Source organism: Notamacropus eugenii, chromosome 4, assembly GCF_028372415.1.
Source record: "Notamacropus eugenii isolate mMacEug1 chromosome 4, mMacEug1.pri_v2, whole genome shotgun sequence".
NCBI classification, from domain to species: Eukaryota; Metazoa; Chordata; class Mammalia; order Diprotodontia; family Macropodidae; genus Notamacropus; species Notamacropus eugenii.
The window spans coordinates 302,795,426-303,372,141 of record NC_092875.1 but is presented as its reverse complement, the minus strand read 5'-3'; the positions used below and the strand labels follow the sequence as shown (position 1 = coordinate 303,372,141).

Below are 576,716 nucleotides of genomic sequence, written 5' to 3'. Positions count from 1 at the left end.
GGCAGGATAAGGTACCAGACACTGAAGTCCTTCCTTGAGCTGAACTGCCAAGTATTCAAACTGTGCTTCAGAGAGGGCAACTCCAATGGGCTGGACACATTGTTGGAATGCAAAATGCATGCTTGTCCAAAAGACTACTTTATGGAGAACTCGCATGGGGCAGGTGATCACATGATGGTCAGGAGAAGCGATACAAGGAGACTCTCAAGGTCTCCCTCAGGAACTTTGGATTTGACTGTGCAACATGGGAAACACTGGCACAGGACCTCTCAGCATGGCATGCCCACATCAGAAGGGGAGCTCCATGAACAAAGCAGAATTGAGACAGCACAAAGTAAATTCAGGATGTGCAAATTTGGGATATCCACCCCAAATATTGATGAGCTCATATTGGTCTGATCAGCCACAGTCGGACACACTGAAATTTTGCTTTATCATGGTGATGCCATTTTGGTGCTCTTTGAAGACAAAGGACAACAACCAACCAAATGATATTGACTCAAAGACCTTGATCATGCTAGTTTCTCTCTTCTGGATGCTCTCTAATTTACTAATGACCTTCTTCATCTAGGGTGCCCAGAACTGAACATAATACTTCTCCCCTATTTTCTCCTTGCCCAATGAAAATGACATTTATTCCTATTTTTTGCTTTATTTTTTGTTCATAATTCTTGATTTAATTAGTATTTGCAGATTTAATTTAGATGTAAGATATAAGCCTCAATTTGTTCTAAATAAGGAGAAGAAATGGAAACTGGCTAAGTGACTGGAGACTGGGATACTGAAATGGTCTATCTTAGACTGAAGCTTGTGCTTCTTTCACTCTGGGAAATCTGAGAAAGATGCCAACGAACTTTAACTGCCATCCCCTCCCCTCCTTTTTTTCTTTCTTCATCCTATTCAGGAGAAAATATATTTATCCAAAGTTCTCCTTTCTTTAAGTTTATTTGTGATTCTTGGTTTAATAGGTACTTTAGAGAATACTTTAAATATAAAATTATTATTGGCCATAACTACTCTTTATGTGACAACTAGATAAGACAGTAGATACAGTGCTGGGCTTAGTGTCTGGAAGACCTGAGTTCAAATGTGGCCTCAGACACTTACTAACTGTATGACCTGGCAAGTCACTTAACCTGTGTTTGCCTCAGTTTCCTCCATTTATAAAATGGGGATAATAATAGCACCTACTTCCAAAGATTATTGTGATTATCAAATAACATAATAATTGTAAAGTTCTTAGCACAGTGCATGCCACATAGTAAAAGATACATAAATGTCAGCTGTTATTATTCCACAGCACAAAAAAGGATAAGAACCACTGCCTTAGGCAAAAAAAAAGGGGATCCTTTGTTACCATTGTCTAGTGAGAAAGGGTAGGCACTGTTGAGTCATACTGGCCTCTCTTTTTTCTCTGCAGGGTTTGTTCAGAAAACACCCCTCCTCAGGGGATGGATAGGCATGGTAACTAGTTCAGCCCGATGGGAGGGGAGTGGAAGAGGCTGGGTCAGGATGGTAATGCCCACATTCCAAGGATAGATTCCAGCCAACAGGGTTTAGAAAGATTTCCTTTCTTTTCACCTTATATAGCCAACCCTGCTAGACAGCACAACTGGTTATACTAATATTAATCTTAGTTTACATTCCCAGAGGCCATACAGACAAATAGGAAGAAGGGGAACGTCATGGTGGGATTAAAATTTTGTTTACTTAATGCAAACGTATATACAGACATACCTCAGAGATACTGTGGGTTGACTTCCAGACCACCACAATAAAGTGAATATCACAATGAAAGGAGTCACACAAATTTTTGTTTCCTAGTGCATATAAAAGTTACGTTTCCATTATACTGTAGTCTATTAAGTGTGCAATATTATATTTTTAAATGTACATACCTTAATTTAAAATACTTTATTGTTTTAAAAAATGCTAACCATATCTGAGCCTTCAGTGAGTCATAATCTCTTTGTGGATGGAGGGTTTTGCATTGATGTGGATAGCTGTTGGCTGATCAGGGTGGTGGCTGCTGAAGATTGGGGTAGTTGTGGCAATTTCTTAAAATAAGACAACAATGAAGTTTGCCACATCCATTGACTCTTCCTTTTAAAAAGTTCTCTGTGGCATCTGATAGAATTTTACCCACAGTAGAACTTCCTTCAAAACTGTGCATCTCACATCCAAAATGTCTCCTAGTGTTTAGAACACAAATTCTTACCTTGGGGTTCAAGGATTTGGTGTCGTTAATATCTTGACAACTATTTTAATGCAATTGGTTTCCTTTACAATCATATGTGATGCACAGGATGAGAGAAATCTCCAGAAATAAATAAGTCTGGAATTCTTCTTCTGAGCCATATGTTACAAATGGGCCCAGTTTAGAGATGGAGCTGGTCCCCTGGGAATAATTGTGAGTGCTATCTACCGAAAAGTAAGGAGAAATGCCAAGAACTCAGATTGTAGACCCAATAGAGTGAGACTAAGACTAGTGGCATGGTCACGAATAGCAGACCATGTGAGATGCAGCAGAAGTAATTATAACAATAATAGATAATATTCATATAGGGCTCATTATGGTCCAGACTATGTGCTAAGCATTTAACAAATATCATCTTATTTGATCCTCACACCAACCCTAGAAAGTAAGTGCTATTATTTTCCCCATTTTTACAGATGAGGAAACTGAGGCAAACAGAGGTTAAGTGACTTGTCTAGGGTCACACAACTAATAAGAGTCTGAGGCTGGATTTGAACTCCAGCCTTCCTGACTATAAGCCCCAAGGAGCCTTGGAAGGGAATTCTGACATGTGGAAGTCTAGTACAAGTCTCAGGTTTACTTTGGCAAAACCAAGGCAGTATCAGACTCTAGGGGAGACTGTTAACTGGTAGGTGCCATTCTTCATCATGGGCTTTAACGTGAGTCTAATTTTTTTCCTGTAGCTTCTAAATACATATACTCATGTTTTGTGCCTAATGAACCCATGTGCTTGCAAGAGATTATGGCTGCTATACTCCAGTGCTAGGGGTGGAAGGACAGATTGGATAGAAGTTCCATAATAATTTGGGTTAAGAAACCAGGCCAGAGAAGTAAGAACTCACCCAAAGTATACCTGGATCTATTTTGTCAGGCAGGAGACTGACATAAGAGTTACATACAGATAGATGATTGAGAGTTGACTTAAACTCTAATTAAAAGAAAAAAAGAACATGCCATTCAGAAATGCAAAACATGATGCGAGACTTAAGAATGATAAATTATTTCAGTATAATAAATGGAAGTATCTTACTATGCCAGTTTAAATGAAATAAAGTAGTTAAAATATATCCCTGGGGTGAATGGTAGGATGTCATTAAAATACTATTGATTCACTGGACCAATATATTTTCACAGGCTTGACAGGGGAAAACAGGCAGAGAGATAGATCATTAGTATCAGGTAAGACAGATCTTGTAAAGGATTGCATTTAAAAAGAACAAAAAACTCCCTGATTCCAAACCACCAATAAAGATTCATCTGAGTCAATCTGCAAAAAAAAAAAAAAGGAAAAACTTATAGCTCATACCAGCATTCAGAGATAAGATCTCAGCTTTATCCTTGTCTTAACATGAGAAAATTTTGACACATCCAACACACTGTGCCAAACATTTCATAATGCAGAGAGAAATGCGCAGGTAGTATAAATTGTATGTGAATTACAAGACTCAGGATGGTTTCATTAATCAAGAAAGCAGGATAGTGTGGTAGAAAGAAAACTGGACTTGGAAACAGAAGATAATAGGTGAGTGTCTTAGCTCCCCCTCTCCCTTGGACAAGGCACTTCACGCCCCCAGCCTCAATTTCCACATCTATGAAAAGGAAATGATAGTACTAGTACTGTCCCATCTCACAGGGTGGTTTTTAGGATCAAATAAGATGTGAAAAACTGTGTAACTGTGAAGTGCTATATAAATGTAGGATAATTTTATTCTTTTCACATCAAGAGGAATGAATTTAATTCAATCTGCACAGTGTATCAGGTCACTATACTGGGTTATAAAGATAGCATAGTCCTTGCCTCAAAGAGCCCCTCTAAAAGCTAATAGTATATTGGGATTTGATATTTATACAGTTAAATATAATCCAAAGAGCTTAAGGGTTTGTGGATAGAGTGAGCCAGCCTTAGAGCCTGGATGCCATGAGTTCAGAAGCGACCTCTGACACATCCTGGCTGTGTTAACACTGAGCAACTCACTTAACGCCTCTGTGTTCGGTTCTAAGACTGTTCAGTCACAGAGAATTTGCCAATCTTCCTTAGTAGAGGAACCAGGAATTTCCTTACCCAAGTCTTTATCACTCTGACTGTATAATATAAGGTAGATACGGGAGGGGGGAGGCGGTGGGACAGCGGGTGGGGATTTAAGAGAGGAAAGAATTCTTTCTGCTGGAGAGAGCAGAGATGGATTCTTGGAGGAGAAGGAGCTTGAGCTGAATCTTGAATAGAAAGAAAGCCTTCTAACTGCTGTAGGTGAGGAGAAAATGCCTTCCAGGAATGGGAGGTGGCCTAAATTCTTCAAGGTTTTCACTTAATGACTCTTTAATTCAGGTGTAACAGCAATTAGAAAAAGTTAATGCTATCTCAGGTTGCATTTAATAATTGAAAATAATAATGGCTAACATTTATATCGTGCTTACTATATGTCAGGCAACCATGCCTAAGCACTTTGTCATTATTATCTCATTTGATCCTTACAACAACCCTGGGAGGTAGAGGCTGTTATTATTCCCATTTTACAGATGAGGAAACAGAGGCAAACAGAGATCAAGTGACTTGACCAGGGTTATCCAGTGAGTTAGGTGTCTGAGACTGGATTTGAACTCAGGTCTTCCTAATTTCAATCTGGTGCTTTATCCACTGTGCCACTAGCTGCCTTATATGTCATTTATAGTATAACACCCAGAAAAGAGCAGTGTTAATCATGCTTAACTATGCTGTGATCAAACATCTCGATGATCAGTCTTCAGTTCTGACCATTTCTTTCTAGGGCATTGGCAAATGGCAACATGCCTACACCAGGATGGTAAGGGAACTGACGGGAGACAGAGCTATATGAGGATTATCTTTGAAGAAACTGAAGTTATTTATCCTGGATCAGATTGGTCAGGATGGCTGGGGAATTAGCTGATAACTGTCTGAGTATTTATGAGACAATTGTGTCTGTGGAAGGACTATTTTACTTAGGTAGAGTTAGGTAAAAGTTGCTTGGGAACATATTTGGTTTGTTACAGGATGAAAAAAAATTCCTCTAATAATCAATTGCCCCAAATTGGAAGGGATTACAAAGAGAGGAAGTAAGTTCTCCATCACTAGAGATATTCATGCAGAAAGTGGATGACCACTTGTCAGCTCTATGGTCGAAGGAATTCTTGGCTCACATATTGGTTGAATTTGAAGACCTCTGAGGTACATTCCAATTTCTAGATTCATGATTGTAATTCAAAGTATTCAAGTTACTTTATAAACAGGAGTCCTCATAAGAATATTGGACACTATGTAAGAAGTGGAGAGTCCTTATGGTAAGATAGAAAACCAGACACTAAAAGGGGGTCTGGTATGAGCAGGTTCAAATATAGACGTGCTTTCTTTAATTGATACATTAAATAAAGGACAAAATGAAGGTAATTAATAGGGTAATTTGTTGTACTACAAAAGGATCCTTTATTTTGCAAAGGGATTTGCTACAAGATTTCTTTAAATTGTGTGTTTGCATTATGAAAAAACAAACCCAAAATAATACAAAAGAATTTCAGTTCACAGTGCTCAGAGTTTGAGGGGAGAAATCAAACAGAAAGCATTTGTTTATTAGGTCTTATTATGTGCCAAAAACAAGTGTTAAGCTATGGGGAGACAACACAACCCAAAACAGTCCTTGTCCCCAAGGAGCTCATGTAAGAGACTCTTCTCTTGTACCCTCATTCCATTTTTGTCACTAGCTAACTCATTTAATCAGGGACAGCTAGATAGTGCAGCCAACAGAGAGCCAGGCCTGGAGTCAGGAAGACCTGAGCTTAGATCTGACCTCAGACACATACCAGCTGTATGACCTTGGGCAAGTCACTTAACCCTGTTTGTCTCAGTTTCCTCATTTATAAAAGGAGCTGGAGAAGAAAGGAACAAACCACTCCAGAATCTTTGCAAAGAAAACTCCAAATGGGGTTGTGAAGAGTCAGACATGACTGAAATGACTGGCCAACACCAGCTAGCTTAATCTCCCCATACCTCAGTTAACTCATCTATAAAATGAAGGTTTTAGAACAGATGACTTCTGATTTAATCCATTGTCTCTAACTAAGGTAGAAAAGTCTTGCAAAGAAGTAGAAAGAAAATGATGCCCAGATAGAAAGATTAAAGGAAGGATTAAATGGGAAAGTCCCCATTTATGGACCTTGGTTTAGGACCAATCAGTGATGAACCTAGAGATCATACCTTGTAACTGAAGGAAAAAGAGAGACAAAAACACAGAGACAATGAGATAGAGACAGAAAGAGACAAAGAGAGACAGAGAGAGATCTAGAAGCGGGGAAGGACTAGCCATAAGAAATGTTGCACACTCTGAGGTCATGTTCTTTCTTGCCTTATAGTCATCTGGATATGTTTTGAACATACAGTTCAATTCAATGAACATTGAAGGGCCTAACTGGAATCTTCTCTACTAGACAGTGCTAGCGGGCTTGGCTTCATTGTTTTTCTTTGGTCCAAGGGAGGGTACCATGGATGACTGGGGGAGGGAGTCACTAGATCAGGAAAAGGCAACAATGTAACTTTTAAAATAAAATTAAGGTTAAAGAAAGTGAAGGTGTTTTCCACAAGCAAGCTTCAGGACCCCTACCAGAGAGGGGTTTCTATATGAGTAAGGGTGGATTTCTATGTAACCTGGGTCTTTCCAGGACAATGACAAAAAGTGATTAAATCAAGGCCTATGAATAGTTTTGAATTTCCAGGTTGTGGGAAAGTAGCTGCTAGTACATTCTAGATCCTAAACTGATGACAATGGCAAAACAATGGTGTGACTGTAAATTAATGAAACCAAGGTTCATAGTGTCTCCTTCATATTCCCAAAAAATTTTTAAGAGGTAACTATATCCTGGCAGTAAAATTAGTTTATTTCCTGTTACTTTTTATTCTCCATGTAATGTTCAGAGTTCTAACTCCATTTGTTGAATGGATGCCAGATCCATACACACACACACACACACACACACACACACACACACACGACTCAGGCAGAAATCTAAACTTTGGCTTTATCTTTCCACAGCTGGTTGAGATCTCAGGGAGTGCTATAAATACCCATGGAAAATACAATCTTGCTTTTAAAATGCAAATTGTGAAATTCTCACCCCAAAGTTATAATGAACTTGATAATATAATTTTTTTATAACCAGATTGGGAGATAGAATTAACACCACATAGGTTAACCTACTTATATTAGCTTTTTCTGATATCTAGGACATATTTTGAACCATAGCTTATCCAAATCTGTGCTCCTATTGGAAGGGTAGGTTTGGGGGTCTATTAAGTCAGTCAATTAATCACCATATTTGCTTAGCATTGACACCTTTTTCAGATGAGAAAAAGTCTGGGGTGAATCAATCAATCAATTAGAGATTTAAACTAGGTGTGAACAATGTTTGATGTCTGTGATTGAGCCAATCAAAAGCATTTCAGCTAGAAGTTCATTCAAATTGAAGGCCTTGGTCACACTTCACGGGCTTGTATAAAACCATCAAGCTAGTTGGAATTTGGGGTTCCACTATCTGGCATTCATGAGGAAGGAGTGGGTAGCTTAAAAGCTGAACTAGAAAAAAAATTCTAGGGGCAAAAGGAGAAAGAAAAAACAGGTTTCAGCTAATCCGAGAAGAGAGAGATCAAGGTGGGCCATCAGCCCTAGAGGCATCTTGTAGAAGATGGGCAAACAGCCAGGGGGACCTACCTCTTCAAATACTGGGGAAAGCTTCAAAAAAAAAAAAAAGGCCTGCATTTCCCCAACTTCTCCTCTCAGTATCTGATTACAGACACTGTAATATTCCTAGTTCTTTATTCAAATGTTTCTGGTAGCCTGAATTTTGCCTCGACATAAAGAGTCTAGAAGTTATAGATAAATATCAGGTTAAAGTGGGCAGCTAAGTGGTACAGTAGCCTACAGTCAGGAAGACCTTAGTTCAAATCTGGCCTCAGACACTTAACTAGCTGTGTGACCCTGGGCAAGTCACTTGATCCTGTTTGCCTCAGTGTCCTCATTTATAAAATGAGCTGAAAAAGGAAATGGCAAAGCACTCCGGTATCTTTGTCAAGAAAACCCCAAATGGGGTCATGGAGAATTGAACTGACAACAATAATAAATAAATTAAAAGTAAGGCAGAGAGCTAAACTCTGCCTAAATGTAATGTTTAGGAATATTTCTAACTGGGAGTTCTGAACAATTGTGTTTTTACTCTAACTTTATGTATAAACTCCATAAATAAGTAGAAAAGAGAACTAGTTGGACCAGAGGAGCTGTCATATTGCCTCTGAGCTGAAAATGAACAAATTATTATAAAAAAAAGTGTAGCTAATTACACCTGCAGAGACAAGGGGGGAAAGAAAGAAAAGGCAGCGGCAATTCATCATCTTTCCCTGGGTCCCTTCACCCTTCACAGCGACACCCACGTCAACAGATCTTACACTAGATTGCTAGTTCTCCCTCCATTATGGGACTGCAAGCTCCTGAGAGACGTGAATCATTATAAACATATGCTGAATTTGTCAGGCAAAACAACAGTACATTCAGGCTCTAAGCAGCCGATGGTGCTTGGCCTAGAATCAGGAAAACCTGAGTTCAAAACTAGCCTCAGGCAGCAGCTGTGTAAACTGCATCAGTTTTTTTAACTGTAAAATGGGGATTAAAAACCCCTCCCTTTCAGGATTATTTTGAGGATTAAATGAGATATATTTGTAAAAGTGTTTAGCTGAGTGCCTTGCAAATAGTAGATGCTATACAGATGCTTTTTGCCTTCTGTTCTGCTCTAAACATGACTTTCCAGTCCTTTGAAGTAATGGTCTCCAAGCAGACCTTCTACTCATAACCTCAGTGGATTCCAAGGGGTTAAAAAGTGAGAGAGTAGAATGTGGGTCACTTCCTGACTTCAGACAGTCAACTGTGGAATTTTTTTCCAACAGAACTCTATATTGCCCCCTTCCCCCATTATTGCCAAATCGTCTCCCACACCCTCTACTAGCATCCAGATGTTCAAGCTTTTAACCTCTCTGTGACATCATCCCTTCATCATTATAAACTAATCTTAACTTGAGCACCCACATGAGTAGCTTCAAAAGCAAAATCTGACTTTCCCCACTCATGGATTCTCTCCCTCTCCCACTCTCCTTTCACCTTTTGGCCACATCTGGCATCTCAGGAATATATGCCTTTGGATAGGGAGTGGTAAGAATCCTACTCCACTCTTTGTTTTCAGTAGGATTGAGTGAGTGGCTCAGAATGAGTACATATGGATGGGTTGGTAGGGAAGAGTTGCAATCTGTATTACAAGCAACTTTAAATTACTTTCAAACAACTTTAAACAAGTTTTTTTTTAAACAACTTTTGCCCCAAACCAACCCCTGCCCAGAAGTCGCTATTTCTGTTGAGGATACTACCATCCCTCCAGTCACTCCAGTCTGAAACCTCATTGTCATCCTTGTTCATTCAGGTCTTCATCACTTATTTCTTAGACTACAGAAATAGCCCTTTAATTGATATTCTTTCCCCTTTCCAATCTATCCCACTCAGCTGCCAAATCGATATTCCTAAAGCGTAGGTCTGACCATGTACCTCTTCTGTTCAATAAATTCCAGTGTTTCCCTATTGACCCTAGAATCCCTGAACTCTCTTCAAGTTTCCTGTCATTTCTACCCCAACAAGAGTTCAAGTAACCCGCTCCTACAGTGTGTGATAGAAAAGGTAAGGAAAAACGGGTATAGTCAGATATGCACCCTAGATTTTGAGGAAACAGATTTCACTGGATTCAGAAGAAAGATAGATAGATATGATCCCATGGACTGAAATTCTATTGAGAAACTCAGCCCAAGGTGGATGAGAAACTCTCAAAAGCTGAATTTTTTAAATCACAAAGGGAAAGAATTCCAATGAGGAGGAAAAAATAGGAGTTACCTGAACAGACCTATGTGGATGCCCAGGGAATTCACCAACCAACTTAGATTTTTAAAAGATTATATGCAGAAAATGACAGGTAGCTAAGGGCAAGTAACAGAAGACGAATATAAAAGCATGACATGTTCCTATAAAAATGCACCAGGAATCCTAAAGTTCAGAGTAAGCTGATGTTGGCAAAGACAACTGAAGACAATTAAAGGGTGGATTTTTTCAGCAACCTTTAAGCAGGACTACTGCTTAAAAATGGAATTGATACATAAGATCATTACTTAAAAGTGGAAGGAAATAGAGAGATTGATGGCCAATACAGAGGTCATCTAGTCCAACGGTTCTCTAAATATGATCCAGGGACGTGTGTGTGTGTGTGTGTGTGTGTGTGTGTGTTGGGGGGGGGGGGGTGTACCCAAGACCCTTTCATGGAGGTCCACAAGTTGAAAATTATTTTTACAATACAATAATAGTAAGGTAATTTAATTTCTAATGTAGTAAATATTAAGGGATATCACCCATATAAACAAAAGCTCTTTTGAAGCCTCAATAACTTTTAATAGCATAAAGGGGTCCTGAGGCCAAACAACTGGAGAGCTGCTGATATAGTCCAATCTCTGAATTTTACAGATGAGGAAACTGAGGCCAAAGAGGTATAGTGACTCACCTAAGGTTATATAGATACCAGATAACAAAACCAGAATTGGACTCCTGCTATCCTAATTCTAAACCCAGTGTTATTTCTCTTTACTCAAGCAGAGATTTGAAACAAATCTATGTGGAGATAATAATTGAAGCAATTAGAGTAGATAAGATCACCAAGAGAGAGGAAAAGAGGGTCCAAAGACTGAACTTTACTGGAAATCCAACTTGGGGTTCTCAAAATGGTTGATGATCCAACAAAGAAGATGACTGAGGTGTTCACAGGCAGGAAAAGAAACAATACAACAGAGTATTTTTACTGTATTCCTTTAAGGAATTTTCTGAGACTGTACGGATTTCAAGAATTTTGTCCTCCTTTCCCCACAAATCATCAAAATGATCTAGGAATTCCAATATTTTGTCAAATTGTCATTTGTCTTTCATTTTCAGAGGACCAGTGCCATCAGAGGATGATCATCTTGACATGGATTGAAGTGAGACGGAGTTGCAGTCATCAACTTTATACTCTTGTCCTGATTCATCAAAGCCTAGGCAAGACAAAAGACAAGATGACTGAGGATGGTGATGCAATGGATGACCTTAGCTTCTTCGATGTCTGACAAAACTCTAAGCACTAAGCACTCTACGGTGCTTGCTTTAGCTACCTTCATGGTTGTTGGAACAAACTGTTCTCACCCACCCATTCTGCAGGGGGCAGTCTTCACATGCTTGGGGTAGACATCCCCCTAACTCACTGACAGGTTTGAGAGGTCTGTAAGTTACCTTCGACCTGGTTTAGCCTGTCTGTAGAGATGGTTTTACTGGGATGTGGCTTTTGCTCATACTATAGTGTCTTGGAGCTACAGGGGAGAATTGGGTGAAACTGATTTTTGCCAAATACTAACTGGGTGAGTCAAGCCATCATATATTCCAGCAAAAATAGAATACTCCAATTATAATCACCTAAAGAAGAGATAAGAAAAGACACTTCACTACCTTCTCTGCAGATGTAGGGAGGAAGGGATTTGGAGCAGTATATATCCTTGTCAAACTCATTTGATCTTTTGGTTACCTTTGCTAACTGTCTTTACAATCTTCTTACTTCTTGCACCCCTCCATCCCCATCCCAACTCCCACCATCATGTTCTCTGCAATCCAGCGACACTGACCTTCTTACTGTTCCTCTAAAAATCACTCTATCTCTTAACTCTGGAACTGCTCAGATTGTACAAATCTAAGCTGAATGCGAAATATCTGCTCAGCAGTTCTATTATGCTCCAGAGAAAGTATAATAAGTATAATGGGCTATATTTGTTTGTGCTTCTTGTATTTAATTATGCACTCTTTCAAATCCTTACCACTTTACACATATTCTGTGGTGTGAATTTAAAGGCTGGTCAATATCTGATATCCACCAAACACTTTTTTTTAGAGTGCACCCTGTTACTCATTGTCAAATATATACCTTGCTCTCCAAATATAACTATGGTTCAGTTTGTGTGCGGCAAGATCCAGGAGCTGATTCTTTTCACTCCAAGGAAAAATACAATTTCTACATTTTGGGGTGGGGGTGAGAGGAGGGGCCTATGGCTGCCTCCCCATAAGTATGCAGCTCTGATGGCTCTCAGCAGCTAAAAGTTACTTATCTCAAATGACTGACTCACTTGAAGTTTACCAGCCATCCCCAAAGAAGAAAGCCTTTCTCCCTCACAAAGGTGCTCCAAGTTTCAGCTCAGGATTCTCTAACTAATCATTAGGCTACTTTACTCTCCTGCTTTTATTGATACATAGGATACAATATAAACTCTTTTCTTGACATTTAATATACTTTCTTATCTCTACAAAGAATCTCAGCATTTGAGAGTTTGAAGAGACTTCAGAGCCCATCTTACCCAACCCATACATGAAAGGAATCCTTATTACGAAATGCCTGAGGTGCGTTTTCTCATCCTTTCTGTGGGATCAAGCTTGATCTTTGTAATTATACAGTATTCAGTGTCCTATTTTTTTGTATTTTATTTCCACTTAGCTTGTTGTAACCACTGTGGATATTGTTTTCCTGGTTCTGCCTACTTCCCTCCAGTACAATTCACATAATCTTCTCGTGTTTCTCTGTGTTCTTTTTATTCATCATGTCGTATGGCAAAATGATATTCTTTTATATTCATTTAATAAATTTAGGTAGCCTTTGTCCAATTGATAGGCATCTATTTGGTTATAGTTCTTTGCCACCACAAAAAAAAAAGTACTACCATAAATAGTTTTTGCATTTACAGGACTTTTCTTCCCATCTTTGATCTTCTAGGGCTATGTGCCTAGCAGTGGGATCCTTATAGTTCTTACAATTAATTAAATATGATAGTAGAAAGAGTGCAGGGCTTGACTGAGATCAGAAGATCTGAATCTGAGTCCTCTCTCTCCCTCTTGCCAGTTCAACCTTAAACTGAGGTAATAACCTCAATTTAATCTATTAAATGATAAAGTTAGATTAGATGATCTCTAAAGTCTTTCCCAACTCATTGTACATGAGCTCCTTGAGGTCGGAGACTCTGTTTTTTTCTTTTTTTGTATCCCTTGCACTTAACCTTTTTTTCTTAATAGGGGCAGCTAGATGGTGCACTGAATACAGCACCAGTGCAGGAGTCAGGAGGACCTGAGTTCAAATCTCACCTCAGACACTTGACTGACACTCACTAGCTGTGTGACCTTGGGCAAGTCACTTAACCCCAACTGCCTCATCCTGGGTCATCTCCAGTCATCCTGAGGAATATCTGGTCACTGGATTCAGACGGCTCTGGAGGAGAAGTGAGGCTGGTGACCTGCACAGCCCTCCCTCACTCAAAACAAAGTCAAATGCAAGTCATGTCATGATTTCTCTGATAGCATGGTCTTCTTTGGCAATGAAGGATGAACACATGGCACTTAACACAGTGACCAGCACATGGTTAGTGCTTAATAAATGTTTTTTGTCTGATTGGTTTTATTTATGGTAAGAAGGTCATTACAATCTTTATGCCTTAAAAGTTTGTTTTTAATTTGAAAGTTCAGTATCCTATGAATGGTTGAATTTAGAGATACTGTAACTGTCCTATATCTATTCTACATCAGCCAGAGGAAAAAGTCCTTACCAGCTTGATGTATACTCTTTAATTATCATGTAACATAATGCACACACACACACACACACACACACACACACACACACACACACACACCCCATATGTTCCTATTATAGAGTCTTATCAGTAATTTTTTTCCCAGTGGAAAAAATGCTGGGCATGGGATTTTCCCAATAGCACCCCAGCAGTTGCTATTATATGCACCAGTTATAACTGGTAAGGGTTAGATTATACCTGCTCTGAGACACTGCCTCCAAACTCCGAAATGGGGAGTTTGGGAACTTGAACAATCAGCAATATTGGGTGGAGTGAGGCAGTGTCGGGTTGTCCTGAATGAAATGTGGGTGTGACCGTGTTAGTAACAAACCCCATGACTGACTCTGGGGAGGATAAGATATAATCTATTACACACCCTTTGGGGTCAAACCATGGCCTCTTCCTTAGAGACTAATGCCCTACTGGACTGTAAGCTCTCATAGGGCAGGAAAAGCATTATATAAATTTTGTAACTCCCCTGGGGCCTTAGCACAGTGCTCTGTACGCAAACAGAGCTGCAGTGTTGGTTGATCCAATGGAACAGGACTGAATGGAATTCTTCGAATTCTGCTGCACTTCTTACCAAGGTTAGGAGGATACTTCTCCACTGGAGTGAAGGCCTACATACACTCCTAAACTGCTACTCACTCTTTATAGCATAACCTACATTGGCTTAAGCCCTCTAAAAACTGTTTCTGTTCAAAGTGACATATTGAAAAGCCTAGACAGCAACAGCTTTTTAGTCCTTTATCTTACCTTGTCCAGGGATGTTGAAACGGCTTAACCTGTCAGCTCCTGCTAATGGCCCAGTTTATCTGCTTTTATTGCACTGTTTTACTGCATGCCCCTATATAATCTTGGCTAGAACTTCCTCTGCTCAGGGGCATGGCAAAAGGAATCATGTTTAAGGAAAGCCCCACCCAGGGGAGAGTCAGCGCCCTCTGGTGCTGGCAGCATGCCAGGCTAATCGGGAGAGACTCCTGCTGAGGTAATGGCACAGTCTCTAACAGCGAAACCTAGGTGAGGCTGAGCAAACGATCTAGAGGAGAAAGGCAATGAAATATACAGGCTCAGTTGCCTGTTTTCATCTTTGCAAAAGAGGAAATAGCAAGGGATGGTGCAAATCTGCTGTCCTATTTTGGGGACAAGAATGACCTCTCATGGTCAAATATCCATTGAACTCTGTCAAAAGGGAATAGAGTATGAAAAAATAGCACTTGAAAAGAGAGAAGGTGACCCACACAGTAGTAATACAAGGGGTGGATGAGAGTCACCCTTCTTTCCTCTCTTTGGCCTGTGTTGCTTTTTTTTTTCCTCATTGGGGATGTGGGAATATCTCTCCTATGTCTGTTGCTCTATTTCCTATCACATGGGTCTTTAGGATCATAAGATCAAAGCTTTAACATTAGAATTAATATTAATTAATATTAGAAAAGAATTCAGTGATCATCTAAACTGACATCCTCATTTTACATTTGAGGAAGCTGAAGCCCAGAGATGTTAAGCTACTTGACGCAAGTGTGGAAGAGATGTGACACCTAAGACTGCTGATTCTAGAGCAGGCACTCTATCCATTGAACTACACTGCCTCCATTGTTGTCCTACAGATTCAAAGGACTTCATAGTATATGCTAATGATATATAGGTCATAGAATTTAGAGACAAAAGGGACCTTAGAGATCACTCCTTCATTTTTCCAGATGAGGAAAGTGAGACCAAATGATGACAAGTGACTTGGTCAAGGGCAGATGGATGGCACAGTGGATAGAGCACCAGGTCTAGAGTAAGGAAGACCTGAGTTCAAATATGTCCTCAGATTCTTACCACCTATGTGACCTTGGATAAGTTACTTAACCCTGTTTGCCTTTCCTCAATTGTCAAATGAGCTAGAGAAGGAAATGGCAAACTGCTACAGTACCTTTGCCAAGAAAGCCCCAAACAGGATCATGAATAGTCAGACATGACTGAAAAGTAAGGTCACACAGTGAGTAAGTGACAAAGCCAGGGTATGAACCCAGATCCTATAACTTTAAGTGCTCTGTTCACTCTAATATTAGAATCTTTCTGTTGCCACTAAAGTCTCAAAGGCCTTTTACAGACTATCCATACATAAAGATTCTTTTTGAATTTTCATTTATGGCAAAATTTGGTGCAGTTTGCCCCTCTGGCCTTTAGATTCCTTCATGCATTCTCTCCTGGATGCCATTCATTTCAAATAAAATTTGGCCAAAAGCTTTTGTTTATAGCACCTTCTTTTATTTCGATTTTCCTATTTCCCAACCACCTGCACAAACTGACTCCAAATTCTGGCTTGAGGCTCTGGAGATAAAACAGTAAAAAGTTTCTTTCTGTTCTATCAGCAGCAGCAACAACACCAATAATTATTATATATAATTATATATCATATACAGTAAGATGTGATATATAATGAGATGCAAATATAATTATGCATATGCAATATATGTTATACATATTATAGATAATATATAAATATAACATATAATATAATTATAATAATGTCATAATAAAGGCAATGATCTTTAATATGTGGTGTGATAAAGAGCAACTTTAAGTTCTCCAAAATATAATACTTATAATACTAATAATAGCTAACATTTTTCTAAATGCCTTCACTTTTGCAAAGCACTTTATACGGGTTATCTCATTTGATCTCCACAACAACCTTGTGAGGTAGGTGTTATCATTCTTCTCATTTTACAAATGAGGACACTGAGGCAGATAGCAGTTAAGTGGCTTGCCTAGCTAAGAAATATCAGAAGCAGGATTTGGTCTTGGGTGTTCCTAAATCTGAGTCTAGCCATCCCAACCCCTAGGGGCCAACTTCACTTGCACTGTGCCTACTTAAGGAGGAATTATGTATGAGGAAGCATTTTACAGACCTTAAAGTACCATGTTATGTTATTCAACTTGTTGAACTGAAAACATTAAAAAAAAAAAAAAAGCCTGAGAGGCCTGGCTAAGCACCAGGAATCAGGTAAAGTGAATTTAAGACTACAGTACAGAAGGATACAGTCTTACCAGGCAGGTTGCACAACACCTAAATCTGGCATTGATCCTAACTCCTTTTCTCCTTCTCTCCTTTCATCAGTTCTTTCCCTTCATTCACTCCACCTTCCCCTACATCTCAGTTGTGATATAAACCAGTGGTTCTCAAGCGTTTCTGTCTCAGAACACTTTTATAGTCTTAAAAATTATTGAGGAACCCTCTAAAAGCTTTTGTTTATGTATGTTCTATCAATATTAAAAATGTATTAGAAATGAAAGTGTCTTAATATTATTATAAAAATGGTTTTGACCTCAAGGACCCTCTTGAAAGGGTTCACATATTGAGAACCTACATAAAGTATCCTCTTTGCTGGAGTTCCCATTCATTCCTCTTCAAGTGACCTTCTCCCCATTGCTTTGCTAGAATAATCTCTGATCTAGTCACATAAAGAACTTTCACTAACAGTCCCTATTGCTCCATTTCCCACTAGTCAGTCAGTCAGTCAACGTTTATTAAGTGCCTACAATGAGCTAAGCAGTGAGGTTGCAAAAAATAAAAAAGGCAAGAGAAAGTGCCTGTCCTCAAGGACCTCACAATTTAATGGGGAAACAAGAAGCAGTAGCAGCACCACCATCCAATACTTAGTATTTGGCCTGTACTATTCAAACAACTTCCTTCAGGTCCATCCGGTCTTCTAGCAACCATGGTCAGGGCTTTGAGTTCCGGCTCAAAGTTCCTACCACCCCAACCAGTGGTCATCCTCTCTCATGCAGAAACTTCCTTTGTAGCTAGTTGGTACCAATGGTGGGACCCAGGAGGTCCAAACTTTAGAATTTACAATGCTGCCTCAAAGATTGGTTGCATCCATCTTGTTATGACTCCTAAATCCACTACGCTCAAGGAAGAAAAAGTGAAAGAGGACTCTAGGTGTCTGAGATCCAATCTTAAGTTTGCCTAAACCAATTCACGTGATTTAGAGATTTTGCTTCTTGGAGTTCAACTCCCATTACACTAATAGATCATAAAAATAATAGGGAGGTCAGTAAGGGAAGAGGGAAGAAAATAATAAATATAACTTTTTAACTAATCTTACATCAACAGACTTATTTGTGAGATTACATACTGATGGGGGAGAGAGGACTCCATACTATGGGAGACATATCCTTCCTTTCCACAGCTATCTCTTCTCTGCAAATATAGCAAACACAATTTATCATTTTAATTTTGGACCATATTTTCTTAAATAAAGAATTCTAGAGATCCAAAAATGCAACACTATTCAACTTCTTTAGTAAAATTCCAGTAGTTCTTTGAAAGCAGGAGGCGTTTTTCATTTTATCATAGCCCAATGCTGCGAACATAGTAGGCACAGTACAGAGAGTGTGCCGTGTTTGCCTTCGAATGCAATGCCCAGCATCTGATACAGTTCCTGGTATAGGAAGGAAAGCAAATGCTTGTTGAATGATGAACTCCACCTCTGGTGCTCAGTACCCTCAAAGAAGGAATTACCTGATCTCTAAGACCCCTTCTAACTCAAACTGACATTTTGCTTTCTTACTACTTTTCCTACTATATTCTTTGGTCTCTTTTTATTTCATCATCACTAACTTATTGGGGTCTACTTTATTTTCCCCTTGCTTCTCTCTGTCTCTCTCTCTCTGTCTCTCTCTCTCCCCCTTTCTCTCTCCTCTTCTCTCATTTGTCTCCCTCTCCTCCTTGTCTCCCCCTCCCCCTCTTTCTCTTTCTCCCTCTTCCCCTTTCTTTCTCTCTCTCTCTCTCCCTCTCTGTTCCCTCTGTCTCTTCTCTCCCTTCTCTGTTTTTTCCTTTCTCTCTTCTTTTTTCTTCTTTTCCTTCTTTCTTCTCCTTTTCTGTTCTCCTCCTCTCTCAGTCTCACACATACACACTCACTCTCTCTCTTTCCTTTATCCTTCCTTTCCAGACCTCCCTCTTTTGTGCTCCTCCACAGCTGTTTTCCTATGTCTCCCAGCTCCACTTTTACGTCTTTATGCTGCCTCTTCTTTTCTTAGCACCGCCCCCCTTCCCCACCTACTCCCAACTCCACTGAAACAATAAGCAGAGATAAAGATTCTAATAAATTTCCCTCCGTGGGCCTTGGCTTACTAACCAAATGGAGTAGGAATGTGACTCCAGCACATTCCAGCTCCATTTAAATACTGTTAGTGAAGAATGAGCTCTTGCACAATTGGGGGGAGTGTTTTACGGCCTGTTATTGTTGCTCTTACACATTCAGATTTTCATAGAAACAAAAGATTAATTATTTACAAAGCTGGGCTGAAACTTTCACTGAAATAGTTTCACACCTCGGAGAGAAGAAGGGGGAGGTCTCTGGATGCATTTCCAGGAATTTAAAAAAAAAAATAGAACTCCCTTGGCCATTTAAATTCTGTTTTCTCTTAAACTCCGAGAAGGCTTGTTTAGTGTAACCTTAGAGAGAGCTTTTAATTCATTTTTAATTCTTCTAGCAAGGAAAGATATAAATAATGAATTGACAAATGTTTTGTTTTGTTTTCTTTTTTTAAATCGGGAGCTAATTTTGTCTCAACCCCCAGAATACTCTCCTAGTGCACCTGATATAAATACCTTCAGTCCTCCCAGGGACACATCAGTCCTCCAGGGCCACATCAGTCCTCCCAGGGACACATTAGTCCTCCCAGGGCCACATCAGTCCTCCAGGGCCACATCAGTCCTTGCAGGGCCACGCCAGTCCTCCCAGGGCCACGTCAGTCCTCCAGGGCCACATCAGTCCTCCAGGGCCACATCAGTCCTCCCAGGACCACATCAGCCCTCCCAGGGCCACGTCAATCCTCCTCAGTGTGAAAGGCAGGGAGGATTATCATGTAATGCAAGGATACTTGGTGGGTTGCTGTCAGAAATTGGCTTGGGAGCATGGCTCTTCTGCTTGCTTCCCTGTGAGCCCTTAGAAAGTCTCTTCAGCTCTCTTTCCCCCTAATTCTCACCTGAAAAATTAGAGAAATAAAGTAGATGACCTCTACGGGCTTATGTAGTTCTGAATCTATGTTCCTGCAAAAGGAAGTCCGATAATAAATAATCTGGAAAGAAACCTAATTTCACTTGTTTCAGTCATGTCCGATTCTTTGTGATCCCATTTAGAATTTTCTTGGCAAAGATACTGGAGCAGTTTGACACTTCCTTCTCCAGTTCATTTATAGATGAGACTAAGGCAAATAGGGTTAAGTGACTAGATCAGGGTCACACAGCTTCTAAGTGTCTGAGGCTGGATTTGAACTCAGGTCTTCCTGACTCTAGGCCCAGCACTCAATCCATTGTGCCACCTAGCTTCCAAGGAAGAAGGCTAAAGCACTTGTGAGGGGTGGGGAACCTTCTAGGTCCTCAGGGGTGGCCTTTTGATTGAGTCCAAGTTTTACAGAACAAATGCTTTCATTAAGGGGATTTGTTCTATGAAGTTTGGATTCAGTCCAAGGGCTGAACTTGAGGATCTAGAGGGCCTTGAGGCCCCAGATACCCATGCCTGCACTACTAAATAATACTGAGTCTGGACTACTGGCAGGGAACTAAAGAACCAGCAGTGTAACAGAAGATTACTACTGACATCATTTAAATCCTTGAGATTATCTAGAAATTAGTTTCAAAAATCAATTACTTTTTTAAAACCACTCAGTATTTTTCTTCCTTCCTTCCTTTTTCTCTCTCTTTCTCTCTCTTCCTTCCTTCCTTTCTTCCTTCCTTCCTTCCTTCCTTCCTTCCTTCCTTCCTTCCTTCCTTCCTTCCTTCCTTCCTTCCTTTCTTTCTTTCTTTCTTTCTTTCTTTCTTTCTTTCTTTCTTTCTTTCTTTCTTTCTTCCTTTCTTTCTTTCTTTCTTTCTTTCTTTTTCTTTCTCAGTCTAACTGAATTAGATGTGGCCAGATTCTCCATCACTTAGTCATTCATTTACCACTCACTGACTCAGTCATTCAGTTAACGTTTAATAGGGACTTACTGTGTGTAGAACACTGTGTTAGGAGCCTGAGTCCTCAACTGTCACCTCCGTGCTGATGACTAACCCAACCTCTCCTCCAGCCACGCCTCCCTCCTAACCTCAAAGCCTGAATTCCTAAGTGCCTGCCTTCCCCCCCAGTGCCACTACTAGCATTTGAAACTCACCACTTCCAAAGAAGGGCTCCTCATCTTCTGCCCTCCTCTCTTCAGAACTTCTGCTCTTCCTAACTAAATCACATTTATTAGTCAGGCCAGTTCAAAACTTTGGTGTCATTCAATTCAACAAACATTTCTCAAGAGTGAAAAGTTTGAGGTGAGGGAAGTCACTGTAGAGAAAGAATAAGGATATAAACTTGAAAAGGAAAATAAAGGAAAATGTCTCATCCCTTTAGGAAAAGTAAGGAAGAAGATTAAAAAAAGCCTGTTCACAGATATGTAAAATGCAAAGGGTTTACCAGGTAAAGTCTCAAAGTCAAACTATCCTTTCTTCCCCCTCCCTCCAATCCCATTTTAAGGGGATCATCTTGGAAAAGAAATACCTCTACCAGTGCAGATCAGCACCTTCTTTGCAATTTATAATCCTAATAAGGAGTTGCCTTGGGCACTGGGAGGTTAGAGGACTTGGCTAGGGTCACACAGTCTGAGGGGTACCTTGAACCCAGGTCCTCCTGACTCCAAGGCAGCCAGCTTCCCTCTATTCATTAACAAGTGAATGGATACTCTCTGTATAAGCCCTTAGAGGTCATCTATCCTATCCCTCTAATTTTTCAGATGAGGAAATTGAAGTGATAAGAGAGTTGAGGTGACTTTCTAAGGGCCCATAGGTAAGCAAGCAGGAGAATCACACTCTTTTCCATTCCCACTGCCTCCACCCTAGTCCAGGTCCCCATTATTTGCCAACGGATGACAGCAATAGCCGTTTAACTGGTCATGCTGATTCCAGTCTTATGCCATTTTCAATCCTGGTGTTTACCCCTGCTGTACTAACCTTCCTAAATAACGGTTCTGACACAGCATTCCCCTGTTCCAATCATTTTCAACAGCACCCCATTGCTTACTGAATTAAATTCCAGGTTCTCAGTATTATATTCAACACTTTCATCAGTCTGACTTCAACCTGGATTGGCCCAGATTAATCTGTGGGATCTGTTCCAGCCCTAACATTTTATGATTCTCGGACGCTTTCCTGGCCATTTATTCTAACACTGCCCTTCAACAACCCCTCTGCCATGGCCAAATTAGACTAAACTACCCATGTTTTCCCCCTCCTTGTCTTTGTTCAAGTATTTCCCTCTTCCTGGAATACCTTACTCTACTGGCCCTGTCTCTCTATCTTTTCTCATCTTCACCTGTGGTGGCACAATGGATAGAGTTCAGGGACTGGAATCAGGAAATAATGAGTTAAAATTCAATCTCAGATATTTACTAGCTGTGTGACCCAGCAGAAGTCACTTATTCTTTACCTCAGTTTCCTCATTTGTAAAATGGAATACATATTTCCCAAGGTTGTTGTGAGGTTAAATGAGATAATAATTATAAAATGCTTAATACAGTGCCTAGTACGGAGTAACTGCATAGAAACGTTAGCTATTATTATTATTACCAAGACCTAGGTCAAACCTAGTATTTCCTTGCTTCCGTGAAGGCTTTCTTGAGTCCCCAAATCAGAAGTGATCTTTGTCTCCCTTGAACAGCCCTCAGCACTTAATTTATGGATTTCTTAAAACACTTCCCACAATCTGCTACTCATTATAGTTATTTACATACATGCATATTAGAGTTATTTGTATACTATGTATCATAGTTATTTACACACTTAGTATGTATTACATACATATTTAAATATGTAGTGTACATACTCTATGTCATAGTTATTTACACACACAGACATTTACATATGTCCCTTACTAGATATTAAGAAATTCAGCAGCTACATGTACATTTACTATATATGCTAGGTGCTTAGACTAAGTGTACTTCATTAGCCTTAGCAATTCAGAGATCAAAAAATGAATCCATTTCCTGCTTTCAGGTAACTTAACCATAATAAACAAAAGACTTGTATATGTAGGGGGGGACTAGCCAATAAGGGCTCAGTCCTTAGAGCAAGTACAGTGTGGGCTGCCAGCTATCAACCTACGTGCAGACTTGGTGAGTTTGCTCCAGGAAATACAGGATGAAGGAACCACCCCTCATTCCCTCCTTTAGAACATTAACACTAGGCATTCTCTGACTCTTTCCTCTTACCATCCTATTTCTGTTCAGATCCCTCTACTTAATTTATACCCAATTTAATTGTTTGCAGAGTTGTAACTGATTGTGACTACAGAAAGCAAGAGGAGATGAAAGCTGTCTCTCCCTGGCATCTTTTGGGTAAGAAGGAAGCCCTGTTATAGGCCTGGGGATGGGGAGAGAGGCAGCTGTGAGGCTGCCTTATTTTTCTACTCAGCATCGCCATGTGGCTGTGAATACATGGAGATGTTGTTTCTTCTGTCTATTGTGTTTCTTTCCTGATCTCAGGGGAATGGGTACTGGGAGCAGAACAGACCAGGTCACAATCTTGTGAGCTTCAAAAGGATACAACAACCATCAAAAGTCCCTACTATCATCTACCAATAGACAGAGCAAGTGACACTCTATTGAGGAACAACCTGTGTCACCCAGTTCAGCAGTAAATCAGCCTGAATACTGAAACACTGTGTCCTACAAGCAAGGGGCCAATTTGTCTATCAGTTTATACTTCACGCAGAAGTGAATTTGATGGGAGAAATGTTTATAGCAACCACTTTAATTTTAAACACATTATTTCCAAGGGCTAATGTGGTAGATGAGAATGGGCTCCTGATTTTGGTTTCAAAAGTTCTTACATATCTTCTCAACAAATATTGTAAAAGCTAATTGATGTTAATTGGCTATTACTGATACTGAAGAGATATGGGAAAGTGGTAACTCGCATCTCCCTGTCGCAGCCCTGATCCAGGCTGCCCACCTATTGTCCCCAAACTACTGTGACTTCTCAGGGAGTCCTGCAACAGGCCTGGATACAGGTTCCCAGGCTGGTCTGTGTCCTTCTCTAGTTTTTTAGAGGTCTTTCTCAGATCATACCTATCTTGGATTGCCAGCTCCTATCTTCTGTCCCAATTCCTCCAGGCCTCACCTTTGCCTGCTCCTACCTGTTGTAAGGTAGCTCCTCTGGACCTTACAAGACTCACCTTCTTCACTGATATTCTGCTTGGACTCATTTATCAGTGGTTAGCATCTGCCTATCCCATTATACTCTCCCCATTCCAGTAATTCTGAATTCCCCACTATCATTGTATAAGTCTCATTCCCTACCCCACAATGCCTACCTGCTTGCTCCCATCATCCTCAACCCTTCCAGATCTCCTTGCCCCTTCTGCTGTGTTCTCTGCAACTTCTGCTCTAGAGTTAATAAGCTTGTTTTCCTCTTAAAACTTTTCCTTTCCCACACCTTATTTTTTTTGTCACTGAGATCTGGTTCCTTAATATTTGTAAAAAATGCTTAACACAGTGGCTGTGCTATATAAATGCTTATTCCCTTCCCCTTCCCTCCCTTTCCTTTCCCTTCCCTCCCTTTCTCCTTCTTACTTGAGGGCCTTGACTCATATTTCACAAAAATTTGAGGTCATTTGCTGAGATCTCCTCCTCACTCCCATTCCTTAGATGTCTTCCCCTAACATCTCCACTTACACTACTCTCACATGAAGATGTAGACCTTGTCTTGCTAAGGCAAACCCTTGGACATATATCTTTGATTCAATTCCATAGCCAATTACCCTGCCCCATGCATCGTCCCCACTCTCACTAATCGTCTGCTTTTCAGCTACCTACAAGCATGTTCTTGCTTTTCTCTTCCTTAAAAAAATAACTCTTTACTCTATCATTCCAATAAGATAGCTTTATAGCTCTTCTACTTTTTATGCCTAAACTCTTTGAGAAAGCCACCTACAATCGTTCCCTCCACTTTCTCTCCTCTTATTTAATTCTAAACCCTCAGGTTTCTTGCTTCTGATTTCATCATTCAACTGAAACTATTTTCTCTGGAGTTAATTTAATTTCTCTTTAATTGCCAAATCTATGGCCTTTTCTCAGTTCTCCTCCTTCTTGACCTCTCTGTAGCCTTTGACACTGTCAGCTGCCTCTTCTGGGTACTATCTTCCCTCTAGGTTTTTAGGACCCTGCTCTCTCATGCTTCTCCTCCTACCTGTCTGACCATTCCTTCTCAGTTTCATTTGAGAGATCATCTTTTGAGTCCACCAACGATAGTAGCTATAATCTTTGTAGTGATTTAAGGTTTGCAAATTACTTTATAAATATTATCCTAACTCAGCTCAAATCCCACTTTCTCCAAGAGTCTTTCCCAGTACCTCCCCAACTCCCCACTGCTTGAGCCCTTCCTGTGGGGTATTTTGTTATTTAGTTGTTTCAAACACGTCCAACTCTTCATGACCCCATTTGGAGTTTTCTTGGCAAAGACAATGGAGTGGTTTGCCATTTCCTTCTCCAGATTATTTTATGGATGAGGAAGTTGAGACAAATAGGGTTAAGTGATTTGCTCAGGGTTACACAGCTAGTAAATACCTGAGGCTGGATTTGAACTTGGGTCTTCCTCACTGCAGGCTGGTGCTCCATCTACCATGCCACCTAGCTGCCCCATTTACATTCTATCTTTACAGTTATTTGCGTATTGTCTTTCCCATTAAAATGTGAACTATTGGAAGTCAGGGGGCCATGTGTTTAACCTTCTTTTGTATCCTCAGCACTTAGCACAGAGCCTGGCATATAGCAAGTGTTTAATAAATGCTTATTGATTGACTAATGGGTAGCTGCTGATCATTTTGGTGGAAACAGTGAATGGGGGCTTAAGAACAACACTATTCTAGAGAAACCCTGACTTCTCAAGGATACCCCTAGACCCCGGAAGGGACCAGTAATGCTCTGGACAGCCAACCTCTAGTCAGATAATGGATTGGGAGAGTGAGCCCAGATCCTATATGAAGACTGCAAGCACAAATAATTTAAATATTTTACATGATGATTAAGTACACAACAGGTAGCAAATGGAGTGTCATGAAAGATTTTGGGAGAACAGATTTAAAGCTAGAAGGTACAGTGGAAGCTACCAAGGGAAGATAAGATCACTTCTGGCTGGATAGTTGAGAAGTTTCATTAAAGATGTAGTACCTGAGCTGGACTTGAAAGAAAAGTGGTATTTCAATAGGTAAAGATATGAGAGAAATTTGTTGTAGGCATAGTGGCATATGTGCAAATGCAAGGAGGTAGGAGAGGGCAGAATGAGACCATGAACATGTGGGGAACAGTACAATAAAAGGTAGCTTGTTTGGTGACAAACAGTGAGGCACCTTACAGGAGTAAGGTAAGGTTTTTCTACTGGCTAGAAATAGTATACAGCCAAGGCAGGTAAGAACAATAATATCGATTCCTTAGTTTAATCTTTATTCTGACTCAAATTGAATCACATGTTAAGGCAGAAAGGCTCTTGTGAATGTCTAACCCTAAGTTAAATGCTTATCTGGAACAGAGGCCTATGATCTCCTACCTTATGTAGTTAAAAAAAAAAAAAACTTTTCATTTTTGTTTGGTGGGGCACTCTCCCAGGATTTTGTTAGCTGAGTATATGACTAAGAGCTGCATATTAAGACCAACAAAACTCTAACTGCTGCAATACCTTTTTTCTATAATGTCTAGGGTCTATAGTTTTATACTTCCTTTCAAAAAATAAAAATTTTACTGCCATTTTTTACATCATCATTTTTCAGGGTATAACTTCCTCCTCTCCTTCTCACAGAACTATCTTTTATCATAAAGAATTTTTCAATGGAAAAAAGAATTTTTATGTGGGGTTTTATACCCCTGCAAGAAGTGGAAGGAGGCACCTTTTTATATCTCTTTCTTGGGGATAAGCTTGGTCATTATAATTTCATAGCTTCCAGTTTTGTTGATTTTGTTTATATATATATATGATTTTGCTGGTCCTATATGCTTCACTTTGTATTAGCTTCTTTAAAATTTCCTATTCTTCTCTACATTTACCTCTACATTTATAATTTCTTACACCACAGTAATATGACATTAGATCCATGTACCATTGTTTAACCATTTCCCAATTGATAAGCATATACTTTGCAGTTTTTGGTATTTCAGGGGAGGGAGAAAGGTATGGTATTTGAAACTCAAAACTTTTTTTAAAATTTAGTCATTTTTAGTTTTTAAGGTTCACTTTTATAATATTTTGAGTTCTAAATTTTTCCTCTTTTTCCCCTTCCCCCTCCCCCAGATAGCATGCAATCTGATATAGGCTATATATGTATAATCATATTAAACATATTTCTCATTGATCATGTTGTAAGGAAGAATCATAACCAAAGGGAATAACCACAAGAAAGAAAAAAAATAGAGTAAATAGTATACTTCGATTCGCATTCAGCCTCCATAGTTCTTTCTCTGGATGTGGATAGCATTTTTCATCATGAGTCTTTTGGAATTGTCTTGGATCATTGTACTGATGAGAAGAGCTAAGTCTATCAAAATTAATCATCGTACAATGTTGAGGTTCCTATGCACAGTGTTCTGGTTCTGCTCACTTCGCTCATCATCAGTACGTGTAAGTCTTTCCAGGTTTTTCTGAAATCTGCCTTCCCGTCATTTCTTATGGAACAATAGTATTCCATTATATTCATATACCACAATTTGTTCAGTCATTCCCAACTGATGGACATCCCCTCCATTTCCAGTTCTTTGCTACCATAAAAAGAGCTGCTATAAACATTTTTGTATATGTGGGTCCTTTTCCCATTTTTATGATCTCTTGGGAGATAGAAATGGCATTGCTGGATCAAAGGGTATGCACAGTTTTATAGCCCTCAAAACTTTTTAAAAAATGTTTTAAATTATTTTAACAGGTAATTAGGGAGAAATTATATATGTATATATACATATACATTCATATATATAATATATAAATAATATATATAAGTATATATAAAAATAATATATATTTTTAAAGTATTACTATAAATATTTTGGTGTATATATGACCTTTCTTTTTGTCATTGACTTTTTTTATATCTCTTCTTATCATGTATTCAGGAATATGACTTTGCTTCTTATAATTCTGTACCTCAAAATGCTATCCTTATTCTGAGGAATGTAAATGAATCAGCATTGCTTTCTATAGAACATATACATGTAGGCACAATTATATGTAAATTTATTAATAAATAAGGCCTTCTTAGGATATCTGTGTATTAGAAGTTTATTCCACTTTCCCTTTCACATGTAGAATGCCAAGGGTGGAAAAAAATATATGAAAACCTCTATAGGCCTTTTTTTCCTTATGAGAGAACAGTCTAAGGCTAGTCTCCTGGAACTTTCTGATGAATTGACATGTATCCTATAAGGTTTAGAGGAATAATCATTCCTCGCTTTTTGCGTTGATTCCCAAAACACACTAAAGTCTCCCCATTTTTTTAAAAAAGGTAAAGGGTGCATCTGATCCCAGATGACCCCAGAACACCTGGTCTCATAGAAATAAGACTATTTACTTCACTCTTGTTAGATATCCTTGAATAAATCAGAAAATATTTCAGTCCCAGACTCTCATCCCCCTTAGCCAGTTACTGAACTCAAACACTCTGAAGCATAGATCTAGAAGCAGTAGTAGAAGATAACACCTTGGATCTCCTGAGAAGGACAGAGCATCTCTAATACATCTCAGGGATGAGCCTTTTCCTATACAAAAAGAGAAATCTGGACAGTCATCTTAGGATCTACTATAGCATCCTGGTCTAGGAAACTGCCCAGCCATCTTCCCCAATCTAGATGCAGGTTTAGGGGACAGCAATATCCAAATTCCCATCTCTAACCAGCAATTTTTTAAAAGAATTCTTGCCTAAAAAAAAGCAATTTTGCTTTGGACATATAAGTTTTATTTGTGGTTTTCCTTTCCCATTTCTTGTGCAGATACTTGAGTACCGTATAATCTTGGAGAAGCATTTGCTGCCCACTGAAGGAATGGAAAATGATTTGGAGAAAATAAATTTCTTCCTCTTCAAAAAAAAATTCCTTAAACCCAGGGAGTCCTTATAATTGCTACAGTGAGTAGCCCTAATTTAAATCATCAGCTTGCCCTTATGGAGGAGATTTTTAGTCACTATGCCCGAGCACACTATTTCTCTTCCTTCGTTTTTAAAGAAGACCAAGAGGATCTAAGGAGGCAGAGTTGCGCAAAGCCGTCAGCCTCACTCTCTCTTCCAAAGTCATCCAAGTCCAGTGACAAGACAAAAGTCCAGATGGCTGGCTATGCCTGGGGAATGCAGAGGATGACCTTGGCATCTTCAATGTCTGACCAAGCTCTAAGAACTCAATGGCACCTGCTTCAGCCCCCTTCATGGCCATTGGAACAAATTGTTCTCATCTGCCCTTGGCTGGGGGAAGTCTTCACGTGCTTGGGGTAGATATCCCCGTAACTCCCAACAGATCTGAGGCCCATTGGTTCCCCTCCACCTGGTTTAGCCTACCTGCCCAGACAGTTTTACTGGGGTATGACTATTGCGCATGCTACAGCTTCTTGGAGTCACAGGTGAGAATTGGATAAAAGTGGACACCAAAGGTAGATGAGCAGCCCTGAAAAGAGCTTGGCAGGCCCTTACTCCAGAGGTGCTAGACCTCCCTAAACACCCCATATGCCCTACCTTAACTGAATAGAACTTAGATGGCCCCTTAGTGATGAAGATGAAGAGATGACCCACGCGATTGGCAGCTAATAGCTGTGGCAAGGCACCTAACAGAGACTACTTTGACCAGTAAGTCCCGTAAGTCTGAAAGCATGATGATACCACCAAAAACAGTCTTGAACCCAAGGAGGAAGTGAGTTGTACCTCCTCCAATAGGTCATATCTGTTGTCTATGTATGTGTTTAGTATTAGTGACCTGTATGCACTCCTGTTCTCCCCACTGATGATATGTGTATTCACGGACCCTAAGAGGGTCTACAATAGCCCCTAAGGGGACTTGTTCTATTTCAACTTTTCTTACTATCTTATTTCACTAAATGCATTTGCCTTGAATTAATTGTGCTGTGTGGTAAACTGAAGAAAATGATGGTTTGACTAGATGACCTCTAAGCTCCCTTCCAATTCTACATCTATGGTCTGAAGGAAGGAAAAATTACAAAGGAAATTGTTTGTTTGCTTATTAGTCATGACCCATTCTATGTGACCCTATTTGAGGTTTTCTTGGCAAAGATATTAGAGAGATTTGCTGTTTCCTTCTCATGGGTCCTCATCCACTCAAAAGCTTAGCTTGCCATTGATGTGAAATCCCAACAAGGTGAAGAAACTGAGGGAAACAGGGTTAAGTGACTTGCCTAGGGTCACACAGTTAGTAAGTGTCTGAGGCTAAATTTGAACCAAGTCCTCTTGACCCCAGGGCCAGCATTCTATCCACTGTGCCACCCAGCTTTGAAAACAAGGATTAAGATATACAAAAGTTAACAACAGAAATGAGTAAATACCCACCCAACAGATGACCGCTATAAAAATGCCATATATCTGCATAAACTAAGAGAATACTGGCGTGACCAGCATGCCATTCAGTGAGTGCTATAGGGGTGAGTCTCAGCCCTGTTCTTTGGTCTATTTTGTGACTTGGGGAAGTAACTTTATCTTTCTGGCTCTCAGTTTTTTCCTCAGTGAAATTAAAGTGGGGAAGAGGAGGAGTGAACTATGTCATCCCTAAGTTCCTTTCTAGAGCTATATATTATGACTTAGAAAAAAGAGAAGTAACCACCTCTTCAAGGAGAAGACACTAAAGAGCTAATGGTTCCAGTTTGGGAATTTTGACAGTAACTTAACAATGATTCAGTTTGGGATAATCCAATCAAAACTATTGGTGGACAGAGGAGAGTCAGGGTCAACTTTGGTGCTCTTAGACACTGGGTTTTTTGCAACTTTCAAAAAAAGAAAGCATACTTTTAATGAGGCTTTCCAAAAGGAATATCCTTTGTAGAACTTTGTACTTTTTTTGCATATTCTTAATACAAATCCAGATAGAGACACAGATTTGGAACAAGAAACTCAAAAATGATAGCATGATAGATCTATTTGAGTATTGAATGAATAGAGGCTTTGGGGGTGAAGTGGACATTATTTCCCCTCCCCCCCAGAGCCCCTGGGTTGAGAAATGTCTGTTAAGTTTCTAGGCAGGGTTGGACCTAGTAGCCACTTTCTGTTAGTGGCTACACTTTCTGTTGTACCCCTTTGCCTAGCAGCTGCCTGGGCCCCCCTCTCTGTTGTACCCCTTTGCCCAGCAGCTGCCTGGGCCCCCATCTCTGTTGTATCCCTTTGCCTAGCAGCTGCCTGGGCCCCCCTCTCTGTTGTACCCCTTTGCCCAGCAGCTGCCTGGGCCCCCTTCTCTGTTGTACCCCTTTGCCCAGCAGCTGCCTGGGCCCCCATCTCTGTTGTACCCCTTTGCCTAGCAGCTGCCTGGGCCCCCATCTCTGTTGTATCCCTTTGCCTAGCAGCTGCCTGGGCCCCCCTCTCTGTTGTACCCCTTTGCCCAGCAGCTGCCTGGGCTCCCCTCTCTGTTGTACCCCTTTGCCTAGCAGCTGCCTGGGCCCCCATCTCTGTTGTACCCCTTTGCCTAGCAGCTGCTTGGGCCCCCCTCTCTGTTGTGCCCCTTTGCCTAGCAGCACCTAGGAACCCCTGTCAAAACTGTTCTGTGAAAAATGTGTGCTATTGGAACTGCAAGGCTGTACCGGGAACTGCTAAGATGCTTAAAAGGCACACACACCTTTGTTCAGGGCTGCCACCTTTGTGGACAGGCGCCCAAATTCTCAATTGACTCTTGCCTGTGCTTGTCTCGGTCCATCCATTTCAGGGGGGGGTCTCAGAGTGTGGAATTTCCCTCCACTGAAACAGACAAACAACTCTGCAACTGTTTTGAAATTTATAGTCTTAGAGTGTTGCCCAGGGCAGGAAAAGGTTAAGTGGCCACTGATTCAGTATGTACCACTAAGCCACACTGCCTGTCAAAACAGGCTAACAATCAAGTAAAAAGGTTGTCAGAGGGGTGGGAGGGAAGTGCTGGGATTTAATGGTGAACAATTGTTTTTTGTTTGTTTCCTGCAACAAAGGAGATTGTAACATAACACAACAGCATACCGTTCCAAGAGAGTTTCCTCCTTTTAAACTCTAGGGTTTAAGTGGAAAGAGGGAAGAAAAAAGAAAAAAAAGAGGAAGGGATAAGGAAGGGAGGAAAGAAGGAAGGAAGGCTAAAAAGAGGGGAAAGTAGGAGAGAGGGAAGGGAAAAAGAAAGAATGAAAGGAAGGAAGGGAGAAAGAAAGGAAGGGAGGGAGAAAGGTGGAAAGAAGAAAGGCAAGAAGAAAGAAAAGAAAAAAAGATGTAAAAACATAGTTTTTAGCAATTTCCAAGTTGATCACTTTCTACCGCACCACTGGGAGAGGGGAAGTTTCCTTCCCTTTGGTTATAGTTCATTTAAAGGTCCCTTGGTTCTCTCATACACTAATAATGATAGTCCACAATTACAAAGCCCTTTACATGGCAGCTAGGTGGCACAGTGGTTAGAGTGCCAGGGCTGAAGTCAAGAAGATTTGAATTTAAATCTGGCCTTAGACATTTACTAGCAGTGTGTCCCTGGGCAAGTCACTTAACCCTGTTTGCCTCAGTTTCCTCACTTCTAAAATGAGCCGGAGAAGAAAATAATAAACCACTCTTTGCCAAAAAAAAAAAAACCCTCAATGGGGTTGGACAGGACTCAGCAACACAACAATAATAGTGTCTGCTTCCTAAAATTGTGAGAGTCAAGTGAGATGATATTGGTAAAGGGGTTAGCACAGAGCCTGACAAATAGCAGGAACTTCATAAATGCTTGTTTTCTTCATTTCTGATGACGTGTATTCCAAATCCAGATAACATAATTGTTAATGAACGACAGCTTCCTTTTGTAATAAGCGTTAGTAATCAATCACCAGTCAGAATTTAGATGTAACTTCTAAATATTCTTTGTCACAACCATAAAAACCTACATGAGGTCTGAGACATCTGCCTCCTCTTGAATCTATACTAGGACAGACTCCTGAGTTCCCCACACTTGGAAACGTGAGCCTTCCATGTTCACTCTATAGCAGAGCTAAATTGCCTGAATGTCAATTTGGAGCAAGACAAATGACCTTTTCGATGGACAGAGGAAGTCTTGTCATGAGGGTCAATGCAAGACACACTTCTGGGGACTTTAGGAATCAGGTTGGTGGTTTGTTCCTAGAGCATTTGCTTTTTGTATAGTTGATGAGTAGTTCATAAAGCTTCATTGCACTCGTTGATCAGTGTTGATCATCAGCCCTTGCATTCATACATACACCTTTTTTTAAAATAATACCTGGCAATGGCTAGTTGAAGGAATGCTTGCTTATATTCCTAATATGGAATCTGTCATGTAGACTATAGGAATGTCCATTGCAGGGGAGTTCAGGCTGTCTCTACTACCACTACTGATAACTTCAAGGTAACTGGATCAGAATCCATCTCCATTCCCCCACCAAACCATCCACCCAAAGCATGGTTAACACACCACTATGATATTTGGGGTGTAACTAAATTTGTCTGTCTAAGTAACAGAACAGCAAATAGGGTTTCTGGAGCCCAAAAGAATTTTTGGCCCCAAGAGATAAAGCAAGATATGACCTTCTCCTCGTGAATTCATGAGTAACAAATCCAGAGGCAAGTCTTGGGTGGGGGAGGGGTAGGGGAGACAGGGAGACTGGAAAAGGGACGGTTTTACTTTATCCAGAATGCAGAACGTTAGGGGGCGGAGCCAAGATGGCGGAGTAGAAAGACGCACATACACATAGCTCTGAACCCACAACCCACAGAACGGCTACAGGGGAGTAACTCACGGCGAATTCTGCACCCAGAGGCCACGGAATATTGGAGCGAGGGAGATTTCTGTTACGGAGGGACCTGCAAACCTCTCGCGGGGGGTCCTTCGCGCTGCGGACTGGGCGCCAAGACTGGGAGCTGAGGGCAGCCCTGCAGCGGCCACGCCACCGAGAGGAAAAGATCCGAGCGGGCTTCGGGGACGGGATCTCCAGCAGCCACACGGGTCCCTCCACCCACAGAGGGACCTGCAAACCTCTCGCAAAAGGTCCATCTCTCTGCAGACGCGGAGCCCAGCCCAGACCTGCTGCGGCCACGGCACCAAGAGAAACAGACCCGAGCAGGCTTCAGGGACGGGATCTCCAGCAGCCGCACAAGTCCCTCCACCCACAGGTGACGGGGGTCGGTGAGAGAGTCTCTTTGGCGGGTCGAGAGGGGAGTGGGGTGCCCCCATGATTCGGGCCCCCCCGGAGGTAGAAGCTGAGAGGTGGCTGCAGACAGGGGCTCCCCAAGCGGGCAGGAGCCTGGATCTATTGTGGAAGGTCTGTGCATAAACCCCCTGAGGGAACTGAGCCTGAGAGGTGGCCCTGCCCTGACCTGACCACCTGAACTTAATTCTCACACTGAATAGCAGCCCTGCCCCCACCAAAAGCCCTAAGGCTGGAAGCAGCATTTGAATCTCAGTCCCCAAACGCTGGCTGAGAGGACCAGGAGGCGAGGTGGGTGTGAGGAGAATATTCAGAGGTCAAGTCACTGGCTGGAAAAATGCCCAGAAAAGGGAAAAGAAATAAGACTATTGAAGGCTACTTTCTTGGAGAACAGACATTTCCTCCCTTCCTTTCTGATGAGGAAGAACAATGCTTACCATCAGGCAAAGACACAGAAATCAAGGCTTCTGTGTCCCAGCCCACCCAATGGGCTCAAGCCATGGAAGAGCTCAAAAGGAATTTTGAAAATCAAGTTAGAGAGGTGGAGGAAAAACTGGGAAGAGAAATGAGAGAGATGAAAGAAAAGCATGAAAAGCAGATCAGCTCCCTGCTAAAGGAGAACCAAAAAAATGTTGAAGAAATTAACACCTTGAAAACTAGCCTAACTCCATTGGCAAAAGAGGTTCAAAGAGCCAATGAGGAGAAGAATGCTTTCAAAAGCAGAATTAGCCAAATGGAAAAGGAGATTCAAAAGCTCACTGAAGAAAATAGTTCTTTCAAAACTAGAATGGCACAGATGGAGGCTAAGGACTTTGTGAGAAAGCATGATATCACAGAACAAAGAGAGAAGAATGGAAAAATGGAAGATAATGTGAAATATCTCATTGGAAAAACAACTGACCTGGAAAATAGATTCAGGAGAGACAATTTAAAAATTTTGGGACTACCTGAAAGCCATGATCAAAAGAAGAGCCTAGACATCATCTTCCATGAAATTATCAAGGAAAACTGCCCTGAGATTCTAGAACCAGAGGGCAAAATAAATATTCAAGGAATCCACTGATCACCTCCTGAAAGAGATCCAAAAAGAGACACTCCTAGGAACATTGTGGCCAAATTCCAGAGTTCCCAGGTCAAGGAGAAAATATTGCAAGCAGCTAGAAAGAAACAATTCAAGTATTGTGGAAATACAATCAGGATAACACAAGATCTAGCAGCCTCTACATTAAGGGATCGAAGGGCATGGAATAGGATATTCCAGAAGTCAAAGGAACTAGGACTAAAACCAAGAATCACCTACCCAGCAAAACTGAGTATAATACTTCAGGGGAAAAAATGGTCTTTCGATGAAATAGAGGATTTTCAAATTTTCTTGATGAAAAGACCAGAGCTGAAAAGAAAATTTGACTTTCAAACACAAGAATGAAGAGAACCATGAAAAGGTGAACAGCAAAGAGAAGTTATAAGGGACTTACTAAAGTTGATCTGTTTACATTCCTACATGGAAAGACAATATTTGTAACTCTTGAAACATTTCAGTATCTGGGTACTGGGTGGGAGTACACACACACACATGCACACACGCACACATACATAGAGACAGAGTGCACAGAGTGAATTGAAGAGGATGGGATCATGTCTTAAAAAAAAAAGAAAAATGAAATCAAGCAGTGAGAGAAAAATATATTGGGAGGAGAAAGGGAGAAATTGAATGGTGCAAATTATCTCTCATAAAAGAGGCAAGCAAAAGACTCATTAGTGGAGGGATAAAGAGGGGAGGTGAGAGAAAAACATGAAGTCTACTCTCATCACATTCCACTAAAGGAAAGAATAAAATGCACACTCATTTTAGTAGGAAAACCTATCTCACAATACAGGAAAGTGGGGGACAAGGGCACAAGCAGGGTGGGGGGGAGGATAGAGGGGAGGGCATGGGGAGGAGAATGCCATCCGAGGTCGACACTCATGGGGAGGGAAAGGATCATAAGAGAATAGAAGTAATGGGGGACAGGATAGGATGGAGGGAAATATAGTTAGTCCTATACAACACAACTAGTATGGAAGTCATTTGCAAAACTACACAGATTTGGCCTATATTGAATTGCTTGCTTTCCAAAGGGAAGGGGTGGAGAGGGAGGGAGGTAAAGAAGTTGGAATTCAAAGTGTTAGGATCAACTATAATGTTCTTACCACTAGGAAATAAGAAATACAGGTAAAGGGGTATAGAAAGCTATCTGGCCCTACAGGACAAAAGAGAAGACGGAGACAAGGGCAGAGAGGGATGATGTAAGAGAGAGCAGATTGGTCACAGGGGCAATTAGAAAGCTTGGGGGGGAGGGGATAAAAGGGGAGAAAATTTGCAACCCAAAATTTTGTGAAAATGAATGTTAAAAAAATAAAAAAATAAATAAAATAAAAAAAAATTAAAAAAAAAAAGAATGCAGAACGTTAGATAAACTGTTAGTGCAATATTCAACTCAATTCAACAAACATTAAGCGACTAAGGTTAACTCTTGAGACTTTTGGTGGAGATGGCTCTGAAGTGGGGGTCCAGTAGGCACTTGGAAAGGAAGATGATTATGGCATAGTGGATAAAAAGTTCATCTTGAAGACCTGCCTTGTGACCTGGTGCAAGTTCCTTAACTATTCAAAGATTCATCCAACTCTCTAAGTTGCATAGAAGATATTGATCTACATTGGTTTCCTCACCCAGGAGTTCCCTAAATGAATGAAATCACAGGGCCAGTCCCTATCTATCAATAAAAATATTTCGAGCATGTATTTATTAAGGGTCTACTGTATACTTGAACCTGAGAATACATTTATAGTTGCCTGCTCTTTCTGACTCTCCCTTTTCTCACGTTGCATTTCTTCTTGGCTCTAGTGCTTACTATACCTTGTGACCTTGGACAAGTCACTTAATCTCTCTCTGGGCTTTAATTTCTTCATTTAATTAAAAAAGGGGGGGAGTTTGACTAGTTAACCTTTAATCTTTGAGCCCTTGTAATTCTAAATCTAAGATCCTTTGATCTTCTAGTCACATCCTCCCAGCACACACACATGTAGGCACACACACACACACACACACACGATTACTTAAGTAAAGCCCTTTACGTACTTTAAAGATTATTATATGGACATCAGCTATTTTACTCAGCTTAAAATAATAATTATAGAATAGCAATAGCAATAATAGCTGATATTTATATAGCACCTAGTGTGTATAAGGTACTGTGCTAAGTGCTTTATAATTATTGTGTCAGGTGATCCTCACATCAACCCTGGGAAGCAGGTGCTATTATTTATCACAATTTTGCAGATGAGGAAACTGAGGCAAACAGGTTAGGTGACTTACCCAGAATCACACAACTAGAATATCTTAGTGGAATTATGTCATACTGAAATCCAGACAACTCCTGGGCTTTGGCAGCAAGAGAAGGATGGGAAATCTTCTGTTCCCATACAGTCTTCCTTCTCCAGGTTCAAATGTAGCTATGACAGTAGGCCTATTACATTAAAGGCTATTATTCCAGGATTGAATAGGCCTCTAGCACTTTTTGTGCTTGTCATAAGGGAAAACAAGTTTGGTTGCAGTAACCCTTTGACCTGCACTGGCCAGAAAAAGGTTGGGATGGAATCTCTGGATTCTCTACAGAATTCCAGAGGAGGTGGGGGAGGAGAGCTGCCTTTTCAAAGCAACACCATAGGCCTCTGAGGTTTTCAGATAGCTTTGCTTTCAGAAACATTCTAAGGAACAAAACTTCAAGGACAGTAAAATCTCCTTTGGCTTGCTTTTGTCCCTCTACTGAAGGGGAGGAGGATTCCCCCACGCCTCCCAAAAAACCCAAAACAAAACTCTACCGCACAAGTTTTAGAGTTTAAGAGACCAAATTGGCTATTGTTGGGTGAAGTGATCAGAGTTTAGGGGAAGCTTAGCAGAGGACCTGAGTGAATTCTCGAGATTGAGATTCTGGGGAGTGGGGCTGGGGGATGGGGAAAAGGGGTGGAGGGAGATTCTAATCACCACCGCCACCCTTTGTAATGGAAAGTCACTTCTACTTCTACTTATGTTCCTGGGTCCCAAGGATCAGCTTTTAATGCATCCCCACCCCAAGATAAGCTAGCTGACCTCAAAATCCTACCGTTTTCAGTAAAAATAACTGTATAAAAAGACATGTTGCTCTAGGTTTCCTTTAGCCCACCTTTAGTCTCTTGTTCTTTACTTCCTTCCCACCCGAGTCACAGACATTTAAGGTGCAGAATTCGCCCATCACCTTTGCCTCTCTTATATCCTGAAGGGTAGGTCTGAAATTTTTATTCCCTCCCCTTCAGAAATGTTGGCCTTCATACACTTCTCGTCTAAACCCTACCCTTTTACAAATTAGAAAAGCAAAACGCAAACTATTATTAAGTATAGTTTTGACCTTGGAGAAAAGTTCATTCTGTGAGTGCTCTTTTTACTAAGGAAATGGGCACCACCCCTCCTCCATGCCTTAGGATTTGTGTTCTTCAATTCAATGAGCATTTATTAAGTGCCTTCTGTTTGCCTGGCACTGTTAGGTACTGGCTATATGTGACTGCAAGTTGGTCATTTTGACTGTAATATAGCTAGTATTAAAATAGCACTAGACCTGTGATTTGCCAGTGATGATCAACTAGTAAATATAAGAGGCTGAACTGAAACCCATGTTTTCCCTAATTCCAAATTCAGGCACTCATCCAGGGGAGTCCTCGAGCCGATTCTACTAGCTGTAGGAGAGCTGAATGTTAAATTTTAAGTGTTAAATTTACACTCTGGAAATCAGCAAATGCTAAAAATCAGGGCTTGATTTATTGTTTTGTTGATTGTTGAAGAGATGAACAAATTGTTTACTATGTAGATTTTAAGTATCTTTTCATATGGAATTTATTTATCTGTTTTTTAACACTTGTTTCTTTCAAATTTTAAAGCTTTCCAAATTTGGAAGCTGACAAGCACTCCTGATAGGTTTGAGTCAATTTCAGTCACCTGTTTGGTACCTTGAGCTAAAATTAGACAAAGAGTTGAAATGAGCCATCCAGTTGGTCAGGGGCTATTGGAGGTAAATAGGAAAAGAAGGGAGCATGGCAGTTAGGATGGAGATGATCCTACTGTTGCCTTCAAATATTTTTTTTAACCTGTGATATAATTTTTACAGTCAGGCAAGATCTAATATGTGCAGAAAATGTGCAGAGATGAGATAAGGAGTGCTTCAACTCAGGAGTCAGTGGATATGATGGCAAAATTGGTATCAGTGCTTGAGCTGGATCAGAAACTACAGTAAGCCGAGGTGTTACAACAAAGCTGGTGACTCTAAAACCATATGTCGTAGTTATCCACAATGATAAGCAAGTCCATCTTCCAATATTTTAGCTGTATTCACATCTCCAATCCTTGGGGAGGAGAATGAGGTTGTTTGAGTGGAGAGTTTAAAATTTTTGGTCATGTGAAAAGGTAAATCAAAATTAATGCTAATTAGCAGATGTAAGGAGGTACTTTGCTCCATTTATACTTCAGCAAAATTGAAGATTAGAAGTGCAAAAGACAGAGACATTGAAATATAAAGGTCAAGTCCTTTTAGCAAACATTCTAAATCTTAAAAAAGGATCTAAGATTTTAATAATCCATCTGTATATGAACTTGTCCCAGGATATGGACAATTTCAATATGTTTTCCCTCTGTCATAAATTTGAAAAAGATCTAAAAAAAAGTCTTGAAAGTATAACTTAGTTGGTCATCCTATGTAAAGGCAGGACTCCCAAAAGGAAGAGCAAACCTAGATGAGTAGCAAAACAATTCATCTACCATAGATACTACAGACCACAGCAAACTTTATGAAGATTTTCTAAAGAAAGAAAGAAAATCAAAGCCCTACAGTTTGGGAGCTATAAATTGCCTTGGCCACATGTATTTCCTACACATGTCTAAGTATTCTTATACCGTGAACATGTCCACTTTCCTCAAACCGTGAGGTCCTTTTGTGTATTTGTGAGTGTGCCACAGATTTTTTTGGGAGGGGCAGGGGAAGTTTGAGTTAAAGATACCTTTTAGCTATAATTCTTGCTATGTTATTTGCACAAATGCCTTTACTAAATAACTGATTGTACTGCATACTTGTTAAAGGGAAGCACACCAGTGGGGGCTCATGAGACAGAGGTTAGATAGATAATCATCCATGCCTTAGAATTCTAGGCACAGTAGTGTTACCCTTCTGGATATAATCAGTGCAAGAGTGAGCCAATGGGTACGATTGATAGATATCTCACAGATATACCCATCCAGGCTCCATATCCCTTTCCTGAGTTCTAGTCCTTCATCACTGCTGAATGTTTCCACCTGCATTTTCCTTAGGCTTTGGAACCCATTATCTTTTCCTCAGAATTCACCCTTCTTCCTAACTTCCTTATTTCTGTTGAATATGACACTATTTTCCAGGTACTCAATCACAACTTTAGTATTACCATCTTCACTATCATTCGCCTGGCATATCCAATAAGTTAACAAGTCTTTTTAATTCTATATCCACAATATTTCTCACATCCCTCCCCTTCATTCTACTTACTCAGAAAATCATTATCTTAGTTTAAACCATTATCATGTCATCTGAAATACTGGAATTGCCTCTCACTAGGTCTCCCTGTTTCCAGTCTATTGAATCTATCTTCTCTTTCTATTAATCTATTTTCCTATTGAATCTACCTTCCACCAGCGCCAAATTTATATTTCTGAAACCTGTGCCTTCTCCTCAAGAAGGTTCAAACACACTCTCTTCTGTCTAAAATATATCTATGTCTATAAAAACTTTATTTGGCCTTTAAAACCTCTCAAAATCTAGTTCTACTGTATTTACTGGACTGATTTCACAGTACTCTCCTCCCTCCCCAAGTAATATAGTCTTTATTCCAAACGAATTGGTCTACTTGCTATACCTGTCTTGCCTCAGTGTCTTTCAATAAATTATATTCCACGCCTAGAATGCTTTCCCTTGCTTTCCTCAGAGATGGACATAGATGCAGGTATAGATGACATAGTCAGTCATTCAGTCAACCAGCATTTATTGAGGACTCACAAGATTCCAAATATTTTGCTAATCACTGGGGAAACAAAAAAAAAAAAAAAGAGAGAGAACAAAAAAAGTTTCTTTTCTCAAGGAGTTTACTGTTTAATGTGAATATAGAGGGTGTAGATATAGATGTAGATGTGGCTGTAGATGATGATTTAGGTATCGGTGTAGATATAAATGTAGGTACAAGGATGGATGGAGATGTGCAAGTAGATGTGTGCATACATATACAGATGTAGAGTAGTTGTAGACCAGGATGACATAAGAGCCAGGTGGATGTTACCCGAGGGAGGAGATGCCAAGAGTAGGTGACAGTCAGCATACACCTGGGAGTTATTGACAGCTTTGGAGGACCAGGCAGCTAGTTGTATACTCCCACAGTGCCACCTACTGGCTGTATTTGTCCAACCACTTAATACCTCAATAATTGTAATGACCTATATATTTAACTCCTCATTCTCCTTTTGTTACTAGTAGGTTTTTTAAAGACCTGTAAATACTAAAATTGCTAATCTCACCTTTGGAACAGACTTCAGAGGACATTTAGTCTAACCCATACTGAACAGCAATTCTCTCTGAAACATGTTAGACAACTGATCATCCAGCATCCACTGGAGAGTTATAGAAGACTCATTACCCATTGAGACAGCTCATCTCACTTTGGAACATCTTTAATTGTTAGGAAGATTTCCTCCTATAGAACTGAAATATGACCCTTTCTAATTTCTTCTACTTCTGTTGTCTGGGGCCAAGCAGAAAATGTCTGTAATGGGGCTTCCATCCAAGTCTAGGGTGTTTTGTGCGCTCTTGGTTCATGGAAGGAGATGTGATTTCAGATTCTCTTCAGAAGGAGAAGGGTGACCATGAATCTGTCTGCTTACTTAAGTAAGGGATTTGCTGAGCCATAGCAGGACTTCTTCACTGAGAGATAGGTGAGCAGAGGACACACCAGGGAGGAGGTAGAGAAAGGACTTTGGAAGCTGTATTAGGAGAAACCAGATCTTTAACATGTCCTCAGTTTTCAGCTTGCCTCTCTAGAGATTTTGGAGAGACAATTTTTCCTTGGGTGAGACATATTTTCTTTGCTTTGAGCTGGTATCTAGTTCCCAAAAGGAGAGCTCATTCACTCTGGTGTATTTCCTTGTATATACTACTCTGCATAATTCCAATTTCCGTTTGCTATTTGCTTGATGAATACATTTACTCCCTACATGTTATTTTTCATGGTCTTTTATGTAACTAGTGTTTGGCAGGAAGAAGCTAATCTAGTGAGTAAGCTAAGGGCTGCCTTTCCCTTTAAGAGCAATCAGGAAAGTGACTTTACTTCCAAACCCCTAAACATCTTATTCTTAGATCGGGAATATTTGAGAGGGCAAATTGGTAGACCAATTCTTTTCTTGGAGATAAGTGGGAAAAAGAGAAAATTCTTACCTATGTCCTTTCTCCTGCTTCCCTCAAGGCAGAAGTTTTGATCTCCTTTAGTAAGGGGAGGTTCAAATCCAGACTCATATCTATGCCACCGACCAACTCCATCTATACATTTATACAATCCATGTAGACATTTCTTACAAGAACCCATACTTATCTCATAAGTCTATTCCTTTTGCCACATACGACAACCTATCAAACACTGTAAAGTAACCTCTCCAGTAAAAGTCTTTTCCAGGTTAAAACCCTACTTCCTTCAACTAGTCCTCATAGCACTAACTGCAATCCCTTCACTTCATGGTAGCCTTCTATAGATGTGCTTCAGCTTGTCTATGTCCTTTTTTTCTTAATAGGGGCAGCTAGGTGGTGCAGTGAATAGAGCACCAATGCAGGAGTCAGGAGGACCTGAGTTCAAATCTCACCTCAGACACTTGACACTCACTAGCTGTGTAACTTTGGGCAAGTCACTTAACCCTAATTGCCTTATCCTGGGTCATCTCCAGTCATCCTGATGAATATCTGGTCACTGGATTCAGATGGCTCTGGAGAAGAAGTGAGGCTCGTGACCTGCACAGCCCTCCCTCACTCAAAACAAAGTCAAGTGCAAGTCATGTCATCATTTCTCTGATGGCATGGTTTTCTTCAGCAACAAAGGATAAGCACAAAGTCCTTTCTTAATGAAATTCTAAAGTTGAATTTAATACTTGTGAGTTGTTTTCTTAAGTTCTGCCCCATGGGAATCCATCTGCAGTATCCCTTCTGCTCTTTCTTCTTTCCCCTTTCCCACACTGCTCCTCAGTGAATCAAGGATTTTGCTGATATTGTCTACAGGATGTAAGGAGAAATGTAACTATGGCAGGGAGTTCTACCTTCAAGGTTGGAGATACTAGGACTAATGGTCAAAGCACAGCTCTCTGTCAGGATCAATGGACAAGTTAATTCATTCTGTTCTACCATGGTTTTGTCAAAGTTGGTCACAATCAAAGGCTCTTGCAAGGGAACAGAGAATCAGGACCAGGGAACAAACCAAACTTTCTGAGTTCTAGTTCACACTGGATTGAAATGCATGCATATACATGAAGATGGCAAGAGAATAGTCATATTTGGAACTCAGTCAGGCTAGATATATGGTGAATGAAGCAAACTTGTCTTGAGTTCATAGTCATTCTGTAGATTCAGGGTTCCCATGAGTACAGAAGTCAAACATTTCTTAGAGAGGGATAACCAGCATTGAGGCACTTGGTCATTCAATGTTTCAATAACTTGCTCTTGGTGACCCATACCAGAAATTATCCATGAAACTAATTTTGGTTGTCTCTTCATTAGCTTTATCTCTATGTTTTAAACCGTTTTGAATGTAGTTACAAAGTTTCCTTTAAAAAAAAAGTTACATCCAAAGGAAAGTGAAGCAGGGTTCTACACTAAATTTCTGGACCTTGTTTGTGGAAAAAGAATAAAAGTGGAGGAAAAGCTTCCTGTGGTTTTAGAGAAAGACGTAAAACTTATAAAAGTTGATTTTTGTTTGTAGAAAATCTTGCACTTCTGGAATATGCTGCCCTACCCAGTTAAATTAAATGAGCACTATACGTAACTTTCCTATTTTCTATATTCCCTCCCCTCCCCAAACATCTACAGTAACCTAATTATTATGGATAGGAATTAAAATTATCCCAGACAGGCCAGTGAACCAACAATGTAACATACTGGTGTAAAGTATAAGATTTCCGGAATCCTTCACTGATGTGGACAATACATTTTGTTTTTATGTGCACCCAGGGAACTAAATTGTTTTAAAGGCAAATATTTATTAAATACTCAATTATAAAAGACTAAAAATGTCTAAAGAAACTAGCACTTAACTTCAGCATACTAAAACCAAAAAAAAAGAGATATAATTAAAGTCAAATGCAAAACCACTTTTGGAGGAGGTACTGGGATGAGTTCAGGCATAACTGACACACCCTGTCTGCATTATTATGGTCCCTTTTGATTTTTATTAACGTTCTGTTGTAGGAAGGTATGCTGGTGCTAGTTCAAGAGTGAGGGCAATTGATAAATTTTCAGTGTAAGCATTTACAATTCAGAAATTGGCAAAGGCTAAAATCTAGGTTTGATTTATTGCTTTGTTAATCATCTAGACTTAAGGAAGTGATAAAGAAAGTGTTCATAATACAGACTAAACTGAAAGGTACATTGTGCATAACACTCCCTGCAACCCTCCACCCCCAGTTGTTTTTATGTTTTGGTTTATTTAGGAGGAAGAAAGCAGGGTTATGTGATTTGCCCAGGGTCACATAGCCGATAAATATCTGAGGTCATATTTGAACTCAGGTCCTCCTGACTCCAAGGACAATACTCTTTCCACGGTGCCACCTAGCTGCCTCTCAGAGCCAGTTGTTAAATATTCCTCAGCACAATCTTGGAAGTACTTTAGTAATTGGTATCAAACTCAGAAAGAAACAGGCCACTAAACCATGCATAAAGGTCAATGTGGGCTACATATTTACTTAGAAAATCAGACGTTTATGGATTTCTTTTTTTTTAAATAATAAACACCTTAAAATAAATTAGGAACTACATTTAATCACTTAAATCAACTACATTTAAACTACATTTAAATTCAGGTCACGAGTTTCCCATTTGATACCTCTGCCTTAGTGATCACTTTCCAGTAGCCAAGTTTTCATTCTTCTCATGAGTAAAATACACCTGAATTACAAGGCCTCCAGGGAATCCAAATGTCCATATCAATTACTTCAGTGGATGAGATTGCTGAAAGCTGGACTACCTTCGAGCTCCACCTGTATGAGGGGTAGCAAAGTGATTCAGGACAAGATGTCAGACTGGCTGCTTTGGGAATAACACCAGAACCATGCCCTTGAAAGCACAGATAGTCTTTTGCTATGACTGCAAACAAAATATGAGGGTGGAGGAGTGGGCATGGTGAATGTCTGGGAGTACATGATCTGGAGTTAGTTTTCCAGAAAATGAAGACAACCTGGGCTGTTACTGGGAAACAGACATGGTGCAAAAAGGGTCCACCATTCACTCCCCCAACTCAACCTCTACCCCACTAACCTTCCCGGAGTCTACTCTTCTTTGTGGGGTGGGACATGGCCCACTGTGAAGTTTTGTTTTGTTTTGTTTGTTTAATCTAATTACTACTGCTGGGAAATTCATTTGCTCAATGATTATTTACGACCCGTCATATATACTTTTTAAATGGCCAAGAATGATGATGCACCCTACTGGGGATAATGACTGGCAGATTTTAGGAGTTCTCAGTCACAAGGGACTAAACCAATCTAAGTGTCTGTATTAATTCTGGCATCAATTTGGTGTGCCCCAGAGAGGTAGAGAAGAGGTGAAGGGTACCAGGCTGTCTAAGGAGGGTTAAAGCGCGAAGTTTTGATGAGGTCAAAGTTCTGATCCAAAGGATTGAGTCTGTGAATAGCTACTGTACTTGTAGCCCGGGTGAAATAGGGAGATCTAGACTTTAAAAAAACAACAACACACTTATTGGTACTCTTTTAAAAATATATTATCACTTTCTAATGTCTCCTATTACTCTCACCATTACTCTGCATCAGTTCATAAGAAGCTTCCCAAGTTTCTCAGAAGAATTCTTCACATCCCTGGTTTCTTGCAGCATAATAATTGGTTTCATTGTATGCATAAATCATACTTTGTTCAGCTACTTCCTAATCTATAGAGATCCTCTTTCCTTTTGAGTTCTTTCTTATTAACTGTGGTATCTTGCACAGCCCTCCCTCAAAACAAAATCAAGTGCAAGTCATATCATCATTTATCCAATGTCATGATCTTCGAAAATGAAGGATGAACACAAACAGACCTTGGGAAGTTCACTTAATTTCTTTGAACCTCAGAGTCCTTTTAAGTAAAACAAAGAGGTCAGATTACATGACCACTGAGGTCCTGTGTAGCTAGAAACTCGCAATCTGAAGAAATCACTTATACTTTGGAAGTAGAGAGAAAGGGAAAGATTCCTAGAGAAGGTGGGACCTGAATTAGTTTTTGAAGGAAAGAGCTCTAACATGAGAACATAAGTGATGGGATAGGATGGAGTGGGGGAAGTTCATGTGAAGGAACCATATGAGTGAAGGCACTGGAAAGGAAGGAGAAGACGGGACAAAAAGTAAACCAATATGCTGGAATATAAATCACTACGCCATCTACTGACATAATGAAAAGAACACTGATTTGGAGTCATGAGTCTAGAATTAGCAGGGGAATCTAGTTCAGTCTCTCATTTACGAGCATGAAACTGAGGCTCAAGGAAGGTTAAGTTACACCTATAGTGTATTCACCTATAGTGAATATCAGGGGCAGGATTTGAACTCACAAATCTCTATTTGGTAACCAGGATTTTCCTCTTCTCTACCACTCTGCCTCAAGTCAGAGCATCTGCAATTTGACTTTCAGAACCTTGTTTTTAAATTGACTCTACTACTTTTTATCTGTGTGTTTTCCAGGTCTCAATTTCCTCTTATGTAGTATAGAGGAGGTTAGACTAGAGGATCTCTAAGGTCCCTTCCTGCTGTCAATCCTCAGATCCATTAATGGAAGGGGAATGGCAATAATTAATAAGGCTGAAAAGATACAGATTTATAATGCCAGAACTTGAGATGCAACTGAGTGCATTTAGGGTTAGATAATAATAGAACTCAAACACAAAGTCAAGTTTCCTCTTCTGAAATTTTAGCATTCATTCTCAGGACCAAGACTATATCATTGGATTCTTTCTCCATCAACTAGCAAGTAAAAGGACCAACCAAAAACTATAACCTGTAGTCTAACCTATGAATGTTCTCAAGTAATGCAGTTAGCAACCTGGCCACTGGATGTTACTGTTGTTCCAAACATACCATTTATCTGTGAATGAGATCTTGAATTTTAAAAGTAGTACTTTGTCAGTCTGTAAAAGGATCACTTTAGCCAGAACTTAATTACTTAACTCTTTAATTACTTGGATAATTACAGAAAACCACAGTCTAGTGTTTCCAGGAAAAGTCCAGATCCAACAATAAGAAACCACTTCAAAAAGAACTCAGCTACCTAGATCAACTTTGATTAATGAACACAGCTAAGATCATTTTCCTTTAAAGGATTCTGAAGTGAAGCATTAATTAGCAGAGATCTAGATGAAATAGAAAGTGTCTTGCTATAGCAAAGACATAATTTAAACCAGCATGTTTATGTAAATAGTCATAAGAATCTGAATATTTCTTCTCTGTAAGAGACTAAAGGGTTCCAGCAGTGCCATGAGGGAAATTGAGTCAGTAGGACACTGAAAGTGAGAACTAATGGAGTGTGAACTGTGGCCAGAAGAAAGTTACAAGAGAGGTCTTGGTTTGCATACAGGTATGCAACTTAGCCCTGTTCCCTTTATGGTCTTTTGTGGATTTCACCTTGGAGAGGGATTCGCAGATTTGACATTTGATCCAAATCTTTCCATGAAGCCAGTGCAACATTTTGTCCTATTTGGGTGCTAGTTTGGGGGTTAGAGAAATGAAAGATAAGGATAGATAGAAAAAGCCTTTATAGTTTATTATGTGCCTAAGAAACCAATATAGCTGTCCTAAGAAATCAGTATATCTCCTATTCTCAAGGAGTTTACATTCTAATAGGGGAAGACAAAACGTAAATAGGAACTGGAAAGGAGAGTGGGAAAAGGGGAACAGAGTATTACTTGGGGCAAAACAGGTGGTGTTGAGGAACACTGGAAAAAAAACATTGAACTAAAAATTAGTCATAAACTCTGAACTTCAGTTTTTTCATCTGTAAAATGAAAGAATTGAACTACGTCCAGACCCTCCCAAAAGATTTTCCACTCTAATCCATTCCCAGTGGATTATCTGAGCTCCCACAATCTCTTTCCCTAAATCCATGGGGAGGAGAAAATACTGAAATTCCATTCTAGGTTCATAATTTTCTTGGTAATAATAATAGTAATCCATACTGTTATGGAGCTTTGAGGTTTACATTGTGCTTTCTTCGTTACAATCATGTATAGTAGGTATTATAAGAACAGTGAAGTGAGACTAAAAAGTTAGGTGGACTGCGGTCACATAGATACTAAGAATCAAAGCCAGGCTAATCAACTAAAGTTTCATGATTTTAAGTCTAGTGCTTTTTTTTTTTAAATTATCTTTCATTTTTATCCCATTTTTACTTTCCAATATATCCCTCATCCTTCCTCCACTGAGCCAGTCATCCCTTGTTTCAAAGAATAATAAGGAAAGAAGAAAACCAATTGTGCAAATTGTGTATGCAAACAAGCAAGTCTGACAATATAAGCATACTCCTTCACCTCTGAGAAGAAGGGAGAGAGATTCACATTCTCATTGCTTCTTCAGGACTTAGCTTAGTCATGATATTTACACAGAGTTCAGGTTTGTTTTTCCCCTTTCCATTTATATTGTTACTACAATTTTGTATATTGTTTTCCTTGGTTCTGATTTCCGTCAGCATCATCTTATATCAGTCTTCCCATTCTTTGAATTCTTCATATTTCTTATTTCCTACAGTGCAGTAATATTCCATTATGTTTGTATACCCCAATTTGTTTAACTATTCTCCAATTAATGCACATTTACTTTGTTTCCAGTTCTTTGCTCCCACACAAAGTGCTCCTCTTAATACTGGGTGAATTTTTTGGGTCCAATATCTTGGATTTCAAGATCAGTGCTCTTTTAAAGAATAGTAAATTTTGTTTTTACAAAGCAGACAAACACACAAAGCATGCTCCTTGGCAACAGTCAAGCAAAACAGCTCTAAAGAGTGACTGGGACAGATATTTCTCACAGCTATTTTGTTCAGAAGAAGGAAGGATCTGTTCTTTAACAAGGATGAACCAAAATTTTCCATAGAATTTAGATGGAGTTTTGTTGTCTAAGGCTGTCTTAATTTATGTAGTTATAATTAGTGTATATTGTTCGTTTACATCTGCTTTCTTCACTCTCCAGTGCTTCCCACTGAACCATGTTGACTGCTCTACAAAGTACTTTTCTCATAACAAACATTTTACTTTGAACCCCTCCTTGACTCTGCCCAGCAAATGTTAGCTGCTGTAGAATTCCCTTTAGGATCCTTCCCCCAAATTCCGTTGGACTAGTAGGTTAGGTTCTCCAGAGAGCAGTGACTACTGCTTCCCTCAGGATTCTAGAAGTCATTCTAGGAGTCTGGAATTTCTATTAATTTTGCTTATAAACCTCATAGAGTATGTTCCAATATATTGATCAACTTGTTGACATAATCTTCCATAAAAGGGTATTTATGGCATAGGTACAACAAGAACAGTAGTTTTTAAATTCATACACACAAAAACGGGGCCATACTATCCCCTTGCATACATACATAATGTTCCTGTAGAGAAAAGAATCAAACTTAAAATACAAAGGTAAGGTAAGCACACATGTAAGGAATACAAGGCGTACTTTGGAACTCTTGGACCTGGGAATTCTTTTCGTCTTTTCAGGAGTCCCCACTAAACTTACTTCTGAGCAAGGTGTTGTTAATACATGATCCACCCTTCTCAATCAGTTGTGCTGATCAATGCAGAGTAGGGTATTTATGATCACAAGTTAATCAGTTCTAGACTTAGGTCAAACAGATCACTCAACTGTTGTGCTGGCTTCTCACTAGACTAGGCTGTGGCTGCTTCCAGTTCTAGTTGCCAGTTGGAACTCTCTAATGGTTTTGATGGACCTCCTGATCTCACAGGTCACCTGGACACTGCTGTGGGTACCCCCCCTCCTTCAGAACGGCACTTCCCTTGCCTAAGATAAGGAAAAAATTAACACAAAAGCAAGAGTATAGGGAGTGGGGAGGGGGCAGAAATGTACATACTTCTGTACATACTTCTATGCATACTTATCTGCATTTTAAACACTTTCTCTATCACTTTCATAAGTCTAGAGTAGGCAATCAACAAACCAATAACTCAAGCCCTGATTTGTTTGCTCTATGATTTGATTTCCTTTCTAAAATTGGTTTGAACTGGCTCCAGCATACCCCCTACTTGAGGGTCAAGTGGGAGATAAGGCAACTGTCCCTGCTGTCCCCTACTGGGCAGTTTACATAGTTTATGCCTGCTCTGTCAGCAAGAAAAAGCACAAAAAGTCAAAGGAAAGGCATAGCAATCCTTTTATAATCAAATTTAATTGTAGTTCCTACTGCCTGAGTCATCTGCCTTTCTGAAGATCCATGAAACCATTTTGAAGGCTTTTTGTCGCCAGATAGTACAAACTCCTAAGTCATGGTTGAAACCAGCTTCCAAAATTCTTAATGTTAGATCAAGCAGTACTCAGGGAATGTCTGTTCATACTCAGGCCCTCTTTGTCTAGTTGCCATATTACACTAATGACAAAATGAATTTTCAAAAATGAGTGCATAACCCCCGCCCTTGCTTCTTTGCAGCTGTGGAAGATTGTGGGTATGTAATATTACATATATTGTCATTTCCCTTCCCTGCTCCCCTAGTATGTAGATTAGTTTATTGGACTGCTTTTCCCTCAATCTTTTAAAATTCTTTGTTATTAGGACTCATCTTTAGGAAGGGGGCAGGAGTGGGAAATGGAGAAAGAGACATTGGGAAACATAAAGGATATAAAACCAAAATGTATCAATAAAAATTTGTATTTTTTTAAAAGTGAGTACCCCCAAAGAGGCAGACTCTGGGGGATTAGAAAGAACACTGGAGGGACAGCTAGCTGGTATAGTGGATAGAGGATTGGTCTTAATGGCCAAACCCCTTTCCTCCATGCCCCTAAACTTCTTTAGGTATTTATAATCTTAGAAGGACTGTGGGGTAGGGATGACGGGTTAGAAAGAGATAAACAAGATTTTAAACTGATAGCATTTTGGGTATGTTATAGGTTGTGACATCTGACCTCAAGGCACCCCAACAGAGGAACCTCTTTCTTAGTGCCTTCCTTCTCCCAGCCACCACGTCTCTACCTGCCCCTCAGTGTTCTCTTGGAGTTCATCATCTTTCCCGACCACAAGAGCAGCATTCATTCATTCACACCTTTATCAAATTCCTACTGTGTGACAGCATTGTGCTAAGATCTGAGGGAGAAAGAAAACTTCGATAATCAACAATTCTTGCCCTGGTGAAGCTTACAATCCAGTAAAAGATGAGGATGTATATAGACACAGTTGTACAATGTAGCAACACATGATAACCAACAAGCATTTATTAAGCCCCTACTGTGTGCTACAAACTCTTAATAAAGACAAAAGTGAAACACTTCTCTCAAAGACTGACATTCATATAATTTTTTTTAAAAAAAGATTTGCAAAGTATTTTGCATACATTATCTAATTTGACTCTCAGCACAATCCTGTGAGGTAGCTGTCTCCATGTTACAGTAAAGATAATTGAAATTCAGAGAAGTGATTTATCTAGGTGGAGTTTCAGCCTTAGTCTTCCTAAACTCAAAGCAACCACAGTCTGTCACTGACAAATGTTGTGATAATGGTAACTTACATTTACATAGTGGCTACGGTTTACAACATACTAACAATAACTTTGTGAGATAAGTGGTACCAGTAATATTGTCCCTATTTTCGGGTAAGAAAACTGAGGCTCAGAAACTTGTTTAAGGTCACACAGATACGTATCAGAGCTAAAATTTGAGCTCGGATTCCCAAGTCCACCCCTCTTATCTTCAAGAGGATGAGACACAAGCAGAGATAATAATAGGGCACAACATGACATGGAAGGGGCTTTAGGGAGTTGTGAAACAAAGAGCTATAAGAAGACTTACCAGCAATAGAATGAAATCATCCACAATAAGATATCAGAGACTTCATTGTGTGACCTTTCACAGTCTCTCACAGTAGTATTTACATTTGAAAACCTGTCCCAAAAGGAGCAAAGATATTTGTGCATAATGAGTGCTTAATAAACATTTAGGAACAGTAATAAACATTTGTTTAATAAACATAGCTAAACAAACATGGGAAACATTTACAATTTCCTTATTTTTCTGTGTATATTTAAAGGTTGGTGTTTATTGATGATTATTAAATTCATAATAAAAATATTTAATTAGAAAACAAAGAGGGAGAAAAGAAATGCAATAAGAAATAATATTTTTTTGGTGGTGGAATTTCAGACATAAAGATGCTGGGGGGGACACATATTTGGGGCAGTAGAGCTTTCTCAGTGCTGTTCAAATCACACCCCACCATAGGACACCACCCATTTCACTAAGGAATTATTGACCTTGTCTGAACAAATAATCAGAGGGGAGCAGATTGTCTTGGCAATTTTGCTGCTGTCCTCCCTCTCCTAGAACTGTAAGTAATTAGGCTTACAGCAGCTGGTGGAGGGCATAGGGCCAAGGAATTAGCTTTAAATTCTATGGGTAGCAGGTGCAGGGACAGTGCTGAGAGCAGGGGATCCATTGTGCAATAATAGCCTGGAGTAGTTAAGCTTCCTCCTCATTCTCATCTTGATATTTATCACGTACCTTTCAGTAGGATTGGACTCCCTCCCTGGAGCATGGTGGAAAAATCCTCAGGATTCCAGGCCACTAGAGTTTCCAGTTTTCTTCTGCTACTTCTCTAGAAAAATGCAAAATGTAGATTTTTCACAGGCCAGACCCACAGGGGTGTGTGTGTGTGTGTGTGTGTGTGTGTGTGTGTGTGTGTGTGTGTGTGTATGTGTGTTTTAGGAGTGGGGGTAGCTGATGACACTTTGGCTGTGAGGAGGGAGGGGTCTTTGGGAGTACCAAATGACCTTAGAGAATCGCGTATTTTCTCTGGGGTAAGGGAGCACTTAGTTTATTAAGGAATTCAAATCTTTTAATTTAAAGGATGGAGAAACAAGAGAAAGCTTCTTGAGCCCCAAACATTTGTAATGATGACCTATTCTAGAGAGGAAAACAAAGACCATTCTGTTCCAAGAATCCTTACCTAAACTCCATATTTTCCCTCTCTCTTTGGGAGCTTAGTCATGCGTGTGCATGTCTAACAGGCTATATCCAAATTTGGTTTTCTGAGTCTTAACTCGGGCACCCTCCCTTTTTGGCAAGGAACAGACAGAAATGTCAGACTTAAATACTTAATATTTAAATACTTAAATTACTTCCTAATTAGCAGATGAAAACCAGAGGTGACTGATTGTAACCTTGTTAAGTATTTATTATTTAACTAATCTGAGATTGAATTTTTTTATTGATCCTTTTTTAGATACTACAGACAATTCCCCCAAGCCCCAAACAACTCTCTTCTGCCACTCCAACCAAAGTATATTATAAAACAAAACCACCATGCAAAGTGATTATGATTATTAGTATTTTATTATATTCATATATAATCCTGGCTTGTCAGTTGAGTGAATGTTGTCCAGGACATTTAGGACACTGGAAGTATCTTTGGAAACAAACAGACTTAAAAACATTTTTTTTAATTTAATGTTTAATTTTTTCCCAGTTACATGTAAAAAAAATTAATATGCTGCTTTTTTTCAAATTTTGAGTTCCAAATTCTCTCTCTTCCCCCTACCCCCTCATTGATAAGATAATTTGACATAGGTTATACATCTGTAGTCATGAAAAACACATTTCTATATAAATCATGCTGTAAAAGAAAACAGACAAAAACAGCCCAAGAAAACTAAAGGAAGTAAAGAGAAATTGTCTTTGATCGGCATTCAGGCTCCACTAGCTGTTTCTCTGGAGATGGACAGCACCCTTCATCATCAGTACTTCAGATTTCTCTTAGACCATTGCGTTGCTGAGAATGGCTAAGTTATTCACAACAGATCATCACAATATTGCTGTTACTGTGTACGATGTTTTGGTTCTGTTTGTTTCACTTTGCATAAATTCATGTAAGTCAGAAACAAGCAGATTTTTATCCAAAATTCACAGACCTATGACTGTTGACCTTAACACTGAGAACTCTGGGAAGGAGAAAGATGTAGAAAATTTATCTTGTGTGAGCCATAAATATGATGACCAATTAGTGTTGGAATGATATACTGGCTCCATTCTCATGTATCTAGAGTCCTATATTGTGGACAGTGGAGAGCAGGAAATAAATGGGCAATATAGATATTGCTGGAAACTGATCAACATGTTGGGTAAGACTGAGCTGCCAGAGCAGTCAGAAATCTTTGCTTTTTCTCTCTACCTATTAGTGAGAGCTAGATCAAAGCTCTCCAGCTGAATCATGGGACAGTCACTTCCTGTTTCCTTCTGCCCAGTGAAGAGAGAAGGAGAGAGAAGGAGCAAGACCTTTCTCCAGCAAGACCCTAGAGCTAGCTAGGTGACTAGCCAAAAGAGGTCAGTGTCCCTCTGTTCCCTATCTCCTACATTTGAATTCTTATGCCTTTTCATTTGTCTGATGTGGATCTCCTCTTCTGAAAGGGTCTTTGGCCCCATGCTCTAAAAGGTCAGGTTTAGCCCTGTGGGAGTCTGACTCCAAAATACAGGGTATTTTTTTTTCATATTCTCTACCCTATTTTGTTTCTTGTTTATACATGGCCCATATCTAGAATGTCCTGAAGATAAAAGAGGAATTAACAAGATTTCCTTCACTTCATTTTGTATCAAGTCATATAAGTCTTCCCAGGTTTCTGTGAAACCATCCCCTTTATCATTTCTTACAATACAATATGCATTCACATACCATAACTTATTCATTCCCCAATTGATTGTTACCACCTCAGTTTCTAATTCTTTTCTGCTATGAAAAGAGTTGCTTTAAATGTTTTTGAACATATGGATCCTTTTCCTCTTTCTGTGATACCTTAGGGGATGTCTGCAGTCATGCTGATCTTGTCACTAGACCTAGGTGACTCCAGAGAAGAAAGTGAGGCTGGTGACTTTGCACACCTCTGCCTCACTCAAATCCAATTCACTTGCAAGCCATGGCATCACCTTCCGGATGTCAAGGTCCTCTTTGAGAATGAAGGACAAATAACAACAACAAGGGGTATAGACCTACAAATTGTTTTACTGAGTATAAGGAAGAAGGTGGTAATCTCTCCTATGTTACATTTATGTTGCCAGAAGGTCACAGCCTAAAGCGTTTGTGTTCAGGACAGGACTCTAGTCTCAGCCCCGCTGTAGAGGATGACTGGGGGAGGCCCTACCATTGGGGGTACAGGGTGCACGGTCCCAATCGTTGATTTCTACGTTCCTGAAGTCATAGTTTGAGAAATAGAAGTGACTACCGAAGATACTAATGCCCTTGACAATGTCTAAAGTTCCCAAAGGAAAAAAAATTGTGTGGCTGGGAAGTAGAGTACTGAAAGACAAAGCAAAGTAGAAAATGGGAGCCGACAGAAAGAAAATAAAGCAACTGAACTTTATTGAGAGAAAATACTCCCAACATGAGGGGATCTTCATTGGAACTCAGTAGAGTCTGCTGCAGTATTTGGTGGAAGGTGGGGGCAAAAGTGGTAAAGCCCGGTAGATTTTTATGGAGTTTTTATCTAGGTCAAACAGGACCAGTCTCTGGGGGAAGAAAGTGGGAGCCTGGACCTCGTGTGCAGGTCATGATCCAAGAGCTGGAGCTCATTCATGTTGGGGGTATTGGCAAGCTAGTTGAAATTCAAACTTTCCACTCAGGGGACTTTTAGCTGTTACTCCAGGCCTTATTTTGGTCAGGTCAACTCGGGGGATTGGGCTTTTCCCATCTTCTTCATTTAGCAGGGAAGAGAGGTCATTGAGGTCCTTACAAATGCTATACAGACATTCCACATCCACCTCAGATCTACACAGTCTGAGCACCTACTCATTCCATATCTTAGGGCCAGCCAGGCATACATGTTCATCTTCCTGGTGGTGATCATTCTCTCATATGAAAAAAGTGAAAGGGACTCATAGAATCAAAGAATAGTAAAGATTGCTCAAGGGAAAAAGGGAGCAGATGTAATGGGGAAAGCATTGGATTCAGAATCAGCAGGGAAGGAAATAAGTATTTACGTAGTGCCTACTACATGCCAGGCATTGTACTAAGCACTTTTTACAAATATTCTCTTGGTCAGGGTCACATTGCTAGTAATTATATAAGGTAACATTTGAACTGAAACCTTCCTGACTCTGGGTTCTGTGCTCTAACTATTGTGCCACTAGATGCTGCTGACCCACCAGATTTGGGTTTGAATCCAGGAATTACCTGTATGACCTTGGGCAAGCTGCTTTACTTCTCTAGGCTTCAAGTTCCCCACCTGTAAAAAGTAGGCTATAGAGGAGGTGTGGGAAGGGGAGGACGGGAGTAGGGGGCTGTCTCTTCAAGCTCTTAATCCCATGAGTATAAGGAACAAGTTCTTGGTTTTCTGAAATGCTGCTCTTGTCCTCTTGAACTGTTACCAAAATTTCAATACTTTGGTAGATGGTAACTTAATGAATCAAGTCAGCAAGGACTGTAATACAAAATTTGCATATGTCACAAGATGGAGAATAACAAGATGAAGATGTAAGAAAATTCTTCACAAAAACACTCAAGCATACCAGCTTTCTTGTATCTTAATAGTCTAGGGCTACTAGTCTTTCTGTCTTTGGCTCCTGGGGCTTCAGCAGCTGGTGGCTGCATCAGGATGGTAACTCAGAGGGAGTGCTTATAAAATTAAAATGTTCATAAAGTCCATCAATCTCATATTGTCTGCACCAATAGAAAACCTTCATAATCATCCTGATTGGGGGACAAGGATCTTTTCTCAAATGATATATTTCAGTCTTTGATTTGGCAAATATGTACATCAACTAGGACCAAGAATTCTTTACCTCCTTTTAAAAAGGAAACTATTATCAGGGGGCAGAGGAAGAGGAGAGAGAATGGGAAATAAATAGCAACGATAACTAGGCTAAGGACCTTCATGTCCAGAAAAGGTAGGGTGAATAAAAGTAGGCATTTTTTCTTTGAAACTTGTTAGACTTCGTGAAAAAAGCAGAGCACTACATATACCCCAAGGAGATCAAAGACAACGGGGGGAAGTCCCATATACCCAATATTATTTATAATTGTAATTTTCATGATAGCAAAGAACTAGAATAAAAAAATTGACTATTCATCATTCAGAGAAAGGCTCAACAAATTGAAGTAAAGCATTGGAGATCATTGTCTGTGAATGGATATAAAGTCTCCAGAGTCTGTCTATGTGATCCCATGGGAGCTGTAGGACTGTGTCTGTATCTAAAATCGAGGACTCCATTTCATTCTAGGATGGGAAAACTGAAATCTTTTTTTTTTAAATTTTATTTTATTATTATAATTTTTTAATGTTTAACAATCACTGCCATAAAATTAGGATTTTATCCCCCCCACACCTATCCCCCAATACCCCCCTCCCTCCCCACGACCGCGTACAATTCTGTATAGGTTCTACATATACTTTCCTATTGAGTATATTTTCACTGTAGTCATGCTATGTAGTCGAACTAAAATAAATGGAAGAAATTATATAACAAATCAAAACATGATACACAAAAACACACACACACACAAACATGATCTGCTACATTCTGCGAATGACTTCCATATTTCTTTCTCTGAGTGTGGAAGGCATTTTGCCTTAGAAAACCACCATTGGGATTTTTTTTTTTTAATAAGTTCTTGCGTTATTACGAAATTCCAAGTCTACCAGAAAAAACTCTCGCACACTGTGGTTGTTGCTGTGCACAAAGTTCTCCTGGTTCTGCTCCTTTCACTCAGCATCAGATCATATAAGTCCTTCGAGGCCTCTCTGAAGTCTTCTTGTTCATCATTTCTTATGGCACAATAGTACTCCATTACAGAAAACTAAAATCTTGAGAGAGCAAGGAGAGAGAACTAGGAGAAGAGGAAAGGAGAAAAGAGAGAGGGTAACAGAAAGACAAAGGAGAGAGGGAAAGAGAGAGGAAAGGGAGAGAGGAGGGGGAGAAGGGAAGAGAGAAATAGAGAGGGAGGGAGGGAGGGAGGGAAGGAGGGAGGAGAAAGAAAAGAGAAGCAAAATTAACCTGCACTTCAACTCAGACAATTGTGTATACAATAGACCACACCCAGAAGGGAGGGAGATACTTTTTGTCATTTCTTTGAGACCAGATTCAGTTATTATAATTACATACAGCTCAATGTTTTCCTTTTTTCCTCTTTTTTTACTTTGTTGCTGTCACTGTGCTTGTAGTTTTCCTGGTTCTGTTTACTTCCCTTTCTTCAATTCATGTAAGTCTTCTTATGCACCTCTTTAGTCTTCATATTTATCATTTCTTACAACAGTAATATTCCACTGCTTTCATGTACCAAAATCTGTTTAGCCATTCCCTAGTCAATAGACACCTACTTTGATTTCAGAGTTTTGTCACCATAAAAAGTGCTGCTATAAATATTTTACTATTTATCCCTGCATATTAAAAATCCTACCCATCCTTTAGGCTTCAACTCCAGGGCCAGCTCTTCAAGACTTTCCTAATCTCCCACCCCAGAAAGATCTCTTTCCCTACTCTGAACTCTCATGGAATTTCTTGTTACTGTCTCAGTTCATTAACATTTATTTAGGTTTCTGATAATGAAAGAAGCAAGAAGATCAGCCTTTGAATTCCAAAAGCAATTATTAGAGATTCAAAAACCTATATGTCACGTGACATTGTAAAGGTGCGTTATCTCACGTCTTAGTCAGATGTTCTCTTGGATCATCCACAGATGGTTTCTTTCACACTTCGCCAAGAATCATCTCTGCCTGTCTCTGGAGGCACAGTTGTTTTTGAATACATCAGGTTTCAAGACCAGGGTTATTATATAGCTTTACTGGTGATATGGAGGTATAATCCTATCACATTCCTGGAGGTGGTCACTCTTCACATTTTTTAAAAGCACCTAATCCATTTATTGACAGAATTCATGCCATTTCTATGAAAGATCTATATTTATTTTATCTTCAATTATAAATTCTCTCCCTCTCCTCTTCCCCTTCCCTACCCATTGATAAGGCATGAAAAACAAAACTCATTACAAATATATATGTATAGTCATGCAAAACAAATTTCTACATTAACCATCTTCCAAAAACAAAAGCAAGAAAAAACATAAATTGAAGAAAATATGCTTCAATCTGCATGTTGAGTTCTTCACTTGTCTATTTGGAGATGGATAGCATGTTTCATCATGAGTCCCTGAAATTATGGTTGGTCATTGTGTTGGACAGAGTAAAGACTTTCAAAGTTGATTATTTCTATAATATTGCTATTACTATATAAATTATTTTCCTACTTCTTTTCACTTCACTATTCATCAGTTCATACAAGTCTTTTCAGGTTTTTCTGAAATAATCACCTTCATCATTTCTTACAATTTCATTACATCCAAATATCAGAACTTGTTCAAGCACATCTGAATTGGTAGGTATTCTCTAAGCTTTCACTCTTTGCCACAATTGTTATAAATATTTTTGTACATGTGGGTCCTTTATCCACTTCTTCAATCTTTTTGGAATATGCATCTACTAGTACTGTTGCTGGGTCAAAGAGTAGGTTAATAACTCTTGGGACACCATTCCAAATTGCCTTCCAGAATGGTTAGACTAGTTCACAAATTCACCAACAGCATATTGATATAGATAATTTTCCTATGTCCTCTCTAGTATTTGTCATTTTTCTATTTTGTCATCTTAGACAATTTTAAGGAAATGAGACAGTACTTCAGAGCTATTTTAATTTATATCTCTCTAATTATTAATGATTTAGAGCATTTTTCATAGGGCCATTGATAGTTTTAATTTCTTCCTTTAAAAATTGCCTAGTCATATCTTTTGACCCTTTATCAATTGAGGAATGGCTCTTATTCTTGTAAATTTGACTCAGTTCTTTATATATTTATACCAGGAAGGCAGGGCTGGTACGACATTAGGAAAATTATAAGCAACTTGATAACCATATTAACAAAACCCAATAAAAAACGTAGCATCATTAGAGCAAATAAGCCCCAGCCTCCAGCTTCCCTTTCTGACCCCAGAAATTTCCCTTGAAGAAGAATGGGGGAGAAGAAACTAGAGATGTCTATTCTGCCTCCCTTTTTGCCACTCCCCAGCTGATGGGCATCCCCTTAGTTTCTAATTCTTTGCCACCACACAAGAGCTTCCATAAATAATTTTGTACAAATAGGTCCTTTTTCTTTTCCTTTGATCTCTTTTGGATACAGACCTAGTTGTGGTATCACTGGGTCAGAAGTATACATGGTTTCATAGCTCTTTGAGCACAGTTCCAAATTATTCTCCACAATGGTTGAAACAGCTGACAACTCCATCAATAGTCCATTAATGTCCCCATTTTTCCGCATCCAATTCAGCATTTGTCACTTTTCTGTTACATTAGCCAATCTGATAGCTATGAGATAGATTCTAAGTTTTAGAAATTTGCATTTCTCTAATCAATAGTGATTTAAAGCATTTTTCCATATAAGTATAGATAGCTTTGATTTCTTCTAAAAACTGCTTGTTCAAGTCCTTTGACCATTTCCCAAGTGGGCTCTTTCAATGGCTCTTGTTTTTATAAATTTGACTTAGTTCCCTATATATTTGAGAAATGAGGCCTTTATCAGAGAAATTTGCTTTCCTGTTTCTAGTTTCCTGCTTTTCTTCTAATTTTGGCTGCATTGGTTTTGTTTGTGTAAAACCTTTTTAATTTCACATACTCAAAATTATCCGTTATACTTCCTATGACCCTTTGTATTCCTTGTTTGGTCATAAACTCTTTCCTTATCCATAGATCTGACAGTTTTATTTTCCTATGCTCCCCTAATTTGCTTATGATATTACCCTTTATGTCTAAATAATGCCTAATAATAATTTTGACCTTATCTTGGTATACAACATGAGATGTTGGTCTATAGTTTCTGCCAAACTATTTTCTGTTTTTCCCAGAAATTTTTGTCAAATAGTGAGTTCTTGTTCCCAAAGCTTGGGTCTTTGAGTTTTATCAAACACAAGATTACTACGGTCATTTATTACTGTATATTGTTTACCTAATCTATTCCACTGATCCACCACTCTATTTTTTAGCCATTACCAGACTGTTTTCATGATTGCCACTCTGTAATATAATTTGAATTTTGGTACTGCTAGGTTGCCTTCCTTTATAGTTTTTTCATTGATTCCCTTGACATTCTTGACCTTTCCTTCTTCCAGATGAACTTTGTTATTATTTTTTCATAGCTATATAAAGTAATTATTTGGTAGTTTGATTGGCATGGCACTGAATAAGTCAATTAATTTATGTAGAATTATAAGTTTTATCATATTGGCTCAGTCTGCCATGACCAATTTCATCTTTTAGTCTGGGCAATTTATATTTTTAAAATATTCATCCATTTCCCTTAGATTGTCCATTTTATTGACATGTAATTGGGCAAAATAGCTTTTAATAAGTGCTTTAATTTCCTTTTCATTGGTGATACCTCAACCTTTTTCATTTTTGATGCTGATAATTTGATTTTCTTTTTTAAAAAAACAAATTGGTCAATGATTTACTTTATTGGTTATTTTCCCCACAAACCAGACACTAGTTTTATTTATTAGTGCACTGCATCTTTTCTTTCAATTTTGTTAATCTTTCCTTTGATTTTCAAGATTTCCATTTTGATGTTTAATTGAGGGGTTTTAATTTGTTTTTTTCTAGTCTACTCTTCTTTTTTATTGATGTAAATATTTAGAGATATACATTTTCCCCTAAATACTTCTTTGACTGCATCCCATAAATTTTGGTATGTTGTCTCATTTTTATTATTCTCTTTAGTGATAAAGATTGATTGTTTCTGTGATTTGTTCTTTGACCCATCCATTCCTTAGGATTTGATTATTCAGTTTCCAATTAGTTTTTAATCTAGACTTCCAAGGCCCTTTACTGGATGTAATTTTTATTACATTATGGTCTGAAAAGTCTGAAAAGGGTATATTTAATATTTCTATTTTTTCTTCATTTGTTTGTGAGGTTTCTATGCTCTAATATCAAGTAAATTTTTGTGAAGGTGTCATGTACAGCTGAGAAAAAGGTATATTTCTTTCTCTTCCCATTTGATTTTCTCCTGAAGGCTATTATAACTAACTTTTCTAAAATTTTATTCATCTCTTTAACTTTTTTTTGCTAGATCTATCTAGTTCTAAAAGGAGAAAGTTCAGTCTAGTCTAGTTGTACTGTCTATTTCCTCCTGTAACTTGTGTAATTTTTCCTTTAAGAATTTGAATGTTTTGTCATTTGATGCATATATATTTAATATTGACATTAATTCATTGTCCATGGTACCTTTTAGTCAAATGTAATTTCCCTGATTATTTCTCATTTAGGTCTGTTTTTGCTTTTGTTTTGTCTGTGGTCATCCTTGCTTTTTTAAAAATTCAGCTAAAGCATAATTGATTCTGCTCCAGACCCTTATTTTACCATCTCTACGTGTCTTTCTGTTTCAAATGTATTTCTTCTAAATAATGTTGGCTTCTGGTTTCTAATCCATTCTGCTATCCATTTCCATTTAGTAGATGAGTTCATCCCATTCATATTCACAGTTATGATTATTGTGTATGTTTCCCTCCATCCTATTTTCTTCAATTTATCTTTATCTCTTTTTTTTTGCCTAATCCCTCCCCAAAAGTCTGTTTTGCTTCTGACTACAGATTCCCTTAATTTGCACTTACTTCTAACATGTTTCTCTTCCTATATATTCCCTGTTGGGTAAGATAGATTTCTATATCCAACTGAGCCATTCTGATGACACTGAGGTTCAGGAGTTGCCTGACATCCCTCTCATTGTTTCTTCTACTATAAAAGTTCTTCCTTGTATGCCTCTTTTATGTGAGAAAATTATCCTTATTCTTTCTCTCCCTCCCCTCTTCTTCCAAAGTCTCTCTCTTTTTTACCCGTTCATTTTGTAAAAAGATCATCCCAACATAATAGATTCACACCCATGCCCTCTGTCTATATAGATCCTTCTAACTGCCCTAATAATGATAAAGTTCTTAGGAATTATCTATATCATCTTCCCATATAGGCATGTAAAAAGTTTAACTTTATTAACTTCCTTATGAGTTTCCTTTCATATTTACTTTTTAATATTTTTCTTGAGTCGTGTTTGAATGTCAAATTTTCTATTTAGTTCTGGTCTTTACATCAGCAATGCTTGAATTATTATTATATATAATATAATATATATGTTACATATTATATATTATATTATATATTATATATTATATTATATATTATATATAATAATAATATTCTCTTTTTTCTCTGAAAGACTATACTCAGTTTTGCTTGGTAGTTTATTCTTGGTTGCAGTTCTAGCTCCTTTGCTTTCCAGAATCTATTCCAAGCCTTCTTCTTCTTACATGGAAGCTGCTAAATCTTGTGTGATACTGACAGTGGCTTCATGATTTTTAGTAACTTCTTTTCAACTACTTGCAACATTTTCTCTGCGACCCAAGAACTCTGGAATTTGGTTTTATTATTCCAGGAAATTTTCATTTTGTGTTCTCTTTCAGGAGATATTTGGTGATACTTCATATTTCTAGTTTTCCCTCTGCTTCTAAAATATTGACGCAGTTTGCCTTTATAACTTCTTGAAATATGATGTCAAGGCTCTTTTTATAAATCATGTTTTTCAGGCAGTTCAATAATTCTCAAATTATCTCTCCTTGATCTATTTTCCAGGTCATTTGTTTTTCTGATAAGATATTTCATGTTTTTTTTTCTACTCTTTCATTCTTTTGACTTTGTTTTATTGCTTCTTGATGTCTTGTGGAGTCATTATTTTCCACTTGCCCAATTCTAATTTTTAAGGAATCATTTTCTTTAGTGAACTTTTGTACCTCTTTTTGCATTACTCTCATTTCTTTTCCCAATTTTTCCTCTACCACTCTTATGTCTTTTAATTCTTCCAGGAATTCTTATTGGACTTGTGTCTAATTTGAATTTTTTCTTTGAGGCTTTGTTTATAACCATTTTTACATGGTTTTCTTCTGAGTTTGTGTGTTGATTGTGCCTGTCATCATGGTAACTTTCTGTGGTAAAATTCTTTTTTGGTGTAGCTATTTGCTCACTTTTCTAGTCTATTTCTTTACTTTTAACTTTGTATGAAAGGTGGGATGTTCTCACCTCAGAGTGGGAAGGCACTGTCCAAAACCTCAGACCTTTTCACATAATTGTTTTCAGACCTAGTTGAGGGAGGTTGGAAGTTTTCAGTGTTTCCAAGGTAGTATGATCCTGGGAGAAGTTATCCTGCTCTCTTGGTATGCTCTTTGCTCTTTACTTAAGAAGGTCCTTTGTTCCCTTGCAAGCACTCCTCTCTGCCCTAGTACTGTAACCAACCGGAAATATGTATGGTAAATGAAATTTGCCAAACAGTACCTGGTCCTGTGCCCAGTGACATCACAAGGGTTCCCTATAATCTCCTTACCTGTTGTCCAATTCCCTTACTGTGTCTGGGCTGAAAACTCCTGAAGTTGCTGCTACTGCTGTCACAGGCACTTCCAAGAACCACCAACGAGAGTGCTGCCACTTGTGCTTTGGGTCGGCCCCCACCCTGCTGTTGCAGACCTCTCTTTTAAGTTTTCTTGGGCTGGAAAAATGTCTCATCCTAACCTTTTGTTGGCTATGCTGCTCAGTAGTTTGATTTTAAAGTTATTTGGAGGAGAAAGTTAGGAGAGTTTGGATGGGTTGCTGCGTCTTCTATGCCATCTTGTCTCCCCAGAGGCCTTCTATCGTCTTCTATTTTATGGGTGACTTTATTCTATTCACATTCACAGTTATAATGGCTATGTATTTTCCTCCATGCTTTTTGCTTATCCCTCTCTTTTTGACCTCATCCTGTCTTAAGGGTCTATTTTGGTTTTGATCTCTGCCTCCCTTGTCTACACTCTCTCTTATCTCCCTTGGTCCCTCACCCCCTTCTCCAAACATTTTCTCTTAATTCTTTGCTTTCCTACTTCCCTGGGTTGGGTAAAATAAGTTTCTGAACTCAGTGGTGTATGCATTTATTCTTCCTTTATTGAATCAGTTCAACTGAGAGTGAGGTTCAGGTATTGCCCATTCTCCCAGACTGCCCCTTCCTTAAACTCTTCCTTAAGAGCCCAATTATGTGAATTCATTTTTCTCATTCTTCCTCTTTCTCCCCTCTTCTCCCCCAAATCTTTCATTCTTCTTTTGAGATCATCCAAATATAATAGAATCGTACCCAGTTCCTCTATCTAACTAGACTCTCTCTAAGACCTGATGAAATATGATGATTTATTTCTCTCTCTCTCTGTCTGTCTCTTCCCCACCCTCTCTCTTTCTTCCCCTGCCCCCCAATCTATGTTCATGAGTTTTAGGCAGTCCAGTGATTCTGAAATTATCTCTCCTTGATCTATTTTCTAGATAGTATGTTTCCTATGAGATATTTCACATTTTCTTCTATTTTTTCAGTCTTTCAACTTTCTTAAAAAATATTTCTCAATGTCTCATTTCTGTTTGTCCAATTCTAATTTTCTTTTTTTTATTATTTTTTTATTTTTTAATGTTTAACAATCACTGCCATACAATTGAGATTTTATCCCCCCCACACCTAGCCCCCCACTACCCCCCTCCCTCCCCACGACTGCATACAATTCTGTATAGGTTCTACATATACTTTCCTATTGAGTGTATTTTCACTATAGTCATGCTATGTAGTCAGACTAAAATAAATGAAAGAAATCATATAACAAATCAAAACATGATACACAAAAACACACACACACACAAACATGATCTGCTACATTCTGCGAATGACTTCCATATTTCTTTCTCTGAGTGTGGAAGGCATTTTGCCTTAGAAAACCACCATTGGGATTTTTTTTTTTTAATAAGTTCTTGCATTATTACGAAATTCCAAGTCTACCAGAAAAAACTCTCGCACACTGTGGTCGTTGCTGTGCACAAAGTTCTCCTGGTTCTGCTCCTTTCACTCAGCATCAGGTCATATAAGTCCTTCGAGGCCTCTCTGAAGTCTTCTTGTTCATCATTTCTTATGGCACAATAGTACTCCATTACATTCATATACCATAATTTATTCAGCCATTCCCCAATTGATGGACATCCCCTTGACTTCCAGTTTTTGGCAACTACAAAAAGTGCTGCTATAAATATTTTTGTACATGTGGGACCCTTTCCCATTTTTATGATCTCTTGGGGATACAGTCCTAGTAGCGATATTGCTGGGTCAAAGGGTATGCACATTTTTGTAGCCCTTTGGGCATAGTTCCAAATTGCTCTCCAGAATGGTTGGATCAGCTCACAGCTCCACCAACAATGAATTAGTGTTCCAACTCTCCCACATCCTCTCCAGCATTTATCATTTTCTTGTTCTGTCATGTTTGCCAATCTTATAGGTGTGATGTGGTACCTTAGAGTTGTTTTGATTTGCATCTCTCTAATCAATAGTGATTTAGAGCATTTTTTCATATGATTATAGATATCTTTAATTTCTTCCTCTGAAAATTGCCTGTTCATATCCTTTGACCATTTATCAATTGGGGAATGACTTGTATGATTATACATTTGAGTCAGTTCTCTATATATTCTAGAAATGAGGCCTTTATCCCCGAGCTTAGCTGTAAAAATTCTTTCCCAATTTACTACATCCCTCCGGATTTTGGTTGCATTGGGTTTGGTTGTGCAAAAACTTCTCAGTTTAATGTAATCAAAGTTATCCATTTTGCATTTCATAATGCTTTCTATCTCTCCTTTAGTAAAAAATTCTTCCCTTCTCCATAGATCTGATAAATACACTATTCCTTGCTTTTCCAGTTTATTCATGGTACCAATTCTAATTTTCAAGGAGTTATTTTCTTCAGTAATGTTTTGTAATTGTTTAACCAAGCTGTTAATTCTCAGTTCAGAATTTCTTCCACGCCTATCATTTGGCTTTTAAAATGATTTTTAGCTCCTCATTTAACACTTTCCTTAACTCTTCTAAGAATTTTTATTGGTCTTCTTTCTGATCTGCATTTTTCTTTTGTGGCTTTAATTGTAGATGACGTCTCTTGAGGTCATTGACTTCACATAGTCATTGTTTTCTTCTGTGTTTGAATCTTGAGTTTCTCTGTCACTATAGTAATTCTTTATGGTTGAGTTCTTTTTCTTTTTCTCATTTTTTCAGCCTACTTCTTGACTTTGAGCTTTATGTTAGCATTGGGATCTGTTCACTTTTGGGGGACATGCTTGACCCGAGCTCCTATCTTTTTGTATCCTTCTGCTACTTTCACAGCTCATTCTGGGGCCTGCAAGTTTTCAGTGATTGCAAGGTAGTATGATTCAGGGATATATCTGTTCACTGCCATCCTGGTCTGAGCTGTACAAATTGGCTCTGTTGGTTTGTGTATAGTTAAGTTTCAGTAGACTATTGCTAGAATCAGTCAATATTAGCCCTTCAGGAGGTTCTGCAGGTTCAGAGTAATTAAACAACTGACTCCCTTTTGGTCTTGGTCTCCTGCCCTATTTATTTCACCGCAGGTTTACGTGCCAGGTTAAAGGTTAGAACTGAGTTGCTGCTCTGCTCCTTGGCTTGGAGCCACACAGCTAAATTTCTGAAATGTGTTTTTAACTCAGCACTCAGTTGGACCCCATTCTTGTCTTCTCAACTGCTTCTCTCCATCCTGCATCTATGACTAGAACAGGGTAATAGGTGACAGAGATGCTAAATGGCACCCCTTCTTGCTCTCAGTGCTAGTTCAGGGGTGCTCTGGATTCTCTTTCTGCCCCAGTGTTTCCTATCTTTGCTTTCATTCTCAGCCTCCTTACTGTCCTTGGGCATTAATGCTGCTTCTGCTGCCTGGTGCTCCTTGCCAACCCCTACCCCAGCATCTGCAGACAAAAATGATTCACTCTGACTTTATTGTAGCTTTCCCACTCAGAAATTATTCTAGTGCATTTTCTAGGTTTTTGTGGAGGAAGAGGGCTTGGGAGCAAAAACAAAAATGCTTTTTCTTTCTTTCTCCATCATCTTGGCTATACCTGGACAAACCTCATTGGGGTAACTAGTCAATTAGCAGAATGAGCTCAAGCCAGTCTCAGGAGAAAATACCTGTGTTGGGATTCCCTCCTTGGTCAAACTGATGAATTGAACATTATGAACATGGCAACAGAAGAATGTAGATGATGAAAACTGAGGATCATGAAAAGGTTTTTCCACTTAATATCATACACATCTAGCATCATATGTGATCAAGAATATTATAAAGCAAAATAATCAGAAATTGCATTTTAAATGTAGCAATATCAGACAATCCTAGAGATTTTAGACAATATTAATTTAGGGTTCCAGGGGGTCCTATTTGCTGAGGACAGAAAGAGCTTTCATATTTTGTGTTTTTCTGTCATTATAATACACAAGAATAATATATGACTGCAACAATGCCTCAACTGCATTTCTCCTCCTTAGCTCATGTCTTCTACATACCTTACAATTATGCTTACAAGTAGGAGTGTGCTGGAACTAAACTAGCACAAATCAGCATGTGAGAGCCAAACCTTCCTCCGATCTCATGCCTTGTGCCTTCCATCTCATGCTGATTGGAGTTTCCTTGAGGATTGGATCTCAAAGCATCTCACTCTCTTCTACATCAAGCACATTCATAGTTCACCAGCCTAGGTTGCTACACTAAGTGACTTTTGGGTGGTCATAACTGGTCTGGGAGCTGTCCTCATCCCTCAAGCTTGTTGGAATGCTACATAGTTCCCCATATGCATAGTGTCCTCTCCTGGTGATCTGTTCCACTCTCTCTGATCCTCTGGACATTGGGCAGTTCAGAGCCTACTTTACCTAGCACTAGTATTTCTGGATTGCAGCCCTGGCAGGCTTTTGCTTGTGGATGTCTGTAGCAAAGTTGGTCGTCTAGGCCTGAACTAATTTCTAAAGCCTTGAGCCTGGGTCTCCATGGCATCAGAAAGAAGAAGGAGGAAAGGGTTCAGGGTTGGGTTTTGATGTTGTATTGTATCATTTGGTCTGCTAGTACAGCCTAGATGCTGAATGAAGTAGCATGGGAGGTGGAGGAGGAAGACTGAGTGAGTTTTGGGTCAATGAATGTCAATTCCTGGGTTGCTACTTTTGGAGAGGGAAGGAGCAGGGAGTCTCCTTCTTTTGAATTCTGGGTGTCAGACCATAGAGATGGCTGAAGTTGCTTTATCTTTGGCACATAATTGCTATTTTAGAGAGATTTGAAAAGTCACAGGGATCAGAGAAAATATCTAGTCTGCCATTTTCTCCAGGCTGCTTTTCAAGGAAATTTGACTATTTTACACAACTAGGTAAGTGGTATCTATTTCATTGATGCTCTTATGTTTTTCACTTTCCAACAGCTTACAGCTAACAAATCTATTGTTTCCAGATCTGAGTGATAGGAAGAAGATACTTATAAAACTCTCTCCTAGAAAGAAAGGTTTCTATAGTCCTTTTTAAGCTACCCTAAGGTTGGAAGAATATTGTCCCCTTCTGGTAAGACTGGTAAAAAGGTACTCCAGGGACATTCTTGACATTGGTAAATTCTGTCTTTAATATCCTGTTGCTTACAAACACCCCCTAGAAGCCAGCAAGGACATCTCACCTCCAATTGGCTTTTCCACTGTGAAATAGGATCCTCATATTGCTAAGCAGTGCCAGTTTGACACCACTATTTCAGCTCAAACTCAGGTTCTGACATTGTCCTGGGGCCTAGTAAGCAACAAGTGGTGGAAAAATTGTCTTATTTCTTAAAAGGAAGAAAGATGGCTCTTGAAACTCTGTTTTTAAACTAAAGGGAAAAAAACCCAACAACCCTGCTCAACTGGACATACCCTGCGGAGCAGAACGACTAGCTATATGCCATATAACTTCCTGGCTGACTGTTCTCCAGACAAAGAGACAAAACGTTGGCAATAGATTGTCAAAATGGAGGTCAGGAGGGCACTGTCGTCAGGGCTTTAAATGAAAGAAGTATAAACTGTGGTCTTGCAGAGTGACCCATGCAAATCTTTCTCACCACCTCTGTGGTTCTAATTGTTCTATATTTTCTCCTCTCTTCTCTAAGAACATTGTGCCATTTTTATGTGCTTTTAATTAATTCCTTAAGAGTCCCAAAGTTCATTGGTATAGTTCAGACTGTCACAGAAGACATTACAGAGTAAGGAAGTAAAAAGATACACCAATCAGATTCATGAAGATGCTACTTCAGGACTTTGGTGAGGAGGCAATAAAAGAAGGGAATAAACATTTATTAAAAACCTACATTGCACTAGGCACTGTGCTAAGCACTTTGTAAATATGATCTCATTTGATTCTCAAAACAACTCTGTGAAGCAGATGCTATTATGATCCCTATTTTATCGTTGAGAAAATTGAGACAGAGTTTAAATGACCTGCCCAGGGTCATACAACCAGTAAACGTCTGAGGCAAGATACGAACTCATGTCTTCCTGACATCAGAACCGGCACTCTTTCCATATGTTTATGTCAATTCTGTCATCCTTGAGGAAGCAGATCTGTAAGCCCTCACCAAAGCAGACTTTACTTAGATGAGGCTTGGGGAACCTGTGGCTTCCAGCCTACATGTGACCTTCTAGGAACTCAAGTATGGCCCTTTGACTGAATCCAAACTTCACAGAATACCTTTAATAAAAGTATTTGTTTGGTAAAACTTGAACTCAGTCAAAAGACCGCACCCAAAGACCTAGACGGCCACATGTGACCTCAAGGTCACAGGTTCACCACCCCTGACCTAGACAGTGTGCCTTCCTTTACAGCAATTTGAGACTAATCACCCAGACTGGGAAGATGTTGATAAACCTCAGCTATAGGAAGTATCTCTGTCCCTTCTCAGTTGCCTTATCATTACACATTTAAAACCTTTTGTCTGAGATTTCTCTCTACTTTACTAATTCAGTAAATTAATGAGAGATGCTGTAGAGGCAGCCCTAGACTTGGAACCAAAAGAGATGGGTGAAAGCATTCTGCCTGCTACCAAACTACACAGGGTGTTGAGTGACCCTGCTTCTGAAACTTTGCAACGATATATAATTGAGGGCCCTAATTTCTGCTTCAGAACATACATAAGTATGTCTGCTTCTGGTACGCTAACTACATAGTGAAGAAACAGACTTTTGATTGACTACTGAACTAGAATGGCCATGCATTCATAAGGCACTCTCCGGACAAAGAGGACGTATTTTTTTTTTAACTTGGTTGCACAGAGAGGATGCATGCTATAAGCTTCTAGGTAGTAAGAGAGGCCTCATGCTCTCTCTACCCAAGCTGGCATGTGACTTGGGAATATGTCATGTCTCTATTTGCTGCTTTGCATTTTTTCTTTGCTGCCTTTAGGTGAAAGACTATTTATTAGAATTAAAAAGGTCAGAGTGGTTGAGATCCACTGAGGAGAGTCCATGCCAGAGTCTGCTATGAACCCAACCAGGGCCAATCCAGCAGACGTTGAGACTTTCATAACCTATGGTAAGGGAGCTACTTGTCCAGTGACTTGGAAGTGAACTTGATGGGGCAAGCACTATGTAGAAACTACTTTCAGTCTGAGGCAATTCTCCCCAGAGACCAAGGTGCTCTAAGGGAAAATGTGCCCCAAGGTCTTAGGGGGAGATGTTTGCCCTTCTGTTCCATCTCTGTCTTCTCAGTAAATATCCCCTCGTAAAAACTGATAAATGGTTAAATGATACTGAGGAATTAGCGATTAAGTAGAAGATTCCAGCATGGAGACTTGAGAATTGATTAGAAAGACATTCCCATTTCCCTGAGGACCATTGTTAGAATTAGCAGGGGGAGATGTAGCTGCCCAAACTCTGGGAACCTGATGTGTGTGTGTGTGTGTGTGTGTGTGTGTGTGTGTGTGTGTGTGTGTGTGTGTGTGGAAAGCCCTGCAGTGAAATGATACTTCAAACATCACCTTCTGGAGGGCTTCCTAAATCACCTTCATCAAATTAGACCTCAGGGATTCAGTGATAGCTCCTGCCTTTAATTACCCTGGTACACATTTTTGCACTTTTGCATTTTCCCAGAGTTGAAAGGAACCTCAAAGGCCATCTAGAGCAACTAGTGACTGACAGAAATGCCCTCTGCAACATCCATCAAGTATTTATCCAACCTTCGTTTAAGACTTCCAGTGAAGGGGAAACCCTCTGCCTCATTTGGCTAGTGCATTCTGCTTTTGAATTTTCTATACAGTTCTTTTATCATTTAATATGTGCTGCCTTAGAACTGGCCTCAGAGGCAGGAAGACCTATATTAAAGGCCTGACTGGCCCATACCTACCCTGGGCAAGTCAATTAACCTCTCAGTGCCCAAGTAATTTTAAAATTAAACTCAGTGCCCACATAAAGTTCAGGAGGAGGCACCAACCTACATTTGTAGAAGGAGTTCCCTATGTATTATAAAATCAAAGTTGTGGTATAAAAAAGTTCTGTCTCGTATTGTTATTTATCTTACACATTATATCCTGTCTCCTCCAAAAGAGTATAAGTCCCCTGAGGGCAGGGTCTGTATCTACAATGCATGGTTCCCCATCCATCTCGGTGAAGTCCTTCCCTTTTTCCAGAATCCAGTTCTGGTATCATTTCCTCTATAAAGCCTTCTCTGACACTATCAATCTCTTGGCCTTGGATGAATTTTCCTTGAATTTCCCATCGTATTTTATAGTGATTACATCCTCTTTCACTTCCTAGTTGTTTGAATACATAACTTCTGCCCTACCTACCTTTCCCATAAAATTGTAAACTCCTTGAGGATATTTCATACGAGCTCTTGGAAAGTTGGTATCTCTAGAGCACAGCAATGTAATTAATAGGCACTTCAATGTTTATTGAATTGATATAAATTAAATAGCAATTCCATAGTGCCGTGCTAGATCGCTATTTGTGGTTGCTAGGGAAGATATTGGGAAGGAAACTGAGTCAGAGATGAGAGACTTTGTCTAAGGAAAGCAGGAATGGAATTGAGAAAACTCCAGTCTCTTGGTTTCTAATAAAAATGTCACTGAGACTGCCTCATTCACTTAGGAATTAAAAAAAAAAAAAACAAATAAGCTTCTCTGCCTATCCATTAGAAAATTAATTATGCTGCTATCTCCTTGTGTCAGATGGGAAGATTTATATTCAGACTCTGCATCTCTTTGACAGACTTCATATTTTTATGTAGTCTTAACCTGTAGAGGCCAATAGCATCTAATACACAGCTCACTCAGAATCCTTCCTAAAATAAAGAAAAACAAATGAGAGACTTTATAATTTTCCTTTTCCATAGTTCACTCTTTTTTGTTGAAATTAACGTTTTTAAAAAAGATCAGTATTCATTGTCAGCTTTATTTGAAGGAAAAGTTGTGTAGAATCCTGGAAACTCTTAGAAATTTTTGGGAAACATTGAATGGACAACAAAATGGACCTTTAATTGTACCTTCATTAGAGAAACCTCAGCAGAATATTCCATCTAAATAGCTTCTCTTTGTAAGACCCCAAAGTGAAAATCAACATCTTGTACACCAGTCCCTTGCGCAGCAGTGGTTTTGCACAGTTCCCTTCTGACTGGTGACCTTGGCACTCCATCTGTTAACTCTACCACTGACATTGTTTCTGCAGGAAACTGAGATTTTAAAAACCCTCTCTGTCTTCAGTGTGGTTTTTAAATGTGTTTACTGCAGTCATTTTGGTTTCATTCTCATAATTAATTCCCAACATAACAGGAATGAAAATGCTTCTTGATGTTATTTTAGAGATTATATTAAGCTACGAAATGAGGCAAACACCAGAGAAGAAAGATACACAGTATCCAAGAGTTGTAGGGAGGTTAAACAATTACTAGGAAAGAATAAAATGGCATTCACATGGGGGGAAAGAAAAGGAGTTATTATCTTGCTTTCAGGGATGGCAAGATGACAGAGTGGCAACGAGATGAAATGAAATGTAAAGGAAACACCTAAAAGTAAGATGGAAAGGGTTTAATGAAAAGTAGAAAATTCAATGTGAAATTACCTATGCATGCAGAGATTTCCAAAGTTTATAATAAGATACAGAAGGAGGAAAAAAACAACAGAGAGAGATAGAGAGACAGAGAGACAGAGAGAGAGATTCTATCTTCTCATAGAGAAAGGAGGGAAAAAAATGAATTAGAGAGATCAAAGCAGATTCTCTGTCCCTACGAAGCTTTGATGAGGCACAGCCTGTTAGATTCCATTTTCAGTTCCAAGGATTTTGATATTATAATAAAACAAACACATTACATGGAATGCAAAGAAAAACAAGAATCCAGAAGAAAAGATCAGAGCACTGACTCATAAAAGAAAATGATAAGTAGTACTAACAATATATAACATAGATCAGGAAAAGAGGATTTATGATAAATTTATTGGTATTTGAAGAGTGTCAGTTTCAACAAATGAACAAAATTATTTCATTGACCACATAAGCAAATAAAAGTAGCCTCAATCTCATGAAAGTGGGAACAAGAAAAATCTATTTTGAAAACAGGTTAGTAATCCTATAGAATAAATAATGATAAAACGTGAAATAGTGTTATAGAAATAATAATTATAATGAGAACACATTTCACTTTTATATCAGGGAAATCTGCATCCTGGCAAAAGGCTTCTAAAGACAGAGACAAAGCTGGAAGGGGCATCAGAGAGCATCTAGTGAGTCTGCCTCAGTTTGCAGAAGGGGACAGTGAGCCCCAGAGAAGTTTACTGATTTTTATGTGCTAGAACTTCAGTGTGAGCTTAACTATTCTAACTCTTGTTATTATTCAGTCATTTTTTTCAGTTGGATCTGACTCTTCATGACCCCATTTGGGGTTTTCTTGGCAGATACTGACATTTTCTTCTCGTTCATTTTACGGATGAGGAAACTAAGGCAAACAGGATTAAGTGACTTGTCCAGGGTCACACAGCTAATAAATGTCTAAGGTCAGATTTGAACTCGAGTCTTTCTGACTTCAGATCCATCATTCTATCCACTGTGCCACCCAGCTGCCTTCTTCTAGCCAAGTCCCACCTTTTTGTCAGCATGCCCTACTGCCTTGTAAAGCAGGGTTTGAGGCCAAGCCCAACATTAAGAGACTCTCTACTCAACCACTCCTCTTTTATTCTATCCTTCCCTCCCTTCATACTCAGTAGTTTACAGAGTAGGATTGAGGGGAGGAGGGAAGCAATAAAAGAGGAAGGAATACTTCTAACCTCTGATGTAAAAACAAGTATGACACTTTTAATCTTTAGGAGATACTTTGTTTTAAAATCTGATTCCATCTTTCAAGCCACTTGACCTCTTTAATCCTCAGTTTCTCATTGGGAGAAACACTCACATAGATAAAAATCATCTTATTTAGAAATAGTAAGGTAATCTTCAGATGAATAGAAGGCCTGGATATTGATGGCTAGGAGACTAAAGAACAGACTATTTCAGTAAAGCTGATTTAAAGTGATTAGGGTCTGAACCAACAATTCCTCAAACTATTTTTTTCCTTTTCCAGGGGGAAGCTATCAACCGTGATAGCAACAAGCTACAAAAGCTGAGTACGCATACATAATTTAATACTGTCATCAAATAAAACAACAAATTACAATACAAGTATTCATTAGATGGAGTCATTACACAATAGAAGAAATGGTTCCTGCTTTTTGGAGTGTTCACCTGTCTGGCACTAGATGGCACCCATATTCCCTGATAGTTACTGCTCCTTAACTTCAAAGCAAATACAGAAAGAGTGAAGCTACCAAGGCTGAAGGCTCATGGCAGTCCTATTCCAATTTGGGTCAGTTTCTAGTACTCAGAGAGGCACGTGGTTCCCTTGTACTTGACTAACTTAGGATCATTGACAGATTGGCTGCAGTCCTACCATGCCAGTCCTCCTGAGGAAATACGCTAAGTCCTAGCCTTGATTTCCAAGTTAGCCAACCTTAGAGACATAAGAACCCCTCCCTGTCCTGATATTTGAACTATTTTCATCCCAAACTTGCCTGTGCAGATCTTCGAGTGTGAGACTGATTGTCTCATTAATGTTCTTCAGTTGTGTCCAGCTCTTCATGACACTATTTGGGATTTTCTTGGCAAAGATATTGGAACAGTTTGTCATTTCCTTCTTCAGCTCATTTCACAAATGAGGAGACTGAGGCAAACAGGGTTAAGTGACTTGCCTAGGTTCACACAGCTAGTAAGTGTCTGAGATTACATTTGAACTCAGTCTTGCTGACTTCAGGCCTCAGTATTTCATCCAAAAATACATGCAGCATTCCACTTAAGAAGCAACCCTCTCATTTATCTACATAAAAGAAAAAAATTTAATTAATAAAAATCTATTTTCTCTTCTCCCCAAATCTCATTCCACTGAAAAAAAAAAGAAAAGAAAAACAAGTTCTTTGTAACAAATATGTATGTCAACCATAATATTGTTTGTCCTTTGTTCTGAATTGGATATAAGTGAGGCAAAGTTGTACAAAGTCATCAGCCTCTTTCTTCCAGTCAACAAAGTCCAATGGTAAGACAAAAGTCAGGACAATTGGTGATGGTGGATGCAGTGGATGACCTTAGCCTCTTGGATATCTGACCAAGCACTAAACACTACACAACACCTGCCTCAGTGCCCTTCATGGCCATTGAAACAAATTGTCCTCATTCACCCATTCTGCTAGCCAAAGTCTTCGCTTGCTTGGGATAGACATGCCCTACTTCCCCTACAGGATTGAGGCCTGTCAGTTACCTTCAGCCTGGTTTAGCCAATCTGCCAAGATGGTTTTACCAGGGTGTGGTCACTGTGCCCACGGTAGTTTCTTGGAGCCACAGGTGAGAGTTGGATGGCAGCTGGGCACCAAAGGTGGATGAGAAGCGTAGAAAAGAGGTCGGCCATCCCTCACACCAGAGATACTAGTCCTCCCTGTACATCCCATACACCCTGACCATAGCAAACTCCTTCGATGTCTGCATACAAAATCTGTGCCTTAACTCCATCATCTCTCTCTCAAGAGGTAGATAGCATGTTTCACCATCAATCTTGTGGAATTGTGGATACATGTTGTATTGATTATAGCTTTTAAGCCTTTCAAAATTGTCTATAAAGACAATATGAAGTGTTCGTATGTAAGGTGGATTTTAGTGTGTGTAAAGTGAATTTTTGTTATTATTTTTTGGAGTTGTTTCCCAGGATCCATAGCCATAACAATCAGCAGTTCCCAAGTACTAGATATAAGTAGCCACCGTTAGGGTTCAAAGCATCTCCACCACGCTTGCGCAGAGTTATATAACGGTATATAACATAAACATCCACTATGTCTGCGCAGTGAGATACAGGGATGAGGAGATAAACTTGTGAGGCTACTGCTGGCAATATGCCTTCTGTGTCTGTTGGCCAATAAAACAGGTGGTCACTCGACAGTGAATGGGGAACCCTTAGGGTGGAATGCAAAAATGCTGTGTGTGACTCAACTGGCCCCCATTGAGCCTTGGGGAGAACCTTTGGGTTGAGTGCACAAGCCGGAATGCTGTGTGTGCATTGATCAGCCCCCTTCAAGGCTTGGGGGGAATCTGTGTTTGCCTCAACTGGCCCCCATTGAGGCTTGAGGGGATTTAGGGGAAGCACAAGCTGTGCCAGTCTCGATGGACCCCACTGAGACGTAGGGATGGTTATTTGCCTTCCCCTACTCACTGGCTCCTGTGAGAAGGGTGATTAGGGAATGCTGTAGGAGTTTCTCAGCAATCCTCTTCTGAGAAAACTAGACTAGAATAAAGTGTCTTTCCTGTCTGATCAAATCAAGAATGAACCTGTGCTAGCAGCCCTCCTGTGTGCTGGGTTTATCTGTCTTACAGTGTCGTATACATTTTTCTCCTAGTTCTGTCCTAGACCATTTGGTCACTCTCTTCATACACCCAGTGTCTTGTGCCTGATTTCCTTATACTTAGAAATGAATGTCTTAGCTTCAGTCTATTAAAGCTTAAAATTGCACCATGAATTTTGAGATGCCCTGTATATTTCTCCTCCCTTCCCTACCCAGAGAATCATCCTGTTATACAGAATAAGAAATAAGGAGAAAAAGTAGCTCAGCAAAACCAACAAACACTGACTAACTGACAATGTATTAAGTATTCTATGCCTGGAGTCCCCAACTTGTGCAGAGAAGGGAAGCAGGGATGTTTTCTCTTCTTTTTTTCAGGGCCAAATTTGATCGTTTTAATTACTGTGTTTAATCTCAGCATTTATTTTGTTGTTCTTTCTATTTATACTGCCGTAATCATTGTGTGGGTGAGTATATTTTAAAAGGAAATTTTGCTATAGAAAATGGTAGCTTTTAAGTTATTAATAGTTGATTGCATTATAGTTATTTGGATATGAGTCTTTCCTTCCATTATGAATGAAAAAGCATTTACATACTCTCTGTGTCAGGCACTGTGCTAAGTGATGGGAACACAAAGACATAAGAAGAGGCAGTACCTGCCTTTGTGGAGTTCACAATCTAATGGGGGGACAAAAGATAGTAGTAGCCAGGGAAACTGAAAAAGCATAGTCCCAGGGTAGAAATGTGGACTTGAGTGGCTTAGCTTTCTCTAGGTATGGTCTCTGGAAGTCCATTTTGGGAGGATGGAGCAGCAGAAGTGATAGGAGGGAAAATGACTGAAATGAAGAAGCCCTATCACAGAAAGGGAGCTCAGAACTGAAAACACAGAGGAGAGAGGGTGCACAAGAAGAGAGGGTGATACTAGACTTGGGATCTGGAAGACCTGACCCTTGCATCTGCATTGTTCTGTTATGGCAAGATCCTATCTGTCTCCTTTCCTTTTTCTCCAAGTTCTAAATGACTCTGTAAATATAGTACACTGAGGGCTAGTTTCTAAAACACCTACAATGAAAACCTTGTTTCTCATTGCTTAAAAATTTTTTTTTTACCCAAGTCAAGTAATTCTGACCCTTAGGCAGCTCCAGATTGAGGAGGCTGGCATACTTCCTGGATCTATTAGCTCCAATTGTTCTTTCCCTGCCCTCAGTGGTGCGGTTATATTGCTTGTAATAACAACAGACAAAGTTAGCTGTACAGAGAACTAACAGAATTTGAAGTGGAAAAGATTAAAGTTATAAGTCCAAGACCAGTCTTTCAAAGGAAGAATCATCTACACAGAAGCACTAAAGAGAAGATTAAGGATCAATGAAAGTCAGGTACAGAGGCATGGTGAAAGTATTAGGTTTAAAAAAAATTTTCTCTCTTTTCTTTCACTTTCAAATTTTCATCTCCCCACTGGAAAAAAGAAAAAAACAAAATCTTTCTAATATCTATATCTATACGTGTGTGTACATATTACAAAGATTACATACATACTACAAATATTTTACTTTTCCAATGTAATATATGTGTATATGTATATAGTCATATGTATTACAAAGATTTTATTTTCATTTATTTTATATATGCATATATGTGTGTGTGTGTGTGTGTATACACACACAGTCAAGCAAAACAAATTTCTGCATTGACCATATTTTAAAAAATGTCTCAATCTGCACCTTGAGTTCACCTCTCTGTCAGGATATGGGTAGCATATTTCATCATTAGTTCTCTGGAATCATGATTGTCATTGTTTTGATCAGATTTTTCAAAGTCTTTCGATTGTTTGTCTTTACATTGTTGTTATTATATAAATTATTCTGGTTCTGCTCACTTCACTCTGCATCACTTTATGTAGATCTTCTAAGGTTTCTCCGAAACTACCTCTTCCATTATTTCTTACAGCACAAAATTATTCCCTACATTCCTACATTATTATTTATTCAGCCACTCTCAAATTAACGTGTGCTTTCTTAATTTGCCACCACAAAAAGAGTTTCTATAGATAACTTTGTACATAAGGGTCCTTTCCCTCATTTTTTATCTCTTTGGAGTATCGACTGAGTAGCGGTATCGCTAGGCTGAAGGGTAGGCGTAGTTTAGTAACTTTTTGCTCATAGTTCCAAGTTGCTTTCCAGATTGGCTGGATCGGTCCATAGCTCTTCCAGCAAATCAAATAAAGTCAGCCAACATCTATTCCATGCCCGCTGTGTTCTATGCGCTCTGCTAAGCACTGAAGATAGGAGGAAAGGCTAAATAGATAAATAAAACGGTCCCTTGTCTCAACGTGCTCTCAGTCTAACGGGTGTTAGTCGGTGTGTGTTGGTATAATCCGCGTACTTATACTTGATGTACTTCTTTTTGGGGAGAAGCTTGAAGTTATTAAAGGCACCAGACCATTTCCCCAAAATCATCCCTACTCTTCTCCGCCTCTAGAATTTTGGGTTTAGGTCATCGTCCATTTGTGCTGTCTGTAAAATATTCGTGTGATGATAGATGGGCTCTAAACATCCATCACACTGGATTTCTTCTCTAGACAACAGACATTTTACATGTATTGAGTTTTCTCTACCAATAGTTAGGCAAAACACTAAGATCTCATTTAAGAATCTCTTCAATTTAATGCCGCTTAAAATCGGGACAATGTCATCCTCAAAAAAGAGCATCTGGAGAACTTAACCATCTATAATAAGGGATCACTTTTCCTTTTGAACTCTGTATTGGATCTCCTCCAAGACATTGCCAAATACCGTTGAAATAAGCATCAATGTAAAACATCAATGGAGGTTTGTACTAAAATTAATAAGTTTGGGCCCAACTAAATTTCTGCTTTAGTAATCAAGGATACAGTATAAAAATTCAAAATACATTTATTTATTGTCTACTATGTGTAGAGGACTGTGGTAGGCATTGGAGGAAATAAAAAATTTAGAGCAAACATGATTTGGTGTCAGAATAAGAATAACCTGTCATTAAAAAATAGTAAATATCATTAATTCTATGCAATATTTAGGAGGAAATCTATTTAGTATTGGCAATTAGTCCCAGGCACCTGCCAAAACCATCTGATAGAATAGAAAACAAATTATCTTCTTAAATTTTCAAAAGATATCAAATGAATGGACAGTCCAGCCAGTGAAACAATCAGTACATCTTGGACTGGTGCTATAATAGGATAAACCGCTGGATTTAGAATTGACCAGAAGGAAAAGAGCAGACAAAACTATATTTGAGAAATTGTTTAACATTTTAAATGATTTCAGGTGGCTCCCTATTGGCAAAGTTTGTTTCTTTTTTTTATACCAAATATTCTCTTACTGGTAATGAATGTGATATGGCTAGTAGAAAGTCAGTACTTCTACTCAGGAAGATCTGGGTTCAAGTATTATTTCTGATACATGTTGGCCATGTGACTCTGGAAAGTCCCTTAACTTTTCAGTGTTCCCAAGAAATTCATTTTCTAAGACTATAAGCTGCAGAAAAGTTGGTGATCTGTACCATCTTGTGTTTCTTTACCATAAATTCCATACACCAATAGAATGACACATCTGGAATAAAGAAAAGGAAAGGAGGAAGGAGGGAAGGTGGAAAGGAAAGAAGGAAAGGAGAGAGGGAGGAAGGAAAGAGAGAAAGAAAGAAAGAAAGAAAGAAAGAAAGAAAGAAAGAAAGAAAGAAAGAAAGGCAGGAAGGAAGGAAGGAAGGAAGGAAGGAAGGAAGGAAGGAAGGAAGGAAGGAAGGAAGGAAAGAAGGAAGGAAGGAAGGATGGAAGGAAGAAGGAAGGGAGGGAGGAAGAAATGAAAGGAAGAAAGAGAAAGAAAGGAAGGATGAAAGAAAGAAAGAAGAAAGGAAGGAAGAAAAAGAAAAAGGATGGAAGGAAAAAAGGAAGGAAGGAAAGAAAAGTTACAGTAAAGGATAGAAGAATCAAAGTTTTGATTGACCTAAAGGGGAAAATGTCCAATGGGAATAAGTACATATATTATTAATGGTGACTTTTGTTCAGGAGATGTTATAAAGGACATCAAGAATGTGTAATATGAGAGGGATAACCAATTGACATTCTAACTATTGCAATGGCATTTTTGAAATATTAAAAGATCCACAGGAACCTTGTACTTCACTGGATCCGTGGAAGATTTATAGAAGGACATGGACAAAAATTAAGGAGGATGAAAGAGTGTAAATGGATTTCAGTAAACAACAGTTGAAGGAATACCCATACTTATGGTGTTCAGTTGTGTCTGACTCTTCATGACCATGTGAACCATAGCTTGCCAATATTGTCCATAGGGTTTTGTTGGCAGAAATAATGGAATGGTTTAAGGCAAACAGAGATTAAGTGACTTCCCCAGGGTCACACATCTAATAAGTGTCTGAGGCTGGATTTGAACTCAGGTCTTACTGACTCCAGGACCAGCACTCTATCCACTGAGCCACTTAACTCTCTCAGCCCAGACTTATACATTCATTGTAATATTGAAGGAAGTAAGAAATACTTTCTGAAACGTATGTAAATCAGAATTATAGAATAAATATATATAGCATTTCATCATTACAAAGCACTTTAAAAATTATTTCATTTAATCCTTCCAACAATTCTTAGGGTTCGAATTATAGTTATTATATCCATTTAACGGATGAAGAAGCTAGGGTCTAAAGAGGGGAAGTAACTTTCTGAAGATCATACAGGTAATGAGGTTGAGGAACTGGGTCCTAAAATTGGATTTTCTGCTTCCAAATATAGTGTCATTTCCACTATTCTGTGCTGTCTCTTTACATATATTCAACATCTCTGTGTGTATATGTGTGTTTGTCTGTGTGTGTGTGGGTTTTATGGGTTGCCAAGGCTAAATAATATATTACTTAGCAGTCATATTTAGTTAGGCTGGTCCTCAGACTCTGTCACAGGAACATCATAGGCTGTGACTTGCTTGTCACACCAGTAGGAAATGACAGGTAGAATTTGAACTCATTTCTTCCTAGTGATTCAGCACTCTATCTACTGTATTACCTAGCTGCCACTTGAATTATATTCAATGCCTTCCTTACATTGGTAGACCCTTATGTACCACTGGGATATATATAATCCGTTAAATAAACCATATTAGCAAAATTGGAATAACATACCGAAAAATAATACCATAACTTGTATGTACAATAATCAACTTTCACCAAACCTAAGTGGATTCAAGATCTGAACATCAATTCCAGGATAAAAGGAACTAGAAAAATATGAAAATAACAACTTTGTGGCAGTCGTTTAAGGGTGATAAATTTATGCAATTTTACTTTGAGCAAGAAATGGATGGAGATAATGCCAATTCATTAGAATATGCAAAAACTAAAATGTCCTGCCAAGTCGAAAACCATGAGGCCCAAATTAAATGTCAAATATCATTTTCAAAACCGAGGAAACCAGACAAAATTAAAAATAATATGAGAATTAATCACAAATATAAAAACAGATTATGTTCAGATTAAAAATGTAGGGAAAGAAATGGGCATTACTTTTATAATGAAAGAAATTAAGATAATTCATAAAGCTAGGGAAAGAGACTAGACTTAAGATTTCATATTATAAGAAACTTCTCAGCAAAGGACCTTCTTCTGCCAGTAAAGGTCAGCATAGTTCCTACAATTTATAGCAACAGAGAGTCGTGTCAAGCCCTGAGACAGCGGTGAGTTGTCCAGTACGTGTCAGAAGCAAAACTTGATTGGGTCTTCACTACTCTGAGGTCCGCTCCCTCTCTACTCTGTATTATTGTCTCTCTAAAGATAGTTATAATGATTCAAAATCTCTATGCTTTCAGGAGATCTGAATAAAATTACTGAAGATATTACCGTATGCCAATCTACCAGGTAACAATAAAGGTTTTTTAAAATGCTGAAAACTGTAACCAAACTGTAATTTTATTTCACTTTGGGTCAAATGGTAAAAAAGTACAAATGTGAAGGGAAAGAATACAGACATACAAAATTTAAGAGCTAAAGGCCTACACAGTTAAAGTGACAAAACATTTACCCTCTCTTCTCTATATTTGGTTTTATGGGAATGATACTCAAATTAAAACAATTCAACAGATATTAAGTACCTACTCTATAATAAACATTGTGTAGAAAAAGATCAAAGCAAAATATTTCCTGTCCTTAGGGGTCTTACTTTCTACAACTCATATATGTGTTAAATGTTAAATTCGCTTAGTTCGGGATATAACAAAAATTTAGTTCAAGAATTAAGTGGGAAGGAGAAAGCATTGACAACTGGGAGGATCAGGGGAGGCATCCCAGGGATGACAGAGCTGAGCTGAGGTTGGGAGGTTGGGAGGATGATAACTATGTAAAAAAAATAATCAGTCGGTTTACACACATACGTATTTGATCTGGACTTGTGATTTTTTTAATTGAATTTTTTCAGTTAACAAACATTTATTTTCTCTCTCTTTTCCTCTCTCCCTAATGAAGAAAAATGAAATTTCCATAACAAATATAAATAGCCAAGCAAAACAATATCTCATATTGGCCATACCCAGAAATGTATGTCGCATTCTATGTATTTAGTCCGTCACCTGTCAGGGGTGGGTGGCTAGCATACATGTTATTTGGACAGGTGATTTCAATGGTGTAGGAAACTTCCAGTGAGAAGTGTCTCTTTACCAATCCAGATCAACAACTTTACTGTATCTCATAGTGTTAAAAATCTGCTTCGATCTTGTTGTTCAATCCTTTCCAATCGTGCCTTACTCTTCATGACCCCATTTGGGGTTTTCTGGGCAGAGATACTGGAGTGTTTTGCCATTTACTTCTTCCAGCTCATTTTACAGATGAGGAAACTGAGGCAAACAAGTGACTTACTCAAGGTCACACAGCTGGTAAGTGTCTGATGCAGGATTTGAACTCAGGAAGATGCTCTATCTTCCAGTACTTCCCAAGCCCAGCCTCTATCCAGTGCACCTGCTTGAGTCACTGAGAGGTTAAGTGCCTTGCCCCAGTGTCAGCATCGCTTCAGAGGCAGGATCTGAGCCTGTTTTCTGACTCTGAAGCTGGATGTCTGTCCACTGAACCACTCAATTTACTCTAAAGCTTAAAAAAAAATAATACATGAATTTTACAAACAACTCACACAAACATTTCTATATGTGTAAAATAGAGCAGCTCATATATCAAAACTTGAGACTATTACTTTATTATAGCTTTAAATTTGTCACTTCTTTTTTCTCCTGCCCTCTCCTCTTTACTCTCGTTTCCCTTTACCCTCCTTTTCTTTCTCTTCTCTTGCTCCTCTGGCATCTTTTGCTTCTATTTGTCATCTAATGATGAACTAGTTCCCTTCCTACTGGCTGAGAGAATAATCTGTGACAACCACGAAGGGACCCTCTTTCATCTTTCATAGTATAAGACTAGTACCCTCCCTCTGCTAGCTAGGTGTTGTGCATCATGGAATAGTGATTACAACAAAACTGGTTTTAAGTAAAATAAATAAGGAAAGTTGTCTGGGAAGCTCCCTCATCTCCTCTTTCATCACCTGTATTCCCCTACCTGGCAGTACATGCCAATTATATCCCTAGCCTACTTATCCTTTATCTATTCTACATCCTGTTTCCAAAAAGTCTTGCTGTCAGATGTTTAACATTCTCTCAGGTCTTCACTGATAGCTTAAGATGTTATTCCTATCTATAGTGTAACAGGAGACCCAAACTTTTCAAAACCAAATTCAATGAACCATAGATAGTGGGGGAAACCTTTCAAAGTGAAGCAACCATCTCAGGGCTTATCAAATCACATTATATGTGCCTTGGGAATAGAAAAATTTAATTCATCTTGAAGCCCAGACAACATGGGAAAGTTCTGTTCTCTCCTGGTCCCATCCTCTTTACATTAAATAGCAAGGAAGCAACACTCAGTAATTTAAATAAACCTACCCACTTGGCCCCCAAAAGTTTCTTTGAAGCAAAGGGACATGTATGCCCATGTTACTATAGACTTTGCTAAGCCTCCAGGCCCAGAGGAGATGTGGACACAGGAAGGAGGCAGACTGAAGGAAGAAAGATGACTATTGTGGAGTCACCATGACTCACACCAGCGCTGAGGATGGAGACATTCCTGGACGTTGTAAAGAAGAGCTTTTCTGTGAGGCTGTAGGTCACGGGAACCACAGTAAGAATCTTTCAGAAAGGAGTTACCCTGATTTTGAGCTGTATTTTGAATTTTATTGCCATCTGCCACAATAGGAATTCTGAAGAACTCTTCTATGGATCCATAAAAGCTGACTCCTTGGGAATAAATTAATGCAATCTGCTGAAGGGCTGCAGAGAATTAAAGGCAGAATGACGTAAAGAAAATGGTGCTATACAGAATGCCATTCTGATGCATTTGGCTAAAGAAGAATGGACAGAGGGATCTTGCACAGGATAGGGAAAAGCAGCAAGAGTGAGCAACAACCACCCTACCCCCATCTGATGAGAACTACGGAAGGTTACAGGAAGATCCCCAAGCAATACATGACCAGAGGGACCAGGGGTGAAGACTAACTACAAAGTTTTCAGAAGTAGCCGCGTGTAAAGCGAACCTACCAATCGGGAGTTATGTCTAAGTGGATGTCTCTATTTCCTACTAATTTTTGTTTTCACGTGTGGATAAAACTATTCATTTTTTGAGCATTGTAAAGAAATGTATTTAAAGGAAGAACTGGTTAGAAATACTGAGTAGTTTCATATAGTAAAGTTCCAAGATTGTTTGGATGAGGACAATGAACCAGAGAACTCAGAAATCTCTCAAGTGTATAGAAGTTACAACCATAAAAAATGTCTTAAGTCTATGAACTTTGTAAGTACACAAACATATTCATCCTGTATTATTTCACACAACTTCTATTTTTCCTTCAATTCTTCCATGTTTTCCTGAATTGTTCACATTGGGCAGAGCAGACAAGAGAGTGAAAGGCTCAGTCTACCTACTTCTAAAGACACAGGCCTCCTATCAATGGAGGTTACCCCCATCTGTGTGGTAAGAGAAGCAGTATAGCACCAATGCAATACTCACAGCGCCCACGGTGGCCATGAATATGCCACCACAATTCTGAATCATGAACTATAATAGATTGTCCACATGGAAGACAGAACCAAAACATTTATTCAGATACCAGAAAGCCGAATCCAACATAGTAACAAAAATCTATACACAATAACAATGCAGAGAACAGCACCATCCCCAAGCCTTCCCCTTGCTGAGTTTCCCACAAACCAGATCCCTTAAACAAATCACAAACAGGCTTCCCTTAAACAAAATGCCCTTCTCACTCACAGCCAGCTGTGGCCTTGCTCTCAGCCTTCACTTCTGACTGCTCTCTCACTCATTTCCCCTCAGCTCTGCTCTAGCTCCGCTTCTTCCTTCTCCACCCATTCAGCAAACTCCTCCCACCATGTGATTCCGACTTCCATGTGACCCAGGCAGGTCCCATGGGCCTATTAATGGATGGGAAAGATCTTCCCATTAAGAAGCAAAATTACATTAACAATAAGCAAAAATACATTATCAATATAAGCAGTGAGTTCCATGTTAGGCAAACTGGTGGGTGGGGGTCTACGGGGTGTTCAGGGAGGACTAGCTCCTCTGGTGTGAGGGCTGGCTGAGCTCTTTTCAGGCTGCTCACCCACCTTTGGTGTCCGCCTTTCATTCAACTCTCACTTGTGGCTCCAAGAAGCTGTAGCATGCACAGCAGCCACATCCCGAAAACAGACTCTGCAGGGCTAAACCAGGTGGAGGGTAACTGATAGGCCTCAGATCCATTGGTTTGAGGGCATGCCTACCCCAAACATGTAAAGACTTCCCATGATAGAATGGGTGGATGAGAATATTTTGTTCCAGCAGCTTTAAAGGCGGCTGAAGCAAGCGACGTGGAGCACTTAGAACTTGGTCAGACATCCAAGATACCAAGGTCATCCACTGCTTCCTGGGTCATTGTCAGTGGTTCTGACCTTTGTCTTGCTATTGGATTTTGATGACTTTGGAAGAGTGAGGTTTATGATTTTGTGCAACTCTGCCTCACTTAAATCCAGTTCATTGGCAAGTCAAAGCATCCCCTCATTGATCATCTTCAAAAATGAACAACAAGAAAACAAACTGGGCCTGCTCTAAGTTAGAAATGGTCACGTTCAGAGAAGCTTGGGTTACACGTGATTTCTGGGACAGAGGGCGTAACCAGTTCAATAACCTGTTCAGAATCATGCTAAATTGTTTTCCAGAATGGTTGGATCAATTCATATTTCCAAAGTCAGTGAATTAGCATAACTCAGACATGCCGACAATGCCACTCTGATGATAGGAAGTAAAGAAGAACTAAGAAGTCTCTTGATGAGGGTGAAAAAAGAATATGTAAAAGCTGGCTTGAAGCTTAGCGTTTAAAAAAAAAGTCAAGATCATGGCAACTGGCCCCATCACTTCTTGGCAAATAGAGGGAAAAGAAATGGAAGCAGTGTCAAATTGTGTATTCTTGGACTCAAAGAACACTGCAGATGGCGTCTGCAGCCATGAAATTAAAAGATGTTTGCTCCTTGGAAGGAAAGCCATGGCAAATCTAGATAGCATACTAAAAAACCTCAGAGACGTCATCTTGCTGATAAAGGTCCACGCAGTCACAGCTATGGTTTTTCCAGTAGCAACATAAGGCTGTGAGAACTGGGCTATAAAGAAAATTGAGTGCCACAGAATCAATACTTTTGAATTGCGGTGCTAGAGAAGACTTTGGAGAGTACCTTGGATGGCACAGAAATTAAATCCATAAATATTTGAGGAAATTAATTCAGACCATTCAGTGGAATGTTGAATACTGAAGGTGATGCTTAAATACCTAGGCCACATAATGAAAAGGCAGGACTTGTTAGAAAAGGCCCTGATGGTGGGAAAGATTGAGGGAAAAAGGAGAAGGGAACAGCAGAGGATGAGGTGGATGGAGAGTGTCATGAAAGCAACAAACATGAGCCTAGACAGACTATGAAAGGTAGTGGAGAACAGATGGTCCTGGCATGCTTTGGTCCATGGGGTCACCAAAAGTCAGAAACAACTGAATGACTGCACAGCAGCAAAGCTTTCCCAGCCCCTCCAACATTGAATTTTTCCATTTTTTTTAAACTATCTTTGTGAAGCGATACTTTGAAGTTATTTTAATTTATATATTCCTGCAAATTAGTAATTTAGTGAGTTCGAGGGACCTCAAAGACCATATAGTCCAACGTCCTTTTTGCCAAAGAGTTATACCATTTCTCTGGATCCCACTTAATCTCCTGGATATCATACTGAAGAAGCATATGGTCCCATTTAATTTTTTTTCTAGGTAGCTGTAGAGACTCTAAAGCTTTTCCCTTTCTTTGGTATTTGAATTTTTATCCTTCTAAACAAAGTTTTATGACATCATCTGTTCCCCTTATCACAAATTCTTACTCAGCAATCTCAGCAGAGGTATGCTAGGCCCTCCCATTCTCAAAAAAGAATAGTACTTTTCCCCACTCCCTTGACAGATGAGAAAACTACAGTTTTGGGAAATGGAATGACTCATCCAGGGTTGCACAAGTAATTAAGGTCTAAGGCAGAATGTCCTTTGACTCCAGAGTTAATTCTCTTTCCACTCTCCCATACCACCTCCAGGAATGAGGTTTAATGTTTTGTTTTGTTTTGTTTCGTTTTTTAAAAAAAAAAAAAGACCTGGATTTTACACCTGGCTCTATACTTTACTAGGCTGACCTTGGGCAAATAATTTCCCTTCTCTAGACCTTAGTTTGTTTCTCTGTGAAATGGGAGAATTGGACTAGGTGGCCTCTGAGGTGCTGTTCTACTGTAGAACCTGTGATTTCATGGTGTTCCAGACTGCAGTGGTGAACTGCAGAAATGGTCTTAGACAGCAGAGGGCATTCTTGTTATTCATTGACCTTTAGTGAAAAACACTGTTTGGCTTAGAATAAACAAAATTTGAAAATGAAGCTCCAATCAATAACATTTGAAAAATAGTAAATTTGGCAAATTTGTTGATTTATTAATGTCACAGTGACTATGCTCCCACTGCTTCATAGCTAAGAGGGTTATATCTCATCCCTCCTTCACAGTTCTCTAGTGTTAATGGTGGGATAGTGCAGAGGGGGCAATTCTCAGCTCTACCATTGATTCATATCCCCACTAATGGTGTTCCTCAAATTTTAAAGGACCAAGCACCCCAATTCCTTTCAACCACTTTAATAGGTTAGCTTTTACAAAAGAATATTTACTTCAAGGGCAGCAAGGTGGCATGGAGTAGCCAGGTGGCACAGTGGATGGAGTTCAGTGCTTTGAGTCAGGAAGACTCTTCTTCCTGGTTCAAATCCGGTCTCAGACACTAGCTGTGTGACTCTGGGCAAGTCATTCAATCCTGTTTGCCTCAGTTTCCTCATCTGTAAAATGAACTGGAAAAGGAAATGGCAAACCACTTTAGCATCTTTACCAAGAAAATCCCAAATGGGATCATGAAGAATCACGTGATTGGGAATGACTGAACACTACAATACAATTCACTTCAAAGGTATAACAAAACCAAGCATGCAAACATTTCTACTCAATACCTCAGGGGCATAACATCCCATAAACCTCTTTAGCCTCTGGAGAAGGGAGGGACATTAGATTCACAGCTTAGCTCAGTCCCAACGTAGCATTAGTTCCACCAAGTCACAAGTCTGAAGCACCATACCTGACCACCACAATTGATTTACATCCCAGGATCTTGGGTCATCAGGACTTCTTTGCTGGTGTGTCAGAAACATCTAGCTCAGAATCCTGACTTCCAAGGCCCCCATGGCTCAAGATCTTAGATCAGAGATTCTACTCCCAATTCCCACAGCTAAAAAGGACAAACTAAACAACATCAAAACCCTAAACCTATTTCTTGGGGTCACTTGGTCTAAGGAAAAGGGAAAAGTAAGTCTTCTCTGCCAAGCTTATTGCATGCTGTTCTTGCTTTGAGTGAATGAATCTTTTACCCTCAGACACCACTGGAGAGATAGCTTGTGCTTCAATCAGGTAGATGTAAAGACACAGGTAATTTCAGTTACATGGCTTAAGGAAGGAGACTATTCCCCAGTATGTGACAGGCCAACACAGAACGTCCATATGTGCCCCAGCCCTCACAGAAGCAGATCCTTGGCTTCCCCCATGTAGGTGACTCCTTAGGTGATTTGGGTACACACCAAAGTCCTTTATTTTAGAACAAAACAAAACTGCAACAGCCTTCATTTCAGATATTTTGCTTAATTCAGAAGTAAGAATGAATATTCGTCCATTCCACAAATATTTTTTGAACACCTATTATGTGGGAATCTGTACTCTCATTAACTTTAGGCACTGCAACATGGTTTAAAAGCAAATATTTGAGGATTGTGCTGCCTGGTGCCAAAGAGAGCTTTTAAAATTTTTTATTAAAAAAATGTCTTTAAATCACAGTAATTTACCACCTTTTCTACAGTTTTAACTCTCCCAGTGACAGAAAAAACTTAACAATACTGTGACTGCTTTTGACACTGTACATACTGTTCTGTCCTAAGAGTCTCTCCTAAAAGTCTCCACATTTAGGTATGTTCCATTATGTGTTCTCCAAGACTTTCACTGGTTTTTCAGTGACAAAGATTTGGACCTCACTTTAGTGAACATTGTACATTGTCGGAGTCATTTTACAACTTGCTCCATAACAGTTCATGCACGTTTTCCCATCTTCTCCTGAATCTTCATACTTGTCATTTCTTAGCACATAATAATATGGTCCATTACATTTATATGCCATATTTTTTCAGCTATTCCCTAATCAGTGGGTTCATACTTGAATATGAGCTCTTTACTTTCATAAAGAGTGCTGCTATACCATCAATCATGGCTAAACAAATTCTGGCATATGAAAGTAAGCTAATATTATGCAGAGAAATTGCCAACTTTCATTAGGAATTTCCTTACCTGGGAGCACCCCACATGAGTAAAATTAAAGGTCCATTTCTCATTTAATTTCTCTAAGAAATGACAAACTTGAATTCAGAGAAACTAGGGAAAATTTGTATGAACCTCGTAAAGCAGAGCAAAATATGCAGTATGAAGAGAATAATTTACAAGATGAATGCAATCAGAGGAAGAAAAGCAATTTTGAAAGGCTTCAGAACCTTGATCAATGTAGTGAACAATTATGTCTTCAGCGGACAGATGAGAAAATATCTCCTACTCTTAGTACATAGGTGATGGACTAGAAATAGAGAATGAAACACATATCTTCAGTCGTGATTAATGTGTTGATTTGTTTTGCCTTTTTAATTCATTAAAAATACAGCACTCTTTGATAGAATTGGGAGGATAATTTAGTAGGAAATGATGGAAATATAAAAAAGGGAAAGAAAAGTATATTACCATAATAAAATACAAGAGAAAATTAAGAATTTCAGAAGGAGACATAAATTAGATATATTGTATAAATTAGAAAATATTGTTACTAACTTAATATGTACTCTAAAAAAAAATTTCATGCAATGAGTTTACAGTTTCACATACATTCCTCCTTTTTCTTCTTTGTGTATTTGAATGTTTTTGTTCTTTTTTTGTTTGTTGAAGTTGTTAATTTTTTTTGTTCTTATGAATTGGACGTTTGTTTCTTTGATTTACTTGGGGTATATGTTCAGATTGCTGGGTCAAAAGGTATAAATAGTTTGGTCACTTTTCTCACCTAATTCCAAAGTAATATCCAGATATCCAACTATTTTCTTGCTCAACCAATAGGGTGTCAGTGTGCTTATGTTTCTACAGCCCCACCAACATCATTCCCATCTTTTGCATTGCTGGATGTGAGAAACCTGATAATTGTTTTAATTTTCATTTCTCTGTACTGTTACACATTTGAAGCATATATCCATTGGTCATTTATGGTTTGCAAGTCTCCAACAGAAAACTATTTGTTCATACTATCTGACCACTTATCTATTGGCAAATGGTTGTTGGAATTATATGTTTATGTCAATTCTCTATTTTGAATTAAGGCAATTATCAGCAATATTTTTTTGTAAATACTTTTTCTACTCTAGTGTTTTTTCTATTTGTATATTACTGATTTTTTTGCCCAAATTCTTTTTAGTTTTACACAACCAAAATGATTTGTTGTATTTTGTATGCTCTCTTTATCTCTTGATTAATTAAGAATTCTGTCCCTAGCCAGAGTTCTGAAAATCCCCTGATGGCATTCTCTTCTAAATTTTTTATGGTAGCCTTTTATATTCAGGTCATGCATCCATTCTGAATGTATTGTAACACATGGTGAAGATTTTGGTCTCCTCCTAATTTCCCTCATGCTGCTTCTCAGTTTTCCCAGCAGTTTTTTTCAAAACTATTACCTATTCCTGCCTGTTGAATAGGATGGGGATTGCGGCTAGCAATACAAATTGATGGAGAAAATAATTTAAAATGGAGTTGCTTATGATGCTCCTGTCCTTCCTCCTGCCAGTTGATTAGAATAGACTTGGATTTACAAATATAGGAATCTAATCGGAAATCTTGAGGGAAATTTACTTGGGTCCAGAATGACATTTTTATTTGCATTTTTTGAGAGATAGTATGGTTTTTATAGAGTGGGTTGGAGTAAGGAAGGTCTGGGATCAAAACTTGCCACTGACTTTTACTAGCTGTGTGACCTTGGCAAGAGATCCTTTGTTAGAGACAATTGCAATATGACGGTGGCCAATTTTTATACCTGGAATTTTCCACATTGAATAAATCATAGATTTCCATATTGCTGAAAAATTACAACTTAAGAAGGATGAGGATTTGATAAATATTTTTAGCTTGAAAACATATAGGATTTTACTTAATATTGGTGTGTTGCTTTAATTCTTGATATTGCCTTAAGAAGATGTTCTGTAGGGCAGAGCTGGCATAATTACTTTGAGATGTGACGGTTGTCAAGGTAATCATTCTCATAAGAAACTGGGCAATTAGGCATGCAAAATTCATGGAAGTCACTGATGTGTAAATAATTTCCACTCTAGTGCTTCAGAAATGCCTAACACTTTTGTTCTGGTTTTCTTTCCTTTTTTAAAGTTGTAATCAAAATACTCAAAAAAAGATCGAGGGAGATGGTGGTAAGTCACATTTCACGTGTCACTCATGTGAAATGGCACAGCTGTGCTTTAGGTAGCTCTCGATAAGTTCTCTTCTTACTCTTGTGTTTGTTCCCTTAAAGGAAGAAATAGGTAAAAAGGAAGGAAGGAAAGATGGGTGAAAGGATGAAAAGGAGAAAGGAAGGAAAGAAATAAGGGGGAAATTTAAAAAGCATTTGTTAAGCAACTACGAAAGCTCTAGAAAACCAAGCTTTGATAAAGCCCATTGTGATTCAAATAGAGTTACCTGGCTATGCATTTAAACTCCAAATCACACTAGCTTTCACTAACTGGCCAATAGTAGGTCTCAGCCCGAACCTCACTTGTCCATTGCTTGGGTTTTGATGGCTCAGAGTGAGTGTAAATGGCAATTATTTCTGTTTTCACTGGAAACTCTGAGGATCTTCCCCTCTCAGATTGATTTTTTTTCCCTCTTTTTTCTTTTCATAGCACTTAATTTTTTTCCCCAGTTAAATGTCAAGAAAATTTTTAGCATTCATTTTTACAAGATTTTGAGTCCAAAATTTTTTCTTCCCTCTTCTCCTCTGAAAATGGTAAATAGTTTGATATAGTTTATACATGTGCTATAGTGTAAATAAAATTTTCATTTAGTCACAGTTGTAAAAAAAAGAAACAGATCAAAAGAAAAAAAACATGAAAAAGAATAAAGTAAGTGAAAAAAATATGCTTCAATTTGCATTGAGTCCATCAGTTCTTTATCTGGATATGGATAGCATTTTCCTTCATGAGTCCTTTGTATTTGTCTTGAATCATTATGTTGCTGAGAAGAGTTAAGTCATTTGTAGTTGATCATCATCACACAATGTTGCTGATACTACGTACAATGTTTTCCTCATTCTGCTCCTTTCACTTTGCATCCGTTCATACAAGTCTTTCCAGATTTTTCTGAAATCTGCCTAGTCATCACATTTTATTGCACAATAGTATTCCATTACATTCATACACCACAGCTTGTTCAGTCATTCCCCAATTGATGATAATCCCCTCAATTTCCAAAATTTTGCCACCACAAAAATGGATGCCATACATATTTTTGCACATGTAAGTCCTTTCCCTTTTTTTATGATCTCCTTAGGATACAGATCCATTAGTGGTATTACTGGATCAAAGGGTATGCACAGTTTGATTATCCTTTTGGCATAGTTACAAATTTCCTTCCAGAATGGTTGGATCCATTCACAACTCCACCAACAGTGCATTAGTGTCTCAGTTTTCCCACATCTCCATTATTTATCATTTTCCTTTTCTATGATATTAGCCAATCTGATAAGTGTGAGGTGGTACCTCAGAGTTATTTTAATTTGCATTCCTCTGATCAAAAGTGATTTAAAGTACTTCTTCATATGCCTATAGATAGCTTTAATTTCTTCATCTGAAAATTTCCTTTTCATATTGTTTGATCATTTTATCACTTGGGCAATGGCTTGCAGATTGATTCTTTTGTGAAGGCAAACCAGGGCATCTTTTGCCTCAGTTCTTATCTAGTTTTTAACTACTGAATGGACATTGCCTCAGACAAATGGAGACCTAGGAAAGACCTTAATTTAAAAAAGGCCTTGGTCTCCCCCTACATCCCAGGCCATCTCTAGTCATCTTGACACTTGACTACTGGACTCTGATGACTCTGAAGGAGAGAGTGAGGCTGATGACTTTGCACAGCTCTACCTCACTAAAATCAATTCACTTGCAAGTCAAAATATCACCCTGGTGATGTCATTGGTCCTTTTTAAGAATGAAGGACAGACAACAATGCCAGAAATCATTAGAAGACAGAGAAATGAATTCCAAAGTGAGAGACAAGTCTTTACCCTCAAGGAGCTCACACAAAGGAGCTTAATAGGGAGAGACCTATTATATAGGTCTCTATATAGGAGAATGGTGGTGAGGTCACAAGATAAGCAAGATGGAGGACTAGCCTTTTTCTCTGTTCTCTTCAACTTCGCAGACCTCTCCAAAACAGAAAAAATGCATCAAGATTAAACAAAAGCAAAACAAAACCAAAAAACCCTCCAGCTGTTTCCATGATTTAGGTTACCCAGAATCTAAAAGAAGGTGCAATACCAATAAACCCATGAACTGATTTTTACACTCAGCATCGCTGCCCCCCCCCCCCCCCATATCACATTTCCTGCTGTGAGGCTGCACTAGCTGACCCAGGCAGGAACCCAACAAAACTCTACCCCACACACCCTCTCTTCTCTCTTTCTTTCCAGTGCTATGGAGATTTCAATTCTAGGTTGTGGAAGTCTGCTGGGGCCAGGACAGATAGCCAGCTCACACTTGCAGCACTCCAGAATTTAGAAACTTGCTGGGGTCACACAGCCAGTGGCAAGGTAAGCAGTCTTCTGTGCTACAAGAGATCTCTGCAGGAGAGCCAGGAGCAGAGGGGAAGGGCAGGACATGTTTCTGGGCTTAAAATAGAGTTCAAAAGCACAACCCTCCAAACCTCAGAGATCCAGACTACACAAAACAACCCCATAGCATCAATGTGACTGCTCTTTTAACTGCCAATGCCAGACCAGAGAACCGAGGAAAAAGAGATAACCTGACAGAACACAATGTATGCGGAATGGATGGTCCACTATCAAGCTGGAGAAAAGTACTCAGTACCCAGGTAAAGACAGTTCTGTCCACCCAACAGTCACTTTGAGTACAGACCTAGACATTTATACTGTGAATGGCCCAGAGTGGGAGAAAGTTGAGATGCTTTGAGATTCAGCCTCTAAGAAAACTACCATCAGAAGAGAGTGAATCCAAGACTCAGAAGAAGAATCTTTGGGGAAAGTGAGAAAAGGGAAAATAGGAGAAAAAATACTGAGTTACCAAAGATCTCAGGAAGAAGAAAACTCAAAGACCTTGAACATAAGCAGATAAATTAATAGGGAGATCATTAACAGCAGAAAGAAAGATGACCTCCAGAACCAGTAAAGTTGTTCAGGAATCTATGAATAAACACTGCAAAAACAGAAAAGAACATGGAACCATGATTCCTGAGTAGTTTAAAAGAGAAATGAGAATTATGAGAGCAGAATTTATGGCCTGCCTAGCAAAAATAATGTGCAGAATAGAAAAACTAAAATCTGCAATGGTGAGTCTCCCCAAAGAAACAAAAGAGAAAACAATGGACCAGGAATGCAAATATACAGAAGTACAGGACAGTCTAGAAGAAAAGTAAATAACAATAACATTAAAGAAAAATATGCTTGGTATGCAAGCAAAACATATGACTTTCCAGACTAAGAAGCATAAGTCTTCCAAAAGAATATGACAGGACAAAAAGCCATAACAGCATAATGCAGGAAATAATAGAAGAGAACTTTCAGAATTTACAAACGTAGTAAGTAAAATACCAATTTAAGGAATTACTAGTTTGCTTCCAGAAAAGAAAAAAAAAACCCAATAACCCAGGGCTACAAACTCCAAGACATGGTAGTAGTTAAATTGAACAATTCAATTCAGAAACAACTTTCTGAACCATCAGAAAAAAGACCTCCACATGCAAAGAAAAAGACATCTGAATAATGCAAAACTATTCTGTACTCCCCAGGAAAAGGAAGAGGAAATGGAATAATTCATTCTGAAAAGCAATGGAGCTTAGGATGCTGCCCAGAGGGACCTATTCTGCAAATCTGAGTTTAACCATATAGGACAAAAGATGGATATTCAATAATGAAGAAAACCAGAACTGAAGAGATGATTTGCTTCTCAAACAAAAGAAATCTGGGAGAAATGAATAAAAGTGGCAGCCAACAGCAATAGTGTGACAACAGAAAGACCAATAAGAGACTTTTTTTCTAAAATTTCACAAGGCCACTGGGGTGAAGGAGGAAGAGCAGTGGAGGTAGCAGTGAAGAGACAGGCTTAGAGCATTATGGACAGAATCAGAGTCTGGAGACATCGTGCCTACAGATGAATCAATGTTTCTTTGTGTTTATTACATTACAACATAGAAATGTACGTGAAAGGGTGTGGGGGAGCAGGAGGGTAGAGAGAAAGGTGTAATGTACTCTGGTCAAATCAAGGGAAAGCAATACGGGAAGGTGACCCCCGTAGGTGCAGTAAAAGCAGAGCCATCAGAGGAAGGGGTAAAGAGGAAAGGGAGAGGATTGAAAGAAGTGGGAAAGGAAGGAGGAGGTCTTGCTTTGGTGATGAGAGGGAGTTCCAATGATGAATGCTTCTACAGGTGAAGAGAAATAGGTTGTCAATAGAGAGAGAGAACTAGCAGTAGGTGTGATCTACAAGTTCTGGTGCTGGAAAAATCTACTCCTCCTACCTTCAGAAGGGAGGATTTGGAACTTCTAGGGGTAATTGGCACCTGGGGGAGTGGGAGGGTATGGACCTAGGAGGGGGATTTTGAGGCAAATAAGGAAAAAACGTAGTCAAGGGAGGATATAGTCAATGCTAGGCTGCATAATCATGCACATGGTGAGGGAGGAACCCTACCCCGGGGCAGTGTCCTCTCTGACATCTACGACAATTGGCATTGTTCTGGAAGTGAAGCACAATGGAAAAGGGTAATCCATGGTGCAAGTTCTACAAGGCATTGGCAGAAACTACCTTAAGGGAAGAGGCTAGAATGGATACCTAGGAAGTTTCAATTCAATAGAAATACAGATAATAGAGACTAGATAATTAGAGTTCATGAATCAGAGAATGAGGGGCTAAAGGAGACAGAAAGAGAGAAGAGATAATGAAAGAGCTTCCTTGGAAAAGTACTAAAAATGAACTTTAAAAAATTAATGAATATGACGAGTTGAAGAGGAAGAGAAGAAGAGGTGATCTACTTGACTGAGAGGAAAAAATTATATAGACAGATAAAAACAGGAGAGACATGGGAACTAATAAGCAAAGCCCCAAAGGCACAGAGGTAATAAATGAGAAGAGAAGGTAAAGGTGAGGGAAAAAGAGCCGGTGGCAATCTCTCCCTCCCTTCCTCCTCTTCCCCCATCTCCCCATTGAGAAAACAAGCAATTTGATGTAGAGTTATGCATGTGTAGTCATATAAAACACAGTTCCATGTAAATCATGTTGTGAAAGAGAACACAGACAAAAAAAAGAAAAAAAAAGTAAAGAAAAAGTATTTTCAATCTGCATTCAGGTTCCACCAGATCTTTCTCTGGAGATGAACAACACCTTTCACCATTCAGTCCTTCAGAAATGTCTTAGATTTTTATGTTGCTGAATTCATAGGAGATCCTCAGACAATACTACTGTTACTATGTACAGTGTTCTCCTGGTTCTGCTCATTTCACTTTACATCAGTTAATATATCTTTTCAGGTTTTTCTGAGAGCATTCTGTTCATCATTTCTTAAGTAACAATAGTACTTCATCGCAAGCACATACAAGAATTTGTTTAGCTATTCAGCAGTTAGTGGACATCCCCTCAGTTTCTAATTCTTTGCCACCACTAAAAAAGCTGTTATGCATATTTTTGTACATATAGGTCTTTTTCCTTTTTTAAAAAAAATCTCTTTAGGATACAAAGCTATTAGTGGTATTGCTTGTTCAAAGAGTGTGCATGGTGTCATAGCAGTTCCTAATTGCTCTCCAGAATGGTTGGATCAGTATCCAACTTCACCAACTTCACCTGGTTGTTTTAATTTTCCCATATTTCCTCCAATATTTGTTATTTTTCTTCTCTGTCATGTTAGCCAACATGATAGGTTTGTGGTGGTAGCTCAGAGTTCTTTTAATTTGTATTTCTCTAATCAATAATGATTTAGAGCATTTTTTCATAGAACTATAGATAGCTTTGATTACTATGTCTGAAAATTGTTCATATCTTTTAATCATCTGTCAACTGAGAAATGGCTCTAATGTCTATACATTTGACTGCACTTTCTGTATATTTGAGAAATGAGGTCTTTATCTAAGAAACCTGCTATAATTTCTTTCACAGTAATGATTACTATGTATTTCCCTCCATCCTATTTTCCCCCTATTTATCCAACTCTTTCCTTTCACCCTGTTCATTCTCAAAACTGATTTGCTTCTGACTTTTACTTCCCCCAGTCTTCTCTCCCTTCCATCAGTGCCCTTCCCTTCCTAAGCCCCTTCCCCTCTTACTTTTCTGTGTGGTAAGACAGATTTCTATATTCAAGTGAGTGTGTATGTTATTCCATCTTTGAGCCAATTCCAATGAGTGTAAGGTTTGTGGGCTTTCCCCCTAGCCCCGCTTCCTCTATCTTCCTCTCCACTGCAAAAATCTCTTTTGGGCCTCTTTTATATCAGATAATTTACCCCATTCTACTTCTCCCTTTTCCTTCTCCTAGGGCATTCTTCTTTCTCACTCTGTAATTTTATTTTGTTTTAGATAATTATCTCATCAAATTCAACTCACCCTGAGCCCTTTCTTTATATATACTCCTTTTAACTGCCTTAAGAATAAGAAAAATTTTAGTAGTTACAAGTATCACTTTCCCATGTAGGAATGTAAACAGTTTAATCTTCTTGAATGCCTTGTGATTTCTCTTTCCTGGTCACCTTTTTATGCTTCTTTTGAGTCTTGTATTTGAAAGTCAAATTTTCTATTCAGCTCTGGTCTTTTCATCAGGAATGCTTGAAAGTCCTCTATATCATTTTTGTTCCCATGAAGGATTATACTCAGTTTTGTCGGTAGGTGATTCTTGGTTGTAATCCTAGCTCTTTTGCTCTCCAGAGTATCATATTCCAAACCATTCAGTCCTTTAATGTAGAAACTGCTAAATTTTGTTTTATCCTGATTGTGGCTCCATGATATTTGAATTATTTCTTTTTGTCTGCCTGCAGTATTTTCTCCTTGACCTGTGAGTTCTGAGATTTGGCTATAAGATTCCTGAGAGTTTTCATTTTGTGTTCTCTTTCAGGAAGTGACTAGTGGATTCTTTCCATTTCTATTCTATCCTCTGAGTCTAAAATATCAGGGCAACTTTCCTTGATAATTTCTTGAAAGATTATGTCTAGGCCCTTTTATTGATCATGACTTTCAGATAATCCAATAATTCTTGCATTATCTCTTCTGGTTCTACTTTCCAGGTCAGTTGTTTTTCCAATGAGATATTTCACATTTTATGCTATTTTTTCAGTCCTTTGATTGTATTTTTTCATAATATCTCATAATGTCATTAGCTTCTACTTGCCCAATTAAAATTTTTAAGGAATTGTTTTCTTCAATGAGCTTTTGTACCTCATTTTCCATTTGGCTAATTCTGCTTTTTAAGGACTTCTTTTTTTCAGTGGATTTTTTGTTCCTCTTTTTTCCATTTGGTCAATTCTGCTTTTCAAAGCATTCTTCTCTTCATTGGATTTTTGTGCCTTTTTTTTTTTTTTTTTTTTTACCAAATAACCTATTTTGTTTCTTAAAGTGTTGTTTTCTTCTGTATTTTTTTTTGTGCCTCCTTTTAGTCAAGCTGTTGACTCTTTTTTATGACTTTCTTGGATGCCTTGTGATTTCTCTTTCCTGGTTACCTTTTTATGCTTCTTTTGAGTCTTGTATTTGAAAGTCAAATTTTTAAAATTTTCTCTTCTCAGTTTTTTCTCTACCTCTCTTACTTGATTTTTAAAATCCCTTTTGAGCTCTTCCATGGTCTGGGTCCAATTTATATTTTTCTTTGAGGTTTTGCATGTAGGAGTTTTGAATTTGATGTTTTCTGAACTTGTGTTTTGGTCTTCCCTATCACCATAGTGATTTTCTAAAGTCAGGATCTTTTTCTGCTGTTTGTTCATTTTCTAATCTTTTTCTTGACTTTAAACTCTATGCTAAACTGGGGTTCTGTTTCTGGAATGAAGATTTTTTGGGGGCAGCTGTTTGCAGAAGTAGTTCTTGGGACCTTTAAGTTTTCCATTCTTCCAAGATGGTATGATTTAAGGAGAGGTGTGTTTACTTCTCTCCTGGTCTGTGCTCTGGTCTGTAAGTGACCACAAGCACTCTTTTGTACCCTGGAACTGTGACCTGGATCCCAGCCTCCCTGAGACCACAAGCTCTGGTGTGCTAATGCTCCTCTACTCTGCTGTGCCTGTGACCCAGGACTGCAACCCAGATCTAAGTATGGGCAATGCAACAGAATCCTGTCCCTGGTGCCAGAAACACCTGAACAGTTGTCAGACCCCCTTACTATCTGGGGTCTGAGGTCCAGAACCTGCCACTTTAATATGAAACTAAAAATTCTGGCTATAGCAATAAGATATAAAAAAGAAATTAAGTGATTAATTGTAGACAAAGAGGACAATGTGATGTTTTACTTAAAGAAACCTAAAGGGTCAACTGAAAATTAATTGCAAAGATTTTAGCAAACTTTCAGGTTGTAAAAGAAATCTACACAAGTCATCAACATTTCTATATGATGCCAATAAAACACAGCAGGAAAATATAGAAAGACAAATTCTATTTAAAATAAGGACAAAATGTGTGTAGATTTGAGTCTACTTTTCAAGATACGCAAGAACTATAGAAATACAACTACAAAGAATTTTTTAGATAGACCTAATAGGAAAAATATTATTTGCTCATGAATAGGATGAGTCAATATAATAAAATGGCAATACTACCTAAATTAATTTACCTATGCAATCTCATACCAATCAAACTTGCAAAAAGATTACTTTAGAGAACTAGAAAAAATAAAAAGAAGATTCGTATCAAAGGAAAAAAAGGTAAAAAATCTTAAAAGAAATGATGAAAAGAAGTGGGAATGAAGAGAGCCTAACAGTGCCAGATCTTAAACTATACTACAAAGCAGTAATTATTTAAAAAACGATTTGATATTGATTAAAAGTTAGAGAGATTGGTAGAAGATTAGATATGCAAAGAGGAGAAGAAGGAAAGAAATAAGAATTTATAAATGCTTACTATGTGCCAGATACTGGCTTGAGAATCAACCCTGTGAGGTAGGTGCTATTATTTTTCCTATTTTACAGTTCAAGAGTTTGAGGCAAATAGAGGTTAAATGACTTGGCCAAGGTCACATAGCAAGTGTCTGAGACTAGATTTGAACTCATATCTTCCTAACTCTAGACCTAGCACTCTATCCACTGTACCACCAACTGCTACAACATCCAGTACTTTAGTATTTGTTAAACACAAAAATCCTTGCTATTAGGATAAAGAATCACTCTTTAACAAAACTTTCTGGAAAAAATGAATAGCATTGTGGAAGAAATTAGATTTAGGCTAACACCTCACACCTTACATAAAAATAATCTCCAAATGAGCATGTGACCTGGACATAAGAAGTCACATGATAAAAAACATTAGATAAACATGAAAAAAAATTTCCTATCAGGTCTATAGATAGGAGAAAAGTTCATGACCAAATTAGCAATCATAAACGATAAGGTGGTAGATAATTTTACTTAAATAAAATTAAAGTTTGTTTTTTTAATATAAATTATATGTATATAATTATCCCCCATTACATGGTAAAACAATTTTCCACCTTTATTTTGAGTTCCAAACCCTCTCTACTCTTCCTGAGATGGTAAGCAATAAGATACAGGTTATACCTGTGCAATTATGTTAAACATTCCCATATTAGTCATTTTGTACAAGGAGACTTGAATAAAAGAAAAAGAATGAATAAAAGAAAGTGCAAAATACCATGCTTCAATCTGTATTCAAACAATATCAGTCCTTTCTTTCTCTGGAGGTGGATTGTGTGTTTTATCTTTAGTCCTTTGGGATTATCTTGAATCATTTTATTGCTGAGAAAAGCTAAGACATTCATACTTCTTCATCAAATAATATTACTGTTACTGTGTACAACATTCTGGTTGTGTTCACTTCACTATGCATCAGCTCATGTAAGTCTTTCCAGGTTTTTCTGAAGTCGTCCTGTTTGTCATTTCTTATAGCACAAAAATATTCCATTACAATCATATACCACTTTGTGTTTAGCCATTTCCCAGTTGATGGGTGTCCCTTTGATTTCCAATTCTTAGCTACCACAAAGAGAGCTGCCATAAATATTGTTGCACAAATAGGTCCTTTTCTTTTATTTTTTATGTCTTTGGGATGTAGCCCTAGCAGCAGTACTGCTGGATCAAAGTTTGATTGCTCTTTGGGCATAGTTCCAAATTGCTCTCCAAAATGGTTGGATCAGTTCACAACTCCACCAATGATGTGTTACTGTCATGGTAATGTTCAACATACAACGTTTTCCTTTTTTGTCATATTAGCCAAGCTTCACAAACAAATCCATCAAAGTTAAGATTAAAATAGAAGCAATTAACTGGGGGAAAAAAATCTTTGTGGCAAGTTCCTCTAATAGAAGTCTCATTTTCAAGATATATAAAGAACAGTTTCAAATATATAAGAATTAGTGCCATTTCCCATTTTATAAATGGCTTAATGATATGAATAGACAGTTCTCAAAGGAAGAAACCCAAACCGCGTGAAAAAAGTTTCATATTACAACTAATTAGAGAAATGCAAACGAAAGCAATTCTGAAGTTTTACTTCATACTTATCAGGGTAAGAAAGCTGACAAAAAAGGGAAAATGATAAATGTTAGAGACGGTGTAGGAAAACAGGCACATTGATACACTGTTGATGGATTTGTGAATGGGTATAACCATTCTGGAAAGCAATTTGGAATTACACAAAAAAGTTACCAAACTCTTTGATCCATCTATACCACTGCTGTGTCTATACTCAAGAGATATGAAAGAAAGAAAATAAAATCATTTATGTACAAATATATTTATAGCAGTACTTTTTATGGTGGCAAAAAAAAAAAAATCCCAAAACACCCTGGAAACTAACAGGATACACATCAATTGAGGACTGACTGAATAAATTGTAATATATAAATGTGATAGAATATTGTTATGTTGTAAGAAATAAGGAAACTGATGACAAAGAAAGGAAAGACTGATGAAGAATGAAGTGAGCAGAAGCAGGAGGACTATTTATACAATAATATTAATACTGTCTTTAACAATTTTGGGGACTTATACAAACTAATGAAGAATGAAATGAGAACTGGGAGAATAATTTTTACAAAAACAACATCTCTGTAAATGCAAACAACTTTAGAAACTAAGAACTTTGCTCATACAATGTTAATTCATGATACCATCCAGAGACCTGATGAAGCATGCTATCCATTACAGAGAGGTGATGGATTTAGAGTGCTGAATGAAACATACATATTTTTGGATACAGCTGTTGAGTTTGTTTTGCTTCATTATGCATATTTGTTACAAGAAATTTGTTTTTCTTTTCTTTTTTTTTAATGGAGTAGGAGGGAGAAAAATAGATTTCTGTTAATTTTTTAAAATAGGTGGGAGTGTGGGTGCCACAGATGTGAAATGTGTGTACTTTCAGGTGAGGTAGCTATACTGTTGCTTTTATTTTACTGTTTCACTTTATTATAAGAAATCAGGAAGTGGGAGCAATCTATAAATGGCTGTATTTGTAAAAACAAGATACATATATAAAACTTTTTAAAGGTTTTTTTAAAAAATATCTAATTTTCTCTGGATTCTTTTGTCTTGCCAGTGCATTCTACATATACACTTTCAAGATGTCATTTCAGTTTATTAGATTTCATGCTGTTTGCAGCCAAAGCATAAATGTAAAGCAAGCACGGTAGTCTTTCTTCTCCATCACTAACAGTATTTGTGAATAAGAATGATAAATATAATGGCTGATTTCTTTTCTGGATTTGGACTTTTTATTTTGTCTTTATTTTTCTACTAGTCAGATATTTCTGTTGTTTTTCTGCTCCTACTTTTAGCTACTTCTGTGGATTTTCCACTGAAACTATTGTATTTGTCATGAAGGGAAGGAAGTTAAATAGCTTTTTTAGAAATTCAAGATAATACATTTTAGACAATTTATATTCAATTACTGAAAATTTAACTAAATTCTACATTTTTTTAAAGTTGAAATTTTTCAGGGATGGAAGGAATCAGCTTAATATATTATGCTTGCCAAATGAATGATTCCAAGAAATTGGGTACATGTCATGGTACTTATAATTTCTACAACGAAAATTTTTAAAATTTGAGTTTACATGCTTTACCATCAATTATAGCAAGTAGTATAAGTAAGCAACTTGTTGCTGTCACCTATCAATGCTAAGTGACTGTATCAGTGGAAAGTTGTACCTTTTTCCAGATCCACCTTGTACCAACTCCAATTTGACTTACCCTGCACATGCCATTTTAAATAATTACTGTAGTACATTCACTGTCAAATAGAATATATTGCACTATGTCAGTTTCTCTTGTCAACTTTGATTTGAACTTTGTTTTCAATTTATTAAAATAAGTAGTGCATTTAAATGAGAGTTGTACAAGAAAATATACAGTAATTTTAGCTATTATCTCTTTCCCAGAACCTTGTCCCATTGCTCCATACACTTCAGAGGTTGGAAATAAAATTCTTTTTTAAGGATATGCTGGAGAACAAGTGGGGGATAGAAACAGGGAAGCAGATAACATCTCCTCAACATTAGGAAAACTGGCCTGCTGTTAGGGCACCCTCTGAAACAGGCAAGGGCTATGGTTTTATAGGGGAGCAATTCTGACCAGTATTCCATTCTTTATATCGCAGGAAGGAAGGTGCTGGGAATGGAGGTTGGGAGTACCTGGCTGTCCAAGCATGTCGTATTGAAATTTCTAGCATGGAAATTTCCAGAATGAGCTAATAAGAGGTGGCCTACCACCTTAGATAAACACAACATACTTCAAGAGAGGTGAGGCAAAAATCAGCCAAACCAAAAAAGACAAGATTTTTTTTGGAGAGGTTGGTTTTTGTTATTTTAATCCTTCTACAGAGGAAGACCCAAATAATGTCTTATTTCAACACTCACATTTTAGCAGAACTCAAGACCAAAATGCATCAAAGTTCTTTATTGTGACCTAAGAAAACCAGGCTAGCAGCTAGCCTCAGAGAATAGAAAAAAAGAAATCCCTGCCCTGGTTTCATTCTCAAATATAAGACTAACCCCTCCCTTCACACCATGAAACCATGCAAAGAAATCCCAAGGTGTTAATAATAACACAAGGAGTTTCAGAAAAGTTAAGGATGAAACAAGAAGACAGTCATGAACGTGCAAAGTTTTATAATTAGTTCTCTGGATCCAATTCAAGGTAACTCCAGCACATTCTTGGGAGGAGAACCAAAGAATGGCAGACACCTGTGAGAAGATTGTCAGGAATGTTAAAACACAAAATAAGCAGAAACTTGTGATTAATGCTAAAAAGAATGAGAAGAGCTTTTAAAAAATTTATGTGGGGGACAAAAAGAAAAATATAAGGAATTGGATCTCTGCTTTAATATAGTACATAGTAAGATAATAACAGATGAAAAAGAGAAGCCAGAACTATTTGATTCTGTTTGTTTACATTTTCTCTACCAAAGAAAATTATCTTGGATCTGGGAAGGACAGAACAAAAACTGTTCCAGGTAATTCAAACCCCAGAAAAGCAGGGGAGTGGTAAGAAAGAACTTAATTGCCTTCAATGAATTCAAATCACAAGGTCTGAAGGAACTAAGAGCTATTGCACTTAGGCTACTGGCAGTTTGCTTAGCTCAGGGGTAGGAAACCTGTGGCCTTGAGGCCACATGTGGCCCTCAAGGTCCTCCAGTGTGGCCCCTTGACTGAATTCAAACTTCATAGAACAAGTTTGCAAAGTTGAATATGGTCCTACTAGGTTAAAAAGAATCGAATTTTAATGGAATAGAGGACTCTCAAGCATTCCTGATGAAAAGACCAGAGGTGAGTAGGAACTTTGTCAAGAGAAACCTAGCAAGGTAAGCAACGTTGAGCAATTGGAAGGGGGCTGTATGAGGATATAACGCTAACATTCTAATGGGGGTACAAAAAACAAAAGTTCCTTCAAAACTTTATTGTATTAAAAGAATTGAGGGAATTAAGCAGGAAAAATAGAGGACCTGGACTGGTTCTGTTCTGAAGGTGGTATGTGTATTCATCCTTCATTGCCGAAGACCATGCCATCAGAGAAATAATAACATGATTTGCACTTGACTTTGTTTTGAGTGAGGAAGGGCTGTGTAGGTCATCAACCTCACTTCTCCTCCAGAGCCATCTGAATCCAGTGACCAGATTTTCATCAGGATGACTGGAGATGACCCAGGATGAGGCAATTAGGGTTAAGTGACTTTCCCAAGGTCACATAGCTAATGAGTATCAAATGTCTGAGGTGAGATTTGAACTCAGATCCTCCTGACTCCTGCACTGGTGCTCTATCCACTGCACCACCTAGCTGCCCCTTCTGAAGGTGGTAAGAGAGGAAAGAAAAGGGAAAATAAATGTAATATACTAATGTAGAAAGGTGGAAGAAAGGAGTAGAACTTGTATATTGGAGTCCGTGAAGTATAAAGGTAAAGAAGAGGGGGTAGGGGATGAGCATCACTTACCTGAAATAAGCAAAGGAGGGTTGAAAATAAAACTCACGCACACACATACGCACACACACATGTACAATTTGGTATAGAAATACATCAGACTCAATAGGGAAATTGGAGGGTATGGGGTTGAAGGGCTAAGAGGGAGGATAATATGGAATATTCATGAGCAAAACAAAATTCTTGATCTTGAAGGTGGAGATAGAAAAGAAAAAATAACAGTTAAAATCTAAGAGAACGTGTCATATAGAATTCTATATATAGAATTATGTTTTATATATATGCATTTATATAACATAAGTTATATAACATAAGAATATAACTTGTGTTACATGAATGTAATGAAATATTATTGTGCCCTAGGCAATGACTTAAAGAGACTGTTTCAAAGAATCCCGGGGAGTACGAAGAGAAGAAAATCAAGAGGGCAGTTTATACAGGGACAGCAACCTTGTAAAGAAAAACAACTTTGAAAGACCTAAGAACACTGATAAACGCAATGACCAACCATGTCTCCAGTAACATGTGACAAAACAAATTACTTATGCTCCTGACAAAAAGGTAATGGACTCAAGTTATAGAAAAAGACATACATGTATACATATGGCCACTGTGTGGATTTGGGAGTGGATAAGTGGGGTTGGCTGGACAACTAGGTGGCACAGAGAATAGAGGGCTGGGCGGAGTCAGGAAGACCTGAGTTCAAATCTGGACTTAGACACTTTCTGACCATGTGATACTGAGCAAGTCACTGAACCCTGTTTGCCTCAGTTTACTCTCTGTAAAATAAGCCAGACAAGGAAATGAAGAACCACTCCAGTATCTCTGCTAAGAAAATCCCAAATAGAGTCATGAAGAGTCAGACACAACTGAAAAACGACTGAACAACAACAAACGTGGGGTTGGCGATGCTTATTTATCATAAAAACAAGGGTTTTTTCTTCTCTCATAGTTTCTTTAGATTGGAGGTGGGATTGGAAGGGATGGAGTGTGGGGTTAACGATATTGACAACAATGAAAGGAGGACTGTGAAAACATTTTATAATATACACAGAAGAGAGCAGAAAGAAGTTCAGAAGTACAGATATGCAAAAGAGTTTTGAATGTGATGTATAGAATTGATTACATACTTAGAAAATAAATAGAATTAAATGAAGATTCATGATTTCAGAGAAGCCTCTTTCTGCATATGGAAATACTCGTTTTTTGGTGTTTTATGTTTGGAATAAAAAAAAATTGAATCATAAAAAAATTACCTAGAAGAGAATAGAAGGAAGTTCAGACAAAGACGACAGTTTTGAAAGCAAATTTGTGTGGAATTTATCTTATCATATACTTGAAAAAAAAAAAAACAAGCCATACGAGAGAGTAAGCTCCTTGAGGACAGGGGCTGCCTTTCTTTTTTATACTTGTGTCCTCAGTGCTCAGCACAATTCCTGGAAGCTAATAGGTGCTTAATAAATGCTAACTGATTGACTGAAATGGAGATCTATAGTTTCATACGCAGTCTTCTTTCTGTGTAATGCAAAAATGCTCCTTTCTTGGAGTTTAATTTCAAAACAAAAAAATTTAAAAAGAAATAAATGCCAGAAAGATGTTCATACAGAGGAACGTGGTGACTGGCCTTTTTTTTTTTAATTAAAAATTATTGATTTTATTCTGGGCTTAAGAAATAAAACAAACACTCCTATAATATAGAATAGGAAAAAAAAGATGATTCTACATGAAACTGTAAATCTATTATGTGTAACTTGCTCTTCCTTTTAAGTATTTAATAAAATTACCACGTAACTTTCTTCTTTTTTCCTTCCCCCCACCCTAGAGATGGCTTCCATTAGATATAAATATGTATACATATGTAAAATCATTCCATACATACTGCTATTCATGATTTCCTTCTCTGGATACAGATAGTCTTTCTTTATATATCCTTTGCAGTTAATTTGGTATTCATTAACAATCAATATGACTTATTCAATCAAAGTTATTCTTAAAATAATATTGTGGTTACTGCATACAATGTTCTCTTGGTTTTGCTCCTCATTATTTCATTCACCTCTATCCATGTTCTTCTAAGACTATTGAGCTCCTTATTTCTTATAGCACAATAACATTCCAGCATAATCATATACCAAAGCTTGTTCAGTCATTCCCTAATTTACAGGAATCCCCACAATTTCCAGTTGTTTTCCATCACAAAGAGAGCTGCTATAAATATTTTTAGAACATATAGTTTTTTTCCCATTTTTCCCTAATCATTTTGGGAAATAGACCTAGTAGTGGTATTGCTGGGTCAAAATGTATAGGCAATTTAATAACTCTTTGGGCATAATTCTAGATTTTTCTCCAAAATGTTTGGATCAGTTCACAGTTGTACAAATAATAAATGTGTCCCAATTTTTCCACATCCCCTCCAACATTTGTCACTTTCCTCTTCAATCATTTTAGCCAATCTGGCAGATATAAAATGATATTGCAATGTTGTTTTAATTTGCATTTTTCTAATCAATAATGATTTAGAGCATTTTTTCATATGACTATAAATTGTTTTGATTTCCACCTGTTCATATTCTTTGACCATTTATCAATTGGGGAATGACTCGTATTTTTATGGATTTGACAAAGTTCTTGACATATTTGAGAAATGAAACTTTTATCTGAGAATCTATTTATAAACATTTTCCCCAATTATTTGCTTTTCTTCTGATCTTGGCTACATTTGTTTTATTTTTATAAACTCTTTTTAATTTTAATTTAATGTACTTGAAATTATCCATTTTAAACCTCACACTGCTCTCTCTCTCTCTCTTGTTTATTCATAAATTATTCACCTATCCATAAATCTGATGGGTGATATATCCCATGTTCTTCAATTTTCTTGCAATTTCTCTTTATATCTAGGTCATGTATCCATTTTGATCTTATCTTGGTTAATGGTGTAAAATATTGTAAGATAACTGGCTTTCAAGAGCTAGTCTTCTACCTCATCATAAGGAAGGGAGGAGTCATTAGCTATTTTCTGGGGATCCAACCTCCTAGTGCAAGTGCTCATGTATACCCAAACTCTGTAAACTTTCAGGAAGCTCAGGGAAAGAAAGGAGAGGTAGCCTGGAACAGCCTGCAAGATCTATGAAATGGTTTCATCACTCATGCATTCTTACTCAATGCTGCAGCACACTTGGAGAGAAGAGTCCAGGCCTATAACTGTGTTTTCTAAGTGGACAGAAACATGGTAAACCCACCTCTGACCTCTTTGGTCTGATATTTTGTATTAAAGCATCACTGGTGGAAGGCTGCTTCTGGACTCTTCTCTTGACTCTGCTCAAAGCAGATTCCCCTTGGCTTCTGAATTCCAAAATGTAGACCACGTTTTCCTTCTCTGGATTAGTTACTGCACTGCACGAATTTCTGCCTTTAACTTTTGCTTTGGTTTCCTGCTTGCTCATTTGTTTCCTAGAATGGAGCTCAGTATTGCATCTTGCTCCTTTATGAAAGCACCTTTAAGACATTTTCACTCCTATTAATCATCCTCTAAAGTACCAGGGGTGAGAAATCTGCAGCCTTGAGGCCACATGTGGCCTTCTAGGTCCTGGGGTGCAGCCTTTTGATTGTGTCCAAGTTTTACAAAACAAATCCTTTTATTGAGGGGACTTGTTCTATGATATTTGGATTCAGTCAAAGGGCTTGTAATGAGAGTTAAAGATCTTCCCCTGCCCATTAAGGGCCTCTCCTGTAGCCCATTAAGGGGAGCTTGAATAGGGGAGACTTGTTTTGTAGGAAGGCCCACACATTTTGTTAATTGTTAATGAGGCACTGGGTCACATGGGTTGTGATGCCTTCTGACTAAAAAGTGTATATATGCTCTGAGATGAGGTTTTGCTTTGGGGGGGTATCTACTCTTTGGAAGAAGGTTCATGTGCCAGATGAGACTCTGGTGGACATTTAAGGAAACCTCCCACCCCCCAGCTTTGAAAGCCCAGGTGTTGGTGCTTCTCTCTCTGGTAACTATATAATGGTCAGACAGTTGGATCTGTCTGTTGATTTGTGATGTTTGCATTGTTTACGGTCAGACAATTAGAAGCACTGTCTGTTGGTCTTTATTTCTCTGCTTGTATTTTCTCTGTAATTAAACAAGATTGTTGACCCCCTCAAAAGTTGCTTTCCTTTTAGAAAAGTGGACCTAAAAACTTGCACTAGCAGGTCATCCTGGATGTGTCAGAGTGGTTGGTGCTACAGGGCCACACTTGAGGACCCTGAGGCCCACATGTAGCCTTGAGGCAGCAGGTTCCCCATCCCTGCAACCTTGGCATATCATGGTTTCCCCCTGCCCTGACTTAACAGGGGTAGGGAACAAGACAGTCTGTGTTACCTTAAAGGTACTCAGAATATGTTATATTTCCTCAGAGGAAGAAAGTAGGTCATGCAAAAACTGTTCATTCATCCACCTTCTTCTTCAAGGCTGATTGCTATGGAATAATTTCAAAGTGCAACCTTTCCCATCTCCATGAGGACAGAACCAGATAGAAATACTGTAAGAAGGGGAATGCTGCTGAGGTATTTATCTAGTTAACAAGCAAAGAAATGGCAACTCTGTTCAAAGGCTGTCATGAGCTGTTTTCACTTCTACAAGAAAAAAAATAAGCAGGTTCTTCTGAAAAGATATCTAGTGTGTTAGTGCTTCCGTCCATTAAGCTGTTTTTTTGCTTGTTCGCCAAAGCCTATGAATTTAATATTGATTTAATGTCAAAGGCCTTAAGGCTTGAAGCTTTTGGAGAGGATGAAAAGGAGAGAGAAATTTTTCATAGATTTTTATGTCTCCAGGCATAGGTAATGGAAAAGTACATCAGAAACATCTTTGTTATCTGCTTAAACAAAGGGGTGGGGGGGAGAACAATAAAAACCTTTCAATATGCAGTCAGCTGACTTGCATACTAGCAAGTTAAAAGGAAAGATTGGTAGCTTGGTTAACTCTCAATCAAAGCAGCACTGATCAATTCTATTTTTATTGTGTGGGGTTGCATTGCTTCCAACTACCATGCCAGCTGCTCACCACGGAGGGTCTAATGGGAAGTTGGAGAAGTTAATTTAAGAATTCCTGCAGCGTATAATCCTCATTCCAATCCTGACCACTCAGGAAAGTTAAACTCTCTGGCTCCCTTTGCCTAGGCATAAGAGGTAATAAAGGGGAAGCTAGGTGGCACAATGAATAAAATGCCTCACCTATATTCAGGAAACCCTAAATTCAAATCCATCCTCAGACACTTAACAATTGTATCACCCTGGGCAAATCACTTCACTTTTACTTGCCTCCTGTTCCTCCTCTGTAAAATAAGGATAACAATAGCACCTCCCTTGCAGGGCTTTTGTGAGAATCAAAAGAGATAATAATTGCACAGTGCCCTGGCACATAGTAAGTGCTACATAAATGTTTGCTATTTATTATTATTATTACCTCAAAATGTTTTATTGTACTTGTTTCTGTTTAACTGTTTCCTTATGGTAACCCACGACCTGTTATTAAGCTCTGAGTTCATTTCCTCTTTGTCTGTATTCCTCTGAGACTTTTCTGAGTTCTCTCTCATGCCCCAGGTAGCTCATTAATGAGAAAACCTGGCTATGTAACCAGTGGAAGAAGGACTGCTCCCATCCATGTGGTAAGCCAGCACAGAAGGGCGCTGCCAGGGCTGCTTCTCTAGTCCCCTGAAAGCAGGGCCTCCAACGTCTTCCACGTGGGTTCTACTATGTTACTGGTGTAGGCATGTGCCAAATCCCGGTAGCATGTGTAAATTGCTTTGTAAGTCATAAAATGCTAGATAAATATGTTGTCGTTGTTATATCATTATTATTGTATTACCTCTGAGGGCAAGCACTTTTCATTTTTTTTTCTGTATCCGTAGCATTTAATAGAGAGACTTGCATATGAATGCTTAATCAGGGCCTGTGTATTGTAAAGCAAGCAATAGTAATATCAGTTTGGACTATGAACTTGTTTTTAGCACTAGGTACAGTACCTGGCACATAAAAGAAGCTAAGAAATGCTTGACTTGACTTAACTGACTTGTAAAATCTTGCAGAAGGTCATGAAACAGCTAGAAGCAATGGAAGGAAAAAAAAGTTAAAGGAAAGCTTAGAGAGAACCAACTAAATAGAATTCAGCCAAAGGGTACTTCGGGATGAAATTGGAAAGGGGGCCACAAACAAATAATAAATACTAAATATTTGTAAAGCTTTTCATAACAAATTGTTTTCAGGATCACTAAGACTGGAGCCACCATGTTTGGACCTGAACATTACAGTCCTGAATGTACTATTAAGAGGAAGTGAAAACGTTACTGAAGAAAACAAAACAACATCCACACATTCAGGGCATACTTGATGAAAGATTAATAAGGGAAAAAGTGGGACGCTGCAAATAATATTCAATAGTGTACCACATCTTGACAGTTATACAATTAACTGAAGAGCATGCATGTGCATGCACACACACACACACACACACTAGAAGATTCTATTGTGCTTGTTTGTCAACTGTAAAAACAAAAAGTATTTGATTCAGTAGAGCAAAATGCAAATCACTTAAGTGCCCTCCTCAAACAATGCCCTTTTTCCTATGCATTTGTCAAAATTATACAAGATTTCCCGAAAGATATAACAACAGAGATAACTTTGTTTATGAGACATAAAAAGGAAGCATATCATGGTAATGCCAACCTGTACCCACAAATGCTAAATGATGCCTTCAACATTAAAGCTTTTTGTAGGTGGAGAACAGGGTGCATGTTGAAACCTTCAGTAGAATCTAATTTTCTTGTGGACAAAACCAGTTCCATTTTTGTCTTGCTTCCCCTAGCACAGTTCCAGCACAAAGTTGGCACTTATTTAATTCTTTTTGAATTTAATTTAATTGAATGACAATTGCTTCAGAAACATGCTGGAAAAAAATTACTTTAAGAGGCACAAGGGAGAAATGGTCATTATTGATTGGGAAGTATATAGACGGATTTGTCAGGAGGTAGCATTTTTAGTTGAGCTTTAAATGACAGGCAGCATTTAAATAATTGTTTTTAACATTTTATATTGGTGTCTTTTGTTTTCAAATCCTACTCAGTTCCAAAAATATCTTTCCCCTGGTCCCTTTTCCTTGTAACAAAAGTTAAAAAAGAAAAAAATACAGTTAATGAAAACCAACAAACACATCAAAGGCATCTGACAGCAGATACTCTATTTGACTTGATGTATATTATGTCACCAGGATCAGGCAATGTATTTGAATATCCATAAGTATATTTAAATTTTTCTCTCTAAGTGTTAGGAAAGAGGAAGTCAAACTAAGCTAAAAATTTCACCTAACAAGTGATCAAGACACTCTCTATGACTAAGTCACCACATCCTTCAAACCAAATTTATAAAACAGGATACTAATTCATGAATTTGTTACTCTTCTTCCTACCTGGTACGTTAGCTGGTGCTAGCGCAGAACCTGGGCATGTAGTAGATGCTTAATAAAACTTGCTGATTTATTGATAAATGTCAGTTAAAATGATACTACCCAAGTTTACAGATTTAGTGCTATACCAAAGGGAAAAATTTATAGACTTGGAGAAAATAAAAATAAAATTCATTTGGAAGAATAAAAAGTCAAGAATGTCACAGGATATAACAACAACAAAATGGGGAAGAGGGAAGTTTGGTGCTACTAGATCTCACACTCTACCACAAAGCAGTCATTATCTGGTGCCGAACAAAAAACATAAAAGTAGATCAGTAGAATAAATTAAATGAGCAAGAACTAGAAACAAATGCATTCAGAAATCTCAGGCTCAATAAACTGAAGGACGCAATTTACTTGGGAAAGAGCTCTTTATTCCACAAGAACTACTGGGAAAACTAGAAAGCAATTTGATCGAAAATGGATTTAGATCAGAATTTTACATTATTTTTAAACAAATCCCAAATGCATAAATTATCTAAATATAATAATAATAGCTAGCATTTGTATAGCATTTTGTAAAGTAACACACTTTACAAGCATCTCATTTGATCTTCCTTGTAACTTTGCCGTAAAGGCTGTTATCTTACACATGTAAGAAAAGGATTGTCATTTTAAATATGAAGAAAATCATACTCAGACAGCATTAGGTGATTTGTCCTTGGTTACTCAGTGTGAGAATCATAATTCATAGCAGATAATTCTCTTTTCACTATACTTTGCTACATCTCCTTATGTAAAAATAAAAAGTTGAACCATTAAAGAAAGTGAGAAGAAAATGGAAGATTATAGACTTCGTAATTATGGATAGGGAAAGAATTCATAACAAAACAAGAGACAGAATAGATAATGAAATACAAAATAGTCTTAATTATATAAGTTGTAAAAGCTTTTGCACAAATAAAATTAATGCAGCTAGAATTAGAAAAGTTGGAGAAGGTGGACATGTTTATATTAAATAATCTGAGAAAATGTGATATCTATTCTCTATAGGGAAATGACACAAATGCATATGGGATGAGGAACTATTCTCTGGTAAACAAGTAGTCAAAGGATATGAACAATTCTTTTGAAAAGAAGAAATACAAATTATGAATAGTCAAGAGAAATGAAACTTAAAACAATTTAGAAGGTGTCATCTATTTCTCATTAAACTAGAAAAGATGCTAAGAGATGGAAAATTCACAGTTGGAGAGTCTGGAGGGAGTGCAGAGGCAAATTAATCTACTGTTGGTGTGGCTGTGATTTGATTCAACCATTTTAGAAAAAAAATATTTTTTGAATACTGCAAGAAAAATTGCTAAGATAATTACACCCATGATATAGAGATTGAACTACTAGACCTATATTCTAAGGATGTTATTGAGAGCAAGAAAGGACCTATAGATGGAAAAAATATGAATAGCAGCATTATTTATGATGTAAAAATACATGCACAAGGATAGAGAAATGACTAAACAATGGTAAAGAAACATAATACAATAAAATATTTATATAATGCTTTGATATTTATAAAGCATTTTGCATGTCATCTCGTTTGATCCACAGAACAACTCTATGAGGTAGATGCCATCATTATCCCCATTTTACAGATGAAGAAACTGAGTCAGAGAAGTGAAGTGACTTGCTTAGGGTAGCACATCAAGTAAATATCTGAGGTAGGATTCAAACTTTGGTCATACTTTCATCTGCCACTAGTGCCTGACATGTAGCCCTCCAATACTTGAATTGATGTCTGATGTATACTTCCAAATCCTACCTATGCACTCAGTGTGATTTGCAGAGTTTTCAAATTGCTGTAGGAGAACAATTTAAGGAGGACAGGGATCTTTGACATAGCTATGGGGACTCAAGGCAGATTGTTAACTCTGTATCCTCCTGATTCAGTGTAGCTAAATCCCTCCTTGATGCTTATTAAAGGCTCAAGACCATTTGGATAACCAAGGTTCTGGCTGCCTATGGTATATCAAGAAGTAAAAAGAATTCACTCACCCTAGTTAATCTAGTTAGAAGTGAGGGTTGAAAGGTTAGGTCACTCAGAAAGTAAATGCTGAAAGCAGATCTTCCTGACTGTAACTCTAGCACTCTAGTCATTAAATCAAGGTTCCTGTTTTAAAATTGTAAGCATGTCATATTCCAAATTCTCTGGCCTCTTATGGATTTTTAGAAAATCATGTGACCCCACATTGAGATTTTTGGATGTGACATCTTTCTTCCTCCTTTGTCATTGCAGTTTTTTAGTTGGATGTGATCAGCTGATATGAGTTTTCAGTTTCTCTTTTCTTGGATTCTGTTCATTCTTCCTATCTGAAGAATGTCAGAATTTCACAAAAAATTACCACCAAATCCTTTTTTTTTACTGTTTTGCTATTTTCTAGGACTTCAATAAATCAGCTCAATGCAAGAAACAGTTTTATGTGGCTACCTTGTGCAAGGCACCAGGCTAGAGTGAAGGCACAAGGATAAAAAATGCCACAGTTTTTTTCCTTATGGTTATATATGTCGTATGAATAGCATGAACACAAACAAAAAGGAGTGTGTTTTAGAGGCAAATGAGACAAAGTATACTAGGAGGGAGAGAAAAACCTTTTCATCTGCGGGGATCAAGGAAGGCTTCTTGGAACCTGAGTTGAACATGGAAGGAAGATAATTTCAACACAGAGAGATGAAGTTCATTTCATATATGAGAGTGTCCTGTGTGAACACACAGATTCAGGAACTGCCTTCTGCCACTATCTCCTCCATCCGTGTCACACCAAGAGAAAGCCCTACTTTTCTCCAAGGCAAACCCCTCTATCTTGTCAAGCAATCCCATCCCATCTCCTCCAACAGATTGCCCCCTCTGTCATCCCCCTCTATCACATCTCCAATCTCTCCCTGTCTGCTGGCTTCTTCCCCGTTGCCTACACACATGTCCATCTCTCCCTCATCCTCGAGAACATTGTCTGATCCTTCTGTCTCCTCCAACTATTCTAATGCTAACCCTAAATCTCACCAGCACTTTGTGGTAAAACGCCTTAAGGGAGCTGTTTTATAATAGGTGTCTCTGCTTCTTCTCTTCTGACTGTCTTCTTAACCCCCTACAGTCTTGCTTCTGACTTCACATTTCACCAAAATTGCTCTCTAAAGTGACCAGTAATCTAACTGCCAACTCCAATGGCCTTTTCTCAGTCCTCCAAGGTGAAGAAGTTTCTTTGACATAATAGAGAAAGTCTAGTGGAGATGGGTCAGTTGGGTAGTTCACATAAGAGTGTGTTGGGAGGTCTCCCCCTGGCATCTAGAGAGCTCCCCCTCCCTCCAGCTCCTTGATCCATCTGGAAACTGTAAGCCCCAGGAAAACAAGGTTCCTGGAGTACTCAACCATTAATTCCTGATACAGCAGCGGGTGCCACTACTCCTCCAAGGTGAAATCCATAGTCACATCCTAGAATGTTACTGGTGGACCATAGTGGCTGAGTAAGGGGAAGGAGGTGCTCTATCACTCCTGAGGCCTGAGTCCAGCAGAGAGGAGTCCAAGGAAAGAGTCCCAAGGGAATAGCCTCTTCTTTGACTGCTGCAGATTCATGGCTTATTTCCCCTCAACTTCTAACCTTCTTACTTCCTTGTTTAAAAAGAATTTTTTTTTTTAAGCAAAACCAATAAGTTGAGAGACCTTATGAAAACACATTCCACAGTTATATTCCCCCCAATCCCTACCCAGTCTCTGGGAATTGTTTATTATTGGTTTAATTGTAGAAGAATAAAAGTATCCTGAGGGCAGGACATTTGTAGTTGTATGCTTAGAGACTCTGGCATATAGTAGGCATTTAATAATATGTGCTTATGATTGACTACTTTTTAGTGTTGCTACCATTTGTATCTGTTTCTGAACCTTGAATCTCTTTAAAAAAAAGACAGAGCAGCTAGGTAATGCAGGGGGTAGGAGTCAGGAAGACCTGCACTCAAATCTGGCCTCAGACACTTAGTAGCTGTGTGACCCTGAGCAAGTCACTTAACCTCTGTTTGCATTGGTTACCTCATTTATAAAAGGGGGTTAAAGCAGTTAGCATAGTGCCTGGCATATGTTGCTATGTAAATGTTAGCTACTACTATTACTATTATGATTTTCCATATTTCTCTGAATTCTTAATATTTGCTATTTCTAACAGTATAATAATATTCTTTTATATTCATGTGCTATATTTTATCTAGTACTTTCCCAACTGATGGGCAGCAGCTTTATTTTTTTTTAATCTGAAAAATACTTCTATGAATATTTTTATTATTATGTTATTTATTTCATCATTTCATGAAGACCTTGGACCATATATACCTAGTAGTGAGATGATATAGTTCAAGGGTATGAACAGTTTAATGATTTCTACTGCATAATTCCATATTGTATTTTGTACCACTGGACCAATTAACAGCTCCATCAACAGCAGGTTAGTGCAATTTAATGTTGTTTCATTTTGAAACAATAAATATCCTTCCAATTCCCTTCTCCTCCCATAAATCCTGTGCACTATGCTAACTGCTTTAAATTAATATCTCATCTGATCCTCACAACAACCCTGCAAGGGAGGTGCTGTTATTATCCCCCTTTTACAAATGAGGTAACCAATGCAAACAGAGGTTAAGTGACTTGTTCAGGGTGACACAGCTAGTAAGTGTCTGAGGCCAGATTTGAGTGCAGGTCTTCCTGACTCCTACCCATTGCATTACCTAGCTGCCCTGTCTTTTTTTTAAAGACATGCAAGGTTCGAAACAGAAACAAAGGAACAATATATGCATTTACTACAGTGATACAAATGGTAGCAACACTAAAAAGTAGTCCATAAGCATATATTATTAAATGCCTACTATATGCCAGAGTCTCTAAGCATATAACTACAAATGTAATGTTAGTTACTGCCTAAGTGAAATTTTAGTTGACTCAATAGTGATAGAGAGTCAAAGCTAGGCGGAGTTATTGTTGCCTAAAGAAGAGTTCACTGATCATAGAAATAAGCTAAGGTAATAACTATATCATGACTAAAGAGTTCACTATGCATACTTTGGTTTTAGAAATAATTATATATCATCATAAATCCAAGTCCAGTAATAAACCATGTTCACAATAGCATTATCTCTTCTTTTATGTTATAAACATATACAGGAAATTGGTACCTTGGTGGATCCATGACTTCATGCATATAGACCCTCCATCTATGCAGATCTCATCACCTCTATGATCTATCTGTTGTTTGGGGTCTAATTCATTTTTCTTTGGGCAACGAAACTGAAGTAGATTGGGATGAAGAGTTACTCATCCTCTCCATGGCCCACTGGATCACCAAAGTTCCAAGCTTACCATGGGGATTGATGAAAGAAAATAAATTCATTTTATTCACAGCACATCAGACTGAGGTTTTAAAGGGAAGGGTTAACAGGGATAAAAAATATTTTATATATATAATCTGCCCAACTTTCTAACTCTTTGATTAAAGAGTCAGAGTCCAAGGAATACTAGGGCTCCTTATTTCTGAAGTTTTATTGGTCTCCTAAGGGTTGGAGGGAGACAGGAGGGAAGGAGACCTTTGCCAGAATATTACATACCTACCCTTTTTTTTTTTTTTTTTTGGCACTTTCCTTGGGAAGAAAAAGGAACTAAATAAGGGTGGTGGTAGTGAGAGAGCAGGTGAGAAGAGCAATGAATCCATAAACATTCATTATTATTACCTTTTAATTTATTTTATTGAATAAAACAAGCATTTCCATAACAATATAATTAAAAAAAAAGATAGCACATGAAACCCCAAATCTATTGTGTACAACTTGATTTTCTTTTTAAATATACAATAAAGATATCTTGTTTTTTTCTTTTTCTTCTTTCCTTTTTTCCCTCCTCACCTCTCCTCCCCTGTAGAGATGGCTACCATTATATACAAACTACTATGCCAGGTACCACTAAGCACTGAGGATACACATAAGAGACAGTCTCTACTCCCTAAGAGTTTACAATTTAAAGCTGGCAGGGTGCGAGGAAGGAGGAACAGAAGGTAACCCACATCAGGACATGACAGAGAAGTCCACATGAGTGCAAAAGAGGAGTGTGTGTGTGTGTGTGTGTGTGTGTGTGTGTGTGTGTGTGTATGGTTGGTTGGTTGTTGTCCATTCTCAAAGAGGACGGAAATGACATCACCATGATAAAGACAAGTTTCAGTGGGTCCGACTGTGGCTGATCAGAGCAATAAGAGCTCAGAATGCTCTACCACAGATTGGGCACAGATAGTCCGTGTGAATATTTGGGGTGGACACTCCAAATTTGTGCATCCTACATTTCCTTTGTGCTGTCTCAATTCTGCTTTGCTCATACACAGCACCCTTTCTGATGTGGACATGCCATGCTTAGTGGTCCTGTGCCAGTGTCTCCCATGTCGCACATTCAAATCCAAAGTTCTTGAGACCTTGAAAGTGTCCTTGTATTACTTCTTCTGACCACCACGTGATCACCTGCCCCATGTGATTTCTCCATAAAGTAGTCTTTTTGGTAAGCGTACATTTTGCCTTTGAACAACATGGCCAGCCCATTGGACTTGTGCTCTCTGAAGCATACACACACACACACACACACACACACACACACACACACGAAATGTAGAGAGCAGCAGTTTATTTCTTAAGGAAGAGATTCTTCCCCTGGATCTTATTCTGGGTTCTAGGAGAGAATGCTTGAAAGTTAAGAGATAGCTTTTCTCTCTTTTGATTTCAGGGTTTAATAGAGAACTGGGCTTATGCCATATTTTTTGAGTGATGCTACCTTTGGGAAATAGAGGAAACACTGAAAGCATCATGATGATTTAATACAGAAGTGCTGAAGGCATATGACTGGGGGAAATATTTTATTGCTTGTCATTAAGCTGGCAGTCAGACATGCATTTTTATTATTCTGTGTAAGTAACAGTGAAACAGTAGTACATTTCCCCAGTCTCATAGTGTTTTTACTTTGCAATATGCATTAAGAGAGAAGGAAGTTTCAGGTTTTAAAAATTCTTGGACTCTTCAAAAGCCCTATTTTGGCTCATGTTAATAATTCAAAATGAAGAGTAACATAGCAAGCACTGAGCAGCATGTAAAATGTATAATAATAATAACAATAGTAACTTCCATGAAACACCTCGTTATTTCCATTCTTATTGTCCACAGACAAGCTCCATTTCTCCTCCAGAAATGGAAAGGGGAAAAAAAACAAGACAATTTCCTAACTGTGCAGCCTTAAGAGGCATGGTGTGAGGGGAGTGAGATTCCTTCATATTGCAGTGTGTACCTGGAACAGATAATGTGCTTATGGAGTGGAGGATGTGTTGATGAAAAAGAACTCCACACTTACATTTAATGAATAGAGAGGTACATTGCTTGTACTAGAATGGCAAATTCTAGTTTTTCATGTTTGTCTTAAATAGGTCTAGTGGGTATAGTATATAAATTATATCTCTCTGCTGAAAGGCTCTCACATATGGGGTTAGCATTCATTCTCTCCCACGGACCTCAGGCTGTGTTAAAGAGGGATATATCTCTCATTTCTCTTTAGGGATGAAAATGTCCCACATCTCTACCTGCTGCCATCATTAAACACAATAGTCAAGGATTTGGTGGGCTACTTTTTATTACAATTAGACACAGGACATATACAATTATGTGGGTGGGGACAAAATCCACCAGAGCCATAATATGAGTGCTAGTGGATTCTATAGATGCATCTCTCATCTCACTTTCACAGTAATATCAATGCAGGGTTACACGTACAATTTCTCATCTTCCTTGTGCCTTCATAATCTATTTCCTCATTTCCTATTTCTGAGAGGGATTAGAAACACATGTTAAATAAACTTATTTTTAAAAAGCTAAAAATTCAGTCACCTATTCAATTAGGTTTCTTAAAAATGGTAAAAAACACATAAATAACAGAAGCTTTAGGAATATGGTTATTATTCTTTCCCTACTCCCCAATCAGGCATAATGCTCCCTAGATTTAGAAGGTTTTCTCCTTTCTCTCCCAAGTTTCAGGTAGGAACACTGACTGTGTGATCCTGGGCAGTCACTTAACTTCTTAGTACTCTAAGCAATTTTGAGAAATATAAGTGACAGAGAAAATAAGTGACAGAGAAGAGGCTGGCCTGTGTTGGTAGAGGGAATTTCCTCCCCTAGGAATTCTCCGTACCAATGAAATCATAAGTCTAGTTCCTAGCACCATCCTAAAGCATTTAACATAGATTATCTAACTGATCCTCAAAATCTTGGGAGGTAAGTGCTATTATTTATCTTCATTTTATAAGATAAGATTCATTTTATGGAGGCTGAGAGAAGTTAAGTGACTTGCCCAGGGTCACAAAACTAGCAAGTATCCCACATTATACAAGAAATCTTTTTCCAGTTGTCCCTATTCTTAGTGCCTTCCCTCTGAGACTACTCCCCAATTTATCCTGTACATGCTACTTTTTTGTACATAACTGTTTGCATGTTGTCTGGCCCATTAGACTGAGTTCTTCAAGAACAGGAACTGATTTCTTTTTATATTTTCTTTTGTCTTTCTTTATATCCCCGGGACTTAGCACAGTGTTGGGCTTATAGTAGGTATTCAATGAGTCCTAGCTGACTGACTAAAGCAAGATTCAAATTCAGTTCTTTCTGACCCTAAGTGCAGCATTCTACCCTCTCTATCATCCACCTAGGAAAAAGAAAGTTAAGGGGAAGGGGAAAAAAAAAAAGATAACAAACAGGACTTGACTTTTCCTAGCATAAATGTCTAAACCGGGTATTCTATATATTTTTTGTCATCATATGCTTTATATTTTTAGTTAAATTTTCACTTTTCAATGAATGAAAATCTGCCTCCTGCTCCCTCCCTGTGCTGCCCCTCCATTGAGAAAGAAAGAAAAACAGAAACCCTATTATAAACATATATAATCAGGCAAAACAAATTCCTGTATTGGCCATGTTAAAAAATATATATTTTTCCTTTTTTAAAAAAATATCTTCACTCCATTTTATTTTATTTTTTTCACTTAATAATATTTTATTTTTTCCAATTATAGTAAAAATAGTTTCAACATTCATTAAAAAGTATATTCATTAAAAATATATTTTTCAATCTGCACTCATTCTATCACCTCCTTGTCTAGAAATGAATAGCATATTCTATCATGAGTCCTCTGAAATTGTGGTTGGTCATCATCCTATATGTCTTTCAGTGTTGTTTTGTTTTTACCATATTGTTACTATATAAAATATTCCCCTGGTTCTGCTCACTTCACTCTATATTAGTTCATACATCTTCCCAGGTTTCTTTGAAACCATGCCCTTTACCTTTCTTATATCATGCTTTTATTCTATTTATCATTATTTTATTATATCACATTCATATACAATAACTTATTTAGCTATTACCTAATTGGTAGGAACCCCTGTTAGTTTCCAATTCTGTGCTACTGCAAACCATAACAACAACCAAAAAAATCTGCCATAAATATTTTTGTACATATGGGCCCTTTCTTTTATCCCTTTGGAATATAGGCCTAATAGTAAGTGTTACTACTGGGTCACAAGATATATACAGTTTAGTAAGGGTATGAATATTTGTGGCATATAATTTCAATTTGCTTTCCAGAATGGCTAGATCAGTTCAGAGTTTCAACAAGAGTGCATCAATTAGACTAAGTTTCTTAACCAAGGGCCCATGAATTCAATTTTTGTTTGTTTTTTGTTTTAGTTCTGATAACATATACTAATATAATTGATTTCCTTTGTAATTGTATATATTTTATTTTAGATATTTAAGAATATTATTATGAGAAGGGGTCCATAAGCTTCACTGGACTGATAAGAGTTAAATGGTAACAAAAAAGGTTCAGAACCCCGGCTGTAGACTATGGAAAAGTTCTCACTTCTTGACAAACCTAGGGTGTGATAAATACAGAATTGGAAATGGACGAAAAGACAGAAAAAATTAAATGGTCTAAGGTTTTTATCAATAGACAAAACCAAAACTATGAGATATATCTTCTTATCAGGAAATTACATGTCTAACCTATTTTACTGTTAATTTGAAAGTTCTCTCAATACCTGTCCACTTTTCTTAAAATCTCCTTCAGTTCGGTTTGATATAACAAGCATTTACTGACAAAAGTCCTTCTCCTATGTTTCATCACGGTACAGAAATGTTGTTGCTGCATTCTGTAAGGCTGGGCTTGTGGGGACACAAGCTCTTGCAGGTTCTACCAAGCATTTAATATGACCCTCAGCAACAGCTGGTTGTTTGCTATTTTAAGACTGGCTTGGATAAGTATGGAGAGGTTCATTGGGTTGGCCACTGGTGATAGATTATCTGGCCATGGCAACCCATGAAACAAAGAAGAATTCAAATTTGCCCTCAGGCCTGGGAAGCAGAGTCTTCCAGGAGAAGAAAGCATGAGAATAGGTTGGAATCTTTACCAGTTAGGTCACAGAGTCATTGAAATGAGCACCACCTATTTTGTTTTCAACTATTTCTGTCCTATTAGATCAGAGGATTTAGAGTTGGAAGGGACCTGGGAGAGTACCTGCTCTAATCCCTTCTTTTTACAGATGAAGGACCTGGGGGTCAGGGGTTCAGTGAATCCCCCAAGGTCACATAGCTAGTAAATGAAAGGTCCTCTGACTCCAAATACAGTGCCACATTCTTCCCACATTCTATACACCTGTTAAAAGAGTGGAAGGAGGTGGCTTTAGTGTACACTGAAACAGAAAAAAAGCTTAATTTCCCATCATTAAATTAAATTTTTGGTTTTTCTAACCTGTCTTTAATTTCCTAGACTCCCAGTTTGCTCTTAACAGTACAGGTATGGAAGATTAGCTATGGTATTGTTGTGTGGTGTTTGTTGCTTTGTTTTTGCAAAATTGTGATATTATATTGAAACGATTGTTATTTTTGGCCAATCTAAGAGGTTTATCATTTTGTTTTGTCTAATTTCTGCAGGCTGCTAGCAAATGAAGTCTTAAGGGAAAGCAGATGAGACCTTAGTGCTATAGTTTTTCAAAGTATTAAATTACATTTCCAACGTATTAAATAACTTTGTATGTTTCATGTCATCAAGAGATCCTTTCTTATAACAGTCTGGTTATGGAAAGAAATTTAGAAAAAAAAAAAAAGAAGCTTCCAAAGAGCCAAGACAGTGTAACTCCACTCAGCACTATGTAATTATAAGATAAATAAATTCATGTCAAGAGTCTATCCCAGCAAGGCATTTCTTAAATGATGGGTCAGCTAAGTGCATCCAGGTATGTTGTCTAAATATTAGCAACTCTCCCAAGATTCTGTGTGTGTTAAAACATAAAACCTTATTTATTTTAGGACATGTAACATTAAATGATTTGTTGTCTTGTTGTACACATTCTGTTTATTAGCCTTCAAAATGTAGTAAATGAAAGGGAAAGATAAACAGAAAATTTTCATTCTAACATATTAAACACAGGGTGTTTTTTTCCTTTTGTATGAACATAATGTTCCATCTATATCACTAGTAATAATTGCCCAAGGCTAGGCATTTCACAAACCCATCCATTTGTATTGGAATATGCCAAAAAGATTTTAGCACATTGTGACATTATATAAATGTGTTTTCTGAAAGGCAAACTTTTAGTTGGTTGCTAAAAGGTAATTTGTATTGTGGAACTGAACTTCAGGAGAGACACTAGAGACAGACATATAGATCTAGAAATCATCTGCATAGAGATAATCATAATAGACCCCATAGGAGCCGATAAAATCACTGAAAGTACGTAGAGTGTAGAAGGACAATAGGATAGATATTGGGCGACATTAAGCCAAAGTGGGTAAGAAATAAATGATCTATTGAGGAGACAAGGAAGGATGTTTAGGCAAGTAGGAAAATGAGGAAAGAGCAGTGTCAGGAAAACTCAGAGAGTAAAGAGTATCCTGAATGAGGGGGTGTTCAAGTATTTTCAAGAAGTATTTATTGAGGAAAATCTATTAAGTCTAGTTTATGTGAAACCTTTCTGGAAAATGAGCTTGAGAACAATTTGACCTGGAATCTTAGACAGGTTATGGGTTTGACATAGTCAAAAAGTCAATTCAGCAAGCACTAATTAAGCATTTACTATATGCAAGGCATTGTACTAAATTCTGGGGACACAAAGAAAGGCACAAACAATTTCTATCCTCACATTCTAATGAATGATAAATGTACCATCAACTATGTACGTATCAAGATGTATATGCGGTAAATTGGAAGTAATCTCAGAGAAAAGATTTGGAAACGGTGGAGTGGGGAGTGCTTTGCCCTAGACCAGGAAAGGCTTCTTGTAGAAGGTAAGGTTATAGCTGTCTTGAAGGAAACCAAGGGAACTAGGAGGCAGAGACAGAGAAAAGAAGCATTTCAGTCATATAGATAACCAATAAAAAGCCCATAGCTAAGAGATAAAATGTCATGTTTGAAGAGCAAGGCCTGTGTCCTGAATCACAGAATACGTAGATGAGGGTCATGCATAAGGAGGCTAGAAAGATTAGGAAGGGCCCAAGTGGTGAATAGCTCTAAAAATCAAATGTAGTATTCTAATTTTTTATTCTGGAGGAAGTAGGGAGCCAGTGGAGTTTACTGAGTAAGGAGGGGAGTGACATGATTAGAGTTGTGTTTTAGGAAGATCACTTTGGACGCTAAGTGGAGGGCAGACTGGAGTGGGGCGTCCCTTGAGGCAAGGAGAACAACCAGAAGGTTATTGCAATGGTGCAGGCACAAGAATGACATAAACAAGATGTTGTTAAATTAAAATTGACAGAAATTGGCAACAGACTAGATATATGGGATGAATGTAAGTGAGGAGTTGAGGATGACACCCAGTTCATGAACTTAGGTGATTTAGAGGATAGCTATGCTCTCAGTGGGGCAAGAGGGAAGTTTAGAAGAAGGTAGTGGGATAGCTAATGAGTTTTGTTTTGGACATCTTGAGTTTAGGACAACCTAAGGACATCTAGTTTGAGATGTCCAGTAGGTAATGGGAGATGAGAGATTTGAGGTCAGGAGAGAGGTTAGGGCTAGACAAACAAGTCTGAGAATTATCTGCATAGAGATGATAGTTGAATCCATGGGAGCTGATGAGATTATTGAGAGATAGCATAGGGGGCAGAGGACAGAGGACAGAGTCTTGGGGTTCACCCACTATTAAAGTGTGATCTGGATGATCACAAAGGAGACTGAGGAGTGTTCAGATAGGTAGGAGGAAAATGAGAGGGCAGTGTCATGAAAACATAGAAAAAAGTATCAAGGAGAAGAAAATATTTGACAGTGTCAAAGGTTGCAGAGGGATCAGGAAGGATAAGGAATAAGAAGAATGAGGACTACAGGTACATTATATTTATAGTTATTAGGCAAGACTTATAGGATGAATCTCTAATGTAGCTTCCTTCTATAAAAGAGATCATGATCAAGATTTAAGGAGCTGAATGGCTAATATGGAAATATGTTTTGCATGACTTTATATGTGTGATTGATATTATATTGCTTGCTTTCTTAGTGGTTGGAGAGGGCTGGGTGGGAGGAAGACAATTTGGAAATCAAAATTTTTAAAAATGAATGTTAATTTTTTTACATGTAATTGAGAAATATTTAATCAAATAAATAAAAATATATAATTTAAAGATTTAAGGAGCTGAGAATGGCACAGGGTGGACTAATTATTATTAAATGCTTTGAAAATGCAAGTACAACAGTATATGCTATGTTCCATCACCGTACTACCTTTCTTCTGCAAAGAAGAGAGGTAAGTACGTATACTCTCAAGTCTCTTCTTTGCAGTCAAGCTTAGTTATCATAATTACAGAGGATTCTATTTAGATTTTTGTTGTTATTCTGTACATTTGCATTGTTGTAGTCACCGTCTATATTGTTTTACTGGTTCTGTTTACTTCACTTTGTATCAGCTCTTATAAGTTTTCTAATGCCTTCCTAGATTTTTTAAATTCTTTCTTAGAGTGCAGTAATAATCCGTTTTCTTCGTGTATCACAATTTATCTAGCTATTCCCTAAAGGATGTGCATCTACTTTGTTTTCAGCTCTCTGGGCATATTTTTTTAAAACAGCAAATTCTAAATGATCTCCATGTTTAATTTTTTTAGTTAATTATATGCATTAGATTACTTTCAGCCACAAAATAATTACCCTTAATACTGGCTCTTCTCAGTTAAACCATTCCCAAATGGATATCTTCCACATTCATCATCTAAAAATCTATATTTAGCTATCAATAAGTTGGGCTGATTTTTTCCAAGTGTCCTAATGAAAGATGCTTATACTTTACTTACAACTTATGCAAGTTACTTAATGTATTAACTAGCTAATGTGTTTAGTTACTGTATTAGTGTATAATCACTTTAGAAACATTTTTTCTTTGGAAATAATAGAGTACATTTTAAACTTTGTAACCCTTTGCCATTAACTCTACATAGGCAGATGTTGATCATAATGGCTCATTTGTAAAAATCAATTAATCAATAAGCATTCTTAGGGGTTGACTGCGTGATAAAATCACAGTCCCAGTTTCTATCCCTCTCTCTGCTTTGGGTCAGGCTATTGATGATGAGGAGGAAAAGGAGGATAATAAAATAACAATAAGGCAAAGCCATTTCAAAATAACCTTCCTGTTCTGACCAAGTGGATAGTGTTGAACCTGGAATAAGGAAGACCCAAGTTAAAATCCTGCCTCAGTTACTATGTAACACAGCTATGTGAATTTAGGAAAGTCATTCAGCCTTTCTAAGCTTGTTTTCTTGTCTAAATAATAGCATCTACCTAGCAGGTCTGTTCTTAGGATCAAATGTAAAAAAATACATATACGTACACCTGTGCACAGATGCATGCACATGTACATACATATAAGTATACATGCTTCACAAACCTTAAAGCTCTCTACAAATGCTAGTTATTATCGTTTTTACGCCAGCCATGAGGAGGTGCCAGGGAGACCAGAGGAAGGCATCACAAACGTCAAAGAGAAATGTTTGGCTTAAAAAAAAGTAACTTGATCCACAGCCAGCCCGCGCGGTCCTCCTCGTCCTCCTCCTCGTCCTCCTCGTCCCCCACCTCCTCGTCCTCCTCGTCCTCGTCCTCGTCCTCCTCCTAGTCCTCCTCCTCCTCCTCCTCCTCCTCCTCCTCCACCTCCTCCTCCTCCTCCTCCTCCTCCTCCTCTTCCCCCTCCTCCTCCTCCTCCTCCTCCTCTCCTCCCCTCCCCCCCAGGAGCATCTCGTGGTTTCCGCCTTTCTGCTTCGCTCCTGCTCCCCTCCCCCCAGCAGCTGCTGTCACTTCTCCTCCTCCCCCTCCTCCTCTCCTCCCAGCCCGCATCCATCCCCGCCCAGGGCCCGGCCCCGCCCGCGGCTCGCCGCTGCCGCCGCCGCTGACTGTGCGGGGCGGGGCGGGGCGGAGCGGAGCGGAGCGCAGGCCAGGTCTGCCGGGTCCGGTGGTTGGGTGACGCCCCGGGAAGGCGCTCTCCGGGAGGTACGGGCCTCCGGAGAAGGGGTGGGTGGGGACCTTCCGGAGGCGGCGTGGCTGCAGGAGCGCTCTCGGCGGCCCCGGCGCCAGCTCCAGTCCAGGTGGCTGCAGTGCGAGCCGAGCCCGCCCGGGAAGCAGCGAGCTGCGAGCGAACATGGACAGCGGGGAGCCAGGTGAGCAGGCGCCGGCGCTCTCCGGCCCTTTGCGTGGCCGCTGCCCCGCTCGGCTCCCGGGGCTGCAGGGGACGGGTCGCCGGGTGGGCAGGAAGAGCGTGGGGAGCCGAGCTCGCCGGCTGCGGCTGCCCCCGCGCCGGGCGCCGGAGGGAGAGCTGGGCTGGGCGCCCTCCTTGGCTTTCCGGGTTCGGGTCCTGGAGGAGGGGCGGGCGCGGCTCGGGAGCAGGTGCCAGCGCAGGTGGCAACGCCACAAGTTGCGATCCACCTGGGAGCGGGAGCGGGAGGAGAGGGAAGGAGTCAGCTGCTTCGGTGCGGTTCTGGGGAGGCTGGTGGGGGGCAGTGATTTAAGGGAAGAGAGAGAGAGAGAGAGAGAGAGAGAGAGAGAGAGAGAGAGAGACAGAGAGAGAGAGAGAGAGAGACAGACAGAGAGAGAGAGAGAGTCTGTGTGTGTGTTCTATGTGTTCCCTGCGCCGGAGGCCAGGGCCTCCACCACCCTCAGCCTCTGCACCTGACGTACCCAGGGGTTAGATTGGGTAGTTGTTGGCTGTTCTAAAGCTGCCGGAGAATGGGTTAACTTTAGCTTTCTGGCCATCCCTTGTAACTGAGTTAAGAAGGCTCTTTCTATTTTTCGGTGGAGTTCAAGTGCGTGCATTTCTAGCATTTCAGGTCTGAAACTGAAGGCTTTGGGGGTTGGGAGGGTGCTCCGCAGTGGACTGGCTGCCATGTGCTAACCTTACACCTGCAAACATGGACTAATGAATCATAGCTTTTAATTCCCTTACTCTTAAAAACGAGATAGTTTATAATAATAAATGAAATCTGTGGTTCAGCTCCCATTAAGATCCTTGTTATAAAACATATTCACCGTACTGTTGCCTTCAGATGCAAATCTCATATGTATAGCCCCTTACATGGTCCTTGAAATCTGCTTGTTCTGTGGATTCATGTAGTGATTTTAACTCAGGTAATTGTAGATCTGCTTTTCACACGCTGTAGACCAGAAGCCTTCTCTTTGCTTCTGTCTTTAAATCTGATCAGAGGTCTTGGTGATGTGTTAAAGTGACTGGCATGAACAGAACTGTTCTCACCGTGCAAGTTAATGTTGTTACAGCAGGCATTTACTGTATGAAATTTTTTTAGGGGCATTTGCTTTTAACCTCTAGGACATTCGAATAAATGGAATAAACTACATGAAAACAAATGGTATGGTTGTACTTAAATTCCAGCACTTGCTATATGTTTATGAAAAATGACAGAATACTGGAATTTTTTATTTTTTCTCCTAAATCCATCCCTTCTAACTTCCCTATTTTTGTCCAGGTCACCACTGTTTTTCTGACCTTCTATATCCATTGATTGCTCATTCTTTCCACATTCTACATCCCTAAGTGTTCTCACATCCATCCCCTTCTCTCTACTCAGACCCCCCCAAGCACCTTAGACCAGGCTCTCCTCATGTCTCCATGGATTATGGGAATAACTTTCTAATTGGTCTTCATGCATCTAGTCTCTTCTCTGTCCAGTCCATCCTCCACATAGCTGTTAAATTAGTATTCTTAAAGTACAAGACTAATTATGTATTTCCTCTGCTCAAGAAGCTTCTAGAAGTGGCTGCCCATTGTTTTTTAGAATAAACTTGCCTGTTTCACATTTAAGCCTTTCACATTTTGTCCCCAACTTATCTTTCCAGACTGATGTTACTCCCTCAAATGCATGCTACAATTCAGCTAAATTAACCTATTTAATGTTCCTGGTGTACAACATTCCATCTTCCACCTCCATACCTTTGTACTGGCTGTCCATTTCATGCCTAGCATACTCTCCCTTAATTCCCTTTTTTGGAACCTCTACCTCCCCTCAAAACTTAGCTCTTCAGGTGACCTTTCCTGATTTCTCCTCATAGTTTCTTTTTTCACCATCATCTTTTTTCTTGTATTTATTTATCAGCAAATGTGTTGTATCTCCCTAATAGGAGATTCTAGTCTATTTCAGGGCAGAGACTGCCTATCTTTTTGTTTCCCTTGCACCTAACACAGCAACTGATATATAGTAGGCACTTAAGTGCTTAATAATAAGTTAGCTTTTATATAATGTGTTTAAGTTTGCAAAGCACCTTGCAAATATGATCTAATTTGATCCTTACAATGACCCTGGGAGGTAGGCGCTATTATAATGCTTATTTTGCAGTTGAAGAAACTGAGGCAGATAGGCCAAGTGACTTGCCCAGGGTCACACACCTAACAAGTGTTTGAGGTAAGATTCGAACTTAGGTCTTTTTGATATCTGTTCTAGTACTATACTGTACAATCTTGCTTCTCCCTTGGACTTCAGTATTTGAATATAGTCAAAATAGGTTAACAATTCATAAATGGATATTTTTGAGCTGGAATAATTTCTTTCCAGCTCAAAGAGATCCCCTAGCAAATGGTCAGCATCCTTTTATGAGGAAGAACTCTTTGGAGTAATAGAAAATAACATCATGAAAATCCACATTCTAGTACATGTGAAAGGAATTTTAAATTGATTCCAGAGAGATTTCACTGCAGCTGTACCTGTAGTAATTTGTACACTTTTACTTTTAGTTTTAGAAATTAGTTATCTTTTCCACATTGCAGCTTTCCATGTTGCAGTTTCTATATATTGCAGGTCAGCATAAGAAATTAAATGGGCATTTTTGGGGAGTTTTGCAGAAGCTGCAGATGACACATGAAGGCCAGCAGACAATATAAAAAAGTTTAGAAACTCAGAAATGTGTAAAATGTATGTCTAGTATTGTATAACATCAACATATTTTATTTTTTGATACCATAATAATTCAGACTTCTTCTCTGGTAGGAAGGGAAGTTCAAAATTTTTTAACTTGGATTTTCAAGATTGAGGGGGCACTGACCCTCTAACCCTTGAGATGAGGAAAGGATAACTGTAACACAATAGACCAAGTAGTAATTGTCTCTAGTAAGCCTTTCTCATAGTTAATGTGTGGTTAAGGAACAGCTCTTTCTTTTATCCCTTAACTGTCTCGAAGCATGTACAAAATCTGAATGAAGACCACTTAAAATTTAAACAATATATCATTATCAAGTTTTTCAAAATCTCCCCAAAGATATCTTATTCATATTTGTTATGATGGTATTCTGTTGGTGTCCTGCATGAGGTTTACTCTCAATGAACAGTGCCTCAACTATACCATAAAACTTAAAAGTTGACCCAGGGCATTATAGGGTGTGTGCCTCCACATTTCAGAGTCCTTATTTGCCTTCAAGGCTCAGCTCAGGGGCCACTTCTCTGAGAAGTCTTGATGTTTTCTCTCCCCCGTTGGTAATATCCTCTTCCTCCTCAGACTACCTCATATTTACTTAGATCATTTGATAATGTTTACTAGTAGAATGGAGGCTTCTTTATGGCCTGAGCTTTCTAGCATAGGAACTTGTGCCATTTTGTTTCTGCTGTTGTTATTTAAATGTAAACTGGCAACTGCTCTGTAATTTACAGTCATAGAGAATTGCCAAGCGGAAACTGAAGGGTTAAGAAACTTGTCCAGGGTCACCCAGTTGGTACCTGTCAAAGGTTGGACTTCAGCCAAGTTTGTCTAGGCTCTGAGATCAGCTTTCTATCCATTGTTGCATAGTTGCCTCTTGTCTTACACATAGTAGGCATTTAATAAAGGTTTGTTACATTGTTTTCTTCTTAGAATATTAAGGATTGAACAGTTCAGCATGTAACTACTTGGGTCTGTTTAAGTAACTGGGAACAAGTATAATTAGGTGATAAACTGTTAGATCTCAGACAGTTAACTACTTTCTTCTCAGTCCTTCCCAGTAATCTGCAGATTTGAATTCTTCTACCACGTACCCATGATTAGAAACTTTAGGAATACACTTTTTTCTTTTCTATTAAAGGGGTATCCTCCTGACTACCTTTTAAAGAGGCTTATTCACTGAATGGGCATTACCTTCCTCTAAGTGAGTACCTGAAAAGGCCTTAGCCTAAAAGGTCAAGATCTCCCATTGCATCCTGGTCTGGCTCCAGTCATACTGATGAATATCTGGTCACTGGATTCAGATGGCTCTGGAGGAGAAGTGAGGCTAGTGACCTTGCACAGTCCTCCCTCACTCAAAACAAAGTCAAGTGCAAGTCATGTCATCATTTCTCTGATGTCATGGTCCTCTTCAAAAATGAAGGACAAACACATTACATCATTATTAAGATGACCTTATCAGATAGGTAAATTGTTACCCAGGAAGGCTGGAATAGACTGAGGTATAAGATGGAGGAGGAGGAAGATAGTATGTCACCAGCAAAGGTGTCTTGTTAAATGACTAAAGAGGTGACCCCCCGACCTTAGATTTAAAGGGGAAAGGGAAAACATGGGATCACTAGACCTGAGCTCTGGTGTTGTACAGTCCTGCAACTGCGTTTATATGCATTTTCCACAAAAATTAGGACTATGCTCCATCTCTAAATCCTCCTGGCTCCTTAAAATTAGGACTATGTTTCATCTCTAGATCCTCCTGGCTCCTACTTCCAAACTCCCATAGAATAAGTGCTTAGTAAATAATTGAGACTTAAAAGCTTTAAATTATATGATGCATATCAGAGTTTTGGAGTATTTTGCTGAGCACAGCATACTTAGGTAGTTCCTAATTTGGAAAGTGCTAACTAGAGCATGAATAGTAGGAAAAAAAATTTCTGCTTTATAGGACAGGACAAATATTTAATATTTTGTTCTAACTGTTATGACCAGAGGAGAACATTGAAAAGATCCTTGGTAGGAAAATCATTGTATCTGTGTTTTTATCCTTGTAAATTTTTTTTATTTTATAACTAAGTAGAGGGACTTGAGTCAAAATAATATTGTGGTCAGGAGAGGTCCAGTGGAACTGGAGGAAATGAAGCCATGCCAATTGGATCCTCTGCAAATTTGTTTTCTAATGTCAATGGGCTCTCACTGCTTTAAGTCAAACATTCTCTTCTTCTTGCTAATAATCAGTTTGCTATCTCATTTCTCATAGCATTCGTTCCAAACCTGGTATTTCCTTATGCCCCATGGCACACCTTCCCTCTGAAACTGGATATCCCGTAGGCATCTCAAATTCATTATACCCCAAAACAGACACCATTATCTTTTTCCCAAAGCCCTCCCTTCTTCCCAGCTTTTTTATTTATTGTCAAAGTCACCATCATCCTCCTAGTCATCCAGACTTGTGACCCCAAATGTTATCTTCATCTCTGAGTCTTACCCCACATGTGCAATCCATTGCCAAATCTTATAGTTTTCACCTTCATCACATCTTTTGTGCATGTCCTCTGTACTTAGACTGCATGTGCCATGGTACATGCCTTCATCATAATTTGACTTCTCACCTTATCGTTTAATAGAAATACTTCTCTTCAGTTGCTGATGGTCCCTTATTGCTAAATCAGGTAGCCTTTCTCAGTTTTCATCTTTCTTGACAGATCTACTGCCATGACACTGTTGACCACACCCTCCTAGGTGAGCTTTCTCTGAGTTTTGTGACACTGCTATTTCCTGGTTCTTCAACTTGTCTGACTGCCACCTCCTCACGTAATGCCTGTGCTATTGGAGTAGCCTTCTGATTAGTCTTCTGGCTCAAGTCTCTCTCCATACCAGTCTATCCCCCTCTGAGAATGAGTAGTTCTGACACATACATCCCTCTCAGTGAACTTTATTGACTCCCTAATACCTTTAGAATCAAATATCTTTTTTTACTTAAATCCTTTTTTCCACAAAATCCTTTTTCACCTAACACTCTTCATAATCTGGTGGTCCTTTCCCACCTTTCTGGTCTCTTCACATTTAGCTCTCTTCCATGCATTCTACATTTCAGCAACACTGTCCTACTTGAAATTCCTTGAACATTTTCTTTTCTCAACAGCAGGTCTTTGCCTTGGCTATCCTTCATTTCTGTAATGCTCTGGCTCCTAATTATCACCTCTTGGTTTCCCTGACTTTCAGCAAAACTCTGGTCACATCCCAATGGCTCCATTCCCTCCTAGCATCTAATGCCTTCCCCTCTCCTGTTGTCATCCATCCACTTTGTATATCCCTTGTATGTACTCAGTCTCTCTGTTTCATACTCTGTGTTCTAGCCAAACTGGCCTGTTTTCTGTTGTTCCTTAGTATTTCCATCTCCTTTTTTCATGCTTTTGTTCAGGTTGTCAGCTAAACCTGCAAAATACACTCCTCCTCAGCTCTTCCTATTAGAATCCCAGTTTTAGACTTTAAAAATATCTGATTGGACTTGGACCTTTTTGAAAAAAATGCATTTAAACCTCTCTAAAAAAAGTTATCCTCTTCCAAATTTTTCTGTGACCCAGCCAAGTAATTTATTTTCAGCAATATTGGAGCATTAATACTATCGTGTGATATGGTGCTAATATCTTCTTAGATTGGAATTCATTTTTTATAAAACATTTTTGTTATATCATCAACATTTGGCACTCCCTATACTCATTCCAACTATTCTCTCACTCTTACCACTGTACTGAGTAATTTGCAGAGTACTTTACAAATTCTATGTTACTCAGCTTCAGTTGGGCTCTTACTGCAGCAAGGCAGTCCATTTATTCCTCCGAATTCTCACTTCTCTATCTCCCCCGGAAGCTATTCTATACCTCTTCTTCCCTTTTCAAGCTGCCCCTTTCTCATGTTTCCTTTTTTTCTTTTTCTCTGACTTTGCCTCTTATATTACTCTGAAAATTGAGATCAGCCATATCTTTGTTGTTAAACCCTTTGATATCATCTCTCATGTTATCTTCCTTTCTTTCCCCCCAGACTTTAGGGGGGGAAAGTCCCTTTTATTACCAAAGTCAGTTTCCTACATGAATATTTGATCCCATCACCTCTTGTTTTCTCCAGCAGATTGTATCCTCAGTTATCTAGTGTCCTGCTTTCTTTCAGTCTCTTCCTGTCAAGTGGTTTCTTTCTAACTGATTTTGAATGTGCTTATCCTTTCAGCGGGCTCATCATGCCCCTCTCCCCCATCTTCACTAGACCCTGCCATCCTCTCAAGCTATCATCTTCTATCTTAGCCAAATTTCTTGGAAAAGCTGTCTATGCTCTCTTATCACTCACTCAATCCTTTGTAATTTGGTGTCTGAGCTCATCATTCAACGTAAATTGTTCTTTTCAGTTTCCAATGGTCTCATTGCCAAATCTGATGGCCTTTCCCAGTCTCCATCTTTCTTGACATATCTACCTCATTTGACAGGGCAACTAGGTGGTACAGTGGATAGAGCACTAGTGCAGGAGTCAGGAGGACCTGAGTTCAAATCTCAGCTCAGACACTTGACACTCACACTAGCTGTGTGACTTTGGGCAAGTCACTTAACCCCAATTGCCTCATCCTGGGGCATCTCCAGTCATCCTGATGAATATCTGGACACTGGTTTCAGATGACTCTGGAGGAGAAGTGAGGCTGGTGACCTGCATAGCCCTCCCTCACTCAAAAAAAAACCAACATCAGGTGCAAGTCATATCATTATTTCTCTTATGACATGGTCTAATTTGGCAACGAAGGATGAACACACACCTCATTTGACACTGTTGGCCATACTCTCCTCCTATATACTCCTCCTCTCTCAATTTTGTGACACTGTCATCTCCTGGTTCTTCTCCTTGTTTGACTACTCTTCTGCTGGCTCATTATCTGTATTATGCCCCCTAAGTGAGAATGTTACCCAGAGTTCTGATCTAGTAGTCCCTCTTCTTCCTCCAAACAAAGAGTGCTCAACTTTTTTTGTGTCATGGATCCCTCTGACAATCTGAAGCATATGAAACCCTTTTCAGAACATTTTAAGTGCATAAAAAATAAAATACATAAGATTACAAAGGAAGTCAATTATATTAAAATGTAGGTTACTAAATTTTTTTTAAGTTCAAAGATCCCAGGTTAAGAACTGCTGCTCCTTATTCTCTCTTAGTAACCTCATCAGTTCACATGAGTTTAACTATAATCTCTATGCAGATGACTCACAGCTATATCCAGCTTTAGTCCATTCCAAAGATGTCTCAAGCTCAACATGTTCAAACTGAACTCATTCTCTTTTCCCTGAAACCCTTCCCTATTCTACACTCTCATTTTTGTCAAAGGCATAACTTCCAGTTACCTAGGTTTGTAACTATGGCGTCATCCTTGATTCACTAGTCTCCCTCACCCCCATATTGCCAATCAGTTGCCAGACTATGCCCTTTCTAACTGCACTATGAATCTCACTCGGATACCACCTTATTTCAGGCTTTGTCACTTCTTGCCTAGAGTATCATAAAAGTCTTCTTTACTCAAGTCACTCTCTGGTACAGTCTATCCTCCACAATGCTGCCAAAGTACTTTTCTTTAAGTGCGTGTCTGACCATGTGATTCCCCTACTCATTTACCTCCAGTGACTTCCTGTTGCCTCTAGGATAAAATATAAACCCTTTTTTCAGCTTTTAAAGTTCTTTACAGTCTGGCCCCAACTTATGCTTCCAGTTTCACTGTATATAAACCTCTTCCTGAACTTTGTGATCTAGCCAAACTGGCTTTTTTCCTTTTCCCTACACATGACACTATCTCCAGCTTTCATCTCTGTGCCTTCCCACATCCTTAGAATGCCCTCTATCTTTTCTCTGCCTCTAGGAGATCTCTTCTATAAGAAACAGCTTAAGCACCATCATCGAGTTTCCTGATTTCCCTCCTTCCTCTTCTAGTGGCCTCGCCCAGCTGCCTTGAATTTAGCTACTTTGTATATATTTCTATTTATTCTGTTTCTATTTATGCTATTTATCGTCCTTATGCGTCTTTGTCATCTTTCTTGTTAGAACTTAAGCTTCTAGAAAGTAATGGACTATTTCATTTTGTGTATATGCTAACACAGGGCTTGGTGCACATAATAGATTTGAAAATCATTTATTTATTTTTTAATTTATAGAATAAAACAAGCATTTCTATAACGTAGTATACTAAAAAAAGTTGCACATGAAACTGCAGATGTTATGTACAACTTGCTATTCCTTTAAAATATATTGTAAAGTTTTCTTGTAAATTTCTTTAAAAAAATTTTTTTCTCCCTTCTCCCAGAGATGACTACCATTAGACACAAATATGTATGTATATGTAAAATCATTCTATATATACTTTATTTATCAGGGTTTTTTTTAGATGCAGATGTGTCTTCATATGTCCTTTGTAGTTAATTTGGATATTTATAATAGTCGCTCAAAATAATTCAGTCAAAGTTATTCTTAAAACAATATTGCTGTTACTGTATACAACATTCTTTTTTTTTTTATTTTGTAATGTTTAACAATCACTGCCATACAATTGTGATTTTATCCCCCCCAACTACCCCCCACTACCCCCCTCCCTCCCCACGACTGCATACAATTCTGTATAGATTCTACATATACTTTCCTATTGAGTATATTTTCACTATAGTCATGCTATGTAGTCAGACTAAGATAAATGAAAGAAATCATATAACAAATCAGAACATGATACACAAACACATACACATACACAAACATGATCTGCTACAATATGTGAGTGACTTCCATATTTCTCTCTCTGAGTGTGGCAGGCATTTTGCCTTGAGATCCTCCATTGGGATTTTTTTTTTTTTTTTTTTTTTGGTAAGAAGTTCTTGTGTTATTACAAAAATCTAAGTCTACCAGAAAAAACTCTCACACACTGTGGTCGTTGCTGTGCATAAAGTTCTCCTGGTTCTGCTCCTTTCACTCAGCATCAGGTCATATAAGTCCTTCCAGGCCTCTCTGAAGTCTTCTTGTTCATCATTTCTTATGGCACAATAGTACTCCATTACATTCATATACCATAATTTATTCAGCCATTCCCCAATTGATGGACATCCCCTTGACTTCCAGTTTTTGGCAACTACATAGAGTGCTGCTATAAATATTTTTGTACATGTGGGACCCTTTCCCATTTTTATGATCTCTTGGGGATATAGTCCTAGTAGCGATATTGCTGGGTCAAAGGGTATGCACATTTTTGTAGCCCTTTGGGCATAGTTCCAAATTGCTCTCCAGAATGGTTGGATGCGCTCGCAGCTCCACCAACAATGAATTAGTGTTCCAACTTTCCCACATCCTCTCCAGCATTTATCATTTTGTATACAACATTCTTGTGGTTCTACTCATTTTGCCCTTCATTATATCATGTAAGTCTGTTCATGGTTTTCTGAGATTATTAATAAATGATTATTGATTAGAGGTTGTCTGTTTCAATACCCTTATTTTATAGATGAAGAAATTAAGGCCCAGAGGGACTAAGGAATTTGCCCAGAGTCACACAGAGAAGGCATACTGACAGGGTGGAAATAAAAGACATTTTTGCACTTGCTCTCTTAATTGGCCATAAGTTTTTCAAAACTAGTACATTGTCATCTACTTTTTTCATAACTCTTTGAATACAGTGAATTGTTGGTTTGATTCTATTAAGTTCTCAATCAAAAATGTAACAAGCTCATATTAAAATTCACAAACTTTATCCATTTTATTTGTCAGATGGTGAATAAACAACTTTGTACCTAGAAAATCAGTTTAAAAACACTTAGTAGCGATTACAGAATCAGTTGGAGGGGTAGATTAGAAGGATAGAAAGCTACCTAAAGTTATGAAAGTTAATTCCTAAATTGTCATCTGGTTTATATTTAAAACTGCTATGGAGCACTGAACTTGACTTAAAGTTTTACCACAATGTCAGCATATATGTGTGTGTGTGTATGTGTATATATGTATACATACAGTATGTGTGTATGCATGTATGTATGTATATGTGTATATATAAAGATACATACATATATATGTATATATGTATGTATGTAGTGAAAAGAATATGGGACCTATAGTCAAAGGTCTTGGATTCAAATCCCACCTCTAGGGCTTACTGAGACCTTGGACAGTTCACATAATTTTCCAGAACCTCAGTTTTCCTCAAAAGTAAAATGAGAGGATGAAACTAGAGGGCCTCTTAGGGCCCTTCCAGTTCTAGAACTGTGATCAAATTTGATTTTTGTAACATTTTGAGAAAAATTCAGATGAAGGCAGATCTTATTACCATTTAACACATTGCATAGAAGTAATTTGATCATTTTCCTCAGCTCCCCAAAGCAGTGGTCTAAGATATGAATCAATAGCACATAACATTAAAAAAAATTTAAATTACAGTAGTGACTATTTTTAAAAGATGGTAGCTCCTTGTGGCCATTTATAACCCAGTTATAAAGGTTACAACCTTCCTTCCTATTTCAGTTCTTCCTTCCTAGTTCAGTTCTTTCTAGGGTCTGGAATTTAGGGAAGTGTTACAGCACAAAGTAAAAAGTTAAGAGTTAAGATCAGAAATTTGGGTAGAATGCTGATGTAGTGACTTGAAGTCTGCATGACCTTGAATTATTTACATTGTTTCCCTGGACCTCAGTTTCTTTAATTGTAAAATACAAGAGTTGGGCTAGATAACTTTTGAAGTCTCTTACAGTTTTAAAACCTCTTGATTCTTTGATCTCTGTAAACAAATAAAATCATAAGGTTTCACACAAGTAATTAGAAAAATTCCTGGAATAATATTCAACTATTTGGATAAAGCTTTAAATGGAAAGTTCCTTTCAGAAATAGGAGGATATAATTTGGCAATGAGAAGGATGGATGTTCCAGAGATACATGTGCATTTTTGTGTACATGTTTAATGAGTAGGGCTCTCTCTAAGTTTGTGTAGAAAGATGTACCAGACAACTCTGAAAAATAACTTTCTTGATATGAGCAAAGCTGACAAATAATATTTTTATCAGGAATCATCTACTTGTAATTTATCTCATTTTCATGCCAGAAACTGACAAGTCTATTCATGTATATTTAAATATAGTATGTAAGTATGTATGTGAGAGTGGATCATTCATCACCAAATTTGACAAACAGTGCTGGAATCCATTAAAGGAATTGTAGACACAGTGCCTTCTCACCTATCTTGCAACCCCACCTATCTGAACCATCTGTAAGAACCAGGAAATAATCCCCAAAGGCCTCTAACTAGTCAGGATAGAGATTAAAAAGTTGTCATTCTTTATTCATGAATATCAGCTCTCAACTCTACCTCCCCAAGTTTCTAACAGCAAGGGAAATTGATAATCTCAACACTATATTATAGTATAGTAATTAGTTATCATAATGAAGAAATGGTTAAATTCTGCATACTCTGCTTAAGAAAATAGGAAAATGTGCATTGCAGTTTAGAAATATTTTTCTTCTACAATGGTTAAATAAAGCTATTTTAAACTCTCTTATGATTTAGAAGACTTTGTTATTAGATATGTAAATGAATTTGTACTCTTGAATTTCAAGTCACTTAGGTATTGCTGAGCCATAGTAATAACTATTTTTCAACTACTGTGGCACAACAATAGCAATAAGTTAAACATTATTTGACCTTTTCATCCGATGTTACTTTCCAAACCAGAGTAGTGTGGTTAGAGTGACAACCAACCCCTGGAAGAAAGAAAGCTCTGTCTGGAGGGCCATCTTATACTAGAATGTGGTCGGTGTTTTTTTACCTAAAAATTTTAATGCATAATGATCTTTGTGAGTCTTCATAAGCCACCAATAGATATTTAAGCAATTGAGTAGGTAGTCATATCTATGTACAACATTGTCTTTCTGTACACAGTCTCTTTCAACAGTGGATACCAGATAATATGGACAAATGTGGTACATTTTTTTTCCTTAAGAAAATCTGTGAATTCCAATAGAGAATCTGATGCTACCAAGAGTTTGTCTTAATTGTGAAGTTGTCCTGGAACTGTGTTTAAGCTGTAATAGCATTTGTCAAATATGCTTTCTCATGTACTTAGACATTACTTTGACTACACAGTTGACAGTTTTCCATCCCAAAAATCAGTCAGCTGTCTTTCCTGGGTCACTGCCTCTAGAAAGCACCATTATACCATCTAAATTTGAGTCTCTCAGCAATTTTTAAAATTGACTGACTGAGGGTGTTCATTGCAAATATTCATTTGTTCATGTTCTCTTTGCATGAAGTGAATCCTTTTTTTAAAGTGTGACTGCTCTGTTTTGATCTAGTTTTTATTTGGCATTTCAACACTTTTGTCTATAGCAAAGGTGAGGAAACTCTACTACCTTAGGTCTTTTCACTCAATGTCATCTGGATTTTGGAATGGTTTTTAATCTGGTTTTGTTACTGCCAGTGGACACTCCTACTAGTATTTAGAGACCAACTTCTTAAATCCCTTAGTCATCTCATTTTATATGGGAGAACTCATAAATGTTCAAAGAATAGAGGAATTGAAAAGCTATATGGAGGGATTAGTTATTCAATCAATATTTCAAAGGTCAGTAGATAACAGATTACTATGTGAAACCAACATCTGGCCAAAAATCACCTTAAAAAAAAAATTAATTCAAAGAGCATGTTTTGTCTCCTTTCCTCTCACCTTGAGTGTGCCTTTTTTCCTATTCTTTGGATCTCTTTAATTCACTTTCTTTTCTTCTATTCCTTTCTCCCTTTCTTAGTCAGTCAACCACACATTTTAAATTAAGTGCAGTATACATACATACATACGTGTGTGTATATATATACATATATATGTATAAAATACTAATTTATTAAGCTCCCACTCTGTGCCAAGTACTGTGCTAAGTGCTGGGGATACAAATACCAAAAAAGAAAAATGATCCCTGCCCTCAGGATGCTTACAGTCTAATGGGGAAAGACAACAGACAAAAGGAAGGAAGAAGAGAAAGAGAATAAGTTTGAGCTGCACTGTCTCCTTATCATAGGGACAAATATGGCTAATGAGATCTTATAGGTTGATAAGATTGTTCCAACAAGGAACTTCCTGGGGAATGGTCAGCCAGAGAAGTCCTAAAATAGTGCAGATAGGTGAGAAATGAGCTGAGAAGTTTTATGTACTATGTTCTTTAAAAAGTAGATGAATGGAAAATGTAAATCTTTTACCAAGGAAAAACTAAAAGTCACTTAATCCTTGGCTTTTGATGGAAAAACAAATGTTTTTGTATCACCATCTAGGCTTCTTTATCAGAATCCTAGTGCAAAAATTAGGAGAATGTCAGAAAAAATATTGGGGAATTCTCTGAGCAATGTCTGATCTTATTTTAACAATTTGAGTCTCTCTCCAAAGAGTTGGATCTTTACATATTTTCTTCTGTGACAGTAGCTTTTTCTTTTCTGGTCTAAAAAAGACTTCTTCTTTGTTCAACACTGGTATAAATAATCTTTAAAACTGCAGGAGTTTGAGGGATAAACTCATTTTCCCCACTAAAGGAAAAAATTGCTTCAAGTATCAGAACATAGAAGGTTTGATTCCATCTCAAGAGAATAAACAATTTTCATTATTTGTGGATTCTATGTTTCAAATTCGTCTACTTGTTAAACTTTATTTGTAACCTGCAAGTCAATATTAGTGGTGCTTTCATGGAGTGTGGTCATGCGAATAACAGTGGAAAATGTGAGCTACTCAGCAAGCATATTTTCAGCTGAGGTGAATGAGGCAATACTCTGACTTCCTGTTTGAGCTCTCATATTGTAAACAGGTGTCCTTTTCATGGTCCATTTAGACCTGTTTTCCACATTTTTGTTCGTGATTTCACTGTATAAAATGGCCTCCAAGTACAGCAGAGAAGGTTGTGTGGCGTTCCTATCTGGAAAAAAGGCTGTAATACGCTTTACGGAGAAAATATGTGTTAGATAAGCGTCGTTTAGGTATGAGTTATAGTACTGTTGAATGTGAGTTCAGTGTTAATGAGTCAGCAATACTATATGTCTAGAAAAAGGAACAAGAAATTTGCTGATCTGTAAGAGACCACTCTGAAAAATGCTAAAGTAATAAATGTGACCCAGGGTTTGCAGCATTTCCCCAAGCTTGGAGCAGTAGTTCAGTATTTGCTAATTCTGTGTTCAAAGGGACTTTGTAGATTATAGCTACTTCAAATGACAAGAACTGACTGTAATTCCCTCTATGTACATTATAATCATGAGGCTTTTTCTGGGCCTTTTAGTTGCTAATGCCTCTCCAGAAGGGGGGGCCCCCTCCTTTTCCTGGTTATTTTGTATCTCTCATTATATTTCATATCTGCAGCTTCTTTATTACTTGTGTACGTGTTATTTTCATAAATGCCTTGAGAGCAAGAACTTTTTCTGAGTTTGCCATTTTATTTGTATTAAAATAAAAAAATTAAAAAGATAATACTTTTTTTTTTGCTCCTAGCACAGTGGCATACATAGTATGCATTTAATAAATTCTTGCCAATTGAGAAATGAATATGACTAAAGTCATGGTCCTTGGAGGGAGTTCTTCCCTCTGGTCTTGGGTCTCATGTTCTGTATTTTTATTAGTGACTTAAATAAAGTTGTAAATGGCATAATGGGTAGAGTGCTGGGCCTAAATCTGGAAGACTTCAGTTCAAATCTGGCTTCAGATACTTACCAATGACCCTGGGCAAGTCAATTAACTTCTGTTTGTCTGTTTCTTCAGTAATAAAATGGGGATAATATCAGCACCTACTTCCAGGATTGTTGTGGGAATCAAATGTGATAATATTTGTGCAAGTACTTGTTACCATAGTACTGGAACATAATACGCACTTGATAAATGCTTATTTCCTTCCTTAATTATATATTTGTCTCTTATATACAAAGCTGGAAGAAATGGCAAACTCTGTGGAGCAACATCTAAAATGATCTTGACAGTTTCCAGCAGAAATATTAAACATGTGGTGGTGGGCATTTCTAAGTATGGCCTGAACCAGATTAAAATATAGTTGGGAAATATTAACAAAATAAATAAAAATACAGTAAAGCTAGATATTGCACTTCAAAACTAAATCAGTATGCAGCCTACAGGGATTCTTATGGACAAATTAGTGGTCCCCATTTCTTTTTGAGTTTGGCACCACTTGCTGAGAATGATGGACCAGGCATAGTAGGGTGAAATTTAATTGGGATAAATATAAAGTCCCACATTCAATGCTTAAAAAAAACCCAACTGAACAAATTCAGACTGGGGAAGTTATGGTGAAACTAGAGTTTAATATGGAAATATATTTGGGAGTTTTAGTGACCTGAAAGCTCAAAATAAATTAAGAGTATAAGATAGCAATCTAAAAAGCTGCTGCAGTCATAGGGACCATTAATAGTCCTATAGTACCCAAAATGAGGAAACCGATAATCCCACTGGTCAGACTGTACGTGGAGTATTCTGTTCAGTTGTTCATTCTGTGTTTTAGTCTTTAAAAAAAAACCAAAACACTCCCTGTACCCTCACTGTATCCTGGGCCATCTCTCATTGTTCTGATCCATATCCAGCCACTGAACTCAGATGGCTCCAGAGGAGAAAGTGAGGCTGGTGACTTTGCACAGCCATTCCTCACTTGCTTATCATGGCATCATCTCCCTGATGCCGTGGTCCTCTTCAAGAATGAAGGACAAACAGCACCAACCACATTTTAGTAAGGACACTGAGAAACTGGAATGCATTAAAAAGTAAGGCAACAATTACTGTGAAGGGGCTGAAAATCCTGCTACATGAAGATTGATTGAAGGGACATAGGGCATATAGCCAGGATAAAAGAAGATTTAAGGGGATGGGGCATAATAACTGTCTTTAAATGTTCCAAGGGCTGTCATATAACCTATTATATCATATATACTGTCATATATAGTCATTAGATTTCTTTATTCTGTTTGGCTGTAGAAGGCAGAATTAGGAGCAATGGATAGAAATTTTAGAAAGGCAGATTTTGATTGTGGATGTGACAAAATCTTTCGCATATTTTGAACTATCTTAGAGCTGAATAAATAATTACCAAGCTTGACTTTGAAGAAGATTTAAGAGTAACCACCTCCTTCCCTTCATTGTAGAGACAGGGAACCAGGGATGTGGAATATTGCATGTATTGTTTGACATGTTTGGGTTAGGTTTGCTCAGCTGCTTCTTTCCTTTTATTTTTTTCTTCAAAATCTTTGTTACAAGAAATAGCTTGCTGGGCAGAGTAAGGGTGAAAGATATATTTGAAGTTTTTTTTTTTTAAGGTATCTTTAAAAAATATTTAAGAAAATGTACTACTAAGTTCAAATGGTTGAGTGAACTGCCTCAGGAAGAAGTGGGTTTACTCTCAATAAAGGCTTTTAGGCTGAGTCCCTGTCCAGGATGCTGAAGAAGGATTTTCTGTTGGAGCATGAGCCAGATGAGAAGGGCTTAGATTCTGTGGAAATGTGAAATAGCACAGAGGAAAGTCCTGGGTTCTCTGGAATGGGAAAAATTCTTTCCCAAATAACATGATATCATGAAAACAGCATTTGACTTGGGGCCACACTCAAGGTGAATCTTGTCTCTGGTTGTCTCTAATGGCAGAGTCTTGTCTCCACCACCTACTATTTAAAAGTGGGTTTGAATTTATTATATAATTATATCAGGTACTATATTTTGTTGGAGTTTTGTTTTTAATAATACGAAGCACATTTATTAAGTGCTTGCTGTGTGTTTTGAGAGAAATGATTTATAACCAATGATTTGGGGAGATCCAGAATCTTCCCCCTCCCCCACCTTCTTCCAAAGTCTTGATTTCAAAAGGTCAGTCTCTTGAGGAACATTCTAAGATCAGACCCCAGCCAGATAGGGAAGCCATTGTGCTCAGCTCTCCTTTGGGTAGGGATAAATTCTTTGAATAGATTGCCCAAGGCTGGGGCTAATTTAGAAGTAAATGCCATAATCAAAGTTCATTTAAATAGAGTCAAGCCCCTCATTGTAATATTCATCCTATTATTAATTGTTAACCCATCGGAGTTGATTGCCACCCTCAGAAACACCCCTCTTCCATTTGGCACGTAAGCTATGAGCTGAGCTGTCTTTGGTGTGAGAGAGATGGCCAAGTGACCATCCTTTTCTTAATAAACATACTGGCATTATTAATAAAATTAAGTCACCCAGAAGTTACGTTTCTCAAACTTTTTAAATGTAACATTTTGGTGCTAGATTCAAATAAGATATGATCCCTCAATTCAAGGAGCTTATAGTCTAAGTAAGGGGATAGATGTTACACAGTAGTAACTATAATACAGAATTGAATATAGATGTAAGAGGAAGACGAACAACAGAACACACTGAGAAAGGCAATCTATTGAAAGTTGAGATAAGAGAGTCTGTGGTTGGAAACAAAAGCATCAACAAGCTGCCCTCCAAATTCAATCAAATGGCAACGATAATCAATTCAGTCAATCAGTTCAGGTAATCAGTTCAAGACAAGACCATGCTCCCTTGGTCACGAATTTCATTATGAAACAAATTTCATTATCACAAAATCCTTCCAGATGCCTAGCCTAAATCTACTCTGACATAGCTTCATTCCAGGAAGAATAATTAGTTGTCATTACCTGTTCCTTTGCCAGACTTTGACTTTATGTAGTGGATATTTTCTACAGCTTTAGTGAGTGGTCTTCAAGAGCATCTGTATGGGGAGGAAAATCTCTAAAACCCAAGACAGGCCCTCTCTGCAACTGCCTAGCAGATTCTCAGGTAACTTTCAACACCATTCATTCATCAGTATCACACTTTCAAAGTCATTCCAGCTTCATAGAACCACCCAGATTTTCCTCCATTGGTATTGACTTGGAGATCACTTCCATAACTTGAAGATCCATTGGATTCACTGATTTAGAGCAAGAAAAGATCTTAGATGCCATGACGTCCATTAAGAACTAGAGAAGAAAATGGCAAACCACTCTACTATCTATGCTAAGAAAACCTCAAATGGGTCATGAAGAGTTGAACACAAATGAACAACAACAACAAATTTCCTGACTCCTACCTAGTCCAGTGATATATCCGCTATGCCATACTGCCTTCTGGCATTAGGTTAAGATGGTGATGGTGTTATGTAATATATTTCTGAAAATTTGCAAAGATATAAGTCAAATCCATTTTTTTAATGGTAGATGATAGAGGGACGGTTCAGCCATTTAAAGAAATCTTTTAGCAAATAGAACAAATAAATCTTATTCTCAACCCCAGTCATCAAGAATATGCCATTTAATTTCTCTAGACTTATTTCTTCATGTGTATAGTCAGGCAACTAGTACTTATATTCTAATGACCTTGTGGAGTTCTTGCTAGGAAAATGATTTGTAAACCATGAAGGGTTTTACAAACAGAAGCTAATTATCCTCTTCTCAGAAAGAAAGTTGGGAGGCAAAGAGTGGGAAAAGTTTTCATAAGATCACTGATTTAAAGCTGGAAAAATCCAGAGGCCATCTGATCCAATTTCCTCATTTTACAGATGAGGAAACAGAGACCCAAGAAGAATGAGGGGCTAGCCCAATCTCACAGTTGTAAGCATCAGAGGCAGAATTTAAGCCCATATTTTCTGGCACGAATACAGGAGCTCTTTCTACTGTAGAAGGTTGCCTCTTACGAGTTGTAAAAGTGAAAAAGTGTGGGGGCGAATCCATAGGATAGTAGAGCCTTATAATATCCAATATGACTTGGGGTTTGCCCATCCATTGTAAGTTATTTAACAAAAGTCCTCAAAACACAGAAATGTCCCTTTCTTCTGGTGGAAAGATAGGATTTTATAACCAGTTTTGGAATGCATCTGTTTGTTAAATTAGGCATCCCTTACATCTCTTAATTAAACTATGGTAGATCAGTGCTTGAGGCTTTATTCTGGTAACTCTAATTATGTGGGAGCTTTACTCATCATTTATTAGAAGTGTTTCATTATAATTTGGTCCATTACTGGCCAAAGGTTTGAGTTATGGTGCATAGAGTTCTAAGAGGAGCAAATAGGGCAAGTGGAATAATTAATGGTGAAAGGCATTCCTTCCTTTTTGATTAATCAGGAGTCTATTCCCAGTTTTCTTCTTTTCTTCTCTCTGAGAAAATTAGGTCCAAAGTTCAGTCTTCTTATCATAACCTTTTACTTGAAATACATTACTTAACATTCTAGTATAAATATGGCTGTCTCAGTGCAAGTCTCTTAAAATATCACGTTTCTTCTAGGTAAAGGAAAAGTGTGTACACAAATCAGAAACCCATTTCTGCTGGGCCCTTGAGAAATTAAAGCATTCGACCTCTTCGTTTGAGGACTCACCATTTATTGTTTTGAATATTAAATAGTTTGTGGGATGGGGGTCAAAGGGAGTTGGAGATACGAGAAATTTGAAACTAGGAGCCCTTGAGGAGGGACCTTGAAAATCAACTTTTGCTGCCTTTGGTTGCTAATACCTGAGTTGAATGTTGGGTTTAGTTTGAAAGACTGAAAAAAAAACCAAACGAGTTGGGGAGTGGAGAAGGGGAGGGGAAGAAAAGAATAGAAATTTACATGGTAACTTTTTTGTTATTTAAAAGGAAATGCAAATTATACTTAATAGATTTGCAGTTTCATGTGCCATGACCTTTTTTTATTATATAATTAGGTAAATGCTTGTTTTATTCCACAAATTAAAAATAAAATAAATTTTAAAAATAAAATAAAACAATTGCCCTAGATCAGTCTCTTAGCATGTTCTCATCATTTTCCCTCCTGCCCTCATCAAGTGAGAGAGAATGGAGCAGGAGATGGCCACTTGCCACTGGAGGGAAATTAGGACTCCTGTTCTCAGGTGACCTCTTCTCCTTAACTCCCCTCTTCCTTCCTCTACCACCTCCTGCCAATAAGGAGTACATCTGGCCTTTCCTACTGGAGTTGACTTGTAGAACAGGGGTTCTTAACATTTTTGTGTGTCATGGACCCCTTTGGCATTCTGATGAATCCTGTGGACTTCTTTTGACAGTGTTTTGTGTTGTTTTTTTTTTTTTTGTAATGCATAAAATACATAGGATTACAATTATATTGAAATAAAGTTGTCAAATCATTAAAAAAAAATGTTCAGATTATGAACTGCTGCTTGAGAAATTCTCCCCTGGCCCCAAATCCAAAGCAGACTTCTACACTGTCCTACTAAGTCAAGTTGGAAGCAGGTTGTTACTTTGCTTGATCCTGCCTAGATACTGATTACTAAAGGGCCCTGTCTTTGAAAAGGGATCATTGATTTAGAGCTGGGAAGGACCTCCCTCAGAGGGCATTTGGTTCAGTCCCCTCCTTTTAAAGATGGCGAAGTTGATAGATTTGCTGGACCTAGAGTCAGGAAGAACTTAAGTTACTTAATCTTTGTTTGCCTCGGTTTTCTTTTTTTCTTTTTTCTTTTTTCTTTTTATTTATTTATTTTTATTTTTTTTTTAATTTAACTTTTAACATTTATTTTCACAACATTTTGGGTTGCAAATTTTCTCCCCTTTTATCCCCTCCCCCCCCAGCCCCAAGCATTCTAATTGCCCCTGTGACCAATCTGCTCTCTCTTCTATCATCCCTCTCTGCCCTTGTCTCCGTCTTCTCTTTTGTCCTGTAGGGCCAGATAGCTTTCTTTACCCCTTAACCTGTATTTCTTATTTCCTAGTGGTAAGAACATTACAGTTGATCCTAACACTTTGAGTTCCAACTTCTTTAGCTCCCTCCCTCTCCACCCCTTCCCTTTGGAAGACAAGCAATTCAATATAGGCCAAATCTGTGTAGTTTTGCAAATGATTTCCATAATAGTTGTGTTGTATAGGACTAACTATATTTCCCTCCATCCTATCCTGTCCCCCATTACTTCTATTCTCTTATGATCCTTTCCCTCCCCATGAGTGTCGACCTCGGATTGCATTCTCCTCCCCATGCCCTCCCCTCTATCCTCCCCCCCACCCTGCTTGTGCCCTTGTCCCCCACTCTCCTGTATTGTGAGATAGGTTTTCCTACTAAAATGAGTGTGCATTTTATTCTTTCCTTTAGTGGAATGTGATGAGAGTAGACCTCATGTTTTTTTCTCGCCTCCCCTCTTTATCCCTCCACTAATGAGTCTTTTGCTTGCCTCTTTTATGAGAGATAATTTGCCCCATTCAATTTCTCCCTTTCTCCTCCCAATATTTCTCTCTCACTGCTTGATTTCATTTTTTTTTTAAGATATGATCCCATCCTCTTCAATTCACTCTGTGCACTCTGTCTCTATGTATGTGTGCGTGTGTGCGTGTGTGTGTGTACTCCCACCCAGTAGCCAGATACTGAAATGTTTCAAGAGTTACAAATATTGTCTTTCCATGTAGGAATGTAAACAGTTCAAGTTTAGTAAGTCCCTTATGACTTCTCTTTGCTGTTCACCTTTTCATAGTTCTCTTCATTCTTGTGTTAGAAAGTCAAATTTTATTTTCAGCTCTGGTCTTTTCATCAAGAAAATTTGAAAATCCTCTATTTCATCGAAAGACCATTTTTTCCCCTGAAGTATTATACTCAGTTTTGCTGGGTAGGTGATTCTTGGTTTTAGTCCTAGATCCTTTGACTTCTGGAATATCCTATTCCATGCCCTTCGATCCCTTAATGTAGAGGCTGCTAGATCTTGTGTTATCCTGATTGTATTTCCACAATACTTGAATTGTTTCTTTCTAGCTGCTTGCAATATTTTCTCCTTCACCTGGGAATTCTGGAATTTGGCCACAATGTTCCTAGGAGTTTCTCTTTTTGGATCTCTTTCATGCGGTGTTCTGTGGATTCCTTGAATATTTATTTTGCCCTCTGGTTCTAGAATCTCAGGGCAGTTTTCCTTGATAATTTCATGGAAGATGATGTCTAGGCTCTTCTTTTGATCATGGTTTTCAGGTAGTCCCAAAATTTTTAAATTGTCTCTCCTGAATCTATTTTCCAGGTCAGTTGTTTTTCAAATGAGATATTTCACATTATCTTCCATTTTTCCAATCTTCTCACTATGTTCTGTGATATCTTGCTTTCTCACAAAGTCCTTAGCCTCCATCTGTGCCATTCTAGTTTTGAAAGAACTATTTTCTTCAGTAAGCTTTTGAATCTCCTTTTCCATTTGGCTAATTCTGCTTTTGAAAGCATTCTTCTCCTCATTGGCTTTTTGAACCTCTTTTGCCAATGGAGTTAGGCTAGTTTTCAAGGTGTTAATTTCTTCAACATTTTTTTGGTTCTCCTTTAGCAGGGAGCTGATCTGCTTTTCACGCTTTTCTTTCATCTCTCTCATTTCTCTTCCCAGTTTTTCCTCCACCTCTCTAACTTGATTTTCAAAATTCCTTTTGAGCTCTTCCATGGCCTGAGCCCATTGGGTGGGCTGGGACACAGAAGCCTTGACTTCTGTGTCTTTGCCTGATGGTAAGCATTGTTCTTCCTCATCAGAAAGGAAGGGAGGAAATGTCTGTTCTCCAAGAAAGTAACCTTCTATAGTCTTATTTCTTTTCCCTTTCTGGGCATTTTCCCAGCCAGTGACTTGACCTCTGAATATTCTCCTCACACGCACCTCGCCTCCTGGTCCTCTCAGCCAGTGTTTGGGGACTGAGATTCAAATGCTGCTTCCAGCCTTAGGGCTTTTGGCGGGGGCAGGGCTGCTATTCAGTGTGAGATTAAGTTCAGGTGCTGAGGTCAGGGCAGGGCCACCTCTCAGGCTCAGTTCCCTCAGGGGGTTTATGCACAGACCTTCCACAATGGATCCAGGCTCCCGCCCTGCTTGGGGAGCCCCTGTCTGCAGCCACCTCTCAGCTTCTACCTCTCAGCTTCTACCTCCCGGGGGGGCCCGAATCATGGGGGCACCCCACTCCCCTCTTGACCCACCAAAGAGACTCTCTCACCGACCCCCGTCACCTGTGGGCGGAAGGACTTGTGCGGCTGCTGGAGATCCCGTCCCTGAAGCCTGCTCGGGTCTGTTTCTCTCGGTGCCGTGGCCGCAGCAGGTCTGGGCTGGGCTCCGCATCTGCAGCGCGACGGACCTTTTGCGAGAGGTTTGCAGGTCCCTCTGTGGGTGGAAGGACCCGTGTGGCCGCTGGAGATCCCGTCCCCGAAGCCTGCCCGGATCCCCTCCTCTTGGTGCCGGGGCCGCTGCAGGGCTGCCCTCTGCTCCCAGTCTTGGCGCCCAGTCCGCAGCGCGAAGGACCCCCCGCGAGAGGTTTGCAGGTCTCTCCGGAACAGAAATCTCCCTCACTCCAATGTTCTGTGGCCTCTGGGTGCAGAATTCGCCGTTCGTTACTCCCCTGTAGCCGTTCTGTGGGTTGTGGGTTCGGAGCTATGTGTATGTGCGTCTTTCTACTCTGCCATCTTGGCTCCGCCCCCCCTTGCCTCGGTTTTCTTAACTGTAGAGTATGGATGATAATAATAATAATACCTATTTCCCAGGGTTGCTGTGAGGATTAAATGAGATATTTGTAAAGTGCCTAGCATAGTGCCTGGGTGGTAGGAGGTGCTATATATAAGTGCTAGCTGTTATTACTGTTTTGGTTTTTTCTGTTTATGAAAAAACTGAGGCCTAAGGAGTTTAAGTGATTTGCCTAAGCTTGCAGAGGTAGTAAGTGATGATGAGGTACCATCTGAATCCAGGCCTGCTGATTATAAAACCAGTAATTTGGTAGCTCTGTGGTAACTGGAAGTTGCAGTGCCCTTCTGATGATTTTTCTGTTCTGTTTAACCACATTTTAAGGTGTTTATCAGTTAGTAGAAGCAAGTCCACCTAGTTGAAGCAGCAGAGCACCCTGAGGAAGAGACAGGAGGCAACACATTCCAGGCAGATCAAACCACCATCACCACTGTGTGTGTGGGGGAAGCACGAACCCCCCTTACTCAGACTGACTGCTCAGAGGCCACTCAAGGTAAAAACAGAAAATCTCCTTTATTCGTTCTGGAGAGAAACTGGGCGGTCCCTTCACCAGTAAAGCTGGAGTAGGGAAGCGCCTTACAGAAACAGAATGGTAAGTTATATAGACCCTGACACGAAAATCCCCCTCCCACCACTGACCATTATTCTCATTGGCTGAGAAGCAAGGTCTTACATTCTAGGTGCAAAATCTAACCAATCCCGTTTGAAACCCAGTTCAAATTTTCCACTTCCTTGGACATTACAAAGCCCGTGAAAATACACTTCATTATATGCAAATTAGGCATTGAAAATATATGCAAATAAAGCATTGATGACTCATGCAAATTGGGCGTTGAGAACTTATGCAAATCAGGTGGACCTATGTGAGGACTGCAGAGTGCATGCACATATGCAAATTAGGTATTGAGGAGTTAGTCATATCCAATCATTGATCCTAAAGCAATACATGGCCTTATATGGAAATCACCAGACTCTGGAGGAATGGAAACCTGGGCCTAAGGTCTCTTCCACTCCAGGGAGAAGACTCCATATGCCTGAGAAGTCTTCACTAAATCTGTTCCCATTCAACCACCAATACCAGTTGGCCATCATCTCCCTTCAGACCTTGATGGAGATAGTCTAAGACTCTAGGCCTAAGAACATTGGGGAAAGCAGTATCCCACCAAACCAGACCAAACCTTGCAACCTGCAACCAATATTGAGAGAAAAAGTCGCTGTGGAGAGGGGTCCACCTTCCTTACCACCACCAGCACCAACTACTGTCTAACAAGTAGATAGGCCAAGGATCCCTTAGGTGGCAGCAGTCCTCACCTCAGACCACTGGTCCTGATTTCAGGCCATCCCTTATAGCCATCATCCTGGGAAGTATTCTTGTGGAGAAGAAGCCAGTCATCCCCACCAACAACTATTCCCAGGTGGGCCAGCCTAGCTGAAGCAATGAGGTTACCCTGAGGGAGAGAGAGAAGGCAAGTTTGACCACCACCACCACCTTGACCATCATCTTCCGCAGACACTGTTGGAGAAAACCCATGACTCTGAATCAGAAGCCTTGTGAACAGCAGTGTTGTTAGCCCACTGTTTGTAGCCATCAGTCCTCATGTAGATATGGCCTGGCAGCTGTTCCTGTTGGACCTGGAAAAGAAAGTTCTTGTCATCAAGGTCCTTGGCATTGTCCAGGGGTTCAACATCAGAAACTGATATGATTTTATCAGTGGAAATAATGTTAAAGAAGAGGTATTAACAACTGCTTTGCTGATGAACCCAAAGGACCTTTCAATCTCCCTTGCAGCTGAAATCATCCTCTACCTGTCATCTCTCCCATTAGAATGTGAACTTGAATCCCTTGAACAGGGACTTCTCAGTTTTCTTTGTATCCCCAATAGCACAGGACTTTGTGCACAGAAAGCACTTAATAAATGCTTCATTCATTTGTTCAAGGTCTTAAACATTCTGCAGAAAATAGTGATAAAAAGGCAAATAAATATTTGAAATCCTGTTTATGATTTTCTCATTTTAATTTTTAACACTTTAGGGAAGAGTAAATCTAAATTTTCTTTTTAGCATTTTATCTTTTAAAAATCTCCTGCACATTTCTGCTTCTTAGAATCCTTAATTTCGGAGGGAGGAGCCAAGATGGTGGAGTAGAAAGATACATGTATGCTAGCTCCAAACCCACATCCCATAAAATACTTGTAAAGAAGAACTCCCAACAAATTTGGGAGCAGCAGAAGCCACAGAACAACGGAGCAGAGGAGATCTCTGTTCCAGAGAGACCTGAAAAACTGACCTGAAAGGTCCGTCGAACACTGGACCTGGAGCGGAGCCCAGCCCTGCCTTGGCCTCCTGTCACTGAGAGGAGCAGATCCGAGCAGGCTTCAGGGATGGAATCCCCAGCAGCTGTGCAGGTCCCTCCACCCACAGGTGCCAAAGGTCAGTGAGAGGGCCCGCTGAGAGGGGAGCAGGGTGTTCCCATAACTCGGGCCCCCTCAGGAGGTAGCAGTGGAGGCAGCAGTGGACAGGGGCTCCCAAAGCAGGCAGGAGCTCGGATCCATTGCTGAAGGTCTCCACATAAACCCCCTGAGGGAATTGAGTCCCGTGTGGCGGCCTTGCCCCCACCCGAGCACCTGAACTTAATCTCACACTGAATAGCAGCCCCACCCCTGCCCAAAGCCCTGAGGCTGGGAAGCAGCATTTGAATCTCAGACCCCAAGCACTGGCTGGGCGGATCTGGAGGTGTGGTGGGTGTGGAAAGGAAACTCAGAAGTCAAGTAACAGGCTGGGAAAATGCCCAGAAAAGGGAAAAAAAATAAGACCATAAAAGGTTACTTTCTTGGTGAACAGATATCTCCTCCCTTCTTTTAGGATGAGAAAGAACAATGCTTACCATCAGAGAAAGACATAGAAATCAAGGCTTCTGTATCCCAAACATCCAAAATAAATATCCAATGGGCTCAGGCCATGGAAGAGCTCAAAATGGATTTTGAAAATCAAGTTAGAGAGGTGGAGGAAAAACTGGGAAGAGAAATGAGAGAGATGCAAGAAAAGCAGGTCAACACCTTGCTAAAGGAGACCCAAAAAAATGCTGAAGAAAATAACACCTTGAAAAATAGGCTAACTCAATTGGCAAAAGAGGTTCAAAAAGCCAATGAGGAGAAGAATGCTTTCAAAAGCAGAATTAGCCAAATGGAAAAGGAGGTTCAAAAGCTCACTGAAGAAAATAGTTCTTTCAAAATTAGAATGGAACAGATGGAGGCTAATGACTTTATGAGAAACCAAGAAATCACAAAACAAAACCAAAAGAATGAAAAAATGGAAGATAATGCGAAATATCTCACTGGAAAAACAACTGACCTGGAAAATAGATCCGGGAGAAACAATTTGAAAATTATGGGCTTACCTGAAAGCCATGATCCAAAAAAGAGCTTAGACATCATCTTTCATGAAATTATCAAGGAAAAGTGCCTTGATATTCTAGAACCAGAGGGCAAAATAAATATTCAAGGAATCCACTGATCACCTCCTGAAAGAGATCCAAAAAGAGAAACTCCTAGGAACGTTGTGGCCAAATTCTAGAGGTCCCTGGTCAAGGAGAAAATATTGCAAGCAGCTAGAAAGAAACAATTCAAGTATTGTGGAAATACAATCAGGATAACACAAGATCTAGCAGCTTCTACATTAAGGGATCGAAGGGCATAGAATATGATATTCCAGAAGTCAAAGGAACTAGGACTAAAACCAAGAATCACCTACCCAGCAAAACTGAGTATAATACTTCAGGGGAAAAAATGGTCTTTCAATGAAACAGAGGACTTTCCAGCATTCTTGATGAAAAGACCAGAGCTGAAAAGAAAATTTGACTTTCAAACACAGCAATGAAGAGAAGCATGAAAAGATAAACAGCAAAGAGAAGTCATAAGGGACTTACTAAAGTTGAACTGTTTACATTCCTACATGGAAAGACAATATTTGTAACTCTTGAAACATTTCTGTATCTGGGTAGTTGGTGGGGTTACACACACACACACACACACACACACACACACAGAGCACAGAGTGAATTGAATAGGATGGCATCATATCTTAAAAAAATGAAATTAAGGGGTGAGAGAGAAATATATTGGGAGGAGAAAGAAATGGAATGGGGCAAATTATCTCTCATAAAATAGGCAAGCAAAAGACTTTTTAGCGGCGGGGAAAAGAGGGGAGGTGAGAGAAAAACATGAAGTTTACTCTCATCACATTCCACTAAAGGAAGGAATAAAATGCACACTCATTTTGGTATGAAAACCTGTCTTACAATACAGGAAAGTGGGGGAAGAAGGGCATAAGCAGGGTGGGGGGATGATGGAAGGGAGGGCAATGGGAGGAAGGAGCAATTTGAAGTCAATACTCCTGGGGAGGGACAGGTTCAAAAGAGAGAACAGAAGCAATGGGGGGCAGGATAGGATGGAGGGAAATATAGTTAGTCTTACACACTATTATGGAAGTCATTTGCAAAACTACACAGATATGACCTATATTGAATTGCTTGCCTTCCAAAGGGAATGGGTGGGAAGGGAGGGATGAAGAGAAGTTGGAACTCAGAGTTTGAAGAACAATTATCGAGTTCTATTCTTGCTACTAGGAAATAAGAAATACAGATAAAGGGGTATAAAAAGTTATCTGGCCCTACAGGACAAAAGAGAAGATGGGGACAAGGGAGGGGAGGGATGATAGAAGACAGGGCAGATTGGTGATAGGGGCAATCAGAATATTCGGTGTTTTGGGGTGGGGGGAGGGGACAAATGGGGAAAAAATTTGGAACCCAAAGTTTTGTGAAAATGAATGTTAAAAGTTAAATAAATAAGTTAAAAAAAAAAGAATCCTTAATTTCTTTCTGTGTTCAACTCAGGTGTCACTTTCTGTGTGAAGCCTTTCCTTATTTCCCTTATTAGTGATGGTGTCCTCAAATTTTCTTATATTTACACTTCTGTTTATATGTTGTATCTTCCAGTTGAAGGTAACAGGAGCAGGGATAGCTTTGCCTTTCTATCACTAGCACCTAAGGGATAATGCGTATTTTTTTTTAAAGGCATTAAAAAAAAGCATTTGGAAAAATGCTTGATAATTTGAATTTCCTTCTAATTGTTTTAGGTATAATCTCTTTAGCAGGGGGAAATATATTTCTTCCTTATTTTTTCCCAAGAGAAATAACTGTTCCCTGATAATAATTAGATACCCCCTCATTGGAGGTGGTTATGCTAGCAATTCTTTTTGAGTTTTCTTCTTTGAAGGAAAAAAAGCATCAAGGCTTGTAGAAATTCTACAAGTAGTTATAAGGTATGTCTTTTAAAAGGGAAAAATAAAGGATTGGCAGAAGTAGAATCAGTAAAATAAAGAAATAAGAACTGAACTGGATTTCAGGTTTAAAAAAGACCTAAATATTTTTTTCCACTATTGGAGAATCAGAGCCCTGAAAAGTTGAATGACATGCAGCTGTTCTTTTATAGTTAACAAATGAATTTGCGCACAGTGAGATCATAACCTTAAGAGAATCAAAGTACAAGTGGGCAATGATGACCTGGCACTATTTAAGCTCTAGAAACTAATGGCTCTCAAAGCTTACAAGGAAGAGCTGCTCTTTGTTTGCTTTTCTCTGAACTCTGGAAAGGTCTAGGGTTCTAACATCAGGCAGCAAAAAAGCGCAAGGTGGTTTGAGGTTTCCTAGGTGAATTTGATGATGATACTTTTGAGGTTTTGTCACATGCTGACTTTTGAAAATGTTGGGGATAGTGAGTGCCAGGGTGGCATATGTAACCTGAGCCACATGAGAAAAAATGCCAGCCATTTTTAGAACTGTATAAAATATGAGTGAGGAAAAAAAAGTCATCTCTCCTTACAGTGACATCATCACTGCTCCTACTGGCTGTCCTTTGAGGACATCCAGCAGAAGCCAACAAATGATTGAGTATGAGAGTAGATAAAAAATGAAGTTAAGTGTAGCCATTTTTGCTAGGCAGATTGAAATAAGGGGAGCTACACAAAAAAGCTGTTATCTCCATGTTTTCTGAATTTTTCTTTTTCCTTGTTCTCCTCACCTCAGGAACTGATACAGTATTTTTTTTTTTTGGCTAGTTCCTAAATTTTGACCTTTCTGGAACCATGAAATTGATATAATTTTAACTTATATTGTGTTGATGCTTACATGAGCAGAATTCTGGTTTCTTCTCTTCCTTCCCCAAAAGACTTTACTTTTTCCTTGAAATTTCAGTAGAAAGTAATAAAAGAATCCTCTGCCTAGCTAACTACAAGTTACCCAAGGACTTTAACAAAATGGAAATATTTGGAAGTGTTTTCAGGTGTGAAGACATGCTAGAGGACTAAAAGGAAAAATTCTATGTGTTTTCTGGAGGACTTATAAATAAATTAATAGAAATGGAAAGAGGGAAATTTCTCTTAATTCTTCTCTATTTGCTTAACAAAATTCTCTCCCTTTCCCCCCTCCTTACAGATATAGTGTCTTCCATTTCTAAATTGTTTAAAGGGGTTAATAAAAGGGAGACATGTAACTTTAATTTTGTCACTTGACTGTTATACCAAATATTTCCCAGAAGAAAAGTGTTGCCTTTTGAATCTAGGCCTGATTGGGTTGGGTTAAGCATTGGAGAAGCAGCATTCAAGTGTTATGATGGTCAGTGCCGTTAAACCCCTACCCCACCACCACCCCTTAAAACTAAAGAGTTAAGGATTCCCATCTTCACAGAGGTCCTATAGTAATTAAAGAGATTCTAGGTAGGAAAGTAGGATAATACCCATGTGCAAAGTAGGTAATACCTACTTCTGAGTTGTGAAAGGGACTCTTGGATACTGTGACTTATTAAAGTAGTTGTCACTCATTCTAATGCTCTTTTAAGACACAGGCAGCAGGATATTGGGGGGAAAAGAGCAGTAGATTTGGAGTTACAGGGCCTGGATTAAAATCTTTGCTGTTACAACCTCTGTGAATTTGGGCAAATCACATGACTTCTCTGAATTTTAGTTTCCTCATCTGCAAAATGCACCATCACCACCCCAAGCCCTTGTCTCTCTCTTATTTTTCTATTTTTGTCAAGGGAACCACTGCTCTTTCCATTCAGGGAGCAATTTTCCACTCTTTCCTTTCCCTGACATTCATACCCAATCAGTTGTCAAGTCTTGTTGATTCCACCTCCACAATATATGTTCTATGCATCTCATTTCTACTTAGCATCCTAGTTCTAGCCTTCTTGCCTCTCACTTGGACTATGGCAAGAGCCCAATTGGTCTCCCTGATTCCACTGTCTTTCCTTTCCATTCCTTCTTCCTTACAGTTACTAAATTGATTTTCCTAAAGCACAGAATTGCCCGTGTCAGTCTCTTGACACTACATTCCAACCAAATTTTTCTACGTTTTCTGATTTTTTCATGGCCTTTCTCCCCTCCCTGAAGTGCACCTCTCTTAGTATCTTTAGCTTCTTTCAAAGCCCAGCACTAGTATCACTTTGTATGAGATGCACATCCTGATTGCCTTAAAAGAAATTTTGCTGATGAGTCCTCAGATCCATGGGACCTTTCAATATCCCTTGCTTTCTTAAAAGAAATTATTTTGTATTCACTTAATCTGTGTTATTGTTGCATCCCCCACCCCAGTGTAAGCTCCTTGAGGGACTTTGCCTTTATATTTATATTGCCTTCACCTGTCTAGCACTCCCCTGTCATAGTAGGAATTTAACACATCCTTATTAAATAGGGGTGTGTGTGGGGGGGGCGGAAATGGGAGATTTGTTGTATGACCTGACTGCCCAATTAAAATAATAATGTTGTCTGGAAAAAAACAGTTTTCTGTAATATTCTGCTTATAAATATGCTTTTACTTCTGCTTTTACTGCACTCTTCCTGTATGCATGTTTCTCCAGATTTTTTCCTCTTTGCTCAAATATATTTTCTCTCTAGTCATTTCCTTTCTTGCAGTTGTAAAGGCTAGAAACTATATATCTGGTTGTTTGTCTCTCCAATGTATGTCACATTATTATGAACTTAGAGACAGAAACGTGCAGTTTTAGAAATGAAACTACAGGAACTGACGTTCTGTGAAGTAAATGATCTGATTGGACGTTGGCAGCCATTAGTAGAGGAGCTTTCTTTTTCTAAAGTAATCTTTAGAGAATTTTTTGGGAAGGCCATATTTTTTGATGCTCTACTTTGCAGACTTCATATAATTCATAACCTATTGTGTGTAATCTTTCTAAAAATTTGAAGAAATATTTCAAATGCTATTATGTATTGGTTTTTGGATCTAATCCATGTTCTGAGATCCTTTTTTATGAATTTAAGCAAAGTTTTAGAAAAACCAGCCAAATAACTGTTAAATTCTAAGCCGTTAGATAACACTACTATCAATAATTCGTTCTAAATCCCTCTGTCATCTTTATGATTATACCTTCATTTGTTATCACATAATAATTTAAAGGTAAACAAGGCTTGAATTAAAAAAACTACAAATATACTTTAAATAAACTTTCCCTTTTTCTCACCTTTAAAAAAATTGATTTGCATCCATCCAGATTAAACATCTTGCAGATGATAGGATTATAAACTCAGATTTATAGCTGGAAAAGAGCTTAGATTCCAACTCCCTCATTTTACAAGGAAGTAAACTGAGCCTCAAAGAAGTTAAATGACTTGCCCAAGGTAACACAGGTATACAATAAAGGTAGGATTTGAACCCAGATCCTTTGTTTCCATGGTCACTGCTCTTTCCACTATGCCTTACTGCCTTTTTTATTATTCTGCTATTAGAGTGTTGCTGCCAGGCACCAGTTAATTTATGTAGAGAAAGAGGGGAGGGCATTGCTCACTACAGTCATAGTAGCTAACAAACAGTAGAACAATCTGATAAAGGAGGGAGGAGATTTATTCAGAACAGTGTTTTCTTTGTTTATCTTTTTTCTCTCTCTGCTTTTTCCATCCCCAACTCTACAGTCATACAGGAAGAAACCAGACCAACCAACAAAGCAGTCAATTTTTTTCAGTGTAAGGAAGGAAAATTCCCACTGTGCTTGTTTCTCCTAATCCTTCTTGTCTTTTGACCACCTTCATATTCCCCTGGTTCCCTTGCTACCTTCTAGTGCCCCATGCTTCCGTACGGAGCCCATGGTATACTTTTCTCAATGCTTTCTTAGTTGCTAGTACCTTTGTCATGCCAATCCCGAATCCCTGGGTCTGTGCTTTTGAGTCCATAGTTCTGGAGAAAGTCACAACCATTTGGACTTTTCTATTGATTCTCACCAACCAGACTCACTTGGACTCTCACTAAGTTTAGCAGTCCTTTTTTGCCTTTCGAACAAAGGCTATTCCAAACATTTTCTAGCTTCTGAAAATCCCCATCCTGCCCCTGCCTCTGCCTCCCTCTGTCTTTCTCAGCAGAACCCTCCTGTATACTCTGGCTTTCAAGTCCCATTACAACTGGACCCAACACTACCAGTGTAGTCTTAATTCCCTCTATCCTTCTTCGTTCTCCCCTCCTTACATGTACCTTGTGCTATAGCTGAATGGTATGCTTGTTGTCCTCTCAAACACATCCAAAGCATTCCTTCTTTCATACATTTTATTTTTAGGCTATTCACTTTGTTGAGAATATTCTTTCTTTCTTGGCCTTGTTTCCTCCTGTCAGAATCTGATTCGTACTTCAAGGAAAGTTTAGCTCAAATATTCCTTCTCCTTGAAGTCTTCTGTAATGGCTCCATTACTGATACACAGCCAGATATTTTTTCTTCTTCTCCCTGAACTCTCAGGGCATTTTACTCCCACCTACCTCTATTATATCACTTAATATATTTTGTTTGTATTGTTGATATTTCATATGTATGTTATCTCCCACACTAGATTGTAAACTCCTTGAGGACAGGTTCCTTGTCTTTTAGTAATAATTAAAATAGCTAGCATTTGTAAAATGCTTTAAAGTTTGCAGAGTGCTTCATACATATTATTTTATTTGTTCTACTCTGAGATGGGAATAATAATACCTGTAGTCCAGGGGCTCATAACCCGAAGTCTATGAACTTATTTTGTTAATATTTTCATGGCTAATTCAATATAATTGTTTTCCTTTGTGATCATATTCATTTTGTCAGATATTTTTCCAGTAATCAGTATGATTCAAGAACATGCATTTAAAAACGTTATTCCAAGAAGAGGTTTGCAAGCTTCACCAGGCTGCCAAAGGGATCTGGGACTCAAAAAAGAACCCCTGCTTAATGATTTTTATAGGTGAAGAAACTGAGACTTAGGTTAGTGACTTGTCACCTTGGTCACATGACTTTGTTTAGCACCCTGGTGGGTATGCGGTGATGTCTTTTATTTACATCTTCCTATCCAGTAGGTCTTTGTTGACCAGGGTGGAGTACAATGCTGTTGCCTTTCTCACTCTCAGCACTTTGTGGTGCTTTTATTAATTCAGCCTCAGGTCATATTAACTTTTTTTCTGCTATATTATACTTTTTTCTCATGAAACTTGTGGGCCACTAAAATTCACTGTCTATTTCACACTTTTTTTTCTAGCTAAATATTCCTTGTCCTGTACATGTGTAGTTAATTTTTTTAGCCTAACTATAGGGCTTTATATTTATCCTTATTAAATTGTAATTTGTTTAGAATCTATCCATCTCAAATTCTGTCTTAGATTCTACACCATTTAGGATACTGATTTTGCCTTCCATGTTCAAATGGGCAAATATGATAATTATGCCATCTATATTTCCACTTCAGATGGTTAACCATGTTGGACAGTACAGTGTCAAGGACAAAGGTATTGTTGTCTATTGAAGAACATTCTATTAAGTTGATGTTGATCCAATAATCACTCTTCTTTGGAGCTGGTCTTCCCATTATATTAGCTACCTCTTGAATCAATACATGGTCATGTGTATATCAGCATGCCTCTCTCTCTAAAACTATATTCCTCACTCGCTTTTAAAAAAACTTTCTTCTTGAAAACTTATTTTTAAAAATTAGCAGTCATGATGAAGTTATGGCCTATGCTCTTAAAGTTGTCTGTTTCTTGTTTAGGGTTTTATAATTTTTCAAGAAATTTTCTAGGAGTCTTCTGACTGAGTGCTATATCTCTATACCATTCATGGGGAAGTGGGATATCATGGGCATCAGATTAAATTTTTTAAAAATTAAAAAAAAATTTGGAGGCAATCAGGGTTAAGTGACTTGCTAAGGATAACACAATCATTAAGTGTTTGAGGTCAGATTTGAATTTGGGCTCTCCTGACTCCAGGGCTGGTGTTCTCTATCCACTGTACCACCTAACTGCCCACCCCGACTCCCCTTAAAAAAATTTTTTTTTGACCAGAACATGGCCAACGTTTAATTCTTAAGACAGATGATTTAAAAATAAGTTTAGGACTTCCAAAACTTAAAGGCAGTAATGAGAAGAGCTGATATTGACACGTTAAACAAATGAAAGAAACCGTAAACAACATTTAATATGGTCTCATGGGCCCTGAGGGTGATGGTGCCTGATTGGGAGAAGTGATTACTATATCCAAATAATCTCCTATTTGGAACTTTTGAGACTATAGGGCCATGGAGTGATCAGTGCCCTTTCTGCCAGACATAGTATTACCAGTCTCTTTCACTCAATAACCAGGTCTTTTAATGCCAAGCCTAGAGGCCTGTATTGGGCTACCCGAGTCTTTCTTACCTCACCTCCCGAGGTCTTCGGCTGGCCACGCCGGATGCACGTATGAGAGAAAGGACGTTCCAGAGTCGAACAGGGGTTGAGCTTTATTACAGGGTTTCGGTTACAAGTGCAGGGGAGTCTTCCTTAGGAGGAAGAGGGGGAGATTTCCTAAGGAGGATAGGATCTTAAGGGATTGGAAGTAGAAGTACAAGCGGGGAGAGAGGGGGAGGGGAGAGAGGAAAGAAAAGAAGCGGAGCCCTACTTTTCTCTTTGGCTCCACACGTGCTAAGAGAGCTTTTAGGCTTCCTCAATCCTACTTAATCTTCAGCCACACAGTTTGCATCTCAATACCCTGCTGTTAGGTAACTAGGTGTGCTCCAATCCGGGACGACCTCGAGGGCAGGGAGACTCCACCCATCAGGTATCTCAGGGGGAGAGGCGGAAATACCCGAGCTAGCCGAGCTAGCTCGGTCTGACCTTCTCGAACCCCCGCTGTTCATGGAGGGCCTCGTAAGACTCTAAGATTTAGAAGTCCCACTTTTACCTGCCCGAGACTGTCCACACGGAATTGAGCTTCCAGTCCCAACATTTTAAGATCTGTAAAAACAATAGCAAAATTGATGTGTCTTTCCAGCTTCTGGGTAGACGGCTTTTACTGGTCTGTTTTTTGCAGGTTGCATCTATCCAGGTGATATCTAGAAGACAGTTGCATCGTAGGTACATGCCCCGAGTAAATAACATGCGTCCTGATTGATTTGGTCACTTGGATGTCCTCCAGCAGGAACTCTATAGTTCCTTGTACCTGTCTGATAACGTTTCAGAAGCTTGACTCCTGTGACTCATTTCCTGCCTAATTGATGTGAGTTGTTGATAAGGGATATTGCTCTGCTTTTCTGGGTGGCATTTGTTGGACTGTGCTCCAATTACAGTGCAGCCTAATGGTAATTCTCATTATCTTCCAATCAATTAATTCAGTTGCTTCTCAGAAGATGGCACTTAGTAGATATATGCTACAGATTGGGGTTCTCAGCCTTTTTTATTTTTTGTCCTGAACTCCTTTGACAGTCTGGCCACAGAATATTTTTAAAAGCATAAAATAAAATACATAGGATTGCAAAAGAAAACAGTAATATTGGAATAATTATCAAAATACTAAAAAAAAAAGAGAGGAGAAGTAAAACATTGGAAGGCAGGAGTGATAACTCAGGTAATCTTAAAAGCTATATTGACCCTGAGTTGCTGTATGAGGAGACATGGACAGGCCAGTGTCCACAGTCACTTCCATATGTGGACAGGGGGAAAAGTACATTAGTAGCCTTTGCTGCAATAGCTTTAATCAGTAAAGTTTATAATCAATAAAATGGGGTTAACTTGAATAACTAATTAGTAATTACCAAAGTTTGGTGAATACTAGACTGTAGTCAATTAGGGATCAAAGGGTAATCATGATCAAATATGATTGACAGTATTATTAAGGGAGCATATACCAAAGCTTCCTTGTGGGTGAACAGAACAATGAACTTGGCACAGTAGTTAGAGAACTAGCCTTGACAGTATTATTTGGGATCAGATTCAGGCTCTGACCTGTACTGGTTATGTGACTCTAGTCAAGTTATCTAATCTCTCAGTCCTAAGAGTTAGCAAATATTTAGTAAACCTGGCACTATATATTCCAGGCACTGTGCTGAGAACTCGGGGTACAAAGACTGGAACATGGTCCTTGCCCACAGGGAGTTGCCATTCTAATGAAGAAGATAACATTCAACATACCTACAAGGTATGAATACTGAAAATGGAAGTCGCTTGTAGTTCCTGGGAAAAGTCTTGAAATTTGAGCTGAGTGTTGAAAGAGGAGACCAGGGAATCTAAGAAGCAGAGGTGAGGAAGGATAGTGTTCCAGAAACCTGGGACAGACCATGAGAAGGCAGAGACTAAGGAAATGCAGTGTCATGTGCAAGGAATAACATGTGGGCCAGTGTTTCACAATCATTGAATATGTGGAAGAAAGTAAAGTGTAAGAAGATAGGAAAGGCAGAAAGAATCCAAATTATGAAGGCCTATAAATGTCAAACAGAGCATTTTATATTTGATCCTAATGGATAAGCATGCAGCAAAAGAAACTGGGAAGGATTTCAGATGGGTAGAAAGCAGAGTCTCTGGAGGCCACAGGAGTAATCAGGAATGTTGAAGACATTAGATTTGGCAATAGAGAGGTCATTGGTAAGTTTGGAGAGAGTAGTTTCATCGAATGATGAGGTCAGAAGCCAGGCTTCAGAGGGTTTAGAAACAAGTGAGAGGAACAGAAAGAGTGAAGGGGTGCCATATAATTTAGATGACCTTTTAAAGGAGTTTATTTGAGAAAGGGAGGAGAGATAACAGAACTTCAGTGAGCCAGTTGGTCAGGTCAGATGAGGGCAATGACCTGTTAAGGTGCTGGAGGTGACTTGTGTTAATGGAGAGAATTTCCTCATAGGGAGTTCACTATGGTAATGAAGTCACTAGACTGAACTCTAAAACACCTACAGTTGTAGTTGTCAGATGAAGGTATAGCTAGTTTACCTTTTTCTTTCTTGACCTGTTCTCCTCCTTCCTTCATCCCCACCTCCCAATCGCGTTGGTTTTGGAGTCAGAGGTCTCTGACACTTACTACCTGTGTGATCTTGTGAATGGTGTCAGTTTCTTCATCTGTAAAATGAGAGAGTCTGAGGGACGGTGGCCAAATAATACTAAAGCTCTCTCAACCAATTTGGGTAAGTTGAAAATTAGTGTTTCCTAAAAAGACACCATCTTCAGTCTCAAGTACTACTTAAGCTTACCTCACCTGAAACAGTTGGTCAGTTTGAGTGCATTGTGATATGTGGAAACAAATTTTTGAAAAGTCTGATGGATTTCTTCTTGGTTTACTTCTTTTCCAAGAGCTTGGATCTAATCTGTTTGTGAAATTTTAAAATGCATGCTTTTCTTTAATTGTTAATACTTAATGCCAAGACCATCAGATGAAGCATCCAATGAATCAGAGTAGTGTCAAAGATTTGAACAGATAAATTAGCTTAAAATCAAGACTTTTACCTCCAGAGGCTTCTCTAAATTTAAAAAAAATGCCCACCAGACTATTACAAGGGATGTATTTTGATAAAATGGGGATCTCGTGCCATAGTTTTTTAATGAAGCTTATAAAACATGAACATTCTAGGAAAAGCATGATTCTAGGAGGCTTAAGCATTGTTCAGCAAAGGAGGCATTAAGAGCTGAAAGCCATTAGATAATAACCTTACACCAGAGACCTTAGATAACTTTGATAAAAAGAAGAGTATAAGTTTTTTTTAAACTAACTGGACTGAAGTACCCAGTCAATCTTAATACATGATAATAATTGCTATTGCTTTCATAGTGAATTAAGATTTGCAAAATGCTTTAGCAGCAGTGTCTCATTTGATCCTCAGAAAAATCTTGTATGAGTTAAGTACTACTAAAACTATGTCCATTTTACAGATGAGGAAGAAAGGAGGTTGGGAGAGGTAGAGGGATTTGCCAGTGGTCACACAGGTAGTAAACATTGTGGGCCTAACCAGTCTCCAAATCCAGAGCACTTCTTAAACCATGCTACCTGTTAATGTTTGAAAACTTGAACTGACAAAAAAATTACCTTAGGAAAACTAAACAGCAGTTTGGAAGAAATTAGGTTTAGGCCATCACCTTACACTATTATACCAAGATAAGCTCCAAAGGGATAGTGACTTAGATATCACATCATAAACAGATTAGAAGAGCAAGGAAGAAATTACCTTTTGGATCTGTGGATCAGGGAAGAGTGCATGACTAAACAAGTGAGAGGATTATGTGAGATAAAGTGGACATTTTTAATTATATAAAATTTTAAAAAGTTTTTGAAGAAACAAATTTAATATAGTTAAAATTGGAATGTAAACAGGCAACTGGGAAAAATCTTTGCAGCAATTATATTTGATAAAGGTCTTCTATCCAAAATACATAAGAAACTTATTCAAATTTATAAGACTCTTAACCATTCTCCAATAGATAAATAGTCCAAGAGTATGAATAGGCAGTTTTCAAAGAAGGAAATCCAAGCTATTAACAACTGCATGGAAAAAAGCACATTAAAGCAGCTTTGAGATTCTGCCTTACTCCTAATCAGATTGGCAAAGATGACAAAAGTGAAAAAACCACTTTTCTCAGTAATGGAGTATAGTCATTCTTGAAAGCAGTTTGGAACTGTGCACTAGTGCATCCCCTTTGACCAGATATACCACTAGTACACCTATACCCTCAAAAGATCAAAGACAGGAAAATTTTATATATATATATATATATATATATATATATATATATATATACATATATATATATATGTATGTATATGTATATGTATGTGTGTATATATATGTATATACACACACACACACACACACACACATGCAAAAAATATTTACAGTAACTCCTTTTATGATAATCAAAAGTGGAAACTAAGGGGATGTCCCCATTTGGGTAATAGTTAAACAAACAAATTGTGGCCTATGAATTGAATGGAATATTATTGTGCCATAAGAAATGAGGAAATGGACAGTTTCAGAAGAAACTGCATAAATCGCTGTGAAGTTCTATATGATGATAACATTATAGAGAAAAATAACTTTGAAAGACTTTTGAGATCTGATCATTCCAAAAACCACCCCACAAGTCCAAAAGAATGAAAGTAAAACATACTGCTTATCTCCTTCCAGAGTGGTGAGAAGCCTAAAATTCAAGTTTTATTTATTTATTTTTGACAGACTATGCATGCATTGAAGATTTTATTTTTTATTGTATGTTTTAAAAAATTCTCATTAGGGAGGGGGTAGTGGGAAGGAAAGATTATAAAAGTAATGAAAGATAAGTAGTTGAAAAAGAATTATGAATTGCAAATTTAGTCATAAAAAACACAGAAAGATATATTGAGGAACTTTGTACCAAAAAACAAGCTGATCCATTTTTCAAAGTAGCGATCAATTATGCTGATTTTTTTCCTCTCTAAAAATATTATTTATCATATGGGATGGCCCTCTAGGAGAGGGAAGGATACTTGGGGTAACTATGGTGGTATAAGAAACAAAATATGTATAAAAACATAAAAACCAAGCCCATCCAACAAATCAATCTCATTAGTACAATTATTTTTATAAGTTACAAATATATATACGTAATACATATATATATTATTTTTATGTTAAAGACTTTTTTTTCATGAAAATAATTGAATAAATATGGGGAAAAAAAACAAGAACAGCTTAGGGAAACCCTTTCCCAGGTCAGACAATTCTCAACAAGTATTAATTTAGCCTTTCTACCTCCAAATAGCTTATCCTTCTTGGCTACATTTTTTTACTTCACTTTACTTCCTTCAATCTGTGAAATTCTACTGGTTGCAAATCCCTTTGGATTAACAAAGCATTGTCTTTTTAAGCATGCTGGCATCTCTTGGAAGGTCAGTGTCTATATTGGTCATCCACATTTTGTGAGTTATTTCTGTAAGATTTCATTTTCTAAGCTTTAGCTGCATTGAGAGAATGGGGGAAGGGGTGGTTAAATGGGATTCATAGAATCATAAATCATAGATTTAGAACGGAAAGGGACCTTAGATAATTCCAGAACATAGATCTCTTTAGTATTTAGGGAGTCCTGAGCAGATTATAGAAATGGTGGGCTTTGGATAGCATAAGGATATTGGATTCCTGAAGAGTGAACGGAGAGGTAGAGAAAAAGTGGTAGGGGTTGGGGAGGTTGTGGAGGTGTGGAATAATATCAAATATAAATTGAGTTGAGGGTCTTCTTGTATTCAGTTCTGTGTGAAAAGAAGGGGAAACCTCTTCCGCCCTCTGTATAGAGTAGTACTATATAATTTAGTTATGTTATGAGTTAAATAGGCATTTGTATGCTAGCCTAACTGCCATTTGTAACATTCTTATTTGGAAAAAAAAAGGGCTCTGAGTTTTCCAGTAACAAGCTTAGATACACATACTTACGCATCAGTTAATAAACATATTACGTATGTTACATATGTTTACACATATAAGCTTGTATATGCAAGCTTATACATATGTGTATATAAATGTGTGTATATGTATATATGTGCATATGTTTATACGTGTGTGTATGTATGTGTATATGCTTTGAAAAACAGTAAGTCCTAAGTATATAGTTCACTGTATTTTTGTTGTTCACTCATTTCAGTTATGTCCGACTCCTTGTGATGCCATTTGGGGTTTTCTTGGCAAGGATGCTGGAGTGGGTGGCCATTTCCTTCTTCAGCTCAATTTACTGATAGAGAAGTGAGGCAGACAGGGTCAAGCAACTTGCCCAAGGTGACACAGCAAGTAAATGTGCGAGGCTCTACCTGATTCCAGACCTGGCATTCTACTCACTGTACCATCTACTGCCAGTTCACTGTATGTAAATTGGAGGTCATTTTGTAACTGACTAAAATTTTTCTTAAAAGGTAGTATGGAAGAGAATGAATACTAAGTCCTAGCCTCTAAAATGGTACAGTCTCTAACAGTACTTACTGTTTCCTGCTACTGTCCCATGTTGTAATATGCTTGGCGTATTTCCCATGATTGTTCAGTGACTGAACTGAAGTGTTTGAGTTGTCCTATGATCTAGATTTGCCCATTTTCATAACAGTACCAAGAAAAAAATCTAACTTTGCTGCAGGTAGAAGTGAAATGTATAGTCTTGTTATCATCCATTAGTTTCTATCCTAGAGTTGCCATTATTGCACATCTCTTTTGAAAGTGGCAAAAGAGAAAAATTGTGACAAAGAAAAATAGCAGTGGCAAAAACTTCCTTTTTAGGTGGCTAAACCTAGAAGCACTCTTTTTCATGAACACAGCTTGTATATTTTTGAAAGCTTGTTAAATATTTCTGTTGTTATTGATTTATATTGGATCCAATTTATTGTACATACTTTGAATTACAAATTAACTCATAAAATAGATAATGAAATATTTTGGATTTTCATATGGAAGTTCTCTTTTAATATACCTCATGTGGTGGTATGAGAATGAAAATTGCTTTTGTTAGACAATTACTATGCTACTGTATAACCCCCACTGTGCCTAGTCTAGTGTTGTGTAGTAATATCTTAGCAAATAAAATTATCTAATATTGCCTGAATATCCTTTACAGTCATAACTGTTTCTTTTTCATTAGTAACCCTCTATGGAAGCTATAAATAGAATTGTACTTTATACACTTAACTAGGTTTTATCAATATTAGAGATATTTATTTGATCTTAGTATTTGTGCCTGTGTGTGGAGGAAAATTAAAACATGGTTCCAGTCCTCATAATTGGCATGGGAACAAACGATGTTTTGTCTTTGAGTGTTGACATGTGTGAGAGGGGTATGTCCTCCGTAGAGTAGAAGTTTATTTCCCTTGTATAGCAACTACCACACCTATGTCTCACTGAAAGATAGTAGTCCTCTCCTGGTCTGCATTGCTACCACCTCCCCACCCCCACACCAGTTGAACTGTTTTTGTGCCAGGTGAAGGTCTGCTCTAGTGCTAGATCTGCCTCTGATATACAGTCTAGTTGGAGAGAAAATACACAGGAAGATCCATCAGAGAATTGTTAAGAACTAATGGGTGTTACTGAAGAAATGCAACACAGTAGTTGGAATGTGTTCAGGTTTTAATCATAGTTTTAAGCCAAACTAATAGGAAGTTATAGTTAGCATGTTATGTAGTATTTGTAGTTCTTTTTTTAAATTAAATTTATTTATTTTAAGTTTTCAACATTCACTTCCACAAAACTTTGAATTTCAGATATTCTCCCCATCTCCCTACCCCAGGACAGTGTGTATTCTGATTATCTTTTCCTCCAATCTGCCCTCCCATCTATCTCCCGCTGCCCGCCCCCCCCCCCCCCCAGCCCCTTCCCTTCTATTTTCTTGTAGGGCAAGATAGATTTCTATATCTAACTGCCTAAATATCTTATTTTCTAGTTGTGTGAAAAAACAATTTTTGACATTCATTTTTAAAGCTTTGAGTTCCACATTCTCTTCCTTCCCACCCCCCCACTTTCACTGAGAAGGCAAGCAATTCATATAGGCTATATGTGTGTAGTCATGCAAAACTTTGATAACAGCCATGTTGTGAAAGACTAACTATATTCCCTCTATCCTGTCCCACCCTCCATTTATTCTATTCTCTCCTTTGATCTGTTCCTCTCAAAAGCATTTGCTTCTGATTACCCCTTCCCCCAATCTGCTGTCCCTTCTGTTATCCCCCCTCTCTTATCCCCTTCCCCTCTGCTTTCCTATAGGGTAAGTAAACTTCCATAACCAATTGAGTGTGTATGTTATTTCCTCCTGAAGCCACATCCGATGAAAGTAAGGCTCACTTATTCCCTCTTACCTTCCCCCTCTTCCCCTCCATTGTAAAAGCTCTTTCTTGCCTCTTTTATGTGAGATGATTTACTATATTCTGTCTTTCCCTTTCTCTTTCTCCCAGTACATTCCTCCTAACACTTAATTTTATTTTTAGATATCATCCCTTTATACTCAGCTCATCTTGTGCATTCTCTCTCTCTCCATATATATATATACACACACATATACATACACACACATATACATACACATACAGATACATTCATACATATATATGCACAGATATACATACAGATACATCTACATATATATGAATATATATGTACACACATATATATTCCCTCTAATTACCTTAATATTGAAAAAAATTTTCATGAGTTACAAATATCATCTTTCCATGTAGGAATATAAACAGTTCAGCTTTAATGAGTTCCTTAAGGCTTCTCTTTCCTGTTTACTTTTTCATGTTTCTCTTGATTCTTATATTTGAAAGTCAAATTTTCTATTCAGCTCTGGTCTTTTCAACAAGAATGCTTGGAAGTCCTCTATTTCATTGAAATTCTATTTTTTCCCCTGAAGTATTATACTCAGTTTCGCTGGGTGGGTGATTCTTGATTTTAATCCTATCCCCTTTGACCTCTAGAGTTTCATATTCCAAGCCCTTCGATCCCTTAGTGTAGAAGCTGCTAAATCCTGTGTTATCCTGACTGTATTTCCACAATACCTGAATTGTTTCTTTCTGGCTATTTGTAAGATTTTCTCCTTGACCTGGGAACTCTGGGATTTGGCTTCACTATTTCTAGGAGTTTTCTTTTTTGGGATCTCCTTCAGGAGGGTGATGGGTAGATTCTTTCCATTTGTATTTTACCCTGTGGTTCTAGAATATCAGGGCAGTTTTCATTGATAATTTCTTGAAAGATGATGTCTAGATTCTTTTTTTGATCATGGTTTTCAGGTAGTTCAGTAATTTTTAAATTATCTCTCCTGGATTCATTTTCCAGGTCAGTTGTTTTTCCAGTGAGATACTTTAAATTGTCTTCTAGTTTTTAATTTTTTTGGTTTTGTTTTATAATTTCTTGACTTCTTATAAAGTCATTAACTTTCATTTGATCCACTCTAATTTTGAAGGAATTATTTTCTTCAGTGGACTTTTTGGACCTCTTTTTCCATTTGATCCATTTCTACTTTTTAAGGCATTCTTCTCCTCATTGGTTTTTTGGGTTAGTTTCATTTTAAAGGTGTTATTTTCTTCAGCATTTTTTGGGTCTCCTTTAGCAAACCGTTGACTCATTTTCCATGATTTTTTTGCATCACTTTCCTCTTCCTAATTTTTCCTCTACTTCTCTTACTTGATTTTCAAAATCCTTTTTGAGATCTTCCATGGCCTGAGACCAATTCATGTCTTTCTTAGAGGCTTTTGATGCAGGAATTTTGACTTTTTTATCTTTTTCTGGTTGTATGTTTTGATCTTCCTTGTCACCAATGACATAAGAAAATACCTTTTCACTTAGAAAGTAAGAATCTTTTTTTTTCCTGTTTGCTCATTTTCCCAGTCAATTGCTTCACTTTTGAGCTCTTTGTTAAGTGGAGGGTTTCAGAAGCAGCTACCACTTCACCAGTGGCTGCTGCTACCCTGGGACTGGGGCTGGACTATACTCCCCTCTCAGCCGGGTGAGAGACTCTTCCCACTGACCTTCCCACTGTCTTTGGCATTTATGGGTTGAGAAGTATGGAAACTGCCACAGCCTCCAGCCATTCAGTCCCCTAAGGTTTGCTCCAACTCCATCTACTCAGCGCAGCACATGCTAAACTGCACTCCACTCTCAGCCCAGTGTGATAGATCCTTCCTGTCAACCTTCTAGATTATCTTGGGCTGGAAATTTGCCTCAGTCTGTCATTTTGTGGCTTCTGCTGTTCTAGATTTTGTTTAGAGTCTCTTTCATAGGTTTTTTGAGAGGTTTGAGGGGAGAACTCAAGCAGGTCCCTTCTTCTACTCTGCCACCTTGGCTCTGCCCCCAGCACTTTGTAGTTCTAAAGTGCTTTGATGACACATGCACTTTTTTCATTTGATTCTTTAATAACCCTGGGAGATATAGGCAACTCAAATAGAAAACTACGAAAGAGGTTTTTGCTAACATTTTATCAACCTACCATCTTCCTCCAGCATTGCAGATCTGCTTCTAGCCATACCTTCTCACACTGCAATACTTGTTCTTGTGTTTCTATAAATCCTTCACTCAACCCAGTGAGTGAAGGTTCTCTAGGTCTTATGACATTTTGTTGATACAATATAATGTATGGTCTGTCTATCTTTTTGTCCCTCTAATTACAGGACTGGCCCAACTCTTTTTCCAATTGCTTATTTCTTTGACACTTCCTTTAAATCATTTTTTACCCGTGTCATGATTTGGTATAGAGGCTGATGCCCACCTATGTATCTCTCTTGCCATTTGGGTTACTACCATTTTTATTCCTTGGAGATCTTTTTTTGTTTGTTTTTAATGAGTTACAGTCACAGCATCAGTGGAAGAATATTGATGTTTAAAAGATGGGCTTTTTTTATCTTAGGAAAAGACTTGGGGTCTGTGAATGCAGTCCACAATTTCTTAAATGCAACCCCACATGTTCTCTTCCTCTTGGTAGTCTTCAAAGTGTGTCCAAAATAGGGGTACTAATGGTCTAACTTGACAATAATCATGCTTCATTCACTTAGCTTTTCCTGTGTGGATTCTCAGACCAACTCCTTAGGAGACTGGAAGCCCTATAATATTTTGGGTCTTGATGCCATCAGCAGCCTGTCATTGCAGCCATCTTTCTGCCATGCTGCTGCTTTCTACCTTCCATTTCCTACTAGACCACTCTGGTGTTTTTTACTTCTGATTGCTGAGTCCCAGACCACAGCATACTTTATATGTTGTCTTTCTTTATTAGAATATAAACTCTTGGGGGGCAGGCACTATCCATCTTTATCTGTTTATATCCCTAACTTTTAGAACAGTGCCTGGCACTTAATGAGTGCTTAATAAGTGCTTTTTCATTTTTTAAAATTCATTTGTAAATAAGACTCTCTTCCATTTGGATTCTGGGAAGATCTTCTGTACCAAGGGAAATACCTTCATCACTTGATAAAGCAGTAATAGGACAGAGCCAAGATGGCAGTGTATAAGGATGGACCTGTAGAAGCTCTTCCTTCATAGCCCATAAAATACCTATAAAAAATGACTCTCAACAAATTCTAGAGCAGGAGAAGCCACAAAATGACAGAGTGAAAGTGATTTCCAGCCCAAGACAGCCTGGAAGGCCGACAGGAAAGATTTGTCACACCAGGCTCAAAGTGGAGCGTAGCCCAGCCTTGGCCACACTGCATGGCATGGACAGGACTGGACGAGGCTTCAGGGCATGGAATCACGGATAGCAGCTGTGGTTCCCAGATTTCTCAACCCACAAATGCCAAAGACAGCTTCAAAGGTCAGTGAGAAAGTTCTTTCACCTGGATGAGAGTGCAGCCACTGTGGCAGCAGTATCCACTTTTGGAGCCCTCGGCCTACAGACCCTGGGGGAATCAAGCAGCTGACCTGTGTCTCAGTTCTGAGTGGTGGTGCGGGGGTGAGGAAGAGTCCTGCTATGGTGGAACTGGTGGTGACTGTGGAGAGGGAATCCTACTCGCATATCCTGGGCAGATAAGAATGCTTCTGGTGGCTCAAAGAACAGAGCACAGACCAGGAGAGGAATAAACTGTTCTCCCTTGATTGTGCCACCTTGGAGGTACTGAGAACTTACAGATCTCTAGAGTATAGAGTATATCCTCTCCACTTGACAAAGGACTCAAAAGTCAAGTAACTGGCTGGGAAAATGCCCAAAAAAGGGAAAAAAATAAGACTGTGGAAGGTTACTTTCTCGGTGAATAGGTATTTTCTTCCTTCCTTTTGGATGAGGAAGAAGAAAGCATACCATCAGAGGAAGACATCAGAGTCAAGGCTTGTACATCCAAAACCTCCAAAGAAAAAAATACGCAATTGTCTCAGGCCATGGAAGAGCTCAAAAAGAATTTTGAAAATCAAGTGAGAGAGGTGGAGGAAAAATTGGGAAGAGAAATGAGAGAGATGCAAGAAAATCATGAAAAGCAAGTCAACAGCTTGGTAAAGGAGACTCAAAAAATGCTGAAGAGAATAACACTTAAAAAAATAGGCTAACCCAAATGGCAAAAGAGGTCCAAAAAGCCAATGAGGAGAAGAATGCTTTAAAAAGCAGAATTAGTCAAATGGAAAAGGAGGTTCAAAAGCTCATTGAAGAAAATATTTCTTTGAAAATTAAAATGGAGCAGATGGAAGCTAATGACTTTGTGAGAAACCAAGAAATTATAAAACAAAACCAAAAGAATGAAAAAATAGAAGATACTGTGAAATATCTCATTGGAAAAACAACTGACCTGTAAAATAGATCTAGGAGAGAGAATTTAAAAATTATTGGTCTACTTGAAAATTATGATAAAAAAAGACATCGTTTTCCAAGAAATTATCAAGGAAAACTGCCCTGATATTCTATACCCAGAGGGTAAAATAGAAATGGAAAGAATTCACCAATCACCTCCTGAAAGAGATCACCAAAGGAAAACGCCTAGGAATATTGTAGCCAAATCCTAGAGTTCCCAGGTCAAGGAGAAAATATTCCAAGCAGCCAGATAGAAATAATTCAAGTATTGTGGAAATACAATCAGGGTAATTTAGGATTAGCAGCTTCTACATTAAGGGGTCGAAGGGTTTGGAATATGGTATTCCAGAGGTTAAAGGAGATAGAATCCTACCCAGCAAAACTGAGTGTAATACTTAAGGGGAAAAAATGGAATTTCAATGAAATAGAGGACTTCCAAGCATTCTTGTTGAAAAGATCAGAGCTGAATAGAAAATTTGACTTTCAAATACAAGAATCAAGAGAAACATGAAAAAGTAAACAGGAAAGAGAAGCCTTAAGGAACTCATTAAAGTTGAACTGTTTACATTTCTACATGGAAAGCTGTTTGTAACTCATGAGACCTTTTTCAGTATTAGGGTAGTTAGAGGGAAAATATACATACATATATATATGTAGATGTAGATGTGTATGGGTATGTATGTATGTATGTATATATTATATATGTGTAGGTATGTATATGTACATGGGTATATGTTTGTATGTGTATATAATATATATACACACACACGTAGACAGAGGACACAGGGTGAACTGAATATGAAAGGAGAATACCTAAAAAAAATAAAATTTACTGTTGAATGGAATGTACTAGGAGTAAGAGAAAGGGAGAGGTAGAATGTAGCAAATCATCTCACATAAAAAAGGGAAGAAAGAGCTTTTACAATGGAGGGGAAGAGAGGGGAGATGAAAGGAAATAATTGAGCCTTACTCTCATGTGATTTGGCTTAAGGAGGGAAAAACACTCAATTAGATATGGAAATCTATTTTACCCTGCAGGAAGGCAATGGGGAAAGGATAGGAGAGGAAAGATAATAGAAGGGATAGCAAATTGGGGAAAGGGATAATCTGAAGTAAACATTTTTGTAGGAGGACAGGTCAAGGGAGAGAATGGAATAAATGGAGGGTAGGATAGGACAGAGGGAAATGTGATTAGTCTTTTACAGCATAACTGTTATGGAAGTGCTTTGCATTGCTACACATGTATGACCTATAGTAAATTGCCTTTTTTCTCAATGAGGGTGAGTGGGGAGGGAAGGAGAGAATATGGAACTCAAAGCTTTAAGAATGAATGTTAAAAATTGTTTAAATATGCAACTGTAAAATAAGCATTGGAGTATTGAAGTGTATTTTGCCCTATGGGAAAATGAGGGAAAGGAGGATGGAAGAAGGGTGGATAATAGAAGGGAGGACAGACTGGAGGAAGGAGTGGATGGGGTGCATGCTGTCCTGGGGTGTGGGCGTGAATAGAGAAGGGGAGAAAATTTTGAGTTCAAATTCTTGTGGAAGTGAATGTTAAGAACTGAAAATAAATAAATTATATATATTTTAAAAAGCAATAATAGAAAATGTTTAAATAGTTACTTCTGTTTATTGAAGTTCTCAAGGCATCTTTTATGATCTGTTTATATGCATGATATCTTTTTGGAGGAGAGCCTTTAAGGGCATATTTGCTTTACTTAAGTTAAATGCTGTCTTAAAATAAAAATGATGGCTATTATATTGTTTTTCCCTTTCAGATAGTTGTGAGGCCTCAGAGGTGTCTGCTATAAAAATGAGGTATTTAATGAAGTGGAAGGAATACAAACTCAATCAAAAGGACATGACTTCAAAATCCACCTCTAATCCTTTCTGTCCTGTATGACCTTGGACAAGTCACTTAATCTCCTGGGGTTTCAGTTTCCTCATCTTTAAAATGAGAGAGGCTGAACTGAATGGCATCTGAGAAACTTTCTAGCTCTAGATTTATGATCCTGTGAAGAAGTTGTGCACAGAAACCTACTTGTTTTTTGCTCATATTTTCATCACATTGATATGTGTAGAACAGGAGTAGGGCACCTGCTGCCTTAAGGACACATGTGACCTTCTAAATCCTTAAATGCAGCCCTTTGACTGAATCTAAATTTTACAGAACAAATAATCCAAAAGGATTTGTAAAATTTGGATTCAGTCAAAGGGCTGCACTTAAGGATTTAAAAGGTCACATTTGTCTTAAGGTAGCAGGGTCCCCAACCCTGGTGTAGATAATTCTCTGGAAGATATTATAGATATTATCAAGTAGACATTATGGACCTATAGTTACTGCTTTTTTACTGATCACTTTTTTTTTTTGGTGTATGTGTTTCCCTTCCTAATTACTCTGTATTTTCTACTCTTTGAGATATAATCTTGAAATATAAATTCCTCTGCGCTTTCAAAATTTCCTTCTTGCGGCATGGATGTTTTCTATTTCTATTTGGTCCTAGCCAACTCCTCTTCCTTTCTTCCATCTCTCTTTTTTTTTTTTTTGTCATTTCTTTAGCATATCGGGTCCTCTAGTGCTCAAGTCCAAATGCAGCAGCTCCACTTTGTTACAGAAATGCTAACTATTTTTTTCCATTTTTCATCTGCCCGTTGGTTTTCCACTTTCATCTTTAAATACTCAGGATAATTTAGCTTTATTAGATCTCATGTTAAGCTTTCTGCCAATTAGTTTTCCCTCTATTGACCTTTGCTATTTATAAGAGCTAACCACAGATAATTTTATACAATCCTGTTTAAATAAGTATTTCTATTGTTTTCCATATTTCTTTGTCAAAAGGGAGTATATGTTTTGATCATTTAGGCTGTTACTTGTTCCTTCTTGTCCTGATCTGCTTTACATCAGTTAAATTCCATAAGAAATGATAATAGTCATAACTTGCCCAAAGTCATTAATTTTATGGGAATGTGACATTGCTTCCTGTACTGCTGTGTGTAGTTAATTCTGTATTAATAATGTTTATGTTCATACAGATCAATAATGGGTGCAGAATGCAAGAAACTTCAATATTGGGATAGGAAAACACAGAGTGATAGTGTGCCATAGTAATGTACATAATAGCTAACATTTATATAGCATCTTTAAGGTTTGCAAAATGCTTTACAACTGTTATCTCATGTTAATTAATCTTCACAACAACCCTAGGAGATGGGTGCTATTATTTTGCCCATTTTATAAAGAAACTGAGGCAGAAAGAGGTTAAGTGACTTGCCTGTGAACACCCAGCTAATAAGTATCTAAGGCTGGATGTGAATTCAGGCCTTCCTGACTCCAGATTCAGTGCTCTAGCTGCCTTTCATAATATGAATAATAATAAATAATTAACAGCTAGCATTAATTGAGCTTTAAGGTTTGCAAAAGCTCTTTACATCAACAGCCTTCTGAATTAGGTGGTATTATTACACCCTTTGTACAGATGAGGAAAATGAAACAGAGGTTTAAGTGACTTACTTGCCCAAAGTCACATGGTGTTTGAGACAAGATTTGAGCAGGTCTTTCTGACTCCTGCCCTCTGTCCTTTGCGCTGCCTGACTCTTTGGCTGCTGTAATGGATAGAGCCTGGCCCCAGAGGCAGGAAGTCCAGTTTCTAGTCCCACAGATAGTGACTGTGTAACCCTAGATGAGTCATCTAATTTCTCAGTCCCTAGGCACCTCTCTAGGACTACAAGTGGCAGAGATGATGTTGATCTGCTTTGGGGGAGAAAACGCTTCACCCACAGGTCCCTATGTCAACGAAATTACAGAATGACTCTCATTCTTTTCCAGATTTTTCCTCTCCCACCATCAACTCCTAGCTTGGAATGCTTCCCCCTTCTGATCTATTGGTTGACTGATTGAATGATGACACGGAAGGCAGCTTTAATGAGGCAGATTTGGATTCTTTATAAAACTAAAAGCAAATAAAAGGCCTAACCATTAGAGCAGTCCCAAAACTGAATGAGTCACCTCAGGAAGCATGTCAGCTGACACCATTCCAACAAAGATGGAGTCAGTGTGGTGTAATGGAAAGAGTCCTGGCTCCTGAGTCAGGTGAGCTAGGTTCAAATCCCACCTCTGATGCTGAACTACCTGTGTGACTTTGAGTGAGTCGTTACCCAACCTGGGCTTCTGTCTTCTGATCTATAAAGGAGAGGTTGAACTAGATGACTTCTGAGGTCCTTTATGGATCTAGAGCTGGGATTCTATGAATGTCAGATGATTTATGCTTTGCGTATTTTGGAATTAGATGGCGTTTAACTTCTCTTCCTATTCTGAGATTCTGGTCTTACAATAGTAGGATTTGAGCATAATATAATGATGGTGCTATAAAATGACATTGGTCATGGCCATGTTAAGCAGGGTTTGTCACCATTACCATCTTTTGGGGTCTCCCCTCTTGCTTTCTGTGCTGTAGTGGGTGTGTGTTCATCCTTCATTGCTGAAGAATACCATGCCATCAGAGAAATAATGACAAGACTTGCACTTGACGTTGTTTTGAGTGAGGGAGGGCTGATTAGTGGGTATGTACTAGATGGAAGTCATCTTGATCCAGCTGACTAATAGCTGACCTGCTTCCTTTCACTTGGCTTCATCCTGGAACTTGAGAGAGGAGTAGCCTGTCATAGGCCCAGTGTGGCTCTTGCCCCCTTCTCTTAGTTTCCTAACCATATCATTTGGTCTGTTCCTATATTCAGTTCCCCTATCTCCCAGAATATGCTCAGTGCTGTTAAGGTCAGTGCCAGTTATGCCAGTAGAGGCAGCTTCAAGCCCCATCATTATATCCAGCAGCATGACTATGCTAGTTTAGTAAGGACAAAAGCATTTACCAGGAAAAATGCTGGTACCTGACAGCAATTTACATTTATCCTGTCTGGCAATTAATAAGATGCTTGGGCTCACCATTACTTTGTTAAGAGTCTTTTAAAAGCTCATGGTATGGCACTAATAATTTAAAAATCCACTTCACTGTAAAGTTTGATAAAATTGTACTTGGTTTCAATATTAAATTTTCCAGACTAATTTAATATGCATCGAAATTAGTTTTGTAGCTATGTATGCGAGCAAGCTGAAGCTCGAAAGGCCATGGCATTTAGGAATGATTTTTTGCCCTTGAGAGACTTGTAGTTCTTTACAGGTATAACTTATGAAGCTGGAGAGATCTAGCCAAGACTTGCCTTGGGACTTACTTTATTACTGACTTTATTAGCCAAAATAAGATTATAGAAAGGAACTGTAAAAGTCATCGTCTACCCCTATTATTTAAAGATGAGGAAACTAATGCCCAGAGAGACTGTAAGGTAGTGTGTTACATGGTAAGGAGTGTTGAATTTGAAATCATAGGATAGAAATCATAGGTTTGCTCTAAGAAACTCTTGCTCTCCCACTTAATGGTTTGGGCAAATCATTTAACCTTTCCTGGCCTCAGTTTCCTTATCTGTGAAATGACTGTGTTAGATTTCAGGAGTGGGAAACCTGCAGCCTCAAGGCCACAGGTGGCCCTCTAGGTCCTCAAGTGCAACCCTTTGATTGAATAAACTTGGACCTACTTAAAAGGCCGCACCCAAGGACATGGAAGGCCACATGTGGCCTTGAGGTCACAGGTTCCCCATTCCTGGATTAGATGATCCCTTTCTTCCCTGTCAGCTCTAAATTGATGATCCCTTGGTTGGCTCAAGGTTGCGGAGCTGGGATTTGAACCCTCAAAGCTCTTCCTTTTATCCCTTACTGTCTTGAAGCATGTGCAAAATCTAAATGAAGACTACTTAAAATTTAAACTGAATATATCACCATCAACTTTTTCAAAATCTCCCCAAAGATATCTTATTCATTTTTGTTATAGTTGTATCCTATTGGTGTCCTGCATCCTGAGGTTTACTCTCAACTACACCATAAAGCTTAAAAGTTGACACAGTGCATTATAGGGTGTCTGCCTCTACATTTCAGAGTCCTTACTTCCCTTCAAGGCTCAGCTCAGGGGCCACTTCTCTGAGAAGTCTTGATGTTTTCTCTCCCCCGTTGGTAATATCCTCTTCCTCCTCAGACTACCTCATACTTACTTCGACTATTTGATAATGTTTACTAGTAGAATGGAGGCTTCTTTATGGCCTGAGCTTTCTAGCATAGGAACTTGTGCCATTTTGTTTCTGCTGTTGTTATTTAAATGTAGATTGGCAACACGTGCACTCACCGTATTGGTTTTGGATTATCCCCGTGAATGCCTTTAGTTGCTGTCTTTCTGTGGGTAAACAAGTAAAAAGGGGAAGCAGATTTTGTAGCCTACAATACATTAGATCTTGGGTTATAGCAAATAGATACAGGTTGTTTTTAAGTGAGTTTTATGCCTTGAGTGACTGGTAAATTGCTAGGTGTTTCACAGAGAGAGTCAGAAATATTGAAAACTGTTAAAGGATTTTTTCATTTCAGGTACATAAAACTTCAGATATTATTTATAGAGCAGTATGTAGTATAATATGTTTGCCAATTGAAGCATATATTTGTGTGTGTGTGTGTATGTATATGGACATATACATGAACATATAATTTAGATATTGAGGAAATAATATCCCTACCTCAGTTTCCTTGTCTGTCAAATGAGACTTCTACTTGAAAATGTCCAAGCTGCCTTTTAGATTTGCTTTTTCTTTGATTCGTAACAGTTTTTTTGTTATTTACATGTTACCTTTGTATTTCCAGTGCTCAGCACACACTAGTAGCTCAGTAAATGCTTGCTGAGTACCCTTTAGTCCTGTGATTCTTGGAGAACAAAGTGTCACATCTTCCTCAGAAGTTGTTTAATGGCTCCTCCTACTAGTATGAATTGTCACTGCAAGGTACCTAGGTGGCCTAATGAGCAGAGTACTGGGCCTGGAGTCAGGAAGATTTGGGTTCAAATTTAGCCTCAAACACTTTACTATCTGTGTTACCTTGGGCAAGCCACTTAACATCTGTTTGCCTCAGTTTCCTTTACTGCAAAATGGGGATAATAATAGCACCCACCTCTCAGGGTTGTTGTGAGGATCAAATGAGATAATATTTATAAAATGCTTAGCACAGTTCCTTGCACATAATAGGTACTGCAGGAACTCTAACCATTCATAGGGCAACAACTAAATACTGTTGCATTCCCACCCCGCCTCATAAAATGTAAGTACTGGGTAATTTGATTGGGTGGGTGGGTGGGGGGGCCGCAGAATAAAGGGGAAAGGCATGGTGGGTGTGGGTGTTTTGGGAGAGCAAGATGGGCATATGGACAAAGAATTTCCATACAAATTAACGAGACTTCCTTTTCTCCGTGATCCTTTTGAAAGTAATGGAACCTGAGTCCAGATCTCCTGACTTGGGTTGAGCCTCCTTCCACCAATTAAAGACTAGATGTCTAATCAGGGCATCTAATCAGCATGGGGTGTGGTAAGAGCAAAGCTGAAAAATCGCCAGATGCTCTGGAACAGAGGAGTGATTTGTTGTGGTGAGAGCATAAAGAAGGTTTATTGTTGTTCTTAGTCAATTCTTAAATCAGAGCTGTTTATTAATAGTGACAAATAATTCCTTACTATTTCTTTTAGGCTTGTCCTGCGTACTTATAATAAAAGATAATGGCTAAATGTTCATTTTTTCACCAGTAATAAAATTTTAACTTTTTCCTTTATGTTGAAAAATCTCTTGGGAGAACCCATCAGATAATGATGAACTTTTTAATTCGTCCATATTATATACAGTACAATTTTACGGAAATAGAAGTAGCCTTGTAGTTTATGAACTGATTGTTTCTAAGTTTCATTTCTAAGCTAAACTGAGAAATAAGGGCCCCAGATAAATCACAAAAGCCTGTTTCAATCTCTAGTACAGTGCCTTAACTATCCTAAAGACTTAGTGACTTTTGGTTGAGTAAAATTGAAAAATGTAGCTGTAATAATTCTGAGTCTTGATGCTGTTGACAGATGTAGGAAATGTGGAGAATGGCTAGAGGCTGCAGTGACTGGGAATCTCCAATGGATGAACAGGGGGAAAATTCCCTCAACTGGGGAATTTCGTGAGTGTGTGTGTGTGTGTGTGTGTGTGTGTGTGTGTGTGTGTGTGTTTTGGACGTCCTTGCTTTTCCATATCCTAGGGAGTCTGATGAAGATATGTTTGATCACGCATATATATATCTGGTCACATATATTTTTTTTTACATTAGAAAAATTGAGAAGTAAAATGAGGCAAGACAGCAGGAAGAAGACCATGATTTTGGAAAGGCAAAAAAACCCCACAAAAAAAAAAACCTCCCAAAAAACCTCTAATGACAGGAAAAGGTAAACATGTTTAGGAATTTTTGTTTAATTTTAGTATCCAGTTTTTCTTTTGATTAGAATATTCTGAAGAATGAATAATTTGAGATTGATTTATGGTTTCAAAGTAAATAACTATGTGACTGGGCAAATTATCTCTCTGGGCCACAGACCACTGCTATCTGAACTTAATAAAAGAAGATGAGAACAAAATGAAAAATAATAATAGACATGTATGTAGAACTTTACAGTTTGTAAAGTTCTTTCTCTTCATTACTTCATTCAATGCTGACAATAACTTCTTGAAAGGCGGGTACTACACATGTTATCCTCATTTTGTAGATGAGGAAATTGAATCTGATTGAGGCTAAGTGCTTTGTTCATGGTTCCATAGCTAGTGTCAGAGGTGCTATTTGAAGCCAGGTTTTTCTCCTTCCAAATCCACACCAGTGATGTCTAGTTCAGTTAAAAATGGTGGCTGCTAAGCTGTACATAACAACCCCTACAGCATATTTTCTCACAAAAACCACACATGGTAGCACTTTTTATAAAGTTAGTACATCAACACATTAAAATCTTGGCACATGGCTATAGAGTAAAATGTTGATTGATTGAAGTCGGATTAGAAACTATTTTTTAATCTGGTTTGGGCCACTAGTTTTATTTCTTCTAGAAGACTTAGTACATGGTATTACATCTATTAAAATTATTCTTAAATTTTTTTGGATCAGGGTACTGTCTGGGAGATGGTGGTTACTGGTTTCATCTGTGATATTCTGGTTCTATTAGAGTTTCTTTGTTGAACTTTCAAGAGTATTTTGAAGTCTATATTTGTAGTATGGCATTTGCCATCTTCTTTCCTGAAGGCTGGCAAACTTCTGGTGTATGATTCTGGCCATGAGATTGGTGGCTACTTTTTTGCAAACTGCAAAAATACATTGTACATTTTCTACATTTTCCTTTCGTAACCTGTGTTGCTAAATAAGGATGTTATTATCTTGTTCTCAGTGTTTTGGATGGGGTTCAGATAAAGAGTGCAACTCTCTCTGTCCTACTACTTTGAAAAAAACATAGTGTGGCTTAATTGACTGATAGATGAAATAACTGCTTTTTTTCAATCGATGTATTGAGATGTAAGCTTCTCTGTAGGCTCACTGAAAGCATAGTGAGGACAACTTGAGAAGAAGGAAAAAATAGGACAGGGATGATGTATACGTAATTGTGTTGCCACATGATTTTAATCTTTACCTCTGAGGTTATATATTTTGAAAGCTGCTCATCCTATGTAGTTTGAGGGTTTTTGGCATGGCAGCATCTATGAAAATTAATATAAAAATATTTTTTAAAAATTAAATTTTTATGGAGTGGGGTTGTGTCTAGGAGGGTGTGGGCAGCTGTGTATTTGCAATGATGCACCTATTTCAGTACAGCTTATTTGGGGGGCATTCTCAAGGATATTTTTAGGTTTATATTTGTAGTATGGGGGAAATAAGTTTTTACTGATTTTTTAAAAAAGCATCATCAGAGTTTGCTTTAGCTTCCCTCCTCTGCCCCTCCCAGAGAGCCATCCCATATAACAAATAATATCTTTAAAGACAAAATAAGAGGAAAAGAAGAGCAAAAAATCAGCACAACGAACTGATGCATTGAAAAAGTCTGAAATAGTGTATTGTGCAACATCTGTGGACCCCGCACTTCCATGAAAGAGTGAGTGGAGGGTATCCTTTTGCATCTCTTGAGTCAATTCTAACCACCTTTCTAAATATCTGGTAGATCAGTGACCCCTTTGCTTCTATAAACTTCATGATTTAGCTATTTGTTACTTCTTTGTCAGCATTTTGTTGGTTGGGTGCATGTGGATGTCTCTGTTGGTTCTGTTCCTAGTTATTTAATAGACATTCTCCAGTGATAAATCACTTTTGGTTACATTGAACAAATTCAGTAGTACATACTTGTTTTTACATGTTAATTGTTTTCATTACCTTATTCTCTCATTGAATTTGAAACCTGGCCTATGAATATTTTTAAGTGGCTCCACTTTTCCTCTTGTGGTCTTTACCATGGTAAGGGCTGCAGCACATGTAATGTGCATTCCTCCCCACTCCACTGCCTCCTTATTGCCTTTCCTTTGAGATTACCTCTTATTTACACTTTATGTGCCTTGTTTGGATGTTGTTTCCTTCTTTAGAATGCCTCCTTTGAGGACTTGGAGGGTGTTTTTTGCCTTCCTTTGTATTCATCCCCAGTGCATCGCACCCGTGTCTGGCATATAGTGATTAATAAATTTTTAAAAATTATTTTCAGGTCCTATAATGTTTTTATACTATTTGTAGAATATTGTAGAAGAGTTCATTCTTTCACGATGGTTCTAACAGATGCCAGCTTTTAAGAATTACTCTGTTTTGGTATAGTTGGTCAGCTTTTTTTAACTCAAGCCATCATATTCAAAAAAGTCCTTTAAAATCTTTGCCTCTTCAAAATCACTTCAGACCTCAGTATCATTTTTTTGCCATCCATTTCTGAAGTTAGCATTAAAAAGTACAGACTTAATGCCTTCAGGCTCTTCATCTTTCTCCCTCTTTGAAGGGACAATTTTTCACCTCATTGTCACTTTTTTTCATTTAATCTATGTTTAGGAATGAAGTTTTTTCAAATAATTGCTCTGTCAATACATTTTTGTGCACTGTATGAGAGTGATTATTGATTAAAAGCATTATGAAGTCTTTGCTGACCAATCCTTCTCAGTCTCCTTTGCTGGATCTTCATCCAACCCATAACCATGGTTGTCTCTCAACTTTCTGTCCCGTGCCCTCTTCTCCCTCTTTTCTATCTCATCAGATGTCCTGGGGTTAGTTGTCAACTCTACAGATGATTCCCAGATCCATTTTACCCAGGTTATATCTTTCTCTTGACCTCCAGTGTCCCACAATTTATTCAGCTTATCCAAAATAGAACTCATTATTTTTCCTTCCAAGCCTGCCCCTCTTTGGAACTTCTTTATTACTTTCCAGGATTCCACCAGCATCCCACCATTACACCCTGTAAGTCCCCCAGGCTCACAATTTAGGTGTCATTCTTGACTCCTCACACTCAGCCCACTTATTCAGTCTGTTGCCGAGTTTTATTGTTTCTGTCTTCAAAACATATCTTACATCTGTTCCCTTTTCTCCTTGTGTAGGTCTTTTCTTTTTTCCTTGATAATGTTGTCATCACTGTATAAATAGTGCTTTCCATTCTGCTTACTTTATTCTGTATCATTAATATTCACATCTTCCCAGGTTTCTCTAATTCAGTCATATTTCCTTTAGGGCACTAATTTTTCATTACATTCATATGCCCATTATTTGTAATCTGTGGTAGAGCATTCTGAGGTCTGATCTGCTGCAGTCATACACATGGAAACTTCACTTTATCATGGTGATGCCGTGTTGGTCCTTTTGAGAAGAAAGGACAACAACCAAACAACCGTTTGTTCAGCCATTCCCTAATTGACAAATACTCACTTTGTTTCTAGTTCTTTGCTACAACAAAAAGTTCTACTGTAAATATTTTTGTATATATGGATCCTTTCTCTCTTTCTTTGACCTCTTTGGGGTATATAGGCTTAGTAGTGGTATTACTAAGCTAAAGGGTATGTGCTCAAAATAGTGATTTTTTTGGACATAATATCAAATTGCTTTTGGTAATGATTAATCCACCAACAGTGTATTATTGTACTTATACCACCCACCCCTCCCCAGCTTCTTTAATTGACATTTTAATTTTTTTTCATTATTGCCAGTCTGTTGGCAAACTTCAGAGTTGTTTTAATTTGCATTTCTCTTTTTATTAGCGATTTGGAACATTTTTTAATATTGTTAATAGCTTAGATTTTTCCAACGTATTTCCTAGCTTTCTAGGAGGAGTTGTAACCCACAGATTGTTGCTGTTTAGTCATGTCAGACTCTTCACGACCCTGTTTGGGGTTTTCTTGGCAAAGATACTGAAATGTTTTGCCATTTCTTCTCTAGCTCATTTTATAGATGAGGAACCAAGGCAAACAGCATTAAGTAACTTTGCCCCCAGGGTCACAGAGCTAGTAAGTGTCTGAGGCCAGATTTGAACTCATGAAGATGAATCTTCTGGATTCCAAGCTCAGTGCTCTATCTACAGTGCCACCTACCTTCCCATTGCCCTCTGCCATGCCAACCCCATTTTCCCATTCATGAGGCCCACATTTTGGGGTTAGGCCAGGCCACCTAGACCAGGATGCTAATTCAAGTAGTGATATTCCCAGAGATCAAGTGGAGTATTTTTTTAGGGTTCCTGCTATTCCATCACAGCTACCTTAACTGTCTCAGAGCATGCAACGTCCTGGTTACTCATGACCAGAGCTAGTGTTTTCTTACTTTCCTCTCTCTGCCCCAGTCCCATCTGACATTTGACTATTAACATAACTTCCCTAAACATCATCTTCATATCTGGTTCCTGTTTAAGAAACTATAGGGGGTTTCCTTTTGTTATTTGAGATGAATAACCTGTTCAGTTTTAGCTTGTTTCCTTGGCTAAACCACTTTGGGGCAGAGAGAGGAAAGTAAGAGAATACTAGGTATGGTAATGCATATAATCAGGACAGATTGGAAAAGCAAGAGAATAGGGAGGTTTTAGAGAGGATATGAAAATGGAAGGAAGGGATGGATTAGAGTGTGAAAGAAAACTAACTGGATTTAATGGTTCATTATATTTGACTGGTTAGAGGAAGCAATCAAAGATTGTAAAATTTTGTTCCTGGATAAGAGACAGTTTTTATATACAAGATTCATAGACTACGAAGTCAGAAAGAAGAACTGGTGCATTTGGGAGTATTGGGAGGTGACTAACTCAGTTTGGGGCATTTTTACATAGTAGTAGGATATTCAGGTTAGAGATGTTCAGGATTTGGTTAGAAACATGGAAATGGAGCTTGCAATATGACTCTTCTTTGATACTATCAGTATAGAACAAGAGCATGAGAAATAAAGATAGAAAAACTAAAGACCATTATGAGAAAATAGCCTGATTCAATATCTGAAGGTAGGAACTCTTTTACAGATGGTTTGTGTGTGTTAAATAACTCTAAACTGTTGAGGATTATTTTTTCTTTTTATGATTTATTGGTGCATTTCCTTTTGGTACAGCAAACACCAAACAAGTTGCCTTTCAGACATATTCTTTGTCAAAATTAGATTGATTATTTACAGAAAAGAGGAATGAGTCCTTTAATTTTGACAATATGGCATTAGCATCAGCTGTTGTATTTCACTGCTGCTTTGGTTTTTCATTTTGGCTTCTTTTTCATTGCTGCCGTCACCCTTTAATGCCTTTTCTTCACCCTGAATCAGCCTATACAGTTCCTTCCAATTTTCTCTGAGATTTTTACATCCAGCATTCCTGATACAGTAATATTCTATTACGTTTATTAATAATAACTGACATTTATGTGGTGTTAAGTATTATTTTCTAATCGTCAAATTTATATTCAGAAAAAAGCTTAGAGATCATCTAATTCAGTCATCACTATGGATTTCATTTTCCTTCTCCCAGGAAGAGATGTAGGTACTTGCTCATGGGTCTTGAGCTTTTTATAGGTTCAGAAGATTGGTTTGGGCATTTTAGTCAGTTCAGCCAACTAGCATTTATTAAGCACCTGCTATGTGCCAGGAGCTATGCTAAGTACCCTCAGGGGATTATGGGAATAATTTACACTGGCCAAACTCACAAAAACTTTCACATGTTGGAATACTAATTCATCATAATAAATAACTGCCACTGAACTACATGATTTTTAATCAATTGGCGAGTACATAGAAATGTTTAAAAAAAAAAACAACTTCTGAGTAATCTTCTGATTTGGTCCTAGAGTCAGAATAAAGTGAGTTGGGATGAGTTCATGAGTGAGTTGGGAATGTTGCCGTAATGCCTGATGTACTCATTTCTATTATATTGCTAAATAGATTAGAATATTCCTGTTTACTTGTCAGGTGATTCTTTTAGTATCCATGTTATTCCCATTTTACACATTAAGAAACTGAGGGTCAGAGGTGGCAAATGATTTGCTCATGGGCATATGGCTTGTAAGTGTTGGAGGTACAGTTTCAGTCCAAGTCTTTCAGCTTCAAATCTAGCCTTCTTTTCCATTGTGGAGGTACAGATCACTACTAATTTGTTTGATTGAAAAGGCATGGGAAATTAGGGAGAGCTTCTTGGAAAAGGTGGCATTTGAGCTAGGATTTCAGCAGGTAGAGATGACAGACAGGGATAAAAGAATTAAGGATGAGTATTCCAGGAATATGGCACACTTATTTCTTGTGTAGCACCATCTAGGCTACCATGTTCTAAAGCTTGTCATCATCCTCAGTATTTCTGTAGATGAGGAAACTGAGGCTTAAAGCTTAGCTATTATCATATAGCTATTAAATATCAGAGATAATATGTGAAGCTAGGTCTTTCTGACTCCAATCCAATATTCTATTTATTATGTCAAGCTGCTCCCAGTCTTTGACTTTTCCTTCTTTTTCCCCTCTTCTATCCAATTAGTTATTAGTTGTTTCATTTCACCTTCTGAATACCTCTTGAATCTGTTTGTTCTTCTCATGTTTCCACTGCTGCTACCCTAGTACATAATCTCTTTACCATCTGTATGGATTCTTTCAATTGCTTCTTAGTAGACCTTCCCATCTATATTGTCTGCCTCTTTTCCATTTCCTCCCTTATTTTGTTGCCAGATCAATTTCCTTTATGTAAATATCTAGTCACGTAACCTAACTGTACTAAACCTTCCAGTAGTTCCTTATTACTTAAAAAATAAATATCAAACTCCTTTGCCTGGCAACAAGTCTCTCTCTACAATCTGGTGCCATGCTACTTTTAATGGTTTTATCTTCCATGACTTGTATCCCAAATAAGTCCATGCTCCAGGGAAACTGAAGTATGTTCTGAGAGGACTCTGTACTTTGCCCACCTCTATACTTTCTTTATTCATGCTTTCTAGTGTTTTTACTTCTCTTCTTTGCTTGTTTGATGCCCACTTTTTTTTTTAAGTCTAAATGCAATTCTACCTCCTTCATGAAGCCTTCTTTGATATCCCCTTACCATGTTGATCCCCATTAGTAACGAACATTTTACTCAGACTTCCTGGAAATAGTATGTTTCACTTCTCTCAGTATATTTACTCACTACCAAACTATTAGTTTCATACAGACAGGGACTATGTCTTCTCTAAACCTTTCTATTTTACTAGTAACTAGCACAGTTCTTTACATGAAGTGGGTACCTAAATAAATGTTTTGTTGAGTGAATGAATGACTCAAACGGTGAAGAAAGGCATGGTAGAGGATGAAGATGGTGAATAGTCCAGTTTACCAGGCATATAGTACAAGTCAATAGTTATGCCAGTATTTCCATAAACCCAAGTTGCCTTTTCCCAGATGCTGTTTCTTTTAGGTTTCTCCCCAGTAGCCACTTGATTGTTTTTTGCTTTGTATTTACGGATAAATTTTATCTAAGCACTATTTAGTTTCATCCTAAACATTTTCAGAAAAGCTAAGTGCACTTCTGGTTTCATAGGCTATCTTTATAACTGGCAAAAAAAATCCTTTTAAACCACAGACTTTGATATCTTGTTCTACAGAAATCTTATCTTCATGGCAGAAAGAACCACTATACTCCTTGTAATACAGTATAATACGATAACATTAATTTTTAAAAATTGTTTTTGGTAAACTGACTTAAGGTACCTGTGTCTTACTAGGAGGATCACTTTTTTTGATATAGGCACATGTAAAAACTTTTTACTTTCCCTCGTCTTTTGTACCATTGACCTCTTTGGCAATCTGGTGAAACTTATGGATTGCTTCTCAGAATTTTGCTTTTAAATGCATAAAATTAAATAGAATTACAAAAGAAATCAATTATATTAAAATACAGTTGTCAGAATATTAAAAGAAAAAAGTTTTCATGGACCCCAGGTTAAGAATTCTTGCTCTTGTCCTTTGTATGATGAAATGGGGAATATGGTTCCTGTGATAATTAAGAGAAGAGTTTTTGCTGAAAAGTTCAGAAATACCTATCTCATCTGTTTAAAAGGTGCCTAACTCCTCAGTGATTGAGAAATAAGGGGAAAAGGTATTATTAACCACTGACAATATTCAAAGTCCTTTTAACTTTGCAGTTTTGTGATAGCTTTTATCATGAATAAAGAGTATAAATGCCGAACCAACTAAGGCTCTTGTTCCGTTGGGCAACACCAGAGTCATGGTCAGTTTGCTAACCCCAGTCTGAAGTCTTGAGAAATTCATGAACTCCAGAACCTTTGAAAGGAAAAAAAAAATTACATTTCACTTGAAATTAGAGTGAGGACAGATAGGCTATTAATGATAGCAGAGAAGCAGAGAAGAATGAACATTATTAACTTTTCCATCGGCTCATTCTTCACTGAAAAAAAAAAAGAGTCCATTCACCAGGAACTCCTTCTTTTCTGCTCTTCATTCTCACCTCATATCACTCAGATGTCTTCAGCTATTTCCTCCTTTACCTCAGTCTATAATGAAGGATGACCCTTCTTACCAAGGCAGACCTTTCTGCATGTTTTCTTGATCCTTTTTCATCCCATCTTCTCCAACAGATTGTCCTTTCTGTTATCTTTACTCTACTAATTTTCAATCACTGCCTCTGCTGGCTGCTGGCTGCTGTAAAGATACTATAAGTATGTCCATGTCTCATACTGAAAAAAAAAAAACAAGACAAAAAACCCTAACTTCATCCGATGCCAATATCTTCTTTTTTGTGCCTAAACTCCTTGTTCTCTCTTCACTGTCTACTAAATTTTCTATAGCCTATTGTCTGACCTCATTATTTAACTGAAAAGGCTTTCTCCAAGTTTACCAGAGATCTTTTAATTTCAAACTCTAATGACCTTTGCTTACTCCCCATCCTTCTTGAGCTCTTAGGATCTTTTGACACTTTGGTCATCTTCCTTTTGATATGATCTCCTCTAGGTTTTCCTGGTACTGTACCTTCCTAGTTCCCCTTTTCCCTATCTAAGTGTTCCTTTTCAGGCTCCTTTGCTGGTTATTTATCCAGATTATTCCTCTTCATTGTGGGTGTCCCCCAAGACTCTATCCTGAGCCTTCTTCTGATCTCCCTCTGTATTATTTCACTTGTTGATCTTGTCACCTTCCATGGATTCAAATGTCACCTCTGTGCAGATGATTCTCAGATCTGTTTGCAGAGTCCCAAACTTTCTCCTGACCTCCAGTCTTGTATTTCCATTTGCCTTTTGGATGTCTCAAAATGGGTGTCACATAGATCATCTCAAATCCAACCTCTCCAAAATTGAACTCATGCTCTTTCTCCCCATATGCTTCCCTCATTCCGATTTCCCAGGGGCATCACCATTCTTCCATTCACTCAGGCAATGAAGGTGTTATCCTCAACTCCTCATTCTTATTCACCCCCCCCTCCCCCATCTGAACCATTGCCACATCTTGTCAATTCTGCTTTCACATCTTGTGAATTCCATTCTCTCTCTCCATTCACAGAGCCACCATGTTGGTGCAAGTTCTCATCTCCTCACACCTGGACTATTGCAGTAGCCTTCTGGTTGGTCTCCCTGCCTCAAGTCTCTCCCCACTTCAATCTACTCAGTTGCCAATTTATTTTTCTAAAGTGTAAGTCTGACCTTGTCATCCTCTACTCAGTGAACTCTAATGATTCCCTCTACAATTAAATATAAAATGCTTATAAAGGGCAGCTAGATGGCATAGTACATGAAGTGCTGGGCCTGAAGTCAGGAAGATTCATCTAGGTGAGTTTTCAAATCTAGCTGTGTGACACAGGGTAAGTCACTTTGCCTCTGTGTTCTCATCTATAAAATGAGCTGGCTAAAAAAATGACAAACCACTCCAGACGAGTATCTTTGCCGAGAAAATCCCAAATAGGATCACCAAGAGTTGGACACATCTGAAAAATGACTGAACAAGAATTTTAAAGAATTTTAAAGCTCCTCACAGTCTGACCCCTTCCTACCTTTCACTTTCACAGTCTGCTTATACATGTCCTTCCATATACCTTATAATTCAGTAGCACCAACTTTCTTACTATTCCTCACATTTCCTAACTTCATGACTTTTCACTGACTGTCCTCCATGCCTGTATTGCTCTTCCCTCTTCTGGCTTCCCTGGCTTCCATTAAGTCTCTGCTCCAATCCTACTGGCAAGAGCCCTTTCCCAGTCCTGCTCAGTGCTAATACTTTGCCTCTGATATCTACCCTGTTTATGTTTTGTATATACACAGTTGTTGGCGTATTGTCTCCCCCATCTTAGAGTCTAAGCTCTTTGAAGGAAAGGACCCTGTTTTTGCTTTTTTTTTTTTCTGTCTCCAGTGCTTAGCACATTCCCTGGTCCATAATAAATGTTTAGTAAATGCTTATTGACTTGACTTGGCTTTGAGCTTAGTAAAGTTGCAAAGAATAGAAATTATAGGATTAATGAATACAGATTTTTGTCCTAGATTTATGATTTCATCAGGGTATGGAACACCTGGTGAGAAAACTGCCTCCATTGATGAAGAACAATTTGCAACTTAATCTCAGAGAGTTCCCTGATGATGCTGAGGCATTAAATGACTTGCCTGTGGGCAAACAAGTGTCAGATATAAAACTTGAACCCAAGGCTTCCTGAGTCCAAGGTCTGTTTCCTGTTGTCTATATTATGCTGCCTTTCGAGGTTCCTTAAAGTTGAAAAATTCTAATTCTTTCTTGGGGTTTAGTTTTATAAAGTATCTTCTCTTTACTTCCTCTTTGGGGGAAAATATTGTATCATACTTCTTTTCAGACTCTTATTTTCAATGTGCTCATCTCCAGAGATGACAGATCCCATCCACACTGAGATCCCCATCTGCCGTTTGCTTGTCCTCGTCTTTGATATGCTAGATGGAGGAGCTTCTGGATGGGGGAGTTGTTGAATGAAGGTCTCTGCCTTTGGCTGGCAAGATTTCCACAGATTTAAGGATCTAACAGAGACTTTTTACAAGGCTGTTTTTAAATCACACTGAAAGATATACTATATATGAACAACAGTGTGTGGGTGGGGAAAGAGAAGGCAGTAACAACTTGGGGGATATTTGGGAACCTCTCCTTAGAGAAATCCAAGAATTTAGCATTTAGGTCAGAAGCTTATTTGTATTTGTGTGAAGTTAAATTTTGTACTGTAGTCTTATTCCTTCTTTTTCCCTGTTCCATTACCATGGAGCAAATATTTCAATGTTCAGGTTTGGCTTAGTATCAATATAAGTGGAAGAGCATTGCCAGAGATTTATTAAAGAATGGCAGAAACTAACATCTAAGGGCAGGATGATCAGGCCTTGGTCTAGGGTACTAAGGGAGGGCTCACGCTGGTAGCATCTCACTACTCCTGAATGTCCTGCCCTTTTTCTAAAGCTCACCTTTCCCCATGGTATCCTTCTGTGTGGTGCCTTCCCCCCCTCCTTCTGGAATATGAGGGGTAGTTAGTTATGCCATGGGGACTAGGGCCAAATTGTCTGGAGGAAAGGTTGCTTCTCTACTATTCTGAGGGCACCTGGTGGGGAAGACTGTCCTTCCTCTCCCAATTTGCCTCCAGTACCAAAATCCCTAATGATGACTTTGGAGAAGAACCCAATATAGTGGTATGGATATTTGAGATAGAGTGAGAAAAGATTTGTGTTTCAATCCCAGCTCTGACATTTCCAAGCTTTTCTATAATGGGCAGTTTTCTTAAGTTCTGTAAACATCCTTTTCCTCAACTGTAAAATACCTAGAAAATCTCCCTCCCAGGGTTATGAAGTTCAAATTACACACACACACACACACACACACACACACACACACACACACACACACACTTACATATATATGTACATGTATACATACACAGATTATATATATGTATTTATACATATACACACACACTTTATAAACCTTACATTGTTATAAAAATGTCATCTATTAATGATAATTCTGTAGTTTAGGTGTCTGAAAAATTAGAATAAAGGTAAATCCTGATATTTTATATTAAAATAAATAAGGCTTTACCTGATAGTTTGGGTTGGGATAATATGTGGTGTGTAGGATTATATATAACTCTAGAGACCTCAGAGTCATCTAGTCTAACCTCTTCATTTTACCATTGAGGAAGCTGATGCCTAGGTAAGTTAAATAACTAACTTACCTAAATTTATATAAGCTGTATGTGTCAGAGGCACGATTGGAGCTAGGATTCTATAATCTAGAACCAGTGCTCTTTCCCCTGTACCTTGTCATGAGGAAAAATAACTCTTTTGGAGGTTGCAGACCTAGAGTCCAGTCCTAGTTTCACCACCTGCTACTGGGTAACCGCAGTAACAAGTCACTGACATTTTTATTAATTTTTCTTCTAAACTTCTTGCACTAACCCCCCCTCCCCAATCACACTATATGCGTTTCCCGATACAAAGTAGAACACAAAGATTACATCTAAAACTATGAATCTTTATTCCAAGCTGCTTGCTTTAGGGGGAAAAAAGTATGTAATAAATTTAACATGTTTCTTTCAAAATATTCAGCTCTTCTGTGCTTTCCTCTGAACTTCCTTCTCTTCACCTCTGTGCACTTTTAAAAATATTTTAATCACCCCCCTTTTTTTCTTTTCCTTTTTTGGCATCACCAACTATACTCTACTTCTCTACCTCCCCTTCTCCCCTCCCCAATTAAAAACAGAACAAAAGCATAACTCCTGGTCACAGATAGGCATAGTTAAACAAAACCAATGCACACAGTGGTCATTTCCTAAGGAGCTGACCGCTTCTTTCTGCAACTTGGGTCAGTCCTCTCTCAGTCAGGTGGGCCTGCACTGTCTTCCTGGTTCTCCTTTTATTCTGTGTCAGTTCTTACTTTCTCTGAACTTACCTGTTTCATCATTTCTTATGGTATAATAATATTCCATTACATTCACATACCATAATTTATTCAAACAGTCATTCTCTGATTCTAGTTGTTTAGTTTTGAGTTTTTCTTTTCTCCTCCCTTTTTAGTTCCTCCACTTTAAGATCAGGAATATTGTCCTCTTCACAGTATCCCTTCTCTTATTCCACATTTCCCTATTCCAGCTTGCTTCCCTGTTGACTATGATGTGTTTTTTCCATCAAACACTTTGTGTGTGCGTGCGCATGTGCACACGTGTGCACATGTGCGCATGTGCATGTATGTATGTGAAACCCACTTTTGTCCGGCTTACATAGTAGTGAGGGTCAGCTCGTGTGAGCTTTCCCCACCCTTCCTCTGTGTTTCTTTACTCTATTTTTTTACACATCTCAATTATGAGAGTAGCAAGTTCTACTTCCTTCTTCCTCCTTTCTACACTAATATATTCCTTTTACTGTCCTTTTTCTTCACACTCTTAAATAAATGTTCAGAAGAGAACCAGTCTGCTACCTTTCATGAAACACATGCCTAGGTCCTTTATTTTCTTAACAATAATGGTAAAAACAACTAGCATTGATACAGCAATTTGAGGTTTGCCAAGTGCTTAGCAGATATCCCACTTGACCTTCACAACAACCTTGGGAAGTAGGTGCTGTTTTACAGATGAGGAAACGGAGGTAAAGCAAGATTAAATGACTTGCCCATGGCCACAAACATGATAAACCTCTGCAACTCCTTTTGAACTTGGGTCTTCCTGACTCTAGGTCCAGCACTCTATCTGCTACACATTCTGCCTCTAGTAGTTAACTAGATTTGTAGAATATTCCCATTGTTCTGATATAACTCCTTTAGTACCCTATGAAGACCTTAAGGTTCTGAAGAGATGCTTGTTTTCTTCTCCCCTATTAATATGTTTGCTCTAAGTCATCACACAACTTATTCCAGTTGCTCAAATAAATTTCCCTTTCTAAGTTGCATTTCAAAGTTCCAGTCTTTTCATAAGACCTCTGTTATATTCTTTACCCTCACCCTTCCCATTCCCCAGAATTATACTTAGTTTTGTAGGGTAAGTTATTCTTAGTTGCAACCTTGCATATTTTTTTTCAAAATATTATATTCTAAGATCTCCTTTATAGTAGCGTGTCTTGTGTGATCTTGTCTGTAGTTCCTTTGTCCTTGAGCTCATTTTTTTCTGGACTCTTGCATTGGTTTTCTTTGATGTGGAAGCTCTAGGGTTTAGCTATAAAATTCCTGGAAATTTTTGTTTGGGGGTTTCTTTCAATTAATGATCAGTGGATTCTTTTTATTTTCCCTTAGATCTAGACAGTTTCATTTATGATTCCTTGAAATACAGTATTGAGCCTTTTATGAAAAAAAAATCAATTTTCTGGGAGTTCTTTGATACTTAAATTATTTTTTCTTGATCTGTTTCCCATGTCAGATACTTTACATATTCTTCAGCTTTTTTCTGTTGTTTGATTTTTTGTTAAGACTTCTTATTATCTCATGGAGTCATTTATTGCTGTTTGATCTATTCCAGTTTTCAAGGAGTTCACTCCTTCATTGCTGAGACTGACCACATTCTCTTCTAAGCTGTTTGCTTTCCTCCTAAATCTTTTCCTATAGAGTTGTTGCTTTATGTTTTATCTCTTGCTTTCTTTTAAGTATTCATTTGTTCCTTTTGGAAAATCCCACCCCTACCCCCCATCCCTTTAAGTTATTCCTTGTGGTTACTGGACTTACCTTCTCTTTCTAGGCTGGATTTTTGAATATCTCTGGATCAATAGAGATTGTTTATGGTAACTGTTGTGTTTTTCTATTTATTTATCTTTCCAGCCTTAGTTCCTGAATTGAGGCTTTGTGTCTGGATCAGGCTCAGATCCCTAATGCACTTTTGGGTAGGGACTTGGTATTCCATGTGGGTCACCCTGGTTCCTGTGCTGACCTCCAACTCCTAGTGTATGTTTTTGCTAAAACTTCTGTTAGATTTTGGCCATCCCAGGATCTTTGAGGTTTAGAACACTGGATCTTAAGGATTCTCTATGGAGTCTCTGATAGAGTGCTAGGGACTTTAGAGCCTATAGGCTCTGGGATTGGTCTGGGATGTCTTTGAAGTATAGATACACCTGAACTGGTCACTGTTACTTTGATTTTCTTCCAAGCTCAATTGTGTGGATTTATGACCACTCTGAGGCTTTCTTGTGGCATCAGTCTCCTTATGATGCTTCAGATATAAACCACCCCTTCTTTGACTTATTTTCTACATTTATAAGATGAGGTAATTGAATGAGATGACTGCTCTAAAAGTTTTATAATTCTAGGTACAATCTGTCCTCTTGCCTCTGAGTAACAATTGCATCTTCCCTCTCCCTCGTGCCTGTATCCTATAGTCATGAAGTCCTGTGGAGCCTTCCTCCAGTGCTTATAGCATCCATCTCCCCAGCCTGGACCTTTCTTCTAAATTTCATTCCTATGTCTCCAACTGTGCCTGTAAGTTGGCTGTATCTGGATGTTCCCCCAGAGTCTCAAATTCAAAATGTCTAAAATCAATTTCTGATTCCACACGCTTCCGAATTTGCTCTTGCAGTTTTTATTCTTTTTCTAAGTGGTGCTAGATGTTTTATCCAGTTTCCTCAAACACTGAAACCTTGGTGCTGTTTTGGGCTTTTACTTTTCCTCTGCTTCTCCTATCCTATCCTATCTTCAGCACCCCTTGAATCTGTTTACTCTTTTTCCACTGCCACTGTTATGATAGAGGCCCCTTTATCACCCGTCTGGACTACTATAATTGTTTTTGGATCACTAACTTTTTCCAGTTGTTCTTCCTACCACTATCAAAATAATCTTCTTTATGTGTTGTTTGGGTTAAGTCAATTCCTCTGTTCAAAAATCTTTAGTAGCTTCTGATTGCCTGCTTACTAAAGTTTTCCCTTCTTCACCTTGTCCCTCCAGCTCCCTACTGCTTAGTGCCATCACCTTGCAAACCCATCTGATCTTACTCCCCTCCACAGTAGGATATTTCAACTGAACTGAACTCTTCTCTGTCTTCTCAACACATGCTTTACTTTCCCAGGTTTGGGCCTTTGTTCATGATGCTCCTTATGCCTTGAAAGTCTTTGATTTCTCCCTTTTCCTAATAACCCTTTAAAATACAGATGAAGTACTACATCTTCCAGGAAGCTTTCCCTGACTGCTCACATCCTCATAATGATAAACACCTTTCCCTTCTGGACCTCATGTAGCATTTTGTTTTGTACATTAGATATATCTAATCATGTTCCCATAAGGTCCATGAAGATAGGAACCCAGTCTTACCCAATCTTTTTGTCTCTTTCAGTATATAACCTCGTGCTCAAAACACAGTAGACAAAGGAGTTCCAAAAAATCTTAAACAGGTCCTCAAAAATCTCAGAAAAGCTACAGAAGCTGAAAACTGTACTAAGACTGGGACACCTGATTTGACCAAAAAAATTGGACCTATTTTGCTTGAAAGAGAACGGACCTGAGGAGCATGACATGAACTTGCCAAATATTGGAAAACTGTTATATAGAAGAAAGATTAGATATATTCTCTGCTGAGAGAACTTAGAACTATGACTAGAAGTGGCCAAGTGGCAGATTTCAGCTTAAAGGAGAAAACTTCTTAACAATTACATCTGACTAAAAGTAGGCTGCCTCAGAAAACACTGGGTACTTCCTTTTAGGATGCCCTTAATCTTTAGATATTGGATAACCTCCTGTCAGATACGTTGCTGAGGGGAGGGAAGTCCTTTCCGAATCTGAGATTCTGTGAACATATCTAAAGTTTTCTCTTTCTGTACCCAATATAGCAACATAGCAACATTTTGAGCTACCAAGGACCTTTAGAAGTCATTGACTCAAACCCCCTTATTTTACGTACAAAGAAACTAAGGCCCACAAAGGTTAATTGGCCTGCCCCTAGAATATTCATGTGTCATACCTTCTAGGAATAAATTAGGATTTGAACCCCTGGCTTCCAAATCTAGTATATTATACTGTGTTTCTTTTCCAACTCTTCTACTTATTGTCTTCAGAACGCATCTTGTTCATGTTTACCTCTGTGTCTTTGCTAATTCTTTTCTTTCATGTAGAATGTCTTCCTTCTTCTTGGGATTTTGCCCAGAATATACACATCCTTCAAGATCCAGTTTAAATGTCAGTTCTTCATAATCTCCCCAGATCTCCCTCTCTTCTCTGAATTCATGGAGCACTTATTATCTGTACTAAGTTATTTGGCACTTACTTTATCAGCATGGATTGAGAGGAAGTAGAAGAATAGGAATTAGAAAAATTAGATTCCAGGCTTGTATCTAGCCAAGTGATCTTAGGCAGACCATAACCTTCTGATTTCAATTTCTACAGCTGCAGTTGGATGATTTGGAATGAATGTGGAATAGTGGATATAAACCTGGTCTTGGAGTTAGAAAGACCTGTGTTCAAAACCTGCCACTATGTAGTTGTGAGGTTATGCCTAAGGCACTTAGCTTCTCAGTCCCCTAAATAAATTCTTTAAGACCAAGTTACAGATGAGTCGTTAATGTTCACAGAAAATTTTTCTGTATTGATGGAGAAATCATAGTTCTCGATGCCCCTCCTCCCCCAAAAAGAAAAGAATAAAGAATCTGGAGAGGATGGGTATTTGTGAAGATCAAATGAGGTAACATGGAAAATTGCTTTGAAAAATGTAAAGAGCTTCAGAAATTCAAGATTATCGTTGTTTAACTTTTCTCTATATCTTTATCCTCTTTTTGTTTCTTGGCTTATAGGAACTCAGCAGGCACTTCATAAATATTTGTTACATGAATGGCATGAGGGATAAAGCCTTAGGCTGAAGTTCTAGACTATTGTTCAGCTTTCTGAAGTAGAAAGGGGGACACAGAAAAGGTCAGCATGTTAAGGAGAGGCTTTACAAAGTCCTGGGCCAGATCTGTTTCAGAATTAATTTCAGGCACTTTATGCTAAGAAAAATGATCACAGCAGGAAGGCTCAGAAACCATGAATCTTTTTGTATGTCTCTAGTGTTTTCAGGGGATTAGTTTGGATGGAGTGCTTTGCTTTGACTGGTTATTATACAAGGCATTCATTAGTGTTGGAAAAGTGTTTACAGGGATTAATGTCTGCATTAGGAAGAGTAAACGCCAGACTACTTGTAGTGCTTGTTGTAGAAAACATTTGGAGAAAATCCCAAGTCTGGTTGGCCATAATCTCTTAATTGAGTAGAATATAGTGTAGCCTCTTTTCCTGTATAGGAAGCAGGAGTTTTATCACTTTCATCTTCATTTGTGCCCATTGTTTGTCTAACCATGATTTTTCTTAGTTCTGAATAGCTTCAATTTATATGACTGGAAAAAAGTATATCTTCATCTGAAAATAACCCTTAAGTGAAAATGTATACTACTTTACCTCTTTTCTAGGAAGAGAGGAAAAATAATGTACTTTTGGTCAAACTTGATAGAGTTTGAAGTTTGTTTCTTTAAATTTGTTTTGATTTTGTAGGAAAATTGTACCTTGGTGAGAAATTGTTCCTATTAGGAAAATTTCACTCAATTTCATGATTAGTGTTTTTCATTTTCATTTTAGTGCCAGCCTTTACTGTTGTACATCACACGAATATCATATTGAGAGTAAACTACTTGTGATAGCCTTTTGAAGACAAGGATAGTGTTACGATGAAGGAAATAGAGAGCTGACTTGGAGCCAAGAATACTTGGGTTCAGGTAACCCTCTCTGCCATTTACCGATTTTGTGACCTTAGGGAAGTCACTTTAAGTGCTTAGGGCAACTCTGAGACTACAGGTTGAAAAGAAGGTACTGATCTGCATAGTTAATTAGATGGAGTTTCCTCATTTGTCAGTTCTATATACCAATGAAATCACAGGTCCAGTCCCTAACCTTTTAAAACCCTTAAATGAATCGGATAAATTATCTGATAATAATAAACAGTATTAGTTATTAGAATATTATTTGTGTGTGTACATGTTTCTGTGCCTTTAAACAAAGTTTTTATATTTCACTGAAGCCTTCTTTGGCATGAAAGGATCTCAGGGTTTTCATAGGTCAATAGATCCCAAGCTAGAACACAGCTACCACTGAGCCAGAAAGACACATAGAGTTTGTACCCCATGAAAAGGCCATGTAAGGATCAATTTTCTACTTTCAGATGAGTCATGAGGTTGTCTTTTTTTTTTTTTTAAAGCCAGAATAGTAACTTGCCTAGAGTCAAATAAGTGCCAGACACTAAGTTCAGAACTGGAATTGGAATCCAGGTCTTCTGACCAGCTTTCTTTCCATCATGCTATGCAGACTTGAGAATTTAAGATCAAGAGGTTAAATATAACATATGCAGTCTAGGTAGAATGGGTTGCAACCAGAATAGGAAAATGGAAGAGCATACTTAATTTGGAAGAAAAATATCTGATGGAAAGTGAAATGTGTCCAAGAAGTCTTGCACATCATGAGTGAAACTTGGAGGGAAGAAGCTAGTAAAGAACATTTAGGTGGATTCCCAGGTAGAGAGAAACTCAAGTGATGTAATTGTGGACATGTATCATCCATAACCCTCCCCAGTTCCTGATGATTTTATTGGTCCTGATCACAGTATTGGCATAGAAGCAGTATCATATGATAGTGAAAGGATATTTTATATTTCTGGAAATTAACTTGAAGTCTCATTCTGTTCAGATCAAAAGGTCTGATTTAATTCCTGGCCTGCCTTACTGACAGCTTCATGTATCAAGAAGGTAAAGGTAGAAATAAGGGAAAGTCCTATCCAGAAACTAATTTCATTCAACAAGGAGGACTTGGTTGATGAGATAGAAGTTATGGTACCAGATATTTACGATAGGGTTTTAGTAGATTATAAATTCAACATAAGTAAACAGTGTATTGTGGCTGTTCCCCTACCCCCCCAAAAAAGCTGCTCACTTGCTCTCTCCTCCTCCTTTTCCTTCCCTCCCTTCCTCCCTTTATTCCTCCCTCCCTTTGTAGTTCTGATTTCATTGGTATAGGGAGTAACTAATAAGAGACTTCCTTAACTGAGGCAGATCTGGGCCTTCTCTGCCACTTGTAGTCTGAGAGAATTGTTTGGGGCACTCACTGATTAGACTTACCCAGGGATTCTAAATAGCAGAGGTGGGACTTGAAACCAGGTCTTTCTAACTCTGAGGCCAGCCCTATAATTGCTATACCAACCCTGCCTAACAGTAGAGACTTAGAAGTATAGCTTTCTTCATATGAAATGTAGATGTTTATCAACATAACCTAAGTCTGCGTTAGACTGTGTTAATAGAAGTATATTCTCCTTAAGAAGGAAATTTCCTGAAAATTAGAACAGAGATGAGGTAGACTGCCTTTTGAAGCAGCATGTATCCCATCATGGGAAGAGTTGGAACAGAGGATGGATGGTTGCTTGTCAGGGATCCTCAGAAGGGGCTTTCTCCTATGTGACCTCCAAAGGCTCTTCCAAAGCTCAGATAGTATGACTGTACTCAGAGACTGTGTTAGAAGAACAAACAAAAAACCTGTCCGCAGAATATACTTCCTTTTTCAGGAAGTATATTCCCTAAGATAACAAACCTATATGTTGCTTGTCAGGAAAAGATCATAGCAAAGAAGGTCAGAGTTTGTGAGTCTAGTGTCTGTGTGTTCAATTTAGCTTCTCTCTAATTTTATAGCTGCAGATGGACTAGGCCATCTTTGGTGTTATTATCTAGTTACAAGAGGAGCTTGGTGACAGTCTGTGGATGGTTCAGCACAAATGTGCAGGGTATGCAGTCCTGGACAAATCTTTCAGTACATGTTTTGTAGATCATGAGTTATTTACTATGAGGAGATAGCACTTTAAAAAGTTTTTCTGGATATTGTATTTTTATTATGAACTTTAAAATAATGACAAACATTTCAACCTACAAAGAAGAGAATTTTATATAAAGCTATGCACCCTTATGCAGTTTTTTAATATTAAAAATTTAACAAGGTAAAATTGCCTAGTTCATATCTCCTTCTATCCAGATTTTTTTTATATTAGAAGTTTGTAGCAGTATTATTGTTGTTTGGTTGTCTCCCCCCATATTGTTTTGTACATATGTATATGTATATAACAATAATAAAGGTTTATTTGAAATTAAATTGGATTGAATTTTTATCTTGACACATTTTTGATTTGTAGAATCCCAGAACATTGTAGATCATCCTTTCCCACCTCCTCACTTTATATTCTGAAGGACTGAATTGTCAGGTTGTGTTGGCCACCTCTCCTGAGTCTCTAGAGCAGGGGTGGGGAACTTGCGGCCTCAAGGCCACATGTGGCCTTGTAGGTCCTTGGGTGTACAGTCTTTTGACTGAGTTCAAGTTTTACAGAACAAATCCTTTTATTAAAGAAATTTGTTCTGTGAAGTTTGGATTCAGTCAAAGGGCTGCACTTGAGGACCTAGAGGGCCACATGTGGCCTTGAGGCCACAGGTACCCCATACCTGCTCTAGAGATTCATCCCATAGCACTTAGTTTAGGTGTTTCACTTAGATGCATACTGATATATTCCTTATGTCTGTCTTCTTTTCTTTCTTTAGTAAATTTTTGCCTGGATTTTGGTCTTCAAGAAGTATTCTAATTATTTTTTCTCTCCCTGCTGACCGGGGAGTACTAGGTGGGGAGTATTGGGGAGTAACTGAATGTTTGAAATGATCTGAGCCTGTTGATTTTTGAGATAGTGCATGATGAAGTGACCTTCTTTTGCCAGATAAAAAGAAACTGACCAGCTCAATGTGGTTATTAGTGTCACATATAAGAGTTCCCCATTTATTTGTGAGAAAGTATATGCTTGTGTCCTTACTCTCCTAGAGATAAAGTGATGTGACTCCCTCTGCACGTCCTCAAACAAGCTGAAATCTGTAAAGGGCAGCATTATTGAACTTTTCCTTTTCCATTTCCTAAAAGCAAAAGTGACTGACTGCTGTATAATGGGATCATCAGGTCAGTGTCTCCAGACAGATTTAATATTATTCATGCAACCTACGTTCTTGTTACACTAGAACTACCTGTGAGTTGCTCTTCATGCCCCAACTGGACATCCCATGTCCTGTCTCAATGCCTTTACATGTATGCATTTCATAATGTCTGGACTGCAGTTAAATGGTTAAGCAGATAGATAGAGCACTAGACTTGGACTCAGATCTGAGTTCAAAGTAGACTTGTTATGTGATTCCAGGCAAGTCTTTTAATCTCTTTTAGCCTCAATTTTCTCATGTGTAAAATGGGGACCACAGCAGTGCCTACCACACAGGTTTGTTGTGAGGATCAAAAATGAGATAAGATACATAAACCACTTTGTAAACCTTAAAGCACTGTACAAATAAATGCTTGCCATTATTAACATACTCTTTCTTCTCGACTCAGTAATGGTGCCATCTCTTTTAGGAAATTCTTCCTGATTCCCCCAACTTTTTAGTGTTTCCTACCTCCTTCCTCAGGCTACCTTATGTTTGCTTATGCATGGGCATGCGATATACTGCCTCAGTTGAATGCTAGATTTTTGAGGACAGGAGGCTGTTGTGTCTTTTTCTTTGCATCTCTGACTTCTACCACACAGCAGGTGCTAAATAAACATTTTTATTGTTGAATTGCCATGTTTTTCTTTCCCTAATTTGTTTGTCATGTAGTATGTTTCTGCATCTTTTGGTGGTTAAACTCATTTTTTTTTTCCATTTTGCAAACTTCAGAAGCCAGAAGATAATAATCCCTTTCTATTCGGATTCAATCCTCTTATGATTTCATCTAAATTTAGCACTTGTCATCATTTTGATCAACATGTTTATGTAAATGATTGGTGATGTTTATTTTAGTTCCTTGAAGAGATCTGGATGATTGTGAAGCTTCCTTTCTTCTAAATCTTATCCTGGGACTCCCAAATCATTCATGACATCTTCATTTTTCCTTTTCTTTTTTGAAGTCTAATAACGGACAAGAACTTCCAACTATTTTTAATGATACACCTGGACAAAGGTGCAAAGTTTTCTGGGATGGGATGGACTGGTCTAGGCTGCTGTGTGCTAATTCTTGTCAAGCAAAAGAACTTGAACAACCAGGAGCAGGAACTTGATCTTGGCATAGTATCTTTGTTTGCAGTAGGCCTCTGAATTCAAACTTTTTAAACATTTTTTTTAAGTTTTAGAGAGTGGTTCAGCCATTAATAAAATTTGTAAACTCTCATTTCGTTTGGCTGGTTGGTTAGTTAATGATCATTAAGAACTTAATGTAAATTCACATCTGCTCCAAAGAACGGAATACTTAAGAATTTGTCTTTGAATATTGAGCTGTGTCCAAATTTGAATTTATCAATCATCTGTTCTCAGGCTGCTCATCCCTCTAAATTTCCCTTTCCTATTGATGGCACCACCATTTCTCAGAGGCACTCAGACTCAACACTTCAGTCATTCTTTCTTCTCTAATTCTTTCCCCACTCCTAATCTAATCAGGCCTGTCTATTCCATCCCTGAGATTTTTTTTGGTTTTTATTTGGTGCATCTCTTTGCACTATCACTGCAACTACCTTAGGCCAGGCCTTTATACACCTGAATTACTGTAAAAGTCTTCTATTACATCTGGCCTAAAAACCAGGAATTCTTTACCTGGGGTTTGTGAATTTGTTTTATAAAGTATTTTGACTGTATATTTTAATATAATTAATTTTCTTTATAATCCTATGTATTTTATGAATTAAAATAACAAAAACAAAACCCACAGACATTATGAGCAGAAGTCTAAAAGTTTCACTGGACTATCAAAGGATCCAATATATAAAAAAAGTTTTAAGGAATGCTGCTCCTTCCAGCCTATTTGTCACACAGTACCCAAAGGAATCTCCATAATGCACATTTCTTGTTCAGTTGTGTCAGACTCTTTGGGAGCCCATTTGGGGTTTTCTTGCAAAGAAAGCTGGAGTGGTTTGAAGAGCTGAGGGAAACAGGCTTAAGTGACTTGTCCATGGTAACATGGCTGGTAATTGTCTGAGGCCAGGTTTGAACTTGGGAAGAAGAATCTTTCTGACTTCAGGCCTTGCATTCTACCCACTGTGCTGCCTGGCTGTCCCGTCTGATTATGTTACATGGCTACTCTAAGACCTTCATAGCCCCTCTTCATTGTCTACAGAAAAAGGTATAGATAGAGTCCTGGTATTCAGGTCCTTCTCCAGCATGCACGCTGCCTAGCTTTTCAGTAATTTCCCCTCAGTGGATCAGGTTTGCCTTTGATCTTCTTGACACTGTCTTTCCAGCTTTCTGTATTCCATTGCTCCCGTGCTATAGCCTGAAACCTTTCTCCTGTACTCTTGGCTTGGGACCTGCATCCCTCAGATATTACAGATTCTAACATCAGCCTCTGGTCCTTCTTTACCTCCCATTGGGTGATTAATCTAAGGATGAATAATAGGTTCAACTGTCCCAGGATTTATTTGATGTTTGAAGAGTGGAATGTGTGTTGAAGGTGATTGAAGCCATTAGACACTTTGTCACTCCAGGCTCTCCAGTTTAAAGTAATAGTGGGAGGACAAAGAAGGGAATAGGTAATTGTGGGCCCCTCTTCTTCCTCTTGGGGCCCCATTTCCCAAAGGGAGGAAGGAGAAAGCACCAGCAAATAAAGGTGTGGTACAGTGGATAAAACACTGGACCGGGACTCAGGAGTACTCGAATTCAAATTAGGCTCCTTAGGCATTTAACTTGCTATGTGACCTTGAGCAAGTCACTTAACGTCTCTCTGCTTCAGCTTCCTCAGATAATGGCATCTGACTGCCAGGATTGTGGAGAATCAAATGAGATATTTGTAAAGTGTTCAGCACAGTGCCTGCCACATTGTAGGCATTTAATAAATCCTTGGGATTTTTTTTGTTTTTTTTTTAAGGAACCTTTTCCATCTCTCCACTTGAAGTTAACTCTGTTGCTTTGTCTGATCCTTTTAAAATAAGGAAGGACCTACATGGAAAGGCAGAATTCAAGAGCTCAAATGCATAAACCCAATTGTGAGGATTAACACCTCTTAAATAATGAGAATTCACAAAACTCTCTTTGAGGAAAATCTGTAAATAATAAATAAAAGTTATATACCATAGTGGGAAAATTCAGAAACAAGATATCTTTAGTTTTTAGCCAAAAGAATGGGAAATAATTTCTGTAGGTCTTTTAGTCCCCAGTTTGGTTTTAGGGCATCTTGATTTATTTGGTCTCCTTGTAACACTAATATTCAAAGGACTTCAAAGGACAAATATTTTGTCATCTAGCCTCTTATGTCATTTTTAGCCAACGTGAGCAACGTTGTGGTTTGTCCCTAATGACATCAGGAGTACGATATCTTGCCTTGCAAGTGAGTTGGAGATAAGTGATGCAGGGTTGTGTAAAGTCATCAGCCTCACTTTCTCCCCTCCAGTCATTCAGAGTCCAGAGGCAGACACAGGTCTGGGCAATTGGCCGTAGCCCAGGATGCAGTGGGGAGACCTTGGCTTTTTTAAACTAAGGTCTTTCCCAAGTCTCTTTGTCTGAGGCAACACCCATTCGGTGATTAAAGGCTAGGTAAGAATTGAGGCAAAAGACGGCATAGTTTGCCTTCTCAAAAGAATCTGAATGGGAGGGAAAGAGCCTTAAGGTTTCTGGCTAGAACAGAAATAATTGCTATTTACACTTAGTTTGAGCCATCAAAACCCAAACATTGAGCAAGTGAGGCTTGGGCTGGGACCTGTTATTGGCCAATCAATGAGAGCCAGAGAGATTTATGTTTAAAGACATAGGTAGTTCCATTTGAATCCCAATGGGCTTTATCAAAGCCTGGTTTTTCTGAGCTATATTTCAAGAAATCATAAATGAAAACTGTATGAGACAAAAGAGTTATTTGCCTTAGTTTTTTTGGGGGTCAGGGAGGCAATGATAGAATAAATAAGTAGGGGAAAAATCTAGCTCCCAAACCCCAAGATATCTTGAAAATATAAGTGATCCAAATTTATAGTGCTTTGGACAGAGCACCCACATGTAAAAGTATGGTTCTCCATGTGGAGAGAGGGAGAGGAGGAAAAGGAAGGAATGTTAAACAATTTGTTTAAATTTAAAAGAAGATCTAGAACATTTATGGTGTGTACTTTTAATACTTATTACTCCAGGCTCTCTATATGTAAATATTTTACTGCGATGGAAAAGTAACTGTGGCTATTTAAATCTGTGTCTAGGAGTTGGTTTCATGTATACTCGACATGGAAGTAAACTTGATTTGAAACATATGTAGTGTTGAAGTATTATTGAAATATTCCTGGTATTCCCTTGCTGGTGGCCGGAATTTGTAGTCAAATTTTAGTTACTGGTTGGGGAGGAATTGTTGCGATATATTTGTTATGTGGAACCTGAGATTCTTGGAATAATTGTGTGGGAGTATTTTAAACATAATCAGGGCCTACTTCTCCACCAAGTCTTTAGGATTTTGTAGTTCCTAAGTACCTAACAGAGTTCCTTTTTTTGAGTTTTTAATGCCAGCCAACTGAAAACATTTATTTTGGAAGGCCAGTCCTTCTTAGAGTGACATTAGTTGACCAGAGTTTCAGAAAATCTATCAGATATCTTTTAAAGAGTTGCTTAAAACTTGATGAGCAGGTCAGTCATAACAAGTCATATTGTCTCAAATGTCTTTCCTGTGGACAGTGGGAAATCATGCCAGAAAGCCTTTTTTATTTAAAAGAATTAAAGCCATTGAGTGGACATTAGAAGGTACTTGAAATTTTTCCTTTATTCATAAGGCTTATATTTCATCAGCCTTCCAGGATATTTTGATGGTAAATTCAGGCTTTTCTACTTCAATTGAGACACTGAAATGGGAAAAGTATTAATCATATAAGCATACTATAAACCTGTTTCAGTGAATGTTGGAATGCATTTATTTAAATCTGATTTGTCAAGTATATTTACTTGCCCATATATAAATCATGCTGGTTGTTGCAGTGTTAATGCTGTGACCTTTAATATTTCATGTTTGTTCATTTTTAGTGAAATTAGGTTACTCTTTAAGCAGTAGGGCAGTGCGGGACCCAACCAGCAAGACTTTGGAAGATGAACCATTGGGGAAAAATGGGTACTGATCCACCACTAATACCAATTATATATTTGCAGCAGTGGTAGAGGAAATGAGATTTTGACCTTGGTTGGAGTTATTAGAATTAACAGCTCTAATAGCATTAAATTTGCTTTTGGGGTTTGAGAAAGTAGCAGTTTCAGCATTATGTAGAAATTAATTCTTTTGGCCTCATTGGCTTTAAGACCTCAATTTTGGCTCTGGTATTGGTGAGTGGGTTGATCTTGGAGTTAAGGATTTGGTGTTTCAGTGGCCTTGAAAGCCCTTCCCTTAGCAGACTTTATCATCATTGCATGAGGAATTTCTGTGACCCATCTGACATGTCACAGGAATTGTGCAAAGTATCATATGGTATTGCCCTAATTTAGAAATATTTGCTGTTTGCTACCATTCGATTAATTTTCCTGAGCTTTGTGGGTAGGTGACGTAGGGCCACTAGAACAGCTTTCCTACTCCTTCGCTGCTCTTCTTTTGCAGAAACCTTCAGCCCTAATATTTGCTCCCCAATTCCCTTCTCTCCCTCTTTCCTCTATTTTCCTGTTGCTCTCTCCCTTTTCCTCCTTTCCCAACCCCTGAAAATGTCTTGATACTCAGTTGTAATCTTCAGGGTACACAATCATATAAATATGATTCATTCTTGTTAGTATTAGCCTAGATTTTCTTATCTTTTGCATCAGGTGCTTTTTGAAAAGATAAATTTATGTGGTTCTTGGAATAGATTTTTTTGGAGGATAGAGCGTCTTAAGTCATCTTGTCTTTCGTTTTTGTGTGTACATTTAAGCCTGTTGCTTATTTAGAAGTTTTAACCTCATCTACAAATGTATTTTGGCCATAAATTTCCCTCCTCAGATTGGCCTAAAGCAATTTGCTGCACAATAGAAGCACAAATATAGAACAAACCATCATCCATATTCTTGCATGAGGTTGTTTTCTTTTGTTCAGCATCTAATTTTAAGCAGAACCCTGAGTCCCAAGTTGTATTCTCTCTAGGGTATGTGCCAAAGGTCCTTACTGACCTCCACCACTTACATTTTAAAAAATTTGAGTAAAAAAATTTTTTTGTTCTGTCTTCGCTAAACTGGGAACCTCAGAATCAATGTGCAAGAACACTGTCATTTCAGATGATCTCAATGAACTCTTACCTTGAACCCTTAATTGTCTTATTATGCAAATACAGTTATAATGGTCCCAGTTAGAAGGGAGAGAATGGCCCTTCTGATTTCCCTGCATAGCAGACTTCATTGCTTACTTTGGGATTGTTAGGGTCAGAGCCATCCTTAAAAGGCCCTTCTTGGGCCAGACACCGTTCTAAACGCGCGAGGGTTGTGTGTATCCATATCGTAATCCAGTGCCTGGGGTGTGAAGTGTGGTTCTGTTCTCTCAGCTTACCTCACCTGCTTAGTAGAATTTTGAGGTCTTTGACTTTGCAAATTATGATTCATCTGTTTCCCATGTTCCATTGCTTTAACTGTTGGACCGTGATGAATTGCAAGGGTTTACAGTTTGTTTTAAGAGGGTCATTGGGAACGAAGATAGCAGATGTTATCTAAAGAAACAAATACAGCTGTGTTGATAGTCAGGGAAATTTTTAGCAAGTTTTCTTGGTAACCTCAATATTTTAATTATAATAAGAGCTAGTATTTGTGTAGTACTTTAATATTTGCAAAGCACTTTGTAAAAAAAAAAATCACCTGATTTAATCCTCATAGTAACTGTGGGAGAGGAGGAAATTGAGGTAGAGGTTTTTAAGTGACTTGTCCACTGTCACATAGCAAGTAAGAGTCAGAGGCCAAATTTTACCTCAGGTCTTCCCAACTCCAAGTCTAGTGTTCTATTGATGGGCTACCTATCTGCCTCTAGGGTTTAAGATTAAATATTCTATTTTGGTTTAAAAAAACAAAACCACCCATTAGCCAGTTGCCGTAAAAATTGACAATGCACAATGTGTAAAGATTAAAAAACTCTTAATTTTTTTTTTACCAGAACAAAACATCTTAAGTTTATTTCAGATGTAACAGCAATGTCATGTTAAAATGGACAGGTTTAATCCTTAACTGCACCAGGTAAACTCAGCCACTTAAGTATTTTTAAAAAGTTATTCCCTCCCCCAAAATGAGGGAGCTTTTCTTTCCCATTGCCCCCCAGCACAGTTTCCTGGTATTTCTGTGTATGGACAACACATTCTTCATTGTTTCAACTGGTGACCAAGGTGTTGTGAAAATGTGAGAACAGCATTCCCCACAGACAACCTCTGTCTGGATGAATGTTATTATTTGCATTGATTTTCTTTGCATGCTCTTCCCCCTGGAAACTTTGTTAAGATCCTATATAAATTTTTAACTGTTAAAGCACTAATGGATATTTTCTCTTGTGGGCTTCTAATTAATGGGATTTCCTCCTTTCCTAAAACACCAGAGGTAAGGAAATTTTACTATCTACCCAAATAATCATTCCATAATGGACCCTTTATTTGTCTCCTGTTGACCTGAGACATAAGAGCCATTCTTCACTTGCTTTCCTCTCATATTCCCCTTTTTCCTCAGTGGACAAATTTGGTATCAATACCAGTCCCATGACCGTTACTGCCTTTTATTTTCCCTCAAAACTTTCTACTATAGAGCTTTCAGATTAAACCTTTAGGGAGTGGGGGACAAGGGGTGGAGGGTAGGGGAACAGACCACCACAGTGTGTCCCTACAAGATGTTGCTCATATACTGATTGGAGAAAAACTCTAATTCTTAAAAAATAATAATGGTAAATTTCTAAATAGATAAGAGATCATCATGTCAGATTAGTATGGAGCAGTTTTTCATTCATGTGAAATTCATTCTCCAGCTGTATTGATAAGAGAATATACATGAGTTCCAGTTATTATTTCAGGAAGTTAGGATAAGGTAGACACATTTTTATTATTGACATAGGTAACTTATGATGCCAAGATGATGATGAATTTTATGCATCCTCATTCATATTACACTGAATTTAAAACATTCTCTTTTTGCATAGTTTATCCTCATTATTAATATTAGGAAATTTTTTCTTCATGAAAGTATTTCTTTAAATAGCAGTGTCCTAGTGCATTTTTTTTAAAAGGCAATAGTTAATTTTGAGATTTATGCTTGACGTATTTGAGAATCCTAGCAGAAACAGAAAGAATCTTAAATCATCCAATCCAGGACACTTATTTTATAGATAAGGGAATTGAGACCCAGAGAGGTAAAGATCTTTGCTTACTGTCACAAAATGAAACTTAGGGATTAAGTTTAAAGTGGTGTTGCCAGTTGAGATATAAAGCATCCTTGAAATAATCATGTACATGAATGGGAAAATGGAAATGCAAAGTCAGATATACTAGACTTACATACATGTATGTATACCATACATACCAAAGGGCAACTAAATGGCACAATGGATAGAGCACTGAACCTGGAGGCAGGAAGACCTGAGTGAAAAACCATCCTCAGACACTTATTAGCTCTGTGACTTGGCAGGTAATTTAACCTCTGCCTGCCTCAGTTTCCTTATCTGTAAAATGGGAATAATAATAGCACCTACCTCTGAAGGCTGTTGTGAGGACAATATGAGATAATGTAAGTGTAGCACTTTGTAAACTTTAAAGCTCTATACAAACATGTGCTATTATTGTTAATATCAATGATAATTAGTAATTTTTATTATTTAGGTCTCAATAACTTGAATGATTTGCTAGTCTGTTTTATCTCTCTCGGGAGATAACAGAACCTATTTATTTCCTTTTGAGGAGCTCCAAAAAAGTTTTAATTTTTTCATACCTCTAATAAAACTCAGCATCCAAATGCATTATGAATCCATAGCAAAGGGAACAGAGAGCATGAAGAAGCAGTTTTTAGATTGCCTATGAGCTGAACTGTTTTTGTTCTAAAGGTGGGATTCTTTCCCACTGATGAACAAATGGACATACTACCATAGGAACTGAAGAGAATATCAATCTTGACATTACTTCTGTAGAAACAGAACCAGAAAGTTGAAAGAAGTTGCACCTAAGTAGAAGGATACCTCATAGGTTTTCCTTGGAGAAGGTTAAACAAATAATTTGCTATTTAAAAAAAATAATTTGTATTTAATGGGAAAAAAATCAGTTTTCTTTCATTCCTTCCAGCCCCTTCCCCCACTATTATAAGAAAAAAAGAAAGAAGAAAGGAAAGAAAAAAGCCCTTGTAACATATAGGTATAGTCAAGATTATAGCACTGGCCTTTTCCAAAAACTATACATCTCATTCTGCACACTCTGTCAGGAAGCGGAATCATTGCTGGTGATTACATTCATCAGAATTTTCAGCTTTCAAAGTTGCTCATTTTTCCTGTGTTATTATTATATAAATTTAAACAAAGTAATTTGCAGTGTTGGTTTTATCAGGCATGCTAAGGCAACCAGAAACTTGTTCATGATAAATATTTTCAAAAAGATCACTTTGAAAGTAATTGCGTATTTTGTAACCACATCTGTTGCAAAGGATTAAAAGGTAGAAAAATGTGGTCAAGAATTCAGTGAAATCCTTACAGTTAGATCAACATACACTTTAATATCCCATGAGTTCAGTGCAAAGGTAAGCATAAATAAAGGAGGGTAGTGAAAATTGTCAGAAAATATGATTCAGGGATAAGGAATAAGGACAGCCAAAGACATCTAGATTTTAGAGAATCTGATGAAGACTGATGCCTATACATCTTGAACACTTTCTTAGAGAAAAAAATTTTGACATGTTATATAGGTGAGCATTGAATAGTGTCACAGAAAATGAAATTGAATATATTTTAATGTGCTAGAAACCAACCATTCAACAAGTTTTCATTATGACCTACTATGTGCCAAACACTGGGGCAATAAAGACAAAATCCAGATCCTGACCTCAAGGAATTCACGTTGGAATGAGGGAGGCAGTATTTAAATAAAGACAAACTTACCATCTCTCTCTCTCTCTCTCTCTCTCTCTCTCTCTCTCTCTCTCTCTCTCTCTCTCTCTCTCTCTGTCTCATAGACTGAAGCTACTCTTAAAGGAGAAGGATTTAGCAGTGAGGGGGATGAACAAAGTACTATTGCAGAAAGTAGTATTTGAGTTGAGTCTTGTAAATGGCCGGTTATTAATGTAGCAAGCAATCCTAAATCACCTATGGCTATACAGTCAGACCTGAAGTGTTAGAGCAAAGATAAAAATGAATACAAAACTGAAAGCATAAAAGTGGGGAAAAAACAACGTGCAGTTAATCACGCTCCACTTTGATCATAGTGAACATGGAAAATAGAGATTTCTTATAGAAGTTTAACCAATATAAATCAGTTGTTATAATAAGATATTTATAAGAACCTAAAAAGTGCCCCAAACAGCAAATAAGACTACTTGCCGAATGGAGATTCATGATATCTAAGGACTAACGCTGGTTTAGAGTACAAACTAATTTGTAAAATCTTATGAAGGATGGTGCAGCATTGTGAGCAGGATTGTCTCATAAAACAGAGAGGGAAAAGGGAAAAACAAGTTTAAAGAAAGTTTGATGAAAACCCTGCCCCCAATGCTCATCTAGAGGAAATTTAAGGGAGAAAGTGAAAAGGGGAAAACAAATAGATGAAAGATGAAAAATATTTAAGAAAATATTTTAAGATAATGTTTTTTCACCATCCAGGCCAGTGGAAGTACCATTTATGCTCAACATGTCAATCCTTGTTATGTGGAGAAAAGAACTAGAAATTCTGCTGAACAGAATAAAGATGGGAAAAACACCTGGATCAGACCAAGCCTATACTGAAGAGGTATTTCACAGAGGAGATAGAATTTTTAGGGCGTTGAGAGAGAAATACTATAAGTATCTCAGAGGGAAGGAAAGCCACCAAAACTATACCAAAGAATCCTAGAATATTATTGCCCTAAAAAAGGTGACTGAGAGAACTCCAGTAGTCAGCAACCCAACTAACCTATATAAAACATTTTTGTGAGAATATAATTTTATATGTACACAATTATGAGAATCAACATAAAAATACAAATCTTTATGGACCTTTTCTGATCATTAATATCAAGGGATAGGGATATATTTCAGAACTGTTCTTGTGATTTCATTTGGTATAGGGAAACTCTGAGATGAAGAAACTTGCTCCAGAAATACAGACCAGCACCTTCCCAGCAGCTTCTAATATTGGAGAGTTGCACTGAGAAGTGAAATGATTTGTCCAGGATCACAGCCCTTATGTACCACAGATGGGACTTGAATTTGGATTTTGCTGGCTCACTAGCATAAAACAGATTGCCAAAGATTTTCGGTACTGTCATGAAAGAGGTACAGCAGAGGGGAAAGAAGCATTACCTAGTGATGGTGAGGTCCTCCAGATGTTCCTGTTTGCAGATGATGTTCTGTTTATATCAAGCCCTGGATCATTGCAAGTCTCCTAGATAAGATCCATAATCACCCAAAGGAGTTCAGCTCAACTGTTAGTGGATGAAATGTATCTATTGTCCATGTAGTTGGGTAGACAGCTTATGGAGTTTATGAGCCCATATTTCTTGAACTGCCAGCAAATAGACACTGAATTGCAACCGTAATTGGACAGGAGAACAGCTAGGGTGGGATTGCCTTTGGGAATTGTATTTTTATTTTCATGACCCTCAGAATATTATTGAAACAAAGGCCCACTTTTAAATGGATTGTTTTGGTGTTATTGAATGGCTTGCAAGCGCTAGAACCCTACAGCTTCTGAAAAGTTAAAATTTGATGTTCACTTGGAGGCATATGGTAGGACTAAGTAGATATAATACAGGTTAAGAATTAGAGAAGTAAAATAAAGAATTTTATTTTAAAGTATGAGCAAAAAAGAAGATAAGCTGACATGTGGCAGGAGCAAAGGCTAACTTACAAATAGCCTTTGTACCACTCTGTTATCTTAATGTCAAGAGATATAGAAAAACTACAGTGCAGTGGATGGATCTTCTCTGGCCATCTTAGGTGGAGACATGGGCAAGGGTCACACAGGATGGACAGGCATGAAAAAAATTCAGTCTGCATCAGGGAAATAAGCAGCCATACTGATGAGCTCACGGATACATTTTAATATTGTGACTAAAGCAGTTGATGGGACAATATTTCTCAAGTTTGAAAAGAGATACACCAGTCTTTAAAATATCACACAACCCTCCTTTTCTCCCCCAAGAAAGATTTCTTGGTACCATTTAACTTCAATTCAGAAGTTAAGAAATGGTTAGAAAACCCAAAATACCCTGGGCTTGGAGGAGCATCTGTTTGCCGATCTCTATACCTGTTCTATAATATGGTCACACTTTTAGTTAAGAGTAGAGAGGAGATGAAACACAGTACTTTGTTTTAAATTTACTGTTCAGGTTGCTGTTCCAATAGGTTATGTTTCAGGACTAGACTTATGATTTCATTGGTGTAGGGAACTCCCAACTGAGTGACAAAATAGGCTCTAGAACCAGACTAGCATCTTCTTTTCAACATACATACATACATGCATATATACACTCATACATACATACACAACATACATATACATACATACATATATAAAATATTATGAGGTTCGATAGTTGCATTGAGAGACCTAGGTTCATAGTCAACATGTATCAGAGATACAGCTCTTAGGAAATTCATAGTGACCAAATAGTCTCTGGCTTTACTTTTCAAGGCTGAAAACATGAAACTATTTAGCTTTGGAACTCTTTTTAATTAGAAATAAAAGGAAAAAAACCTCTCAATCTGAGTTGGAATTTTACTGTATTTATAATTTCTAACTGCCTTTTCTTGTTTTGCAACTTGTGATTTTAAATGGGTTTTGCCATTTAGTTATATGCCCTGCATCTGTTGTCGTCATGGTGCAGTTGAAGTGTTTGCTGCAACCTATGTTCTGTGTGTGCCCCCTGCTGGCACTTCAGGGCATGAACATTTTTATCTTTTGAAACTACAAAAATCTCTGCCCTTAACTTTTCCCTCTCTATTGAGATACTACCAAGTATATTTGCAGATAGGTCGATTGTCTGTGCTTGGATACTGTGCCCAAATTTAATCTTGTCTTCATTATTTTCCTTGCCTAGGCCATTTTTTAGACATCGTAAATTTTTTTGTAGTGTTTGCTAGCTTAAACAGCTATATTTGACAAAGAAGGTTACTTTATTTTCATTTAAAATTTTGTCTGTTCTTTTGGTTCCAGTGTACCCTTTCCCATGAAGAGTTTCCTGATCGCCTTGAGTATCACAGTATTATTATTTTTTAACCTTTTTAATATACTACATTCCTTCTTGTGTAAGTGTAGGTGTCTTACTATAAACTGTAAATTTCTTGAAGTCATTTAGTTTTGTTTCTTCCACAGCATTCAGTCCTATGCCTTTCACATAGTAATTATCTGCATCAACAAACATTGCCACCTTTTTGTAACTTGGGAAACAGTTGTCAAGTTTTGGGGGCAAAAAATTGATTTCACTGTGGTGAACCTGGGGATAAACCTCTCCCATTCAAACTAGACTGATCCTCAGACAGTCGGCATTCAGTCCATCATGGGACCCATTCTTGAAGCCTCTCTGTTTGGGTATAAGTTGCCAGAGTGTGTACTCTGATACTATAGAGGTTGAGAATCCAAGGTCACTTCCAGAAGTCACACATAGTAAGTAAGAGCTCAGTAAATGTCAAGTAAATGAAGAGTCAGTCAGTATTAAAATGTCTAGTTCTTCAGCTTACTTAAAGTGCTTGACTTCTTTGAATGCTGAAATGAATCTGGAGAAGCAGCAGGTTTGCTTGTAGTGAATGCTCAGATAGGAGTTTAAGCATATGTAATTTTAAAAAAAAATTCCAAGTCACAGAATGGGTTTTTTGTAGCAACTTTTGAAGATAGTATGCAATGTTTCCATAAATTATACTAGAAAGGATTAATGTACCTATAGTTTGCTGAGTCCAGGATTTTCCACTATCATGTAGATTTATGAAGAAGAGTAATTTATGATGCAGAAATGCTTTTTTCCCCCTATTAGATCCATGGGTGACTAAAAAACAAGGTGAAGAGTAGGATCAGGGATTCCATTAACTGTGCTCTACTTCTGTGCTATCTCCATGCTGAGGGCTACGGTGACAGATACTATGATTGTGGATGGAGGTAATTGGTAAAATCAGAAAGAGCAAGGTTTGCAGAGGCCACGACTCAGAACTTTGCTTTGGAGTACTTAGCATAATGCCAGGCACATAGCTGGCTGACTGATTCACTTTAGCAGGCTAAGTCGTGCTACTATGGGTAGTGGTAGAAATCCAAGATGACGAGGATGGTGGTGGTCATGTTGTTCAGTCATTTCAATCATGTCCAACTCTTTGTGGCCCCATTTGGAGTTTTCTTAACAAAGATACTGGAGTGTTTTGCTATTTTCTTCTCCAACTCATTTTGCATTTTGAGGAAATTGAGGCAAATCAGTTTAAGTGACTTGCCCAGGGTCCCATGATTAGTAAGTGTCTCAGGCCAGATTTGCACTCAGGGAGATGAGTCTTCCTGGTTCCAGGCACTCTATCTACCATGCCAAGTCGCTTCTCTAGGAAGATGACACACATTTTTAGATGGTTGAAGTAAATTAGATCTCTTTTTTGTCTCCAGTCCAACAGATCAGTACAGAATTTTTTTCCTGCTATGTAGGTATGAAAAAATTGGATGTTTACTTTATTCATTTTGTACTCGCCCTGTGCCTATTTATGGATAGCCACAGCTGCTTTATTTATAGTGTCTTTCCCTAGACAAATAATATTAGATGAATCGTGTGGTGAAAAACCACCAGAAACACTGCAGGCCATTGCCTAAACAAAGACCTATTTGAGAACCTAGAGTTAATTTCAGTGCCCCTTTTTAACTGAGAAGTGCTCTGATCAAAGGTGATGAGTTACCAGCTTAGATGCATGTTGGCTAGCTGTAAATGGTGGTGGAGGGACTACTGTGCAAGGAGAAATTTGTTTTCCTTTGTGGTTTCACAAGTTTGTGTAATTTGGCAGGTTTACTTTGGCACCTGCAGAGCCAAAATTCAAGTAAACAAAAAAGGGTCTCTGATACTGGTAACTTTGTAGCAGTTGATAGTTTTATATAAGAAGTTAACCCATAGTGTTTTGGGACACATGACTATAATACAGCAGCCCCACCCTCCCTTACAGATAGAATAAAAACTGTTGATTTGTTAGAAAAAGTCAGTTGTAGAAATTCTTATCTTTCAACTCCATAAAGTTAAGCTTTTAGAAAGGTTTTTGAAGAACCAGGAAGCTGCTATATACTTGGGATTTTAACCATAATGGAGGGGGGTGGCACTGCCCAGATGGTATTTAGAGTAGATTACTAGCTAGTAATCCTTTTCTGTCCTAAAAGATTAAGGCTATTCTAGTGGAGTTCAGGTCAGCTGACATATTTGTTGAAATAAATGATCACTGGCAAAACTACACTGAGATTTTTTAGAAATGTGTGCCTCTACCTTAGGTTGGATTTTCCTTCTCTTTGTTTCCTGAAGAATATTCATTTTAACCCTGCCCAGGTTATTCATTATTGACAGAAATTAACTGCTCCTCCTACAATTGCTCTGGACCAGTCACTTATTAAACAGGTGTTGTATTTGCTAGTCATGTGGATCGCGAGGGTTTGAAAAGGAAATAGAATACTTGTGGGGGAAAGCAGGATATTGAAACACTGGTCGCTTTTATTCATGAGATCTGTTCAACCTAGAGAGTAAACACTAATGTGCCTCAGGCTAAATGAAAGAAGAAGCATGCTATTATGAGACCATGTGCTGTCCATTTTCCTGGAATGGATTGTGGAGAGATGGACTTATATGAGGACTATAAATCACCCTTTGATTTTGATTCAGGAGTGAACAAAAAGTATCTCTACTTGTCTCCTAGTATAAATACATCTCCTCCTGGATCACCTACACTGCAGAGACTTGGTAACTATCTTACCTATTTCTGTACAAAATTAGGTTTATTGATAAAATTTGTGTCTTGAATGAGATTATGGGGGGAGGGTCTTATCTGATGTCGGGGCATGCATTCTTTGGTGGTAGGGAAATGATGTTGCCATGAATCAAGAGAAGTAAGTAATCCATCTCTGGATTTCTGGAAGCAGCACGCTTCATGATGATAGTGTGGATTTTGTAAGTTGGCTTTTTTAGCCTAGAGCGTTTTCACTGGATTATTATGAATTCATGGAGCTGATAATTAAAAACTAAAGAGAAAGTCCTAAAAAGTCTTTGTCTTAGAGCATAATGCTATCTGTTGTCATGTTCCGATGTAAAGTCTCAGCCTCTGGGTCCTTGTTAGAACTGAAATTCAAATAATGGCTGTATTTAGATTTGAGGACAGTGAACCAAAAGTGGCACAGATAAATCTCAGCAAGTAATAACAAAAATCCTATGATCTCTTGTTTTTTAATGTCTTTTAATGTGTATGTCCAGTACATATAGAATCCATGTAAATTATCTATGAAAACTCTGAGATTAGTACTAGGAACACAGATGTCTGGTTTGGGAAACTCCTTAAGTATGTACCAGGTTATTTTTCAATCTTACAAAGAGTAAAATCAGAGTTTGAATTAGTATTCTTATTACTATAGGAATGTATAGGTTATACAGTGTATTTATATAAGTATGAAAATAAATATAAATCTAGAGAGAGATGGATAAAGGATAAATAAAAGGTCTAGTTGCAAATTTTTGGCATTTGCATGCTTGCTTATCACTTAGAAGGAAATCTGCTTTAGTATTTTTTCTTAAGTATAGACAGGTATCACCTGGGTTATAATTGGAGTCCTAACAGTGGTATATGTTGTGGCTGACTGAAGACTTGTGTATATATGGATACCAGAGGGGATTATAAAAATGATGGGGATTTGACTAAATGACTGCCATGTTTCCTAGAGGAATCAGTTCAACTCTGTCATTGGTTGCCTCCTTTTTTGGCCTCCTTTGTTGACAATGGGGACCATTTTGGATCTTAGGAATTAGATCAGAGACCTTGAGACTATAGAGCCTACCTTGTCCAGCCACCTAATTTTACGGGTGGGAAAGTGAGGCTCCGAAAGTTGAAGCGACAAAGCCCTACCACTAGTAAGTAGCAGAGTTGGGATTTGAACTTACATTCTCTGACTTCAAATCTGGTGTTCTTTCCACGGTATCATGCTGCATTGTTTAAATTTAAGGGAAAAAAAGCATTTTAATTTAGCAGCATGCTTATGTATCAAGTCCAGGATATAAAATGAGGTTCTTACAATGTCATTTTTCTTGGTATTTATAATTTAAATGGGGCAACTATTTAACGTACATGAACAGAGAATCAGTAGTGAAAAATGGCTTCCATGGTAGGAGTTGTTAATATGCTCCTACTCAGGTTAGTTTCCTTTTCCCATGCTTTCATTGGCTCGTGTGTCCTGTGTTATTTGTGTATTGTAGATAAGGGTGGCCTACCCTAGAAAGCTAACAATCTCTCAACAGATTGTGTATAAGACAAAACGCTGGGCTGGGCATAACATAATAGGCAGTTTTATTTTTCTGGAAAGGTTCGTTTTTAATTACTGTATGAGGTGATGAATGGAAAAGCCTTAAAACAGAAGGGCCCAAGTGAAAGAAAGCAGTTAAGTGGAAATTTACAATATGTAATGAAAAAGCAGAGCAAAAAACAAAAAATCTCAAGGCAGAATGTGGAAAACAAAAAAGGTTGTAGGAAAGAAGATAAATGCTTGTATTTTGGCAATCATGGGACATATGGAAGGTATAGCAGCTGGTCAGTGATTACAATAAGCATTTATTAAATGCTTACTGTGTTCTTAGGCACTATGCTTAGGATAAAAAAAAAAAGACCACAGACCTTGCCCTCAAGGGGCTCATAATCTAATGATAGAGAGAATAAACATACGTACAAATAAACTATGTACAGGCTAAATAGGAAATAATTACTCAATCATCAATCAGTAGTCAGTAAACATTTACTAAGCACCTCCTGTGTGCCAGGCACTATGCTGAGCGATGGAGATACAGAAAGAGACAAAAGACAGTATCTACATCAAGGAGCTTACAGATTAATGGGGGAGATAGCATGTGAACAAATAAATACAGAACAAGCTCTCTACAGGATAAATGTAAAATAATTATTAATTATAGAAGGAAGGCACAAGAATTGAGGAGTTGGGGAAGGCTTCCAATAGAAGGTTTGATTTTAGTCAGGACTCAAAGAAAGCCAAGAAGGTCATTAGTGTGAGCCAGTCATGAGAGACAAGCTGAGAAAATGCCGGGAGCTGGAGTGTCTTGTTTGTGGGACAGCCAGGAGCTCAGTGTGACCGAGTTGAAGAAGATGGGTTATGGAATAAGGTACAAGAAGGCTGGTTAGGTAAGATGAGGCTACCTTATGAAGGGCTTTGAATTCCTAACAGAGAATTTAATGGAGGGAAAGTACTTCCTGTGGAAGGTGAGATTTTAGCTGGTACTTAAAGGAAGCCTGGGAATCTGAGAGGAGAAAATGAGGAGAGAGAGCATTCTAGACTTTGGAGACAGAGAAGGACTGGAGCTGGTGGGGTGAGGAGTAGGTTATGAAGGTCCTCACCTAAAGGAGGGGAAATAAAGGGGAAAAAAAGAGAAATGTCTTAATTTGGTGCTCCTAAATAGGAAAATTCTACTACTTTATTGGAACCAAGAATTTGAGTAGCATTTCAAACTTTTTTTTGTGGCATAGATTTATCTCCTGGTGTATACCAGAGGGAGGAGCGTGCCTCCTCTTCTGTCACAAAAATTCTGAATGGAGGTTTTGGGGTGGGAATGGAGAGGACTAGTGTCTCTGCCCTGGTGTAAAAAGAGGAAGGACAGAATTCTGGACCAACAAATTAAAATGTGGAAGAATGACTCATGACCCAAATAAAAGGAGAGAAAAGGATTTGACTAGTATTGCAAATTGTAGTAAATTCTTAATTTCTTAGGGCTTGTTTATCCAATTTGATGATCATCTAGAGCAGAGGAGCCAAACACACAGCCTCATGAAAGCAGCTGCAAAACTCCAGAGTGGGGCTTGAATCAATTTAAGTGTAATTGAGAAATGTTTAACAGAATAAAAAAAAATACAACATAGTTATTGTTATCTGGTGGATTTTTGAGTCCATATCCATCAACTGGAAGGATCTGTTTCTGTTTGAGTCTATTGTTCAGTCATCTTTCAGTTGGGTCAACTCTCTGTGACCCCATTTGGAATTTTCTTGGCAGAGATTCTGGAGTAGTTTGCCATTTCCTTGTCCAATATTTTATAGATGTGGGACTGAGGCAAATAGGGGTTAAGTAACTTGCCCAGGGTCACATGGCTAGTAAATGTCTTAGGCCAGATTTCAATTCAGGAAGATGAGCCTTCCTGACTCCAGGCCTGGTGCTCTATCCACTGGGCCACCTAGCTACCTTTATGTGAGTCTGACACTGTTGTAAATCAATTTGTTTTCAATTAACAAATTATTTTGTCTTTCTCCCACCTTCTTATTTCCATTGCAAAAAAGAAAGACAAAAAACCTTGTAACGAATACTCATAATCAAAGAAAACAAATTTCCAAAGTTTGGCCATGTCTCAGTCTGCACCCTGAGTCCATCACCTCTCTGTCAAGAGATGGGTAGCATGCTTCCTCATTGGTCCCCTGGAATTGTGGTTAGGCACTGTATTAATCTGAGGTCTGATGGTTTTCTAGGTTGTTTACCATTGTTATTTTATACATTATTTTCCTGGTTCTGCTCGCTTCACTCTTTGAAAGGTCATGCAGGTCTTTCCAGGTTTTTCTGAAATTGTCTCTTTCATCATTTCCTAGAGCATATTCTTTACATTCATATATAATAATTTGTTAAACCATTCCCCAGTTGATGGGTAACCTTGTTTTCAGTTCTTTGCCACCACAAAAAGAGTTGCTATAAAAACTTTTGTACATTTGGTATAGGCTTAGTCATGGAATGGAGCAGTTTATTAACTTTAGGAGTACAGTTCCAAATTGCTTTCCATAATGGTTGTACCATTTCATTATTCAACTGGAAGTGCTTTAATGTACCTATTTACCTGCAGTCCCAACAACATTTCTCATTTTCCGTTTTTATCAAGTTTGTCAGATTGAACGGAATGAGGTAGAATCTCAGTGTTGATTTAATTTATCTAATCATTAGTGATTTATAACACTTTTAAAAATGGTTATTGATAACTTGAATTTTTCCCTTAGAAAACCACACACTTATATCCTTTGAACATTTATCAATTGGGGAATGGCCCTTAGTCTTACAAATCTGAATCTATCCTTTATATATCCTGAAAATGAGACCCTTACATAGAAACTAACTGCAGATGTTTTCCTCCTCCAGTTACTTGCTTCTCTTTTATTACTGGTTATATTAGTTTTATTTGTGCATAAACTTTTAAATTTGACGTAATTAAACTGTTTATTTTTCTCTTCTGTGTCTTGTTTGGTCATGCTCTGTTCCCTTATCCATAGATCTGAAAGCCACAATGCCTTTTTAGCTTGGTGTGACCATGGGAAGTCATTTTACCATTTCCCTTTTGCTATTCACAACAACCCTGTCAGGTTGGTGCTCTGAGGTTAAAAAAGGTGACTTTCAACCTCAGTCTGACCATCTGTAAAAGGGGGATAATAACAGCACCAACTGCACAGGGTTGTAAATATAGCAAAAAGAAAAATGTACACAAAGCCATTTACAATATTTAAATTATCATATAAGTGTGAGCTATTATTAGGATGCTTATTATCTAGACTGGGAGTCAATCAGTTACCTTCCTGTCACTGCTGTCCTCCCACCCTTAGGGATCTTTTATGCTGTAAGGGAAGGAAAGTTAGGGAATATGTAGGAAATAAGCATTTGTATAGTACCTACTATGTGCCAGGCTTTGAGTGCTTTACAAATATTATCACAACCACCTGCTTGATTGGGCTTGTTATTATCCACATTTAACAGTTGAAGAAACTGAGGCAGAGTGGGAAAGTAGTTACATACTGGAATAGGCTGGGAAACCCTCATGGAGGCTTTCCTTTTCCTCCTGTGTGTTGCCTTTAAACATCGACATTAGAGAAAGGGGGTTGACAGAGAGCAAATTTTTAAATGGCTACCCTGCAATTGGGAGTTTCAAACACAACTTTCTTCTTTTTTTAAAAAATAAGGTTTTATTGATATCTTCTGTTTCTTGCATCTTTGTAGTCCCTCAAGTATCCCTCTCCCTCCCAGAAAGTCATCCCGTGGAACAAGTAGTATTTATTTAAGAGAGGAAAAAAAAATCAGCACCCAACTGATCAATACATAGAAAAGTTTTGAAAACATGTACAGTGTGTAACATCACACAAATCTTGCTACAAAAACTTTTTGTGGGGGGGAGGCAATTAATGATGTAATTAAGCATTTATAAATAGATTTATAGTAATAAATATAATATTTAACATATAAAGATAAAACAACGTATAACAAATTAAATATGCTTAATGGCCAAAAATCTTTAGGGAGATTATGCAGAAATTTCAATTTCCTTTACTTACTTATTTTATCTTTTCCTGTGGCTTAAGAGGAAACTAGTCTTTTAGAAGTCAAACTGTACCTGTGCTTCAAGTTCCTGATTTCCTTCTGACTCATCCTGGCCTTTGTTCCAACTCTCCCTCCCACTTCAGCATTGTTAACCTCTTTTTTTTTTTTTATTGGCCATTTTCCCTTCCATTCTTTTAATATGTTTCAGATATCTTTTATGGGAGGAAAAACTAAACTAATGTGTATTCAGTTGCTTTTCCTAGTCTCCCACTTTGCTCACCACAGTGCCTGACACATAATAAGAGCTTAATTACTGCTTGTTGACTTGATGTGGATGACTGTCTGTTTCCTTTGTATATTTAATGGTTAAATTTAAGTGAGTGACCATCATCTGTTCTTAACCATTTCACTGTTTCATTTCTTTCTTGAACGCTCTCTGGTGACCATTTTTTGGCCAAATGAAAGTGGCCTTTTTAGTTTTCACCCCTCTTCAAATTTCTTTGCTGCATTTTGTACTCTTAATTAATCTCTCCTTCTTAAAGTTTTTGTACCTTGTTTTTGATCTCCTGAGTTTCCCCCTCCTCTAGTCTTGCTTGTTACAGATAACATACAAATCTAGAACTGTGGCCTTGACCTTTCAAAGCAGTGTGGTGCCTTTGAAATAACCCATGATATCAGAAGCCCATGTTTTAAAAACTCTAATTCTGGTAGTTGTCACTGGTGTGGCCTTGGGACTTAGCTATGAAATGAGGGGTTGGGCAAGAGATGTCCTCTGAGGACTTGTCCAGCTCTAGGTCTAGAATTATGTAAGCTCCAAGGCCACGTACAACTCCAAACTTGAGGTCCTGTATTCCTTTTCTTTTAGTATCCTGTCCTTAACTGTCTCTAGGATATTTCTGAATGAATGTCCTAATATCATTCTTCCCAATTTCTGTTCTGCCATCTTTACGATAAAATTGGTGCCAGGTTCTTAATTTTGAAGTTATCTACCTTAATATTGCTGCTTTCCTTTCTTTTGCCTCGTTCATAGTCCAACACCATCTCTGGTTCTCAGTTGTCTTTCTTGCATCTTTAGTCTTTTCTTTTCCATTTACTATTTTGCCTCAGTCTATAAACATGCTCAGGTCTCTTTTTCAAATATGCCCCCTCCAAAAAAAAACAACCATCCTTAAACATTTTCACACTCTCCAGCTGGTCTCTCCTTCCATTATTACTAAACTCTCTGACAGAATATTGACAGCTGCTCTCTTCTTTCTTATCATGTACTTTCCTTCCTTGAGCCCTTGTACGTCGACTTTTGCCCCTCATCACTGCTGAAATCGCTCTCTCATGAATGACCTAATTACTAATTTTTTAAAACCCCCTCCGTGGTGTTGACCACCGTATTGTTTTCCTTGTTGGAAACGTCTTTTCAGTTCTCTGTGACATGTTAGTATTTTGGTTCTCCTCCTACCTCAAGGACTTTTCCTTTTAGCTAATCTTTCGCCTCTTCAGTGTTTCTCAAGGTTCTGCCCCCTCTTTCTACACTTTCTTCCTTGGTGAACTTACCTATTCCTAAGATCTCAGTGTTTGAGGCCTAAGATAGCTTCTAACTTGCAGCCTTTACTTCTCTCCTAAACTTCCCTTGAATATATCATCTTCTTGGGTCTCAACTCTTTCTTCAAACTCTTCCACAAGTAGCTCCCCATATCCTGAGCTTTCTTTCTAACAATATCTTGGCACACAACCTGTGCTACATTATTATGGATTTGTTTTATGCTCTATAATCTATCCCCTCTCTCACAAAGCCTCACTTTCTAGAAGCATTCAGCTAAATGCTACCTTAATACAAATAACTCAAATACTTATATAGAACTTCTAGGTTTGCAAATTACTCTAAGAACCTCATCAGACTCATGAGGTAGATAGAGCCGCTATCATTATTCTCATTTTATACATGAGGGTGCTTAATTCATATACCATTCATTATATGTCTGTTATGCACCAGGCACTGTCATGGTCAGTAAATATTTTGTAAGTGCCTGCCCTGTGCCAAGCTCTGTGCTAAGGGTTGGGAATACAGACACAAAAAGGAAGACAGTTCTTAAAAGAGTTTACTTTCTAATGGGGGAAGACTACCCACAAAAGGAAGCTGAAAAGTTGGAGATACCCAGTGCAAGGGTGTGATCATCAAAAGCATCCAGATGACGTAAGTGCAACCTGGTGGGAAATGAAGGGATGGCTGACCTAGGCCCCCATCTTAAATGGAAGTTATGAAAGAAACTCTTTGTCTTCCAGTTAGAGGGAAGGGATCCCAGGGCCAGAAAGTATTGATGACTTATGAGTTCCAAGGCTGAAATAATCTTCCAGGATGAAGAGATCCCTGGGGCATGATGGGGAAGTTCAGAGGAGTTCAGCCAGGTAGGAAAATAGCACCCAACTTACAATGATAAAAACGTGTCTCTGTCCTAAAGCACAAGAAGAAAGAGGAAAACAACATGTATACAAATAGGTCAACATAAAACATGATACAAGGCAATTTTGAAAGGAGGCACAAGAAGCATTCGTGTCTGGGAGAATCAGAAAAGGTGTCTTACAGGAGGAGGTGAAACTGAGCCTTGAAGGGAACTAAGGATTTCAACAGGTAGACGTGAAGAGGGACAGCCTTCTAAGGTTGGGAGACAGTGCTGCTAAGAGAGGGACCTGGGAGATGGGCCACGGACAAGAGATAGCCAGTTTGGCTGGAGTGTAAAGTGGGTGTAAAGTGAAGTAAGCTTAGAAAAATGAGTTGAAGCCAGATTATAGGATTTTAAGTGCCAAAAAGAAGAGTTTGTAATGTATCCCTGGGGGACAGGGCACAACAGAATGCTGCAAAGTGAAGGGATTTCAACTCAGACAGTAATCAACGGGGTTTCCTGGCTCCAAGTCCAGTGGTCTTTCCCCTGTTCTTTACCTGTCTCTATTACTATGAAAAATGCAACCAGGTCCGTGATATGCTCAACCTGTCTTGATCCACAGTGTGCTGATTCCCCATTTCCCTTGAATCTCTTCTCTGCTAGAGGGATAAAATGCCTCGTGTACTGAGAAAACAAAGGATCTTTACTTAAAATAGAATACAGTGCAGATAACTGAGAGTTGAATCAATCATCAGGCTCACTCCACTCACTGATTTCCCAAAACTGCGTGTACCTGTTGGGGGGTTGTTGACCGTAGCTCCTTACTAACCACTGAAAGCTTATTCTAATCTGTTTAACAGAGGGAAAGGAAAACACCTCAAATTATACATGACAGGGTGTTAAGTTAGCATTCCCAGCGGCGTTATTGAATGTTCTGGGTTGTTTTATTCTTGGCTTGGGCCTGAGGAGCTAAGGCATTCATGGACAGTGTCTGTCAGGGAATGGGAGGGTGGTAGGGAAAACTGCTGTTTCCCAGAACAACAACCAGACAAATGGGACCTTGGAGCTAGGGCCCAGCTAGGATTTCTGCATATTTCTCTTTTCTTTCTCACTTCATATTTCTATCCATTTTGGGATTCTCTTTCCTTTGAACTAGCTGTTCTTAATTTCTGCTGCTGAGATCTTCACTAGCTTCCAGGAAATACAGTTTCCAAAGAGAACAGAGTGGACCAACACTCCCTTACGTTTATAATTTGCCCATATTGCTCATGAAACTTTCTCTTTGTTCCTTTTACTCTGACTTTACACCCTAAGGGAGGGGAGTATTATTTCATTGGCTCTAGAAGGCAAGCTACCTATCTTCCTGGTAAGGACAAATTATGTAGCTGCCATACTGGGTTTGCAATAATAGTGATAGCTAACATTTATATAGAACCTACTATGTGACAGGCACTGTGTACGAATATTATTTGATCATCACCACAACCCTGGGAGGTAGGTTACCATCCCCACTTTACAGATGAGGAAACTGAAGTGAACAGAGGTTGTGACTTTCCCAGAGTTACAGAGGTAGTAAGTGTTTGAAGCCTGATATGAATTTAGATCTTCCAGACTCCAGGTCCAGTGTTCTAGCCACTGTGCTACCTAGCTGGCCCTAATAACTAACTTCAATTCAGGATTGTTTGGATAACAAGAACTACTTTTGGGGGAGGGGATGTAAAAGGTAGGGATCTTCAAAAAGAGTCCAAAAAGCTGTGTTTAAGAAACTTCAGTTAAACTAGTTAAATTTGATATGGCTTCTTATGATTTCCTTTTGTTTTAGTGTATAAATTTTCATCGATCGTTGGGCTTTCCTAGAATATGAACTAGGTCAAACCTTTGTCCCAGGAAGGGTAATTAAAAGGCATTCCCCCCAGGAAGGAGTAGAGGAGAACCAAACATAGGAAAATGAGAGTGGGTTAGGAGTAGGTCCCACTGGGAGAGCATTTTATCTGTAGAGGGTTGCTTCTGGCTTTAGAGTACTGCAGGTAAAAGCTGGAGAGGGGTGGGGCAGAAGGCAGAGAAGCCCTTGGTTACTAGGACTCAGTCTCTGGCTCAGCATAGGGCTAGGAAGGCAAGAGTAGTCCTGGTCCAGTGAGGCAGCCCTTTCTGTACCAACAGCAGCAGTGACTCTTCAGGAGTCATTTCACAGCATGTTGTGTTTTTTTTTTCCTGTGGCTAGAGGACTAGACATAGTCTGGAAAATGGATTTCCCCCATTAAGAAGGAGGCCTTCCAGCAAAACAAGGAAAGGGAGGTTCTACTAGAAGGTTCAGGTTTTACTGGAAGACATACCTTTTGGGGATACCTGTGCATTTCCCATTCCAGGGACCTTTCTTTCTCATAAAGTTTTGTTCTCCCTTGCTTTTGTCAAATAAGATAATCATGTAAACATGTTTTTCAGACTTTAAAGTGTTATATGAAGGCCTGTTGTTGCTCTCGTTGTTCTCAAGTTTTTCTGACCACAGGAGCCTGGTGGGAAGGAGTCAGGGGAGATTGGGTCCACAGTGTACCTGAAAGGGTGTGAGGACCCACTCACTTGCCCAGTTATTCACTGTTGGTCGCTGGTGCTTTGGAAAGCTCAGTACCCTTGAGGAATGCTAAATTTCTACAACATTGTAAAAAAAATACTGGGAATCAGAAGGTCTGGGTCACTAACCCAGCCTTATTTGCCTTCTCCGTAAGATGAGAGTATTGGACAGAATGGTCTCTAAGGATGTCTGAGATTTGCCCTGTCTTAGAACAGCCTCAGTTTCATTAAGAATTAAGCCAACCTTCATCTGTGACCCTGTGTAAATTGCTTCCCTACTCTGGTACCTCATTTCCCTCCTATAAATTGAAAGAGTTGAATTAGATTATTCATAAAGTTCTTCTTGCCCTATCATGATACTTCAGAGGTCTTATTTTTCTCTTGGTTGGTATGATGTTGACCCCCAAAGCATCTGTTTATTTTGTGTTATTACTCTACCTCAACCCCTAGTCATCAGAGTTCTTAGATGAAAATAACAATAAAAATGACAATTATTGATGTGTGCAAAGTGCTTTAAACAAATTATCCTCCAGAGGCCCCATTTGACAAATGAGGAAACTGAGACCCAGAGGCTAACTAATTTGTTCTTGATGATATATCAATGTCAGAGGTGGGATTTGATCTTAGGTCTTTCTGACTCCAAGTCTAAAATCATGCTGACATCTTACTTTTGACATCTCTTTGAAGAAACAAGTGACCTTGAGTTCTGGTTATTAAAAATATTTAGTGAACATGGGAATCTATGTGCATTTTAAAGCTTCTGCTATGTCTCAGGCATTGTGCTTGGTGCTGGAGATGCAAAAACAAAAGATTAAAGAGTTTCTGCTTTCAGGGAGTTTGTATTCTGTTGGGGGATGATCCCTATGTGTTTATAGAATAAATACTAAACAAAACACAAAGAAGTTTTAGGAGGAAGGCCCCTAGTGGTTATGGGAGATCAGGAAAAGCTTGAGAAATGACTTGAAAAGTGAGAGATTCCATGAGTGGAAGGTGAGGAGGGAGGGCCTGCGAGGGATATCTGGGACAAGGCATAGAGATGGGAGATAGAACATTGTGTATAAGGAGCATGGAGAATGCCAGTTTGGCTGCATTGTAGAGTGAGGGAAAGAATAATGTAGAAGGAGGCTGGAAAGGTAGGTTGGGGCCAAGGTAAGTGGATCACTCCCTTCCTTTGGGGAAGAGCAGCCTCCCCAGCAGTGATCAAATAGTTTCCTGACATCTTTACCCATTAGATTTGATAATTCTGGGGTCTGAGTCTCCCTCTTAGCTGTGAGGGCACCTTTCATGCTGCTTGTGGTTTGTGGCACTTGCCTCAGGTGCAGAAACGACCTTTTGTCTCTGGGTATCCCACAGACACTCAGCTTCTGTCAGCTCCTTGTGCCTGTGTTTGCTACCTGATGACATTCATGTGTGACTATTCTTTTAGCCTAGGTGGTCTTTCAGATTTTACTTGGATGTTTGATCTGTTTTCCCACCTCTGCCTCCCCTTTCAGTAGCTATATTTTTGGTTATTTGCTGCCACCTCACGGTTAACATGGAAAAGACAGAGCCTGCCGTTAACTAAGTTTTATCTCCTAGAAGACCTTGAGCATACTATCCTGGGTTTTTTCTTGGTGTGATCAAACTGCTGACAGTTCTGCCTTTGTATTCTTTGTAGCATCTTTCTGTCCTTTATTTACCTTGATAGCTAACAGGAATTCATATCATCAGTAATCTAACACTTTCTCCTTCAGCAAAAAGCCAAAAAACCTCTATTGATGTAAAAACTCCAGTAATCCTCACCAGCATTCATCTACTTTCTGGAGTAGCTTTCTGGACAACACACTTGGAAAACACAGAAAAGAGGTGGAAATATAATAAGGACCAAATATATAAAGGAACTCAGTTGTTCAAAAGAAGAAATTAATTATATTTGTAGAGTGGAAATGGACTTTAAATATTATCTATTCCAACCCCTTCAAATGATGAGACAGTGAGGCCCATGGAAGTTAAATGACTTGCTCAAAGTTGAAATCTGAACCAACGTTCTCTGTCTCCAAATCCTTGGGTCTTCCTTTCCTCTCAAATCGTGGTGTTTTGTTTTTTTACAGAAAAAAAAATTGCTTAATCAAATCCTATTAAATCCTCGAAGCCTAGTTCATCATCACTCTTCAAGAAAACCTTTCCTGGTAGTTTTTAGCTAAAATAAAAACAAATTTTGCCTCCTATATTTTGCTGTAACATTTATTATCTGGGTCCTTCATTTTGGCAGTACAAACATATACATATATATATAATATAATATGAGCTGTTAATATCGTTATTATAATGTGCTGTTTGATTTTGGTAGTCATCTGAGGCAACTGAAAGTTTTCAGGGTGGAGGCCATCTTGTGAGAATGCTATGTCTACCTTTCCCTAACAGAGAGAAGGTCTATTGTGTATTAGGAAAAATTTGTTGTGGGCATAGGGGCTCATTTGCCAGTGTTCTGGTACTAAATGGGGAGAGGGCACCCTCCTAATCTCACTGCCTTTATTCTAGTTCTTTTGCTTAGAGTACAGGATCCCAGTAGCACATTTTTTCTCTCTAAGGAGCTCACATTTACAGAGGTACATTTTATTTTTTTAAACCCGATTAAGGTCTATTGAAAGCAGATCAAGTACCTGAAGAAGGGGAAGATGCTGCCGCTACAATCAATACTACAGAGACCCTGTCAGAGGAAGAGCAGGAAGAACTAAGAAAGGAACTTGCCAAGGTAAGGAGCCATTATTTTAACAAACCAGTTGCCAGGAATAGGTCTACCTTTTGTGTGGCAATAGAAGCTGTAAAACCTAAAGTAAAGGAATAGTTTCTCTTATGAACTAAAATTGGACCTAACTAGAAGAGCTGAACTGTAACCTGAAGAGGGAAGACCAAACTCCAAGGATAAGGTAGAACAAGATTTGTTCTTGCCAGAGGAGGAAACCATGCAACAAACTTCAGCCCCTTTTATACTTTAAAAAAGTCAGTGCTCATCATTGTCTTGCAAACATGAGGAGGATATTTGAAGAACCTAGAACAAATTTAAAAAAAAACATCTTGCACATGCCAGTGATTTATCTACTTAGTAATTTACTCATTAGATGCTTATTGAGCACTTATTACATTCAAGGCATGCTCCGAGGGATATAGATGTGTACAAAACGGTCTCTGCCCTCACAGACTTTACAGTACAGGTGAGATGACACATAAACATGTTATAACCACCACCATACAAAGTAGAATGTGACAGTGTCACACAGGAAATACAAACAGTATTATGATATTTTGGAAGGGAAGAAGAGAGAGAGAGAGAGAATGAAAATAAGGGATAGACTCGAAATAACCAAGAGTCAATACAGGGAGAGACATACTCATACACATGCAAACAATGAGAAAGAAATATTGACAAAAACACAGAGAGACAGACACAAAGACACAGAGAAGAGAGATATGCACACACACAAGGTCAGCCTTACAGAGGCTGAGACATAGACATGCGTAGAGATAGACATGTGTGCACACGTTGACTCGGCACATGCACACATATGCAGAGAGATATATGCATACATATGAGCACGCATAGATCAGTTCCTGCTGGGCATAATCAGAGAAGATTTAATGGAGGAGATAACACTTAAACAGACTTTGGAGGACAGGTTGCAGTAGAGGTGGACTTTGAGAGAAATTTAGAGAAAATGAGAGCTAGGACATTCTGGGCAGGGGGTGTTAGCAAATACATGGTGGTGAGAAAGTTCATGCACATCCACTTATATAACTTTTTAAATGTAGTGCTTTAGAAATATTGTCATATCTTCTAGTAGATGTTCTCATGAGGCATATGCTATTGTCTGTCTTTCGGAGATACTGTCCTATTATTTGAATGTGACAAAAGAAGTTAGCTAACTTTCCTATTTAAAAATCCACAGATGATAAAGGGTGTGAAATCTGTGGGAGGTCAGTAAAGAGAAATATCCGAAGCAGGACACACCAGAGAACAGATTGATATATGTAGGTCACCGACTGTTCTCTTCAATTTAACTATCACTTTCAAATAGGGAAAGATACATTGGTGGTGAGATTCATCAGGAAAATTGGAGTTTGAAAATATTAAGAATTTAATATAGATAACATGTCATTATCCTTTAACTGAATTTTTTAAAGCCTCTAATGCCTTGTTTAGTACTTTTAGCTTTCCAAAGCATCTTTGTGTATGTCGTTTTTGTTGTTCAGTTGTTCAGTCGGGTCTGACTCTTCATGACCCTGTGGACCATAGCATGCCAGGGCCTTCTATCCTGCACTATCTCCAGAAATTTGTCCAAGCTCATGTTTGTTGCTTCCAGGACACTATCTATCCTCTGTAGTTCCCTTTTCATTTTGCCTTTGATCTTTGCCAGCATCAGAGTCTTTTCTAATGAGACCTGTCTTCTCATTATGTGGCCAAATTATTTAAGCTTAAGCTTCAGTATTTTGATTTTTCAGTGAATACTCTGACTTAATTACTTTAAATATTGACTGATTTGATCTCCTTGCTGTCCAAGAGTATTTCAAAAGTCTTTTCTAGGACCACCAGAATGAAATTGAAATATTTTCACCAACTACAAATTTATGGTTCATAATCTTGTGTAGGTACTGGTGGCTACTCAAAAATTCTCCTGTTCACTTTATTGGCTGAAAAATAAGCCAATGCTCACAGCAACTGTTGGGAATCTTTTCCTATTTCATTTTTTTGCCTGCAGTGGTACTGTGACCCACCACCATTTCAACAGATGATCTAGCCTCCTAATTCACTGAAAAGATTGACACTGTTTCATGTGAGCTCCCTTCCTCTGTTCTTCAGCATTTTTTAGCATCATCTGTTAGTTTCACCCTCGTCCCTATGATTCTGGAAGAAAAGATCATTTTCTTTACTAAAATTATTTCTTTCTACCTATGTCCTCGATCCCATTTCTTTTTGACTTTCTTGACTTTCCACCTGTCATCCCTGCTTTCAGTCTCACTTCACTTCCTTTCTGGACCTCCAAAGACATATGTAGTGTTGGTAGATGTGTGGGCACACCCTTGGGCAGCTTTCACATTCACCTATCCTTTTGGAAGGGGAAGAACCATTGGGAATGTTTCCCTAGTGTGTATCAGTGTACCTACCCACTGAACATGGTAGTAGGTTCATCACAGGCATATAAAAGACAGCAAAAAGAATTTCCTGTTGTGATAAACTGCATTTGAGAGCAACCTGTCAAGACACTGAGTCATTTGGAAATCATCTGATTCTTTCTTATGTACGAGTGAAGAAGGTAACTCTCTTCCTCAACCCTGCAGCTTACAGAGGCAAAGCCTAGAATCTTTTAAAAGAAATGCTGCCCCAATTTTACACTTAAATGGCATAAATGTGGCTGTAGTCAAGATTGTGAAGAATGAGCTAAGAAATGGCTAGAATTAATTAATGGAAAATCTGCCTACTATCGTGCTCAGTTCTCCCTGGTTTTAAAAGGAAAAGAAAAGACCTTCTCTTGACCCTTCTACTCAATCTGGCAAATGTTCCGGGTTTTTTACCCTTTGTGGCAAAACTTCTTAAATGTTTTCTTCACCCACTGCTTCTTTCTTAACTTCATATTTTCATGAAGCTCTCTCTCCATTCTTTTAAAATTGCTCTCTCAAAGGTCTCCCGCAGTCTTTATCAGGACTGGCCCTCCCAGGACTCTGTCACTTCTGCTAGACCTTCTGCCTCTCTTTGGCTTCAAAGACAGAAGCTCTTTTGGTCCTCCACCTGCTTTTCCAGTGACTTTTCCTATCTCTCTTTTTCTGACTATTCTGCTAACTTTCCTCTAAAGTCAGTATTTCTCAGAAGTCTGGTCTTGGTCATTTTTCTCTTCATATTCTTTCCTTTAGCCATCTCACTCACTTCTGTGGTGTTTACTAACCGTCTCTTTGAGGTTGGTAATCTACACTTGCATCTATATCTACCTCTTTTTGAACTCTAGACACAATTCTCTAGCTGTCTATGGGACATTATTATCTGGATGTCCCATTGGCACTTCAAGCTTAATGTAGGATAGGCAGCATGGTACAGTGGAAAGAATGTTGATTTGAGGGGTTAGAGGACTTGGATTCCAGTAGTATTTCTGAGACTTAATTTTGTGACCTTGGGAAAATCAACCTCCATGGGCTTAGATTAAAAGGCCTGAGATTTTCTCCAGCTCTAGATTTGTGATCTTCTGTCTACAACTAAGCTTGTTATCTTCCTCTCTAAACTTGTTTATCATTCTAGCTTCATTATTTTTGTCTGTGGCATTGGTGTTTGCTTAGTCTCTTGATACAAAACTTTAAAATTATCTTTCATCTTCTTATCGTCCTCAGTTTTATGTAGTCAGTCAGACAACAATGTGCCCATACCAAGAACTTAGCTTTGACTCTTCTTATGTTCCTCAGTTCCTTGTAGTCAGTGAGTCTACACATATTTATTCAGTGCCCATTACGTGCCAGGAATTGGGCTAAGTCCTGGAGACACCAAGAAAGACAAAAGACAGTCTCTGTTCTCCAGGAGCTTACAATCTAAAGGACAATGCATGCAAACAAGTTCCATGCAGGATACATTGGAGAGAATCTAAGGGGGAAGGCATTAGAGGGGATTGAGAAAGGCTTCTTTTGGAACATAGGATTTTAGTTGAGTCTTGAAAGATGCTAGGGAAGGCAGGAGGTAGAGATGAGGAGGGAGCAAATTCTAGGCGTGGGGGATAGCCAGAGAAAATGTATGGAGTTAGGAAATGGAATGTCTTGTTATTTACCAAGCCTAGTCTACTCTGCCTCCACCACATCTCTTATGTCTGTCTTCTCTCTTTGCTCTGTGCTACCACCTTAACTCAAAAATCTCAAAGAACTCCTTATTGCCTAAAATTTTTTTAAATAAAATTTTGTTGGATATCTTTTATTTTTTGCATCATCTACATCTCCCAGCATATACTTTCCCATCTGTCTTCCTAGAGAGCCGCCACTTATAACAAAGCTAAAAAGAAGGAACAAAAAACCTTCAACAAAACTTAATTAAAAAAAAGGTCTGGCCTAATATGCTGTGTCCAATACTTACAGTCCTCCACCTTTGCAAAGAAGTAGGGGAAGGAGCATTTCATTTTTCTTCTTTAGGGCCCATCTTGTCATTATAACTTTGTGGCATTCAGTTTTGATTGTTTATCCCATTCACATTCCTGCAGCATTTCTGCAGTTTCTGCTAGATATTCTGTTTCTCTTTGGCTTCAAAGATAGAATGCTCTTTTTGTTCTCCACCTACCTTTATATTTACTCAATGCATATTATTTTCCTGCTTCTATTATTTCATTTTGCATTAATTTATAAGTTTTTTCATATCTGTATATCATTTCTTATGTCACCATAAGATTCCATCAAATTCATGTTATCATAATATTTTTAGCCATGCCTTAATCAATAGACATCCATTTTCCCCCAGTTTTTTTATTACTACAAAAGTGCCATTATAAATATTTTGGTGCATATTGAACCTTTCTTTCTATTTTAGATTTCTTGGGGGCACTCCAAGTACCCACAAGGGACAAACTGGTCCAGGTCAAAAATGGAGCAAGTCAAAGCTGCTTGACTGATCATTAGTTTGATAGGGACTGTGAGTAGCCCGATGTACTTCCATCCTGGTCAAGAGAGGGAAACTGTCTTAATTTTTTTTTTAAGATCATGTTGTACCTTTTAAGCTATGATGAATTTTTATACTAAGAACTTTTTTAAAAATTCATATATAGTATTGGATTATCCAGAGAGCAATTCTAGATTTTCCCAAGGGTTTATGGGGCAATCTTCACTTCTCCAGTTCAGGAGATAAAGGTTAAAAAAGCATTAATGGTGTGTGACCCCTTAGACTCTGCCCAATGCTCTATCATCATGGGACTCTGCTTGGCCTTCTTGTAAGAGCAAATTTATTAACCTTGCATCTAATTCTGCTTGCATATAATGTAAAGTAGGCAAGCGCTTCATATAGTCATCTGGTGTTTTTATAGTTGGAGAAATCTAGATCCATAAGAATTAAGCCATGTGACTCCAGAAACCAAAAATCTAAGCCCGAGTCTGGTTTCTGACTCTCTAGCACAAGTATGAACACATTGGGAAAACCTAAACTACTGGGTTGTGTGCAGAGTAAGAAAAGAGCGAAGAGATGTGGACCAGGTGAAAGACAGGTGCTTGACTAACGCCGCCTAAGGAGTTCTCAGTGTCCAAAAAAATAGCTTTCCCTCAGCGCTGTGTACTAACCTCATGTACTTTACTTTTTTTTCTATTTAATGAAAGTAAGGTGATATCAGGAAGAAAGAGGAAAGGGCAGGTATCACTCATTTTTCATGAGCAATATGAATAATTAAAAATAAGCAAAAGATTGAATTAAATGCCACTTTCAGAAATTAGCTAGAAATTATTTAGGACTTTTGGAAATATGAAAGTATGAATATTTCCTGTTGCTGTAGAAAAAGAGAAAAAAAGTAAGAAATGCTTTTGAAAGTTCTCCTTCATTTTTCCATGTCTCCAGTCTTCACCAAAGAATATCTCTTCCCTCTTGGGAATGGCCATTGAAAGTTATAATCATATCCCAGTACTATGCGTGTATCATGTTTGGCATAATAAGATGATACAGGTTTATATTGAGCCCTAGTAGAGTTCAAGGTTTTGCTCTATCACCAATGTCTTAATCATGCAAACTTCCCCAAGAAGTGGGACTGAAATGTTTCATCTCAGGATGAAATACCTGGGTTTCCTTGTATATTAAAATAGTTATTTGGGGATAGAACAGTTATTTCTCCAGGCACATAGGTTGCATGTATTTTTGATAACTCTTATTAGCAGCCTTCCTTAGATACCATAAGCAAATATTAGTATTTTTAATGGCAAAAAGAAAAAAAAGGCTGAAAAGGCAGTGGATGGAGAGCTGGCCTTGGAACTGGAAACACCTGGGTTCACATCCATACCTTTGACACATATTGGCTGTGGCCCCTGGGCAAGTTGCTTAAGCTCTCAGTATTCTGGGCAACTCTTCAAGACTCTAATTTTCAGAGAAGGTGCTGAATTGCTCTGATAGAAGGAGTTTCCCTCATCTGGGAATTCCCTGTATACCAATGAAATCATAGATTAAGGCCTTCTTTAGATAAAAAAAATCAAAATAGATAATACTGAAAATCTAGAAGATTTTGCATGTATTCTGTTCCTAACTTGAATTTAATTCTTGTTATATATTTCCCCCTTTTTATTATAGGTAGAAGAGGAAATACAGACTCTATCTCAAGTGTTAGCAGCCAAGGAGAAGCATCTAGCCGAGATCAAGAGGAAACTTGGAATCAATTCACTACAGGAACTAAGGCAGAACATTGCCAAAGGCTGGCAAGATGTGACAGCCACATCTGCGTAGGTTCCTAACACCCTTCACTCCTTGGGAGTGCATTTTCTTCATTCTGATTCAGTTTTTGAGATAAGGCTACATACCACACTTGCTGCCTCTCCCTCTCTGCCCTCCACCCTCATTTTCAACCCTGCTTATTTATTCCTGTGTATAGCCACAGAATCAGTTTCTCAAATATGCTTCTCTTGCTCATGAACATTAGATAACAGAAAGAAATGAACAGCCCTGGGTGCATACAGATTGTGCCTAGTGCAGAGACAAATGAGTATTTATGCCTGGTCTTATTCTTTCTGATGAAGTAAGCAGTAATTTTATGTATCATCTAATCATTAGTATGGTAAAATGGATTTTTTTCTGAAATTGCATTGCCATAATTCCTGCATCTTAACTTTTATTCTTCCCCCTAAATTGATAACTATAAGTGATTCTGTTTGTTTACCTTAACATTATAAACCTTTTGATTATGATACAGTAAGTAAAGAAGTACCACACACCATTCATAAAAATTTGGAAATCATGCCATCTTTGATATAGTTTCACATTTGCAGTCAGAGCCACGCATCTGACAAGCATTTGTGAATTCCCATGACTTAAAATGAATTCAATAGTAGCCTTATAAATAGTTTTCAGAGCTCATTCAGACCCTTATTTCATTTAGATTTCAACATTTGGTCTCATTTACCTCGTTCCTAGTTTTTTCTACTGGTTCCTGTTTTATTAAGTGAAGAGCAAATAAGTGTTTGCCTACAGCAGACACTGAGATATTTGATTAGATTTCTTTTTTGGTGTGGTTTATGTGAGGAAAGAAAAAGAAGACCAAATACATACACACACATGTATGTATGTATGTATGTTATGTATGTGTAGTTGTATATATGTGTGTGTATTACATTTTTGTTTTGATTTTTTATCTAAGGTTAAAGTTAGGTTGGCTATGTGGTGTTCTTTAGGATTGCCTTGATTTGTTTAGACTATGACCTTGGACCCACTGGTCTGTCATGGTAATTCTAGGCTATGTTAGAAAGTCTGGATCCAAAAAGTCAATGAATTGAACTTTTATCCCCCTTGGCTCAAGACATGGTGAGGAGAACTGTTAGGAAAGGGTGTGTGTGTGTGTGTGTGTGTGTGTGTGTGTGTGTGTGTGTGTGTGTGTGTGTGTGTGTGTGTGTGTGTGTGTGTGTGTGTGTGTGTGTGTGTGTGTGTGTGTGTGTGTGTGTGTGTGTGTGTGTGTGTGTGTGTGTGTGTGTCTGTCTTCACAAGTCATTTATTGATACTCTTGAACTTGAGATTCCCACACTTGAAAAGAGTTATTTGAAAAGATTTATTTCCTTCTGTTTCTCTTGTTTAACTTATCTTGTTTTGCTCTGTTCTTATCATTGATTGAATATAGATACAAGAAGACTTCAGAAACTTTGTCTCAGGCTGGACAGAAGGCCTCAGCTGCTTTTTCTTCTGTTGGGTCTGTCATCACCAAAAAGCTCGAAGATGTAAAGTATGTCCCCACTTTCCATAGTTTATCAGTAGTCCCTTCTAGTGTTATCTTAAGGCTTTACTATTGTGATCGTAAACATTCCCTAAGAATTTTGGGTAGGACCTGAAAATTCTAGGTGATGATGGCAATATCCTACTTTTTAAATCTTGCTGGTATGAAGGAACAGCAACTTTGAAACCTGAACATGAGTGGCCAGCCAAAGTATTTTGAGATATAATGTTCTTAAATCTCATTTTCACAGTCTACCAAATTATAGTTGTGAATTTTATGTTTCACTTGTAAGTGGGTTAAATACAGAGTAAGTATTTCATTCAGAATAACATTTTTGTGATCATAAGGAAATATCAACATTGAATGGATGTGCTAGACCATACTGAAGCGCACGGTTAGTGGGTGGCTTGACTTCAGTACGTCCCTGTTCATACCATGGCATATTTTTAGCTTGTCTTGAGTCGTTTGTCTGTACTAACTTATGAGCTGTAACTTGCCTATGTGCTTAGAGTCTGATCTCGCTAACTTGGAGCCGCTGTCATTTAATTTGCACTTGTATTTTAGATAAATCCATGGACTTCGCCTTGCTACTTTGATGAAATTGTCATAGCTTTTTCTTTTTTGGTTGCATTTTTTTCTCATGTAGATTAGAACAGTGGTGAAAATGGTGGATAGCTTGGTATTAGTCTATTATGTTTCTGTCCGCATGCAAGATTTTAGTGTCTTCAGAGTGCATGAATCTCCATGTTTTCTGTTTGCCGGAGAAGTAGTTTTGCAATTAGAATTGTCTTGGCTGAATAATTTTGGGTGGATGTGTGTCTGTATTGTACTTTTATTTCACTCTGAAAGGACTAAAATTCGTTGATTTGGATTATGATAAGTCCAGATATAACCAAAATTAAGCATAGCTTTTTAGTAGTCAACTATATACTTGTATCTCCTCTCCCCTCTCTCTGTCTCTGTCTCTGTCTCCCTTAGTTAAGACTATGTGACACTTTTTTACTGTGGGTCATTTAACCCTTTTAGATTTATCAGAACTTCCTTTCTTTTTTAATGCTTACTCTGGCTTCCTGCAGATTGCAGGCCTTTTCACATTCCTTTAGGTAAGGAGAGCTTGAAAAATCTCTTGAGTTTCAGCAGTTGCATAAGACAAATGTGATACATTTAGATTATCCTGATGTATAGGAAATTCAGCATCTTATTTACTGTCTTTACCATTTACTTGAGTTGTGAAATTCTTTTTTTGTAGTGTATTGCTAATTTTAGGGGAGAGTTTCTTGGTAAAACCTGGGTAGAGGTTTTATGGAGCAGTGATACTGACATGGATTCAATACTGTGTGATGGGATGGACATTAAAAAAGGGAAATGATTTGGCAAAGAATTCCTTTTTCTCCTTTTATAAAAGGAGAATGATTTTCCTGATATATAGAACTCTCCCCCCCCAGTGTGTTTCACTTCTGTTATGTTCAATGTTTTCCTTTTGCATTTTTGGAAACATAGTGGGATTTTCTTTGAATGGGCCTCCCATTGTTAGTTGTAGCAGGTTTCGACACTGCCTCTTAATATAGTCTCATCTTAAATTGGTTATTTTGTGTTATCTAAAATGTCTGAATAACTCCTATAAATATTATTTTAAAATAATTTTATATCTTGTGTTGAATAGTTACCTACTAAAAGTATGGATGTAAAATTTTCTTATAGTTTGAAGAAGTGAAAACTAACCATATTTAAAGGTTATCAGCAAATGATTATGCCTTTCTTAGTTAAAATATAAGCATATTTTGTGCAATGAAAAAATAAACCATAAGGATTAAAATGGATTCAGTAACTACTTGTATCAAATAAGAATAATCCAGGGGAAAAACCATGCTAAACATCTTGTTAAAGGTAAATGTCCCCTTTTTCGCCTAACACAGACCAATCTTTTAATTACTTAATTGTCTGTGAAAGGAGAGCAAAAGTAAGTCTTGTTCTCTAGTTGCAGTGGAGCCAGAGAGATTCCAAAAGTAGTGTTCATATAGGATGACCAAAGAACATGTAGCAAAACAAACTAACTTAATTATAATGGTATATAGATGCAAAATATTGAACTGTTTAAATTAGAAAGCAAACTAGTTTTTTTTTTTTTGAAGGAAAAGAGTCTCTAAATATAAGTAAAAACAGTCCTTTCATTAAAAGGATTATGTCTTTGAGGTACCAATTTTAAATATCATACTCAGTGATATCTACGCAGATTCACAGTGATAGATACCTGTTAAGGCAGTCTTAATTGAAATTAGCTGTACAATTGTGGAAATCATTGATTAGAAACTCAGTCAGTACTCATATTCTATTTTCTGCTTAAGAGTTATTAGGAAACAATGCTTTTAAAAAAATTATGTACACCACTGTTCCAGTCTTACTTATTTAATATCATAAATGTATGTTGGTGTAGCTTGGTATTTTTTTTTAAGAGGATGGCAGTGAATCTAGAATCTTATTTATTCGTTAGAATTGAAATTAAAGAAGGGAAACACTTCTATTTAAAAAAAGTCATTGTATTAATTACACTGCAAATTGAACTTTCAGACTTTTATCATATAAAGAAACAGATAGCTCTTAGGAGACACTTTTTAAAAAATAAACCATCAATGTTTTGCTGTTTTGATTTTTATGAGTTCATTATGACTTTGTGCTACTTGAAGTAAGAAATACTTTAATTTCCTCTACTTTCTTTTTTTTTACTCGAAGGAAAACTTGTTCCTTTTAAACTTTTTGTTGTTTTTATCTAGTTTAAACTGTGACATGAGAATGGACATACCTGATAACTCCATAGCTTAGTAGCCTTAAGCATTCTTCTTTTCTTCCCTTTGCTTGGGGTTTTCCTCTCCCCCTTTACCAAGATGGTGATACTCTAGTCAGAAATAGTGAAAGTAAGGTGGGAGGGAAGATAATTAATTCTATTTTAGACACACACCCTAAGCTTGTGAAGATTTCACCTAGTGGAATGGGTGCATAAGAATAATTTGTTCTAGTGGACATGAAGATGGGTTGAAGCAAGTGCTATGGAGCACTTAGAGCTTGGTCAGCTATCAGAGATGCCAAGGTCATCCTGGGCCATCACCAGACATTTTGACTTTTTTCTTGCCACTTGACTTTCATGACTCTGGAGTGAGGTTGATGATTTTGTGCCTTTTTGTCTCACTGTCCGCCTTCCTCAGCCTGGTACAGGTGGCAGGTCTGGTAACAGAAAAAATAAGTCCCAGAGGCTGTTCCTTTCTTCCCCACTGACTTTCCAATCCCATTGTCTCCTCCTTCCTTCCAGTTTGATTTTCATTTTGGCTGTCACCAACCCCTGACCTATCTGTTTACTCAAAACTTTGGCTTTCACCCCTGAACTTGCTTCATAGTGAAATGTCTAGAATAACTTAAGAATATATACGTTTTTAAGAGCAGGTAGCAAGCTTATTTGGTGAAAGCAGAAAGCAAATAGACCAATGAGGATATATAGTGGGAGTCAGAAGTAAAGATGTTGACAACCTTGAAAATGTAGTTAGGAGCAAGAGGCTAATTTTCACACTGAGAAAGATAAGGGCTTCTTTGTGAAAAGGGGTGTTGTTCGAAGCCATCTAGATGAGCTCTTCATAGTTGATACAACCGTTGCTGTCCTCATGCCCTGCCACCAACACTTCCACTTCTTCCTCTGTCATCTGCTCACCCAGGGTGATGAGGATGTGTCATATTTCAGCCCCCACGATGGTGCTGTTCCCTTCCTTATCAACATAGTCTTTATAGGTGCCCTGGTCCTTATTCTTGGCTATGGTCTGCAGCATTGGCAGAAAGTGTTCAAAATCCAACACCTTCACATTTATCTCATCATTCTTGGGATTCCCTAAGACCCGAGCACCTCAGCATAGGGAGGATTCTGGTCCAGGGTTGGCATCATGTCCCCATACTGACTGTGTAAGATCTTTCCATCCCATCAGTCAAACAACTGGAAGGCCTCCTTGAATTCTGCCATCTGATCCTCTGTGAAGTCATACATCTTGGCTGTGCAGCTCAGTCGTACTGCTTCTCTGTTGCCATACGTCTAAGGGTATTCCCCACCCCCCCAAATCTGTTCTGATCCTTTTATATACTTGAACTCTAAAGTAACTCTGCAATTTTACCTGTAGGCTACAGTTGAAAAAAGAGGGTGTTGCAAGAGCTAAACCCTTAGTACTGAGGAAAGAGCCTGAACCCTTGGCAGTGGAAAGAAAATTGGTTACTAATGGAAAGAAAGGTCAAGGAGTAACTGAGGAGCCAACGTGGCATCTAGAAATGACTCTAGGGCAGGGATGGGGAACATGCAGCCTCAAGGTCACATGTGGCCCTCTAGGTCCCCAAGTATGGCCCTTTGAATCCAAACTTCACAGAACAAATCCTTTTATTAAAGGCCCCACTTGAGGACCTGGAGGGCCACATGTGACCTTGAGGCTGCAGGTTCCCCCCTGCTCCACCTCCCTGCCTTAGAGGGTTATACTGGCAGAAGACCATCCTTCTGTATAGCTCTTTATTGGTAACCCTTGAAGTAACTATCTGTGTCCTTTATCTTAACTCCTCATCTTTTCTTTCAACTCATTTCTTTACTCTTGAGAGGCATCTATTTTTCCAACCTAGCAGTTAGTTGTTTGGAGTTGGGGGTAGGGGTGGGAATAGGGAAGGGGGAGGAAGTAGGAAAGGAAGGGGGAGGAAATAGGAAAGGAAGGGGACCTTTCTTCCTTTTGTAGGGATAGGGAAAGGTGTTTACTGATATCCTAGGTTAGAATTCTGAATGAGGTACAGCATATTGAGCCTTGGACTAGGAGTCAGCCTAGGTTGGAAGCAATTAATATGTATAAACTTTTATAATGCGACCTGTTTATAAATTGCAAACTACCTCTATGTGATCTGTGTGATTTAAAAAAATTCTAATGTAGAAATCCTATTATTTCTAGATTGACATAGCTCCAAATCATAACTGATTAGCCTTTTGGTCAAGACCAAGGCAGCCAATGACCAGAGACATATTACTGCAATTGAATGATGAATTCAGGACTTAGCTTCTTCTGTACTGTGCATAGTCATGACTGGTGTATCTGGTGTATCCATTTTAGCATAAAGAAACAGTGGAAACTGATATAGATACAAAATACAAGATAGAAAAGAATCCTAAACTTTAGCTTTGCTTTTCTAATCCCTTAATCTCTAGGAAGTCCATATGCATTGGACCATCTTTTCCCTGTACTGTACTGTTAGTTTATCCTATCCCACAGAACTCCCTGACTGCAGACCCCAACCACAATGGAGCAGGCTGAAAGAGTAACCCTTGTTTAACCTGGTTAGCATTCTAAGACCTGAAGTAACAAAGATGTTACTCTTTCTTTCAAGGGATATCGCCCTGGCTAATTAATGGCCCCAATTGCAGTCTCTTCAGCCAATCCCTTTGGAAGAAGTAGGGCCTGTGTTTTCTCTCACGAGTCATTCTTGGATCTGAGTCTGTTCTTGTCCATACCATAACCTCCATTGTCACCATCACAGAAATGTTTACTTTGATAGTTTACCCTGTTTTGGTAAAAACAAGAATTTCAGCACTTAATTTTGGAAGGTGGATTTATGAATATCAGTTAAGTACAAAATTAGTTGCCATTGTGACTGGAATTTGAAAACTATTTTCATTCATCTTTCTTCTATATTACCTTAAAAGGGGCAGCTAGGTGGTGCAGTGGATACAGCACCAATGCAGGAGTCAGGAGGACCTGAGTTCAAATCTCGCCTCAGACACCTGACACTCACTAGCTGTGTGACCTTGGGCAAGTCACTTAACCCCTACTGCCTCCTTCTGGGTCATCTCCAATCATCCTGATGAATATCTGGTCACTGGATTCAGATGGCTCTGGAGGAGAAGTGAGGCTGGTGACCTGCACAACCCTCACTCAGAAACAAAGTCAAGTGCAAGTCATATCATTATTTCTCTGATGGCATGGTCTTCTTCGGCAACCAAGGATGAACACACACACATATTACCTTAAATGTTCATTTTAAATATTAAATTGGGAATTAATGACTAAATGTCTAAATATTAAGAGATTATATACATTACAAAACAGCTGGGATAGACATAACTGTACTAAGTCAAAACTTAAAGAACAATAAGTTAATTTTGTCCAGTCTGTCTTCTTTTAGAATGAGTTGGGATATATATTGTTACTTTTACATATACATATTTATGTTTTTAAAAATATGCTAATATTCTTTCAGGAAATATTTACTGAACACTGAGCAAGACATTGTGAGTGATAAAAAGACATGCAAGATTTGGTCTCTGCTTATAGGAGACTTACCCCTTGTAAGGAACTAAGGGAGCTTTAAAACTAATGTTTATATTAATAAATTAATATTTATATTAATAAATCAAGAGTAAAGCAGAAGTAAGATAGAAATATGAAAGTGAGAAATATTTAGTGAGGCGTAGGGGAACCGACTGCCCTTTATAGTAATTTCTTCTTGTCACTGATTTGCTAAGGAGTGGAACTTCTTTATTCTATACTGTGTTCCTTGATTAGTATGATTTAGGCTGCAAATAAAACATGAAATAGTTCTTGAAATATTTTATATTTATATGAATAAAACCCATTCCCCTCCACCCTATCTATGGGTATCTGGAAAGCTATCCCTAAGTATACCCCAAATTCCCACCTCAACTGTTACGTGCACATGCCCTTGCCCTGAACACTTCCTCCAAACTGGAAAGAATGACAGCTTCTACACATTCCACTTTACTATTAAGGTACCTGAGTACTTAGATAGAGCAGAAAGTGGGGGGCGGGGCACAGAAAGAGGCATTATGCTTAGCAGAATTAAAAAATAAATGGACTGGTTTGAGACCTGTAAATTCAGTTAATAATGAGAGTTCCATTTATTTTTAGGAAAACCCTCTGAGATATAATTTGGTCTACTTTCCCCTTATTAACTGAAGCTAGCATGCAGCAGGAAAAAGACTTTTGCAACTACCACTTACATGAATATCTTAATATTATGCCTCAGACTTTACCTAAGTATATAAGCTGCCTGAGAATCATTGTCATAGAATCTTTGGTCTTAACCTCTGAGGAATTACTGACCTTGAGATGGCAAAAAACTCAGTTATCTGACCTGCTACCCATCAGCATTACAAAACAAATGACAAAGGTTTTGCTAAGATAATGACAATAAATCACCTTGGGTTTTTAAAAAGATACCTGTACACTAAGATTCCCATTGGGCATCATGTTATTGCAACAGGTTTCTGGAATGACTTAGATCATCAACATGATGCATCTTGCATAACTCCCCAGTTCCACAAAGCATGTCATGATAAGGCCATTGGAAATCCTGTGTTCTAGACACTGACTACTTGTCATGCTGTTTCATTAGAACTCTAACCTAAGAAAAGAAAATGTCAGGTTTCCTTTGAAGAATCTGTTGAACAGATTCTAAGTAGAGGCTAGACCACTCCTCAGGATTGGCTAAAGCAAGTCAAGCTGGACTATTTTGTTCTGATGTGTACTCAACAGGAAAGTGGTCACTGTGAAGCCAGCATGCCAAATGACTGGGGATATAAAGAATCATACTTATTCTCTGGAAGATCTGCTGACTGGCAGGGCTAGATCAGTATATCAGGTCATGGAATTATTCCTCTGAAAAGACTGTTGCCCAGAAGACCTAGGCATTCACTCTTTTATATGTGGGCTGCTCAAGGAGAATACTTTTTGGTTTCAAGGCCACTTAGACAGCTGGTAAGAGTAATCTAGCAGCTTCAGAATCACCTAAGTGTAGACAATGTGGCTGCATTATTTGGACAAAGGTAAACTTCCCATTTCATGTGTATTTAGAAAGTTACTATACTGGAAGAAAGGAAAACTATTAAAGAGAAGATGGTGGAAGCTTCTAAAGCTATTTTGTTTTGTGTTCCATGCCATATGAACAAAAAAGGTGAAGAGAGTAGGGAAGTCTCTGTCCAGTATGAATCACTAGCATTAGTGACATGATTGTAGTTGTTACTGTGACAATGTTTCTATCTCTGCCCACCAGACTGCTCTTTATGAGCATATAATTAGAATCCTCGACTTCTGCAGATTGGGGTCAAATTAGACCAGAAGAGGTTACTGCCCTCTTTCAAAAGAGGTGTGAACTATGAGAAGAGGAGTGGTTTTGTGACATCACTTTTAATGTGGAGAAGATCTTTGCTCAGGTTACAAAGGAAGAGTTCCTGGAGCAACTCTTCCCTTATCCTTTGATGTTCACCCTGCCCACATCTTCTGTGTGCTCAGCAGATGGGGATCCTATTGATGCTTGCCCTGGCTATCCTGATGGATCCAGCCATCCTGGTCTTCTACCTGCTTTTCTAGTACCAGACCTCAAGGATGAGGCTATCCTAGCATTCCTGTTCAATGACTAATGGGAACAGGTGCCATCCTCAAAAAAAAGAATTCAAACTAAGCTCAACCACTGTGTCACCACCAAGGGTGCTTCCATAGTCACTAGAGCTATGGCTGCTGCCACTGCTCAGTTTGGACTTCATGCTGCTGATGCAGTTAGAGGAACCTCCAACCTGTACAATGCAACTCTTGAATGTATCTAAGACTGCATCCATGATTTCCAGTCCGCCTGGTACAGTGAAAGCTGGACTGACTATGAATTCCTAAAATGTAGCCATGAAAGCCAGGACTTAGACCTGCCTGAAACCCAAACTATCCTGGAGCCAACAGATACTGCAATAGAGCAATTCAATCAGAAAATTCACAACTCGGAAAAACAGGTGTTCCATGCTGAGCCAGACTCTACTACCTCTGACTTCCATCCCATCGAGAGCCCTCACGCTATTCTTTTAGCATAGGTCCCAAAGTGGGTGATTCTGCCCACTGGGGGTTGCTGGAACTCTCCAAGGGGGTAGTAGTAGCTATGGGTGCAGTTGGAAGGCCCTAAATAAAAATAAGGGGGAGGTAGAAGCATAAGGAAATTTTGAAAAAAACCCTCATACATGTTTCATCTGTTGTACAACAGAGTTAAAGTCCTTCTGATTACATTGTTTTCCAAATAAACACACAAAATGCAAGTTATAACTGATCATTGGTTAAGTCTACTGACAGGTCTTAATAAGCAAGTGTTGGCAGGCAAGTGTGTCACGCATTGCCAGGAAGTCCAGCATGCACTAGCAGGAATATGTGGGTGTAATGGCTTGTTTATAATATGATACTATCTGGTTATATGCAATATTGCATCATCAAAATTTCAGTGCAGGGAAAGAACCACAAATTTACAATAAATTATTAAATTTAAAGGCAGGAGCTTTGAGGGTACTTGCTGAGGAACATGATGGGTGTAGTATCCCTAAGTGCTTAGGCTGTCACTCTATGTGTGCCTCTATGTCTACTGCCATGGGTGGTCACCAATTTGCCCCACACTCTTGATATATTGATACTGATAGTGATGGAGAGCTGAGTCTTCATGCTGCCTTTCATTGTCTGGACAGTCATAACTTGAGAATGCTCTGTACAGGATATGCCTTTAGCTTTAACTGTCCCACTGAATACCATAGATGGAGCAGCTTGAAGCCAATATTGAGCTCACCAAGAGTCCCTCATTGGCTGAAGGATGCAACAGCTAATTCTGGAGGGGGGGGGGGGGGGAAGGTGTCACATCCATGGAAACTGCTCAGTCAAAAGTGGGCATTTTAAGAAGCATTGTCAGCAGGGAGTATCTGCTAACACTCAGAATCCTTGTGAGGATCAATCTGCCAACCCAATTTTAAAGTACTAGTAACTTACAGTGAATTTCTCAGTAATATGCAAATTCCTGCCAGCAACCCAAAAGTGGCTTATCTTGGGCATCAACCAGACTCTGTTGCTCTTTGATCTCGCTCTATGTGACTGAACCCGCACACAGTTCTTGGGCATGGTTTTAAGTCATGGTTGATTCACTCCTGGTCAGAGTGAATCTCTTATTTTGTTAGGTGGTGATGGAAATCACATTAATTCTTCAACTAGAGGGGGAAGGTGGGGAATATAGTTCTGGTTTAAAAACTTGCTCATATTTCCTTTTAAAATGCTCTGTCTTACAATTGAATATAGATAGATTTATGGTTAGTTTTCAGCTTTAGGAAAGTGAACTGCTACTGGGTTTTAAAATTTTTGTTTTTCATTAATATACTTATTGACTGTTTTATGCAGCCTGCGTCAGGGAATCTGGAAATAAAAGGGCATCTGCCCTAGAAGTAGACTACAGTCCAGTATGAATGAAAGCTCCTAGAGAAAAGGAAGTGTTTCCTTCTTTGTATATGTATTCTCAGGACTTAGTACAGAACCTGGCACACAGGTACCTAATAAAGGCTTATTTGATTGATTAATCAGTGAACTTGGACATTAAATCCAATGTGGCCTATAGGAACTTATTTTATCCTTATTTATGGCCTTTAACTATCAATGATGGATTTTTCTAGTTACAGAATTTTCCCTAAGGCTTTGTACTCTCCCTTATTCTTATTCCATTAATACCATGAGGGCTCTAAAGTTTTGCAGAGCCCTAGCCCTAGTCTCTATGTAGTTGATTCTGATGCAAGTCTACTTTATTTAAATGTAAAATATTCTTCACACCCATGAATGTGGTAACAAAGTGCATTTATGTGTGGTGATTCCTTTTAGAGGTGCTTGTCAGTTCTTCTACATCTCAGGGTGATCTTTAACAGTTTTCTGAGCCTATGAGAGACTGGAAGAGGAACCTTCCCCGTTAGTGAGCAGAAGCTGCATGGAGCTAGAGAAAAGGAAGATGGAAGAAGCCACCTAGTGCTAAGAGAATAAAAACATCAGAGAAATAGGAAATGGCCATAGAGAACAGGGATAAGATCAGGGGAAAATGCAGGTTGCTTGGGCTGATCAGGCAAAATGTGTGTCAGGACAGAAGCTATCTTACTGAAATTTCTCCTCCCTGCCCCCCAACTATTCCTATACATCCTGTCCCTACTTCAGTTCCTTTCTGGGAGACTAAAGCCTTTTCTTCTAGGCCTGGGAGTGGGAGAGGTCAATGAGATTTGTCTACATGTATTAAGGTATCATATGAAAAACAGTACAAGGATTGAGTTGGCATTTTCACTGTAATCAAGGTACTATGATAAATGAGGGACAAGGGACTAAACTTGAGATCCCTTTAGTAGCTGCTGTGTGAAAAAGAACCCTGAGACCAGGTGAGAGTCAATGAGAGCTTGAACAAGAGCAGCAGTCATGATTAGGGAGAAGGGTTATTTATGAGAAATATTTTGGAAAGAGAAATGACAAGATATGACAATTGACAGTATAAAAAGGAGTGAAAATGGAATGAATCAAAGGTGACACCAAGGTTGTATCAACTTGTGTACCTAGAACATTGGTGGTACCCTTGTGATAGGGAATAGAGAAGTTTGAAACAGGTATCATAACACACAAATGTCTGGAAATACTCAAATTCATGTTGGACTCCAAATTTAGTATTTTATCTACTATGCTACAATGCCTGTTTTTTTAAATGGGAGTTTCCCTGAACTTAACATTCCATTCATGAAAACATGATATCATCCATTGTGAAGCAATGTGGTATGCTAGATAGAGCTTCTCTCTCAAAGCCAGCAAGACCCTGGTTCAAGTCCTGTCTCAGACATATTCTGGCATTGACCTTGGACAAGTCTTTAACATCTCACCGCACTAGACTTAGTTGCAGTTATCTCGCTCTGATACTTAGCAGTTGTATAAAGGGTGTATTTCTGAATTGGTAGGAAATTTCCTCACCTGGGAGTTCCTTATACCAACGAAATCTCAAGTTCAGTCCCTAGTCCCTCATTTCTTGTATATCTTGATTAGAGTGAAAAGGCCAACTTGATCCTTGTGCTACTTTTCATATGGTACCTGACACAGACAAATAGTAAGATTGAATAAATGCTTGTTGAGTGAATGACACAGGGAAAATCACTTCCTCTGTCTCAGTTAATTCATCTAGAAATTTGGCACAAGAGCACCTATCACCAAGGTGGTGAGGATCAAAGGAAGTAATATGTGTAAAGCTATTTGCAAACCTTAAAGTACTGTATGATTGTTATTATTATTGAAATTATGATTTGTAGTATCAATGATTTTTATGATTTACTATCGAAAAGAAAATGTACATCCACAAAATTTAGGACAGACATACTTTGATTAGTCCTAGCAAATAGGACCAACTTTCAATCATTGATCAAAGTATAGTAGTGTTCGCAAAATAGTCTGCAAAATCAGCATACTTAGGGATTTTTATGAACCTAGAGATTGGGCTGTCTTAAAAATATACCCTTACTTAAGAGCTGAGGATATATTCTTATCTATGAATGCCTTCCTATGATAAGGGACCTATGTTATTTACCTTAAAGGTTGGCCATTATAGAAAAGGATGTTGAGCCAGAAATGAATGGTCTTGAAGCCAGAATAGAAAGATCACTTACAAGAAAAGTGACATAACTCCCTAAGACTGATGGAGTTTAAATATATACAGTGAAAATCAAAAAGCACTGTGTATAGCCAGCTGATTAATTTTTTTAAAAAATAAGAAAATCCAGGTCTTCTTGGGTTTCTCTGAAAACTGTCCTTTTTTATGACTTGTTATGGTACAAGATGCTTAGATTGTAAACAAAGTTGTCAAATAAGCAAATGTGAAATATTTCATCTATCAAGTAGGTTGCCGCCTTGTGTGCAGGGATTGTGGCTGCCTCAGTTTTTTGACTTGTCTTTCACTTTCAGTCTGTCATAGATCACTGGATTTTTAAATCGGAAGACTTGTATAAATCTTTTAGACTTTTAGAGTCTCAGTTTACTATCTGTAGAGTGGGGACCATAGCATTTGCTATGTTTACTTACTCTGTGGCATTGTTTTGATGATCCAGTGAGAGTATATATGACGATGTGAATGTACTTGGAGCACTGTAAAGTGCTGTAAAAATATATTTGCTACAAACCAATTTATTTGAAAGAAAAAATGTGCTGTTGGAAGCTTTCGTCTGTCTTTAAAAAAAGTAAATACTTCTTACATTCAGCTTTATTGTACTAAAGCTATAAGGCTCCTAGTAAACAAAGTTTCTTTTGACTTTAGAAATGTCTAATGGTTTGGTAACTAACTAAATTTCTATCTCTTTTTAATGCTGGCCCTTAGTATTCGCTCCATTCAACATTCAATTAGCATGCCTGCTATGAGGTAAAGTATATTATTGTGAAAACAAGTGATTGCAATGAATAAATGACTCTTGGATATACTATTGGTCCTAAACAAATAGGATTCTTGAAGTAGATGAGCGCAAAGGAGATTAGTACTATTGAGAATCAAACTAATCACAGCTTGAATGGCCAGTACACGGTTTCAAAAGAAGGAAATATTGACATTCTTAGCTATCGATCCATGTGAGATCGGGAAGTGTGAAAGGAGTTTTGCTTCACTCCTGAAATTTTTCTCTTAACAGTTTTTTTTCAATTATATCCTAGAACTTTTATCTTCACAACCCTTTTTGAAATCTGAAGTCTTCTTCTTTGTCTCCTTAGTTAGTGACCTTGTAGACTGAAGCTGTGTATTGCCTTTCTTTTGGTAGAAATACTCCTCTCTCTTGAGCTGTGAAGAGTGCCAAATGGTTGTTTCTCACACCCAAGAATCATGTAAAAATGCAGTGAATACCATTCCAAAGTAAAGCTGAGGTTTACAAAAGCAGTGTTTGTAGCCAGCTGATAAGCCCTGATTTATTTTTGTGAATATGAAAGCCAAATTATATTCTCCTATTTTGATTTGAACCTCTGACATTCCATTATAACTTAGGGCAGAATAGGAGTGTTATCAAATTTTTAGCTCCCTGAGGAAAACCTATTCAGAAAAACAAATGTGTTTTCAAGCAACTAAAATAAGGTAATAATGAGCACATTCTGTCCTTTTAGTTCCTAGGGTAGGGTCTGCCAGTAACTGGCCTCCTCTGACTCAAATACTCTGCTAACCTTTCACACGTTAATTCACCCTTTGCTTTGACTGACAAGTCAACGTAAACCCTGCTCTTTTACTTTCCTAAGTGAAATGCTTGGAGCCATATACTGTTATAATCCTTCTGTCGGCACCAGCTCAGTTATTCCATGTGTGATTACTCTAATTTGTAATATCTAGAGAACTGGAAGGTTTTAGCATTGAGGAAATGAGTGCATTTACTCCAAGTGTTCCACCTACTACAGTGAAAAATGGGAGGAAGCTTTCTTTGTTCCTGTCTCCTTTAAGCTCTCAGCAGCAGGCAGGATATGCAGAGGCATATATGCATAATACAAAAATATTACTGAATTCAGGTATATGAAAATGGTCCTGAAATAATGTTGAGTAGCACCTGATGTGCCAGCAGATGTTTCATGCAAATAGGTGGAAGGGCCTGTTGAAAGGCATATCTGATTTTTTTAGGCACACTTTGAGCATGCAGGCTGATGGACAGACAGATGAGCAGTTATCTCTTTAGGGACAGGGCTAACCAGAGTTAGTCATCAGTCTCTTCTCCCTCTACCTTTACAGCTGCTCCATGCCTCTCAAGGACTTCTTCATTTTGGTACCTCACTAGGACATTTCTACTCTGACATAGAACCATATTCATGCTCCTAGGCTTTAATGGGCTCTGTAGTTCAGTAAAGATGATGTCTTAACCCAAAGAGGTGATTCTAATAATTAGCAGCATTGAATGATGGAAGTCAAGGAAATGATATTTTACAGTAGATATCGCACTAATCATACTATATAAATATTTGTCTTTATTTCCATCATGCGTAGTTGGCTCTGCTCATTTTCGTACTGAAAGTAAAAATTGAAAAGAAGGGACTTGATTTTAATGATGCACACACACATGTGTTGTATAATGAGGGGACTTGAGGGAATGGGGAAAAATACGGGCCAGGATGCTTTTTGCTTTCATGTTAGATAAATTCCTTTATTGTGTGTGTGTGTGTGTGTGTGTGTGTGTGTGTGTGTGTGTATAAAATCTTTGAAATGATTTCAGACTTAAAATATATGTAATTAGATATGTCAAATGTATTTGGTTGTTCTGCTGCTCAGGAATAGCTATCAAATTTTGCCTTGTCATCAAAACTCTGATTCTTTTTTTGGACTAGGGGAAATAAGGTTTACAAGTTAGGAATACTGTTTCAAAAATTGCTATTTTTTTATTTTATGTAAATTTGTTTTTCATGTCAAAGATTTAATGTGAACCTTTCTTTCCTTCCCTTAGAAACTCACCTACTTTCAAATCATTTGAAGAAAAAGTTGAAAACTTAAAGGTAAAAATTATGATAGTCTAGGACTTCGGGGTATTTTAGGGTACCTTGATTTTTTTTCCCTCTTTTGTAAATCATTCTCTTCAGTGTTTCTGGAACATATGCTGTTGCATGGCACTTTATCAGATGCTGATTCCAGAGAAAGAATGCTTTAAAAGTATGTGCTGATCTTTGTCTTACGTATATTGATTATTTATTTATTGGTCTTAAAGATTATGTTCAAAGTGATGTTTATAATATGAAGTATTAGGCATGTATGATAGTGCTTTTTAAAGTTTTCTGTGGAAAGACAGTGTTCTCTCTGATGCCACTGGGGATCTGTGGAAGACTGTTTGGGGATGTACATGTTTATAATTTCCACTTTCTAGGCCCCATGCTAGTATTTTTTTTTTTTAGGTTACAGTCTCCTGACATCTGAAAAAGCTTACTGTAGAAATTCTGATTTGGGAAAGGAGAACCAAGTCATTCAGACATTAAGGGATGCCAAGGATTATGATTCAGACTCTCAGGATTATTAGGACAGCTGTTCTAAATGCTGTTCTTCAGATTCTCTGGAAAAATCCTTGCAATGTTTGATTTTTGTCAGTGAAGACCTAGAATTAACTTCCTGGTCACTTATTCTGCACCATTACCCCTTCACCCCTTCTTTGGGGGGGCTCTCTACGTATTCTTCCTGCATTATAAAATCTGCTCTCAAAAAGCGCTTCATCATTTTATCAACCACCAAATTACCATGTTAAGATATTTTTTCAAATTCTAGTGAAGAGGTGCCTAAAAAGGAGTGTTTAAAACTTAGCTGCATGCTTAGGATTCAAGTTGGGTCCCAGTTTGCCAATCAACTAATATTTCTATCTGAATGAATAACTCCATCAGCAGATAACATTTTTCTACTTGCAGAAATTCATTTTAGATTATTGGCCATTCTTCTTATAATTGGTTTCTTAAGTTATTATTTTTATTTGTATCAAGACCTGTGGTTTCATTAGTATATGGCACTCCCAGTGAAGTACATCTTTTACTCCCTACAATTTGATACTTTCTCTGCAATTTTTATATAGTCTTAGAGCAACTTAAATAATATTTATGGAGGATTAAAAACTTTTTATCATTATGGTTATAATTCTATTTTGTCTGTGTTTGATTAGTTGCAATGGGAAGGATTAAGATCAAGTCTTTGGGCTCTGAGTTTCTTTGTATTTCAATGGTCATAGATCACATCCCCAACTTTGCCACTGTTTTAAAAATGTTGTTCATGAGGGGACAAAGTATATGAGAATATTTGTATTTAATTTTTTTCTTTCCTTTTTTTCCCCTCTTTTTTAAGTCTAAAGTTGGGGGAAATAAGCCTCCTGGAGGTGACTTTGGAGAAGTCTTGAATTCCACTGCTAATGCCAGTGCCACAGAATCCCTGACAGAACAGACACAGGAGAACCAGTGAGATTGTTGCCTTCGGTTCTGCTACTCACTGCCAGATGCTGCAAGCAAGACCTAAGCACATTGATAGAATGGCCTTGGCTATGAGTTTCCACCAAATGTGTTTTTGTTTAGCTTTATGTATTCATTCAAAAGAAAGTTTGTGGGGTTAACTTTTTTCAAATTAAAATGTAATGAATGGATTTAACCTGTCGTTGGTTTTTTTCCCTCTTTCCAATCTTCCCTTTCCAGGGAAGAACGATTTAAAGATCAAACAAACTGAATTTTAGGATGTTTAATTGAGATCAGCATTATGAAAAATGAATATTTTCTGGAAAAACTCAATTGAATAATCTGAGAAACTATAATGGTATAGTTTCTTTCCAAGCTTATGATTCTTATGGTACATTGATTTACTTTACTTCTGGAAGTTTTATTTTTCCTCTGTATTTGTATTTATTTTGTTGCCTTTCCACTCTTTCAAGTAATTCCTAATTATTAGATGCTTTGGTGTACTTATTTTTTTTCGCTTTCTAGTAAGGACTGCCAGTTATAAAAAACTCCAAATAAACTTACTTTAATTACTGTATGTGATGGAATTTCCCTAGGGATTGTATGCAATTATGTTGAGTCATATAAATCAGTCATACAGTCATGTAATATTTGATTTTGTGATTTGTACACAATAAGGTTATAAAATCCTGGGTGGCCTGAGTGTTTGTAATATCCACATTTCTGGTTTCCTTTGTATAGATTTATTATCCTTAGTGAAAGAGTAGTAATTTTTTTGTATTGGTAATTTTACCACTTTCCCAAATGTCTATTTCACACTAGATTTTAAAAAATTGGAGGATAATTGGCATATGGCAGTTGGTATATTTCAGATTTGTGTTCATTTGATCCAGAATATTGTTTTAACATCTTTTTGAATTCGTAACACTAAGTATATTTAAATGTCAAACTCAAAAACTTGTGATTGTTAGGTGTAGGTTGTTACAAAATGTTAGTTAGAGAAACTTTACTAACTTCATTTATTTCCTTCATTTAGCACCGTTTAAAATAAAATGTAAAGCACAAAAGATATCTGCACAACAGTTGCAGCATGGATTTTTTTATACCTATTACTTTATAATGGTTCTTTTGAGGATATAATGGATTAACACAACTCAACACTCCACCTCAATGATTTTCAGTTCTAGAGACTTCAATTGATTTCATAACTGTTGCCTCTAACTTTGAAAACTGATCATTGAGATTGAATATCTTGAGGCCAGTTAGATTATCCATAAAGAGGCTACTAATGTTAATTTTAATAACCACTTCTTAATCATTTCCAGTCTCTTGTGTTCTGTAAGTTTATGGCATATAGTGTTACTGTGTGTTATCTAGTTTGTAATTGTTTCTGTTGTTGATGCAAAATATTCATTTGGAGGCATGATTTGATTTATTGAAGGATAATTTCTTATATTGAAACCAAATTGCAGAACTGCCACAAGTGTTGTTTTAAATAATATGCTGCATCCTAATAGCTAGAGCCTTGTTAGCACTTTAGATATAATTGATGAAATGCTCTATTACATGTGAAATGCTTAATAAATCCTCTCTCTCAGCAGTGTAGGCTGTAGTGTTTATTATGACACTAAGCGTTTGGCTATAGCTTATTGGGTTGTATCATATATATGATGCCTTTTCTATCGGAATTTCTCTTAAGAGGACCTTTTTTAGTGCTTTGAAACATTAGGTGACTTCTTTTAAAGTACCCTCTCTCTAGAGCAAGAGTTTTTCACATTTTTTATGTGTATCATAGACTTCTTTGGCATTCTGGTGAAGCCTGTGAATCTCTTCTCAGAATGTTTTTAAATGCATAAAACCAAGAGGATTGCAAAGTAAACCCAATGCATTCAAATAGTTATCACAATTCTTTTTAAATGTAAATTCCCTGACCCAAGTTTAAGAACCTGATTTCTTAAAGCATTATTTTTTAGTTGCAGGTTGTCAGTGCTGATATCACTGAGGCTGGATCTGAGGAACTTCAACCAGCATTTTTCTGTATGGAAGTTTTGAGACTTCCTTGCAAAAGTATTGTGAGTCCTTAGTCCTATTCCCTTTCTATCATCTCGTCTTTCTGAACTTTACTTCCTTTTGCCATGTTGTTTTCTGGTCGTTAGTGCCTTATAACACCTCTTAACTGTATGGGGAAAAATTAATAAAAGTGGTAGAGAATAATTATTTATTAAACACCTACTGTGTGTCAGGAACTGTGCTAAGTGCTTTACTAACATTATCTCCTTTGATCCTCACAGCAAACCTGTGAGATCAGTACTATTATCATCCTCCCTCTTTTTACACTTGAAGAAACCAAGGCATTCAGAGATTAAGTGACTTGCTCAGGGTCATATAGCTGATAAGTGTCAGAAACTGGTTTTGAACTCCAGTCTGACTGACTCCTAGCCCTATCTACTGTGCCACCTAGCTGCCTCTAATAAAAGATCTTGCCTTTTGGGGTATCTGAAATTCTACTGGTCTTTTTGCAATGTTGCAAATAATCTTTTAATATTCATCAGGATTGAAAAAAATTTATCACCAAGTAGCAAACCTGGTTATGAAATGCTCAGAATGTATAGCTAGGTTGATCATCAGGAAACAGAATCATTCGTACAAATCACTGAGGCATCAAAGCAAGACTTCCTTTTCTTTAATTGGTTGAACTATCTACATTAACAACAACAATAACCACAGCAAAATACAGTAGCAGTAACAGTTGGGGGTGGGGGGTGGGAAGGTGGTGTTAGGTAGATGGGGATAGGTAGGACCATAAGAATTTGGAGGTAGAGGGCAACTTAGAGATAGATCAGAAAGACCATTTGCCCAGGATTATACACAGCTACTTGGTTGTAGAATGAACATGTAAAACCTGGGTCTTCAGATGTCAAGTTCTGTGTTCTTGTTACTTGTCCCAGGGTGGCACCTCAGTCTTTTTTTTTTAAATTAACTTATTTATTTTTACTTTTTAGCATTCATTTCCACAAGATTTTGAGTTCCAAATTTTCTCTCCATCTCTCCCCTCCCCTACCTCAAAACTCCATGCATTCTGATTACCCCTTCCCCCAATCTGCCCTCCCTTCTATCACATGTCTCCCTTCCCTTATCCCCATCTTCTCTATTTTCTTGTAGGGCAAGATAGATTTCTACACCTCATTACCTGTATTTCTTATTTCCCAGTTGCATGTAATAACAATTCTTAATATTTGTTTTTAAAACTTTGAGTTCCAACTTCTCTCCCTTCTTCCCTCCCCACCCATCCCCACTGAGAAGGCAAGCAATTCAATATAGGTTACACATGTGTAGTTATGCAAAAGACTTCCATAAAAGTCATGTTGTGAAAGACAATATTTCCCTCTATCCTATCCTGCCCCCCATTTATTCTATTCTCTCTTTTGACTATGTCCCTTCCCAAAAGTGTTTACTTCTAATTACCCCCTCCTCCCATTCTATCATTCCTCCCACCCCACCCCACTGATCCCCTTCTCCCCTACTTTCCTGTAGTGCAAGATAGATTTTCATACTTAATTGGTTATCATACACATAGCTCTGAAGCCACAACCCATAGAATGGCTACAGGGAAGTAACTCACGGCGAATTCCGCACCCAGAGGCCACGGAACATTGGAGCGAGGGAGATTTCTGTTCCAGAGAGACCTGCAAACCTCTCGCGGCGGGGTCCTTCGCGCTGCGGACTGGGCGCCGGGACTGGGAGCTGAGTGCAGCCCTGCCGCGGCCGCGGCACCGAGAGGAAAAGATCCGAGCAGGCTTCACAGACAGGATCTCCAGCGGCCACACGGGTCCCTCCACCCACAGAGGGATCTGCAAACCTCTCGCAAAAGGTCCGTCGCGCTGCAGACACAAAGCCCAGCCCAGACCTGCTGCGGCCACGGCTGCGGCACCGAGAGAAACAGATCCGAGCAGGCTTCAGGGACGGGATCGCCAGTGGCCGCACAAGTCCCTCCACCCACAGGTGACAGGGGTGGGTGAGAGAGTCTCTTTGGCGGGTCGAGAGGGGAGTGGGGTGCCCCCATAATTCAGGCCCCCCCCCCCGGGAGGTAGAAGCTGAGAGGCGGCTGCAGACAGGGGCTCCCCAAGCGGGCGGGAGCCTGAATCCATTGCGGAAGGTCTGTGCATAAACCCCCTGAGGGAACTGAGCCTGAGAGGTGGCCCTGCCCCGATCTCAGCACCAGATCATAATCTCATACTGAATAGCAGCCCTGCCCCCGCCAAAAGCCCTGAGGCTGGAAGCAGCATTTGAATCTCAGACCACAAACACGGGCTGGGAGGATCAGGAGGTGAGGTGGGTGTGAGGAAAATATTCAGAGGTCAAGTCACTGGCTGGGAAAATGCCCAGAAAAGGGAAAAGAAATAAGACTATAGAAGGTTACTTTCTTGGCGAACAGGCATTTCCTCCCTTCCTTTCTGATGAGGAAGAACAATGCTTACCATCAGGCAAAGACACAGAAATCAAGGCTTCTGTGTCCCAGCCCACCCAATGGGCTCAGGCCATGGAAGAGCTCAAAAAGAATTTTGAAAATCAAGTTAGAGAGGTAGAGGAAAAGCTGGGAAGAGAAATGAGAGACATGAAGTCAAAGCATGAACAGCAGATCAGCTCCCTGCTAAGGGAGACCCAAAAAAATGTTGAAGAAATTAACACCTTAAAAACTAGCCTAACTCAATTGGCAAAAGAGGTTCAAAAAGCCAATGAGGAGAAGAATGCTTTCAAAAGCAGAATTAGCCAAATGGAAAAGGAGATTCAAAAGCTCACTGAAGAAAATAGTTCTTTCAAAATTAGAATGGCACAGATGGAGGCTAATGACTTTATGCAAAACCAAGAAATCACAGAACAAAGAGAGAAGAATGGAAAAATGGAAGATAATGTGAAATATCTCATTGGAAAAACAACAGACCTGGAAAATAGATCCAGGAGAGACAATTTAAAAATTATGGCACTACCTGAAAGCCATGATCAAAAGAAGAGCCTAGACATCATCCTTCATGAAATTATTAAGGAAAACTGCCCTGAAATTCTAGAACCAGAGGGCAAAATAAATATTCAAGGAATCCACAGAACACCGCCTGAAAGAGATCCAAAAAGAGAAACTCCTAGGAACATTGTGGCCAAATTCCAGAGTTCCCAGGTCAAGGAGAAAATACTGCAGGCAGCTAGAAAGAAACAATTCAAGTATTGTGGAAATACAATCAGGATAACACAAGATCTAGCAGCCTCTACATTAAGGGATCGAAGGGCATGGAACAGTATATTCCAGAAGTCAAAGGAACTAGGACTAAAACCAAGAATCACCTACCCAGCAAAACTGACTATAATACTTCAGGGGAAAAAATGGTCTTTCAATGAAATAGAGGATTTTCAAGTATTCTTGATGAAAAGACCAGAGCTGAAAAGAAAATTTGACTTTCAAACACAAGAATGAAGAGAACCATGAAAAGGTGAACAGCAAAGAGAAGTCATAAGGGACTTACTAAAGCTGAACTGTTTACATTCCTACATGGAAAGACAATATTTGTAACTCTTGAAACATTTCAGTATCTGGGTAATGGGTGGGATTACACATGCACACACGCTCACATACATAGAGACAGAGTGCACAGAGTGAATTGAATAGGTTGGGATCATATCTTTAAAACAAAATGAAATCAAGCAGTGAGAGAGAAATATATTGGGAAGAGAAAGGGAGAAATTGAATGGGGCAAATTATCTCTCATAAAAGAGGCAATCAAAAGACTCATTAGTGGAGGGATAAAGAGGGGAGGTGAGAGAAAAACATGAAGTCTACTCTCATCACATTCCACTAAAGAAAAGAATAAAGTGCACACTCATTTTGGTAGGAAAACCTATCTCACAATACAGGAAAGTGGGGGATAAGGGGACAAGCAGGGTGGGGGGGATGATAGAAGGCAGGGCATGAGGAGGAGAGTGCAATCTGAGGTCGACACTCATGGGGAGGGATAGGATCAAAAGAGAATAGAAGTAATGAGGGACAGGATAGGATGGAGGGAAATATAGTTAGTCCTATACAACACAACTATTATGGAAGTCATTTGCAAAACTACACAGATATGGCCTATATTGAATTGCTTGCCTTCCAAAGGGAAGGGGTGGGGAGGGAGGGAGGAAGAGAAGTTGGAACTCAAAGTGTTAGGATCAACTGTCGAGTAATGTGCTTGCCACTAGGAAATAAGAAAAACAGGTAAAGGGGTATAGAAAGCTATCTGCCCCTACAGGACAAAAGAGAAGATGGAGACAAGGGCAGAGAGAGATGATAGAAGAGAGAGCAGATTGGTCATAGGGGCAATTAGAATGCTTGGTGTTTGGGGGGGGAGGGGATAAAAGGGGAGAAAATTTGTAACCCAAAATTTTGTGAAAATGAATGTTAAAAGTTAAATAAATAAATTTAATAATAAAAAAAAAATAGATAATACTTAATTGGTTATGCATGTTATTCCCTCTTTAAGCCAAATGTGATGAGAGTAAGCTTCACTTTTTCCCTCTCACCTTTCCTTTTCCCCCTCCATTGAAAAAGCTTTTTCTTGCCTTTTTTACGAGAGATAATTTGCCCCAAATACTGAGAAAAGTTTCAAGGGTTACAAATATTATCTTTCTATGTAGGAATATAAACAATTCAGCTTTAGTAAGTCCCTTATGATTTCTCTTTCCTGTTTACCTTTTCATGCTTCTCTTGATTCTTGTGTTTGAAAGTCATATTTTCTATTCAACTCTGGCCTTTTCATCAAGAATGTTTAAAAGTCCTCTATTTCATTGAATGACCATTTTTTTCCCTGAAGTATTATGCTCAATTTTGCTGGGTAGGTGATTCTTGGTTTTAGTCCTGGTTCCTTTGACTTCTGGAATATCATATTCCAGGCCCTTTGATCCCTTAATGTAGAAGCTCCCAGATCCTGTATTATCCTGCTTATATTTTCACAATACTTGAATTGCTTCTTTCTGACTGCTTGCAATATTTTCTCCTTGATCTGGGAAATCTGCAATTTGGCTACAGTATTCCTAGGAGTTTTTCTTTTCGGAACTCTTTCAGGAGGTTATTGGTGAATTCTTTCATTATTTATTTTACCCTCTGGTTTTAGAATATCAGGGCAGTTTTCCTTGATAATTTCATGAAAAATGATGTCTAGGGTCTTTTTTTGATTATGGCATTCAGGTAGTCCCATAATTTTTAAATTGTCTCTCCTTGATCTATTTTCCAGGCCAGTTGTTTTTTCAATGAGATATTTCACATTGTCTTCTATTGTTTCATTCTTTTGGTTTTGTTTTTTAATTTCTTGGTTTCTCATAAAGTTATTAGTTTCCATCTGCTGCATTCTAATTTTTAAAGAACTATTTTCTTCACTGAGCTTTTGAACCTCCTTTTCCATTTGGTTAATTCTGCTCTTTAAAGCATTCTTCTCCTCATTGGCTTTTTGGACCTCTTTTGCCATTTGAGTTAGTCCATTTTTAAAAGTGTTAATTCTTCAGCATTTTTTTGGGTTTCCTTTAGCAAGCTTTTGACTTGCTTTTCATGATTTTCTTGCATTGCTCTCATTTCTCTTCCCAATTTTTTCTCTACCTCTCTTACTTGATTTTCAAAATCCTTTTTGAGCTCTTCCATGGTCAGAGACCATTGCATATTTGTTTTGGAGGTTTTACATGCAGAAGCCTTGACTTTTAGGTCTTCGTTTGAAGACCTAAATTTTTCCTCCTCATCCTAAAGGATGGAAGAAAATACCTGCTCACCAGAAAGTAACCTTCTATGGTCTTATTCTTTTTCCCTTTTATGGGCATTTTCCCAACCAATTACTTGACTTTTAAGTTCTTTGTCAAGGGGACGGTAAACTCTGGAAACCTGTAAATTCTCAGTTCCTCCAAGTTCGCACAATCAAGGGAGAGGAGTTTATTTCTCTCTTGGCCTGTGCTGTGGTCTGTGAGCAGGATTCCCTCTCCAGAGCCTCCACCTCCCCCATAACAGCCAGCACTCCTCCTCACCCCAGGGCCCCTACTCAGGGCTGAGATCCAGATCAACTGCCTAATTCCCCCAGGGGCTTCAGGCCAGGGCTCGAACAATGGAAGCTGCCACTGCCTGGGACCAGGCTAAACTGCTGCATTCCCTTCTCACCCAAGTGAAAGAGCTTTCTCACTGACATCTGAAGCTGTCTTTGGCATTTGTGAGTTGAGGAATCTGGGACCCACAGCTGCTGCTGGTGGCGTGGCACTTCGAAGCCTGCTCCAGTCCTGTCCTTGCTGTGATGCCGCCCATGCTGGGCTGCACTCTGCTCTGCACCTGTGCTGGGCTGTGCTCCACTGCCCTCCATTCTAATCTTTAAGGAATTATTTTCTTCAGTAAGCTTTTGGATCTCCTTCTCATCTGGCCAATTCTGCTTTTTAGGGTATTCTTTTCCTCATTGGCTTTTTGGATCTCTTTTGCCATCTGGGTTAGTCTGTTTTTTACAATGTTGTTTTCTTCAGCATTTTTTGGGGTCTCCAATTGACTCGTTTTTCATGATTTTTTTGCATCACTCTCATTTCTGTTCTCAATTTTTGTTCTACTTCTCTTACTTGATTTTCAAAATCCTTTTTGAGCTCTTCCATGGCCTGAGACCAATTCATATTTTTTTTTGGCGGTTTTGGATGGAGGAGCTTTGACTTTGTTTTCTTCTGTTTGCATGCTTTAGCGTTCCTTGTCACCAAAGTAAGATTCTGTAGTGTGATTCTTTTTCTCGTTTTTGGTCATTTCCTCACTCTAAAATTTACTTGACTTTTGAGCACTTAGTCAAGGTAGTTCTCTGCTTTCAGTGGGGGTGAAGGGGTGTACATTCAACCGCTCAATCCCCCCCACAATCTGTGGGCCTAGAGCTCCAGAACAGTGGCTACCCCTACTGCTGCTGTGGCTGCCTTGGGTTCCTCTGCCCCCTGGGGCACTGCACTCTCTTGCACTGGTCCCACAGGCTTTTCCCACTGATCTTCCAATTTATCCTCAGTATTTTGAGGCCATGGAATCTGGAAACCCACCACAGGTGTGAGAGATTCAGTCCCCCCAAGGCCTGCTCAGGTCCCCACTGTGCACTGCTCCCAGTGTAACGTGATAGACAATTCCTGGTGTCCTTTCAGGCTGTCTTGGACTGGAGATTTGCTTTACTCTGTCATTCTTAGGGTTCTGCAGCTCCAGAATTTGTTTAGAGCCATTTTTTACAGGTATTTGGTTGGGCTTGGCAGAAGCGCTGCAGAAAGTCTGTACTGTTACTCCGCCATCTTGGCTCTGCTCCACACCCCAGTGTTTTTGTCCCTCATTCTGTACAGGAGTGCCTGCCCTTGCTTCTACTTAGAGGTAGATGCTTCCCCATAAGGATCTTTGAAATTCTTGAGTTTGACAAGAGTTTCTGCTCTGCACTAACCTTTCCAAACTGGGAAAGAGGGAAGTATTTTTTGACTTCCCCAAGGAGTAAAATCTCTGTTGCAGAGGTCAGGAAGGTAGAATGAAAAAAAAAAAGTGAGTTCTCTGCTATTCCTTATTCTAGAAGAGTATTCTCACAAGACTCCTCTAATCCTCAAAAGTGTCATAAGAATGGATAGACTTAATTTTGCTTTAAATAAGTATGTTATTTTTTTCCTCAATTACGTATCAAGAAAATTTTTAGCATTCATCTTCACAAGATTTTGAGTTCCAATTTTTCTCCCTCTCTCTCCTCCTTTTTTGAAAATGGTAGACAATTTGATAGGGGTTATACCTGTGCTGTCATCTAAAACATTTCCATACTTGTCACAGTTGTGGAAGAAGAAACACATCAAAAGAAAAAAAGACACAGGAAAGGATAAGGTGGAAAAAATATACTTCAATCTGCATTCAGAGTCCATCAGTTCTTTTTTTGGATATGGATCGCATTTTCCATTGTGAGTCCTTTGTACTTATTTTAGATCATTGTGTTGCTGAGAATAGCTGAATCTTTCCTAGTTGATTATTGGTGTTTTCCTGGTTCTGCTCATTTCATTTTGCATCAGTTCATACAAGTCTTTCCAGGTTTTTCTGAAATCTGCCTGTTCATCATTTCTTATTGCACAATAGTTCTTCATTCCATCTGTATACCACTATTTGTTCAGTCAATCTCCACTTGGTGGGCATCCCCTCAATTTCCAATATTTTGCACCATGAATAGGCTGTTATAAATATTTTTTGGACATGTAGGTCCTTTTCTCTTTTTTTGTGATCTCTTTGGGATACAGACCCAGTAGTGGTATTACTGGATCAAAGGGTATATATAGTTTGGTTACCCTTTGGATATATAGTACCAGATTGCTCTCCAGAATGATTGGATCAGTGCATTAGTGTTCCAGTTTTCCCACATCCTCCCCAACATTTATCATTTTCTTTTTTTTTGTCATACTAGCCAATCTGATTAGTGTGAGGATGTACATCAGAATTGTTTTAATTTGCATTTCTCCAGTCAGAATTGATTTAGAGCTCTTCATCATATGCCTATAGATAGCTTTGATTTCTTCATCTGAAAACTGCCTGTTCATATCCTTTGACCATTTTTCAGTTGGGGAGTTGTTTGTGTTTTCATAAATCTGACTCACTTCTCTATATATTCGAGAAATGAAGCCTTTATCAGAGATAATTGCTGTAAAGATTGTTGCCCAGCTTTCTGCTTTCATTCTAATCTTGGTTGCATTGGTTTTGTTTATACAAAGGTTTTTCAATTTAACATGAAATTTAATATGATCAAAGTGATCTATTTTGTATTTCATAATGCTCTCTATCTCTTATTTGATCATGAATTCTTCCCCTCCCCATAGATCTGACAAATAGGGATGAGGAGATTTTTTTAAAAACCTTAAAGTATTTGATGTATAGATATATGACTCTAGAAACTCAATGAAAATAGCTTTTAATACTAGACACTTAATAATGAAATTAAATGACCTGAAAATAATAGAATTTAAGACACAAAGGTGAGCACTGTAGAAATAGTTATTAGTAACAGCATGCAGAATAGAAATTAAACTCTTCTTCATTCCATGTCAATTGTCTTTAGTGTCAAAAGATAGGAGGTACCTCTAAAGAAATAATTCAGATACAAGAGCCTATAGTTTAGGGGTGATCTTGACGATATCCCCTAAAAGGGAATTTACTAATTGCAAGTTTCTGAGTAGAAAAAGAACTGGATCTGCAAGATGACAACCAAAAATTAATATATGAAGATTACTTGTAATAAGTTTGATATGCTGTTAATTGTAGTGTCAATCCTAGCAACTTAAGGAAACTTTAGATACATGCAAAATCTTATTTAATTGGTGATCCACTGTAATTATCTTTCTTCCTACAGTACTTGGAAAAAATATTTATAAAAGTGTAGTCCTGTAAGGATAACTTTTCAGTGTTTAGGTGTAAGTACAATTGTAGAATGTTTAACTTTTCCCACAAAACTTTGGGTTGTTTTTTTTTTTTTTAATATGAAGGCTGCTTTTTAGGGATATTGCCAATTTTAGAACTAATTTCCCCAGTTCCTGTACTGTCTTAGTGAATATACAAATCAACCACCTATTCCTTCCTTGGTTATCAAAAAATGTTTATCAAGCACTTTTCTGTGTATTTGTCAGAATAGATCAGAATCATATACTTCCCAAACCCCAAAACCTTAAAAGCTGTAGTTCCCTATTTATACTGAAGAAACAGTAGATCTTTGTTTATTTCTTTTGTGTATTGGCTACTGATTACATTACTTTTAAATATTTTTGATGTCATAATTTTTAAAGCATTGTCACTTTACATGCATTTGGGAATCTTTCTGTTAGGTAAGTGCAGAGAATCTGGAACTTGGAGTCAGGAGAAACTTGTGTTAGAATTCCACTTCTGATAAACCCTGGTGTCTTTTCTCTCTAACGTAAGGATAATAGGAGGGGTTCTATTGGAATGTTCCAAGAATATCTGTAGTATTTGGATCCACACTATTTAACATTTTCATCAATGATTTGAATAAAAGAATAAACAATACTTCTATCAAATCTTTGGATGACATAAATGACTTGGGATAGCTTTGCTGTTTTCGGTTGTTTCAATTGTGTCTTACTCCTTATGACCCCATTTGGGGTTTTCTTGGCAAAGATGCTGGATTTGCCATTTCCTTCACTAACTCATTTTATAGACAAGAAAACTGAGGCAAACAGAGTTGAGTGACATGTCCAGGCTTACACAGCTAGTAAGTGTCTGAGATTGAACTCAGAAAAATTAATCTTCCTGATTCCAAGCCCACCACTCTATCCATTGTGCTACCTCACTGTCCCAGATGTAAACAGATCTCAGCAAGTTAGAAGATTTGACTAAATTAAAGATGAAATTTAATAGAAATATATGTAATGATTTCTACTTGGTTAAAGAAAAATCAGCTTTAGAAATTTAAGATGGGGCCAGTATGGTTGAACAGCTTTTTTCTAGAAAACCTCTTGAGGATTCAATTCCTCAATATCTTCAACTCCTGTGTTTTTCACTTCTTTAGCCAAATACAAAAACAGTCACATCCTTGATCTCAACTACCACCCAACCAGTGTTTCACTTTAATCATCAAGGGTTCTAAAACTCCTATATCTGACTATATTCACCTATTAGAACCTTGGCTCTGGGGCAGAGGACTTTGGTTCAAATTCTTCCTTTAAATGTATACTTATCTGTATCCTTGGACAGTAGTAGACCTTTACATTTGTTACAGATCTATTATATGAGGAGCTAATACAAGATAGCCTATGAGGTCCTTTCTTGGGTGTGTTACTGTCCTCTACTCTTAAATTTGTTCCTTTGTCCTATTGTTGCTCACTGTTTTGCTTAACCTTAGATCACTTATGCTATTTGATTGACTCCTATTAACATGGTGCTAGAAGGAACTAATAAAGCTGACTAAACATACTACAAATTTGTGCTACCTATCATCATTTGGGCTGTCAATTTAATAAGGCAATCAATTTTACCGATTTTTTAAAATTTCATTATTTATTTATTTTTAACATTCTTAAATTCTGAGTTACAGACTCTCTGTCTCCCTTCCTCCCACTTCTCCCCCACCCGCTGAGAAGGCAAATAGTATGATTATCAGTTATACATGTGAAATCATGGAAATCACTTCTATTTTAGCCATATTGCAAAAACAAAAAGCAAAAATAAAATCTACTTCAATTTGCAGTCAGAGTTCATTGGTTCTTTCTCTGGAGATGGATGACATTTTTTCATCATGAGTCCTTTGGAATTGTCTTGGATCATTGTATTGAACAGAGTAGTCAAGTCTTTCACAGTTGATCATCATTACAGTATTGCCATTAACTATGTAAATGAAATCCTGGTTCACCTCATGTCACTTTACATCAGTTCATATAGGTCTTTCTTTTCCCTGTAACCACCCTCCTCCTCATGTCCTATAGCACAACAGTACTCAATTACAATCATATGCCACAACTTGTTCAGCCATTCCCCAATTGATGAACATCCCCTCAAATTCCAATTCTGTGTCACCACAAAAAGCTGCTATGAGTAAATATTTTTGTACAGTATAGATCTTTTTCTTTTATCTTTTTTGGAGTACAAGCCTACTAGTGTTATGGCTGGATCAAAGGGTATGCACAATTTTATGCTTTTGGACATAGTTCCAGATTGTTCTCTGGAATGGTTGGACCAGTTCGCTACCCCACCAACAGTTCATTAATGCACCCATTTTCCCTCATCTCCTCCAGCATTTGTTGTTTCTGATAGGTGTGAAGTGGTATCTCAGTTATCTTAGTTTGCCTTTCTCTAATCAATAGTGATTTAGAGCACTTCTTTTACATGATTATAGTTTTGATTTTTTCAATAAATTTGACTCAGTTCCCTACATCCTTGAGAAATGAGGCCTTTGTCAGAGAAACTTGCTATAACTTTTTTATATTCATTGTCTATAGTGCCTTTTAGCAAAAAGTAATTTCCTGATTATCTCTTTCAATTAGGTCTATTTTTGCTTTTGCTTTATCTGAGATCATGATTGCCACTCCTGTCCCCTTCACTATAGCTAAAACATAATGGACTCAACTCTACCCCTTCATTTCAACTCTGTGTATCTTTCTGTTCCAAGTGTGTCTCATGGAAACAACATAATGTTGGATTCAGATTTCCAATCTGTTCTGCTATCTGCTTTCATTCTACGGGTTAGCTCGTTCCATTTACATTCACTAACTATGCATTTCCCTCAATCCCATTTTCCCATTTCTTCTTTCTCTCCTTGTCCCTCGTTAAAAGTTTGTTTTGCTTCTGACCATTGCCTCCCCCAATCTATCCTCCCCTTTATTCCCCTCTCACATAAGTGTTATTCCTTTACCCTCTTTTAATTTCCCTGTTGGGTATGATATATTTCTATACTCAACTGAGTGTATTTTAACCAAATCTGATGAGAGTAAAGTTCAAATGTAGATCACCATTCCTTTCCTCACTTCCCTCTCTACAATCAAAGTTCTTCCTAGTGTGACTCCTTTATACGTAAAAAAAATTTGCCCACCTACCTCTCCCTTCCTTCTTCACCCAGTGCATTCCTCTTTCTCACCCCTTCATTTTTTTAACCCCTTCACTTTTTTTTTTTGAGGTCATCACAACATAATCAGCTCCCACCCTTGCCCTCCATCTATGCAGATTCTAACTGCCCTAATAATGATAAAGTTCTTAGGAGTTACATATATCATCTTCCTATATGGGTATGTAAACTGTTTGACTCCATTGAATCCCTTATGAGTACTCTTTCTTGTTTACCTTTTTATGCTTCCCTTGAATTTTCTACTTGAGTGTTAGAGTTTCTGTTCAGCTCTGGTCTTCCCGTCATAAATGCTTGGAAGTCCTCAGTTTCATTAAATATCTGTTTTCCCCCCAAAGGATTATAGTCAAGTTTTGCTGACTAGATTATTCTTGGTTTTAATCCTAGCTCCTTCACCCTCTGGAATATCATTCCAAGCCCTCTCCTCCTTTAATGTTTAATCCACTATATCTTGTATGATCCTTCCTGTGGCTCCACAATATTTGAATTGTTTTTTTCTGGCTGCTTGCAATATTTTTTCATTGAGCTGGGACCTCTGGAATTTGGTTATAGTATTCTGGTTGTTTTCATTTGGGGGATCTCTTTCAGGTGGTTGATGGAGTCTTTCAATTTCTACCTTATGTTCTGGTACTAAGATATTGGGGCAGTTTTCCTTTATAATATCGTGAAATATGTCTAGGCTCTGCCTATTAGGTAGCCCATTAATTCTTAAATTAGTCTCTCCTTAACCTGTTTTCCAGGTCAGTTTTTCCAATGAAGTATTTCGCATTTTCATCTATTTTTCCAGTCTTTTGACTTTGTTTTATTGTTTCTTAGTGTCTCATGAAGTCAATAGCGTCTATCTGCCGTATTCTAATTTTTAAGGAGTTATTTCTTTAGTGGGCTTTTGTACTTCCTGAGCTATCTGGGTCCAGTGGCAAGATATAGATCAGGATGACTGGAGATGGCCCTCAGCCTCCTTCAGGACTCAGCTCAAATACCAGCCTCTGCTGGAGACTTCATTTCCTCTCCTCCTGTCCTTCCCTCAGGAATCTCCCATTTATTTTGTAGGCATAGTTATCTGCACGTTTTCTCTCTCATTAGAATGTTAGCTCTTAGAGATCTGAGACAATGTGTTTGCCTTTCTTTGTATTCTTAAGGTTTAGCACAATGCTGGTACATATTAAACTGGGTAAAATAATTCTTGACTGACTCATACGGTTGTGGGGATTAAGTAAATATACACACACAGAAAAGAGTGTATTCTATCAAGCCCACTTTAAAGACAGTTTTCCAAAAATGGGCCACAGGCTTCTCATAACAAAAGATAGATTGGAGTAAATTTGGAAAGGGGGGATAAGGGAAGAATAAAGTATGTTGTTAGGTAAAGGTCTTTATCGGGAGCAGAATGGGGCTGTAGATTCCTAAATAGGGGGCTGCTAAAGTCAGAGCAAAATTGATTGGGGGAAATCAGTCCTGCTTTTTGGGTAGGAATTGGTAATGTTAATGATGGAAGAGGCCGAAGTGGCCAGAAGAGTCGAAGAAAAAAAATCTAGTTGATGTTTTCCTGGTCCGTGAAACCTCTGGTGAGCAGGAAGAAAGAGGTCAGACTGTCAGATCCTGCAGGAACTCCCAAAGCGGGCGCTCCGGGAGTCTGGCCACTGAGGGAGGGGAGCGGACGTGACGTAACATTTACACGTCTTCCCCTTCCGTGACCTCTCTAGCGCTCACGCTCCGGCCCGGCTCAGTGGTGCGGGGTGGGCGGTTCCTCTGTCAGGGACCTTTACTAAAAACCCGGAAGGGCGTCACAAGTTCAGAGGTCGCTGGGAACTGTCATGGCAGCGCTGTGGCGGAGCCGTGTGGTAGCCGCCCAAGGCCGTTTCTCGCGACTTCATCTCTCAGCTGCTCGATGTTACAGTGTCGAGGCCAGCACAGAGAGTGAGAGCGAGAGTCCTTCTCTAAAGGAACCGGGAAAACGGCTGGGCGGCTTCGCTAGCGCTTTGGAACGCCATTCGAAGTTGCAGCAGGAGGCGGAGCCCCGGCAGGTGAGCGGCAGCCGTCTGGCCAATCTCTAGAGCGAGGCCCCGGTGACGCATGCGAGTTGTGCGGGGGGCGGAGCCTTGGGAAGGGGCGGAGCGGAGAAGTCCTGGAGGCGGAGTTGAAGTTTGCTGAATCGCACGTGCTTGTGTTAGTAGACCGTGTCGGTTGTCCTGGGGAGACTTAGCCAAAACGTTGGGTTTCGGAAAGAAGGGGAAGCTCCAGTGCCAGCAAACGGACGAAAACTTCTGTGCAAAGGCAGCTAGGTGGCATAGTGAATAGAGTGCTGGACCTGGAGGTGCAGACAGGGAGACCTGAGTTAGAATCCTGCCTCAGACACTTGCCCGCCCTCTTACCCATGGCAAGTCACTTAATCTCTCTTCCAGCCTCGGTTTTCCCAACTGTTAAAGGGGAAAATAATAGCATCTTTTTCATAAGGTTATTGTGGGCATCAGATATTAAGGCATACGTGCAGCGCTTTGCAAACCTTAAAGCCCAGTATATCTGCAGGCTCTCACTCTTGTCCTGTTCCCTTCTTCCACAAATCCCAGACTAAAATGCAGTAGGAACTGCATTCAGACTCTAGGAAAGATACTTTTCACATCTTGAACATGGTTTTAAAATGCAGAGCCATATAGCAGAATGAAAGAAAATAGGGATTCCTGCAGTTTTAATCACAGTGAAACAGAGTGGCGAGAATGCTGGCCATCTTGGTGAAGGATTCTTGGGCAAGTCATGTAATCCTTTTTAGCCTCAGTTTCCCTCATTTGTAAAATGTTGATAACAATACCAGAAGTTCTTGTGAGGATCAGATGCGATATATAAAGTGCTTGGCAAATGAACTTATCTTTGTAAAAATTAAGACGCTTAGTCCTTGAGAGATTAATTTTTGAGGACCCAGGATTTTTCCTAATTCTAAATTTATGACTTGTTCAGTTTTCACTTTTCTAGTACTTTGTGATTGACAGGAGACAGTGATTGTTTTTAGATGACTTTGCAGACTAAGCACATGCATTGAATTTTCTAGGTCTATAGCTGCTTTCCATGGACAGTACTTTGGAAACCTATGTTGTGTTAAATGTGGAGAAGACCAAATGTGAATATATATGCTATCCAGTTCTACCATTTGGGGGGTGTGGTGTAGGGAGAGAAAAGGGTTACTACCGTTCATGGATTATTTGGTAGAACACTGAATCAAGAGTTTTGGTGACCATTGTTTTTATTTGGCTCTGTCACTAACTGCCTTAGAGCCACTAACTGGCTTTGTGAAAACAGGAAAAAAATTTTCCCTTTTCAAGATCTTAATTTCCTCATCTATAAATTGAGGACTTGGAGTAGATGATTCTCTGTTTTCCTTCCAGGTTTATGTTTCTGTTTCGGAAATAGCCATGCTCTTGTACTCCAGGCTTCCTACCTGAAGTGGAAGAGAGGTGGACTAGGGGTCCAGTGTTTGACTTGCTCCCTGCTTCTTGTTTGTGTAGATTTCAGATAAGAATGAAGACTTTCTTTTGAAACTAGGCATTAATACCTGAATTACCATAAATTACAATTAGTATCCCTTAGGAATAATTCTGTATTTTTTTAAGATGAAATAATTAAAATTGATGCTTAATGGATTCTTCTCATATGCCTCATTGTGGAGTGACTATGACCCTCAGTTTTCACTGGAATATTATAAGATCACAGATTGTGAGGTGGAGAGGATCACTGAGGTTATAGGGTACAACGCCCTCATTTTACAGAAGAGGAAGCTGAGACTTAGTGAGATTAGGTGTTCAGCTTGTCCATGGTCACATGAGTAGTAAGGTGTCAGATGGAGGATTTGAACCCATGGTGTTCCTGACTCTTAGTTCACAGTAGCCCTTGTTCTGTTCTAGAAAACTGATAAATATAGGCTGGCCCAGTGAGGGCTTGTTGTCTTGAAGACCAACCTAACTTAACCAGTAGAGTCTCAGATGTGGTATACTATCTCATTATTTTGGGAGCATCTTAGTGTTCAGGCTTCCCTCTGCCATTTATTTGTGTATGTGTATGTGTGTGTGTGTGTGTGTGTGTGTGTGTGTGTGTGTGTGTGTGTGTGTGAATTTATTTATTTATTTTAAGTTTTCAACATTCATTTCCACAAAATTTTGAGTTCCAGATTTTCTCCCCATTTCTCCCCCCCCCAAACCCAAGCATTCTAATTACCCCTGTCACCAATCTGCCCTTCCTTCTAACACCCTTCCCTTCCCTTATCCCCATCTTCTCTTTTGTCCTGTAGGGCAAGATAAATTTCTATACCCTATTACCTGTAGTTCTTATATCCTAGTTGTATGCAAGAACAATACTCAACAGTTGTTCCTAAAACTTTGAGTTCCAACTTCTCTTCCTCCCTCCCCACCCATCCCCGTTGGGAAGGCAAGGAATTCAGTATAGGCTATATATATGTGGTTTTGCAAATGGTTTCCATAATAGTCATGTTATGTAAGACTAACTATATTTCCCTCCATCCTATCCTGCCCCCCATTTCTTCTATTCTCTCTTTTGACCTTGTCCCTCCCTAAGAGTGTTGACTTCTAATTTCTCCCTCCTCCCATTGCCATCCCTTCCATCATCTTCTCCCCCCTGCTTATCCCCTTCTCCCCCACTTTCCTGTATTGTAAGATAGGTTTTCATACCAAAATGAGTTTGCATTTTATCCCTTCCTTGAGTCACATGTGATGAGAGTAAGCTTCACGTTTTCCCTCTCACCTCCCCCCTTTTCTCCTCCATTGAAGAGTCTTTTTCTTGCCTCTTTTATGAGAGATAATTTGCCCCATTCCATTTCTCCCTTTCTCTTCCCAGTATATTCCTGTCTCACCCCTTATTTTCATTTTTTTAGATATGATCCCTTCCTATTCAACTCACCCTGTACTCTCTGTCTCTGTCTCTCTCTCTCTGTGTATAATCCTACCAACTACCCAGATACCGAAAAAAGTTTCAAGAGTTACAAATATTGTCTTTCCATGTAGGAATGTAAACAGTTCAACTTTAGGAAGTCCCTTATGATTTCTCTTTGCTGTTTACCTTTTCATGCTTCTCTTGATTCTTGTGTTTCAAATTTTCAGATTTTCTTTTCAGCTCTGGTCTTTTCATCAAGAATGCTTAAAGGTCCTCTATTTCATTGAAAGATCATTTTTTCCCCCCAAAGTATTATACTCAGTTTCGCAGGGTAGGTGATTCTTGGTTTTAGTCCTAGTACCTTTGACTTCTGGGATATCATATTCCATGCCCTTCGATCCCTTAATGTAGAAGGTGCGAGATCTTGTGTTATCCTGATTTATATTTCCACAGTACTCAAATTGTTTTTTCTAGCTACTTGCAATATTTTCTCTTTGACCTGGGAACTCTGGAATTTGGCTACAGTGTTCCTAGGAATTTCTCTTTTTGGATCTCTTTCAGGAGGTGATCAGTGGATTCTTTCAGTATTTATTTTGCCCCCTGGTTCTAGAACATCAGGGCAGTTTTCCTTGATAATTTCATGAAAGATGATGTCTAGGCTCTTTTTTTGGTCATGGCTTTCTGGTAGTCCCATAATTTTTAAATTGTCTCTCTTGGATCTTGTTTCCAGGTCAGTTGTTTTTCCAATGAGATATTTCACATTATCTTCCATTTTTTCATTCTTTTGGTTTTATTTTGTGATTTCCTCATTTCTCATAAAGTCATTAGCCTCCATCTGTTCCATTCTAATTTTTAAGGAACTATTTTTCTTCAGTGAGCTTTTGAACCTCCTTTTCCATTTGGCTAATTCTGCTTTTAAAGCATTCTTCTCATTGAGTTTTTGAACCTTTTTTTCCAATTGAGTTAGCCTATTTTTCAAGGTGTTATTTTCTTCAGCATTTTTTGGGTTTCCTTTAGCAAGTTGTTGACTCGCTTTTCATGCTTTTCTTGCATCTCTCTCATTTCTCTTCCCAATTTTTCCTCCACCTCTCTTACTTGATTTTCAAAATCCTTTTTGAGCTCTTCCATGGCCTGAGACCATTGAATGTTTATTTTGGATGTTTGGGATACAGAAGCCTTGACTTTTATGTCTTTCTCTGATGTTAAGCATTGTTCTTCCTTATCTGAAAGGATGGGAGAAGATATCTGTTCACCAGGAAAGTAACCTTCTATAGTCCTATTTTTTTCCCCCTTTTTTGGGCATTTTCCCAACCAGTTACTTGACTTTTGGGTCCTTTGTCAAGAGTAGGGTATACTCTGGGGATCTGTAAGATCTCAGTTCCTCCAGCGTAGCACAGTCAAGCGTGTACACTGGTCTGGGAGCACCCAGAAACTTTTGTGCCCAGAATCTGCTAGTAATAGAGTTTCCTCTCCACAGCTACTTGGCCTACAGTTCCACCAAGCCAACACTGGGGGCCAGGATTCAGAAAAGCTGCTCAATTTCCCCAGGGGCTTTCGGCAGGGGCAGGGCTGCTACACAGGGTTGAGGTAAGAATCAGCTGCTCAGTTCCCCCAGGGGTTTTACAATCCAACAATGGATGCTGGCTGCTGTGGGAGCTGCTGCTGCCCAATGCAGCCTCTGCCGCTGCTGCCTGAGGTGGGCTCTCTTCTCAGCCAGCTGAAAAAACCCTCTCACTGACCTTTGGCATCTGTGGGTTGAAGGATCTGCAAACCGCTGCTACTGCTGCTGGGGATTCTGCCCCCAAGGCCTGGTCGAGTCCTCCTCCCGAAGCCTTGCTGAGTGGCCAAGGGTGGACTGGGCTGGGGCTCTGCTCCATGTCTAGTGGGACAGACCTTTCCTGTCAGCCTTTCGGGTCACCCTGGGCTAGAAATCTCCTCCACTCTGTTGTTCTGTGGCTTCTGCTGCTCTAGAATTTGTTGAGAGTCTTTCTTCACAGGTATTTTATGGGTTGTGGGGGAAGAGCTACTGTATGTCCATCTTTCTACTCCGCCATCTTGGCTCTGCCCGCCCCGTGCCTCCCCCACTCCCCCGCCATTTATGATCCACCCTGGAACATCTTCTTTACCATTTTTGATATAGCCAGTGTTCATTAAAGTGTGCTTCAGTTTTTCTGAATTTTTCATTCATTTTAGCAGCTTCTTGACTTATTCTTCATAATCTGTCTTGACTATAGTCACAGCCATATCAGATAAGTGTAAAAATGGGGCAGGATTCTTTTCAAAAAGATTCCTGGCTTTGCAGGAAAGCTTTGCTTTTGCAAGCAACTGCACTTAGCAGAGAGTATGGCATATAGTCGGCACTTAATAAATGTTTATTGATTGATTTACTGTAAGAATTAAGAAAGATAGTTGCCTTCTTCACTTGTGCCTTGGAAAAAGCAAGTTGATTTCCAAATAGAGCCAATGTACTCCCTAAGTCAGCACATAAGGCAGTGTGGTATAATGAATGAAGTGCCAGCCTGGAGACCTGGATTTGAGACCTGTCTCTGACTCATGTGACCCTGGGCTAGCCACTTAATCTCTCTGTGCTCTAGGTAGCTCTCTAAGATTATAATATAAGTTGCAAAGAAGGTACTGGCCTCCACTGGTGGAATGAGGTTCCTCCCCAGGGACTGCCCTTAAGTCAGTGAAGTCACAGGTCCAGTACCTGTCACTCTCCAGGGTGACTCATGGATATTGTTTGCTAAAGTATTAGCAAAAAAAGTGTTAGGTTCTGTACCAGGGAAATAACACAGCTCTGAAGTTTTGATGTTGAAAGGTTGATTTCTCTCAATTTTAAATTTTGTAGATTTTAATTTTAGTTTCTGCTTTCATTCAGTCAGGGAAGTAGTTGAGTAATTTCGCTACATGTTGAAACAGATAAAATTCTCTTCATTAAAATCATGATTTTGTTGGGTTTTTTTTTTAAAATCAAACTTCAGTATTCATGGAAAAAGAAGATGTGTCTCTGGAGTGATTTGTAGGAAATTCTTTCTATAGAATGTCTTAAAATAACGATAGTGATGAAGCTTACTTCAGTGCTGCAAAAGACCCTTGCTTTCTTGATGGCATCTGCCACCCAACAGATTTTAGTCCCTTCATGCTTTCATCAGCTGCTGCACCCACCAAAATGGATTCCTGAATGGCCAAATTTGTGGTGAGGAGTCTACCTTCACAGCAAGATAGATCTCTGACAGTAGACACACTTTGTTAGTCACAGGCTATGCACTTGAAGCCTTTTCAGCTTGTAGAGATCTGCTACAGCGTCTGCTTTTCTAATAATTAGAGAGAGCTCAGGTAAGAAGTAAGAAGTACAGTAATGATTTTTGACACTTCTAGGTGACATCTCTGAACCCTTCCAGCACTAAATCTGTGGTTTATATAGCACTATGTAGTTTGTAAAACAGCACACATGCAATAATTATTGTATTTGATTGCATAACCAGTAATTGATCTTGGAAAAAACAGGATGGAGAGGAAAAGTATTGTAGGATTGGAGACAGATAAATATGGCTTGATTTTCTTATTTTTGAATTTTTAAACATGTAAGTTTTTTTTTAATTCATGACTTTTGTTTTTATACCATAATCATTCCCTTTTTTCCTCTGCCAAAAAAACCCAAACAAACCCCAAACCATTGAAATCTCTCCTATTTTCCTCTTGTCTACACAGTTTTTTGTTACATGGGGAGCTGTGGGGGATAAGGGAGTCACAAGGAGATAACCTCTCCTCCGCTATAATGTGATCAGAGCCCCCAAAATACTTATCCTGTTCCATGGGCAAACCCACTCACTCCTCATGCCAGTTCTTAAGCAAACCTGACCTAGCCCCCACTCTGTTCAATCAAAACTGATAATTATTAGTCTAGCCAGGCAGCTCCTGCTCCCTTCCTGCTCCTGCTTGTGGCTTCAGCCTTGTTCCTTGTACTTCACTGATGCTCATCACCCACCATGGCTTCACCATCCTATGGATATCCCCATTGCAATCTTAGGGCCTTTGCTGACCCCGAACAACCCAAAAGCTGTCACTCATATACCCGTTCCTATTCAGGGTATAAGAATTGAATCAGCATTTGCAACTCCAAATCCAGGGGGTCCCCTAGATACCCTTTTTATAGTCCATCCTCAGATAGAAAAGAAGAATCTGAGCTGGGATGGAATAACCCTTCTTCCCATTCCTGGAACAAGGAATAGCATGTATTCTCCAAGTCTTCCTCCAAAATAGAGGCAATCCAGGAGTGAGAAGTCAGAGGTCTTAGTCCCTAAGAGACATTAGAATCTTTTTTTTCCAGAGTCTTAGGGGACAGGTCATAGTTTAGAGGTGTCAAGGTTAAGATGGCACTAAAAGGTCAAAGTCATCTCCCTGAAGAATCTGTCCTACTTCTCTCTTGTTCTCTCTCTAGCTTATCACTCCTATATAGTGCCCTTGGTAAGAACTTGGGGTTTAGGAAATAGGATGTGAGGAACAGCCCCTAGGTTCTCAAGGTTAGGGGCACAATACTGCTGCACCAGCTCTGAGTGACCAGACAACTCTTCCTGACTGAAGAGGTGTCCATGGATCATCTCAGGGAAAGAGGGGGAGGTGAGACCAGTCAACCTATGGGCAGCTCAGTCCATCCAACCCTTAGCAGGGGGATCATTGTTGATGAAAATAAATCTGGATGTAAAAGCATATCAAGACAGGATAAAGGGTCCAGCTCCATTCCCAACTCCAGTTATGGTGAAAAAGTATAAGTATTTCAGGATACAAAGGATCATTTTTGCAAACTGGATGGATGTTGGTTCCCCAAAGAGAATACAATTGTCCCTTCCTCCATGCCAAAGGCATCCACATAAACCCAAATAAATTTCTTAATAATTTCTTGTATGTCTTTCAACTGAGACAGTGACTGGAAGTGAATCTTATATATTATATAACACTTTAGAAAATAGACTAACCTTAGTGGCAAAAGAGATCCAAAAAGCACAGATGGAAACTAATGACTTTATGAAAGATTAAGAAATTATAAAACAAAACCAAAGGAATGTAAAAGTAGCAGACAATGTGAAATATCTCATTGGAAAAACAGCTGACCTGGAAAATAGATCCAGGAGAGACAATTTAAAAATTATGGGACTACCTAAAAGGCATGATCAAAAAAAGAGCATAGACATCATCTTTTCTGAAATTATCAAGGAAACCTGCCCTGATATTCTAGAACCCTTGAGAATAAGATAAATGTTGAAAGAATCCACTGATCACCTCCTGAAAGAGATCCAAAAAGAAAAGCTCTTAGGAACATTGTAACCAAATTCCAGAGTTCCCAGGTGAAGGAGAGAATATTGCAAGCAGCCAGAAAGAAACAGTTTGAGTATTGTGGAAATACAATCAGGATAACACAAGATCTGGGAGCTTCTACATTAAGGGATTGAAGGGCTTGGAATATGATATTCCAGAAGTCAAAGGAGCTAGGATTAAAACTAAGAATCACTACCCAGTAAAACTGAGTATAATACTTCAGGGGAAAAAAATGGTCATTCAATGAAATAGAGGACTTTCAAGCATTCTTGATGAAAAGACCAGAACTGAAAAGAAAATTTGACTTTCAAACACAAGAATCAAGAGAAGCATGAAAAGGTAAACAAGAAAGAGAAATCATAAGGGACTTAATAAAGTTGAACTGTTTACATTCCTACATGGAAAGATCATATTTGTAACTCTTGAGACTTTTCTCAGTATTTGGGTAGTTGGAGGGATTATATACATATAGACTGAGAGCAGAGGATAAGTTGAATAGGAAAGGATGCTATCTAGAAAAATAAAATTAAGGGGTGAGAGAGGAATATATTGGGAGGAGAAATGAAATGGGGCAAGTTATCTCATAAAAGAGGCAAGAAAAAGCTTTTTCAATGGAGAAGAGAAGGGGGAAGGTGAGAAGGAAAAAGTGAAGCCTACTCTTATCACATATGGCTTAAGAAGGAAATAACATGCACACTCAATTTTGTATGAAAATCTATATTACACTGCAGGAGAGTAGGGGAGAAAGGGATAAGTGGGGTACAGGGGAGTAATAGAAGGGAGGGCAAATGGGAAGGAGGGGGTAATTAGAATTAAACACTTGAGGAGGGACAAGGTTAAAAGAGAGAATGGAATAAATGGGGGGCAGGATAGGATAGAGGGAAATGTAATTAGTCTTTCACAACATGACTTTTATGGAAGTCTATTGCATAACTACACATGTATAATCTACATTGAATTGCTTGCCTCCTCTGTGGGGATGTGTAGGGAGGAAGGAAGGGAGAGAAGTTGGAGCTCAAAGTTTTAAAAACAAATGTTAAAAATTGTTTTTACATGCAACTGGGAAATAAATGCAGTTAATGAGGTATAGAAATCTATCTTGCCCTATAAGAAAATTGAGGAGATGGGGATAAGGGAAGGGAGGGGTGTGATAGAAGGAAGGGCAGATTGGAGGAAGAGGTAATCAGAATACATGGTGTCTTGGGGTGGGGGGAGGGGAGAAATGGGGAGAAAATTTGGAACTCAAAATCTTGTGGAAATGAATGCTGAAAACTAAAAATAAATAAAAATACATGGAAACAAAAGAAAAGAATATTTGCTTTTTATATTCCTAATACAAAGGTGGCACTTAAATTTATTGATTGATAGCATTGAGTATAATAGACATTTAATCAACATTTCTTGAATTTAATTTAGTAAGTAAAAATTATAATAGTAATAATACCTAATTTTTAAGTCCTTGAAAGTTTATGAAACAATTTCAGACATTATCTCATTTGGAAGATTAAATGTCTTCCTACCGATCTTTGACTTTTACCCTGAGGACAAAGAATGTTGAAAGGAAACAAATGCAGTTTGAGCACCCTATACCTTTTACCAAATGAGTTAGGGTTTTTTGGGGAGTCTTTAATAAACAATTAAAGAATAGGATTGATCTGATTGTCTTTATTCCTAAGTTTGGTAGGAATCACCCTTAAATGAATGATTTTGTGATAAATTGTCATCTGTAACTGGTTAGGAAAGAAAAAGCTACTTGTAGAACTTGTATGCCCAACAACCGGGAGTAGTTTCAGGAAGGATAGAGATGGGAAAGCAAATTCCTCAGGTTTGTGTCTTGAGATGGATCTCCACCAGATACCTGGGTAGTACAGAGGCCTGGGTAACAGCAGATCAGCTATTGGAAGAAAGGTTGTAGCAGCTCTCCAAATGACTAGTTGGGGATTACATTATCACAGACTAGGTGGTAGCCCCAAAGGTGGTTCTCAAGTTGTCATTTAGCATTTATTAAGCACCCAGGTATTGTGCTAAGTTCTAGGGACTCAAAGGCAGAAAATACTCGCTGCTCTCATGGAACTCACAATCTCTTAGGGGAGACAACACAAACAATCATGCCCAAATTTGAAGGAAAGGCATTAAGATTGAACAGGACTGGGAAAGACTTCTTGCAGAATATGTGACTATAGCTGAGACCTGAAGGAGGCCAGTAGGCAGAGATGAGGTGGGTATCATATGCTGATGGTACATGGCAATGCTTAGCTGCCTCATGGGTCTCACAGCACCGCAAACAGGATGATAGAAGCAATGAGGCATCACCATGTTCCCCTTTTTATTAAGAAAATATCCCATTTCTCAGTAACCTTTCAATGATGTAGTTCCCAGGTCTTCCAGGGCAGTGGTGAAATACAGAAACCTTTTATCTGCATTGTCCCAGAAATTAGAGCGCTATAAAAAGTTAACTTCTTTTGGGTTTAGATGAGCATTGTCATAATTTTAGAAATGCAGATAGCTCTTCCCAGCCGTTTAGGGATATAAATCATAATGGTGAAATTGTAGTCTGTTTTATGGGTAAGATGAGGAATTTGAACAATCAAAATATCCTAAGGAGTTTTCTTTATTTTCTTTTTTCTTTTGGTAAGGGAAATTATTTTTAGGCAGGTTCCTTGTTGAAGGACAAAAGAACCTTTACTCTAAAGAGTGTACAGCTTTCTCTTATGATTCTTTTTTATGAAGGCTGACTTCATTGGGGCAGGGAAAAAGGGATCTTCACAAGAATCCTAACAGTTGGAGAAATGTGGTGAGTCTTACTAATATAGCTAATGTATGTGTGCATATTCATGTATGTTTTCTCTAGCATGGGCTATCAGTTCATTTACATTGATGAAAGAAAGCTAGCCATTTCAGTTACAGAAATCTTGAATAGCAAATTTATCCTTACCTCATAGAAAGGAGGATAGGGATACAAAAAGCAGATCTTGTGATATACTTTGCTGTACCCATAACTTTGTTGGTCATTTATCTTAAGCAGTAGAAATAGCCAGTATTATGTTTATATATAAGGAAAAGGCTGAATTCTGTGTTGAATGAAATGTGCTGTCACCAGTAACTTCGTATCACCAGGAGATGGAGATAGTCGAGTAAAGAAATAGATCTATTCTTTAGTAATTTCTTCTTTCTTCCAGTAGAGGGTGCCATGTCTCTTCCTAGTGTATTAAAAGTGCGTTATTTGGAATTATGGAGCTATACCACAGAATATTTCAGTATTATAAAACCAAGAATAATATTTTACTGTTTTGATTTTCCTTTATATAAGTTCATGTTTATATCTAGAATACTGTCTCTCAAATCCATGATTTTAAGAGGGCTATTTATATAAATGAGTATTCTTTGCTAACATTAAAAATTGGCTTTTTTAAAAATTAAACTTTTATTACAAAACATTACACTTTCCCTTTTAAATCAGATGTTTCAGTATTGGAGGGAAAGCCTTTTCATTTAAATGAATTAAGTTTACCTAGCTACAAAGTTAACCACAATTTTGCTAAATCTTTGTTTATTTTTTTCAGAAATGTTGACCTTCCTTAGTCCTTGCTATGCTATTCTTCAATTTCCATATACAGCTTTCAAAGGTTATGTTAATACATGTTGCCACTAATATGACATTAAAAGCATGACATTTTAATCCATGGTACTAACTGAGTTCAGCATTAATTATTGAATTAACTATACAGGTGGGGTGTAGGGTAGGGTGTTCAAGGAGGACAAGTACCTTTGGTGTGATAGCTGCTGAGCTCTTTTCAGGGCTCTTTCCATCATTGGTGTCCACTTGTTCCACCTAATGGAACCTGTGGCTCCAAAAAGCTGCAGCATGTGCAGCGGCCACACCCCAGTAAACTGTTTGAGCAGATGGGCCAAACCAGGTTGAGGGTAACCAAAGGTTCTCAGACCCACTGGGGTGAGTTAGAGGGTGTCTACCCCAAGCATGTGAAGACTTCCTCTGGTGGAATGGGCAGATGAGAACAATTTGTTCTAATGGCCATGAAGGCAGATGAAGCAGGAGATGTGGAGTGCTTAGAGCTTGGTTAGACACCAAAGATGCCAAGGTTATCCACTGCATCCTGAGCCATTGCCAGCTGTCTTGACTCTGTCCTGCCACCGTACTGTGATGACTCAGGAGGAGAGAGTGAGGCTGACGACTTCGTCCAGCTCTGCCTCACTTAAATCCAATTTATGCATGAATCAAAAGATATAACATTACCCATACCATTTCACTATTACGCCTCAAAGTCCTGGGGTGACAGGCAAGTGATGAACCATCAGGTGTGGATATACTGGGAGCTGTAGTCACAACTCTGCACATAGGCGGCCCAGGCCATAGGGTTGTTTCTCACTGGAAGCAGCAGTGGGACTCAGCAGCCACCTGAGTGTCTGAGCAGACTTTTAAGGATCTCACTGCTCACCTCCTGGTGTGAAGAAGGGGGATAGAAAAGGTGCCCTAAACATTGTCTGCTTACCCAACCCTGGCCTGATTATCGCAGCAGGCAGGGAATCTCACTATGGGGTCAAAAGACAAAAAATGTACAAAATGTACAAAACCATCTGCAAAGATGATTCCACTCATCATTGGCTCATGGAACGTGCGCACAGTAATAAACAACACAAAATCCACTAGACCTGAAAGAACTGCTCTTGTTGCAAGAGAACTCAGCAGGTATCGCATCCAAATAGCCCTGAGTGAAACAAGGCTGGCAAATGAAGGCCAGCTTACTGAAGTTGGAGCTGGATACACCTTTTTTCTGGAGTAGGTGTGGTGAAGGGATGCACCATGAAGCTGACGTGGGTTTTGCAATCAAGACTAATCTAATCAGCAAGCTGGTATGCCTGCCAAAAGGAGTGAATGACAGGCTCATGACAATGTGATTGCTACTCACGGGAAAACGCCATGCTGCCATCGTCAGTGCCTGTGCTCCCACCGTGACGAAACCTGATGAAGTCAAAGAAAAATTTTATGAAGACCTAGAGACCCATATCGTCATTGTGCCAAAAGAGGGCAAGCTTATCATTCTGGGTGACTTTAATGCTAGAGTAGGCTCGGACTACCAAACTTGAGGGAGTCCTAGAGAGGAAAGGAGTTGGAAACAGCAACAGCAGTGGTCATTTACTGCTGAAGACTTGTGCATTGCATGACCTTCTCATCATCAACACTGTCTTCCATTTACCTAAACGCAATGATACTTCATGGATGCACCCTCACAGCAAACATTGGTATTTAATAGACTATGTAATTGTAAGGAGAAGAGACAGACAAGATGTGAGAGTGATAAAGGCAATGTGTGGTGCAGAGTGCTGGACTGATCATAGACTGATCCATTCCAAGCTAAATATTCACATTCATCAAAAGTGCCACCCCTGAGGCAAAATGACTACCAGAAGAATTAATGTCAACCAAGTAGAGCTCTTCTCTGTGGACAGTTTGCTGCTGACTTGGAGGGAAAGTTGATTCAACACACAGTTGGCAACAGTGAAGCAGAAGAGGAGTGGGCAGCTTTCAGAGATTTGGTGTACAGCACTGCATTTGTTCATCTGGGTCAGAACACTAGCAAACATCAAGACTGGTTTGATGAAAATGATGGGGAAATTCAGAAGCTGCTAAATGAAAAACAAGAACTCCACAGGATTTACCAGCAGGATAATTCATCCACCTCTAAGAAGGCAACATTTAATTCCCTCAAAAGCAAAGTACAAACAAAGCTTGGAGAGATGCAGGATTCTTGGCTCAGTAAGAAGGCAGATGAAATTCAGTTTTATGCTAATAGTAACAATCCAAAGTGCTTTTATGATTCCCTGGAAGCTATTTATGGACCAAAAACCTATGGTGCATCACAAGTACTCAGTGCTGATGGAACCACATTGATTAGTGATAAGGACATGATCCTAGAGAGATGGGCTCAACACTTCCATAGTGTTCTCAACAGATCATCATCAATCAATGCTGAAACCATTGATCATTTACTTCAGGTTGAAGTCAGTCCCTCCTTAGCTGAACTTCCAACTGAAGAAGAGGTTTTTAGGACCATTAGGCTCCTTTCCTGTGGCAAAGCACCTGGTGTTGATTCTATTCCAGCTGAAATTTACAAGGTAGGGGGACTATTGCTCATACAGAAGCTGACTAACTATAGAGGTATATTGTGAATTGAATTAGCCCTAATCCTGTTTTAAAATATGTGTTTATCTGCACACTAAATAGTAATATTCTTAGTATAGAAGTAAAGGAAATAACCAATTAACTTCAAAATAATAGAATGAAAGGAACTCTGAGTCTAATAAGGGAGGCATCATTGCTATACATCCCTCTGAAAAATCTTCACTGGGGATATGGTTTAAATGCCTAGTTTGTAGGATGAGAGGTAAGATAGCAATTATTTAATAACTTCTCTCACCATGTGGCTCAGTGGTGAGAAAATCCTCAAAAAGGGATCATAGAAGATTCTCAAATAGATCCATGACCCATAACCAAGACAGAGAGACCAAATCAACCCAACCCAATTATGAGGGACATGATGTGATGTAGACTGCACCAAGAAACAGTGAAAGACTTTGATGATGTCTGAAGATGCTTTGGGACAAGTCATCTTATTCAAATCTTTTATTTTAAAAATGAGGAAACTGAGCCCCAGAGAAGTTGTGACTTGCTTCTAATTATCAAATGAATTAATGGCATAGTATTTTTTCATCTGTACCATTCTGCCTTTCCTTAAACAGACCTTAAATAAATCCAAAAAAATCATTGGGGAAATTGAGTAAGTTTTGCTCGTTAAAAATGCTATTTGAATAAAAATTGTGGTCTGGATCAGTGGGAGGAAGTTTAGGGGAGAGAACATAGCAAGTATCACACTCCATCTGTTCTTAAAAGTGAAAAATGTTTGTTAGCCCCCCCAAAAATAATAGAATGAATTGTAGTAGATAAATTCTCAGAGGAAAGTAGGTATTTGTTATCATTTCTAATATCCTTATGAAATAATACCTTAACACATATCATAGGAGGAAAAGATCATGTTTTGTAAAGTATTATTGTTCTGTGGGTGATCACAAATTCTGACCTTGTATACAGTCATATTTCCCAAATCAGCATTTAATTTCCAGTATTGGTTGTAGGTTTTTTCAATTTATGTTGGCATCTTCCTCCCTCTTTGTAATAACTTTAGTTCTGTTTAAAGGAGCATGAGATTTTCCTTATTCATATTTTTATTACTAAGGTACACAAAACATACAGCAGTCTTATCTTTGCATTGAATAACATGGGGAAAAAAAGACTAATCAGATTTGAAAACCTGTCTTGGAAAAAAATGAAAACTTTTTGGTTTGGTATGGATTTTGCAATGCCCCTCCATATCCCTTTTAAAAAAATTTAAAAGGGTCTTCTGTTTTGATTGATTCTTAACAGATTTAAATCACATGGAACTTAAATTATACTTTAAACATCTCTCAAATGACTCTTTGATATCACTAATGTTGGGTGTTCTTTCCTTCCAGTGACAAAGATCTCGATGCATTCATTCCTTTCCCCTCCACCCCCCATCATCTACCTGACTCTAATGCAAATCCTTCCGTGAGTTCTGTGCCAAAGCGGGCCAGGGGTCACCTGTGCATCATTTTGGGAGTCTTTCTTGGTTTTCCTTGCCTGATATCAGGAAGACAACATTAGAGCATGGGGATGTCCATAAGTTTATGCTTTGTTCTCACCATATGTACCGCTCATTTTTTTTGATTCATATCAAGCTGTTAAAAAAATGGATGAGAAACCAGTGGTGGATATTATTGAAAGAAAAGATTGTCAATTATGTCAAATTCCAGAGAAATAAATATGTATTTGAAGACCAAGTAAAATAGAACTTAGAATGTGAGGAATTAGAATGCAGTAGTAAAATGGAGGAGGGGATATGTTAACATCTATAAACATGTTAGCACTTTTTGTTGTTTCAGTTCATTCTGACTCTTGGTGACCCCATTTGGGGTTTTTTTGGGCAAAATTACTGCCTTTTACTTGTCCTACTCATTTTACAGATGAGGAAACTGAGGCAAACTGGATTAAGTGACTTGTCTAGGGCCACATAGCTAGTGTCTGAGGCCAGATTTGAACTCAGGAAAATGCACGGGCACCACCTAGCTGCCATTAGCATTAAAAAGCTTCTACCTTATGCCAGGCTCTGTGCTAAGCACCTTAAAAATAACTCATTTGAAAAAAAATACTTACACTTATACAATATAATTCAATATAGGTCTTATAGTTCTACTCAATAACTATATGGACTTTGTTGTTCATTATTTTGAAACCTCTTTTCATAATTTTGCTTATACTAGTGTGTCTTTACAAGTTACTGATTTAATTTTTATTCTTCTGAAAAGAACATGCCATTGATTTTTGTAGCACTTACATTCCTTTTTTTGTCCTTATAGCCAAATTTGTATTATAGTTATTTGTGTACACATATCCCTCAGTTGTCAACTTCTTCAAGGTAGGGGCTGTGTAATTTATATTTGTATCTCTCACAGTGCCTAACACAAAGAAAGCATTGCACATAATAGGTGCACAATACATGTTTGAATGGATGTATATGTTTTAGTATCCCCACATGAATGAGTTTTCTTCAAGAATGCTGCTATATATTGATTCCCATAGAATGACTCATGTCTTGTCAGAATATTATGTCAGCCTACATATTAAATTCAGTTCAACAAGCTTTTATGTGATCTTGTTCTAGTCATTCTTCAGTGAGAGCTGTGTACTCTACCTGTTTTTTACTTGTCCCATGTGACCAATCTGTTGTTAAATCTTGTTTCTACCTTCTCCCTTCTCCTATATATGTTCTCTTCTCTATTCTCACAGCCTCCACCCTATTCCAGTCCCTCAGCATTTCACACTTGGAGTTCTGCAATAGCCTGCTAATTAATTGCTTTCCTTACCTTGGGTCTCTCCACTACAGGCTATTGTCTACTCAGCTCTGAAAGTTATTTTCTGAAAGCATATATTACACCTCTCCCCCCCACCCCCTCAAACTTTGATGGCTCACAGTCACCTCCAGGATCAACTACAGTGTTCTATTTAGGGCATTTAAAATGATTCAGAGCCTGGCCCCTTCCTATATTTCCAGTCTTCTCATACCTTACTTCTCCATACCATCCATAGTTCACCTGTACTGACCCTTTCTTAACTTCCCTGATCTCCTTCCAAACTTTTGTCTGTATGAGGCCTTTCCTTTTCTCTCTGCCACTTTATTCTAGTGCCTTCTCTTCCCACATAATACTTTACATCTTATCTGTATATATAATTTGCTTATGGTAGTTATTTATATGTAGTCTCCTTCATTTGAATGTAATCTCCGTGAGGGCAGGGAGAATTTTTGCTTTTGTTTCTGTCGTCAGAGCTTAGTATTGGGGTTGGCACGTAGTAAGCTCTTAATAAATGCTTATTGACTGACTAGAAGAACAAGTAGAAATGGAAGACAGGCATTTTCTATCATATGGCAGAAAGTACTTTCTGATACTAAGGACAGAACTAAACATTGGAATATATAGAAATAGCCTTATACCAAAAAAAGGAAAAACATGTTTTTATGTCTAGTATGTCATAGGTCAAAGTGGAATTCATTAAGTAACTAAAGTCACAGGGATGGGATATGACTTTTTTTTTTGTACTGTAAGTAAATTCTACTTTCCCATTTTCAGTATTTGATCATTGCAAGAAAACAGAACTGTCACTCTGCAGATGATATGATGGTATTCTTAAAGAATTTTAGAGACTACATTTAAAAGGTAGTTGAAATAGTTAACTTCAGCAAAATAGCCTGATATAAAATAATCCCCCAAATAAAATAAATCATCAGTATTTCTGTATCTTACCAATAAAATTCAGCAGGAAGCAGTAGAAAGAAAAGTTCTGTTTAAAATAACTGTAGAGAATATAAAATGTTTGGGAGTCTACTTGCGAAGACAAACCCAGGAACTATATGAACACAATTACAAAACTTCACGCAAATAAAGTCAGATCTAAACAATTAGAAAAATATTAATTGCTCATGGATAAATTGAGCCAATGTAATAAAAATGACAGTTCCACCTAAAGTACTTTACTTTTTAAGTGCCATAGCAATCAAACTACCAAAAACTATGTTACAGAGCTAGAAAAAATAGTAACAAAATTTGTCTGGAAGAACAGTCAGGAATATCAAGGTAATCAGTGAAAAACATATGAAGGAAGGTGGCCTAGCTTTAGCAGATTTCAAACTAGATTATAAAGAGGTAATCATCAGGACAATCTGGTACTAGCTAAGAAATAAGAGTGGTATGTCAGTTAATGGATTAGGTACACAATACACAGCAGTAAATGACCATAGTAATCTATCATTTGACAAACCCAAAGACTCGAGCTTTTGGGACAAGAACTCACTATTTGACAAAAATTGCTGGGAAAACTGGAAAGCAGTTTGGCAGAAACTCAGGATAGACCAACATCTTACATTGTATACCAAAATAAGATCAAAATGGGTATATGATTTAGACATAAAGGTAGGTAGGCATCATAGGTAAATTAGGAGAGCGTGAACTGTTTTGCCTGTCAGATCTATGGATAAGGGAAGAATCTGACTAAACAAGAGATAGAAAGCATTTCAAGATGTAAAATTTTGATTACATTAAATTTTTCAAATTTTGATTACATTGAATGAAAAAGTTTTTGCACAAACAAAACCAGTTGTGGCCAAGATTAGAAGGAAAGCAGAAAACTGGGAAAAAATTTTAAAGCAATTTTCTCAAAGGCCTCATTTCTCAAATATATAGAGAACTGAGTCAAAGTTATCAAAATATGAGTCATTTCCAAATTGTTAAATGGTTAAAGCATATCAACAGTTATTTTTCAGAAAGAAATCAAAGCTTTCTATAGGCATATAAAAGTGTTGTAAATCACTATTGGATATAGGAATACAAATTATAACATCTCTGAAGTATCACCTCACACATATCAGATTGACTAATATGACAGAAAGGAAAATGACAAATGTTGGAGAAGTGGAAAATTGGAACTAATGAACTATTGGTGGGGTTGTGAACTATGTGAACCATTCTGGAAAGGAATTTGGAACTCTGCCCATAGGGCTATAAAACTGTGCATACCCTTTGATCCAGTAAAATCATTGCTAATCTGTGTCCCAAAGAGATTTGTTTTTAAAAGGGTTAAAGACCCATGTGTACAAAAATATAGCATCTCTTTTTGTGGTGGCAAAGAATTGGAATTTGGAAAAGATGCTGTCAATTGAGAAATGACTAAGCAAGTTGTGGTATATGATTGTTATGGAATACTGTTATAAGAAATGACAAGCAGGATGGTTTCAGAAAAACCTAGGAAGACTTATATGAACTGATGTAAAGTGAAGTGAGCAGAATCAGGAGAATATTGTACATAATAAGAGTATTATCACATGATAATCAGACTTAGCTTTCTCAGTAACACAGTGATCCAGTATAATTCCAAAGGACTCATGATGAGAAATGCTTTCCACTGTCAGAAAAAGAACTGATGTTAATCTGAATGCTGATCAAAGCATGCTTTTAAAAATTTTTATTTTTCTTATCTTTTTAATTATTTTGGTCTGTATTTTCTTTTATAACATGGCTTATATAGAAATATGTTTTACATGATTGTACATATATAATCTATGTCAAATTGCTTGCCTTTTCAAGTAGGGGAGGAAAGGAGGAAAGGAGAGAATTTGGACCTCAAAATTAAAAAAAACAACATGTCAAATATTTTTACATGTAATTGGGAAAAATATAAATTTAAAAAATTGCTCATTGCAAATGTGGATTAAAAAGCAAACCAATAATTAGTGAAATAAAAATAATTCTGAAGAAAAATAAACGTATCCTTCAGTGTTAAGTTTTATAGTAATAGGATTTTATGTTCTGTTCTACCTATTGAATTCCTTAGTATTTATGTAAGGAGATATGAGATGATTTCTCTCCAATAAGCAGTGAATTGCCTTTTTGTTCATCAGCAATTTTGATTCTTCAGAAATTTCAGTTTTGTATGACTTTAGCCATACATACCATTACCAAGAGAATATCAGTGCTAAAATGCTGGATTTTGGTGTGAGAGAATAGTCCGGGATTTTTCATCATTTCCCAAATGCAATCCAATTCCTGTTCAGTTTGGTGCCAAGCAAATTTTGTATTCACAGTGCTATATATTTACTGGTAGACTAACTCATTGAACTGACTCTTCATTTTTATATCATTGTCTAGGGATTGTTATGCCAGTCTCATTGGAGTCACAGTGGATCTCCTTGGGGAAGCCCTGTAGTATCATGGAGCTTGTAATCAGGACAGAGGGCCACAGAGGGCCTACCATGTGTAGTAAATTCCTCTCCCCTGTGGACTCTGTGCAGGACATTTTCCATTAATCATAATTACAAACGTCTTTTGTAACATTGCTCCCTATTTCTGTGATAACTTAAAAGCTCCAACTACTTCTAAACCCACTTCTGCAAGCACACTTAAGGTCTTTGGCATGATTAATAGCTGTATTTGTTTTATATCTTCTAGTGTAGTAGGAGCTGTGAGTGGAGAAGGGCTGGCTAGTCAGAACCTCTGGACCACCTCCAACCTCAATCCCTTCCACCATGGCCTTGTAGGCTATTCTGAATTACAGCCTGTCCAACTTACTCATACAGCCTGGGGCAAAGACTTGGGCTGGGCTACTACTTATTGTAGTATTTATGTATTTCTTCACATATGACATATATAAAATTATGCTAATGGTTTTTATTAGGTTTCTAATCTTTTTTTAAATGTGTCACTGATTTAAGTTTTTGAGCATTATCCTGTAACCCCATTTCTGCCAACAATTGTATGGTTTTAATTGAGTAATTTTGCATGGCATAGTGCTTTTTGGGAACTTGTATGTCATCATGCCTGTATTTCCATTCTTTTGGAATCTTCCTTTCTTTGAATTATCTTGAAAATCAAAATTGTGTTGCTTTCAATACAGATTTCTTTTTGTATCTGGTCAGGTATAACATACCTTTCTAATTTAATGATTTTAAGTGCCACTGCCACTTCTCCAAATAGTGTGAGATGGTGGAGTCCAAGAACTGTAGTTCTTGTCAGTTGCTTAAGAGAGAATAGTCTGCTCTCAAAATGCTTAGTAGATCTCTTCCATTTCAGTTCTTTTGTTGCCTTCAAGTTTCACCTACAAATGCTCTTGGAATGATCTAATCTGGCTAGGTCTCATTTCAAGCTTTTAGTGGCTCATTTTGCTCTAGTTGCCTTCCAGTACTTTGTGGGGTAGAACTGCTCATATTCTATCATTTTCATCCTTGATATTTTACAAATGACCTTGGATAGATCACTGTTATTACTCTTGTTTGCCACATGTTTGCTGTGTTGAACTGGTTTCTGGACTCTGGTTTCCTCATTGTAACAGATGTTTTGTTTCCTTTAAACTGTTATAAAAACCATGGCCAGTAAGTATCTTTACTTTTGTCCTTTTCCTAATTTTTCTAGTCAACAGCTGAAGTATAGCAGTTTACAACTGTTATAGACTCAAGCCATGTCTTCTTATGTTTATGCTTTCATCTGAATTGGTAAGCATACGTCTCCCGATTTTAGCCATTGTTTTAATAACTGTAAAATTAGCTGATTTTGAACTTAGCACCACACAGGCAGTCATTCATTTTCTGTCCATTAAGAGGCAGCAGAATAGAACAAAAAGAACATTCCATTTGGAGTCAGAGGAACTGGGTTCAAAGTTCAGCTCTGATACCTATTCCTTGTATGAATTTGTGTGTTATCCTGGTGTACCAGCCAAGGCCCTGGAAGCAGCCTACATGAAAGACTTAGAAGTCTAGAGATGTTTATTGAAGGGTTTGTAGGATCAGGTCGAAAGTAAGCTCTTAAATGAAAGACCTAGTCAGTTATGCCCCAGCTTCCTTCTCTGTAGTATGCTAGGAGCACTGCTATAAAATGTAGAGTATTTTACTTTTGCTGATCTAGCCCAAAGCTCTATACAAAATATATGTTTTTATATACCATGAAGGGCTGATTGGAAAAATATTGTGTCTCCTGACTTCTTCTGGGATAATCTTGGACAGAATATCTTAGGAATCAAGGGGATTAGAGAAACTAAGAGAAGAACAGGAGGATAGGAGAAATTTTAGTTTCTTAATCTTACATTTTATGCCCTTCTGTGCTCTCCTTGCTATTCCTTGCACAACACATTTTATCTCCTGACCTTGAACATTTTCACTGGCAATCCCTCATTCCTATGATTTTCTCCTTCTTATCTCCATCTTCTAGCTTCTTTCTGTCCCAGCTAAAATCCTGCTTTCTGCAAGAAACCTTTGCCAATCTCCCTTTATAATATAGTTTGAAATTTGATACTGTCAGGACCCCTTCCTTTCCACTTTTTCCATTCCCTTTAATATTCTTTGTCTTTTTGTTCCTCCAGATGAATTTGTTACCACTTTTTGCAGCCCTCTAAAAGTAATCCTTTGGTAGTTTGGTATGGGATGTGACTGAATAAGTAAATTTATTTATGTAGTATCATTTTTATTCTATTGACTGCCTACTCATCAGCAGTATTTCTCCAATTTTAAAAAATTTTTAGTTTTAGTTTTCAACATTCACTTTTATAAGATTTTGAGTTTTAAATTTTCTCCCCTCCTCCTACCCTTTCCCTAAGAGAGCATGAAATCTGTAGGCCATACATGTACAATCATAGTAAATATATCTTCCAAATTTGTCATGTTGTAAAGAAGAATTAGAACCAAAGGGAAAAACCACAAGAAAGGAAAAAAACAACAAAAAAATGAAAAATAGTATGTTTCCACCTTCATTCAGACTTAATAGTTCTTTCTCTGGATGTGAATAGCATTTTCCATCATGAGTATTTTGGAATTGTCTTAGATCTTTGCATTTCTGAGAAGAGCTAAGTCTATCAAAGTTGTTCATCACACAGTGTTGCTGTTACTGTGTATAATGTTTTCCTGGTTCTGCTCACTTCACTCAGCATCAGTTCATGCAAGTCCTTCCAGGTTTTTCTGAAATCTGCCTGCTCATCATTTCTTATGGAACATCCATTATGTTCATATATCACAACTTATTCAGGCATTCCTCAGTTGATGGGTATCCCCTCAATTTCCAATTCTTGGCCACCACAAAAAGAGCTGCTATAAATATTTTTGTACATGTGAGTCCTTTCTACATTTTTATGATCTCTTTGGGATACAGACCTAGAAGTGGTATTTCTGGGTCAACAAGTACGTACAGTTTTATAGCCCTTTGGGCATAGTTCCAAATTGTTCTCCAGAATGGTTGGATCAGTTCACAACTCCACCAACATTGTTGGCATTCCAATCCAATTATTTAAATCTGTATTTGTGTGAAGATGTTTTTTAATTGTATTCATATAGTTACTTTGTGTGTCTTGCAGGTAGACTACCAACTATTTAGATATTTTAATGCAATTTCTTTTTTTATCTCTTCCTGCTGGATTTTATTGGCATTATACAGAAATGTCAGTGATTTTTGTGGGTTTATTTTATATACTGCAACTTTTCTGAAGTTGCTAATTGTTTCAGTCAATTTTTTTAGTTGATCATAGGATTTACTAAGTAATCCATCATATTATCTACAAAGAATGATACTTTTGTTTCTTCTTTGCCTGTGCTTATTCCTTCATTATCTTTTTCTTGTCTTATTGCTATAGCTAGCTAGCATTTATATCCTTGCTTTATCCCTGGTCTTACTGAAGAGGCTTCTAGTTTATCCCCATTGTAGATAATGTTGGCTCTTGATTTTAGATAAACATTATTTATTACCTTAATGAGAGCTCCATTTATTCCTATGCTTTCCAATGCTTGAAAAGAATACATATTGTATCTTGTCAAAAGCTTTCTCTGAGTCTGTTGATATAATCATATGATTTTTGTTGTTTATATTATTAATGTAGTTAATTATGTTTATAATTTTCCTAATGGTGAAACAGCCTTACATTCGTGGTGTAAATCCTGGCTGATCATAGTGTATGATCTTTGTGTTAAAAACAATAGAAGAGAAGCAGATCAAAATGAATAAAACTAGTACATGTAGAATAAGAAGGTAAACGGTCAACTGAGGAAAAAATCTTTTGTACCTCTGATAAGGATTTGATATTTAAAATATGTAGAAGACAAAAAGTCATTCCCCGTAGATAAGTGCTCAAAGGGTATTAACAAACAGTTCTCAAAAACAGAGTTGCAATTTATTAGCAATCATACAAAAGATAAATATATATACATATATAGCTATATAGATTCACTAATGATAGGAGCAATGCAAAGTAAAATAGCCCTCAGTTTTTACCTCACACACAGTAAATTGAGAAGAATGGGGGATAAAAGTTTGGTCAGTGTTGAAGGGATTGTGGAAAGATGAGAACATTAAGGCATTATTGGTAGAATTATGAATTGATACAACCATTCTGGAAAACAGTTGGGAATGATGCAAAACAAGTGACTAAAATATCCATACTTTTTAACCCAGGGATTCCACTGCTAGTCATATACCCCTAGAAAGATCCATAAATAGGAAAATATTTATGCAGCAGCACTTTTTTTTTTTGTAATTGCAAAGAATTAGAAACTAAGTAGATATCCATTAATTGATGAATTATTAAGTAAATTGTGGTATATTAATGTAATATAATATTACTATACTGTAAAAAACAGTGGATATGTTGAATACCTAGAAGAGCAGCATACATAGTGTGTGAACTGATGTAAAATCAAATAAGCAGAACCAGGAAGACAGTATACATGACTGACAGTAATGTAAATAGAATAATATCCAAACAATCAAGAGAATATTGTGGGTTCTTTTTTCCCCTATGCTTTTTGAAAGGGCGTAGATATATCTGTGTTATGTAATCATTTTGGTCTATTCTTTTTTTTTTTTTTTTTTTTTTCATTTTGTAATGTTTAACAATCACTGCCATACAATTGCGATTTTATCCCTCCCCACCTACTCCCCACTACCCCCCTCCCTCCCCACGACTGCATACAATTCTGTATAGATTCTACATATACTTTCCTATTGAGTATATTTTCACTATAGTCATGCTATGTAGTCAGACTAAGATAAATGAAAGAAATCGTATAACAAATCAGAACATGATACACAAACACATACACATACACAAACATGATCTGCTACAATATGTGAGTGACTTCCATATTTCTCTCTCTGAGTGTGGCAGGCATTTTGCCTTGAGATCCTCCATTGGGATTTTTTTTTTTTTTGGTAAGAAGTTCTTGTGTTATTACAAAAATCTAAGTCTACCAGAAAAAACTCTCACACACTGTGGTTGTTGCTGTGCACAAAGTTCTCCTGGTTCTGCTCCTTTCACTCAGCATCAGGTCATATAAGTCCTTCCAGGCCTCTCTGAAGTCTTCTTGTTCATCATTTCTTATGGCACAATAGTACTCCATTACATTCATATACCATAATTTATTCAGCCATTCCCCAATTGATGGACATCCCCTTGACTTCCAGTTTTTGGCAACTACATAGAGTGCTGCTATAAATATTTTTGTACATGTGGGACCCTTTCCCATTTTTATGATCTCTTGGGGATATAGTCCTAGTAGCGATATTGCTGGGTCAAAGGGTATGCACATTTTTGTAGCCCTTTGGGCATAGTTCCAAATTGCTCTCCAGAATGGTTGGATGCGCTCGCAGCTCCACCAACAATGAATTAGTGTTCCAACTTTCCCACATCCTCTCCAGCATTTATCATTTTCTTGTTCTGTCATGTTTGCCAATCTTATAGGTGTGATGTGGTACCTCAGAGTTGTTTTGATTTGCATCTCTCTATTGGTCTATTCTTAATGGTGATAACGTGCAGGATTTGCTTTTGTACTGTTTTGAGTAAACCTCTTATGAGACTTTACCAAAGACTTAGTTACATTAGGTCCCCATTAGACTATGAGGATTCTATAGGGTAAGGACTATCTTTTGCCTTTCTTTGTATCTCTGGTGCTTGACATGGTTCCTTGCACGTAGTAGGTACTTAATAAATGTTTAGCAACTGACAGCTTATACATAGTAGTCAGTTTATGATTGAATTTACAGATTGATTGAATGAAGCTAAGAAGCAAATCTTTATTAAGTGACAGATCAGAAGATGTTTGTTTTCTATATTCTCCTGTACCACCTTCTATGCCCCTTCCTTTTTTTATCACTTCGGATTTTTGTGACAGGAAATACTTGTTAGACATTGATATGTTTTCTAGCTTGGGTGAAGTGACGTCACTATACACCAACTGGTCTAACACTTGGATTTTTCTACTTAAGAAGAAATCCCTTGCTCCTTCATTTCTTTATGTTTGCATCAAATACACTCAATTAGACTAAGTTCTTTCAGAATCAATGACTAGAAAGAACTCTTTCTGAATACTAAGAGGAAAAGAAGCCAAACTCTCCTCATTTACCTGTCAGATCACTTCTAAAAATAATGAATGTGGCAACTCCCACAATCCATGTTTACAGCAGGGAGTCGTATTTACTAACTGTCTAATCCAATGCTGGTCGTTCTTCTCATGCTGGTACAGATTGCAGAGAAGGTTGGCATACTGTCAGTAGTTGGTGGTTGCTACATCATGTGATTCACTGTCTTAGACTGTTTGTGGAAAAGTTGGTACCAAATTTGTCAGTAATACTACCACAGATAATATTTTGGTGAAGCTGCTAGTAGGCTATACCTTGGAGCTGATAACTTCTGTTTTACTGTGCATGTATGTCAGGGTCTAGGAATGCTATTTTATTATTTGACATCAGAAGTTCTAAATTTCTAAGAAGCCAAAATGGTTGCATGTATGTCTGTATGTGTACATGTATGTGTGTGTGAGAGAGAGTTATTGAACAAAGAATAAACTAGAACAGAATGCTCCTTGCAGATGAGACTTCAAAGGTTAATACATTTTATTTTACAAGAATATTGAGACCTTGATAGGTCAAACAACTTTCCCAAGTTTATGTGACTTAACACTTGGTAGGTCTAAGGCTAGAACAAATTTATACTAGTTTATCTCAACTAGGTCCTTTCTGCAGCATGGCAATCATACTTTCCTCCCCATTTGATTTCCTATCTCACCACAGCAAATGTTCTGAACCTTTGCAAGGCTCCCATGACACCACTGCCCTTTCCCTCTTAAATGCTTGTTTCAAAAATATATATAGGCCATTCACCAAGAGTTCCCCCTTGTCTCCTCCTCTTCATCTTATCCTCTGACATCTTCTCCCACACTATCCTCCTTCATCACTTCACATTTGGGGTAAAATGTGCCTATAAGATAGTTATGAAATAATAATCTGTCATGATGAGGTGACTCTTCTGCCTGCCAGTGCTAACCCTTCTATATGTGTCCTTGAGCCCATCTTCTCTCCTCTTCTTCAACAGATTACCTCCTCCATATCCCCACTCTAATTTTTAATCTCTATCTGTTGGTCACTTTACTACTTTCTACAAACATGCCCAAATAGCAATGCTTAGGCAGTTAGGTGGCACAGTGAATAGAATGATGGGCCTGGAGTTGGGAAGATTTGAATTCAACTCTAGCCCCAAATACTTACTAGCTGAGTGATTAGCAGGTCTTTTGACCTCTACTTCAGGTTCCTTAACTGTAAAATGGGGATAATAATAGCATCCATCTTGCAGAGTTGTTATGAGGATCAAATAAAATTTTTTTTTTGGAGGGGAGAAGGCAAGGCAGTTGGAGTTAAGTGACTTGCCCAAGGTTACACAGCTAGTAAGTGTCAAGTGTCTTAGGCTGGATTTGAACTTAGGTCCTCCTGACTCCAGGGCTGGTTCTCTATTCACTGTGCTACCTAGTTGCCCCAAGATATTTGTAAAGCCTTTAGCATAGTACTTGCCACATGGTAGGCCTTTTCCTTTCCTTTCCCTCAAAATCTCCCCTAGAGATTCTCCAGTGCCTATATCATACTATATCTCTTCTTCCCAAAGCTGTCCACACTTAGTGCATCCACTCTTCTTCTTATTTTCTTCTTAAATCTCTGTTGTCTGACTTTTGACATCATTATTCAATTAAAATGGCTCTCTTCAAAATTACTAGTAATCTCTTTTCCAAATCTAATTGCTTTTTCTCAATCTTCATCCTTCTTGATCTCTCTGAAGCACTTAACAGTTCACTACTTCCTTCTGGGTACCCTTCTGTGAGTTTTCATGGCTCTGCTCTGTCTTTCTTCTCTTCCTATATGTCTTACACTTCAGTCTTCTTTGCTGAATCTTCATCCATGCCATGCCCGCTAGCTGTGATTGTCTCCTAAAGGTTTGTTTTAGGCCTTCCTTCTCTTTTTTCTCTATACTCTCAGTTGGTGATCTCATGTGCTCCCAGGAGTTCAACTATCATCTCTATGAAGATAATTCCCAGATTTATATTTCCAGCCCCAGTCTCACTGTGTATCTCACTGGCACATATCCAAAACAGAAATCATCATTTCTCCTCCCATCAAATTGCCTACTCTTCAAACTTTCCCAGTTACTGTTGTCAATACTACCTTTCTTCCAGGCAACTAGATTTTCAGCCTTGATTCCTTTTTCTCACTCATCTCACATAGCTGGTCAGTTGTTTGATATTGTAATTTGTTTCTTTACAACATCTCCTGCATATGTCCCTGTGGTAGATTGTGGTCAGGTCTATCCTAGTCACATTAACAGTGGAGGGAGGATTAGTCCCTGGGAAATTTTTAGACTTAGGTATGGATAGGATTTCAAGAAAAGGCATCAAAACTATCTATAGTGATATGAAAAAAAAATGGTCTGAATCACTGTTGATTAGAAAAAGATAAAACAATTCTGAGGTACCAACTCACACCTGTTAGAAATGACAAATGCCAGAGGCAATGAGGGAAAAATGGTATTGTTGATGGAGTAGTAAACTGGTCCAGCCATTCCAGAGAAAAATTAGAACTATGCCCAAAGGGCTATAAAACTGTGCATGCCCTCTGATCTAGCAATAACACTGTTAGTCTATACCCCCAAAGAGATTAAAGGAAAAGGGATTATATGTACAAAAATATTTATAACTTCCTTTTGTGGTGGCAAAGAATTGGAAATTGAGGGTGTGCTTATCAGTGTGGAATGGCTGAGCAAGCTATGGCATATGATTGTGGAGTACTAGTATCCTATGAGAAGTGATGAGGGAAGTGTTTCAGGAAAAACATGTCAAGACCTATATGAAATGACAAATTAAAAAAATAACTTCAGGAAAGAAATCTAAGGCTCTAGAAGTTGAGGGATGCTAATATAGAAGAGCCTCTGTAACCTTTTTTTTTTAACAGAAAGCCTTTTATTGGTGACATCCCTGTGACCCTATTTTTAAAAAGCCTCTACTGAGACAGTTTCCCATCTCCTCAGACTGGGTGTATTTTCCACTCCTTTTTGCTACCACATAAATATAGTCTCCATGGATTAAAACAAGCAAACAAACATACAAGCTCAGTGAGGTCTTGGCATTCAGTTCAACTGAGCAAGAAATAGAACTATCAGTATACGTCCTTAACCACATGTTTGACCCTGTATTCTTGCATGTTAAGAAAAGTTACTCTTTTATAGCCCCCTTGCTTGTGCAGGGTTAGTAATTTACATCATCACCGGAATCATCCTATGAGCTAGCATTTATATAGAACCTACTTTGGTGCCAGATACTGTGCTAGGAGCTTTATAAATATTATCTGTTTTGATCCTTACCACAACCCTGGGAGGGAGGTTCTATTATTATTATTCCTGTTTTATAGTTGAGAAAACTGAGGCAAATCATGATTAAGTAATTTGCCCAAGGTCATACAACTAGTAAGTGAGTCTTATTTGCACTCAAGTCTTCCTGACTCCAAGCCCAGTATTCTATCTACTCCTCCACTTGGCTACTAGATAGCTTGGTATCTGAAGCTAAGATGACTGCCAGCAGCTGCCCCCTCCCGCACAGTAGTTCTCTCCATTCATGTGGCCATAATCCTAGTTCAGGATCTCATCCCCTTTTACTTGGGCTACTCTTGCAATAGTCTTCTGATTAGACTTGTTGCTTTAAGTCTTTCCCCTCTCAAATGCAGCCTCTGCAGAGCTGCCAGAATGATTTTTCTATCTAGATGATAGCTCCAATCATGTCATCCTTTTACTTAGTAAGCTTCAATAACTCCCTTTTACCTCTGTCATCAAATATAAACTGCTCTCTTCGGCATTTATAGCTCTTCACCATCTGATCTCTTGCTGTCTTTCTAATCTTTTAACCAATTATTCCCATTCCGTGCATTTTACAATCCAGTCATAATAAATTTCTTGCTGTTCCTTGCCCTTGATACTCCATCTCCCATCTCCATGCGTTGGCACCAACTATCCCTCACGTCTACCATGCTCTCCCTCCTTGCCTCTGCCTCTTAGAATCTCTGACTTCCTTTAAGATTCAGTTTAAGTACCACTTCCCCCAGGAGATCTTTCCTGAGGTTTCTGCCTGCTACTGCCTTCCCCTCTAAAGCAACCTTCCATCTTTTCTGTTTTTATCTTGGGTATATGATTTATGTATACACTTGTTTCTCCTGTTACCATATAAGCTCCATGTGGACAAAGACTTTTTGTTTCTTCTGGACAATTTTGTATTTCTAGCATTTAGCACCAGTACCTGGTACATAGTAGGCTCTTAATAAAGGCTTGTAGATTGATTGATTGATAGAACCCAGGTATCTTACCATTCAGTCTAATATTCTTTCCATCATACCATGCTGAGTTTATTATTTTGTTCAGTCGTTTTAGTCATGTCCAACTCTTTGTGATCCCATTTGGGATTTTCTTCACAAAAGTCCTATTGGGGTTTGCCATTTCTTTGTCTAGTTCATTTTACAGATGAGGAAACTGAGGCAAACAGGCTTAAGTGATTTGCCCAAGGTCACACAGTTAGTGTCTGAGGCTAGATGTGAACTCAGAAGATGAGCCTTTCTGACTCTAGTTCTGGTGCTTTCTCCACTGTGCCACCTGTAGGTACAGCAATAATCATATTATTCCATACAGATAATAATTGATCATATTCCATTTACTTTTTAAATGATCAGTGAGTATTTCTTTGATATTATTACACAGTATAGTAGCCATGGTACCCATCATAAACTTAGTGTTCTATATAAATGCTAGCTCATAGGATGATCCTGGTGATGATATAAATTACTGACCCTGCACAAGCAAGGGGGCTATAAAAGAGTAACTTTTCTTAACATAGTGAGTTAAGCTTATCCTTTGGAGAATTGTCCTTTTCTAGACAAAAGCTTTAAAATGGTCTTCTTCTAGACCTTTAAATTTTAGGGAGAAACGTTAATTTTTGTAACATTGGCAGTATACAGACTAAGCTAGAATATACACATATGTGTGCACACACTCATATAAACACATTTTTATATTTCTGCCTTTTTACTACATCTCGACAAGTTACTTAAACTCCAGGGTCATCAGTTTCTATCTATAAACTAGTAACCTTTCTGTTTCTAAACCTATGAATTAGTAATTTAAAAACTGAAAAATTAACCATTTAATCATGAATTATATAGACTTGTTGAATTATAGGTTTTTAAATATCCAGAAAGATATTAGGATAAGGTTTTTAGTATCTTGTCTTAAATAAATTATGTTTAGTTTTTAAAGTAATAGTTCTGATTCAATTCAACAAACATTTATTAGTTTCTACAGTAAAAATTCCCATTTAACAAACTTTTATTTCTTAAGCACTTACAACATATGAGGTGCTAGGTTAGATAAAAGTGATACAAACACAAAAGTGGAAGTCTACCCTCAAGGATTTTCAAGTGAGAATATACAAAATACACCCATAAGTATTTATCTATATAGTTAACATATAAATTCAAAAAAGGAAAAAAGCACTAAAAACTTATGGAATATGAAAAGCCTTGCTGTAGAAGGTGGTATCTCTAATGTACTTTGAGGAAAACCAGGAATTGTGTGAAGTAGATGGTAAGGAAGGAGTGCATTCCAAACAAGGAAATCATCCACATAAAGATACAGAAACCAGAAATTGCCTTGTTGTATATGGGGAGCAGGTAGTAGGCCAGTTTAACTGGAATGGAGAGTTCCTGAAGGACAATACTATGAAATAAGACAGGGAAAGTATGTGGGAGTTACTTTGAAGGCTTTCAGTATTAGCCCGGGGATCTTGCATTTTATCCTAGAGGCAATAGAAAGCCACTGATGATATTTGAATAGGGAAGTGGCTGATTCACATCTATGTTTTAGCAATATCAGTTTGGTAGCTATGTGGAAAAGGAGACCAATTAGGAAGCTACACTATTGAAGTTTTGGAGTAAAAGGTAGAAAGAAAGGAGGGATGAAAGATTTGTTTTTTGGTAGAATCAGCAGAATTAGGCAACTTATAATACGGCATTGGGGAAGAGAAGATTCAAGGATAACACCAGAGTTGTGAGCATTTAACAGTTTATTTCCTGTGAAAATCTAGATTGATGTTTGTAACCTGTGGCCCCATGACAAAGCTGGCATATTGGATGACTTTTTGTGGTACCAGATCATCCATCACTTCTGCTATTGTGCCTTGAGCCCCTGCGAGCTGCTGACAATCACCAACTACCCCCACAACCTTGTTGAAGTTTAGCATATTTAAAACCACCCTCCCTGTCCTGCCCTGTTTACCTCAGAATGGTTAAAAATAATGCATACATGGAAAATCTTAGGATCACAAATGCAAAATGCATATTAAATGCAAAAAATGATGTTAGCAGAACCTGGAAAACAGTGTAGAGTACACAGCAATTACAACACTATAAGTGAAAAGAACTACAACAACAGCAACTTCAGAACTAATATTGTGTAATTTGAGAATGTACTTCCTTTCTTTGCAGAGGAAAGGAATTATGGTTGGAACATTGCATATACTGTTGGACTTGATTAATGTTGGTTTGTTTTGCTGATCTGTTTTTTTCTTTTTTATTCTTTGTTATAAAGGATGGCTTTCTCTATGGGAGAGAGAGGGGAGATGTTGGGGAAAAAGGGAATATAAAAATAAAAGTTGCTAATAAAATAATGTGACATGAAGTCATCAAATACAGCAGGTTACTTAGTATCTTATTTCATTGAAAAGATTGAGCCCATCAAATATGGTCTCTTAGCATTTCTTTCTTCATTACTCAAAACTTCCTGCCATCATGATCCACTCTCTATTTCCTTCAAAATACACAGAAGAAAATATCTTATTTTTCCTACCTCCTCTGGGATCTTGCTCCTATAGTTAAATCACTTTGCCAGCGCTTTTTTAATCTTCCCCTCTTTGCTGCCTCATTCTCACCTCTTCAGGTTTCCTCAAACCCCAAAACATCCTTCCCTTTGTCATTCTAATTCACTATCTTTCCCTCCCAAACTCTTCCCTCTTCCAAACTTCCCTAGAAATTTCTAGTCATCTAGGCTCGTAATCTAGGTGACATCTGTGACCCTTTGCTCTCTCTCACCCACATATCCATAACACAGTGACTGGCATGTAGTAGGCACTTAATGGAACTGCAGGCTTTAGTTGCCTCTGGGGTTTCTTTGTAGAGGTTTCCAGTCTGTTTACCTGTACTCATAATAACTTCGATGGCAGGATTCCTCTCTAGTTGCCCACAGGCTTCCAACTGACTTTTTTTTTTTTTTATTTTGCAATCCTGGGTTGCATGAAGATACTTATTATAATAGTTTTTCCTTAGCTACATTGATCATCCTTTAAATTGTCCTTTTTAGATCTTTGTTAGAGTATATGTAGGAGAATTGGGCTCCTTTCCATCCTTTTATGTTACCATTTTACTAGTAATCTAGCATCTTTAAAAACTTAGCTAAAGGGCCATTTTGTATAGTGGAACTTTGCCTAATTCTGTCAGTGCTAATGTGCTCTTATCCTTACCCCATGAAGTTACTGTGTGTGTGTTTGTGTGTGTGTGTGTGTGTGCGTGCGTGCGTGTGTGTTTTATATTTATTTATATGATAAATATTATTTCCTCTAATAGAATATAAATTCCTTGAGTTCAGGGCCCATTTCCTTTTTTGTTTCAGTATCTTTGGTACTTAACATAGTGTTTGAAATACTGTTGTTGTTCACTTGCGTCCAACTCTTAGTGACCCTATTTAGGGTTTTCTCGGCAAAGATTCTGGAATGCTTTGCTGTTTCCTTTTTCAATGCATTAAGCCAGACAAAGGTTAAATGATTTAAGTGTCAGAGGCCAGATTTGGACTCAGGTCTTCCTGACTCCAGGCCCAGCACTCTTATCTGCTGAGCTACCTAGCTACCTCTGTTTGAAATGTAGTAGGTTCTTAATAAAATGCTTATTCATAAATGGACAAATGAATGAATTTTTAAAGTGTTATTTGACTAGGTAAGTCAAAGAAATGTTGAGGAATATAATAGAATTCACTAAGTATTTATTTTGTTGTTCAATATTTTTTAGTCATGCCTGACTCTTTGTAACCCCATCTGAAGTTTTACTGGCAAAGATGCTGGAGTGGTTTGCCATTTTCTTTTCCAGCTCATTTTACAGATAAAGAACTGAGGTAACCAGCATGAAGTGAATTAGCCGGAGTCACACATCTTGTGTTATTTGAGGTCACATTTGAACTCAGGTCTTCCTAATTCTGAACCTGGTGCTCTGTTCACTGTGCTACCATTTTAGTTATTAGCTGTTGACTATTACACTTGTTAAAATACAAGTATATAAGTTTAAGATTGAGGGAGACGTGGCTAAGCAACGGTTTATATCAAAAAGATCTGTGGGCTTTAGTAGACTGCAAGCTCAAAATGAGTCAAGATGACAGTTAAACAGAAAAAAAGTAATATGATCCCTGGCTTCCTTAATAGAAGCTTGATATGCAGAATAAGAGAGTTTATGTTCCCAGTATACTCTGCCCTTGGCAGACCGCAGGTATATTTTGATCACTGCTGCATGTCTCATGGTTGAATGCTGTTAGTGAACAGAGGTGTGTCCAAAGGTGGGAGAAGGTAACTGACTCACTTGTTCTTTGGGCTGCAGTTCATGGTGACCAGGCATTATCATCTGGACTCTAGCTGAAGTCAATCTAAGTTGTACATACCAAATTCCTCCTCTTGCTGCATTCTCTTTCCCATTACCCTGGCCTGCTGGCTGTTCTGTGTGCATAACATTTCCTTTGCCACTTCTGTGCTTTTGCAGGAGTGCTTCTCAGTGTTTGGAACACACTCTGTCCCCATCTCTATCTTATATCATCCCTGGCTTGAACCTCAATACATGTGCCACCCACTCCCTACGTGAAGCCTTTCCTGATTTCCTAATTATTGGCCCATCTCCCTCTTGAAATTACTTTGAGCTTGTTTATACTTTGTATTTGATTATTTGTGTACATGGTGCATCTCTCTAGTAGAATATAAACATTTTCAGGAGAGAATCTTTTCATTTTTTATCTTTGTATGTCATTTATCATTTTTAATCTTTTTATCTTTGTATGTCTAATGCCTAGGGTAGTTTGTTTCATGTATTTGGTGTTTAATAAAGGTTTATTGAAATTGAAACCATTGATTAATTTTTGACTCATTGCCTAGTTAGTAGCTTAGAATACGACTGTTTAGTTGCTTTAATTTTTTCAAGTATAAACGATATTCACATTTACTTTAATAGTCAAAGGGTCAGGTACGTTTTGTGTTTTTTTTTTGCTTTCCTAATATGGTAAAATGCATGAGGATAAAACTCATGTCTCTGTGAACTTAGAGTACCATAACCTTGGTTGGTTTACAGACATAATCTAAGCTGGAAGCTTTGAGCATAAAGTATAAATTTTCCTTTTGAAAAATCAGGCTTTAATGTATTTTCTTTGATTTGCCTGCCACAAAATATAGAAACATTTATCAAATTGACTTTCTTGGTTCTATCACTTTGGCAGTACTTCGAGTTTATATTATTATTCTGACTTATTTAATGAAGTTATTGCACTAATCTGTTTTAATTGTGTTCATATGTATGTATAGAGAGAGGTATAAATATATATAAATATATTTCTTTCCTTATATAGGACTCTCCAAAGGATGTGAAATCCTTTGCATCTCTGCTGAGACATTCTCCTCTAATTCAGATGGGACCTGCCAAAGATAAAATCGTCTTTGGACAAATCTTCCATGTTGTGGAAAATGACCTTTATATAGATTTTGGTGGCAAGTTTCATTGCGTATGCAAAAGACCAGAATCAGATGGAGAGTAAGTAATAACATGATTAAGTATGATTAAGTAATGGTGTTTTTTTCTAAAATGCTTTACTGATTTTTTTAAAAAAGATTTTTAGTCCTTCCCAGTACTCTACTCCAGTAGAGCTTTTTCTAGACAAAAAAATCTGGTTAAACAAAACCAACCAACACACTAATCATGGTTAACATAAAAACTTCTTTTCTCTCCTTTAATCCTTACCTGTTTCCTGAGAGGAGGCCTCATCAATTCTGTGCAATTGAGATTAGCTAGTACTTCCAGCTGAGTTTGGATGTGTGTTATTGTTGTTTTCCTTTACTTTGTTTTCATACATATTCTGCTTACTTCATTCAACATCAATTCAGTTCTCTTCATTTCAGCAATCATTTATTAAGGGCCTAGTATGTACATGGCATTGTAAATACAAAGACAGAAATGAAGGGTCTTTGCCCTAAAAGAGTTTATATTTTCATTCTTTTGAGTCTTTCCAAGTTTCTCTGAATTCTTCATAATCTCTATTTCTTCTGATGTAATGATATTCCATTGTATTCATATTCATATACTATAGTTGTTTTTCTGGAGTGAGCGCAGTGAAGGGGAGCACCATGAAGCTCTCGTGGGTTTTGCAATCAAAACTAATCTAATCAGCAAGTTGGTATGCCTGCCAAAAGGAGTGAATGACAAACTCATGACAATGTGGTTGCCACTTGCAGAAAAACACCATGCTACCATCATCAGTGCCTATGCTCCCACCATGACAAATCCTAATGAAGTCAAAGAAAAATTTTATGAAGACCCAGAGACTCTTATCATCAATGTGCCAAAACAGAACAAGCTTATAATTCTGGGTGACTTGGCAGGGAGTCCTAGGGAGGAATGGAGTTGGAAACAGTGACGGTCATTTACTGCTCAAGACTTGTGCATCACATGACCTCATTACCAACACCATTTTCTGTTTACCTAAATGCAATAAAACTTCATGGATGGACCCTCGCACCAGACGTTGGTATCTAATAGACTATGTGATTGTAAGGAGAAGAGACAGACAAGATGTGAGAGTGACAAGGGCAATGTGTGCTTCAGAGTGCTGGATTGATCATAGAGTTATCCTTTCTCAGCTAAATATTCGCATTCATCTGAAATGCTTCCCCCAAGGCAGAATGACTACCAGAAGAATTAAAGTCAACAAAGTAGAGCTCTTCTCTTCTCTGAATGTGGACAGTTTGTTGCTAACTTGGAGGGAAAGTTGAGCCAACACACAGTTGGCAACAGTGGAGCAGAAAAAGAGTAGGCAGCTTTCAGAGATTTGGTGTACAGCACTGCATTTGTTCATCTGGGTCAGAACACTCACAAACACCAAGACTGGTTTGATGAAAATGATGGGGAAATTCAGAAGCTGCTAAATAAAAACAAGAACTCCACAGGATTTACCAGCAGGATAATTCATCCACCTCTAAGAAGGCAACATTTAGTGCCATCAAAAGCAAAGTACAAGCAAAACTTAGAGGGATGCAGAATTTCTGGCTCAGTAAGAAGGCAGATGAAATTCAGTTTTATGCTAATAGAAACAATCCAAAGTGTTTTTATGATTCCCTGAAAGCTATTTATGGACAGCTACACGGTGCTGATGGAGCCACATTGATTAGTGATAAGGATATGATCTTAGAGAGATGGACTGAACACTTCCATAGTGTTCTCAACAGGCCATCATCGATCAGTGCTGAGTCCGTTGACTGTTTACTTCAGGTTGAAGTTGATCCCTCCTTAACTGAACTTCCAACTGAAGAAGAGGTTTTGAGGGCCATTAGGCTCCTTTCATGTGGTAAAGCACCTGGTACTGATTCTATTCCAGCTGAGATTTACAAGGTAGGGGGACCATTGCTCACACAAAAGCTGACTGAAATTTTCCAGGTTATTTGGCAAGAGGAGGTTATCCCCAGGAGTTCAAGGATGCCTCCATTGTCCATCTCTATAAAGGTAAAGGAATAGATTGTCCTGCAACAATCACAGCAAGGTCTCTCTCTTAGTCCTTGCTGGCAAAATTCTTGCTAGAGTCCTCCTTAATAGACTGATCCTTCACTTGGAAGATGGTCATCTACCTGAGAGCCAGTGTGACTTGAGAAAGGGCCGAGGAACAGTCGATAACGGTGTTTGCTGCCTGACAACTACAGAAGAAATGCCAGGAGCAGAACAGAGGTCTGTATACAACGTTTGTAGATCTGACCAAGGCCTTTGACACTGTTAGTCATGAGGGCTTATGGAAAATTATGTAAAAATTTGGTTGCCTGGAGAAATTCATCAGTTTTGTATATCAATTTCATGATGGCATGTTTGCCCAGGTTCTGAATAGTGGACAGTGCTCTGATGCCTTTCTAGTCACCAGTGGAGTGAAATAGGGTTGTATGCTTGCTCCCATGCTTTTTTAGCATGATGTTTTTAGCCATGTTGTCAATGCTTTCAATGAGGATGAACAAGGCATCAAGGGCAACTACCATACTGATGGTAAGTTCTTCAATTTGAAAAGAGTGTTTGTGCATGATTTTCTGTTTGCAGATGATTGTGCACTCCGTGCAGCCTTTGAACCTGGGATGCACCAAAGTATGGATCAGTTCTCTGCTGCCTGTGCTAATTTTGGCCTAATAATTAACACCAAGAAAACACAGGTGCTCCAATCAGCCACCACCACACCATCCATATGTGGAACTATCAGTTACAACAGATGGAGAAGTTTTGAAAGCTCTGGATAAGTTCACTTACCTTGGTAGTGTACTTTCTAGGGATTTACATATTGACAATGAGGTTGATGCACACATTGCCAGAACTAGCTCAGTGTTTGGAAGGCTCCACAGAAAAGTTTGGGAGGGAAGAGGTACTAGACTTGACTACCGAACTGAAGGTCTGTGGAACTGCTGTGCTGACCTCATTGTTGTATGCCTGTGAAACATGGACAGTCTGCTCTGCCAGGAAACTGAATCACTTCCATTTGAACTGTCTTAGGAAGATTCTGAGGATCACCTGGCAGGATAAGGTCCCAAACAATGAAGTCCTTGCTCGAACTGCCAAGCATTCAAACTATGCTTCAGAGAGTGCAACACTGATTTGTTTGAATGCAGAATGCACACTTGCCAGAAAGACTATTTTATGGAGAACTCACATGGTGGTCAGAAGAAGCAATACAAGACACTCTCAAAGTCTCTTTCAAGAACTTTGGAGTTGACTGTGCAACATGGGAGACACTGGCAAAGGACCACTCAGCATGGTGTACCCACACCAGAAAGGGTTCTGTGCTTTATGAGCAAAGCAGAATTGAGACAGCACAAAGTAAACATAGGATGTGCAAATTTGGAGTATCCATCCAAAAAATTCATACCGACTATCTGTACCCAACCTGTGGTAGAGCATTCCGAGCTCATGTTGGTCTGATCAGCCACAGTTGGACACACTGAAATTTCACTTTACAATGGTGATGTCATTTTGGTTCTCTTCGAGAACAGAGGGCAACAACCAACCAACGAACCAACCACCATCCATACTGTAGTTGGTTTATCCCACTTAAGCTGCTTGAGGCTCAGTTTCCTCATCTACCAAATGGAGATAATGATACCGCTGGTTCCTACCTAGAATTGTTTTTAAAAATCTAGATAACGTATATAAAATGCTCTATAATCCTTAAAGCAGTATTTTAGTGTCAGATGTTAAGATGATTATAATTTTCTAGTCATTTCATATCTTTCCCTATTTAAATAGTTTCAGAATCAGTCCCCAAATGATTCCAAAATTATGTCCTCTTTAAAATGGAATTGTTCTCTGTGCCTTGATCAGATTCTTCCCTATTTCATTTTAACTGCCATTTCAGTTTCATCATGTGGTATATTGGCTACTATATTTTAATATTAAAAGGAATTTTTTTTATAATACAGGAAAAAACAGACTTTTTTCTCTACTATTTTTTACTACTTTGTGAAGCAAATACTGATCACATAATCTGGGCTCTCAATTGAGCAGGAAGAATAATAGGTTTTACTGATTTTCTTCTGGGAAATTGCAGTTCAGCTGCATACAACTATAAAAGCCCATTACTTTAATGTCAGTGGTCTTATTGCTTCAGAGTTTAAAACTCTGGTAGCTCAGTTGGAACACTAATTCATTGTTGATGGAGCTGTGAGCTGATCCAACCATTCTGGAGAGCAATTTGGAACTATGCCCAAAGGGCTACAAAAATGTGCATACCCTTTGAACCAACAATACTCCTTCTAGGGCTGAATCCCAAAGAGATCATTAAAATAGGAAAAGGTCCCACATGTTCAAAAATATTTACAGCAGCTCTTTTTGACGAGGCCAAGAACTGGAAATTGAGGGAATGCCCATCAATGACTGAGCAAGTTGTGGTTTATGAATGTAATGGAATACTGTTGTGCTATAAGAAATGATGAACAGGCAAACTTCAGAAATGCCTGAATAGATTTATATGAACTGATGCTGAGTGAAGCAAGCAGAACGAGGAGAACATTATACACAGTAACAGCCACAGTATGTGAGGAGTGTTTTTGATACTTAGTCCGTCACAGCAATGCAAGGACATAAAACATTTCCAAAAGACTCATGATGCAAAATACCACCCACATCCAAAGAAAGAACTATGGAGTTGGAATGCAGAATTAAGAAGACTGTTTTCTCCTTTGTTATGTTTTGTTTTGGTTTTTTCATGGTTTCTCCTATTCATTTTAATTCTTCTGTGCAACATGACTAATGTGAAAATGTGTTTAATAAGAATATATGTGTTAGAACCCAAATGAGATTGCATGCTATCTTGGGGGGAGTGAAAGAGGGGGAGAAAATTTAAAACTTATGGAGGTGATTGTTGAAAATTGAAAATAAATAAATTTGGGGGGGAAAGAATTTTTTAAAAAAACTCTACCGTCTCAGACAAATTAAATGAACAGCCCCAAAGCCAATGAAATAATATTACTTAACATCAGTAGACTGCATCGTGCTACTAGTGAAAACTTTTATACAAGAAATGACATAAAGGACATTATTAAATACATTTATGAACTGAAAATGAGGAGTGGACCAGAAATTGGAATAGATGGGTAGTCTAAGTGCTACATTGGGAACCCAGAGATATTAAAAGAATCTGAGAATAGTCTTCAGCATGTAGAGTAGACTCGCAATTGGTGAGACGGGAAGATAGAGTGACAAATGGCTTAGAGAGTAGAACTAGAAACAGTGGATAAAGTTAGCAGAAGCAAATTTGGTCTGGATATACAAGTAGAAACTTATGAACAATTAATCAGTAAGCATTTATTAAACATTTGCTCGGTGCCAAGTAGTGCGCTAAGCAATGGAGATAGAAAGGCGGAAGACAATCTCTGCTTTTGAGGAGTTCCCAGTGTAATGGAGAAAACAACGTGAAAACAGTTCTGTAAAACAAGCTTTGTACATCATCTTTGGCACTATAGAATCATAATTTGTGATGGCATTGATCAGAGTTCTAAAATCTTTTAATGTTGTTGTCATTGTATAAATTGACCTAGTTCTCACTTCCCTCTGCATCAGTTCATGCTTCGGAAACCATCTATTTCATCATCTCTTATGGCACAATAATTATTCTTCTTTACCAGTTTGCTTAGTCATTCCTCAATAGGTGGGCACCCCCTTGGTTTCCAGTTTTTACTACTGTGAAAATATATACACACACATATATGTGATGTCATTTTGGGTGAATTGTTTAGACGTACCAAGGAAATCCCTTTGCCCTGTGATTGATGGAAAGACATGATTCTGGCCAATCAGAATAGAATTCCTGAGCAGGCCCTAGGGGAGCTCTTCTTTCCTCACAAAGGGTGAGAAATGTTTCCAGCCTGGTAGGATGTATCTAACTTTATTTCTCTATTTTTCTGCTATATTAAAATGTTATAATTCTAATTTTGGTCTTCCAGGAACTCAAATACCATATATAACAAAAGAAGTATTTGCCTCCTATAATGTAATATAATATTCCTGTAATATAATATTTTTGCAAAACTCACTGAAGCACTGTGACAATTAAAAAGGTTCTAAGACACATAGTTTCCAGGTAATTTAATTATTTTACTAATAAGGCTAGCATGTTTATTAATAAAAGGATGGTCATGTGGCAGTCTCTCTTAGACCAAGTACCCCTTATAATGATGAGCTCACAGTTTATCTCCCTTCAAAGAATGTGTGTTCCTGAGAGGTGGCAATCAACTCTGATTGGTTAACAGTTAATGAGAAAAGGAATATTACATTTAGAGACTGTATATTACAGTGAGGGTTTTGGGGTACGTGACTTGGATCAACTAAATCTTGGTCAAAGAGACTTCTCAATTTCCATATAACCTGTCTGACAGAAGGGAGAATCAACACTTCCCTAGATTCATCTGAGCAAGCAGAGTCAACAGGAATGCATCTGTTAGCCCAGACTTAAATTTTTTTTACTGTCTGATTAGATCTTGACCAGGGTAAATCTTTGCTTAAGATTTCCCACACTGGTTGGTTTCTGGATGAGGAAGTAGAAAAGGGGAAAAACCTTTGTCCTAACATAATAATTAGTTCTTAATCAATAATCATTTCTCACAGCACTATCACCTTCATGAAGTCTTACCTGTTTACACCATGTACATAGTAACCTTTCCTAATTACTAGAGTCCATAATTGACCACTGGGCTTTACATAACATTTTTTATATCTTTTCAATATACTTGTCATGTAGTACTAATTATGTTATGACTGTATCTTTTCCCTCTTACTGTTCTGTCAGCTCCGTGAGGGCAGAGATATTAAGCTTTATTTCCTGCAAGATGTAGCATAGAAGTCTCTTCATAGTAGGGGCACATAACAAATTAACAAATGTATATTGAATTGAATTGATATTATTAGGTATCATATGACTTATTCTAAAAATAATTTAACTTTTTCTTTCCTGTTTATTATTCCTTTTCCAAGATTTATGATTTTAGTCATCATTATGAGCAAAAGTCATTATATTGTGTTGTGACATAATCATGGATTCCAGGGTTATCACAGTAGATAGTATCATATGTTCCATTTTAAGTGAAACCAAATGGGAATGACTTTTTACTTATGCTTCTATTGCATCTTTTTTTTTTTAAACTTTTCTCTCCTTCTCATTTGTCCCTTCTGAATGCAGTCACTCTCTGCTAAAGTGTGTCCTCTGTTTTTCCTTTTCTAATCTGCTCTAGAAACTAGAGAACCAGTTGTGTCAAAAATAATAGAACAGTGTATAAAATGATAATATGTAGTCCCTGAATGGAAGCCTATTCGTAGGTAGTATGGAACATTTGAAAGGGTGCTGTATTGAAGAGTCAGAGACCTGGGGCTTGAATCTCCTGACTGTGCCACTTACTTCAGCAAGTCATTTAGTCTTTATAGGTTTTAGTTTCTTCACTTGTAAAGTGAGGATGTTGGACTAGATGTTCTCTGAGGTTCCTTCTAGCTCTAGATAGAAAAACTTATGAGTAAAGAAGAAGAGCTTCTAAATGTGATGCACTGGAACAAGTGATGAATTTGGGAGTAAAAGTAAAAAGTCAAATTCCAATTCAGTATTATCTCTGTGATCTTAGGCAAGCTACTTAATGTCTCTGGGCTCTGTCAGCTGTACAACGAGTGAGTTGAACTAGATGGCTAACAAAGTCTCTTGAAACTCAATCTATAATCTATTTTTACAGACTTTGTAAAATATGTTTTTCTGTCCTCATACTCTCTCCCTTTTGGGGGCTTGTTTTTTGTTACATCTATTGGAGGTATCTCTTGTCATAATATAATTAACTTCCAGATAAGTTTTATTTTACTGAGGTTTACAGTTTATTAATTGTTACTATTAATAATGTTAATAAAAAGGAATAGTTTTAGTGTTTTGAATGTGTTGATTTGTTTAGAATATTCTCGTAAATTATATAAACAGTTTAGAGGTAAGCCTTTGATTTATTGAAAGTTATTTTAGAATAAACCAGAGCAATAATAAAGGTGCTTACATAGTCCTTTTTGGGGAGTTGTATTAATAACTAGTATTTTTTAGCTCATGGTATATTAAAATTTAAAATACTTCAGTGTGTCATTTTTTGTTTCTCCTATTCTAACATGATAATGCCCTTGTTAGTGATGGTCTGATCATCAACCCCGTTCACTTAGGGAAAACATCTGTTTTTACTAGAACACAAAAACCTTATAATTAAACCAGTTTTTATTCCTTTTAGTTTGAGTTTTTAAGAAAACCACCAATGGGTTGCTTTTAATATTCAGCGCTATAAACAATTAAAAAAATTTTTTTTAACTTTTCAGTAGTTAATTTTTTGTATAATTTTTTTGTTTTTATTTTGTTTAGAATGCAAAAATATCAGTAAAAAGATACACAATTTAAAAACTAAGGTTCATTTATTGATATTTTAATAAGAATTTAGCTTTCAAACATATTATTTATGTACTGGTATCCTCATCACAACAGACATGATTGACAGCTCTTAAGTACTATGAATATCAAAACAAGCATGATTGGCAGTTCTAAAGCAGTTAACACGTGCAGTGAATATCATCTGTACATTTGTTTGACACTGAGGTGGAATAAACAAGCTAATTTCCCAGTCTTTGTTTCTAATTTAGGCTGCGGTATATAGGGTCAAATGAAAAGTGGAACACGTATTGAATGTTTAAAGAAACTAGCGTTTTCAATGAGAAAGAAGGGAAAATCAGGTATTTTAGTTAAGCAGTTCATTTTGCTTCAATACACAGATTATTTTTTTAAAAATAGATTTTTAAATGGAACCTTTAAAATAGTGATTATATATGTATATAGATATTACATACAGATACATACATATTTACATAGATATAGCTATATATACATATATATGTAGTAGAGGGAACCCATAATATATAGATCTATATACAGATATATTACATGTCTATGTATGTATATATTTATATTTTCATACATATGTATATATATTCAGTGGAACAGCATGTTTTTTAAAAAAAATTTTAGAAGGCTTTTTTTTTGATTTAGGATTGATATAAGTAAAAATTGTGTAACCATTAAAGCTACTCAACAGTGGGGTCTGCCTCTTGAGTAGTGATCCCCTTTTCTGGAGGTATTCAAGGGAAGGCTTAATGACCTATTTGGATTGTTGTGTAAGGGATTTTTATACAGATAAGGGTTGGGCTAAACGTATTATGTATCTGTGATTTAGTCCCTTGAGAATGTAAGCTAATTGTGAGTTGAGGTTGTTTCATCCTTTCTTCTTGTACGCCCCAGCACCTGGTACAGTGCCAGCTCCATGGTAGGTGCTTAATAAATATTTGTGGATTAATTTTTAAAGCCTAGTTAGGGAGATAAAACAAGCAGTCATGTCAACAGGTGAAACTTTTAAGTAATAATAAATGTTAAGTAACATCTCACTGTTGAAAGAGTGGTCCGCTATTCAATTTGATAATTATCTGAACAAGAATAGTTTGCTTGCAGAACTCCAAGGAGTGGAAAGCCTTTTACCTTCAAGAGCAATCCAATCGACTTTTGGATAGCTCTGACTGCTAGGGCATGTCTCTTAACATGGGTCAGAAATCTGCCTTACTAGAACTTATACCAACTGCTCCTTCCTAATTCTGTGCCATAGAGCCAAATAGAATAAGTTTCATCTGTCTTTTGTATAAAATGAAAAAGTTCAAATACTTGAGAATTAAGCTATTCCTAGTTCTTCAAACCCATTGTCTTATGGTAGGTGTCCCCTTGCAGCCTTTCCCCATCCTGGTTGTCTTCCTCCGGGTTCTTTTCCTTATATGTGATTTCCCATCTTCTTTCTGCCTCTGGGCCATGACACAAGTTATTCTGGCTGAAATGTGACCCCTTCTTACCTTTGCATCTTAAAACCCTCAGTTCCTAAAGCTGAGCACAAGCGTTACCTCTTACATTGAGTTTTTTCCTATTTCCCTAATTTTTTATATTTTTTGTTTTCAAGGAGAAGCATGTAGTGTAGTTCAGAGGTATTAAATTCAAGGAATGCAAAACTCCTGAGTGCAGCAGCACCAAATTACAATGTAACTGGGAAGCATTTAACAAAATAGATAAAAATACAATGCAATATAGTTGATGGTAAAATTGTGATTTTCTCAATCTCAGGGATTTGTTTTTATATGAGTTTCACAGCACTGACTTAGAAGACAGAAAGTTGCCTTGAAATTAGGAAACCTGGATTCAATGTCCAGTCTTTTACATATAAACTCAATGAGCATGTCATATTTAACCTCTTAATGTCTGGGTAAATTGCCTAAGCCTATAAGCTACAGATGTACATTGTTTGAGAAGGTTTCATCAAAGTAGTTCTCTACATGAATGAAATCACAGATTCAGACACTAATAACATTTTGTATTTACTTACATATGTTGATGTTATTTCCCCAAATAGAGTGTTCCTTGAAGGCAGGAATTGCTTCATTTTTACCTTTAATATCCTCTGCACCTAACATATTGCCTGTATCAAGCAAGTGATTAATAAATGTTTGTTGATTTTTTAAAATGTGTTGCCTAGTGCTAAATATAGTATTATTCCCAGTAGCTTTGTCTTTCTTAATCCAGCCAAATATTACAATTGACTTTATTTACTAAAACTAAATTTACAATCTGCTAAAACTCTGTGATTTTTTCACGTGAGCTGCCCTTTAAACATTCATCTCCCATCCTTCACTTGTGAAATAGACATTTTTTTTTTAGTCCAAGCATAAGACTCTTTTTACCCCCATTAAATTTATTCTTATTAGATTTCTTCTTCCTCCTCCCTCCCCAGGATTCTGGTCTCTTGAGATCTTTTTAGATCTATCTTTGTAATTATATGTGTTATCTATAATAAAAGTTACCATTTTCATATTTAGATCAGTTAAAGGAGTTAAGGATGTTCAGTTTGAAGAACAAAAAACTTAAGGGAGATATGGTAGTACTACAAGTACTTGAGACCTTGATATGTGGAAAAGCCATTAGACTGTCTCAGGAAGCAGAACTAATCGGTCAGTCAGTGTAGCATTTATTAGTGCTCTCCTTAGCCTAGGTACTGGTCTAAGTGCTGGAGATATAAATAAAGGAAGAGGTCTGTGCCTTCGAGAAGCTTGCTTTCTGATAGTAGAAATAACATGCAAATAACTAGACTTTCACAAGATATATTCAGAGTAGATGGGAGGTGAGCTCAGAAGGAAGACACTATCAGCTGGGGTACTTAGAACAGGCCTCTTGCAGAAGGTGGGATTTGAGCTTGGTCTTGAAGAATACAAAGACGAATAAGAAAGGGGGTAGCATTGCGGGTGTGGGGGGCAACCTGTCTATTCAGCCTCAGAGATTTAAGATGGAGACATGTCCTGTGAGAAATAGTTAAGTTGGCCAGTGGAGCCTGATTGCAGAGGGCAAGGAGGGGAATAAATTATGAGAATGGAAGGGTAGGAAAGAGCAGTGGTGTGAAAGTCTTTAAATGTCAGAGGTGTTGAAGTTATCCATCTAGTCTCTCCTTTCTTATTATTTATTTGACCTTAGAGGAAAACTGTTAGCCTAGCATATGGGGTCCTAATCTTTTTTTGTGTCAGGGACTCCTTTGGCAGCCTTGTGAAGCCCGTGAACTCTTTCTCAGAATATTTTTTTTAAATAATTGAAAGAAATGTGAAATTTCAATTAAAGGTTAGTGAAAAATTAAAAAATTAATTTTTTCTCTCATCCAACCAAGTTCACAATCTCTCTATAGACCTGCACTTTTCAAAAAAGCCCTAACTTAAGGTGTTTTGTTATCAGGTGCAGGGTGGAGCTGTACAGGGAAGGAGAGCTCTATTTTGTCCTTGACCCTCTTTTTGGGTGACAAGTGGCCTGATGTCTTAGTTTATAGAACTAAAACGATTAATTTAAATACTATTGTATTTCATGAGGTTTAACTTATTTGAGACAATGAAACTAGACTGCTTTGTTCTCAGCCAAATACAAAATCAAGAAAGCTTTTCTGTTTATACTATATTTCATTCTTTTAAGTTTTAATTCAGAACCCCAATTTTAGACTTAAAATAGACTACTTCATAGTGTTCCTTTTTAAAATGTAAATTAGATATTAGATGAATATAATTAAATACTTAATTAGAACTGATTGAGCATATTATACTATTCATGTGGGTTTTGTGTTGTTGCCTATGTCATTTGTGAATTTATTAAGCAAATGGATCTTTCCTTGATGAATTTTCCTTGAAAGCATTTTCCTTTTTATGCAGTATATTTTTTAAAAAGAGGGTTATGAACTGTTTGTAATCATATATTATGGAAATAGATGCATTTGATTCAGGATAGAATGAGTAATTTGAAAGTACTTGGCCTTAAACATGTAAACATAAACATGTATAGATTTATGTACTGTACAAGACTCAGCACTTTTGTTTAAGTTAAACTTGCCTCAGTACCCTTATTTATATATTCTGTATTCTATTTTGGGCTAAAAAGATAAATATCAAAATGTTTTGAAAGTTACCAGTAAGACAAAAAGGTAAACTATTTTTAAAAAATCTAAACATTGTCCATAAAAAGAAATCTTTCCCTCCAGTCCCATTCATAATTGTGTTTTTATTATGAGGTAGGTGGATTTGGGGAGTAGGAACGAACTGAAATAATCCCTAGTGCATAGTTTAATTTGAAGTCTCTATCTAGAAACTTTCTAAGAATAGCAGTAATTTTTGTAATGTGGTTTCCAAATTCTTTGCTCAGTATGAATCTTTTTTTTTAAAGTATCAAGGAAAATTAATTTTTTTCTTTGTAATGTCCTATTTTTATTTTGTGTTTAACATTATTTTTTAAATTTATTTGTTTCCAACATTCATTTCCACAAAATTTTGAGTTCCAAATTTTCTCCCCATTTCTCCCCTCCCCCCACCCCAAAACCCGAGCATTCTAATTACCCCTAACACCAATCTGCCCTTCCTTCTAACATCCTTCCCTTCCCTTATCCCCATCTTCTCTTTTGTCCTGTAGGGCAAGATAAATTTCTATACCCCATTACCCGTATTTCTTATATCCTAGTTGTATGCAAGAACAATACTCAACAGTTGTTCCTAAAACTTTGAGTTCCAACTTCTCTTCCTCCCTCCCCACCCATCCCTATTGGGAAGGCAAGCAATTCAATATAGGCCATATCTGTGTAGTTTTGTGAATGACTTCCATAATAGTCGTGTTGTATAAGACTAACTGTATTTCCCTCCATCCTATTCTGCCCCCCATTTCTTCCATTTTCTCTTTTGACCTTGTCCCTCACCAAGAGTGTTGACTTCTAATTGCTCCCTCCTCCCATTGCCCTCTCTTCCATCATCCCCCCCACCCTGTTTATCCCCCACTTTCCTGAATTGAAAGATAGGTTTTCATATCAAAATGAGTGTGCATTTTATTCCTTCCTTTAGTCGAATGTGATGAGAGTAAGCTTCATGTTTTTTTCTCTCACCTCTCCCCTTTTTCCCTCCACTGAAAAGTCTTTTATTTGCCTCTTTTATGAGAGATAATTTGCCCCATTTCTCCCTTTCTCCTCCCAATATATTCCTCTCTCACCCCTTAATTTCATTTTTTTAAGATATGATCCCATGTGTGTGTAATCCTACCAACTACCCAGATACTGAAAAAAGTTTCAAGAGTTACAAATATTATCTTTCCATGTAGGAATATAAACAGTTCAACTTTAGTAAGTCCCTTATGATTTCTCTTTGCTGTTTACCTTTTCATGCTTCTCTTGATTCTTGTGTTTGAAAGTCAGATTTTCTTTTCAGCTCTGGTCTTTTCATCAAGAATGCTTAAAAGTCCTCTATTTCATTGAAAGACCATTTTTCCCCCCAAAATATTATACTTAGTTTTGTGGTGTAGGTGATTCTTGGTTTTAGTCTGTATTGTGGTTTCAAAAGGGGTTCCAATTCGTCCAATTATGTATGATTAAGGAAATTTATGGTTCAGATTCGCACCTACAATAAGACACATTTGAGAAGAAGAAGCTGGATATTTTATTGATTTACAGAAAAGGCAAATGCATGAACAGTTTAGAGCTACAGCAGAAATAATTAATATAGCCTAGTACTAATATAATTATAGCAATATTAATATAGATATAAGAGGAAATAGAAAAACATCACCAATTCAAGGAGCACCAACACCTGAATTACATCAGCTGGGGAATCCCGGGATACAGCATTCAGGGTCCGAATTGGGAGCAAAGAGGTCCCAGGCAGAGCGTCCTCTCCATGGGTGAGATTCCGAGGACTTGCACTAAGCGAGGGGAGTTTATAGGGACCTAGACAAAGAAGGCTTTTTGCCAACGGCTCCACACACTGTTCCGAGCTGGTCAGGTACATGGCCATGGGAATGCAGGTGTTTGTTCGTCAAGGACATATCATACGGGGGCCACAAGATAGCCAGATCCTCCAAGTATTATCTATGTGTTCCGGGAGTGGCTAGTTCCCAAAACATTAAGGCATGGCCAACTCGCGCATGTTATGTTCCTTGAGAGGTCACCAAAAGGACAGAGTGAACTTACTTTATTCAAGGGATATGAAATATTCCTTCATAGTCCTAGTTCCTTTGACTTCTGGAGTATCCTATTCCATGCCCTTTGATCCCTTAATGTAGAAGCTGCTAGATCTTGTATTATCCTGATTGTATTTCCACAATACTCAAATTGTTTCTTCCTAGCTGCTTGCAATATATATTTCTCCTTGACCCAGAAACTCTGGAATTTGGCTACAGTGTTCCTAGGAGTTTCTTTTTTTTGGATCTCTTTCAGGAGGTGATCAGTGGATTCTGTCAATATTTATTTTGCTCCTTGGTTCTAGAATCTCAGGGCAGTTTTCCTTGATAATTTCATGAAAGATGATGTCTAGGCTCTTTTTTTGATTATGGCTTTTAGGTAGTCCCATAATTTTTAAATTGTCTCTCCTGGATCTGTTTTCCATGTCAGTTGTTTTTCCAATGAGATATTTCACATTATCTTCCATTTTTTCATTCTTTTGGTTTTGTTTTGTGATTTCTTGGTTTCTCATAAAGTCATTAGCCTCCATCTGTTCCATTCTAATTTTTTTTAATATTTATTTTTATTTTTAATGTTCTACAATCACTACTATAAAACTTAGATATTTTTCCCCCCCTACCTACTCCCCACCACTCCCCTCCCTCCCCAAGACAGCATACAATTCTATATAGGATCTACATATACTTTCCTATTGAATATGTTTTCACTATAGTCATGCTGTGTAGACGCACTAAAATAAATGGAAGAAATCATATAACAAATCAAAACATAATACACACACACACACACACACACACACACACAAATACAAATGATCTGCTACATTCTGCAAATGAATTCCATAGTTCTTTCTGTGAGTGTGGAAGGCATTTTGCCTTAAAAGACTATTGGGATTTTTTTTTTTTTTTAAGTTCTTGCATTGTTACGAAGTTCCAAGTCTGCCAGAAAAAACTCTCTCACACTGTAGTCGTTGCTGTGCACAAAGTTCTCCTGGTTCTGCTCCTTTCACTCTGCACCAGATCATATAAGTCCTTCCAGGCCTCTCTGAATTCTTCTTGTTCATCATTTCTTATGGTGCAGTAGTACTCCATTACATTCATATACCATAATTTATTCAGTCATTCCCCAACTGATGGGCATCCCCTTGATTTCCAGTTTTTGGCAACTACAAAGAGTGCTGCTATAAGTATTTTTGTACATGTGGGAACCTTTCCCATTTTTATGATCTCTTGGGGATACAGTCCTAGAAGTAATATTGCTGGGTCAAAGGGTATACACATTTTTGTAACCCTTTGGGCATAGTTCCAAACCGCTCTCCAGAAAGGTTGGATGAGCTCACAGCTCCACCAACATCCATTCTGATTTTTAAAGAACTATTTTCTTCAGTGAGCTTTTGAACCTCCTTTTCCCTTTGGCTAATTCTGCTTTTTAAAGCATTCTTCTCCTCATTGACTTTTTGAATCTCTTTTGCCAATTGAGTTAACCTACTTTTAAAGGTGTTATTTTCTTCAGCATTTTTTTGGGTCTCCTTTAGCAAGCTGTTGACCCTCTTTTCATGATTTTCTTGCATCTCTCTCATTTATCTTCCCAATTTTTCCTCTACTTCTCTTACTTGATTTTCAAAATCCTTTTTGAGCTCTTCCATGGCCTGAGATCATTGAATGTTTATTTTGGATGTTTGGGATACAGAAGCCTTGACTTTTATGTCTTTCTCTGATGGTAAGCATTGTTCTTCCTCATCTGAAAGGATGGGAGAAGATATCTGTTCACCAAGAAAGTAACCTTCTATGGTCTTATTTTTCCGCCCTTGTTTGGGCATTTTCCCAACCAGTTACTTGACTTTTGGGTTCTTTGTCAAGAGTAGGGTATACTCTGGGGATCTGTAAGATCTCAGTTCCTCCAAGGTAATACAATCAAATGTGTATACTGGTCTGGGAGCAAGAAGAAATTTTTGTGTCCAGAATCTGAGTAATAGAGTTTTGTCTTCACAACCACCTCACCTCCAATTCAGCCAAGCCAGCCCTGGGGGCTGAGATTCAGATAAGCTGCAGGGGCAGGGCCACTATTCAGTGTGAGATAAAGATCAGCTGCTCAAATTCCTCTGGAGTATTAGGTGGGGGCAGGGCCTTTACACAGAGCTGAGGTAAGAATCAGCTGCTCAGTGCCCCCAGGGGTTTTGTGATACAACAATGGAAGTGGGCTGCTGTAGGGGCTGCTGTGGAAGCTGCTGCAGCTCACGCGATGGGACCTCTATGGGCTGGCCGCAGCCTGAGGCTGGAGCTATGGGAAGGCTCTTCTCCCTTCTTGGCCAGCTAAAAAAACCCTCTCACTGACCTTTGGCATCTATGGGTTTAGGGATCTTTGAACTGGTGCTACTGTGACTGGGAATTCTGTCCCCGAAGACTGCTCCCATCCTCCTCCCAGAGCCACACTGACAAGGCTGGGCTGGGCTTCGCTCCGAGTCCAGCGTGACAGACATTTCCTTCGGCCTTTGAAGTCACCATGGGCTGGAAATCTCCTCCAGTCTGTTGTTCTGAGGCTTCTGCTGCTCTAGAATTTCTCTCAGTATGAATGTTAAAAAAGTTTTGTCTCATCCATCACATTCTCCATACGAAGTATTTCAGAGAAAAAATAAAGTGTACTCCCTGTTTTCTGCCCCTTTGATTTGATGTGCCTTCATATGTACCTTCATAATACATTAACATCCTTTTTTACTAGGCAAAATGTTTTAGGTTTGATAGAAACTTTTTGATAGAAACATGAAACTTATTTTTTGATTTAAAGCAATTACTTTTTACTCTACTTTTTGCTTCTCCATAAGCAATTTAACCTCACATATCTCATAAATCCTCACATATCATCTAGGAATATTAGGAAATTCTCCAAACATTTTTCAGTCAGCAGTACTACTACTTATAAGTGCAATTAGTAACAATAATGATAAAGATATATAAACATTTTTGGTGAGATAATTTAAAAATTCTTATCACAATGCTTTGTACGTATGAATTCCTTAATAAATGACTGGATTGAATGACTGAGATTTAAGATTACTCGAGGTAATGTAGTGAGAAAAGACCTCCAGCTTCTTATTAGAACCTTTATGATGAATTTATAGAAGGACATGGATAAGAGTCTCGCAGTGTAGGTGCAGAAGCAAGAATGATTTTTCTTTTTTTTTTTTTATTTTTTTATTTTGTAATGTTTAACAGTCACTGCCATACAATTGTGATTTTATCCCCCCCATCTACCCCCCACTCCCCCCCTCCCTCCCCACGACTGCATACAATTCTGTATAGATTCTACATATACTTTCCTATTGAGTATATTTTTCACTATAGTCATGCTATGTAGTCAGACTAAGATAAATGAAAGAAATCGTATAACAAATCAGAACATGATACACAAACACATACACATACACAAACATGATCTGCTACAATATGTGAGTGACTTCCATATTTCTCTCTCTGAGTGTGGCAGGCATTTTGCCTTGAGATCCTCCATTGGGATTTTTTTTTTTTTTGGTAAGAAGTTCTTATGTTATTACAAAAATCTAAGTCTACCAGAAAAAACTCTCACACACTGTGGTTGTTGCTGTGCATAAAGTTCTCCTGGTTCTGCTCCTTTCACTCAGCATCAGGTCATATAAGTCCTTCCAGGCCTCTCTGAAGTCTTCTTGTTCATCATTTCTTATGGCACAATAGTACTCCATTACATTCATATACCATAATTTATTCAGCCATTCCCCAATTGATGGACATCCCCTTGACTTCCAGTTTTTGGCAACTACATAGAGTGCTGCTATAAATATTTTTGTACATGTGGGACCCTTTCCCATTTTTATGATCTCTTGGGGATATAGTCCTAGTAGCGATATTGCTGGGTCAAAGGGTATGCACATTTTTGTAGCCCTTTGGGCATAGTTCCAAATTGCTCTCCAGAATGGTTGGATGCGCTCGCAGCTCCACCAACAATGAATTAGTGTTCCAACTTTCCCACATCCTCTCCAGCATTTATCATTTTCTTGTTCTGTCATGTTTGCCAATCTTATAGGTGTGATGTGGTACCTCAGAGTTGTTTTGATTTGCATCTCTCTAACCAATAGTGATTTAGAGCATTTTTTCATATGATTATAGATAGCTTTAATTTCTTCCTCTGAAAATTGCCTGTTCATATCCTTTGACCATTTATCAATTGGGGAATGACTTGTATGATTGTACATTTGGATCAGTTCTCTATATATTCTAGAAATGAGGCCTTTATCCCCGAGCTTAGCTGTAAAAATTCTTTCCCAATTTACTACATCCCTCCGGATTTTGGTTGCATTGGGTTTGGTTGTGCAAAAACTTCTCAGTTTAATGTAATCAAAGTTATCCATTTTGCATTTCATAATGCATTCTATCTCTCCTTTAGTAAAGAATTCTTCCCTTCTCCATAGATCTGATAAATACACTATTCCTTGCTTCTCCAGTTTATTCATGGTATCAATCTTTATACCTAAATCATGTACCCATTTGGACTTTATTCTTGTGTACGGTGTCAGGTATGGGTCTATGCCTAATTTCCGCCACACTGTTATCCAGTTTTCCCAGCAATTTTTATCAAACAATGAGTTCTTATCCCAGAAGCTGGGGTCCTTGGGTTTATCAAACAGAAGGTTGCTATATTCCTTGCCTACTGCATCTTGAGTGCCAAGTCTATTCCACTTGTCTACCTCTCTGTTTCTTAGCCAATACCAAGTGGTTTTGATAATTGCTGCTTTATAGTACAGTTTGAGGTCTGGTAGCGCTAGGCCACCTTCCCAAGCATTTCTTTTCATTAGTCCCTTTGATATTCTGGACCTTTTGTTTTTCCAAATGAATTTTGATATTATTTTATCCAGCTCTAGAAAGTAATTGTCTGATAGTTTAATTGGTATGGCACTAAATAAGTATATTAATTTGGGTAGAATTGTCATTTTTATTATATTAGCACGGCCTACCCATGAGCAACTAATGTTTTTCCACTTACTTAAATCTGACTTTATTTGTGCAAAAAGTGTCTTGTAATTGTGTTCATATAGTCCCTGGGTTTGTTTTGGCAGGTAGACTCCTAAGTATTTTATACTGTCTACCCTAACTTTAAATGGGATTTCTCTTTCTATCTCTTGCTGTTGAACTTTGTTGCTAATATATAGGAATGCAGAGGATTTGTGTGGGTTTATTTTGTACCCTGCAACTTTGCCAAAGTTGTTTATTAATTCAAGTAATTTTTTACTTGAATCTCTGGGATTCTCTAGGTAAATCATCATATCATCTGCAAATAGTGATAACTTGGTTTCTTCTTTGGCTATTTTAATTCCTTGGATATCTTTATCTTGTCTAATTGCTACAGCTAACATTTCTAGTACCATACTAAATAATAGTGGTGATAATGGACAACCTTGTTTCACCCCTGATCTTATTGGGAATGCATCTAGCTTATCCCCATTGCATATAATGCTTGCTGAAGGTTTTAGATAGATACTGCTTATTATTTTATGGAAAGTTCCCTTTATTCCTACATTCTCCAATGTTTTTAGTAGGAATGGATGTTGTATTTTGTCAAAAGCTTTTTCTGCATCTATTGAGATAATCATGTGGTTTTTGTTAGCTTTGTTGTTGATGTGATCGATAATGCTAATAGTTTTCCTAATATTGAACCAGCCCTGTAGTCCTGGTATGAATCCTACCTGATCATAATGTATTAATCTCGTGATAAGATGCTGTATTCGTTTTGCTAGAATCTTATTTAAAATTTTTGCATCTATATTCATTAGGGAAATTGGTCTATAATTTTCTTTCTCTGTTTTGTCTCTTCCTGGTTTGGGTATCAAAACCATATTTGTATCATAGAAAGAATTTGGGAGGACTTCTTCTTCCCCAGTTTTCAAGAATAGTGTATGTAGTATTGGAATTAACTGTTCTTTAAATGTTTGATAGAATTCACTTGTGAATCCATCTGGCCCTGGAGATTTTTTCCTAGGGAGTTCATTGATGGCTTGTTCAATTTCTTTTTCTGAGATGGGGTTGTTTAAGTAATCAACTTCCTCTTCTGTTAATCTGGGCAATTTGTATTTTTTAAAATATTCATCCATCTCATTTAGATTATCGAATTTGTGAAGAATGATTTTTCAATCTACATCCTTGGAGAAGGATCCAAATCAACAAGATCACATATCCATTTGAATCTTTGAGTGATTTCAGAACCCTCCAGCTCAGTCAGTCAATAAGTGTATATTAAGTATCAGCTCTGTCATATGAGGTCACTATTCTAGGCCTAGGGATACAAAGATAAAAATGAAATTGGCCCTGCCCTCAATAAGTTTACATTCTGTCAAAAGAGATAACATGTACACTTAGAAGTATATCCAAACTATTCAGAGCTACATAGAAGCTGTTTAGATGAGGGAGAGATCAGAAAAGCCTTATGATAAAAGTGGATCTTGTGCCAAGTTTTGAAGGAAGCTAAGGATTCCAGGAAACCTGAGAGAGAATGGAGGGCAAGCTTAGATGTGAAGAGAGCATACAGAACATCAAGCACAAGAAACCGTTAGAAGGCCAGTTGGATCAAACCAAAGAATGCATGTATGGAAATAATGGATGAGAAGCTTAGAAATTTAAGATTAGATAAAAGTATTCTCTTTTCCCTCAAAACTAAAACACTTTGACATAGTAGTATGTGTCACATCCTTTCTTCCTTGGGTGAGTGTTATAAAAGACCAGAGTGCCTCTTGGGTAGATAGGAAGGACATTTGTATTAGGCTCAGTGAGGAAAACAGCAGCCAACTCAGCTTTAAAGGGAAAGAAAAAAAGTTAAACCAAACACAAGAACTGACCAAATCTTTTTAAAAATCCAAGATTAAGAAGTTCCAGTCATCCTGGAGTTACAGTCTCGTGTTGACAACATTTTAGTTTAAACAACATAAAATCTCTTTTATTGTGGTTTTCTCCCTAGAGTGTTTTATTTTTAATGATGATTGTTCACAAAATCATGACATCACTTTTACAGGTCCAGTTTTGAAGGAATGTATCATGTTTCCTTCCCTAGCTTCAAAATAAAAAAGCAACAGCAACAAGATGGTAATGACACCCTTTTTGGGTATTAATAATAACGATTAAGATATGTTGGTTGCACACCAGTTTTTGTAATATTTTCTAATTTCTTTTAATGGGAAAAAAGTATAATATTACAAAGTAAGTAGCTTTTATCTCTATCTGTTCCAGTTATTGTATTTAACTCATACTAAATGAGCTTTATTCCAAACTCATTTGTTAATGGATACCTATCTATTGCTTTCATTTTCTAAGGGGGAAGACTGACACAGTTCCTGCATTTTTACTGGTTTTATTTTAGGAGCATGAGGGATAGGAAGAAACAATTTCATACATTACAGATGTCATTTGTTTCCTAAAAATACATAAAGCAAACAGTACATACTGTGTTCTTTTTTCAAATTTAAGAAAAAACATGTTCATTTTAATACTGTATTAAACAGATATATTGAAAATGAAGTTCTAAAAGATCTGTTAGTATAATTGTACATAAATACCTTGTTTTTCCAAAACTTCCCAGATCTTTTAGCATGTTTTTATCTGACAGAGTGGAAGTTTAAATCATCTTGTGGAATCTCTTATTTTTTTATTCCACCTATCATTTATCTGAAGCAATAGGGAAAGAACAGTTAATAATCCATAGTTACCTAAAAACTGCATTTTAGTGAGCAGCTTTTAGTTTTCATTCTGACAAATTATTTATTAGAGCTGCTAAACAAGTAGCAGAATTAGCCAATTCACAGACTGCAAATCTGTCAGCCAGGTAATATTCAGCCATGATCAACAAATTTGTAAAATACATTTACCTTTATGAACATTTCTTTTCTCAATCCCATGTTTTCTTTGTTTTGTTTATTATATTTTCATTAGAATCTTTGAGCTTTAAGAATCAAATAGTAAACAAAAGCATTTTTTATTTTCTTCAATGGCTTGACATTTTCTTTTTTGATAAGAAATTTTTTTTTGTTGTGCTATGTTAACACCAATTAAGGTTATCATCTTCATTGTAATGTATATAACTTTTTTCCATATTGACTTTAAGTAATGAGAAAAAAAAAATAACAGGTTGAAATGTTCTTCTAAATATTCCCTATTCCAGGAAGAAAACAAGGCAACAAAATGAGTACATTTATGTGTGGGAGCCACCATGCATTATGCTCATTTTCTTTAAACTTCTGGCAATTACTTCAAAGTAGAGTATTAATTTGAAGCAAATTTCCTATTTATCTGTATGCTCTTTGATTAAAAAGTATTGTTAGCTAATCAGAATTTGTTTTACTCAATGTTAATTAGTCCCCAAGTTTCAGATTAATAAGGCTGCACTTGTTACATTCTATATGATTTTCCAAAGATCACAGAAAATTATTTAGCAGTCATTATACAACAACCTCTTTTCAGTACTGTGGTATGTTGTTCATCTTGTCCTGGTTACTTTAATTTTTGAGAGTAATTTACTTGTTCTCATATTATATCCTTGTGCATCTTTGGTTCAGACCTATTAACCATTGTTGTTCTCAATCTGAAGATCATTTTTCTTGCTACTAAAGGCAGAAGCAAATTAAAATGTGAAAAATTTGGCCTTGTCTCTGTAGTTAATTATCATTAAATTCTGTTAAACTCAGACCTTAATAAACTCATTTATTAAGCATCTATGTTCTAGTCACTGTGCTAGACACTGGGGATACAAAGATGGAAAGCCCTTAAGGAACTTACAGTTTACTGAAACAACAGGTACACACATAAATAAATGTAAAATACATACAAAGGAAATAAAAAATAATTCAGGGAGGGAGTAAGGAGTAGAAACGAACACCTGGAAGACTCAGGAAAAGCCTCTTGCAGGAGGTGACCTCTAAATTGAACTTTGGACTTGGGGATTCCAAGAGTTGAACTTGAGAAGGGAAAGCATGCTAGGGATAAAGGAAAGACAAGGGAGTGAGAGTTGGAATATTGTATATGGGGATCAGCATATAGGAATGCAGACTGAATGAAAGGGAGAGTGGTGTAATCAGCCTTCAAGGATAGGTTCGAGCAAGATCATGAAGACTGTTAGTGTCAAACAGAGAAGATTGTAATTTAATCTAGAGGAAATAGGGAACCACAGGAGTTTTTTGGAGAATGATATGCTGTAGCCAGACCTGTGCTTTAGGAATATCATCTTAACAGCTATGTAGGGGATGGTTTGAGAAGGAGAAGGGCTAGATTTAGAGAGAGACTCGTTAGGGATATGTTCTGTAACTATTGCAAAAGTCTAGGCAAGAGGTGATGAGGGCTTGAAGATATTTGTGGTGTGAATAGACTGTGTCCTGTCTTCCTCTTGTCAACATAACCAAAAATATCCCCTTTTTTTGTTGTCCTTAGCATTTACCATAAGTGTTACAGTAACTTGCCACTCCTGTATTTGTCTTTAGTTAGCTGCTTTTGCTTCCATTATCTGCACATCGTGGGAACTAGGGAGTAGCAAGTATGGTTGATGTCTTTGCTATGGCAACAGGCTCCATTTTGATGTGTGAACAGCCCTTAATGGATACAGGCATGATTAGTTAACATAATCAAACCACCACATCAAGAACAGAATTGTCATGACAAGTATTATTTTCTGATTGATAGACATTAGCCTTCCCATCCATCAGATAAATTTTAAAAAATCACATCTATAAGACTTATTTTTTTAAGAGCTCAGTGAACCTTAAGTTGGTACTAGGATGGAACAGCAATCTCATAGCTACTTTTTTGGTCATATGACCTTTAATATTTCAGAATTAATGACAATGACTACAAAGGATTCATTGTGAATTCTGCAGTAATTAATGCACCCAGCATAGACTGGATAAAGCTCCTCTCCTCAGATATATAGTTTTTGAGGAAATTTGGTGTAGTCAGTAGAATGTTGGGCTTAGAGTCAAGAGGATCTAAGTTCAAATCTAGTTTCATAGACATTCTGGTTTTGTGACCCTGAGCAGTTTCCTCATCTCTAAAATGGGAATATTAAATAGCACCTATTTCCCGTATCACTTCTGAGGAACAAATAGTAGATAAAAAGTGTGATTAAAAATTAAAAATAGCATATAAGTGTAGGCTGTTATTTCTTGAACAGATTCCTCTTTATATAGTTATATTCTTTCTTTCAATGTGATTTTAGGGAGATAATTCTATCATTTCTTATTTTAAACTGCTTGTCATCTTTTCACCTAAATATTAATTTTTTTCCCCAAATGCTTGAAATATCTCAAGAACTAAGATTTATTGTAGTTTTTGAGATACTTTTATATTAGATATATATATATAATTAGAAATTTTCCAGTTTGTATCACTTTTACTTTTATAATAATTCAGGTATATAATTTCCAGGTGAGCCTAAATAGTTATATATATGTTAAATATTATTTCAGTAATAATGCTAAGATGATGTAATTTTCCAGGGAACTAAAAGCTATATCTTAAGAGAATTGGTTGAAGGAACCATAAATGTGTAACCTGCAGCAGAAAAGACTTGGGGTAGGCAGTGAGGAATGAGATTGTGATCTTTAGGTATTTGAAGGCTTGCATATGAGAGAGTAGTTATTGTTTCTGCTTGATGCCAACGGAAAGATTCAGAACCAGTGGGTAGAGGTCCCAGTAGGGCAGGATTATAATGAGAAGTTAATAATAGTAAACATTATCCAAAAAGTGGAATGAATCACCTCAGGAGATGGTTATCTTTTTATCACTGGAGCTTTTCATACCAAGACTGATATCTCTTTTATAGGATACTGCTTCCTCCAGTCACCAGTGATCTCTTAATTGACAAATCAGTAATTACCTTTTTTCAATCCTTATTCCTCCTGACCTCCCTCTGACACTGTTGATCACCCTCTTCTCCTTGACCCTCTCTTCTAAAGATTTTCATGACACTTCTGGTTCTTCTTCTAATTCTCTGACCGTTACTTCTCTGTTTCCTTTTCAGGGTCTTCATTTCCAGGTCATGGCCACTAACCACAGGTATCATACTTGACTCTGTCCTGGGCCCTCTTTTCTACCTCTCTCTGTTCCTCTTTAGTTGTTTTTAGGTTCTCCTCAGAACCAGTGAATTCAATTAACATCTGTAAACTGATGATTTTCTGATCTGTTTAGCCATCCCTAGCCTCTCTTCTAACATCTTCAATTTTCTATTGGTCATCTTAGACTGAATGTCCTGTAGACATCTTAAACTCAACATGTCCAAAACAAATCTTATTATCATCCTGTCCCATTCTTCTGAACTTCTCTGTTACTATCAGGGGTACCCACCTTCTTTCAGTTACTCAGACCTGAAATCTGGGTGTCATCTTCAACTCACTCTCTTTCACCCTTGATATCCAATTATTTGTCAAGCCCTGTTGTTTCTAATTTCATAACATCTTTCATATATGCACCCTTCTCTCCTCTGACATTCTTAGCAGCCTCGTGCTGGTCCTCATCACCAAATGCCTGGCCTGTTGCAGTAGCCTTCTGATTGATCTCACTATTTTGAATCTCTCTTTTTTCCAGTCTGGCTTCCACTCATCTTGATCTAACTAAAGCACAAATCTGACCGTGTCACCTTCCCTACTAAACAAATAATATTGTTTTTTCTCTTGTCTTCAGGATAAAATATAAGATTCAATGTTTGAAATTCAAAAATTTTTATAATCTGCACCCCTTCTACTTTTCCAGTCTTTTTATACCTTGTACTCTGTGATTCAGTGACATTGACATCCTTACTGTCACATAAGATCCTTCATCTTCTGGCTCTCAGTGGTTTCACTGAGAAGTGAATGCTCCCACTTCATCTCCATCTCCTTGCTTCCCTGGTGTCCTTTGAATTTCAATTTATATCTCACTTTCTATATGAAGCTTTCCCTGATCTCCCTTAATCTCCCTTCCCTCTGTTGATCATCTACAGTTTTTCTTCTATAGATCTTGCTTGTACATAGTTGTTTTCATGTTTTCTCTCATTAGATTGTGAGCCCTTTTAAAAGCAGGAACTGTTTTGCATTTCTTTGTATTCCAAAGACTTTGCACAGTGCTTGACACATTAATGCTTAATAAATGCATGTTAACTGTTAGGAATGTTGCAAAAAGAATCATTCATGGGGTATTTATTGTGCCAGATGTCCTTTGAAGCCCCTTCCAACTCTGAAATTCTTAAATCTTCATATACTGCCTGTATTTTTTAATATATTTACAAATGTTTGGATCCTTTCACTAGACCTTTTTTAAAAGGAAAAGATTGTCTGATCCCTGTGATCTTATAAAATAGTTATGATGTGAAATGAAATGTAAGCATTCCCTGTTGGGGGAAAGGGGAGAGACAGTAATGAAGAAGCAGTTAATGGATAGAACACCAGGCTAGGTAGGAGTCAGAAAATGGTATTGTAGTTCCAGTATCCCACTAATTACCATTATGATTTTGCAGTTTCCTAGTTCACATTTTTAGCACTTTATAGTTTATAAAGCACTTTACTCACAACCACCCTGCGAGGTTAATAATATGAATATGATGTCTCCTATATAGCTGAAGCTTAGAGAGATTGGGTGATTTGCCTAAGGTCATACTTTAGAGCTGGGGTTCAAATCCAAGTCTTCTCATTCAAAATCTATTCTACCATGCTGCCTCTTTATATGTTATATGAGGGAGGAGAGGCAAAAAAATTTTAGGCTAGAGCTAGATGGTCCATCTAGTGATCTTTTTATTCAGTTAGTATAATTCCTAGTGAAATTGAGCTGGCTGTAATAATTTATCACATTTGCTTTCTGGCCTACTAGTCATCCTCTGGTTTAACATTTTGCCTGAATCCCAGACATGCTTGTTTAGTAGGATCACTCCTGCTGCCCTCCCCTCCTATATCATCATTCCAGCTTCTTAAAGGAAGGCTCATTGTTTATATTAAAGGAGGCTAAATTCAGGGAAGTGGCATGAATTCCCTTTTTTCACAAAGCTGTTACACAGTGCAATTCACTCTCACTTCTTAGCTCAAACAATACATGTGGTGCCACCAAGTCTGCTGTTGAAGAGCTGTAGATTTCCTTTTTAAAAACAGTCTCTATAGTAGAGGCCATGCTAATGCAAAGTTAATCAGTGCATTTCAGCAAATGACCATCATCACATTTATAGCAGTATATATTTTGGAAATTATAACATTTTATCTCCTATAGGCATAGTATATTATTTGCACAGTTACTTTGTAATTCTAACAGTTTCTTGCCACCCAGTGAAGGTCATTTTTCCGTGGTTGTTTTTTACCACAAATTAAGGAGTTATTTTTCTGTGGTTCAGTAATGCATAATGATTGTGCTGCCAGCATTGTTGGAGCCCTGATTCTCTAAACTGTTTTATGTTTGTTTTTTAAAAGAATTTTTGGTCTAACAGACAAACATTTGGTACTGAAATCTTTAGAGGATAGGCATTCATATAATAACCATGCAGTGTTTAGGTGGCTAAAGTGTAACTTGTCAGTTCTAAAAATGTAGGCTATTGTGGTACAAAATGTCTAATGAAAGGTCTACTGACAAGTAGTATCCATGCCATTATATCAGAGCATGCCTGCCAATAGAGTTAATCTTCTATGACTTTTGTCCCTGAGCTTAGAGATTCTGATGCCCTAAAGTAAAGGTTGGTTATACCCTCTGAGGTAAGTCATTATTGGTTTTGGATTGGGTGTTTACTGACTGACCTGATATATTTTTATGACAGCATGGAAAGCACCAGAATGTTCTGCTGATTGTTATAGGGGTGTCACAATGGGTGGATAAATGTTCCTGTTTGGTAGTGGCAGTGGTGAAGCCTGGCACAGTGGGGAAAGCCCTTAAATTGACAAGTTAGGGACATAGGTTTGAATTGCTGCTTTGTCCCTTATTGGCTGTGTGTCTTTTTATAATGAACTTTATCTCCTCTCTAGACCTAAATTGCCTCATCTGTAAATTGGGGGAAAGAGGATTGGACTAGATCTAAAGTCTATTGCACTTCTAAATCCATATTTTTATTCCTGATAGAATTGTGAATCCTCAGTGCAATAGAATCCCACAGTAATTGGGCAGAGACGTTGCAGAAGATAGGGATGCTGTTTGCAAGAATGAGAATCTTTGTTCTGCGATGAATTGATCATGGGCTTAACTTGACTGTCTTTTTAATCAAAACTAAAAGTGTCTAACTTAACAGGCTTTACTGTATCTTGCTTTTGTCATTCATTTTTAGCTGATATCTCAGAAACCCACCATTCTAACTTGAGTAACATTACAGAGCAAGGCATAGATTTAGAGAAGATGATCAGTATATAGCTTGAACCATACAATTTGATTGTCCAGTCCATAAAATAATAGCTAGCACTCATAAATTGCTTTGGGGTTTTCAGATTCCTTATAACAGTTATCTCATTTGATCCTTACAATGTCTATGAGGTGGGTACTATTATTATTATTGCCATTTTACAGATGAGGAAACTGAGGCCAAGGGAGGATAAATTACCCAGGATCACACATCTAATAAGTATGTGAGGCAGGATTTGAACTCAGGCCTTTTTGACTTAAAAGTCTGATATTGTCTTCTGCATCAGTTATACCTTTGCATAATTTGTTTTTCGTGGTTGTTTTGATTGTAAAATTGGACAGTTCTTTGTAAAAGAACTTTTGTCATATTCCCCTTTCACTTATTTTCATAGTATTTGTGATAGGACCAATATCTACTAGAACCCATCCCCCATATCCCCATTCCCCACTACATCCCACCTCCTTACCCCTATCATGGGTTAAATTAGTTTTCCCTAAAGGCTCTTGCTGAATTGGCATGACTTTCTGGTCACCTAGAGACATAAAAAGATCCATCAGCATGGGATCTGGGTCCCTCAGACCTATCTGGTAGATGTTCCAGACCTATAGGAGTCACCACACTCTGCTGGCCAGATGTGTTTCCATAGCAAGGCTAAGTGCTTTAGCATAGAAAGGATAGTCAACGAGGATACAGTAAGATCTTTTGTTAACTATTTGGTGGCCTACAAAAACATCTCAACCTGAATTAACAGAGTACCCTTAACAGTAGTCTTAGAAAAAAGGAGAAATTTATAGAAACTTTTCTCGCCTTCTCTAATAAATGTTAAATAATGTGTCTTATAATGTCTCATTCAATTCATGCCTTGTGAGATTTGTTTTTTTTTTTTTTCATCTCTCTTTTCTTGACTTTTCAGTTCAATTTTTTTGGGGGGGAAGGGGAGGAGTTGATGAAAGAAGGATAACCCAGACTGAATGTAATATTACTTAATTTTATCTACATATATTTGCTTTCTTTCTTTTTTGAAATTAACAGATGTTCAGATTTGTCTTGTTCTAACAGGTTGAAAAGATCATCCATATAGTCTTTCCATGCAATTTTTCTTAAGTTCACAATTGATATAGTTTAGAAGCTGGTAAAAGGCAATCACATCACGTTGATATAGCTTTGTACCACAAATTGGGTTTGTTGTTGTTCAGTCACGTCCAGCTCTTCGTAACCCCACAGACCGTAGCGTACCAGGCCTTTCTGTCCGTCACTGTCTCAAATGTTGGACACCTTCTGACCTGAGGGGCTCATCTGTCATATCTGTGAGCATTTTAATACTGTCCACTAGATTTCCTTGGCAAAGATACTGGAATGGTTTGGCATTTTTTTCTTCAGTGGATCATCTTTTGTCAGAACTCTTCACTACCACCTGTCTGTCTCAGATAACCCTACACAGCATAGCTGAGCTACACAAGCCCCTCCACCACAACAAGGCAGTGCTCCAGGAGGGGATATCTAGGAGAAGGAATGTATAAAGTGTTGTTTGGTTTCCATGGAAGGTAGAATCATATTTTTTTCTTATAATTGAGTAAAAGTAGAAAATATATTTTAAAATAAAACTTGAATTGTATTTCTTCTCTTGCATGGTCTCTTCACAAGTTAGTATCAGAATAAGGTCACTATTTCACTTTTTTCAGATAAACTATTCCTGTCATATGGACAGTATTCTATGCCTCACTGTAGTCTATCCAACCTTACTATGCGGTAAGGTTTTATTAAGGAGGTGATTGTTTTCCAGCAGCACATTTTTTTCATCAGAAACTTTATTATCTGAGTTAGCAATAGTATAAAAGGAATATGAAATAATAAAAATTAACAGAAGAGTTAAAGAAATTCATTCCAGGAGATCAGAAAATGGCTAACACATCAATATAGCTCAGTGCTATCCAAAATTTTTTCTTTTTTGTACTTCTCTGCTTTTGCTCTTTCCTCATCTTTTTTTCCTTTTTCTTTTCATTCTGCTTCTTTCTTTTGCCCTATTTTCCTTAGAAGAAGCTGGAAGAGACTATCAATCCAGTTTTTATAATGACTTCTGTCTGCAGCATCTACAGTAAGTGGTCATTCAACTTCTGCTTGAGAATTTCTAACAAAACTTCTAATGACAAATTACTTTACAAGGCAACCCGTTCTATTTTACGAACACTTTAGGTGAATGGAATTAAAAAACATATGTTAAACAATAGCTTATCTCCTTATACTCATTGGCCGTCGTTTGTTCCCCTAGAGCCACACAGAAAAACTCTAGTCCCTTTTATATATAATATCCTTCAAATATTTATGAAAGATTGCCTTTTTGTTTCCCCTAAATCTTTACTTCTTTAGGCAAATATCCCTAGGTACCTCAATTTTTTAGTTTTCTGGAATTCTGTTATCTTTCCATAGTATTCCAGTTTATAACTTTTGTCTGGTCAGTTTTATCTCCTCCCCAGTCTCTCAGCTCATCCCCTAATTCTCAATTTAAAGTCTCGTTTATCAGGCTGGCACATCTCTGGCTGAACGTCTTTCTAACTCCAATGAGAAACACTTCATTCCTGTCCAAAATCTTTTAATTTTATTATTGCCCTTCCTGGTTTCTTCTCCCTTTCCCCCTGCCCTACTGCTGTCTCATCACCACTTCCCCTACCCCATTTCTTCTTTCTCTGTCACTTATTGCTTTCTTCCCCGAGACTACTTCTGCCCACCCCCAGTATCCATGATTTCTAATGTTCTTTCTTCTGGTGGACTGGTTACCGCCCTGAATTCTTTCTGCCCAGTTCTCTAATGCATTAGCAGATTAGTAATTTTGTCTAAAGTGACTATGCAGATCATGCTTACCCTAAAGAATATCCTCACTCAATTAGCTTTCAACTTAAATATTGACATGGTACGTATTTAATTATAAAGAAAGTTTGTTCCCTGAGGTTCTGTTAATTGAATTTTTACCTTAGTTCTCTCTGTGTGTCTTTATTTCATGATTATTTCTACCCCCTAACGGATGAATTTGACTAATAAATTTCAGTTTTCATCAGTATACCTGCCAGGTCAATTATATCAGACCATATATCTTTAGCTGTTTGTGACTCTTTCATGTACAAGACTTCGTTTCTTTAATAGGTTATCATATTATAATAGATTCTGCATAGTAGAGGCAGCAAATATTTATAAGTACACAGATGAATTCAGAAAGAGATATAGAGCAACATATTTTATTAAAATTTATATTCTTTGTCAAGGTAGTTTGACTTGTATTTTACTTGGAAACAAATTTGGTTTGATTATTTGTTGAGAATACTGTATAGTAAGTTTATAATAAAACTTTTCTTGAACTTTGAAAAACAAGTCACATGGTTCTTTGCTTTCAAATATGGCTTGAATAATTTTCAACAAGTGTTATTGCTTCTTGGTATAAAGAAAACAAGAGAATCCCTATACTCACCTCCTGTTTTGGACTCAGGCTGGTAATATTCCTGATTTTCAAATACATACAACATGGACATGATGGAGGAATGGAATTGAGGCATTCTGTCTTCAAGGGGTCTATTGCCCTTTCTTCCTCAACTTAAAAATCACTAGATTGTGATTTTCCTAGTTTTCTCTTACAGAATTAACAGGTACCTAGGAGTAACTGTCTCTCTTTTTACAGAGGCCTGATTAACTTTAGGAGAACTTTGTTGCTAGAAAGAAGGGAAGGTGGAGACAAATACAATGCGGTACAACACAGTAAACATTTATTAAGCTCCTACTATGTGCTAGACACTGTGTTAAGCATCGGGGACAAAAAAAAAAAAAAAAGACAGCCCCTGCCCTCAAGGAACTGACAGTCTAATGGGGGAAGACAGCATACAAAAGGAAACTGGAAAGGGGGAGATGGGAACCATTATGGGGTCCCCATTGAGGGGGGCACTATGTTCCATGGAGTTTAAAACAAGCACAGCTGCAGATTGTAAGTGGAGAGTTGGCTTGGAATTCCAGTTCCCAGACATTTAAAAAGGAAGGCTTTAGAGGAGGTTAGTGCTCCACTCTCCAGGTCTCCAGTCAGAGGGATCAGGATCAATGAGAAGGGAATGTGATTGTTATTAACTGTTATGTACAAGTAGAACTCATAATCTTAACTTAAGAACCATCTCTTTTTTCTAGTTTCACAGGTGGCACCACCTTCCTTCCAACAATCCTGGTTCAGAGTCATAGAGCTGTCTTCAACTCATCAATGTTTCTCACTCACCCATGTCCAAGTCTTTTTGATTTTTACTTACATCCATAACATTCCTTGTACCCATTCCCTTCTGTCCATGTACAGGGTCACCAGCATAGTTCAAGCCCCTTATCGCCTCTCACCTAGACCACTTCAATAATAATCTCATTGGTCTTTCAGGACCTTTCCTCTCCTTTCTTCATTTCATCCTCCAAATGGCATATAAAATGATATTCCTAATATCATTATGTCCACAAGCCTAAGTCATTTTCTTTTCAAGACACTTCAGTGACTCCTTATTGCCTTGAGGATAAAATACAAACTCCTCTCTTAATATATTCAACTCTTTGCAGTCAAGCTTCAACTTAATTTTGGAATCTGATTTTCCATTAATCCTATTCACCCACCCCCACATTCCAGTCAGACTAGTTTATTTGACGTTCTTTAGGCACAGCACTACATCTTATACCTTCCTACCTGTGTACAAACTGTGCTCCATACCTAGAGTGCTCTCCCTCTTGGAATCCCTAATTTTCTTCAAAGTTCACCTCACGATTCCACCTATCAATCACTTGTATCATCAAGAGACCTTTTCTGATTCTTTCAATTATTAATTTAACTCCCCCTCCCCCACTGCAAATACACACATACACACACAGAGAAGTATTTATGTACATGTATATCCATGTATATGAATTATATTTTCTTTCTATTTATCTTTGCATGTTTTTTCTTCAATAATATGTTAATTTTCCTTCCTTTCTTCCTTCCTTTCTTCCTTCCTTCCTTCCTTCCTTCCTTCCTTCCTTCCTTCCTTCCTTCCTTCCTTCCTTCCTTCTTTCCTTCCTTCCTTCCTTCCTTTCTTCCTTCCTTCCTTCCTTCCTTCCTTCCTTCCTTCCTTCCTTCCTTCCTTCCTTCCTTCCTTCCTTCTTTCCTTCCTTCCTTCCTTTCTTTCTTCCTTCCTGCCTTCTTTCCTTCCTTCCTTCCTTTCTTTCTTCCTTCCTGCCTTCCTTCCTTCCTGCCTGCCTTTTTTCCTTCCTGCCTTTTTGTCTTTGTGTACCAAGCTCCTACCATAGCGCCTGGCACATAGTAGATGCTTAATAAATGCTTGTTGAATTCAATTGAATTGAAGGCAATATAGGAATTTTCTTAGTTGGAACTGAGAATCAGATTTCTCAGAGAAACTGTGTTAGGAATGGTGGTTAGGTGCCTATTTCAGATAAAACCATATTTTGGATACATTTTAGGTTAGAGTTGTTTTGATTTTTTTTTTTTTATAGGATAGCCTGGGAAACTAACAACCATCTCTAACAATTTTTCCAAGAGGAAAATGTGTTCTAAGCTCCAGATTTCCTATAAACTTTCCAGGAAAGGAATTTTGTTATTCCCATTTCAGTGTAACAAATGCATAAATAAAATCTCAGTTTTATTGGAGAGGGAAGCTGAACTCAGATAAGATACTTTGTCATAGGCATTAGCTTTTGGCATTAATATTCTAGTTTAGTCCTTTTATTGTATGCCTCTCTCACAGAGTACCAGGATACAATTGTAGCAAGATATTGTCTTACATATAATATTATAGAAAGGTCAGGTCAAGCAAAGTCAACAAAGTATTTCTTAAGTGTTTACTATGTGCCAGGTATGGTGCCAAGCCCTGGGGAATACAAATACTGCCGTCAAGAAGTTTACATTCTATTTAGCAAAGCAAGACACAAAGGTAACTGAAAAGAGGCATGGAGGGAAGGTACCCAGAGGATGGCATAGTAAAGGAAGTCTTGAGAGGAATGAAGACATGATTAGCCTCAAGAGTTTTCTTAAAAATGGATGTTCTGAAAGGAACCAGCCAGTCAGGAAAATACTAACATGTATTTTTCCACATGAGAAGTCCAGGAGTAGAAGGAGCTCCTGGTGTAAGGAGGTTTCTGTGGCATAGTAGGTAAAGTCTAGAAAGTCAGAAATTGAGCCTGGAGAGGAATGAACCAGAAGGCAAAATGAGCTAATGCCGGGGGTGAGGGGAGGATGTGGGTGTGTGGGAGGGTGTGTGTGTGGGGGAGTGATCCGTACTTTCAGTAAGATATTCTATTTAACTGACACTTAAATCAGTCCCTCAGTAAACATTTATTCAATGCCTACTGTGTGCCAAGTACTGTGCTAAGCAATGGGAATACAAAAAAAGAGGCAAAAGACAATTCTTACCATTGAAAAACTCACAATCTAGTGGGGGAAACATGCAAGCAAATACATGCAAACAAGCTATTTACAGTTTAAATAGGAAATTAAAAGAGGGAAGGCTCCAGAATTAAGAGGGGTTGGAAAAGACTTCCTGTAGAACATGGGATTTTAATTGGGACTTAAAGGAAGCCAGGGAAGCCATAAGTGGAGATGAGGAGGCAGAGCATTTCAGTCAGTGAAGGGCAGCTAGATCAAATGCCAGGAGCCAAGAGATGGAACAAGGAAACCAGTGTCATGGGACCAAAGAGTACATGGTGGGAAATAAAGTATAAGAAGATTGGAAAGGTGGGAGATGGGTAGGTTATGAAGAGTTTTTTTAAGAGGATTTTATTTTTGATCCCGGAGGAGAGAGGGAGTGACTGGAGTTTATTGAATAGGGCAGGTGACATGATCAGACTTAAGTAACTAAAACCTTCCTGTCCCTCCTTATCTTGGAGAGAGTAAAAGTTTTAACTAGTGAGAGCTAATGCCACTGAGAAGAGTCAGAGACCTGAATTGATATATTCAGAACTGGAATGCCTCAACAGAAGGGCAAATAAATAATTCCAAGACACTTTGCACCTATTAAGTAAAGCCATTGCATGTCGTAAAATATGAATTTGTTCCTTTTCCAGGAAATTTGGGTATCTAATTTCGATTCTGTTTTCCTTCCTCCCACTTGAACTTCTTTACCCCTTGCCAACATTCATTTCAGGTTAATTCAGAAAAACACTACAAATGGTGATATTAACCTTAATGCAAAGTTTTGTGCTCATTAGCATGAAAAAGATATTTTAGTTTCAACCACAGTCCTCATGAGGCAGACATTTAACTGACATACTAGAACTGTTGAAAATAGAACTCTAGGAAAAATAAAATGAGTCAGCATTGCTAGAATTTCTTTACAAAGTGATAAAAGTAGAGACATAAAAATTTGAATTTTTCTAATTTTCAAATTGGGAGAAAAAAGCTAAAAACTTTCTTTTCAACTCTAGGGTCACTGGGATGGAATCTCTTTATAGCCTGAAAGGTCTACTTTTATGGGGAGCATCCCCATCTTGTGGACTTATGGAATATTGCCACTAAAGACAGTTGTCTTATTGCATTATTACAATTGGAGATTGTAATCCAGAAAAATCTTTTTGCCTAAGCAACCCAATTAAACCAAAATTTTACAGTATTGGAATTTTTCCTTCTCTTAGGGGAAACTTGTTATTTTTATCCTGAAAAATGTTTTTTTTTGCTGAATCTCTTGAAAAATCATTCCAATAACTTGAGAAATTTTTCATTGTAGGTTTTGGTTCTTAGAATCTTAGTGATAGTCATCAGATTTTACGTAGTACTGAAGTTCATCATCTAATTCTTAATTTTAAAGGAGAAATTTTGATAGGCCATGGAAATAACAGCTTTTGCTAAATGGTAATTAATTAATTTAAAGACTAATTTCTAATAGATGATATGCTTAACAGAATTCTTATACCAAGCCTATGTCTCATTTGATAGTATAATTTATCAGCTAGATTTAATTTAACTTTTGAAAGCTATGAACTTGACATTGCATAAAGAAACAACTTTTTTGGATTTCTGCTCTTGCCTTCTAGTAGAAAACTATTATTTTTTCTTAAAAAGGAAGAATATTTTATGCCTAATGAAAATGGAATATATTATTGGTTTTCAAATTATTTTTAAATGAATGTATATACTTTAGTTGAGAAAAGAAATTCACTTTTATATTCTACAGCAGCTGCTCAGTGAACATTAAATTGAATTGTTTTGCAATTTGAAATACAAAACGTAAGCTCAAAAGATGGAAGTGTAAAAACCGTACGGTATTAAGTTACTTATCTAATTTGGTCTTCATCTTTTGTTCCCTCCCACTCTTTATTTGTGACTAGGAAATAACAATGAGGTTTCTCCTTTTCAATTTCCTCTTGTCTCACCTTAGAATGTAGCTCAAAGGAAGAAAGCTTTCGTCTTAAAAAAATAAAATAAGAAAATGAAATATTAGAGATATAAGAAATTATTTGCCCCACCCCATTCATTTTACACACAACAAATGAGAACTTAGGGAGTCACTTGTTCAAGATCATTTGTAAGAAGTGAAATAAAAACTCAGGGTTTTTGATGCCCAAGTCCAGTGTTCTTGCCATTTATTGTTAGTCTCTGAATATAGGTGTTTTAAGTGACCTTCATCAGTCCAATGATATGATTGTCTTTAAAAACTTGTTGCTGTAATACTTCTTTCCTGAATGGTTTGATTTATTATTCATGTTGTTTTGATGTATATTCCATTAAAAAAGTTCTTCAAGACTTAAATATTTTGACCTGGCTATTCTCTCAGTCAGTCTAGGCTTTTACCTGGGGATATAAAGAAAGGCAAAAACAATGTCCCCATGACTCAAGGAGCTAATGTTCTAATGAAGAGGTAATATGTTAATGACTATGTACTTACTAGATACATATGGATTAGGTAAAATGGAATCCTAGAGGAAAGGAGGTAGAAGTGGGGATTGGGGTAGGGGAAAACGCTGGGGAAAGTCTCCTGTGGGAAGTGTCTTTGAACTGACTTGAAGGAAGCTGTGGAGTCTAAACATGGGGGACAGCCATGTGAAAAGTACAGCAAAGAGATCACTGAAGGTAAATCATAGAGTTATGGAGGGAGAGTATGGTATTATGGTAATGCTGATGATAATGGTGATAATAACTAACGTATATATAGTGCTTACTACGTGCCAGGAATTGTGCTAAGAACTTTACAATTATTGTCTCATTTTTATCTTCACAACAACCTTGAGATATAAGTGCTTTATTATCCCCATTTTACAGATGAGGAAATAGAGGCAAACATAGATTAAGTGAGTTGCCTAGGGTCACCCAGTTGGTGTCTGAGGCTAGATTTGGACTCCAGGTCCAAGTGCACTGTCCACTGTGCTACCTAATGTCTTATAAAAAAGACTGAAATAGTGGGAAAGATCTTAAAGATAGAAAAAGATTGTAAAGAGCTTTAAATGCCAAATAAATGACAACATTTGATGCTGAAAAATACTAGGGAGCCACTGGAGTTTATTGAGATGACATTTCAAATACTTTTAGAAACATCGCCTAGGAAGGGGAATGGAAGATAAATTAGATAGGGAAAGAATTAAGACAGAGTACCTAAGGGACAGCTACATGATACAGTAGATGGAACATCTGCCCTGGAGTCAGGAGGACCTTGGTTCAATCCAGCCTCATATACTTATGTATGATAGTGTGACTCTGGGCAAGTTACTTAACTCTCTTTGCCTCAAAAAAAAAAAAAAAAAAAAAGGACAATAATTAGAACACTTTTGCAGTAGTCTGGGCTAGTGATGATCAGAGTCTGTATTAGGATGGTGGCTGTGTGAGTAGAGAAAAAAGAGACATGTCTGGAAGATGTTGTGAAGGTAGAAACAACAATTTTTTGCCCTTTGCTTGGCTGTATGGAGCAAACATATGTGAGGAATTGAGATTGGCGCTAAGGTTTTGAGTCTAGATTACTAGAAGATTGTGGTGTCCTTGGCAGTAATAGGAAAGTTTGGAGAAAGTGGCGGGAATTTATGGGGAAAGATAATGTGTTGTCTTTTGGACATGTTGGGTTTGAGATACCTGTAGGACATTGTTTGAAATGTCCAATAGGCAAATGGTGATGCCTTGAGAAAATTGGTTGATTTTTTTTTTAAATGAATAAGAAGATAGCGTATAATCTATTGTTATTTCTTTGTATTCATTTTTTAAAAATGGCTCCAAGAATATGTTGTCTCTCCTAAAGTAAAAATATAGAGTTAATGTCCTACAAGGTGTATTAAAACTTAAATATAAATCAAAACCATCCTCATATATAGCTTTTTGTTTTGCAGTTCAAGTCAATTTGTTAGGCACTAACTATGTGCCAAGCACTGTCTTAATGCTGGGAATACAAATACAAGCAGAAAGAGAGTTAGTTCCTTTTTTCCATTCTAGTGGGACATGACACATAAAAGGCTTAATAAGCACATATAAAAAGCACATATACATTTGCTTCAGTGTAACTGATTTCGTTTAAATCATGTCATTTTATTTTCTGCATTTAAAAACATAATTCTAAGAAGGGGTCTGTAGGCTTCCCCAGACCATCAAAGGGCCATGACACAAAAAAGGTGAAGAGCTGCTGTTTGGCATTTACAGCCTTTGACAGTTTGCCTTCAGCCTACCTTGCAGGACTTAGTGCATTTTACTTCCCCTTCAAACATTTTACCTTCTTGCTAAACTGGCCACTTGCTGTTTTGTCTCCTGGTGCCTTTGTGTGGGTGGTCCCTTCTTGAACAGCACTTCTAAGACCCCTTAGCTCCTTTGAGGCTCAGCTGCTCATGTACCACTCCTCCATGAGACCTGCTATCACTCCTCTACTCAGTCACTGTTGCCTTTTCCCCTAAATTACTTTGAACTTGCTTTATATACCTTTTGTATTGACTTGTTTGTGTATGTGTTATTTACTCTCAGTAGAATTTAAGCTTCTTGCGGCTGGAAGTATTTCATTTTTGTCTTGTATCTCCAGTGCCAAGCACAGGACCTGCCATATAGTTGGTGCTTAATAAATGCTTTCCATATGAATGAATAAGTGAATATGAACTAAAACTTGTAAAAAAAAATAATTATAGCTTTATTAAAAAGGTTTTTCTATTTTAACCTCTGCCAAGAGAGACAGTAGGTGTGTTCATCCTTTGTTGCTGAAGAAGACCATGCCATCAGAGAAATGATGACATGACTCGTACTTGACTTTGTTTTGAGTGAGGGAGGGTTGTGCAGGTCACCAGCCTCACTTCTCCTCCAGAGCCATCTGAATCCAGAGACCTGATATTCATTAGGATGACTGGAGATGACCCAGGATGAGGCAGTTGGGGTTAAGTGACTTGCCCAAGGTCACACAGCTAGTGAGTGTCAAGTGTCTGAGGTGAGATTTGAACTCAGGTCCTCCTGACTCCTGCACTGGTGCTCTATCCTCTGCACCCACCTAGCTGCTGCCTCAAGAGAGACAGTATGGTTTGTTGATTAGAGCCAGTCTTACAGTCACTAAGGTCTGGCCTCAAGTGCCAGTGAGCCTAGCGCATAGTAGGCAATGAATGAATTCTTGCTGACTGATTAATTAAAACCCTGCCTCTGACACATGCTAGCTTTATTGGACAAGTTACTTGACATCTCAGTCCCCAGGTAGCTCTACTGAGACTTGAAGTTACAGGCCAGTTGTTGATCTGTCCAAGGGAATTTCTGCACTAGTAATTCTGTGTAGTGATGAAATCACAGGACCAGACCACAGAAACCTCTCCCAAGGGCAATATTTTAAGATGATTAAAAATAAATATGAGCAAGATAAAGGGCAGTTTAACTAAAGTCTGTCTCAAATGCCTTCTCTGTAGATATCCTTTCCCTGGCCTTTTAATCACATCTTACTTTAAATAGACCTTTCTTTTGTGCTGAATCTAAACTATTTTGTATCCTAGTTATTTGTACTTTATCCCCATATTCAATTGTAACTTCATGAAAAATTGGATTTCATCCCACCTCAAGCTTGTATTTCTCTCAGAGCCTGGTCATGATTGGCACATTGTCAAGAGTCTAATAAATAAGTCCTGGGTTTGATCTAGTTGTTGAGATATGTCAGTTACTGAAAATACATGCTTGATAGCTGTTAGATACTACTGTGAATATCAGCAGTCTTTTACAATTAAAAAAGTTATTAGTGTAAGAGTACTATAATCAAAGAACTAGTTATATAATTGTTGATGAGTTCCCATTAAATTGCTTTGTTGGTATAGAACATGCCATTTGTTTCATAGTAATTTTGCAACTTGGTTAATCTGTGTACTGTTCTCTATATAACATGCCATTTGTTTCATAGTAATTTTGCAACTTGGTTAATCTGTGTACTGTTCTAATACATGAGGTAGAGACTTAGGGAAAGAGAAACAGGAAATTCATTTTCAAGTAAAAAAAGATAATTCTTTTGACAGCATGGTATTTATTGTCATTTGAAAGTGAAGCTGGAAATGTTCTTCATTATCCTGTAAGGGTGACAGAAAAGTCATAAGGTATTGATTGCTTCTTTAGAGAGATTACATGATTTATCTATTTTTTTCTGGATAATAGACAAGATTAATAGTTTTATTTTATTCACATGCCTTTCCTTCACCATCTCACCACACTTTACAAACCAGGTAATTATAATGAGATGGATTAGACTCTACAAATGGAAAAGCAGAAATGTTGCAGGTTAAGTGCATTGCTTAACATTGCACAGTGACCCTCTATTTACTTCTCATTTCAATCTATTCTCTGTTATCTTATATGTGCCAATTGATGTCTGTGTTGCTTCCCTCATTAGAATGTAGAACTTCTTGAGAGTAAAGACTGTTTTTGCTTTTTCTTTGTATCTCCAAAGCTTAGCACAGTGCATGGCACATTTTAAGCACTTTATAAATACTTGTGAATTGATTGTTTGATTGATGCCTTCATACTCTGACAGCTCCTTTAACTATATGCAAATTCAGGAGCTTTTTGTAGGAAAAAATGGTTAAAAAAAGATATAGGAACATAGCAATTCTTTCACAGCTAAATAGTTAAAGGATTCATTAAGTAAATTTAAAGTGAATCCTAATAATATATAATTTCACAACTTTTCAGATAGTGGAAAGAGTGCTTTGTTTTATTTCGTTGAGTTTTTGGGCTGGTCATTCCTTCAGACATAGACAATACCAGGATACTTGAATATATAGGAAGCCTAGAGTTCATAATCCATCTATAAGTTTTAGAGACTTACTTGCGTGAGGCTCAGAGGTCCTTGCTGTGATGATACAGCCAGTCAGAGGCAAAATTTCAATCAAGGTTAGATACAATTTCCAAAATCTGAAATTGTAAAAATTAAGGCTGCCTTAATATATCAAGCATTTTTTCTCTTCTATTTCATTAGGAGCCATTCCCTTGTTTCATTGTTTTGCTAGCTAATAACTAACATTCCCTTTTATTTGAGAAGAAAAAAATCCCTGAATTATAATGAAGTAAAATATATCTAAAATAGAAATATCTTGAAATAACTTTTGAGACTTACAATTTATTTCATAGTTTATTCTTATCAGAATTAAGCTATGTTGAAAAGTACCCACAATATATTTAAAGTTTCATTTATGCATTGTCAGTGTATTTTATTATAGAAATTTCTGTCTCGAGTGTTAGAAAAATAGAATCTCAAACTTGGAAAGTATCTTAAAGATGATCTTGTGCACTTCATTCTAGATGGGAACCCTATCTAAAATACCCATAAGAAATGGTAATCATGCCTCTTGAAGACCTTCAGTGACCTGGGAACTTCTGTTTCCTGAAATAGCCCATCTTACATTTAGGTGTATCTCATTAAATTCCTCTTATTAGGTTTAGCCCGTTGATCTAGTCTTTTGAAAGTTTTCTTTAGATTTCAACTGTTTTATAACTCCCATCTTCATTCCATCTGTTAATTTGATAATCATGTTTAATATACCTTCAAAAATATTGAAAAACACAAGGAAAGAACTTTGTGGTGGTCCACTGGGGAACCTCTTTGTCCAGGGTGACACTGATCTATTAATTTCTCTATGTTTTTTGTTAGTTTACAAGTTCTGAATTCAACTTCTGTTTTCTAGCACATATTTCTACACAGCTAGGTCCTGATTTTTGTGAATAATGAATCCCACCAAGAAGTCTCACCATTCAAACTTGTATTGCATATTTCCATTGAACTGGAACCAATTATCATATTTTACATAATTACAATTTCAAATAGTGTGAATTCAAATATGTGGAACTACTTCATGGGATTCATTATTCTCACTAAATAGTACTTAGCTGTTTTCTGTCTACAGGGTTCTCATGAGATCATAAAATTATAGATTTAGAGCTGGAAGGGACCTTAGCATACAGCCCCCTTATTTTATAGATGAGGAAACTGAGGACTAGAAACTAAGGATCACATAGCAGGTAAGTGTCTGGGTAGAATTTGTACTTAAGTATTCCTGACTTTAAGTCAGAGCACATTACTCTGCCTTGCTGAAATATAGTCAGGCAGTTAGTGAGTCAGTAAACATTTATTAAGTGCCTACTATGTGCCAGGTACTATGCTAAGTCCTGGGGATACAAAGAAAGTCAAAAAATAATTCCTGCTCTCAAGGAATTCACAGGCTAATGGACTGTGAAAACATACAAATAATTATGTTTAAACAAGTTATTTACAGGAAAAATGGGAAATAATCAACAGAAGGAAGACATTAGAATTAAGGGGGATAGGAAGGAAGGACAGACGCAGGCAAGCAAGCATTTATTAAGAGTCTATTATGTGCTAAGCACTTTACAAATATTTCTTATTTTATCCTCATGATAACATTGGGAGGTGGGTGCTATTATTATCCTCATTTTACAGTTGAGGAAACTGAAATAGACAGAAGTTAATTGACTTGCCCAGGCTCACAGAGCTAGTAAGAGTTTCAGGTTGGATTTAAACTCAGGTCTTCCTGACTCTATCAAGAGCCCTGGTTCTGTATCCATTCTATCACCAAGCTTCCTATAGAAGATGAGATTTGAGCTGAGATTTAAAGGAAGCCAGGGAGGCTGGGAGGCAGAGATGAGAAGGGAATAGCATTTCAGGCATGAGGAACAACTAGTAAAAACGTCCAGTTGGAAGATGGAGTGTCTTGTTCAAGAGCAGCCAGGAGCCAATGTCACTGGATCACAGAATACCTTGGGCAGGGGTGGAGAATTGTAAGGTATAAGAAGACTGGTGAGGAAAGGGGAATGCATGTTATGAAAAGCTTTGAATGGTTAGCAAAGGATTTTATATTTGATCCTGGGAGATCATAAAGAGCCACTGGAGTTTATTGAGTAGGAGCATGACATGGTCAGGCTTGGGCTTTAAAAAGATCACTTTGGCAATTGAGTAGAGGATGGACTACAGTGGGGAGGGACTTGAGGCAAAGAGCCCAATCAGCAGGCCAGTGGAATAGCCCAGGCAATAGTCCAGTAAACATTTGCATCTACTATGTGCAAAGCAGTGGGGAAACAGAAAACGGCAAAAGACAGTCTCTGCCCTCAAGGAGCCCACAGTCTAATAAGGAAGCCAACATGCAAACAAATAATATCCAAAGCAAACGTATTATGCAGGATAAATAGAAATAATTAAGAGAAAGCACTGGAATTAACAGGTGTTAGGGAAGCCTTCCTATAGAAGGTAGAATTTTGTTTGGGACTTAAAGGAAGCCATGGAGGTCAGTAATTGGAATGGAGGAGGGAGAATATTCCAGACACAGGGGACAACCAGAGAAAATGCCTGAAGCCAAGAAATGGAGCGTCTTGTTTGTTGAAGAACCAGGAGGTCAGTGTCACTGGATCATGGAGTGAGGCTTAAGAAGACTGGAAATGTAGGAAAAGGCTTCTCCTTCTGTTTGAAATAATGTTTTAATTCCAAACAGAGTATTTTGTATTTTATTCTAGAGGCAATAGTAGCCACTGGAATTTATTGAATGAGCTGTAAGAGAGAAAGAGATGAAGAGAGAAAAAAAATCTAAGGTTTAGAAAAATTACTTTAGTGGCTGAATGGAGAATGGATTGGAATAGGGAGAGACTTGAGGCAGGCAGACCCATCATCTGGCTATTGCAGTAATAGAAATTTTTTAAAAATTGCAGGGCCTTCACTACAATGCTGGCTTTGTCAGAAGAGAGAAGGGGCATATTCTAGAGCTGTTACAAAGGTAAAATCAACAGGCCTTGAAAACAGCTTAAATATGGGGAGTAGAGGGAATGGGGGGGGAGAGAGAGAATCCAGGATGACTCCTAGGTTGTGAGCCTAATGGACAGGGAGGATGGTGTTACCTCTACAGTAATAGGAAAGGTTGCAGTAAGTAGGTGGAGGGTTTAGAGAGAAAAATAATGAGTTCCATTTGGGACATATTGAGTTTAAGATGTCTATTAGACATCCAATTTAAGATGTCCGAAAAGCAGTTGGAGATGCAAGATTGGAGATCAGCAAAGTGATCTGGGTAGGAGAGGTAGACTTGAGAATCACTGGCATAGAGGTGGTAAATAAATCCATAGGAGTTGATGAGATCCCCAGTTGTATAAAGGAACAAGAGAAAGGGGCTCCAGGATAGAACTCTAAGGTACAACTGAGGTTAGAAGGTATGATCTAGAAGAGGTTCCAGCAAAGGAGACAGAGGCAAGACAAGAACAGAGAGAGTGGTATCCTAAAAACCTTGAGAGAAATGATCAGTAGTATCAAAGGCTGAAGAAATGTTGAAGTGAATGAGTCTAGAGAAAAGGCCATTGGATTTGGCAACTAAGACATCATTGGTATCTTTGGAGAGAGTGGTTTCAGTGGAATAATAAGGTCGGAAGCCAGATTGTAAGGGGTTAAGAAGAGAAAGGGCGGAGGAAAAGTGGAGACACCTATTATAGGGCTTTTCAGGCAGTTTAGCTACAAAGGGCAGAAGAAATTTTAGGACTATCATTAGTGGGAATGGAAGGATCAGATGAGGGTTTTTCAGGATGAGAGAGATGCAGGCATGTTTATAGGCTGAAGGGAATGAACCAGTGGAGATAGAAAGTTTTAAAATAAGTGATGCTGTGGGAATGACCAAGGAAGAAATCTGTTGGAGGAGACAGGATTAAATGGGGTCATTTGAACAGGCGTTTATCCTTGATAAAGAACAAGATCTCTTCATCATGTCAAACAAGGGTGAAGGAATAGAAGGTGGCAAAAGACGTCCGAATAATAAAAGAAGAGAAAGACGGGAGAAGAGAGAGCTCATGTGAATGATCTCAGTTCTTTCTGTATAACATGAGGCAAAGCTCTCAACTGAGAGAATAGGAGGAATATTAGTCATGGAAAAGTTTGAGGGGAAATGAGTGGGATAGTGAGTTGATATAGGATGCATATTAGGATTACCTAGCAACAGTGAGGGCCCATATAAATTTGTAAATTTATGTGGATAGCATTGGCATCTTTGATTTCTGACCCAGCTCTAAGTGCTTCACAGCACCCATTTTAGTTGCTTTCGTGGCCATTCAGACAGATTCTTCTCATCTGCCCATTCCACCCAGAGGTCTTCACATGGTTGAGGTAGAACTCCCCCTAACTCACCAATGGGTTTGAGACCCATCCAGTTATCCTCTATGTGGTTTATCCTGTATACTGAGATAATTTTACTGGGGTGTGGCCATTCTATGCAGTACAGCTCCTTGGCGCTACAGGTGAGATTTGGGTAGCAAGTGGGCATCAGAGGCCGATGATCAGCCCTGAAAAGGGCTCAGCAAGCCCTCATCCTATGCATTAGTCCTTGAATACCCCATTCAATATAATACAACCCCATAGAGGTGGTACATTTGTGGGTGATGACAAGACCAAAGATATGACTCTTTATGTGTGACAGAGGTAAGGTGGAGGGGGAGCTCATGAGAGATGAGTAGGTTTGAGGGAAAGTCAGTATGTATGTTGAAATCCCCTAGTATAAGGGCAGAAGTTGGTGGGAAGTATTGAGAGAGTGAGGATGAAATACAGGTGTTATAGAGATATAGTGTGGTGCAGTAGAACAGTATTGGGTTTGTTGAGGTCAAAGAACCTGAATTTGTATCTCAGCTCTGCTATTTATAGCTGAGTGATCTTGAGCAAGACATTTAACCTCTCTGGGCCTCAGTTTCCTCAGCCATAAAATGAAGGTTAGATGAACTTAGAGATCCCTTCCTGACCTAAATCTATGATCCTGTGACCTCTGCAATATTCCTTTAATCTATTCAATTTTTGCAAAAATTGAAGTACAGTGTGTATTATTAAAGGGGTAGCTGATGAACATGTAGAAAAGGAAGCAAGAATCACAAAGATCTAGCATAGCTTCATCCAGGAGAGGTCATACTATACTGACTTCATTTCCTTTTTTGACAAGGTTACTAGACTGGTGTATCAGGAGAAAACTATAGGTATAGTTTACTAGATTTTTAGCAAAGCATTTCACAGAACCTCTTATGATCATATGTGGATTCAGGATGGGTTGACTATCCAGACCCAAAGAGTTATATAGGTTGGAGGAAGCCAAAAAAGCTAATATCATCTTATTTTACGTTGAGAGTCCTAATAGTGCCTCGGACTAGGGAAGTCATGGTTTCACTGTCCTCTGTCCCAGTCAAATGTTATCTGAAATATTGTAATCCCTTCTGGGTACCACATTTAGGAAGGATGTTGACAAACTGGAACACACCCAGACAAATGCTTATGGGGGGTAAGAGCACTGGCGATCTTTCCATATAAACATTGGTTGAAGGAACTGGGGCTTAGTCTGGAGAAGAGAATACTGGGGACACGTGAAAGCTGTCTTTAAGTACTAGGAGGATTGTCATATTGGAAGAGGGATTATACTTGTTCTACTTGGCCTCAGAAGACAGAAGTAGGGACAATGGACAGAAGTTGTAGAGAGGCAGCTCCTATTAGATATAAGGAAAAACCTTCCTATTACTTAGAATAACCCTAAAATTGACTGGACTGCCTTAGGATGGTGCAGATTATCCTTCCCTAATAATCTTCAGTCATGGTGGGGGTAGAGGGACTAATCACTTTCTGTGTATGTTGTAAAGGGGATTGATTCTTGGTTAGGTTTATGTTGGACTTCCGACCTCTGAAGTCACTTCCAAGTCAGAATTTATGATCTGAATATTTTTTCTATTCATTTAACAGTTGAGCTCTTTTCTCCTTTTCTGATACTGTATTAATGTAGTTAATGACATGCTTTGTTTCAAAATGTACTGTGCATGTTTAACTTTTGACCTTAAAGATTTTTGCATAGCTTAACAAAATCTAAATTTTAAACCCTATTTACAAATACATTTTCACAAACCATATTTACACATATATACCTTTATGCTAAGTTTTCTCTAGCCCTTGGTACATAGTTGCTAGTAGTATCACTGTTGATTTGTTCATTCACAAGCCCAATGACTTGTACTTTTCTGTCACATCATAAAACCATATACTCTTTTTTCTTTATTTATTTATTTTATTTTTTAATTTATTCGTTTGTTTTTAGTTTTCAGCATTCATTTCCACAAGATTTTGAGTTCCAAATTTTGTCCCCATCTCTCCCCTTGCCCCACCCCAGACACCGTGCATTCTGATTACTCCTTCCCTCAATCTGTCCTCCCTTTTATCACACACCCCCTTCCTTTATCCCCATCTTCTCTCTTTTGTTGTAGGGCAAGATAGATTTCTATACCCCATTACCTGTATTTCTTATTTCCCAGTTGCATACAAAAACAATTCTTACCATTCGTTCCTAAAACTTTTGAGTTCTACCTTCTCTCCTTGCCTCCCTCCCCACCCATCCCTTGAGAAGGCAAGTGATTCAATATAGGCTATACATTCATAGTTATGCAAAACAATTCTGTAATAGTCATGTTGTAAAAGACTAACTATATTTCCCTCCATCCTATCCTGCCCCTCATTTATTCTTTTCTCTCTTTTGACCTTGTCCCTTCCCCAAAGTGTTGACTTCTAATTACTGCATTTGCTCTTCCTTCTATCATCTCCCCCCTACACTCCACTTATCCTCTTCTCCCCTACTTTACTGTAGTGTAAGATAGATTTTCATACCAAATTGAGTGTGCATGTTATTCCCTCCTTAAGCCAAATGTAATGAGAGTAAACTTCACTTTTCCCCTCTCACCTCCTCCTTTTTCCTTTTCATTGAAAAAGCTTTATCTTGCCTCTTTTATGAGAGATAATTTGCCCTTATTCTATTTCTCCCTTTCTCCTCCCAATATATTCCTCTCTCACACCTGAATTTTATTTTTTTGGATATCATCCCTTCCTCTTCAACTCATCCTGTGTCCTCTATATACCTCCAACTACCCAAATATGTATATGTGTGTGTGTATAATCCCTCCAACTACTGAAAAAAGTTTCAAGAGTTACTTTGATGTCTTCCTCTGATAGCAAAAACCATATATTCTTAAGAGCTTTAGAAATCATCTAGTCCATTCCCCTATCAAATTCAAAGGCAGTGATATTTTTATAATATTTTTATATATTTCATATCCTGATAGAAAATCATTCAACCTTTGGACTTTACACATACATAGTCAGTTAGTCATTAAGCATTTTTTAAGCACATACTACATGTCAGACACTGTATTGTGTTGAGGTATACAAAGAAAGGCGTAAGACAGTCTCTACCCTCAAGGACCTCACAGTCTAGTTGGTAGAATGCAAGCTTTTATGATTCCCCCAATAAAATGTAAATTTCTTGAGGTCAGGTTTTTAGCTTTGTACCCCCACAAAGCACAGTGCTTTGTATCTAGTAGGTGCTTAATTAATTTTCCTGAATTGAATTCCAAGGATAAAAGACTAATAACTTTGTGAAGTAGCATGTTATATTATTTTGGATAGTTCATCTTCTTAGAAGTTTTTTTCATTATTTGAACAGAAATTCAACTTTCCTATAACTTCCCAGTTGTCCTAGTTTTCCCCAGGAAGATACAGAAACACAAATATTTTCTCCTCCATTTCTACTTTTGAGATTTTTATATATCATAATCATGTTTCTCATAAATTTTCTCCTTAGGTTCCTCCTCTAAGGCCTCCTATCACAGACTATGGCTTGTAAAACCAATTTGATTATCATCTCCTTTAAGAAATCTGAGCCTTCTTCTGTAACATGAGTTGGGACATATTTTCTAGAAGCAGAAATAGAACCTGACAGGTGCATAATTCATAACAAAACGCCATTTCCATGCAAATCTCTAAACCACGAAAGAAGTGATATACAGCCTTTATTACATTTTCTTGGTTTTTTGCATTTTTTTTAGTCCTTGGGCCTTTGTTAATTTATATAACCTTAGTTTTGTTGTTTTTTTTTAAATTTCTGACTGATACTGTAAAGATTGCCTGTGACTATTTTCATAGGCTTATAAGCTTAGACCCCAGAAAAAGAAACCAAATCAGGCCTAAAAGGAAAAAAAAAATTTCTGGGCAAGTAAAATTATTAGTTACATTTCAGTTTAGGCATTGATAGCTCAGTGCTGTTATTATTACACAACGAAATTGGGCAAGAATCATGATAGTTACATTAAAACCATAATTCTTTTTCTTTTTTTTATTTGCACTTATAGATTAAATAACCCACCTTCAAGACATAGGCTTTTTCATTTATTACCTGTTTTCCTTATCACATTCCATTCAGACTCTGATTTTTATGATGTGGAGAAGTAGGAGCCACTTACTTGTGCCCAAGCCTTGTATCATTCAAAATTAGTGACCACTATGGGATAAAGTAAATCTATAATTGATACAGAAATGAAGATGAAAGATAAGTTTAAGCAGAACAACTAGTAATTGCCACATATTTTTAAGACTAATACAAGTTTTAATTTATATCCTAAACTGATTTATGAGAATATTGCAGATAGTACAATTTTCATTCTGACAGAATTTGAACTAATAGAGTGAGTTTTCCTCTCCTAGGTATAAGCATGGTACTATTTTTTGTTGTAATAGATGTTTATAACAGAAAGTATCATGGTTTTTGCACTGTTTTGAGGTAATTATTTTGCCCTAGATTAGGTCTATGTAATACAAACCTTTTAAATGAAAATACTGTGAAAGGATTCCATTCACTGTATAACTATAATGGACCCATAGTGATTATACCTAACTGTTTTGGAATCTGGATCCCACCATTGCTACCTAGGACTTGTGTTATTTATGTCGGGAAAACCGCTTACTCTTTGTTGCTTTCAGTTTCCTCATCCTCAGAATGAAGAGGTTACAATCTAATGCTTGGGCAAAGAGAGTGAAGTCTGAGATGATTTTTGGTTTGATTTTGTTGTTGTTAACCTGGAACTGTGATTGCATCAGTGTAGAAAGCTGTGTGGACATTCTCCATGAAATCAGATCAGTATCCCATCTGTAACTTACACACTTAAAGAGTGTTCTGGGGATGCTGGAGGAGGAAGAGTGAATTGGGAATGAGAGGTTAGGTTACTTCTCCATGCTCATGTAGCCAGTGTATGTTAGAGACAGGCTTTTAACCTAGGACTAACCTTACTCCAAGGCTTGCTCTCTAGACCATGCAGCTTCATCTTCATGTAGCAGGGGATTCTTTATTTTTTTAAAATGGGGGTGGGGGGAGGGATGGTATTTTTTTTTGGTATTAGGGAGAATTGCCATCTTGATTCTCTCTAGTTAATTGCCATTGCCCTCTTTGGATACTTAGTTAACAATGGGGATCAGTTCATTTGTGAACTCTCATTAATAATCCAGATAATATTGCCCAAAAATTTCTATGGGTGTCAGGGGAGGAGTGTTTCAGTTAGCACTTGACTTACTGAAAGCACTGCAGTTTGAATGATGGGACTATCTTATACGCTTATTCTGTTATGCTCTCCTTGGGTATAATGATAACAGCAACACTGTGTGTGTGTGTGTGTGTGTGTGTGTGCGCGCGCTCACATACATATCACTTTAAAGTTTGAAAGCACTTTGAAGTCATTATCTCATTTGAGGCCTGCAACAACCAAGTAAAATTTGTACTATAATACCATTGACTCCATTTTACAGATGAGATAACTCAGGCTTAGCATTTTCTTGTTGTGTGAGCTTGGGCAAATTACTTCACCTCAATTGGTCTCAGTTTCCTCAAATGTAAAATGGGAATGCTATCAGTATCGACCTTGCAGGATTGTCATGAGGATCAAATGAGTTAATAATTATAAAGCATATAACTTCTTCATAGGTGTCTGGCACATAGCAGGTGCTATATAAATGCTTATTCTCTTCCTCTTTCTCTAAAAAATCCTTCCAAGCTTTTCCACTTAGCATCCCTGACGTTTTCCTCCTCTTTATGTCCTCTTCTGTTCTTGAGCTCCGCTCTCTTAGGTGAGGGGCTCTCTGCCTGCCCTATTCATGCACTCCTCCTGAAGCTCCCACTTTAGGACATGTCCTATAAATTGGCGATGGCTCCGGCATGTTGGATGCAGATGGACAGATACTTTAATCATGTATTGGATGATTGGGTGACAAAGGTAGCTGCAGGGAAATGGGGGCAGCCTTAAAACCCTGAGCAGAGGGAGGTCCTGTTCATTTAATATCAAACTGTCACTGTACTGAATGACCCTGTTTCAGTTTTGTCTTGTTTGAATTTTAACTAAGAAATAACTGTACTGTGTCTGCTTTAAAGCTAGAAGATGAGATAGTTTTTTCTAGTGACTTTTTAGTTCTCATTTGACCTGCCCTGTGCACATAGATTTGCTTCTGGCTGCAGGAGAGAGTGTGGAGCCATTCTTCCGCCTTCACTTCCTAGGCTCTTTAGCCCCATTGAGCTGAGAACAGTGGCTGAGGACAAAAGCTGTATACACTGTACAAACAGAGCCCCAAAGCAGCAGTACACTGAGTCATTCTTCGCTCTGTGTGAGAACTGAGGGGGACTCTATTCACTTCCTTTGTGCTGGTGTCTGTCAACAGCGCTGTTTGAGGCAAGGCCTATTGTGCTGGCCAATGTTTCTTATTGACCTAAGTCTGTGCCTGCAATGTTCCCAGGGTCGAAGTTGCGAGTGAGAGAATGTTTGAAAAGGGGTAATCATAGGCTAAATGCATTTTGCTGTATTGTCATTTGACCTATTAAATCTAAACTGTGGTCTACGTTAATGCAAACAGGTAATTATGTAGTCACAGCTGCACCTATTGACATCTGGTTACTGCCCCATGGAAAAAAAATATGTGTTTTTCCCTTCTGTGTCTAGGTTCTTGTATGCTGGACTTTAATGATTATTAACTGAAAATGAAAATGAATTAGGAAGATTGACAGGCCAACAAGATGATACTTTATCCATATGAGCAAAAAAAAAATCTTTTTGGCCACAGCTGTTTGCACACTTCTCTCTTACATTGTCGAGCTTCTTGGTGCTTCTGGGTTTCAATATTCATGTTCATCTTATTTAATTGTATAAGAATATTTTATATTCACCACCTCTCCATTAAAGTGTTCTAAATTATAAAATCATTTTCAAAATCTGCATCTTAGAATTTAATTTTATTTGCCTGTGTTTTGTTGGCAGCATCCTGAAGCATAAGACCTTATTAGCAAGAAATACATATTCTCCTGATCGAGTGGAATGTACATTGGGACAGAAAGATTATCAAGGGTGATCCTTTCTAGTTTACTGTAGAATTCTAAGAAGCTATTTTCAGTAAGCTAGTTTTTAGCATATTTTCTGTGTCTCTTCTTCTTTTACCTCTGTTTATCATGCATCTATAAATCAGTAAGGGAAAAAAATATTTAGAAGAAAATTTCCCTTGAAAGATACTGTGAAAGTCCAGTTACCAAAACTGATGGTACCTTTTGACTTCTTAAGAATCATTTAGTCTCTTTCATAAGTAGTTATTTGAATGGGAATATTAACCTGCTCCCTTTTCTCTGCTTATAAGTTAGTCACCAAAGTGTTTTTGTTGTTGTTGTTGTTGGCAATATGAAATATTATCTCAGTGGTAGAAATGGGAAACCAAGGAGGAGAAACAGTTTTAGGAGTTCTTGGCCTCTTTAACATAATATATTTAAGAATGTTAATAAGGTTCCTGAAGTAAATAATCAGAATCATAGATCTGGGACCATGTAGTCCAACCCTTTCATTTTTTTCAAATGAGGAAATGGAGGCCCAGAGAGGTTAAGTTCTGTTACCAGTGTTCACAGGTAGTAAGGGACAGGGCCAGGGTTCAAACTCTGGTTCCCTGACTCCAAATCCAGCACCTTTTCCACTGTGCTTGTTTATAATTCACTTAAATTTTTTTTCCTCTTAAATGGTCTCTTAAAATGTCATATCTCAAACTAGACGTCACTAACTTCCACAAGTTCTTAAAGGAGTTGTGAGGAGGTAGTAGAGACCCCACGCTCCTCCTTGAGAGCTATCACAGTGGGCAGTGGCTTGTAGGTAGCTTCTGCTTCCAAGTTAGCATTGCTGCTTCATTCTCTTTCACTTGTAGAATTGGAGTATGCCTAAGAAATCACTTAGTTCCACATCCATCCATAACATTTCCTCTTCTGAGGAACATCCTAACATTTTCAGCTTAGGTTGTAGTTCTGCTTGCCTCTTGAGTATGGCCTGTGACAAGAGCAAACTTCTATGGGATTTTTGTATATGATAATGACTTGTAGTAGTATTTTTTAAAAAAATGAACAAGTTTGAAATCTGTTGTTCTAAGCCATTCTGTGGAATTATAATATGCCTACTTCATCCTGTGCTCTCAACTCTAGTGAATACTTGACATGAGTGAATGAAATGCATATGCAACTGAAAATAAATACAAAATATGTATTTATATCAAATCTTTGGAAATGTGAGCAGACTAATAAAAAATCACTTTTTAAAACCACTTTAAAATCCTTGTTAGATCTCCCTTTATTTAGAGTTGGTACTTTCTATTTGGAATAGTGTATGGAGAAGAAAAATGAGGCTTGCTTAAAAACTATCATTCTTGTAACTTCTAACACATCTCACTGACTACATTATATCACAATTACTTAGGAAATACTAAGGATATTTTAAATCATTTCTATGAATTAAATTGTTTACATTAACGTTTTTAGACTAGTGCAGTATTTTAGTGTTACAAGAAGAGTGTTAAGGATTGCAGAGTGCTTGGAATTTATCTTCTTACCTCTTAAATGTATAGGCTTTAAAAATTCTTCATTTTGCAAATAAAAATGATTTTACTTTTCAGTGTTGTTTCTTTATTATACTAAATTGTTTGGACAGTTATTAACAATTTCTAAAGACTTTCCAGATTTGTAGGAAATAATGGGCCATATGCTGTCTTATAAGAACCCTGATTTGGGAAGGATGGGGCTCTTTGCCAGCAACTAATTAAGACACTCTTTTGTTCTGGGATAGTTAGGGTGTTATGTAGGTGTGAAATGTACCACCTCTATCAGAGAGAAATGCTTCTATTCTTTATACCCCTGGTAGTTATTTGGGAAGGCATTTAAAAAATTAAGTTGCCTGCCTATAAAATATAATCAATTTTTAATGCCATATAATTTGAATCCAATGAGGATGGAATAGTAAGACATCAAAATGAAATGAGATTATAAAAGCATTGTGTCATACTGAGTTGGTATTGCTGATGGCTTGTTTTCACCTGTTTTAAATCATATCACTATTAACAATGGGTGGAAGTAAAACAGAACATACACCAGGTATCTGTTGCCAATTAATGTGAAATAAGAATTATTACATAACTGCATGTTATGGTGAATAAGAGAATCTCTTGTTATAAAGAGAAAATAATGAATCTAATTGATTTCCTGCATTTTTCATGTGCCTAAGTCAGATATTCTTAGCATCTTAAAATGGAGATCCTTTCTGATATCCAGGTTGAATGGGCTCAATTAGGTACTCTGTGTTCCTCCTTTAGTGCAACTTCTCTTGCTTACCTCATTAGAGCAGAATTAACTTTTTATTCAGGATGTAGTAGTTAAACAGAGTTATGGGCCATGGGTCTAAAGATTGCAATCAGTACAAGCTAGCCTCAACAGAGAGCTTCCTTTCACCCATTCTGACTATTGTCACTGCTTCCCCTCATTCATTCTCCTTGCTGTTGATCATAGCACGAGACCCAAAGACACTATTGCTATGCCTACAAATAAGGTTTTATGTTTGATCTTTTCATTTTGTAAAAGATAAAGCATTCAAATCTTAAAAGGGTGCTTTCTCTTTTTAATGAACAGAAATGGCTCTGGGAATTTCAAAAGCTTAGTAATGTTTTGTTCCTAGGGTAAAAAGGATTCACAACAGACATTGTGACCAAAAGGCTTTTTCTCTTTTTTTTTATTAATGGAAAATTATCTCCCTAAGATTAAACTTGATTAAAATGTCGAGTTATTTGTGTCCTTCCTCTCCCAAAATAGCCCTTCATAGTTCAACTAATAATCCCAACCTACACATGTAGTTTGTGGAGTTATTTCTTGAAATGACTCAGCTTTTCTTTCTATAGTAAGTAAGTATTGTAATGTGTGTACTCATCCACACTCATCATTCATCTCTTTCAAAGTTCCTTTATATATTGGTACTGACCGGTGCATATCTCTAATCAGGAAAAAGAACATCATAGTGTTTTATAAATGATTGTAGGTAAAGAGAGGGTTAACAATCTGACATTCTCAGTGGCTTAATTAGACCTTGGCAAAAAGCCAGCGATAGTAGAAAATGGGCCGCCTGAGACAGCAGCAGAAACCAGTGGGTTTCAGCCTCTTGGCAAATGTGTTGAGTATTCAGCAGCGTTCTGTGCTTGTGCCTACCTGTTGTGGGAAAGTGAGATGCTGTCCAGACAAGAGACAAAGCAGCCAGGCATTTTCCCATCCAGCCTTGCTATTGTATTTGTGCTGCAAAAAGGAAAAAAGGTACCTGTCATCAAACTCGGCTTCTGCAGTGATTCACAGCACATAGCCACACTCCATTCAAAGAGGGGCTAGTTTAAATATACTGAGCAAATCTCTGTTGGCTTTCTTAGACTGTGCTGTGCAGAAAGCAATATTCACAATAAAACAGGATGTTGTGGGGATTTAAGATTTTGGAATTAACCATGCTAGGACAATTTTGATTGTATTGAATTTTGAATCAATCAGTACTTATTCTCAATGATTTTTCCAGAAAGCAAAGTATCCCAGTTTTTCATTATCTTGATCCTTATTGTCACATAAGACTGTGGTCTTTCAAAATGAAAAAATTGCTTTGAGTTAATGGTTTGAAAAACAGCCTTAAAAACAAGTGTGAGGAAATGTTTAAATCTGAAAGAATAAGACTTTTCTTTGATTCATGTTTACTTGATTTGTGGAGATTGATTTAATTCAATTCAGCAAACATTTATTAAATACATATCACATGGATTTGATATTCTAATTATTCAAGTTTTGAAAGGTAATCTGTTAATAAAAATCTGTAGCAAACTTACTTTCATGCTTAATATATAGATCATGTGTTCTTAAGAAATTCACAACTCAGGGTCCCTCCAAGGAGAGGCTACTTTAAATACATATGTATGTATATATATGTGACACACACACACATATGTACTAGTATATACTCCATTCATACTTGACTGATTAGTACACATACATGTATAAATACATGCAGTAAATAAATACATGTATGTACACTAGTCAGTACTTGTGCTCAGGAAGCTCACATTGTAATGCAGGAAACAACTTGCAGATAACTGTGTGCATAGAAGATATATACACTATACATGCAAAATAGAATTTGAGCCAGCAGAGGCAAGAAATGCAAACATCCCAGCGTAGGAGACAGCCAGTGAAGAGTCAGGCGATGGAGTGTGCAATGGGAGGAGCGTCAAGGCCAACATCACTAATTTGTAGAGTACAAGGAAGGAAGTAAAGTATGAGAAAACTTGAAATGTAGGAAGGGACCCAGCTTATAAAGAGCATTAAGTGGGTAGATTTGTAGAGTATGACTGACTGAATGAAAAAAGCATTGGTAAGTGCTTATTTTGTTCAAAGCACTGGGCTAAGCGCTAAGGATGCAAATAGAAAAATCAGATGGTCCCTGCTTTCCAGGAGTTTGCATCCTAATGGAGAAGACAGCATGGCAGGGGACACATGGAAAGTTTCAGATGGAAAGGTCCCATGGTCTTTAGGATGCAGTGGCAAAATGGGTGCTAATATCTTTCTTTAATGTCATTTCCATTGTTAAAAAATCCTATCAGTTTCTGATGTGACAGTGCCAAGGACCGTGGTGGCAAGAACTTTTTTTTTCCTGGGTCTTTAGTAGCTATGGCTACTACCTGCAAAGGCAGTTGTCAGGCTGACTTCACAGGAGCTTCTTCCCAGGTTAATGCCTAAGGGCCCAGGGCTGGAACAGTTGCTGTTTTTAAGGCTGTTGGGTTCAGAACCCTGGGCTATCTCCATCAGAGTCTGAGGAGAGATGGTGGTCAAGGTGGTAGGTAGTGGCAGTTTGACCTGTCTGTGTCTTATGTCTCCCTCAAAGTGCTTTGCATCTTTAGCTACGCAGGTTTTCCCAACCTGTATTGCAGTTAGTACTTGGTTGGAATTTGGAGGGAATGGCGGATCCTTTCTCCCCAAGAGTTGCTTCTGTGGATGATGGCTGCAAGAGCAGGGCTGGAAGCGAGTCTGACTATCAGGGAGGTGCTGCTACTCCTGGGATCTTGTATTTATCTGCCTCCCGAAGGTGGTAGTTATTCAGTAATTATTGTTGCTGATAGTGAGGAAGATAAGCCCCATCTACACAGTACTATCGCCTCACTAATGGCTGTGGGTACTAGTTGGAGGCAGGTTGGGTGTTTTAGAGAGCACTACTACCACCAAGCTTCTTAGGTTCAGTGTCCTGGGCTGTTTCCATCTGGGTTTGAGGAAGATGGTCCCCAGGTTATAACAATGGTTCTACCTATTTGTCATGTACTCTTTTCTGTCTTTTCCCCAAGGAAGAGCTGCCTTGCTACTTCCTATATTATTAGTATGATCAGTCATTTTGCAGTTGTGTCTGACTCTTTGTGACCCCTTTTAGAGTTTTCTTGGCAAAAATACTGGAATGGTTTGCCATTTTCTTCTCCAGCTCATTTCACAGATGAGGGTACTAAGGCAAATAGGGGTAAGTGACTTGCCCAGGATCACACAGCTGGAAGGTGTCAGAGACAGATTTTTAACTCAAGAAGATGTGTCTTCTTGACTTCGGATTCCACACTCTCCACTGTGCCACCTAGCTGCCTAGGAATCAGGAAGATCTAAATTCAAATCTCACCTCAGACACTTAGTAGCTATGTGACCCTGGGCAAGTCACTTAACCTTTTTTGTCTCTGTTTCCCCATCAATAAAATGAGTTGGAGAAGGAAATGGCAAACTATTCCAGTGCCTTTGCCAAGAAAATCCCAAATGGGGTCACGAAGAATTGGACATGACCGAAACAACTGAACTTCCTCTCTCCAGGCCTAGTGCCTATCATTCTGTAAGTATATGTTTGGATTTATAACTCTTAAGAGGATCTGTGGATTAAAAATCACATCTTAAAGTCTTAAAGTGAGAAGGCACTTTATAGAACATGGTGGACCCTGTGGGCAATCTGGTGAACTCTATGGACCCTTTCTCAGAATAATGTGGTTAAATGCATAAAATAAAATACATAGGATTACAAAGGAAACCAATTATGTTGCAATACAGTTATCAAAATATATTTTTTAAAATAAGTTCATAGACTCCAGGTTAAGAACCCTTGACTAATAAAACCTTACAGAAGAAAAAAAATGAGGGCTTAGAGAGGTTAATCCTTAATGAATAAGATCTAGAGGGTGATATCTCCAGAAATCCTATTAAGCCCTTTTATTACAGTGTTGCCTGAATTGAGTATTTTTAACATTAATACTTTCATAGAGAAGCGTTTTCTGATCAATTGCATTTTTTTTTACTCTGTTCTGTTAAGTCCTATTGGAAAAAATGCAAATATAAAATAACTATATGCCATGTACATCAGCTCTAAGAAAGCAGGGGTTGTGTGTGTGTGTGTGTGTGTGTGTGTGTGAAATGGGGAATTTTAAAAACTTACTTGCAATTTAATTTCGATTTACATATTGCAGTATATAAGCTCACATGAGAAAGTTAGAAACTCTCCTGAGCAAAGGCTCCTGTGTTCTTCCTTGTGATACAAGCCTCAGTACCATTCATCTCCTCATCATCTCAGTGGAAAAGCTAGTTAGAAAGGAGAGAAATCTGCTTGGAATACTTTGTTTTCCCAATTACACAATTTTGCATTATATTCTTAAACTCCTGGGAAATTTTCATTCTTTCCACCATTGTCACAATGTTTATCTTAGCACAAGTAAAATAGTTTTCTTTTTTAAATTAGTAGCCACTTTCTATAGAAAATAAATGTTAAACATTCTAAACAGGGATTAGTAGGATGAGCCTTCTCTGCCACCCCCACCACCTTTTGAATCAATCACTGCTGGACTAGATGGCCCTGAAGTCCTTTACAATTCTAGATCTATGAACCTGTCTGTTATCTTGTGGAAGATCTAGACTTGAAACCAGTTTCTTTTTTTATTCCTTGGATATGGTAGTTAGCTTATCACAAAATTGCTCGCTTAGAGGGTAATTGCTGCTTAATGGAGGAAATAATGTGAATAAGAGATTGAATAGGTAAAAAAGCAGTTATTAAGTGTTTACTACAAGCTACAGGGTGTGCTCAGTGTTGGAGATACCAATACAATAGCAGGATATTCCTTTTTGGGGTGTAATTGCTGGGTTTTTGATCTTTCATCTTGTTAGATGAAACAGTTATTGGTTTGGGCTTTGGAAACTTCCAGTTTGGATGTATTTTATCTACAAATACATAGATAGTACTCCTATCTACATAGGAAGCAGTAACCTGAGAGTGAGTCAATTTTGGAGACATGTAGTTCTACATTGCTTTTCGGAAATGCTGTACAAAGTCACGGTGCCTCCTATACTGTATTGATGTGTCTGTTTTCCTATGGTCCCTCCCAACATTTGTTAATATTTTTCTTTTGTCATATTTGCCAATATGATGGGTATGAGGAAAAATCTCAGAGATGGGGTGGGTTTTTTGTTTTGCCTTTTTCTGAATATTAGTGATTTGGAACATTTTTTCATGTAGTTATTGATAACTTGAATTTCTTCCTTTGAAAACTACCTGTTCATATCCTTTGACTATTTGTCATTTGAGAACTGGCTCTTATTCCACAAATTTGAATTAGTTCCTTGTATATTTTGGATATGAAATTTTTATGAGAAGGTTTTTACAGAGATTTTTTTCCCAGGTTATTTCCTTGATGATTTCAGTTACATTAGTTTTATTTGTGCCAACATTTTAATTTCATATAAGCAAAATTGTCTATTTTATCTTCTGTGATTTTCCCTTTCACTTATTTGGTCCTGAAGTTTTCCTTTTTTCATAGATCTGAAAGGTAATTTCATTCTCACTTTTCTAATTTGCTTTAAATGTCACCTTTTATATCTGTTTTTTATCCATTTGGAGTATCCATATTAGTATATGGTATATCAATCTATACCTAATTTCTGCTTTTCATTTTCTTCAAGTTTTTGTTGAATCAAGAGTGATTAATTTACTTTCCTTGAATACTGATATAGGCTAATTTTAACAGAGAAACAATGAAAACATCTCCTTCACAACAGCAACAACAACCAAGCAAGCACAGAGGTTTTTTTTTCTTTGAGGGTAGGGGTTTAGAGTCCTTGGCTGACCATTACAGACACTTGAAATACAGAAGGGAAGTAAGCAAGGACAACTCTCAACCGAAGTAAAAATTTATATCTACCTATTTTTCTACCTGCATTGTGTGTGTGTGTGTGTGTGTGTATTTTATCATTTCCCACCTGGGGGTAGGTAGGTGGCAGAGTGCACAGAGTCTGAAATCAGGAAGGCCTGAATCAAATGTGTCCTGAGACACTTATTAGCTGGTTGGCTCATAGCAGGTCACTTGACCTCTATTTGCCTCAGTTTCTTCTACTATAAAATAGTACCTGCTTCCCAGGGTGGTTGTGATGATCCAGTGAGATCATTAGCACTGTGCCTGGCACATAGTCAGCACTCGGTAAATATTAGCTGTTATCATTGTTATTTGGACTTTATCATGCGCCCATACCAGGTACCCCTCTCCCCCTTCAGCTGCTTTTTATGTGTTACCTTCTCCCATTAGATCATGGGTTCCTTGAGGACAGAGACTGTGTTTTGCCTTTTTTTGTATTCCCAGTGCTTGTCACTGTGCCAAGCACAGAGTGCTTAATAAATGTTTACTGTTTTATGTGTGTGTGTGTGTGTGTGTGTGTGTGTGTGTGTGTGTATAGCCACTGTATATTTTAACAAACATATATTCCTGTTGAGGTTATTAGTGGCAACTAAGTGGTACGATGAATAGAGTGACCAGGAGTCAGGAGATCTGAGTTCACATCCTGCCTCACCCATTTAGTAGCTGGGTGATCCTGGGCAAGTCACTTAACCTCTTGCAGTCTCGGTTTTCTCCTTTGCAAAGTTGTGATAATAATAGCACCTACCTCTTAGGAGAATCAAACAAAATAGTATATGCAAAGTGCTTTGCAAATCTGAAAGCTGTTTTCTAAGGAGAAGTGATATAGACTTTCAAATGAAGCATTCAGTCTTTTAAGTGATGTTCTTAGAAGGTGCACAGGATTTGGATTCAGATTACTTGTGTTCAAATGCTGGCCCTGCCAATTATTACCTATGTTACTCTGGGCAAGTCAACCTTTCTAAGACATTTCCAGATCTAAATCATGATCCCATAGTGCCAGAGTAGAAAGAGCAAATGACAGCTATTTCCTCCTATGCTTTGTCTCAGATGTTGACAAAAGAGCTAAATAAGCATAGAGTTGGATATAAGTGGAACTGATCAAATGGCCAGATTGAAAGAGGAGTCTAAAGGTTCATTATTGCCTTGGGAGGAGGATTGCAAAAGAGCACTTCACGGATCTCTCCTTGGCCCTGTGGGTTTTATTATTTTTATTAGTGATTTGAGGTAAGAGCATAGACAACCTCTTCCTCAGTTCAGTTTCAGTTTTATTTAACTAAAAATTTAATATGAAAATGGGGGGAGAAAGGCCTCAATATGTGTTATTCACTGCTGCTTTTCAGAAAGAGAATGATTGCAATAGGTAATGCCAGGTGAGACTAAAATGTGAAGGACTCAACCACTTTCTAGAGTTGAGAATTTAAAGCCAGTCTGAGCAGATTACACAGGGCTTAGTGTGGCTTCCATCTCTGAGACTGAGCAGCAGACAAGTCTAAAAGACTGGACAGACCTCCAGCACACATACTGCATGAAAAGGGTAATGAACAACAAAGCTTAATATAAGTGGAAGTTGGTCAGGAAAGCTAAGGACACCGAAAGGGAGGGTTTTAAAGTTATCATTTGGAAAAGCAGAGGATCCTTGAAGCTCTGGGAGTGCTGCTCAGGATGAATGGGAAGATAATCATAGACAACAGAAAAGATACAAAGCTGGTCTTTTTTTTTTTTTTTTTTGGTTTCTGTTTTCTCTTCCATAGATAACAAATGTGACTGATAAAATAATGAGAAAGTGGATAAATTACTGAAAAGAGATATTGTAAAGAGATAACCTCATTGGATTTGATGAATTCAAGTCCAGTTGGTCCAAGTGAAGTGTATTCCCAAGTGAAGTCCTAAAAACTGACATTGAAAATGGGAGAGAAAATACAAAAGGAGAAGGGCTAATGTCCTGATTTTCTAAAAAGAGAAGAGAACCCAGTCTGCAGCCAGTGGAGGGCTATTTACACTAGGAGCCTCCACTTCCTTTCCTTTCTCTTCTTTGCAGTCTGGCTTCAAACCTTATCTTTCAATTGAAACTGCACTCTTCAAAATTACTAATGCTCTCTTAATCACCAGATCTAATGGACTTTTTCCTCAATCCTTGTCCTTCTTGGCCTCTCTTCAACCTTTGACACTACCGATCATTCTCTTCTATTTGATCCTTTCTTCTCCTGAGATTTTCTTAACTTTGGTTCTCTCTAGGTTCAGCAGACCCTTATCACCTTATACTTGAACCTTTCCAATAGCATTCTGGTTTTTACCTCAAGTCTTTCCAAACTCCAGTCCACCCTTCACTCAGCTGACAAATTGGGCTTCTTAAAAAACAGATCTGACCAGGTCACTGACCTTTTACTTGCTTCCCCAGTTCCATACAGGAAAGTCTCTCAAAACTATCAATATGGCATGATCTAATACAGTCCCACTTGTTACAGAGGGGAAGAAAAATCACAATTTCCTCCAAATACAAAATTATACAGATTCAGTAAACAAAAAATAATTAAAAATGCTTTTTATTCAATTAGGGCATGTCTTGGTGCTTAAGACAGCCTTCCCCAATCCACAAGGAATAAAGAAAAAGTAAAAAGACAAGAAAATCAGCTTCCCAACTCATTGAAACCTTCCTAGACTTTATAGAACCCTTCCCAAAGCATTTAGAACCCGAGGTTCACAGGCCCACCAAAATTTCTCTAAGGAGTCCTATACCATAGGTGATCTCCCTTGAAATTCAGGCAAATTTTCTCTGGGTCCCTTTTCCACAGGGCATCTGAAATTTCCCCTAGTAGATCTGTTACTTTAAAGGCACTCCTACTGGAAATCTAAATACACTCAAAACAGTAAAATTGACTGAGATAAGAAGAAAATAAGATCAAATAAGCCCTGAACAAAGTTGAGTCTCCCAAGCAAAGGGAATAAGCACTTAGTGTTGATTACTTGAGATTTCTAGGTCAGCAGGCAAATCTGATTTTCCTAAAGCACTGTGACCAAGTCACCACCCTCAATTAATAAATTCCAGTTGCTCTCTTTGACCTCTAGGATCAAATATAACTTCCTTCTCTGTGTGACATTTAAAACTCTTCATAACTTGACCCCAACCAACATTTCCAGCTTTATTAAATATATTACTACCCTCCATGCACTTCCTGGTCTAGTCAAGGTGGTCTTGCTGCCTCACACGACTGGTTGTCCCTCAGATCTAATCGACACTTCATCCACCACCACCACCCAACCACCATCTCTGCCCCTTGGGATCTCTGTTTTCCTTCAGAAATCAGCTCAAGCAACACCTTCTGCATGTTGCCATTCCTGATTCCTCTAACTGGCAGTAGTTCCCCCCCTTGCCTCTGTTTTTTTCCCCTATGGAAGGCAGGTTCCTTGTTTTTTATTCCCAGTACCTGGCATACACTAGGCAATTAACAGATGCTTCTTGATTGATAGTTTAAATGATTGGAGGTGGAGCATTTTATGATGGTGGTATGGCCTAGCTTGAGTCTAACTGAGTTGGAGTGAAGATGGAGGTCATATAAGTTGACATCTTTGATGCAGTGGGAGGCCAAGATATTTAAAGGGGCATCAAAATGTATAAAGAAGTCTGAACCTGTATATTAAAATCCTTGAGAATAGAAAAGAATGGGGAGGGGATGTGTATGGAGATAATTTCTTTTGGAATCTAGATATGGCAATATATGTGGATACAGCAACTGTAAAAAGGAAAGGTTCACAAGGTCATAGATTGAGAACTGGAAGGAGCCTTATAAGTCATCTGGTCCAATTCCTCTGTTTTACAGATGAAGAAATAGAGACAGGCTGGGGGAGATGCTGGGGAGGTGGCACTAACTGATTTGTCCTGACAAGGTTACACAGGTAGTAGATGGAAGACTCAGGATTCGAACTCAGGTGCTGACTCCAAATCCAGTGCTTTGTCTTCTGTAAGACTAAATTGCTGAGTGGTGGTAGGATGGTTTGGAAATTGTTGGGAGGAACCAGAAGAATGCATTCTTCATGTCTCCTAGCCTCATGTTTTCAGGGCCCTTGAGAGAAGGTGCATTTGATAGTGCAAAGGATGACTAAATAAAAAAAATAATGTAATGTTGGACTGCATTAAAAAGGACATAATTTCAAGGAATAATAAGATGATGGTCCTGCTCTATCCTGCTTTGTTAGATCACATCTGCACTACTCAGTTCTGGGGAAGCATATTTCATTTATTTTTTAAAATAAATCTTTATTGCTGTTTTTGTAAGGTACCATTATGCTATATTTTGTTTTTGCATCACCTGTATTTCCCATTATATTCTTTTTCATTCCCTCTCAGAAATCCATCCCTTATTACAGAGAATAAAAAGTGAAAAACAGTTTAGGAAAACTACCAATATATTGAAAAAATCTGACCTTTCAGGTATGTAAAGACTCCACCCCTACAAGAGAATGGGCATATGAGAACACTTTGCCTTGAAGGCAGCTGTAGCAGACACTGTAGATAGCTTAGAGCTTGACCAGACATTGAAGACACCAAGGTCATCCACTCCGTTCTGGGCTATCTTCAGTGGTTTTGACTTTTGTCTTGCCACTGATTTTGATGGACTCTAGGAGAGAAAGTAAAGCTGATGATTTTGTGCAATTCTGCCCCATTTAAACCCAGTTCATGTGCAAGTGGAAACATTTCCTTGTGATGTCATTGGTCTTTTTTGAAAACGAGGAACCACTGTAACAATGTGCTCAACAAATTCATCCATCTTGTTTTCTTTCTTTCTTCTTTCCTTCCTTCGATCCACTCTGTGTATCCTGTATGTACTTATTTGCTTAACATGTTTTCTCCCCTAACATATAGAGAAGGGGGAAGGGAATAAACATTTATATAGCACTTATATGTTAGGCACTGCGCTAAGCACTTTCCAAATATTATCTCATTTGATCCTTGCAAAAATCCTTCGAGGTAGGTGGTGTTATTATCCCCATAGCTGAGGAAACTAAACCCCAATGCCAAATAAGAATCCTAATAATTGTTGTTTAATAGTCAAACTTGAGCCTTCTGGTCCTAGACTCCATTCTCCCATTGTTGAGTTCCTCCCACGAGCTCCAGTTTGAGGAAGGACCCAGATCAGTTATCCTTCACTCCCCCGGACTTTGCCACATGCTTAAGTTGCCTTTTCCCTCTTGCCTCTGTTTATCTTTGATGAATTCCTACCTTTTGAGACCAATCATGCTTCGCTGTCCAGACTTAGCCACCATGTCCTAGTGGGCACCTCTTGTCCCTCTTTCCACACCCTTCTATTTAGAAAACAAATACCTCAGGGTCAGGGAATATCTTTCTTTTTGCTTGTATTGGTATCCCCAGTGCTTAACACAGCACCTGGCATATAACCAGTGCTTAATAAATTCTTGCTGACTTAACTTGAATGATATTATTGAAAATAAGCAAATTGGCATTGTGATTTGTTGAACTCAGCATTTCAGTTCACAAAGGCATTTCTGAATGTAACTATCAGATTTTTCTAAAAAGTGATATGGTTTTAGTACTTTTTGCTTTAACTAGGTTTACATAGCATGAGACTAAATGATGAGCATTTTTCTTATAACTGTTCTCTGATTTATTTGAAATGACTATGTTGGTTTTGTTTCCTCTTCCCCATTTTCTTATAAATGTTACCCTTTCCTTAGTCACTTTGTGCTTAGGCGTCTATGAGAGCAGCCATTTTGTTCTAATTAGTTGAGAGGATAATAAATATCATTGTTTCAGAAAATTTCAAATAAATTATTTTCTTCTTCCAATGTAAAATGCAGTGAAGTTCTCCTATTACCTGTATGTATTTATATTTTTAAGAATAATTCAACTCTAACTCATATATTGATTCTGGTGGTTGTTTTTAACTGATATTCTAGTCTCCTGAAATTCAGTTGCTCACTGACCTTTGCACAGTGCAGGATAAGGGCATGGGGCACATGGATATGTGTTCTATGCAGTATCTTTCTAGAGTGCTTCTCTGTTTTGTAGAAGAGAAAAGGCGGCTGAAGCGTACTGAGCATAGGCAGCTGCTGCCTGATGTCTTGTACTGTGAGAGCACCTTTCTGACAGGTTCTCAGGCTCAGCTCTGAGGTCAGAACAGGATTAAGACAAGAACCCACTTTGCCTGCACAGACAGCTGCTCTGTTTAGTCAGTGCTCTGACTTCAGCTCTATGGCTTCTAAAGAATGTTTAATTAATTTTCCCACTACCAAAAATTATCTCTAGCAAAGATATAAACTTATGTTAAAGCTAGAGTAGAAGATACAGTTTTTTGAAGGGATGATATATTGAGATTTCTATTCCTCTTTTAGTGATGTGATTTTATTTCCAAAACTCAAATAATTTTTTTTTGTTTTTTTAGTCCCTGATTTACATTTTTACATTTCATGTAACATAAATATGTGAAATTAGAAATGGTGCTTTATAGTCACCCATCTTGTCTTGATTCATGTCATGATTGGATTTTGTCTGCATTATGAAGGTAGTAATCTACTTCTTTGGAAGAGAGCTAACTACTGCATTACCTTGGTGATTGTGGGCTGTGTCATACTGCCATAGAGAAGTAAGGAACTTTTATAGACCTCATGGTGGTGGGAGCAGCAGGCAGTACTGTAGCCAGGTGGTGAATTGGACTCTGCTGATGAGAACAAGGTTCATTGACAGCTGTTGTGCCACATGGAGACTGGGCCTAGAGCCCTGGGCAGTTGGTATGTGTGGCATCTTGATGCCAAAATCCCAACACAAATATTCCCCTATACCCTGTGGAGGTGTTCAGTAGTAAGCGTCTTGGTGGTACAATCAGAAAACCTAGGTTTGAGACTTCATACTAACACTAGCTAGAGCTAGCATTACTCATTTTGTTATAATGGTGATTATTTCTATCTGGCAAGGGATAAACAGCTTCGTTGGGCTTGGAGAAGGGAAGAGGAAAACAATTGAGTTTCCTAGAAACTGGGTTGGTTTCCTTCTGAACTCTCCCAGGCTAGTTAATGATGATAAGAAAATATATTCAAATGTTTTACAAAATTAGGACCAAGTTCAGATGGCAAAAGTTATTTCATTAATAGGACAGCTATTTGTTAGCTAAAATAGGTTTTTTTTAAAGTCATTTCCAGTTAAACTGTTGGTCATCATTTCTATCTCATAGAGATATGATATAATTTTAGAACTACTCTTACCATTTCCTTTATATTCTTTTAAGTGATTACTTTGAGAATTACTCAGTGAAACAAGATTTTCTCATTTCATTTGTGGTCATTCATTCACTTAGGAATCAAATGACTTTAAAGTATAATTCTTAGGTAAGCCAGTAAGCCTTTATAATTAACAAGGCACATTTCTGTATACTGTATATTCTAGTAGCATAATAATGCATCAAATTCAGTTCAAATTCAGACTAAATTTCCAGGTTTTATTGGCTTTGATTTTGCTATATTGTCAAAGTTTACTGAATCTTCAGAATCGGCAGTATATTGTGAACATGTTTTTATTGGTTTTGTGATAAACAGCTAAATCTACACAATATTTATGGGCATTCCCCTCTATGATATCTAAGTACTGTGTAAGAAAACAATCTCTGTTTTGAAGTGTAAAAACTGTTTAGTTGTGTCATTAGACTGGGGCTAAGGAGACACTACGGATGAAACGTGGTAACACTGGTCAGATTTCATGGTCATGTACAAGATGTTATCTGTAGCTAGTGGTTCCACTAAGCCAGACCCCTGGAGACTGGTGTTCATTGCCAAAGGCATTTTCCCACCAGCAGACTAGATTCTAAAAAGAGCTTTATTTATCTAGGATATAAGCTGTTGAATATTTAGATCGTATAAAAGAACAAAGGTTATATGTAGGTTTACTGTGTTAGGTGCAATAATTTTTTTTTTTTTTTAGGAAAAATACACAATGCAAAAATGGTCTGAGAAGATATCTAACAGTTATAGAAAGCTAAGTCTTAGTGACTTCCTGAGGAAATAGGAGTTGTGACAGCAGTAGTGGGCTCACTAAATGCCTAAAGTGACTGCTATTACCAATAAAATCACTAGTCTATACCAAAAAAAATTGTGCATTTTAAGTTTGTTTCCCATTTTAGTCATTTTTACAAAGTGTAAAGATTGAATTCAACAGCTTAATTAAACAAACATATATTAAACTCCTTATGAGACATATTTAAATAAATATACATATACACACATATGTATATATTTCTCTCTTTTTTGTGAATTTTTAGTACAGTTTTTTTAGAAAAGTTACTAATGAGCTCTTAATGGCTGAATCTAATGGTCTTTTTTTTCAGTCTTCATCCTTCTTGACCTCACTGTTAATTATCCTCTTTGTGATACCCTCTTCTTTCTAGGTTTTTCATAATACTGCCTTCCCATGTTCTCTTCCTACTTGTTTGTCCCTTCCTCTCAGTCTCTTCATTTTCCACCCAGGTCCACTCCTTTGGGAACCTCATCACCAGGAACCTCATTATCCTACAAGGCTGCATCACCCTGGTGCTCACACCTTAGCAGTATTCTCTACTCATGTGCTTGGAGAATATAGCAAAGAGCTCTTACCCAAACCTTCATTTAAGGAGAGTACCCAGGCCAGCTATTTCTTCATTTCTCACCCAACTCTCCTCTTTTAGATGTTTTCATCACACCTGCAAGCTGGGCACCTTCTTTCCCCTTTCCCTTTTTGGCTCCTTTTTGTATGCTGTCTTAGATTGTAAGCTCCTTGAGGGCAAGGACTGTCTTTCGTATTTGTATTCCCAAGCACTTGGCACAGTACCTGACTCATAGTTGGTGCTTAATAAATGTTTGCTGATTGACTTACTTTGCTGACTCTTTCGTTTAGGTTATGACTGCTGATTGGCTGACTTCCCAGTGTGTCTTCAGTGGAGTACCCTAACTATCTTTAGTACTGTTGAGCATTTTAATTGATGATTTGGATAAAGGAATAGATGGTATGCTTAGACAGTAATCTGTGACAACTCACTAGTCTGCTGGATGACGTGTGGGGATTCAGAAGGTCCTCTTTAAGCTAGAGCAGTAGTCTGACTCTAATCATATAAAATTTAATAAGAATAAATGTAAAAGTCTTATACTTGTTTTAAAAGAAATCCGCTTCAAAGTACAAAATAGGAGAGGCATGACTAGATGGCATTTTATATGAAAAAGTTTTTGTGATTTTAGCTCAAAACTAGTCAACAACATACTTGATATAGTCTTGGGCTGCATTAAGATAATCTTGCTATGCTCTTCCCTGGCCAGACCACATCAACAATATTATGTTAAGTTCTCAGCACCCCATTTTAGGAAAGATGTAAAAATAGGGTGGAGAATGCCCAGAAGAGATAGGCAGGATTGTGAATGTTGTTAAAATCTATACTGTAAAAATAATTTGAAGGGAACCAGAATCTTTAGCTTAAAAAACAGAAGGTCTGGGGGGAAATATAATAATTGTCCCTAACTATCTGAAGGGCTGTCATGTGGAAGAAGGATTAGTCTTGTCCTGGTTGACCCCAGAGGGCAGAAGGAGCACAATGGATAGAAGTTTCACTGAGGCCGACTTAAGTTTGTTGTCAAGAAAAACTTTGTAACAATTAGGGCTATCTGAAAGTGGATTGGACTACCTTGAAGTAATGGGTTCCCCTTCACTGGAGGTCTTCAGACAAAGACTGTATGACCTTTCTGCATGTTTTAGAGAAGAGCTTTGTTCAGGTTGGGTTGAACCTGAGGGCAAGGATTATGTCCTTTATTTTTCTTCCCTTATTTGTATCTCCTAGCACTTTAATGTATATAAATAAATGTTTGTCAAATTGAATGATTGGTAGAATCTTGTCACCTTATCCTTAAAATATATTAGGGATGTTTATGTATGCATATACATACATAAATACATATGCAAATACACATACATATATATGCATATCTTTACTTTCACAGCAAAAAAAGGAGTAAAGTAAATAACAGGGAGTCAGTACTAAGGAATTTTTTAAAATCTTTTTTGTCTTAAAAATGTTTATCATGTCCCTCCCAAACTATCATGTATTTAACTAACTACTTGTATATTTTCACTTTCTATTTATGTTATGTGTGTTTGTATGTATATATGTATACACACACATATGCATGTATATGTGTACATGTCTTCCCCATTAGAATATAAAGGTTTTCTGAATAGAAATTTTTTCATCCTTTATACTTATACCCACCGTGACTAGCATGTTAGGCACTTAATAAATACTTGTTAACTGATTGATTAATGCTTCAAAAAATCCAATTGCATTAATTCAGATGCTTTTATAATGTAGGTTGCAACTTCTCTACAACCTAGTAAATTATTTTATGAGCTACTTTGCAACACACACACCCATCATCATCATCATCATCATCATCATCATCATCAATTGGTAGCCTGTCTTAGACTGATACGATTTACTAAACTTTCCAGAGGCTGGTCCTTATAACTAGACGATTTAGTCAAATTCACTTTAGCAGGATCTGCCAGAACTTGTTTTCCACCAGTATAATCTTAGAGAACCCAGGATTGGTCACATATCAGAGTAGGATTTTAGTGTAGGAATGTTTCTGGAATTAAAAAAAAAAATTCCTCCAGTACTTAGGGGAAATAGGAGTAAAAAGACATCTGCCAGGCCTAGAGGCCTAAGGGCTACCTGAGTCTTACCTTACCTATCGCAGGTCTTCGGCTGGCCAAACCGGATAAACGTATGAGAGAAGAGACTTTCCAGAGTCGAACAAGGGTTAGGCTTTATTCAGGGTCTTAGTTACATGTGCAGGGGAACTCTTCTTGAGGAGAGAGAAATCTCCCAAGGAGGCAAAGATCTTACAGTAAGAGAATGGAAGTGGAAGTGGAAGTGGGGAGAGAGGGGAGAGGGAAGAGCGAAGAGAGGAGAGAACGAAGAGGGGCCTTCTGTCCTCTAAGGGCCCCTCAGCGCTAAGAGCGCCTTCAGGCTTTCCTGACCCTACTTAAGCTCTCCCGCCGCATAGTTTGCACCTGAATACCGTGCCTGTTAGACAACAATAGGTGTGCTCAGACCCCGGGCCAATCTCAAGGGCAGGCACGTTTCCCACGGGAAGAGGCGGAAATGCACGAGATAGCCCGGTCTCACACCTCAATTCCCTGCTGTTCCCTGGGGGGCCTCATGAGAACTCTAAGGTTTAGAAGTCCTCACCTTTACCCGCCCGAGACTGTCCACATGGAACTGAGCTTACACCCCCAACAGACATCTAATGCTTCTTAGAGCTAAAACATTGTAGTTGGACATAACCTTAGCAATGATCTAGTCAGACCGTCTACAAGCAGTCATCAAAAGCAAAGAAAGACCAAATTGCAGAGGGGAGTAATGTGTAGGAAGACTGGAAAGGTAAGAAGAGGCCAAGTTATAAAGGGCTTTAAAAACCAGAGGAAATTGTTTGATTTCTTCATATAATAGGGAGGAACTAGAGTTTATTGAATGGGGCAGAGGGAGAGAGGTGACATGATCAGACTTAAGCCTTTAGGAAGATCTCTTTGCTGACTGAGGGGAGGATGGACTGGAGTGGGAAGAGATTTGTGTCAGGAAAGTCAACCAGAAGGCTATTGAAATAGTGTTAGTGTGTAGTGATGAAGGTATTTGCCAGGGAGGTAGCAGTGTCAAAGGAGAGAAGGCATCATATTCAAGAGATGTTAAGAATGTAAAATTGACAACTCAACAACAGATTAGATATAAAGGGTAAGAAAGAGCGAGAAGTCAAGGATGATATCTGGGTTGTGAGGCTGAGAGACTGGGAAGATAAAACAGTAATAAGGAAATTAGTAAGAAGATAATTTTGGGGGGAATGAGAGTGAGTTTGCTTTTGTACATGTTGATGTTAAGATTTCTATGAGATATTCAGTTTGAAACGTCTGCTAATCAGTTGAAAATAAGACACTGGACATCAGAAGAGATGTTTGATGTTCAGTTGTTCAGTCTCGTTCAACTCTGTTTGACCCTGTGGACCATACTGAACATGTGGTTGTCTTGGCAAAGCTACTGGAGAGGTTTGCCATTTCCCTCTCCAGTGGATTAAGGCAAAGAGAAGTTAAATGACTTGCCCAGGGCCATGCAGCTAGTAAGTATCTGAGCCTGATTTGAACTCAGTTCTAACTGACCTTAGCACCCTATCCACTGAGCCATCTAGTTGCCCCAGAAGAAGTATTAGAGCTGGATAAATAGATCTGAGAATCATATCATAAATAATTTTCATCTTCAAGATACAGATCATGTAAATGGAAAGTGATCTTAAGATTTTTGCCATCATTCATTAAAGAAAAATGATTCATCCAGAGTTACACTGCAGTGGTATGACTGATTAAAATCTATATTTCCACATATTAATTAATTCATTGAATATCATTCCCCAAGCTAGAGGTGGAAAGGTGGGAGGAGATGGGGTGTGTAGATAGACTGGATAAGGAAGATCAGCAGTGGTAGGAATAAGGCAGAATACAGAGTTGTGGTAGCTTCATGATGAAATCTCACCAATCAGAAATCAAGATACCTAACAGTACTAAGAAATATTGACATTTAACTACCAAAAAATGTGGTAAATATAGTTGTCTGCATGGAGAAACAATTATCCCTTGTAACATTTTATACTTACATGATTCAAAGCTCCCAGAACTTTTCAACTGTTCCCCACTTAATTTAGTTTTTTAAACTTACCCTTGCTGCACAAAGAAAAGTTGTTTATGTTTGTGAAGGTAGCCATCACTGAAGTAAAAAGAATATAAAAAGAGAAATTCATATTTATTTCTTTAGACATAATTTTAATGCTTCTCATTTTCTCTTTTTATGATAACTAAGTTAATTTTTGAGATATCCAATAGGAAAAGAGATTATGTTACAATGCTTTATATATAATAATTAATTTTTCATATTCAGACATTTGGAAAATTTTACATCCAGTCATAATTTATGTAGTTTGCTCTTTCCATTCATTAAACATCAGTCAACTAGCATTTTGTCAGCACTTAGTATAAAAATATAAAAAAGGAAAAACAGCTTCTGATCTCAAAGAATTTATTACATTCTAGTGGGAGATACAGCATATACATAAACTAGAACATGTAAGATAAATAAGGACTGCGTAGCTTTAGATAGCTATAGAGCAGAAGGCATTAGCAGTTGTGGTTGGAAACAGGAAAAGTCTTTGGCAAGAGAGTAAGTAGGCACAATGCTAAGTGTGGGTGGATACCAAAAACAACAAGCTAGACAGCTCTTGCCTTCAAGTAGCTTATGTTTTAACAGGGGAAAGTAACACATAATGAGGAGCTGGAAATTGGACTTAGGCAGTTATGTCTCAGCAGCATGGTGAGGGTGGGTCGTGGCATGGAAGCTTGGTTCTGGGCAAGATAAGGCAAAAACTCATCTACAGAACAGGGGGATTCGGGGTCCAAGGTTGCAGTATGGGAGGGAGAGGAGAATTACTGGAGAAGCATAAGTAGCGTAGTGGGAAGATGGAAGGAAAGGTGGCACTTGAGCTGAGACTTAAAAGACCTAAGAGGCAAAGGTTAGGAGGGACAATCCCTTGATATAGGCTATTGACTTCTCCCTTGCCCCACAATTTGCTTGTTTAACATAGTTGTGTCACTGTTGAAATTTGTCTGTTTTCAAAATATAATGGGATACCCAAATAGACTGCCATAATTTAGTCTCTTCTGAGCACCTGTATCCACATATCTGCTCTAAGTGTATATGAATCGTATATGATGAAGTTGCTTGAATGGTTGATGTCATTTCATTATAATCTTGCCTCCTTAATAGTAGGTATCCATAATCAGGGCAATCAGGGTAGAAAGATACCTTTTTGGGACCAGATAGCCTAAACACAGAAAAGGTTAAGGAAAAAGTTCTGTTTTTAGAACTAGATCTTTAATAACAGTGACTGAAGAATTTAGAGACAACAAACATCATCCCCATATGCTTCTGATAGATAGACCAGGGCTCAAGTGTCTGATCGTGGGGGAGTTATGATCCAGACCTGCTAGTATGCTGCTTCCATATCACTGAATGAAAGACTCATCCATAAAGGATACTCTTCGTTCCATTGTGAAAGGAGTAATTTGGGAAAGAATTACCTGAGGGAAAATAACTACTGTAGAGTTTCTATCTTTCTGGGCCTTTCCTGATATCTTCTGCCATATTCTCCTCCGTAATGGCCAAATACTGGTGCTAGAGAAGGATTCTGTATACTCTTTGCTTCTCACTGCTACTTCCAGAACTTTTTACCATCCTCATTCAGCAACCTCTTCATCTTTGAAGTACACATTCAGTCAAATTTTTCCTACCAATCCAGATTGCAGTGGCTATAGTATACTGGTCCCCGGGTTATTTATTTCTCAAGCAGCTTGCTATCTTCCTCTTTTCCTCAACTCCTGCTTTCTAGGGAATTTTTACATTCATATTAATTTGCCCTCAACTTCCTTAATCTCCCATTTCCTCAACTTCCTTAAATCCCATATTTGACTCTTTTACTTCACCCCAGCCTCAACCTCAGAGATTGAACACACACTGGATCTCATTGTTGCCCATAAGTCCCATTTCCTCAGTTAGAAACTCTGACATCCCTCTGTCTGACTGTAACCTCTTATCATTCCCTCTATTCCTATGCCTCAGCTTTCCTAAAACTGCTCCTTACTTTCATTGAAATTTCTATTCCTTTCACTCTTAGTACTTTCTCAGACCATTAGCCCTGTTCTGATTTACCTTTCTTCCCTTTCCAATTTTATATTTAGCCATTTCAACCTTAGAATGTCCTCTTCTTTCAAATCTCTCACCCTCATCCTGTCACCACTCATCTCTTGCCAAATCCCAGCCCTGGATTACTCCTACCATCTGCCACTTCCACATCTACCAACTGCTGAATAGAAATGGATAAAATCAACTTTGTCTACAAGACACATTTTAAATTCTTGCTATACAGCTTCGCACAAATCCCTCACTGCATCAGGGAAAGTAATTTGAGAAGGGAAGGCACTAGCAACTGGGGGCAGGGAACAGAAAGTCCTTCTGCAGAAGGTAGGATTTGAAATTTGTCTTGAAGGAAGTCAGGGAAGCTGAGAGGCAGAGGTGAGGAGGGAGAGCATTCCAGATGTGGAGGACAGCTAGGGCAAAGGCACCTGGTCCAAGAATAAACTAGTGTAATTGGCTTGTAGAGAATGTGGAGGGAAGTAAAGTATAAGAAGACTGGAAAGGGAGGAAGGGGTCAGGTGGTAATAGTGATCCTGAAGGTAATAGGGAGCTGCTGAAGTTTATTGAGATAGGAAGAGGTGACTTGGGCAAACCTGTTTTAGGAAAATCACTATGGCAGCTGAGTAGAGGTTAGCTTACAGGTCAATTAGTTAGTAGTTTTTGAGAACCTAAACAAGGATTATGGCAGTGGAAGTGGAGAGAAGGGGACATATGATAGTAGAATGACAAGATGTATGACAGCCTGAAGGTGTGGAGCGAGTGGGAGTGTCAGGGATGACAGTGAGATTTGTGAGGCTGTGAGCCTGGTGTCCTAGAAACAGAAATGATTAAGTTCAGAAGAGAAGGAATTTTGGAAAAAAAATAATGAGTTCTGTCTTGTGCCTTTTGAATTCCAAGTGCATATAAAACATGCAGTTTGGGATATTCAAAAACCAGTTGGTGATGTGGAGGCTGGAGTTTGAGAGACTGGGTGTCTAGATATGGGAATCAGGTCTGTCAGCATAGAGAAGGTAACTGAATCTAAGGCAGCTGATGAATTCACCTGGTGGGATAGTAAACAGGGGAAAGAGAATAGGACCCAGAGCAGAGCCTTGGGAACCAGGCAGCTGACCTGCTCCTAATGCAATGGAAAACTCTCATCCTGAGGGTTCAAACCAACAATAACCCTCTTACCAAAAACATATTTCACTATTCTCATTTAGAAGCAGTTCCCAGACTGGTTCAAAGTTCAGGAAAATAAAAGCAGTTAAAACTGACAAGGTTAAAAGTAGTCAGCAAGGACATTTCCTAGAGGCTCAGGGACTGCCCACCTCAGTTTTTTATTCTGATTTTATACTCTTCTTGCCCAATGGGTCCAGGTCCACATCTGGATTGCAGATCAATCCACCTCTGGGTAAAGTGAATCCAAACTGCCCCAGATCTGCACCATAACTTTCTTTATTGACAATGTTCCCTGCTGGTGGTATCTGAGTTTAGAGGGTTCATTCAAGCCTTCAGAGTTCCCTCGGCCATGGTTAGTGAGCTTGACATTGATAAAGGAGAGAGAAAGGAGACAGAGGACTAGTATAACCGGATAGTAGATGAAACCTCAAATCTCTATTGTGTACCTTTTGTGAGTTTTTTTTAAATAAATTCATTATAGTATTTTTGAATTTTTCAGCTAATATGTGTCTCTTTGAACTTCTTTTCTAATCTCTTTTCTTAAACATGTTTTATTGATTTGGAAAAAAAAGTTTCCTTGACTGTTTTCTTTCTTTTCTTATGACTTATTTAATTTTTATGTAAGGTTACTGTCCCCTTCTTGTGTGAACAGTTTGGTCAGGGGAAAGTGTGTTTTGGAAAAGAAAGCAAACTTTTGTATTTAAAAAAATAATTAAATCAACTGTTAAAGGATACAAAGTAATGCCTCTCCTGTTGTGAACAGTTAAGTAGTGAAAATGGACAGAAAAAGAACTTTTGTTTATGTAAAACTAATGAAGCTAAAAGTGTGAAGAAAGTTTTCATATAAATGTAGAAGAAACACCTAATAAAGAAGTAACCGTGTCTGAGGACAGAGAAATAACTTGAGCCTGAAGGGCATTTTGGTCCCATAGCTCATTTGTATGTAACTATTTTTAGGGTTTGAGAAGTTAAATCTCACAAAATTGTAAGTACAATAATAGCTGTTTGGATAGTATGGGATGATTAAGAGCTGTTGGTTTCACAACCAAGAGCTTCATGAATAGATCCAGAGGGGGCTGTGAACCTTGGATAGGAAAAAAATTACATCTTTATTTCAATATACTTGGTTTCCTTTTTAACACTATGTATTTTATTTTGTACGTTTAAAAATATTATTATTGTAAGAAGGGTTCCCTAGGCTTCACCAGACTGCCAAAGAAGTCTACAACATAAAAAAAAAAAGATGAAGATTCCCCAAGCTAGAGGAGGTTAAGTTGAGAAGACAGCAGGAAGCAGTTAAGAATGGGACAGGAGAGTTAGCTGGCCATAATGCCTCAGCTGAAATCTTTCCAAAGTGCTAGTTGAATTAATCTTCCATCCCTGGTTTGATACAAGAAAGAGAAATGAAAAGACTGGCTCTTCATTTGCTTTGCTTTTTTGGAAGGTACTTGGAGCTGCTTGTAGAAACCAGAATTCTATCAAATACACCCTTGTTGGACTGATCTTCCATGCTCAAAACACCAACCTGAGGAGTTTTGCAATTCCCTGGCTAAATGGAACCACTTGTCATTGCTATAGCAACACTTTCTCAGCACCTATTTAAGGGTGATTATAAATTTAAAAGCTTTATCAGTTCCACAGTCGAACAGGAGTATATTTGTTTAGCAGGAATATGCTGAGAACCAGAAAAGGAGTAGTTAGCAGAGAAATAGTTTGATATACAAATCTTTCTGATGGGACATCAAGCCCTGAAGTCCAGAATTATGAATTGCCTTGAATACATGGGTTATCCTCAGTAATGTATCTTCTGCTAAGTTTTGTAAGAGTGTGCCTGCTCTTCCCTGCAAACAATGCATGTATTGGTGAAAGAGTGTGACACAGACTTATATGTCTTGATTATTGCTGCATTTCCTTTATCTTTCTTAAGAGACTGATTTATTGATCAATCTTAATTTTGCTTTATTGTTAAATAAACATAATTATGTTTAAAAGTTAATGGTAGCCAGTCTATATCCATCAGATTGGCTAACATGACAGAAAAGGAAAGTGACAGATGTTGGAGGGGATGTGGAAAAATAGAGACACCAGTGCACTATTGGTGAAGCTGTAAATTGGTCCAGCCATTCCAGAGAACAGTTTGAAACAATGCCCAAAGGGCTATAAAACTGTGCATACCAGCAATACTGGTACTAAGTTTGTATCCCAAAGACATCAAAGAAAAAGGAAAAGACCTGTACACACAAAGATATTTCTAGCAGCTCTTTTTGTGATGCCAAAGAATCAGAAGTTGAGGGGACGCGCATCAGTTGGGGAATGACTGGAGAAGTTGTGGTATATGATTATGATGAAATACTGTTGTGCCATATAAAATGACGAATGGAATGGTTTCAGAAAAATTTGAGAAGTCTTGTATGAATTGATAAAAATAAAGTGAGCAGAAATCAGAAGAACATCATACATGATAATAGCAATATTGTTAAGAATGGTCAACAGTGAAAGACAATGATCCAAGATAATTCCAAAGGCTCATGATGAAAAATGCCATCTGCCTTCAGAGAGAGAAGTGGTAAACAGTGAGTACTAATTGAAGCATACTTTTTTCACTTCATTTTTCTTGCTTTTTTTGGTATGTTTTCTTTTGCAACATGGCAAAAATGAGAACATGTTTTACATGACTTCACATGTATTGTTTTTCTTCTCAGGGGCTATGGAGAGGAGTGGGATGGGAGAGAATTTGGAACTTTAAATTTTTAAAAATGAAAGTTATAAGTTTTTTTAATGTAATTGGGAAGTACTTAATGAAATAAATATACATATAAATAAGAGTTGATGGTATCATTGTGACTACTTTCATGTTAATTGGAAAGCAAAATTGTGGGCTACTTAGAGCGGAAGGCGTATCCCCTCTTAAAAGGTTATCTATCCCTAGAACACTAAGAGATCTTGAGTTCTAAATGGAGCAGTGGACCAGGAATCAGGAACACCTGAGTTCAACTGTGGCCACAGATATTTACTAACCATGTGACTCTGGGCAAGTCACTTAACTTTTGCCTGCCTCAATTTCCCCCATCTGTTAAATGGGGATAACAATATCTTCATTTGTTGTGTGGGTAAAATGAGATAATATTTGTAAAGAGCTTTGCAAACCTTAAAACACTGTAGAAATGCTAGCTATTATTGTTGTTGTTGTTGCCGATAATTATTATTACCTGATGGAGTGTGAGAGCAGGTGAAAGTGAGTGGGCTAGCCAAGAGTGAGAATGGGTGGCCCATGTCCCATGTGAGGGATTATTCTGTGAAGGTTTGTGCCAGGCACACCACACAGGAATTTCATTTCTAACAAGATATATAGAGTCAGAATTTGCAAAATAATATGATGTAGTGTTATGACAATCAGTCTTCTTAGAGACAGATTTGTTATATGCTTTTGTTTTTAAAAAGGAGGAATGGATAAAGATTTAAGAATTAACTACCCAAAAGTTCCTGTCATAGCAATGAAAAAGTGTGTGTGTGTGTGTGTGTGTGTGTGCATGCACGCGCGCATGTGTGTAAACAAATTATAAGATGCCTACATAGGTTCTTTAAGTTTCTCTCAAGGGCAAGTAAAGCACTAGAAATTTCTCCCTCTCTCTACATTGGCTCCCTTAAAACTTAGTTTTATATGCGTTGTCATTTGTTCAGTCATTTTTCAATCATGTTCAACTCTTCATGACCCCACTTGGAGTTTTCTTAGCAAAGATGACAGAGAGGTTTGCCATTTCCTTCTCCAGCTTATTTTGTAAGTGAGGAAACTGAAGCAAATATGGTTTAAGTCACTTACCCACATTCATACAGCTAGTAAGTATCTGAGGTCAGATTTGAGCAGAAGACAGAAGGAGAGAAAAGTGTCACCAGGGCCAGGCCTAGATATTAGGAATTCCTGGTGATTAAAGGATTAAGTTCTCCCAAGAACATTGTTGATAAAATAGATTTTTTTACCAGGACAAAGTTCTTTGGCATAAAAACAACAGGTACTTAAAAGAAAAATATTAAATGTATTGATTTTTGCCCTGCCTACATACTTCCTCCATAAGAATATGATCCCTGTTGCATCTGAGCAGAGAGGACCATTTGAAGGGCTAGACACATCTTTCCTGAAAATCTCAGCTCCTTTCAGATTGTTGCCAGCTTTCTTGTGTAAAATCAGTTGCTTCTTGCTTTTGGTTGTGAAATAATTCTAGAAAAATTGTGTGTCGCACTGAAGTTAAGTTGCAATTTTTGACTTTCAAATTTTTGGTCATGAATTTAAAGATTCTGACCTCTTTAGTGTTATCCATAGCACATAAAATAGAGTATATATAATGGTAACATTTTGCTTCAGCACACTCACCTCTGAGTCAACAGTAGCATTAACTAACATTCTATAGTAGAATTTTACATAATACCTATCTCTGTGATGGTTCAAAATTTTATATTTAATGCTGAGTATAGGTTGTACTTTTTTCTAGTAGATGTTGCCACTTAAATACTCTAAACCTGTGTATGAGCAGGCAAAGCAGCTGCTTTCGCAACCAGTGCCATTACTGGATATTGGCCTAGGCCCCCAGTGCTCTTCTTTCATTTGTAAAGACAGTCAAGCAGCTGCCTTTATATATTAGTGTAAGGTTGGTATGGTTTGTGAAGGCAGCTGCTTTCCTGCCTTCATCTAACAGAACATCTAACAGAAGTAGAAGGAAGAAAAATAAAAGGAGGGAAAATTTTTAGTTTTTTATTCATTAGAGGAAGGCTATTCAAATTGGGAACAATGATTTTGGTTACTTTCAGAAGTATAAATAATTAATGGAAGTTAAATATGAGTAAGTAGTTCATGCTAGTGATAGCTAATATTTATCACTTTATTTAACACTTTAAAGTTTGCAACATACTTTACATACATTATTTCATATGACTCTAGCTCTGTATGAGGTAGGTACCTTAGGTATTATCATCTCCATTATACCGATAAGTAAATTGAGGCTCAGAGAGATTGTGATTTGTGATGGTCATAATAATTATCAGAGATAGCATTTGAACTTTGACTTTTCCTGACTTCTGATATGCTTTCCAAGATACTAAACTGCTTTTCATTGATATTAATAGAACATACTAATAACCTTTTTTCTTCTCTTCATTTAAGATAGTTAAGAACATTACTGCTCATTGGATTTGTTACGTATTCCATGTTGTCTCACAGCAATGTTACATTTTACCTTTAAGTAGAATTAAGATTCATTTAAATTTATTGTCATTGCTTCCTAATTACATAAGTATTACATAATCATTGTTTGAGTACTCTTCTTAAATAATAAAAGTAGTTTAAATTCAACATCCAATTATAGATAAATGTATGGATGTAAAATGTCTGGGTGACTATCACTCAGACACTTTTGGAGCACTGGATTGGTTTGAGACCATTCCTAAAGTTTTTAAAAACAGTTTATTATTCTTTTCTGAAGTAACAAGTATATGTGTTTGTTATTCTTGCCCTCCCACTAGCTTTTACCACCATCCCTAAATTGAGCAATTTTTTTTTAATGAAAAACAAATTTCTCAATAAACAGCTTCGTAGTCTGGCAAAAGAAATTTCTTTATTAGCCATGCCAAAAAATGTATAATATCTCTTACTGCATTTTGAGGTTTATTACCTCTCTATCAAGAAGTGAGTGGAGTGTTTCACCCTCATTCTTTTTATAATTTATTTTATTTTATTTTAAATTTTCAGTGTTCTACAATCACTACCATATAACTTAGATTTTTTTTCTCCCTCCCTCCTCCTCTTTCCCCCCTCCCTTCCCAAGACAGCATACAATTTTTTATAGGTACTGTATGTACATTCCTATTAAATACATTTTTACCGTAGTCATGTTGCGTAGAAGAATTAAAATGAATGGGAGAAATCAATCATATAACAAACCAAACCGTAATACAAAAGAAGATGATCTGCTACATTCTGTGATTGCATTCCATAGTTCTTTCTCTGGATCACCCTCACTCTTTTAGACTCATGGTTGGATATTGCATTGATGAGAGAGTTCTAAAGTGTTTCCAAGTTGTTTTCCTCTATAATATTGTTATTGCATAAATTGTTCTAGTTCTACTCACTTCCTCTGTTTCAGTTCATAGTGGTCTTCCTAATTTCCTTTGAAATTGTCCATTTAATTATTTCTTATGACACAGCAATATTCTATTATGTTCATATACCACAATTTGTTTATCCATTCTTCAGTAGGACAGGCCTTTAGTTTCAAGTTTTGGGCCACCACAGAAAGAACTGCTATAAATATTTTGGGGCATTTAGAGCCTTTTCTTCTACTTTTGATTTCTTTGGAATATAGATCTAGTAGTAGCATAGCTGGGTCAGTTCAGTGGGGTATTTCTGGACAAAGTTCCAAATTGCTTTCCAGTATGTGTGAACTAAGTCAGTGCTCCACAACAGTGTGCAAGTTTTCCCATAGTTTCTCCAATGTTTGTCATTTTCCTCTTTTATCTTTGCCAGTGTGATATGTGTGTAGCAGAACATTAAAGTTGCTTTAATTTCCATTTCTTTAATTATTAGAGATTTAGAGCATTTTTTATGTAATTGTTGATTGCTTGACTTTTTTTCCTTTGAAAAGTGTCTTCATATTCTTTAATGGCATATTAGGAAATGGCTTAGTCTTCAAAGCACTAGTTCCTTATATATCTTAGAAATGAGACCTTTATCAGAAAAACTTTTGCAAAGATTTTTTTTTTTCTACTTGCCCATTTCCCTTCTAACTTTTAGGCAAGGGAACAAGCATTTATTAATCACTTACTATATTCCAAGCCCTGTGCTGAGCACTGAGATATTCAAATATAAGCAAAAAGAAAGACCTGCCATTAAAGAACTTACATTCTAATAAAAGAAGATGACATAGAAAAGGGGGCCAAAAATCAGAGGTCAGGGATTGCCAGGGTTGGAGAGAATAAAGATATGTGTGTGGGAACATACTGTTGAAGTCTGAATCAGAAGCACAGCCGGTAAGGCAATAAAAATTGGCCAGCCTGAGTCCCCCTGCAAAATGGAGGCATCAGGAGAAATTCACTGATGAGATAAGGGAGTCAACACAGTTGAGAAATATTCCAGGGTGAGAGAGCCACATCAGTGGATGGATGTTCCAGGGTGGGGAGGCTCCAGGTACTAAGGGAGGTTCTGGAGTAAGACTGCAGCTCATGGCTGGTGTTGAAGTCCAGAGAGTGAGAAGTACAAGTATATAATATTCCATTACCTTCAGGTATCACAACTTGTTTAGTCATTCCCAGTCAATCCCCATCTTTTCTTTTCCAATTCTTTGTTATCACAGAAAGTGCTAAATATTTTGTGTATATTGGGACTTTATTCTTATTGATTGAGGTATAAGCCAGTAATGCAGTCTTTAGTTCAAAGAGTCCAAACATTTTAGTCACTTTATTTGCTTAATTTCACCATTTCACAGCTCCACCAGCAATGTATTAGTATGCCTGTCATTACACAGTACCTCCAGTATTGAGAATTGCCATTTTTTGACATTTTCTCCAATTTGCAGAGTATGAGGCAAACTCTCAGGGTTGTTTTGCTTTGCATGTTTCCTGTTGTAAATGGTATGAAGCATTGTTTCACGAGGTAGTGAATACTTTGCCAATCTTCTTTTGAGAACTGTTTATTCATATTCTTTGACCACTTGTGTATATGGATTGTTCAAAGTATCAAAAAATATCTCCAAGTGGAATCTAAGCTCACTTGAGGGCAGCAAGAGTTTTTTATTTTGGTTTGTTTTTTTTTGTATCCTCAGTGCCTAAGTACTTTGCACATAGTATATTAATCAGTGCTTGTTCAAATGAATTACTGAATGTGATTTAATCAGATTAAAATACCTAACCCCATTTGACATTTGAGTTTTTATTTCAGTATTTATGGTAGAAGAGTAAATTGCAGCTCAGTTTGTTTAATCCTTGATAGGTGACAGTTCCATTCTGAAATACTTAATCCAGTCAGCAGGAACTAGCAGTACATGATATGTGGAAGGTCTTGTCCATACGAAACTTATTTTGCCAAATATTCTGCACTTTCTTTTTCTTTAATATTTATGGATATGGTTTTGTTATTATCGTCTTTTCTAAAAATATTCTTCCTCAGCTCTAATACTGTCCCGTGCCCCTTTATCTTATCAAAGGTCTTTTCCTGCCAACACTCAGCTTTGGCTTACTCCTACATCAACTCACATGCTACTGAAGGGAGCTGGAAAAAAATCACAAAATCATGCTGACGGATCCACTCCAAGTTTATATTACAGAATCTCAGCTGGGTCCTCAATGTAGAAAGGCAGTCCTTTCAAACCTTCCTAAATGATTCACTATCCCATTCATCATAAGAACTTTTCCAAATCTTTTCATTCTTCCTCAAACCTACCATAACTCCTTCTATCCTCTCAGCTGAGATTCCTGACTCAGATTTCACTGAAAAAATTGAGACCATTCACAGAGAGCTTCCTCTTCTCCCTGTTCTTCATTTCACATCACTCATATATTTTCCCCTACTATCTTCTCTGTCTTCTCCTTCACCCATTTCACATGAAGTGGTCCTTATTTCTAAGACAATTCCCTTTACATGCACAAGTAATCCCATTCTATTCCATCTTCTGTAGCAGTTTGTCCTCTCTGTTACTACTGTTCTCTCACTAAACTTCAATTGCTCTGTCTCTTAGATTCTTCCCTCTTGCCTGTAAAACATACTGGTGTGGTTCTCATCCTCAAAAATCCCTCACTTCATTCCTCTATCTCTGCTAGCTATAATCCTAAAGCTCTCCTCCTTTTTGAGGCTAAAACTTCTACTTCTTTTCCACTCCTTTAATTCTCAGCTAAAACCCCATCTTTTATTTTAAATGACTTTCCCATTCTTTAATATTCTTACTGCCTTCCTTCTGAGACTACCCCCAGTATATATCTTGTTTGTGCTTAGGTAGTAGAAATAAATGAAGCCTAGAAAGAAGATGAAAGATTCTGAGAGTCAGAGTAAAAAGGAGGGAGTTTATTCTCAGCACAGGGAGTTGCCTTTTGTACCTGCATGTAGGCACGAAATGGAATGTCTAGTTCATTCTTTTCCTTCCTCATTTAATCTATCAAAAAAGTATTCAAACTATCTTTCCCACCTCACTTCTACTGAAGCCATATGATTCTCTCCTGGGATCCTGGGCTCTGATGGGGAACCAAAGTTATCTGTCTCTTACTGGCCATTTTCAGAATGTGTTTCCATAAAATTCTTTTTCCGTTCCCTCCTATCTCTCCCCTTTATGTGTTTATTATCTCACCCTTTAGAATGTAAGGTCCTTGTTGGTATCCAGCACCTAGCACATTGCTTGACACATAGTCAGGCTTAATACACTTTTACATTAATATATTTAATACATTTTTAAAAATGTATTCATTCATTAAAAACTTATTACCTTCCAAGCAATGTTAAGTAATAGAATACAAAGAAAAATAAAAAGAGCCCCTGCCTTCAAGGAGGGCATACTTGATGGGGACACAACATCACCAAGCTGCCTCACTCTTTTTAGCAGATTTTTTCATGATTGATATATCTTCTAAATATACAATGCTTCCCCCTTTCATCTTGCTTTTCTTTTGAATAAGATATGGCTTTCTGTAACCATAGCCAAATCAATTTCTCTAGCTTCCTTCTAGTCTCAGCTCACCACCCACCTTCTGCAGCTTAAAATATCTCCCCTCTGAAATTACCTCCCATTTACTTTGTATGTATTGTGTATGGACCTGGTTATTTGCATGCCATCTACCCATTAGAATGTGAGTGCTTTAAGGGCAGGGAATGTTTTTTGCCTTTATTTGTATCTCCAGCATTTGGCATAGTGCCTGGCATCTAGCAAGTGCTTAACAAATGTTTTTTGATTGTTTGTTTGATTGATCAAAATCTCATTGGTAATTATTGCTTCTACCCTGAGGCCTCTCAGGGCAATTAAAATCTGAGAACCAGACTTTGCCAGAAGCAGCCACACAGGTGCCACCATCATCTCCCCAGTATACTCTCACCTTTCCTCCCAAATCAGCTCCTGCTGCAGTCATTTTCAGTCACTGACATATCCAAGCAGTTGCTAAATTTTGTCATTTCTTTTTCCATATCAGTGTAATCTGTCCCTTTCTATCTGCTCATATAGTTATTGTCAGCCTTTTATAGAGTTTGATCTAAGAAGGACAGATGAAATTAGGTTGTGTCCATGTTTTTAATTTCTCCCACAAGTTGGTGACATGCTTTGCGTGGGAGTGGCAGTACAGAACTGACTCATTTTAGGGTTTGGGGTGCCCAGTTTATATATATATACCTTTTCAACTGGGCCTGATATCACACCACCATCATTTTACCTTCAGACAGAGAAAAATACCTGTTCTATCAGACCATCCCCCCAGTCATATCAGACCACTCTTAGCCTTGGGCTACCTAGTCAGAAGAATCTATCTCCACCCAAGCCTGAGCAGAACACAATGGAGCTTCCATAACTTTGATTAAATCAATTCAGGCTCAGGTTGGGGTTTTACCAGGATAACTAGAGTCAGTGCAATCTCATTATCAGTAATGACCTTCTAACAGAGAGACTGAATTTGGAAGGGGAAGAGGGCTGGAGTGAAGCTCTAAGTCTCCAAAATACTGATTACTAAGAAAAATCATTTTTCACATTATCATCCTAGTTCAGACCTTCATCACCTGTCTTCTATATGGTTGCAACAACCTCCTCATTGTTCCCTCTACTTCAATTCTTTTTTTTTTTTAATCTTTTTCCAAGTTACAAACTTTGCAAAGTTTATTATGCACTTAATATTTTAGTACAGTAGTACATGCACATAATTTATCAATGAATATACATATGTTGTGAGTGCATACTCAAAAAAATTTTTGATGGGATCCTCAGTTTAAAAAGTCTGGAGGTCACTGACCTAATGAAGTTTAAGAGGTGGTATAATTTTTCATTTTGTTATTTCATTTCCCAGTACCTGGCACCTTGCTTTAGAAATAGTTGGTTCTTAAGAAATGAATCCCTAATTTACAGATGAGGATAATTGAGACGAAGAGCTTTTAGATTTATATCAGGATTTGACAGTGACTTACCCACAGTCATGCACAACTAGAAAATGTTAGAAGCAGAATTTGAATGCCACTGTTATATTTCTTTTGAGACACTGTTAGATTGCTTTGAAGACACACCTACTTTATTCCAGAACTGTAGTAATTTCATGACCTATCCCTCAGATCTCATGATACAGAGGGGGCTTAGCATCCCTAGAAGTCTTAAAATGGCATGTGGGTAACCACTTGTCAAGGATGTAGTACAAGTGATTTCTCTTCAGGAATAGGTTGGACCAACTCAAGGCAAATTTTTCCAGATTGTTTAAGCAAATTCTAAAGATCATAATTGTTAAATTCTCTCTTTCTTTCAGCTTTTCTACTAAAACATGTTTGACTTTGTACTTTACGCTGTATTCACAGAGCTTCTGTATTTTAATTTTTTAATTGGTTCCTCTTTTCCTAAGTCCTGGACTTGATAATTCATTTTTCCTTTTAAAAGGAAAGAAATATTCTGTTCATGTATGTATGATGATATGTTTCTATTACAAAATTAATAAAAATGGTAAAATAGATTTGTGTGTTTTATGATTATAGATTTAGATCACAGGGCTGGAAGAGAGTTTAGGGATCATCTAGTTTAACCATGTTATTTTTCAGATGAGGAAAAGGGCCCAGGGTCATTTTATGCCTAAGTAGCAAAGCCAAAATTGGAACACAGATTCAGAGGTTATTTTCTTTTTGTGTGAGAGAACTCTAAACAATTCTTTATCCCCAAGGGTACTATAGATTTGCTTGTACTACCAATACTTTTCTTTCATTCTTTTGTTTAGTACAATAAACGTCCGCATCCTTTTTTATTGAGTGGAGTGGTAGAATTTCACCCACCATTTTAAAGGTAGTTTTTGCTGTGAAACCAAGGCAGAACATTTGTCATCATTTGTTCTTGAGCTTTCCAGATTTAATATATCTTTGCCATAGCCAGCAAAACTGATGGTCGTGACAGCAATAAGGATATCATACTAAACTTGTCTCAGAAATAAAATTTACAGGGGAAAATTTGGGAGCTGCTTTTCTTTTTTCTTCTATTTTCTGGCCAAATGCTTTGTTGCCAAATGTTTCCTTGACTTTCCTGATATACTTAGCTGAGTGTTTGTATAATATCATGCCTATCATTTTCAGGAAAACCTGTTAATGAGAGGTAGTCCAAACAATCAAATTTTATGTGCATTAAGCATGCTAATTAGCTCAGTCACCTTGTGCCAACTTCAGTATTATAGAACCAGGAAGTTAACAGGGGGTTAGAATCAGTGGCAAGTTAGTAAACACCTTTTACTCCTCACTCAAAATTTCATTGAATCTGGTGTAACATTTTTAAAAACAGATTATCTGTTTTCCTTAGAAACAATGCACTAGAGATGAGGAGGCAAAGATGGGGGTCTGATAAAAAGAGCCATAATAATAGGAAAGGGGAAGGAAAGGAAATAAGCTCCTACTGTGTACCAGACACTATCCTAAGCACTTTACAAATATTTCATTTGATCCTCAAAGCAACACTGAGAGGTATGTACTGTTGACAAGGTTTGGGGGTGCTGGGGACCCAAAATACCATGCTGGGTCCTGCTCGAATGAATTCGACTCAAGCCTTCTTAAAACCAAAGAAAGACAAGGTTTATTAAAGATTCGCCTTAGGGGGTTAGCTCTTAAGGAGCCTAACCATTTGTTACACTTGTATTCACAAGTGGGCCAGATAGAATCCTAGCTAGACAGAGTCTGAGTTGGATTGAATCTGAGTGCCTTCATAGAGGCAAGATGGAACTTAAACACAGAAAAGACTATAGGAGGGATCTGGGGGTGGTCTGGTAAGTCTAGGGTGATGGGAGAAGGGGTTTAGGGAGGGTCTTGAGAAGTCCAAGGAGGGAGGCTGGGCAAGGGTTGGAAACAGCTAGAGGCAATCAGGAGATATCAGACGATGGAGGGCTTGAGTCAGAAGCAGGTGGGGCAATCCAGAGGTCTTGATAGGGGCACAATATGGGAATATGGTATCCTGGGGTGAATACAGATAGACTCTAGGAAGGGTCTTGATAGTTGTGGTCAGTAGCCTGGGGAATGGGGTTTTGATGGGATCAAGGGTGGGGAGTGCAACAGAGACTTGAGCAGAATGATAATGAAAAGCCCATGGGCTTCCTGAGACTACCAGAACAAATGGGAAGATTAGATTTGAGTAAGAAAGACCAGATTAAGATTCAAGGGGAGCTCAAGGAGGCTCCCAGAGTCTGAACCCCATCACTGTTATCCTCATTTTACACCTGAGGAAAATGGGGCAAAAATACATTAAGTGACTTCCCCAGGGTAACCCAGCTAAGTGTCTTAAGCCAAATTTTGAACTAAGGTTTTCTGAACCTAGTATCATGCTGAAGTAAAAACTGACAGTCTGGCATTTGTGTGAGGGGAAAGCACGAACCCCCTACTCAAATTGACTGCTCAGAGGCATCTCAAGGTAAAAACAGAAAATCTCCTTTACTCAGCTCTCACGAGAAACCAGGCAGTCCCTTCACCAGTAAAGCTGGAGTAGGGAGGCGCCTTACAGAAACAGAATGGCATTTTATATAGACCCTGACGGGAAAATCCCCCTCCCACCACTGACCATTGGCTGAGAAGCAAGGTCTTACATTCTAGGTGCAAAATCTAACCAATCCCTTTTGAAACCCGGTTCAAATTTCCTGCTACTGGACGTTACAAAGCCTGCGAAAATACATGTCATTATATTGAGGAGTTAGTGAGTCATATCCAATCATTGATCCTAAAGCTATACATAGCCTTATATGGAAATCACCTGACTCTGGAGGAATGGAAACCTGGGCCCAAGGTGTCCTCCACTCCAGGGAGAAGACTCCACATTCCTGAGACATCTTCACTAAATCTCTTCCCATTCACATTGAAGAAAATTAAAAAAAAAAAAATTAACGTTTACATCAGGTTGAAGTCAATCCCTCCTTAGCTGAACTTTCAACTGAAGAAGAGGTTTGGAGGGTCATTAGGCTCCTTTCATATGGCAAAGCACTTGGTGGTGATTCTATTCCAGCTGAGATTTACAAGTTAGGGGGACCATTGCTCATACAAAAGCTGACTGAAGTTTTCCAGGTTATATGGCAAAAGAAGGTTATGCCCCAGGAGTTCAAGGATGCCTCCATTGTCTGTCTCTATAAAGGTAAAGGAAATAGGTTGTCCTGCGACAATCACAGAGAGGTCTCTCTCTTAGTCATTGCTGGCAAAATTCTTGCCAGAGTCCTCATTGATAGACTGATCCTTCACCTGGAAGATGGTCATATACTTGAAAGCCAGTGTGGCTTCAGAAAGGGTCAAGGAACGGTCGATAATAGTGTTGGCTGCTCGATAACTCCAGGAGAAATGCCAGGAGCAGAACAGAGGTCTGTACACAGTGTTTGTAGATCTGACCAAGGCCTTTGACACTGTTAGTCATGAGGGCTTATGGAAAATTATGTCAAAATTTGGTTACCCGGAGAAGTTCATCAATATTGTACGTCAGTTTCATGATGGCATGTTTGCCCAGGTTATGGACATAAAGAACTATATCACATGGTTCAACAATATATTTTCATTATAATTACCATGTTTCACCAAGAAAAGATTGAGTTATATTCAAAGGTGTGCCTTAAAAAGTCAAAGAAATGTATAATTAACTTTTAATAAATAGTTCTGGCTTCAAATGGTTAAAATAAAAGTCTTAGCATTTGAAGGAATCAGCTTCAGTTACCAGGAAAATTTACTTGTGAAACTTGACAGTGTGCCAGATAAATTGATGCAGAACAAGCCAAAGTTATTTACCCCTGTGTTGAAGGAAATCAGACATAGCATCCACCTGGAAGAAAGATTCCCTGTAGAAGATAAGATCCTTCAAATTCTCAGGTTTAAGAATGATATTTTGTTGGTTGGATCAAGTCTCAGAACATATTTAAACTTCTTGGAAGAGATTCATAATTACTCAGAAAAAGTTTATCTTGTCCATCCACACAGAAAAAAACAAGTGAGTAATGAATGTATATTGATTGATCAGTTTATGACAGAGTTAAATGAACAATTTCTACAGCTTCTCCATTAACATATATGTACCCAGTCAGGCAGTGTAATTTAAGAAGTTGGGCCAAAAATTAAGTAGAAGTTTCTTTAAAGACCCCCAAATTTCCCCAGAAACATTCTTTAATGCCAGTATTCTATCATTATTTTTATATGGTTGCAAAACAGGAAACCACTGTTTCTGACGAATTGAAAATTTTGAATTTCAAATAGACAGAAATGGAGAGGTTCGTAGTGGCTGTGATGAGGTAATGGGGAATAGCAACTCTCTTATTCAATAATTTGTCTGATTTGTTAATGTAGTGGTATTTCCAAGGAACATATCTTTTGGGGGCAGCTAGGTCGTACATTAGATAGAGTACCTGGCCTGGAATCAGTAAGACCTGAATTTAAATCTGGCCTCAGAGAATTGCTAATTGTGTAACTTAACCCTGTTTGCCTCAGTTTCGTCATGTGTAAAATGAGCTAGAGAAGGAAATGGCAAACTACTCCAATATTTTGCCCATAGAACTTCAAATGGGCTCATGAAGAGTCTGATGCAACTGAAAAATAACTAAACAACAAAAAATTCAACAGAAGTTGAACCCTAGTTCAGAAGCTTTATATACTTACTGTATATGCTCTTTTTATGTTGATTTCAGTTTCAAGTAACATCAAGGACTCCAGTATTTTCTTCATTAATCTAGTATTATTCTTCAGAGCTATTTAATCAGCTGGGTGACATAGTAGTTGAGCACTGGACCTAGAAACAGGAAGACCAGAAGTCAAATCCCATTCTAGATACTTACTACCTTTGTGGTCTTCAGGAAGTCTTTTAATCCTGCCCAAGCCTCAATTTACTCGTCTATAAAATAAAGACAATAATAGCACCTACCTAACAGAATGGTTGTGAGTACAAAATAAGAAAAGACATAGAAAGGATTTTGAAATTTTACAGCATTACATAAATGCTAGTTATTATTATAAGTATAGAGCAACCAGTACATTCAGTTGTCTTTTCTCTGATGCTGAAGAGTTTTACTTTTACACATTCTGTCATTGTGTAGTAAAGAACTCTGGACAATTAAATTATTTTTCAATTGTGTAAGTAGCCTTAAAAATGATTATTTTACCTTTCTGTTTTGTTAACTCTGCTAAATCATGTGACAGTATTTGTATGCATTCTAGTCCTGGACAGTCTTCATCCTATGCCACAGGAAGTTTAATTCACTTCTGAAGGACTGATTTTTAAATTACTGTATAGTCTAGAAAATTTTCTTGTTGGGGCTGTTAGGTGGTACAGTAGAGTGCTAGGCCTGAAGCTGATAAGACCTGGGTTCAAATCCAACCTCAGACACTTACTTACTCAGTGATCCTAGGTAAGTCATTTAACCCTGTTTCTTCATCTGTAAAATCAGCTGGAGAAGGAAGTAGCAAGCCACTCCATTATTTTTGCAGAGAAAACCCCAAATTGGGTTACAGAGCATTAGACACAACTGATAAGAGTAAACAGCAACAACAACAACATCTTGTCTAAGAAACTAAAACCACTTTTTTGTTCTGCATTCTGTTCAAATATTTTTTTTAAATGTGCTTTTAGAAGGATACTAAGATTTCTAATAGTGCTTGTATTCACTGATTTTTAAAATTATTTTATTTGTTTTCAGTTTTCTACAATCACTTCCATGTATCTTAGATTTTCCCCCTCTCTCCCCACTCCCTCCCCACTCTCTCCCCGAGACAAGAGTGCAATCTTACATAGGTTCTACACATACATTCCTATTAAATACATTTTCACCTTAGACATGTTGCATAGAAGAACTAAAATGAATGGGAGAAACCATAAAACAAAACATAGCACAAGAGAAAATGGTCTGTTTGATTCTGCAATCTAGTTCCATAGTTCTTTCTCTGAATGTGGAAGGTGTTTTGCCTCAAGAGACCACTGGGAATTTTTTAGGTCCTTGCATTGCTGTGAAGTACTAAGTCTACTAGAAAAATTCCTCACACACTGGTTGTTGCTGTGTACAAAGTTCTCCTGGTTTTGCTCCTGTCACTCAACATCAGTTCATATAAGTCCTTCCAGGCCTCTCTGAAGTCTTCCTCTTTGTCATTTCTTACAGCACAGTAGTATTCCATTACATTCATATACCACAACTTGTTCAGCCATTCCCTGGTATTCACTGAGTTTAAGAAATGAAAACAAGTATTTACGCTGGAAGTGATGTTTGCAATTTAAGAAATTAGATGATAATTTATTTAATTCTCAGTTCCATTTTTATCTTGCCTTCCAGGGAAGCTCTCCTATAATGAAGAGGCAAGGATGAATTTAATATCTTTCAGAGCACATATATTACCCTTTACTTTCTTGTTAGTATTTGTCAGATAACATTTTGGGGGGTTGAATTATAAGGAAAATATATTTTAAGGAAATGATAGGATGAATAAATAAGTGCCAAAAGAGGTTGTTGGGTTTTTTTAATAGCAAATAACTTAGCAGTAGTATTTAAAGATCCCTTTTATAGACATCACAATGAAATTATGGTTATTGGACTGCTGAGATTATGGTACAGGACACAAAGACTATTTGTGCTTATGAATAGGACTTACTTCAAGCCTTAGGACTATAACCTTCTTGTATGGTCTCTAACATTCTAAGACTGAATATGGGTGTATATATGTGTTTAATTTCATGTTCTACATATTTAATCTTCCACAAGGAGCAAAAATCTACGGTTGTTACCATCATATAACTTGAAATTGGGAAGAAATAAATGGTATGAGAATGATAAGACAGACAGTGGTTACAAGAATAATTATTAAAGGAGTTAAAGGGGAAACGTGATTTTTAAAATAACCATAATCAAATAACAGAAAAGGGGAATCAGTTTTGGGAACTAGAAGTGACCTTAGAATCTCTTATATAATATCCTCATCTAACAGATAAGAATGGAAAGATTAAGTGATTTATTCCAGTCTAGACAGCTATTTTAGCAGAATTAGAACTATAACCTAGTTGTCTTATGTTCCTTCCACTACATTGTGCTATTCCCCCCAAATTTCCTTTCATAAGGAAAGAAATCAGAGAATTACTGTTTGTTGCGTGAGAGAAACTGCATGCAAAGTAAGAGAAAGGATAATCCAAAGACTTTGAGATAAGTCAGAAAATAAATAAAAAATTCATTTAGTACATTGCATGCGGGATGAAGTGGCCCTAATCTCCATGTAGGGAAAAAAAAATAAGTGGTAGGGTTAAAATAATGGTTTACACAGTTCTCTATAAAAAACATCAGGTGTCACCATCATTCCAAAGCAACTTAGATTCTATCCTGAAAATCCTTGAGAGAATTGAAGATAGGAGGAAAAAGTGTAAAACTGACAGTTTTTATGTATTATTCAGGTGATTATATACTCTAGTTGTTTTGCACATATATGCCTTGTCTTTATTATTAGAAACAGTATCATTATCCCTTACAATGTATAATATAATGAATATGACATTGACGAGACCCTGTTGTAACTTTCCACCAATACAAACTGCATCTTTCTTTGACTTAATAAATGAGCCAGACTTTCCCGAAGACATACATATAGGAAGTTTCAGAGTCAGAATTTTAACCTAGGTCTTCCTGACTTCAAGTCCAGTACTCTACCCATAATCCCATTGCCTTTATACATGATATAGTACTCTGCATTTTCATTAGATAAATGACTATGATCAAAGAACATTTATTAAAGCACCTGCTATGTACTACACATTGTATGAAGTGCTGGAGAAATAAAGACTATGAAAAAATATATCAAAAATGTTTACAGCAAGTTTCTCTGTTAAAGGTCTCATTTTACACTGTCAAATTTGTAAAAATTAGAGCAATTCCCCAGTTAATAAAAGGTTAAAGGATATAAACAGGCAGTTTTCAGAAGCAGAAATCAAATCCATTCTATAGGCATATGGAAAAATGTTCTAAATTAGTATTGATTAAAGAAAGACAAATAAAACAACTCTGAGGTACCACTTCACACCCATAAGAAATGATAAATGCTGGAGGGGATAAGTAAAAATTAGGTACACTAATAAACAGAACTGGTACACATTCTGGAGAACAATTTAGAACTAGGCCATAAGGGCCATAAAACTGTGTATACCCTTTAACCCAGCAATGGCACTACTACGTCTGTATCCCAAAGAAATAAAAGGAAAAAGACCTACATGTACAAAAATATTTGTATCAGCTCTTTTTGTGGTAGCAAAGAATTGAAAATGGAGGAGATGCTCATCATTTGGGGAATGGCTGATCAAATTGTGGCATATGATTGTGATGGAGTATTATTGTGCTGCAGGAAATGATTAGGGGAACATTTTCAGAAAAACACGGCAAGAACTATATGAACTGATACAAAGTGAAGTGAGAAGAACCAAGAGTTCATTGTACACATTAACATCAATGTTGAGATGATGATTAGCTATTAAAGACTTGGCTACAGGTCTTAGATAAATATAATGATTCAATACAATTCCAACAGACTCGTGATGAAAAAATGTTATCCACTTCTAGACATAGAATTGATGAACGTTGAGTGAGTGCAGACTGAAGTATAATTTTCACTTTATTTTTCTTCCTTTTAAAAGATATGGCAGATGTAGAAATATGTTTTGTATGATCTCATGTATTTGATACCATATTGCTTACCTTCTCAGTGGGGGTGGGAAGAGGTGGGAAGTAGGGGAAAGAATGTGGAACTTAAAATTTAAAAAGAAAAAATGTTAAGAATAAATATATAATAAACTTTAGAAAAAGAAGACCCTCTCTTCCATCCAGCCTGACTTCCTTGCTGTTCCTAGTACTCAGAAAGGGCAGCTAGGTGCTTCAGTGGATAAAGCACCAGTGCAGGAGTCAGGAAGACGTGAGTTCAAATCTCACCTCAGACACTTGACACTCACTAGCTGTGTGACCTTGGGCAAGTCACTTAACTCCAATTGCCTCATCCTTGGTCATCTCTAGTCATCCTGAGGAATATCAGGTCACTGGATTCGGATGGCTCTGGAGGAGAAGTGAGGCTGGTGACCTGCACAGCCTTCCCTCACTCTAAACAAAGTCAAGTGCAAGTCATGTTATTATTTCTCTGATGGCATGGTCTTCTTTGCCAATGAAGGATGAACACACACAGTACTCAGAAGTGTTATCTCCTGCCTCTTTGCCTATGCTCAGATTATCTTGTGCTAAGAAATGTCTTTCACAGAATTACAGAATTTGAAAGTGAGATGAGACTTCAGTAGTCATCTAGTCCACAGAATTCCCACTATAACAAATGGCAATCCAACTTCTACTAGAAGACCTCTAAGCAAGGAAAACTAGTCATTTCTTTAGCCTATGTTCTTTAGCCTATTCCACTTTTGGAATCTTAATATTAAGTCTAGACTTACCTCTCTGCGTCTTCTACCCATTATTCCTGGCTTTTCCTTCTAGGATCAAACAGAACAAATCTAATCCCTACCTCCTTTGCCATAACAACCCTTCATTTCTCCCATCCTCCAGCCACAGACTGAATGTACCCATTTCCTCCATCTGCTACTCACATGGCATGAACTCAAAGCCAAAGGGCCCTTCTCTGGACATTATCTAGCTCGTCAAATTGTGGTGCCCAGAACTGAATACACTGCTCTAGATGAGGTCTGACATGGTCAGAGTGCGGAGGGACTATCACCTCCACTTTTCCTGGAATCCCTCTTTCACTAGCTTTTTTGACTGCTTCATCATACTGGTTGAATGAGTTTATAATCTACTAAAATTCCCTTTTTTTTCCCCCAGAACAACTGCTTTCTAAGCATATTTCACCTGTCTTACACTGATGAAATTGATCATTTGTATTCACTTGTCTTCATTTAATTTTTCTTACTTGGTTCAGCTCAGTGTACTAACCTGTCAAGATCTTTTTGGATGCTAATTCTGTGGTAGATATCACTCCCAGCTTAGAAACATCTCATATTTAATGTTCATACCAGCCCTACCTTTATTCCCATCATAGATTAAAAAAAAAAGACTATACAGCAAGAACAAAGCACAAATTTCTAGGGTTACTCCAGTATCAATCTTTTGTCATTTATAATTGTTCTTTGAGAATCCAACCATCCGTCTAGTTATATTTTTATCTGGATTGTGTTATCATCTAATCTTCACCTCTACATCCTTTCTGCAAGAGTACTTGGAGATTTTTTTATCAAAATTTTGCTAAAATCTAAGCAAGACTCTATCCACAGAATTCCCCTTATCTCTTAGTTTGTCAAGAAGTACATGAAGCTAGTCTGGCTTGACCTGTTCATGATAAAGCCATGCTGGCTCTTTTTAATCGCCACTTCCCTAACTAGATGTTTGCCAAAGCTTTCTATAATGACTTGTTCTTAAAATTTCTCAGGAATCAAAGTCAAGTTTACTGGACTATAGTTACTGGACTCTGTTTTCTTCCTTTTTGGGGACATTTTCCCCTCTATTCTGCAGTATTGCACCCATTTTCCATGATTTTTCATTTATCGTTAACAGTGCTTAGCAATCGCTTCTGCCAGTTCTTTTAGGACTCTAGAATGTAGTTCATCTGAGCCAGCTGACTTGAATTCTTGAAGCACAAGTAAGTGTTCTTTTACTGTCTTATTTGGTGAGCTCAGGATGCAAAGGAATTACAAGCAGCATGCATAAATGGAATCAACGCAGAAGTTGCAAAAAGAAATTGGACCTAATCTTTGTATTCTGCAGTTAGAATTTCCAAGTTAGATGTTAAGAATTTGTCTTTGTCATAGAAAATCACCACACACACAAAAAATCCTTTGGACATGGAGAAAATCCATACTTTAAACATACTTCCTCCTTACCTCTGCCTTTTGAACTTTCTTTCAAGTTTTAGTTCAAGTGGCATTTCATATTCTATATGAACTTTACCTGAACATTTAGTTTGTGCCCTCCTAAAGCTTCCCACTCTCAGAAATAATTTCGTATTTATGTTGTATATATTTTATATTGGCTTATTATATATATACACATATATATACATATATATGTATATATACACATACATACATATTCTTCCTTTCTCATCCCTCCAAAGAATGTAAACTCCTTGAAGGCAAGAACTCTTTCATTTTTGTTTTTGCATACCTCTTGCCAAAAAATTCCTTGCATGTAGTAGTCACTTAAATATTCATTGAATGTGAATGGATGAATCAAAATGATGGAGGATCAAAGAATGATTAATTTGTAAAAATCTTGAAGAACATGTATAGGAAAGAATAAAGTTTCATTTTTCATGTACTAGTTCAAGAATTCATTATCCTAAAATAGCAAAAACCTTAAGCAACATTAGAAAAGATTAATTTTCAATGAATTTAGATGTAGTTGTATAGCCTCAAATTAAAAACAGTTTCAATAAGTATTTTGCAATCAATATATTGATATGTCGTTGGTTTTTAAGAGGAGTTAGGGATGTTTGAAGGCCTGGAGCCCTCTTCTATATAGAATTCTAGATTTTCCTAAATTCTAGTAGTTTAATAACTCTACTATATCTGCCCGCAAAAAGTCATTTGTTTATATTGTTATTTTTTTGAAAGCTATTTTTCTAGGGTAGTTACTTCCTAAGGTGTCCAAATTTAGAGTTCACAGGGAAATAAATCCTCCTGCCTCCCTAAGTGCATTGTTAAGTTAGTACTGCCTGGATATAATTTTCAAGAGTGTTTCTCAGCACACTGAGTCATAACTTCCATCTCTCCTAATATAGTAATGTCATCTCCTTTTGCACTATATCAGAAGAGGTAATATGGTATTATTACTATAGTATATATATGTTATAATTCACAGCGCACTGGTGTTAGACTTGTCTTATGTTCCAGTCTCAGCTCATATAGTAACTGTGTGACCACACACTGTGTTCTATGCCTCTGTTTCATTCTCTGTAAAACTGAAATAATATCTTTAGTGTTTACCTCAAGGGTTGTTGTGAGAATCCAATAAGATAATCATATATGTTAAAAGCGCTTTTCAAGGATAAATAAATGTCACATGTGTTTTTTTTCCCCCTAGGAACTAACAGTTTCTTACAGAATAGCATAGTAACAATTCACCTTAAAGTACTATAACAGTGAGTTGTTATTGTTGTTATTAATATTGTTATTATTTTCATGTAAAAATGTTATTCCCATGTATTTTGACCACTTAGTTTATTTTTTTAAAGAACTTGACCATCTCTTTTTTTGAACTATTATTTTGTGAAAGATAAATAATTGTTCTTAATGTTTGCATGTGAATGTATCAGTAATCTGAGATTAAATGGGTTTAATCCTCTTTTGGGTCCTGTGTTAATATTTCCCACTTTCGACAATAAAAATTAATAAATTCTTATCACCTTGTCTTGGAAACAGTATTACACAATGTAAAGGAAAGGTGTAATTTCTTTTTCCAGCTGATATATTCATTGTGTCTATGTACAAAATTCTATGCTTCTTGATCCTAAATTTTGTTAAAATATAAACCTAAAGAGAGCATTTTTATCATAGTAACAAAAATGTATCTTTTTATGGAAATGTAACTTTGTTAGCTCCCCATCAAAAAAAAATTCTTATAGATTGATTATTCTCAGGAGTATATAGCCCATTTTTAGTGTTTTTCTCATTGTATGGTTTGGATTTTATTACTGTTTCTGTAAAAAGGAAGAGCTAAAGGGTTCTGAACACTTGGTAACTACTTTTTACCAACACCTGTAGATATCTTTATACTAAAATTAGCATTCCACTACTGGTCACCTCAGTATAAACACATGTTAAAACACAGAATAAACTTAATTCTATTTTTTAAGATCTGAATTTGAAGTAATAGTGGGTAGCAGATGTGGTTGTTTGACTGTAGTGTTTTAAAAACAAAATAAATAAAAAGGAAGAGGAAGGGAATGAAAGACCATTTCCTTACTAAGCAATCACTCGGCCTATTGTTTAAAAAAAAAAAGAGGGGGGGGACCAGTTTTGTGTAGTTTCAAGCACACAGATGTTCCTCTTGGCATCTCTACAGTACTAGTCAGGATTGGGGTTTTTGCAGACATAGAATGTGAGGCTTCTTTGTTGTAGACAAAGTGTGGCCTGTGGTGGGAATTGCCGCAGTGATGGGAAAGTATCGTAATGTATTGTTGGATTACTGTGATTTTCAATAGAGACAGTACATTAAAGTAGCTTTGTGGGGAGTGGATTGTTTCAACCAAGCCTGGCTAATAACACACTCTTCTTGGCAAGCTCTCTTGACAAGGTATAGTTGGCAGGGTTTTATGGTCATGGAGCCTTTCCTGTATGTGGGCATCAAAATGGGTCCTGCAAGCTCAAGTTTGAACAGTCCAATTTATTTAATAGGGTTTTACAAAAGAGTTTGTGGCTATAAAGTGAGAACTGTAGCACTTTTGCCACTGTTTAAAGTGATCTCTGACAAAGTTGTTATAGAAAATACCATTTAAATTGAGATTCTGTGAAGTTGAGTTGTTTCTCAGTTGCTTACTCAAAGAACAAGATTTTATTACAAAATAGCAGGGTACATGAAATGCCAGAACCATACTATGTTTCCTTCTTTTTGTCACCATCACTTTGTCTTAATTTTGAGCATCCCTCAAAGTCCTATTTTAAAGCTAATTTGCATATGGGCACTACTTGAGCCATATTTTTAGCTTAATAACTTGAAAATATGGTACGTATTAGAAACAGGTTGCTTTTACTTGTGTGCTAATACTGTGCTTCAGAGTCCCTTGAGTTTCTAATAACATGATCACTTGATATCAAACAGTGAGTTGTGTGCTCCCCTTCCCAAGATAAAAACACATCTGTGAGTATGGGCCTTACAGTTGAATGCTTCTTAGTTGATTGGAAATGTTTCTGGTCTCCCTTCCCACATTTTTTTTTTTAAATGAGAAGTTAATACTTAATGAACTGTTAGCTCACTAAGTTATGTCAAAACAGAGAGAAAAACTTGTTGGGTGAAAGATAAGTAGGATATTTGTTTAGGATAGAAGCTTAAGAATGCCCTTTCCCTTTCAAACCTTTTACTTTGTTAGGTCTGAACTTTTGCAGTGATAGGAATTAAATACAAGTAATTTTATGTTTTTCTTTTTCTTTTGGTCCTAGACAGTGGAGTGGTGGAATGGGCCTATAATTTTATGAGTATATGGAAACTCTCCATTTGAAAACCCTCTTTTCTACTGATGCAAATTGGCCACTCACTTTCAATGTACATACAGTCTTAGAGAATTGTCTGGCTCACTGAGAGGTTAAGTGTTGGCCAAGGTTACATAGCTAATGTATTTCTGAGAGATTTAAATGGGTATTTTCCAGAATTCCAGGTTCAAGGCTAGACCTACTACTGGCTAAGAATACCCACTATTCCATCCTGCCTCTCCCAGTTTTTATAAAATTGCAAAATAACATACTAGAAAGGACTTTAGAAATAATCTAGTTTAACCTTTTCATTTTACATATATGAAAATGGAGACATTTAGAGGCTAAATGATTTGTCCAGAGGTCACACTGCATAGTATCAGAGCCTTGACTAATATCCAAGTATCCTGATTCAAAATTTAGAGTTATTTCCACTTGTCTGTGCTGTTCTACCTTCTGAAATTAAAGCTGCAAATATTCAGATTTTTTTTGGTTTCTACTATGTGCAAAGCGTTAGGAGGGGAGGGAGAAATACAAAGTATGAGTACAGTCTAGTTCTAGAAACTATATGTAGCTCTGACCCAAGGCCTTTGACACTGTTAGTCATGAGGGCTTATGGAAAATTATGTCAAAATTTGATTGCCCAGAGAAGTGCATCAGTATTGTATGTCAATTTCGTGATGGCATGTTTGCCCAGGTTCTGGAAAGTAGACAATGCTCCTGTGCCTTCCCAGTCACCAGTGGAGTGAAACAGGGTTCTATGCTTGCTCCCATGCTTTTTAGCATGATGTTTTCAGCCATGTTGTCAAATGCGTTCAATGAGGATGAACATAGCATCAAAGTTAACTATTATACTGATGGTAAGTTCTTCAGTTTGAAAAGGCTACAAGCCAAGACCAAAGTGAAGGGAGTGTTGGTGCATGATTTTCTGTTTGCAGATGTTTGTGCACTCGGTGCAGCTTCTGAAGCTGAGATGCAACAAAGTATGGATCAGTTCTCTGCTGCCTGTGCTAATTTTGGCCTAATAATTAACACCAAGAAAACACAGGTGCTCCATCAGCCACCACCGCACGATCCACATGTGGAACCATCAGTTACGACAAATAGAGAAGTTTTGAATGCTGTGGATAAGTTCACTTAGCTTGGTAGTATACTTTCCAGAGATGTACACATTGACAATAAGGTTGATACACACATTGTCAGAGCTAGCTCAGTGGTTGGGAGGCTCCAAAGAAAAGTTTGGAAGAGAAGATATATTAGACTGACTACCAAACTGAAGGTCTAGAGAGCCATTGTGCTGACCTCATTGTTGTTGTATGCCTGTGAAACATGGACAGTCTACCAGTGCCATGCCAGGAAACTGAATCACTTCCATTTGAACTGTCTTAGGAAGATTCTGAGGATCACCTGGCAGGATAAGGTACTAGACACTGAAGTCCTTGCTTGAGCTGAGCTGCCAAGCATTCAAACTATGCTTCAGAGAGCGCAGCTCTGATGGGCTGGCCACGTTGTTTAAATGCAAAATGCACACTTGTCAAAAAGACTATTTTATGGAGAACTCACATGGGGCAGGTGATTACATGGTGGTCAGAAGAAGCAGTAGAAGGACAATCTCAAGGTCTCTCTCAAGAACTTTGGATTTGACTGTGCAACATGAGAGACACTGGCACAGGACCACGCAGCATGGCGTGCCCACATAAGAAAAGGTATTGTGGTCTTTGAGCAAAGCAGAATTGAGACAGCACAAAGTAAACTCAGGATGCCCAAATTTGGAATATCCATCCCATATATTCAAATGGACTATCTGTGCCCAACCTGTGGTAGAGCATTCCAAACTTGTATTGGTCTGATCAGCCACAGTCATACACACTGTAACTTCCCTTTATCATGGTGATGTCATTTTGATCCTCTTCAAAAATGAAGGCCAACAACCAACCAAGCTTGTGAAAATTTACACAACAAAAAATTTAAATAACACTTCAAGACAACTGTAGAAAAAATATCTTAGAGGTAAAATATGATTATTTACAAAATTAACTATGAATAACTGCTGTTGGAGTTCAATGGAGAGATATCACTTCAAGCTTGGGACAGGATTTCAGGAAGGGAGTTATAAAGAAAATAGTTTTTAAGCCAGATCTTGATTTTCTCTGGTGCATATGGGCACACAGATGAATTAATATGTAATTATATATACAGTATATAATACATTTTGATAGGTAGCATTACATAGAGGATAGAAAGCCAGCCTTTAAAATCAGGAAGACCAGAGTTTAGGTGCCGCCTCAGATAGATAGTAGAGAATTTAGTCAAGTCACTTAAACTGTCGTTACCCTGAGCAACTTTATTTTTCATTTAACAAAAATTTATTCTCTCTCTTTCCTACTAGTCCCTCTCATTAAAAAATTAAAAAAAAAAAACCACTTTGTAACAGCTATGTATAGTTAAGCAAGGCAAATTCCCATATTGGCTATGTAAAAATAGGTACCTTATTCTGCATCACCTCCTTATCAGGATGTGAGTAACATTCTTTATCATCATTCTTCTGGAATCATAGATGATCATTGCATTCATGAGAGTTAAGTCATTCTAAGTTGTCTTTTACAGTATTATAGTCATTGTAGAAATTATTCTTCTGGTTCTGCTCACTTCACTCTGCATTAATTCATAAAAATCTTCCCCAGTATCTTTGACATTGTCATTTCTTTAATCATTTCCTAAGGTGCAATAATATTCTGTCATATTTATAAGGCATGATTTGTTTTAGCTATCCCGAAATGATAGATGCCCCATTGGCTTTCAGTTCTTTGCTATAATAAAAAGAACTGCTATGAATATTTTGTACCTGTGGTTTCTTCAACTAAAAAGTTAGGTGAAACAATAATTTTAGCAAAATATCAGGATGTAAATTAAACCCACATAAATCATCAGCATTTCTACAGATCACCAACCAAACCCTGCAGGAAGAGATAGTAAGAGATATCCCATTTAAACTAACTGTAGACTGTATAAACACTAGGGACTACATCTGCCAAGACAAACCCAGAAACTACAAGAATATAATTCTAAAACACTTCTTATACAAATAAAGTCAGATTTAAGTAATTGGAGATACAGTAATTGTCCATGGGGGTGGGCAGAGCCAATGTAATAAAAATTACAAGTCTTCTTAAACTAATCTATTTATTCAGTTCCATCCCAATTAAAAAACAAAAAAATTATTAAGCTAGAAAAATAATAAAAATTCATGTGGAAAAACAAAAAGGTCAAGAATTTTGAAGGAGTTCGTGCCAAAAAATTTGTAAAAGGAAAAGGTTTAGCAATACCAGATCTTAAACTATATTATGACAGTAATTATCAAACTGTCTGGTACTGGCTAAGAAATAGAAATAGTAGAACAGAATTGATGTACAATACAGTAGTAAATTATTATAATAACCCTGTGTTTGACCAATGTAAAGATTTAAGCATTTGGGATAAGAATACACTATTTGGTAAAAATTGTTGGGAAAAGTGGAAAGCAGTCTGGCAAAAATTGAATATATTTTATTGAATATTCAATAAAATTGAATATCTTAAATAATTTGGTAAGAAAAAGTTAAAAATGAATACGTGACCTAGATTTAAAGGGAACTATCATAAGAAAACTAGAAGAACATGGAACACATTACCTATCAGACTTATGGAGAGGAGAATTTATGAATAAACAAGAGAGAGAAAGCATTGTGAGATATAAAATGGATAATTTTAATTACGTTAAATTAAAAGATTTTGTAGAAATAAAACCAATGTAGCCAAAATGAGAAGAAAAGCAGAAAATTGGGGAAGGGTTGGAATTTTTGTAGACTTCCTCAGATAGAGATCTATATCTCAAATAGATGGAGAACTGTGTCAAAGTTGCAAGAATATGAGTCATTCTCCAATTAATAAATGGTCAAAGGGTATGAGCAGGCAGTTTTTCGATTAAGAAATCATATGAAAAACTCCAAATAATTTTTTATTAGAGAAATAAAAATTAAAACAACATTGAGATATATCACACCTATCAGATTTACTAACATGAGAGGGGGGAAAATGACAAGTGTTGGAGTGGATGTGGAAAGATTTAGACATTAATACACTGTTCATGGAACTATGAACTGATCCAACCATTTTAGAGAGCAATCTGGAATTATGTCCAAAGAGTTATAAAACTATATCTATCTTTTGACCCAGCAATACCACTATTATATCTGTTTCCTAAGGTAACAGGGAAAAAGGAAAAGAACCTATATGTTTTAAAGTATTCATAGCAGCCTTCTTTGTGATATCAAAGAACTGGAAATTGCAGGGATCAATTAGGCAATGGCTGGACAAGCTGTGGTAAAAGATTGTGATGGAATACTACTGTGCTGTAAGAAATGATGAGCTGGTAGATTTAAGAAAACATGGAAAGACTTGCATGAAATAATAAAAAGTCAAGTGAGCAGAACCAAGAGAACATTGTATACAATAACACCAGTATTGTTTGAAGAATAATTGTGAACTACCAAGTTATTATAAGCACTATAAATACTCAAATCAACTACAAAGACCTGTGAAGGAAGATGCTATCCCCCTCCAGAGAAAGAACTGATAAGTAAAAGTATGCATAGTATGGTTTTACATATATTTATAAATCTGCTTCAAATGGTAGACTTCTCTAGTGCAGGATGGGGAGGTAGGGAGGGAAACAGTTCAGAGCTTTAAAATGTAACCAAAAACAGTTAAATTTTTTTTAAAAAATGAGACCTTTGTCAGAGAAACTTGCTACAAAGATTTTTTTTGGTAATTTTTTTTATTAATGTTATCTTCCCTCTCCCAGTCCCCAAGAGCCATACAATAATATGTTTATTTATTTATTTATTTATTTTTTAGAGAGGTGAAAAGCACAACTGATCAGTGCATTGAAAAGGTATGAAACCATGTGCAGTGGGTAGCATTTCCATGAAGGAGGTACCTTAGGAGTGTCTTCTTGTATCTCTTCATTTGAATCCCACTTGATCTTTATAATTTTGTTACATTTACTTTTGATTTTTTGTTGTAACTGCTACACATACATACATACATACATACATACATACATATATATATATGTATATAGTCTTTGCTTTTTTCACTTTGCATCATTTCATGTAGACTTTTCTGTGCTTCTCTACATTCATCATTCACATTTCTTTCAGCACAATTTGTTCGGCCATTCCTCAATTGATGGGTATTTATTTTGTTTCTAATTCTTAAACATCTATTAAGATGAAAATTTTATGTATAGGCCTTTGCCCCAATTAAAGAGACAAAACTCAGGAGAGAAAGTTAAAAAGGAGTCTATTAAAATACCAGCCAACTGGGCAATCCTGTTCAGGGGTGACCTGCTTTTGTAGACAGGAATAAGCTTCTTCCATATAAGGGGAAAAGTATTTTGATTGGCTCATGTAATTGTGAGGGGGTGGGATTAGTGTCACTTTAGCTCCGTCCTTTGATTGGCCCACATTTCAAATGAGGAGATGGGTTAGTGAACATGTGTAGCAGCTGTTGCCACATACTTATTATAACATGAGATTAGCCCTAAGGAGATAACCATTAGGACCCTTTCCTGCAGAATCATCCTCCCCTGGGCTGCCCCTTGGAGACTGGCTACAACATCCAAAATCAAGCAAAGTTTAAAACATGGGGTCATTTCAGAATGACTGCATTAGTGACTGGTTTTACACAATCACAAAAAGTATTGCTATAAATATTTTGGAGTATATAGGTACTGTTTTCTTATCAATGGTTTTCTCGATGTATAAACCTATAATGAACTGGTTCAAAGTATGTGGACATTTAGTCACTTTATTTGCATAATTCAAATTGCTTTCCAAAATTATTATAACGTTTCATAACTCCACCTAATATGTATTAATATACCAATCTTTCCACATCTTTTCCAACACTGACTGTTGCCATTTTTGTTTTGTCAGTTTTCAGGATGTGAGGTGAAATCTTAGAGTTGTTTTGATTTGCATTTCTCTTATTATTAGTGACTTTGTGGTTGTAAATTCTTTGTAGTTTTTCTTTTTAGAACTGCTTGTTCATTTCTTTTGAAAAGTCTTTATCTGTTGGGGAATGAGCTGCAAAGATTTTTTTCCCCAGTTAACCACTTCTGTTTTATTCTTAGCTGCACTGGTTTTCTTTGTGCAAAATCTTTTAAAATTATATGTAGTTAAAATTGTGTATTTTATCTTCCGTGATCCTTTCTAGCCATTGTTAGGTTGCAAACTCTTTCCCTACACATAGATCCAAAAGTAATTTATTGCTCTAGCTTGTGTATGACCTTTTATATCAAAGTCATATCTGGTTGGAGTTTTTTGTAGAAGTCATGTCCATTTGTGTTTCTTGTAAACAACATATTGTTGGATTTTGGTTTTTGATCTATTCTGCTGTCCATCTCCATTTTATGGGAGAGTTCATCCCATTCACATTCACAATTATGATTACTATGTCATTCCCTCCATCCTCTTTCTCCCCATTTGTGCTTTTAGTTTTCCCTTCTCCCTTCCCCTCCATAACAGAGTTTTAATTTTTGACCAGTCTTCCCTTCCTTCTTTCAGCCCCCCTCCCTTTTTCCCTTACTACTTCTTCCCTCCCTTTTAGCTTCCCCTCCCTTTCTTTCTCCCTTGCCCTCCTATTTATTGCCTTTAGAGCTAGTTAGATTTCTATACTTACTGAGTTTGTTGTTCCCTCCTTGAACCAAATCAGATGAGAGTAAATCTCAAACAATGTTCATCTCCCTCCCTTCTTTCCTCCTACTGTAGTATATTTTGTGCCCCATCCTGTGATACAATTTACCATTTTCTACCTCCTCCTTTTCACATCTCCCGTTACAATTCCTTCACACCCTTAAATCACATTTTTATTATCACATTATTTACTTTATACCCGCTCCCTCTATGTATTTTATATATTATGATAAATATACAGTTCTGAAGATTAACAATTGTCATCTTCCCTTATAGGGATATAAACAGTTTGCCCATATTGAATAGCAAGTTTTTTTTTTTCCCTGTTTACCTTTTTATGCCTCTCTTGACACTTGCATTTGAAGATCAAATTTTCTATTGAGCTCTGGCCTTTTCATCAGGAAGGTCTGGAAATCCCTTATTTCATTGAATGCCCATCTCCTTCCCTGAAATATTATGCTCAACTTTGCTGGGTAATTGATCCTTGGTTGTAGTCACAGTTCTTTTGCCTTACGAAATATCATATTCCAGTGTGATCCTGACTGTAGCTTCTTGATATTTGAATGGTTTCTTTCTGGCTGCCTGCAGTATTTTTTCCTTCACTTGATAGTTCTGGAATTTGGCAACAATATTCCTTGGTGTTTTTAGTTTGGAATCCCTTTGAGGAGGATTCTTTCAATGACTGTTTTGCTCTCTGGATCTAGGACTTCTGGGCAGTTTTCCTTGATGATTTCTTGGAAGATATTATCCAGGCTCTTTTTTTCATCATGACTTTCTGTTAGACCAATAATTCTTGGATTTTCTCTCCTGGATCTATTTTCCAGGTCAGTTGTTTTTCCAATTAGATGTTTCATATTTTCTTCTCTATCTTTTCATTCCTTAGATTCTGTTTGACTGATTCTTGATGTCTCATAGAGTCATTAGCTTCTACTTGCCCAATTCTAATTTTTATCAGATTGTTTCCTTCAGTTAGCTTTTGTATTCCTTTTCCATCTGTTCAGTTGTTCTTTTTAAGGAGTTATTTTATCCAGTTAAGTTTTGTACTTCCTTTTCCATTTGTTACCTTTTAAATTTTTTGTGATTTTTTTTTCCTTTAAAATTTTTGTGATTTCTTTTTTTCATGTTTTTAAAATCATTGGTCAGTTTTTCTTCTATTTCTCTAATTTGGCTTTTAAAATCCTTCTTCAGCTCTTCCAAAAATGCTCTTTGGGCTTCAGACCAGTTCATATTTCCTTCTGAAGTTTCAAATGGGAATACAGTCTCAGTGCTGATCTCTTTGATATTCGTGTTTTGGTCCTTGTCCCCATAGAAAGACTCTGCGATCTTTTCTTTTCTGCTTTGCTTCTTACTCATGATGATCACCCTTTTCCTGGCTTTTAAAGTTGATCTCTGCTTCTGGGGCACAGGAGGCTCTGCCCCACGGTTCTGGTGCCTTGAACTTGAGGCTTTGTGTGTTGTGGCCTCTGTTTCTTTCAACTAGAAGCTACGGTGCTGCAGTGTACCTTGTGTTGAGCTGGCTGGTGTTCGAAAGCAGAGGCCAGGTGAAGTCTTTCTGTCTTTCCCTGGAGTTATCCTGGAGCTAGCTGCATTAAGTGTGGGGGAGGGGTGATCTGCCCACAGGAGGTCTCCTCTGCTGAGCTAGAGCATAGGCAAGCTCAATGGTTGGTGAAGCCATCTGCTCTAGTGTCTTCCTGATTCCTCTGGGGTGTTGAGGCATGCCTGAGGTCCTGGTGTTGGCGGTTGTAGGCTCCACCCCCGTGGGGCTCAGGATCTCCTCCTGGTTTGCTGAGGTGGGGCTGTCTGGGATCGCTCTCATCCTGTACTGGTCTCCTTCAGTCACAGCAAGAGGGATCCCACTTTGTGATTTTTTCTGGCCTCACGGGTTAAGAGACTGTTTGCCCCTTCAACTGGTCCCACTGTTTCAGGATTTTTCCTGGGGAAATATTTTATTTGTGTTTCAAGGTCAACAAGGGGAGAGGGAGAGCATTTACCAATCACTCTGCCATCTTGGCTCCTGGAAATTCCATAAACAAGGTATTTCTAGAAGTTCTTTTTGTGGTGGTAAAAAAAAAAAAAATGTGTGTGGGGGGGGGGTAAGCCCATCAATTGAGGAATGGCTTAAAAAGCTATGGTATGAAAAAAAAAAAAACAAAAAAAAGCTGTGGTATGATATGAATGTGATGGAGTACTCTTGTGCTGCAGGTACTCTGCCCAAAGGAATGTAAATTTATGATGGTGAAACCCAGCAAGACACCTTGGGGCTCTGCTTGTTGTTTACCCAATTTGTTTCACTGATAGATCTCTTTATTTATTTTTACCATTACCAAACCATTTTGATGATTGCTGTTTTATAATATTTGAGATATAATACTGCTGGGCCTCTTTCCTTCCCACTTTTAAATTTAACTTTAAAAGGAATTTCTCTTTTTTTCCTACATAAAAAATGTTATAATCATTTTTTCCTACAGGATTTTGTGAGTAATTTATGTGGATTTATTTTATATCCTGCTTCTTTGCTGAAGTTATTAATTTTAAGTTTTTTTAGTTGATTCTCTAGGGTTCTCTAAATGAACAGTCATATACTAAAAGAAATAGTTTTCTTTCCTCTTTGCCAATGCTTATTCCCTCAGTTTCTTCCTGTAGTTTGTATTTTCATTATTATTTAAAATAGTATTTTTAAAAAGAGGCATCCTTTTTTTAAAAAAAAAAAATCTCTGATCTCATTGATAAGACCTTTGGTTTACCCCCATTACATATCATATTGGCTCTTGGTTTTAGATAGATCTTAAAAGGTCCATTTTTGCTTGTTTTCTAGTGTTTTTAACAGTAGTTGGTTTTGTCAAAAGATTTTTCTGCATCTATTGATATAATCGTAATTTTTTGTTGTTCTTGGTGTTGTGATATTTACAGATTTTTCTAATATTGAACCAATTTTTATCCAAGATCGTACTATATTGGCTTTCCACTCCCTCTCTGCTTTTCCTTATCAAATCCTCCTCTTCATCCAAAACCTGACTCCCAGTCTCTTGACCCCTCAATTCTCTTCCAGGCCACTCCACTGGCCATTCTTTCTTTCCACATCTTGACACCTTGATGAACCCAGTTCTTTACTGTCCTCTTCTCTTAAGTCCCTGCCCCACTTAAGTCACCAATTGCTCCCTGCTAAATCCATTCTGGGCAGTACTTGGATAGGTTACTGTAACCTCTTTGCTAATATTTGATTTAAAATTTTGTTTACATCAATGTTCATTAGAGATAGTTGACTACAGTTTTGTTTCTCGGCTTTTACTTCATCTGATTTAGTCATCAAGACTGTATTTGTATCATGGAAGGAATGTGTTATGACCCATTCTCTTATTTTTGTGAACAGATTATGCAATATTGGAATTGTCTTTGAATGTTCACTTGTAAATCCATCTAGTCCCAGGGATTTTTGTTGTTTTCTTTGAGAGTTCATTTATGACTTGTTCAATTAATTTTTTGAGATTGTTATTTAAATTCTTTATTGTTCTGTCAGATACTTTTTTGTACCTGGATACTTTTGTATTAGTTTAGAGATTTTAAAAATGTTTTGATCAGGAAATTTTGGTTCCAGAGCTCCATAGTTTGTCTCTCTAAGCATGTACTTTTTTTTTTTTTTACTTTGTTTTTCTACTTCTTTGTCTATATCAATGGACCATGTTGTGGCCTAGTAAGTTAAATTCAGTGATTTCACCTCTTATTATTAATGAAAAATCTTTGTACATTTGACTACCCTGGTGTATACTCACTATAATTTTTTTTAACCTGTTGTCACGCCATGGAACCCTAACTTTACAAAATGTTATTCATCTAACTGCATTTCTTGTTGTATTTGAACTTCAGTAACACTTATGACTTTTTATATTATTGTCTTCAGGAGTTCTGTTGCTTAATATAATAAAGTTATTTTATTTTAAGTTTTGTTTTATTTTATAATATTTTATTTTAAAGTTATTTTATTCCTAAGCATCACATTCAAAGCCCTCTGCAGTTTGACTTTAGCCTCTCTTTCCAATACTCCAACAAAAGTATCTCCTAGCATCCTCATTTTCCCTCTTATAACGTATATTTCATCCAAACCAGATTACTAGCCCCTTTCTGAATACTTTCATTGTTTTCTTTCTTCTGTTCTTTTTGTTCACATTGTCTATTCCATCTTGAATGCCCTTCCCTTGAATACCTCCCCTGCTCATCTTTGAATTCCTACTCATCCTTCAGGATTCAGCTTTTTTTTGCCCCATTTTTATATAGCCTTCTTAGTTACTTTAATGATTCTCTTGTCTGTAAGTAATCTCTATCTTGTCTATTTCCCCATAGTACCTTCACTGAACTGAATCTTTCTAGTCTAAATTGAAAGTGTTACCTGAAACCACATTTGACATCTAGTTCCTTTTATGTCACTATTGGGAATATATATATATATATTTTTTGTTTGTTTGTTTGTTTGTGTATGTGTACATATACATGTATGAAGGGTATTCCAAAAGCCATAGTACAGTTTTAAGTTATTAAAACATTTCTTCCTTTGTATTTCTTCCTCAGGATGTTCCTTAGCATATGTCAGGATATCAGCAAATTTCTCTGACTGCAATTATATTCTAAATGTCATTTTCTGTCTTTGTGTTTTTGTCATGGCCATTCCACTTTCTTAGAATGCACTCCCTCTTTACCTCCATCTCATAGAGTTACTTTTCTTTTAAAATGGAATTCAGACACCATCTTTGGGGTGAAGCCTTTCTTGACTAGATGCTAGTAGTGTCTTCCCTTCCAAAGTACCTTATATTTAACAACTATAGATAAATATATATTCATTTGATATTTCTGTCATCTATATATTTATGTACTTACTATCTTTCTCCACCCCTGCACTAAAATATAAGCTCTTTGCAAGCAGGGATTGTTTTATTCCATTGTACTTGTATTCCCCAGCACACAATATAAAATCTTCAGAGTTCAGAAAGTTTTTGCTTCTTGAATATATTAATGTGTTTTATACAAGACTTTTCAGGTTTATCTTTGGAACTATCAGCTTTATATGCTAATGCATTGCTATTTGGTTAGAGATGATGTTGATAAGGTAGACTGTTTCTACCTAATAAACTTTTCATCATGATTGATTTCTCTAAGGAAAGGATCATAATAATCACTAATATTCACTGAATCATTAATGGGCTAGCTGTGGCATGCCATTTTGAGACTAGAATTTAAGTTCAGAAATTGGATGGATAGAATAAGCATATATTGTACTTAACTTGTGCTCTGCTAAGTCCTTTACAAAAATTTTGTCATTTGATTCTCAGATATTATTATCCTCGTACTGTAGTTGAGGAAGCTAACCCGATGAACTCCACCCCACTTCAACCATACACACAAATAGTCATACTCTTGATCTTGCCATTACACATAGATGTACCACCCCCATGTTTAGGAACTTCAAAATCTCCTTATTTGACCATAATATATTGGCTTTCCACTTCCTTTCTGCTTTTCCTTACCAAACCCTCCTCTTCACCCATAACCGGACTTCTAATCACTTGACCCCTTAGTTCTCTTCCAAGCCACTCCACTAGCCACTCTCTCTTCTTTTCCCCATCTTGACTTCTTGATGAACCCAGTTCTGTACCGTCATCTTCTCTTAAGTCCCTGCCCCACTTATATCACTGATTGCTCCCTGCTATGCCTGAGCCTTGGGTCACTGCCACCATTTACCACCATCATTCCTACATATATGTTGGTGAATGAAGGTGGAGAAAATCACACAACTATTTTAACTGGATCAACTACAAATGGTACACCACTTCACCTGGACCCTTAATTCTGCTAGGCAATCCTACATTTCCATTACCAACTTGCTATCCTATTCGTCACAGTCACTCTTCCAAAAACCTTTCATCTCTTCTTAATCCTCCCATGTTTCTCCATCTTACTACCCTCCCAGTTGAGAACCTTGTTTCATCTTTTTTGCGCCTCCCAAAATAATTGAGGTCATTTGCTGTGTGAACTTCCACTTTCTCATTTCATATCAGATTTTTTTTTTGCCACTATCTCCTCCTTTGTCTCATACAGAAGTGGCTCTACTTCTTACCAAGGCAAACTCCTCTACTTACACAAGCAATACCATTCCATCCTTCTCCATCAGATTGCCCCCTCTTTCATCCTCACTTTCTCATTTATCTTTAATTTTGTCCTGTTTGCTGGTTGATTGCCTTCTGCCTATGAATATACCTGTGTACTTTGTGGCTTCATTCCTTTAGAAGGCCATTCATAATATGGACCTCTGCTTTCTGTCCTTTCATTTTTCTTAACCCCTTATTCTCCAACTTTGTACTTCATCTTTCCACCAAAACTACTCAAAGATACTAATGTTCTCCCAGTTGACTAATCCAATGACTTTTTTTCAATCCTCATTCTTTTTGACTTCTTTGTAGCCCTTGGCACTGATGATCGCCCTCTTCTCCTTGATACTCTCTTCTCTATAGATTTTCAGGACACCCCTCTCTCCTAGCTTTCTTCCTGCCTATCAGATTGTTCCTTTTTGGTCTCATTTGCTGGATACTCATTCATGTCATGCCCTTTAACCATAGAGAGTCCCACAAGGTTCTGTCTTTGGCCCTTTTTCTGTTCTACCTCCATACTACTTCTCTTGGTAATCTCATCAGCTCTCATGGATTTAATTACCATCTTTGTGCTGATGAGTCTCAAATCTACCTGTCCTCTCTGCAGACATCCACAGTCACACATCTCTAACTGCCCTTTCAGACATCTCAAACTTAAATGTCTGGTAGATATCCTAAACTCAGCATGACCAAAACTAAAATCATCATATTTTCCCTTAAACCCTCCCCTCCTCCCAACTTCCATGTTACTGTTGAGGGCACCACTATCTCCTCCTGGTTCCTCACACTCACAAATTAGATGTCATCCTGAATTCCTCATTTTCTCTCACTATCATCTTCCTTCCACTGAACTGCCATCCCAGTCCAATCTGTTGCCAACACCTCTTGAAATCCCCTTTGCAGCATCTCTCAAATATGCTTCATTCTCTCCTCTTATGTTGCCATCACCCTCATCATCTCATGCTTGGACTCTTGAAATACACTTAAGATAGGTCTACCTGTCTTAAGTCACCACCAACTCCAGCCCATCCTTCATTCAGGCAACAAAAAAGATCAGGTCCCACCATGGCATCCAGTCCCTGCTTCAGTTATCTCCAGTGGCCTCCTGTTACCTCTAGGATCAAATACAAAAACCTCTATTTGACACTCAAAGCCCCTCATAATCTAGCACCTCCCCACCTTGCCAGACTTCTTATACCTTACACTTACCACATCCTCTTTGATCCAGCTACACTGGCCTCCTTTTATTTTCTTTGACTGTCTTCCATGCCTAGAATACCCTCCCACCTTATCTTCACTTCCTACCTTCCCTGCCTTCTTTCAAGTGTCAGCTAAAATCCTATCTTTTACAAGAAGCCATTCTCAACGCTGCTTGATTCTAGTGCCTGCCCTCTTTTAATTTAAATTTAATTCCTATTTATGTTGTATTATAGCCTGTTTGTATGCATTTGTTTGTTTCTTCTCTCTCTCATTAGACTGTGAGTTTCTTGAGTGCAGAGGCTGTCATTTGCCTTTATTTGTATCCCCATCTCTTAGCATAGTATCTGGCATGTATCTTCTTGTATAACTCCACTTAATAAAGTAGGCACTTAATAAATGCTTATTGACTGACAGAGGTTAAGTGACTTGCTCAGGGTCATACAACTGGTGTCTAAGGTCACATTTGAACTCAAATCTTCCTGACTCTAGGCTAGCCTTCTATCCATTGAGCACCTTGCTATCTCTGAATTGAATTTTATCTTTAATACCAACATCTTTGATAACAGTAAATACAATTTTCCAGTTTGTGTAAGTTACTGCTGTGGGTTTGTGAATATTTTTTAAGACCAATATTCAATTAAAACTTTGAAACAATTAGGCTAGTTGTATTTTTCCATTATTTCTTTGTAGAAATATGAAGAAATTGTTTCCATGAATATTTATTTTGAACTCCACATCTCTCCTAGCTGTGTATCTGTGATGCTTTGATTGTATGAAATGTGTATTTTCATATAAATTCTGATAGTCCAAAACAATTTTTAACAAGATTCTGTAAATTTTTCTTCACAATTTCAAATTAAATCAAATTAAATCATATATCCAGCAGAATACAAGTTCATTAATTAAATGGGCAGTTTTGTATCATCTGTAGATTAAGCCTATCATTGATAAAAGATATTAAGCAAAATGGGGCCAATGAAAGTCCCTTGGACAAGTCTCTGTAGTGCTCCTTCTTAGTTGACATGGAATGACTTTTTACAATATGATAGAACTAGAAAAGGGAAGAACTTAGACCTAACTGAGTTCAACCTTTTTTTTTTTTTTTTTTTGGTGAGGATACATATTTAGATGAGGCTCAGAGAAGTTTAGCAACTTGCCTTAGGTCACACAGCTAATAAATATCAGAAGCAGTATTTGAACCTAGACCTTCTTGGCTTTTCTGTGGATTCAATCATTCAACAAATTCCAAATCATCTAATTTTACTCTCTTCTAGTCATCTTGTCCACAAGAATAGCATGAGAAATTTTATCAAACAGTTTACTAAAATCAGTGTAAACATACAGAAGGCATTCTTCAGTCTACCATCACATTTTTTAAGCCATAATAGGTTTTTGTGATCATTACTTCATTTTCTATTTTCTCACTTTCTTGTTCAGTGGTTTCAGTCATGTCTGACTCTCCATGACCCCATTTGGGGTTTTCTTGGCAAAGTTCCTGGAGTAGTTTGCCATTTCCTTCTCCAACTCATTTTACAGATGAGGAAACTGAGGCAAACAGGGTTACAGTGTCTTGCCCAGAATCAGATTTGAAATCAAGAAGATGAGTTTTCCGGACTCCAGGCCCAACACTGAATCCAAACCTTAGAGAATAAATCCCCTTAATGAAAGGATTTGTTCGGTAAAATTTGGAATCAGTTAAAAGTCTGCACCCAAGGATCTGGAGGGCCACGTGTGACCTCAAGGCCACAGGTTCCTCACCCCTACTCTATACACTGTGTCACCTAGCTGCCTGTACATTCTCACTAACCATTCTATTAATAATGTTTTAGAATTTTGGTAGAAGTTTGGTGGATATACATAAGCTGTTTTCCTTTTCATTTTTTCAGAATTACATTTTATTGATGCTTTTTTGGTCTCTGTGTCACAGTCATTTCCTATCTACTTCCCATTAAACCTTCCTTTTTGACGGAGAAAAATAATTAAGCAAAAGCATCCAATATAGAAACTTTATCTGGCAGCTTGTTCTTTATTTCCATTTCTTTGTTACAGTGGAGAATGCTACTATAAATAGTTGGGTATTTTTTTAATCTTTACTATCATTATTAACTTCTCTGGGGCATTTGTCCACTCTTGAGATCATTATGGGTCAAAGGATATGGGCAATTTATTCCCTCTTCTTTCATTATATCACATCACAATTCAGAACAGGTAGACCCAGCTCTACCAATAGCATATTAGCATGCTTCCCACAGCCCCTCCCACACTTGACTCTTCCCAGTTTTTGCCATATTTGCCAATTTGCACAGTGTGAGGTGAAACCTAAGAGCTATTTTAATTTGTATTTCATGGTTAACGATTTGGAGAATGTTTTCCACAGGTCATTTGTATAGTTTTCAAATCATCTTATGAAAACTCTTATTTATATCCTTTGAGCATTTATCATTTGGGCTATGGTTCTTATATATGTTTATTTTGGATAACAGACTATTATAGGTGACATTTAATGCAATTTGTTTTTTCATTTAACTTTTTCTCTTTTAATTCTATCTTTGATTTTATTTGTGAAAAGTTCCTATTCAGCTTGAGGTCCTTTAGATTAGATTTGAAGGGAAAAAGTCTTTTCTCCCAATTCAGTTCCATTCAGTAGACATTTATTAAGTACCTACTGTTTACCAGGCACTGTGCTAAGTTCTGAGGATGAATAAAGAGGCAGAAGACAGCCCCTGCCCTCAAGGAGCTCAGTCTGATGGGGGAGACAAAATACAAATAGACACCTGCAAAGTTAACTCCCTCAACAAGATAAATGGGAAGTAATTACTAGAGAAAAGGCACTGAAATTAAGAGAGTTTAGGGAAAGCTTCCTGGTATTTTAATTGGAACTGAATGGAATCCAGGGAGGTCAGTAGTTGGAGCAGAGGAAGAGGAGCATTCCAGGCATGGGAGACAGCCAGAGCAAACACCTGGAGCTGAGAGATGGAGTTCCTTGTTTGTGGCACAGTCAGGAGTCCAATGTCAATGGGTCATAGAGTTGGGGAATGATGTGTAAGAAGACCGGAAAGTAATAAAAAGGCTAGGTTATAAATGGCTTTGAATGCCAAGCAGAGCATTTTGTATTTGCTACTGGAGGCAACTGGGAGCCACTGAAGTTTACTGAGTTTGGGGCGGGGGTGGTAAAGATGGGGGGTAATGACATGATCAGACCTGTGTTTTAGGAAAAGCCCTTTGATGGCTAAATGGAGAATGGATTTGAATGGAGAAAAACTTGAAGTAGGCAAACCCACCAGGCCTGCACTAGCAATGGCTCTGTCAGAGGAGGAAAAGAGGTGTATTTAGGAAATGATGAAAAGTAAAATCAGCATACATATGCCTTATGTCAGAGATTAAAGCTATTTAACACAATATCTTTCTTTTCTTGCCTTAGTTTACTGGAAAACTTATTAGGAATTTCAATTTTTAATTATAATGATCAATTTATCCCAAATGCTTAGTCCTGTCTATTCTCTTCTTACTTTAGATGAAAAAGCATAGTGGAAAGAGTACTGAATTTAAAGTCAGAAGAGGTAGGTTCAAGCCCTCTGCAGTTTACTTACTATCTGTGTAACATTGCAAATCTCTTCATCTCAGTTTCTTGCCATGTAAAATGAGAGGACTGGTCTGACTCTAGATAATATCCAAGGTTGTTTCCAGCTCTGTATCTATGCTGCTATGATTCCATTCTGTCTTTATCCTTCTGAGCTTTCCTTTTTCTATCAAGAGTGCCATCATTCTTCCAGTCACTCAAGTTGCTAACATCAGCGATATCCTTGACTTGACTCTCCCTAACAGAGCATGTACCAGTCAATTTCCACATCTTGTCTTACCTACCCTCTTGGCCACCACTTTCATCCAGGTCTTCATCAACCCCTTATTTATTGCAGTTGCCTCTTATTTTGTCCTCCTTCATCTCTTTCTTATCAAATACATCCTCCACACAGTTACCAGAGGGATTTCCTTAAAGTACGTGTCTGACTGTGTCACCGCCCTAATGGATAAAACATTAGTGGTTCCCTGTTGCCTCTAGGTTCCTCTGTAAACTCTTGTTTGACATTTAAAGTATTTCACAATTTGGCCCTGACATCTTTCTGGCCATATTCTACTTTACTTCCCTCCTGCACAATACAGTTTCACCAAGCTGATATTCTTGATGTTCCTCACATGAAACACTCCATCTTCTTTCTCCAAGCCTTTGGATTGCCTATTACACATGCTTGGGCTGCCTTCCTTGTCTGTGCCTCTCATACTCCTTTGTTTCCTTCAAAAGTCAGCTCAAATGGCATCTCCTTCTACATGAAGCCTTTCTTTCCTGATGCCCCAGTCTTCCCCACAGACTTACTGTTTGTGTAAGAGAATGGGTGTGTATGTGTGTACACACAGTTTATATATGTGTATATGCATATCATATATACGTAAGCTTAATTGTCTGCCTTTATAAAAATTAAGCTGAAGGGCAGGAACTGTTTCCTTTTTGGTTTTTTGTCTCCGTTGTCTAACTAAGTATCTGGTACACAGCAGGTGCTTAAGAAATGTTCGTTTGAACTCAGAGATCGTAAGATTTAGAGGGGGCCTTAAAGATCGTTTAGTCTGACTTCTTCATTTTACAGTAAAAGTTCTGAGGCCTAAAAAGTTTAAGTGTCTTGTTTGAGATTATAAAGTTTCAAACTTAGTTCAAATTCTGACTCTACCACTTACTAACTTTGACCATAGATGAGTCACTCAACCTCTAGCAGCCTCAGTTTTTTCATTTGTAAAATGAACGGTTGAACCAAATGAACTCTAAGACTTTCTATCTCTGAGTCTACATTCCTAAGATTTCAAGATTAAAAGAGAAAATAAAGTTACACTGTATTCAGTACATTATGATTGTGTAGGACTGAGGATGGTTAAATGAACATTTTTATTGGAAACTGATGTAATTAAGTAAACTAAATCTTTCATGAAAAGCTTTTCTTTTTGCTAGCATTTGGGGAAAGCTCTATATTCATGCATTCATGTATATATTTAGTAGAATAGAGAATACAGTATAATCAGTCTAGAGAGATCAGAGTCCAATACCCTCATTTTAAAAAGAGGAAATAGAGCAACCCCCAGATAATTCATTTAATAAAAAATAAATATGTGTGACTACTGTTTGTATATGTAGATTTACGTGATTATTGAGCAGCAGTAAGAATAATTACAAAAAGCATTCCTATTGTTAATTAGACCTAAGGAATGGCCTTTTATTTTTGTTCTGTTAAAAATAAAAGAAAGATTGGCAAATGCGAAGTCTTCAAATTTAAAATAGGAAACGGTGAGAAAACCATAGAAAATCTTTAACGCTACTATATTAAGGCATTGGGACGAAAACATTGAAGGTTAATGGTTTCAAAAGAACTATTTTGAAAACCTCAAGGCACATGATTGCAGCAAGACAGCTAATTTGCTTAGCAAAGTCAGAATTTCTCACAGCATTCTCTGTGGATACTGTGGTTCAATCCCTGCCTTGTGTTTAGTCGGCTTTGTATTATTTAATATATTTATATCAAAGACCTAGTCAGAGAGATTCTCTCTATTTTAAGTCTATGAGAACCATCACTAGAATGCCCTGGCAGATGTTAAAGAATGTCTGTGGAAAGAATGTCAAAAACCTCTCCAAAGGAAAGCCTTTAAACCATGCCCTTAACACAGAAATGCAAAACCAGATTTAATTGCCCTTTTCCTATACAGCTCAGACAGGCAGGCTCGTTGGCTACCGCGGATGGTATGAGAAAGTGCACAGTGGAAGAGAGCTGTCATGGTAAACGCTGGGACTGAATCCATTTAGCTTTAGAGTTCACAAAGATCAGTCAAAGGAAAGCACTTGAAGTTAAAAGGAAAGAAGCACAGCAAACAGCAGAAAGAACAGGCTATTTTCATTTTGAATGTGTCCTTTCGAGACATCCTCTTTGCCTTTCAAGACAGTTCCAGTACATGTTTTTAATATGGAATGTAGAATTTCTGAAGAATACGATCAGATTTTTTTTCTAATGAAAATAGGTGGAAACAGCATTACATAAAGCTTTGGGGGTTTGTTTTGTTTATATTTACTATACTTGAAGTAAGGTCATTGCTGGCTTGATGAAGACTGGTTTTTAAAAGATCTGGATGCCGACAAGATGGTTTAGTTTTATTTCTTCAAAGAAAAGATATTGTAGAAATATATTAAAGTCATAAATTCTTACAACTTCTAGTCAAGTAAGCATAGAGCTTTTGAAAGAAGAAATAGTCAACTGATAAAAACTTTATAAGGGAAGCCCCAAACTCAGAGATCCTCTGTGGGGAAAAAAAAGTGCTTTGTGGCCTTAAGGAAGGGGCTTTGCCTTGGTGCATCTTTATGTTTTCCTCTATAACCAACAGAGGAGAAAATAACATTTAATTCATGAGCTTAATTGTCATTTCTGTCTCTAAGATGAGAGACTTAAGTTGCAGGGCTAAGTATGGTATCATGCAGAGTTGAAAGACAGTGTAAGAAGTCACAGAAGGAAAGCAGGAGGTGGGAGAGTGCACAAAGACAAACAAGCAAACGGGACCACAGCACGCTATTGCTAGAGCTAACTCTTACTAGTCAACTGTAAAGTACAGAGTTTATGCTCCATCATCTACTATGTGTGTAGTGACTTGCACAGAGTAAGTGCTTAATAAATGCTTTTTTAGTTGAATACAGTTTTCTGTCTAAAATTGGCCTTTCTCACACATGTAAATATAACATATATGTGATATATTTACATTATGAGAAAATTAATTAAATGTTAGCTTTCGTATTGATGTCTGTTTAATATTAGTTGCCCAGTGTTGTTTTCTTGACTTTTTAATTAGGCTCTGAATAGTGTTTGTTGATTTAAATGTAAGATGGAAAAATGTAATTCTTTCGCTGAGGTATAGATAACATTTATATATCACTTTATAGATTCATAGATAGGTATAGGGGAGCCTAGTCTCCCCAGCACTGGTATAAGCTGTAAAGAAGACAGATATAGAACTCCTTGCTATCCCCCAAACAAAAAGAGTAAATTTTTTTTTATCATGTTCAGTTCTGTTTATTTTCTTCATCCTGTTGGCCTACAGCACCCTGAATACCCCCAGAGTTCTTAAGCCTCTCTTTTCCATTCACTGCCTGTCTCCTTGAATAGGTTCTTAGACAACCGAGAAGGCTTTGTTTCTTTCAATCACAGCTGGAACCATACTTGTAACCTTCTGGGGGTAATGTTTGCCTAAACTCTTCATTCATTATTCTTCTGGGACCTCAAGTGCCCCTGGGGAATCCACAGGAGTTTCTTGTATTGCTATTTGGTGTTCCAGTAAAACGCTAGCACTTTTGATAAGTACTGTTATAATATATACAAGACAATTGTTGTCTTCCAAAGGATCCATGGACAGGCTTTAGCATCCGGTTTCAATTCCTGACCTAAATAAAGCAAGTCTGTGACTAGTCATAGAAAAATCTCATATACTACAATAATTGATATTACACTAGTCAATAAAATAATAAATAGCATTAAAAATATTTTATTGTATAATGCTTTATAGTATTTTTGCATAATTATATACTTTGATCTTAGGATCATAGAATTAAAACTAGAAAGCCCCTTAGAGATCATGTTGTCCAATCCTCTTCATTTCACTGATGAGGAATCTTATATAGAGAGGTTCAGTGACTTGCCGAGGATCACTCAGGTGATAGTAAAGCATCAAAGCTGGGATTGAAAACCGATCTACTTTCACATTTTGCTGTTTTCTACTATGCCTTACTGTAATAACTTTGTGAGGTAGAGAGGTCACATATCATTATAGCCACTTAGGAGATGAGGAAAATGAAGCTAGACGAGGGTCAGTGACTTGTCCTGAACCACATAGCTAATAAATGGCAGAACCTAGACTCCAGTGCAGGTATTATAACTTTAGTCCAGTGTCCTTTTACTAAACCATGTTATCTCTTATTCTATCCATTCAACTTCAATAGAGCACGTGCTGTGCTAATTGGTAAAGGCTCTAAAGATAAATAAGACTTCATTCCTGTCCTCAAGGGGCCTACAGACTGTCAAAAGAGTTTTTAAAAACATACACAAATAACTATAACACAAAGTAGAGTGTGATAAGTACTTTAGCAGTTAGCAAGAGTTAGTGATCACTTCTGGTTGAGAGGAATCTGGGAAATCTTCAGTTGAGTAGGTAAGATTTGTGCTATGCTTTGAAAGATGGTTAGGATTTCAACAAGTATTGAGAAAAATTTCAGTCAAGTGTTGGAGAAAGAAGCCAAATTGGATAGAAAGAATGTGTGCTAAAGCAGTGAGTATAGGTTATTGTTTCAAAAAATTTCACCATGAAGTAGTTTGAGGGATAGCAATTTGAGGAGGTAAGAGGGTTGAACATATTTTTTTAGGATAGGCAGGACATTTGTAGGCAGAGTAGAAAAGTGTTCCGTTTCTCCTGGAATAGATTGAAGAATAAAGAGAAGTGGAGATGAGAAGGAATGATTGATGGAGCAAGGCCTGTGAGGAGACAGGAGAGGTTAGGATTGGCAGTGAGGGAATGAAGAAAGGATGAAGATAATAAGAAATTTTTGTGTTTTAACGTACTGTGTGGAAGAGTACTGTGTGGGAATGAGTTAAGGAGAAAGTATAATGTTTGTGATAGTTGTTATGGGAAATGCACTTAAATATAATGCAAATAAATGAAATGAGTCATCTCCTAGGCTGGCCCCTACCTGGCTACAAGGGACAGAGGCACTATTCCATTCTGCTCTCCCTAACACTCTTCTGTCTTGGCCTGCAGGGAAGGGAGAGAAACCAATGAATCAGTGTCCCCTACTGGTCACCTCTCTCAAGCTGCCTGACTTCCTGAGAGTGTACCCCTTTCCTCAAAGTGTTCCTAAAAAGCATTGAATAGACCTTGTGGGCAGATCATTCCATCTCTCTGAGCCTCAGTTTATCCATCTGTAAAGCCCAAATAAAATTGTAAAATTAAATACCATGAAAGACTTTAAGCATGACATAGAAAGAAGAAACTTAGTTGAGCAGAAATCCATAATAGGAAATAAGTGGGTAAAGAGCTTGGGGCTACTGCTCCTCTCCAAAAAATCCTTATGAGAATGATCTACACATTTTAAAGGACAAACTGAAGGATAAAGAGGATGGAGAAGGAAACATATTAAAGAAAATGAAGATGTTTTGATCTCAGGGGAACAGAAAGATGCCATTTCATCATGTCAGTCTCCTAGGCTGGCCTCTTCCAACTTACAGGGAGATACACAGCATATTCGTCTCCTGGGCAGGCCTTTTGTCTGCAGATCAGAGAAAGATGCCATTCCATCCTGCTTCCTCCATCTGCTAACTTCTGACTTGCCTTACCTGCAAAGAAATGAGAGAAAAACTATTCTACCAACTCCCCCAAGTGCTTCCCTCTGCTAAGCTGCTTAATACCCTCAGAGGACTCCATTCTGAGGGCCTCTGCCCAGTAATATTGATAACCCACCTGAACTCGTTTGTGAATGATTAACAAACTCCCACTCAGTCATATTCTCTCCATCCCAGTGATCCTGAACTCCTAGATATCATTATTCAAGCTCATTCTCTGTTCCTCACTGCCCGCGCCTTTATTCCCTGCCCCTTCAACTCAACCCCTAAAGTTCCAGTTATAATCTAAAGCTACCCACCCTTTCCACTGTGTTCTCTGAATACTTACTCTATAGGTAACACATTTACTTTTATCATAAATGTTTTTCTTTCTCACTCCTTTCCTCTTTTGGCACCTTCCTAATGACACAATCTCCCTGGCCACCCTTGCTAGTACAAGTTATGTGCTCTCCTCCCTTCCCCCTTCTTGCTACTCAAGGTGAGGGAGTTAGAATATTCCTTGTTCTTCATTGACAATCTCAAGTTCATCCTCTCCCACCATCACTCAGTAATCTCTCTTTCTTTGGTGTTCAATCAATCCATATCTACCCTTCAATCAAGATTCCGTTAGCTATTTGTCTACAGACCTTCCAGATAACTCTCTTCTTTCCTCAATGAGTTCAGTGCCTGAGTCATAGTCTTTCTCTGTTCCCTAACTCCTGCCTTCCTACTAGAGGACTTCAATATACATACTGAAACTTTCTCAAACACCCTTTCCTTACCATTCCTCAACCAGCATATTTACCATTACCTACTCCTCCACCCCACATCAGTCAAATACAGAGATCCTCGTACCCTTGATCTTGCCATCATTCACAAATTTACCACTTTCTTATTAGTGAACTCTGAAATTCCTTTCTCTTAGGACAATCCAATGTCACTCCACCTCTCCTTCTGCCTTCTAACATTATCCCCTATTCTTTATTCTCACTGTGGACTCCAATCTCTTGTCCCCTTCATTCTTTTTCAGGCCATATTTCTTTTACTGACTACATTCTTCTCCCTGCTCTGTCTCCATCCCTTGATAAGCTTTGATATCCCTTGATAAGTTCAATTATACACTGTCCTCTTCTCTCCAATCCCCATCTCCTATTAAAGATCTTTCTCTGCCAAACCTTCTTTCTTTATTACTCCTACCATCCACTGCCTTCACTCCTATTTACAAGCTACCAAATGAAGCTAGAGAAAATCACAAAACTATGTTGACTGGATCCACTCGAAATTTATGTTATGGAATCTCAATTGGGCCCTCACTACAGCAAGGCAATCCTTTTACACTTCCCTAATTGACTTCTTCTCAGCTATAAATCTTGCTTCATATATCATTTAAAAAAAAAAACAAAACAAGACCATTCACTGAGAGCTCTCTTCTGTTCTACTACTTCACTTTTGCCCCAGTATCACATGAAAGGGTGGCACTTTACATGTATAAATGATTCCATTCCATCCTATTTTCTCCAGTAGTTAGCTTCCTCTAATGTCCCCACTCTTTCACATGTCTTCCATCTCACCCTACTTGCAGGCTGCTTCCCTCCTGTCTACAAACATGCCCAGGTATCTCCTTTCTTCAAAAAACTCACTTGATTCATCCACCGCCAGTGACTTTCATCCATCCTATATATCTCCGGCTTTTCTATTACCAGTGCCTCCTCTTATTTATCTCTTGCTCTCTTCTTAACTCTACACTCTGGGGGGAGGAGCCAAGATGATGGAGTAGAAAGACACACATACGCTAGCTCCGAACCCACAGCCCATAAAATATCTGTAAAGAAGAACTCCCAACAAATTCTGGAGCAGCAGAAGCCACAGAACAACGGAGCGGACAAGATTTCTGTTCCAGAGAGACCTGAAAACCTGACGCAAAAGGTCCATCACGTACCAGACCCAGAGCAAAGCCCAGCCCTGCCTCGGCCATGCGGCACCGAGAAGAACAGATCCAAGCAGGCTTCAGGGACAGAATCTCCAGCAGCCGCGCAGGTCCCTCCACCCACAGGTGACAAGGGTCGGTGAGAGGGTCTCTTTGGCTGGTCGAGAGGAGAGTGGGGTGTCCCCATAACTCAGGCCCCTTGGGAGGCAGCAGCAGGGACAGCAGCAGACAGGGGCTCTCCAAGCAGGCAGGAGCCCAGATTCATTGTTGAAGGTCTCTGCATAAACCCCCTGAGGGAACTGAGCCCTGTGTGGCGGCCTTGCCCCCACCTGAGCACCTGAACTTAATCTCACACTGAATAGCAGCCCTGCCCCCACCCAAAGCCCTGAGGCTGGGAAGCAGCATTTGAATCTCAGACCCCAAGGACTGGCTGGGCGGATCTGGAGGCATGGTGGGTGTGGAAAGGAAACTCAGAAGTCAAGCAACTGGCTAGGAAAATGCTCAGAAAAGGGAAAAAATATAAGACCATAGAAGGTTACTTTCTTGGTTAACAGATATCTCCTCCCTTCCTTTAGGATGAGGAAGAACAATGCTTACCATCAGGGAAAGACACAGAAGTCAAGGCTTCTGTATCCCACACATCCAAAATAAATATACCATGGTCTCAGGCCATGGAAGAGCTCAACAAGGATTTTGAAAATCAAGTAAGAGAGGTGGAGGAAAAACTGGGAGGAGAAATGAGAGAGGTGAAAGAAAAGCATGAAAAGCAGGTCAACACCTTGCTAAAGGAGACCCAAAAAAATGCTGAAGAAAATAACGCCTTGAAAAGTAGGCTAACTCAATTGGCAAAAGAGGTTCAAAAACTCTACACTCTGGCTTCCAGCATCATCCTTCAACCAAAACTGTTTTCTCTAGTATTGGTGATGATCTCTTACCTGCCAAGTCTAATATTCTTTTCTCCATCCTCTTCCTTCTTGATTTCCCAGTAGTTTTTGACACTGTCAGTCATTCTCTTTTCCTCAATACTAACTTTTCTCTAGGTTTTCATGATACTATTCTAATCTGTTCTCCTACCTTCTCTTTGACCACTTTTTAATGTCCTTTACTGAATCTTCACCCATATCACATCTTCTAACCATGGATGCCCCAAAGGGCTCTGTATTACTCGCACTTATCCTCTTCCTCTAAACTTTTCCACTTGGTGATCTCATCAGCTTCCATGGATTCAGTTATCATCTCTATGCTGATGATTCTCAGATCTACTTATCTAGTCCTAATCTCCTTTAGTCTCAGAACTCCAGTTGCCTATTGGACATCCCCAAATGGATGTCTCATAGACATCTTACGCTCAGTATATCCAAAACTGAACTCATTTTCTTTCCCCCAAGCTCTTCCCTTTTCCTGATTTCTCTATTACTGTTAAGAGGTACTACCATCCTCCTACTCTCCAGGCTCAGAACCTAGGTGTCATTATCAGTTCCCCACTTTCTCAACCTCCATAGCCAATCTGTTGCAAAGTTCTGTTGATTTTACCTTTGCAGCATTTTTTTGAAAATGGCCTCCTTTTCTCCAATGATATTGCTACTAGCTTCATGCAGGGCCTCATCATCTCATGTCTAGATTACTACAATAGCCTGGTAATTGATCTGTCTGCCACAAGTCTCTTCCCACTCCAGCTCATCCTCCACTCAACTGCCAAAGTGATCTGCTTAAAGCACAGTCCTGACCACTTTAATCCCCATTCAGTAAAGTCCACTGGCTACCTTTTACCTCCAGGATAGAATGTAAATTCTTGTGTTTGGCATTCAGAGCCCTTCATAACCTACCCTCTTCCCCCTACCACAACCTTTCCAGTCTTCTTACATGTTAATTCCCTCTTCATATTCTGTGATCCAGTGACACTGACTTTCTGGCTGTTTCTTGCAGAAGATACTCCATCTCTTGACTCCCGGCCTTTTCCTTGTCTGTTCCTCATTCTTGGAATGCTCTCTTACCTCATCCCTGCCTCCTGGTTTCCTAGCCAAAATCCTACCTTCTACGTTGGTTATCTCCTATTTATCTTTTATGTATCTTGTTCATACATAATTACTTTCATGTTTTCTCCTCCCATTAGACAAAGTTTCTTCAGATCAGAGACTGCCTTTTTCATGACATTTAATAGGAGCTTAATAAATGCTTATTGGCTGACAAACCGGGTCCCAAGATTGATTTCATGACTTTCTCCAGCAAAACTTATTTAACAGCCTAGAAGCACAGAAGGCAGATTGTGGGCAATACGCAGGCTTAAAGATTGTCAGGGTTCATATATTTATCATTGAAAGAATTGATCATAATGTTCACCTGAATAGGGAGGAAAAGAAGCAAAAAAAGGCAAATGGACTGGGAGAATTGTTGTTGTTCATCCTTAATTTTCAAAGAAGACCATGACATCAGAGAAATGATGACATGACTTGCACTAGACTTTGTTTTGAGTGAGGGAGTGCAGTGCAAGATCACCAGCCTCACTTTCTCCTCCTGAGCCATCTGGATCCAGTGACCAACCATCAGGATGACTGGAGACAGCCCAGGATGCAGTGGGGGGACCTTGGCCTTTTCAGGTATTCACTTAGAGGGACATAATGCCCATTGAGTAACTAGGCCTCTTTAAGAAGTAGTCAGGGAATGGCCCTTTTAATGAGTAAAAGAAAAAAAATCAGTGAAGCTGTGAGGGAAAGAAAAACTGTCACTATTGATAATCACTCTAATCCCACCATTAAGTGGAACTTGGGCATTGAAAATGAAAAGCATTTTCACTAGAGGGCCCTCCATGGACTCTACCTGAAACTGAGGCCTGGTATGTCTAATGAACATTGTATGTGCACCCACAGGTGTCCAAGGACAAAAAGTTACAAGTCTTTCAGAGGCCTTAGAGTCTAAACTCTAGGAAAACATTGAAAGAGTGATAGGAGGTTCAATCAATTAATCAACAAGCATTGATTCAGCATATACTACATTCCAGGTGGGCAGCTAGGTGGTGCAGTGGACAGAACACCAGTGCAGGAGTCAGGAAGACCTGAGTTCAAATCTCACCTCAGACACTTGACACTCACTAGCTGTGTGATGTTGGGCAAGTCACTTAACCCCAATTGCCTCATCCTGGGTCATCTCTAGTCATCCTGATGAATATCTGTTCACTGGATTCAGATGGCTCTGGAGAAGTGAGGCTGGTGACTTGCACAGCCCTCCCTCACTCAAAACAAAGTCAAGTGCAAGTCATGTCATCATTTCTCTGATGGCATGGTCTTCTTCGGTAACGAAGGATGAACACACACATTATGTTCCAGATACTGTCCTAGGTACTGAGGAAATGATTCATATTCTCAGGGAGTGGAAAGAGTAAGTTCTTTAAGAGTAAGGGAATAGAATAAGCAGAAGTGGCGGGATAAGAAATTTCAGTTAGAAAGAAGAGGCAGATGTTGATTCATTGGATAGTGTGTGGAGCCTGCAGTTAGAAGATTCAAGTTCACTTCAGCTACAGACACTTATTAACTGTGCCCAACCTTGGACAAGTCACTCTGTTTCAGTTTCCTCTACCATAAAATGGTAATTGTCATAGCACTTACCTCTGTTATGAGGATAAAATGAGATAATATCTATAAAAAGTATTTGGTACGCAGTAGGCACTACATAAAAACTTAGTCTCTCCCCTTTTCCTCTACCTGTTAAATGTGTTCCAATATTTATCTATGTATATTCTATGATATGTATGCTATGATGTTTTATGTTACTTCTTCGTTGCTGAAGAAGACCATGCCATCAGAGACATGATGACATGACTTGAACTTGACTTTGTTTTGAGTGAGGGAAGGCTGTGCAGGTCACCAGCCTCACTTCTCCTCCAGAGCCATCTAAATCCAGTGACCTGATATTCCTCAGGATGGCTGGAGATGACCCAGAATGAGGCAGTTGGGGTTAAGTGACTTGCCCAAGGTCACACAGCTAGTGAGTGTCACGTGTCTGAGGTGAGATTTGAACTTAGGTCCTCCTGACTCCTGCACTGGTGCTCTATCCACTGAACCACCTAGCTCTCCTTTATGATGTTTTACTTTTCCAAAGAAAATATTCAAGGAAGATATCCATAGATGATTATACAAACTTTAAAAAAAATGTCACTTATCTAATCAGAAGGGGAAAAACAGTTTAGGAACCATATTTGGTTAGGATTGAAGATTGGGGAAGACACAGAAGCACTGATTTAGTAACTTATATAGAAAATAGTTCTATTTGGTTATATTCGGAGAACTAAGTTATTTTAGGTACTGAGTTAATTTTTTAGTTGCCGTACTACCCAGCAAATGCCTTCTTCATTTGCTTAGAATTCCCAAATTATGCCTTTTCTTCTCCACATTTATGTGGACAGTTGTCTCACTGAGACCTCCCAGTAATACTTTATTTCGCAGTAGTTCAGTCAAAGGTCAAATGAAGAGAAAACACAAATTAGGACAATCTTTTTATAAACCTAAAATAGTTTATCATTTCCTGTTCCTTCATTCCATCTGAGGATCACTTCATGTTTTAATGAATTCAGGACATGGTTTGTCACTTTAAGGAAAAAGTAAAATAATATTTAAATGTCTGTTCTTGTAGTTCTGTCATGTCACCAGGTCATCTCTGTGGTCTCTACTAGCTCTGTGAACCTATGAATCTTGATGTATGTATGTGTATATATAATATATACATACTATGACATTTCCAGAATCCATAGTATCTTTAATGTGAGTATTCCTTCACCAACACAGATGACAACCCCTCTACTTCCTACTAGATGATCTTCATGAGTTGGTGATGAATTTCTCAAAAATCACAGATTGATTCTTGAATAGCAGACATGCTGAGCTCTTATTAAAAGCCTTTCCTCCTTAATAGAACTTGCCATAGCTATTGCTTATGACAGTAGCTGTCAAGAGGCGTAGATGATTTCATCTTCTACACCATGATGAAACATTAAAGGAGGACTTTAAATTAAATTGATACTTTACTATTGAACCAGGATCATTTCACATGATAACAGAGACAAGGCAAAGAGTTGGTGGAACACTTGAACCAATTCCTTCAGCACCCTCCAGGGGTGAGTTTAAGGAGTGTTTGGGAAGGCCAAAATCCTTTAGTTGGCTGCTCTGGATTTAATGTAGTGCCCACACCTAGGTTTGCCTGAGTCTGTATCCCGATAGCCCTTCCAGGACTGCCCTGGATTTAAACTGGTCTCCTCTAAAGGAGGGGAAAAGTGATAGATTACCTCATCATACTACAGTTCTAACAGTGACAACCAGTGGGTGGCTGTCTTAAATCATGCAGTCATCTGTCATTCATTCTTGCTTCCCCAGGTTCAGAGTTTAAAGGGAGTGTGTGTGTGTGTGTGTGTGTGTGTGTGTGTGTGTGTGTGTGTGTGTGTGTGTGTGTACACAATATATGTTACAGGGGAAGCTTCAAAGTGAATGATAGGAAAAAGAATGTTGGAAAAAAGGACTGCAATAAAAAAGTATCAATAGAACTTGATAACATACACATGTATACATAAATTAAAGTGTTTTTAAAACATTCACCTCAAAATAATAGAATAAGCTTTTTTTCCATTTTGAAAAACTTACATTAAAAAAAATCAGGCTTCAATATAATGTTATTTTTCATTGTAGACTTCATAATTTTAATAAATACAATCAAATAAACATACTATATAGGCAATAGAACCCTATTCAAAACCTTTGGCATTTAAAAAATAGAACCAAACAAATTAACAGATAAGTAAAAAAATGCACTTTTTCTAGATCTCTTTCCAAATCTAATGTTTCAGCTATCTTTGGCTTTGTTTTCTTTTGCTATCATCAATGTGATGGATAATTTTTAATATAAAAAATTTACAAACTATTAGGAAATGCCATAAGGTCTTAGTGTCTTACAATTTATAAGATAATGCTTTGAGGGTTTCTTTCCCAGTGATGATGACATATTTATGTATAAAGGAATACCAGGTTACTCTTTTGAATAACAGTAGACATTTGTGAATTGCTTATCCAGGATTACATGGACAGATTCTGTCCATGACACACAATAAAACTAACTAGCCCGTGCAAAGATCAAATCTATAAGCTTACCCTCATTAGCAGTGTGTTCTGAGTTAAACAATCATTAACAATGGAAAAATTTCAGTAGACTAACAGTAGGTTTGTATAGTTTAGTTTTAGGGTTTGACAAATCCATGGGAGCTGATGAGCTCACCAAGTGAAATAGTGTAGAAGGAGAAGAGAAAAGGGTCCAGAGCAGACCCTGAGGTACACCTATAGTTTGAAGTAACTTCAGAAAGAGCAGTTTGAGTGGAATGATAAGGTCAGAAGCCAAATTGTAAGGGGTTAAGAAGAGGATGAGAGGAGAGAAAGTAGAGGCACCTATTGGAGATACCTTGATACCTTTCTGAGGATTTTAGCTACAGAGGGCAAATCAGATATAAGCCAGTAATTAGCAGGGATGGAAGGATCAAGTGAGGGTTGTTTTTTTTTTTCAGGATGATTGAGACATGGGCATATTTGTAGGCAGTAGGAAATGAGCCCAAATATAGGGGAAGATTGAAAATAAGTGCGACAGACTATCTCCTATGTCATCCCCACTCTTTCTCTTATTTTCAGTCTATTGTAGGAAATGGTATGGAATGGGATAGGTTGAGGAAGTTGGGATAACCTTGCTAAGGATTAAGGCCACTTATCGTACAAGACAGGGATGAAGGCATCTGAATGAAAGGAGATAAGAAAGAGAGGAAAAGAGGTAGTTCACAGTGAATGGCCTCAATTTTTTCTGTAAAATATGTGACATGGTTCTCAGCTGAAAGAGCAGGGGTGAACTATGGAAGGTTTAAGGAGGGATGAAAAAAGGAAGAACTGTGGAGAGTGGGCAGGTGAATTAATAAAGGATGTATAGTACGATTGCCCAGCAGTAGTGAGGGTCCAGTTGAGGTTGTGCAAGATAAATTTGTAGTGGACCCAGAGAGTTTTCCTTGTGTTTTTTAAATATTATATCCTTACTATAAGTTTTATTTCTACGTCCCCTTTGATGTTTTTTAGAAAATGTGTGTGTGGATTGTTAATACAACTAAACCTTTTGTTAAATGTTTGCTACTTCTCCATTCTGAACTCAGTGGTTCTTTAATCACTAAACATTTCAGACTACAGAAATCTGGTATCCTTCTAGTTTATCATCATATTTCTAGAACTGAGAAAATAGCCATTCAGATGCATGAGTAGGAAGAAAGGGAACAAAAATTTATTAAGCATTTGCCATGTACCGGCATCATACTAAGTACTGGGGATACAAATACAAGCCAAGACAATCTTTTTACTCAAGGAGCTTACATTTTAATGGAGAAAGATAACACACCAAAAGGAGCTGAAGAGGGAGGCGGATGCAGAAGGCACCAGGAATGGTCAAATGGTTTGGAAGTTCAAAAGCCAGGAAAAGGCCAGGAGGGCAATGAAGCACCTGAGCCCTTCACTGAATGAATACCAGGAGGAACTTAGCAGTGGAAAAGGGGGTATCCTTTATGGAGAGCTATGAGAGCCTGAGAAAGTTTCAGGAATGGCTAGATTCTCATCTCCTTATTCTGATGATATTATGCCTTTTTAAATCAAGTCCTGAATTTAATACTGACCTTCATTGCTTCAGTGTAATGTTGAAAATATCCATTGAAGATAATTCTTCTTTAGAGGGTTTTTAATTATTATTTTCTCCCATCTCTTATACATCTAGGTTTTAGATGGCTTTTTCCCAGGTGCATTTCTTGTTTTTTTTACTAAAAATAGTAATTTCCTATTTCTGTAAAGAATTTTAAAATACTGAGATTTTCCTTCACCTTACAATTTTTGTGAGATGATGGAAAATAATACGAATTTCCAAAAAGAATCTATCCATGGAAACAAACTTTAAGGAAATGTCTATATTCATTACATTTTATATTTAATAGATATCAGGAGTAAGGATTTTAATTTTGCAAAGGATAAGTGAAGTGGCTGATTAATTTGACCTTAAACAAATAATAAGCATTTCAAAACTCTGAACTTAAAAACTTTTCTTATTTAGGTAATCCTTTAGATGTCAGGGAAAAGCCCCAAGTGCTTAGCCTTGTTTTTAGGGCACTTCACAGTAGGTTTCCATATCTTACCTTTTCAGCTTTATCTCCCATTACTCCCTTATATGAATCTTTTGCCTCAGTCTAGCTGGCCTTTTCTTGGCACTATGCCAGACTACTGCCCCCATCTACAATGCTTTTCCTTTCCCTTTTGCTTGTTTAAATCCTGCACATCCTTTAAGGCCCAATTCACATTTACCTTCCCTCTTAGTTCCCTAACCACCCCAGCTGGAAGTAACTTGTCTGTCCTCTGAATTACTAGAGCAGTTTTAAAAATTTTGTTCCCTTTCCACTTATCTCAACACTGCCTTCTCTTGTATTCTTTTCTCCCATACATGCAAAGGAGCAGTCCCTCTGACAGCATGATGTAAAGGAAGAGCTGTGTATTTGAAGTTAGAGGGGTAATTTTAAATCCTGGCTGTCTATCAGGGACTGTGTTTGACTCGGGGCAGGTTACTCTTTCAGGTTCTTAGTTTCTTCATCCACAAAATGATGGGGGCACACAAGGTGACCCCTAAAGTCCTTTCCAGCTCCAAGATCTTATTTTTAAGCTTAGTCTAAATAATGAGAGCCTTTGGAGAGGAAATACTATGGCTAGTACTTCTTTGACACCCTATCCCCCTTCCTCTTCCCCTCCCCCCCACTAAATACATACCTTCCACATACTTAGGACTTAATTTGCCAATGGTAATGCTGTCATTTCTGGCAGCAGAGGTTCTTATAGAAGCATCTTTTGTCTTTCCTCTCTAATTCCATTTCCAAAAGAAGGAGTACTCACATATGGGAATACCAAGACCCCAAAAATATCAAAATATTTCTGACATTCTTCCCATGCCTAAAAAAATTTCTTTTGATGATTTGATTCCTTGAAATCTTATTACCTGAATGATGGTATTTAAAATTATAAAACATGTTTTATTTATATCATTGCTAAAAGAAAAAAAGTAGTTCTTTCCTAGACTATGAAAAGAAAATACAGTTGACATATTATTTATCTAGCTAAGTTTAGTCTCTTGAAAGAGTTCTCCTTCACTCTGTACTTTTTGCTGGATAAAATTCACTTATTTTCCTTTTCATAATAAGTTTGTCAAAAATTGGCACTGATATATATTTACTTGGGATTCATAAATTTAGATCTAGAAGGGATATTATCATCTAGTCCTATACCCTAATTTTAAAATAAAGATATTAAGACCCAAAGAAGTTAAGTGATTTACTCATTATATTTCTACTCTAGCGTACGCCTTCAACCACTGAGGGCTCATTGGCTCTACTCTGACTTGCAGAATCAAACAACTTTGAATTGGAAAGGACCTCAGTTGCCATCTAGTTAGTCCAAAACCAGTACCCAACAGATGGTCACCTACCCTTTGCTCGGAGACATCCACGCAGGGAGAACCTCCTACTTCCTGAGGCAACCTGTTTGATTTTTTTGATAAATCTAATCATTAGGACATTTCCCTAACATCAAGCCTATTTCTCTTCTGTATTACATATATGAAATGAGGAGAAAGATTTTATTTTAATGATGCATTGGTCAGTTTCGAGGATAAAATCTATCAGATTGTGTATATGTATGTGTTGCATATAACCAGCAATTCAATTTTTTATAACTATTGTATGTTTATATGTGTTCTGTGCAACACGGGTTAGACAAAGGAGAATCAAATAAAATTACAGAATCGGGATTTTGAAACTTAGAGGTTATCTAGTTATAGAATCATAAGGTTTTGAGCTGGAAGGAACCTTAAAGATGAGCTAGTTTAGTTCCCTAAAATTATATATGAGACAACTTAAGCCTGGAAACATACAGTTATTTTCCCAAGTTTTCAAGAGAATCAGGAGCAGAATTAGCATTTAAATTCTAACTATGAATTCAATGCATTTTCTACCATACAGGTTTTGTCTAATACTAGAGGTATTAAATGATGTATAAATGATATTATTGCCTCTTTATCTTACATTTTTCCCATGCAGATAAAGTTTTAAATAACTTTCTATCAAGAAAGAAAAGAAAATTCTCATGGAGGTGGAATTGAACAGAAAACCAAAAGTTCATACAGGCATGAAATCTCTTCATAAAGCAGCATGGAAATACTAGGGTCATGGAACATAGTCATGGTGGTCTAGATCATAACCACAGAATCACATGGCCTCCAGAAAAGAAGAGCCCTCAGATGCAAGCTTGGGGATAAATAAACCAGATTCATGAATCTTAATTCCTAGAACATCACTTCAAAGCGGCCCAAACTGAGGATGAGTCCAGGAAGAGAAAGTTTCTAGAAAACTGGAGTTAGGATCTCCAAGAGTTTTAAGGGCAGTGGTTGCAAGTTCCTTGATGGAACTTTTGAGGGAGATCTTATAGAGGATGGAGGTAGAAACTTGTTTTGTTTTGTTTTCTTTTCTTTTCTCTTTTGCCTCTAGGATAAAAATACAAACTCCTCAGCTTGGTATTTAAAGCCCTGCACTATCTGGCTCCAGCGTCTTTGCCAGACTAATTCAATAATACTTGTTTTGATGCACTCTATATTCCAACCAATTCAGATTAATTACTGTTTCTTATGCCCATGCCTTTGCAAAGGCTGTCTCATATACATGTGATACACTTTCTCTATGCCTTCACCTCTTTGAATTTTAGCTTTAAGAATCAACTCAAGTAACAACTGATCACCTACTTTGTAAAACTGTTTTCTGTCTACTTATCTGTTTTCATGTTATATTCCTACCCCCACCCTTCAAGTAAAGTGTAAGCTACTTGAAAGCAGAGGCTGTTTTTAGATTTTGTCTTCGTATCCCTGACATCCTGGGAAGGATATGTATATATGAGAATTGTAGAAAATTCCTTGAAATATGTAACAGCAGGCTTAACTTTATTGAACAATCCTCTTATCATCATTATTAAACAAAGCAAAATACAAGAAGACATATACTTGCCAAAGGTATTCATCATTATTAGAAAGGAAATCCAACTCGGAATCCAAGTCAAGAAATTCCCTATAAGTAAGGAAGTCCTCTCTACCTCTCCTGATCCCTAAGTCATCCAGACCCTATCAGATCAACAGGGAAGAAAGAACTGCCATTAGGGACAGTTCACCCTTCCACCTTTGCCTTCTCTTACACCTCTTCTGACCCTGGGCCACTTAGACCTCATGGGACAACTGGTTAGGAAGAATGATATGACTGGTCACACTACTTGGATGATCTGGTAACCTTCAACTACAAATCTTAACTTCTGTCCTGCCTCAGTGCCCTCCAGGTTGTCAGATAATTGCCATCTGACCTGCCACCATGCTCTAAAGACACCAGGGCCATGCCTTAAAGATGAGTTAGGTTAGCCCCCTAATTTTCAGCATTAAGTGAACTGAACTAGGAGAGTTGTAATGCTTTTTCTTATTTCACATTCATCAAGAATTATTTCAAGATATATATTAATTTTATTTTCATGTTTTAAATATTTGTTTTAAAATAGCAACTATTTTTTCCCCACTATAGCTGTGTTGAGGAGATTGCACTACTTAGAGGCAGAATGTAAGAAAAGGAATAAGAACTCTTTGGGGCTAAATTAAATTCAAAGACATTTTATTACCACTTACAAAGTGCTTTTAATGAGAAATGTCTTAAATTTTCATCCAATGACACTTGTCAAAGATATAATGAACTAAAGAATATTTTGACTCACTTTTAATCTTTTTTTCAAAGCTATAGTTTGGGTTGGATTTGTTTTTTTGCATAACATCTCTTTATCAAGATTTTGATCTGTGTAATATTTTCCATAAGTCCTGGATCTCTCTCTGTCTCTCTCTGTGTCCCTCTCTGTCTCTCTGTCTGTCTGTCTGTCTGTCTGTCTCTCTCTCTCTCTCTCTTTCTCTCTCTCTCTCTCTCTCTCTCTCTCTCTCTCTCTCTCTCTCTCTCTCCCTCCCTCACACACACACACACACACACACACACACACACACACACTCTTAGTGGACTTGGTAGTTTGGCTGCATTGCAAAGAAGCTTGAAGACCAAAATGATGGCATAGAAATTCAGTTCATTGTGGTTTATCCTTCTATTCTACAAAAGCAAATGCTTTAGAAAAACAAGCAAACAAAAAACCATGGGAGGTAATGAGGTCACCAAGTGAGAAAGTATAGAGATAAAAGAAAGGGCCTAGGACAGAACCCCATAATTAGGGGACAGCATATGGATGTTGGTATAGCAAAAGAATGAGAAGAAATGATCAGGCTCATAGGAGAAAGAACCTAGACAGAGTAGTGTCACAAAAACCCAGAGAGGAGAGAGTGGTCTACGGTGTCAGATGCTGTAGAAAGGTCAAGAAGGATGAAAATAGAGTAAAGCCTTTGTAACTGCCATTTGGAAAAAAGCAATTTCAATTGAGTGATGAGTTCAGAAACTGAATTACAAGGAGTTGAGGAGTGATAAAAAGAGAAGTGGAAGCAATACTTAAGAAACAGCTTTTTCTCAGAGTTTGTCTGTGAAGAGGAAGGACAGTAGCTTAAGCTTTTGTGAACAGTAATTCTAAGGATTGCTATGATCATATCAGGAGAGGCCTGTTTAAGTATGGGGAGACCTAGTTGAGGGGATAATCTGCAAGAGGAAACAAGAGAGTCAGGGATTGAGGGAACAAATAGAAAAATTGGCCTGGACAAGGGAAAGGACTTCATCGGACACTAAAATTAATGGATCAGAGAGTGAGGGGTTGCTGTCTCAAGGAGTTTTGAGATGAGTAAAGGAGAAAATTGAGATGATAGAAAGCTCTTGTTTTCTCACTAGGAGATGTGGAAGGCATCAGAGAAAAGGTAGGAGAAGTATAAAAGAGAATCATGGAGGAGTGAAAGAATTGCCTTGCTATTAGTAGTGGTCCACTTGATATTAGACAACACAAAATTCATAGAAGGCCAAGGTAACATGGTGGCAGAGGAGGCAAATGATAGGAGAAATACTGGGTTGGGGTTTGGCAAGTCTTGAATGATAATAGGAGAAAATGAGAAAAACTTTGAGAGCAGAGGATGGTGTAATATTGAAGCACTTAACTGTAGGGTCAAGATTAAGAAGAGAGGAAAATGTAGCCAGAGCAAGAATGATGGCTTGGGAGGTAGAGGGATTTGAGGTCACCATGAAGATAAAGAATAGGTTCAGGAAGAATGAGGCATAGAAGGATAAAATTATAGGAGGTCGGAGAGAGATTTTCAGAAATCTTGATGGAACACTTGTAGATGGTATAATCAAGAGTGAAACCATCCCTGTTTGTGATTGAGGTGGAGTGAAGGTGAAGGAACGGGTCATAGGAGTTGAGAACATCACTATGTGTATTGAATCCCCTTAGTATAAACATAGGTAGAATAGAGAGGGACACTAGAAGAGAAGTACTAAATTTTTTGTGAAAGGTGGGAGAATGATATGGACATGATTAGATAGCTGCCACCAAGATCTGAATTAGTGTTACATCTGGATAGAGTGAACTTCAGGGAGGAGAATGGTGGTGGTAGCAGTGAGAATAATATCTGAAAAGAATAGGAAACAAGAAATATGCTGACTGATTTATAGAGAATGGAGAAGTTTATGACCCAACAATAGATAGAGAACATTACGAAGTGCAAAATGGATAATTTTTATTACATTAAATTGAAAAGTTTTTGTACGAACAAACCCAATGCAACCAAGATTAGGAGGGAAGCAGAAAACTGGGAAACAATTTTTGCAGCTAGTGTCTGTGATAAAGGCTTCATTTCTGAAATATATAGAGAACTGAGTCAATTGTACAAGAATACAAGTCGTTCCCCAATTGATAAATGATCAAAGGGTATGAACAGGGAATTTTCAGAGGAAGAAATTAAAGCTATCTATTATCATATGAAAAAAATGCTCTAAATCACTATTGCTTAGAGAGATGCAAATCAAAACAACTCTGAGGTACCACATCACACCTATCAGATTGGCTAACATGACAAAACAGGAAGATGATAAATGTTGGAGAAGATGTGGGAGAGTTGGAACACTAATTCATTGTTAGTGGAGCTGTGAGCTGATCCAACCATTCTGGAGAACAATTTGGAACTATGTCCAAAGGGCAACAAAAATGTGCATACCCTTTGACCCAGCAATATCGTTTCTAGGACTGTATCTCAAAGAGATCATAAAGATGGGAGAGGGTCCCACATGTACAAAAATATTTATAGCAGCACTCTTTGTGGTGGCCAAAAACTGAAAATCAAGGGGATGCCCATCAATTGGGGAATGACTGAATAAATTATGGTATATGAATGTAATGGAATACTATTGTGCTACGAGAAATGATGAACAGAAGACTTCAGAGAGGCCTGGAAGGACTTATATGAACTGATGCTGAGTGAAAGGAGCAGAACGAGGAGAACTTTGTACACAGCAACAACAGTGTGCAAGGAATTTTTCTGGTAGACTTAGTATTTCATTGAAATGCATGGACTTAAAAAAATTTCCAGTGGACTCTTGAGGCAAAACACCTTCCACATCCAAAGAAAGAACTATGGAATTGGATCGCAGATAGAAACAGACCATTTTCTTTTGTATTTTGTTTTGTTTTATGGTTTCTCCCATTCATTTTAATTCTTCTATTCAACATTCATTTAATAGGAATGTATGTCTAGAACCTATATAAGATTTTGTATGCCACCTCAGGGAAGGAGTGGGAAGAGAGGGAGGAATAAGGGGAAGGGAGTGGAAAAAAATCTAAGATATATGGAAGTGATTGTCGAACACTGAAAACAAAATAATTCAATTTTTTAAAAAAAGAAGAAATATGGTATCTCCCTTTCCAAGACCAGTGTGTTTGTGGGTATCAGCGAAGGCACGGTCTATACTGAAAGATCATCGAGGAAACAATATACGGACTTTTTACCTATCCTTTTCCTTTTGCTATGGTCAAGTAATGATGAGTTCTATCACATCAAGGTTCAGTGATACATATGAGGGGAAGTTAGTCTCTTTCACTTAATATCTCTAGTTCATACCCTCTTATTACTCTTATTTCTTTGCTTCCACATGCTTCTGCTTTGACACAGATTGACGAAAGAAAAGGGAGAGAAAAGTCCATAGCACCCATGGGATAGAAGAGTTCCTGTATTTCCAAAAGATAATGGCTTAATTAGTTACTCCATCCAAAAAACACTTTACCTCCTTCCCTCCCCTATACAAGGAATGAATTATTGAATAAAATGCATGTATTAAATGCTTACTCTCTGCCAAGCATTGTACTAAGGGCTGAAGCTACAAGCAGCACAGTCCCTGCCCAGAAAAAGCTTACTTCCTTAGGGAGAGATGGCACATATGAAGGGAGAAATGGCCAGGGAAGGGTATTTTGGTATGAAAGTCACTGTGTCAGTGAGTATAGCCATTATACCCTTTCCAGACACAAAAGCAAATGGTGAAAAGTTTTCCATATGGTTATTAGAAAAATCCTACACCTGAACTCAATGGTAGTCTCTGTACATTCTTGTTAGCTGTGTTTCCAAAAAGACATAGAGAAGGTTTAGAAAAAGGACAGTATAGAGAAGTATAGAGTATGGAGAAAGTATAGAGAAGGACAACTTAATCTGATTATGAAAATAGTACAATGGGGAAAAAACCATAGCACCCCATGTCTGAAAAGAAGACCAGGGGAGGGAAGGGTAGTCCATGTTGTAGATGCTATAAAATTTTGAAGGAGCTGAATAAGATGAATAAATAATAGCTTGCTTGTTCTGTTTGTGTGTTCACCTTGAACTAGAGGATTCTCCTTTAAGGCAGAAAGCTTATCTCTCCACATGCCCTAAGTTAACAATCTCTGGTTTAAAGGCTGACCTAATCTAGCATGACATTACACATTTATATTCTCATATTAATTTGTTTAACTGGCAGTATTTCTACTTACACAGTGTAGGATGTTTGGACTATATGTGCTTGTTACTGAATGTTATTTTTTTCCACACTATAGAAGATGAGTTATTCTCATTAATTTACAAAAAAAAGAATTTTCCTTCTTTTAGAGAACGTTACATTGATAGTATATTTGAAATCTAGATATTTTCAAAGAAAAGGTCAATTGGAAATTTATTTAAAGCCATATTTGGACCAGATTTTAATAATATGAAATCTACCTTTTCTAGAAAACCTTTAATAATTAAACCTATCCAACTAGAATGACTCCTTTATTCTATTATTTATCATCACTGGAGTCCCAAGTGTTTTTTTCAGATTATTTTTTGGACAATTATTTAGTAAAATGACTTTTAAAATTTTCTTTTTTATTATGAACTTGACAGACATCAGTGAACATTAATATTTCCATGTGCTTTACAAAGTACTGAAGATTACATACGAAACAATGACTTTTGTGTACAGCAAAGGTGTCGAATACAAATGGGGCCACTAAACCATATGTAAGTTAAGATGCAGAAGAATCCTCCTAGCTCACGTTGACTTAGAAAACCACATATTAACGTTATCTATCTTTTATTGCATGTATTTTGTGAAATATTTCCCAGTTACATTTTAATCCGGTTCTGACTGCTCAGGAGTATTGTAGGCCACATGCAGCCCAGCCATGTTTGACCCCTCTGGTGTGCCCCTTGTGTTTGTAACATTTTTGTCAATTAACAAGCACTTATTTTCTTTCCCTCCCACCTTCCCTCACAGGAAAGGGAAAAAAATAGCAAAACTCCAAACATGCAAAGTTAGACAATACAAATCCCCCATATTGGTTAGGTCGAGAAATGTATGTCTTATTCTGAATTTTGAGTCTGACTCTTATCTCTTATCTCTGTCACTGGAGGTAACCAGTCTGTTTCATCATTAGGCCTCTGGTGCCTTCATCATTCCTCTGATTAGGTTCCATAAGTCTTTCAAAGTAGTTTGTTACAGCTTGTTTTTAAGTATATACTTAATTATAATTTAATTTAACGTGTTGGTACCCACACTACTTTGCTTGTCTGTGTCCTCCCTCTGAATTCCCTTTTGCTTTCTTTTATGTATTTTTTACTTAATTTACATTATTTCCTTTTTTTGACCTCTCCTAAAACTCTTATCTGCCCAATAAAAGCCTTCCCTTTAAACAATTAAGAATAGTCGAAACAAATTCACACATTGATATATATGAAAATGTATGCCACATTCTTAAGTCAGTCCAACACCTCTGTGTCAAGGGCAGGAAGCTATAGTACCTCCAGTGCTTAGTAAGTGCCTAATACATAGTAAGTCCCTAATCAATGCTCCTTCATTTGATTTAGAATTGTGATTGGTTATTTCATTGATCAGTTTGTGTCTTTCAGAGTCATTTCCCTTGATATTATCATAGTCAGTGTATGACAAATGACTCTTGAAAAACTAGACATCCGGAGAAAGAGTTATCATTACTGCCACTTTTTAAGCCTCATCAGATGGAACAAGACAAACTTGAAATAAAGAGATATAAATAGTGCAAGGGAATTGAACACATTTTCCCAAGCTATAATACAAAAAAACTAACCACAAATTACATTGCCAGAATACATAGTTTTCAGAAACCAAACATGTAGATATAGACTTTAAATAAGCTTCCATACTTCCATAGCTTTGATAGGCCCTGTTTTCAAGGAAATCACTGCCTAATTGGGGAAGACAATGCATTAAAAAGATCTCAGCCAAAGGAGGGTGAAAAAGGCCAAAGAAGTCCTTGGGGTGTTGTGTGGCAAGACAGATGGCAAAGCGCAGAGTGTCCCAGGAAAATAAAGGATTGGTTTTATTCTGTATCCAAAGGCAACAGAAAGCATCATCTCATGGGACACTGAAGTCAGGAAGACAGGAGTTCAAATGCATTCTCAAGAGACTTACTAACTGTGAGGCCCTGGGCAAGTTATTTCATCTCTATCTCAGTTTCCACATCTGTAAAATGAGGATAATTATATCTCTGACCTCCCAGAGTTATGAGAATAAAACGAGATAACACTTGCAAAGAACTTTGCAAACCTTAAAGCACTATGTAAACCCTAGCTGGTAGTAGCTGGTAGTAGCTGGTAGTAGCTGGTGGTGGTGGTAGGAAGTATTTGCAGAAAGACTCCTGGTGAGTTTGTTCTTATTGTTATTAAGTCGATTCAGTCTTGTCTGACTCTTCCTGACCCTATTTGGGGTTTTCTTGGCAGACATACAGGAATGTTTCTGTCATTTCCTTCTCTTGCTAATTTTACAGATGAGGAAACTAAGGCAAACAGACTTAAGTGACTTGTCCAGCTGTGTGTGCCCAGGGTCAGACAGCTAGTAAGTGTCTGAGACCAGATTTGAACTTAGGAAGGTGATTCTTCTAGACTCCAGGCCCTTCACTCTCTCTACTGTACCACCTACCTGTCCCCTTATAATAAATATTTGCCCAAAAAACAACAACACGAAAGTAATTGTAGTGTGTGCACTAAAATCCGTTCCAGGGGATGAGGACAGATAATTCCTACCAAAAAACTCAGAGACCTTGCAAATTAAATCAGCACATACTTTATTACTCAATGAGAGGAGGATGGTGAAAAAATAAGTTAGAAAACCTTGCTCAGGACTAATTCAACTGAAGTAATTTCAAAAAATATTAGTCATCAGGCATTCTGTTTGGCACGAGCAATATAAAGACACTTAAAAAAAAAAACAGGCTCCTTCCCTCAAGGGACTTGCATTCTCTTGAAGGAAACATGACTATAGAAAGTTAAATGCAAAATATATACAAAGTAATTTTCTGAGGGAAGGGCACAATTTTAATAAAAAGTTCAATTAATAATAGATGGTAAAGGTTCTTTTCTGTATAGAGTCATTTTTATTTTCTTATATTTTTAGCATATATATGTATATGCATATACATATATATACATATATATCAGAACAAAGAGCAAAATTTATTTTATAAAGAGGACACAGTCTCAAAGTATCTCAGTTCCCTTACACTCATGCCTGTAAGCTATTAGTCTTCTGTGTCCCTACCACATTTTACCCTTCCATTGAGTCCTCTGGAACCTTCATTCTATTAACCACAGAGTGATTATTTTATTGGCTAGTTACTGTTGAAGACCATTTACTTTTTTATATAGGGATCACAGTTACTTTGTGGAGGGAGTTCTAGAATGATGAAAAATAAAGATCCTTGAAGTAAAACAGTGAAACCCAAATTAGGGATAAGTCTTCTAATTTAGAGAGAAAGGATGGAAGGAAGCACTGGAAGCAAAATGACATGTTCTTCCTCAGCCCCATTCTCTCTTCTGGCTACATATTTTAGGACAATAGTTTAGTCTGAAGTCTTTGGGCTAATCTGAATTAGAAACTCATACTATTCTTTCTTTAACAATTCCAAAACAATATCCTTCATTGAAATATTTTAGAACCATTTGTACCGAAGACCTAATTAGTATCAAAAAGAAAATCCTGTTCAGCTCATGAAGGAATCATCCTTGAAGTGATAAGGGTAATGATCAGACTAAGAAAAAGAAGTCTTTCATTAATTCAGTTATTAGAAGTATCTCTTGAATTCACCTTTGACAGGTGGAAAGGAGAATCCTTAGGAGGAAAGAGGAATTGAGATGCTTTTAGGAGATTAATTCTCAAGGAATACCAAAAGTTAAGTGATTATTCAGTTTGATGAATCCTACCTAAAAGAACTTACATCTGGGCTCCATAACTGTGTTCTATCATATTGTGGTATGTAATTTGTTTTTGGGAAGATTTCAAAATTGTAATTTAAGTGGCTTATGTAAGAGAGATTGTCAAAGGAAATTGTGCCCTTTTGGACTTTTTTCTCTCTAAGCAGAGATACTTAAAATTATATTAATTTAATTAATAAACATGACTGAGAAGTTTGCGCCTAAAGCACAAATAACTTTTCTACCACAATACAAATAATTTGAAGTTTCACTTAGTGGTTGCAAACCCAAATCTTTATGTTCCCTCAGAAAACCCAAGATTATTTGTTTAAGAAAATGCAAGGCATGGATAGTTAAGTAAGTGGTCTAGTTTTTTCTTGACTGGGAATGTCATTGTCCTAAAATGCTTAGCTAAATAATTTTATTCCCTCTAAAACATTTTTTGAAATCATTTGTTTATTTTCTGATTTTAGAAAATAGATTTAGGGTATGTTAATCTTTTAAGATTTGTACTTTTTTTGGCCCACCCAAGTATGATATAATAGAATGAGGGCTGGATTTGGAGTCAAAGGACCTGGGTTCAAATTCTGGCTCTATTATTTAACTACCTGTGTGACTTAAATGACTTTGAGTCATTTAACCTGTCTGGGCCTCCATTCTTCATCAGTCCAGTAAACTAGAGGTCTTCTAAGATCCCTTCAAGCTCTAAATATGTGCTCTAAGTACTTTTTTAAAAGCCTGTTTATTTAATAAAAGTAACTTCACAGTTAATTATATGTGATGATTTTACTAGTTCTATTTTTAAGGGAATTATTTATCAAATAGCCTTTAGCCAGAATTATGTTATATGTTAATTGCTCTAGCTTGAGCCATATGATCATATGGCTGTACATATTTTTCATAACAATGCAATGTATTATAAACAGTCTTGCACATTAGTAATTTGGTATTACTTTCCTATTCCTTCTGTCTTATATAATAGGCAAATTTTAAAATACTTATCTGAAAATTTTTCTTTACTAAAAGTCTAACTTTAAAATGGACTTTAAATTTACAAAAGTCTAACTTTAAAATGGACTAACTTTAAATTAAAACATAAATTAAATTAAAAAGAAAATACTTCTATCAAGTGCTAACAATAATTTGCTTGATTCCTTCAGCCAGGAATGCATGTTTATAAATTAGTTATTTAATCAGAAAAATTCAGCTTTAAGATGAAAATGCATAGTTACAGCAATGCTTGCTAGTGGTCCTGGGATGTGCTTAGTGGAGATTCTTTAGGGAAGTGTCATGGTACAGTGAAAGTAGTTGTTGTGATGGAGTTAGAAAACATGGTTTTATCTCTGACAATGTTGTGTTACCTGAATTACCTTGGACAAGTCACTTAACCTCACAGGGCCTCAGGTTTCTCATCTATAAAATGAAGTCGTTGGATTAGATGACCCCTGAGGTGCCTTCGACATTCAAATTTATGATATTAAGAGGCAGTTTACATTATGACAGAGTTCATTGTGTTGAGGTTGCCATTGTTAATTTTTTTGTGCTATCACCAGTTAAAAAGCCTTTGGCTTTGATTTTTAAGCGAGTTGTTCACAAAATGATATGTAATACTAAAACATTTTTTTTCCTCTCTCCCTCCTGTCCTCTCCCCTTTTCCTTTTTAGAAAATACCAGAAAGGAACCAGAGTACGCCTGCGACTGTTGGATCTTGAACTCACATCCAGATTCCTGGGAGCAAAAACAGATACAACTTTACTAGAAGCTGATGCTGTGCTCTTGGGCATCCAGGAGAGTAGGGACACAAAGTCAAAGGAATCAAAAGACAAATAAACGTGGAGGATTTCAAGGCCTTCGAGACCATTTGTTAAACTCGAATGTTCACCAAACGTATACCTAGTATAATGCACTGTGAATGAAGAGATGAATGTAAGATAGAAATCTCGATAAATAAAAGCCATAATTGCAATCACTACTTATCAGTATTTTTTTCCTCTTAACACTTTTTCTTTTAACAACTCTTCCTTACAGTGATACTAATTTTTTAAAATCTATTCTTAAGAATTATTGTTAAAGAATTGGGAGTTCTTAAGAATTTTGGAAAGCCAAAAGAAACTTATGAGTAGGTACACAAAGGGTAACAAACAAATCAGAGGAGCATGGGGAAAATTAGCTTTCAGATCTGTGGATAAGAGAAGAATTTGTGACCAAACAAGAGATAGAGAGGATCACAGGAGGTAAAGTGGATAATTTTGATTACATGAAATTAAAAAGATTTGGCAAAAACAGAACAAATGCAGCCAAAATTAGAAGGATACCAGGGATTGGTGGAGGGGGTAATTTATAACCAATTTCTCTGTTAAATACCTTCTTTCTCAAGTATATAGGGAACTGAGCTAAATTTATAAAAATAAGAGCCATTTCTCAATTTAGAAATGGTCAAAGTATATAAACAGGCAGTTTTCAGAAGAAGAAAACAAATCTATTAATAGTCATATGAAAAATTCTCTGAATCACTATTGATAAAGACAAATTAAAACAACTCTGAGACACCACCTCATATATGCTAACATGACCGAAAAGGAAAAAGACAAATGCTGGAGGGATGTGGAAAACCAGGGGCACTAATAAACTGTTGGGAGTTGTGAATTGGTCCAACCATTCTGGAGAGTAATTTGGACCTATGCCTAAAGGGCTATAAAATTGTACATGTCCTTTGAATCAGCAATACCGCTACTAGGTCTGTATCCCAAAGAGATCAAAGGAGAAAAGGAAAGGGACTTATATGTACAAAAATATTTATAGCAGCTCTTCTGGCAGAAAGTTGTAATTTGAAGGAATACCTATTAATTGGGAAATAGCTGAGCAAGTTGTGGTATATGATTGTGATGGAATATTATTGTACTTTAAGAATTGAAGAGGGGAATAGTTTCAGAAAAACCTGGGAAGATATATATGAACTGATGCAAAATGAAGTGAGCAGAACCAGAACACTGTACACAATATCAGCAGTATTGTAATAATGACCAAGTGTGAAAGACTTACCTACTCTGATGAAGACAGCGATCCAAGATAATTCCAAAGGACTCATGAAAAATGCTGTCCTCTTCCAGAGAGAGAAATGATGAACTCTAAGCATAAATCAAAGCATTTTCTCACTTTATTTGTCTTGCTTTTTTTGCAACATAGCTAATATGGAAATATGTTTGCATAGGGGGTGGGGGGAAGAGTAGGTACTGGGTAAATCATTGTGAAGAAAGTCATCGTTTTAAACCAAAAGTTTAGCCCCAAACCTTTTAAGTATATAACAAATACATTCATTCTCTGTATAATTGTCCACAAATCTACATGAGGTTTTTTTTCATTATAAATTTAATTTGACCCAACAGGAGAGGATACTTTCTTCTGTGCTTTCTTCAACTAGCAAGTAAAAGACTAAGATTATTAGTGTGATTTTGCAAACTACTTGATCAGTATCAATCTCACTTTGATTTTGCATATTTTAGGAAATGGGTGAAGATATCTTAGGGTTCTCCTCTCAGCTCTAAACTACATAGGAAATCCTCACCCAGATTTCTAATGAGTAAGAATATAATTTTTTTTAATCTCAATGGAAATTTCTTAATAATCTTGATAGTAAAAAATATGATATCCTTCATTGAAGATGTCACTTCTTTCTCACCATACATAAAGTCTAATGTTTGAGGTTTTTTTCTGTAGCAGTGATGGCACATATGCATATTTGTGGAGCACATGGACACAGCCCCCTACCTGCTTGTAGATGCCTAATTTTCCTTTGACAAAAGGCAGAGTCTTTTATTCTGTATCAAGAAATAAAAGACTTAAAATATACTTGTTGAGGCAAGGCATTGACCCGTTCCCATCGAAGTGCAATTGTCAATAAACCATCCCACTTACATAGCCCCTGTTCTTTCCAATGTTGAAAGAAAGGGTGTTAGAGTAGTACGAGGTACCTGAAAGTAGAGAGGGGTTGCTACAGAGAAGAGAAAAAGGTGAAGTTGAAGGACAACTCAAAAATCTCTAAAAAATAAATTAATTTTTAATTAATTAATTAAAAAAAACCAAATGGGGACAAGAAAGGTCAGACATGAAAAATGCCTGAACAACAATATTTTAGTGAAGCACTTCAGAGAATAATGGACCTAAAACTGGAACACTGGAAATCAGCCAGTTACTCCATATCTATATTTATAGATAGGGAAACCGAGCCTCAGGGAGGTCAAATGACTTGTCCAAGCTAGGACTCATTCTACTTCACCATGCTGCCAAGGTTCTCATGCTATTCTTGTGGAAAAGATGGAAAAGTGTGGACTGCATTGAGATTCAGAACTAGATGAACAGTTATTAATAATTTGATGTCAACTTGGCTAGCCGGATGCCCCAGGGATGTGTTTAGCCTTATGCTAATCAATCAACATTTATTAAGTGCTATAATGGTAATTTATATGAGATCTTTCCCATTCATTAATAGTCCCATGTGACCTGCTTGGGTCACATAGAAATCTTGTCACATGGAGCCTATGGTGGGAGGAGCTTGAGCAGAGCTGAGAGGAAGTTAGTCACAGAGCAGTCAAAGCTAGGAAAGATGCAGGCAGCTGGGTAATCTGAGTGAGAGAGCTTGTTTGTGATTTGATTTAGGGGGGCCTGCTTGTGATTTAAGGGAAGTGATTTGTATGAAGCCTAACAGGGAAGGCTTGGGGCTAGCATTGCCCTCTGCATTGTTACTGTCAATAGATTTCTTTGTTACTATGATGGATTTGGCTTTCTGGTGTCTGAATAAATTTTGGTTGTGTCTTCCATGTGGAGTCTATTGTATTGGATGATAAAGAATTGTGCCGGCATAGTCATGGCTGCCATAGGTGTTGTGAATATTGTGTTGGTGCTGCAAGTGCCTACTATGTGCCAGACACTGTGTTAAGTTTTATGAAAGATTTAGAGAATGGCATAGATATAGCATGTTTATCAAATTTTCAGATGACACAAAATTGGCAAGTATTAATTAATATGTTGGAGGTCAGGATCCACTATTCATGGAGGTATGGCTAGATGGCAGGGGACCTGAAGTCAAATCTTATCTCAGATATCTATGTCACTTTGAGAAAGTCATCTGACCTCCCTGAGGCTCGGTTTCCCTATCTATAAATATAGATATGGAGTTCAACTGGCTGATTTCCAGTGTTCCAGTTCTAGGTCCATTATTCTCTGAAGTGCTTCACTAAAATATTGTTGTTCAGGCATTTTTCATGTCTGACCTTTCTTGTCCCCATTTGGGGGTTTTTTGACAAAAATATGGGGGTGGTTTGCCATTTCCTCTAGCTTGTTTTACAGATGAGGAAACTGAGGCAAATAGGGTTAAGTGACTTGCTCAGGGTCACACAGCTAATCAGATTTGGAGGCCATATTTGATCTCATAAAATGAATCTTCCTGACTCCAGGGCCAGCACTCTATCCTGGCTGCCCTTGGCTAAATTACAAAGGTGTAATGCACCTGATCTCTTTCTAGTTCAGACCTGTGATTTCATCAGTGTGGGAAAATCCAAGTGTAGAACTTTTCCATCAATACAGGTCACCAATTCATCTGTAACTTAAGAGTCAGGGTGTTGTCAGAGCCACCAGGACACTGCCCCCATGGTCCCAAGCCCAAATGCTTCTTTGTTGTCTTTCTCCTTCCCTTCCTGCCTCAGCCCATTTCTGAGCTTTCACATTCTTAACATTGTTCTTATGGGACCACATGATGAGGGGCAGTACTGACTAAGGCTAGTTTGATGGTGGTTTAGGCTCAGGATTAAATCAAAATGAGACACTCATAACCCAAACAAACAAACAAAAACTTTACTTAAAGGATATTTAGCTAGGATCTAACACTGACTCTGAAAGACTCTGCCCAGATTGTTTCCATGCAGAATTGTGTCCGCAGATAAGAAGATAATATTGACTTCCATGGCAGTGGGATATTCATCTAGAGAGACACTGACTTGTTGTGGGCTGACCTTTTTACATTCGAAGTGTCCAGGAAGTTGTATCAAGCTTAAACCCTACTCTCCTGGATTAATCATGTCTGGAAACAGCTTCGCCGATTTATACGGGAGAACTAAGTTAGCCTGCATGGCATGGACCCTGATAAATCTTATTTCTGGAACATCATGCACAACCTTGTATTAATCTTTTTGTTACCTTGTCTTGTTTCCATCTTCTGTACATGTCTCTCTAAAAAAAAAAAAGATGGCCAATATCATGCCATATTGATCTTGTAAGCCATTGTAAGAATTGTTTTCATTTTGGGCTTTAGAGTTTCATTATAGAGAGTTTCAACTCTCTCCTAAGTTGACTTTTCCTGGAGAATGTTAGTTCATGACATCTACCTTATTCTTTCTCTAAAATCTGAAATCTTCCCCAAATCATGGATATATATCAGACCACACTCAGAGTTTTCCTACCTTCTATTACAAATTCCTGACATGGACTGATTATCCCCAAGGATTCCATCATTTCTGCTCTAGCCACTAGTTTTTGCTTGTTGAGATCAGAATTTAGATTTAGAATCAGGTTTGGAATGTCACTTCCCTTCACTGGTTCTTCCAAATTTTGACAGATAAAATTTTCATTAAAGAAAGTAATTATTAATTGTTCTGCATTGAGCCGAGAGCAAGAGCCTGCTGGAGAGGATTTTCAAATAATTGGCATCACCTGTCACTATTATGTTCTGCTACTAAACCAGGCTTGTTATCTGTTTCCCAAAATTTTCATCCATTTCCTTTTTCACTCCAGTTAGTTTGTAATATTCTCTGATAACAATATTGCTTCTATTATTTCTTCTATCAATCTTCACTCAAATCCTCCCCACCATGCTTTTGCCATCTAGTTCCTAAAAGTCTTTACATGAGCAAGACTCTCCCTTGTTCAAATCATTCTCCACACACCTGTTAAAAATTATTTCCCTAAGACTAGTTAGTTGGATCATGTGAGTCCACTATTCAAATTAAAGCCAATGTCTCCCTATTGACTGTAAGGAATTAACCTTTTTAATTTATATTTTATGTAAGTTTTTTAATGTTCATAATTAGTATAGTAGTACGTGTATATAATTTATACATAATATATATCCTTGTGGATAAATGTTTAGATATTTTTACAAAAAAACATCATGCAAAAAGTCTTGAGACCACTGGTCTATATGTCGCTTTCTCAGACACTAATTTGTTTACTTCCCAAATATGCCTTTCTCTTCTGAAGTCATTTCTGTCATTTGGTACGAATATCACATAATTTCTCTGGCCTCAGTTTTCTAATCTACAAAATGGAGGGAGTTGCAACCTCTAATATCCCCTTCAACTCTGTCTATGAACTTGTGATGTGAACACCAACTGTGCTGTTGTAGCAACAAGCACCCTGACACATGCAGGATGACCTGCTAGCACAGGTTCTTAGTTCTGCTTTTCTAAGGAAAGCAACTTAAAAGGGGGTCAGCAATCCTCTTTAATTACATATACCAATTGAGAAAATACAAGCAGAGAAATAAAGACCAACAAACAGGACTTCTGTCTGACCATTGGCAATACATACATCAGAAATCAACAGACAGATCTGACTGTCTGATCATTACATACATACGTAGTTATCAGAGAGAGAAGCACCAATATTGGGGTTTTCAAATGGTAGCCTTAATGCCAGAGTCTCATCTGATACACGAACCTTTTTTCAAAGAGTAAGCCCCCAAAGCAAAACCTCACTTCAGAGTACACCTATACTTTTCAGAGCCAGAGAGCACAATCCTTGTGATCCAGTACCTCATTGATTAACAAAAGGTGTGGGCCTTCCTACAAACCAAGCCCCTTCTAATCAAGCTTTCCTTAGTGGGCTTCACCTGAGGTCTATTAATGGGTGGGGAGGATCATTGCATTACAGCTGCTCAGGTCTCATCTTCGAAAATATTGTTTCCAGAATGGTTTAGATTAATTCATAGAGGATAAATTCCTAATGAGTTTCAGAGGAAAGCCAGAAATTTGGAAGGTATGATATTGACATTAGAGAGAGTAAAACTTTGTGAATGTGTGTGCCATTGTAAAAGAATACCGGGTTTCTTGGAGCACAGATCTGAATTAGCATTGCATTTCTTACATTAATTAAAAAAAAAAAATAACCACCAGGGAAGTCAGAAAAACCTGGAAAGACTTGCATGAACTGATGCTGAGTAAAGTGAGCAGAACCAGGAGAATACTATAACCAGTAACAGCAACATTGGATGATGACTGGCTTTGTTAGAATTAGCTCTTCGCAGCAATGCAGTGATCTAAGACCATTCTGGAAGACTCATGATGGCAAATGCTACCCACATCCAGAGAAAGCTATGGAGTCTGAGTGCAGATCAAAGCAGACTATTTTCTCTCTCTTTTGTTGTTTTTTGTTTTTTCTTTCTCATGGTTATTCTCTTTTGTTTTGATTCTTCTTCTACAACATGACTAATATGGCAATATATTTATTATGACCATACATGTATACCCTATATCAGATTGCATGCTGTCTTGGAGGAGGGGGAATGGAGGGAGGAGGGGAAATTTTTTAACTCAAAATCTTAGAAAAACTAATGTTGAAAACTAAAGATAAATAATTTTTTTTAAAAAAACAAGTAAAAAAAATCTGCTAAATGAACAGCCAAAAAAGAATTCTCTCTAGGCTGCATTTTGGACTCTCCTCCAGACCTTCTCTACAATGCCGTAGAAACCTCTTAATCCTAGAAGTTCACTTCACTCTTAAAACACATTAGAAGTACCTTTTGCCCCCCATCTCCAGGCTTCTCTCTTAGATTGGTTGGTTCCTTTCCAAAACTCCATTTTAGAATGATACTATGCAACATGACTAATGTGAAAATGTGTTTAATAAGAATGTATGTGTAGAGTCCATAGAAGATTGCATGACATCTGGAGGAGAGAGGGGGAGAAAGTTTAAGACTTATGGAAGTGATTGTTGAAAACTGAAAACAAATTAATTTTTTAAAAAAGAAGAAGAAATACAATGACGCCCAGGCCAGTCTCTCTAGGCTGCACTTCTGACAAGTTTCTCTACCATGCCCCTATTCAGCATACTTTCCTTTCTTCCCCCCACCTCCTTACCCCCCACACCTTTTCAACCTCCTTATTATATATTGTCTTCCCTCTATTAGAATGTAAGAGAGCAGGGAATGTCTTTTTTATTTTTTGACTTGTATTGATATCCTCAGTACTTATTAATACAGTACCTGACACATAGTAAGTACTTAATCCTTCTTGACAGTGTATCCAGAGAGAGAATGGATGAGAGAACTGGGAACTGAATCAAACAAGGAACCATTCCTAAAAGGAAGTGAGAATGTCCAGCCTAGAGGAGAAGAAGAGGGAAGAGGTTAGCATGCTATCTGTCATTAAATATTTGAAGGACTGCAATATGTCAGAGAGAATGGACTTTTTCTTTGTAGTTCCAGAAGAGAAAACTAAGACTAATGATTGGGTTGCATAGAGAAACAAGGAAATGACAAGACTACTATGATGAAGAACCCTGCAAAAATAAGAAGAGCATGAAAATGAAATGAGCTGCCTAATAAGGTAGCAAGCTCCTTTACTGCAGGTATTTAGACAGGGAGGATAGTCTCTTGTCAGAAACATGGCTGAAGGCAAGCCTGTATGAGAAACAGCCAGATCACCTCTAAGTTCCACTGCTGTGATTGTGTGGTTCAGGACTAAGAGTGATTTCCTATTAGTATTCACGTTAGAAATTCTCAGAGACAAAAAATGAAGGGAGAGAAGCTAGACTATATGAATTTGTCTTCATTTGAGGTCTCTTGTTAGCGTTTCACACGTAGGAGTTTGAACACACAGGTTTCATGGGGTATTGCCCTCCCTCCAGGTAACGAATTATAAGGTGATGAAATCATCATGTAAATAGGCAAACTCTTTAGAAACCAAAAAAGCTGCGTACTCCCAAAATTGCCTGTTTGAAAAAACAATCCAGCAATTTAATCATATGATATAGACTTCGAATCATTATGGTTTCAGAAAAATGCCCTTCAGATTTTGATAACAATAATTATTTCAAATGAGTTAATAAAAGAGCACAAGATACTTTTCTCCAGGCAACATTTAAAGATATGATCTTTCATTAAAGATCCAGTAAACACCACAGAAGCCAAAAGATAGAGTTGGAACATATTTTGGCATCCCAGCCCCCCAAATCATGCTTAAAGAAATGGGAATTACAGTAACAAAGCAGGCAGCTGTGAGTAGACTGGCATCTGTCGGCAAATGAAACTGACTATTGCTAGGAAATAAAAATGCACTGGGGTTATTTCTTTGTATAACCACCATTTAAGTATTTTCAGAAGCAGTCAATGTGATTCTTGTGCATTTCCAAAGCAATCTCCAAACAAGTCTTTGGTATGCCCTCTCTAAGCCTTCCTTCCCACTAACCACAAAACAATCTTCCTAATGTCCACGTCTGGACACATTATCCCCCAGCTCAAAAACATTCAGTAGCTTCCCATTGCCAACCAAATAAGTCTACTGACTACATATCCTGGCTTTCAAGGTTCTCCATAATTTTAGGTGGCACAGTAGACAGAGTTGTGGACTTGGAATTAGGAAGATCTGAGTTCAAATCCAGCTTCAGACATTATGTGACACTGGGTACATTGCTTAACCTCTCTCAGACTCAATTTCCTCATCTGTAAAATGGGGATAATAAAAGTACCTATCCCCACCCCAGGTTGTTGTGATGAATAGCGAGATAATATATTTGCCTGGTCAACCTTTAAGACTATATAAATGCTAGCTACTACTACACATTATGCTCCAGCCAGACTGGATCACTTATTACTGCCTGATTTCATCCTGCCTCCCTTCACACCCCACTTCTCTACCCAATTTACATGGGATACAAGGCTATTTTACCAAAAGAACATGATGAGAAATTTTGAATTCAGTCAGTTCCTGGGTACCTTCCAAATGAAAACATAAACCTTTGGTTTAGTTGACTCTCTCCTATCTCATTCCCCTTCTGCCCCATTCTTTGTAAATTAATGTTCTAGTTGGTGGCCACTCTGGGAGTTTTCCACAGATGTTTGCACAACATTCTCTTGACAGTGAAAAACAAAATAACTTCTAAGTAAAAAAAAGACCAATCATCTGTGTCCCATTTCTCTCTTCTTACTAAAATGATGCTCCTTCTAGTTCCTCACTCCCAACAAAGTTTGCTTACAAAATACAGTTACAACCATTGCCAAAGCAACTATTGAAATATTCAAGGGGTCACAGAAAAAGCCAAGACCCTCACCCTATCTTTCATCCCTCAGCAGGAATTGTAAAATGTTTGTTTAGAATTTAAACTCTCACCATTGCTATACAGGGTGTCCTCCTCTATGGTCTCTTTTAACATAAAATTATTTGGGGGCAAAGGTTTTTTTTATTTTTAGGAAAGCAAAGTATAAGAATTTGATGTAATTTCAATTATACCTGTAATTATAATTACTATCAAGAAAAGAAGATTTGAGAGATTTAGAAGAGAGTAAGTACAGAAGAAAATGACCTCAGTTATGAGTTATTTGTAAGATAAATAAATAGAAAAAAATAGCTCAAATAACTTGGAATATCTCCAAACTTTTGAGTATTACTTGGTTTTGCTGGTAATATAAAGAATAGCTCATAGTTTTGGTAGACCTTACTTTCCAGAATTTCTCATTTCAATTGATTTAGAATTTATTTTTAATGTTTGCTTATGATTTTGTTAATTTTTCTTTGATTTTTCAGAACTTTTATTTTGGTGTTTAGTTGAGATTTTGAGAGTGTTGTTTTCTAGTGTTTTGTTGTTGATGTTATTGCATGCCTAATCCATTGATTTCTTCTATTTATTTTTTGTTGTGATATGTTTAGAATGAGGGTTTTTCTTTCCCTTAAGGACTGCTTTAGCATATCTTAAAAGTTTTATGCTGTCTCATTATTTTTACTTTCTTGGATGAAATTATCTATTTTTCCTGTGATTTCTTTGAACTATCAATTCTTTAGAATTAAAATATTTCATCTCAAATTAATTTTTAGTCATCTCCTCCAAGGCCCATTAGTGAATATTATTTTTGTTACACTGTGGTCAGTAAAGTATGCTATTCTTCATTTGTTTGTAAGATTTCGATGCCCTAATAAATGGTGAGTTTTTCTAAAAGTGTCATGCCCTGATGAGAAATATGTCTATTTCTTTCTGTTCTCATTTAGTAATCATCAGGGAGCTTTTATATCTTTTCTAAAATCCTAGTAAAGTTTTTAACTTCTTGATGTTTACATTTTTATTCAATTTGTTTAAATTTGAAAAATTAGGTCCCCAACTATAATAGTTTTACTTCCTATTTCTCCTTTCAAAGTGATTAATTATTCCTTTAAATATTTATATAGTACATCATTAGATGCAGGTATATTTACAATTGTTATTCATTCATTGTCTATGGTGCTTTAAAAATGATGTTTTCTTGTTTATCTTACCTAATTGTGTCCTTTTTTGAAAAAAAAAACTATTTTCTTATCTGAACTCAGGATTGCTACCTACTTTTTAGAGTTATTTGAAGCATAAGTCCTGTTGTATCTCTTTATTTTAATTCTGCATGGATTTTATGCTTCAGATGTTTTATGAAAAATATATTCTTGGATGTTTATTTTCTACTTCCTTCTGCTACCTTCTTCCACTTTATAGGTGAATTCATCCTAGTCACATTCATTATTACTGACAGTTTATTGTATATTTCCCTCCACTGTATCCTCTTATCATTTTACCTGTCCTTAGCCCCTGCCTTCCATTTTACACAGAATAATGAAGTGAAATAAAAGAAGTATGCTCAACTCAGGTAATCAGTGTGTTTCTTTTCCATTTCTCCCCTTCCTGTCAGCCAGAACAAATTCTTACCCTTTCTTTCTGTCTTTAAAACCCCTCTTCCCAATCTGCCCTCCACAATGTTTTGCCTATAACTAATTTCTCACTTATTCTGCCCCAACTTCTTAACCTCTCTTCACCTTCCCATGTTCTCATGCATTTCCCTGTTGAGTTTAATTGTTTCTGCACTAAATTCTATGTCTATGTTTGTTCCACCCCCCTTTGTCCAATTCAGATGAAAGTGAGATTCATGTGATGTCTGTTTTCCTTGCCCCTTTCTCTATGGTATTATTCCCACCCCCACCCCCCACATATACCTGTAATGATAATTTAAATGGGAAAATCTTTCCCATTCATTAATATACCCATGTGACCTGCTTAAATTACATGGAAGCCTAAGTCAAATGTGGTGGGAGGAGCTTGCTGAACAAGTGAAACAGAAAGGGTGGAGCAGAGGTAGGAGGAAGTTGGCCAGGCTAGTTACAGCTGGGCACAACATTGGCAAGCAGACAACTAGGCTCATGAGTGTTTGTTTGTGGGAAGGCCTTGGGGCAGTGGGGGTGCAGTTTTGAGGGGGAGAAAACTTGGGAATGGCTTTGCCATCTGCAGTGATAATATGTATTGACTTCTTCACTATTATGACTTATTTTGCTTTCTGGTTTGGGGAGTTGGCTTTCTAGTGTCTGGATAAATGTTTTTCTTTTGCCTTCTATATGGAGAGTCTGTTATACTTTGTGATTGAGATCTATGCAGGCATATTCATAGTCAACAACAGTGCTGTGAATATTGCCTTGGAGATACAACACCCTGATTATGTGAAATTGTAAGTTTCACTGTCCTTCTTGCACCATATTCCCAAGTATATTCCTTTTCTACTCAACACAGAATGAAACTACCCTCTATTTTCTCATTTGATTCCCTCCAAAAACCTTAAGGCAGTATTTCTTAAACTTAGGGTTGCGACCTTATAGAGAGTTGTGAAAAATTTGGCAACAGTAAAAGGTTTCTGAACATGCAACAACCAAAAATTAATTAAAAATCAAACATGTAATGAATCTGAGGTGTTTCTGGCAGTGCTTGCCATGTTGCATCATGCAGCTTCACTACAGCCTTGGTTCTGAACATAAAGCATGCCCACTTTGCACTGTGCAGGCCCTCAGAACAAGCAACCAGGAATGCTGCAAAAAAGGTCACGAGTGGAAAAAGTTTAAGAAGTCTTGCCTTAGGGTACCCATTAAAGTCATTAAAAAATTTTTTTAAACTCTACAGAGTTCCTTCCCTAGAGATATCATAGAGGGCAGAATGGAATTTATTTGTTTTTAATGGAATACTTTTTTTTGTTCAAGTGAAAATTCTTAAATTTTATTTTTTCTAATTACATATAATAACATTTTTAAATATTTTTTTAAATTTGAGTTCCAAATTTGCAGGTGGCAAACTATTTTATATAGATTATACATGTTCAGTCATGCAAACATTTCCATATTTGCCATGTTGCTAAAGAAAGCATAAATCAAAAAAAGTTAAAAAAAAAAGTATGCTTCAATCTGTATTTGGACTCCATCAATTCTTTCTCTGGAAGTGGGTGGTATTTTTCATCATAAGTCCTTCAGAATTGTCTTGGATCATTTTATTGCTGAAAATAGTTGTCTATCAAAGTTGATCATCATACAGTATTATTACTGTATGTAATGTTCTCCTGGTTCTGCTCACTTAACTTTGTATCAGTTCATATAAATCTTCTCAGGTTTTTCTGAAACCATCCTGCTCATTATTTCTTATAGCACAATAGTATCCCATCACAATCATATGCCACAGCTTGTCAGCCCATTCTCCAATTGATGGGTATCACTTCAATTTCCAATTCTTTTCAACCAAAAAAGAGTTGCTATAAATATTTTTGCATATGTTGGTCCTTTTTTATCTCAGTCATTGATTTGTTTGATAACTTTAATTTTCTTGGAATGTTACTTAAGTAAGATTTTTCATCTTCTACCTTAAACTGTTTATTTTCCTTCCAATTATTTCCTCTCAAGCTTTCATTTAATTTATAATATTGTTTTTGCATCTCTTGTTTCACATTTTCAAGGAATTCTAATAGACTTTGTGAGCAAACTATACCTTCATCTGAGGTTCTGCCCTTTTGTCACTGGAGAGTTACTATCTTCCTCAAGGCTTGTGTCCCAGACAGTGCTGGATCCATACAGTTTCTTAAATCATTGATGTCTTCTGTTTAGTCTTCTGTTTATTCATATTTCCAGCTTTACTTCCTGAGTTAGATTTTTTTTTGTCAGAGTGAGGCTGATTGTTCCTGTAGGAATACATTCTAGATCTATATTGCCTGGAATCCTACTATTTTCTCTCCCTATTACCAATGTCTTCTGTGCACAGAGAACTGGCAGATTCTAGGCTTATATATAGGAATAGAAAACCTTATCAAAGGCTTTCCTAAAGTATAACATTCAGAACTAAAGATCATATTCCAGATATGGTCTGACTAGAACGGAGCACAGGGTGGGTGGGAAAGATCACCCACCCAATATTGAAGACTATTTATTGTTTATGCAGTCCAAGGTTGCATTAGCTTCTCCGGCTACTACATCACATTGTTGAATCATGTGAAGTCTGTAGATTGTTTTCAGGCAAGCTAATAAAGGTTGAGCTCCTACCTTTCTCATCTTATACTTATGAAGCTGATTTTTTAAAAATCCTAGCATAAGACTTCCTTTTTCCACATGACATTTTATCTTACTGTGCCCAGAATTCTAACCAGCTAAAATCTTTTTGGATTCTGTTTCTGTCATCTAGTGAGTTGACTATCTTGTCAAAATTGTACTATCTGCAAATCTGACAAGCAAACCCTCTTTTCTTTTATCTAAGCTAGCAATTTTCTTTTCTTTTTTTTTTTGACATTTTTTTTTTTATTTAGCTTTTAACATTCATTTTCACAAAATTTTGGGTTACAAATTTTCTCCCCTTTTCTCCCCTCCCCCCCCAAACGCCAAGCATTCTAATTGCCCCTATGACCAATCTGCTCTCTCTTCTATCATCCCTCTCTGCCCTTGTCTCTGTCTTCTCTTTTGTCCTGTAGGGCCAGATAGCTTTCTATACCCCTTTACCTGTATTTCTTATTTCCTAGTGGTAAGAACATTACAGTTGATCCTAACACTTTGAGTTCCAACTTCTTTTCCTCCCTCCCTCTCCACCCCTTGCCTTTGGAAGGCAAGCAATTCAATATAGGCCAAATCTGTGTAGTTTTGCAAATGACTTCCATAATAGTTGTGTTGTATAGGACTAACTATATTTCCCTCCATCCTATCCTGTCCCCCATTACTTCTATTCTCTTTTGATCCTATCCCTCCCCATGAGTGTTGACCTCAAATTGCACTCTCCTCCCCATGCCCTCCCTTCTATCATCCCCCCCCACTCTGCTTATCCCCTTATTCTCCACTTTCCTGTATTGTAAGATAGGTTTTCATACCAAAATGAGTAGGCATTTTATTCTTTCCTTTAGTGGAATGTGATGAGAGTAGACTTCATGTTTTTCTCTCACCTCCCCTCTTTATCCCTCCACTAATGAGTCTTTTGCTTGCCTCTTTTATGAGAGATAATTTGCCCCATTCAATTCTCCCTTTCTCCTCCCAATATCTTTCTCTCTCACTGCTTGATTTCATTTTTTTTAAGATGTGATCCCATCCTCTTCAATTCACTCTGTGCACTCTGTCTCTATGTGTGTGTGCGTGTGTGCATGTGTGTGTGTGTAATCCCACCCAGTACCCAGATACTGAAATGTTTCAAGAGTTACAAATATTGTCTTTCCATGTAGGAATGTAAACAGTTCAACTTTAGTAAGTCCCTTATGACTTCTTTTTGCTGTTCACCTTTTCATGGTTCTCTTCATTCTTGTGTTTGGAAGTCAAATTTTCTTTTCAGCTCTGGTCTTTTCATCAAGAATGCTTGAAAATCCTCTATTTCATTGAAAGACCAATTTTTCCCCTGAAGTATTATACTCAGTTTTGCTGGGTAGGTGATTCTTGGTTTTAGTCCTAGTTCCTTTGACTTCTGGAATATCCTATTCCATGCCCTTCGATCCCTTAATGTAGAAGCTGCTAGATCTTGTGTTATCCTGATTGTATTTCCACAATACTTGAATTGTTTCTTTCTAGCTGCTTGCAATATTTTCTCTTTCACCTGGGAGTTCTGGAATTTGGCCACAATGTTCCTAGGAGTTTCTCTTTTTGGATCTCTTTCATGCGGTGTTCTGTGGATTCCTTGAATATTTATTTTGCCCTCTGGTTCTAGAATCTCAGGGCAGTTTTCCTTGATAATTTCATGAAAGATGATGTCTAGGCTCTTCTTTTGATCATGGCTTTCAGGTAGTCCCATAATTTTTAAATTGTCTCTCCTGGATCTATTTTCCAGGTCAGTTGTTTTTCCAATGAGATATTTCACATTATCTTCCATTTTTCCATTCCTCTGGCTTTGTTCTGTGATTTCTTGCTTTCTCATAAAGTCCTTAGCCTCCATCTGTGCCATTCTAATTTTGAAAGAACTATTTTCTTCAGTGAGCTTTTGAATCTCCTTTTCCATTTGGCTAATTCTGCTTTTGAAAGCATTCTTCTCCTCATTGGCTTTTTGAACCTCTTTTGCCAATTGAGTTAGGCTAGTTTTCAAGGTGTTATTTTCTTCAACATTTTTTTGGGTCTCCTTTAGCAGGGAGCTGATTTGCTGTTCATGCTTTGACTTCATGTCTCTCATTTCTCTTCCCAGCTTTTCCTCCACCTCTCTAACTTGATTTTCAAAATTCTTTTTGAGCTCTTCCATGGCCTGAGCCCATTGAGTGGGCTGAGACACAGAAGCCTTGATTTCTGTGTCTTTGCCTGATGGTAAGCATTGTTCTTCCTCATCAGAAAGGCAGGGAGGAAATGACTGTTCACCAAGAAAGTAACCTTCTATAGTCTTATTTCTTTTCCCTTTTCTGGGCATTTTCCCAGCCAGTGACTTGACCTCTGAATATTTTCCTCACACCCACCTCACCTCCTGATCCTCCCAGCCAGTGTTTGGGGTCTGAGATTCAAATGCTGCTTCCAGCTTCAGGGCTTTGGGCGGGGGCAGGGCTGCTATTCAGTGTGAGATTGAGTTCAGATGGTCAGGGCAGGGCCACCTCTCAGGCTCTGTTCCCTCAGGGGGTTTATGCACAGACCTTCCACAATGGATCCAGGCTCCTGCCCGCTTGGGGAGCCCCTGTCTGCAGCCGCCTCTCAGCTTCTGTCTCCCGGGGGGCCCGAGCCATGGGGGCACCCCACTCCCCCCTCGACCCGCCAAAGGGACTCTCTCACCGACCCCCGTCACCTGTGGGTGGAGGTACTTGTGCGGCCGCTGGAGATCCCGTCCCTGAAGCCCGCTCAGATCTGTTCCTCTCGGTGCCCCGGCCGCTGCAGGGCTGCCCTCTGCTCCCAGTCCCGGCGCCCAGTCCGCAGCACGAAGGACCTTTTACGAGAGGTTTGCAGGTCTCTCCGGAACAGAAATCTCCCTCGCTCCAATGTTCTGTGGCCTCTGGGTGCAGAATTCGCCGTGAGTTACTTCTTTGTAGTTGTTCTATGGGTTGTGGGTTCGGAGCTATGTGTATGTGCGTCTTTCTACTACCTAAGCTAGCAATTTTCAAAGTTTTGGGGCCCATTTATACTCTGAAAAATGATGAAGGAAACAAAAGAACTTTTGTTTATCTGGGTTATATCTTGCAATATTTGCCATATTAGAAATGAAAACTGACAAATGTTTGCTTTAATATTAATTAATATTAAAATATTAATTCCTTTGAATATAACAACATTAAACCCATTACACTGTAACATAAATGACATTTTCAATGAAAAAATCACTATATTTTTAAAAAAATGAGTGGGAAGAGTGGCATTGTTTTACTTCTTTTTACAAATCCCTTTAATATCAGGATTAATTTTTAAAAAAACTGGATTTTCATGTTTTCTTTTTCATTCAGTCTGTTGTGATATATTGCTTTAGTTGAAATAAATGAAGAAATTATGGTCTCTCACAGATATGTAAAGTTGGAAAGGGAAAAATACTTAATAATCAAATAATGCCTTAGTATTATTATAAGAATAGTTTTTACTTCAGAGACCCCTTAAAAGAATATCAGAGACACTCAAAGGTCTATGGACTACACTTTGAGAACTGTGGAGCAAGACCATCAATAAAAATATTAAATAATACAAGATCAAGCACAAATCCCTGAAACTTTACTTTAGAGCCTTACACCAAGTTGACACTGAGCCATCCGTGACTTTTCTTTGAGTCTAGACATTCAAGCAGTTTTGAATCCAATTAAGTATCTTATCATTTTCTCTATTGCTCTTCATTCTGTTAACAAGGATAGCAAGAGAACTTTGTGCTAGTATCTAGGGAAACTGTATCTATCCTATACCCTCATCTGCCAGTGCAGTAAATTTGTCAACAAAGGGAAATTAAGTTATTCCAGTCTGATTAGCCTTGAAACTATTTCTTTGTGATCACTACTTCCTTTTCTAGATGGAACTTTGGTAATAATACATTCCAGAATTTTAACAAGAATCAAAGTCAAATTCACCGGCCTGTAGTTCAATCTACTCTCTTTTCTTTTTTGAAAATCAGGACATCTGCCTTTTCCTAGTCTTGCAAAAGTGTTCTTCTCCATGCTCTTTCAGAGTTCAGTGATAGTGACTCAGTAACTACACCTACCAAGACACTGGGATGTAGCTCATCTCACCAGGTGAAAGGAGACATTTCTTACATAAGCCAGATGAACTCATTGGGCAGAAGATAGTTCTTGGTCTGTCATTCTTTGTACCTCTCCCCACCCAAAGAAAGTTAGGAAGAGGAAGGAAGGAAGGAAAGGGAAGAAAAAAGGAAGGAAGAAAATGAAAGGAAAGGATTATTATATCACATAAGCACAGTCAAGCAAAATATATTCCCACACTGGTCACAAATAAAAACGCATTTCTTGTTGTATATATAAGTCCTTCATCTCTTTCATGAAATGGGCAGTGGTCTTCTCAATCATTCCTCTAGAATCATGGATGATCATTTAGTTGATCAGAATTCTTCCAAAATATTTCATATTTGCTAAATTTTTATAATATTGATTCTGCACATAAACCATTCTTCTAGTCCATAGAAGTCTCATTTCTTACAGCACAACAGTATCCTATTATATTTGTATAATACATTTATTCAAATACCATATTTGTTCATCCCTGGAAGTAGTGTTTGACTTTTAGAAAGAAATGACCACTCCATTTTATCACTTATGATAAAAAAAAAAGAGAGAGGAAAGTTGGGCATAGTCTAACATAGCCTTAGATATCTATATACAAATGTACAAAGCATAAGCTATAACCAGAGTGAGTTAGACATCATAGTTAAGGAGATAAACTGATCCCTTCTTTGCCTATTAATATTTTACCACCTTTTCAGGCCCAGCTCAAATGCTACTTTGTCCTTGATCCCAGCCCCCACTTTTGTCAGACAAAAACAACCCATTTCCCAACTTTGAGCTGTTGTGGCCTTATTTGTTTATAATTCTCATATACACCAATCATAGTCTCATATATATTCTTGCACAGCTCTTGGCAAAAATTTTATCAAATTCAACTGAATTAAGGAATGGTTTGGTTTTGGGGGTGGTAATATATTTTTTCAAACCCATCTAAAAGACAATAGCTTTTGTTTACAATATTTAACAGTGTCTGAAAAGTCATCTTCCTTCCCCTCAGGATGGCCTTTTGCCAAGACTCTACTCTTGTTCCATGACTAAATTGTATAATTCCAAGGCTGGATCTTGGTAAAAATCGGATAAGATAAAAGACCTAGAACTCTGATTTCACTGACATAGGTAAGTACTGAACCAGGAAGTTTCCTTTACCAATAAGTACTTTCTCTACAATTCATAACCTTGGAGAGTTGCCTGGTCAGAAATGAGATTTGAACTCAAATCTTCTGATTTCTATCCCCATGCTACCTCTAATTATTAAGAACCTATAATCTAGCAGAGAAGACAAGGCAGATATACAGAAAAAGAACCTCTCAAAATTAGAAAGTAACATTCTTATTAGTGTTCTCTTATCTCCCTTTCTATGAACTTTTTTCCTTCTCCATATCCTATACTTTCTTTCCTCTAACTGGCAACCAGTGCCTCTGCCACATTGCCCTCTGCCTCCCCACATTTGGTGCAGTGCTCCTTGTTCCAAAGTTATCTTTTTCCCCTTTTCTCCCTTTTCTCTCTTTTCTCTCTTCCCCATTGCCAACCTCACCAAAACTCCCATGACCTTAGTGCAGCTTATCTAAGCTGAGCTGTTAAAAGAGGAAAGCATTCACTCAACTGACTCACTAAGTTATGAATGACTGATCTGCTTAATGTAGTTGTATCCAGGACCTGTCTTGCAGATTTACCTTCATGATTATTGTGTTTGGCTATGGGTCATTCAATAGGGCATATTATAGAGGGAATTTTCATATGAGGTAGGATTATAACTTGGCAGTTCCTGGTCCTCTGTCCTTTGTCATACTCAACCAAATCCTCCACAACTGTCTTGTACCTACAAAACAAACTGGAGAAAGAAAGTGGCCTATGAGGAAATCATTGCCCCTGTTTGCTCAATCATGTACTTGACAAAGATAAGTGATCAATGAACAAAAGAGAGGCTTCTCAATAGGATTATTTTCTTTTTATATAAGGAGCACAGTGAGATTTCTAATCAATCTTATTTTCCCTGAGCATTCTGATGACATAAGGAGCAGAACCAAAGTCACTTCAGTGCTACGTTATCTTGAAACAATCGTTATTCTATCGACAAGGTAATTATATGTATATGTGTGTGCATACATACACACAATTAATATATAATATTATACAATATAATATATAAATGCATACATAGGTGTATGATATATGAATATATTACAACTCTTTATAAAGTTGCCTCTTAAATTCTTGTTCATCCTTCGTTGCCAAAGAAGACCATGCCATCAGAGAAATGATGACATGACTTGCACTTGACTTGTTTTGAGTGAGGGAGAACTGTGCAGGTCACCAGCCTCACTTCCCTTCCAGAGCCCGCCTCTTTAATTAAAAACTTCCTGAAAATCCTATTCACCATTAGAGAAACCAATCTTAGAAATAATCATAGTGACTCCCACCTCTTTACAAAGACAGGATGGGCTAGAGTGTAGAATGAGATAGAAATTTTCAGACAATGGCAATGTGTGAATTTGTTTTACTTGAATACTATTCATACAGCGGAGAATTTTCATTTGGGATGGGGAGTGGGTAGGAGAGTTCTAGACAGGGAGGACAGTAATAGTGATACAGAAATAAAAGAAAGGGGAAAAGCATCAATAACGCTTTGTTGTATATCCTTCATTCTCGAAGAGGATCACCGCTAAATAAAGCATTAAAAACATACAAAATAAAATTCAAAAGGGGTCACAGACAGGCAAGGTGGTTGGAACAAGATCATTATCTGGCAAGGTTTTCCATTGTTCCTCACCATGGGTTAGGCTAAATTTTCCCTAAAAAGGGACAAAATCTGGACTTGACTGGCTTTCGGGATAGAGCGAGGCTTAAGCCACCTCTATATTTTGTTTTCCTGGTCAACTAAGGGCATAAAAACACCCACCCACATGGAGTATAAGTCCTTCAAGTTTGGTGGAAGACTGCAGGACTCTTCTCACTCACACTGGCTGATCAGACTGTTTGTGGTCAGCATACGGTGAATATTTCCGTCCTGAGACAAGTGCTACTACATCCTTGTTGACTATCCCTTCTATATTAGGGGTCAGTGAAACTCCTTTTATTTACTTTTCAGCGTCTTCATTTCTTCCCAACAGTGTGGCTGAAGTAACTGAAAGCCTGAGTCTGGCCTTCACCTAACAAGAGTGTAAGTACTACTGTGTTCACACACACACACACACACACACACACACACACATACACACACACATGCACTGTATATAACAGTCATGCCTTTCTATACAACCTTCTCTTTCTATTCTTTGTCAATTGAAATGTTCTTGCAGATATTTGTCAAGTATGAAGTAAAAAAAAATGAAAAAGAAAGAACGATACCTTTTTATGCATTTACAAGGTACAGGGTTTTCTAGTTACAAAGTGATTTTCTATTCTTTATTTGATTTGATTTTTACAGTAAACCAATATAGGTTTGGATTTTATTATCCTCATTTTGCAGATGAGGAAACTGCATCACTGAGATATGTTGCAGCTCTCTGCAACCCCCCCACTGTGTCACACACACACTGGGCACGCTTTACCCCGTGGTGAATCTCCTGGAGTTTGACCTTCTGCCAGTTAGATATTTAACACCTTGTGAGGCTTTCTTCCACCCGCCCCTGTACCCCAAATGTTAAAATTGTTCTGTGAGGATCTTTACTAGAATCCAAAACATTTACGTCTTCTGGGTAGGTTATTGGCTGGGAATAATTTCTCCTTGTATGCTGTCTTTCTTCTCAGATTTCATTTCCTCCAAATGAAATTTCTTCCAGAGAAGCACCCCAGACTTCTAAGCACCTGCGTCACTAGGCCTAAAACGCACCCTTTGATTTGTCCAAGGATATTGATATGAACCCTCACATGGTGGTCCCACTAAGCACTCCCTCATCTCTCAAAGACTTTTATGTTAACACATGATTCTTTCACATAGCCATTTTAATTAATCATTTGTCTCTGTTTTCACAGGTCACAAACACAAACTAGATGACCCCTTGCTCTGCCTTTGGTTACACTCTCTGACCAGCTTCCAATTTCCAGTGTCTAATATTGTAGCCTGGGGTGGAGATAGGGAGTGGTAATTCCCTACTATGTGCAGTTGTGAACCTTCTTTGCTTGTGGCACAGCTGCTGCCTTTTTAAAGCTTATCACCCAGATCCAAAGAGATCAAGTGACTTTCCCGGGGTCACAAGTTCAATTATGATCATCTAGAAGGTGGTCCTGTGGCAGGGACCTTGAGGAAGCTTCAGTAAATAATACATGTAAAATCACTTATTTCATCACAGTCATTCAACAAGTATTTTTTAAGTGCTTACCATGTACAAAGGACGATGCTTGGGACTGGGGAAGAGAGATTAAAAAAATAACCAATGTGTTCATTGCCCTTGTAGCAAATAATCTAGCAGGGAGAGATAAGACATGTATACAGATAAATATAAGAAGAATTTAAAGGGACATAAAATATACAAAGGTAATATCAATAAAAAAGTATTTATTAAGTACTCGCTATTTGCCAGGCATTACATTAGCTTCTGTGGAGACAAAGAAAAAAAGACAGTGGTCCCTGCCATGGAGGATCTTGTGTCCAATCAGAGGAGACAACATGTACATACAGGTATAAGTACACACAGAATAAGTATTGTGGGAAGTGGATGTCAGTAGCTGTTGAGAGGATTAAGAGAAACATCTGTAGAAGGCGATGCTTTGAACAGAATTTTGACGGAAATAAGGGTCTCTAATAAGAAAGCAAAGGTGAAGTGAATACCAGTTTTGGGGCACAGCCAGAGCAAAGCTGCTGAGGTGGGAGATGGAGTTGTGTGTGTGAGGATCAAGGAGGCCAGTTTGGTGGGACTGTAGAGTGCAGGGAGTACTATATCATATGGTTGGAAAGGTAGGATGGGGCCAGGTTTAAAATAAAAAGTCATAGAAGGCAATGGAAGCCATTGGAATTAATTGAGTAAGGGAGTAATAGGGTGAGAAATGTGCTTTGTGAGTTTAGGGGAGTATGACTTAAAGAAGGGAGAGATTTAAGGCAGGGAGACCAATGGTAAGGGAGAGAAAATTTCCAGAGTGATCTCTTACCTCCTTTGCTGTGTGCTTTCCCATCTCCTGCCCCTTCTTCCTCTGACCATGTTGACAATTATTTTTTGCTGCTCTCTGCCCCCTCGGTCACCTCCACTGTGATGACTTGCCCAGTTCTATCAACCTTAGGGCAGAGTCTAGTGCTTCAAAATGACTCTCTTCCTCCTCCTTCCAAACCCCATGAAAGCTTCGGTTGCCTCAGAGCAGCTTAGTACAGTCTAGCTGTTAGAAGGAAAGCATCCTTTAAATTGACTCACATTGCTTGCTATGAGCAGGATCTTAATAATGCCTGTTGGTTGATACAATGTAGATGACTGATAGGCTACAGTAGAGGTAGGTAAGGCCAAGATTGCAGACTTCCTTTCATGGTAATTGTGCTTGGCTTTGGGTCGCCTCTTCTTTGGGTCTTTCCTTGGGTCCTTTTTCCACTGGAGTTAGAGAATCAGGGAAGGCTTCATAGAATTTAAATTTGGCCATGAAGGATGACCAGATAATCAACAGGTAGATGGGGAAAAGCCATCCCAGGTGTAGGGAATAGTATGAAGTGGGAAACTATAGGTCTTGTTTACAGAAAAGAGGTCATTTTATTTCATAAGATAGTCGATTTAGAGTTGGAAGGGCCCTTATATACACCATTGATTCTGACCCCTCCTCATTTTATAGATGAGGAAAGTGAAGCACAGAAAGGTTAAGGGACATATCCAGAATCACAAAGTTTGTAAATGTCTAAAGCAGGGGTGGAGAACCTGCAACCTCCAGGTCATATGTAGTCCTTGGGTGTGGCTTTTTGACTGAGTCCAAGTTTACAGAACAAATCCTTTTATTAAGGGGATTTGTTCTGTAAAGTTTGAATTCGGTCAAAGGGCCATACTTGAGGACCTAGAGGGCCACATGTGGCCTTGAGGCCACAGGTTCCTCACTGTTGCATTGGAACTTAGCACTCCCAAAAATTCAGGGCTTCCTGACTCAAAGCCTAGCATTCTATGCATTGTGCCACATACCTGCCTATGGGAAGAAGGTAATATGAGATATGTGGAATGATCATTTAAAATCAAATTGTGAAGGGCTCAAAATGCTAAGCAAAGAAGTTTGATGAGATAGGCAATATGAGCCACTGAAATTTTTTGAATAGCAGAGCAACATGTTTATATTTACCCACCAAGAAAACCAAGCTGGCAGCGGTGTGCAGAACGGACTGCAAGGAGGAAAGACTGAAGACAGAGAGACTTTTATATGAGGCTATTGACATAATCCAGATAATGAGGACTGAACTAGAGGAATGTCAGTGGAAATTATGGAGAAGACCTTGAAACTGCAAGTATAATGTGAGAGACATTATAAAAATATCATCCTCTCTTTCTTACCATTCACTGTCAAACTTCTAACAAGGCCTCCATCTGCTGTGTCTCCCATTCCTCTCCATTCACTCACAGAATGACAGAATCTTTGGAAGAGTTGAAAGAGGCCTGAGGAGTCATTGAATTCAACCTGGTCTTGGACATGAGTCCCTTCCACAATATTTCTTGACCCTTTGCAAGTTGGGAGTGATTGCTTCCTTTTCAAATTTCTCATGGCATTTTCTTTGAATCTCTTCTTTGAATTTATCCCAATCTGTCATGTATTGTGGCTTTTTGCAAACCTTTCTTTCCTATCTCTGGGACTGTACTATAGACAAGAGGTGATAAAGACCTGAATTGGGGTTGTAGAGGAAATGGAAAGAGAGGGATGGATAGTAGATTCAGTCATCATTGCCACCATCAATGCCTACCTCAGACTCACAGTAAGAAGGTATGCACTGTCTTCCCAGTTTAGCACCCAGAACTATTATTGTTTTCAACCTGATCCCATAGCCATCATTTAGAGGAGCAATACTTGTGAAGAAGGGCCCCCTCACCCCTACCCTCACCATCAACCAATTCCAGGGGACAGGTAAGCTCCAAAGTCCTGGGAATAGCAACGCCCCTTAGATCACCAGCTTTTCTTCCAACCAGTAGACACTATCCAGGGAGCACCCTTTGTGAAGAAGATACTCCACTATCACCAACACCACCAACCCCTGGTGGTGAGGTCCTCAACTATCACTGACAGGGCAAACAAGCCAGTCTAGCTGAAATAGCAAGGGAAGGACAAAGGGCTTTCTGTGGTAGTTCCTGAAGCTATCCAGGTAAACATCCTCTATGGAGGCAGCTAGGTGGCACAGTGGATAGAGCACCAGGCCTGGAGTTAGGAAGACCTGTGTTCAAATCTAGCCTTAGACACTTACTGGGTATGACCCATGGCAAATCACTTAACCCTGTTTGCCTCAGTTTCTTCATCTGTAAAATGAACTGGAGAAGGGAACGGCAAACCACTCCAGTGTCTTTACCAAGAAAACCCCAAGTGGGGTCACAGAGTCCCTGCCACCAAAAGAAACTCTGAATAAACAGCCACCAAAGGCAAGCCCAAGAACTCTGGTAATAGAAGCAATGAGCACACACACACACACACACACACACACACACACACACACACACACACTCTCTCTCTCTCTCTCTCTCTCTCTCTCTCTCTCTCTCTCTCTCTCTCTCTCCCTCTCCCTCTCCCTCTCTCCCCCCAATCTCTGCAACCATCATGCACAGGAACAACCCTTGAGGAACTATGAGACTTCTACAGGTGCTATAACTCCTGCTTCCTTCGTAAGACCCAAAAAAAAGTCTAAATTCATTGACATACTTAAGTGGTTCAGTGGATATGGTTTTATCAATGAAAATACAATAATAAGATGCATTGCCATCTACTTTATCACTGCACACTAAGGCCTGCTGGGCCTCTCCATCTGACTTGCAGTTGAAGTTTACTATATCTTGTCTCCTACTACTGTATGAGAGGGCCTCAGGATCCCTATTATTATCTATTTGTATTTTATTATCTCTTTGTTTGGCACACGGTAAGTGCTTGATAAATGCTTTTTTCATTCATTCATCTATTCATGGATGTGAGGTATTATGGAAGTAGATTCAATAGGACATAGCAACTGATGGAAGAATCAAAAAAGGCTGAATTTTTTTTTTCTAAATGGAGAAGGTAAGGGAAAGAGTGAGAGTGTTGGGAAGAAGATGTGTTCAGATAATAGAACCTTCAGGGGGGATGATATCCACCAGGCAATTTAATTCAATAGACATTTATTAAGCCCGTACTATTTGCAAGCTTCTGTGATGGGAACTAGGGATACAAAGATGAAAAAATGACATAGTCCCTGATCTCAAGAAGCTCACAGCTTAGTACAGGAGATGTGACATTTACATGAATATAAGACAGAAGGTGATGGCCACAGAGGTATCATGCTGTCAAAATGCTCCAGGAAAATTTGAGGCAGTCAGTTGAAAATACAGCACTGGAGCTCAGAAATTGATCGGGAACAGATGGGAAGATTTGGGTGTCACACAGAGTTTATAACAGAGACTATGGAAGTAGATGAGATAAAAAGGGTGTGAAAGTGCAGATAGAAGACAAGAGGGTCATGGATAGAACCTTAGGAGGAGACTCTCATATGAAGAGTTAGAAGATGAAAAGCCAACAAATAAAGTAGGAGCAGCCAGTGAATCAGGAGGGAATTCATGAGACGAGAGTGTCACAAAAATCTACAGCTTATAGTGCTTTAAGATCAATGCATTAGAACAGAAACAGCCACATTGTGTGATGATCAGCTCTAACTGACTTAGCTCTTCTCAGCCATACAATGATCCAAGACAATTCCAAAGCACTCATGATGGAAAAACGCTATCCACATCCAGAGAAAGAACTGATAGAGTCCAAATGCAGCTTGGAGCATAATATTTTCATTTCTTTGTTTTATTTTTCCTTTTGTTCTGTTTCTTCTTGCACAACATGACGAATGTGGGGGAAAAAAAGAAATGCCTATCCAAAAAAAAAAAAAGATCAATGCTTTAATCTACACCTAAAATGTGTTAGGTTGCTGGGGAGACCCAACTTAGAATTCTCCAGTATATGTTAAGTCGTCATTATTATGTAAGGTGTGTCCTTTTACCAGCCAGGATGAAAACATGTGAGTGAAAAAAATAAGTCATAAGTCATGGTGAGGTGAATTAATTTAATGAAGCATTTTGTAGTAAACAGGAATTCCAGAGCTTAACTGGGCAGTTCAGGCCTATAAAGTCTTCTAATGGTGTCATACCAGGACAAATAATCAGAACCTGTATACTTTGAATATCATGACTGCAGGTTATGTTTCTAAACCGGTATCAGATAAAATGCCCAATGCTATACAGCAAGGGACATACCTTCCATGCCTCACTTCCTGCCCTTATTAACACAACTCTCAGTGCTGCTTGTTGAGATTTAGCCCAAACCTTGGACGAATGAGGGCTTCTTCTCCAGCTGGAAGGGCCTTATGGGTTACTGTAATTGCGAACTATGTTTCCTTTGGGTGTCAGGTTTTCCTCAAGTCATCAAACTCTGTAGGAGACTGCAGAGCCCCTCTGTTAATTAGCAGAACATCCCAGCAGGTGCCCCACATCAAACAGCAATGTGTCCCACCAGTCACCAAATAAGGAAGAAAGGAAAATAGAAGACACCTGCTTCAAAGAGTCTTCCTTAAGACTGAGACCTGGATGCTATTCTCGGCCAAATGACATGTGGGCAAGTGACTAATTTTCAGGGCTTCATCTGGCTCATTGTCAAATGAAAACTCTTTTTCCTTCCAATTCTATGACCCATGATTTTCAGTATATTAACTGTATTCATTCTCTTTCTATTTCCCCCAGTTATAAGTATAACTAGCACAGTGCTATAACTAGCACTTAGTAGGTGATTAAGAGCTGGTAGTGGTTATTGTTAATTCTATGGCTCCACAATTCTTAAGAATCCAAACTATTCCAGTAACCAATGACCTGAAGCAACTTATTTAACCTTTCTGGGGTTCCGTTTCCTTGTCTGAAAAATGAAGGAGTTGGAGTAGATTATATGATCCCAGGTTTAGAATTGGGATTAGTGATCACACTATAATTATAGCCAGTCAAGCAGGGGTCCTAACCCTGGAGTCCTTGAATTTGAATGAAGGGGAGGAGGTAATTACATACTCTGTTTTCACTAACCTCGAACTGAAATTTAGCATTTTCTTCAATTATTATTATTTTTTAAAAATTCTAAGAAGGGGTGCACAGAGGCTTCACTAGAATGCCAGAGGGGTCTCTGACACCCAAACAGGCTAATTAAGAACCCTACTTTAGAAAGAAGATCCTGAATCCATTTTATTCATTCACATAAAGATTCTCTTTGGCACTGTGCACTAAGATGATGACGGTGAGGATGAAGTGAATTTAAGATCTGATGAAGTTTCCCCCGCCATCATCCCTTCCACCTGCCTAAGAGGCCACCCTTTGTTCATACGCATCCTCCTCCCTGCCCCATCTCCGCACCTCGGCGGCCTCCAGCCCTCGGGAGGATGTAGGGACGGTGGGAGCCGGGCCCCGCGGGGCTCCAGGCAGCCAGCAGCTCTCCTTCCCGCGTGCGGGCTGGGAAGCCGAGGGGAGGGCGAGCTGTGAAAGAGCAGCTGCCGCCCGGCCCCGTGGCCTCCGCCCCCCAGCCGCAGCGCCCCCCCCCACACGCCGGATCCCGAGGGAGCTGAAGGTTCATTTACCGACCGAGCGCCTCGGACAAAAGGCCTGCTCCCAAGGACTGCCGCCAGTTGTCTGGCTCAGTGGCGGGTTACACTGAGCTGCCCACTCCGGGAGCGAGCCGGGCGTTTAATGAAGCGGGGGCGCTGGGGCAGGGGAGGGGCGGGGGGCCCTTTCCTTTCAAGGGGGTTCAGTTCTTTCAAGTGAGCTGCAGCGAGCTGGATTCTGGTGTGAAAAACAACTGGCACAATGCTGGAGTCGCCACCTTCTCACCCCTGACGGCGTGGGAAAGGGCTCCCCTCAGCTGCTAGCCAGGGAGAGGCCGCCGCCGGCAGGAGAAATGGGGCTGAAAATGCCGTCGAGGCTGCCCTCCTGCCCCGCACAGGTCATCTTGCCCATCACGCGGCCTCACTGGAAAATTAGACTTGGCTTCATTTAGAGAATGGAAGTTCAAGCGCCAATATTTTCTCAGGAGCCCCCCTCCCCCTTTTGAAAAATTCTTTTAAGGAATGTGCCTGTGGCATTTGGGACGTTTCCCCCTTCCTTAAATTAATAAGTGAAGTCTGATCTCCAATTTCTGTCGGTCTTGGGCAGGGCCAGGGCATTGCCACTGAGACCTGCCCTTGGTGAGAAGGGTCCTGTCCTCACCCCCGGCTCCAGGCCTGCTTGGCTGTAATCTGAACAAATCTCCCGCTGTCTTTTGGGCAGAACGGTCCCTTCCCCCTCCTCTGCCCCCATTTAAAGAAATAAAACTCTCTGGTTCCATTAATAGTTTGTAGTTAGTTACTCCTCTTTACATCACTCTTCTTCCCCTCCCCCTACAGAAATCTGAAGAAGAAAAAGTTTGCATCTTCCAAATCCCGAATATGAGCAGGACAAGCTTCAGCCTCATTTTCAGCAGAGGTACAGCATCTCTTTGTAAGCGAGTAGGCAGTCTGTTAGGAGTAGGGAGACTTGGATTCTGTTTCTACCTGGAACAGGAATTCAGTTTCAACAAGTATTTATTAGAATCCTGTATGTGCAAAAGTGCTGTGCTATGTTCTAGAAATACAAAGACAAAAATGAAAAAAACGCAGCCCTCAGGAAGCTCACTCTATTGGAGGAACTGTTTACCCTGTGAAATTTTAGGTAGGTCACCTCTCTCTGTATCTCCTTTTTTTCTCTGTATCTCCTTTTTTTCTATTGAGAAAGCATAAATTACAATCAGTAGTGATTGTTCATTGTAATCCTTCAGTAGTGAGGAGTAGTGAGATCCTGTACTTCTCTGGACTAATTGGAGAAAATATTATGTAAATAGAAATTGTTCATATGATCCTAATAACGGATATCTTTGTTGTTATCACTGGAGTTGGAATCATTAAAATGTGAATTCAAATCCAGGCTCAGACACTAGCTGTATGGCCCTGAGCAAGTCACTTATCCTCTTTCAGTCTATTTCTTCATCTGTAAAATGAGAATAATAGTAGCACCTACCTCCTGGGGCTGCTGTGAGGATAAAATGTTACAATATTCAATTGTTCCAAATAGTGTTACATTGTAAACTTTAAAGCACCATATGTGTACATGTTAGTTATTATTATTTTCTGTCCCATTGCCTGCCTGTCTGGATATGCATAATGTAATTCTGTGGGGATGAATATGTGTTTGATAGATCCATAGTCAGAGAAATATGCTGTGAAACTCATCAGGTGTATTGATCGTACACAATGAAGCCTCTCTTAGTCCCTTTATCACCTATGCTGCTCAGCATTTCATAGCTGTCAATTCATTCTGCAATGATTTTCAAAGTGGTTGGCTGACCAAATTACACTATTTCAGGGAAGAAACATACAATTCAGTTTGTCTTTCAGATTGCCATTCTGGAAAAAAAAAGATGGTGGTCCATAAAAGACTTCATACGTTGTTGTTGTTTTTTTTAATATGTTTAATGGATTTCGATGAAATTTGGTGCATGGATAGAGGTTTCAGAGATAACTAATTGCACTGCTTCAGGTCAGTACTTATTTCTTAATAATAGTTCAGGCAAGAAGGTTAAGGCAAGGAGCTAAACTAATTCTCTCTTGTTCAGCACTACATTTCAGTGTTAGTTTGGGTATGGTTAAGACCTTTGGATGTGTTTAATTGTCCAGATAGCTCTATACTTAGGAAGAATTATTGGCAGAATATGAAGAGGTTATCTTGCTCTCAATTATCTTATCACCCTTTCCCCTTTCCCCCCACATCACCATAGTGGGTAGTAAGGTAGGCTCTAAAGGCTGACAATGCCCTCAGTTTGCCAACCACTTGTGGTCTGTGTGGTTGACTTTTACAAAGGTGTTTTGAGTACAGCCTGATAAACCTGTTAGTCATAGGGACTGCTTCATTTTTGATAAAAGCTTCATGTTCCAGAGGTTGACTATGAAAAGAATCCATTTCAGATAAAGGATTTAACCTGCCTAAATCAACTCATACTGATACCTTCCTGGTTCAAGTCAAATTTCAAGTGACTGGAGAAGACTTAGGCAGGTCACTGGCATATTTTTTTAATGGTTCCATATTCTGGAGTAATTTTCATTTTCAAAAGGCCTAAAGCACTGTCATCCCTGGCAGTAAAGTTTCCTCCACTTGTTACCTTTATATGCCAGAGACTTCTGGGAAGGGACAGGCTAGTTAGCCCCTTCCTGGGAATTTTATCTAACAGAGCAAATGTAACTAACTACAACTACAAAGGAAAAGAGAGTTTCTCCTATTTGTGAAGTTTCCTTATGTTTTCAGTCATTCAACACATGTATTAAGCACCTGTTGTGTTCGCTTCTGTCACTTAGTTATTGATTAGCTTTGGAAAACCATTGATTGATTAGGGCTTTGCCAGGAAAAGCAGGAAAACAAGACAGTCACTAGACTGATAAAGGCTGGAATGTAGTCCCACCTTCCCGAAATACTTACTAGCTCACTGGCCAATCCACTTGACCCCTGAACCTCAGTTTCCTGATCTATAAAATGGGACTATCACTCTGCTATCTCATCTTAACATATTATTATGAGAATCTAGTGAGATAATATGTGAAAACACTTTGTAACTCATAGAATGTATATGAGGGAAGTACTTTAAAAGTTTCTTTCCAAAGTACCTCAAAGTACTTAGTTGATTAGAAACCTTCAATATAATAATACCTCACTAATTCAGTGGTCACTTAATCAATAATCTCAAGTATTTAGAACATAACTAAGGACTAGGAATGTGACTGAAAGGATTAGGATTTGCCTAATTAAGGTAAAATTAAGGATTTACCAAGAACTGTGTTAAATGCTAGGAATATAAAGTACAAAAACTAAGGCTGTCCCTGCCCTCAAGGAATTTAGATTCTAATAGGGGAAGACACTACCACAAAAAGGAAAGTGGTTTTTGTGATTCGGAATGTCAGACCACTTGGTAAATGGAAACCTATGGGGAATAGGCCAATGCCTACTTTTCAGTAGTAGTGTCAATATTTTCTTATGGTCCCACTGGAGAGTGGTTGATTAGGGTGGAAAAGTTTGGGAATGGATGGAGAAAAGTAAGCATGGAGAGCATGGAAGCCTTTAAGGTGGATGGCCAGGAGATGCCCGAGGAGTCAAAAGGGAGGCATTGGCAGGAATCTACCTAGACTGAAATAGTGGGTCATCCAAAACCCTCTCTGAACAGGACAGCAGGGCCCTAGGATAGAAATGCTAGAGGTGAAAGGGATTAAGTCTTCTAGGTCAGTGTTTCTGATAAAGCAGAGGTAAGAGAGTCAGGGGAGGAAAGGAGGAATTAAAGGAAGCCAGAGACCTCGGAGGAGCCTAAACAGATGTCATGCACTAACATTTGTGCATTTTACTCAAAGAAGAGTCCCTTAGGTACCTACTTTTGGACGATTTATTTTTATTTGAATCAAATGAGATAATTGTAAAGTGCTTAGCATAGTAACTGGCACACAGTAAATACTTTATGTCATTGTTGTTATTATTATTTCAAACAATTCTAACAAACTTGGTTGTCTATCATTTAGCCTGGAATAAAATAAGAAGTAGAAATGGGGTTGGTAGGGTCAAGCACACTGACTTCAGGAAGAAGCAACAGCTGGCAGTCTACTCATGAATAAAAAGGTAGCATTATAAAAAAAAATATGAGAATTCAAAAAACATAATTTCTGGATATAGTCCATGTAGGTATAAACAATCCTGAAAGCAACACCTTAACCTTTTTTTGTGGCAAGAATTCTCGTGGCCATCTGGTGAAGGCTGTGGACCCTTCTCAGTATAATATTCTTAAATATGTAAAATTAAAGACATAAGATTACAAAGGAAGCCAGTTGTGTGGGTCAGAAACCACTGACTCAAAAATCAGAGACTTCTCAAGGTAGAAGTAAAGCAGCAAGATTTTTTTATGATCACTCGAGAAAAGGCATCTCCTCTCTGATAAGTAATCAGGAGAGTGAGGCAATCATGAAAGGCAAAAATAGAGATTACATAGCCCTAACCCTCCCCTGCTGTCCTTTTACTCCCATTGGCTGGGAGGCAGGCTCACAATCTAAACTCAACAGTCTATCCTGGTGAATAGGGGACCAGGTAGCAGTGGAATAACCAGTAGACATTATGTTGATGTGGATGTTGATGTGGCAACCCAAGGAGGGGTTGTGTTATGCTGATGGGGCAACCTAAGGGGACAAAGGGGGTTGTGCTGTGGCAACCCAAGGGGGGAGGGTTAAGTTTCATATTTCCAAAAGTCACATGATTTCTGGGAAATGGAAACTTAGATCTAACCATCTACTAAAAGCCTTTTGTTAAGCACTGAGAAGTCTTCACTAACTTCATTCCATTCACAGTTATATTGAAATACAGTTATCAGAATATTTAAAAAAAAATTAATAGATCCCAGGCTAAGAATTTCTCTTCTAGAAGGATCACTTTTACAGCATGGTAATGATAATAATAACTTGTTTTTATATGAAATATAACATTTACAAAGTATTTTTCTCATGGCACAATACTTGATATTCATAATATGAACCTGATTTAGCAATAAAAATTTAATTATGTACAAAATATGAAGGTTTATGAAGGCAAGGGAATGTGCATTTCACCTTAGGAGTATTTCCATCAAAAATGGCTAAAGTAAGGAAAGCTATAGCAATGAAAGAGATATACATCCAGCCATTCTTATTATCAGAAAATTCATTTATGCAGAACACCTAATTTTCTGATAATATCAGATTAATTCAGTTTAATTTAGTTAATGTTATTATAATGTTATTATCATTATTACTTCATAGAGGGAAAAAGAATAAGGTGTTACAAGGCTAATATATTGGAGCAGGTAGGTAGTACAATTGAAGGTCTGTACTAAGGTGAGGCAGAAACAGAAGATATTGAGAAGTAAAACCAATAGGGGTAGTTATTGATTAGATGAGAGAGATGAGAAAGGGAGAAGAGTCAAAGATAGCACTAAGTTTTGAAAAGTTTTCAAATATCAAAGTCTGGTTGAATGAGGCCACTCCCAGTGGTAGTGTTAGAAACAGAAGTCAGAAGGAATCACAGAATTACAGAACTTGACACTGGAAGGGACCTTACTTAAAAGTAGTACCCAGAAGGAAACAACTTTCCAAATGAGTTCTTGTGAGAGGAAGAGTATAATGGAACTGTATAATGGATGCTATGTTGCTCTTAATGAAGTCCAAGGGTATTAATATAAATTTTTTGACAGCCACATCACACTTTTAATTTTGTTGACTGTATTGGTCAAGGAAGGCTTCTAGTTTTCTAAATTTCCTAGATCTTTTTTGTAACAAGTGCCTTTTTCCATATACAATCCTCCATCTTATACTATTGAAGTTGATTTTGCATACCCAAGTGCACAGTCCTATATTTATCCATAGTTAATTTCATCCTCTTAGATTTAGCTCAATGCTCTTGCCTGTCAAGATTCTTTTGCGTTCTTACTCTGTCATCCACTGAGTTACTGTGCCTTCTAGTTTTATGTCATCTGAACATTTGATGAATATGGCACTTATTATTCTTTTTACCTTTCTGGTTTACCTTATTCCTTTCCATGTATGCTGTAATCCAGTGATGCTGGCTTCTTTGCCTTCCTCATTCAAGACATTCCATCTTCTGATTCCCTTTATTTTCACTGGCTGTCCCCCCCATGCCTGGAATTCTCTCCATCCATATCTCTGTTTCTTGGCTTCCTTCAAATCTCAGCTAAAATTCTACCTTCTACAAGAAGCCTGTCCTGATCCTCCTTAATGCTAGTGCCTTCCCTCTGTGATTATATCTCAATTGAACATAGTTGTTTTCACGTCATGTTCCCTGAAGTCCTTGAGAGCATAGACAGTTTTTTGTCTTTCTTTATATCACTGGTGTTTAGCGGTCTCTGACATATAGCAAGAGTTTTATAAATGCTTATTGACTTGGTTTAATTTATGCCTTTGCCCAATTAATTGATAAAAATGTTAAACAGTATAAGGTTGACCACACATATTTCAATGGAGACCTCCTGTTATGTTGACACCGAACCATTAACAACTACTCTTGGAGTCTAGTCATACAATCAGTTCTGAATTTATCTGATTTGTTGTCTAAATCATATCTCTCCATCATGATTGATATAGGATACTTTTATTAAAAGCCCTACTATGATTTAAGGAAACTTAGATTCATAGCATTTCTCTCATTAATAGTTCAGTGATCCTGTCAAAAAATGAAATAAGGTTAATTTGGCATGACCTGTTCTTGAGGAAGTCATAATGACTCTTTGCAATCACTGCTTCCCTTTCTAAATGCTCACCAATCATAACTTTAATAATTCATCCTAGAATTTCTCCACGAATCAAGTCAGTTTATAGTGAAAAGGAAGGAAAAGGAACAAGGAAAGAGAAAAAAGAAAGGGAAAGGAAGGGAAAAGAAGTGAAAAGGAACAGGCTCAGTTTGGGGAATCAGTTGAATTTAAAATGCTAGTGGAACATTGACCTTGTAGACATTTAAAGATATACATCTGTTAACAGCTCAGTAAGAGCTGGAGATCTAGATTTGGGAGTCATCTGCATAGAGGTAATAGGTGAAGCTGTGGAATGAATAAGATGGCCATCTAGATCAGGTATTCTTAATCAGATAAATTTCAAGGGGGTCTATGAACTTGGGTAGGAAAAAATTGCATCTTTATTTTAATATAATTTAACATATTTATATATAATAATCATAATATAATATAATTTAATATAATTGGCCCCTTTGTATTAAAAACATTCATCTAAGAAGGGTCCATTGGCTTCCCAAGACAATCAAAAGGGATCCTTCACCTACAAAAAGATTAAGGACCCCTACTGTAGAGAACAAGACCTAGGAAAAAGCATTGAGAGTAGGAGAGAAATGATGAAGTAGCAAAGGAGAGAGAGGAAGAACAGTCTTAAAATAAGAGGAGAATTATGAAGTTACTATATAAAGACAAAGGAGAAGATACATAATTGGGAGGAATAGCTGATATGTTAACTAATAAAATCAGATCCCCAAAATGTCTTAATAAGCTAGGCTAATACAGTAAATCTAGTAAGACAAAATTTATAGGGATGAATATGAAGTACTTGGTAAAAAAAAAAAAAAACCAAACCACTACACAAACAGAGGATATTAGAGGCATGACTATGCAAGAATCTGAATGAAAAGACATTTCAGTGGACTGCAAATTTAATATGAATCAACAATAGCAGCCAAAAAAGATTTCATTGAAAGAAGCATAGTATCTGGAATGAAGGAGGCAATAGTTCAGCTGTACTTTGCCAAGATCTGATCACATCTGGAACACTGTGTTCCCTTCTGTGTATCACATTTCAGGAAGGATATTGACAAACTAGAATGTATTCATAAGTTATAACCCAGAATGATAAATGGGTTCGTATAAAAGAATTGAAGCTATTTAGCCTAGAAAAGAGATTCACAGAGAGCGAAGGAATGATAGCTGTATTCAAGTATTTGATGGACTGGTGTTATATGGGAAAAACGAACGAATTTGTTCTGGTTGGCTTCTGTAGGCATAATCATGAGTTATCTTCATCCATGAAGAGAAATAGATTTCAGGTCAATTTAAGGAAAAACTTTCTAACAATTACCAGTCTTCAAAGATAAAATGGGTTGCCTCTGTAGGTAATGGTTCCCCCATCACTGAAGGTCTCCAAACCAAGTTTGGATGACCACTTGTTGGGTATGTTGTAAAGGAGGATCTTGTTCAGGTAGAGATTGAACCAGATGACCTTTTAGGACCCTTCTACCTTTTAGGTTCTGGGATTATGTTACGTAGCACAATTTTATAACAGGTTGTACAAAGGAAGATAGTCAATAGTATCAAATGCTTCATGTAGTTCAAGCAGGAGGACTGAAAAAAAGGTAATTGGGTTTGGTAATTAGATGGTCAGTAATCTTTAGAGAAATCAGTTTGAATGGAATGATGAAGACATTATTATTGTAAAATATCTGTATTGGTAATAGAAGATCATTTTTCAAATAGATGTCTTTCAGCGCTTCCTAATGCTAACGGTTAGTTGGTTCTATGCTGGCTGGAGAAAAGATTACACTTTGAATTCACTTCCTCTGTTTCCTTCTGTTTTATCTTTTAAGATAAAAAAGACCTGGCTTCATATAATTTGATGGCTCCCAATCCAAAATAAGATGACAACAGAGCATGATTTCTGGGCATGATGAATTTCAGCTTTCAAGTTTTTTGTTTGAGTCACAAAGGTTGACAGGGCAATCTGAGAAAAAAAAAATTAAGTCATTAGGAAACAATAATGAAGACCTGACCAGAGGGATATTATGTTAGGCAATTACCTTGAGATTATGTAAAAATTTAAAAGGTCACTATTTTTTATCCTGTAGCAGAAAGAAGCAGCATAGAACAAAGAACATCAGATCTGGAATTAAGGTCCTCAGTTTCCTCATGTGTCAGATGAGGGGGTTGAATTAGATGATATCTGAGTCTCTTCCAGTTCATTTCTCTGGAATACATAAACATAATAGTAACAATAATAATAGTAATGAACAATAATTAGAAGAATTTAAAAGAAAGACAAAGTTCCTATTGGTAGAGACAAGGCTTCAAAGTTCAGAGGATCCTAGGTTTAGAGCTGAAAAGGATATTAGAGGCCATCCAGTTCAGCCCTTCATTTACAGATAAGGACCTCAAGACCCAGCAAGTGACCCATCCAAGCAGGAAGTGGCAGAATCTGACTATGAACCCAGATTTCTTTTCAGTCTACCACATTGCCTTTACATTATTGAATCTATGGTTTCATAGACCATTTGTCGAGGAAAGTAGATGGATGTTCCTAGTGCTAACTCTAATATTTGAATTTACAAAGACTTAGAATAACTGTGTAACTGAAGCTTTGAACAAAACAACCAACAAGAGAAGTTCATGAAAATGGAGCTCATTCATGGAACCTTATTTAAAGTGTGTGATGATAAGACTCCTTCTTAGATGAAGAAAAGATGATCCCCATCACAATGGATTGTTATTAGTAATGGAGTTAGCATTTATGTAGCGCTTTAAGATTTATAACGTACTGTATCTCATTTATGTTATTATAGAACATCAAAATATTATCCCACTGAACCCTCACCGGTTACTGTGAGGTAGGTGTTCTTATTATCTTTATTTTATCGATAAGAAAAATAAAGTTGAAAGGTTAAATAACTTACCCAAATTTACACGGTTAGTAAATATCAAAGCCGTGATTTGAATTCAAATGTTCCTGCCTCAAAGCCTAGTACTCTATTCACTTCATCATCTGTTTTCATTATAGTAGAGCATTCCTATCATAGAAGGCAAAAATAGTTCTCCATCCTATTTAGAATGATGCCTTCTCTAGTGACAGCAGCTGAATTTGTCTCCAACTTTCATTCCCCTCTGCTTTGTTACTCTACACTTTCACTATGTCTTACGATAATGGGATTCATTGTGACAGACCTTCTGTAGCTGGTATGTACCAAGATCTGAAGGAGCAGAAGTGCCCATGGAATACCCTAAAATTATTCCATTTGTTTTGAGATGAGAGATACAAGATCCCAAATGTAGAATAAAAGCAATAAAAACCAAAATAAGAAACAAAAAAATATTACTGATATTGGAAATCTGGGATTCATATTATTCTTTTTGTTCAACAAAGGGCAGACTTTCAAAATAAAATTCATCTGATGGTTTTGGTTGGGAGCTTGTATTGCATTTATTTTTGCTATGTGGCTTGAGAACTAGTAGTAGCTCCTCAATGACTGTAAGTCGGAGTTAAGAAATTTTGATTTTATTCTTTCCCATCTTGAAGTTCAGGATGAATAGTCTGTGTAAATGGAATGGGAGGTGGCATATTAATTGTCATGGAACTGGGATTTTGATCATTTGTTCACTTACTACTCCTTTGTCTGGAAGTTTGAGGAATTCCAAGAGCCACAATAAGAGAATAACACAAAGTTTAAGTTTGAGAAGAATATTAGGAAGCACTTAGCTGGTGTTATCAGATTTCTCTTTAAAAAAAGTACCAGAGGGTATACATTTCATACTCATTTTATTTTTCCAGAAAATAGCACCTGTCTTTTTAATGAGGTGATGTTTTGACAGTTCTTTCTCAGCTTCTTAAATAGATAGTCTGCTGCCAAATGTAGTCCCAGTGTGAGATATAGGGAACTCCTAGTGTGGAAGCTCATTCTGCTACTAAGATCAGCAATCATCTTCGGCTTGGAGAATTGCCTAGTTATAGGTCAAGTTGATTGTTGAGAATCACACAACCAGCTTGTGTCAGAGGGTGGATTTAGGCCCAGGTCTTCCTGCTTCTAAGATTGGCCATTTATCCTCTATGCCAAATTGCTTCTCTGTCTTCTGCTATTATTAACATAAAGACCACAATGCAAAGGAACACAAAAAAACTATTTTAAAAAAGTCTATGACTAGCTTCTGTTATGCATTAATGCATTGCAGATGCTTATTAAAAGGTTTTTGACTGGCTTGCCCAGAGAGGAAATGACAAAGCCGGGATTAAACCCAGGTCTTCTGTCTCCAAATCCAGCATGCTTTCCACCAAACCTCATTACCACCTCAGTTGAGGGAAAAGTCTCTTCATTCTCAGCTACAGTTTGGTTTAGGTAATTTGGCACACTGTGGGGCATTTCTATGCAGGGTTTTTCAAAGTGACAGTGCAGAAGCTGTTTTGTTACTTTGAATAATAATTACAACTACTTTCCTTTTAAGAAGCAGCATGGGAAAGAGCTATGGACTTAGAATCAGAATGTTTAGGTTTGAGTCCCAGCTATACCATACACTATGGCACATAGTAACTAGTGTGTAATATTGGCAAGGTCAGGTAACCTCTCAGAACCTCAGTTTCCTCATCTGTAAAAGGAGGATAATGACACCTTTTCTACTTGACTCACAGGGCTTTGGGGAGTATCAAATGAAATAATGTACATTAAATCACTTTATTGGTTATAGCCCAATATTGCTATTATTATAAATAAAGTAATAGTCTGGATGAAGAATAAACTAGGTTTATTCAAAGGTTTCTGGAACCAAGTTAGGCAAATCCATACTACACTGATTGATGAGAAGCCATAAAGATCAAGGAAGAAATGTGAAACTGAGCCCACAATAAAATAAAAAAGGGTTTATAGAAGCTGTTGTTCACTCAGGTTGTATTAGAAAGAATGATTTGTAAAACTTTTCTTAGAGGACTCATAGCAAATGAGGAACTCCACAGAAGATCAGGGGTAACTGAAGTGTTGGAAGGGGTCTAATGCTAAATGACAATGAGTAGTTCAGGCAACAAGGATGATGGGAAATGATTAGAATCATAGGATGTACAAGTAGAAACAGAGATTACTTGTTCCAACCCCCTCATTTTACGGAGGAAAAAACAGGCCCTAAGATGTTAGGGGACTTGTCTAAAATCCCTCAGAAATAAGTTTCAAGGAGTGTTTCAAATTCATCTCCTTTGATTCCAAATCCAAATTGCCTTTCCACTGTATAATGGTCATTCCAAGGTTTCCTGTAGGATAAAAAATAACCTCCATTTTCCTTGCCACCAAAAAAAACCCATCCTTTACATGATTACCAGACTTACTTTCCATATACATGGATCTACTCATGTCATTTCACAGCTTAAAACCTTCAATAGGTCTCCATTTCTTAACAAACACCTTTGCCTACAATTCAAGGTCCAACTGCTTTTGGCACAATTTATCTCATAGTTCGCTATGTTCTACATTACAGCTAAATTAGACTGCTTATCATCTCCAAATTTTCCTCTGCCTTTGCTTATGTTACTTATAGAATCTGGATCTTTTCCCTCTACCTGTTTAATTTCTGTATATCTTTTAGAGGTCAACCTCAAAACTCAACTATGACACTCTCCAGGAAATCCTCTCTAAACTCCCCATTGATCAATTTCTCCTGTAGACCTCCCATAAACTTTTATACACTTATCATTTATTAGTTTGTTTTTAATCACACTTCTCACCTCCTGGTATGAGGAAGGGGGCTAGAAAAGGTGCTCTAAAAATTATCTGCTTACCCAACCCTGGTCTGATTACTGAATATACAAAATGTGCAAAAACATCTGCAAAGATGATTCCATTCACCATCGGCACATGGAATGTGCGCACACTTATGCACAACACAAAATCCAGTAGACCTGAAAGACAAACTGCTCTTGTTGCAAGAGAGCTCAGCAGGAATCGCATCCAAATAGCAGCCCTGAGTGAAACAAGGCTGGCAAATGAAGGCCAGCTTACTGAAGTTGGAGCTGGATACACCTTTTTCTGGAGTGGCCACAGTGAAAGGGAGCACCTTGAAGTTGGTGTAGGTTTTGCAATCAAAACTAATCTAATCAGCAAGCTGGTATGCCTGCCAAAAGAAGTAAATGACAGGCTTATGACAATGCAATTGCCACTTGCAGGAAAACGCCATGCCACCATCATCAGTGCCTATGCTCCCACCATGACGAACCCTGATGAGGTCAAAGAAAAGTTTTATGAAGCCTAGAGATCCTTATCATCAGTGTGCCAAAAGAGGACAAGCTTATAATTCTGGGTAACTTTAATGCTAGAGTAGGCTCAAACTACCTGACTTGGTAGGAAGTCCTAGGGAGGAATGGAATTGGAAACAGCAATAGCAATGGTCATTTACTGCTGAAGACTTGTACATCACATGACCCTCTCATCACCAACACTGTTTTCCATTTACCTAAATGCAATAAAACTTCATGGATGGACCCTTGCAGCAAACATTGGCATCTAATAGACTATGTGATTGTAAGGAGAAGAGTCAGACAAGATGGGAGAGTGACAAAGGCAATGTGTGATGCAGAGTGCTGGACTGGTCATAGACTTATCCTTTCCAAGATAAATATTTGCATTCTTCAAAAGTGCTGCCCCAAGACAAAATGACTACCAGAAGAATTAATGTCAATCAATTAGAGCTTTTCTCTGAACATGAACAGTTTGTTGTTAACTTGGAGGGAAAGTTGAGCCAACACACAGTTGGCAACAGTGGAGCAGAAAAGGAGTAGGCAGCTTTCAGAGATTTGGTGTACAGTACTGCATTTGCTCATCTGGGTCAGAATACTTGCAAACACCAAGACTGGTTTGATGAAAATGATGGGGAAATTCAGAAGCTGCTAAATGAAAAATGAGAACTCCACAGGATTCACCAGCAGGATAATTCATCCACCTCTAAGAAGGCAGCATTTAATTCCCTCAAAAGCAAAGTACAAACAAAGCTTAGAGAGACGCAGGATTCCTGGCTCAGTAAGTACGGAGAAGAAATTCAGTTTTATGCTGATAGTAACAATCCAAAGCACTTTTATGATTACCTGAAAGCTATTTATGGACCAAAAACATATGGTGCATCATAACTACTCAGTGCTGATGGAGCCACATTGATTAGTGATAAGGACATGATCCTAGAGAGGTGGGCTGAACACTTTCATAGTGTTCTCAACAGACCATCATCAGTCAATGCTGAGGCCGTTGACTGTTTACCTCAGGTTGAAGTCAATCCCTCCTTAACTGAATTTTTAACTGAAGAAGAGGTTTTGAGGGCCATTAGGCTTCTTTCATGTGGCAAAGCACCTGGTGCTGATGTTATTCCAGCTGAGATTTGCAAGTTAGGGGGACCATTGCTCATACAAAAGTTGACTGAAATTTTCTAGGTTATATGGCAAGAGGGGGTTATCCCCCAGGAGTTCAAAGATGCCTCCATCGTTCATCTCTATAAAGGTAAAGGAAATAGATTGTCCTGTGACAATTACAGAGGGGTCTCTCTCTTAGTCATTGCTGGCAATATTCTTGCCAGAGTCCTCATTGATAGACTGATCCTTCACCTGGAAGATGGTCATATACCTGAAAGCCAGTGTGGCTTCAGAAAGGGTCAAGGAATAGTCGATATAGTGTTTGCAGCTCAATAACTCCAGGAGAAATGCCAGGAGCAGAACGGAGGTCTGTACTCAATGTTTGTAGATCTGACCAAGGCCTTTGACACTGTTAGTTATGAGGGCTTATGGAAAATTATGTCAAAATTTGGTTGCCCAGAAAAGTTCATCAGTATTGTACATCAATTTCATGATGGCTTGTTTGCCCAGGTTCTGGATAGGGGGAAATGCTCTCATGCCATGCCTGTCACAAATGGGGTGAAACAGGGCTATGTGTTTGCTCCCATGCTTTTTAGCATGATGTTTTCAGCCATGTTGTCAAATGCTTTCAATGAGGATAAACATGGCATCAAAGACAACTACCATACTGATAGTAAGTTCTTTAGTTTGTAAAGGCTACAAGCCAAGACCAAAGTGAAGAGAGTGTTGGTGCATGATTTTCTGTTTGCAGATGATTGTGCACTCAATGGAGCTTCTGAAGCTGAGATGCACCAAAGTATGGATCAATTCTCTGCTGCCTGTGCTAATTTTGGCCTAATAATTAACACCAAGAAAACACAGGTGCTCCATCAGCCACCACCACACCGTCCATATGTGGAACCATCAATTACAACAAATGGAGAAGTTTTGAATGCTGAGGATAAGTTCACTTACCTTGGTAGTGTACTTTCCAGGGATGTACACATTGACAATGATGCACACATTGCCAGAGCTTGCTCAGTGTTTGGGAGGCTCCAAAGAAAAGTTTGAGAGAGAAGAGATATTAGACTGACCACCAAACTGAAGGTCTACAGAGCCATTGTGCTGACCTCATTGCAGTATGTCTGTGAAACATGAACAGTCTACCAGTGCCATGCCAGGAAACTGAATTACTTCCATTTGAACTGTCTTAGGAAGATTCTGAGGATCACCTGGCAGGACAAGGTACCAGACACTGAAGTCCTTGCTTGAGCTGAGCTGCCAAGCATTCAAACTATGCTTCAGAGAGTGCAGCTCTGATGGGCTGACCATGTTGTTTGAATGCAAAATATATACTTACCAAGAAGACTATTTTATGGAGAACTCAGATGGGCCAGGCGATCACATAGTGACCAGAAGAAGTGATACAAGGACACTCTCAAAGTCTCTCTAAAGAACTTTGAATTTGACTGCGCAACATTAGAGACACTGGCACAGGACCGCTCAACATGGTGTGCCCACATAAGAAAAGGTGCCATTCTCTAAGAGCAAAGCAGAATTGAGACAGCACAAAGGAAACTTAGGATGTGCAAATTTGGAGTAGCCACCCCAAATATTCCTACCGACTATCTGTGTCCAATCTGTGGTAGAGAATTCCGAGCTCATATTGTTCTGATCAGCCACAGTCAGGCACGCTGAAACTTCACTTTATCATGGTGATGTCATTTTGTTCCTCTTCGAGAATGAAGGACAACAACCATAAGCTTCAAGGATTGTCTTATATATACATATCTTCTGCAGTGCCTTATACTATGCTATGAACAAATTATGGGCTTTTTTACTACTTCTTGAATTAAATTAATTTGAATGTGAATTTGAACTCTCAGTGACAAAATTCAGCCCTTCATTTATTAAAAACAAAACATGAAATTATCAGTTCTCGTATCCAATGGATCTGTATTCTCATGAAATATAACAAATTATATGATATTATTAGTAACAACTTTCACAAAATTCTATTCAAGTGGGGACAGCCTCTGCAAAGGTGTATGCCAAGCCTAGAGGCCTGTATTGGGCTACCCGAGTCTTTCCTACCTCACCTCCGAGGTCTTCGGCTGGCCACGCCGGATGCACGTATGAGAGAAAGGACGTTCCAGAGTCGAACAGGGGTTGAGCTTTATTACAGGGTTTCGGTTACAAGTGCAGGGGAGTCTTCCTTAGGAGGAAGAGGGGGAGATTTCCTAAGGAGGCTAAGCTTAAGGGATTGGAAGTAGAAGTACAAGCGGGGAGAGAGGGGGAGGGGAGAGAGGAAAGAAAAGAAGCGGAGCCCTACTTTTCTCTTTGGCTCCACACGTGCTAAGCGAGAGCTTTCTGGCTTCCTCAATCCTACTTAATCTTCAGCCACACAGTTTGCATCTCAATACCATGCTGTTAGGTAACTAGGTGTGCTCCAATCCGGGACGACCTCGAGGGCAGGGAGACTCCACCCATCAGGTATCTCCGGGGGAGAGGCGGAAATACCCGAGCTAGCCGAGCTAGCTCAGTCTGACCTTCTCGAACCCCCGCTGTTCATGGAGGGCCTCGTAAGACTCTAAGATTTAGAAGTCCCACTTTTACCCGCCCGAGACCGTCCACACGGAATTGAGCTTCCAGTCCCAACAGGTGTAGAGGTACAGGCCCATACAGGGAACAGTAAAAAGACTAGTTTGGCTTGATGGAGAGTGAGTGAATGAGTTAGACTGTGTAATGAGAGAGACTATTTCAGATTGGTTTTAAATGTTGAAAGAAATATTCAAATATTATCAGGCAAGAGGGAGTCACTGAAGTTTCTTGAGAAGTGACATGATAAGACCTTGACAGTAGCAGAATAGGGAGGTGATGTTTTTCTGTTCTGTTCAGGAAGAAAACTCCTTCTGGCCATAAAATTTGGAAGCTATTCTGCCATTTATAGTCTTAGCAAGTTAATTGGGAGGTTAAAGTTGCACAGAATCACACAGTCCATATGTGTCAAGGCAGGACTTGAACCCAGATCTTCTTGCTTTAAGATTGGTTCACTATCCACCATACAACAAAGCTTCTACTGAACTGATTTTATACATGTGCACTTTCATGTTCTGTCTGCATGAGGCTTGGGTTTTTTGTTTGTTTTTATTTTTTTCCCATCAAGGGTGTAATGGTAATTTAAATGGGAAGATCTTTCCCATTCATTAATAGTCCCATGTGACCTGCCTGGGTCACCTGGAAGTCTGAGTCACATGGAACCTGTGGTGGGAGAAGTTTGCTGAATAGGTATAACAGAAAGAGGTGGAACTGGAGCAGAGCTGAAAGGATATTAGTCAGAGTAGTCAGAACTGAAGGATGCAGGCAAGCCAGCAGCTGCCTGTGAGTGTGAGAAGGGTATTTTGTTTAAGGTAAGTCTGTTTGTGATTTAAGGCAAGCTTACTTGTGATTTGTTTAAGGGACTTGGTTTGTGAGAAGCCTAGTAGGGGGAAGGTTTGGGGATGATGCTGTTCTCTGCATTGTTATTGTGTATAGATTTTTGTTACTATGATGAATTTGATTTTCTGGTGTCTGAATAAATGTTTTGGTTCTGTCTTCCATGTGGAAAATCTGTTGTATTTTGCAATTCAGAATTGCACCAGAATATTCATGGTCATCATAGGCATTGTGAATATCCATTGGCACTACAAAGGGTCAGTTCTTACTAAGATATGATTTTATGTGAAAGAGGCACAGCTAGTCTGACAATTTAATAAAACTGGAGAAAAGAGGAAGAGAGACCATGTGACGTGGCAGGAAGAGCCCTGGATTTGGACTCAGAATTCTGGTTCCAGCCTCTTTGAGCTTCTATTTCTAGTTTGTAAAACAGGGATTATCTACTCAGCAGTGTTGTGAGAACTAAATAAAATTGTGTAAATACGGTGCTATATACATAAAATTAACTATCTTCATGAAAAAGGAGCTCTTCAAAGAAAAGCAGATTTTAACTTAATACATTTGTGGGGAAAACTAAAAGAACTTTTGTAGGAAGTATTTTTTCTCCTGCATGTTTGATTGCACTCAAAGTATATGTAGTAGGACCAAAATTGTCTATATGCTCTGTCTCTGTCTCTGTGTCTGGCTGTTTCTATCTCTGTTTCTCTCTACAGATATATACTGTGTGTGTGTGTATACATACATATATACACATGCATATGCATTACATGCATATATTACATATTATTCTAATTAGTACTTCATGAGTCTTAAAAAATTTTGGTTGACAGAGTAATTAGCTTTCCTTATTGGAAAAAAGATAACCTGGTTAGGCAGGAAAATGATAAAAGCAAATATCTGAAATTATGTACTTCCTTTTTCCCCCTTATTTTGAATTCTAGCCCAGGAATACCATTTGCCTGCTGGACATCTCCAGTGAGATGTCCCAAGGGCATCTCAAACTAAACACTTCTAAGATGGAATCCCCTTTTTCTCTAAAACTGCTCTCTATTCCAAACTTTCCAGTTTCTGATGAGCATATCATTATCTTTCTAGGTCCTCAAATTCACAAATACCTCCTAGTTCATGTTGTCATGACTTTTTGACTAGACAAGTGTAATAACTTTTTAATTGTTCTCCATTTTTTCATGCTTATTCCTCTCCAATCCATCTTCCACACAACTGTCAAAATAATCTTTATAAAGCATAAGTCTGAAGGTGATATTAAAAAAAGTGAAAAAACTATCAAAAACTATTTCATTCAATTATATGCTAGCAAAATTAGTAACATGAAATGGATGGATTCTTATGAAAATATAAAATATCCAGTTTAACAGAAGATGAAACAGATTAATTAATAATTTCAGGAAAAGAAATTGAAAAGGGGATTTTTGTTGTTCAGTAGTTTTTCAGTTATGTCTGATACTTTGTGACACAATTTGGAGTTTTCTTGGCAAAGATAGTGGAGTAGTTTGCCATTTTCTTTTCCAGTTCACTTTATAGATGAGAAAACTGAGGCAAAAGGGGTTAAGTGACTTATACAGGGTCACACAGCTAGTCAGTGTCTGAGGTTGGAGTTGACCTCAGTCTTCTAACTCCAGACCTGATGCTTTCTCCACTGTACCACTTAGCTGCAAAAAAAGGGATAAATAAAATCCAAGGGAAAAAAAAGACACTAAGGCCTGATAGAATTACAAATGAAGCCCACATGTAAGTGGAAATACAGAATTTCAGAGCTAGAAGGGACTTTAATTGTCATCCCTCTATCTCCCCATTAATGTACCTGATAAGTAGTCAGCCATCTTTGCTGGAAGACCTGTAATGAAGGGAAACACACTGAGGGACAGCTAGCAGAGATTTTGTAGAGATAGAATTAACAGAACTTTGTAATGTATTCCAATACAATATGAACTGTTTGGAAATGTAAAGAAGGAAGTGATTCTTCCAAACTCTTTCAATGATACAAATATGGTCTTGATTCCAAAACCAAGAAGAGATAAATCAGAAAAAAATATAGACAATGTACCAAATGAATATTAATATAAAATATATTAAATAAAAACAAGGGTGGATTTATGATAAAAATGCTCTGTTGGTTTAATATCAAGAAAATATAAACATAAAAACATATTAATAACAAAATAATAAAGACCATATATAGATGATGAAAAAAGATATAGAAAGCATAAGAATAAATATATCTTTCCTTAATATGGTAATTAATATCTAACTAAAGCTAACAAAATTTTACGTGTAATGAAGAAAGGCTGTAGAACTTTCTATAGGATTACAGGTAAAGCAAGGTTTGTCTATATCGCTACTATTATTTAACATAGTGCTAAAAATGTTTGCCTTAATAAGAAGAAAAGGAAATCAAGGAATGACACAAACACAAAGGGGAAACAAAGCCATCACTTTTTATATATAATATAATGATCTATCTAGAGAACCCAACAGCATCAATTAAAATTAATTAAGTTGTAGGATCTGAAGTAAATTCATAAAAAATCACCAGCATTACTGTCTACTACCAATAACACCTAGCAGGAAGAGATAAAAAGAGAATTCTATTCAAAATAATGTACAAAATATTTGGGAATTCTGTCTACCAGCATATACATATGCTAACATACACAGGAATTCTGGATACAACTACAAAATACTCTTCACAGAATTGAAGATAGAGTTAAATAATTGGAGGAGCATTAATTGGTTATGGGTAAGAGGGCACTGTTTGTTTTTGTCCTTCATTTTCAAAGTACTAGGTAGGTACAGATAGCTAGGTGGCTCACCCTGGGCCTACAGTCTGGAAGACCTGAGTTCAAATCCAACCCCAGACGTTTATTGTCTGTGTGACTCCTGGGCAAATCAATTAACTTCTATTCACCTTAATCCACTGGAGAAGGGAATGGTGAACTACTCCAGTATATTTACCAAGAAAACCCCATGGGTCCACTGGGTCATGAAGAGTCAGACATGACTGAACAACTGAAGAAGGCTGAGCCAATGTAACAAAAATAGCATTCAAATTACCAAGAAATTATTTTATAGAGGTAGAAAAAATAGCCCAAGTCCTGTGGTTCAAAGGACAGTGCTCCTTCCACTACACTGAATTTTAGAATTCTGTGGCCAGGTTCCTAAATGATAAAGGGACATATCATTTTGGTCATTTTAGTCAAGATGACTCACTGGGAACTGATATCTCAAGACTAGACTTGGCAGCTAGCTGTGGACCTGTCATGACTTGCCTTTTTAAATGCAGTAGGAAGTATTCAGTCTTGGGACCTGGAATTGGGGGTGGGGAGTGGAGAAGAGGTGGATGATGTGGCTCTCACATTCCCTTTTAAAGAAGGCAGAAGAAAGGGCCTATGTGTCCTGTGCCTTTTGGCTGCTTTTAGGTGTTAAGCCTATCACCCTGAGTAAACAGCTACAGTAAGTGAAGGGGGATTAAAATAAATCTCCAAGTTGCGCACTTTCAGTGACTGAAAAGAAAAGCAGAAGGGAAAACACATTGTCTAAAGAAGAATTATCTGCCTGATGCCTTATCTGTACCAAATCCTTATCTCTTCACCTAAATTCTGAGATAAACTCCAAACCCTAAGTACAGCTTGTCCTCAGGCTCTCAAAGGCCTGCTATTGTTAAAGATTATGTAAAACTGCTTGTCTGTGGACCCCAAACAGCAAATCACAGAGCTCTGTTTGTTCATGTTGTCAAACACAGATATGGGCTAGGAAAAGGCGGAAGGAAGGAATAAAACCCTGACAGATTACACAGGAGCATACGTGTTGGCCAAAGACTTGTTCTTTTAAATGCCACACATGAGACTTGCTTCTAATTTGGGATATGATTTTTCTCACATGAGGCCCTATTTTTCAATCCAAAAGAAATGGTATTTAGAATCTGATTGGGGAATTGTGAGCCCCTCAGATTGGTATGATCCCTCCTTGGATTGAGGGAGGTTCTGTAGAGTTGAGAAGGAAAATTCTCACCCCCACCCCAGTTTCCTCACAGGGCAACATTTCTTTTCTAAAATGGGGAAAACAAAGAGGAAATGAATCTGAGAGTTCTGAAAGAGCAGCAGATCTTTGGGGAGGGCCTTTGATGGGGTGGGGACGGAATCTTTAGTTGGGACTCTGAGGTCATCTGAGAATGGCATCTGCTAGCATTTTGTGAAAGGAAAGAGGGCTTGGCCAGAGCCGAGAACTAATGATAAATAATTTAAAAATGTTTTAGTGTCCCTGTTCTAGAATGAACACTTCCTTCTTAGCTTAAACTGGTCCAATCTCCTTGTACCAGTTGTTTGACCAACTCTTCATGACCCCATTTTTGGAGTTTTCTTGGCAAAGATACTGGAATGGTTTGCCATTTCCTTTTCTAGGTTTTACAGATGAGGAACTGAGGCAAACAGGGTTAAATGACTGGTCCATGGTTACACAGCGTCATTGTCTGAGTCCAGATTTGAACTCAAGTTGAGTCTTCCTGATTCCAAGTCCAGCGCTCTATCCACTGAATCACTTTGCTGCCCCCTTGCACAGTATCCTTCTGAAAAATATATCTGCACTTACTAAAGACTCTCTGGTAGAGTATCAAAACTAACTGAAGACAGTCATTCATGAGGGCTTGTTTTAGAGTCAGGCATATCTACTTTGTGAGATTAAAACAGCTTATTTCTTGAGATTCCATGTGTGATACCTTGTTCTAGAGTAGAGAAGAATGACCTAGACCTGTATAGATTGCTGGTATTGTGAGTTTGGGCTCATTTGAAGAAAGGAAATCTGCTGTATTATTCTATGCTATATGGAGTTTATCTCAATGCTTATTCATGAATGATGAGACTGGAAAGGAGCCTGAGAAAAGAGAAGAAAAGAGAATGCACAGACTTCCACTAGCAGCCCAGGGACGCTTTTAGAGAGATGGGCTCTGTGAGGTAGGAATTGGTGTGTTGGTTTGAATAATGCCAGAGATATGGTTTTCTCTTTTCAGTCCACCAGAAAAGGAAGGCAAGATGAGGGTGTCAGTCAAAGATAATATAGACTACTCCAGTTGATGGTAACTGATAGCACATGGAATCATTCCTATCCATTACCCCTTTGGTTGGATCTACCTGGTATCTTTCTGCATGTTCCTTTATCACTTTGTAAATTGTGTGGTTATTCCTTATAAACTTCTGTGGTCAATCAGGCATGCATACTTTTTTTTGGTGTCCATTGCGTGAGAGCAACAGAGAATTGAGTGACCCTAGAATCCCAACTTCCACCCGTTAGAAAATGATCACAAGCCACTCATGTGTTTTATAACCAAACTACCAGTGAAAGACTTAATACAGGCTTGAGCCTTTCAGTTTGCCCCATCAGGTTATGAGCCCAACTTATTTTGCCCTGTAACTTAGGTACCAGCTCACTAGAGGTGGGGTATGGGTGGGGAAATGGGCTTCATTGTGATACCCACTTTACTATGGATTGGTCAGTGGGGAAAGAGAAGGGGAAAACAGTTAACTTCCCTCACCTTTACCATACATTGCTCTTTCTCCCATATCTTTCTTTTTTCCCATTTATCCATATTGCCTCCTGTTTCCCTGGAACAAGTACATGTGCCCGTCCAATCTCAAAAAGGGAGTAGATCACATTGAATTTAACCAGCAAGGGAGAAAGGAGGATTGATTATTTCTGCCATCAAGAAAGAATCAGATACCCTAGGGAAAAGGGTGGATAGAGAACTATCTCATTTTTTCTCCTTCTTTCCAGTAAATATAGAGCTAGGATCTCTCACAGTTCAAGCTATTCCCAAAGCCTCAAGGTTATTGTTATTGTTTTTAATAACAACAAAGCAAAGTAGAATGAACGAGCATATTCCCTTATGTATTTTAAGTTGTCAGGGGAAAAGTTTTGTGTGCTGTCATTTCAAGAGCATTGGACTTGGAGCCAGCTCACACGGGTTCAAATCTGAGCTCTACTATTTGGTGTTGGGGTAACCTTCGGCAATTCGCTTTATTTCCTCATTTGTCAAGTGAGGGGCTAAAATATATCTTAGGGTTTTTTAGTTTTAAATTTATGATCCCAAGATCCTAAATCTAACTTCTAAGACTATCCTCCCGAGAAGATTTTGCAGTGGTAGAATTCAGATTAATAATTGTATGCAATCACTTGGATGTTACCATGGTAACACTCGTTCAACCTGAATCTGTCAGCTTCAGTTACTTAAATATGTCTGCCTCAATTATTTAGCTCTTTATTTTGTTTGCAGAGTGTGTTGCTAATGGAGCAATTAGTGTGGTTGGAGGAGGGGGTTGTAGGTAAGAATGCCTGGTAAGTAAGGTCTAAGAGGAAGGCCATTACAAAGTGATCCAGCTGATGCTCACAAGTCATTTTTTCATCTTCTGTTGACTCCTTATCCACCTCCCCCTCAGTGACTATTCCAAACATTTTCTAAGCACTGCATATCCTCACCCTCACTCTCATTTCTCTCAGTCTCATTAGATGGCTTCAGCTTCTAAATCCTCAGGAGATGGAGGTTATCACATGTGAACTTCCAGAGCTAAAGGCAGCATGGTGTTCCATAAAGAGCACTGTTACGTAGGAGACCAGGACTTGTATTTGAAGTTCCAAAACTTACTGTGTGATTATGGATAAGCCTCTGAGTCTTAGTTTGCTCATCTGTGATATGGGAATAATAAAACAGACACTACCTATCTCAGAGTCCTTGTGAGCAAAGTCTCTAAAGTGTCCTAAAAACATAGTGGAGAATAGTTAGGTGAAGGTCAATAGAGATTAAAACAGAAATGATATTATTACATTTATTTATTATATGACACCCAGACAAGATGCAGAATGAAGCAAGGAATTTGGGGAACAGACCACACATGGTATGAAAATATTTTAGTGGTAGGAGATGTAATTTATTAGCTATAAAAAGCAGGGCAGGAGATAAATTCATAACTTACCTTAATGATAATTTCATAATTCTAAAGGTGGAGGAAGTGAAAAGGAAAACCATTATACTGAACTAGATTCTCACAAAAAGAAGAAACTGGTTACTGTGATAGAAATGACAAGAGCTTTTGGAAGTGGGTTGGGATATGAACATTTAAAATGTAAAACTTTTTGATAAATTTAGGGTTGGTATGATGTACAACCTAAAATTTGGGGAAAAAACCCCAAATTTCAAAAGATTCAGAGAAATTAGAGGTATAAACAATTACTCAATATTTTTCAGGAGAAGTCCTTCTAAGAAGGATGGATTCCATGAATGAAATTCTAAAGACAAGAGTAGAAATGATTCTGATGAGGAGGAAAAGGGCAGGAGCCACCTACTGCTCAATGGATACTTTATTTAACTTAAATTTTAAAAAAAGATGTGTAGCATTTAAAAAAAATAACCAATAAAAGAATGAGGTTTCATTTTCTTTCAATATTTCAGTCCATTTTGGGATGATAAAATTGTAGTCACTTGTAGAATCCCACCTGTGAAAAAAATCCCACCTTTCTTCTAATATACTTTTTGAGAATGCCTTCAATATGTGTGTAGATTATTATCAAAGCAATTCTCTTGTTCTAACTAAATGGGTAATGAATACCTATTGTCCAGGTTGTGGTATATGGTTGTATGGACCGCCATTGGTGTATGTACCTTGTACAGATACCACAAATAGACAAATTGTACCAGAAATGAGCAGACAGAAGCAACTGGGCAAAGTTGCCTTTGGGAAATTGCAAAGTTCTTTTAGGGGCCCCAAACTCCATGAAGCAAAGGGCCATCTCTTTAGCAATATCAAAGCTGTCAAAAAGCGAAATGGATTACCTTCAAAGGTACTGACTCGCTTTCCCCTGGGGGTCTTCAAGCAGAGTCTGAATGACTACTTGTTAATGATATTGAAGATGGAATTCTTGATCAGGATCAGATTGGACCATGTGCCCTCTAAACTGCCTTCCAACTTTTGAGATCCCCATATACAATTTACTGATTATTGTATCATGGAAAGTAGCCTTTCCCTCATGGGTTATCAATACATCTATGTTCTTTTTCTTATCATTTCCTTTTTCAGGACTTTCTCCATCAGTTATCCCCTCTCTAGCCCATTACCCTCTGAGTACAAATAGACATTTGGCTAGTTTTACAAACACACACATGTTGTTGTCCAGTCAGTTGCAGGGTTTTCTTGACAAAGATATTGGAGTGGTTTGCCATTTCCTTCTCCAGCTCATTTTATAGAAAAAGAAACTGAGGCAAACAGGGTTAAGTGACTTGTCCAGGCTCACACAGCTAGTGTCTGAGACCACATTTGAACTTCTTGACTCCAGATCTGGCATTCTATCCACTGCACCACCTAGTTGCCACAGACTTGTTTACATTTTAGTGGTAGAGACAGCTTTTATTTAGTTTTATTTATTTTTTCTATTTTTCTTTTTGTTTCCAATTTATTTATTTCCCTTTTACTATCTCTTATTTTGCACTTGCTTCAGGTTTATTTATTTGTTGGCCTTCTAATTTTTCAAACTGCACATTAAGTTCATTAATCTTCTCTTTTTATTTATAATTAAGGCATATTTGCAGGGATACTGTTTTCCCTCTGCTTACTACTTTGGGTATATCCCAGAAATTTTGGTTTGTTGCTGCATCCTTATAATTTTCTTTTGCATAGTGTTTTTATGATTTGTTCTTTCATTGAGTCATTATTTAGGATTTTGCTGTTTTATCTCAATTATCTTTTGTTCATGACCCCTAAAGCAATGACTATTTTTTATTACATTATAAAGAATGTAGTAACAGTTTTTGCCATTTTACATTTGATTAAAATTTCTCTATGCCCTAACGTGGTCTATTTTTGTAAAAGTTCTAAGTGTTGCTGAAACATATGTACATGACTGTCCTGTTTAGAAGATATCCTAAGTCCCTGAACTCTTGTTTCTTCAGGAATTTTTGGTTCAGTTCCAAATTTTCTCTTTTGTTTATTTTTCTGTTAATCTTATCCAAAACTGAGAGAGGGATGTTATTGTCTCTATCTTCTTATAGCTCTGATAATGTTTCCTTTATGAATTTGAATGCTAAGGCATTTGGAGCAAATAAATTTATTATATAAATTTATTATATTATATTGGTTTATTTTCTATAGCTCCTTTCAGCATATTACAGTTTCCTTGTTTACCTCTTTTTATTTTTTGAATGCTTGTTTTTGCTTTGTCAAATATACCAGTTGCAACCCCTGCTCTTTTGGATTCATTTGATGCATAATAAATTTTTCCCATCCCTTCCATTTGGTGTTATGTATGTCTTTGTTTTTTAAATGTGTTTCTTGTAAGCAGCAGATTATAGGTTTTGTTTTCTTATCCAATCTGTCAGTCTTTTTCATTTTATTGCATTTCTTAATCCATTCACATGAAAGTTATGAGTTGGGTTTGTATCTTCCTTCATCTCTAATATTGTTTTTTTTTAAAAGTTATGATTTCCCCACCTCTTGTGTTGTAAGTATAGTACTGTGTTTCTTCGGTTAGTTTACCTTAATCTTTTTTTAAAGGTGGTGCTATTCCCTGTGGCTCTCTTCTCATCACCCCTGTCACCCCCGATCCTCTCCTCTCATCCATCACCTCTTTTCCTTTGGAGTTTTGCTTGTTAGTTCTTTCATGTTTCCTGCTTTTGTCTGGTGATATGATTCTTCCCCCTTTTTCTACATTCAGTCAAGCAGATTACCCTTTTCCTTCTCCCCTTCAACTAGTCCTTCAGTTTGTTCTTTTTTAAAAAAATTGTGCCCCTTTCCAAAAAGGATTTACCTCACTTTCTTCTTTGTCCATCATCTCTTTCTGTCTACTCTAAACCTTCATTCTCTTATTTATGACCTTTATAATCCTTCGGTCTCTTTCTATTCTCTATATTCCTCATGCAAACAAAACTTCCAAGGTAGTCCTTCTAGGTTCTCCACACTTGGTGTTTTCTGCCGTTGCCTTGTAGAACTTGCCCCCCAGATTTTCCTTTTCCATTGTGCCTCATTGCCAGAACAATGTCAAGTATTACAGGTGTCAGAGAGGGCATTGCCCCATACATAGTAGGATACATCCCCCACCATGTCCTTGATTATGCAGCCTATCACTGATTCCCACTCCTACCCCCAACCCATTTGCCTAAAAATCTCTTCTCATCTGTGTTCTCTTACTCACTCATGTTCCATTCCAGTTGCTGCAGGAGTTTCAATTTCTCCCTCTCCTGAAGTAGGATGAGTGGAAGCACCAAGTCCCTCAGACCACAGCTAAGGCATGGTCCCCATCTCCCTTCACAGACCATCTCTCTTCACCCATAGGGGCATTTATTAGTGCAAGCCCCTCCAACCATCATAGCAAGTCTTCCTTTTCCCCCTCCTTACCCATTACCATGCAGGTTCTTTTCTTTCTGAGGCCACAGAGGTCACATCCCCCTCAATTTGACCCCAGCATAGCATTCAGTCTTCTCTATCCCTCTGTACCCCTTTCATGTGCCCTCTCATACTCTATTATAGTCCCTTAAAAAGCACTGATTTACTTGTGAGCAAGATGTTGCCAGGCTCTGTCCATAATGCCTGGACTGCCTCTTCACTTTTACCTCCACTGCTCTTTGTTGTGTGCATTTGGAAAGACATCTCTTATTTGTCTCTCTGCTGTCACTCTCTTACTGTTGTTGTCCTTGGATGCTGCATTTATTCATTCCTACATCTCTGTTGTTTGGGGTATTTGAGAAGCAAACAATCTCTTCAGTTCTAGTTTTCTTTATAAAAATGTTTCAAACTCTCCTTTATTATTGAATGGCCATCTTTTTCATGTATGGTTAAGCTCAGATGTCTAGGGTAGGTAGGTCATCCTGGGCTTCATCCTGAGCGCCACTGCTCTTCAGAACACAGTATTTCATTCTCTCCTACATTTTATGGTAGATATAGAATAGTCTTGCATTATTCAAATTTCCTTTTCTTTGTGTTTGAAGATCTTTCTCCCAATGGTTTGCAGAACTTGTTTCCAAATTGATTTGTTAAATTTAATCACTATGTGTCTGAGTTTTTTGGTTTTGTGTGTGTGTGTGTGTGTGTGTGTGTGTGTGTGTGTATGTGTGTGTGATCTAAGAGTTTTTTCAATTGGTATTTTACTTTCTGCAGAAGTTCTGGGCAGTTTTATTATTTCTTGCATCATAGCATTGAAGTTTTTTGTATTGTCATATTCCCTTGGGAGCCCTATGATTCAGGATGTCTCTGTGCATCCTGTCTTCAAGATCAGTACTTTTTGCTTGCATAGTGAGCGTTTTTTCTTTTAGTGCTGTTGCTCTATGTTTCTCTGCTTCTAGATTCTCCTTCACTCCTGTATACTTGCATTCTCAATCTATTGCTCTCTCTTTTGCATCTTGAGTGAGATTTGCCATCTCAGATTCCAGTTTTTCTATTCTGCTCATTATTTTTGCTGCTCAGGCTCTAAGTTTTGCTCTCACAATTCTCATTTCTCTTTTAAACCATTCAGGAGAGTATATTGTCATTCCATATTCTCATCACATTTTATTGGGTCCTCTGGCTCATCAAATTTTAGATCATTTTCCTTTACTTTGCAGTATTTATTCATGTTGAGGGGCAAACTTCTACAGCTTGGCCCTGGGTCTCCATGGCACTGGAAAGAGGGGTGGAGGAGATGAAGTGTGGGGTTGGGTTATGCTGCAAGTCCTTGGGTCTGCTAGCGCAGCCTTGCAGTCAGGTGCTTGGGATGTCAAGGAGGCATGCTGAGGGAGCTCAGGGCCAGTGAGGGTCAATTCATAGATTAAAAAAAAGACTTTCCTTTGGATTCTAAGCGTCTAAGACCATGGAGACAGCTGAAATTGCTTTAACTTTGGCTCATAATTTTCTGGTTTAAGAAGTCATGGAGTCCAGAGAAAATGTTTGGTTCACTAAATAGTTGTTAATGTCATCCAAAAATTCTGGTTAGTGCCTTTTGTAAGTATTTTTGGCTCTGTCGTGGCAGCCAGTTGGGAGGCTCTTCTTCACATAGTAAGCAGACTGGAAACCAAACTTGCACATGCTCTGAAGTTCATTTGGGAATTATGTTGGCAGAGCATGCTTTGCTTGCTCTTAAGGACTGGGCTAACTGGCCAGAACTTTTTCATGTTGGCATTCCTTAAGTTTCTATTTTTGTTCTTCTCTTCCATCTATAGTTTCTCCTTTAGTGATCTCATCTCTCCCAAAGATTTCAACTACCATTTTGATACAGATGGTTTCTAACTGTACATTGTTAGTCATGACCTCTCTGTTGACCACCAGTCTCTAATTTCCAATTGCTTGCCACCTGTATGTCCAGTCAACATTTCAAACTCAATATACTCTGAACCCAAACTCCATCTTCCTCCTACTTCCCCCACTCTTTGACTCCCTGTTTTTTATTATGCAAAAGCTATTTTTCCAGCCATCTGGACTTTAAAACCTTGCAGTAATCTTTGAATACTCCTTTTTCCTCAGCCCTGCTTCTAATCCAATTAATTGCCAAGTACTCTGAATTCTTCCTCTTTCTGGCCCTTCCTTTATTAGCTTTCAATTGGACTATTGTAATAACCACCTAACATTTCTCTTCTTTCCATTTCATCCTACAAAGGGCTGCCAGAATAATTATTCCTAAGCATGTCTGGCATAGTGGAAGGAACATTAGTTCTGAGGTCACAAGATATGAATTGTCTTGGCTCTGACATGTGATTCTGGGCAAGTCATTTAACCTTTGTGAGCCTCAGTTTCCTCATCTGGCGGCTCTTAAAGTAGGTTTTAGAAATAATCTTTCTCCCCCTTTTTTGGGAAGAGCTATCTGGACAACAATACAACAATAACAATAAATGCTTTCCCATTGTCTATACGTTAAAAAAAACATTCTTTAACAAGGTTCTCTGTCATCTGGTCGCAGCTTTCTACCATTTCCATGAATGCTTTCATGATTCCTACAGTTGGAAGTGATTTTTTTTTCCTTTTTTGAACTCTTACAGCATTTTGTTTAGATTTTTCTTGTGAACCTTATAATGCTTGACCTTGTATTATAATCAATTGTCAACTATTTTACCTGCCTTCTCTGAGGACAGATCATTTCTTTATTTATCTGGGTTTACGTAGTAGGGACCCAGTACATGTTGATTAAATAAGTGAAAAGATAAATCTTCCCTTCTTCCTACACCCTTCCTTAATCTCTACCTTTCAGAATCCCACCCCTCTTTCAAGGCTTGCTATAAAGGGAAAGGGATGTCATAAGCTGGGTTTTCCAATAGTGCTCCTTGCCCCCTTACTGCATGCCCAGGTGCGCTGGATGTGAAATTGACAGATTCCTGCCAAGAATACACAAATAAGAACGTGCTCTGATGTTGTCTGTGAAGACCTCCAGTTTCCAGTCATTTCTTGGTTCTCGCTTGCTTTTTGGATTTCTTCCTCTTCCTTTCTCACCAGAGGTGAGAAAGAAGTCCTGTTGTTCCTTTACCATGCCATTTTCGTTTCTCACAGCCCTTGAGGGAGGTTTGGTTGTTGTTTTTTAATTGTAGACTTTCCCCAGGTGTAAATTAGCAGATTCCTGCCAGTATCGTAATGCAAACAGTGGCTGTCTGCCACCATTGTCTGTGGGGTCTTCGGAAGATGTCCAACTTACAGCTAATTTTCACTCAAATGCTACCCCTTCTAGGAAGTTTTCCTTGGTCAGCTCCAGCTCAAAATGAATAGGGATCTCTCCCTCCTTTAAAATTCCTCAGTTATATCATCTGATGCCCCAGGTCTTTTTTCCCAACAGGTTATAAAATGCTTGAGGTCTGAGACCTGACAGTGCCATGACTAAAGTCAGTTTCTTGAATGAATTGATTTTGTTTGATGGAATCTCTGAAGAATCAGTATTGAGAAGCAATGTAAAAAAAAATCAGGACTGGTGGTTCATTGAGGGTGGGGTAGGGAATTCCTTCTTCGTAGATAAGCAAGACGTTTTGATTTTATGCCTTTAAAGAGTTGCCTGAGTCACTGAGAGGTTAATTCATCTTTCCAGGGCTTAGCAGGTAGTACAGTTATTCCTTCCACATCACCTAGAAAATGTGTAAAACATTTTTGGCCCTCTCTTCACACTGAAGAAGGTCTGAATTATCATGTGAATTATCATGGTATTGAAAGATAAAATATGTTGTCATTATACAAAACTATACATTTATTTCATGCGTTTCTGAGTTTCTAAACCTTTTCTGTGTCATCTGCTGGTCTTTGCTTGTTTTCTGCAGCTTCCACAATACTCCCATGAAATTATCACTTAATTTCTTATGCTGACCTGTGATATATCATAACTGCAGTGGGGAAAGTCATGATGTGAAAGGGACAATTGTATGTGTCTGAGGCAGGGCTTGAACCATTATCTCCTATTTTCAAAGCTAGCTATCTATCTGCCAACTACACTACTTTTCAGTGGAAATAATAACAATAATGACTTATGCTTTAAGGTATTGAAAACACTTTAGAAAATTGATAAACATTTATTAAGGGCTTACTGTGTGCCAGGCATTGTGGTGGATACTTGGGATAAACAGATGAAAATTAAATAGTCCTTGTTCTTAAAAAGCTTCTAGGGAGCCCCAAATCAGGGAGATGAAATGTTCACATATTAGTGTATACAGAGTAAATAAAAGATAAATACTAGATAATTTAGGGAGGGGACTAGTAGTTGGGAAGTCTTGAAGGAAGTGAGAAGTTCCTGGAGGTGAAGAGGGAATGCATTTCAGGCATGAGGAGGACCAGGGCAACAGCCCAGAGAGGAATGCCTTCGTGTGATGAACTTCAAGAAGGTTCAAACTTAGCTAGATTAGACCATAGAGGGGTCCTCACAACAATCTTGTGACAAAGGTGCTGTACTGATCCCCATTCTACTCATAAAGAACTTGAAGCCCAGAAAGTGACTTGTATGGGGTCATACAACTAGTAAACATCTGAATTTAAACCTAGGTCTTCTTGACTCAACAGAATATTTTAAAATAATAAATTATAAAACAGCCATCAGCTAACGTCCTTGTAAAGATAGTAATCTTTAGCTAGTCTCAGTGCTGAAAGAAAGGAGTTGGTTTCGGTTTCTCAGAACAGATTTATTCTTCCTTCACTAAAATGGCTATTGGCAGTTGTAGAGGTCTTGCCTCTGTAACGGGGCTTGGCCAGAACCCTGCATATCCTCTGGAGGTGAGGAAAGGGGAAATGGTACTTTCAGACACATCTTTTTGCTGAAGGGAGTCTGATTGGCTAAAATCCTAATAATCTCTTAGAGCTGAGAGCTCTAAGCTACAAATTGGATTGACTTCCTGTTCTGAATAGGGTTGAAAAATGGAAGTCTCCAGTGTAGAGGGCAGATATATGGTGTTAAGCAGCTGGTTAAGTAGGATGATTATCAGTCTCTGATGGAAAGCACAGTAATTATTCCAGGTGATTAATAATCACGTCATTTTTTTTTTAACCTTTTAATCCCATTAAGGTCTGCTGGCTGGCTGGGGTGTACAGAAGCTAAAGGTTGTCTGAGGATGCTCCTCCTTATGAACTGTCTCCATCTACTTAATCTGGCTCTAAATGAAGGAGAAACAATGTGGCCTAACAGGTCTTCTCCCTCTCTTGTTTCCATGTAAAATGAATCATTTTGTATACTCTGCCCCCTCCTCCATGCCTTAACTTCCCCCATTCCTCCCTCTTTTTAGCCTGTTGACAGAGAGAAGAGGAACAATATTCCACTTGGGTGAAAAGAGGATACAAGATAGAATGGTTTAGAAACTGAAACAATGCCCCCCCCCCCAAATTAAGGGGTCACTCTTGGTTTCTTGTGCCCTGCACCCCACAGTGCTTTTCTGAACTACGTCAAGACTCTTTCCTTCACCCATTTATCCAGGGAGTCAGGGGTAGCTTCTGTTGAATGGCTTTTAATTTTCTACAGACCTCACTATCAAGTAGAACATCACAGATTTAAAAAAAGGGGGGATTGCCCCAGGAAACAGAAAGGTAAAACTTCCATAAGAGTAACATGGAAAAAGGAAAAAGAATGTGCTGCTGTTAAATTCACATCTCTCATCAGTCAAGAGTGGAGGAGGGAGGCATTACTAGTAGTATTTTGAATACTAGAGTACTAGTCATATTAAAAATAAAAACCAAAACATTGCTTGAGTGTTGAGAGTTCTAACCCCTGAAGAGAATACACAGAAGATGAGGTCCCAGCCTTGGGCTGGCAGGCTAAGATAAACACAAGCAAACCATCAGCTGAGGAGATGGATGGTACTACTGGAGCAGGAAGAATTTGATAACCCCAGGCTGCATCAGCTGGGAGAAGAAAGGTCCACTTCACAGCCACCTGCCAACTGCCTTGCAAATTCTTTTCAAAGTCCCACTGGGTGGAATGGGGGAAGGGAAAGTGGAAAAGGCCCTTTACTTATTAAAAGCCTCCACCAGAGTACACAGCTTACTGGCTTCTCAGGAAGGGTTGTCTGATTTACAATTTGAATGGGCCAGGTTCCATAAATACTCCTTCATTTGAGTTTTATTGCAGCCAGCCATAAATGGGATCCCCCAACTAGACTGCAGACCCTACCAGGGCAGGAACCAGATTTCTGTTTCTTTTATGTCCCACCCCCATGATGTTTAATGCATGGAACAGTTCATATTCTTTTGCATACTGCTTCTTGCTTTCCAAAGTGCTCTTACACACACACACACACACACACACACACACGCGCACACACACATGCATGGATGCACACACATATCTATATCTTTGTACATATATCTGTGTGTATATCTATGTATATGGTTTTTTGGTTCCTCACTATTAGTGGACACAGGTGGGCAGAAGCAATATGGAGACTTGTCCCATAAGTCATCATGGCCATGTCATTTTGTTTGATGCTGCTTTGTCTCTTAACCATTGTCTGGAAACTCTGAATGAATACCTAAGGGTGGCCTGAGGAGAAGTCTCAGTTGTTGTTTTGTTTTTTTCAGGCAGAGTGAAAACTATAAACTAATAAAAGCAGACATTGCTTCGCTCACTGTCCTGATTTTATAGGTGTTAAAAAATAAGGCAGGGAAATGGAAAGAAATTTGCTCAGGGTTCACACCTGACAGAACTAGCACTAGATTCCAAGTCTCCCTACACCTGATCACTATGCTCTTTCCTGGGCTCCACATTACATAGCTGTTATTTGATAAATTTATTCAACAAAAGAGGTTAATGCACCAATCCTTGTGTTTAATTTGGTATAAGAGACAGGCTATGTCAATAGTAAACTGCTGGTTTAAAAATTTCCACCAAAAAACATTTGTGGGGCTTATTTTTATTAAAAATATTTCAAAGGAGATCAATAGTCTGAGGTTAAAGCCAGGAGGATTAATTTCTTGAGATTTAAGTAATTCAACAAATTAAATCCAACCAACATTAATTAAGCATGTTCTATGTGTGTTCATACTGATATGAAACACAGCACACCATAGACCCTACCCTCAAAAAGATTATAATCTGAGAAGTGGAGGATAAGAAATGTACACAAATACAAGACATGATGGGATGTGATCAAAGGAAAAGAGGCATCTAGAGAAAATGCTGTGAGAAGGGAGAAATCATTTTTAGTTGAGAGCTGGGGAGGGTGGATCTAGGAAGACTGTGGAGGAACTGACTTCAGGCAAGTTATGGTATATGATTGTGACAGAATACTGATGAGCAGGATGGTTCCAGAAAAACCCGGGAAGACTTATATGAACTCATGCAAAATAATATGAGCAGAACCAGGAGAACATTGCACACAGGAACAGCAATACTGTTAGGAAGATCACCTGTGAAAGACTTAGTTACTCTGATCAACACAACAAGCCAGTTTCAAAGGACTCACGATGAAAAGTGCTGTCCACTTTCCAGAGAGGGAACTGATGGACTCTGAGTGCAGACTGAGGTATATTTTTCCACTTTATTTTTCTTGCTTTTTTTGGTAACATGGCTAATATGGAAATATGTTTTGTATAATTTATATATACATATATATATTGCTTGCATTCTCATTTGTAGGGGAAGGAATGGAGGGAGAAAATTCAGAACTCAATTAAAAAAAGAATGTTAACAATAAATGAATACTACATTAAAAAAAGAAAAGAAGTGACTTCAGAGTAGTGCCTAAAAGTGGAACAGTAAAGGGGATTGCCTTCCAGACGTAGGAGATGGTAAATGCATAGAGGGTGGAGAAAAGTGGAAGAGATTTAGAAAAGACTCATAGTCCAGTGTGGCTGAACTATAAAGTTCTGTGAAGAGGAGCAGAGTTAGAGGAAGCTTGGGCAGTCAACCAATATCTTTACATAGACATCAATTTATAAAAAAACTCTCTTTATGCAGAAGTACCCTAGTGAAACTTTTCATATCTGTTAACCAATTCTAGCCACTCATAAATTAGGGCAAGCACTGATGCCAGGAACAGAGGAGGGAAATATCCCTGGTATTTAACATGTTTGGATTTTTAGTGTTTGGATTTTGAGTTCTAGGGACAAAGGGAGTGGGTGTTAATAATGACTAAAGCCATATTTTTGTCATATCCAAATGTTTCTAGGTCATAGAAACTTTGTACTTTGTAGAAAAACTTGGTCAGATTCCTATTCCATGTTCTTTCTATGATTCTGGGAGAGAAATTGGCCATAGATCCCAGAGATCTTGGAAAACATTATCCTACCCCAGCAAAATCTCTTTTTTGTATAACAGAATCATAGAATTTGAAATTGGAATGGACTTCAGTGACCATCCAATACCACCCATATTTAAAAGAAATCCCCACTATAACTATTCTTGACGTGGTCATTTTGCCTCTGCTTAAAGACTTTCAATCAGAGGAAATACTCTGCCTTGAGCACTGGAAGGACTGGAATTTTAGAATAGTTTGAAGGACCAAGCTACATTAATTGATTCAGTGCATGAGGCAATGTTAATAGAGGAAGTACTATGAGCAATTTTATTTCCAAGTACAATTATATTATCTTGTAATTATTTGCAATTAAAGTGAACTTGCACAGATAGTAGGAAGAAAATATTTATTATCAAATATTTTTTGTTGTAATCACTTACTTAGGAATTGTATTTTGCAATTTTTTGTCATGCATTTGTTGCAAAGAGTTTTGTTTTTGTTTTTTCAAATACAGCATGCATCTGTGGTATATCTGTGGTCCATTTGTAGTTCCAACATTTCAAAATGTCACAAATCTGATGTGGTTGAAGGAGCATCCATGTCTTCGACCATGGTTGCTTTAATTTCAGATGTGCCACGTGGAAAATTCCCCAGTCAGTTCCTGACTTACCTTCTGGGTTTTGTGTTTATGGCTAATGCTTGAATTACAAACTTTTAAATATATTGTGCACATATTGATGAGGGCCATATCTAGAACACTGTAGAAAACATGTATAGATCATTGTCTGCTTTCTGCTTTCACTCAGGAAATCCTTGTCATTTGGTCACGAAAGTGTAGTTCTACCTTACTCTTACAAAATAGGATAGTATCAGTTTCTGTTTTGGATTGTTCTCTGCTGGAATATGAACATCTGGATGGTGGGCACTCATAAGTTACTGAGTTGGATCTCATACTCGTATGAAGGCAGCATCACTATAGGCTCTGTAGATTTCAAAACCAGAGTTTCAGGCAGGGACCTACATGTCTCCTTTACTTCTGGAAGTTCTCTATCATTCTAAGGAATAGTTTCAACTATTTTGCACCTTTGCTTTATAAGTCTCAAGGACAGATCAAGAAATGTCAAGTAATTGCTACAGGTTACATCTGGAAAATCCTGTTTTCATGAACTCTAATACTCTATCTGTTAGGTATACTAGTATCATTCCTTCTAGTATGGTCTTTACCCAAGTAAGGGAATCCGTTGAACAAATACTTGTTTTCTGTGTCTGAGAACTAAAATTTCAGGCCAAATTTATCTGATTTCTTTGACATATATTGAATAAATCTACAGCTTTCTTGACAAGGTAGCAATTGCTCATTGACTGTTAGATAGTCATCAGGAATAAACAGCTTCTGATAATTTTCAATAATAGGGTTCTGCAGTAAGAATGTTTGACAAAATATGTCCTGAGATAGATTTTGCTTTGTTTCAGTTTTCGGACCAAAGTGAAGGTACTTCATTTTATCTAGGAACTGATTACATAGCAAAGGACACTTCCAGTAACTATTCTGTACAGGTTTCTTCCACCTATAATGCTGCAATGAACTTTTCCAATTCATCTAATATAATGGACCAGTTGGCATTGCCTGTTACTTGCTGGACCCTGTACATTTCTGAATGTGTCTAAGCCCCGGTTCACTAAATAAAATCAAATAGAAAAAATGGATCTTTTCTCTATGATATGGATTGTTGAATATATGGTGGGGCCAGATTGAAATCTAATAATGTTTAGGCATTGTCATCATCTTCACCCTGCTTGAGAAGCAGACCATTGCCAAGAAGAACTCATCTTTCCCTTGCAGACGTTGTGGCTCTTCCTCTCTTTTGTCATGAACTTGGGTCAGGTAAGAACTACATTGCTCATTGCCTTTTGTCAGCTATAGAAGGGACTTCACTGATGGACTCATTGCGGCAATCAGATAAGAAATACTCTTTCTATGTTTCATATGCAGCAATTGCAGGCATTTATGTCATTGAATGCAATATCTAAAGTTCACCATCTGATGAGTCAACTGAGATATTTCATGGACAAATAAATGACCCAATAGAAATAAATTTAGGAGCATTTTCTTCTATTCGGAACAGAAGTAGAAAGTGTTGAAGCATATTGTTCTTTGACAATCTGTTTCTTATGGGTCACATAAGAGATTTTATTTCTTTTGTTATTTGAAAAGTCTTGAGAATGCTAATGAACCTTGATAACAAAATCATGAAGGGTGAAATAGAAATACCTAAGTTTTCAAGTTTCAAGTGTCTGAATTGTGTGTGTGCGTGTGTGTGTGCATGCATGAATTAAAAATGCCTTGTCCTTTAAGGCAGCCCAGTCTCCTTTTGGACAGCTCTAATTTGGGGGAAGCTTTTGCTGACATCAAGACTTGCACAGTGGACCTAGATAACAGTCTTGTTCTAGAGCATTTGTTCACACCCTTTACCCAATATTTGTCAATTTATACCCCATGTCCATAAAAAAATGGCTTCCTTTGATAAATATACTTGTTCACTTTTAAAACTCTTCTTTTTTGTTATATTTTTACTAAATGGTATTGGTCAAAGCAGAATGCTGAATATATTGATCAGCATTTAATGATTTATTATAGTGACTATCTTAGTACATCCTATTGAAGAATTTAAAAACCACTTTTATATTTTCTACTTATCGTATGATTGCCATATCAGCAACAACTAGTGGTGCTGTTCAAAGATGGGTGAGAAAGTAGGACCAAGAGATAACTAAGTGCATGATCAGAGGAGACACAGAAAGTACCCAGAAACTGATAATCCAGGCAGATTCAAGGGTCTGAAACCAGGTAAGCAGTCAGGATAGGGCTAGACCTTAAGGCAAGATAGGGAGTCAGGATCTATATGTCATCAGGTGTAAGGCAGACCTCAAAAAGCAGCTTCTGTCTTAACCAGGAAGCTTCTTAAATGTTTTTTGCTAGAGCAGAAACAAATCCTAGAGTATGACCAACAGACAGACTATATTAAAGAAATGATAAATGGGTAAGCCTAATCATTTGTGGGGAACATGAAGTCAAAGAAAAGGACAGGGATTGACCTTGATGTTTATCAATATACTCTTGCATGTATGAGGACTAGTTGCTGATTCATAAACTTAGTTGCACGATTATGTTTGTTGGCATAACCCACAGATGACTACTTTGGTGAGTGGCAGAGAGTCCATTTAACATAGTAGTGAGGGAGGGATTAGAAATGGTGTCTGGATTAAAAACAAGTGTGATAATAGGATTTTCTTAAACAAAAAAATGCAGGTTGTTTTTCTTTACCTCCAAGTGTATATACTCAGTAACTCCAAAGAGGTTAACAAAATGCTGGTGATTAGAAATTCTTAAAGAATCTCTTTAACTAGATTAAAAATTAATTGTAATTAACTCAGTTCTTTATATGTAAATATGTACTTCTAAAATATTTCAGAATAAAAAAACCATTTATTCCAGTCAGTTTAAACATTTCTTCTCTATGGTATTAATTTCCTGAGCAGCTATTTTCTTCAGAGTACAAAGTAAAGACTTTTTGCTTCACAAATGATCACAAAATATAAATTAATGTTTTATTTTATGTTAAATTTTTTCCCAGTCCTCTCTCTTCTGCACCTATAATTAGCCACACTTTTATTTGCTATGCTTGTATGATACATCCTAAATCCTACCCACAAGCTCTTAAGTCTCACCCAATAACATGCTCACTTTTGTAAAAAATGGATTTATGGCCCTTGCCTCCCTCTGCCCTCCCCATCTTGATTCTGCCAGTGTGATTGGTCATGGTGATTTTGTTGCTGTTGGTCTGTATCTGAATTTGTTGCTGTGTGTGGACTCTTTGACTTCTATTTGGTCACCTTACGTTACTCATCGGATTTTCTCTGGCCTGCAGAGATCTCTTCTTACAACACTAGGTGCTCTCTTGCATTTAATCACTATGACTTAAGAAGAGACACAAAAGAGGAGTTCGTCTTTGCTTCTAGGGCTGAAACACTGAATCAGGCATGTTCTCCAAAAGAAGAGAGAGACAGAGATGGAGACAAAGACAGAGAGAGGAAGAAAGGAAGAAAGAAAGGCAAAAAGGAAGGAAGGAAAGTAAGAATCAACAAAAGTGAGCTTGCCCCAAAGAAAAACCAAAGGTGGAATTGGAATGCTGAGGGCTCATCTGGGTTCCTAAAGCAAAATTGCTCCTGAGAAGGCCTGGCTTTGTGATGGGAGGAGACACCACTAGTGTAGGTCACAAAAGCCTCCCTCTCTAAAGCCTCCAATTAAACCACAAAGAACAACTAATTTACCTCCTATCAGCAGATTGCTTTGTATTTTCCTAAGGAAGCAGCATATGGGAGCTGCTGGGTGAGGCCTTCCAGTTCAATTAAAAGCAAATAGATAAACTAGACTTCAGGGCAGGGTTTGGAAAGATAGGACTCCTGTAGCTGTCTGATCTCTTGCTCTTTTCTGAAGTGCAACTGACAGCGCTAACTAGCAATTACAATGCAGGGACTGGGGCATTTGGAGTAGGGGTTCAAACAGAGAGGGGAGGTCCCACTATTTGCATGCAATGAATTATTAAGGGCTGTCATATGTCAGGATGGGAATCGGTGATATTGTGGTTAAACGCTCACCACATGTCTAATTTGAGCTGTGCCCACTCGCTCCAGCATCAGTGCAAATTAAGACTACATTAGTGCCGGGTGATTCCCAGCTGTGCCATACATAAACCTATGAGCTCTTGGGGAGGAGATTTGCATATAAGATGCCAGAGAGTGATTATAAGAGGTGCTTATGTATCTGGAAGAAAGGCACTATATAAATCTAAGGCTTTGCCTTTATTTCTATCTTTGTGCTTTGATAATAATTTGTGAGGCTGGCCTCCTATTTACAGGAATTCAGCTTGAGAATGGTCATAGGAAGAGACCTTAGAAGTCATGTAGTGCAAAACCTCCCTCCCCCATTTTACAGAGGAGAAAAGTTAAGCGAGTTGATCACATAGCTGGCAAGTGGCAGTCAGATAATTCCAACAGAATCTACATTTGCCTTTACGTGAACAAATAAAAATTCAAAATAATTTTTCTAATTCAATTCTGAGATAGATCTGTAGTCTTTTCAATGTAGTTCTTCCCTCCAGCAGAGCAACTCCCAACCCATCTACACCTTCTCATCTTATATGACAATTTTCCATATCCTCAGTATCTCATCTGTAAAATGTGAATAGTTATAATACCCACATTATAGTGTTTTTATGAGACACTATTTTGTAAACTTGGAAGTGCTATGAAAAGATGACGTTTTTACTATTATTATAGTATTATTAGAGAGACTTCTGTTCTTGAAGTATTCATATGTAGAAATGAAGCTTCTGCATTATCTAAAAGCTTTTGTTTTCTCCTATTTTTTCTCCTATTACATTTTTCTAGAAGTCTTTTGCCGTTTTCCACTATGCCTACTTTTATACAGAAGTCACCATATACACTATGTTTAATTTGGAAGTATATGTAAATGTAATTTGGAAGGGCCTATCATGTACTTTTCAGAATTTCTCTATTGCTCTTACCTTTCTAAGAGATGGTGTATAAGATACAATTAATTTCAGACTGATCTTTCAGGAAATATTTACCATGATCATAATAAAGGAGAATTACCAGGCATCCCAGAAAATGATTTTTTTGTGTGTGTGCCTTTGGACCTATTATAAAGTCATTCTGCCAAATCTCATTTGCCTCTCCAATGAGAACTGGTGGGCCAGTCTTCCTCTTAGTTCTTTATGTCTTCTGGTCAAGACTTATGGGATTCATTTCCTTTGGTCCTTGGAGAAGGATATCACATTTAATAAAGGTTAACATTAAAGATGAACATTATTAACATAATTATATTAACATAATTAACAACTAACATTGTAGGTATGAAAATGATGTGATTTTTGGCACTCTGTTTGCTTCCTTTTCCACCATTTCTGCCACTGGCATTGCAGAAGGAGAAGTGAGTCACACAGGGTTGAGGGCCATTTTGTATAGTCTCTGTGTTATGGCTTGTCATAGCCAAATAATTTATTACTATGTGGTCAGCCTACTGGTGATAAACCTCTGATCTTAGCTAGACTGGTCCTCAGAAAGCAGACATAATCTATTACTAGTCATATCTGAAGACTTTCTAGCATGGTAGAACCTTCTAGAATTTGAGCTTTATAGGAGTTGCCTCTGAGAACCCAGGGTCACCTACATGCCACTATGAGAAACCAGAGTAGAGCTTTGTGGAACCACTGGACATTGTAAGCAGGCAGATGTGTGTTTGCAGGATGGTAGTCGACTTAGATATTGAAGCCTGTGAGGATGACAGAAAAGGAAGGGGTAGGGAGAAAGATGGTAAGCCAAGAATATCTATCACTTTCTAGTAAACAAGAGGTCTAAGTAAGTCCTGAATCTTCATACAGGCATGCTGTGGCCTAGGCATGCAGTGATAATGGTATGTAGTGAAAGCAGCCATTGACAAATGCAAGTAAACACATTTTTATGGAATTGCTATCCCCCTTTTTCCTTCTCCCCCTCACTCCCCCCAGATTGAGCTTCAGGAAACTAAGGCTATAACAGCTACTTAATCTGTGACAGATTTCTCAAAAAATTGAAGTAGTTCAGAGAAAAAAAATAACAAGAATTCTTCATTTTAAAGGAACAAATTGTGGAAAAGATGAAATTTATTTCATGTTGCATTATAAGCAAACAAACATAAAAGACTCCTAAATATTAACTTAAGAAATAATTTTTTCTTTAATATTACTTTTGTCACTATGTGTAAAGCCTGTGCTAGACTTTGGAGAGAGACATTTCTCCCCTCTCCACCCCGTTTGTATCACCAGCCCTTATCACATAGTACCTGGCGAATAGTAGGTACTTAATAGATACTTGTTGACGATTGACTGATGTAAAGGTGAGTTGAGTACTCAATCAGGGGAACTGGTAGGAAGTGATAGTGATTTTTTAAAAAGGAAGAAAAGAGGATCAATTAAACATTAAAAAAATATAAAAGCAGAAGGAAGTTCAGAAGGGGTCACAGACAAGCAGTGTACTTTGTTCACTTTTGAATTAAATATAATATATGCTTAAAACTGAGGCACACATGCCCGTATCATAAAAGTTCACAGTAACACCTACAGCTCTTTTCTGTTCTTTATACATTGAAGTTCTCATGTGTATTGCATTCTTAATTAAAACAAAAAATACTACCTAGTTCCTTTCATCAAGGAGCTTCTAACAATGGGGGCAGAGAGAAAGAGAAGACATGATTTTAACTAATCTACAATTATGGCCCCTTTTCAGTTCTCATCCTTTTTGGTCTTTCTATGGCATACACCACTGTTGACTATCTGGACACTATTTCATTTTTAAGTTTTCAAGACTACTCACTTTTGGTTGTCCTACCTATCCAGCTGTTGCTTCACAGTCTCCTTCATTGGCTCATCATCTATGTCACTCTCTCTAACTGGGTGCTTTTGGATCCTCTTCTCATCTCTCTCTCACATGGTGACCATATCAGCTTCCTTCAGTTTAAAAATTATCCCTATGCAGATTGAGTTTAAGAGACTGGGACTGGGTATATACTCATTTCTCTCCACTTGCCTTTTGGACATTTTGAATTGATCTCAAACCCAGCATATTACAAACTGAACTCATTATCTTACCCTGTTGAGAGCACCACCATACTTCTTCTAATCTCTCAAGTTCATGACTTCATCCAGTCAGTTGACAAATTTTACTTTTTCTACGGTCTTTCCTATCTATATCTTTCCTATTGGTCTTCTCACTATTCAAACAACCAGTACCTTAGTTCAGGTCCACATTGCCCCTCATATGGACTGTTGCCTCTTAATTGGTGTTCCTATCTCATCTTTCCTCATTCCAATCCATCCTCCATAGGCTTGCCAAAGTAATTTTCTTTAATCATAAGTGTGATCATGTTTCTCCTCTAGTTTTTCTCCATCTTCACTGGAGTTGATTTCAAAGAGAGTCTAGAACTATGAGCATCTCTTTATTAAAGCAGAAAAGGAAAATGTATTTATTTTCCAAAACCCTCATGCCATCTCTGCATTCCATACTGCAGTGCAGCATTATCATCATTCCCTCCACCAATTAGAAGAGTCTTAGGCAAAATGCTCTAGGCTTGGCTAGAAACTCAGATTACCTCTCTCTCTCTCTCTCTCTCTCTCTATATATATATGTATATATACACATATATATACTATATATGCATATAATACATACATACACAGAGTCTTTACCAATGAAATAAAAACTCCTTGAGAGACCATTTCACTTTTGTCTTTGTTTCTCTATCCCAGCATAATTCCTGTGAAATATATCTAGTTTCGATGGGTATATACACAAGTTTAACAACAGATGGATCTGTGATATTATTTATATGGATATTCTCTTTAATGGCACAGATCATGATCACTTTATGCTCTCTTGCCTTGTGAAATTTTGGTGTACATATTTGTATAAAAATTCTTCTTAGAAGCCTTAACCAACATGTTGAAAACCTTTCTCTAAATCCTTTAGTGTATTATGGATGCCAATGCAACACTCAAGTTGTCTGCTTATTATCTTTCACTCTCACTTCATAACCCTTACTTCTTTTTGTGTTTTCTATGTCCTGATGCAAATTTTTGCTGGCAATATGTCACCACCCACTTCGGATTCTTTGGCGAGCATGGCATTCCATAACTCTAAGCTTTATAACAATAGAATAGTTATTGAAAGGGTAGACCCCCAAATACCATCCAGTAGGCCTCCTTCAATTTTGGTAAGCATCATTGTTCATCTGCAATGAATCTGTCTGTTACTATACTTGTTATTTCCATTCAGGATGGAGTCTGGGTAATGTTCATTTGTTTTGTTTTGTTTTTTTGTGGTTTGCTAGGTCTTTTTTTTTTCTTTCTGAATATGAACCTCTTCAAAGAGGAGTTATAGCAATCTGGGGCTTGCTGCGTTCAAAACAATTTCAACCAAAATAAACTCCCTTAGAGTCTAATAGGGAATTCATCTTTGTTTTGAACTCTGGTAAAAAATATGGAATACAAAATAGAACTTGATAAGGAGATTGAGGTAATTAAGCTAAATGACTTTCAAGGTTCCTCCCAGCTCTGGGATACAATTACATTGTATTTAACAAGCATTTATTAAGCACCTACTATATACTAGGCACTGAACTAGGTACTGAGGATACGAAAACAAGAATGAAATAGTTTTATTTCCTTAAGGAGCTTACATTCTACTGGAGTTTTATCTAAGAGAATTAGGGAGGTATACAATATTATTCAAAGGGTGGAGGAAGGAAGACTTCATAGGAGAAGTTTCACTTGAACTTGGCCTTAAAGAGTCCTGAGTCTTTCATGGAAAAGAGGTATGATGGTGAGGGTGGGAGACAAGGAATTCTAGAGCAGCAAGATTGAAGGAAAGTCAGGAAAGTATGGACATCACTTTTTCTCAAGCTGTGGTGCTGGATTAGAAGTACTTTCCCACTAAGAAGAAGCAATGAAAAACATGATACACCAAAATAACAGCAAGACAAAAAAAAATACCCATCCAAGCCCAACACCCAGGTATTGGTTAGATGAAAGTGTTTTTAACACTGACAAGTATTTAGTGAATAGAAGTAGATGTAAACTCAGAGTAGGAGTTACTGGAATAGAAATCAAGTTCAGGCCCAAAAGACTGACTGTTTCCACTGAAGTACCTACAAAGAAGCATGTAGGGAGGGGTGGGGAGGGCAGAATTCTAACTGGAACAGGTCAGGCCAACTGCAGGTCAGAATGATCACATTCTGGTTTGCATTTTCCTTATGTTCTCCAAGTGGGTGATTAGGAAGTCCAAATGATCTGTTGTCGACATATTTCCCAGTACCTGCCATTTCCAGAGGCTGCGGCTGACACAGATTTGACTAGGGCCATAGCTCAGAGGACCACTCGGCAAAAGTTATAGTGGTATGCTTTGTTCTCTGAGAAAGCGCTGGAACTATTGAGTATAATGTATAATGCATGGCACAAGGTACCTCTCCTTCATCAGGCTTTTGTGTCTGGGTTGGTTTAGACTGGAGGCTCTCTGTTCATCACTTATTTAAAGCAATGCTATTTTGCTGTATGTGTGCCCAGAGACTTGGGTCTGCCTGGAGAAGCTTAAGTGCTGCATAAGCAATGATCAAACCCCATTACAGCACCAGAGCAGGGTTTTCTCAGATAATCAAGCCGGATGGAATTGTTTCTTGGTGGCACCTGAAATCAGCATGGGAAATTATGTCACTCTCCTACCAATGCACTGGTGTTCTTTTTCCTCCTTGTTGGATGCTGATTTGGTCCATGGCTGTGTTTTGGGTTGCCTCTGCCCATGGGTTGTCTCTTTGTTCAGAAACAAAGATAATCTCGGTCTTTCTGGTCCATGAAGGTTTTGGTTACAATTTATGATGTCTGTTAAATTGAATTGTTTTTGGTGGCTTCTATGGTGGTATGTGCTGGAGAACTATTGGTGCGGAAAAATATAGACGGCTTTCCATTGTCTCTCAGATCTCACCACTGGCTTCATCTGGGAAGGGATTAACATTGTTACCCAGATTAAAAATCCTGAGTCTATTTTCCCTTAGTAGTAGTGAAAAAATAGTTGACAAAAGCTTCAGGGTGGCAGCTCAGACTTGATGTGTTCAATAGGCATGGGTATAGGGGTTAGTCAATAAATAAGCACTTATTAAGTGCCTTCTAAGTTTCAGGCATTATGTTAACAATTGCAGATACAAAAGAGGCAAAAGACAGTTCCTGTGCTCAAGGAGCTCACAGTCTATTGGAGTAGACAAGCAAATAAATATGTACAGACATGCTATACGTAGGACAAATAAGAAATAACTAACAGAGGGAATTAAGAAGGGTTGGACAAGGCTTCCTGTAGAGGGTAAGATTTTAATTGGTACTTGAAAGAAGCCAGGGAATCCAGGAGATGAAGATGAGAAGAAAGAGCATTCCAGGCACTGGACAGGGCGCAGTCAGAGACAACGCCCAGAGTTAAGAGATGGATTGTTTTGACCATGGAACAGAAAGGCCAGTGTCACTGTATGGAAGAATACATTCAAGGAATAAGGTATAAAATGACTAGAAAGGTAGGGATTATAAAAGACTTTGAATACCAAACAGAGGATTTTGTATTTGATCCTGGAGGTGATGGAACCACTAGAGTTTATTGAGTAGGGGAGTTATATGGTTGGACTTGAGCTTGTGGAAAATTGCTTTGGCAACTTGAGTGGAAGATAGACTGGAGTGGGGAGAGACTTTTAGCAAGCAACAATTACAGTAGTCCAGGCATGAGGTGACAAGGGCTGCATCAGAGTAGTGACGACATCAGAGGAGAGAAGGAGGCATATTCAAGAGATTTTACAAAGATGAAATTGACAGGCCTTGGCAACAGATTAGATATAGGGTTAAGAAGAAATAGTAAGGAGTTGAAGATTACACCTAGTTTTTGAGTCTAGGGTGGGGAGAATGGTGGTATCCTTGATAGTAATAAGGAAACTTGAAAGAGGGAAACTTTTAGGGAGAAACACAATGAAATCAGCTTTCTACATGTTGGGCTTAAAATATCTGCTGGATATCTAATTTGAGATGTTTGAAAAGCAGATGGATGTGCAAGACTAGAGGTCAGCAGAGAGATTTTGGGCAATCCACTTAACTTCTCTAGACCTCAGTTTCTCTATCTGTAAAAAAGAGATAGTCAGACTAGGATAATTTGAATTTTAGGGGAGGATAGGGCAATTTGAAAAACATAAGCACAGAGATAATAATTAAATCCATGAAAATGGATGAGAACATCAAGTAAAGTATAGAGGGAGAAGAGAAGAGGACCCAGGATGGTGTCCTGTGGGACTTCTAAGGTTACTGGGAGCGACCTGAATCAGAATTCAGCAAAGGAGACTGAGAAAGAGAAAGTTTGATAGATGAGAAGAGAACAAGGAGAGTGGTGTCTTGGAAAGCTAGAGAGAAGAGAGTACCAAGGAGAAGACTGTGATCAGATATCGTTAGGCTGGAGTAGCTGGTTTTTCAAGTCAGTGATAGCGGCTAAAGTCTGTCCTTGACCTCACCACTGCAGGCTATTCTAGATGCCTCAAGAATAATGCCAAACTTTACTTCTTTATCATGTTACATAGCTTATGAATTCCTTTAAAAGTGTCCTTCCTAAAAAAAAAAACAAAAAAAACTTCCAAGTACTATCCTATATATAATTTCTTTTCATCCTTATGACAATCCAGAGGAACAAGTCCTATTAGAGGCAGCTTGAAGAGAGCAAAGGGTCTGGAGTCAGAAAGACCTAAATTCAAAATCAGCTTCAGATACTTACCATGTGACCCTGGGGCAAATCACTTAACCTCTGCCTGCCTCAGTTTTCTCATCTGTAAATTAGAATAATAATAGGACCTATCTTCCAGGGCTGTTCTGAGGATAGAATTAGATAATATGTGTAGAGTGCTTAGCATAATACCTGACACACAATAGGGGCTTGATAAACATTTATTTCTTGAAGAAAGCACTGAGCTGGAAGTCAGAAAACTGGCTCTGAGAGCTTTTTCGTTGTCTGGTCCAGAGTATGTCACCCAGCCTCTGTGACCCTTGGCCACTTAATTTAATAAAACAGAGACAATAGCTTTCATTACTTACCTCGTAGGTATGATTGTGAAGAAAATGCTTGATGAAACTTAAAACAATAAATAAAATTGACACGATGACAATGATGATGGAGATGATAATGAGGAGAGAGGAGCAAGAGGGGCAAGAGAGGTTGGCTGATTTGCTCAGGTCTAAGTGGTAGAAGAGAATAAAAGGCTGAGTCTTCAGATTCATCATCAGGTGTTCTTTCCACTTTATTATCCCTCTAAACCACATCTCCTCCTACCCACCCTCTGTTTTTCCTCTTTCTACCCCTTATTACTTAGCTTTCTATCCTTCTATTGCAAAAGGACCTTGCTTCTGTTGCCATGGTCTTACCCAGTTTTCTCATCTCCACGGCTGAGTATGGGGTGGGGATAGGAGAAGACATGTGTGGATAGGCTAGTAGAAATTTTCCAGGTTGCTGAATTTTATGGTAGACTAATAACCCCCCTAAATATTCAAGGATTTGGGATTTGGTATTAACCTGTGAGGTTTGGGGCAAGTCAGTTAGCTTCTTTAGACCTCAGTTTCCTATATGTAAAAAGAGAGAATCAAGCAAGGATAATTTTAAAGGTTACTTCCAGCTCTAAATCCTATGATAAGGTTTAATGATCAACCAAAAGACATATATTTTACATAGGGCTTTTAATACATAGAGCCTCCTCTGGCACTCTTCAAATCTTCAGTTTGAAAATATTTAACTCAGAAATTGTTTTTACAGGTATTTGGGGGAAAAATACTAAAAATGAGAAAGAGATAGGGAGGGAGGGAGGGGGAGAGAGAGAGAGAGAGAGAGAGAGAGAGAGAGAGAGAGAGAGAGAGAGAGAGAGAGAGAGAGAGAGAATATTCAACTCAATGCATAAATAGTCCAGTCTATGCACTGTCCTCCTTGTAGCTCTACCATGTGAAGATGAAAATGACTAGATCTAAATATACTATTAGGAGAGAACTTACACCATATGTTTCCTCCACCCCCAACAGTCTAATTTCCAATTAAAATTAAAAAAAACTTTAGCTTTTGACATAAACACTTTCTCCAAAGGCAAACAGATAAGTGGTACAAATCATTTGAAAGAGATTTAGAAAGACTTGCTGGTTTTCTTAGGCTGTTCTCTTGCTTTCAACTAAAGGGGGAGAGAAAGTGATCTCTGATACTTCACCTTGCCATATGAAATGCACATCGGTCTGACATAAGCAATTAGCTGTCAGGTGCTAGGCTTTGCAATCAGAGGCCAATTTTCAGATTAGTGCTAATTGCAGGGTGGGCTGACTGCCTTAGCTCCCAATCCCCTAGTTGGCCTTCAACAGTGGGAGCATGGGAGGGTGAGGGCTCCCGGTCTCCAGCTTGCTGGCAGTTTGACTGTAGGCTAAAGTAATGGAGCTGGCAGGGTGGAATCAATTACTGGCCAATGAAGATTTTCCCACAGGTTGGGGCTTGGGAAAAAGGGCCTTTCCTGCTGCCTAGACAGCTGGCATAGACTGTCCACTGGGAAAGGAGCCTGCAGAATGAGAGAAAGAGGGACAGTTCTCAGTGATAAACTGGTGACAGACTATAAATTATGAAAGGGGGATTTGGCAGAGGATTAAGTTTGCTACCTCTGCTTTCCCTCTTGTGCTATCCTTGTTTTATGCCTTTGCGAGTTACCCAGCTTTCTGAAGATCCAGCTTCCCAACTAAAAGCAGCATGGGAAGAGAAAAAGCCCAAAGCCAAGGTTTTTTGTTTGTTTTGTTTTGTTTTAAATGGGTCTTGACCCAAAAGGAAGAAGAAAATGGAAACTGTAATACTGAAGTTTGTTTGAAACTTTGGGACATAAGTTAAATTGCAATTAGTGTAAGGAATTAATTGTTCTTAGATTCCTTTTGGTTCAGTAGGTGTTACTTCCTTATAATGACATGACATTCTGAAGTCCACTTAGATTTCAGTGGTGGTGCTTCAAAAGGCTTAAGACATTTTATTTAGACCCTAATTAGTATAGGGCCAAATTTTGAGGATACATTGTCAAAACACTCCGTTTGGGTCTTTTCTGTTCAGGAAAAAGAATCCAAACTACACAAAACTGTTTTGTTCTCACTTCACTGCTACAGTGTGGCTTGGGTGTGACTTTCAGCAAGAAACTCATGAACTGAGGCTATCCCTCACATGTAGCATGGGGATGTCATGTGGCTCAAAGGGAAGTAAAATACAAACCTCTAGCCTCGTCTTCTCCCTCCCTTCTCTAAGGGAGACTTTAATTCCTGCCAAGAAAGAAGCAGAAGGTTGGAGCCAGAAGTTTAGCCACCTGATCTTCAGAGAGAGGAGAGGTGCTAATCTAGAATTATATCTATCTGCTGCCTTAAATTTTATTTGTCTGGGAGATGTGGATTTCAGATTCAGGCTAAACTTCTGATTGCTGAAGGAAGGAGGACCCAAAATTTATATTCAAGGCTTGACTTCCTCACCAAATACCAGTTCTACAATGAATATACACATAGCCAATAGGAAAACTCCCCCACCATTCATCTGAGTCAAAAGCAAAAGAGAATTCAGAGAAAGTATAGATAGGAGAATATATATCAGACAATACAGAGTGAAAGAGCTCTCCCATCAAGAGTAAAGTAACTAAGCTCTCAGAATAAAGTCACCAATTTCACCCAAAGTGAAAGAAATTTCCCCAGTCTCTAATGTAGCAAGCTGAAGATAGGGACATGATGGAGACTTCTAGCTCCTCTCATGTCAGCTTCTTCTCAGACTCTTATTTTTCCCGTCAGCAATCTTAAGTGGAGTTGGGTTTGTCTTTCTCCTCTCTTGAAGCTAGAAGTCAGACACACCCAAAGGCCAAAGGGAGTCGAGAAACAGGAGAATGTTGAGAGATTGAATCTCTCTTCTTTCTAGTTCCACCTGACTCTTCACATAGGCATAGGGCATTGATCTCCATCAATGAGGAGAATCTCATACCAATGGCTTTTAGGAAGGAGTCACATTCGTCCTCTGGGTCAAAACTCTTTGCAATCCCTTGCAAAGATTAGCTGCGGCAACTCCAAAACTTGTAACTATACAGGATAAACACAAGCAATAACACTTTAAAGCAATGAGGTTGATTTTCTTGTCATCTCAGGCAACCAACCTTTAGTCCCATTGAAACTAAGATAAAACAAATGCATATTAACTGACATAATTAATGACTACATGCAGTAGTCATGGCACAATATAGAGCATCACTTGGTAGGATCCCACAGTGACCACATGCCTAACTACATGCAGAACATAACACATGCACATTTCAAAAGTACATATATATGTATGTATGTATGTATGTATATATATCTCTCTGTTGTACATAGCAATCACTCAAAAGCAATAAGCATGGCTAACAAAGTAAAGCCAGCTAGTTGCAACAACACTACAATTGAACTATATGTAAAATACAGCTGAACTATAAGCAATAATGTGTACACAAAACAAGTAACAGACATTTCACCGGGGCAATCACTAGTATCACTGCTTAGATATATGTGTAACAATATCATCAGGTTTACCTGTAATGTCATAATTTAGCTTAGTGACTGCTCTAAAAGGCTTAGTTCTCTTGTCACTGACTGATCTCTCAGTTCCTATACCAGAGCTAGTAGTTGGTAAGGGCTATCAGATTCATTATTGGCTTGTTTGTCTACACCTAGACTGGCAGCCATATCAGGTTCACTATAAGTGTGTTCCTGCTCTGTAGGTTGAATCTATACCCTACTAGTAGTCTATGTAGCAGTTTTGGGCAGCAAAAGAGTTGCTTTGGGTTCAGTTTTTCTGCCCTGTAATATTCCGTTTCCCTTCACTGGATGCATCACTTTCAGCATCCTTATCTGGGTTAGAAAGTCTTTGGATAGCTGCTAAACAGTCTCTCTTTCCTAGGTGAGTGTCCAGGAGTTCTCTCTACTTTCTCATCAGAAAGTCCAACTAATTCTTGTATGGACAATAAGAGGTGGTTGCAGTGATTAGTCCTGAGAGGGCCCTTTCCATTTTGTAAACAGACAAGATGCCCATTGACTTTGTATGTGGTAGTTTTCCATTGGTCAGCTCACTGTGATCCCTTTGAATGTCAAGGTTTTTCGGCAGAACTTTGCCTCCTTGTTGAAGATTTTGACACCATACCTTGACATCATAATATCTTTTGTTTCGGTCACAGATCTTCAGAGCTGAAGCTGTGGCTTGTTGATGGGTGTCTCTCAGCTTCTTTTATAACTGAGAGATGTATTGAATGTGAGGAGCTACCTCACTTCCTTCGTCTAGGGTACCAAAACATAAAGAAACAGGCAGGCATGATTCTTGCTCAAAACATAAGCAAGTATAGTATAGCATCATTTTTGGTGGTATTGTATGCATATACTAGAAATGTTACATATTGACTCCCCTAAGCCTTTTGTACTGGTCTCAAAATTCCCAGCATGTTCAACAGTATGTGGCTTTCCTTGAGTATGGAATGTATATAGGCTTTAGTTTATTTAATACCTGTAAAGGCCGACAGTTCCTTGAGTAGTGTGTTCTCAAAATCTCTACTTTAGTCAGAGTGGATCCTGGTAAAGATAATACTTTAACACTCTATAACTCTCTATAAGACTTAACAATAGCTGTTGCTTTTTTGGTTTCTGAGTGAGCATACTTGTACGTACCCAGTGAAATGGTCAGTCACCATCAAGATGTAACTCGTATTTTTCCTATCTCCTTCTGGGGTAGAAAGTTGATACAGAATACAGAAAAATTGCAAAGGTTTGCTGGTACTTATGGGCTTCAAGTACACAGAATGAGTTGGTGACATTTTCCTTTGTACACATCTGGCACATTTTACACTTCTTGATAACATTTACAGCCATATTAGGCCAGTAAAATCAGTTTTTTTGCCAGCTCTAGGGTCCTTTCTTGACGCATATGTCCAAAGTCATCATGTAAGGCATGTAAGGTCATTGAGTGATATGGTTTGGGTAGCACCAGCTGCTTCCTGGTTCCATGTGTGGGATCAATCACAGTCTGATAACAATACACCATTGCAATCTGTTTGTTGAGAAACAGTACCTGACCCTTCCCATTCTGCCTCTTATGTTTGTTTTGTAAGTTATTTCCAACAAAGAGTTCAGGGTTGTGTGAATGGTATCCCTGATTATTCAAAGGCAAAGAGTCCACGTTAGATAACATGTTAAAATTAATTCAGTAATGAAATAAACATTGCAGAGGAAATTTGGCAGGTTTTTGGATGAAATGTTCAACTATACAACTTACCATGAGATGTCATTAAAACAAGATAGGAAATTCAAACCTAAAGAATTAAGCTTCATATAAAAATTCAAATAAGTTCTAGGCCAAAGAAATACTAAATATTTATACATAAGAATATTTTTAATGGTATTCTTGTCTATTTTCTTCTGTTCCTTCCTATAGGAAACTAAAACTAACACTTAAGTGCTACCAGTTTTTTTGCTCTGTCCTCTTTTTCACACAACCAGCTCCCATTAATCTCATTCAGAGTTTTCTCTGTATAATTAAAGGTAGAATTTGATTCCACAATGGTGGAAAAATTAATATAGGTTATAAAATGAATAGAACAAGAGGAAAGTTTGGATTAGACTGTGACAAGTTTTGTGTTCCTGCTTATAAGGTCTCAGAAACTTCATGATGTAGAAATAGGAGAAGGGAAGAAGGTGAGATTCACCTGTGCCTACCCCCTACATCGTAGGAGGTACAATCATGTGAGAATTCTCTTCCCCTCACCCATCTGATGTTCCTTGCTCCTGAAGGTTAAAACAAATCTCAGAGGGCCTTCCCCATATGCCCTATTTAGGGGGAGTGTACTTGGACTGGTGTTTCTTCTCCACCCCTTAATTTTAGGTATCTGCTTCCAAACTGCACCTGTGACAATGGGGCCCAAATGTTATGTGAATGCCCCTGCCCAAGCTTCACAATGAAGGTTTTGTGATGAAAGTCACATTGTGTGGTGTGCTGGGGGAAACGACATGGAATCCTGAATTAAGCTCACTGGAGTGAGGAATGATGTCAACAGCTGCTATTTAATAGGCTCTCCCACTATGCTGAAATGCTGGGTTGCTAAAACTAAAATCTAAATTCTAGTGTTGGAGATGCCCTGCAGTTTGTGTTAGCTGGGGTAAGTTAGCTTTGGGGAAGACAGAGTAGAATAGTGGAAAGAATGTTGAACCTGGGATCACAAACCCTGAGTTGGAACCCTAGCTCTGCCATCACCTGTGTGATCTTGGACAATTATTTGGCCTTTTGAGCAGGGTCTCATTTTCCTAATTTGTAAAATGTGGGGTTTTGTAAAGTAGGTGAGAGAAGACAGAAATGATAATGAAATTCAGAAATGACTTGCTCAAATCAAAGACTGAGAAGAAAACATGGCAAATAGAATTTAGGAAACATGGTGCCCAGTATATTTTCCTTCTCTCTGACCTCCACAGCCTGCTTGTGGAGACTAGGTTGTCTCTAAACTCATTTCTAGCTTTCTATGTGCTTTTGGGTGGGTGGGTAAAGACTTAATAATTGATGCAATTGACAATTACCATAAGCCAAAATCCATATTGCATTAATGAATATAATAATGCACAAGACATTATGGAAGCTGCCTTATACAACTGTAATAGTCTATTATTAATGGAACAATCAGCTTCATAAGTATAAGATGAGGTAGCATGACTAGACAGCTTTGGGTGTGAAAAAGATCTAAGACTCTTAGTGGACTTCACTTTCAATGAGTCAACAGTTAGATATGACATCCAAAAAAAAAGTTAATGAGATTTTTGGCTGCATTAGGAGTCATAGTTTCCAGGAACAGAGGTCATCCTTTTCTACTCTGCCCTGTTTAGAATGCATCTCAAAGCAGCATGTTCAGTTCCGGGGACCATAGTTCAGAAAGACATTGATATATTGGTAGCAACCAGAGGAGGGTGAATAGGATTGTAAAAAGTTGCAAGATTATGACATGAAGGAACTGGGGTTCTTTAGCCTGGAAAAAAAAGATGACACCATAAATACTTGTCTGCAAGTATTTGAGAGCTGTTAGGTGGCAAAGGGGTCAGTCTTGTTCTGCTTGACCTCAGAGGGTGTGTGTTCATCCTTGGTTGCCAAAGAAGACCATGGCATCAGAGAAATGATGACATGACTTGCACTTGACTTTGTTTTGAGTGAAGGAGGGTTGTGCAGGTCACCAGCCTCACTTCTCCTCCACAGTCATCTGAATCTGGTGACCAGATATTCATCAGGATGACTGGAGATGATCCAGGATGAGGTATTTGGAGTTAAGTGACTTGCCCAAAGTCACACAGCTAGTGAGTGTAGTGAGTGTCAAGTGTCTGAGGTAAGATTTGAACTCAGGTCCTCCTGACTCCTGCACTGGTGCTCTATCCACTGTACCACCTAGCTGCCCCCTCAGAGGGTAAAACTAGAAGCAATGAGTAGAAGTTGCAATGAAGTAGATTCAGACTGGCAATGAGGGAAAACTTACAATTACAGTTATCCAAAAGTGTGTTCTCCCATGCAAAGTCTTTAAGCAGACAGGATGATCGCTTGTCTGATATATTGTAAAAGGAATGCTTGTTCAGTATTGTCTTGATTAATTGGCCACCAAAGTCCTTTCCAGTTCTAAAATTTTATGATTCTTTGTGATAATTGCAAAAGCAAAATCTGATTTTATTCTGTGAAGGTAGATTTTTAAAAATAGGTAGTACATGTGGATGCATCACTGATGTTTTTATAATAACAATACTAGCAATAACTAGCATTTATATAGTGTTTTAAGATTTGCAAAGTGCTTTACATTTGTTAATTCATTTTATTCTCATAAGAACCCTGTGAGGTGGGAACTATTATTGCCTTCATTTTAAAGTTGAGGAAACTGAGACACACAAGAGTTTAAGTAACTTGCCCAAGGTCACACAGCTAATACATTTCTGAGGAAGGATTTGAACTCAGGTCTTCCTGACTTTAAGTCCCATGTTCTGTCTGCTACGCTACTACTTAGCTGCCTTTTAAATAATAGATTATCTGAGAAAATCCACTATTTGAATAGTTAGCTAGTTAAATCAAGTCATCAACAAGTCAAATCAACAATCATTGATTGAATATGTCGTAGCCACTAGGAGATAACACTAATAAATACAAGCAAAAAAAAAAAAAACAACCCAGTTACTACCTTCAAGGAATTTACATTCTAATAGGGGAACATACTTGCATGGTGCCCTGGGGGAGAAAGTCTGTAGAGTCAAGAGGGCAACCCAGAGAGATATGAAGACTTACCTTGACTTGATATTTTCCTTAAAATAGAGGTTCTAGAGGAGCTGACCAATCAGAAGAAGGGATATAGGATGGCATAAACTCGGGGATGAGAAGCCTTCTGTGACATGGGAAAGTTCTGAAGAGTCAGGAGCCGAATCCAGAGAGAAATAAAGACTAGTTCAGTTAACATGCATTTATTATGTACCTTCTGTGTCAGACCCAACATTTTAGATTGCCAAGATCTTTTGGGGTCTTAGGTACGGAGTATACAAGAAAACAATGAAACAGTACTTGTCCTAAAGGAACATATTCTATATGGGGAAGCCATGCATAAATATATGCAAAAGAAAAACAAGGTAATTAAGAAAGAGAGGCACTAGTAGCTGAGGGTGGGGGGCAATGTTGAGATAGGCCTCATTGAGGAAGGATTGTTGAGCTGAGCTAAGAAGGAAATTCAGGATTCTTTCAGGAGGAGGTAAGGAGGGGGTACATTGGAAACATGGGCTACAGCATGTGCGAAGGCATGGAGACAAAGAATGGAATAGTGTGTATAAAGAATAGCAAGCAATAAGGCCAATTGCCAAAATTAGATAAACAGAGATAAAGCTTAACACAATTATCAGCTTCACAATATTGGTAGGAGGGGGAGGAAGGAAGGCTAGATAGCAGTAATCTAGAAAAAAAAGATTTGTTTTGTTTTTAGCAGATTACATATTCAATATGAGACAACAGGATGATATGGCAGCCAAAAATCTAATGCATTTTAATAGTGTACTATCCAAGGCTAGAGAGATGAGGAGGTAATAGTCCTATCAAATTCTTTTTTAAAATCATGTAATCTATCTATCTATCCTCTTTTTTTACTAGACCTATGACTTTATTAGTATATGGAACCTTGGTAAGGGAACTCTGTCAATGCAGATCCACATTTATTCTGCAAATTACAGTCTTATAGCTATTTAGGAGCATTGAAAGATTAAGTGGCTTCAACAAAGTCACATTGACCGTGTGTGGTAGGATTTGAACCCAGGTCTTCTTGATCAGCTCCCTAACAGTTCTGCTATACTATCTGTCTTTTCCACACTCTCCCTTTCTAGGCATGTCTATGTAAGCATGTGTAAACTAGGATCAACAATGTGTTAGGTAATAACACTTATTTACTTAATACATCTTTAAAAATAAGAATTCTGTATCTACCAAAAAGTACTAAATTGTTCCTTTCTCTAGACTCAACAGCATTGCCATATTTGGGATATTATTGATGATTTGTAGTGCCAATGAGATATTCACAGCACCTACGACAGCCATGAATATGGGGGAGCAATTCAGAATCGCAAAATATAAGAGACTCTCCACATGGAAGACAGAACCAAAACATTTATTCAGACACCAGAAAGCCAAATCCATCATAGTAACAAAGAAATCTATACACAGTAACAATGCAGAGGGTAACACCAGCCCCAAGTCTTTATTCTATTAGACTTCCCACAAACCAGCTCCCTTAAACAAAATCACAAACAAGCCCTCTCACTCACACTAACCCACTGTCTTTCCCAGCTGATTGCTCTCTAACTTCCTCTCAGCTCTGCTCCAGCCCTGTCTCTTCCTGTTCTACCCTTCTATCTCCACACCTTCCTGTTTCATGTTACTCAAGCTTCCATATACCTTAAGAGGGTCACATGGGCCTATTAATGGATGGAAAAAGATCTTCCCATTAAGTAGCAAAATTACATTAACAATAAGCAAACATGCATTATCCATACAGTATTATAGCTACACACAGTTTAGGTAGGTCTAAAGCCTAGCTCAGAAGGAATCAATACGTTACTCAAGCTGTTAATGGAGCTACTTTTTCCTTTCCAAACCTCCATCAATTAGTTATAAACTAGACTCAAAGAAAGCCTATTAGTCACTTTAGGGAATGATGGTTTCTGGAAATGCTGAAATTATTCTATTGGCTGTGAAGAATTTTCTGGCACAATAATTGCCTACCAGCTCCCTTTTGGTTCATGTTTAAGAAATGTAAACATACCACTAAGAGTAAATAAGTTCCTTGAGGGCAGGCACTGCTTTATTTTTGTCGATCAGTCAATAAACATACACCAATCATTGATTATGTACCAGGTACTGTGTTAAGTGCTGGGGATATAAAGAAAGGCAAAAATAGTCCTTCCCTCCAACAGCTTACATTCTAATGAGGGAGACAATGTATAATTACCTAGGGATATATTAGATAAATGCCGAGTAAATGGAATCCACTAAACAGCTGGTGAGGGCAGGCTAGGAAAGGCCTCTAATAGTGAGATTTGAATGCAGTGTTATAAACACCCAAAGAGCAAATAGTATTCCTGATCTTTTCCAAACACACTTAATGTTAGTGCCTTCTCTCTGTTGCTTGTCTCCAATTTATCCTGAATATATATGTTTTTGCACAAAGCTGTTTGCATGTTTTCTCTTCTACTAGATTGTGAACTCCTTGAGAGCAAGGACTGTCTTTTGCCTTTTTATCTCCAGCACTTAGCCAGACACATAGTAGGTGCTTAATAAATTGTTGACTGACTGATTCAATATCCAGGAGATGTTCAACATGTTCAGCAGTGGCAAATGCTGTAGAAAGACCAAGGAAAATAAAGACTGAGAAGAGGCCATTAGATGTGGTACTTAGATCTTTGATAACTTTGGTGGAACCAGTTTCAACTGAATGATGAGTTTGAAAACTACATTTCAGAAGGCTAAAGGGAGCAGGAGAGGAGAAGAAATGAAGGTTCTGAGAGTAGATGGGTGTTCGTTTGGCTGCCGAGGGCACGGTGTGCAAGTGGGAGAAGTTAAATGAGATAAAACTAAAAACCCAAACTTTGCTGATGGGGTAGAGTGGGGTGAGAAACTTTTGCCTTTTTTTAAATCCCCAGTACTTAGCACAGTGCCTGGCACACTGCAAGTGCTTAATAAATGTCTGTTGACCTATTGATATGTGGATATACAAACTCTGTTAGAATACCATACACAGCATGAAAATCACGACTGCCAGAGTTGGCCCATTGCATTTTGAGTAGTTCTCATTGTTAGGTAATCCCTACTCAGAATGAGACATAGTTTTGTCCTTAGGGAATTTACCTGTGTCAACTCTTAAACTACTTACCCCTCCCAATTTTATTAATTTATTTGTTTTCAGTTTTCAACAATCACTTCCATAAATTCCAAATTTTCTCTCTCTCTTTCCCCAAGATGACATGCAATCTTATATGGATTCTACACATACATTCCTATTAAACACATTTTCACATTAGTTGTGTTGCATAGAAGAATTAAAATGAATGGGAGAAACCATGAGACAAACAAAACAAAACATCACAAAGAAGAAAATAGTCACTTCATTCTGCATTCCAACTCCATAGTTCTTTCTCTGGATGTGGATGGCATTTTGCATCATGAGTCTTTTGGAAATGTTTTAGTTCCTCACATTGCTGCGAAGGGCTGTTTATCAAAAACAGTCTTCACATGATGTGGCTGTTACTGCGTATAATGTTGTCCTGGCTCTGCTCACTTAACTCAGCATCACTTCATATAAACCTTCCCAGGTTTTTCAGATGTTTGCCTGTTTGTCATTTCTTATAGCACAATAGTATCCCATTACATTCATGTACCACAACTTGTTCAGCCATTCCCCAATTGATGGGCATCCCCTTGATTTCCAATTCTTGGCCATGACAGAAAGAGCTGTGATAAATATTTTTGTACACGTGGATCATTTTTCCAGTTTAAAGATCTCTTTGGGATATAGCCCTAAAAGCAGTATTTCTGGGTCAAAGGGTATGTACATTTTTAGAGCTCTTTGGATATAGTTCCAAATTGCTCTCCAGAATGGTTGGATTAGCTCACAGCTCTACCAACAATGAATTAGTGTTCCAGCTCTCTCACATCCTCTCCAAAATGTATCATTTTCCTGTTTTTTCATGTTAACCAATCTGATAGGTGTGATGTGGTGCCTCAGAATTGTTTTGATTTGCATTTCTCTAATCAATAGTGATTTAGAGCATTTTTTCATATGACTATAGATAGCTATAGCACTTTTTTTCATATGACTACATAGCTTTAACTTCTTCCTCTGTAAACTGCCTGTTCATACCCTCTATCAATTGGTGAATGGCTCATAATCTTGACTCAATTCTTTATATATTTTTGAAATGAGGCCTTTATCACAGACACTAGTTGTAAAAATTTCTTTCCCAGTTTTCTACTTCCCTCCTAATCTTGTTTGCATTGGCTTTGTTTGTGTAAAACTTTTCAATTTAATGTAATCAGAGTTATCCAATTTGCATTTCGTAATGTTCTCTATCTCTTGTTTGGTCTTAAATTCCCCCATTCTCCATAAATCTGACAAATAAACTATTTGTCATATTTGCTTCCCTAGTTTGTTTATAGTATCAGCCTTTATACCTAGATGGTGTACCCATTTGGACTGTATTCTGGCATACGGTGTCAGGCATTGGTCTATGCCAAGTTTCTTCCTCACCATTTTCCAGTTTTCCCAACAGTTTTTGTCAAGCAGTGATCAACTGTTAAACTCTTTGAAGACCATTATTGCAGCTCCTAAATTTCTTCTTTTCCAGTATATTCTTAGATGTCTCAGTTGATCCTCATGAGATATGATTTTGAGTCTAATTTGCTTGAAAATAAGGGAAGATTATACTTAGAATTCCCCATATTACTAGAATACTTAAATGATCTATCATTTGACAGTATCACCATTTCTTTCACGGATGCAAATCACAACTCCTCTGTCTGGACTTAGGCTGGCTCTTGGATATTAAATATATAATGTATTGCTGCCCTGAATCCTAACCCTAAATCTAATCATTTTTCTTAAATGTTTTCTACTCAGGTTTGCACTAGGAGAGAGCTTACTAACCAGGACTTATACTCCATTGCCATAGCTTCCAAACTTTGAAAAGTCCCATCACTTCCACATGACTACAAATTATCAGAATAAGACTGGTGATTAATTAATTGACTCTGGAGTCAGAGAATCTTGTTTTAGATCTCACTGATGATACTTAGTACCTGTGCCAACTTGCTCAGTCTCTTAACCTCCCTGGGCCTCAGTTTCCTCAATTGAGGCTATAAATCTAGTGCAAGGGTCAGCAAACTTGGCCCACAGCCTGATTTTGTAGGACTGAAGAACTAAGAGAGATTTTTATATATTTAAATGAAGCTTTATTACATTAAAAATGTAAAAAAAAAACTATTCTTTGCTCTTGGGGCAGTACAAAAACAGGCAGTGGGCAGGATTTGGTCATCAGGCTGTAGTTTGCTGACTCCTAGACTAGATGGCTTCTGAGGTCAATGTTCAGCTTCTGTTCTACATCTATGTGTATATTAAATACATATATCAAGGATCAAAATATACATTGGACTTAACTGAAAATAAAGGTGACAAAATAGATAAACAAATTAGAAAAATGAAATAGCTAATATCTTAGGAAATTTTCTATTTAAGAGCAATAAGAACAACATGTCAAATTTAAATTCTCTCCAAAACTGTTTATATCTTTCCCTTGGAGACTCTGAACTACTTTTAGCCATTTAGGAGAAATAATTATACCACATTTAAGGTAAAAATGGCAGTTACTTAACAGGCCAAAATATCCACCCTTTATCTGTCACCCTAAAATTAATATTCCTTTGGTCAGTCATGTGCTTATATTGTCAATTCTGTTCTCAAGCTGTTTAATTTACTAAGTGACATCCTTTCAGATATAGTTTCAGCTCTAAGTAAGGGTGAGATGAGAATGGGTAATTTGCCTTGTTCTCATCACCTCCAAATCCAAGTACTGTGTCATGAAGTGACTCTGCTGAGTCTACTTTTAAGAATGTAGTCAGAGACATTCTGAGAGGAATGCTCTTTTAACGGCTCCTAGCAGATCTGAATAAGGGAAAGGATTATTATTATTATTTGCCTTAGAGTCCTCTTATAAAATGCAGGAAGCTCTGTAAGGGACTGTATCTTGCAGAATTTTAAGATCACAGAGCTTGAAGAGACTCCAGAGGCCATTTAGTCCAATATCCTCACTTAACATATGACAAAAAAATGAAATCTAATGAGTTTCTGACTTCCCAAAGGTCACACAGGTAATGTTAAAGATGACACAGATATTTTGACCTTTGACTCTCTAGTCAGTGCTCTGTCCATTCTACCAGGCTGCTTCCTTAAATTTTTTCAACTATCTTGCTCAAGAAGCTCTTTGGTTATTCCATTGCCTTCTGGATAAAATATGAATTCTGGAATTTAAAGTCCTTTACAATCTTTGAATACTGATTCATATTACTCCCCGTCATATATTCTATGTTTCCATCAAATGGTTCCACTTGCTATTCTCCATAAACAACATTCCATCTTTTTTCAACATGATTTTGTCCCATGAGCCTGAAATAGATTCCTTCCTTATGTCCAGTGCTTGCAACTCCCAGATCCCTTCAAGGCTCTTCTCAATGGCCACCTCTTACAGGAGGCTTTTTCTTATAACACTAGGTGTTAGTCCTTCCCATGTACTCTGAAAATGACTTTGTATCCGTTCTGCACATATTTTGTATTTACTCATTTGTGCACATAGTATTTAACTGCAGTAGAATATAAGTTCTTAGAGCGTAGGGGCCACTTAGTTCTTTTGCCTTTATAACTAGCTCACCAAAATGCTATGTGGTAAGCCTAAAATATTGACAAATGTTTTTGTATTTATTCTAACTTTTTAATGAACAATTTTCTTTTAAACATTCACTTCATGTATAAATAGTGCCCCCCACCCCATGAAGACAATAAGCATTTAAAAAAAGACCCAAGAATCAATGTAGACGTAATCTATGAATTTGCTGATCTTTACTATTTTTAGTTATGGTATATCTATCAATTTATTTTACTATTCTTGGTTTAATGTTTTTCTTCTGTTGATGATTTATTTAGTAAATATGTGTCTGTGTCAGAATTCTCTGTCTTAGATTTTCAAACATTAAAGTCTTTGGATAGATGACTACTAACCGCAGGGAAACCAGATTGAAAAGTTGACATCTATAGTAAAATAAGCCCTTAATCTTCCAAATTGTGAACCTTTGTATATAATTTATATCTAAAGAAGGGTGATGTAGTTCACCCTGTGGAGGTCACTTAATGCTGTTGAAGGTTCGCCAATTACCTGTAATGCATTTTGTTTTAATTTGATCTCTGGAAAATATCAAGAACAAGAAAACTTCCTTCCGACCCCTACCCCACCAATCACGGTCTCCATCATAAACACACTATTGAAATAATACAAACATCTTAGATGGACCCTCTTTTGAAAATAAGAAACTTGCCTCGCCCTCCTAACAGGACTGAAGTCTGAACAGTTTGTTCGCCAAGAGAGTGGGATTTGGCAGCACTCCTTGTAAACTACAGCCCCAGGAGGCTTCACAGTGAATTGAAATTGTTTCCTCTGGTCAAACTTTTGTTGGTGGTGCACTCCCCTCCACCCTAGGATATGAATTCGTCATGCTTGTTTTGGGGGGGGTCAGTCTCAGGGGCAGCCTAGGTGGTGGTGGCAATAGTTTGTGTGTATGTGTGTATGTGTGTGTGTGTGTGTGTGTGTGTGTGTGTGTGTGTGTGTGTGTGTGTGTATACTTGGGGGATTTATCAGAATCTTGTATGACTGCAGTCCTCCTCAGTCATTCACAGTCCCTTAGAAAATGACTGGTATTTAACCAACAAAATCAAAGCCAGTAAAGAGGAAACGCTAAAGTGGAAAAGGCAGATGTGGCAGCAGATGTCTCGTAACTCAAGTCTACCTCCCAGGTTAGCTCTTGGGGACTCTGCCCCCAGTGCAACCTGGGACATCTCCAGTTTTCCTGATCTATATCTGGCCACTGGACCCAGATGTCTCTGGAGGAGAAAGAGAGGCTGGTGACTTGGCACAGCCCTCCCTCACTTAAATCCAATTCACTTGCATGTTGTGGCATCACCTCCCTGAATCATGGTCTTCTCTGAGAACAAAGGACAGACACTAACCTCATGGATTCTGCAATCTTCAGAGAACCAGCAATGTTCAAAGGGGTAATATCCAAGTGATTTGGATTTCATGAAAAGTGACCTGGCTTTTGAGCTTTTGCTGCTCAGTACTCTTTTTTGTGATCGCTAAAGATTAATAAAGACTGTCACAAACTACCTAGAAGACACCAAAGAGGAATTCTTCTTGATTTGAATCTATTTTGGATATTTGCTTAATATAAAATGAAGGTTCTCCTAAGTTACATGTAGTGAATAGTGAGAGGCCTGGTGTGAAGGTGTTTTATGGTGGCGGGAGCAGGGCAGAGAGCAGGAATGAGAGTCACCAATGATGTGACTTTAATTTCTGGATTGAAAAAAAAACTCATAGGTACTTAATTTTGATGGCTTTATAAGTGAAAGGATTTGGAACCAGGGATAGTCTTGGAACCTCTTCTAACAAATAATCAAGCAAAATAATTCTGTACGTTGGCCATAACTGAAAAATCATGTCAGAGTCTATCTTCTCTCTGTCAAACACGGAAAGCATGTTTCATCACTGGTCATGTGGAGTCATGGTTGGTCTTTACATTGACTATAGTTCTTAAGTCTTTCAAGATTAATTTTCTTTACAGGTTCTGCATTGTTGTCTGAATTGTTTTGGTTCTGGTCACTTGGCTCTGCATTAGTTCATGAGGTCTTTCCAAGTTTTTCCAATTCTGTTCTTTTATTTTCTTATGTTAATAATATTCAGTTACATTTATATACAGTAATTTTTTCAGCTATTCCTCAATTGGTGAGTACTCCTTTAGTTTTCAATTCTTTCCTCCAACAAAGAATGCTGTTGTGAATAATTTTCTACATATCCCTCTTTGATCTCTTTGGGGTCTATGCCTAGCAATAGTATTGCTGGATCAAAGGGTATATGCAGTTTAGGACTTTTGCAGTATACCTTCAATTTCCTTCCCAGAATGTCTAAACCAATTCATAGCTCTACCAACAAGTGCACTAAAATGTTCCTGTCCTTCTTTATCCCCTCCAACAATTGTCATTTACCTTTTTGTAATCCTTTTTTTTTTGCCAATCTCATAAGTGTAAGGTAGAACTTCAGAGTTGTTTTAATTTATAATAGCAAAATAGTTCACTACAAATATGATTAGGATTAGAGTGATTCTACCAGGCCGGGGTAGGGAGGAAGAACAGAAAAGGATGGAGGGAGCCCATAGGTTCTTCTGATGTCATTGTGGCAGGTCAATAATGTGTAAAGGTGCAGGGAATTTGCAAAGAATGCAGACTACTCTGAAGACCTTTGGGCAAATGATTTTACTCTTTTATTTATATAGTCCTTTAGAGTTCTCAAAGAGCTTTAATATGCATTAGATCATTGCATTCTTACAACAATTCTGTCAAGTAGTAAGTGCAAGTATTATTATCCACATTTTTCCAGAGCCTGAAACTGAGTCCCAGGAGTTTTGAGAAACTTGCCTATGTGACTAGGATGTCACTGCTGGGGGCAGGTTTTCAGTCCAGTGTTCTTTCTGCTCTATCATAGACTATGGTCCTGCATGGGTGAATATAGGAAGAATTTTGGTGTAAAAAATAGTCTCCTCTCATGCCAAGGATGTCAACAAAGAGAAGCTTGATCTATGGGTGCCCTGGGACAGAGGAACTCTTTGTCTCTGGAGGCAGAATTTGACAGATTTCACAAAGTTGGGATATCCTCAGAAGAACACAAGAAAGTTTTAGTTCACACAAGGCTTGTGCTGTCATGCCTGTCACTATAAGCACAGATTCTCTCACTCAGGATCCTCTAAGTGAGCAAAAAATAGCCAGCATGATTTTGGACTTGGAATATTCCAAATCTACAACAATAGCAGTAAGATCTTTCTTTTTTTTTAAAACTGGACCTGTGATTTCATCAATGTGGGACCTGTCAGTAAAGAACCTCCTTTACCAATACATACTGAAAGCTCTACAACTTATAAACTTGGAGTGGAGGGGTGCTTAAACTAGGACTCACAGATCACCCTCGCCCCCCTCACCCCCATCAAGTTGGGGAGAGTCTGTGTAGATTTCAGGGGCTCCATGAACTTGGATCAGAAACAAATTAAATTTTTATTTTCATTAATCTCTGACTAAAATTTAGCATTTCCTCCAATTATTTAAAAATAGAATTTTGAGAAGGGGTACATAGACCTCACTAGTCTTCCAAAGGGGTCCATGACACAATGAAGGTTAAGAATCCTTGTGTTAGGGAGTTGCTCATGGTCCTGAGAAGTTAAGTGAATTGCTTAGTACATGTTAGAGTTGAGTCTTGAACTAAGGTGTTCTGAGGTTCTCTCTTCATTCCACCATGCTGCTTCTTTAGGTCTGTGCTAAGCATCTGCTAGTTCTTTCTTGGAAAGAATAGTTGGTGTGCTTATTCAGATTAAGTATGTCATACAACAGGGAAAGAAAAATAGTTGGCCATAGAGGCAGACAAGGCTTGTAAGTGGGGCACAGGAAGCAATAAATAGGATGCCCCCAAGAGATTGTCTCACTATCTTGTGGCTGTGAAAGGTCAGTTGATGGCTTGTCTGTCCATGAATGATACACTGGTGAATATTAGTCAAACTGGACTGATATCAGGGTCAAATGTAGCTTGAATCAGTGGGGTGTGTGTGTGTGTGTGTGTGTGTGTGTGTGTGTGTGTGTGTGTGTGTGTGTGTGTGTGTGTGTGTATGCGCGTGTGCACACGTGCATTTGATAATGGCTACTTTACCATCATGTTATTTCTTTTTCTCTTGCACAAATATCAATCTGAAGTATATATTTGCAAGACAAAGTAAAGTAGAAGAGCCCCCTGGGTAAGGTAACAATACTTCATACCAGATGGTTGAAGCCATTTCTTGGAGTTTCCTGGATTATTTCCCACTGATATATTGACCAAGTTACTTCTTTAAAACTGCTAAGTTCCCAGTGTATAGAGTTTGCTGTCATTTAATAAGTTTAGCTTTACAAAGTTACCCCTTCAGAAGTTGGTAATTTCCTTCTATGTATTATATTTCCAATTTAGGTTGTTGCCACTGGTTTGGTGCCTAAGGCTGCCTGTATAGGACAATAATTTAGGTTTCTCATAGACACAAATTTTGGAATCAGATTATGCCATATAATATTTCCAATTATGTATTTTCTACAAAAATAAATTCCACTTAAATAAACACAACTATTATCAAATCACTCATTACTAAAATTCATTGTCTTAGAAAAATAACCCAAATTAGAGATAAATTTAGAAAAAAACAAATACCTAGGAACAATTTGGTACTTTTCCCTAAATTTCCTTGCTTAATCTATTTTTAATAACTAAGAACTCAAATTACTATTAAATAATAGCTTAATATTGCTGTCTAATTGGACTCACAATGCTTCTCAGAGATTGAGTAAACAACATACCCTGGATCAGTCCAAAGACCCTCTTATTGTAAATATTGGGAAAAGCATAGAAAAAAGGCATTGCATGCATGCTAAAAATATTCACCATTGTGAGGAAGGCAATGCAGTGCAAAGCCCTAGATGAAGAGGGATTCTCTGTGGATGATGAGGTTCTCCAGATGCTTCAGTTTGCAGATAACATTATGCTGGTTGCATCAAGTCCTGGAATACTGAAGAGGCTCCTAGATAAGATTCATACCCACTCAAACGAGTTTGGTCTGTCTGTTTACGCTGGAAAGACCAAACTGATGAAGAGTTTCCATTGTCCAGATTATGACATGGAATTGGATAGACAACCTAGAGGCTTGTCATAAGTATGTATATCTGGGACCATTGGTATTGAAAAATAATGAATTGGGCTTAAAACTAAACAGAAGAAAGACTATTATAAACACCCAAATTAACTATAATAGACATTTGAAGAAAGATGCTATCTGCATCTGGAGAAGGAGCTGGTAAATAGAAGTATATATAGAATAATTTTACATACATATATATTAATGGTAGCCATCTCTAGGGTGGAGGTAGGAAAGGAAAAAGGAAAAAAGAAATTTACATAACTTTATTATATATTTAAGAGGAAAAACAAGTTGTATGTAACAGATTTGCAGTTTTATGTGCAATCATCTTTTTAAAATTATACTATATTATGGAAATGCTTGTCTTATTCTGTAAATTAAAATAATTAATTAACTTTTTGAAAAGAAAGAGAGCAGGATGAATTTTTTTCATGAAACTTTAAAGTTCCTTTAAGGACTCCAAGCTTCTCTTGGGAAAAAAAGCCTCATTTTTATCATGCCAATATTCCACTAATGTTGTCATTTGCTTGTGAGACATAGAGTGTAACAGTCTCCAAAGAACTGTAAATGAATATGTCACAGAGGGCAACTGAAAGGTACGTGGTGGGTGTGGGCAGGTTGCAACCTATAATCATGAAGAATTTCAAAGAACAGGAGTAAGATGTCATCATGGCAACATATTACATTAAGAGAAGATGGGTTGATCCCATGACAGAGATGAGGGATGACTGCGGAACAGCCTTTCTCCACTGGTCTCTTCACTATGTCAAGAAAAAAGTGAGGAGGGGTTCCTGTGGTGAAATTATGGGAGGGCATGGGCAAGAGTAACACGGGATGGGCCAACATCTATGGGTCGCAATGGGCAAAAATTGCACTTAAACCTTATAAAGTTGTAGGGATCAAATGAACTAACAGTTGGAAAGTGCTTTGTAAACTGTAAAGCACCATATAAATGCTAGCTATTATCATTCGTAAGTTTTTGGTGCAGAATTGCTGATTATTCGTACTGTGATATAAACTGTTAAAACCTTCAAGCGTTACTTATCCTGTAGGCATTCACATTTTAGCAGGTATAAAAGTTCTGTGTCAAACGGTTGAAGTTTTGGAATGGGCTTTCAGGAAAGTCATCAGATGCAAGACTTGTTATGGGATCAGGTCTTTCTAAACACGAATATCATTATGCACAGTTACTCTCCTACTCTACATACTGGTAAGGCTGACATTAACATCTTTCATAGAACCAGAGAATATTAGAGCCACACGAGTCTTTAGAGCTCATCTGATGCAAATGGAGAAACTTAAACCTTTCTGCTTTGGCAAAACCAGATCAGCATCAGTGCAAATGTCTTCTTTTCAGTTTTCTAGATGCCTTTGTGATGCTTTGGAAGAACTTGGTGTCATTGATGGAAACTGTCCTAGTGGTGTGGTATTTGTCTGACCCAGCTCTAGCTGGGGCTGTTTGTGAAGTTTTCTCTCTGTCTTTCTCTTTCTGTCAGTCTCTGTGCCTCTCAATCTGTCTCTCTCTTTCCATTCTTACAGACTTGATTACATTTTTAAGTCTTCTGCGTATCGTTTATGCTATTTTGTTTTACGTCTCTGGAAGTAGAAGTACTTTCAGTATCTTTTCTTTATGTCTTGGAGAGAAATATGAATTGTGGCTTCTCAGTCAATGTTTGGGAGATTTCCTGCTTAGAGGAGCAACAGATATGTTACAGTTGACTTGACCAAGAAGGAAACTCAAGTCCAGAAAGCACTCATGGTAAAATGAGGAAAATGCTCATCTCATTTTCTAAATCTGTGATTGAAAGGGATAAATACCCAAAGAAAATTCCTGGATTATTTTTGCCTCATGGGATATTTGTCCTTCACCACATAAAGGAAATGAGGGTGGGAGGTTGGGGCGTGGGGGTCTCCTCCAAAGACCATACCATGGGGCATTTCCCATCCACTTTTGTATGGGGCCTCCCAGAGGAGTTTTTTCAGTACAACAGATACAAAGGCAGCTGTTTACCAAGGCATATGGAGGGCTCAATGAATAGATAATGTAGAAACAGGTAGTTTCAAATATGGTCCCATTGCTCTCTTTTGTTTGGCATGGATTACTATGGTAACAAGGTTGGCATAGCTATTTCCTCCTTCACTTCTTAATTCACACATTTGCCAACTCTTCCAGGGCACCATCTTGATCCTTGGGTCACTCTGTCCTTTTTTTTAAACAATCTGTTATTAACTGTTAGCTCAAGTTAATTCAACTCAATTCCCAAATACTTATTACATGCCTAACATATGCACAGCTCTGTGCTCTGCCCTGAACACACAGGAAAGAACCCCTGCCCCCAAGGAGCTGACAGGTCCAGAGGCAGCCATTGCTCTTGGCTCCTTTGGTTGAAGTAGAAGCAGGGCCTTTCTTTTGAAGCCCTAGGTTCATCTTTCGGATATAAGGCAAAAGTCCTTCCTTTTAGAACATGAATTCTTAACCTTTTTGTGTATCCATGGACCTCTTTGACAGTCTAACAAAGCCTGTGGATCCCTTTTCAGAATGTTTTAAACTATATTTATAATAAAATATATGGGATACAAAGAAAATTAATTATATTGAAATAGTGATCAAAATATTAAAATGAAAATTTCATAGGGCTCCTTTCCTCTCTCTCCTACCCCATTTTAAGGTTAAGCTGCTCTAGAATCAGCTAAACCCTGACTCCATGGCTGATCTCGGGTCCCTTCCAGTTTCAGAAATCTCTCTCCCAGCAGGAAATGCTAAATAAATGTCTTAAGAGAAACTTCTTTACATTCCTTATGAGTGGAATAGTTTTAGTGAAGACTTCTCAGATTGTAATTCTTCTCCCAGGGGTGAGGTAAGACCGAGAGGCTCAAGGTTACAATATTTTTAGAGTGGAATAATTCCATATAAGGATATAAAACTGTGTAGTACATTAGGGTCTCAATGATTGGATAAACTTACATAATTCTTCAGTGTCTTCATTTCAAAAGGGATTGGTTAGATTTCGTGTCTAGAATGTAAGATCATATTCTCAGCTAATGAGAATAATGGTCAGTGGAGGGGGGAAGGACTTGCATTAGGGTCTATATAAATCACTGCCTTTTCTTTGTCTTCAGCTTTCCTACTCCAGGTGAATTGGTATAGGATTGTCCCGCTTCTCCAGAATTGAATAAATAAACTTTCTGTCATCACTTTGAGAGGCCTCTGAGTAATTAATTGAAGTAGGGATCCGAGCCATCCCACACACTTACCTATCCTCCATTTTTTTGTGAACCTAATTTTGATAAAAAAGGTTTCCTTTTATTCTTCATTCAATCATTAGCAAAGATTCATTGATCATGCAAATAAAGGTATGAGTTTCATATATGCACTATCCACAGTCATGACCAGTGGCACCATCATTCCTTGGAATTCATATCAGACATTGCCTTCACTTTTATGTACTTATATATTTATTATATATGTTGTATTATTGTTGTTAGAGTCCTACACCACCACTAGCTTGCAAACTCCATAAGGGTAGGGATCTAAGTCAAATCTGAATGTCTTCCCTGCTTGTTCTCTTACAGTATTTTGGATCTCTTCTTTACCTTCTTCTTTCCTTTGTGTAACATGCCAGAACTTGCAAAATAAGCTATATAATTCTGTTCTAGAAAGAACTACTTAATACGGATCATCAGAATATAAACTGATGGAGAATTCTTATCTCCAAAATAAACGTACCACAATTTACCACAGTTAGTTGAATAAATACATGGTCCACCAGGGAAATCCTTAGCTTAAGGACATATAAATCTATCAATAAGGATTCCTATGTATTTAAAATTCTTTAAAATAATCCTAGGGATATAATGAATGCAATTATATGTATAAAGAAGATTGTGATGGATTAAATAAACACTTGTCCTAAACCCAGTAAGGCATTAGAATACAAAAGCATGGCAACATGGTACAGGGTCATCCCATGGAAAGTAAGGGTCAAGCTTTCTTTATGGCTTTTGAACACAGGGTTAGGAGCCGGTTGGTGGAAATTTACAAAACAAGGAGTTTTATTTTAAAGGAAGGACTTTTTAACAAGAAACTATGTAATGCTAATGAGAGTTAAAGATTTTCCCTACCCTTAACTGGCCTGCCCATTAAGGGAAGCTTAATTAGGAGAGGTTTTTTTTTTTTTTGTTATTGTTGGAAGGCCCACACCTTTTGTTAACTTCTATTAAGGCACTGGTTCTCAAGGGCTGTGATGGCCTCTGGCTCTAAAAAGTGTGTAAATAACTCTGAGGTGAGGTTTTGCTTTGGGACTTACTCTTTGGAAGTGTTGTTTGTCCAGAGAGACTCTGGGCAGCCACTAAGCCCCGCTCCCTCCCAACTTGAAAACCCAGCTGTTGGTGCTTCTCTCTTTGGGAACTATGTGTGTACTGTTTATGGTCAGACAGTTGGAAGCCCTGTCTGTTGATCTTTGTTTCTCTGTATTTTCTCTGAAGTTCAGGGTGCTGACTTTTCCCCTGAACTAAGTGAATGATGTACGTGCTTGATTAAAGTGATTGTTGACCCCCCGAAAGCTGCCTTTCCTTTTAGAAGAGCAAATGTAACAGTCTGTACAGCAGGCCCTCCCGCGTATGTTGGGGTGCTTGCTTTTACAAGCTATCTAAAGAATAGGGTGCTTCATGAGCTTCTGAATTCACTGATGGAATTCAACCAGACGTTAAATGATTGAAAACCTCTGGGAAAGTTGTGAAGTTGATTCTTATATTCAGTAGAGGTTTAAGTGAAATAACTCTAAATATCTATAATTTTAAATGTCATTGAAAACTTTCTTTTTAGTTTGCATGTAGTTATTACTTCAATTAGGATTATACATTCAAACCTGGAAGGGACCTTAGAAGTCATATAGTTCAACATCCTCATTTTCTAGATGAGGAAACAACCACAAAGATGATTAAGTGACTTGTCCAAGATCATAAAGATAGTCAGTGACAGAGTTAGAATTTGAACCCAGGCCCTCTGACTTCAAATCCATCACTCTTTCCACTGTACCAATCTGTGCCCAACTATTATTTATTCAAAACTGATCCACATTATTTTGGGTTTATTCATTCATGTGGAGTCCAGAAAGGGATGGAAGGAAAGGGATACAATTGTAACTGATCTTGGGCGAAATAGATTGAGTTCATCTTTAGGCTTTCCTCAAGAATATTTTCTATGGCTTCTTTTGCCTCCACTCAGGGAATTCTCTCCTAGAAAACATCAGAATTTGGTTCATGCCTCCCATAGGTCATTAGCTTCTCTGTAAGCATTCAAGTATGCTGTGACAGATTTTATTAAGCCTGATAAAATGGAGAATGGGTTCATATATGAACGCCTTAGTGGTTAAGAAAATTATCTTAAGAAATCCTCTCTTTTGTATCCCATTTCCCACCTGGACCTATGTGATACATATAGATAGTCTGAGTTCCTTCTCAGTGCAAGTTGGTCTCTGAGGTGCCTTTTTTAAAATTTGTTTTCAGTGTTCTACAATCACTTCCATATATCTTAGATTTTTCCCCTTCTTCCCCCTCTTCCCCTGTACCTCCCCACTCCTTCCCTGGGACAGCATACAGTTTTATATAGGTTCTACACATACATTCCTATTAAATACATTTTCACCTTAGTCATATTGCATAGAAGAATTAAAATGAATGGGAGAAATCATAAAACAAACCAAAACATAATACAAAAGAAAATGATCTGCTTCATTCTGTGTTCCAATTCCATAGTTCTTTCTCTGGATGTGGAAGGCATTTTGCCTTAAAAGACCATTGGGAATGATTTAAGTCCTTGCATTGCAATGAAGTACTAAGTCTACCAGAAAAATTCCTCATACACTGTTGTTGTTGCTGTGTACAAAGTTCTCCTGGTTCTGCTCCTTTCACTCAGCATCAGTTCATATAAGTCCTTCCAGGCCTCTCTGAAGTCTTCCTGTTAATCATTTCTTATAGCACAATAGTATTCTATTACATTCATAGGCCACAATGTGTTCAGCCATTTTCCAATTGATGGGCATCCCCTTGATTTCCAGTTTTTGGCCACCACAAAGAGCTTCTATAAATATTTTTGTACATGTGGGACCCTTTCTGAGGTGCCTTTTCTTACCCCTTTTGGCTATGTAGATGGTGTAGGTTATAATGTCAGGTGTCTATTCTCCTTTTGTACTTTCTCTTTTCTAGGATCCAAATTCTTTTTCAGTCTCCCCTTTCCACATCTCTATCTGGATGTGTCATCTCTACAGAATACAGTTTCTATCTGAATTTGTTTGGCCCTTTATTCACATTTTCTGAGGACAGCTGCATGGATATTTGGACCTCTTTCCATATCCTCATGTAGCCCCTCAGCTATCTGATAATACAATAGTCCTAAGGACAAGGGAAGTTCACATCTTGTCTGGAGAATTCCTACCTTGTTTAAGAGATAGTAGAGGAGAAAGGGACTTACTTATTCCTCTTTGCACCTGCCTGGCCATGTCTACTAGGTGGAATTAAATTCATTAAGCATATACTATTTCCATGGTTTTCTGAGACAAGTTTGGATATGATTCTTTCTCTATCATTTCCTTATTGGTTATGATTCTTTTTCCTTGTTAGAAAAAGGGGTGGGAGAGAGGAAAAGATGAAGATGAAGGTGAGAAAAAGAAGAAAGGAAAAAAATAAAGTCATGATTAATGTTGAAAGGGGAAGAAGTTAAGGATCTGGCATGAGAGAGAAGATTGGTAAAATTAGAAGTCTGGGTGGTCAGAATAAGTGAAATGTTCTTTTCTTGGTATCTTGACCATTTTGAAAATAAGGTAAGTAGCAATCCAGTATTTCACAAAAGACAATGGCAGTTCAGTTGGGGCACAGGAATTCTGAAGAGAAAACCTCCTCTATCCCAGAATCTTAGAATGAGAAAGGACCTCTGAGGCTGTGCAGTCCATATCATTCCTAAAGACAAATTCTTCTATAACATATTAGACAAAAGATCATGCAGCCTGTTCTTGGAACATCCAACGAGAGGAAATCCATTACTTTCTAAGGCTGTCCATTCCACTTTTGGCTAACTGTAATTGCTAGTAAGTTTTTTTGATTCATCAAGCCTAAATTCATTCCTCTGGAGCTTCATTCCCTTGCTCCTAATTCCCAGTCCCTTTGGGACCAAGAAGAGAAAGTCTCATCCTGCAGTAATAGTGAAGTGTTGAAACATAGGCTGCTATCATATCTCTGAAGAAGTGTTGTCTTTTCCAGGCTAAATATCCCAGTTTCTTCCGCAGATTCCACATAGCACGATCCTGAGTCCCTTTATAGTATTCTGTTTGCCATCCTCTGACTTCTTTTTAGCATATCAATTGCCTTAATAAAATATAGCACTCAGAACTGAAACTAATGTTCAAGATGTGTTCTGACCAGGACAGAGAGGGACAATCACCTCCGTAGTTCTGGACACTATGACTTTTTAAATTTAACCTGTAATTGCCTGCCATATCCTCTGGGCCTTGGTCCATGCCTATGACCTCACTCCATACCTATAGCCCTTTTTCTTGTTATAATATGCAACTTAGCAATTTTGAAATTGGCAATAAGACACCCACAACTACTTGAAAAGGAAACCATAGTCTCTTATTAGTATCAATTTTCTTTTGGAGGAATGAGGTAGATTATAGCATTTATAAAGGAGGAAAGCTCAAATTAAAGTGTCTTTGTTATTACATGCCAACTATGTGGTGATATAATTGTTTCATGTCTTTTTCTCCCCAGATATAAAGATATTAATACCCAAAAGAACTTGAAATGACAATATGGCAGTTGTACAAATATGAAAGTCTCTGCTCTATTATAAATGATAATTTCTGAATATTGAATACTTCAGAAGAACAATGATGTTAAGGCTGCCCCTGTATAGGTAGAATGGGTCGCAGTAAAAGGATGAGTGTCCAGCCTACTTTATCCTGACAAAGAAGGATTGACTTCTCAGTTGAATCAATCAATAATACCTTCTCTGACTTGTAGGGTCCTGAGACACATTTTCCCACAAGTATAGACAGAGTCCAGAGTATAGTGGACTCAGGTTTAGGGAACATATATAGTAAGAAGGTAACTCACAGCTCTTGGTTGGATGAAGTCCTTTATTCCCTTCCTTGGCCTCTGTGGTCCCCTTCAGCTCTAAATCTATGATCCTATGATCCATCAATCAACAAGCATTTATTAAGTGTGTACTATGTGCTACTGCCACACACTGTGGTTACAAAGACAAAAAGTGAAAAAGTTTCTGATCTCATGGACCTTAGATTTTAATAGGGAATATAATGTGAAAAATATTTTATGATATATGCAAGTAAATATGAGGTAGTTTGGGGAGATATTGCCCTGGTACCTGGCTGGCTCAAGGAAGCCTTCATAAGGGTACTTCTCACCAAGATGAATGGAGGAAGACAGTGTAGCTTACCCAAAAATATTCCAGTAAAACCCTAAAAGTCATACTACACTAAATAATAATCAGGAAATCCAGTAAGAAATTAGAGTGCATGCCTTCTTCTACCCTAGATCTGCACTAAATGTCAGCCAGAAGCCTACCGGCAATATGGAAAGGGGCTGCCATCAAAGTTAGTGCCAATGCAGGCAAACCAGATGGCAGTCTCCCAGCATGATCAGAGAGGGAGAGAGAGAGGCCAGAGATATTTGCATGACTGTATCTGGAAGTAGGAAAAGTAGAGAGCAAACCCTAAGAAAGATCTACAATGTTTGGAAACTCATAATGGGGACCAAACAAAGGGAAAAGCTTTGACCAATCTGGACATCATAGATCTCAGACTAGGACACCTGAGGCCTAGCTCCCTAGCATTCTGTCCAAAGACACCATACAGGGCCCTGAAGATCCAGTACTCTGTACCTCAAAGATCCAGAGGGGCTACTCCTGAGTGGTGGAGATCAATGCAGGAGCCAAGGTGAACCACTTTGAAATCAACCAGGGCTGACCACCCCACCAAAAAGCACAACAGGAGCTTGGACCCGGCACAAAACCCCATTTTAGGAACTAAGGCCAGAGAGATGAAAAGATATAGACCACTTTAAAGCATTATAGTAGATTCAAAAATACTCCAAAAATCCATTCTGGAAGGAAAAAATAACTCCATAACAACTGCAAGCACAGGGTTAAAAGAAAAACTGGATTTTCAGTAAGGACTACAGAAATATCTAGAAGAAATTAAGTAAGAGATAAAGAACATCAAACAAAAATTGTGAAGGCAAGAATTGGAAAGAGAATAAATAGTGTAGAACAAAAAAAGTGATAAACCTTAATCCAATAATGAACTGTCAGAAAATTAGACCAGAAATCAATAACCACATGAGGTATTGAGAAAGATCAGAACAAAATAAGTAGATTGAAAAAAAAAATGAAGGAAATTTAAGGAAGATATCTGCTGTAAAAAAAAAAAAAAAAAAACCAAAACAGTAACAACCACAAAAACAGATGACCATGAGAAAAAGTGAGGGAGAGATAATCTAAGTACCACTGAACTCTGTGGGGAAAAAAAAAAAAGATTAAAAAGCCTGGAGACTATGTTTCAAGAAATCATAAATTAAGACTGCTCAGATCTATTAGAACCAGAGAACAAGGTATAAATATAAAGAATCCACCTCCTGAAAGTAACTACAAAAGGAAAAGCCCTGAAATGTCATCACCAAAATTGATAGTTCCCACATCAAAGAAAAAAATCTGCAAGCATTCAAAAAGTGGTAGTTCAAATAACAAGAAACCAAAGTCAAGATCACACAAGGTCTGGCAGCTTCTGCTATAAAAGAGAATATATTGTTACAAATGGCCAAAGATATATACTTATGACCATGAATAACTTACCCTGCAAAGCTGAATATAGTCTTATGGGGGAGGGAATGCTTGAGGAGGAATGGATCTCTTACTCAAACAAAGACTTTGAAGAATTCCTGTTGAAAAGGACAGAGCTGAATCGTAACTTTGAAACACAAACACAAGAGACAAGAGGGAAAGATAAATTTATCTGAGTAATTGATTGTAAGGAGCTGTCTCATGATGAAGGTCTAACATGCTAATATGGGGAGAAGACTGAAGTGTTCCTTTGGAACGTTCATGTATTGAAAAGGGTATTCAAGGAGTTAAAGAAGAAGATCCAGAAGGTAAATTGTTTCTGTTCTGAACTAGTGTAGAAAAGAGGAAGACTGGGATAGAACTTGATATTTCTTGTCATTGGTGTGTGTGAAAAAAAGAGTATACAAACATGGAAGAAAGAGTGGGGGAAGCAGGCACCAGATGAACCTCAATGGTATCTGAAACAGACAAGGAATGTTGAACACACATTTATATTTATATGTATATATATATATATATACATATACATATACACACATATATGTGTGTGTGTGTATGTGTGTGTGTATAGATATATATATATATACATATAAGTATACACACACATATTCACCCACATGCAAATAAAGCAAAAATACATAAAATTTAATAGGCAAACAGAAAGGGAGAGGGAAGGTTAAAATGGAGGATAATTCTGGGAAGGGAACAGTCACAAGCAAAGTAAACTTCTTGATCCAGAAAGTGGGGGGAGGTTACAAGAAAAAAAGAAAGAGAAAAGAAAAGACCCAGAACCTAAGGGGATGCCCATCAATTGGGGAATGGCTGAACAAATTGTGGTATATATAATGGAATATTATTGCATTATAATAAGAAATGAAAGATTCTTTCAGAGAATCCTCTGAAAAGGAACTGATGCATAGCAAAGAA

General features: G+C 38.0%; 1 protein-coding gene and 1 pseudogene across 8 annotated transcripts; one reads left to right on the top strand and one right to left on the bottom strand.

Annotated features, from left to right (window-relative positions):
• Positions 1–131,906: 131,906 nt before the first annotated feature.
• Positions 131,907–468,611, top strand: TPD52 (tumor protein D52). Of its 8 annotated transcripts, none has more exons than XM_072604958.1 (7): positions 131,941–132,295; positions 240,484–240,599; positions 247,125–247,273; positions 248,659–248,760; positions 261,937–261,978; positions 264,020–264,068; positions 265,390–266,567. In XM_072604958.1, the coding sequence occupies exons 1-7, from the start codon at positions 132,277–132,279 to the stop codon at positions 265,501–265,503; spliced, it is 591 nt and encodes a 196-aa protein (XP_072461059.1). In that variant the 5' UTR covers positions 131,941–132,276; the 3' UTR covers positions 265,504–266,567. The 8 variants fall into 8 exon arrangements, with proteins under 8 accessions (XP_072461061.1, XP_072461059.1, XP_072461053.1 ...); XM_072604952.1 differs by lacking the exon at positions 131,941–132,295 and adding an exon at positions 198,741–199,008 and having other exon boundaries at positions 265,390–267,090; XM_072604954.1 differs by lacking the exon at positions 131,941–132,295 and adding an exon at positions 227,091–227,336.
• LOC140501390 (myosin light polypeptide 6-like) lies at positions 252,155–252,775 on the bottom strand (annotated as a pseudogene).
• Positions 468,612–576,716: the final 108,105 nt, after the last annotated feature.

Bases quoted from the DNA above. Each gene is read 5' to 3' on its own strand.
- TPD52 (XM_072604952.1), top strand. From the start codon at position 198,756: ATGAAGGTGTTATCCTCAACTCCTCATTCTTATTCACCCCCCCCTCCC. The intron at 247,274-248,658 runs GTAGGTTCCTAA...GATTGAATATAG, and splicing joins GATGTGACAGCCACATCTGC to ATACAAGAAGACTTCAGAAA. The intron at 261,979-264,019 runs GTAAAGTATATT...TCCTTCCCTTAG, and splicing joins ATTAGCATGCCTGCTATGAG to AAACTCACCTACTTTCAAAT.